The sequence below is a fragment of the Triturus cristatus genome, chromosome 11 (assembly GCF_964204655.1).
Source record: "Triturus cristatus chromosome 11, aTriCri1.1, whole genome shotgun sequence".
In the NCBI taxonomy this organism is placed as follows: domain Eukaryota; kingdom Metazoa; phylum Chordata; class Amphibia; order Caudata; family Salamandridae; genus Triturus; species Triturus cristatus.
This window is the reverse complement of record NC_140594.1, coordinates 680,698,400-681,275,115: the sequence shown is the minus strand read 5'-3', so window position 1 is coordinate 681,275,115 and position 576,716 is coordinate 680,698,400.

Here is a 576,716-nt window from a genome sequence, read left to right as displayed (position 1 = left end):
TTTAATACAGACAGAGGCCGAGGTCAAGATTTCAACCATATTCAGCGAGGTCTCTCTTCATATTTCATCTACTCAAATGCAGGCTGTAATTGTCGGCCATCTTTCACTAGGCCAGAATGGACAATCTTAATTAAAAGAAACACAAAACAACGTTACTACATCGTAATGATTATACAGTGTTAATTCCCACTAATACCCTTATGTGTATGTATTTATCTAGCCATCTGCGACATAAAGAAGCATTAAAGCGTATTATTCTAAAGCGCAAACAATTAACAAATAGCACTTTTAGCAACACTTATTTAATTAATTTGCTCACCAACTTAGTTCACGTATTAATAAAGCAACACAAATGCATTCCCACGTGTAATTCTTTCATTAGTAAGGTTGATTAGTCAGAAACTTGACAAAATGAATATCTAGTAATTAATTATTAGTAATTTTAATTATGACATATGAAAAATAAATTGATGTTCGGGTTTTAACAGAAAACCCTGCTCCAGCAATCCCCCCTTTGGTGATATATTATCACCACAAAAAAACCAACCCAAAAAAAAAAATGTAGTCCCCATTTCTTAGGAGAAATTCAAATGTCTTTTTGCACAACATTACACACCAGACTCTCTCTCATCATCTCTTTTCGATTCCAGATACACTCTCTCCCTAAATTCTTCTAATTCTATTTCTTGTGGGTCTCTCTTTGACCTCTTGCGTTTCTTTTCAGAATTTTCTCTTATTATTTTCTTTTTCCCTCCCCTGTTTTTACAACACAAACACCCTAATCTAAGTATCAATAAAGCAACAATCACACATGTCAAAGGAAACAATATCTTACCAAGTATAGTACTACCTATCTTAGCAATAAAGTTCTTAACAGCAATCATCTTATTAACCATTTTAGTCCAGATACTTTCAGCTTTCAGTGGTACTAATTCTTCATGCAAATCAGTAATATTTTTCATATAGATCTTTAGATCTTTGCTTTCGTCAGGAATGTAAGTGCAACAATGTTGAACCTTCAGCATTCCACAGACTCCACCCTCTTTGGCCAATAGAATATCAAGGGCAAGTCGATTTTGCATAGACATGGCGCGTAAGGCAATCATCTCTGTATTTACCAATAGAAACCCTCCAGCGGTGCTTGTCGATAAGCGATCCACCACTGTTGACAGCTTTCGAATTCCATATGCATTTAATGAAATTCCCACTGCTGGAATCAAAGCTCCAAAAATATCTCCTACAATTTCTGACCAAGTTTCTCTCTTAAAGCGTGTTAGTAAATTAATTTGTTCTACATCCTCTATCTTATCTATATGAAAAATCTTTGGAAAGACCAGGCCAACATAACATGTGCCATACCAATGGTCAGGCAACCTGTAATAAGCCTTATTCCCACAAATATAGTACACTCCCGGGAAAACTGGATCTTCTCCACCTTTAAAACCCCATCCTGTTGCAATAACGTATGTATCATGACACTCACTAGTCATAACTAAATAATTATCATATTGGGATTTCCTTCTGGTAACGCATAGCTTACCCTTTTGTGGTGCATCTAAAGCCAAAGTTGGACTGGCCCCATTCTTCAACTCCTTTCCCATCTCAATAGCCCATATTGTCTCACTCATTTTATATTCTCCTGCCTTTTCATGCATGCTCATTCTCCTTTTCTCTACCATGTCTAGGAAAGCCTTTTCTTCTTCTTTCAAACTGCAAGTTAAATTGTTTCTAAAAATGTAATCTAATGTTAATTCTTCTGTCTCAATAAAAATCTCACCAAAAATGTTAACTTCTTTTGCAGGATTCAGTTTCTTATTCATAGGCAATTGCCCAAAAATGTTATCTTTATTAGACATCTCATAATCTATTTTCCCTAGTAAATAAAAAACACTACTTAGCACACTACATGAAATCCCATACGTAGCTGGAAGATGATGATAAGTAATTCCCTCTGAAACGGATGCAGGCAATTGCATACAGACGTAGCAATCCCTTACTTCCATTGTCTTTACGTATTCGTACAACAACTTTGAAAAAACATTACTAGAAAAATCATTAATTGATCTATCTTTATGTATGTAAATGTTACTAATTCTAGTTGGCACTATTTTCTGTGAACTCTTCCCTATATTAGTCATATTCTCAGTATGTATTCCAAAAGTGTCTATTGTAACTCTAAATGTAACTAATAAAGCAAGTACACTCCATAGTAGCATTAATAGTCCTGTACAGCAGCAGCACATTCTACACCATCTTTTCAAGAAGGTACATCTACTTTGATTATTTTCTGTGTTAGCCATCTTATTACTTTGGCAGTGTCTTTTGACTTAGCCTCTACTACTCCACTACTGATTCACTAGAACACTAGATTATTTCAATCTGCTAATTTTTAGATTTCCTCTTTTTCACTCTTCTCCAAGTGACTCCCTTAGTTCACTCAATTTGGATTTTCATCACTTTTTACTTCTTCTTCAGCAACATCAAACTGTATCAGATCTTCAATATCCTGAGCATCTGACTCTTCTCCAATGTCAGTCAAGATAACTTTCAGGACTCCAACAGTTTTCTCCTCAACCACTTCCCGTAAGGTCCCCTCTGGATTTCCTTGACTTTCTGCCTCTTCTTCTTCAGACAGTGCCACATACGTCCATTCCGGTGACCTATACTTCTGGTTAGGCTTTCTGATTCTCTTGATCTCCTCCGGTTCTTTTGATTCCTTTTGTTTTTCACCCTTTGCTTGATTCTGACTCAACACCTCGTTCACCTGTTCAGCTTTCGATGAACTCGCTCGTGTCAGTCTGTACCTCAGCCTCTTTATCTTGTTAGGCCAAAGATCTCCTTTTACACTCCTTTTCAGTCTCACTTCTTTGTTATTTCTTTCTCCGATCCAAGTTCTCTTTCTCAGAACTCGCCCCTCTGATTTTCCATTCTCAGTCTCATCTGATTCTGTCTCATTTGCCTCTTGTTCATCAACAATTCTCTTTTGCTCCACAGACTTCTTCTCCACCAATTGAGATTTCCCTACTACTGTCCCTCCTCGGGTCTCCGACACGCAATCTTCTTGCTGTTTACTTGTCCCTTCACCTAGCTTATCAGGAATGTTCCCTACACCTCCTCGGGGGTCTTCCGCAATCTGTCCCTCTCTATCTTCTTCTGACCCTACTTCTTCAGGAGTAATCTCAGGTGGATCCTCAATCTCTTCATCTGATTCAGGTGTAGTCTCTGTGGAATTGCTCTTTTCTTTCCTCTTTCCTCCTTTATTTTCTCCACTGCTTGTTGGAACCTCAGGCACTCTTACAGAATCCAAACTCTCCTCTGAAGTTCTCAATGTTTCTCTTGAAACTTTTCTTGGTAAGAAAAAAGAATCACCTGACTCTCTTTCCAACTCTCCTTCCCCCCTTTCAGGATTCTTTTTTCTTCTCACTGTTTCAGCGTCTGCATCATCGCTGGAATCTGACTCTTCAAAATACTCTTTCCCAGTCCCATCTTTTGGATTTGGAACTCTCAGAGTATGACTTGCATGAACCCAGTTCTTCACACCAGCACACTTCACAGCAGTTGTCGTAGTCAGAATGACTTGTCTTGGCCTTCCCCACCTCGGAACCAAACAATTTCTTCTTCTGTGCATTTTTATCCTCACCCAGTCCCCTGGACTCAGATCATGGGCTTGCTTCTTTTCAAGTGTGGTGGCGTCTCCTCCAACCTGGTGAAACACAGAATGAACTGCGTCAGCCAGGCCTTTACAGTAATCCAAAATCATGTCATCAGTTATTGTCATCAATTTGTTGACAGGCACGAATGCATGTCTCATTGCTCGTCCCATCAATATTTCATGTGGACTCAACCCTGTAGTTCTATCTGGAGTAGACCTAATAGTCATTAGCACTAGAGGCAAGACATCAGGCCATTTCATTCCAGTGGCTAAACACATCTTACCAATTCTATTTTTGATTGTGCCATTCATCTGTTCAACAACGCCAGAAGCCTCCGGCCTGTATGCACAATGTAGCTTCTGCTGTATGCTCAATGCTTCACAAATCAAACCCATGAGCTCATTGTAGAAGTGTCCCCCTCTGTCTGACTCAATTGTCACTGGGAAACCGTACCTAGGAATCAACTCTCTTAACAGTAACTTTGCCACTGTTATTCCATCATTTCTCCTAGTCGGATAGGCTTCAACCCACCGTGAGAACAAACAGACTACCACTAGAACATACCTCAACCTATTGACCTGAGGCATTTCAATGAAATCTATTTGCATTCTGGTAAAAGGACCTCCTTCTCTGCCTATTGTTCCTAGGCTCACCACTGTCTTCTTTCCAGTATTGAACTGCTGACAAATCAAACATCTCTGACAGATGCTCTCTGCAATCAGCCTGAACTTTGCATTGTACCAAGTTTGTTTAAAGGACCTAATCATAGCGTCCCTCCCCAGGTGTCCCTGACCATGATACATTCTTGCCATAGTTGACAACATTGAGTTAGGTATAACTGGTCTTCCATCTCTATAGATCCAAACATGATCTTTCTCTCTTGGAGCACAACCTGCCTTGATCCAATCCCTCATTTCCTCATCTCCTGCTTCATCCTGCATCTGTTTCACCTCATCCCATGTTTCCAGGACATTAGTAAACATCACAGAACAAAAAGACATTTCCCTTTCTCTTCCCTTGTTAATCGAATGATCATTCTTTGCACAATACTGTGCTATGTCATTTGCAAAACGATTACCAAGAGTAACAAAATCATCTCCTTGTCCATGAGCAGCACATTTTACAACTGCCAGTTCTTTAGGCAGCTGTATCGCCTCAAGCAACTTCCCAATCACTTCAGCATTCTTTATAGGAGTCCCACTCGACGTCAAGAAACCTCTCTGTAGCCAAAGTTGGCCAAAATCATGAACCACTCCAAATCCATACTGACTATCAGTCATCACAGTCACTCTTAAATTCTTCCCTATCTTGCAAGCTTTCGTCAATGCCACCAATTCAGCTACTTGAGCAGACCTTACTCCTTTCAAAGACGAAGCTTCCATAACCTCTGAAACCTTGCACACCGCATATGCTGCACTCAGCACACCATCATCAGTTCTCAGACATGATCCATCCACAAACAACACATGATCACTCTCAGGTAGTGGCAGATCTCTTATGTCTGGTCTCGGTTTTGTACAGTAATCAAGCACATCCAAGCAATCATGATCAACATCATCTCTCACACTCACATTTTCAGCATCTGGTAAGAGTGTCGCTGGATTCACATTCACAAATCTCTCAAGAGTCACATTTGATGCTCCCAGAATGATTTTCTCATATTTAGTCAGCCGACTATGTGACATATATTGAGTCCTGCTTCTTGTCAAAAGAATTGCCACATCATGAGGTACGAACACCCTTACAGGATATCCCATTATTATACCCTCACTCTGTTCCAAGCTTCTGCATGTAGCAGCTACTGCTTTCAGGCAACCTGGCAAACCCACAGCTACTGGGTCAAGTGTTGATGAGAAGTACGCAATCGGCCTTCTCAGTCGTCCATGTTTCTGGATTAACACTGAAAGTGCACATCCATTTCTCTCACTACAATACAATTCAAACTCCTTCTCATAATCTGGCATTCCCAAAGCAGGAGCTTCACACATTCTGCTCTTTAATTCTTCAAATGATGCCATTTGTTCTGCATTCAGTTCCAATGGGTCTTTCACTTCACTTTTGGTCAATTTAATCAGTGGCTTTGCTATCAGGGAGAAATTACTTATCCACTGACGACAATAACCCACCATTCCCAGAAACATCCTCACTTCTCTCTGGGTCATTGGGGCTCTCATTCCTCTGATAATTTTGATCCTGTCATTGGTCCCTTTTCTCAGACCTTTTTCAATATTGTGTCCAAGATAATGTACTTCTTTCTTGCAAAACTGCAATTTGGCTGGAGATAGCTTTAACCCTCCATCTGCCAGATGATTCAGTAAAGCTATGGTATCTACTTCACAAGCTTCACGTGTCTTCGATGCCACAAGTAGGTCATCGATATATTGTGCTAGTACCGAACTCTCAGGCATGATCAAACTTTCCAAAGACTTCTTTAACAACTGATTGAATATTGATGGACTCTCTGTATACCCCTGTGGGATACGGCACCATGCCAAAATACGCTGTCCAAACCTAAATGCAAAAATCGGCTGGCTGTCATGATGCAATGGAATTGAAAAGAAAGCATGACACAAATCAATCACCGTGTACCATTCAGCATCATGAGGAATCTGATACAAAATCACTGATGGATTTGGCACAATGGGACAGCATGCTACCACAATTTTGTTAATCTTTCTCAAATCTTGTACAATCCTGAACTTCCCATTAGGTTTCTTCAGCCCCATTATCGATGAATTACATGGGCTACTCAGTAACTCTCTCAAAACACCCTGTTGAATCATCTTGTCAATTATAGGGGTTATTCCCTCAATTATCTCTGGTGTCAATCTGTACTGTGGGATATTAGGGTAAGTGATTCCCTCTTTCACAGAAATCTTCACTGGATCCACATTATTCATTAATCCCACATCTTCTCCAGTAAAATCCCAAACCGCTGCTTTTACTGTATTCCTCAACTCTTGAGGCAAGTCATCTGGATTAAATACAGCATATGTCCCAACAATCTCACTTTCCCTATTATCTAGAGTCATCCTGTACAAGACATCCTCATCTGGTGTCTCAAAAGCTATTCCATCCGGAGTACAAAAAATTGTGCAATTAATTTTACACAATAAGTCCCTACCTTACAAGTTCACTGGACTAGTATCGCAGACCAAAAATCTGTGCATGTCTGAAAATTTCCCTATTCTTACCCTTACTGGTTCGGTAAAACGAGTCTTAATCTGTGTATTAGCTACACCAACCACTTGGATTGCTTCGTCCGAGAGAGGAAGATTTCTTATATCTGCTCACCTGACAGTTGATCTCGTCGCTCCTGTGTCTACCAAAAAAGTAACACTCTCCCCATTTATTTTCCCATCTACAAATGGTCCTGCCTGGTCTATTTCTAGAGTTGCACCAAGTATGCACTCTTCCTCCTCTCTTCGGCACCGTCAATAGTCCCCTTCAGACTCACTCCCCTCATTCTTCAGCCAGTACTGCTGTACTGGGTTGGTACGCCTCGGTTTGTTTACCTGCTCATCATTGTAGAATCCTGAGTCCTGGTTATATTTCTGGGACCCTCTATTCTGCGGCAAGGGCGGTTTTGGCTCTTGACTCTGCTGTCTGACAACCTTCTGCTGTTGCTGCTGATGATTACACCCCTCGTTCTGCACCTGTTGATTCAATGATTTATTCTCATTACTCACTAATGGTGTATTGGTACACTCGGATCTCCAATGCCCCAATTGCCCACAGTTGTGACACGGGAACTTCTTTTTGGCCTCCTCTAAATTCCCTTTTCCTTTTCCTGTACCATATCTGGGCCTATTTCCTGGATTATTTGCTTGTTCCACCATCTGTGCTTCTTGTCTTTCTGCAACTTTCACCTGTGCCCACATTGCTTTCTCTTTCAGCTTTCTTTGTTTTGCCTCAATTTCATCACTGAAGTATTTCGCATGTCTCAAGATTTCATCAATCTTTTTACTCTGCCAATCATCTGTATGCTCACGAATCCTTTCACTGATTTCAGGTCTCAAGCCATATACAAATCTGTATACAAAATGACTCAAATCCTTATCACCCAGGTGTTCATCTCCACTGAACTGTTTAAAAGCCAGTATCAGCCTTTCATAAAAAGCATGAACTGATTCTTTTGCTTCCTGATGTGTCCGATCTATCTTAACCCAGTCTGTTTCTTTAGGGGGTACCTTATTCTTCAGGAGCACAATAACCTGCTCGTACTTCTTCATAACCTCCGGGTCTGGAGCTCCTGTTTTCTGATCTCTCGGGTACTCCTTAGCAGGCCAATCTACAACTATTTTGCACTCTGCCCACAAGTCTGCTGGAACAATTATATCAAACAGACTATTCAGGTCAATCCACAGCACTTTTGACAATTTCTCAAACCTGTCTACCTGCCTATACCACTCGACGGGCTTTTCTCTCAGTCGAGGGAAATCATTCGTAAATGACAAAATATCCTGTCTAGTCCATGGGACATGTACATATCCTCCTCCAGGAATCTCTCTTATAGGATAGGCATCCACTGTTTTTTCCTTTTCTCTCATGGGAAATGCTGAGTAAGTCCTGTCCACTGAATCTTCCCTTTTCTTGTACCACCTATCCTTCCACTTTTCCACATCACCCCATTTTCGCAATAAAGAAATCATTTCTTTAATTTGCCCTGTTCTTCCAACATCATTTAGATTCTCAATGTCCTTGTCAGAGAAATCAACCCTGTAAGGCTTCTGCAAAGCTTTCACCTTATCCATATCAACTCCCATTTCACTCGCTATTCCTCTTAACCTGTCATGTGTACTCTTAGCCCTCCATGTAATACTCTTGCACATGAATAACAACTCTCCATCATGATGATTTTTCAACATCTCTGTAGGAATTGTTCCTGCTATGAGTTCCTCCAATTCTATGCGTAACCTGGCTACATCCACTGCCTGTGAATCTTTATCCTTCTTTTGGAGAACTTTCAACCAATCATTCAAATCCTCAGCCGTTATTTCTGTAGATCTTTTCACTGTACTCACTTGTTCTGCCATCCTCTGTGGTTCTAAAATCGATCTTCCTAAACAACCAGTATTCAATCCTGAATTAGGCTGTACATCTGACCCTCCACCACATGTGTCATGTCTCAACTGTCTCAAATGATTTTCTTCCGTCCTCATTCCTGACTCTCCCGAAGAACCAACCAAACCATTTCCTACATAGGGAACCGTCAAACCATTTTCACCCATTCTTTGCTTACCAAAAATAGGCATAACTGGACCTATAGTTACAGGCACTGTAACAGCCTCTAGATTCTTCGTTAATTCTCTGATCTTTTCTGTCAACTCTGATGTTGTTCTTGCTAACTCTCTTGTTTTCTCATCCCCGATTGTACTCTCTCTCTCTCGCTCTCTCTCTCTCTCTCTTTCCGTGAAAGAGCTACCACTTTTCAAATCAGGTGTCGCAACTGTTTTAATGATCTGCAAAGTATCTCTTATTGGAGTAGCAACTGGTGTTCTCACTTCTGGTTCTGGTCTATATGGAGGTGGTCTTTTGTAAATCATGTCATCCATGACTTCATCCTCATAATCATTAGCCCCATACCTCCTCAATTCTGCATCAGGTACCTTTTCCGCACCTTTCCTCCCTTCTGCTTCCTCAACAGTTCTCATAGGATATAATCCCTCTGACATACTGGCATCTCGCCATCTCCTCATTCGATCATGATGAGTTTCACGATCATATTTCCTCCCAAAAATATACCTATAATTACCTCCACTCCTCTGCTTTTCTCGCTCATGCACCTAATCTTCCCATTCCACCAATGCCTCAAACTGTGTCGGCCTTGGTCTAGGCTCTAGACACATCATCTTTTCCCGTAAATTTCTCAACACGGCCAGATTAAATGAACCATGTTCCGGGAATGCTAAAACACCATCTTCTTTAGTGTACTTAGCCCAATTGTCTAACCAAATACAGGTATGATACCCATATTTCGCAACCATGAAGGATGCAGGGGTTCTTGTCGGAGGTAGCAGTTCGCCTTCTCTAGTTAATATGTCCTTATCCTTGTCGAACCATTTTTTAATTTTACCGAACAAGGATTTCTTTTTCTTTTCCTCCGTTTGGTAATACATTTTAGCGTTTACTACAACCCTCTAGTCCTTTCCGCAACTGTGCGATGTTTTGTCCAATAACAGCGCGACTTACACCAACGCACCAATCCTGGAGCGTGTACGTCACCCTGTACTCCTTCCAATCCCTGCGCGGCTCACACCAACGCACCAATCACAGCGCGAGCACTGTTCTAATCCACTGCCCAATCACAGCGCGGTCTGTCTTCTACTCTGTCTCCTGTCACTCGTCTACCCCTCCTTTACAAAGCCTTCTTGGTAGACTCTGTTTCAGATTCTACAAAATCTATTAGTTACAACATAAAACATCTCCATTGTCTGCTTCGCTAACCACAGAATAGTAAAGAAAGGTCTTTTTCACAAGAATCCCGCTTCTCTCTAAAACAGCGCTTACCTCTGCTCCACCACGGAATTATTACTCTCGTTGACACAGTAGCACATCCCTCTACTCTGCCCTTCTAACATGCATCCAATAACTGTTTCCTCCAGGAATGCTCCAAAGAGTCTCACAATTAACTAAATGCTCATACATTCACGCACTTTCATACTAGAAAATGTAGCACATTTACACAGAATCCTGCCTTTCCCGAGAACAGCGAACAGTCTGTTCTACTACAGAATTATAACACACGTTAACCAAGCAGCGCTTACCTCTGCCCAGTCCTTCAAACAAGCTCAGAGAATACCTATTACTCCTCCAGCGATAAGCTTTAACGGCAAACCTTACGGATCCCTGGGACTTAAGACCAGAGTTTCACAGATAACCTTCGCTACCATACACACTCCTCTTATACAGAAAATATGTCTCTAATAGTAACACACGGCGATGTCACTGATTCCGAACCCAGACAATGCGACGTGCAACTTCAATTGTCACACGCTTTTCCCTGTATATGTACAGGGCCAACAATCCCGTCTTTCCCGAGAGCAGTACTCACTTCCCTCTGCCCTACTATGGAACCGTCACCAGCTCCCTACGTTCTAGAAGCCATACACACTACATAGAACTCAATACGACGACTTCAACATATAATGTTAGTACATGTATCAACATCAATCAATAAATCAATAAATCCAAAAGCCTATGTACAAGCAATCTATCAGATCAAGACAATAATCAAAACCATCATACTGCTACCAGGAAACTGCTGCAGATTGGAGCTTATAAATTCTCCCTACTTCCACGGACAGAGTAATTCCACAGTCATACACACATACACTCATCATACGCTAGGGCCCATCACACTAATATTCATTCTATTACTCTATCCTTACTGAATATACGAGAGAACTCCTAAATCAATCTGCATCTAAACTGAGGTCAATGCAACCTAATTGATATGTCTCGAGTCATGATTTAAACAATAAGAACACATCTGTGATCCCAATAAATTGACAAAGAAATAACCACCCGACACTGTGATTCAAACAAAAGGTTATTTTATCTAAATTAGTTTCAATGAAAGTCAATCAATAGCAAAATCATTATTCTCATAGTTACCTATTCTAGCTAAATGTCGTAATTAGGTCAGGACAGGTCTCTCAGTAAAGTCTCCTGAGTCGCCGTCCTCTCAATCAGCGTCGATCCTCTCGAGCATAGGTTCGGGAAGAAGTGGCCTTAGACCCTCTCTAGTCTAACAATATTTATAACAAAACTTACACATTAAAAGTTACAAACAAGCTCTAAACGTCCGTTGAGCCGTTGAGCAGAGCGAGCAGGAAAGGATGTTGGCACGCAACATTTAGAAAAACCTCCGCTCTCGAAAATCTCAAAAATAAAAACACGGAAGAAGGAAACACAAACTAAAAAATGTAACATCCATGAATGCTCTTCCTCGGAATCATAGTGAAGCCACCGCAAGTTTATCAAAGTTCATTGTGGCTTTTATTCTCTCCCAAGGATAACTGGCGACAACTGGCGTCAAGCCCGGAGCTGCTGTCCTCACGGAAACTTTTAATACAGACAGAGGCCGAGGTCAAGATTTCAACCATATTCAGCGAGGCCTCTCTTCATATTTCATCTACTCAAATGCAGGCTGTAATTGTCGGCCATCTTTCACTAGGCCAGAATGGACAATCTTAATTAAAAGAAACACAAAACAACGTTACTACATCGTAATGATTATACAGTGTTAATTCCCACTATTACCCTTATGTGTATGTATTTATCTAGCCATCTGCGACATAAAGAAGCATTAAAGCGTATTATTCTAAAGCCCAAACACTTAACAAGTAGCACTTTTAGCAACACTTAATTAATTAATTTGCTCACCAACTTAGTTCACGTATTAATAAAGCAACACAAATGCATTCCCACGTGTAATTCTTTCATTAGTAAGGTTGATTAGTCAGAAACTTGACAAAATTAATATCTAGTAATTAATTATTAGTAATGTTAATTATGACATATGAAAAAAAAATTGATGTTCGGGTTTTAACAGAAAACCCTGCTCCAGCACATGCCCCTGCTCCATCCTTTTTGCCCACCATGTTCCATGGACCTGCCACTCCTATCTACTCTGAGTGTTCTGTTGAGCTGCCACTCCCCTACCACCTGCCTTAGATTGTCAGATGACTGTAACCTGTCCCTGCCACCTCCACCCTGCCTGTCCACATGCAATGCCCCTATCCTCTTCCTCCTGTCCACATGGTCCATTGTACTGCCACACCCTTCTGCCCTCCCTGGTCTGTTGTGCTGCAACTGCTCCTCCTGCCTGCCCCGTGCGGTCTGTTGTGAGGCCCCTTCCCCTGAACTTTCTTGTCTATGCACAGGTCCTGACCCTCCCTTCTATCCTCCATCGTCCTTTGTGCATGCCCCTGCACACTCCTTCTTGCCCATCATAGCCATTGTGCTGCCACTAACCCTCCCACTTGCCATGCATGGTCTTCTGTGCTGCCATGGCCCCTCCCACCTTCCCTGTGTGGTCAGTTAGCTGCCCCTGACCCCCTCCCACCTTCCCTCCATGGTCTGCGTGTATGCCATCATAGTCTCACTGTTGCTCTTCATGGTGTGTCTTGCTTCTAGTGCCCATCCTGCCTGACCTCCATGGCTATCTTGCTGCTCCTGCCCTGCCCCCTTGCCCCCAGCCCTCTGTTAACATGTGCAGACCCCTACTCCCTCCCTCCTGGCTTGTCTGTTCCATTGTAATGCCCCTGATCCATCCCTCCTGCCCTTTATGGTCTGTTATGCTGCAGCTTTCTCTCCTGTCTGTCCATTATGGTCAGCTAGCTACCATTGCCTCTTGCCCCTCTGTTCTCTGTTGTCCATGTGCATGGTCCTGTCCCCTCCCTCTTGCTTTCTATGGATTGTTGTGCTGCACTCCCGTCCCGCATGCCCTGTGTGGTGTATTGTGCTGCTGCAAACCCTGATGCCTGCCCTGCAGGGTCAGTTTGGTGGACCTCTCCATGTCCCTCCTGTCCTCTGTTATCCAAGTCCATGTCCCTACCCCATTTCCTTCCATGATCCAATGTACCATACGTGCGAACATTTTGAACTTGGTAAGAGGGAGATTTTGAAAAAAAACTGGAGTATTGATTTTCCCCTTTGAGTTACATTGAAAAAGAGGAGATTGTAGACAGGAGACAGATCAAATAAAACCCATTTGAGCTTAAAAACATTGGACGTTTCCTGGCTGAATCGGGTCTGTTGGCATGTATGGTTGTACTACCATTGCCTCTTCCTTCTGCCCACAATGGTCTATTACATTGCCACAGCCTCTCTTGCAAGTCCTGTATTGTTGGTTTGTTGCCCCTGCCCCCCTTTCCACTGCCCTCCATAGTCTGTTGTACTGCCACGGCCCTTCCTGCCTGCTCAGTGTGGTTAAATTGTTGCCTTTGCACCCTCCTACCTGCCTTCAATTTTCAGAGTCCGTGCCCCTGGCCTCTGCCTCTCAACAGTATCCTAATGAACAACTAGATTGCTAACATTCTATATTTATTACAAAAGTGTGGAACGCCTGACGTCATCTTGATGTAATCAAAACTGTAATACCTAGAGCATTTCCTTTAGAAATTACATATATGAGAGGGTCTTATTGGCATCAAAATTATGGTTAGTGCTCTAAAAGACTAAAATAGGGACATATTTTCTGAGTTTTCAAATAGCGACAAAACACTTTTAAATTATTTGTTATCTTTATGTTTTTTTATCCAGTTGACCACTTGATTAAATGTTGCACTTAGGGGAGAGGATGTGGTGTTACTTCCAGAACTGCAGACTTTGCAACTGGGGACCAGGTTGGAGTTTCTGCTTCAGCTCGACATTCTGTGATTCTGGTCAAATCACTTAGTCTCCCCATGTCTATAACCAAAATGAATTTGTTCTTGTGTGATGTAACCAATGCTCATGTAAAGCACTCCAATACCTAACAAGTCTGCACTATATAACACTGCAAAAACACAAAATAATAAGTGTTTTGCACACTTCTGTCATTGGGCTATATTTGGGCTACATCTGGGTGATTTTGGGCTACATTTGGGCTCTTTTGTCTCCGGTGGCCATTTTGGGAGATTTATTTTTTTTGAAGTTTCCTAATTTCCTCATGTACTGCAGTCTCCTCAGTAGGAAATGCTTTCAGTTTTTTACTTTGATTCCATCATGAAGGTATTCAGATATGTCACACATTTGCCATAAATTCTGAATGTTAGCACTCTAGTTGCTCATTAGATCACTGTAGTAAAACTACTGTTCACCATGGAAGTCTGCTCCTCGTATTAAAAGTGCATGTTTCAGTCTGCATGTCAGAATTATTTAATGAAATAGAAGAGGATTTGAGAAGTCACTCAAAATGTGCCCTCATTTTCTTTCTTCAGCATTAATCATAATTTCTATGGCAAAATGAACCCCCTCATTGTGTTCCTTTTTAAATTAAATGTTTTAAGTGTTACCAGTTTATTCCAATCAAGATGGCTTCAGGTGTGCCTTACTTTTGTCATAATGAAGACAGTAAGCGCTCTAGTTGTTTTTAAGAACACTCTGGGACATTCTGTCATTGGGCTATACTTGGGCTACATCTGGGTGATATTTGGGCTACATTTGGGCTCTTTTGTCTCTGGTGGCCATCTTGGGAGACTTATTTGTTATGATGTTTCCTAATTTCCTCATTTACTACAGTCTCCTCAGTAGGAAATGCTTTCAGTTTTTTACTTTGATTCCATCAAGAAGGCATTCTGATGTGTCACACATTTGCCATAAATTCAGAATGTTAGCACTCTTTTTGCTCATTAGATCACTGTAGTAAAGCTACTGCTCACCAGGGAAAACTGCTGCTGGTATTGAAAGTGCATGTTTCAGTCTGCATGTCAGAATTGTTTAATGAAATAGAAGAGGATTTGAGAAGTCACTCAAATGTGCCCTAATTTTTCATTCTGCAGCACTAATCATACTTTTTATGGAAAAATGAACCCCCTCATTTTGTTCCTTTTTAAATTAAATGTTTTAAGAGTTACCACTTTAATCCAAGCAAGATGGCTTCAGGTGTGCCATACGTTTATCATAAGTAGGACTGTTAGCGCTCTAGTTGTTCTTTGGAACACTCTGGGAAGCTGCAGTAGAACACAAAGGAATCAACTGACAGTCTCTGCCCTTGTTGGATGTACATGTTTTACTGAGAATGTCAGACTTCATTCTCACATGACTGAGAAAGATAATGTGAATTTAGAGAAAATATGCTCTCAGTTTAGCTTATAGATCACCTTCCAAACCTCTGTGTGAAATGCATGTGAAAATATTTTTCTCTCAATCATGATATCCCAGCAGAAGGCTTTTTCACATGGTGAAATCACCTTAGAACATACCACAATTCCTAAAATGAGTATGGTACCATCAACAAATGATTTATAATGTAACTAAAGTCTTAAAACCTTCTATTAACTGCAATGCTTTTTAATGAGGTGCTATCATGTATATTGGTCCCAAGATGGCTGCCAACACTTCTTGGATGAAGTGCTGACAGCCAATCAGATCTCAGGATGAGATGTGTGGTTAGGTTCCGCCCACATATATATATGATTTTACTTTTGATTTTCTCAGGAACTACTGAACAGATTGACACCAGACCTGCAAAAGGCACTTCCCTGACCTGAGGACTACCTCTCTGCCAAATTTCAAGTAATTCTGTTCAGCCGTTCGGGCTGTACCTTGGACTAAAGGTCCCTATGGAAAAATTCATGGGGAAAACGTGTTTTGGGACCCCCCTTTTTTCTCGGTTCCCACTTGATGAATCACCCCGAGACTTTCAGGGTAGGAGTGGAGCGGAGCGCTCCACCTATTTTGAAAATTTTGCGAGGATTCGTCATCCGGCGCCAAAGTTATTCCAAATAGAATGTTGCGGATTTCCTATGGAAACACGGTCCTAACTATAACTATGTACTGGCGACCGCCAGTAGATAATATATATATATATATATATATATATATATATATATATATATATATAAAACAAAAGGCAACTTCTTTTCAAGAAACCAAAAGGACACAACGGGGATTCAGAGGAAGATCGTTTACTGCAAGAAAAAACGGCATAATGCATTTCGACACTTCGTCTTCTTCTTCAGATGCCTTTAAAATCGGAATTGGGCTTCACCCTTCTTTATACCTCATATATATCACAGGAACCGATAAGAAATTTGAAGAAGGCAATGACGCTACCTCTGCTCCAAAGACCACACGGACACGGACCTCCAGTTAAGTGCTATTTATTTTGCTGGCAGTGTCGTCTTGACGTTTCGGCTCCCAAGAGCCTTGCTCACATGACAACGTGAAATTTCAAAATGACCCAATAAATAGTGAAGGTAGACAGTTCAGAGTTCAGGCTGAGGTCATGTGACTATGAAGATCCTAGAACTAAACAACATACTGCAATATAACCTGAGCACTGACTGTGCAAAATAAGCAAATAATAATTTCAGTGTATAACTTAGCAATTTTCATGGCAATGATGTTTTTGGTAGTGCAAAATCATTCAATAAATATACCGAACATTAAATATATATAAATAAATATATAAATAAATATATCAGTTTAAAATCGACAATTGCATTTTTATCAATAAAATATTGTAAAAAAAAACTTTCAATGTCTAAATTACCATGGTATTAATGGAATGGACATGCTCAGGGGACTTGATAACAGACCACCATGATTCAAGATAATATAATATTCTCCCTATATTGTAAATCTGATGAGTTATGCCCAATCTGCCATAGCAAATTCACATTTGTGAGTACTCATACTGGCGGCTTGAATGCCCTTGGCTACTATATGCCAGATAGTGAGGGATAAACTAGAGATCTCTTAAAACCATTTTAAAAGCATGACTATATAAAAACTGAAATAATTGCAAAAACAATAATGCACACCTTGATGATTAAACTCACTCATTGCTAACAGTCATCAATAAACATCTCTTTGTTCTGTCTCACCGAACCCTTATGAAGGGAGGTTACTGTCACTACAGATATGTGCCTGATAAAAAGGGGAAAATTATTCCCTTTAAATCTAATTGTAGATTAAGGAATAGTGCAAGAGGTGAGTGAGGAATAAAAAAGTGTAAATGATAAAATTATCGTGTCTAAAAACATATACATTATTACTAGTGAAAACTATAAAAGATATTATTGTAAAATACCTTAAAAAATCCAATGTATAAAGTGACGTATAATAATTATCTGGGTTTCATCACTGGAAACTGGATGTTGAGTTCGATTATTGATACCCTACTCATATTGTGAACTCAAAAGTATTTATTTGACTACAGAAGAATCTCGTCACATGGGTTAAAGCTCAGCTATGGTAAACAAGTGTAGAGGTCCTCCGTAACATTGAGACCTTTCGGGGTTTTCGTATCGAGTTGTAAAATGTAACGTGTCTCAAGTTTTCGGAGTTTGGCTTCTCTATTGCCTCCCCGTCTGCTAGCATTGACAGCGTCAATAACAAAGAATTTGAGGAGGCGATTGTCACTGTGGTGTATGTCTCTAAAATGTCTGGCGACGGGGTAGGTATTATCCTGATTGGATATGGCCCTTAAATGTTGTAATATCCGTTTGTGGACGGCCAGTTTAGTGCTGCCGACATAGCTTAGAGAACAGGGACATTCAAGTATGTAAACAGCATACTCTGTTTTGCATGTCAGCAATTTAGTAATCTGATGATCTATATTGCTGAACCCATCCTGGTATGTCTTTGTATTAACCCCATGTGTGCAGGATTTGCAAATTTTACATTTGTAGAAGCCAGTATTAGTTTGAAGCCAAGTAGATTTTTCAATTACTTCTGGGTTAGTGTTCACTAAATGGTCCCTCATTGACATTGCTTTGCTAAACGTTAAAGAAATTCGTACAGGTAATGAAGGTCCTATTACGGGATCATTTAAAACAATAGGCCAATTGCGGTTAATGATTCTAAAAATGTCCTTATGCTGTTTGCTGTAGCCTGTGATGATTCTAAATTTGTTCTCCACATCTTGGGAAATATCAGAAACGATTGGACCTTGAGTTACCTGTTCACTAGAGGCCGTATTCGCGTATGTGCTTAGTAGTTCCTGCCTAGTATGCTTCATAGATTTAGATATGGCATTATCAACGCTATGTCGAGAGTAGCCCCTTTGAATAAATCTCAACTTACTGGCTAGCTGTGCACTTTCTAGATCCACTGAGTTACTACAAACTCTTCTGATTCGGAGCATTTCTCCGTATGGGATACTGGCTATTAAGTGTGCTGGATGAGCACTACCCGAATGTAAAACAGTATTCCCAGCTGTTTTCTTACGGAACAACCTAGTTTCAATCAGATTATTCTTAATGTAGACTTCAGTATCTAAGAATGTAATCGATGTTTGGCTCATACTGGCAGTAAAGGCTAGATGAAGGTCATTAACATTAATATTAGAAATGAATTCATTCGCTTATTCTTCACTACCCTTCCAAATGATGAACAAATCGTCAATGAAACGATACCAAGTAACCACATATTTGTCTACCATTTCCTTATGTTTGACCCTGAGGACCAGTTCCTCCCAAGCGCCCATATGTAGACAGGCAAAGCTTGGAGAGAAACTGGCCCCCATAGCCACCCCCTGAAGCTGGCGGTACAATAAGTTGTTATACATAAAGACATTGTTAGTCAAGCAAAATTCAAGCATATGTAACAACATGTTGTTATGATCATTGCTCAGGATTTCTCTCTGGTTTAAATAGTATGCCACTGCCCTTAAGCCGTCCTCATGTCTAATACTCGTGTAGAGAGAGGTTACATCAAGGGCTAACAACCAGAACCCTTCCATCCATTTGATTTGTTGGAGTTTGTAGAGGAAATCACCTGTATCCTGTATGTAGGACAAGAGCCTTTTGACATGTGGCTGCAAGAAGTAATCAATATATTCAGACGTTTTTTCCAGCAGACCCCCCCCTAGCGGATATGATAGGCCTGCCTGGGGGCTTGTCCTCATCTTTGTGTATTTTAGGGATAAAGTATATCACAGGAATTACAGGATAGTCAACTTTAAGAAATTTGAATTCAGCCTCAGTAATCAATTTCTTACTTTTCCATTTGCTCAAACTCTGGAAAAATTCTTGTTGTTATAATTTGAGTTCACTGGCATTACTTTTTCCGTAACATTGACGATCATTTAATTGGGAATAGGCCTCTTTGTCATAGTCTATTCTGGTCATAAGAACCACTTTCCCTCCTTTATCACTCTGTCTGATGACAATGTTATTATTGGAGCTCAATTTCTTCATAAGTGCTTCATAGTCAGCTGTTCGTTTGTTGTATTTTCTCTTTTGTGTTACTGTTTGTTGGAGGGAGGACCACCGGGGAGTCGGGGGGACCACTTCGGGGCACCTTCCTACCGCAAAGTTATAGCCGAGCGCCGCTGAGAAGCCTCCTAGGAGAGGTCCTTCTCCTGTGATCGTACTAGGCCCAGTAACACCACCACACAGGACTTCGTATCAGTTGCTTATCTCGGTACTTTATCAAGGGTAGCACATTCAATATATTTACAGTGGGATCGAGTGATCCAGAAAGAGTCTCAATGTCTTTATAGGGACAGGGTAGCGGGACAGTCTTAGTACCAGCCTGGTATGGAGAGGCTCTGCGCCAGACCTTGCGTGCTGGTCTCAAAGCAGCTCGAACGTGGAGAGCTGAGACGGTGTCTGCAGGGCTCGGGTGGTAGTTCCGCTTGGGTCGAGCCGCGACACAGTCAGCAGGGCTCCGGTGGTAGGTTTGCTTTGGTCGAGCCGCGACGAGGTCAGCTGGGCTCTGATGGTAAGTTCAACAAGGTCGGGCCGCGACAGCGTCAGCAGGGCCCCAAAGGTTCGTGAAGGTCTTTAAGCACGGTGGAGCCGCGACGTAGTCAGCAGGGCTCAGAGCGTGGTTCCAGGATGAGTCTTTCTCCGTAGGGTCAGCCGCGATCCGATCAGCAGGGCTCTTGACTCCGGGATACAACTACTGTCTTGTTGCCGGGTCGCCCCAGATATAGGTCTGGAGCCCTTTGATGTCCGGACCCTTGCGCCTGGGGGGGCGGAGAGGCCGGGTTGGGAGCGGCCAGACGCCCAGCAGGAGAGGCGCCAGGCCCCAGAGAGCTGTGGGGCGATCGCACCTAGGTGTGGAAGGACGGTTGGGGGTCCCATCGATACTGCCCTCCGCCGGGAGTGGGAAGGGTTCACGTGGTATCCCCCTGGCCAGGGGTTGGCGCCTCGATGTCGGGCCTCGCTGGGTGGGTGCGTAGAGTCACGTACAATCCAAAATGGAGGAGCCCCGAGGTGCAGGGGACCTCGTGCGGCTTAGCGAGGGGGAACAGGACCACGCCACGAGGCCGGCTCCAACACGCGTCCCCCCCAGCTGAAGGCAGGGAGAGTCACCCATTTCCTTGGGGGTTCTCCTCGCCGAGGCGGAAGAATCTGGACAGGCCGTCGGCATTGGCGTGGTCGTTGCCGGGCCGGTGCTCCACGGTGAAGTCCATCCCTTGCAGCGAGATGGACCATCGCAACAACTTGGGGTTCTCGCCCCACATTTGCATTAACCACCGCAGGGGCCGGTGGTCAGTTTGGACTCTGAAGTGGGTGCCGAAAAGGTAGGGCCGGAGCTTCTTGAGAGCCCATACCACAGCGAAGGCCTCCCGCTCGATGGTGCTCCACCTCTGTTCTCGTGGCAGCAGTCGGCGGCTGATGAAGGCCACGGGTCGGTCGAGACCCTCGGTGTCCGTCTGGGAGAGGACCGCCCCAACCCCGTACTCCGAGGCATCGATCTGAACCACAAATTCCTTGCTGTAGTCAGGGGCCTGTAGCACAGGGGCAGCGCACATGGCCGCCTTGAGAGCTTCAAAAGCGGTCTGACAGTGGGGCGTCCAGTGCACCGCCTTGGGCTGCTTCTTGGAAGTGAGCTCCGTGAGGGGCCCCACAATACTGCCATAATCCTTGATAAATCGCCGGTAGTAGCCTGTGAGGCCTAAGAAGGCCCGGACAGCTGTTTGGGTTGCGGGGGGCTCCCATGCCTGGATGGCATCGACCTTTAACTGGAGGGGCGCCGCCTGGCCACTCCCCACCTGATGGCTCAGATAGGTCACAGATCCTTGACCGATCTGGCACTTGCTGGCCTTAATCGTGAGCCCGGCCCTCTGGAGAGCGGCCAGGACTTCTCCGAGGTGTCCTAGGTGCGCGGCCCAGTGGTTGCTGAAGACTGCAATGTCGTCGAGGTAGGCCGCGCAGAAAGCTTCTAGCCCGGCCAGGACCTTGTTCACCAGCCTCTGGAAGGTCGCTGGGGCGTTCTTCATACCGAAGGGCATCACCGGAAAGTGGTAGTGCCCATCGGGGGTGGAAAAAGCGGATCGTTCCTGGGCGCCGGGGGTGAGCTTGATCTGCCAGTACCCAGCGGTGAGATCAAAGGTGCTTAGGTAGCGGGCGGCCCCTAAGCGATCGATCAGCTCGTCTGCCCGTGGCAGGGGGTGGGCATCGGTCTTGGTGACTGCGTTCAGGCCCCTGTAGTCTACACAAAATCTGAGTTCCGGGGGGTGCCGGGGGCGGCGGCCTTCGGCACCAAGACCACAGGGCTGGCCCACGGGCTGTCGGATGGCTCGATGACTCCGAGGGCGAGCATCTTAGAGACCTCGGTCTGTATGCAGGCTCGGAACTTCTGGGTCTGGTTCTGCAGGGCCAGGAGGTACCGGTAGACGTCGGGGGGGGCATCTTGGACGTTCGCCTCCCAGCCCTCCTTGACCAGGCTGAGGGGCCCTCGGACGGGGTGCCCATACAACAGTTCGAAGGGGCTGAAGCCCAGGGATTTCTGTGGTACCTCTCTATAGGCGAACAGGAGCCAGGGCAGCAGGACGTCCCATCTCCTCCTCAGGGGCTCTTCCAGGCCCTTGATCATCCCCTTCAAGGTTCTGTTGAAACGCTCGACCAGTCCGTTCCCCTGGGGGGTGGTAAGGGGTGGTGAATTTGTAGGTGACCCCACATTGTTGCCAGAGGGATCTCATGTACTTCGAAATAAAGTTCGTACCCCTGTCGCTCACCACTTCTCGGGGGAACCCCACCCTGGAGAAGATGCCCATCAGGGCCCGGCCCACCACTGGAGCTGTCACAGTGCAGAGAGGGATGGCCTCGGGGTATCGGGTGGCGTGGTCGACTAGTACCAGGATGAAGCGGTGTCCCAGGGCGGTTCGGGGGTCGAGGGGCTCCACGATGTCGATCCCTACTCGTTCGAACGGGGTGTGGACGGCTGGAAACGGTTGGAGGGGGGCCTTGACTCGACCCCCAGTCTTCCCGCTAGCCTGGCAGGTCTGGCAGGACCGGCAGTGGTGGTCCACGTCTCTCCGCATTCGGGGCCAATAAAAATGGGTCACTAGGTGGCTGTAGGTTTTGTCTCGCCCGAGGTGTCCGGCGAGGGGCACGTCATGCGCCAGGTTCAGGAGGAACTCTCAGAATCGGAAGGGAACCACCAACACCCGGCCGGCTCCCAGTTTGGCGACTTTCTGCTCGCTATACAATAAGTCATTGTCCCAATAGATCCAGTGGGTTCCCGTGGGGTCCCCCGAGGCCTGGGCGGCCGCTTGCTGTCGGGCCCCCTCGAGGGACAGGCAGGTATTCTGCTCTTGCTGGAATTGTTCGCGGGTGGGGCCCCCGTCGTGGTGCCACTGGGCCAGCTCGGGGATCTCGCTGAGGGAGGGGGCCTCGTCGGGGGAAAGTTCGGATGCCCCGGCCTCATCGTCAGGCTCCTCCGTGCCGGAGGAGGGTGGCAGTTCTTGACCCGTAGGCTCGCCGGGGGCCGCTGCAGCGGCGGGTTGGGCGGTCATGGACCGGGTGGTGGCGCAGGCCCACTCGGGCAGCCCTAGCATCCCCAGATGCTCTCGGCGCTCCACCTGGGCCCAGGGGGAGCTCTCTAGGTTGTTCCCCAGGAGGCAGTCCACTGGGGCGTCGTCGCGGACAGTTACTTTTAGGGTGCCGGACACTCCTCCCCACTCGAAGGGGATCCTGGCCATCCGGCACATGCTTTCGGTGTTGTCCGCGGTCCGGACAGGGCATAGGACATGCGGCAGGATCTGTTCGGGGGTCACCAGGTGGCAGCGGACAGCGGTCACACTGGCCCCAGTGTCCCGGAGGGCTTCGGCCCGTTGTCCATTGATGGTGACCCACTGCTGGTACTTCTGGGTGTTGCTTGGGATGGCAGCTCGGGGCACCATTTCTCGGGAGCCCAGGCATATGAGTGACATGGCAGCCGGTTCCCACTCGGGGGACCCGTCGTCGCGGTTTTCCTCCTCTTCTTCTCCTTCCCCCAGGGCCGCGGCGGCTATTTGTCGGGGAGGGGGCCCAGCGGTCCCGTTTCGTCGGTTCACGGGGCAGGCCGGGTCGCTCGCATAGTGGCCTGTCTGTTGGCAGCCGAAGCAGGTCACTGTTGGTCGGGGTACAGGCCTGGCGATGGGGGTCCCCCTACGGACCAGGGTCGGGAACGTGTGGTTGGCGGCTTGGCCTCGTGGCGGGCTTCGGGGCGGCCCGGCCGGGAATTCTCGACTGCGGTGGGACCCCCCTCCTCCGCCCCGCTGGCGAGGAGGTCCCGTGGTACTTCGTTGGTAGTCCCCCATGGGGTTCTGGGGGACCCGGGTGTTGACCCATCGGTCGGCTTCAGCGGCGAGCTTCCGGGGCTCGGTCAGCTTACTGTCCAGGAGGTGTTGCCTTAGTTCGACAAAGCAGTTGTTGGCGAGGTGCTCCCAGACAATGAGGTCGAACAGTTTGTTGTACGAGGTGACCTTGCTCCCTTTTATCCACCCTTCAAAGGCCCTGCTGAAGAAGTCCACGTATTCGACCCATGTGGTACCGGGGAGCTTCTTGCAGTCCCGGAAGCGCTGCCGGTACATCTCGGCTGATAGTCCGTAGCGGGTGAGTAGGGCTTCTTTCATGTGGTCGTATGATGTCATCACTGCGTCGGGGAGTTGCAGCAGGGTATCCCGGCCCTCGCTGAGGAATCTCCCCCATAGGCCGGCACCCCAATCCTTCCGGGGTACCCGATGGGAGGTCATGGCTACCTCGTAGGCTCGGAACCACTGCTGGATGTCGTCGTTTTTGTAGTATTCCTTGACGACATCCTTGGGGATATGAACCTTCGGCTCGGTCAGTGGCAGAGCGTCCCGGGCTCCGGGGGTGCTGGTCTCCCCCGTTTTGGATTTCAGTTCGAGTTCCTTGAGGCCCCTCTCGTGCTCGAGGGTTAGCCGTTTCTCTTCTAGTTCTCGATGCCGTTTCTTTTCTTCGATTTCCTCCTGCAGCCGTAGTTGCTCTAAGGCTAATTTTTTTTCCGCCAGCAGGAGTTCACCGTCCAGCCGGAGTCGTGCGAGTTCCAATTCGTGTGTCCGGACGCTCTCCCGTTCTCGCATTTCTTCGTGGGATAGGCCAGCTTCCGGGATGCTTCGCCCCCCATCCGTCAGGGTTATGGTCGGTGGCAGGTTTCCGTCCCGGGCCGAGGTCCCTTCGGCTCGGGGTGGAGTGGCCTCGTATTCTGCCCAGGCTTTCAGGGCTTTCTGCATTTCTTCCTTGGTGCCCAATCCTGTGGTTGGGATCCCTTTGTCCTTGCAGAATTGTTTCAGTTCTTTGTGGGTGTATTCTTCCAGCCTTTCTGGCTGGAAGGTTGCGGCCACGGACGTTTCTTGGCTGCTCATGGTTCTCTCTCTTTTTCCGTCTGGTTAGGCAGCGGGTGCGTTACTTGCCTGTACGATTGCGTCTGGCTCGGATCCCACCGCTGCCACCAAATGTTGGAGGGAGGACCACCGGGGAGTCGGGGGACCACTCCGGGGCACCTTCCTACCGCAAAGTTATAGCCGAGAGGAACAGGACCACGCCACGAGGCCGGCTCCAACACTGTTTTTTTATAAAGTTTTTTAATGTGTAGGGTCGTATTTTCATGAAAAATGTCGATAGCATCACGTGGCATAATTGGGTTAAAGACAGATGGAGGTTTAAAGGGCGTCCTGATACTTGATGATATATCGCCTCCTCCTTGCTCATAGCCCATTCCCTCGGTTTCCCAAAGTTCAATAAGCTCAGCCGTTAGTGACGTTTCAGATGAATCTTTGTTCCGAAGGGCCTGGGTGTGGTCTGCGGATTTATCAGAGTCACTCCTCAAGGTAAAGTATTTACGCAGTTTTAATTTTCTCACTGCCTTGTATATATCATTTCTGGTATTGGCATAATTCATATTGCATGGCGAGACATAAGAAAGGCCTAACTTCAGGATTTCTTCATCCTCTTTGGTCAGAACACATGACGTGAGATTGATTATAGTTTTATCATGTTCGTTGGATGATGTTAATCCTTGTTTGACCAATGACCTCTGCCCCTCTTTCTGGTCATGCCTCTTCCTCGTCCTCTGCCTCTGCCTCCTCTGGTAGTTTCTAAGTTTTCTCCGTAGGGTCTTTGAATCCTGGGTCTTAGAGTTTGCAGTCTTTCCTGGTTTAAAAAACTCATCTCTTTGCCAGGGGAGGGTTTATCCTTTTGTGCCAAATGTGGGTTATCTCGCATCTCTGATTCAGATTCAGTGCCTGCCCCTGAGCTTAAGTCCATTAGCGATGAATCCACATTAGTATTGGTAGTTCTGGCATTTCCAAATTTTACCTACTGCTCTGGGAAGGAAACACACAAAACTTAGGAGAGTTACTTCATTGACGCAATGCATATACACCTGATCTCAAGTTTAGTATGGCCTATGATACCACTAAAATCAACTTTCTTGATCTCTGGATAATAAACAAATAAGGACACTTTGAGGTTAGGCTTTGCACCAAGCTGAATAACCGCAATACACTCACACACCTTGAAAAAAAACTTACCATACGGACAGTTTCTCTGGATACAGAGAAACTGCTCACGGAGGGATGACTATTTTGACACTGCCACTGTCTTGATCAATTACCTTGTAAACTGAGGATACCAGAGGAAAAAGGTCAAAGCTGCATCCAAAGGTCCTGGTTCATGCCTAGGGAGACACTGCTTACCCCCAAACCACGACAAGAGTCCAATCCCCTGACATGCATCCTGATGTATAATCCTAAGGCTAATAAAGTTGAAAATATACTTCAGAGAAATTGGAGACTCTTGAGCTTGAGATGTTAGGACTGTTGCCTGTCAGTGGCCATTACAATTTAAGGATTGCATCGTTTGCTCTTTTACAAACAATAGTAAATTCATTGTAATCAAGCAAAACACACCAGCAAGTAAAATTATCGAATTGTAAAACAAAAATAATTGTCTATGGTGTCCAATGTTTATGTGAACTGACATATTTAGGGCAAACCACTGAGTCAGTAAAGCCCAGAGTACTACCACATAGATCAAGAATAACATGTGTAGTCCCTGGTGCATCCCCTGTTGAACATTATAAAGATCTTAACCACACAGAAAATGACATCCGGTGGTCAGTTTTTTTTGTAGTACAGAGAAATCTTAGGGGAATCCCCCTTGAAACCATGGTAAATAGAACAGAAGCTAAACTAATAGAGAGATATGGGACAGCAAGGCGAGGTCTCAATGATCTAAATGAAATGTGGGCGTTGATTAAAATATTTCTGCTGAGACTGCAAGACAGCTTGTCTTGACCTTTCATTATGTTCAACCTGCATGGTATTTAGCATGTGCAGCAATGCAAATGTAAATATATCAAATACCACACCAATTGGCACCAGTAGAGGTTAACTGCTTGTCATTCTGTTATAACTACTGTGTAGCAAAATGGTTAGCATGATTTTCCAACATGAACCCCCTAAATTGTTTTCTCAGGCTTTTTCAGCCACCTGTAATCCTTAGAGTCCATCCTTGCATAGGGTATTTTTTTAAGGTTGTTTTATAGATGTAACAATATGTTTTATTCTGTTAATGATGGACGTTGAAAAGCTTTGCAAAGAGTTTTTCTGACATATGTTGCGTTTAAAGCCTGCTGCGTATTCGGTGTCTTTGCATGTTTGCACACTCTAAAATGGTTGACAGTTTTTCAACTGATTCGGTAATGGCTTGGGACTCCCATTCATAAAAGAGGTGAGATCTGGCCCCTCCCCTGACCCCGTGCATGGCAGCCACCACAGTGAATGCCGACCGGCCGGAGTCATCCTTCCTTTCACTTCAAATTATGTTTGGATTCCCCTAAAGGCAAGTGTTGTTGTGCTCTAACACGCACACATTCTTTTAAGTGACCTTGACACCCTGGGGCATATTCTCAAGGACGTGTGATAACCATTGCAAAAGTAACTTAACGCAACATACAACATCGCAGTCCATCCCGGGAATTTTACGCTGTGTTAACCAGGTATTCACAACACGGTGGTACCATGCGATAGTCACCAGATAACGCGTCAACTGACCTCGATAAAATCAACGCCACGCAGCAAAAATGCAAAACACGAATGCAAACAATCCTGTGATGAGGCCAATCGTGGAACAAAAAGCACTGCAAACCAGTGACCGGCCAGCAAATCCCACGCGTCTGGCGTGAAAATGCAACATAAAAGCAGAGTAATCAAACCGTGAGATGACAACCTGCAAGCACAACCCCACAGCTGTGATGCAGAACAAATGACCATTGTCCAAATCAGATAGGCATTTCCCCACAAACAGCCACAATGCACATAGACATGCATTCAGCATGTAACCTGCGCCAATCCGTACACAAACATGGTGCACACGGTGAAACCGCATCTCACCCTCACATTGCAGAGGGACAAACAACACCCCCTGCACACTGACGTGCCATGTACATGACCAGACAAGAATGAAAGTGCGGACCACTGCAGGGGCCGTGACTCCCCCTTACGCACATGTTGCCCATGTCGTGGGCCTTGAGACGCAGGGTGCATCCCTGCATAATGGCAGCACATATCAGAGCACAAACGAATCCCTGTTGTCACCTGTAGGCCACAAATGACAGCCAAAATGGAATGATATGGGACACACGTGAAACTCCGAAGAGTGGGATATCCTAACAACTTTGACACACAGAACTGGCAGTCAGAATACGTGACAACATAAACAACCTCACTGCACAGAGGTGGCACACCAACCATCCATCAACACATCCCTCAATTGACAGCACAACATGTTGCACCCACACTTGTCTGAGTGAAGTGCCTGTACAGATGAGTGACAAGCACGCAGGTAATGTATATCAGAATGCTTTTATTAGCACATGCAGTGCCTGTGGCAGTCAACGTACTGTGCCGCCCAGACATTTACGCTCTACAGGTCAATGCCTCGCTGTTGTACCCAGGTTCCGCCTGGCGAGAATGGGAGGCAGCTCCCTTTCTGTCAGAGCGGCCATGACTTGGAATGCTTTGCCCTTTGAACTGCGGAACACCGGCGGTCTCAGGCTGTTTAAAAAACATTTAAAAACTTTGTTAATTGAGTAATCTTCCAGCCGGGTCTGCCCCTGTCTGTCTCCACCATCTGGCTTTCGCGCCAGGACACTTCCGAGTAGCCGTGCACGTTTTAAATGGAGGTTAACAGAACATAACATAACATAACATTACTGCGGAGGATCCACACAATGTGACGTCAACCAGAGAAGAAACTGTCAATGATGTAGTCCCTACAGGCTATTCCTGCTGCGGCTGCAGTGGGGTGTGGTCTACCTGCCTCATCTTCATCATCATTGTCCGGTGCATCTAGCACTCGTATCCATGGGGCTTTGCTACGTGCACATATGTTGTGCAACACACAACATGCAATGATCATCTTGCACACAAGGTCTGGGCTGTACAGGAGCCTTCCACCTGTGACATCCAGGCACCTGAAACGTGAATTCAACATACCAAATGTGCGTTCCACGATGCCCCTGGTGCATTTGTGGGTCTAATTGTTCTGCCTCTGGGCCTGTGTGTTCGGGGCTCGGAGGGGTGTCATCATCCAAGCGCAGAGTGCATATCCTCGGTCACCTGTGACAGTGCAGAGAGACATGAATCATGACTACATTCTGCATGATGTGTTGGCAGGCCCACTGGTTCATTGGTGTGTGATATGTGTGACGTTGTGATTGCCGTATGACATGTACTGCGTGTTGCAAATGAGCTGCATCACTGTGTACTACGTAGCCTCACTGCTGGACCTCCCCCGAGTACATCCACTAGTGTGCATAGTGCAATCACATCGCATGCACCCCTATGGCACACCATTGACATGCCTGTCTGCGCATGTCTACACGCCAGAGTATGACACAGTCATGATGCTGTGCAGAATGTGGCCGGCCATGTGTGTGTAGGCCCATTGCAAGGACAGTGCTGACACAGATGTAGAGCACCTGCCTGGCTGAACTCGACATGCCGTTGAGGGTAACTCTTTGGCTCATGCTGTGCTAATAGCGACACACACAACAGTTGGCATGTGTGATCCCTGAGCTTGAGCGGGCATGCCCTCCCCCATGTACCACTTCGGCCGACCACACACACCAGGGACAGGCCACATAGCAACATTGTCGATTGCGTGAGAGGTAGCGCAGACACTATAACAGAGACACATGCATCAGCCACATCCTTGGCAAGGCTGACACTGAAGCACAACGAGATCCACGTGTGTAGGAGCCACACCCCTACACAGTACTATCATATGTCAGGCCAGCCCACTCTGCTCACGCTTACAGGGGGCACATAACAAGCTACATTTCCGGGATCTTCCCCACGGGCTGGGGTGACATGGTTGCATCCACTGTCCACTACACTCCATACACCAGAGGTGTATGTCGACATGGATATGTGTGTGGTCTGCATACTGTAGTCAGGCCAGCACATCCACGCCACACTTGGCATTGTATACATGCTTCTTAATGGGCCACTTGCCTCCTTCGCACATGCCTTGTTCCCACCTCTCCCCACAATCTGCCATTGTGTGGCTGATGTGCCATGCCGTTGGTGGCTCATGGACATGGCTAGCCCAGGTTCCCACAATAAGTTTTGCTGTTGTGTATGGTAGGTTGGCATGTTGTTTGACATGTTGCATGTGAGTTTGTAACGTGGGCATTCCCAGAGTTGTGAGTTGCACTATAGTGGAGTTGAGGTGTGTGGTGTGTTCATTTGGTATTTACCAACAAGCAGGGCATTCCCGTAGGTGCCATCCTGGAAGCGCTGGTTGATGACGGACTGTCGGAAGATGTAGGAATCATGCACACTGCCTGGGTAGTTGTCGACATTGGTGAAGAGTTCCCGGTGGTCCAGTATTGCCTGCACATTGATGGAATGCTTGTGCTTGCTGTTGCGGTAGTTGTGTGCAGTGTCGGAAGGGGGCAAAAGTAGGACATGTGTGCAGTCAATTGCCCCCAAAACGTGCGGGAATACAGTTATGGCATAGAAGCCTTGCTTGGTCTCAAGCTGTTCCTGCGCACTGTGGGGGAAGTATATGTACTGGGGTACCAAGCTGATGATGGCATCCAGGACAGATTTGAGGAACTTTGATAGGGCTGGCTGTGAGACCCCTCCGACTCTGGCGGTTGTTGGTTGGAATGTCCCAGAAGCCAACAGGTACAGCACAGCCAGCAGCTTTGTCTGAGGTGGGATATTGGTTATCCGCTGTGTTGGTACCATCAGCCTGTGGGCAATGATGTTCAGGATGCGGAGGATGGTTGTCCTTTTGAGCCTGTAGTGGGCAATGACATACTCTGGTGTCATGTCTGTGAGGCTGGTGCGTTTTCGGAAGGTCCGCGGTCTGTGTCTGCGCTGCCTCTCTGGTGGTCCGGGGGAGAGTGCAGGGAGGGGTCCGGGGTTGGTGGCAGTGGGTGTTGTGAGCCTGTTGGTTCTCCGAGCTGCATGGTCAGTAGCACCATGGCATCTGTTGCTCTTCAGTTGTGGCTGTGGGCTGGGCTCCCTTTTGTGGTGCAGGCTGTCATCCGACTTTACACCAGGTCTTAATTTCCTGCTGCTATCACGCCTTATCGCATGTTTTGTGGTCGTATCACCGATGTGGCTGATTGTTGAGAATGTTGTGGAGTGGTGTTGTCGCGTATTTTTGAACGGGTACGCCTACTCTGCATCTCATTAGCGATAGTTGCGGAGGTCATCTGTGGTGATGTTTTCTGCGGCTGCTATTGCAGGTAAACTGGTGCTATGGGCTGTTGGCACTAGCTTGTGAATGGGGTGATAAATATATCGCGACTTTGGCTGCGCTAAAGTGCCATTAACTCGGAGACAACTCCTTCAGAATATGGCCCCCTGTGCGCTACGAGTTGCGCTACTCCCTAGATATGCAGGATAGCAGTTGTATTTACTTGATCAGCTCCCTCTGGTGGTCTAACAACACCCAATGTTTTTTGTTTCCAATTGACACACACAGATTCTTTTGAGTGACCTTAACTCCATATATACTATGAGTTGCGCTGCTGCCTAGATATTCAGGCCACCGATTGTATTTTCATAATCGTCTCCCTTGGTGGTCTAATAATACACCTTTTTTGTTTCAGATTCAGACATCCACCAGAGAGCAGGTTGTGAGCACACGCTTTGCAAGCTCACATTTTGCTTAGTAAGTGTGGCTTTATGAGTGTCACAATTTGAGCACTTCCCCTTGTCTATAGGTGGCTTACTTTGAAGTTCAGTTGGTCCGCAAAGCATGGTCCTGAGCTTGCAGGAAAGCTAGCCTCTTGAGCGTGTCTGTAAGTGGCACTTTTCTCCTACCTTGTGGTGCAAAATCTCTTATTCTCTGACTAGCCAGAGCATGGCTTCTGAATGTAATGCCATATAGGTAGGCAAGGTTATGGTCCAGAACAATTTGCTTTTATAATCCCATATGGATTGACACAGCATACTTTTTTCAATAAATTATCAGGTTTTTAAGCATGAGTGTTTACTTGAAGCTTTTTCCCATCATCAGATCAAGAAGAGCTTTTCTAAGCATGTCACTATTCCCAAGGGATCTCTTTTTTATGACAGTATGGTACCATACACTAATATAGTGCACTGGGCGGTTTATGAGCATGATGTTTTAATGCATGGGTCACATTTTGAGTTCTGCAGTACAAATAACACAGCCATAGCTGAAGTCCCACAATGCAATATGTTGCCCTTGAACAGGATGGGCTAAGCATGATTCAAAAATTAGAACACTTCTCATCATCATTGACTCTGCTTGGATTGCTTACCACTTTTAGTGCTTGGCCAAATTCACACCAACCTTACCACTTTTAGTACTTGGCCAAATTGACTCTGCATGTCACAATTCAATACATGGTTTACAATTTGTGGGTGCATTTAAGTTTTAGTTTGTGCCCTAAGTGTGATATCAGTTATAAATACTACTTCAGTAGGTACTGCTATCCGTCCATTGTCCTGAGGAGGTCCACATGTGAAGGGGTCGAAACGCATCCACACTTCTTGTTGGAGGAACCTTTGAAATTGAAACATATTAAAACAGCACTCAGACATGCATTAAAGTAATAGGGGACAAGTCTGTCCTCACTGCACGTTTTCCCCTGTAAGACAACTTCCTACTGTGTACTGTGTGCTCAATTCTGGTGACAGTCACGTAAATTAAAAAGTAACTGGAGGTTTAAAGTGAAGTTTAAAAGTTTTTATATTCATATTTGTTCATCTATAAGCTCTCAAGAAGAAGATTGAGCTCCTTTTGTTTTTTATTGTTGTCATTTATGTAATGTTATGCATAGATATGATTATGTGTCAATTTACATGTTGATCCCAGGTATGAGTACCGAGAGTACGAGTTATTGAGCTTGTTCTTAATTTAATGAATAAACCAATCAATCAAGCAACCGTTATTTGTGATAAATAGATACATCTACTGGTGACTAATTTGAGTTTTCACGATGTTAAAATTTATGTGAGATAATTTGTTCCCACAATATACCAGTTTTTCTGTTTTGTATACTCTGCTTCTCACTTGGTTGTTCCTCATCAGAAGAGTTTTGTGATTTTGCTGCACCTTCTCCTCCCCTTCCTGATGCCTTTTTATTTTTATAAAAATAGCCACAAAATGCACAGCACAGTTCTGCACTATAAGTATAGCACAGCTCAAAAAATTATCTAAACAGTAATTGAAACCTTCAAGAAGGGAGAAATATGTGGTCATTTTGTTTCTAGATTTAAAAGAACTGTCTTATTCAATGAAATTTCTCTCTTACAAAGTTACATGCTCCTTATGAGTACCGACGTCACTGCGAATACCGGCATTGTTGCGAAGACAGTAAACTCAATTAGAAAGTTCTTTCAATTAAAATTATTACAAAAAATATGAGTTTAAACACTTTACTAGTAAACAACTATTGTTAAATATTACTTACAAAATCTGTATATGTGTTTAACACACAGTCTTCACGACTTTTCTGCGAAACTGTAAGATACGTATCGCTCATTTCGCGATGATTAAAATATTTAGAAAGAAATACATACTTATTAACCCACAGAAGCAAATGGAAAGGAGAGACACATACAGATATGTGTTAATAGGTGGTCCATTACACTGCTAAAGTATACAATATGCACTAAACACTTACACAATGGAAAACAATTTACCAATTTGCCAGTAGAAAGTACTGCAGTTGGGTACATATCTTTTAGGTAAAACTGTAGACTCTTCTTGAAAAAACTGAAATTCCATTATGACACTGATGCTCTTTTAAAAAAACGAAACCTCAACACAGAGCACTTAGAAATAGAAAGATAAAACGTGCCCCAGGTGAAGCTCTAATGGAGTAAAATAGAAATTATGTTAACTTTTTCAACTTTATGAATGCAAAGCATATATTTTTCCTGTAATATTCTATGTAGAAAAATGAACTAAAATGCTTAATAGAAGTAAATGCTACATTAATCTTTTATAGCACAATATGAACTTGGAAGACTGTAATAAATGGTTTCTTAATTCACATAGCGTTGTAACAGCAGAGTGCATTGTTCAGCCTTTTAAATACCATAACTAAGAAAATATTAGTAATCCCTTGCACTGTTGAAACAGATGCATTCACAGCCTCATACGGCCACTCAGACAGACACCCACAGACCCATTGTACCACTCACACAGCCACACAGAGAAATACACAGGCACTAACACAACCACTCACATAGCCAAACTGTCTCTCACACACCCACTGACAGACCCATAGTACCAGTAACACTACCACTCACAGACTCACAAAGATACTCACACACCCACCAATTCACCTATACAGCCACTCAAAAATCAACTCACACGTCCATAGCACCACTCACAGACTCAGTCACAGACCCATATAGGCACTCATGTGCCCACTCACAGACCCACTCAGACACTCTCACAGATTCATTCAGACATGCATGCACCCAGTACCAGACCCACCTAGATATGTACATCCACACACAGAACCCCTCAGACACTCATGAACCCACAAACAGTTCCACTTATACTTTCTCACACCCTCTCATAGACCTACTCAAAGATTAATGTAATGTTATGTTATGTTATGTTATATTAATTTATTATGCGCACAGCTACTCCAGCCAAGGAGCGTCCCGGCGCAGAGACAAGGAGAAACATAACACAACAGGAAAAAAAGACCTAAAATGAACAACTAAAACAAGAATGTTTTAATAGCTCTCCGGAAAGACAGCAGATCATCTAACTGACGGACTTCAACTGGGAGGGTGTTCCAAATTAGTGCAGCTTTCACGCTGAAGGAACGACCCCCCATCCGGCTGAGTCTAAATCTGGGGACCACAGCAAGGGCCTGGCCCTGAGATCGGAGACTGCGGGTGGGGACATAGAAAGAGATACAGTTGGACAAGATTTCAGGGCCTATACCTCTTAAGATTTTAAAGGCCAAACAAAGGACCTTAAAAAGAATACGCTTCCTTACAGGGAGCCAATGCAGGGAGCGGAGGACATTCGCCACCGGGCAAAATCTGGGTAGGCCAACAATGGCTCTAGCCGCAGCGTTTTGAACCCGCTGTAGGCGAGTTAACTCAGCCTGGTTGGCCCCAGCCAGGAGAGAGCTAGCGTAGTCCAGACGAGAGATGATAGTTGCCTGGACTACAAGCTGTCTGGTTGGGGCATCAAAACATTTAAGAACTGGTCTAAGTCCTCTTAACAGACCATAACAACCGGCTGCAGTTTTTTTGGTATGCCCTACAAAGGTAAGGCCAGCGTCCAACCAGACCCCCAGATTTTTCACCTCCGACACCGAGGTCGGAGTGGGGCCCAGCTCAGAAGGCCACCACTGATCGCCCCATAGCTCTACTCCCTTCCCGACAACCATTACCTCCGTTTTTGTGGCATTAAGCTGGAGACAGTTTCCTGTCAACCAGCTAGCCACCGCCTTCAGTCCAGACTGAAACCTGGGGGCATCTTGTGGTACATCCCCGCTGAGAGTAACCGCCAGCTGAGTGTCATCGGCATATGAGACCAAAGTTAGGCCCCACTGCCTCGCGACATCAGCCAGCGGTCTCACGTAAAGGTTGAACAACGTGGGGCTCAGTGAGGACCCTTGCGGAACCCCCATGGCCAGAGGCTGGAAACTGGACGTGAAGGGAGGGATGGCCACACAGAAGGAGCGGTTGTCCAGGAAGGAGCGGAGCCATTGCAGCGCCAAACCACTGATACCAATCTCCTCGAGCCGATGCAGGAGGATGCTGTGAGATACCGTATCGAAGGCGGCACTGAGATCTAAGAATATCAGCGCCGCCGTCTGACCAGCATCCAACCTTGCACGCAGATGTTCCACCATCACAAGAAGAGCGGTCTCCGTGCTGTGACCAGCACGGAAGCCATTCTGTGTGGGGTCGAGGGCGTTGGTCCGGGCTAGATGTTCTGACAGGGCGAGATTAACATGGGCCTCTGTCAACTTTGCCAACCAGGGTAGCAGCGAGATGGGACGAAAACTTTCAGGCTTAGATGGGTCCAAGGAGGGTTTTTTAATAATCGGGGACACCACCGCCTGCTTCCATTTAGTTGGAACTACCCCCGACTCCAAGGAGAGGTTGACAAGGGAACGCACAACAGGGCGTCCCATAAAGGTCTGGTCTCGAAAGAGAGCAGGCCTCACTGGATCGGATGGAGATCCAGATTTAACTTGCAAAGCAAGTTTATCAAACCCATCCGAGGTGAGAGGGGGAAATGAGAGCAGGGTGATCTGACGAGGTGTCTCATTGGAACTTCCCGACGAGACCCCAATGCTAGGGAATATCCGATAAATAGCTTGGACTTTTCCCAAGAAATAGGAAGCAAGGGATTCGCAGTGGGAGACAGAACTCTCGGCTGTAGAGGTAGTCCGCTTAGCCATAAGATCTTTAACCGCCTTGAAGATGGCCTTTGACGGGTTGGTGCTGTTCCGGAATTCTTCGGCATAGAAGGCCGCTCGAGCACGACATATGGCCCGATGATAGAGCTTGACGGACGCGGCATATGCAGCTTTTAAATCGGCCCCATATGTCTTCCGCCAAGCCCTCTCCGCCCGTCTATTGGCTCCCTTCAAGGCGCGTAAGGCCCCATCATACCAGGGACTCGACTCACGAGGATTGATCTTAGTCGATACAATAGGTATCAGAGCGTCCAGAGCCCTAGTAAGCCAGGAGCAGAAGAGGTCATACCCCTCGTCTACATTGTTAGATGGGCCCAGGGGCTCCACTAACAGAAGACGATGAAAATCTTCCAGCCTGAGTTTATTCCAAGGTCTCCTAGGTACCCGTCTAGCTGAAGAAGTGGGAGTGGTCGCTGACACGGGACACTGGATAGACACCAGGAAATGGTCAGACCATTCTACTGGAGTAATCGCAGTGATTTTAGCCTCAGTCAGGTTGGTGAAGAAAGGGTCAAGAATATGTCCCCCGATGTGAGTAGGCTGGAAAACCAGCTGGGAAAGTTGAAGAGCCTCTAAGTCCAAAGAGATGGAACGAGCTGTCAAACTGGACAGTGTATCGAAATGCAGATTTAAATCACCCAGTATGGAAAAATTGGCGCAGTCAGTGATCAAGGTGCCGACAATATCCGAAAAAGTATTTCTGAACAGCACGTCACTGCCCGGCGGACGATATACCACCATCCCAGAGAGTGTGAACTCTGGGCTGACAGAGACTTTAAAAGAGGCACTTTCACAGCCAGCGATCTTAAGGCTGTTCCACACACAGGGAAAACGAGACCTAACTATCAGCGCTATTCCACCCCCTCTAGATGCTCTATTCAAGGTGTACATAGAATAGTCAGAGGGGCATGCCAGATTAAGAATGGCAGTGTCAGCTTCCTGAAGCCATGTTTCAGTTATGGCGAGGATATCCGGGGCTTCATCCTCAATAAGGTCGTACAAGTTCTGCTGATGTTTCAAGACCGACCTCACATTTAGGTTCATAATCCGCAGAGAGGGAGGAGAGCCCCTACTATGGTGGACGTCAGGAGGATATTTCCGGGGGAGAGGCATTGTAGGGTCAAGTATCAGGCCATTGCAGGGACAACGATACGGACCACAGAGAGGGTGGACAAGCGGAAATGTACAGCAGAAGCTCACCTGGCCGATGGAAACCAGGCTCTCCCTGGAGTATGTCCGCATGGCGACGAAACAGAAGTAATGACTATCGCAGACCAGAGCCCGCCACGTCCCGCACGGCCTTAGCTCGGACGGGCGCAGACGGGCAGGACTCTGGCACGACTCCGGCCACTCGAAGACACGCCCGCTGCGCGATCCCGCTGCGCTAGGGGAGGAGCATTAAATATGCGTTCCCCCGCTGGCGCATGCGCAATGAAGCGCTGTCGGTCTAATCCCTCACCTCACCCCAAACCAAGATGTCCACCACCCCAGGACCAACCCGCCAAGCGGCGGTGAGGGGCACAATTATAGTGCAAGTAAGGGGAGCAGGAGAGCGAGGGTCTGAAAGACCTAAAAGAAAAACAATCAGGTGAGTTAAATGACTCACAGGCCCACACATAGACTCACACAGCCACTCACAGATCCACTCAGAGACTCATGCATCCACTTGCCGACCCACTCTCACACTCATGCAGTCACTCAGAGACTCACTTTCACACAAATGGAGGAACTAGCAAACACACTCATATTCTCTCACACTCACTCACAGATGTACTCAGGCACTCTCACACACACTCACAAACCCACTCAGGCACTCATGGATCTACTCACAGATCCACTCAGATACTCTCACACCGACTCAAATAACCCTACAGCCACTCACAGACCCACTCAGAGATTCACACACTCAGTCACAGGCGCTCTCAAACACTAAGTTATCCACTCAGAGACCTACACATGGAAGCAGTCGCAAACCCACTCAGACACTCTCACACCCACTCAAAGACCCACAGAGACACTGTGCCCTGTCACATTCCATTGCTCTGACTCCCCAGTCTGAGGCAGATCCATTCATCTGCATAGCACAGTTTAGACCATACAGCTTTTGTAAATGCCGCTTCATCAGCTTGTGAAGAGTTTTTCCAAGCATATCACTATCCCCAGGGGTTCTCTTTTTTATGACAGTATAGTACCATACACTAATATAGTGCACTAGGCTGTTTACGAGCATGAGGTTTTAATGCTGGGTCACACTTCCAGCTCTGCGGTATAACACAGCCATAGCCAAGGTCCACCTATGCAATATTTTGTCCTTGAGCAAGTTGGGCTATGCATGTTTCAACAATTAGAACACTTCTCATCATTGTTTTACTCTGCTTAGATCACTTACCACTTTTAGTGCTTGGCTAAATTGGCTCCAAACTCACAATTTTTAGAACTTGGCCAAATGGACTCTGTATGTCACAGTTCAATACCTGGTTTTAACTTTTTGGGTGCACTTACGTTTTATTCTGTGCCTTAAATGTGATTTTAGTTATAAATACTATTTCAATAAGTTCTTCCATCCTTCCATTGTCCTGAGGAGGCCCGCATGTGACAGGGCCAAAACGCATCAACACTTCTTGTTGGAGGAGACCTTGTAATTGAAAGACATTGAAACAGCACTGGGACATGCATTAAAGGAATAGGGGACAAGTCTGTCCTCACGATTATCCCTATAAGACTGCCTCCTACCATGGAGTGTGTGCTCATTTCTGGAGACAGATACACAAATTAAAAAATAACTGGAAGACTGAAGTGAAGTTTCAAAGTTTTTATGTTTATATTAGTTTGTCTAAAAGCTCTCAAGCAAAGGATTAAGTACCTTTCATTGAGGTTTTTATCATTTATGAAAGGTGTCCATTTGTATGTTGATCTCATTTATGAGTACTGAGAATATAAGTTATTGAGCTTGTTCTTAATTTAATGAATAAACCATTATTGGTGATAAATAGATACATCTAATGGTAAATAATTTGAGTATTCAATGTATTAAAATGTATTTGAGATAATTTGTTTCCACAGTATACCAATCTTTCTGTTTTGTTTATTTTTACCCATGTATAGTGGGATCATTTGGAAAACCTCTATAGTATGATACTAAGAAGCAGAGTATAGCATTGGATTTTTTCACCATTCCATCCAGTGAATCCAAAAAAGGTGGCTAAGCTGGTGCAGCACACCTTGTGTGCTAAGACCCTATCAAGGGGGACTGCAAACAAATATTCATGTGGTACAGCAAGCATGTTGTACCACTTGAAACATATAATAAGAAGCAATTGAAAAATTGCACAGAGGGAGAGCGAAGGAGAGGGACCAGCAACCTCCAGAGCTGGACCACCTGCTCCTGGAGATAGAGTTCCAGTTAAATCAGAGAGGAGAGAAGGCACCCACAAATATCACCAGAATTAAGGCACATCACTATCTACTGCCTCGACTGTAACACCACCCTCACAGTCGGAGAGCAGTCTGTGGATGCAATCTTGCAAACAGCAAGAAATCATAGTTGTTAATTGTTTTTTTTATTTACACCTGATAATCCACTTTTGTTCTGTTTGTGGATACAATTGTTTTCCTTCATTGTCATTTCATTTTAGAAAAACGAAAAAAAATGCAAAATGTTAGAATTCTTTTTTAAAATAGATCCAGAAAAAAAGAACAAATGTTTTTTTCAGAACCGTCTTTTGTCCTTTCGCCACAAATCAAACAGAATTTCCTTCCAATTTCATGGTGTTGGTGCCTGCTTACGGAATCGGAAGGAAAAGAAGCAGGATTATAATGAATATATATATATATATATATATATATATTATCTACTGGCGGTCGCCAGTAGATAGTTATAGTTAGGACCGTGTTTCCATAGGAAATCCGCAACATTCTATTTGGAATAACTTTGGCGCCGGTTGACAAATCCTCGTGAAATTTTCAAAATAGGTGGGGCGCTCCGCTCCGCTCCTACCCTGAAAGTCTCGGGCGGATTCGTCAAGCGGGGGCTGAGAAAAAAGGGGGGTCCCAAAACATGTTTTTCCCATGCAATTTTCCATAGGGACCTTTAGTCCAAGGTATAGCCCGAACGGCTGAACAGAATTACTTGAAATTTGGCAGAGAGGTAGTCCTCAGGTCAGGGAAGTCCCTTTTGCAGGTCTGGTGTCAATCTGTTCAGTAGTTCCTGAGAAAATCAAAAGTAAAATCATATATATATGTGGGCGGAGCCTAACCACACATCTCATCCTTTTTTTTTTTTTTTTTTTATTCCTCATTTACTGCCATGGTTCCAGACTACTGAAAGCCTGCTGCTTGGGTAACAGGAGCTACGGGCGCACCGTTGTGCTGGCACAGCAATTGCTGGGAGGGCAAACGGTGGGAGATCAAATATAGAAGCCCTACAGCCACCACGGCCGCCCTAACAGCTCAACCCTTGCTAGCCAGCTGACAGAAGTTAACCATCTTTGTGGTTATTCATGCTGGAAAGGATATGTGCGTCTGGGCAAGAGAAAAGAGGGAGACCATCAATGAGACAGCAAGGTGGCACTATGGCAGAATAATCATCGGAGCTGGGAGAAAAAAAAAAAAAAAAAAAAAAAAAAACCCAGCAGTTTCAAGCAGTCCCATCCAGCATACTCCAGTATTTTCTCCTGTCACGATTACCGGCCCTAGCTATATCTAGTTTAGAGAGCTGAAGCAAAGAACTACGCCACTCAAAAAGAGATGGTGGCGTAGGTTCTTTCCAACGTTTACAAATTTCTCTTCGAGCCGCTAACATTGCGTACAATAGTAGGTTACCAGCCATAGATCGTAAATTGTCTACTATTCCAAAAATTACAAGTTTCAGATCTATTAATATTGGGCGACCCAGGCTGGCCGAGAGTTTAATACTAATTGCATCCCAAAAAGGAGTTAAATGGGAACACTCAAAGAACATATGTGTATCGGCCGCCTCCATAAGTCCACATCTCGGGCAAGCCACCGGGCCTCCGGCAGAAAATTTCGAAAGTCTTTGTGGAGAATAATAAGCTCTATGTAAAGTGGACAGGTGATTCCTGCGAAGCCAAGCTGGTTTGACTAATTCCCACAACAGTTTACAGGACCTCAGCCAGAGATCTACAACATTGGAGGCTGGCAGTGAAGAGCTCCAGAGCTGTTTTGGGAGATCAAAATCGCCGTCCAATTCGTCCAATATTAAAGAATACCATAGTGAAACCTCTTTTTTTGCAGGAGTCTGATCAACCAAAAGAGTTTCCAAGTGGTTTCCTCCCCCTAGAACAAACTTATCAAGCCGTGTGGATCGTGATGTTACTGCTTGGGACCAACTTGCTATTTGTAAATACTTAAATCTTGAGAGATTGGGCCCAACTTTACGAACTAAATCCTCCCAGGGGATCAAGATCCCTTCCACAAAAAGATCTCCCCAAACAGCTATCCCTGATTCCCTGAGTGGTACTGCAAGTGCATCACTTAGCCAGTTTGGGGACTCTGGAAGATCCCAGAGGGGAGCTCTGCTAGAATAATACCCTAGTTTAGTGGAAAATTTAATTTTTGCCCAAGTTCTTGCCAGGCCCTGTAAAATCTTTAACTTCACTTTTTTGAAAAATTTAGGGTCTCCAAACTTAAACAAAAAACCTGACTGCCCAGCTCCTTCGCTCTTCAACAAAGTAGAAAACAAGTTGCCAATCCCATCACCTGCAGGAGTTTTTAAGAGCATACGTGAATGGGAAAGCTTAAAAGCCCAGGCATAAATTTGTAGATCGGGCCCTGCCAAGCCCCCCTTCTCCCTTCGACGCCTTATCTTTTTCCAAGCTATCCTTGGATTTTTATTGCACCAGATGAAAGAACTGATCTCACCCTGAAGTTTAGACAACAAAGCAGGTTCAAAATAAAGAGGGATTGTGTTAAACAAAAAAGAGATTTTGGGAAGGATAGACATTTTGACTAAGTTAACTCTGCCAATCAAAGTAAGAGGAAGATGCACCCAAGCTCTCATCAATTTCCGACATTCCTTTGCGATCCTGGCAAAATTATTGGACGCGATCAAAGTAATATCTTTAATAATATTTAACCCCAAATATCGAAGGCATTTATTTGAGCCGTTACTAAAACTGCTCCCGACATCATTCCATACCAACGTTTCAGTTTTGGCAGCATTTACCTCGTAACCGGAAACATTTCCAAATTCGGCTGCCAAACTGATAACTGCCGGGAAAGCAGTATCGATGTCTGCTGTCATAACCATGAGGTCATCCGCGTACAACGCGACTTTCTTCTCCCATTCCCTATATCTAAAAGGTTTGATACGGGGTTCCTCACAAATTTTTTGAGCCAAAGGTTCGATATAGAGGTCAAATAAAAAAGGGGAAAGAGGACAGCCCTGGCGGGTCCCTCTAGAGATGGAAAATGATTCAGAGAGACCGCCATTAACAAGTACCCGAGCTGTTGGACAATTATATAACAACCGTACAGCCCTTTGAAAGTTTCCCCCCACGCCAAACTTAGCCAAGACCCCCGACAGGTACAACCAATTGACCCTATCGAAGGCCTTGGTGGCGTCGAGCGTGAGAATGGCCAACGGGGCTGCATTCAAGGTGGCCATATCTATGGCCCCAATTAGATCATATGTTAACTCGAAGAGCTGGCGGCATCTAATAAATCCCTTTTGGTTAGGATGAACTAACGCGGGTATGACTTGACCCAGTCTACTAGCCAATAAGGAGGCAAAGATTTTGTAGTCTGCATTTAAAATGGATATGGGGCGATAAGAACCACAGTCATCGGGAGGCTTACCGGGTTTTAATATAAGAGTAATAGAAGCTTCATTCCAAGTTGCTGGTGGTATGGCCCCTCGTACTATGATATGGTTAAATAATATTGTAAGAAAGGGAGAAATTTCTTCTACTAGGATCTTATATATTTCTGCTGGTAGGCCATCCGGACCAGCAGCTTTCCCCCCCTTACTAGCACGAATTGCTGCTTCTACCTCTTCCTTGGTTACCTCCTTTTCCAACATATCGCGTTGCAGATCCGAGAGTCTTGGGAGAGAGATACCCCTTAGCCAACTCTCTATATCTGCTAAGTCAATATTCTTGTCCTCCAGATAGATGTTCTGAACATTTTTTTTAAAGGCGGTTCTAATCTCTATATCAGAGGAAGCAGTCCCCTGGGTGGTTGTTACCTCGCTAATAATGTTACGCGCTCTATCAGACTTTGCCTTCCAGGCCAACAGTTTACCAGCCCCCTCTCCATATTCAAAATGCGACAGCTTACTCGCTTCCCATTTTTGCAAAATACGTGTATTTAATACGTCGGATAAACCCGCTTTAAGGGAAGCCAACTTCTCTTGGAGCGGAGAATAAATATCTGTAAGATCTTTGTTAGTAACATTAATTTCTGCTTGCACTTCCAGAAGCGCTGCTTCAATAGATGTTATCTCCTGGACATAGAGCCTCCTACGATGTACAGCCTTATTTTTAATCACTCCACGAAGACTACACTTAAATGCATCCCAAACGACCCGAGGGTCTGAAGATCCAATATTTATACGCATGAATTCAATGGTTTCTGATCTAATAGAGAATACGTCTTGGGAACAGGAAAGTAAAGATCTGTCAAATGACCAAGAGTAGGTGAGAGGTTTAGTTACACCGACCAGTTCCAAAAGAACAGCAGAGTGATCTGAGAGATGCGAAGGAAGGTAAGAGATGTCTTTAACTGAATCAACCAAGATATGGCTTATCAGAAAATAGTCAATTCTAGAACGATGGTGATACTTATGATTGTAAAAAGAAAAACCTGGTTTCGTACCAGCTCTTGCCCGCCAGATGTCCACGTACCCGTATTGTTTCATAGAACTCTGCAGAAGAGCTCTGGCTTTAGATGGAGCTAACTGCCTACTACGAGGGATCTTATCTAAAGATGGATCGAGTACAATATTAAAGTCTCCTGAAAGGATTATGGGATCCGGAAAATGTAACAAACTTGAGAAAAGAGACTCTAGAGGAGCAGGATCATCCTGGTTGGGACCATAAAAACCTGCAAGTGTTATGTTTACCCCTCCAATAACCACCTGAGTAATTGCCCATCTGCCTCCCGGATCAACCTTAAAGGTTATGATCCTAGTATTGACTGGTTTTTTAAAGAGAACTGTAACACCCCTCGTGTTCGAAGTCTGGGAGGTGGATACCGATATATCAATCCACCTGTTCCTTTTCACTAAATCCAACATCTCCTCTTCAATTAGATGTGTCTCCTGGAGTATAATGATCTGCGCATCAACATCACGAAGGTACTGAAGAATTCTGTTTGCCCTTGATTTGGTACGCAGACCATTAACATTCCAGGAGAGAATCCTGAGATCACTCATAGCTCAAGTTCCACCCTTTAAATGAGTTAAAATGTAAGAAATATAAGAATTCATACCAGAAAAAAACAAAGGAAAGTATAAATTTACAAAACTGAATCTGGGACCAGACTGAAAACGAGGAAATTTTTCTGTTAATGCTAACCCACACCCCTAACCTTACCCCTACAACCCAGTGACCTACGCGCACCCCCCCTACCCCCTGGGGAACCCTTGCCAAGTCCAACCGGAACCCGGTGTATGATGCCCCTAGCCCAACCCCACCCCCCGGAGTGTATGTACAATTGATATAGTTCCACTATATGTGAATATTTATATAGGTTTTTTTTTTTTTTTTTTGCTTTCTTGCTCCCACATTATAATTTACAAGATGCTTCAGATTTCCCACCTTACTTGCGATTCCATGTATATACGTAAGAACAATCTATGGATATATAGAGAAGTGGGAGAATATAAAATTTCCTAAGAGTACACCTGAGGTAAAGAACAATAGCTGTAAAAAGGGTTGAAATAGGTTACTCAAGGAGGCACCCCGGCTGCGCCCTTATCGCTTTGAAGGGTAGCTAACAAGTCATCAGCCACCTGGACTGATCGGATATTGTACATTTTGTTACAGAACATAACCTTCAAAATTGCAGGAAAACTTAACTGGACCGTGGCACCAATCTTCCGAAAAGCATCCATCCTTTTACCGAGTTCCCATTGCTTCTCAAGCGTCACTCTAGACAGATCAGAACGTACTTGAAAAGAAAAACCTTTATAGTCGAGGGACTTTAACATTAGGGCTGCGTTAAGAATCTGCTCCTTTATAGTGTAAGTATGAAAGTTCACAAGGATCCTCCTCGGTTTTGATCTTTGAGGGTTCCGTTTAAAGGGTTCTCTGTGTACCCGTTGAATATCCCGAACTATATCTGCTTCAGATAACGCCAACTTTAAAGATTGAACTAGCAAAGGAACAATGAAACCTTTAAGATCAGAGCCCTCAACTCCCTCGGGTACATTCAAAACTCGGATGTTGTTTCGCCTTGCGTGATTTTCCAAAGTCTCCATCCTCTCAGAAATAGAAATGTCTTTGTTCTTAAGTTTCAATATCTCATCCCTCGCTTCATCTATATGCACGGATAATCCACCAACCGCTTCCTCTAACGCATTAGTCCTTGCAGTGAGCCCATCAACTTTAGTACCCAACGCCTCGCAAAAGCTTTTGATCTCTCTTTGAATCACTGCTGATTCTTCAAAACCTCGCTTAATGTCGGCTGAGAGAGATCGAAACATTTGCTCTAGAGAGGGAACTGATGGGGGAGACATAAGAGGGGTAGCTATATCAACTGGGTTCGGTTGATGCAGTCCTACCCTCAATGTCTGTGAATCATGCTCAAAGTTGCTGCTCAATATCACATCCTGCACTCCTTGAAGCGAGCTTTGCTCCTGTACCAATGAATCTATTGCAACCTGGCCCGAGTGGTGATCACCATCCCCTGCCCCCTGTGGTGCCTGAACCATAGTATCTAATCCTCCGAGCTCTGGCTTTGTAACATGAACAGGGCCAAGGACAGGAACGATGATACCTGGCACGTTGACCGGCAGTGGTGGAGACTCTCCCAAAACAACTGGCTCAATAAACGGGGTTGCCACCACCAGGGCAGGGGGAGGAGTACTCATACGCTCCGGGGTAGACTCGGTAATGGGATGCGAGGGCTCAGAGGAGGAAGTGTGAGGAGAGACCTCCATTACAGCCAGAGGTGAGGCAGATTGCCGTAAGTTTATGGAGACGTTTGGCAGAGAGGTTATCTGATTATTGTTGGACGGCAGACCGAGCTCGGGGAATGAAACAGAGGCGGAAACAGAAACAGGCGCTGACAAAGAATAGTCTAGCTTATGCCCGTGAGCGGTCTCAACACTGGGCAAAGGTGCACTGCCAAGATATGCAGGGGGGCTTTTGTGAATATTAAGGAGTTGGGGGACAACCTTAAAATAAGAACGTAAAGAGGGTGTAATCTTAGAGTGGGAGTCTAGAACAAACTTAGCAGATTTTACCACTTTATTTGCCTTAGGAACTCGTTTAGCCTTCACCTCATTAGCTAAAAAGGATGAGGATTTTTTTGCAGGTTGTGTCTCTTGTGGGGGAGCCGCTGCGGGCTGATGTATTTTCTGCAACTTTTGTGCCCTTGCCCCCCTAATAGACGCCTTATTATCGTGGGAGGAGTGAATTTTTAGAGCCTTAATACCTTTTTTTCCCTCCCTCCCTGCCTCATGCGCTTTAGAGACACAGTCCCCGGCTCCAACAGTGTCAGTAAACCCCAGGGGCCCAGACTGACTCTCCCGCTCTACACCTGACTCGTCTCCCCAGGGGGAGTCTTTCAAACGCCCCAGCAACCCTTTCCCTTTCCCTTTCACCTCAGGTCGCTGTTTCCCCGACGCTGTTGTCGACCTCGTAGTAACTCGCTCTTGTTGCTCCGCGTTGGTCTCACCAGCAGCCGCCACCACTGTTGCTGCTTGAGTCTCTGCTGGAGTCCCTACGCGAGCCGCCACCTCCACGTTAAAGCAGGTCGACCCGGTGAAGGGAGCAGCGGAGAGAGCAGCTGTGATCCAGTAGCTTCGTCTGCTCCGCCACAGATCAACCGCCGCAATGCTCCAGCGCAACACACCTGGTGAGAGGCTCTGACTCAGCTGACTCGAGGGCGCCGGCCCCGGTTCCCTCACGCGTTCAATCCAAACGCACATGGAGGAGAGAAAGAAAAGGCATCCGGACGAAAACAAGAAGAAGACGCGTAGTAATGTAAGTAATATGAGTTTTCCTAGAAGCTCACGGAGTTAACAGAGTAGCCCCCTGCGATATCAGTAGTTGAACCGCTACTGCTGCATTTCCACTCCGGAGGTCAGGGGCGGAGCACCGCGACAGCTAACCAACTGCCGCCATGTTCCCCCAATCTGCACACATCTCATCCTGAGATCTGATTGGCTGTCAGCACTTCATCCAAGAAGTGTTGGCAGCCATCTTGGGACCAATATACATGATAGCACCTCATTAAAAAGCATTGCAGTTAATAGAAGGTTTTAAGACTTTAGTTACATTATAAATCATTTGTTGATGGTACCATACTCATTTTAGGAATTGTGGTATGTTCTAAGGTGATTTCACCATGTGAAAACACCTTCTGCTGGGATATCATGATTGAGAGAAAAATATTTTCTCATGCTTTTCCCACAGAGGTTTGGAAGGTGATCTATAAGCTAAACTGAGAGCTTATTTTCTGTAAATTCACATTATCTTTCTCAGTCATGTGAGAATGAAGTCTGACATTCTCAGTAAAACATGTACATCCAACAAGGGCAGAGACTGTCAGTTGATTCCTTTGTGTTCTACTGCAGCTTCCCAGAGTGTTCCAAAGAACAACTAGAGCGCTAACAGTCCTACTTATGATAAACGTATGGCACACCTGAAGCCATCTTGCTTGGATTAAAGTGGTAACTCTTAAAACATTTAATTTAAAAAGGTACAAAATGAGGGGGTTCATTTTTCCATAAAAAGTATGATTAGTGCTGCAGAAAGAAAAATTAGGGCACATTTTGAGTGACTTCTCAAATCCTCTTCTATTTCATTAAAACATTCTGACATGCAGACTGAAACATGCACTTTCAATACCAGCAGCAGTTTTCCCTGGTGAGCAGTAGCTTTACTACAGTGATTTAATGAGCAAAAAGAGTGCTAACATTCTGAATTTATGGCAAATGTGTGACACATCTGAATGCCTTCTTGGTGGAATCAAAGTAAAAAACTGAAAGTATTTCCTACTGAGGAGACTGCAGTAAATGAGGAAATTAGGAAACTTCATAACAAATAAGTCTCCCAAGATGGCCACCAGAGACATAAGAGCCCAAATATCACCCAGATATAGCCCAAATATAGCCCAATGACAGAATGTCCCAGAGTGTTCTTAAAAACAACTAGAGCGCTTACTGTCTTCATTATGACAAAAGTATGGCACACCTGAAGCCATCTTGATTGGAATAAACTGGTAACACTTAAAACATTTAATTTAAAAAGGAACACAATGAGGGGGTTCATTTTGCCATAGAAATTATGATTAATGCTGAAGAAAGAAAATGAGGGCACATTTTGAGTGACTTCTCAAATCCTCTTCTATTTCATTAAAAAATTCTGACATGCAGACTGAAACATGCACTTTTAATACCAGGAGCAGACTTCCATGGTGAACAGTAGTTTTACTACAGTGATCTAATGAGCAACTAGAGTGCTAACTTTCAGAATTTATGGCAAATGTGTGACATATCTGAATACCTTCATGATGGAATCAAAGTAAAAAACTGAAAGCATTTCCTACTGAGGAGACTGCAGTACATGAGGAAATTAGGAAACTTCATAACAAATAAATCTCCCGAAATGGCCACCGGATGTAGCCCAAAATCACCCAGATGTAGCCCAAATATAGCCCAATGACAGAAGTGTGCAAAACACTTATTATTTTGTGTTTTTGCAGTGTTATATAGTGCAGACTTGTCAGGTATTGGAGTGCTTTACATGAGCATTGGTTACATCCCACAAGAACAAATTCATTTTGGTTGTAGACATGGGGAGACTAAGTGATTTGACCAGAATCACAGAATGTCGAGCTGAAGCAGAAACTCCAACCTGGTTCCCCAGTTGCAAAGTCTGCAGTTCTGGAAGTAACACCACATCCTCTCCCCTAAGTGCAACATTTAATCAAGTGGTCAACTGGATAAAAAAACATAAAGATAACAAATAATTTAAAAGTGCTTTGTCGCTATTTGAAAACTCAGAAAATATGTCCTCATCTTAGTTTTTTAGAGCACTAACCATAATTTTGATGCCAATAAGACCCTCTCATATATGTAATTTCTAAAGGAAATGCTCTAGGTATTACAGTTTTGATTACATCAAGATGACGTCAGGCGTTCCACACTTTTGTAATAAATATAGAATGTTAGCAATCTAGTTGTTCATTAGGATATTGTTGAGAGGCAGAGGCCAGGGGCACGGACTCTGAAAATTGAAGGCAGGTAGGAGGGTGCAAAGGCAACAATTTAACCACACTGAGCAGGCAGGAAGGGCCGTGGCAGCACAACAGACTATGGAGGGCAGTGGAAAGGGGGGCAGGGGCAACAAACCAACAATACAGGACTTGCAAGAGAGGCTGTGGCAATGTAATAGACCATTGTGGGCAGAAGTAAGAGGCAATGGTAGTACAACCATACATGCCAACAGACCCGATTCAGCCAGGAAAACGTCCAATGTTTTTAAGCTCAAATGGGCTTTATTTGATCTGTCTCCTGTCTACAATCTCCTCTTTTTCAATGTAACTCAAAGGGGAAAATCAATACCCCAGTTTTTTTTCAAAATCTCCCTCTTACCAAGTTAAAAATGTTTGCAAGTATGGTACATTGGATCATGGAAGGAAATGGGGTAGGGACATGGACTTGGATAACAGAGGACAGGAGGGACATGGAGAGGTGCACCAAACTGACCCTGCAGGGCAGGCATCAGGGTTTGCAGCAGCACAATACACCACACAGGGCATGCGGGACGGGAGTGCAGCACAACAATCCATAGAAAGCAAGAGGGAGGGGACAGGACCATGCACATGGACAACAGAGAACAGAGGGGCAAGAGGCAATGGTAGCTAGCTGACCATAATGGACAGACAGGAGAGAAAGCTGCAGCATAACAGACCATAAAGGGCAGGAGGGACGGATCAGGGGCATTACAATGGAACAGACAAGCCAGGAGGGAGGGAGTAGGGGTCTGCACATGTAAACAGAGGGCTGGGGGCAAGGGGCCAGGGCAGGAGCAGCAAGATAGCCATGGAGGTCAGGCAGGATGGGCACTAGAAGCAAGACACACCGTGAAGAGCAACAGTGAGACTGTGATGGCATACACACAGACCATGGAGGGAAGGTGGGAGGGGGTCAGGGGCAGCTAACTGACCACACAGGGAAGGTGGGAGGGGCCATGGCAGCACAGAAGACCATGCATGGCAAGTGGGAGGGTTAGTGGCAGCACAATGGCTATGATGGGCAAGAAGGAGGGTGCAGGGGCATGCACAAAGGACGATGGAGGATAGAAGGGAGGGTCAGGACCTGTGCACAGACAAGAAAGTTCAGGGGAAGGGGCCTCACAACAGACCGCACGGGGCAGGCAGGAGGAGCAGTTGCAGCACAACAGACCAGGGAGGGCAGAAGAGTGTGGCAGTACAATGGACCATGTAGGACAGGAGAAAGAGGATAGGGGCATGGCATGTGGACAGGCAGGGTGGAGGTGGCAGGGACAGGTTACAGTCATCTGACAATGCTAGGCAGGTGGGAGGGGAGTGGCAGCTCAACAGAACACTCAGAGTAGATAGGAGTGGCAGGTCCATGGAACATGGTGGGCAAAAAAGGATGGAGCAGGGGTGTGCACAAAGACATCGGAGGGCAGGGGGAAGGAGAATAGGGGCAGCAAGCTAAGCACAGAGTTTAAGCGGGAGGTCAATGATGGGGCATAGAATTGGGCAATGGAGGGCAGGAGGAGTGGACTGGTACATCATACTAAATTGAGGGCAGTGGCAGCACATCAGACCATGCATGGCAGGAGGGAGGAGGCTAGTCCATGGATTCACAAAACAGAGGATAGGGAGCAGGGGGATGGGGCAGCAAGCTAACTGTTCAGAGAAGGCGGGTATTAGGAACTTTATTATTTTTAAAACGTGTGTCTGTGCGAACTACTTAAAATATGAACAAGTATGCAGCATAATCTCACTTTTATTCAGGAAGAAGAGGACGTTTGTGACTGTGACTCCGGGCTCACTTGGCAGAAACACCCCCTGACCCTCCACCCCCTATTGCAAAATGTAATGCCCATGAAAAGGGTAGGTGAACACAGTGTTATATAGAACATAGTCCTGAGAGCACGATTGAAAATGAAAACTAGATATAGTGTATGGTATAAACTATGCACCAAAAAGTGTGATATAAGATGAACCGGGCGTGAAATATAATATGCAATACATTGTGCGCAATGACAGATTCATTGGAGAGCGCGAGATAGCACAGGCACTAGCGCGTGCTATGCGATATGCGCCTTGGAGTGTAATATGCACAGGGCAGTGTTGTGTAACCTAACTAGTCTCTAAAATTGTAATATAAAATATGTGCTGGGGAGTGTAACGTTGCATATGCACTGTGACAAAGATATGGATCCCAGATTGTAATATGTATGGCATAGAACTGTGCGTTATAACATAGGCATCGAGGAAGGCACGTTAGATGGGGCAATATAACCCGTGCGAAGACAAGTGTGGCATGACATATTCACGGGGTGGTGTTACAGTGCACATGGGCTAGAGAGTGTCATAGCATATGCACTAGCTGGTGGAATACAACACAGAGGTGTGTGGCACTCGGCAGGGAATGGTGGGTGTAACACAGCATTGGGCTCTGCCAGGAGCGCGCTGTGACTCTCAAGTGATGTTCGTCCCCTTTCCAGAGAGTAAAATAAAAAGTATTACACATCCGGCAGTGGATGTGTGTTTTATTAACCGTGAGGGGGGTTTCTTGCATAGTTTTGGTCGAATTTTTGTCGAATCCCCTTTGAATGGCTTGGTGTGCATGTGTATTAAATGTGCCCCTCAATAGCTACCCATGTTTGTATAAATAAACGACAAGGGTGTCTACCGGAATTAGGCACGGTAGGGCATCAGACATGTCAGAGCTTCACTAGTGGTGTAAATACATTCCACGTGGATTAATTGTATGCATAGTCGCCTTTTATTGAATATCACGCAAATCGTCATGGTGATAGGTACGTACGGTTTGTCCAGCATGTCCTAGGTGTGTCTATAAATATATATTTTTTAAAAATATTAAAAAACAGTGGCCGGCCCTGGGGATTGGGGTCAAAAAAATATAATTAGGAGACAGGCCCTGGGGGATGGGGTCATCAGGGCCAATAAATTAGAATAAGAAGGGGAACCACACAGCCCCCCCTTCTTAAAAAATTAAAATAAATAAAAGACTGGCATCGTGCCAGAGGCCACGCCCCCTCCTTGCAGCACTCTGCAAACGCGCCCCCTGGCAAATTGTAAGTTGGGGAATTAATTCCTCTTCAATACTGAGGGTCCCTGAGGGCCAACTAGCCCAACAGGCATCTCCAGTATGCGCCAGGGAGCTGCGCTGCAGACAGGTGTTCTGAGGCCAAGCCCCTTTATACACCACTCTGCAACGCAGCTCTGTGGCACTTACTGGAGGTACCTAGTGGTCTAGTTTGACCCTAGGGACCCTTAGGATTCAAGGGGACTTAATCTCTCAACTTAGAACAGCCACAGGGCGCGTTTACACAGTGGTGAAGGGAGGGGACGGGGCCTGAGGTGACGTGTGCAAACACGCACTATGGCACGTTTTAAATTGGGGATATAATTTCCCTTCAGTACTGAGGGCCCCTGGGGGCTAACTAGCCCACCAAGGGCTTCCAGTAAGCGCCACTGAGCTGCATTGCAGAGAGGTGGTCCAGGCCGTGCCACTTTTTTCACCTCTCTGCAATGCAGCTCTGTGGCACTTACTGGAGGTATCTAGTGGGCTAGTTGGACCCTAGGGATTCAAATGAACTTAATCTCCCAACTAAAAACGGACACAGGGCGTGTTTACACAGTGGTGAAGGGAGGGGACAGGGCCTGAGTTACCGTGTGCAAAAACGCCCTGTGGCCTGTTTTAAGAGGTAGTTTTAATCCCCCTGCCCTATTATATACTAGGGGCTTACAGAGGAGGTCATGCTAATGACAGGCGGACCCCAATGCATAATGTTCCCTAGTGTATGTAGGTGTTTTCACTGTATTCTAGGTGTCTTTTAACATAGCACTGGCTCTAGGACTGGTTAGTCAGACTCAGTTACCACCAGTATCCGTCTGAAAAAGTTGAGGGTACAGGATGATTTTGCAACAAGGATTCTTTCTGCTCTTCTTTTTGTTCTTTCTGCATGTTATCCTTCTTCCTGCACTTTTCTTCGTCTTTGAGGACTTCTGTTGCTTCTTTCTGCACTTCTGTTTTTTTCTTTCTGTGCATTTTTTCTTCTTTCTTCACATGTCCTATCTCTGTAGGCATAGTTAGTAATTAGCATTTAAAAAACCTTTGAAATTCACAGAAAAAAACATAGGTTTCAGGCACGTTATAGTTAGGAATTAGCATTTAAAAAACCTCAGAAATTCACTGAAAAAACCATAGGTTTCAGGGGTGTTATAGTTAGCTGGACTTTTCACTTGTACAAAACCATTGAAATTCCCCCGTTATAGTTAGTTCAGCTAACTATAACTCGCGCGCCCGCAATGTACTGCTGATGACGTCACATATTACATCACTCATGACATGGTCAGTGACATCACTGATGACATCTCAAATGACATCACTGATGATATCACTGATGACATCATCCTTGTGATAGAGTGGCAGACCTCCTCTCACCCTAATATAACCTTTGATACACACATTCAAAAATAAAGACTAAAATTTTCAAAACAATGGACATACCAATACCAGTTACAACAACCTATTCAGTAATTCTAAGATCCACATACACATCCACTCATTCACCAACAGTCCTATACAGTCACTCATACATGTACTCACTCATCATATGTACTCATACACCTATACATCCTGTTACACAATGCCACTCATCCATAGAGTTACTCACACACATAGTCACTCATGCTAATAAAGAATCAAACATACATTTACTTGCATATACAGTTATACACACACCACCACACTTACTTCTAGGGAAACTTACACATACTTAGTCTTTTAAACAATCACTTATATAAACACATACATATTCATACAGGAACTCTTTCAACCTCTCACTCTCACATATACTCACTTATATACACCAATAGTCACATATACTAGTTTAAAACATATGTAGTTACTCATAAAGATACTATTGAGACAGTCATTCACTCACTAACACACCCATACACACACTCATCCAACCATACAGTCCTGCACACATGCTGTCTTCAACACATACAACAGTGAGTCACTCATTCATGCACCTATGCACTACGTAATACCCCCCACCGAACCATGCAGACACTCAGACTGATACTCAAAAAACCAACTAATAACCTATATAGACACCCATGTAGCTACTCACCAACCCATGCAGCCACTTATACACAAAGTGAGAGACTGATACAGATATTTACATATTTAAACATTAGTCACTAAGCCATGTATTCACTATGATACACTTAATCAGTCAGTTACACAATCAATTTTTCAAAAACAAATCATCCACTTAGACACTTATATACCCATTTATTCTTCCATCGACCTTGAGATATACATATATAAAACATATTTAATTTTCAGAAAAACACACATTCACTGGATGATGTCATCAGTGATGTCAATTGAGATGTCATCAGTGATGTCATGAGTGATGTCACTGACCATTTCATGAGTGATGTAATATGTGACGTCATCAGCAGTGCATTGCGGGCGCGCGAGTTATAGTTAGCTGAACTAACTATAACAGGGGAATTTCAATGGTTTTGTACAAGTGAAAAGTCCAGCTAACTATAACACCCCTGAAACCTATGGTTTTTTCAGTGAATATATATATATATATATATATATATATATATATATATATATATATATATATATATACAGGAGTGCTTGTATTCGTTTGTGACTGAGTATGCTAGTGACTGCATGGATGAGTGAGTGCCTGTGTGAGTAGCTGTATGGATCAGTTAGTGCCTGTGTGAGTGGTTGTGTCTCTGAATGAGTGGCTGTGTGAGGGGCCATTTAGGAGATTGAGTGGTTCTGTGAGTGGCTGTATTAGTGTGTGACTAGCGGTGTGAGTGGTCACATGGAGGAGTGAATGGCTGTGGGAGTGGCTGTATGGGTGAGTGAAGGATTTTTTTAGGAACTATATGGGAAAGTGAATGGTTGTGTGAGTGGCTGTATGGGTGAGTGCCTGTATAAGTTGAAGTATGGATGAGTAAGTGCCTGTATAAGTAGCTGTATGGGTGAGTGACTGGAAGTGTGAGTGGCAGTATTGGGAGAGTGAGTGGTTCTGGGAGTGGTTGTGTGGGTAAGTGAATGGTTGTGTGAGTTGTAGTATTGGTGACTGAATGGTTGTGTAGGTGGCTGTATGTGTGAGTGCCTATATGGGTGAGTGAGTTAGTGGGTGCACAGCTATATAGGAGACTTAGTGGTTGTGTGAGTGGTTGTATGGGTGACTGAATGGTTATGTGAGTGGCTCTATAGATAAGCGAGTGCCTGTGTGAGTAGCTGAGTAGGTAACTGAGTGGGCATACCAGTGACTACTGGGTGAGTGAGTGTGTGTGTTAGTGGCTCTATGGCTGATTAAGAGTATGTAAGTAACTGTATAGGTAAGTGAGTGGATGTGTGAGTGGCTGTATGAGTGAGTGTGTGATTGCTTCTATAAGTGAGTGAGAGAGTGCATGAGTAGCTATATGGGTGAGTTAGTGTATGTGTGAGTGCCTGTTTGTTTTATTGAATAGGTGTGTGAGTGACCATATGGAGAAGTAAGTGGTTGTGTGAGTAGCTTTATGTGTAAGTGAATGATTGTATGAATGGCTGTATGGCTGAGTGAGTGCCTGTGTGAGATGCTATATGAGTAACCCAGTGTTAGTGTGAGTGTTTGGATGAGAGAATGAGAGGGTGTAGGAGGGGCTCTATGGGGGAGCAAAAGGTTTTGTCAATGGCTGTATGGATGAGTGACTATAAATGTAGGTGGTTGTATGGGTTACTGAATAGCTGTTTGAGTGGGGGTTTGGTTAACTGATTGGTTATGTGAGTGCTTAGTTTGGAGAATGAGTATAAATCTGAGTAGCTGTATGGGGGAGTGAGTGGCTGTGTGTATGACTGTTTAGGTGAGTGAGTGGCTGTGTGCATTAATGTAGTAGTTGTATGATGATTGAATGAGTGTTTGACCGACTGTATGAGTGAATAAGTGGGTGTGTGAGTAGTTGTATGGGTGAATGAGTGGCTATGTGAGTGTCTGTAAGGATAAGTGAGTAACTGTGAGAGTAAATTTGTATTATGAAATAGGCAATACTAAGTAATAGAAAATTAACAAAAGAGCACTTTACATTTAAAAACACTTTCCATGTTTATGTATCAGTAAAATGTCTGAGGTAAGAAAAATGTTTTGAGACATCTAATGATGTTAAACAGCACCTGGTATGGAAAAAGGAAAATATCATAAAGATATGTTAGTATTTGATCTACATTATTACAAAATCACACCAACATACATTACTTATACTGTAACTATGTATTACAACATAGTGAAAATATAGTTTTCCCTTTTTCTGCTGTTCTCAGCTTTCATACTTCTTCACCATGACCAGTGATCTGTATAAGACATCATCATCAAACAGCGGGGGGGAAACAATCAATGGATTGTAAAAAGAAAACATACATGCACAGTACAACACTATAGTTAAGTAAAGCTATGCATTGCACTCACTACAATTCTTAAATTAACTGCTTCTTCTACAGTTGCTACACCAATTAAAACAAAACTAAGTTAAAAATATTTATAACATTATTATCTCTGTAACAATATTTCAAATAAATACAAAGTACTGTTCTATTTTAGAGATCCGTGTGAAAATATCACCCTTGGTAGGCCAAATGATAATTAAGTAATGGTGATCCATATAGATAACAACCCATAGTGTAGTTTTAATTTCACAGATAGTACATAGAAGTTTGTTTGATTAAACAAAAGGGGTAATTTTTAAGTTACAAAGGCAGTTTTTACTTTCAACTTAAAGCAGCTGTAATTGGATTAAGTCCATTCAGTTTCTTACTTCAATTACACAGTGAAGTATTTAGATATGTTATTAACTCCTTTGTGGAAGAGAAAACAACTGTTGAATTTTGAAGAAGACTATAAAGACATTACCCCCAAAAAGGCCGAATAATGTCTTAATGTCTGATGAACCACATAGAATAAACAGTGTACACCACTTTTTATTCACAATTCCTCCTTAGTACTTTAGTTGAAGAAAGAAAAGATAAGAGTTTGGTCATTTGAAAGGAAGTCATAAACATAGTATTCTCCTAAATGAGGAGCATATACACTTCTTAGCCAACTGTACTCTCTTACACAGCTTGCATCGGCACTAACTTTCTTTTTTCATCAAAATCATTCAAAAACAAACCAGAAAATGTTTTAACTCACCACAATACTACATGACATTCCTTATTTAAATACAGTGCTTCCAATATTAACAAAAGTTGTATCTACATTTAATCCTTGTGATTTATGGACAGTTACAGCATACGTTAGAGACAGTGGAAACTTCTGGTGGCACACACATATGTTTTTCACTAGCAAAAAAATGACAACACAAAGGTCAATCTGCTTCACGCATCAATCTGATAAAAGTTTATAGTCAAGTATAACCATAACTGGTCTGAAAGCGCGTTCCCACAGCTACACTGTGCTTGAAATCAACTTGGAGCACTAACCTCGTTTTTATCCTTGTAGGCAGAACAACACTGCCAACTTTTGGGAGGGGCCTGGTTTCTGTGGCTAGGACTGGTGCACCGAGCACCATCTTTGAGTAGGGCAGGATGCCCTTTATTTTAATTATATTGTTTGTGTTTCTCACCTTTTAGTTAACTTGTTTTTAGTTGCCAGTAGAGACCATCTGGCAGGGGAGGCTGCAGACTGATCTCAGGGGTTGCTAGAACCCAATTGGTTTTTCCTTTTATGCCACCTGTTTTCAATTTACTTCATGCTGTAGAGACCGCCTATCCCCACTCTGGACACACATAAACATTCTAAAAGCGCATCTGAACAGTGGGCGTGCCGCGGGTGCGCCGTAGGCAAGCCCGTCTGTACCCATCGTAGCCCGGCTTGTGCCTACCACCAGCCGCCCTGCCCTTTCTATGCCAGACACAGGATGCTGTATCAGCTACTCCTGTGAGGTGCTTTAAGAGCTTAACACAGCTGGTAAGTGCTCAGCCCCTCATATTCCAGACCATCTCAGCCTTTCAGTAAGCAGCCACCTTTTTTGCCCGACTTGTAATTTCACTATGGGATGTCTGACCCAGGTACCGGGTTTTATACAGGTATTGCTTCTGTTATCTCTCAAACAGTACTTGCTGCGGATGATACCAACCTGCAGTATGTGTTGCTAAATGGCAGGTCGTTGGTGAAACACAATATGGATTTCCTGTTTTTTATGGTGCACCACAACCCTGCCTTAGCCTTCATTACAGAGACTTGGACTGACCCTGCGGCAAAGCCAGGTTTTTTGGATGCCGGACCCACGCACTATGCTTTCTATCATATGGATAGATCAGTGTAAAGGGGAGGTGGCTTAGCACTAATCTACCACTCTAATTTAGGCATTTACTGTAACCCTATACCATCTCCTTTGTGTGAAGCCTTGTCATTTTGCATCAAGGTGTCAAGGGCCCAAACGTTTAGGGGTACTTTGGTCTATCATCCCCCTGGCCCTTGCACACTTATTTTACAAGAATTTAGCATCTTACTTGAGGTCAATATCCTTCTGAACAATTATACAATCTAGGGTGACTTTACTTTCCATCTGGAAACCCAAGTTGACTCAGGCACCTCAGTCTTTCTCCAGACTTTGTCATCTGTAGGACCTTCTCAACTCATCACCCCCCCTACCCACTTGACAGGTCATACATTGGATGGCATTTTTACAAACAACGCTTCCTTAGTCATTATAAATACCCTTTCATTATTGTGGTCTGGCCACAGTGCCATCATGTTTCAGATTACCACTAATGCACCTTCTCAATACTTTAGAGCTACCTCCCATACTATCCTGACCCATCAGTGGCACAAAATTAATTCTGAAAACTTTTCCAAAGTGCTAGGAGATACTTAACCTATCTTCACAGACGAACCCAACACCACAGTTACACAATATATGAACTGGCTTGACACAGCAGCCTGTATTCTGGCTCCAACTAAATCTACTACAGTCATTCAAAACAAGGTCTCCTCCCATAGGTTCTCAGAAGACCTAAGGGTACTCAAACAGAATTGCAGGAGACAAGAGAAAAAGTGACGGCGAGAATATAATGACACCAAAAAGGCTAAGTATAAGATCTACCTGAATACCTATTAAGCCAGTATTCTTGCAGCCTATTTTACCCGTAAGATTGAAGCAGCGAAAAACTCAATGAAGGAACTCTTTCAAACTATTACCAAGCTCACAACGGATTCCACAAGGACGCCTTCTATTTCCAGACAAACTTTTAGCAATGATGTGGCTGATTTATTTTTACAGAAAGTTGAAAAAATATAGAGCTCTTTCTCCCCCACACATATTTCTTCTGTTTGCAACCTCATTACTCCCAATGGTACCCAGGCGGATCCCACTTTTGAGACTTTTATCCTCACCTCCACTAATATGGTTGCCTGGCAGACTAGGGCCACTAGATCTGGCTCCCTGCATGACCTATGTCCAACAAGAATTGCCGCTTTGGTCGTAGAAATCATTGCTCCAATCCTGATGAATATTTTCCAGCAAGTATTTAGGGTTGTCTCTTTTATAACTAGCTGGAAGAAAGTCTCAGTTTTGCCTTGGCTAAAGAAACCATTGGACCCTAGTGACCCAAATAACTACTGTCCTATGCCAGAAAAAATCATTGAGAAAATAATGACTCTCCAACTAGTAGATTACATCTTATCCAACAATTTATTGGATGCCACCCAATTTGGCTCCCGCCCAGGTCACTGTACGGCATCAGCCTTAATTAAGGTGGCAGAGGAAATTAGGATGTTTCTTGACCAAGAAGGGAATGCTGCACTGATCCTACTGGATATGTTGACGGCTTTTGATACTGTCAATCATGACAGATTACTATCACGCCTGACCACCATCAGCATCCCAGGTACAGCATGGAACCTACTTAGCTCCTTTCTGCATGCAAGCAAACAATCAGTCTGTCTGGACAATTTTGTCTCTCAGACTTTCTCCCTTCCTTTTGGGGTCCCTCAGGGATCCTCGCTTAGTGCTATGATCTTCAAGATTATGTAACCCCTCTGGCCGAGCTCACTAACAGCCATATGTAGGTAGCCTCACATTTACCGATTCATAAATACCGAATTTTACCGATTCGGTATTTATGAATCGGTAAATGTGATGTAGGTAATGATTCGGTAAAGATTACCGACTCGGAAAAATTCGGTAATTATGAATCGATATTTACTGATTCGGTAATGAGGCATACCTTCCCATTGATTCCTATGGGCCTGGAGGCCCATAGGAATCAATGGGAAGGTATGCCTCATTACCGATTCGGTAAATACCGATTCGGTAATGGGGGGAGCATATACAAGGGTGGCAGGGTGTCACATTGACACCCTGTTGCACCCCTGAATCTTGCATGTGTGCACATGTGGCGCACATACATGCCCTAAGGGCATGTATGTCTGCCACATGGCACTCTTAAATCTGCAAAATATTGCTTTTTGCAAGGTATTCGTTATTTATCACCAACCTGTATTTGGTGGTAAATAACGAATTCTTAAGACTAATTTTCACTCTGTAGAGTGCTCCCTACATTGCATTTCTGGATTCGGTATTTACCGAATCGGTATTTTGCCGATTTCTTAATTTCCGATTCGGTAAATACCGAATCCAGAAATCAGCCCCCTACATCGCAAATGCCTAAATACCGGTCGGTAACGGAATAATTACCGAATTTCGGCTGTTACCGACCGGTGTTTGGCTTCCTACATGAGGCCCGAAATCTTTTGGCTTTTCTCTTATATATTATGCTGACAATTCTCAAGTCGTCATCTCCCTAGCTAAAGGATTATGTGACAGTGAAACCTGGTTTTGTAACTGTATGCGAGCGGTCACAAATGGATGGCTGAAAACTGAGCTCAGTCATTCTTTTGGAAGCCTTCTTGTTGGCCCCAAGAGTTGGGCCTTTGTTCGCATGCCGGACAATAAAATTAAAAATTTGGTGGTCTTGATAAATGATAAACTTTCATACAGTAGCCAATGCAGTTGCGTGTAAGGCCTTCTATACACTCAAGATCATCAAGAAGTTGCTCTTGTTGATTTCATTGCAGCTCCAAAAAGTAAAAACAGTTGTTACTTCGTGCTGTACTGTAATGGTCTATATCTTAATGCACATAACCATGTTCTCAGCAAATTACAAATCTTGCAACATGCCGCTGCATGCCTGCTTCTCAGTTACTAAGCTATGAGGAAACCTCATTGGCTTCCAAGCAGACAGAGAATCATCTTTAAAGCTCTTGTTTGGCTTACAAAGCCTTACATCAGGAGGGACCTTTGTTCTGGCGAAAAAGTTTCAAATGGTACATTCCCAATAGGCCAATCAGATCAGCAAATTGGTGATCTTGCCCAAGTTCAAACGCATGGCCTCGGGAGGTCACAGCTTTGTGTTGGGCACTTCCACTGCCTGGAATAAACTTCCTCTTGATATTAAGGCCTCACCAAATTTCCTTGTCTTTAGAAAATCTTTGAGGACCTGGTTTTAACTCTGTTTAATATGTCCCTTGGTCTCAACAGCATATGGTAGCTAGGGCCAAGATGCCTTTTGGTATTTGTATGCTCAACAAATTCAATTAACATAATATAAGTATTCAACCTCCTCTTTGTTTGAGAAATTAATAAAATGAATAACTTTTCCCATTGCACCATTTACTAACCCTTCCTCTACTTTGCAATTATATAGCAAAATTACTCAACAGATCTTGCTGATATGTAATACATTTCTAATCCTGCAGTTTTCAAGACAGAGTTTTCCAAAGCACCCAATTTTGCTTGTAGGTTATCTGTGAGTAGTATTTTAACTACCATATGTTCTATTTTATCAACAGCTGCAATTTCCAAAATATAATCTTTCTCCAGTTGTAGAAATTATTGATTAAAGTTGGAGCGCACTTGAAGTGTAGGCATTAAACAAACTATAGACTTCTGTTCTTCAAATTCATGTGACATTACAACCTCCAGTAGCTACTGCGGAGGGTGGAGCATGTTTTATGTTGGGGGATAGGTTTGCCCATGATGGGAATCAATATCTTGAGTGTCTTAGTTGGAACGTTAATGGCTTGATAGTTAACCTATTCAGTGCTCATGACGAGCTCAGCTCGTCATGAGTCACAGTGGAGCTGTGCTCATGACGAGCTCAGCTCGTCATAACTGCCGCGGCCCGCCCACGTGCGATTGATTCCCCACCTGTGCGGGAGAATTAATGAGTGGGTGGGGTCGTGACGAGCTCAGCTCGTCATGAGCTCAGCTCCACTGTGAGTCATGATGAGCTGAGCTCGTCACGAGCACAGCGGTGCCGCGGCCCCCACCCCGCACCGCGGGGGAATTACCCCCGCAGGGAAGGGGTTAAAAGAAGACAACACCTGATTCTTCAATACTTAAGAAATAGTTCAGCTAGCTTGCTCTTGATCCAGGAGACCCATCTTTTGCAAGCAGAGTGCAAGGCACTATTTGGTAAACAAAAATGGGTGGATAAAATTATTGCTTCGGATCAGCAATACTGTTCTAAAGGGGTTGCGATAATATTAAAAATGAACTCGGGAGACGAGTTTACTAAGTCTCAGGTAGACAATAGAGGACGTTGGGCTATCATTGAAATCAAATTTAAAGGGGTTAAATATACTCTAGTAAGTTACTACCGGCCTAACGAAGATGATATTTTCTAGGCCTGGGCTAAAATTCCGTTCCGCTCGCGGAAATTGCGATAATTTGACATTTTCGCGTTCCGCAGAGAGCATGAAAATGTCAAAATGTCCGCAATCCGCACTTTACCGGAAATGTTTTGCTTGCTCGCGCTGTAAAATAACACATTCTCGCGTGCGCGTGATCGCCTTACCTAAATCCCCGCTTTCGCCGACAAGTTTTCCCGATCCGGTCGCGTTCTCCACCAGATGTTGGATTGTTGGTAGCCATTTGCGCTGTCTCGCGACAGTTCGCGCCCACAGTAACGTCATTCGTCGTGTGATCACCTCTTTCTTCTCGCGATCATGCACTGCGAGACAAGTGAAAACAAGATGGCCGCGCCCGCGAGCAACCGCATGGGTAAGTTGGTGAGCCGCGACCATGCAGAAAATACCGCGAACGGGTGGGAAAAAAACTTCTGCATCTTCGCGATATTTCCGCGTGTTTGCGGAGATTTTTAACATTTTCGCGATAATTTGCGAAAGTGAATTTCGCAAATTCAGCCCACCCCTAATATTTTCCCTTTGAATAATCTTCGCTTGGCCCTTGCAGACTGTGATGCCCCTTTGATCCTGGCTGGTGATTTCAACGTACTCTTAGACAATAAGCTTGATAGGTCTTCTCCCCGAACTCAGATAGCATCCCCTCATGTTAAAGCTCATCTATTGAATATTTTGAACATTTTTAATTTATGTGATGTGTGGAGGAAAAAACATGATGAGGTTAGGGAGTACTCCTTTTATAGTAAAAAGAACTCCCACTATTACAGGATAGACTATGTATTTATGGATTACGCAGAATCCCATAAAGTGATCTTAATTAAATATCTGCCCATTCATTTATCAGATCATGGAGCTAAACTCAATTTTCCTCCGGACTATTCTTTAAGGAGATGGACTTTAAAAAGGAGGTTTCTCCTGCTATCTTCTACTCCGGGCCTTTTGAAGTTTGAAACTGACACCTTTTTCCATAATAATTTAGGGTCTGCCTCCCTATATATCGTCTGGGATGCCTTCAAGGCTTGGCTGAGGGGGATATTAAAAGGGGCGGTAACTGGGTGGGCCATGTCAGAGAGGAAAGAATTGGTTAATTTAGAACAACAGATAGCGGGGCTGAAGCTGACTTGAAAGCGAGACCTCATGATGATCCAGAGAAAGAACATTGGGTAAAGAGAGTGGAGGAGTGTCAGCTAAAATGCAAACTTAAGAAAGAAGACATTTTACACCAAAAGTGGGAGATAAGTAAAATGCGGGAGCTTGACCAAGGGGAGAACTGTGGTAAGCTCGTCGCCATCAAGTCAAGGATCGATAGAGCTAATATGTATATTAGCAAGATTAAAGTGGGCACACAATTTAATGAGGAGAAAGATAAAATAGAACAGGCCTTTACAGGGCTCTTTCAAGATCTTTATCATGAAGATCTCCAGTTGGCTGGAACAAAAACAGCTTCCGAGGTTAACCGAGGCCAGTCAACAATTTCTTTCTTGAGAAATATCAGGGACTGAGATATTGGAAGTGTTAGACTTGGCAAAAAAGGGGAAAGCTGCAGGCCCAGAAGCAATCCCGATTGAGGTGTACTCTATGCTGAAGGATAAAATCATCCCGGTCCGGTTAAAACTGTTTAACGAAATACTAAAGTGTATATCTCCTCTGCCGGATTCATGGTCTGAAGCAGTTATTACCCTGATCTTGAAGCCCGGTAAGGATCCCTTTCAGTGTCAATCATACCGTCCAATCTCCTTATTAAATGTTGATTATTAGGTCTTTGCAGGTATATTGAATAAACGGCTTTGTAAAATCGCAGCCCAAATAATCCATGAAGACCAAAAGGGTTTCCTTCCGGGTAGACAAATGTCAGACTTGGTATATACTTTAGTTGGTACAGTGGATATGGCATCATCTAGGGGTCTTCCTCAGTCAACTATCACGGTTGACGCGGCTAAAGCCTTCGATCGTGTGAACTGGCATTTTTTAGATAGGACCTTGAATGTTATGGGTTTTATTCCCGGCTTTAGAGATGTTATTAAAAAAATGTATAGTTCTCCTCGTGCCCGGATTTTAGTTAATGTAAATCTTTCTCCCATTGTTAACATAGAACGTGGTACTAGGCAAGGTTACCATTTGTCCCCTATCTTATTCGATATTTACATGGAGCCTTTGGCTCAGAGCTTAAGATCAAATAAAAAAATTGTTCCTTTCGTATTCGGTGATTATTTTAGGAAAATAGCTTTATATGTGGACGTTTTTGTTGTGTTTTCATTCAATGTGGACATCACATTACATGAACTTATACTTGAAACTCAAACTTTTGGGAAATTCTCGGGTTACGAACTAAATAAAGATAAGACTGAGGTTACGGCTTGGAATATTGTTAATCAGGTTGAACCATTTGCGACAGAACTTAGATACCTCGGAATTAAAATAACTCAAGATCCCAGGAAAATTTCAAAGGTTAATTTAGACAGAGTTTCAAAGGAAGTTGAGCTCCTTTTGAAAAGATGGCAGAATATTCCTTTATCTCACTACGGACTGGTCAACCTGATTAAAATGTGTGTCCTCCCGAAATACACTTATCTTATTAATAACATACCATTAGAATTCCCAAGAGCTGAGATTCTTAAAATTCAGGGCAGGATTTCTTCTTTTATTTCGGCAGAAAAAGCGATTAGGTTGTCCTGGAAAAAACTTAGGTGCAAACTAACACAGGGTGGTATGGGTTTACCAAACTTTCAGCTCCACTGTTGGGCCTATCAGCTGAAAAATGCCAGGGTGCTATTGCATACCCCGGATAACTCATTAACTGGTAATATGTTCAAAGCCATGCTGGAGGGGGGTAGGGGAGCACGGTTTTATGTGTAAATTTGGCTCTCCGAAATTATTTAAAAAGGTTTGTCTGAAGACGCTGGGTATGGCAGCCAAGCTTTGGTCAGACTGTCGAAACTGCTTGGGGCACTCCTATTATAGTGAATGGGCACCGGTGTGGGATTCGCCTGGAACCCCAGAGTGCCTTATGGACACCCTAGCTCAGCCACTGATAGTGGCAGGAGTTCTACATTGGGGGGACTTGGTAGTGGACAGTATATGTCATCCTTGGGAATTCTGGAATCATATTACAAATGGAACCTTGTCCAGATTTAAACACTATAAGCTCTCCTCATGGTGTAAATCTCAAAGTTGGTCGTGTTGTGAAGATAATTTCATGGAAAGTGACCTGCAAAATCAGGCCCCAAGGAAGAAAGAACTTTCTTTATGGTACAATTATCTTCTGGCTGCAGTAGAACAAGGGATGGAAAAGCCTTATCAGGTCTGGGAGAACTACTTGCCCAGTGAGGAACGGAAATAGTTATGGCAAGTATATAATGACCTGCTTTATTCTGTGATTAAATCTGTTGCACTCAGAAGAGACCATTTTTTCACACTCCATAGGATATACTGGACCCCTCCTAAAGTTTATAAATTGAAGGGTGGAGGAGAAGCCAAATGCTGGAGTTGTGAATTCCAGAATGCTGATGATGTCCACATATTTGCGTCTTGCCCCAAGATACACAAAGTTTGGTCGGATGTTGGTAAGACTATCTCCAGGGTCATGGGTGCGGAGGTGGAGGTAAGCCCAACTCTTATCTTATTTGGTTTTGTGCCTAGGCCAGGTGGGATACGAGATCACTTTGGACCCCAATACAAATTGGTATTCTATCTGATTTTGTTGGCCAGGAGAGAGATTTGTATGTTGTGGCATCAGGAAATCTATCCTAGTTGGAATGTGTGGTGGAATTCTGTCAAGTATTATCGAGCTGTAGATCAGAGGGTAAATGTTTTCAGGGAAAGGCCTGACATTGGGTTGTTTTGGAACTGGTTGGATGACCCTTCTTGAGAAGTTCTTGGCTCACCTTATGTTAGATCTGGGTATAGGAAAACTTCCAATGATTAAAACCTCTCTGTCAGCTCAAGTTGAGTATAAACGGGTATCCCCTGTTTGGAACACATCAGCTGAGCCTAAGCACCACCAAAAATGTATCTACGCCAGTGGTGGGACAGGTCGAGAGGCGGCAGTAGCTACGGAGGTCATATGAGGGAAAAAAAAAGACTTCTGTTCTTCAATTAAATTGTGCATTACTTCAGCTGCTGTATTATTAGATGGAAATAGTTTCTTGATATGACGACATTCCAAAGTATGTTTACTCTGTTATTTTAGTACTCCTATTCTGATGTAATTCAGTATATCTGCATAATTTGCATCCGATGCTTGACACATATTTTTTTACTAGTTCCTTCTACTCAAAGTGTAACCAAATAGTTGCATTGCAAATACTGCCCAAGGAATTTCTTGTTTCATTATGCACAAGTGTTTTGAAAACAGGTTGTTCTTTTACAGGGATAAGTTGCAGTAGGTCACCAAATACAATAAAATGCTTTACTCCAAAGAGCGGATGTAGTTTGTTCTTAAAATATGCTGCATTCTTAAGTGTATGAAAGCAAGCATTAGGTTGGATACAATGCCGACCTCATCAATGATTAAATGCTTCAGTTTCTTCAATACTCTTGATACCTCATGGCAAGCTTCACCAGATAGTTTATGGTATTCCAGTTCATTGTCATGCTCAACAGGTAGCATTAAAAGGTGATGTAAAGTAATACCTTTAATGTGTAGCTAATCCTGTTTGTGATTGTTACTACACATGACAAATTTGATTCTGTAGTCTTCTGTAGATATCCAGTGAGAACTTTAATTAGGAAGCACGTACACTGGTGTACATACACGAGTGGGGGTACGGTGCGTACGTACACTGGTGTACATACACGGGTGGGGGTACAGTCCGCACGTACACTGGTGTACATACACGGGTGGGGGTACGGTCCGCATGTACACTGGTGTACATACACGGGTGGGGTTACGGTGCGTACGTACACTGGTGTACATACACGGGTGGGGGTACGGTGCGTACTCACGGGGGCTGGGGGGGTTCGGCGCGTGCTCACGGGGGCTGGGGGGGTTCGGCACGTACTCACGGGGGCTGGGGGGGTTCGGCGCGTACTCACGGGGGCTGGGGGGGTTCGGCCGTATGCGGGCACATGTCTCCATGGTTGCTATGGGAGTTCGGTCCGTACGGTGCATTTTCCATACGGTTGTAACATCGGACGCACGGGACGGATCGTACTTGCGCGCTCGGACTTCACTTTTCACATTTGTACGTAAAATCGTCCGGGGATTTGTCGGACACTTTTTCCGACCCGAGGACGTGTGGGGAAATTTTCCCAATGCGATTCGTATGGACTTTTTCCCATACGAATCGTACTTGGCAGTTTGTACGCTACTTGTACGATTCGTACGGTAAAAAGACCAGATACGAGTCGTACGGGGAACATTTTTCCAGGATCGGAATCGGCACCTAAGTGTTAAAATTCCACAGTGTCCTCTGTTGCTTGCTGCATTGCAGTCTCCACCTCATTCAAATCTATGGCTGCTTCATTTTGAATAATTGGTTCTCCAAGACGATCCTGATTCACTGGTGCAGATCCTTGACTGCTTTGTGAACTCTCCTTGGCTATCTCAGCAAGGATAGTTTCTTCCTGTTTGATCTCATCTTTCAACATTTACAGGTAGGTTGGAAAGACTGAGCACCCGATGGTGTCTTTTGCAGCATTGAAAGAGTCTTTATTACAGTCATAGTGTCCCAGCAATTCTGATTCTGTGCAAAATGGCTTAAACAACTGCATAAGTACCAAGTAGAAAAACTCTCTTCTCTCTGGGGTTTGGCAACTAAGATTAATTAGATTTCCTTTGTTGTGTCGGACCAAACAGCTGTCACATCCAAGAACTGCACAACTTTCTTCTTCTATGTTTTCAGTTGCATTACTTCAACATGTGCAATGCTGAAGTACTTCATAGAGACACATATTTTGAAGATGAGGACTAATTCTTGGTTTGTATGTATCCAGCATGTTAATTGTCAGATTATCTCTACTTCCAGGATCGAATTTTGCAAGATGCTGTATTTCTGGGAAAGACTAAAAAAAAAATCATTTTTTGTGATCACAGGTAGACAGGAAAAAAAAAGGTAATACAATTAATCCAAACAATTTCATCAAAAAGCAATAATATAAACACCCATCCCCAGAGTCACCTAATTCTCAGTCATGTACCCAGATGTAGCTCACAAAATAAACCTAACACAGTACATACAGCTATTTCTCCCTTAAACGAATTGTCTCTACTTCTCACCCTAAAATTTTATGAAACTTCAGAATGGCCCCTTCTCTTTGGGAATACAGTTTTTCCTTGTATTCTACTTGTATCATCTTACATTCCCATCGGCCAAAGGCTGGATCCTAGAGCGATCTCAATTTTTGTAGGATCAAAGATTTTGCCACTGGGGATGCAGCAAACACTAGCTGTTTTTGGCGAATTGATAAGTTGAGTATGACTTTAATGCCAAACAGGATGGCCAACAAGTAAGGGACTAACGATATCTGTAATTTTCTACTAAGTCACTGAAAGTCTTATTTCCAAAATTCTGTAAGGCCTGGGCAAGTGTAACAGACATGTACCCTATCTCCTGTATGGTACCTACACATGAAGCATGACCCAGAAATAGATGGAAACGTTCCTTGTAGTCGGGATGGGGTGAAGTATAGTTGCCACTTACAAAAAAAGCCATGCGTTTAAAGTTTGCCCCTCTGATGGCTTTATGTGCCCACTCAATGTAAGTCTTCCATGTATGCACTTCTATTTTACACCCTGTGGAGGTCTGGATCTTTTTCCGGGCTAGCATGACTACCTTTAGATAGAGTTGTTGCTTGATTATTCAGTATCATTTCCTTATCTCCCTTGTCTCACTCACATAAAAAGTCTGGATAATCAAAGTGGCAAGAGTATAACTTAATGGTTGTATTTTTCGCATAAAATTACAGAGCTGAAAAAATGAAAAGAACGACGAGGAGGAGAGCTGTGGATTACAAAATGTTAGTTGATCCCATGTCTTCATGACCCCTCCACCAAATGATCTCTAAACCTGTGGATCCCGACCTGTACCGAGTTTCAAATATTGCTGTAATCTAAGTGAAGGATTTTAAGATGAAAGGAAGTTGTTGCAAAGTCATCCTGTGCCCTAGGCACCCCCATATTTTGCTGACTGGTACTGGTGGTTACAGACTCTAACTGTCCCTGGGCTCTGCTTTACCAGGCCCAGGCCCAGTGTTATGGTGAAAACACAGTGAAAACAGGCAAACATACATTAGACTACACTATGGGTTAGAGTTCTCCTATGATTGGCATGATCTACCCTAGTCCCTAGTACATAATAGGGCAGGGGAATTAAAACTACTTATAAGTCCCTAGAATGTAACAGGGAATGGCAGGCAATTTAGAGGCCAGCAGACCTTTCTGCACTTGCATATGTGCACTGCTGAGAGACGTGGCTCATTTTAAAAGCAGCCCTGTGTTGAAGGACTGCTTTTAGATTGTAAATTGTGCCCAAACTCGACTTAGTTGATGGCACTTAAATATCGATTAGCTACAATATTTAGGTATATTAGGTACCCCAGGGGTCTCCCCTAGGTGTCCCAGGGGTCGGGGTCAGGTGCTTATAAGGAGGGTCCTTATAAAATATGTTTTATACGCCCTGGGGATAGAGAAAGGGCACATTTCACTTTCCTCATTGCAGTAAAGTGCTTCCCATAATCGAGTTTTGTGCTAGGAGCACTGTGGAGTGAGGATCTGCATTATATTTGCATTTTCAGAACCCCCTAAAGTCTCCCCGAGGTGTGCCAGGGGTGGGGGTGGGCACATTTAGATATAAGCAGGATCATTATAAAAGATGTTTTATAGGCCCTGGTTTTGGAGAAATTGGACATTTCATTTTCCCCACTGTAGATCCCCAGCCATATAGGTTAACATTGCAATGGTTTATGAGCTCATAACTAACACTGGGGATTACCGAAAAATATTCAATATACAGAAAATAAGTTATAAGACTTTGTTGTCTGTAAGCCAACATTCCATTGTTGATTGGTCAGAGTTAACAGGATTAGCCAGGCTGCTTTGATGCAGTGATAAGTGGCACCCGGGGAGGAAAGCTATTTAGTAGGAAAGGGCTCTGCTACCCAGGAATGATAGAGCAGGGGTGTGGGGTCGTAAACCATGAGCTTCAAAGAAACAAGGAGGCAGGCCAAAAAGCCAGGTTAATCTATCACCTTCCCCTCTGATCCCAGCAAGATCACATGCTTGAGGGAGAGATTTGCAGATGTCAGGGGGAGGAGAGCAATCGATATGAGCCATACTGGAGGTTGGTTTAACTAGTTCTTGCTCCTCTGCTGAGATTTCAGCCACATTGAATTTTGGATGACAAGGGCACTCTGGGAAACCATTATGTCACACTTTTGAGGAAGTGGTCCTGCTCTGGGGTGTTGACCTGCACCTCCTTAGACATTAGAGTGTCCTCCTGCTTGACCCCAGAGAACATTGAATACATATCTGAGCGGGGCAGAGGCTCTCAGCTCTGCTGCTTGAAACTAAGAGAAGAAAAAGGATTGCCAAGATGGAAACTTGATTTGCACCATCCTGTCCTGCATTCTGACTGACTGCGCCTTCTAAATTATTAGGAACTTCAGCCCTTTTGATGTAACTTGCCTCAAGAGGAATGAAGAGTGGACGCCTTGCTGGAAACTTGATTTGCACCATCAGGCCCTGCATTCTGACTGAACACCCCTGCTGCTTTATCTGGAACTACAGCCCTTTTGACCTTGCTTCAAGAGGAATAAAGAGTGGGCTCCCTGCAAGCTACAGGTGAACATAGCTCACGTGTCTCAACTCCACCACGGGTTCCCTGCCTGAAGTGCATCCTGTGGACCGTTAAGGGTTTTGGCCAGGTGCATTGTTGGAATTGTGGTCTCACACTTTCCAGGACCATCTTGGATCTTCCAGACCCTTAGATTGTGCTTTGGACCCTTTGGACCCTCAAGAGGAACTTAAGGAAGAAGTTCCAGAAGTTTGGAGCAACTTTGGAAAAGTGTCCATAAGGTGACTAAGTGCTAGAAAGTGTGTATTATTTAAAAATTCATATCTCTGGTTCCCTATTTTGGATCTTTGTTCTTTCAATGTCATTTTAAACATACAAATATCTCATACTTTTATAAATTGGTGTTGGAGTTTTATTATGTGTTATGACTTAACTACTTATTGAATTTGTGTTTTTAAATGCTGTACATACCTGTCTCCTAAGTTAAGCCTGCCTTATCGCAGCCAGGCTACCCAGGGTTGAGAATAGGAATAATTTATTGAGACCTCCACTGAGCCCTGGACTGTGTTTGTGGCCTTATTGCCAGTGGTAGATGCATCATTACTCCTACTAATAACCCACTTTCCAACAGAAGTAAACTGAGTTTCTTCCTTCATTTGAGAAAATCTATAAAGATTTATTTGAGGAAGCTTGTATCTACTGCATTTTGGAAGTTTGGGAATTTTAATGAAAGGGATAAGCTGAATATTGCTTTCTAGGAGCATTTGCCTGAGATAAAAAATACCTTCGAGGTCCTGGGGAGCAACCGCCTGAATGCATGAAGTCATAAAAGCAGCTTGATAACCCCGTCTTCTATACACAGCTGCAAAGTTTCTAATTTGTATGGGGTTTCTTTTTTCTGACCACATAAATGTGTGCAGTATCCGGTCAATATCGTTAAAAAATCTTTAGGGAACTTTAGTTACTACATTTGAAAATATGAAAAGAAAAAGAGGAAGAATTATCATTTTTATTAATGCCATTCTGCCAATGATACATAGTAGCAGAGACTGCGACTGTCGTACAGGATTCTCGGCCTTAGAAAGCATTGACGCATAGTTAAACTGCAAAAACCGGTAGTAAATGAAAATGGCCAAATATCTAAATGAACCCGCCCTGCAAATTGGAGTCAGCATATCAGTGGGAAGAACTTTGTGTGAACATTTAAGCAAAAGTATTTCAGACTTTGTATGGTTGATTCTGTACCCCACTAGATCTGAGAGTCTTTTGATCTATCTAAAAGTTCTGGCAATATTTTGTTCTTCTGCTGCCAAGTAGAAAAGTAAATCATCTGGGGGAGAGAACATGGCCTAACAGTTAGAACATGCGACTTCAAAGCTGAGGAACCAGGTTTGAGTCTCGGTAGGGATGCTCAACATCCTGTGACACTGGGCAAATCACTTAATCTCTCTGTTCCTAGTAAAAAAAGGTGCCCTAATTTGGGAGTCTTGGCATAGCAGCGAGGTTAGGGGTTCTATAAACAGCAATGGAGACATGGGGCACCTCTGATGACTGCCACGTCTAATTTCAAGTGATCCTGCCATATTTGAGTTAACTATAACTTTTGCTTCTGCTTTGCTATATAGGTTCTGCAGGAGATTCACCAATTTGGAGGGAAAATGTAACCTAAGTGAAGTAGCAAACAAAATGTCCCACTTGACTAACTCAAAGCTTTTTTTAGCGTCAATCATAATAATTGCGGCTTTTACTTCATTGTTCCTGAAATAATTGATAGCAAGAATTCACAAATTGGTGTTATTTGCAATGGTTCTCCCAGGCAGGAAATCACATTGATCTCTTTTCACCACATCCCGAACTAGGGGAGTTTTTCTAGAGGCCATAATTTTAGTAATCAATTTTTATCATTATTAGGCAAACAAATTGGATGATCTGAGCCCAGCTTATCGGATGGCTTAAAAGCTTACTATAACTACTTCTAAGGAGGATTTGGGGATCTGGCAACCCTCTAGCATTTCATTAAATAGTTGCACCAACAGTCTCGCCATAAATGTTTTGTAAAGCTCTACTGGCAATCCAATGCACCCACAAGATTTCCCATTATGGGAGCTTCAGATGGCTGCCTGAGCTACAATAATCATAATGTTAGCCACTCCCTGAGCATGTTGGTCACTGCTAAGCATGGGTAGATCCATTGTTCTATGATAATCATTAATAGATTCTAAAGAAGCAGGATATGGAAATGTATACAGCTTTGTATAGTGCTTAAGGAATACCCCATCTATTTCTGCCATTTGGTCTACCATTTGACCCATGTCTTCATCGCAAAGTGGCTTAATAGTGCCATTATTGTGTCGTTTTTTGACTGGCCAAGAAAAGAATCTCCCAACATGCTTGCTCTCTTTGTAAAATTGCTGGAAGCATATATTCTGATTAAATATTGTCTGGGAGTAGTAATGCCTCTTTAAAGTTTTTCTAGCCACTCTCAATCTGGATTTCATCACTTGAGATTATTGAATTCTGTGCCTCTGAGTTGCTTGTTTGAGATTGCGCTGTGGATCTATTGTGTTCTTCTTCCTTTGCTTAGATATGTTTGCTTTGAAAGAGATTGCCTTCCCCCTGATAAAGGTCTTGCATGGCTCAAAAACAGAAAATGTTGATGTTGATCCAATATTCCTCTCGAGGAATTCCATGAGATTAGCTTGCATAATCATGATCTATAAATCCTCAGTGAGGAGAGTCTTGTCTAATGCCCATCGAGGACACTCAATCTAATTCATCTTAACCTTTGTTTCCTTCACTGGGATGGAGTGGCCTGAAAATGGGTTTGCAAGGTTTAAAAGACTACCCTATATCCCATTGATAAGAGATTTATTCAAAATCTGTCTTTGAAGCGGAAATAAATCTCTGGGAAAAACAAGCTTACTCCTGTAACTGCTGGTATTGAGCTCTCCATGGGTCAATTAATGCAAGATCTTGACTCCTTCTGGCCAAATGCCAGGAAGCTCTGGGTTTATTTTTGGCTTTGGTCTTATGGGAAGAATCCAATGTTGTATTCCGCAGAATATTAATGTCGTCCCCTCCCCCATGACTATGAGGCCAGGCAGCAAACAGTGCATTCTCAAGCTCTTAAAGGGATGTTATATCATCTACAATTGGGTTGTAGAAACAAACTCTCCGAAGGATCTTCAATTTTCATACTTACTACTAATTGGTGATGAGTCTGGAGGGGGACTGGTATCTTCATGCTGAGCTTCTTTTAGTGCAACAGCTGTATGTAGGAGAGGCATGGCCTACTAATAGATAATATGTGCGGTGGGGGACAGGCCTCTTGATTCAGAGCTTTTTTCAGAGCAACATCTGTATGTAAAAGAAGCTTGGCCAAACAATATGTGATGTGTCTGGTGGGGGATGGCCCGATCATATAAGGTTTGGTTCTGGGGGACAGCTGTGTGTGGGAGAGGCTTAGTCTACTAATAGCTGAAGCGTATGGTGGTGAGACTGACCTCTTCATGTTGAGCTTCGTTCAGGGTGAAATATGTATGTAAAAGAGGCTTGGCTTACTAATATGTAATGTGTGTGCAAGGGGACACTTCTCTTCATGCTAAGATTTGTTCAGTGTAAAAGTTATATGTAGAAGAGGCTGAGCCCACTAATAGATGATGTGTCTGGTGGAGAACTGGCCTCTTCTGGATCAGCTTTATTCAGAGCAAAAGCTGCATGTAGAACAGTCTCAGCATACTAATAGGTGATGTATGTGATAGGGAACTGGTCTCTTCATGCTCATCTTTGCTCAGAGCAAAAGCTGCATGTAGAAGAGGCTTGGCCTACTAATAGGTGGTGTGTGTGATGGGGGATTTCTCTCTCTGTGAAAAACCACACCACAGACATCACTTATTAGCTGATCAAGACACTTCAGAATATCAGAAATCAGAAAGATGTATAAAACACACGGCTAATCGTGGAGTGTCCCAGTGCTAAGCAAACTAGAAACCAACCCAAGCAAGAGCTAGCCTACTGATAGGCAGTTTGAAATAGCCAAGTTTTAAAGTTATGTTTAAAGGCAAGTTGATCCGTCATGGCTTGAAGGTCCAAAGGAAGGGTATTCCAAAGCTTGCCCACAAACAGGACAAAGGAGGAGCCACTGGCATTTTTCTTCTTCTACCATGGCACCACAGCCAGCATGGCGCCCAAAGAGAGGAGGGGTCTGGCAGGGTGATATGGAGTGAGCCTATTGGACAAGTATACTGGGCCAACCTGATAAATGGCCCTGTGGGCCTCAGTGAGACATTTGATCTTGATCCTCTCTTTAATGGGCAGCCAATGCAGCTCTTTAAGGTGATGAAGGATATGAGCCCCTCTGGGGACATTTAGTAGTAGCTGGGCAGCAGCATTTTGTACCAACTGAAGTTTCCTAGCTGGTAGGTCGGTAGGCCCACATAGAGAGAATCAGCATATCGAGATGGGTCGTGATGAGAGCTTCTGGGCCAGTACCCGGAGTACCGGAGGGGCTAACAAAACAAGGTTGTCAAATGTATTCCTCAAATTACCACAGACGAAGATAGGGATATAGGGGGATGAATAGGATCAGGCCAGCAGTCAACATCGCGGAGGGTGGTGAGGAACTGAGTAGCAAAATCTCATTTGTTGGTGTTACACTGTAGATTGCATTGACACTTTCACTTAAAAACAGCCGTTAGGCAGGACTTAAAACTTGCTGTAGGCGTCAGTCTCATTTTTGTCCAATGTAAGCAGGATTGGAGTATTGTCAGCATAAGACTTGATCTGTATGCTGAAGGAGTCAACCAATGATGATAAAGGGTCATATAAACATTAAAAAGCATCAGAACCAAAGCAGAGCCCTGGGGAACCACAAGTTTTAGAGCTTTAGCGTTCGAGGCTAATGGTGGTATCACGACCAACTGGCTTCTGTTCATCAAGAATGAGTTGATCCAAGCTAGGGATGATCCTCCAATGCCTATATTTTCCAGACGCTGAAGGAGAATGGCATGACAGACAGTGTCAGAGTGCGGATATGTCTAACAATATAAACACAATCTGTTTCCCTTTGTCCTCCACCATCTTGATGTAATCAGTGACCTCGACCAAGGTACATTCCATACTAAAACATGGACAGAAGCCTGACTGGACAGATTCAGGAGCTGGTCCTGTTCCAAGAAATTAGACACCTGGCCATCAATGCTTTTCTCTAGTATTTTAGAAAAGGCAGACAGATGGGAGATAGGCCTGAAGCTGCTCAAAATTGATCATACTGCCGAGGGTCTTTTCAATAAAAGTACCAATCGAGCTTGTTTTCAACAGCTAGGAACAGATACAGATTGAATAGAACTATTCAGGAGAAAGTTTAAAACAGGACTGATCGTATTCAAACAGGCAGTCAGAATTCGGGGAGGGCTGGGGTTGTCAGGAGAACCAGACTTACATGATTTCAAGGTCTGTCCAGATTCCTCCAATCAAACACACAGAGTGAGCAGGAAGAAGTTTTAGCTGGACAGGGTATCAAATCATCTATTCAACTCATCTCTAGAGGGCCCTCAGGTCCCATAGAATTAAGAACTTCGACATTATCAGCGATTTTACCATCAAAGAAAACAGATTGTTGCTCATGCAGATTAGGAGAGCCCTTTAAAGGCTGTAAAAGAGCATCATGGTGGAATAATATCCTAACTATCTTGAAGATGTCAGCAATTTGGTTGGCAAAAAAGGCTAGACCAGTTCTTAATGACACAGCTGGCTCACGCATTCTGCCTGAGGAAAACGGGCAAATATTCCAGGCAAAATGGATTATAGCATGATCAGACCACTCAATAGTTCTGATTTCGATAATGTTTACAAGGCAATCAGAGAATATAAGGTCCAAAATGTGGCCATCAGAGTGCTTGGTTGATTAACAAATTGACTCAGATTCAGGGCAGCCATGTTAGTAAGTAAATGTTTGGCTTGAAGGTCAGAAGAGTTATCAAAATGTAGGTTCAAGTCACCAAAGACAGTGAAATTTGAATATTGAAGGAGATATTTGAATAAACTCTCCTTCAAAGAGGAGAGGAATTCTCCTGCATAGCCTGGGGACCGGTAAATCAAAGTGCCAGCCAAAGATTTATTGGGCGTTAAGGACACACAAAAACCCAAGTATTCTGCCCCATGTAGGTCCATACATAAAAAAACCCTCCTCTGAGAGGCCAGTCCCTAACCACATTCATCATGTTTTAGTTGGACAAAATTGTTCTAAATACAGCTTTTGCCATAGAGTGAGCTCTTGTCGGAGAGTGCAGTCCCCTACCATTGACATCGCACATGACTTAAGCAAACCTTTTCTGCCTAGAGCTTTCCTCATAACATAGTTTCTAATGGAAAGAGGAGTCCTGGCCATCACAGACAATGTTCATTACTTGTACTAGCTTCTTTTACAAACAGTTTTCACTCTTGATTGAGCTCTTCACAGAGAGGCTAATCCGCCACCATAGAAACCACCAGCTACTTGGCAAAACCTTTTCTACATACAACTTTCTCCCTAAACAGAGCTCTTCACAGAGGGGCTAGATCCTGATCACTCACTTCACCTAGCACTTTGCCAAGCTTCCTGTGCATACAGGTTTTACCCTGACAGAGCTGTACAAGAAGACACCAGTCCCCCACCAAGGGCAACCCCTGCTTAGTTTCCCATGACTCTTGTATTATCAGCGTCTGCCCTAGACTGGACTCTTCACAGAGAGTCCAGTCCCTCACCACAAACAACACAAATTGGTTCGCAAAGACTCTTCTACATTTAGCTTTCAGTCAGAAAAGACTTATTTACAGAGAGGTCTATCACTCAGCTGACAGATCACCTATTAGTTGTCCAAGCTTTGTTTACATATAGTTTTCACCATGAACAGAATTCATGAGGGACAGGGCAGTCCCCCATCACACACATACCTTATTAGAAGGCAGAGTGTATTCTACATACAGCTTTCCTCCGGTACATAGGTCTTTATAGAGACGCCACTTCCCCTCTAAATACATCATCTAAAAGTGGCCATGTTTTTTTTACATAAAGACATAATCAAGCCCTGGCCTGATCGCTTCAAAGAGAGTATACCATGTTATCATCAGTACCTATTATGATTCAATTACATACGACCTTCACTATACAAAAACTCCTTATCTTCAACATAAAGAAATTCAATTTACATCAGTTTGAATGATTTGATATGAATGATTTGATAAGCTGCAGCCCTCTTTAGTCATTATTATTACCTACTATAACTTCTCGTGTATCCTGCTTGCTCCTGCATACCAGCATCATTGTTAGAGTGTGGATTGTGGGTCACAGTTGTGTCTTTTGGAAGACAGATAATGCTAAAATTTGTGACTTTGACATGGATCTTGGATTTCTCTAAATGGACATTACTTGGATTGGCCATAGAGATACGTAATGGCATCATATGTTGCCAATAATTAGGGCATTTAGGATTGCAAGCACACAGACCGCATGATTGTGCACTGGTGGCAACGATCTGGGTACAGTCACAGGGGTTGGATTTGAATTCCAAATGAAGGAGACATTAGCACAATTGATGGTTCTCTTCCCTCACACTGCCTTTGTGTATTTCAATATAGGTCAAAGGCTGAAGTGGAAATGGTCAACTAAATTTTGGCCAATGATTGAGACATCTCAAAGACATGACAGCATAGCAATTTTGTCATTTTTCAGTGACAATAGAGTGGAATCCATATACCAAAATAATATCCACTTCAACATGCCAGGAGAATGCCGAAAGGATGGAGTCCATTTCACAGCAGAAGTTAACAGGGTCTTCATTAACTACATCACGGAATGCATCCAGTGCTACATAAAAATGTGTATAGCACACTATTAACACAAACGGCTCTTTTCAGAGCACCTAATCAGCAAATTACAGTTTTTTGTCCAAAAATCTTTTTCATCAATCATTTAATTGTTATGCAGATCCATCGCAATGTCACGCTGGTAAAATATTCATATGTGTGTGTTTGTGTCTCTCAGTGTGAGTGTGTGTTTGGGTCTAGTTTTGTGTGTGTGTGTTTCTTTTGTCGGTGTGGGAATGAGTGTATGACGGTGTGTGGGAGTAGTTGTGTGTTTATGTATGCCTGCGAGGGAATGCGTGTGGAGGTGTGGTGTGTGTTGATGTGTGTCACTCACTGCATGGGGTGTGTGTCTGAGTATACTTGTTTGTGTATCTGCTTTTCAAAAATCGTGTTTTGGATACACAGGTCCATTGTGAATCCTCAGAGGGCCAAGCTGAGTGCCACAATGGATCCATGAATCCGCTGAACAGTACAGGTATTTTTAAAAAAAAATCATTTTTACTTCAGGTGAGGTCCCAGCATATCCTACCCCCAAATCCCATCTGGGAGTCAGGGAACCTCTACCATGCCCCCTTATACTCAGTGCTTACTTTGAAAAGGACTAAGTGCCGGGCCTAAAGGTTGCTCCCATGACCATGGCCAGCACTATCGCAGATTGAGGTCCCAAATACCAAGGCTGCATAGGTTTGATTCCACCTGATGACTCTTTAATTCACCACCTTACACTCTCTTACTTTTTATCTCAGTCTTACACATTCTTTTTTTCACCCTTGCTTTTTTTCGTTGTCACGATTTCCTGTGTTTTTCTTTCTTTTCCATTTCCTATTTTGTGTTTGCTCTCACTAGCTCTGGATCAAAGTTTGTTGAATATAAATAAGTGCTGGTTTCCAAAAATGAGTGCTGACTACTACCGCCCACAACCACCATCTCTAACAAAGGACTGCTTGTAATATTTCTTATTTTTTTTTGCAGGATGCAAGGACTGAGTATACAAGTACTAAGATAGAGGCCACAACTTACTGTTCAGGTAGCAGTCTGTCAATCACAATGTGAGGTTGAGTTTATGGATCCGCAGGTCCACCACAAAAGATTTGTGGTGGATCTGTGGTGTGAAATATGCATACATTTAGAACCTTCCTTGTGCCAAAAATACCAAAGAGATTTATACCAAATCACAAAAGGCACGCTTTCTGGACCAAGTTCTTCCTTTCTTCCAAGTTTAGTGTAATTCCGTCCAGCCATTTTTATGGCATGTCTGTTCAATTTTCTCATGTAAATTTGTATGGGGAAACTCGTTTTGGTACCTCTCTTTTTCACAAACCCGGATTGACAAATCACCCTGAAACTTTCCAGGAAAGAGCTAAGGTGATTGAGACTTTTTTGGAAAGTTTCATGAAGATTTGTTTAAGATCGCAAAAGTTATAAAAAAACCAAAAAATCCACTTCCTATGAAAGTGTTGTCCTTCCTATTACTACCCAGTGGCAAACATCACTGAGTAGTTATAGTTATATATAATTTTGCCAAAACCAAAAGGTCTTGACCAATGCCAGACCTAAAGAACATTGGCAAAGCCTTTAAGTCTGTTTTTTTTTGTTGCCAAAAATGATTTTTCATTGATTTGAAATTGTATAGGTTATAGCTCATAAATAGGACAGTAAAATAATGATGTGGATGGGCAGGTTTTATGCCTGGTAATAAAACACAGTATTCAGCAATGACAGCGATATGCTTGTCAATGGGTTACAAAACTGATGGGAGCATCAATGCAAAATGTGCATTTATTTCCTCAATAAGAAATTAAAAGACTGGGCTGGTTTACCTCAAAATGGAGCAGGCTGTGGGTTAGGTCATGAGGTAGACTGTAGACAACTACACTGGTGCCATTAACACTTGGCAAACTGAAACCATGTGGCACATAGGACGACAGCATGATGGGAACTGTCCCTGGACCATAGTCTGCCTTCACTCTTCCATAATCTACAATCCCTGAATGACCAACAATATTCTGCTTCCTAATATCACCATCTCTTTTGAAGAACAAGACAAGTATACTCATCTGTAATGGTAGCTTCTTCCTCATGACTGTTTCCTAATATTAATGACCATCTCTCCACAATTTAAATTGTGAGATCAGAGAACATTACATGTGAATAATTATCTGCTCTAAAATTGTAAATGAAATATTAACATGGAGCATTCTAGTCATCCTAACAGGCTGAAATGCTTATTTTAAAACATTCAGATTCTGGCAGTGGTAGCATGTTGCTCGACAGAAAAAGGCTTTTAATAATTAAAGAGTGTTTTTACAGACGACTTTTAAAAAATGGGTCATTGATTGAGGGGGTAGAAGATCTCCTCAGGCAACAACGACAATCCTTGTTAGGGTGATCCACAAAAGTTACTAAATTAACCTGTGCTTAACGTGCTGGTACATTGGCACAAAGTAGTCAGACTTATCTTAGAGGGAATTTGTAAAGTATTTATGTAGCACACAAACAGTAATAAAGTGAAGACATAACATAAGAAAAATCCCAAACCAATTTATAAATATAGAGTATATTTCAATAAATGAAATGATACAAGAACGACAAAAATCCAATAAGTAGAACTGGAGACACGTAAATTCAATGTTTTAGGTAAAAGAAATAGTTCTTAGAAGCACAAAGTGCCAACTGCGGTTATCTGGTCAGACTGGACAGGGCCAAATGCTCAAGCTCAGGCCAGTCGCTTTGTAGCTCAAGCTGGATACAGGGGCAGGTTAATCCTATTGAGAATTGTACTTACTGTCCGCGAGGCATTGTGGCACATTGTTATTGAGGACGGGCTGTGAGATATGCAATTGAGGTTCTGTAATTCTCGAGTCTGACTCCATTTTGTTCTGTGCCACCATTTTGTGTTGCCCTCACGTAGGCCTGTGAAGGTAGCCTGGCGAATAAAGTGGCCAGGCCTTCTTAGTTCATGTATACATTAACTAGGTTTCTTTTTGACTCTGAAATGAACTGTAAGAAACTGACCTCTGCACCTGAAACTGACCCCGCAAAGCCAATTTCCCTGATCGATCTTTGTCTGAGATTGCCAATCAATGTTCAGGACATCGTTAACTTTTAGTTTCCTTGCACATGCCTTATCTGGTTCAGCATCTGTTACCGTTTCTTTTTTTATGTCTCTTCATTACATGGGTTATGCTTTCAATTATAGGTTTGTCCGGCTTGTGGAGATTGAATTTGGGTCATTCCTAATAATTAACTTTTGGGTTGGGATACTGTAAATTGAGTTTTTGTTATGTGACACTTTGTTTGAAAATGTACCTTATTGGCTAGAATTTTGTGCAGTGGGTGTAAATTTATAATGTGAATATTGGGTATAAAATGAGACGTCTCGCCTTAGTAAAATGAGCAGTCTCCTGAGAATTTACACCGTGATGTATTTCTAGGATCACTGTTACTAGCTGCAGCTAATAAACTTGGTCTCTGATGCCATCCAGAAGTATTCCGTGTCTCTGTATACCAAGACAGGTGAACTCGAAGATCTTAGGCGTGCCCCTGACGCCGCTGGGTTAAACCCCGGTTCTTCACAATACACGTTAATGTATCAAGTTCCATCGTGCTGCGTCACTTCACATCAGGCAGCCAGTCAGGAGCTGTGATACAAGGTCTTGCATCTAGTTGTGTCATGCTACACTGGTTCTGATAAGGCCGCTGGAGCTCTGATGGAAGGTCCTGCACCGAGTTGTGTCTCTGTGCATCGGTTCTGGTGACACCCACAGTTAGGCATAATGATCCAGCCAAGGGTCCAGGACTTGTGGAGGGGCAGCTCTTGTGGATCAGGTCTCACTTCAGGCAGAGACCAGCAGGAGGGCTCATGCAGGTTCATTTGCGGGTTTAAATGATCACTTACATAAAAGGGGGCCTCTGAATATGATAGCTGACAGAGGGAGCATGGGAAAAAGACTACTAACAATACAGAGAAAACCACTCTGCCCAAAGGTTACTTAATCTGGTGCTAACAAGTCACCGATGAAATTAGCAAGGTCCTAGAAACCAATGGCCCTCCCAAATAGGATATGTTCAATTGAGTAGGAAAAAATATATATTTATTTTCATTATTTAATTCGCACAATACAAAGGAAATGCAAAGATGAATATCACAAAGGTAAATAAATATACATCATGAGTCACACTCATTCTATCAAGCCAACCAGACATACACATACTCAGACATAATCAAACAACCCGACATGTAACAGTTCATTGAATCACAGTAAAAGTTTTCAGGTGATATCAGGAGTCTTCCGGAAGAGTACTGACAGATATGAAATTTCAACTTAACAAAAACTAACAATTAGGCAAGAGGGAAAGGCAATCCTCAGTTGATCATGCAGTACAGAGTACAATTTCTTCTCCGAGGGAAAGATAGATGCAGGGGAGACACATAAGCTCCAGCGCCGACGCGTGTTTCGGTGTCAGACCCGGATCTGGGTCACACCTTCATCAGGGCGAAGAAAGGCAGTGTTGGACTCATGAAAAGTAGTGCCTGGACGTAAACACCACGACTGTGTTGCTAGATGGTAGCAACTAGGATGGCATAGAAATTACGGATTCCCCACAATGACCCGGTAAAATTGATGAAGGAGCAAGATAAAATAGTATATATATACAGCCATATGTAGAACCGGGGATCTACAAATGGGCGTCCGCAGGGGGGGCAAGGAGGGGCGCTTGACCCCCTCCATGAGCTCCCCTCCTTGCCCCCCCCTCCTTGCCCCCCCTGCGGACGCCCATGGAAATGGGTAGATCGGCAGGCCGAGGTTAAAAAATTAATGTCGACACGTGTGACTCTGGGGTCAGGTGGCCAATCTAGAGGTGCACAAGAGAATAATCGCACTTGCTCCTTTCTGTGTGTTTGGAGAGTGAACTGTATGTTCTAGTGGAGCTTAAAGCGCTGCTTTTCTTAGGCATGCACTGCCCTCTGCCATGGCAATGCCTCATTGTTGCCTGTGCCTCGCAGTTTGCTACTAAATTAACGTGTGCGCGTTAAATGCCCAAATGGAAACAAAGCAGCGTTTTACTGCCCTAAAAGAGAGAGTTTGTTGCAAGGGAGTAACCAGAAAATTAAAATACCCCCTACTGTGAGCCAAAGCTCTAATGGCACCAAGCAAGCGAAGCAAGTCATTACGGCCCTCAAGCAAGTCATTAAGGCCCTCCCCAGAGGAACTTGCTTATCTCTTCCATCCAATCCAAGCACCAGTCCATATCACCACGCGGCGTCTTCAATCCCTTGTTCACCCCCTCTTTTAAACCTCATGCCAACTCTAAGAATGGGTGAAAACACAACAAAGCCACATTAACAAGTAAATGGTCTTTTAGACCTGTGAAGTACCCGGGTTTATAGCGGCCTCGTCATGGGTGGGAGTAGGAACGATGTGCACAGCAGGGGGTTAGGGTTAGGCAGTTCAGGAGACGCTTTTCTTTTGTATAGGAATTTCTGTTGGCGTCATAGCCCAGGGTTTGCTGTCTGTGCACTTGTATAGATGCTAATTCCATACAAGTGCACAGACAGCAAACCCTGGGCTATGACGCCAGCAGGAATTACTTTACAAAGGAAAAGCAGCACCTGAACTGCCATTCATTTCCCCCTGCTGTCTGTGCACTTGTATGGAATACACATCCACGGCACTGCTCACCAGATGAATGGTGAACAGTGCCATGGATCTGTCTCTTTTTGCATCCAAGGGCACCGACGAAGAAGCAGAGGAGGCCCAGGCAAGGAGAAACCAAGAGACATTTGACCCACATCTATCTACACAGTGAGACCTTCGGGAAGGGCTGTATGCCAGGACGACAGTTCTGCTGATCAGCCCGACTCCACTGAATAGTATCAGAAGAGCAGGCAGCAGTTTTTAAGTAAGGTTCAGTAACTTTAGTGCATTCTACAGCATCACCAGCATTACCTACTGGCTGCATATCTAGTTTACTCTAAGTGAACGGTGTTCTAGACTTACATGCATGGAAACGTCAAGTAGGTCAGTCACCTCCGAATATGCAAATGTAGGACAGATTTACAAGCCCCTTGGGCCACTTTTGCTTCTCTTTTCCCATGTTAAAAGTGACGCAAAAGTGGCGCAATGGGCTTGTAAATCTGCCCCGTAGGTTCAGCTTTTGGGGTGCCAGTGGGGTAATTTTTGGGTTCAGGGTGAGTATGGGTTTTGGGGTGCCAGGGGTAATTTTATGATTCAGGGTGGATATGGGTTTTGGGGTGCCAGGGGGTAATTTTAGGGTTCAGGGTGGATATGGGTTTTGGGGGGCCAGGGGGTTACTTTAGGGTTCAGAGAATGTATGGGTTTTAAGGGGCCAGGGGGGTAATTTTAGGGTTCAGGGCGGGTATGGGTTTTGGGTTGCCAGGGGGTAATTTTAGGTTTCAGGCGGGTATGAGTTTTGGGGGGGCAGGGGTAATTTTCGGCTTCAGGGTGGGTATGGGTTTTGCCGTGCTAGGGGGTAATTTTAGGGTTCAGGGTGGGTATGGGTTTTGGGGGGCCAGGGGGGTTATTTTAGGGTACAGGGAATGTATGGGTTTTAAGGGGCCAGGGGGGTAATTTTAGGGTTCAGGGTGGGTATGGGTTTTGGGTTGCCAGGGAGTAATTTTAGGGTTCAGGGTGGGTATGGGTTTTGGGGTGCCAGGGGGTAATTTTAGGGTTCAGGGCGGGTATAGGTTGTGGGGAGGCAGGGGTAATTTTAGGGTTCAGGATGGATATGGGTTTTGGGGTGCTAGGGGGTAATTTTAGGTTTCAGGGTGGGAATGAGTTTTGGAGGGGGGGCAGGGGTAATTTTAGGGTTCAGGGTGGGTATGGGATTTGGGGTGCTAGGGGGTAATATTAGGGTTGAAGCAACACAATAGGCATCCTGCTTCCTGTCCCCCATGGCTGCTCCTGCGCCCCAGTGTTTCTTGTGCCCCACCCGGCAAACATCATGTCGGAGTATGGTGATGATGTTAACATTTTGCCAATCCCGGAAAAATTTCTGCGAACGCCCATGCATCTACACCATGGAAAATCGTAGAATCGAGATGAGATACAGGCGAAATTTGTGAAAAGTCGTCATGATGACACACAGAGTCACTTGGTTAGAACGAGGCCACGTCAGATGGAAAGGAACCTCTGAACTATCTCTAGCACCGCTTTAGGAAACCATGGCCCGGTTAGCAGAGCGGACCTCCAGCCGGAAGGAACAGAAGGGGTTTCTCCTTGTGCAAGCCGCTGCGTTATCAAGTTTGAGCGTGGCTGCCATGTAAGATGAGGCAAAACCCCTCATAAACAAATAGCACAGTACCATGAAACCACGGTGTGATGCGGCAAGCAAGTTAAGTATTCGAAAATACCTCTTGAGCTGAGAAGAATACAGCAAGCAAGCTTTTTCGAACAAGAAACACACCTTTTGCCCAAGCAAACACTGTACTTAGATGAACCAGTAATGGGTTGGAGCAAAGGCCAGTCCCTCAATAGCGCTCTTCAAAAATATGTTTTATGTCGATCACATAAGGTGCGATTGCTCTGCTGTCAAACCAGACTTACACATATACTGTCTAATCTAGCCTTTTATATTTAGATATATATTGTTAGGACAAAAGTGCAATATCAAACCTCGCACTAATAGAAACATATTCTCTCGTTCTTTTGTCGTTTGTTCCTTTGAGTGTACAGAATGTACAGTATGCCAGTGTTAATGAAAGTAATATTACAGGTTATGAATGTGATAATAGTGCTTTGTCGTACTGGAGGCTTTTCAGAGGTCTTTAGATGATGTAGTGCACACACCACTGTATAACCCCTCCCTTCTGTGCATATTAAATGAACGCCGTCCATGTCCATTCAATAAAAGGTAACCCGGCATTCCATTGATTTCCCTAACAACTCCATTTGTGATATCAGTAGGGTGAGTGCTTCCTGTCCTTTTCAGACAAGCATTTTAGTCTTAAATTCCTATGGAGCCCAAGGTCGTTTTTTAGAGACAGGTTTTTAAATGAGAAAAAGAGAAAGACAGGATAGTTGAATCTCTGCTGGCGATGGCAGCAGACGTGTACAACTATCATTTCAAAAGGTCCCCAAGCTCTGTAACATATAGATACAAGATGGTATTGTGTAGGTCTCTCTCTCTCTCTCTCTCTCTCTCTCTCTCTCTCTCTCTCTCTCTCTCTCTCTCTCTCTCTGTCATTCGGTGACAGGATGGCTCAGTGGTTTTAATGGCTGTCTAACAAACACGGGGGCACACAATACGGCATGCCCTAACAAGCTTTGCATCATTCCGAGATGAGTAAATTAAGTACCATTAAATTGTGTATTATCTGTTAAAGTCATTAAAAAGCACAAAACAGTATTAAATGCTAAAAAAGAAGTTCTTATCTCTGAGTTTTTACTCTTTGCTTTCATCCTCTATTTCTACTTATACTGTAAAGTGCATGAATTGAAAATGTTGGTTGAATGACAGAAACATACATGGCTGAACCACACGTGCCTCTACAATGTTGTCCCAATCACAAATGCATCTTAACCACGCATTCCTTTACGACGCATGCCTTTACCATGCATGCCTTTACAACAAATTTCATTGTAAAGGCATGTTTCCTAAAGGGATATGCGAGGTAAATTACCACTACCGGACCCCACTCTCGCCATAAGCCCTAAAAGCCTATCCCTCATCACCCCTGCCCTGAGCCCTAAAACTGACCCCGCTCAGCCTTTAAAACTACTTTTTCCGCTCCCCCTGCTCTGAGGTCTAAAACACTGCCCCTTACCAAAAATCACACCAACCCCAGCCCTCCCTCCGAGCCTTAAAACATACCTCAATGCTGTCCTTAATATTCCCCTACCCCTTCCCCCGCCCTGAGGCCTAAAACCCTGCCCCCTTTAAGAAATGTACCCCAACCCCACTTCCCTGAGCCCTAACACCACCAACACCCCTTAAATCTCCCCCAACCCCACTCAAGACCTTAAAACTGTTATGTTGTGTTTATCCTGCCTGTATTGCCCCCAGATATGCATCTGTGGGAGAGCCCATGTAAAGGAGGGGCCGGATGCAGGTTGCAGAATAAAAGGGGAACCTGACCAGATGCGTGCATTCGGAACCACCCCAACGTACTACTGGTGTTGGTGTCCATTTGCCTACGGCGTCTGTGTGCACCCTTCATGAATGCTGATACAAGCACGCAACAAGTAGCGACGAGGAAGTGTTTGTTGCGACCCCCGCACGTACTTGCGGCACCTTGTCCTGCACCCGACACCCTCAGTCCGCTCCCGGGGTGCCCCCGGGCTTTGGGTTGTGCCATTCTTTGCCCCGTGCTGCCCTGGCTGGTGCCGTTGTCTACACCTGGTGATGGGTAGCCAGCATCGGAGGATCGTTAATGTTCATCTGCCCGGCCAGGCTGTGGCGGTGAGTTTCCCCTGAAATTAGCTCCTGCGCAGGGGCGCGTGCTTGCGCGTGAAGCCTATCGCTGAAGTCACGCCCCCATTCCAGTGCGCAGAGCAGTTTCCTGCCGAATGCTCTTGGCTGGTGCGTTAGTGGCGTCGAGGGAAGGCTTTTTGCAGGCACGGTCCAGCACCTGCTTACCGCCTACTGGGATGGTGCTACTGCAGCTGGTGAGCGTGTGTTCCCTGTCCACGCTTAGAGGAGGTTTTATTTTTGTCTTTCTTCTTGCCACCACCACAGACACCCACAAGGAAACTTCAGAGGGGCAGTTTTCTCAGCAACCTTCACTAACTGGAGGGATATAGAACCTATACAGCCTGCAGGGAAGATTCAGAGGGGCAATGTTTCTGCTGTAATTGCCCCCCCAGCCACCATGTTCTACATGCTGCCGAGCAATTTTCATGGACCCCTGAACCTACAAGGCACTAACACCATGACCACCATACAGCCCATTGAGCCGTTCCTGATGGAAGGACCGCCGTCCGCGCAATCGGCCAAGTGAAAAGATTGGGTAGATCGGCTGGAGACTTATTTTGAGGTGGTGGGCCTTAAAGCTGAGCGACAGCACCCCAAGTTACTGCATCTTGGTGTTGCAGCCATCCACATACTGAGGAAGTCGGTGACAGAGGCCGGTCCTCCTCATACCTACAACACACTGAAGGCAGCCTTGACGGTGCATTTTGAGCCGCTTGCTAACCCCGATTATGAACGTTTCCTACTGAGGCAAGCGAGACAGCATTCAGAAGCGTCCATCGACACTTTTTACACCAGACTCAGAGAACTGGCAAGCACATGCTTGGGGTTGCACGTCTGTAAAATTGAGAGAACAGATAGTTCAGGTCCCTGGGATGCCCATGGCGGACATATTGACGATGGGGAGGTCCAAGGAGTTATCAAAGGTGCGAGCGGCGCACATGGAGACGGCACTACAACGCCGAGTGAAAACGGAACCCGTCAACGCTGTGACATCTGGCAGCCCTGCCAAGAAGGTGGAGAGAAACAAGCTACCATCTACTGCCAGAACCTGCTATGGTTGCGGAGGACCGTTTCCCCACCAGGGGCCATGCCCAGCCCAAGGAAAGAAGTGCTCAGTGTGCAACAAACTCCATCATTATTCAAAGGTAGGCCATTCTACGTTACGGAGGAGTCCGTGGACCAGGCAAGTGATTGTCATGGACATTTCCCAAATAGCGGAAGGCGAGGAGGACATGGATGACAACGATGTGAAGGGAGCAGTACACGTCATCCACGCGATGCAACCTGATGTTTGTCCAAAGCGGCCGATCCCGAAGTGCAGCGTTCTGGTGACGGGACACCCAATCCAGGCGCTTTTAGATACAGGGGCATCTATCAACATCATGGCGAGCTCCCTGCTAAAGACTCTCCCTGTCACACCGTCTTTGAGGCCGACGTCGACCCAAATGTTCGCTTATGGCTCGGTCACCCCCTTCCTTTAGCTGGAGTCTTCACCACAAACATCTCTCATGACCCTCGTTCCATTTGAACCAAGGTTTATGTAACCCAGGAAGGATTGGGGATGCTGTTAAGCTGCCGAACGGCTGAACATCTACAGCTGGTGGTGTTTGCTTTTGCAATTCACCAAGAAAGTGTGGACCCTGTTCGAAGGGATCGGATGCCTAAAAGATCATATTGTCCGGCTACATGTGGACACCACCATTCAACCCGTGGCCCTTAAGCACAGATGAGTCGTATTTCACCTACGGCCAAAAGTCGAACAAGAGCTGAAGAAGCTGGAAGAAGCAGACATCATTGAGCGAATCGAAGGACCAACTCCCTGGGTGTCACCCATTGTCATGGCCATAAAGCCTAAACAACCCGGTGAGGTGAGGATCTGCGTTGACATGAGGTTACCCAATCATGCAATAAAGAGAGAGTGTCATCTGACCTCCACCGTTGATGACATTGTGGCCGAGGTGAGCGGGTCTTGTTGGTTCTCCAAAATGGACCTACGAGCTGGGTACCACCAACTTCTGCTGGATCCAGAGTCGAGGGCCATAACCACTTTTTTAACACACGTGGGACTTCGAAGATATAAGGGACTCAGCTTTGGGGTCTCCAGTGCTGACAAAATCTTTCAAGATACTATTCGAGGTGTTCTGGCTGGCTTGAAAGGAGTTTTCAATGTCAGCGATGATATTCTTGCCCATGCCCCCACCCTGGAAGAGCATTTGGACCGGTTAAGGGATGTTTTCCAGTGCCAGCGAGACAGTGGCCTCACCCTTCATCTGGAAATAGCCTTTTTCAAGTATATTGCTTCTCCCCACATGGGGTGTCCCCAGACCCAGTGAAAGTTCATGATATACAGCCCCCACGTCCGTAACCGGAGTGAGGAGTTTCCTCTGTATGGTGACCTACTGTGGGCGATTTATCAGAAACCTGACCGAGCTCACTGCTCCACTGAAGGAACGCACGAAGTCCACCACCAACTGGGAGTGGGGCCCCTGCCAAGGGAAAGCCTTTCACGACATGAAGAACGCTTTGTCGGCTGACACTACATTAGTGTACTTTGACCAAGCCAAACAGTCCGAACTGTCAGTTGATGCCAGCCCCATCGGACTCAGCGCAGTACTATCACAAAAGTAGGAAGATGGCGAGTGGGCTCCAGTAGCCTATGCGAGCAGTGCCCTAACAGACACTGAGCAAAGGTATTCGCATATAGAAAAGGAAGCAATTGCTATACACTGGGGATGCCGGCATTTTCACATATCTGTATGGACAACCATTCATGGTACACACGGATCATAAACCATTGATACCATTATTCATGGGAGCCTCCTCAAAACCTCCACCAAGGATCGAAAAATGGATGCTACAGGAGTACCACTTTCAGGTGGTGTGTCGCCCAGGTGCACAGAACACCGCTGATTTTTCGTCATGACATGCAAGACCAGAACAGAGAAAGAGGAATCAGCAGTGGAGGAAGTGGATGAGTATGTGAGATTGGTAGTGGAACGATCCCGGCCTATCTCCCTTGAGGAGATCGTGAACGCTACAAGAGAAGACGAGTGTCTTCAAATGGCCATCGCTGCAGTGGCATCGGGGAGATGGCATCTGCTACTCAACAAGCTATCCAGCAGAATGGAGGAAGCTCGCACCACGTTGAGCGTGCTACATACAGTCACAGGAGACCTAGCCGTATCTGCTGAAAACTGCCTGATGAGTGGATCCCGTTTGGTGTACCCCAGGATGCTGCAGCAACGAGTGGTTGATTTGGCACACATAGCGCACCAAGGAATTGTGAAGACGAAGTCTCATCTGTGCTGTAAAGTATGGTTTCCCTGCCTTGATGACCTCATGGAGCAAACGGTTCATGACTGTGTTTTCTGTCAAGCTACTGGCCCAGCTGAACCCCCAGTGCCAGTTGTCACTGAAGATATACCAACACATCCGTGGCACCGGGCAAGCGCGGATTTCGGAACTCTACCGGACGGGAGACACATGCTGGTGGTAATCGGCGACTTCTCGAAATATCCAGAGGTGGAGATCTTAGAGTCCACCATGGAGAAGAAGACCATACCATTGTTGGAAAAAATCATGGCCACTGATGGATAATGGACCCCTTTTTCTAGTCATGGCAGAATATCTGTAGTCAAGAGGAGTGCGGCATCGGAAAATCACACCAAAATGGCCTCAAGTCAATGGAAAGCTGAGCGCTTCATGTGCACTCTTAACAAAGTGCTTTGCATTGCCGTGGCTCGTGGTCAAAACTTGGAGGGTGCCCTGTACACTTTCCTACGAGAGTACTGGCTCACTCCTCACTCTACTACTTAGGTCAGCCCTAGATCGCTCTGCATACGAAGAGCAGTTGGAGATATGTTTCCTCAGGTGGCTCAACCAACTGACCTGCAGGTGCAAGTATCGGAAAGACTGGACCAGTGACGGACCCAGAATGATCGGATGTCCAGAGCTCGCCGAGCCAAAGAAAGACAACTAGCAGTGGGAGACCTTGTGTTGGTAAGGAACCATAACCCAAGAGGGAAGTTCACACTTCCATTTGAGCTAGATGTCTGGACCGTAAAGAGGACGATGGTAACTGCTGGAAGAGCTAGAGAGACCATCACAAGAAATATCTTGTGGTTCAAGAGGTGTCGACTTCCTGTGATCTTGGACATGAGAGCACCATATGAGAGAGAAGACTTTGACACTATATTAGGTGATGGTGCTGTGCCATCAGTGCCCGGTGAGGGGGCTCTGTGCTCTCCTGCCAGGGAAGGCCTGGTAATGGCTGGGGTTACCAGGTGAGCAGTCAAAATATCTATTTTTTATATCGGCCTACAGTAATATCGAGTTTTTAATATCGTATATCGGTGACCAGAATATCGACCTTAAGGTAAGTAATATCGTTTTTTTTATATCGAAGTTATTAATATCAAAGTAAGTAATATCGTTAGCAAAAATATTGTTGTTAATAATATTTATTTTTGCGTTATGTATTTTAGTATGTATTTTATATGTATGTTTAACATTTTTTGTAATGTATTTTTATTATTTTTAAATATATGTATTAAATGTTTAGAAAATAGTAATATTTTTTAAGTAAATTTTGCGTTTCGATATCCGGGTGGGTTGTGGGTTTATAGGGGAATAGGGTGGAAAGTAATTGAATTATAATTAATTAATTAATATGTTTTATTTATTGTTATTGATTATTAATATATTGTTAATTATTAATTGGTAATTAATGTTTATTAATTGATTCATTTATCATTATAATAATTATAATTAATTTATAATTTTTTATTTATTTTACCGTTAATTAATTTATTGTTAATAAATTATTAATTGATAATTACTTTTTATTCATTGATTAATTGATAATTACATGAATTATGTTAATTTTTATGTGTAGCGGGTTGTGGGTTTATAGGGGACTATGGTGGGAAGTAATTTAATTATTATTAATTAATTATTTTTTTTATTTATTGTTATTGATAATTAATATATTGTTAATTAATTATTAACTGGTAATTAATTTTTATTAATTGATTATTTACAATTATATTCATTATAATTAATGTATTATTACTTTTTAATTTGTTCTTATTGTTAATTAATTAATTATTAATTTATTATTAGTTTGTAATTAATTTTTATTAATTGATTAAGTGACAATTAAAATAATAGTGTTCTTTTTTTATGTGTAGCGTGTTGTGTGTTTATGGGGGAATAGGGTGGGAAGTAATATAATGTTATTTAAGTAAATATTGATTTAATTTTATTGGTATTTATTATTCAATTTTTAGTTAATTAATTTTTAATATTTTATTTATTTTACAAAAATTATTTCATTAATAAGTATGTCAATTTAACCCCTATGCTATCCTACATTTTCAACACTGTTACATTCGCTGAAGTTGGAATAGTAATTTTAACCCCTAAGCTATCCATCACTTTCCCTACTATCGCACTCATTGGAGTGGGAATAGTAATTTTTACCCCTACGCTATCCAACACTTTCCCTACTGTTGCACTCCCTGGAGTGGGAATAGTCATTTTAACCCCTACGCTATCCAACACTTTCCCTACTGTTGCATTCACTGGGGTAGGAATAGTTATTTTTACCCCTACGCTATCCAACATTTTCCCAACTGTTGCACTGTTTGGAGTTGGAGTAGTAATTTTATTACCTCCGCTATCTAATATTTTTTTTTATTATTTTAGTTAATGTAGTATATACATAATATTAAAAAGATAAAATATAATTGTAATTTTTTTAACATGTTAGATATATTTATTTAATTTGTATTTATATTAGTTTTATGTGTATAGATGTATTTATAATGTATATGATATTTCAATTTTTTTGTATAAGTTATTAACATATGTATTAAAAATTATTAGTAAGTATATATATGATATGATATGTTTAATTTATTTTTACATTATGTAGATATTACTTAAAATTTTCAAACATTTTAAAACATTTGTAACTATGTTTATTTTAATTATATGTATTATTTACTTTATTTTACATTATTTCTTTAACCCTAAATAAAAAACGATATTTTTAACAACGATATTTTTGACATCGATATTTTTTCCCTGATATTTTTGTTCTTACAATAATGTAAATAGGATGTCGATATTCTTGACTTCCATATTCTTGCGTCGATATTTCTGTAGGTCGATATTCTGACCTTCGATATTCTGTAAGTGATTCGGGTTCCCAGCGCTGTGTAAAATCCCTTGATGGAGTCGGAAACCCTGTGTGGTCCTGGAGACTGTCACCAGAACCGGGGGTGCTGTGGAGCAGGTGGTCCGGACCCTCAAGGCAATCGAGGGAGTGAGAGGTATCACCTCAGACCGAGGTCAACAGTTTCTTCTCGTCTGAGACATTATGGGGTCGATTCCGATCCTGGAGAAACCGGGTACGAACCGTCGGTCAGAGCGTTTTCTCCGTCCGACTCGTACTCGGTAAAAACACCATACAAACATGCAAGTACGATTCGTACAGAAACACCATTTCCGTACGATTCGTACAAAACACCGACCGACACAAAAACACTTACAAATGGGATCCGGGACGGCGCGTACGCGACATGCGGACGGAGTTAGGCAACTTTTTACGTACCAGCAAGTACGATTCGTACCGACAGCACTCCGGACGGCTATATTTTTACGGCACACAAAAAGTGCCGGTAAAGCTAAGTACGCCGCAAAGCGTGAGGAAAAGGGGGCCCAGTACGCGCCGGACACCCCCCAGACACCCCCGTATGTCCGCGCCATACCCCCAGCCCCCCGTATGTCTGCGACGTCCCCCCAGCCCCCCCGTATGTACGGTGAGGACCCCCACCCTGTATGTACGGTGCGGACCCCCACGCCCGTATGTACGGTGCAGACCCCCACCCCACCCCCGTATGTACGGTGCGGACCCCCACCCCACCCCCGTATGTACAGTGCAGACCCCCAGCACGTAGCACTGGGGGTCCGCACCGTACATACGGGGGTGGGGTGGGGGTCCGCACCGTACATACGGGGTGGGGTGGGGGTCCGCACCGTACATACGGGGTGGGGTGGGGGTCCGCACCGTACATACAGGGTTGGGGTGGGGGTCCGCACCGTACATATGGGGTGGGGTGGGGGTCCGCACCGTACATACGGTGGTGGGGTGGGGGTCCACACTGTACATATGGGGGTGGGGTGAGGGTCCACACCGTATATACGGGGTTGGGTGGGGGTCCGCACCGTACAGACGGGGGTGGGGGTCCACACCGTACATACGGGGGTGGGGGTCCGCACCGTACATACGGGGTGGGGTGGGGGTCCGCACCGTACATACGGGGTGGGGTGGGGGTCCGCACCGTACATACAGGGGTGGGGGTCCGCACCATACATACGGGGGTGGGGGTCCGCACCGTACATACGGGGGGTGGGGTGGGGGGACGTCGCGGACATGGGGGGGGTGTTCGGTGCGTATGCGGGCACATGTTTGGACGTCTCCATGGTTGCTGTGGAGGTTCGCTCCGTACGGTGTTTATACCATACGGTTGTGGATTCGGACAGACGGGATGGATCGTACTTGTGCGTTCGGACGTCGGTTTACCGAGTCTTACGTAAAAACGTCCTGGGATGTGTCGGACACTTTTTCCGACCCGAGGACGTGTCGGGGTATATTCCCAATACGATTGGTATGGTGTTTTTTACATACGAATCGTACTTGCCAGTTTGTACGGGACTTGTACGATTCGTACGTAAAAAAATCCGGATACGATTCGTACGGGGAATATTTCTCCAGGATCGGAATCGACCCCTATGTATTGATTTGATGACAGTTTTACTGTGATGATATCTCTCTCCATCTCTCTCTCACACACTCTTTCTCTCTCTGTCTCTCTCTCTCTCTCCCCTCCTGTGGTCTATATATCGGTATTTTCCAAAGTGATCCAACTGGAATTTGTTGACGTTGTTTTACTTACAATGCTGTGTTTTTTTTTTATTATGAACAAAGGAGGAATGTTATATTGTGTTTATCCTGCCAATATTGCCCCCGGATATGCATCTGTGGAAGAGCCCATGTAAAGGAGGGGCCGGATGCAGGTTACAAAATAAAAGGGGAACCCAAAGCGGATGCGTGCATTCGTAACCACTTCAACGTACTGCTGGTGATGGTGTCCATTTGCTTACGGCATCTGTCTGCACCCTTCATGCATGCTGATACAAGCACGCAACAAAAACTATCTTGACCCCTCCCCCTGCCCTCAGCCCTAAAACCCTGCCCCCATTTAAAAACACTGCCCTAACCCCCCTGCCCTAACCCTAAAACCAACCCCCACCCCTAAAAACTACCCCCAGCCTCAGCCCTTAAAACTACCTCAACCCTCCCCCTGCCCTTAGCCCTAAAACCCTGCTTCTATTCATAAAACTAACCCGACCCCCCCATCTTGAGCCGTAAAACTGACCCCACCCCTAAAAACTACCACTCCAACCCGGCTCCAGCCCCACTTACCTGTACGAGCTTGGAGCTTCCTGTTCAGACACTACCTCTTCCTCTCCCCGCCATCCAGACACTAGACCTCTATCTGCCTTAACCAAGCATATGCATGTTTAAGGCAGATGCATGGTTCAGGCAAGCGTTGTTACTCTTACGAGGAAACAGCATGTGTCTCAGCCCCATTGTAAAGGCCATTTCCTGAAAAGATTAGTATGATGAGGAATTTAACCAGTTAGGATCATACGCAAATGTATGGATTACTTTTAATGGATTGCGATGTGCAGAGTTGAACTAAGTGGAAGGTGTCGGACAACGCTGGGAAACATATAATAGGAAATATGTACCATTATTAATGAAAGTGCCTACATGTAGCAGATAATATTAAGTGCTAGTCATTTGCCAGAGCATACTTTTATGGAGCATATAAAATACTTTCCTATGTTATTTGAACTCTGTTTCCTAAATGCTATATGTGTTTTGCATCTCTCATTTTGATGGCACTTCCACAGGTGGAAGCAACAACAGGTATGGCCAATGATAAGGTAGTGTGAAAGATGAGTGATGGAGGCTGAATGATGATAGATAATGGCAGACAATGGTTGTGTATAGTGTTTGGTTTAATAATGAATCAGCTACTGCCTGGAGTGTTGGGTGTCACACAGACTTTGTTAATCATGAGTATGATCTTTAATTTTGGTTATGCAACAAATGTTGATTCATTCTATGCCCCTTGAGGATGCATAACTGAATATGTGTCCCGCATATGCAGTTGTGCTTATTATGCAGTGGTTCATGCAGCTATATCTGAAATGATGGATAAAGTAACCACATGACTATAGTTAACAGCAATTTTGTGAATATTTGTACCACGTGTTTGTAATTTTGTGAAAGAGGGCGTCGTTCTTGCAAAGGAAGGGCGAGACCTCTCCCTCAGGCGTTCAAATGATGTTATGACTATAAGCTAAAATATAAAATCTCCTGAAATTCCTCAGTTGTGTTTATCTATGCAACTATAATAATCTCAGTGGCCTGCTCATCACCTGCCTCAAGATATCAGACTTGACATTGTCAATAACATAACAGATGACACCAAATATGGCTGTGGCACTGGAGTTATAGTGAATCTGTTGCATAGTTATATATTTTCAGAACTTTCCACCTAGTAAACCATCTGCTACTTAGTTTACATATTTCAAACATGAATGTATCAGAGGATACTTAAACTGTGCAAATGGAACCCAAAACAGCTCCTAGGGCTTTACATTTCAATTGTGTGTCTTTTGCTTTCTCACCCTAAGTGCGCCAGGTTTGCCGAGACGTGGGTCCTGGGCTCACTGTGCCACTGGAATCAAGCTATCCTGGCTAAAGAGGGGTGAAACCCCGAAACCAGTCCTAGGATGCTTGTTTCCAGTCCAGGGAGGATCTGGCTTGGCAGTTTGGGCTGGACTGTTCCCATGAGGCACAGGGTCAAGACTGATTTGCATATGGCCAGGTCTAAACTGGGGTGGCATAGTGAGCAAAAGAATGATGGATTTAACCCAGATCTCTTGACTGAGGGTGAATGTTTTGATTTGTTCTGCATTTCGTCCATCAATTGTGTGTCTTTTGCTTTCTCGCCCTAAGTGCGCCAGGTATGCCCAGACGTGGGATCTGGGCTCACTGTGCCACTGGAATCAAGCTATCCTTGCTGATGAGGGGTGAAACCCCGAAACTGGTCCTAGGATGCTTTTTTCCGCTCCAGGGAGGACTTGGCTTGGCAGGACCTGGCTTGGCAGTTTGGGCTGGACTGTGCCCATGAGGCACAGGGTCAAGATTGATTTGCATATGGCCAGGTCTAAACTGGGGTGGCATAGTGATCAAAAGAATGATGGATTTAACCCAGATCTCTTGACTGGGGGAGAATGTTTTGATTTGTTCTGCATTCCGTCCATCAATTGTGTGTCTTTTGCTTTACAAAAGTTCTCCTGTAAATTTTCATAAGAAGGCATTCAATTTTATTACATTTCCCCAGATTACTTTAATATCCCCATTTGATGAACTTGGAGAAAGGCTTTGACTGCATCAAGAAGCACAATCCTTGCACATTTAACTGTTAATAAAACAGTGTTAACTGGGAGGTTCGTTTTTTTGTTGATTGTTGATCCTTCTTTTTCATAGGTAGCATTGCTATTTTTCCTTTCCTCGTTGACAACTGCTGTGATATACACCTCACAAGTTTTGAATCCTGGCAAGGCCAATTCAGATTCCATTCTTGCAAAACCAGTAAATTGAGTACTTGCTATATTCGTTGAGAGAAACACTTTTTATTTGCTGGGTTTGGAAATGGCAGCAGTAGCTTGTGTATTAAAAACATTACTAGCATCATGAAAATGTTTGATGTATTAATGCAAATTCATATTTCCGTCAGCTTCCTCTATAAATAGTTACTTCAGGGTGACACTAGATGTAAAAGACTCCTAAGCCCTTTGCATCTCTTTTTTAAGGTGTGATGTTTTAATGAATGTTTAATGTGAAATTGTGTTTGGAGGCTGGTCTTTGCAGGAAAAGATGTGCTTTCCTAAGCCCTGTACTGCAGAGAGAAAATAAATCTGAAACCGCGCTTTTGAAGATCATATCGAGGATGTCCATAACAAAGGAGGGCCGTCGTTTATTGCAAGAAGCGTGAATATGTGGGCTTGTCTGATGAGCGCAGCACTGCTTCTATTTATCATAAACTATTTTACTCTTGGGAGATATTATGGACGGTGTTAATATGCGCGTGTCTTGATACAAGACTAAACCATTAATAGTTGATGCCACGCATATAGAATCGGATCTCCTGAATGTAAAGCATTTTTATTCTTTTGAAAATGTCTGTTTCTGCTGCAGTGCTGCGATCCCTTTGGTGACAATAACTGTGGCTGTTAAAGCATTAAAATAGCTAGATAATAAGGCCACAGAACGTTCTCTGTAATTTAGCTTATTTCACACAACAGCCCTAAGAATTTGCTTTCCTTGCCACATAATTTTGTAAGCATTGCCACATAATGTGTAGTCTTCCATTGTCACCTAATTGTAGAAGCCGTCGATTTGACATCACTCATTTAATGCTTATGTTCCCGTGGTTATATTCCCATGAAAAATGTAATTTCCAATGTAAAAAAAAATGTCCTCACAGGGTTTTTGTGAAAACATAAGGCCTCGCACTAGTGAACGTTACGAAATGTTACTAGCGGTTGAAAGGATGCTGCTAGACAAACATTTAATAGATATAATTGCAGATATTAAATCGCAATGGTGGACTAACATGTTCTTTAAATTCTATTTTGTTTTCAAAAATGCCTTCCTCGTCTTCAAACCTTCCTGAGTATACGCAGGTAGCACGGTCAAATGGGGAAGATATGGCTTTGTATTTTTTAAAGTGGCCAAGATTGCTCGGCAGACTCAATCTTATATTTAGAGCGTTCCATCATACTTGGAAACCTGCAATCACATCTCATCAGAAACGCAAGCGAGAATACCAGTAGGTGACGTGGGTTGTTATGGCAGAGGCTCGCGGCCTTTCCTTTGTACGCCGTTAATTTGAGGAATTATTTTGACTATAGAATTCCTTTATTTCACTTGTATGTAAACACTGTCTGTAAGTTCTATTATCTCACAGTAGTACTGCAGCCTTTAATCTCTGCTCAACAATTATTTGCCTGCTCTTACAAGTAAATAAAGCTGCTAAACACCAGCCCCGCTCTTATGCAACACATTTTTATTGACGCACAGCAAGGAGGGCACTGTCACACCATGCTGACAGGCGAGGAAGAGGGCGGGAAACCTAATCATAGAGCCAGGCCCGAGCAGACAGTGGACAGGTGACTCGAGGCTTTCTCAGTCCTATCAACTATCAACATGGAAAAGTTCCCAGAGCAAGGCCCGGCACTATGCAATTACAATAGGACCATCCAAAGAGGAGGGCAAGCTCAATGGGGGGCAGTTTGATTAACTTACGATAGAGAGTTCAGGCAAAAAATAGAATACACACAGAATGCCATGGGACAGCAATAACATAGAGCTTTGGATGCAGCTCACGGGGCCAGAAATGCCCCTACACCCAGGGTTCTGGGCTACAAGGCCCATTCACCCAAACAAGAAATCAACATAAGCACATACTATAGGAGAACTTTACAGCAGGGTGGAAGCCCTTTTGAGTGAGCAGAGGGGGGGCGGGGAGAGGGGTCGATACCGGGCGAGCAAACAAGGAGGCAGGGCAATTCCGTGTGCCACCTCTACAACAATGGGGCTTGCACATGGGGGGCAATATATAAGTTTAGCCACACATGCACCAAGTGCTTCAGCACCCACCCTGTGTCAGAAGGTTGGAAATAGGGCCCAAGGCAAGACTAACTCAGGGATGCAGGGCTCCGCACTGGTACAAAGCAGACATAAGGTGACGACACACTAGCTCCCGTGCCTATCAAATTTGACACATGAGCAGTCTTATGTGCAGACTATCATTCGCATGATGCATGACGCGAGTTCACAGGTTTCAGAGACAGCTGTGTAATCCCTTACACAGGCCCCCTGCTAGAGAGAACAGCCATGAATTTGAAGTCTGTCCTGGATCTGCCATTAGCTTTGGACAGTAAATTAGCAAAAAATTGACAATGAGGATAGTAGCTGGCTGTTTTGAATTCCCTCCACTACAGAACTTGATAATTTCCCCATTAGGTGTTGTCCCCAAAAATGAGCAGGAAAAAGTCTGCCTCATCGATCATTTGTCCGACCCCAAGTGCACATCGGTAAAATATTGTCTTGTAGAAGACTCATGCTCAGTAACATATGCATCCTACTATGATGCAGTGGCATTGGTTCACTAAGCAGGACCACAACGCACAGCTGGCAAAAGCTGGCATAGAATCTTCCTTCAGGCTATTACCAGTCAACCCCACCAGTTACCACCTGCTCTGCATGCAGTGGAGTGACCGTGTTTACTTTGACAAATGCATGCCAATGGGCTGTTCAGTGTCATGCTTGTACTTTGAAGCATTCAGTTCCTTACTAGAGTGGGCTCTAAAAAAGAAAGTCCACCCGGGGAGCGCCATGCACTACCTGGATGACTTCTTGCTTATATGGAAGGCGGGCCCAAATGATTATCAGGAGGCCCTCTTAGCTTTTCAGGAAATTTAAAGCTACTTGGGAGTTCCACTGGCCCCTGAGAAAACCCAGGGCCCCACCCCTGCCCTCACATTCTTGGGCATTGAACTGAACATCTCTAAGGGGAAGTGTCTCTTGTTGTGAAACAAGATAGAGGCCCTTTGTACAGAGATGCAGAACATTCTAACTAGGGAAAAGGTGACACTGAGCACCATTCAAAGCCTAAGAGGCTGGCTTAACTTTGCCGCTAGAGAAATCCCTGCAGGAAGGCCATTCGCATGCAGATTGGCAAGGCCTTTGGTTAAGGTAGTCTTGAAGTATCACTTGATTCGGCTGAATCTGGGGATGAAAAAAGACCAGGCCATGTGGGACACCTTTCTGAGAGAGTTCAATGGAGTGCTGAACTGGTGAGCCCCCCCGGGCTACCAACCAATAGCTAAGGCTCTTCATGAATGAATGAATGAATATACATGTTATAAAGCGCGAACTTAGCCCAGGGGCATCAAGGCACTGCGGAACAGGATCTTAGTGGGAGATGTCTGACAAAGTCAGCGCTTAGAGATTAAGGTTGGAAAAAGAGTTAGGACAGGTAAAAACCAGGTCTTCAAGGACTTTTGAAAAACTGAATGTGTTTCCACAGTAGAAATAGGGGAGGGGAGGGAATTCCACAGATTGGCCCCTATCAAAGAGAAAGCCCTCCCCCCCATCTGGCTTTCCTAGCCCTGGGAACTATAACCTGGTTCTTACTTGCAGATCTCAGGCCCCTATCAGGACAGTATCTTGAAGGCGAGATGATTTTGGAACCATACTAGAAACTCAATAATTCACAGCAAAGTGGACTAATGCTGGGCACAAGCGGGGCATCATGAAGAACGTGGCAGTCCTTAAGCTCTTCCCCATAGCATTGACCCTCCAACTGTGGCTCAGTGAACTGTGGGGCATATTAGCAAGACCGGCGATAAAATTATCGCTGTTTTAGCGGCGGGAAACTGCCGCTAAAACTGAGAAAATGGGCTTGCTAATATGCGTTACTGAACTCCAATAGAAGCCCCGGTTAGATGTCCTGCACATTTAACCTGGGCTTCTATTGGAATTCTATAACGCATATTAGCAAGCCCATTATCATCGTTTTAGCGACAGTTTCCTGCCGCTAAAACGGCGATACTTTTATCGCCGGTCTTGCTAATATGTCCCTAAATTACAGAGATATGGTGTTTTGGTCTGAAATAGTGGTTCTGCATGCAGTTAATTCCTCCTTGTGTTTGCTTTTTTCGCCCTAAATTGGCAGGGCATGCCCAGACTTGGGTCCCTTGTTCACTTTGCCACTGGATTCAAGCTAGCCTGGCTAATGAGGTGTTACCCCAAAACCGGTCCCAGGATGCTTGTTTCCAGTTCAGGGAAGACCTGGCTTGGCAGATCGGACTGGACGGTTCCCATGAGGAACAGGGTCAAGACTGATTTGCATATGCCTGGGTTTGAACTGGGGTGGTGAATTGAACTAAAGAACGATGATGGATTCAACCCAGATCTATGACTGGGGGTGAGTGTCTGAAAAGTTTCAGTGCTCTGTCCATCATCTCCTTGTGTTTGCTTTGCACTTATTGCACAGACAGTGAAATGACCTATCCTGCTGGGTCTTATTAGAGAGCTGATCAAGCCCTGCCTGTACAGCAATGTGAACTTTCACCCATGCCACGTGCAAGGCGTAAAGAACACCACAGCTGATGCATTTTACCATTTTGAGTGCGAGTGGTTCCGATTGGCTTTCCCAGAGGCAGACCAGAAGATGACATCCTTCCAAGAGGAGTGCTGGAGTGGGTATGGGGCAAGTGGACCCGACCAGCAGCTTCCCGCTACTCAGGTCTGCCAATGCAGCTGAGGTGTTAAGCAGAAATGCCAGTAGGGAAAGCATGATTTTGGGGGCAGGGGTTAGCTCGGGGGGTACTTGCCCTCTATGTCTCATGGGGTTCCACAGGGTCATCCCTTAGCCCCACGCTATTTAATATCTATGTTGGCCCGCTGGCAGCCCTGATAAGATCGTTTGGGCTCCAATTAACATCCTATGAGGACAACACACAAATTGTGTTGTCCCTACAGCGAAGCAAAGAAGTGGAAGCTGGCCTAAGATGCTGTGACTGCATGAAAGCCATTGCCAGCTGGATGTCCTCAAACTGCCTGAAATTCAATTTAGGCAAAACGGAGGTCATCATTTTCGGCAATAATCCTAATCTCTGGACACCTGACTGGTGGCCTGAAGAAATGGGAACGCCCCCAAACCCTACTAGGAAAGCCAAGAACCTGGGGGTGATTTTAGATAACAAACGTACTTTTGGCGATCAGATCAGTGGGGTTGTTTCTATGAGCTTTTATCTCCGCAGAGTACTGCGGAAAATAAAAAAAATTCTACCTGAGGATAGCTTTAAGACGGCAGTCACAGCGCTCATTTTGTCTCGGCTGGATTATTTCCACAGTCTGTATTTGAATATTCACAAGAAACATCTGAACAGACTCCAGCTGGTGCAAAATGTGGCAGCCAGGTTGCTAACAGGCACACCAAGGTTTGTCTCAGTCAGAAAGGGACTTTGGCACCTCCACTGGCTTTCAGTAAAACAACGTGCACAATTTAAAGCGCTTTGCATGGTTTTTAAGTCCTTGATGGTAGTGGCCCTGACTATCTGAGAAAACGCCTTTGATGGTTTGTCCCTGGAAGAGCATTGTGTTCCTCGGAAGCAAAGCAAGTGGCCATTCCCTGAGTGAAAAAAGCTAACTGGGGTGGCAGTAGTTTTATCACTTGTGCTGCTAAAGCTTGGAACAATTTACCAGCTCATCTCAGGAATGCTACAGAGCTCCTTTCCTTCAGGAAGGGACTGAAAACATGGATGTTTTCAGAATAAGTCTTCTCCTTTCCGGGAAACCAGTTAGGCAGTGCTCAGCACCAAGACACCCTTGGGTAGAAGTGCACTTTAAAAGCTTATTAACATAACATAACATGATTTTGGGGGTGGGGGGAGCTCGGGGTGTACTTGCCCTCTATGCCTCAATCACTAGGTTTTCTTCTGTGCTGTCGATCTGACATCCCTCTCTTGCAGTGTCAATAAAGTCATTCTCATCCGCGTAGTCCTTGGCCGATAGAGGGATGTTGTTATCCTTGTTCCAAAAGAAGGCTTAAATTGGGGAGCAACTACACTGTGCATGAGGAGTTTCATAATCCACACATGAATGCAATTCTACATTTTTCTTGGCTATTCTCAGGTATTCGATGAAGGGGCATAGAGTACTTCCGACATACTTGATCAGCAGATTTGAATGAACAAAACAAGGTTGATTTCCACCTGGAGGGCGTATGGTTAAGCCACAGATCACTCATGTTTGAATGATCATACCATGACAGAGAACTATAGGTGTGTGCAGTTCATATTCTTGCTTATGCGGAATTGCGTACAATTCCGCACAAAAATACACAAAATATAAAACTGGCACGTAGGGCTATATTGTAGCTCAGAATGCGTCCCCACGTCCATTTTAGACAGTACTATACTTTTTGCATAAAATAAGGCACAAAAGAAGCTCAAAAACACAAGTGCTGGGAACAATAGCTGCTTGCGTTCTGATCGTTCCCATCATTCCATATTCCCACACTTGGGGGCATATCATCAAGGACCGGTGATATTTATCGCTAAGCGCACTTAGCGCTAGGATAATTATCGCCGGCTAACTTGGATTTTTATTGCTGAAATAGCGTGCTATTAGCAACGCTTATCTCAAAAGCGCTAACTGCCAAACGTGAGATTATCTCTGGAAACCCAGCGATAATCTCACAAAGTTTGGCGTTAGCTTGATGATAGGGCAAGGCAAACTTAGCCATGATATCCACCTTTCATAGGATATCATGGCTAAGTCAGTCCTGAAGCAGGCGTAAGGAAAGTAGCGATAACCCCTGTTCTTGCCGCTATGCTTCATAGCGTGAGGCTTGATGATAGGAGAAATGTCGCTTAGCGACATTTCTCCAGTCATGTCAGGGCAGGAACGCCCATTTTGCATCTCATTAGAGATGCAAAGCTGGGCGTTCAGAATTCAGGCGCTAATGCAAGGTTTCACGCAATAGCGTGACCTTGCTGATTAGGCGATAAAATTATCGCCGCTTTTCGCCCGAAAACGGATGCAAAAGCGGCGATAATTTTTGATCGCCTCGTTGCTGATATGCCCCTAAAACTTTACCCCAAATGCAGTGTGGGTGTGACAATTGGTGTAATTTCAGGAATGTTAAGGAAATTCGCAAAAAGATGCAGGGGTCACAGAAATTTCGTCCAGGGCCTAACTTAGCTCCCCTGCATTCATTCTACTTGGTTCAATAAATATATTGGAGGAAATAAAAAAAATGTGTTTTATGCTACATTAGAATGGAAATCTTAAACGTACATTTTCTGAACATGCAAAAAAACACCTGTTCAGGGGTGAAAGCCACAAACTGCACAGTCTGCGGCTTTGTGTGGGCAGGCTTCAAAGAGCATGGCTAGAAATCAGAATAAATCCACCGGTCCACACGCACAGTTGAGGGTTTCTTCTGAGGTGTTATTGGTTATGTATCTCTCTTATCCTCCTACTGCTTATTTCTCCTCCATTATATTATAACCACTGAAAAAAATAAAGTGCACAAATAACTATCATTTTGTTTTTTATCTTTGATGTTTCAAAGACGCAGCATGGGTGAAAAGCTTTTCTGCGCGCCAGGCGCACAGCCTAAACAACAAAAAGCTCAAACGATCAAACGACCCAGTGAGCTGTCGAATGGGGGATGAACTGATTTAAATAATCTAAAAAGGCAGCGGCAAGAAAAATGATAAAAAAAAGACAGACAGCGTACCGACGTCCACGCCTTGTGGAATCTACTGCTTGCAGTGGGGGTTGAGCTCGCTTGAGAAGGACGATTGCTTTCTCGGGTGATAGACAACAGCAGGTATGGGTAAGAGGAGCACCACCATGGCGACAGATAGAGTTGAACAAACCAGCAGGGGCGGAGGCAAGACTTTCTTGCTTCTATTCTGAAAAAGAAAAGTACATCACAGGAGAAGGGCGGTTAAATGGCCCTAAAAATGGCGCTTCCAGAGACACTGTTTTGAATTTATGAAGCTATATTTTTGATTCACATAAATTAATTAAATATTATTAATGTTATCTAATTTAATTTTATAAGAAGAATAAGTAAGAGTTATGAAACCCCTCTCGTCCATCCAGAGACTTTTTAAGGCATGGGCAAAGTGTGCCCTGGCCCAGGGCCCCAGCCTTTCAGGGGGGGCCCTGATGGACCCGACTCTGTTCTACACACAGTCCTGTCCTGATAACCTTAAATGATTCTTAGACATGGAAAGTTTTAAATACCGTTTTCTGTTAATGCATTTTTAATATGGGTAATCTGTGGGAGTTTATTACAGACATTTTGCAGGGAAATGTTGTGTTTGAATGGTTCACCACTATGCAGCACCCATAAAAAGTTTATTTTAGATTGAAACTGGAACTCCTCATCTATGAGAAATGAAAGGGGTGTCAGAGATTAATTGCAATAACCTTAGTGAGCTGGTGCTGTATTACACTATTGAAAACACACATTACAATTCCTGAATATAAGATGGGAACAGATTTAAAATTGGACCAGTGACCTGGCCAAAGATGGCATGAAAAGTAATTGGATCATATATTCAAAGCTGTTCCAAACAGGGGCCCCAAAAATACGTTTGGCCAAGGTCCCCCCAAACCCTTAAGATGTCCCTGCGTCCATTAACTGTAGAATTACCATATTACTTTCTGGGTATCTGCATATGTGGGTTATGAAACAAACAAAATAATAGAAGCAATTTTTTAATCAATTTCAGCCTCTTTCAGGTATTCTAGTCACATTCCAGTCCATTGCTTTTCTTCCAGTATGCCATTCGAGACAGAGACTAGCCATAGCTAAGCTACGTGTCATGTTCACGGCGCCTGCCGTTTTCCCCGCTTCCCCGCTAACACACACAGAAACGGCCGAGAGACTCACTTCCGGCTGGAAGATGAGTCACGGTCTAGTCTTTGGACAGGCATGGCGGTTCACGGAAGCACTTCCGGGGGAAACGCTTAAACACCGCGTTTCCCGCCGGCTCCGTGCTTCGGATTTCGCTAGATGTGCTGAACGACACAAGACGCTGTTCCTGCTGCACGGAAGACTTCAGAAGCGGGCTGTGCCTTCCGGACTGGAGCCCCGCTGTTGGTCTTCGTAATCCCTCAGGGAAACAGTTAAGGTACATTCGTCCTAATACCTGTGGAGTCACCGTAACGCGGCTGCATTATGGGTGATAAGGAGTAAGATCCGCGCAGGAGCGCTTAGAGTTTATTGATTTTGACCGCGCAGGAGCGCTTTATGATGATTTTGTTAGATCCGCGCAGGAGCGCTTAGAGTTTATTGATTTTGACTGCGCAGGAGCGCTTTATGGTTCATTTTGCATTTTGTCCGCGCTGAAGCGCTTTATGATGATTTTGTTAAATCCGCGCAGGAGCGCTTAGGGTTATTTTGTTCTTGTTCGTTTTCCTTGGGTTTCCAACATTTGCTTTCCAGGGATGCCAGTATTTTGTTAGGTCCAGACTCGTGAAACTTACGCGCAGGAGCGCTATTCTTTGAGTTCTTTGAGAGCCTAACGCTGCCACCTCGTCTCAGCTGCACCTTCCTTGAAGCTGTATTCAGGGTTCAATAGTTTGCAGCCACTGGTGAGTTTCCAGGTTGGGAACAGGGCTTTTCTGTGTGTGTTTGGCGTATCTTGCATTACGCTGGAGTTTGGGTCCTTCACTGATCTGGGTCTATTTGTTTTCCAGTTGGCTCCGAGACACCCTTCACCTCAACCCCCTGCTTTCGTTCTGGCTCCCTTCCCTGCGTCCATCTCATCCCTGCTGGGTTCTACTGTCCACACGGGTCAGGTGGGAACAGGGACGGGCGCTCCTGTCGTCTCTGCGGACTTGCTCCACAGGCAGAGGTAAGCATTGTGGGGCACCTGACAGAATCCGAAGCCCACGTTTATCAGTCCACCTAGACGACATGGGCGACCCGGAGGTTACCTTACAAGATATCGCAGTCATGCTGGCTGCCATGCAGGCAGAGAACCACAGTCTGCGCCATGACATAACCGCCCTACAGGGCCAGATGTCAGCTGGGGTCACCAGTCCTTGGGGAACCAACCCGAGTCCCAGGGTCAGTCAGGAGGGTCTTTTGAGACAACCTATTTTTACCTTTGGGGGGTCCTCCGCTGCCACCACTCCGAATACAGCCATCCAAGTCATCGCCCCTCATTCAGTCCAGTTGGCACCACCTGAACGCTTCTATGGGGACAGTACCAAGTATGGTATTTTCATTCACCAATGCCACCTGCATTTCATGGCCAGAAACACGGCTTTTCCCGACGACGCAGCCAAGGTGGCTTACATCCTGTCATACATGGGCGGAGACGCCGCCCAGTGGTCTATTGCGTTGGTAGAAAACGACGATCCCATGCTACACCACTTGCCCACCTTTCAGGAGTCCATGCGGCGTATGTTCGCTCGTCACACCTTTGTGCAAGCGGCGGACAACGAGCTGCTCAACCTCAAGCAAGGCAGCCAGGACCTCCTTCATTATATCACCACGTTCAGCAGGCTTGTTATCGAATCCCATTGGCCCGAAGACAAAAAGGTATCTGTGTTCTATCGAGGATTGCGCGATGATCTGAAGGATCTCATTGCGCAATTACCCAACCCACCGGATGAGATAGGTCCTTTCATAGATCTAGTGGTGAAAATGAATTTCCGATTACAGGAACGAAGGACCGAGAAAGGGAAATGCAGTGATAACCGTTTCTTATCCTTTGGGGACAAAAGTATAGAAAAAGTCAGAGAGGACCCTGCTTCCGCTGCCCAAGGCGAGACAACCGAACCAATGCAGATCGGGGGCATAAGAGGGCCCTTAACAAGTCAAGAAAGGGAAAGGCGAAGGAGGCAGAATCAATGCCTGTACTGCGGGAAAAGCGGCCACTTCGTCAGAGAATGTCCGGTGAAGCCAACGAAACCCCGGGGCAGAAGACCTTTCGCATTGCCCATCACCAAGACGGACAAGGCGGGAAACGAAAACACCCAGTAGACAAGGGGATCCGTCCTCTGGGTTCTTCGACTTGCACCTTGGCGATCCCTGCGGTATTTGACGGCAGTCACCACGTAGGAATGGAAGTGTCCTTACGGAACCAGGCGGGCAGGACCTGGCAGGTGACGGCTATGTTAGACTCCGGTGCTACAGGCAGTTTTATCGATACTGCTTTTTCCTGTGCCCTGGCCATTGCTACAGTGCCAAAAGACCAACCTGAAACCGTCAAGGCTGTTGATGGTACGGATCTCACCTCCGGTCCTATCCGGCATCAAACAGAGAGCCTGACAATGTCCTTTGCTAATCACCACGCCGAATCCATTAGCTTTGACGTTATCGATGCCCCTCAATTCAAGGTGATTTTGGGATTACCATGGTTGGTGAAACACAATCCCCACATCGACTGGGTGTCGAGAATAGTACACCTGAATTCGGAATACTGTAGTGAAACCTGTTATGCGAAGGACGATCTCCTGGGGAGTCGCGCCATACAAGCACGATCGCTTCCTCTCCGAGGAATGGGGATAGTCTCCCAGGTAACTACACCAGCCATACCAGAGGAATACCAGGACCTAGCCGAGGTGTTCGACAAGAAGGGGGCTAACACCTTGCCACCGCATCGGTCGTTCGACTGCCGTATAGACCTCGTTCCAGGCTCCACCTTGCCTTGTAGCAGAATTTATTCGCTCACGGAAAAGGAGAACATCCACCTTCGCTCCTATTTGGATGAGTATCTGGACAACGGCTTTATACGTCATTCCAGGTCTCCGGTTTCCTATCCTCTTTTCTTCGTATCTAAGAAGGAAGGTGATCTGAGGACCTGCATAGACTTTCGAGCTATGAACGCCATCACCGTAAAAAACCGTTACCCCCTGCCGTTAATCACCAACCTTCTGGATCAGGTAAAGAACGCCTCCGTGTACACCAAGCTCGACCTCCGTGGGGCTTACCATCTAGTCAGAGTCCGAAAGGGTGACGAATGGAAGACCGCCTTTCGGACGAAATTCGGTCTGTTCGAATACCAGGTCATGCCTTTCGGACTCTGTAACGCCCCCGCGGCGTTTCAGTTCTTTATAGACGAGCTGTTACGGGACTACCTAGACGTCTTCTGTATCGTCTACATAGACGACATCTTGATATATTCGCAATCCATCACCGAACACGTGCAGCATGTGCGTTCCATCCTACGACAGCTGAGTAAACATCGCTTGTACGTGAAACTGGAAAAGAGCGTTTTTCACGTTACCTCGGTGGAGTTTCTGGGTCACATCATCACTCCAGCAGGCATACAAATGGACAGCAAGAAGGTGGACGCCATTCTGTCCTGGCCTCCTCCGGAGTCCGTAAAAGGGGTCCAACGGTTCCTGGGGTTTGCCAACTACTACCGTAGATTCATCACCGGATTCTCCGAGATGGTAGCTCCTATCACCCGCTTGTTGCGCAAAGGAGTACGGTTTGAGTGGAATCAGACAGCAGACGACGCTTTTCAGGAACTGAAGAGGCGTTTTACCATAGCCCCGGTCCTGGTGCACCCGGACACAGAGCAGCCCTTCATTGTAGAGGCAGACGCGTCAGAACACGCCATTGGAGGGGTGTTATCTCAAAGGAGTACTAGCACAGGACAGCTGCATCCGGTGGCCTTCTACTCCAAGAAACTGCAACCAGCGGAACGCAACTACACCGTGTCTGACAGAGAACTCCTCGCTATCAAGACCGCATTCGAGGAATGGCGCCACTTCCTGAAAGACGCTAAGCACACGGTTACCATCTACACGGACCACAGGAATCTCCAATTCCTGAGGTCAGCCCGTGCCCTTACCGCCCGACAGCTTAGATGGACTCTATTCTTTAATGAATACAATTTCGTGATCACGTTTCGGCCTGGGAAGGACAACGCCAAGGCCGATGCCCTATCACGGCTAGGAGAATCCGACGAGGAGGCAGAAAACACCGAGCCTGTCCCCATCATCGCTGAGACACGCTTCCAGGGCGTTGTAGCATCCTCAGACTTCATGCTTCAGGTACAAAAGGACACGAAGCAGTCCGACCTGGAGGGTCTGGCGGACGGACAAGGAGGGGTAACGTGCGTAGATGGGTTGCTGTTCCATGGACAACAATTGTACCTACCTGGGTTGACCAGTCAGCAAAAGGCAGTCTGCCTGTGCCATGATCATGTTCTATCCGGCCATCCGGGGTACCACAAAACGCTTGAGCTCGTACAAAGACATTTTTGGTGGCCATCGCTGGTGACGGATACCAAGAACCATGTGGCTAGCTGCACCATCTGTCTCTTAGGTAAGAACAAATCAGAGCCTCCTAGGGGTCTTCTACGTCCCATCCCGGTGCCACCGTATCCGTGGCACACCATTTCCATGGACTTCGTGATGGAACTCCCTCTCACCAAGACGGGGCACACCACGATTCTCACCATAGTGGATCACCTCTCCAAGATGGCTCATTTCGTGCCTTTGGTGAAACTACCCACGGCTGCGGAACTGGCTTTGATCTTTGTACACGAGGTGGTTCGCCTCCATGGAATTCCATCGGTGGTGATCACGGACCGGGGATCGCAATTCATCTCCCGCTTCTGGAAGGAAGTATGCAGGATCCTCGAAATGGAGGTGCGCCTGTCCTCGGCGTACCACCCTCAGACCGACGGTCAGGCCGAAAGAACCAACCACACCATGGAGCAGTTCCTCCGTTGTTTACTGCTTATGGTTGAAAAGGAATGGTCCGAGGTGTTATGGATGGCGGAATACGCCTATAACAACAGTAAACATTCGGCCATCGGAATATCTCCTTTCTTTTGTCTTCATGGCCGTCATCCTCGCACCTCCGCATGGGAAGGTCCCCGGGACAGCAGGTTACCCACAGTCCGGTCATATCACGAGTCCTTGCGCCGCATCTGGCAACAAGCCCGTTTTGAGGTGGCCAAAGCTAAGGACACCTACAAAGCACAGGCCGATGCACACAGACAGAAGGAGCCCAAGTACGGTGTGGGTGATCGGGTGTGGCTGTCCATTCGGCACCTCAATGTGCACGGTCCCAAGAAACTGTTGCCCCGTTTTGTGGGCCCGTTTAAGGTCGAGCGGGTGGTTAACCCCGTGGCTGTGAAACTCTCACTCCCTCCACACATGAAGATTCACCCGGTCTTCCATGTCTCGCTTCTGCAACCGGTCCGTTCTGGTGACTCTCTTCCCTCTCCTCCTTCTCCGGTGGTGGTGGAGGACCATGTCGAGTATGAGGTCAAGGCCATCTTGGGTTCTCATCGTACTAAAGGTAAACTCTTCTACCTGGTTGACTGGAAGGGGTACGGGCCGGACGAGCGTTCTTGGGAGCCGTTGTCCCATGTTCGCCATGCTCCCATTCTGGTTCGTGCCTTTCATCTGAGCCATCCGCTCAGTCCTCGTCCTGCATCCCCCATTTGAGGTTCTGGCGGGGTTGAGGGGGGACCTGTTTTGGGGGGGGGGTACTGTCATGTTCACGGCGCCTGCCGTTTTCCCCGCTTCCCCGCTAACACACACAGAAACGGCCGAGAGACTCACTTCTGGCTGGAAGATGAGTCACGGTCTAGTCTTTGGACAGGCATGGCGGTTCACGGAAGCACTTCCGGGGGAAACGCTTAAACACCGCGTTTCCCGCCGGCTCCGTGCTTCGGATTTCGCTAGATGTGCTGAACGACACAAGACGCTGTTCCTGCTGCACGGAAGACTTCAGAAGCGGGCTGTGCCTTCCGGACTGGAGCCCCGCTGTTGGTCTTCGTAATCCCTCAGGGAAACAGTTAAGGTACATTCGTCCTAATACCTGTGGAGTCACCGGTTGTATGACATAATTTCGAAAGACAAAAATTCGACCTACAAAAATATCGCAACAAAAATATCGTGGTCAAGAATATCGACATCATATCTACAACATGGTAAGTACAAAAATATCGATAATTTAATATCGATGTCAAAAATATCGTAATTCAAAAATATCGGTTTTTTTTAAGTTAAAAAATATATGTAAAATAAACCAAATAATACTTATAAATCAAAGAAACGGTTGTATGACATAATTTCGAAAGACAAAAATTCGACCTACAAAAATATCGCAACAAAAATATCGTGGTCAAGAATATCGACATCATATCTACAACATGGTAAGTACAAAAATATCGATAATTTAATATCGATGTCAAAAATATCGTAATTCAAAAATATCGGTTTTTTTTAAGTTAAAAAATATATGTAAAATAAACCAAATAATACTTATAAATCAAAGAAACATAATTAAATATATTTTATAATATGTAAAATATATAATAAATATATATAATTAAATGAAACTTTAATTAAACATATATATATAATATATAATATATACACTTACTTAATAATTACTTTTAATAATAATTTCTGTAACATATAAATTATTAAATATTTATTTAAATTACCAATACATCTATACACATAAAACAATAACATTAATAAATATTAAATAATTACATATAGCAAATAATAATCAATATTTTTAATTTGAATAATTTTTATTATTAATTATATATTACAATAGCTAAAATATTGCAAAACATATTAAATATCAGACACAATAAAACTACTAGTCCAACTTCAACAAAAACAACTGTAAGGAAAATGTTGGATAGCGTAGGGGTAAAAATAACTATTCCAACTCCCAAGAGTGCAACAGTAGGGAAAACATTGGATAGCGTAGGGGTAAAAATTACTATTCCAACTCCCAAGAGTGCAACAGTAGGGAAAACATTGGATAGCGTAGGGGTAAAAATTACTATTCCAACTCCAAAGAGTGCAACAGTAGGGAAAGCGTTGGATAGCGTAGGGGTAAAAATTACTATTCCAACTCTAGAGAGTGCAATAGTAGGGAAAGTGTTGGTTAGTGTAATGGTAAAAATTACTATTCCCACTCCAGAGAGTGCAATAGTAGGGAAAGTGTTAGATAGCGTAAGGGTAAAAATTACTATTCCCACTCCAGACAGTGCAACAGTAGAGAAAACGTTGGATAGCGTAGGGGTAAAAATAACTATTCCAACTCCAAAGAGTGCAACAGTAGGGAAGACGTTGGATAGCGTAGGGGTAAAAATTACTATTCCAACTCCAGAGAGTGCAATAGTAGGGAAAGTGTTGGATAGCGTAAGGGTAAAATTTACTATTCCCACTCCAGAGAATGCAATAGTAGGGAAAGTGTTGGATAGCGTAAGGGTAAAAATTACTATTCCAACTCCAGAGAGTGCAATAGTAGGGAAAGTGTTGGATAGCGTAAGGGTAAAATTTACTATTCCCACTCCAGAGAGTGCAACAGTAGAGAAAACGTTGGATAGCGTAGGGGTAAAAATAACTATTCCAACTCCAAAGAGTGCAACAGTAGGGAAAACGTTGGATAGCGTAGGGGTAAAAATTACTATTCCAACTCCAGAGAGTGCAATAGTAGGGAAAGTGTTGGATAGCGTAAGGGTAAAATTTACTATTCCTACTCCAGAGAATGCAATAGTAGGGAAAGTGTTGGATAGCGTAAGGGTAAAAATTACTATTCCAACTCCAGAGAGTGCAATAGTAGGGAAAGTGTTGGATAGCGTAAGGGTAAAATTCACTATTCCCACTCCAGACAGTGCAACAGTAGAGAAAAGGTTGGATAGCGTAGGGGTAAAAATTACTATTCCAACTCCAAAGAGTGCAACAGTAGGGAAAGCGCTGGATAGCGTAGGGGTAAAAATTACTATTCCAACTCCAGAGAGTGCAACAGTAGGGAAAGCGCTGGATAGCGTAGGGGTAAAAATTACTATTCCCACTCCAGATAGTAAAACAGTTGGGAAAGCACTAGATAGCATAGTGATTCTATGAACATTATATCCAATTCAATAATTTCTTATAAAAAAATTGCATGTTAACAATGTTTTAAAAAAAAAATTATTATTAAATACCAATTATGTAAAATAAATATTTAAATAAATAAATTTAAATTACATCCCACACTATTCCCCCTTTAACACACAACACACTACACATACAAAATACACAATAGATTTAAATATCAATTTATCTCTTATTTACAATTAATAATACATTCTTTATAATTAATATAGTTATTAATTCACTAATTAATACATATTAACTACGAAATTACAAATATTCACCTATTAATTATTAATTAACAATACATTAATTAGCAATAACAACAAATAAAATACATTAATCAATTATTTATATTTACTATATTTAACTAACTAATAACAATTAATTAATAATAATTACAAATAAATAAAATATATCATTATTTATTTTATTTTAATTACATCCAACCCTATTCCCCTATAAACCCACAACCCACTACACATAAAAATTCACATAATTAATTTAATTATGAATTAATCACTTAATAAAATTAAATCACCAATTAATTACTAATTAACAATTAATTAATTAACTATAACAATAAAGAAATATTATTAATAAACTAATTATAATTTATATAATTAACCAAATAATAAAATAATTTTACAATTAATAATTAATTAAAAATTAATTAATCTAGTAATCAAATTAATTACCAATTATTAATTGATTACCAATTAATTAATCATAAATACCAATTAAACAATACATATTAATTCATTAATTATAATGACATTACTTCCCACCCTATTCCCCTATAAACCCACAACCCACAACCCATAAAAATTCACATAATTAATTTAATTATCAATTAATCACTTAATAAAATTAAATCACCAATTAATTACTAATTAACAATTAATTAACAATAACAATAAATAAATATTAATAATAAACTGATTATAATGTATATAATTAACCAATTAATAAAATATTTTACAATTAATAATTAATTAACAATTAATTAATTCATTAATTACCAATTATTAATTAATTACCAATTAATTAATCATAAATACCAATTAAACAATACATATTAATTCATTAATTATAATTAAATTACTTCCCACCCTATTCCCCTATAAACCCACAACCCGCTCTGATACTAAAACGCTAAATTAAATGTAAAATAATTATAAATCTCTAAACATTTATTTTTAAATGTATTAAAATACATTACAATAATCTTTAACATACAAATAAAATACATATTAAATGAGATTACACTAAATAAATATCGATATTATTGACATCGAATTTTTTACTTACGATATTACTTACATCGATATTAATTACTTCGATATTATTAACTTCGATATTACTTACCTTGGGATCGATATTCTGTCCATCGATATTCTTGACTTCGATATTCTGTACCTACGATATTAAAAACACGATATTATTGTAGGTCGAAATTTAAAACTCGATATTTTGGCTAAACACCGGAGTCACCGTAACGCGGCTGCGTTATGGGTGATAAGGAGTAAGATCCGCGCAGGAGCGCTTAGAGTTTATTGATTTTGACCGCGCAGGAGCGCTTTATGATGATTTTGTTAGATCCGCGCAGGAGCGCTTAGAGTTTATTGATTTTGACTGCGCAGGAGCGCTTTATGGTTCATTTTGCATTTTGTCCGCGCTGAAGCGCTTTATGATGATTTTGTTAAATCCGCGCAGGAGCGCTTAGGGTTATTTTGTTCTTGTTCGTTTTCCTTGGGTTTCCAACATTTGCTTTCCAGGGATGCCAGTATTTTGTTAGGTCCAGACTCGTGAAACTTACGCGCAGGAGCGCTATTCTTTGAGTTCTTTGAGAGCCTAACGCTGCCACCTCGTCTCAGCTGCACCTTCCTTGAAGCTGTATTCAGGGTTCAATAGTTTGCAGCCACTGGTGAGTTTCCAGGTTGGGAACAGGGCTTTTCTGTGTGTGTTTGGCGTATCTTGCATTACGCTGGAGTTTGGGTCCTTCACTGATCTGGGTCTATTTGTTTTCCAGTTGGCTCCGAGACACCCTTCACCTCAACCCCCTGCTTTCGTTCTGGCTCCCTTCCCTGCGTCCATCTCATCCCTGCTGGGTTCTACTGTCCACACGGGTCAGGTGGGTACAGGGGCGGGCGCTCCTGTCGTCTCTGCGGACTTGCTCCACAGGCAGAGGTAAGCATTGTGGGGCACCTGACACTACGTCCCCTCCAGACAGGAACAAAAGCCACCCCAGACCATTTTCGGCCTACTTAGGCCTCATCAGCGAGGTATAGATTGATTCAATAGCACGGTGAGGCATGCTGGTTCATCTGGTGTAGCAGGTATAAGCCAAGATATTTATTTAGCCTATAACCAGAATACAACAGGTGAAATCCATGCTTGAGAGAAAATTACACTCAAAATGGCTAAGGACTGTTAGCAGTTTTTTTTTTCAATGCAGTTACAATGTACTGTAGTAAACTGGAATTTGGCCATAATACTGTAATAATAAATGTGGCGACTAGGTGTTTATTAGCACATTTTTGCGGATTCATTTATTTTATTTGACCACATTCATTCAAATTCAAATTCAAATATCTTTATTCGGGTATTTGAAAATATCCATAAAAGAAACACGTCATAACTTAAAATTGTCTTTCTTTTGTTAAAAACCACAATCAAATATACATAATAACCCTAAAAATCATCAATATTAGAACCCCACAATGCGTGGTAGTTAAATAAAACAGGACAATCAAGTGCTATAATTCATTGTCAACAACCTTCTCATAGCAATTATTATAGGCTGGGTCTGGAGAGAGACTTTTATATTCATAAGAGCCAAGGAGCAATCCTGACAGTTAGTCCTCTCCTCTAGTATTTCTTAGTCTAACTGCCAATCGCAGAAAGTGCACAGTGCTAAATAATACAAAAGGGTCAGCAGAGAGTTTAAGGAATAGGAGGGCCACTTTAGCCTGACTGATTTTCGAGCGTTTTAAAATGTTTTTTAGGAACCGCTTCCTTGGGTAAGCATAAAATTGACATAAAAGAACAAAATGAAGGGTGTCTTGCGGAGATCGTTGATCGCAGCCGCAGCACCCTTTTTTACTAACATCGCTCTCAAAGCCAGCTGGAACTGATCAAATGTGGTGCAAGAGATTTAATCTAAATCTTGTCATCAGGAATCTGTCCTGTCTATTATATGTATTGGACAGGTAGAATTCCATTCCAAAACAAGTTTTTCAAAGCTGGTGTTCTCTTACAGTACGTTTCCGCCCTTCCCTTACCTCTCTATCGCTAGCTGAGTATCGTACAAAATCTGCCTTTATGACACCCTTGTCTCCATTGACTATTGTGGAGGGATCATTAAAAAGATTACCATGGCCAGACTAGTTAGTGTATCCTTTACATATTTGAGCCAGGGTATTTGCAGCCCCTTATCCCCCTTCATAGTCCTCCAAGATTTGTCTGCTAAGGTTTGCCTCAGGGTTTGTCCAGATTTTAATCCAACAAATGATGGGTTTGAGGCATGCCCTTTCGCTAATATAAGAAGTACCCAACTCTTCGTGGACTATGAATGAGGGAATACTTTGAGGAACTTGCAAAAGTCTCCTTAGGAACTTGTCTTCCTCCAACTGAATTTTTCCCCCGTTTGTGAAGCCCCACACCTCACTTCCGTAAAGGGTTTTGGCACAGCAGACAGAATTACCACATTCATTCATTTATTCTCACTGGCATAACAGAAAGCACAGTTAGAAACTACGTTATGGTTCTGGCTCAGTTGTGAAAAACTGCAAAAATGTGCCAGTTATGACTCTCAGTGCAAACCACAACTTGGACCACTTTCTTCCCTTGCGTATGCCATGACTAATTACATCACTGACGACATCACAAGAAACATAATTGATGACATCACTTTTGGCATCACTGCCCAAAACAACGAATCCTGATATTACATTAAAACAATTAACAACAAGAATATATAGAATGACTGGGAATGACTGAGAAAGAGAGAAAGAAGAAAACAGAGCATGGCAAAGACAAGAGAGAGACATGGAGAAAGTGAGTGTAGAAGAAAGAGAGAAAGAACGAATTGATAAGGGGTCATGGGAGAGAGAGAGAGGGAGAGAGAGAGAGAGAGAAACAGAGAGAAAGATTGAGGGATGGAAGGAGAGAAACAAAGAGAGAATGAATTAGGAAAAGAGAAAAACAGATAAGGAGAGAGACTTAAGGAGAGTGTTGCACTTGGCCCTTTCCTCAGGGTCATCTCCATACATTTTGCCTTACCCCTCTTTCTTTCTGAACCCATTTTTGTAGGGTTTCAGGACCTTGCCCACTTTACCACTGCCAACCAGTGCTAAAGTGCTTATACTTGCTTCTTAAAACATAGTAGAATTGTCCTACACCCAATTGGCATATTTGATTGACTTGTAAGTCCCTAGAAAAGTGGTGCTACCTGTTCCCGGGCCCATAAATTAAATGCTACTAGTGAGCTTGAATCACTAATTGTGCCACCCACTTAAGAAGCACCTTTAACATGTCTCATGCCTTCCATTGCAGACTGTATGTGCAGATTTAAACTGACATGTCCAAATGGCGAAGTAAACCTTTTGCCAGGCTCAAACCTTCCTTTTTAATACATATGGGTCACCACTAGGTGAGGCCCTGGACATCCCAGAGGGCAGGGTGTAGTGTATTTAAATAGTAGGACATGTAATGTCAAGTTTTACATACCCTGGTATTGGGAATTTCTTTAAATTCTTGTTTTGCTACTGCAAAACCTACCTCTCTCCTGTAGTACAACATTAGAGTTACCTTATTACATTTAATATGCTGTAATTTCAAATTGGGAGCAGGTGACTTGTTAATGTTTGGTGTGTTTGGAATTGTAATGAAAATTCCCTTTACATTGTAAAGTCAGATTTTAAATTACAATTTTGAAAACGTCACTTTAAGAAAGTTGACATTTTCTTGCCGTAGCCATTTTGTGCCAGCAGCCTGTCTCTGGGTCACATGACAGGGTGTAGTTGACAGTTGGGCTTTGTGGATTCCTCCTAGACAGCCACACAAAATAGGAGGCTTAGTTGTAACTGGATGGGCAATCACTGGCAGGATGGGAGGGAGGAGTTGCACGCAGCCATACATACACTTGAATAGGCTATGTCCTGCCTTCACACAAATAACTGCATACCCCCTGTATTTAGTCTTGAGCCAGGGCCAAGAAGGGTGGGCTTCTGTGCACTTCAAAGGCATCCTTCTAGAAGCTTCTTCACACTTCAAACGCATGACTGCGTATAAATACTTGACCTAAGAAACCACCACCTCAGTACACTCCTGGACCCGTGGATGCTGTGCAAGAAAGAATGAATGCTGAGCTGCTGAAAGACTGTCACTCTGCTGGTCTACTGCCCCGCTTAACTACTGCCTTGCTGGGCTACTGCCTTGCTGGACTGCTTCCTAGCAGTGCTGACCTTCTGCCTGCTGCCTGCAACCTGGGGGAAAATGACTGGACATGCATCTTTTGACCCCATAACCTCAAGGTGACTGCAAAGGCTAGTTGGATGGCCTTCTCACTTGAGCCTCATGGACAGAAGGCTCCAACAACCTTGCTCCTGCACCTGGACTCTGTCATCTGGAAGTCTAACCTGCCAATTAGTACCAACCCAGTCCTGGACCCTTGGAAGTGGGTATAAGGTGCTTTAAGCAAACACAAGGAGATGATGGACAGAGCGCTGAAACTTTTCAGACACTCACCCCCAGTCACAGATCTGGGCTGAATCAAATATCGTTCTTTAGCTCACTTCACCAGCCCAGTTCAGACCCAGCAATATGCAAATGAGTCTTGACCCAGTGCCTCATGGGAGCAGTCCAGCCTGAACTGCCAAGCCAGGTCTTACCTGGAACGGAAACAAGCATCCTAGGACTGGTTTTGGGATAACACTCCTCATCAGCCAGGCTAGCTTGAATCCAGTGGCAAAGTGAGCAAGGGACCATGTCTGGGCATACCCTGCCAACATAGGGCAAACAAAGCAAACACAAGGAGATGATGGACGGAGTGCTGAAACTTTTCAGACACTCACCCCCTGTCACAGATCTGGATTAAATCCATCATCTTTTTTTAGCTCACTTCGCCACCACAGTTCAGATGCAGCTATAGGCAAATCAGTCTTGACCCTGTGCCTCATGGGAACAGTCCACCCCAAACTGCCAAACCCGGTCTTTCATGGACCAGAAACAAGCATCCTGGGACCATTTTTGGGGTAGAAAGTGCTCTGCCATCCTCTGTGGATCCAGCTGAACTGACGCATCTCCTCTGCAGAGCGGTGCAACACTGGGCAGAGCGGACTCCTTGCTGCTGTTGAATGGATCGGAACAACTGCAAAGACCCGCATCGTATCACAACCTCTCACCACCTTGGAACCGCAGCTGAACAGAGCCTCCTCAGGGCTGACCCTCACATCCCTCATTAATGGAAATTTCAATTATGACACTGGACTCTGCACCACAGCCTCACAGCTCCTTGGAAACTATGCATCCCCCGCTCCGGCATTACGCATCCTCGATTCAGGCCTTCTCATCGCAAACCCTTGTCAACGAGGAACTTCGACGACTATGCAGGCAAGACAATCCACCCAGCCTCACCACATCTCAGAATCGAAGCATCTCTTCAGCTGCATGACGCCTTCGATGCGGATTCTTGAAATGTTCCGCATACAAGGATTTAAGGTACGTTGTTCAGCTGGCCTAACTGGGTCCCTGTAGCCGGCCAATGCTCCACCACAGTCGCATGAACTTGTAACTTTGTCCCAGTCACTGCAACCTGTTATCCACAATTGGTGCTTTATGCCTTTTGGCGCTTTTGTCTCTGAAATCTTTCAACTTTAAGATATTCTGTTCTACTAATTGCATTTTTGTAATTTTGGTCTTATTTTATTTATTTTAAATTGCTCTATTGTCTAATTCTGCTACAGGCACCTTTGATGGTCTGTTTTCATGGTGTTACTGTTTGAAGTGCTTCACAAATGCTTTACACCTTACATCTGAGTTAATCCTGAATGCTCTTTGCCAAGCTATCCAAGGGTTGAGCACAGGTTCATTTTGGGTTTGCTTGTGACTTTGCCCTGAGAAGAACTGTGGTTGCTGCTTGAGAAGTGTTTCACCCCCCTCAACCAGTTACCTAATCTCTTACAGAGAGCAAGAGAACGATAGAGACACACATAGAGAGCAAAATAAAGAGAGAGGAGACAAGACGGTGTGGAAATTAGACATGCAACAGTGCTTTTACATGCAGGTTTTATAGGCACTATCACATAGGTTCTGTGCCAATCTGTACAACCAACACATACACCTTAGTCAACCGGGGCACAGCACTAATCTGTAAGAAACACACATTCCACAAGCCTTTCTTACAACCCACCAGTACCACCCAAAAGGCCAACACATCCCATCCCAAAGTTCTAAGATGCATAGCCTAGCCAGACAAGTAGATGACCAAACCCACCCTTGACCAACAACATCATCTACTAAATCCCTTTACATTTCACCAAACTTCTCACTGACTCATCCTCACCAAAACAAAAACCCAGTCCCTAAACTGAGTGCAAAACTATTTTTGTACCTTATAAAATACAATCTTTTCGCTTAATGGATACACAAACAGCAATGATGTCAAAAGTGATGGCAGCAATGATGTCATGTGTCGATGTCATGCACAAGTGGATTGTTAGCATTGCAAACCATTCAGTGGTTCTTTATGTTTGAGCGAGGCTTTAAGTTTTTAACTGTGATTTTGTTTTTTATTGAATATCTGTTAGGGTGTTATGACAGACTTCATTCATCTACTATGTATCCATCCCACTTTACCATCACTGTGTACCTCGACCAGGCCCTGTGAAAAACTCAGTAAGGGGGAAAACACCTGTAACACAAGAGGGGGTGTGGGGGTTGGTGGCATCACCTGGTTGGTGGCCTTGACCTGTGCCCAAAACACCATGGATAACCATTCTCCTCTTGCCAGGGCACTTGCAGCCAGGTCCTACACCCAACCCCCCTCAGATGCCCAACCCATTCTGCACATGGGCTATGGCTTTTGGTCTTACACAACAGAGGTTGGGTGATTGATGACAGGCCTGTGCCTGTGCCCTGACCCTACACCCTACCTGCATTGGGTGTAGGCCATTAGAGCCTTGCCTTTGTACAGGCCTTTCTGCAAACCACCTATTGGCAAGTATGTATAGAATAGCCTGTCATGTCAATGATTCACACACTATGCTGAAACTTTCAAATGTCTTTGATCTTCTTGCCATTATAATTTCTTTACTTGGTATTCAAGAGTGGATTAAAGCCTTTTTCAGCTATACGGCAAAAAAGAAGCTTATGTGGATCTACCAAGTATCTAACATTCCACTCTGGTTCAAGCCAAATGTGCGAAATAGGGTTTGCAACATGCATCTCATACCCCTCCCCTGCTCAATATAGCCTCCCTGGTAATAACAGGCCACCTGTCCCTTAGATCGATGCAGTGGCTTGCTCTGTATCTGAGTAACTCAGATGGGGTTAAAGTCATCTTTACATTGGTGCAGTCTGGACTATCAGGAATGTTGAAATGTGCAAGTTTCCAGCCTCTCCAGAATCCAAGCACGGGAGCAATTGTCAGAGCATCTAGCTATGAAGTCATTTTCAGTTTTAGTTTCTAATTTCTGGCACCAATCGAATTCAATTCAAGGCTTTATTGTGTGATATGTATACAGTGTCAGAATCTTTTTCAGAGGGCCATGATGCATGTCAGGGTTACTGGGCCCAACCTCGGTGGTTGAGGCTTTTTACTCCTGATGCCCTGAGGCCCAACCTACCATGGATCCTGAGCAACTGGGCTAAGTTCCCATTGTGCACTTGACTATCAGTGGTGGCTGTGGACGAGCAGTCATCAGCTCCCTCGGGTGGGAGGGTGAATACAGGTTAGCAAATACAACTCAAAACTCAAAGAGCACACAACAGTATCAATAAGTTAATATCCAATCAAATACTTATTTTTAATATTAAAAGAAGCATTTCTTTTCCAACTCTTATAAAGAATAACACATTTCCCCTTGAGGTCGGGGCTCTACCATTTCGCTGGCAAATCCCTGTCACACCCGTCCTTCATAAAGTGGTAGGGGTTATTCCACATTCACTGTTGGCCACTTCCAGGGAATGCTCACTGGTAGGCCTTAACTCAAGAGTCCACTCCGACTCTAAGCAAAATTTTCAAAAGTGTCTTGGCGACGCAGAATCCTTGGTAGCGCGTCACCCAGGGACCTATAAGCCCGTAAAGAGTCTCACCCACTCCAGCAGCATTGAAGCTTACAGAATCTCAGTGGGTGCCCTGTCCATGGCCAATCACAATGGTCCTGTCCTGTTCAGAGAGCCGGCTGCACTCAGGAGGTATGGCAGCGGCATGCATGTGAGCTCTCCTCTGAGTTTACATGGTTGAATCCAGCAGCGTTTGGAGGTGCTCTGGTGCTCCTCCTGCACTGTAAGATCTGCACTCCCCAATGGAGGGAGGATTTGATTCTGATGCTCCAAGTCGGGTTCCCAATGCACCCATCACACCCTCCTCAGTGTGACCATGCCACCCTCCTCAGTTCACTGGGGCAATTCAGATACAATCATCAATGCTTTCTTGTGACAGCACAGGCTTCATGCGCCCCACATGGCACTCTGATAATGGCTATCTTCCTGTCACCCCTCTCCTGGCATAGAGGGTTCAATGACTTGAATCTGTACATGGGGAATAACCAAATCAATGCAGCAGTCATGTCCTCACACCCCGCACCAGGAGCCCACTCTGCAGTGCTACCAACTGGAACTCACTCCCTCCAACTCTCTCCTCTTCCTCACAGGGCACACTGCTCTTGGCAAGCAGGCAGGGGCTGGTGCTTCAGACTGCGGAGCAGTTGGTCATTGATTTTCTCAGTGATATCCCTTCACCTAGTAGGGAGATTGGCAGGCCTTGGTGCCCAGTCCTAGTCATAGGCGGAAGTCTTGTAGAGTTTCCTATCCTCACTCAGCCCATCTGACAGTTTGGTGGATCACAAATGTTTGGGCTCTCAACCGCTCCTTCTTATTTGCCATTTCCTGACAGTGATTTAGTAGCTAGATCTTTGTAAGTTTTATGTTGGGGTTCTGCTTCTCCTCTTCCTCTTTCTTTTGATAGGCTATCTGTAACAACAGGAGAGGCTCCAAAGCAGATAATCCCACAACACAGGTCATGGAAGTGACAAGAGGTCACTACTGGATGTTAGCCACAGTCATATGTGCATCAGAAGGTTAATCTTGGGCTCCCAGCCACACACGGTATGATTCAGTTATCAGCCCCATCTCATTCCTGAGATGTGTCCAGACCCTTTACTTGTGATCTTTCACTGAATCAAAGAGCAATCCTTTGAAGTGTTCATGTGTTTTAGGCCTGTCATCCTTAGAGTGCTCTTTCTCTAAATTTTTTGCCTTACTCCTCCTTTTTTTGCTGAATTGTTCTCGGCCATAGGACTCTGAGCACTTTGATACTGATAACCAGGTCTAAACAGCTTGTGCTCTGTACTTAAACCCAGTAGCTTTGGCTTAAACCCATTTGACACATTAAATTTACTTGTAGGTCCTTAGTAAAGTAGTACTACATTTACCCAAGGCATGTTAATTAAATGTTGGTAGTGGGCCTGTACCACTTATTATGCTACCCACTTATGTCCCCTCTTTAGACATGACTCAGGTATGCCATTGCAACCTGTGTGCGTAGTTTTGAAACTGCCAGTTTGAACTGGAAAAATAAACATTTTGTCAGGCCTTTTTTCTACATATAAGCCACCCCTACGGTAGGCCCTAAGTAGTCCATAGGACAGGGTGTAGTGTATTTCAAAAGGGTGACATGTACTTTTAACTTTTATATGTCCTGGTAGAGAAAAACTGTTAAACTCATATTTCACTGCTGCAAGGCCCGCCTTTCCCATAGGATTACATTGGGTTACTGCATTTAATAAGGGATAACTTCCAATTAGGAGCAGGTAGGTCTGTTGAGTTTAGTCTCTAAAGAATTGTTCTTTAAACCTTCCTTAATGGTAAAGTTGGATTTTAGATCACAAGAATGAAAATGCCAATTTTAGAAAGTTGCAAAAAGAACAATTGATGGACATAATGCAGAACAATGTCCTACATTCACCTCAGTACAGAGATCTGGGCCTAAATCCATTTTGTTTTTGCTCACCATGCAATTCCAGTTTGGACCCAGCCATTAGCAAATCAGTCTCAACCCTGCGCCCAATGGGAACAGTCCAACCTGAACTGCCAGGCCCGGTCCTCCCTGGACTGGAAACAAGCATCCTAGGACCGGTTTCGGGCTTTCAGGCCTCATCAGCCAGGATAGCTTGACTCCAGTTGCATGGCGAGCATGGGACCCACGTCTGGGCATACCCGTCCCACTCGGGGTGACACATGCAAAAAGAACAATTGCTGGACAGAATGCAGAACAATGTCATACATTCACCTCAGTACAAAGATCTGGGCCTAAATCCATTGTGTTTTTGCTCACCATGCCATTCCAGTTCGGACCCAGCCATATGCAAATCAGTCACAACCCTGCGCCCAATGGGAACAGTCCAGCCCGAACAGCCAGGCCAGGTCCTCCCTGGACTAGAAACAAGCATCCTAGGATCTGTTCACTACCCAACTGGATTCAAGCTAGCCTGGGTGATGCCCTGAAACCGGTCCCAGGATGCTTGTTTCCGGTCAGGGTGGACCTGGCTTGGCAGTTCAGGCTGGACTGTTCCAATAAGGAACAGGGTCAAGACTGATTTGCATATGGCTGGGTCCAAACTGGGGTGGTGTGGTGAGCAAAAGAATGATGTATTAAACCCAGATCCTTAGGACTGGGGGTGAATGTTTGCATTGTCCAGCATTCCGTCCATCAATTGTTTATTTTGCATACGTCACCCTAAGTGGGAAGGGTATGCCCAGACGTGGGAAAGTTGGCATTTTCTTGTCCCAACAATTTGGTGCCTGCAGCCTGCATCTTGGGTCACATAACTGGGTGTAGCTGGCAGTTGGTCTTTGTTTAGTTCTCCCAGATAGTGAGACAAAGGAATGATAGGTGTTGGCAGGATGAGCCATCTCTGACTTGATAGTGGGGCGGAGCTGTTACCTACCACACTTGCACGTCACAAAGACTCTACTTCAGCACACTCACAAAGGTTTTCACACTAGTCTTTTGTGCCCCCAGAAAAGCTGGAACCATTGAAGGAAGGCAGGATATTCCACACAATTTAGGGGCCAATTCCGATCCTGGAGAAACCGGGTACGAACCGTCGGACGGAGCATTTTCTCCGTTCGACTCGTACCCGGTTAAAAAACATTACAAAAATGCAAGTACGAATCGTACGAAACACCGACCGACGAAAATATACATACAAATGTGATCCGGGAAAGCGCCGACGTGACGTCGGGATGCATTCAGGCTGCGTTTCACGAACCAGGAAGTACGATCCGTACTGACGTCACCCCGCACGGATTATATTTTCCGGCTGCCAAAAAACTGCCGGGAAATCAGGACGATGCGCACAAGGAGCACCTGTACGCGACGGACAGCCATAGACCCGAACCTACGTGTCATCCCAGCCCTCATAGCAGTCCACCTGCTCTACAGGAACCGACGCAGATGCCGGAGAAGGTCAGAACAACACCAAGGGGCAAAGGGGGGGCAGGGGCAGGACCGATAACCCCCACCCAAGTCACAAATCATACATGCCCTGGACATACCTGACCTTCAGGGCCTGGTCACTTCGAGGGGGTGGGGGCGTGTCCAGCAACGCATGCGTCTGCCACAACGGAAGTGGATGTTGACGCGAACCGGCAACACAACAATTCTGGTACGTACCGTACCCACGCCTTAAGAGCGTGGGTACGGGTCGTACCACGCCCACCCCTACGTCACCCCAACAATGGCGGTACGGCCCGTACCCACGTTCTAAAGGCCTGGGTACGGGCCGTACCGCCATTGTTGGAGTGATGTAGGGGTATGCGTGGTACGACCCGTACCCACGCACTGAAGGCCTGGGTACGGTGCGTACCCCTACAGCACCCCATTGGGGGTACGCACCGTACCCAGGCCTTAAGAGCGTGGGTACAGGCCGTACCGCCATTGCTGGAGTGACGTAGGGGTACTCGTGGTAAGACCCGTACCCATGCTCAGAAGGCCTGGGTACGATGCCGACCCCTACGGCACCCCAACAATGGGGGTACGCACCATACCCACGTTCCAAAGGCATGGGTACGGGCCATACCCAGACCTGCAGAGCGTGGGTACGGGTATGTACGGAGCGTACCCCCACCCGTGTATGTATGGAGCGTACCCACACCCCACCAGTGTATGTTCGGAGCGTACCCCCACCCGTGTATGTCCCGAGCACACATGGCCAGACATCGGAGGGGTGGGTGCAGCGTCATCCCAGCATTGCCCAGACATAGGAGGGGTGGGTGCAGAGGCCTCCCAGCAGTAGCAGTGCCCAGACATATGAGGGGTGGGTGCATATCACTCCCAGCAGTGCCCAGACATATGAGGGGTGGGTGCAGAGGCCTCCCAGCAGTGCCCAGACATAGGAGGGGTGGGTGCCTATCACTCCCAGCAGTGCCCAGACAAAGGAGGGCTGGGTGCAGAGTCCTCCCAGCAGTGCCCAGACACAGGAGGGGTGGGTGCAGAGTCCCCCCAGCAGGGCCCAGACACAGGAGGGGTGGGTGCAGAGTCCCCCCAGCAGTGCCCATACACAGGAGGGGTGGGTGCAGAGTCCCCCCAGCAGTGCCCAGACATAGGAGGGGTGGGTGCCTATCACTCCCAGCAGTGCCCAGACATAGGAGGGGTGGGTGCAGAGTCCCCCCAGCAGTGCCCAGACACAGGAGGGGTGGGTGCAGAGTCCCCCCAGCAGTGCCCATACACAGGAGGGGTGGGTGCAGAGTCCCCCCAGCAGTGCCCAGACAGAGGAGGGGTGGGTGCCTATCACTCCCAGCAGTGGACAGAGACATGGGGGTGGGTGCCCAGGACTCCCAGCAGTGCCCAGACATATGAGGGGTGGGTGCAGAGGCCTCCTAGCATTGCCCAGACATATGAGGGGTGGGTGCAAATCACTCCCAGCAGTGCCCAGACATATGAGGGGTGGGTGCATATCACTCCCAGCAGTGCCCAAACATATGAGGGGTGGGTGCAGAGGCCTCCCAGCAGTAGCAGTGCCCAGACATATGAGGGGTGGGTGCATATCACTCCCAGCAGTGCCCAGACATATGAGGGGTGGGTGCAGAGGCCTCCCAGCAGTGCCCAGACATAGGAGGGGTGGGTGCCTATCACTCCCAGCAGTGCCCAGACAAAGGAGGGCTGGGTGCAGAGTCCTCCCAGCAGTGCCCAGACACAGGAGGGGTGGGTGCAGAGTCCCCCCAGCAGTGCCCAGACACAGGAGGGGTGGGTGCAGAGTCCCCACAGCAGTGCCCATACACAGGAGGGGTGGGTGCAGAGTCCCCCCAGCAGTGCCCAGACATAGGAGGGGTGGGTGCCTATCACTCCCAGCAGTGCCCAGACATAGGAGGGGTGGGTGCAGTGTCCTCCCAGCAGTGCCCAGACACAGGAGGGGTGGGTGCAGAGTCCCCCCAGCAGTGCCCAGACACAGGAGGGGTGGGTGCAGAGTCCCCCCAGCAGTGACCAGACATAGGAGGAGTGGGTGCCTATCACTCCCAGCAGTGCCCAGACATAGGAGGGGTGGGTGCCTATCACTCCCAGCAGTGCCCAGACATAGGAGGGGTGGGTGCCTATCACTCTCAGTAGTGCCCAGACACAGGAGAGGTGGGTGCCTATCACTCCCAGCAGTGCCCAGACATAGGAGTGGTGGGTGCCTATCACTCCCAACAGTGCCCAGACATAGGAGGGGTGGGTGCCTATCACTCCCAGCAGTGCCCAGACATAGGAGGGGTGGGTGCAGAGTCCTCCCAGCAGTGCCCAGACACAGGAGGGGTGGGTGCAGAGTCCCCCCGCAGTGCCCAGACACAGGAGGGGCGGGTGCAGAGTCCCCCCAGCAGTGCCCAGACATAGGAGGGGTGGGTGCCTATCACTCCCAGCAGTGCCCAGACATAGGAGGGGTGGGTGCCTATCACTCCCAGCAGTGCCCAGACATAGGAGGGGTGGGTGCCTATCACTCCCAGCAGTGTCCAGACACAGGAGGGATGGTTGCTTATCACTCCCAGCAGTGCCCAGACAAAGGAGGGGTGGGTGCAGAGTCCTCCCAGCAGTGCCCAGACATAGGAGGGGTGGGTGCAGAGTCCTCCCAGCAGTACCCAGACATAGGAGGCGTGGGTGCCTATCACTCCCAGCAGTGCCCAGACATAGGAGGGGTGGGTGCAGAGTCCTCCAAGCAGTGCCCAGACACAGGAGGGGTGGGTGCAGAGTCCCCCCAGCAATGCCCAGACACAGGAGGGGTGGGTGCAGAGTCCCCCCGCAGTGCCCAGACACAGGAGGGGTGGGTACAGAGTCCCCCCAGCAGTGCCCAGACATAGGAGGGGTGGGTGCCTATCACTCCCAGCAGTGCCCAGACATAGGAGGGGTGGGTGCCTATCACTCCCAGCAGTGCCCAGACATAGGAGGGGTGGGTGCCTATCACTCCCAGCAGTGTCCAGACACAGGAGGGATGGTTGCTTATCACTCCCAGCAGTGCCCAGACACAGGAGGGGTGGGTGCAGAGTCCTCCCAGCAGTGCCCAGACATAGGAGGGGTGGGTGCAGAGTCCTCCCAGCAGTGCCCAGACATAGGAGGCGTGGGTGCCTATCACTCCCAGCAGTGCCCAGACATAGGAGGGGTGGGTGCCTATCACTCCCAGCAGTGCCCAGACATAGGAGGGGTGGGTGCAGAGTCCTCCAAGCAGTGCCCAGACACAGGAGGGGTGGGTGCAGAGTCCCCCCAGCAGTGCCCAGACACAGGAGGGGTGGGTGCAGAGTCCCCCCAGCAGTGCCCAGACACAGGAGGGGTGGGTGCAGAGTCCCCCCAGCAGTGCCCATGGAAATAAAAGGGTGCAGTACCCACAGATACAATGCCCACAATTGTCAGTCAGGTGCTCAAAGACCCTGCAGAACACGTAACACATGTGTGCGAGGCTGGGAGTACACACATGCATAGTGTGTAAAAGGGAACATGTCCACGTGAAGTCATGTCAATATACTCCATACACAAGTACAGTGACCACCAAGGATGCCACTAATGATGCAGGTGGAGGCATTGCCCAGCATGCATGGGCAAAGTTGAACAGATCCGTCACACACCAAGGAAATGTAGACACAGCTCAGCACAACATTTAGGAAACACCCTGCAGGGAAGATGTCAGGGTCCACAGAGGAAGGAACACACCTTGGGACAATGTCACCATGCAGTAAGAGCTTACATGAACAAAGATATTTCGCAAATACCTTGGGATGGCACACAGATACCAGGGTCCACCCCATGAGCAGCACACTACTACATTTCCTAGACACCTAACACATTGTCACCACCCCAAATCAAGGAGCGGCACCACCGACAGCAATACCAGAAAAGCAGTAGTGTTCAAAGGAAAAAAAACATTGCTTTATTCAGCATGCAAAAAAATTGGTTAATAAAAGTTCAATATGTACAAGGCCCATAGGGCAGTCCATAGTCCAATTCCTGGTGGGGGACACATAGGGACGCGTGTCCCCTAGCTTGCCTGCACAGTTCATACCTCCTTTGCTTCCACAGGGGGGGGACATCATGTGGGGGGGAGGACCAGGCACCGCAGGGACAGGAGGGGCAAGGGAAGGTGTTGTGGGTGCAGGGACAGAGGACTCCACCACAGGGGGTGGGGCAGCGCCAAAGGTGGTGGTGAGAATGGCGCTGCACACGGTCGCAAGGTCCCCCAGCATCTCCCCTGCACCCGAAGGAACCACAGGCCCCAAGGAGGGGGGGGGGGTCGGAGGGATAGGTCGCAGCGCTACTGGGGGAGGGTGTGGACAGGGGGGGGACTCAACTACCCTGACCGGGGACTCCTTTGACCGCTTGCGGGCTGGTGACACACTGGGGCTCAGGGACAGAGCGGCCATGAAGGAATCTTTGTTTGAATCTTGGCCAGGATAGCTGAGGGGAGTGGATTTGGAGGCAGTGGGTTGTGAGGAATGTGGACTCCCACTGTGGCTGCGTGTCTTCCGTTTGCCCCCCGACCCAGTGGGTGTGCCTACTTCACCCTGTGTGTGCGTGACAGGAGGTGTGCGCTTGGCCTTCCCTGGTGGTGTGGTGCTTGTGTCTGGTGGAGTGCGTGCATGGGTACGTCTGGGTGTGCTTGGGACAGGCATGGGAGTGGGAAGTGTGGATGGTGCAGGGGTAGGGGGGGGATGCAGCGCTGCAGGAGACCCACTGCTGCAGTCAGTGTTGAGTCTATGGACCTCAGCAACTGGCGTTGGTCAGACTGCGCAGCTGAGATGCCCTCCATGTATGCCTCCATCTGGGTGAGCACTCGGTGTGGCCATGGAGGACATTAAGCATCGCAGTCTGACCAACCTGCAACTGGCGCAGTATGTCCACAGACTCGGCATTCACGGCAGCAGTGGAGACAGGGGCAGGGGGTGCGGTGCCTGGCAAGAAGGAGACATGTGGTGACCTAGCACAGCGGGAAGGGACCCGAGCAAGTGGGAGGCCGGTGATGGGAATGGAGGGGGCGGGTAGAGATGGAGTGCTGCTTTCAGCTGTGGGAGCAGCCTCCGCCCACTCTGGGAGCTCAGCCTCGGACCCGTCAGCGTCATAGTCGGTGGTGGGACTGGACAGGTCCTCCGCCTCACTCCCATCGGCCTCCGTGCCACTCGATGCGCCAGACAAGACAGCACTGCTGGCACTGGTGCTCGCTCCCTCCTCACGGTCCGTGCCAGTGTCTCCCTCGGAGTCCCCCGACGATGCTGTGGGCAAGGTGAAGAGACAGGAAATAATCAGACACCTGTATACATATGTCACATGAGTCAAATCTAGATAGGTCACAGTGCATAGCCTGAAAAGCAACATGAGTAACATCTACAATACAAGGTACATATGTAGGTCCTGCAACACACAGTTTGTTGACCCACCATGCCACTGTTAAAATATGGAGAGCATGACACAATAGCAAATAACTTGATATCAAATTGTACAGAGGAGCCAGGCTCTGGGGACAATCTAGCACAGCATCAGCGACACACAGTGTAGCCAAGAAAGGGATGAGCAGGAACCATGTCTAGCAACTCTTGGAACATGCTGCAAAGGTAATACTGAAAACCATGGCCAACATGACTGGGGTAGCACCTTGAGTGTTTGGCCACACAAACATCACACACTGGCCAGACCGAGCAAGGAGACTTCAGGTTTGGACATGTAGGCCTTGCCCGCACAAACCACCCCCTACCTGAGAGACAATGTGATTGAGACAGAGGAAGTACTTACACCTCTTACTCTGGGATGAAAACACATGGCCTGCACTAAATCCTGATTGTACACAAACTACCCCTGGTGCGCCTGTCCACATATATCATTAACAATCAACCATCATCAGATTGTCGTACCAAGACACACAGGCACTGCCCACTGTGAGTATGCACAAGCAAAATTGGGTCATACTGTACAGTGGACACATGTAGCACAGTTTACGTAAATACAGATGAGGCCAGGGTACAATGCCACAGAGCCCAACCTATGCTGAAGACACAGAGAATGTCCACATTGTTGGATGACACACATGATACCTAGGAAAAGGTGCCCCAGGGCACGGTAGTGGCCACACTCCTCCATGGTCCTGGATGGATATGACTGCAACTGAAGCAACCGTCCCTGCTCTATGCATTACTCCCACTCATGCACATCATGTCAGAGGGCACAACATTGGACATGCATGCTGTAAGGCAGTACACTTTTAAGACACACTCCTATGTCGGGACTCACCATCAGTGCCAACTGACATGGACCCCACAATGACTGAACTGGCAAGGGCACAGGCAAGGTCCCAAAACCTGTTGCACACCACCCCCACACATGATGCTGCAAGCATTGGGCACTTGGATTAACTGCCAGCCTAGATAACCTTGTGCAAGAGTGACTACACACAGACCAGGGAACACATGGCAAGGAGGGGAAGGGAGGAAGAACAGCACCGGTTTACTTTGGGGAACAGGTTATGCACTGCACATTTAAACCCTGGCAGTGTATCCATGCAACTGCACACTTCCAAAAGCTGGTGACACACAATAAACACACATGTACCTACCCCCTTCCTGCTGCTGCTTCTCCGCCAGGCGCCTATCCAAGTCGGGGAAGACCACCGCCAGCACACGCTTATGGATGTGGGTCAGACGCCGGCGCCCACGGTTCTTGTGGCTCTCAGGTGAGTCCCCCAGCAGGACCCGTGCGATCCTCCTCGTCCAGCACCGGATATCCTGCCAGCGTTTCCTCACCAGGGCTAGGCGCCGCTTCCGACCCTCCGTCTTCCTCATGGCACTGACGGCTTGCTTCCATATCTCCCCCTTGGCATGGACGCCTACCTGTGAGGATGCAAAAGTGAGAATACTTTAATACACCTGAGCAATGACACAGAGACACACATATTAATAATTTGTCTTGTTTGAACAGGCCATGGTATGCAGGCAACTCATCAATGATCCTGGATCACACTGTGCATCACAAGCTACACCAGGATTATGTACAGCACTTCAAAGCAGTCACATTCCCCAGCCCACTGACGCAACCTCAGCAGAGTACACAGACACACACAGGCACAGGACAATCACCTGCCATTGCCAACTGCGGGTACAAGCCTCACTCTGCCCATGTGCCACTAGACTGGGGGGTGTCACAGGTGTGGGGCTGGCTGAGCAAGGCAGTCACACAGCACTGCTCCCTGCTCACATCAGATGGGCAGGGTATATCCATCCCTCATGCAGCTGTTGCGCAACACTCCCCATATGCACTCACCCACATGACAGGGGACTTACACACACACACACCCATGTCCAGGGGACGAACACATCATTTGGACACTCACAGCACAGGTACACTAAACAAACACACATCTATGGGTACTGTCACCTGTCACACTGGGGGGACCACAGAATCACATCAGGACTGTAGAAACAACATTCCAAGGAGGAGTAGCCAGGCAGAATGTTGCATGCACCATGCATTGATTGTCACAGTAAGCACTATGCAAGTGAGGAGTGCACACAGGAACTACAGCATGCTCTGCATTGGAGACATGAGGCCTTCCCCACCCTGGGACCCACTCTAAACAACATTGCATGTCTGTCACACATGGACACAAAGACAGAAGTCACAGTCACAAAAAAGGGGCACAGTCTAAGCTAGTGGAGTCAGCACTCACCTGCTCCCCTGGTTGACCATACAGCATGGTGTACTGTGGGAGGATCACATCCACCAACGCCATATTCTCCTCCATGGTGAATGGCTGGGCCCTCTCCACAGACCGGGACATGGTGCCAGAGGAATAACGAGCAGCAGCAGTGTTGTGGAATGAAAGGATGTGCAGGCAAGTGCTCTCTCATGGGACCTGGCTGCCTTATATCTGCCTTGCTGGCCTATTTCATTTACAGGGGTACAGAGTTATTGGTCAGTCACATTAGCATCCTACGTTTCCTCCAATCCCTTTAAACCTACCCCAGTGAGTGGCTTTGCATGGTTTAAAAATTGAGCATGATGTCAAGTCAACAACCACTTTGCAACAAAGTATATTGTTTCAAACTTTAAACTCGGTCTCCATGACAACCAGCATGCATTTAGGCCCTTGTACTTGTCCCTCATGTGTCCCCTATGTTATCTCAATATTTACACACAGGTACGGTGTGTTCCACGGCCCTAGGGCACCCCAAATGCAGTGAAACGGACCGTACAGGCGTGTGTACGGTCCCTATCACTATGGGAGAGCTGGCATATGCGTACGCCATAGTAATACGGACCGTACACACGCGTGTACGAGTCGTAATACTATGGCGTACGCATACGCCAGCACTCCCATAGTGATAGGGAGCCTACACACGCGTGTACGGTCTGTATTACTATGGCGTACGCATACGCCAGCACTCCCATAGTGATAGGGAGCCTACACACGCGTGTATGGTCCGTATTACTATGGAGTACGCATACGCCAGCACTCCCATAGTGATAGGGAGCCTACACACGCGTGTACGGTCCGTATTACTATGGCGTACGCATAGGCCAGCACTCCCATTGTGATAGGGACCCAACACACGCCCTCAGAGCATATGTACGGTGCGTTTCACACCTGACAGTGGTGACAGGCGGCACACAGACAGGAAAAGAGCTGTCATACTTGGCCAAGGCTGGACATCAAGGCATTGTCTGTGCAGTACTACATGTGTCGGGCACAGGTGTGTCAGGCTGTGATGTGGCACATTACTACTGAGGTGTGAAGCAAATAAATGTATGATGAGCTGTGTACACATGTCATGTGTGATGGTGCACTATGTGCCACACATCCTCTTCACTCCTTTGACATGTGTGCATGTAGTACAGACTTGTTGAGCCATGCGTCACTGGCATGGCACAGTCACCAACACCCGCAACTGTCTCCTGATGCCAGGTACACGGAATATTACACCTGACATGTGAATGCCCGCGTTGCACGCTGTAACTATGTCATGTGTGTGTCATGTGTTGCCATAGGTTTGCTGTAGGTGTTTGGTCAAATGCATCTGCAGTTGCTGCAACCAACATGTGTATGTGTGTAGATGGGCATGGCACACTGTTACGCACACCAGCCCACATGTGTAATCCGACGTAAGGTGTGTATGTATGCATCGACACGGAGTTTCAAAACAAGGGCATATCTGCATACTCTCAATGTATGTGTGATCAGTCTTGACATGTACTCCTTCATGGCAAGGTGTGTGGTCTGTCCTTTTTCTATGGCATGTGACCTGTGCATCTAGTGTTCCGCAGCCTGTCTGTACGATAAACATCCTTCTTCTGCACATATATGGATGTCTGTAACTCCTGTGATGCGTCTGCCTGTTCACTTACACTGGCCCATAGCTAGTTTCATGGCATGGCATATTGAGGTTGAGAATCGACGTTTGTAGCTGGCTCTTGGTAGGAGTGTCACCTGCCTGGCATGCGTGTCCAGGGCATATTGCACAGACCTGACTCTGTATGTAGCATATGTGTATTGCCTGTTGAACATGTGCTCAGTACATTGACATTGGTGGTGTACTGTACTCACTCTTCGTTGTCTCTTCAAATTTACTGCAGGGCTCCGCCTCTCCCTCGACCAATTCCGGACTTGGCTGACCTGAGGGAACATGACTGTATACGCCGCTACCGCTTCCCCCAACAGTTGATTGAGGACTTGACGACACGGCTGGCACCACACCTCCAACCGCTACACAGGTGTCCTACTGCACTGACACCCAAGATGAAGGTGATGGCAGCCCTACATTTCTTTGCCACGGGTACCTTTCAATATACCATTGCTCATGTTGGTGGCATGTCCCAAACCATGTTCAGCCGTGTTCTGCATGATTTTTTAGAGGCCATGTTGGATCACCTGGATGAGTTCATTAAATTCCCAACTCCTGAGCAGTTGACAGCTGTCAAGCGTGAGTTCTATGCCCTGGGAGGGATGCCCCATGTCATTGGGTCCATAGATGGAACACATGTGGCTTTGGTACCACCACAGGCACAGGAGGTAGCGTATCGGAACCGCAAGCATTACCACTCCATTAATGCCCTTGTGGTGTGTCTTGCCAACATGGTGATTTCACATGTCTGTGCTCGTTTTCCAGGATCAGCACACGATGCCTACATCATGAGGCGTAGCAGGGTGCCTGAAATGATGCTGCAGCTGCGCAACGAACGTGCATGTATTGTTGGTGGGTATACTCTGGCAGTCCTGTATTTAGCATCATCTTCCTGTCTTACTGCTTCTCCTGACCCACTTTTGTCCATGATGATTCCATGTAGGGGACGTTGGCTTTCCCAACATGCCATGGCTGATCACGCCTCTCCGCAACCCCAGCACGGCTGCCGAGCACCGCTACAACAACGCCCATGGGTGGACCAGGCGAGTGATAGAGAGGACGTTTGGCCTCCTGAAGAGCCAATTCCGTTGCCTCCACAAGACCGGCGGCGCACTCCCATATGCACCGGTGAAGGTCTGCAAGAGCTTCCTCGTGTTCTGCATGCTGCACAACATGGCAGTGGAGAAAGCTGTGCCACTCATCCTGGATCCGGATGAGCAGGACCATCCACCCGTGGAGGATGAAGGGCTTGGTGACGAGGCAAGTGATGTGGAGGAGGAGGAGGCGGTAGAGGACATCCGGAGTCGGCTCATACGCGACTTCTTTGCTTAGTGGTGAGTTCCAGTGTCTGAGTGTGCATGCATTGGGCCATGTGTGGCATGTGTTGCAATGTGTGTGTCCATCTGCATGTCTGCCAAGTGAGTCAGAGGTGTGTTTGGATGTGTCACTCGAGTGATGGTGCAATAGAAGAATGTTTTTCCAGAGTCATCATTGTCACCTAGCATGTTGACAACCTTATACGTGTCGAGTACATGCACATGCATGCGGATGTGCTTCTTTTGGCTGACTTCTTGTGTGTCTCTCATCCACAGGTACTTGCGCATGCTGTCTGCTGGTGGCATTGTTGTGCTCCTGCTATTCCTCATGAACACAGCAACATGTGCTAAATCAGCGTTACATGCACGGACAAGTTTGAAAATCTCCTTAGGGTAAGGGATGCAGCACGGCTTTTTGGGTGTGGTATTTGTTTTGAATGTGTGTGCACTACTCCTGTTCATGTTTGGTTACTTTGCATACATGTAGAATCACCATGGGGCACATGACATGGAGCTGAATTCACCTGAATTGATGGTCAGACTTGGTGACAGTCATCTGTAATGGGATTGTGGATTGTGATGAAACCATCAATGTGTGTAACACTGCCCTCGGAAACATACGGGTTGCACCGGGTTGACATGGTGTGTGAATTCCCCATTAGAGGCTCAATGGTGTATAGCAGCCTCTCCGTGAGCAGCAGGGGGTGTTTAGCTGTAACCCGTCACTTGTGTGCCAGTTCTATGGATTTCCAGCATCTGTGGTGCAAAGGGGGTGCCAGTGTCGGTCCCACATGTTCATCCACATGACCTGTGCATGTGTTGACAGAGTTGCATTAGCATTCCGACACACATGACTAATAAAGGTGTCCCTCTGCCTCCAAGGTGCCTCATCTCTGTCAATGGTGGTCTGTTGCCACTGTGCATGCGGCATGTCTGGCATAGTTATCAGAGATAGTGCATATGAGTCTATGTGTAGAGTAGCAAGATGCAAGCTGTTTGTCAGGGATTAGAATCTGTATTCTGCATGATGTCCATGGCTGTGTAGGTATTGTGGTATGTCAGTCTCCACGACGACCACTGTGCTGCATGTGCATCCATTGTGTGTGTGTGTGCCATGTTGAACCAGACATTCCTTCCTTGACATACACCTTTTGCATAGTTCCTTCCTGAGATCCTTGTCTTTGTGTGCAACTTGTGGCATTGTTTTCTTGACATGGCGCATGCTGCTGCAGGGACTGCAGCAAGGGCACACAGTGTCCACGCAAACGAGCTGGTGTTCATCATGGATTGCTTGCTGACATGTGCTATGCTGATCAGCAGCATCTGTGCCTCATGCTGCAGCACACTCTGCATTATGCACAAGATCCACCAGGTCAACTACAACATCCGTGTCTAATCCTACCCTGCACTCTACGGGCATGTGCGTTACAACTCCCATGATACTTGTCCACATCCAGGGTGCATCTGCACAGCTCTGCTTCTACATCCGGCGACCAAGCCACATCAACGTCCAACAGAGATGGTGGGAATGGATCACTGCCAGCTGCAGGATGACCTTCTTAATCCACGCACACACTCAGGATGCAGCCCACAACCCCAACACAACCTTGTGGCACTGTGATCCAAGACCCCATTGTGCCATCTCCATGCATCCAACCTTGGCCGGCCCACCATTCTCCACATCCACCTGACTCAAGCATGCAGGACATGGTTCTGCCACCTGTCTACACATACCTGGGAGTAGCACCCCAGGACACTCCACATGATCCCTGACCTCTGCGCATGACTGTTGCTCTTCTAAATAGGTCTGTAGACACAGTTGTGCGGGCACCCCCTCAGCTGGTTGGGCCCATCACGGGTGAGTATGGTGCTCCATGTCTGTATTGGATGATACATTGTGACCCATGTGTGTCCTGTGCCAGACTCAGACCCCAGGGTATGGATGGTTGGAGTTACTTCTAAAATCAGGCATGGTTTGACTTTACAACACACACATGTAGTGGAATAATGCAAAATGACGGCATCATCTCTTGATTGTGATGATTTTTATTTGTGGTGGGGTACGTGTTTGGGGGGATGACAAGAGGTGCTTGGCGGGAGTGTAGCATCCAAAGTTCACTGGGGGAGTTGGTATCCTTGCCATTGGAAGTCATCAGTCTATGCCACAGTCTTTGTCAACATTGGTCAGACAGTGACCAGCAAGTCCATGTGCCAGAGAATGTCATGTGATGATGTGCTGCTGTTGGGCCAGAGGGCCAGGTGCCAGCCCAGGTGACCTGGGAGATGGTGATGTTCCGCTGACTCTCACGGTCTTTTGCGTGGACGACCCACCTTCCTGCGGGGACCCTCAGAAGCAGGCCGTGACGATGCTTGTGATGCTCCGTCGGATGAATCCTCCTCCTCCTGATCTCTCCCTGTGGCTGGTCATGTTCTTCGCCTGGTGGCACAGGGAGGGTTGCCCATGTTTTCGGCAATCCGACGGAATACACGGGTCATGTCCGTTTGCACCGCCACGAGCTCAGCCTGTCTTGCCTCCATCCGTCCTTGGTGTCGCTGTTGACAGGCATATTGCTCGGCCTGCAGGGTCTTCATCTCCTCGAGGGTCCCCTTGATGTCTGTGAGGGTGGACGCAACCTGACCCATGCCCCTGGTGTCACGCCAGTATGTGTCCAGGATGGTGGTGACGTGTGACATTACCGGTTCCTGAGCCAACTGGTCAGGTTCGCGCCTCCGCCGTCCTCCACTCCCACCACCCCTGCCCACTTGCACCTGGCCTGCCGTTGTGGGCACATCGGGTCTCCGGGACCCCTGAGGGATGGCATTTGCGGTGTCGCCTGCCTCCGCTGGGTGCCCGGAGAACCTTGTCCCTCCTGGTCAGCCTGGCTGTGTTGTCGTGTGAGGGCAGGGCTCCTGGGTGTCTCCTGGGATGTGGCAGGAATGGGGGTGGTGGTTGGCACAGTTGTACCTGACGCAGGTGCTGCAGGTGGTTGGACACCAGAGGGGCCAGGTTGGTCTGGGTCATCCACGGAGTGGTGAGAGTCGTCGCTGCCGGTGGGGTCCTCTTCACGCAGAGCCTTGTCTTGTGAGTCTTCCCCCCCAGTGTTGGGGGGAGATCGACGACGTTGACCTGTGTGAGAGAGAGACAATGTTAATTGTGTTACATGCGACATCCATGTTTCATTCATTTTTGAGTTGGCACAGTTCCTCTGGGTAGTTGGATATGTCCACAGCTTTCGACACTTTACCTATGTGTGACTCAATCTTAGTTGATGCATCTTTTGGGAACGCAGTCAGCAGTGTAGTGAGCGGGCGTAGCAAGTCATGCAGAGCCGCCTTACGTGTTGCACTGTACGTGGCCAGATGGTGTTTTTTCCATGCTATTTGAGAATGCAGGTAGGTAACTTAAGCATTTGTGACAGGGTTCTAACAAACACAGTGGGTGGGTATACTGGGTGTAAGGTTAGGTTTGTGCCTGCAGTACGGATGTACTCATGCACAGATTGTCACATGGCCCAGTGTTTATCAAAGAAAAAAGGGGGGTTAAGGCATTGCCAAACCTTGTCTACATGCACACAGTCCACCTGCTGACGAGCGGACATGGCCACACCACCCAAGGGTGATTTGGTCTCCCTGTCTCCCTTTCTCCCTCCCTCTGTCACCCTCCTCCCTCTGTCCGTCTCACTCTGTCTCCCTTTCTCCCTCCCTCTGTCAGCCTCCTCCCTCTGTCCGTCTCACTCTGTCTCCCTCCCTCTGTCAGCCTCCTCCCTCTGTCCATCTCCCTCTGTCTCCCTTTCTCCCTCCCTCTGTCACCCTCCTCCCTCTGTCCGTCTCCCTCTGTCTCCCTTTCTCCCTTCCTCTGTCACCCTCCTCCCTCTGTCCATCTCCCTCTGGCTGACGAGCGGACATGGCCACACCACCCAAGGGTGATTTGGTCTCCCTCTGTCTCCCTTTCTCCCTCCCTCTGTAAGCCTCCTCCCTCTGTCCGTCTCCCTCTGTCTCCCTTTCTCCCTCCCTCTGTCAGCCTCCTCCCTCTGTCCGTCTCCCTCTGTCTCCTTTTCTCCCTCCCTCTGTCACCCTCTTCCCTCCCTCTGTCTGTCTCCCTGTGTCCCCCTCTGTCTCCCTCCCTCTCTCTCCCCCTCTCCCTCCCTCTGTGTGTCACCCTCTGTCACCTCATCCCAGCTTCCTGGGCACACACAGTTTGCAGGTCTTTCAAAGGCCATTGGCTTGTTCATGTGGGTTTGTTTCTAATCTCCGGGCACCCATTGGGCAGAGTGTCTGAGTCTGCGCCGCTGCTGTGGCGGTGTGTGCTGACACTCTTTCAGAGTGATGCGTCTTCATTAGCTGCTGTTATGTGCAAATTGTGCCTTCATACCCATGTCATCCTGCAACGCGGCCACCATTTGCAGGCAACACAGTACTGTGTGGGGACACACTGTTTGTATGGCTGTGCCCTAGGCCATATGGGCTGAGGGCATTGTTGTGTGCTTCTGAGTTGCTCAATGTTAGTTTTGAGGCCCGCCCTCCCGGCATCGGGGACATCCTGTCTTGTGTTGGTGTTTTGTGTGGCCTGTGACTTGGCATGGCCTTGCTCGGTGCATGGGGCATGGAGGCGCTAGTGGCATGTGTGTGTTTTTGGAGTGTGGTTGGGTCTGGTGCTGGCTTTGGGGGGGTTGCGTGCATGATTGGGATTTTGGTTGTGTATGGCGTTCCCCCCATGTGAGGTGAGTTGTTTGTGTACTCACCAGGGTCTCGGACTCCTTCTAGTCCGTGTACTCCCACCGGCGGCAGGGTGGCCATCACCTTCTCCTCCCAGGGATGGTATTGTACCCGTCTGCGGGGCGGCCCTCCTCCAGTGATGTTCCCCTGGTTGTGATGGTCTGTCATTTTGCGGCGGACCGTCCTCCGCAGATCGTACCACCTGGCTTTGGCACTCATGCCTGGTCCTTCTGTTGGCCCCAACAGCATTCACAGAATTGACAATCCTCTGCCACATGGCTGATTTTTGGGATATGCTGGTCTGTCTGACCAATGTTCCAAAGAGCTGTGGCTCGACTCTGATGATTTAGTCGACAAGGATCTCCAGCTCATCCTTTGTGAACTTTGGATTCTTGTTAGTGGGCATGGTGTGGGGTGTGGGTGTGGATGGTTGTGGGGGTGTGGGTGTGGATGGTTGTGGGTGTGTGAGTGTGGTTGTGAAGGTGTGTGTGTGTGAATGTGATGAGGGGGTGTTTGTGATGGTGGTTGTGTGAAGGAGTGCAAGTGTAAGGTGTATTGATGGATGTAGTATGGTGCAGTGCGTTATCTCTGTGGTCTGGCAGTAGTGGATCTGTTGCAAAGGATCATGGTTTGTGTGTGTTGGGCCTTTTTATTGGTCCATTTGTGGGTGGGGCTGTGTTTGAACTTTGGGTGGGTGTGTTATAAGGAGTGGTTGTGTTTTGGGCCTCTGTTTAGCTGTTTGGCAGTTGCAGGTCAGTGTATAGGATGTATTTGGGCTTGTTGGACATGTTTTGTGGTGTTGTGCGAATCGAATTGACTCTCCTTGTGTTGTTTTGCTTTGTCCTGGTTCAGTACGAGTGTTTTTGGCGTCTGTACGGTGCGTACAGGGGCCATGTTGTTGTACAGTGCTGACCTTTGGTATGGCTTAGTACGACTCGTACATGCGCGATGTTGGGTGAGGGTGCTGGTGTAGGGGCCTGGGGTAGGGTGCGTACAGACACGGGCAGGGTGTTGGTCCGCACCGTCCATAGGTGGTGGGGTTTCGCACCATACATACAGGGGGGGCTGGGTGTACGCTCCATACATACACGGGTGGGGGTGTGCTCCATACATACACGGGTGGGGGTACGCTCCGTACATACACGGGTGGGGGTATGCTCCATACATACACGGTGGGGGTACGCTCCGTACATACACGGGTGGGGGTACGCTCCATACATACACGGTGGGGGTACGCTCCGTACATACACGGGTGGGGGTACGCTCCATACATACACGGGTGGGGGTACGCTCCGTACATACACAGGTGTGGGTACGCTCCATACATACATGAGTGGGGGTACGCTCCGTACATACACTGGTGGGGTGTGGGTACGCTCCATTCATACACGGGTGGGGGTACGCTCCGTACATACACGGGTGGAGGTACGCTTCGTACATACACGGGTGGGGGTAAGCTCCGTACATACACTGGTGGGGTGTTGGTACGCTCCATACATACACGGGTGGGGGTACACTCCGTACATACACTGGTGGGGGTTCGGCACGTACATCCGCGGCCGGGGGGGCGTTTGGCGCGTACATACGGGGGCTGGGGGGGTGTTCGGCACGTACATACGAGGGCTGGGGGGCTGTTCTGCGCGTACATACGGGGTCTGGGGTGGGGTGTTCTGCACGTATGCGGGCACATGTCTCCATGGTTGCTATAGGAGTTCGGTCCGTATGGTGTTTTTTCCATACGGTTGTAAAATCGGAAGGACGGGACGGATTGTACTTGCGCGGTCGGACTTCATTTTTCCGATTCGTAGGTAAAACTGTCTGGGGACGTGTCGGACACTTTTTCCGACCCGAGGACGTGTCGGGAAATTTTCCCAATGCGATTCTTATGGAATTTTTCACATACGAATCTTACTTGCCAGTTTGTACAGGACTTGTACGATTCATACGGTAAAAAAAACGGATACGATTCGTACGGGGGAAATTTTTAACGGATCGGAATCGGCACCTTTGTAGGGGGAGGACTCTAGAAGCTTCTCCTACTTCAAAGTGGCCACAAGGTAGAAATCGTAGACCCTCAGACCCAACTCTTCAGTACACATTTGAAACCATGGAAGACTCAGAAAAAGGACTGCTGGGCTGCTGCCTGAGTGAGAAGAACTGGACCTGCATCTTGAGTCTAGTACCATCAGAGTGTCTCCAAGAGCTAGCTGACTGGTCTCCTGTTCAGAGCAGCTTTACTAATAGAAAAGGCTCCAACCACCCTGAACCCTGCTCCTGGACTCTGCTGGCTGTGAGTTTCACTCAACAAGTGGTGACTCCCCAGTCCTGCAGCCTTGGAAGTGGGCATGAAGGTGCTATACCAACCCAACTGTGGTCCTATATGACCCGATGCAGCATGACACATCACCTTTAGCTCTACATTGGAACTGCCACTGCCCTGAGCATCCCTGACGCCTGACTCGCAGCCCCTTGGTACATCCACTGCATGACACATCTTCAAAGCATACTCGATGAAGTACCTTGTATCGCAGACCTGCAACTCCTGAGAAATGCTACTGTGCAACTATATCCTAGATCGATGCAGGACCTTACATCGCAGCCCTGGAGCTCCTCAGAACTGCTGCTGCACAACACATCATCAACACAGGACCTTGCAATGCTCCGCAACCAGGATTTAGGGTAAATTACTCGGTGGTCCTAACTTTGTCATTGTATCTAGGCTTCACTCCACCACGGTCAGCCTGAACTTTTGACTCTGTCTCAGTCTGGTGTGACCAGATAACCACAGTTTGCACATTCTGCTTTCAAGCACTATTCCTACTTAAATCTTTAAAATTGCATATCCCTGATTCTACTGATTGTATTTTTGTTGTTTTGGTGTCACATAATTTATTACATTTTACTCTATTTTTCTAAATTGTTGTGGGATTCTTTGTGTGTTGTGTTTGTGTGCTGCATAACTTCTTTACACATTGCATCTAAGTTAAGCCTGACTGCTTTTGTGCCAAGCTACCAGATGGTTAAGCACAGGCTAATTTGGGGTTTGCTTCTGTTTCACCCTGCCAAGAATTATGGGTACTGCCTGAGTAAGCATTTCAGCCCCCTCAACAAGTAATCCTATTTCCCACAGGCACAGTCTCTCTCTCCATTTTTACGGTGTGTACCACCCATCTCACAAGAATTCAGCAATACACAAATCTGTCTGGGGGATTCCTCTACCTCCTCAAGTCTTAATCAAGCCTGGACTCCACAAAATGGAACCCAGTTCCCTCCATGTAATGTTCCATTACAGGCACACTTGCACTCAGTGTATGCACACAGCACACACACTAACCAATACTGTTACCTCCATGCATTGTGCCACCCCAGTCTCACACATTCAATATACCTCCACTGCTCGGTATTGAAACCTTTATGTATTGTTCTATTGTGTGCTACTTTCAGGCACACAAACTGCTAGCACACACATTCACCATGCGAGCTGCACAACACCACACCCTTCATGTACTGTACCTTTTGCAGATACACATACTGTAGGAGAGTAGGATCTGCTTCACATGTTTACCTCCACTTTTTGCTGGTGTTTCACTGTTTTTCGACTTTTGTCCGGCTGGGACCCTGCTATTCAGGGCCCCAGCCTAGCTACTTCCTCTCTAAATTGATTGCATGTACTTTAGGTACACTCCAGATTGGATTCTGGGGTACCCTTGTGAGTACCTGCTATATGGTATACTATGTACCCAGGGCATAGGTACCCCAGAGGCCTGCCAGGGGGTGAGGCATGTATTGTGCCACCCTGGAAAGCCATGCAAAATGACACCACAGGTCTGCTACTGCAGCCTGGGTAAGGTGGTGCATGCACCCCTTACTGAGGTATAGGTTCACTATACCTCACCTATCACTGCACATAGTAACCTATCAGTCACCCCTAAGGCAGGCCTTATCAATCCTGAAGGCAGGGTGCTTGGTTATATGTGAGAGGGTGCCCAGGCATAGGCTGAGCCTCTCTGCAGCCTTCAGAATCTCTTCTCCGGGGTTGTCAGTGGTGCAGTCTGACCATATACTCTTAAGTGCATTATATCTTAAACGGTTAATGCTAACTTTGGACTGATTGCACGGAAACATGTCATGTTTGGTGTCAAGCATCTTGGAATCATACCCCCACACCAGTAGCTGGTGTGGGAGTATGATCCCATCCTTCTAGAGGGAGAGACATGACAGTACTGGTATACCCGGTAGAAATCTAATAGATCCCAGGCATCACAAAATGGATGCTGCAGTCACAGACACGGGTCTGGCCTCCTGCTACTGACCGAAACTCTGTCAGGGGAGGCCTGGACAATAGGTTTCCTGTCACAGGGAGGTGTAACCACCTCCCAGACAGGCTTATGTGTATTGGGGCTGGGTGGGAGCACTCTCTGAGTGCTTTGAAGTCCTGCACTGGGGGCACATTTGGTGTCCCTGTGCGTAGTCCAGCTCAAACCGGTTCAGGGGCTTCCAGCCCCAGTTCTGGTGCAAAACTGGACAAAGGAAATGGGCGTAGCCACCCCTCTTTCCAAACCCTCCCATAGGTGGGTCCCTAGAGCTAGTCCAACCCCGTCCTTAAGTATAAGTAAGGAACCGCTGTAACCAGAACTTTAGATATCCCTGGACGAAACTCTGAAGCTGAATCCTGGAACTTCGACACTCTACTAAAGATTAGAGGACTGAAGAAATCTCCCTTGGGGTCAAGGAGTGACTCCCCTGCTTGGCAGGCACCAATGAAGCATTTTGCCAGTCTGCATTTCTGAAGCTCCCGCTAGACTCCGAAGTATTTGCAGCACAGGAAGAAAATTTCCAGACATCTCAGAGGCCAACCCGAGTTCCCAGCAAAGCTGAGACCTGCAGCCCTCGTGAGTTGCGTGGAACCGGAACTCCTGGTCACCGTGCACTTTGGCAAGTGCATTAACTTCTCGACATCTCTTGAAGTTGTGCTTGGGCTCAGCTGTAGCTCCCACCTCGAGCACAGAATCCACCGAAGATTGTTGCCCTAGTCACATTGAGTGACCCGTGGGCCGCCATTTTGTGTTTTGTCTTGAGGTCCCTTCGCGATCCCTGGTCCATCAACTGGCGGGTACCTGAGCGGGTAACTTTGAATTTTCTTGGGCTTCTCTGGTTGCTCCAGATGCGTCTCAACTCCCTACCAAGTGGTGAGTCCCTCAGACCTTGCTGGTCTGCACTGAAGCATCTTTCTCTTTTTTTGCGTGGGTTGCTGTTGCCAAGGCTTGTTGTGTCCAATTCGGGCACCGATGCTGCAGCACTCGACATCCTTTGTAGGACAGTTTGAATCCCGCTCCTGGTCATCCTCGACACCTCCTGGTCCTCGTGGCTGAAGAGTCAAGCTTCACCTTCTTCACCTGAAATCACCCGACATCGGTGGGCAGCTGCCTATCGCCTTCCTGGTCACTGGTTAGTGACCCAGACTCTGTCCCCTCTGCTTTCAGGTTCTTCTTGACTCCGATCCAGGCTTGGATCTTTTCGGACACTTGGCATCTTCCCGGCAGCAGCATTTCTTTGCCAGCTCCCATTGAAATCGACAACGCGACCCGACACCATTTGTCACCTATGGACCCGGCTTCCCTGGGTGAGGTAACACGAGTACTCCGGTGCTCCCGTGGGTGTTGCCCATAGAACTTCCTAAGTCCAAAAGGGTTTGGTCCTGACTCATTGCTAAGTGTCCCTAATCTTTAAAAATCTAACCGCGACTTTCCCCATAGAAGCTAACGGGAGCTCGCGGCTGTGTTTACACACTGCACACGGCCTCCGTGGGTCTCGTGTGTCACTACCTTGGGTGGTTCCTTGGGGTCCCAGCAATTCTACAGGCTCTAGGCCTTGTGTCTAGTTAAGTCATGGTTCTTATACCACTATTTTAGTATATGGTTTGGCTTGCCCCTAGGGCCTGACGTGTATTTGTGCTTATTACTGTGATATTTGAAGTGTAAATTATGTGTTTTGACCTCCAGCCTCATAAAGAGTCTAGGAGGGTGTATTTAGAAATAAATACATATATTTTATATATATATATACCTGGTGTGATTGTCTTTCATTTAGGCACTCAGGAGATTATAGACTGGTAAAACAAGCTGCTTTACATTCCTTCAAGACTTAGCCTGAAGGCTGCTCTCCATAGCTACCACTAGGATAGCTTTCAATAAAGGCTGTCTTTAGCCTATAACCAATAAGGGGTTTTTTGGACTGGTACAGGGTGCCCACTATTACTAGTGGACAGCATATACCAGGCCAACTTCTCACACATACACTCAGTGCATACATTCGCCATGCATGCACAGCACTACATCTCTCATGTTATGTACTCCTCGCAGATATACATACATCCAGTAGTTATACTCAGCACACACATACTGCAGAGCACTGCTCTGTACCTGTACTGTACCCCTCCCAGACACAAGGACACCCAGTGCAGAGTCACCACTCCTGTACTGCACAACACTTCACGTTTAATTGATATAGGCCAAAGGTGAGCTAAGCACACAGCTGCAGAAGTTTAAAAAGGGGAGTGAGCTGGTAGGCCTCACTCCAGTGACACCGGTTAAAAAGGACCTGTTCACTTCTAATGTTCGCTACACGGTATGCTGCTTAATTCCTGGTGAAGGCAGTAGCCTTCCACCACTATAAGGGTAGCGCTTTGGGCACCCCTCCCGGTCCAATAAGACTCAATCCATGAGACGGCCTATTTGATGGCACCCACGCATGATCTGTATTTGCCTATAACAACAAAAATCTGCATTAGAGATACTGACATCAGTACAATCGGGCACTCAAGGCAGAGGTACATGCCCATTACCATGCAGAGGACTCGTCCATCCCAACATAAAGTATATCAGCAATCGCAATAGCTGCATCTCACTGGTGGCTCAAATAGATCTTTTTAGGTAGAGGTGTTTGACTTTATGGTCACAGGTCTGAATCATGGTGGGCTCCACTCAGTCTTTCATCTTTGAAAGGTCAGTAAAGTGAGTACTACTGGTGTAAGTACTGGCAAACCTCAATAATTCAGTGCCAGGATGGGAACATGTGCTTTATGGATACACATGACGTTTAAGATAAGACCAGATATGCTGGTACATTAATATTGAACCTCTAAAATGTACGAATTTCCCCAATTTAACAGATCGGGCAAGAGCTCATTACTCTTCAGCCCAGTCAATTCCATCTTGAAATTTTACACTAATGAAAATCAACATCATAATCTTACCTTTTGTAAAACATGAAAAATATCCTACTCACTCATAGGCACATATCACCTAAGTGCCAGCTAAAAACTATACACTGCCAGGAGAGCACCTAAAGTGACAGAGAGATTAGCATAATTACTATATCATATCCTTTTTTTGCGAAAAGGCCTGTTCTTTTAGCTGTATTTTCGTTCTTGAATCAGGTGAGCATCCACAATGCTCTGTTGACAAGTAGGACTTATGGGCAAAGAATCTCTGGCAGCTGCATTTAATTGCTTAATCAATGTTAACACATAGCAGCCTATGTAATTACTGGAACTACATCAGCGGCCCATGTACTATAACCAGCTAAGCTAATGGCAATTCAGGGCCCTTTTCAACACTATACAATTGTCAACCTTTATCATGGACGTGTAATGAATAAAAAGTGCACTGCTACCAGTAATACATGTTAATAACCTTAGTCAGTAATGAGCCCTCAACAATGGTATATATCTTAAATCCCAGACAGCTGCTGCTTCATTAGGGATACACACAATGTATACAAGGTTCTAAAATCTCCTTCTATGTGGGTTAGGTTTTTTCATATGAGAAAGCAGTATTTGTCCTAGACTGATATATCTGTGTATATATGGGTAGTTATAGTTAGGATTGTATTTCTATAGGAAATGCCTTTTTTTGCAGCTAATAACTTTGGCGCCGTTTGCCAAATCTTCACAAACCTTTCCAAATAAATGCTACTTTCTGCCTAGTTTGTGTATGAAAAGTTTCGGGGTGATCTGTCTACTGGCAAGTGGGGGGTCGAGAAAAGGGGGGTTCTTAAAAAGTGTTTTCCTCATTCATTTTTACATAGGAATTTTAGACATAGCTACAGCCCGAATGGCGGAATGAATTTACACCACATTTGAAAGGAAAGCAGATATTGGTTCAGAAAGAGTGCGTTTTGTAATTTGGTGTAAACCTGTTAAGTACTTTTTGAACAATTAATGCTCAAAACTTTCCATATTTCACGCGACGGAGGATCTGTGGGGCCAACAGATCTCTAGCTGAGATCTGATTGACTGCGACTACATCAATCAGGATGAGGTTTTAGCCAGCTTACGACTTGGGACTCAGGCCCGAGTTAAAAGAAACTAGGTAAAAAAGAGACAAGGGTGCAGGGTAGAGACCCTGACACCTCAGGTCTTGTGGTGGGGTCCCAGGGTGATCCTGGCTGTGGTAACATATGTTTAGTTTTTTTTGGCATACATTTTCTGGGGACCCATGAATCCACAACAAAATGTTTTTAAAAAACACTCTTCTCTTTACAAAAAATGGTTGGGTTCCTTTTAGAGAGGGGGGGGCTCATGGTCCCCCAACCCTGCCTTAATAGGCCCCAGGGATCTCATACATAGGACTGAATGTCACTAATAAGGGGAGGGGCCCTGTGGCCCCTTTTGTGAGCCAGTTAATACCCAAAGGACGACAGCTCCCTGGACCGGCTCACAGACTGTGCATTGAGGAACTCACACCCGGTGCATAGTAGTCTCCCTTCATGCATTAGCACAAGCAGGGACATATGTCAGCTCTCACCCAGGGGGAACATTTATAAAGCTCCCACTGAGTGGAGCCCACATGCCTTTACTGCCTGCAGGAGTTCCTGCAGGGAAGGTGTACCTGCTCTCACTCAGTGGGTGATTTAAAAATGCTCCCACCAGGTGTAAGCATACTTTTGTTTTTCTGCCCGAGCAAAGCTGGCTCCTGCTGTATGCAGGGGAGCTGGCTGGGTGAAAGGGAGCCCCGGCACTGCTGCTTCAGCCCCCAACTTGCGGTTTGGTGGATGTTCCAGGTGGGCACAGGCGCACCCACCTAAAAGAAACATAGGCCCCGGAGAATGGGGTCCACGGTGCCACAATAGGCTTGGGAGCTTGGGACATGGGCACCCTCCCCTTTAAGTTAACTGTAGCCCCCAGAGGATGGTGTCCCCAGTGACTATTAAGGCATGGGGAGAGAGGCTGCGAGGCCCTCCTCCCATGTTCTACATTGTTGGGCCCCGTGGCATGTGGTCTTCTGTGCCTATTATGCTGCCTATTAAGGCTCAGGGAGAGGGACTGAATGCCCCCTTCCGTTAACATATATGTTTTGGCCCTGGGGATGGGGTCCAGGTGCCACTATTGCTCAGAGAGAGGGGCCGTGTACCCCCTCCCCTTAACATATAATGTTTTGGTCCCAGATGATGGGATCACCTGGTCACTTTGGCTCAGGTGTCTCCCATTCCCTTAAAAAAAATCCTCGTTGGATAGGGTCTCGGGTCGGAAGTGGCTTGGGGAAGGAGACTTTGTTAATGCGTTAGATGCAGGGCCTAGCCTTAAGCCAGGCTCTGAGGCCTACTTTGAGCTGGGCACTGGCAAAGGCCATGCGCTTTGTGGCATTGCTGCTTGTGCATTTTGGATGCACAGCCTGGCCCTAGGTCAGGCCCTATTGCTAATTCCACGAGGCGCACAGCCAAAGAACTTGTGTTACATGCGGTTGGCTGCCTACGCCCAACTCCCATCGCACACTGAGAAGGCCATAAGGGGTGGAGGGGTGGCATTACATTTGGCAATAAAATATTACTTTACATTAAAAAAAAAACACTAGAAATTCACTGACAAATAAGGTTAAAGTAGCATTATAGCCAGAGGAGAATTTCAGTGACAATATGTTTTAAATTTAAAAAACACACTGAAACCTACCAGTTAGAGTTATCTCAAGTTGCTATAATGCGTGCTCTAAAATAACTATAACTCGCGCTGTCACCATGCACTACTAACTACCCCATGTATTACATCACTCATGAGATCTTCCATGACATCTTTGATAATATCACTGCAACACTTGCAGCTCGGTAATTGATAAGAAAACTTTTGCATGGAGGGGACGAGGGTTCTAGTTACCTAAAAGTGTTAACCACTCCCATCATAAGCAGAGACTTCCTTGCTGCTGCTTACTGCATAATAGCGCCTGCCTTGGCTTTAGCAATGCTTTGGATTTTCAATTTTTTTTTGTATTAATTATTTATATATATTCCTTACAAACAGCTGGACAAAGACCGAACAGACTATATGGAACAATACCTGTGTTTATCTCATATTAAAAGGTGCCTCCTTATCATTCTGCAAACAACTTTTGCATCAAGGGCACCAAATATAAGCTAAACTCTGTATAAAAGGGGCAGCGACAGAGTGGAGACCTCGTTGATTTTTCACACTCTGGGGGAAGCGCGCTGGTGGCTTGTGCTGTCAGCACAAATTATAAAGCACATAAGAACAGGTTCCGGGGTCCTGCTATATTTCGGTAGCCATTTGCTGCAAGACAGCAGTTGTAGGTGCCTCTAGCGAAGTGTTCTCGCAACTCAAAAATAGCGTGACCTTAATCTTCCAGTCATAACGAAAAGGGGAGGACAGTTTTAATTGAATGTGACACAACGATGGCGTTATTATTTATAATATGTGAATCGTGGTGTAGAATCCGTTCTTACATCTAAAGGCTGTGACATACTAGAGTATATTTTCAATTTACACCACCAATATTTTGAAGGTAATGTTAAAGCCAGCGCTTATTCGTGACCCCCAGTTTGCCTCTCTTTAACTGCCCTGCAGCTTTATGACAGGGTGCAATGATGGCCTAGACCTGTGATACTCAAACTACTGCCCGGGGCCATTTGCGCACATCTTGACTTTTACATCCGGCCCCCTCGTGACAGCAGCACAAGCTGCTGTTTATTTGCTGAGCACTAATATTCAGATTTTTTTCTAACTAAACAGGCAAGCTTTTATTAACTTGCTGATAGATGCCTACCAGTTTATACCTGCAAATAAATGCTTGCCCGTTTAATTCACATTTTTTAGCACTCCTTACCCAATCCCTGACCCATCCAGACCCCTCCTATCACCCTGCTGGCATCAATGGGGCCCTCGGACACACTACAGACCGTTCTTTGTGGCCCCTGAGCAAATGTTTGTGAGTGCCCATGGCCTAGACTTTACAGCCAAATAATGCAACAATTACATCCCTTTTAAGCCCCCTGAAGAAAGCGGATCGAGCGAGGCGAGCACATAAATATTCGATGTTTAAAACAACAGAGCAATGACAGAGGCTTCCCGGTCTCTCAATGGGCTTTGACAGATGCTATTAAAGTATCTCCCGGCCAAATAAATATGTACGAGGTTTCTGTACTGAACCCTGGCACCCCGTTGAAGAGGCTCTGACACCCCGCCTCCCCCCCGGTAGTCCGTCGTCTCTCCCAGGCGCAGGGGCTGACAGCCGTGACGAGCGCTGACCCAGAACGCTCCGCGCGCTCATCTTGATACAGCCGGGGTCGTCTTTGATGCGCAGAGGTTGGAGGTGTTAAGAGAGAGAAAGCTAATGCATTATGTTCTTAATCTAAAATTGCAGGCGCGATGACATTGAAGAAATATCAAGAAGATCTCTATAGATAGGTACACTAGGGAGCGCATTAAGCTCTTTGCGTGTGAGGAGAGGAGAGGGCGCTGAACATAGAGCGCATTAGCTGTACTGCACTCTTGAAGAAAGGCCCGATTGCACAGAAGTTGGTGATCCTCAACCCCGTTCAATACCCCTAAACCCCTGGAAACATCACAACTCCTCTTACAAGTGATTAATTTCCGTACTTTTCTGATGTGCAAGGCCTAATTCACAAAGCACCTCTCAGTTGTAGACATAGGTCTGTGGAGGAAAATGCCCAACACGCAGGTGAACGGGGTTCCCTCCTGTGTGATTGTACTCCACAGCTGTATGCAATTATGCAATAGTGACTCCCACATAGGGAGTAGACCGAGACATGTTTGCCTCACGAGTCTGCGAACACCCACAAACTTATATGCAGGTGTTTCAAACTTCTCTCCATCCCTTCCCCACTGTAGTATCCGGCTGGATACATTCTAGTGTTCCACCAGGATGTAACATACACTCTACACCCACCCACCCACTCACCAGTCAGGTGACACTGTCAATAAAAGGGGCCGGACGCACGTGCCCTGGGCCAGTTATTGCACCAAACTAAGTAATGCCGGTGTCCGTCATTTCTCAGCATGTGGGCCTGAGGCCCAACACTACACTGGCAACAAGGCGGGTAGTTAACCCCACGTGCCTGCAGCTAGGCACTTCCTCGTCACTCGTGGGGTAAGAAAATGAAAGGTGCCTGAGAGGTGGCACCCCCCACGGCGATGTCCACGGCCACCAGCGACTGCAGTGGTGATCTGCCACAACACCGCTCTCAGCAGTCCACGGAGCGACGATTGGAGTCCAACCGTGCCTCAGTCTCCATTGATGCATGAAGTGGGGAAGGGTGTCCATGAAATCCCGGTGAGTGCGAGAGCCCCCGCTACACCAGCAACGTGCCCACTGCCGCGCTCAGGCAGTCACATTTACAGTTGAGGAGCCCAGTGACCCTCAAGTGAAGTTCCCGCCCTACATCCTTTTCACTTTCGCAGCCTGACGCGTCAGCCAGCTGGCGAAGCATCGCAGCCAAACAACGTGCTGTCCGCCCACACTCCCCGGCCTATCTCCGGCAGCACCCACGCGGGTGTGAAGAGTGGGCCCATGCAAACGACACCCCAGAAGAGCACAGGAGTTAGCGTCCCGCCACCGGAGGGTGCCTGCGGATGCCGGCGATCCGAAGTAGGTATAGCACCGGAGGAAGGACTGAGCCCACCCCGCGAGGGACCTTCGCACCACACGGCCCCTGCCTCTGAGCGCCTGAGGGCGAAGCAAAGCCGACGCGGCAGCAACGCTGGGAGTGGGTCAACGCCCGTGTACCTGCGACTGGAAAACTGATTTGCACGCCACCGACTGCCCCCGACAGCAAGGGAAGTACAGCGCCGTCTTCCTCTCATCAACCTTCAAGGCCTGCAGGTGCAGGAGAAACCGGCACGGCCGGCGGACAGAAGACCCGGATGTGGCGTCACCTAGTGGTCGCAGGTGCACCTCAGCACCGCACCCTGAGAGGGAAAGGCAGCACCGAGGACAGCTGTGAAGCAGACACTGCACCCCCCTATATACTTTCACACCTAACCGCCACCACCCGATACTGAGGTAATCATGGCCGGTAGAGACAGAGACACGGCCAGCACTATGAGGCAGAAAGCATGACCTCCAGTGTTACAGCAGTTGGACCACGTACCAGGGAATATTCTGTGAGTCAGCCCTGAGCATGTGGAGCATCTGGTGCAGATTGGAGTCGTCCTAGCCTTGCGGGCGCCCCCCACCTGCATCTCCACTCCAGAAAGATTCCCAGCTCCGGCCACGACGGCTGCCACGACCAAGACAAACAATTGCACCGCAGTGCCACCTAGTGGCCATATCTAGTTAGTGCGCCTGAAAAAAAGGGAATACTTTCCAACGCAAAAAGCCAACAGCCTCAGGAGAGCTGTTCCAACCGGTGTAGCACGGTGACTACAGTGCCACCCCCTTCCTACTAGCAACATTCGGCATGACAGACAAGCACAGCAAGGGGTAAATGAAACTGCTCTTCAGAAGTCAGCATCCGAGGAAAAGCCCACACAGCATGAGAGCCTCAGCTGCACTGGGCAAAGTAAGGGGATACACAGACTGCAATATCCCTGTTGGAACTCCCCTATTGTACGACAAAGGGAAGAGACTGACTTGCCTCCACAGAGGTAGCCCCAGGCTGCCTAGCCCTTCGAAGTCCAGCCAGAGTAATGAAGCCACACCCAGAAGAGACTTTGCTGCATGCTGCAACCACCCTCATCAGATCACAAGAGGGAGAGGCAGTGGAAGAATGTTGACAGCCAATGCCTGCAGCCACGACAAGCTAAAGAGACAGAATACTGATCTCAACACCACGGCGCAGAAGGGGCCCAAGGCGCTGCCAAATGTTTAAAAGGTAGAGACCCCGAACCCCCACAGAGCAAAGAGCTAAAGAAGTCCAAACCCACCACAGCTACAGAAGCGGCAAATAGTCTGTTGGAAGCCAACAATGCAGCCCGAGGAAGACTGGTGCAGAGCGCGCACCATATGTGGCTGCCCAACACCACCTCCAGATAGGACATCGCATCACTCGCTCCTCCAGATACACAGACACAATCGCAAGCTACACAACACAGGCACACCAAGTGCCAGAAGAGAGTGCCCAAGGAGAAGATGGAGCGCACGAAGTCGGAGGCGCATAGAGAGCGCCAATAAACCTGCCTACGCCCGCCGACACCCAGGAGATAGAGACATCTACACCGAGAGAAGCACTGCTGAACACAGTACAAAGAGCGACCACATCTCTACTGCACCGATGTTGAAGAGGAGAACACAGCACTAAGCAAGTGCACAGCAGCACAGGGACAGCTGCTACCGTTCCAGGAGTGACAGACCGAAGAGAATTCACAGCCAGTGCACCCAGTGAAGCAAACGAAGGGCGCAGTCGGATTCGCGCCAAAAGAGAAGCCGACCTGCGAGACGGTCGCAAGGGTAAAGCCAACCTGCTAGGCAGTCGCAATGAAGAAGCACTGCTGGAGGGAGATCCCATACATCTCCACTGCCTCAGCAAAGCACTGCAGTGGGCCAAAGGAAACACAGAGTGTCCTCCCTCACACCGCCTCAGGACGGAGTCAGCAGTGGCCCACGACAGGCAAGAGAGGAGTCGCACACTCCATGTGGCAGGCCGCCACAGTGACAAAGGAGCCCGTCACGCAAACTGACCTGTCCGGACAAGTGCACCGGAAGAAAGGAAGAAGCGGCCACCACGACGGCGCAGCCCCGAGGTGCAAACATGACGCCCTCGAGCGAAGAGAAGAGGGACCCCGTGAAATCCCTGAGGAGGGGATGGTGCCACTGGAAGTCCCCCAGAGGTACATGCAAGTCCTACTGACAGGACAGGCCTACAACAAGTCTGCAAAAGAAAAGGAAAGACCGTCACAAGAGTGACACGACCAGTGAGATGTCCATATGGAGCAAACATGAGACAGGTGGCAGGACGCCACATCCAAGGGAAAGCCTGGTCAGAAGCAGGAGAAGAACGTGGCACGACGCCACTCCGCAAAGGAGGAAAGAACAGTGGCATGACGCCACCGGGCAGACAACCACCACAGGCGCGCAAGATGGAACGGAGAAGAGCGACAGTTCAAAGGACTCGCACCAACACTGAGGAAGGTGTTCATCAGCACAAGCTAGCCACCGGGGTGCAGAGACATCACTGGAGACAGCTCCGCGGGGGGACCTACCGTAAGCCGCTAGCAAGTGCGGTCTGCGTCCTGACCCCACACTTTGCAGTTCGGCCATCCTCTCACCTGTCACCGGCTGCTTGGTATCGATAGCACCACACCTCGCAGTGCACCTGCCTGAAGACAACGTAGCAGTGCCACAAAGTCCCTCAAGTCCTCCTCCCTCCCTAAGGTCACCCCGACAGAAGATCGCTGCCTGTTTGCCCACTGAAGAAAACCAACATTCTGTTATCACAATCCATGTGCATCATCACCAAGGAGCATCGCATCACCTGAGTGAGTCCACACATGCCCCAAGCAACCGGAGTGCGATGAGGCAAATCACCCAGGAACCTTCTGTGCACCCCCGTCAACCTACAGCCTGCCGAAGTCGAGCACACCCGGCCATTGGAGATCCGCCATTGGGGACTACACAAGACTTGCCCGTGGCCTTGTTGGGAGTTCCACAGTGACCCCTAAGCGCGGCATAGGCAAAGGCCCGCACAGCCCATGTGGTCACGTGGCAGTCCCGGGGACAAGGGTCTCGACGGAGTTCCTGTGTGAAGGGAGTCCGAGTAGGAGAGATGTGTCGGCCGTTACTCCACGTCAGGCGCGGGAAGCATGGAGGTCACGGTTGAAGACTGGTCAACAACAAGATCGTCAGAGGAAGGCGCAGAACCCGAGTCCGGATGGCGAGGACTCCCTGACGAAGACACCACCACCAGAGGCTACATGAGTGACTTGGCTGTGAGTGCATTGGCAGTTCCCCAGCGACGCCTTCACGCGGCTAACAAGAAGCCCCGCACGGTCCACACGGTCCCATGGCAGCCAGCAAGAAGGCCCTGCTAGAGGCTCCAGTGAGAGAGGAGTCCGGGCGAGAGAGGCAAGTCAGGCATCGCTCGGCAGTCAAGGGCAAGGAAGATCATCAAGCACGCCACCTCCAAAGGAAGGCCTCACTCACAGAGATCATCTTCAACAGCTGCAGGTTTCGTCGTCCACCGGGGCCTGAGCGCCTAAGAGATCTTCCAGAGTGGATTCCACCACAGCTCCAGATGCACCGAAACTGAACTTTTATACATAGACTTCAACACTGCGAGACCAGGTTGGTCTAAAGAACATCGCCAAGGCGGATGAAGGCATCCTGACCATGCGGTCCGAAGCTGCAGCACTGCCTGGCTGATGGCCTGAAGAGACTCATTTGGTGCCATGTGTTGTTTATTTATTTTTATTACAGGTTGGACTCTTGTTTGTTTTTTCATTAAAGTTTGGGAGAGATGTAGTATCCGGGTGGATACATTCTAGTGTTCCACCAGGATGTAACATACACTTTGCACCCACCCACCCACCCAAGGCGTCACCAGTCAGGTGACACTGTCAATAAAAGGGGCCGGGAGGACGTGCCCTGGGCCAGTTATTGCACCAAACTATGTAATGCCAGTGTCCGTCATTTCTCAGCATGTGGGCCTGAGGCCCAACACTACACACACCAGGGACATGGTCTGAGATTTTGCCCCAGCAAAAGGCTAAAGTCAATCCGTTTCCGAGCTGGGAAGGCAAACAGGTCACCCCAAATGAAATGGGGGTGTAAGACAGGCGTGCAATGCCCATTGGGCTCAAAGGGCTTCAGCCCCCCCCATCGTGTGTGGCAGCCCAGGCTGAGACAGCTTCCCGGGCAAACACACACCCACACCTGAGTACTTCACAGGTCTTTAAAAGACCATTTACGCGTTAACAAGGCTTTGTTGTTTTTCACCCCTTCTTAGAGCCCCTGCATCTCCACTCTGCATATTGCTAAAAGAGTCAGCCCCTCCCCCGAAATTTGTCTCTAGTTGAGCCTTTGGTGTAAGAGAAGCATAGTATTGGATCTGCTTGTGAGTTGTATAAGTTGTAACTCTGGAGCCACTTCAAAAGTACAATTTTTAATGCCTATTTGCTCTGATTTTTATCTTGGCCACTCACTTTTACATATATTTTCTTTCTGTTGCTTATTTTACAAAGAAAGGTCCCCATAGCTGATGTCTGATAGTACGTGTACACTCTTAAGAATCTAGAAAATGGCAAGACATCCGTTGACTAAAAGTATCCATTGCGGGCAGTGCTTTAGATGGGCCAGTACTGTCCGTTACGGAGTACCAACACTTTTTTATTTTGAGAGGGAGAGTACCAGCACTTCTCAAGAGGAATGCTATACTTTTAATTGAAGAGTACCGGCACTTCTCAGAAACAAGCAGGTACTCTGTTACAGAATACCTGCACTTCTTTTTTTCCATTTCAAGCACTGATTGCGGGGCTGGCAAAACATAACCTATTACAATGTGTTTAGTGGTGAAAAGGCTGCTTTATTAGAGGTAGTCTCAAGCTCACAGGTTTTGTATCCTTGGCTCGTTCACCATACACATTAATCATGCCCCTAACAGCAAACAAATACATTTAGTTTTCTTTACTCTCCACCCCATCAGGAAAACAAATGCACCTACTCCTTGTAATGTCGCCAGAAGCTAGCTGAACTGCAGAGAAAGTAAGTAGTCAATGCTGCTCGGCGACAGAACTTCCAGGGCGGGGACAGGAAGTCAGAGAGAAGAAAGAATGGCTGTGATGGGGACACATGCATCAGAGACCTGCTGCAATGTAAGTTGGTCATTCAGATTGACGCAAGCATCCATGGCTCTTCTAAAAGGATTTATGCAAGCACCAATGGCTCTACAAACTGATGCACCCTCACCGAACTCCTGGCCACCCGCAGAGACACTACAACCCTTAATGACTAATGCCCCAAGCAGCCTTCCCCAATTATTGACCAGCTCTGCCTTTCAGTATTCCAGAGTCTAGCTTTCATGAACACAAGGACTACCACCACTCCTTTATCCTAATGGCCTAACTATCCCCTGGTAAATCTGCCTTCACTTAGATAAATAATGCACAAACAAATGATGGGCGGAATGCTAAACAAATTAAACATTCACCCCCAGTCAAGAGATCTGGGTTAAATCCATTGTTCTTTTGCTCACCATGCCACCCTAGTTTGGACCGAGCCATCTGCAAATCAGCCTTGACCCTGCTCCTTATGGGAACAGTGCAGCCTGAACTACAATGGCAGTTCCTACCTGGACCGGAAACAAGCATCCTGGTACCAGTTTCAAGGTATCACCTCTCATCAACCCGGTTAGCTTGAATCCAGAAGCACAGCGAGCAAAGGTCCTACATCTGGTCATACCCATTCCACTTAGGGCCAAAAATGCTGCGCATAAAACTGATGGACGGAATGCTGAACAAATCAAACATTCACCCCCAGTCAGGATACTCCAAATCTGGTCCCAGGATGCTTGTTTCTGATCCAGGGAGGACGTGGCCTGGCAGTTCAGGCTGGGCTGTTCTCATGGGGAGCAGAGTCAAGACTGATTTGCATATGGCCGAGTCCAAACTGAGGTGACCATGGTGAGCAAAAAAACGATGGAGTAAAACCAGATCTGTGACTGGAGGTGAATGTTTGATTTGTTCAGCATTCCGTCCATGATTTGTTCTTTTGCTTTTGTCACCCTAAGTGGGAAGGGTATGCCCAGATGTGGGTCCTGTGCTCACTGGGCCACTGGATTAAAGCTAGCTTGGCTGATGAGGGGTGATACACCAAGACTGGTCTCAGGATGCTTGTTTCTGGTCCAAGGAGGAGCTAGCCTGGCAGTTCGGGCTGGACTGTTCCCATGGCGAGCAGGGTCAAGACTGATTTCCATATGGCTGTGTCCAAACTGGGGTGGCATGGTGATCAAAAAAATGATGAATTAGATCCAGATCTGTAACTGGGGTGAATATTTTATTTGTTCAACATTCCGTCCATCATTTGTTATTTTTGCCTTTTTCACTTGGATAAAGCCACTGATCTTCAAGCCTCACACTATTTTACCCCTTAATAGACTTAACCGAATCGCCTATTTCCTTTCAGCTTTTCTTCTCTTGGTGCTTTTCTTTTTTTTAATGTACTTTATGATTTCAATTTTATAAAGAACGAACATGGTCCGTGGACATCAGAATGCGATCATGAAAGAACAAGAAACATATGGAAACTAATAATCAATACAGATAACAAGCAACATAAATGTAAGAGAGACAAGCAACAAGGCAAACAGACTGATCCTGCAGTTCATCTCTCATGAGGAAGATTAAAGAGCTTGTTTCTCGATAGTGCCGGAAGAGGGAGGTGCAGAGAAGTGATCATAACTTTATCCAAAATTATTCTTATTTAGGTGGATTTTTAAACATGCAAGACTAGAGATAGTGAGTAGTTTTGGCAGGAAAAAGCACCAGATCCTTTTTGTACTGCCAAGAATTTCTGTCTCATTAAGTGTTCAAATGTCTGAGTTTTCAGCATATCTGGATCCCTCTTAAGCACCAGAGATTTTCAGTTTTCCAAAAAAAGGATAAGGGTGTAGCATTGTGGAGGACTTTGTGGGTGATGCATGCATCTTAAATTGGGTTCTTCCTTCAATGGGAAGCCGTTGTTGGGCTCAAAGAATAGGATTAAATGTGAGAAAATCTTTTGTGATCTGTCACAATGTGGGCAGCTGCTTAAAGCACTGCTCTTGGGGGTGCTAGATGTACCTTGGGGAGTTTTGCTATCCTGCACACTGCAAAAATACATTACATAATAAACATTACCTCAATCTTGGCCTTCCTATCGTCTCGGCCAACAGCCATTCACCTGTCTGTAGTAATTCTTTTTGGGTAGTCGATATAATTCTTTATACATGAGGAAATACATTCCTTTCATACAAGCTCCCAAAGATTTGTCACATTGCTGCATGCCGGTCGTGCAGCTGGCCCAAAGCATTGCACTGCTTTGCCTCTCTCTCAGCAACCACAAGCACAAAGGGGTGGGTGACCATAGCTTCGAACGCCCTCCAGCAATCCCTAGAGAGAGAAAATGAGGGCAGAGAAGAGAAAAGCGAGGCTAAGGAGGTGTGGTAAGGTTTCGTCTGCACAGCGCTTGTGGTTTGCTTGTGAAATCTATTGCATTTGATATAAAACTCAAAAGGGGCTTACACCCCACCCCTACTTTTCATTGGTCAGTGAGCTTGCCACTTATTTTTCTTCCGTTTCTCTTAGCTGCAGCATGCAATTTCCTGTTGTTCCTCGTTTGTTTCTCTTATTAGTGTCCCATGGCCCAAGTACTGTTTTCATCCGCTTTTGTTGAACTCTTTTTTTTTTAGGTTTTGAGCCCACAGCACTTGGTTTGTTTGTCCTCCACCCTTTACCTGATCTGTCAGTGGTTGAACGCATTTCACGCATGCTTCTTTTTTTTCATCTTTACACTCCACATGAATGTATGTTTTCTTTTTGTGATCCCTATCACTCCCTGTTGTTTCCCACTTTTCCTTGAATTCGTATATGCACATGTATTTCCCATTGTTCATACTTTTTCAAGTAATTACAGGATTTTGAGCCTCCCGCCGAGACTCAAACTTGTTTCCCCAGCTTCAAGATCAGCCCCTCTAGTCCTCATGCTACATCGTCTCTCCTATCCATGGACATTGACCTCACCATATAAGATGACTGACACTCCTTTTGAGCGCACAATTAAAAAGCATTTCAATTATGTGCTACTAAGTAGCGCCGGCCATCTTGTATGTTGCTCAGTGACTGCGTTTCTATAGAAGCACTCTTTCTACAACCACGGCCACTCGCCATCCTCCCTAAACTTGTTTAAATAGAGGTGGCTCAAGGCAAAGCTTCAGACCCCCCCCTTGCTTCCTCCCTCCTGCATCGTAAGACTCATCTCTCCTGAACTTCCACCGGCGATTGCAGCCTGGATTGCTGTTTAGACAGCTCCATGCCATATTGAGCATGTTAGAATGTTGCTGCATTGAATAATGGCTCCTCAATGAGTGTTTTTAGAAAGAACCTACAAAACAGGCGATGACAGGCCCAATGTACTTGTTTGCAGTAAGGTCCGTGACATCTTGGCTAATGAGGTGCATCTATTTATTTAGGCGCTTTTATACATCGTGGACCTTACCTGATGATGTCAAAGATAAATATCAGGAAATGGTAAGTCATGCATCCTTTTAGTTCATATGACCCCCCCCCCCCGATTTAACATCTTCTAGAAGAACATGAAAATGCTACAACTGTTATAGAACAGCCATCAGATGCCAGCTCCCTGGTGCCATTATTATACATCTGTTACATGCATCCCTAAAAGTTTGATAATGGTTGACTTTGTACAATTTGAATGGTATTTGTCCTTCCACCCAAGAGCCAAACACAACACATCTTGTTTATAATTCAGTTTGAACATTTTCCTATGCTAAAGGACATTCGGCACAACCTGCCTGATCAATATTGTATTTCTTTCCTTGTAATACGGTTTTCTCAACAACACGCAACTATTTCCTGTTCACAATGTTATGGGATCTGCTTGGCTGCCTATCGCAAAACTCGCACACCAAGCTAGTTCTGTTATTACAATTACATCATTGGTTGAGCCTTTCTTATGGTTAGTGACAAACTCCAGTTTAGCTGGACTTCATCCTATCAAGGAAATTCTACCAATGCTATAAAATACTACACTATGCATTATCACCTGAAATGGCAGATCATTAGGTGAGGTTTGTGTTGTATTCTCATACATAAACAGTGATGTACCAGCACCTAGCAACAGGGTTCCTCGGTAGAATCTAGATTGTAGAGACCTCAGAGGAAGCTTGGCTGAGGAGCTGAGAGGATACATCTGGGGGTCCGTATGAAGATTCTTCAATAAAGACCTGTTAGACCTGGCACCATTGGCGTGAGTCTCCCTTCCTTTTTTCGCTGTGTCTCCTCTGCTTTTGCTGGTTATAGATGCTCTGGGCGCTGTGCCGCTGCCATTCAGTGACACAGCGCGAATGCTCCCTTTGTAAAGATGACATATGAATTGGTACATCCATGATTGGCTTATTCAGTTTACCTGTTAGTCCCTAGTAGCGTGGCCGGTGTGTGCCCAGGGCTGGTAAACCGAATGCTGCTGGTGGGACTGCAGCACTGGTTTGTGCCACCCACAGAAGCAGCTTGTAAAGTGTGTCTCAGACCTGCCACTGCAGTGTCTGCGTGCAGTCCAGAACTGCCATCTTGGCTGTGAAGTGCACCCGCTTCCCAGCCCCTAAAACCTTCCCTTGGCATCATGTAAGCCCCCCTTATGATAGGGCGCATTGTATGTGTAAGGTAGGACATGCCCTGTTGTATGTAGCATGTCCTAGTAGTGAATTACACCCAATTTCGTTTTTCATTACTGTAAGGCTACCTGTTCTCCATAGGCCAGAATGGGAGGTCTGGGCTATTACATCCTATAGTCCTAACTGACCCACAGAACATGGTAGAAAAACGAATCTAGTATGCCTGAGCTCAGAATATTAAAATACATCTTTTAGTGAAGGTTATTTTTATATTCTGTGTTTGAAACTACCACTTTTAGAGTATAGGTACTTTCTTGCCTAAGCCTTCCAGTTGCTCTGCTATTATGTGTATTGGCTGTCTGGTTTTGGAGGGACAGGGCAGGCTGAGTCAGACCTGGGTTGAATAGAGCGACCTGCCTAGGTGTGAGGGGAGGGGTAGCTCCTGCACTTGAATAGGGCTGTGCCTGGCAAGGTGAAAGCTGGCTCCACCTCCCACTGTGCGTCTGAGGCAGACCCCCTCTTTCTGAAAGGAAAGATGCAGCCTGATCAACAAAGTGCTCCAGGGCTGGGCAAAACTGGTTCTGGCTGGGTTCAGAGGCTTGGGACCCCTAAGAACAAAGACTTTGGGGGTATAAATATTTGTGCACAAACCCCTACAATTTGTATTGCTCCTGGATAACAAGAAGAACCTCTGTCCGTGTGGCTACAGGAATCTGCAAGAGAAGGACTGTCCTTGTGCCTTGTGTGCTGTTTCTGGGACTGGCCTGCAGCTGTTACTACTGGACTTCAAGAAGAGGAAAGAAACTTTGATTGGACTTTTATTTCTTTTGCTACAGCAACTACCCAAGGGCTAGGAGAGAGCTAGCCTCCTGCTGGAGTCTCAGGCACATCAGACTCCACCATCAGCCTCCTGTTTCCTCCCAGCGGGGATTACTATCTGCAGGTGAGGCTCCTGTGTGTTCCAGGACCTCTATTTCTACTGTTGAGAAGAGAGCGCTGAAAATCGTCGCTAACCTCCGTTAGCGAGCCGCTGCAGCTGGTGAGCGTGAGGAAAATCGCCGCCCCGCTGTCGCCGAGCGCTCGCTAACCCCGAAGATCGTCGCAGCACCTGTCTGCGGGCCTGAAAACGCCCGCTATCCGAAGATCGTCGCAGCACCTGTCTGCGGGCCTGAAAACGCCCGCTATCTGAAATCATCGCAACAGGATCATCGCAGCGCGGACGCCGAGCGTTCGCCATTTTCCCCGCATCGAATCCGGTTCGTCGCTCCCTCACGGAGCGCCATCTTTGTCAACCCAGCAAGATCGCACACGCAACAGGCTCGGTGCATCATCCTCCCTTCGCGGCAAGGATTTCATCGCATCACCGGCTTAGCGTGAGGAAGTTTGTCGCTTTGTCCTGCCCGCAACCCAGCGCATCATCCTCCCTCGCGGTAAGGATTCAACGCATCGCTGGTTAGCGTGAGGAAATTTCTCGCTACAACTCCTTAGCGACATTTTTGTTGCTTTGCTCCAGGAACCAGATACTTTGTGAGTAAAAGGGTCGCAGAGACCACTGCCTTGAACTAAACATCATTTTGTGCATCCTGAACTATTTTTTCCTTGCAGCATTTCTAAAGTAATTATATTTTTATAGTATTGTGGATTTTTACTGTTATTGGTCTTGTGATTAAGTCTATATAAAAATACCTATTTTTCATAACTACTTGAGTGGTGTCCATTTGTAGTGTTCCTCATTATATTACTGTGTATGGTCATAAATGCTTCACACACTGCCTCTGAGATAAGCCTAGCTGCTCGTGCTACGTTACCACAGGGTTGAGCAGGGGTTGTCAAAGGGTGTAGGCTGCTTACTCTGACTTAGGAAGAAGGGTCCCTACTTGGACAGTGGCCAGCCATTGCCAACTAGAGACCCCCATTTCTAACAAGACCTTCTTACATCAAAAGTTGTCCTGTATTCACAAAAATGGCGACGAGGATGGGATGCCTTATCTAAGGTGAATGTACCAATTGTGAATTAATCTTGACATCATTATTTGAAAGGACAATCCCCAAAAATAACCGTATCAAGACGCTAATGATGATAAAATTGTGGACCCCCAGCTGAACAAACATCTTGACGGAAGGTTAGTCGTGTTTTAGGAAACATTTTCCTGAAGGAAATAATTTTTTAAAATATTTTAAACAGATGACTACACCTTCATTATAAAGTTGTTTGTGTTTAAAAATACTATTACCTGAGTGCGACTGTTTGCCAGGCAACCGCGGCAGTATTCGAATTGAGCCGCACGTCTGACGGTGATGCTCACGTGGAAAGGAAAGCAAGAACTTTATCCAGTTTTGCGTCGATAACGATTTGAAGTTCCCTGAGTTGTGTCTGCGATTGTGAATGCTCCCTCCAGGGAAGTCTGCGGTTTCCGTGATTGGGGTGCCTACATGCGCTGTGGTTCTGTGGTTGCTTCCCAGGGGAGGAGTGGCAAAAGCGGAAGGCGCGTAACAAGAATAGTGTGCGCACTTCCGTAATTACGTTGTGGATTTGTTCCGGAGCCAGATATTGTTTCCTAGGAGAAGAGCAGCAATATCGGAAAACACACAACAAAGTAGAGTGCCACACACAAGAGACGAACGATCTAAAAGGAGTCGTCACCTAGCAACGTGTCATTACTCATCACCTGACACTTTGAAAACAAAACAAAAAACATATGCTCGCTTTTAATGAGGATTGAAACCTGCAAACACTATTCAAAAGGGAAAATTAATATTTACTTTGCAGTAAATGAAATTACCAAGCTATTTTTTTTTAAACCTGCAAAACTTATTTAAAAGGGCAAACTAACATTTAAATCGCAGTGAATGAAATTGCGAAGGTATTCTTAGTAAGAAGGAATCATCTTCACCCTCACGGTCAACAACAGTGGTTTACCTTTATATAAAAAAAAAGGGATTCCAGTGACATTGACGTGTCATCCAACAGGGAGCAGTATCCTTAGTCCATTAAAAGCAAAAGGAAATTAAAAGTGACACACTAGGAACATGGCAACACAGTCGTCAATTCCTATTCCACCTACATTTTTACAAGAACCTGGTCCTCCATGTATGGAATGGAGTGATTGGAAGGAGGCTTTCACTACATATGTAGAAGCAATTGGGGGGGGGATGTGTTTTTACCAAAAAGAAAATTAGCCATTTTGAAGGTTTGCTTAGGGTAGAAGGAAGAAATGTTCTAAGTACCTTACCTAATTTTCAACCCAATATTAGGAATGTTGATAATTCTTCAGACGAGGAAGAAGAAGATGTGTATGAAATGGCATTGACAGCCCTGGCAGACAATTTTGGTAAAAAATTGAGTATAGTAGTTGAAAGACATACATTTTTTTCTTGCTCCCAAAAACAAGGAGAAAAAATAGAGCAATATGTTGCTGTCTTAAGACAAATATCAATTACTTGCAAATTTAAGGATTTAAGGGATGAAATCATTAGAGACCAACTTATAAACAAAACCAATAACAAAAGAATACAAGAGAAATTGCTTGATTTAAAAGACCCATCCTTGGACAAATCCATTGAAATTGCTAGACGCATAGAAAACACTTCACAATATGTGAAAGAGTTAGCTGAAAATAATTCAAAGAGTGAAACCGACTCTAATAAAATATGTGCATTGAATTATAATAAAAAAAATAGCTAAAAGTAATAGCGAAGATAAGACAAACTTGGGAAAGAAACAAGAAGTGAATAGTAGGAAGTGTTGTTATAGGTGCGGCAGCTATAGACACAATGCTGATGCCATACATTGTCCTGCAGTCAAGAGTCGGTGTTATAAATGTAGAAGAATAGGTCATTTTTCAAGAGCTTGTAAAACTAACAACGTTCCTAATTTCGAAAAAACGATAAACACGATAGACAATGCTTATATGACAGATAAAAAAGATGGTGAGAATATTGAGGATGAGAGCGATATAGAAGTCATGGTAATTGTTAGTTCAGTTCATAATGATCAATCAACATTGTATTCCCCTCCTAAATGATAGATAAGAGTAAATGGGAAAGTCTGGGATCTATCAAATTAATTCCCACTGATGTTGAACCCTTAGGATATTGTGGAAAAAAACTACCTGTTATAGGATATTTTAATACCAAGATTAATTTTAAGGATCGAGAAACTTTAGCAAAAATATATATGGTAGAATCAGGCAGATGCCTTTTGGGGTGGATGGAACAAAAGGGATTGGGTATAATTCTTAACCCAAATCATACTTCACAAGTAGTTTTAACTGATGTTGACAAAGTGAACAAATGGGTTAATGATTTTCCCAAATTATTTAGTGATGACCTAGGATGTCTCAAAGGATTTGAGCATCGAATTATTGTCAAAAAAGACGCAATTCCAAAAGTACACAAAGCACGTAATGTACCTATGGCCCTGAGAGAGAAGTTAAAAGAGGAATGACAAAGATTGTGTAAGGAAAACATTATTGAACCCACAGAAGCATCAGAATGGTTAAGTCCAATAGTGATCGCACACAAGCCCAACGGAAAAATCTGCATGTGTGTGGACTTAAGAGATTTAAATGAGTGCATTTGGGTGGACAGGTATCCGTTGCCCCGTATAAATGAGATGTTATCGTGTATTGATGGTGGAGAGTATTTCACAACCTTGGATTTGTCAAGTGCTTATCACCAAGTACGTTTACAATCTGAGTCCAAACATTTAACATCTTTTATCACTCCTGAGGGTGCATTCCAATTTGTTAGATTGCCGTTTGGATTAGCCTCGGTATCGGCGGTGTTCCAGAGGATAATGCAAAAGATACTGAAAGATGTTAAAAATGCTATGGTGTTTCATGATGATGTACTTGTATTGGGTAAGAATGAAGACCATCATGACAATGTTTTGAAGGAAGTACTTAAATCTGCCGGTCTTACCATCAGTTTGCAAGTAGAGCGACTCCACGCATAGCCAAATGGATTTATAGATTACAAGAATATCTGTTTGATGTGAAATATGTGCCAGGTGTAAGAAATATTAATGCGGACTGCTTATTAAGATTACCAGTGGATAATAAGTTGGATGGTAAAAGTGATGCTGAAGATCTGCTAATTGCTAACATTGATGATCTTCATCATTCTATAAGTGAGCAAGAATGGAAGGATGCCATTAATTCTGATGACTCTTTGGTTAATGTAATCAAAAGATTACCATCTATGAACAATGGCAAGCTGGATATGGACATTGCTATGTATAAAGATGTTTGGGAAGAACTGTCTGTAGTTAATGATATAGTGAGGCGAGGGGACAAATTAGTGGTGCCTACTGTTCTAAGATCAAAATTGCTGCATTTGTTACATGAAGGTCATGGCGGCATGTCTGCAGTCAAAAGAAAGGCAAGAATGGATTTTTGGTGGCCTAATATCGACAGAAACATAGAAAGATTTGTGAGGGAATGTATATCTTGTACGTGTAGTGACAAATCTCATGTGATGAGAGATTCACCTATAACACCTATGAGTTTTCCTAAAAAAAGCATGGGAAAGGCAGGCAATTGACATATGGGGACCGTTTGATGGTCTAGGCTCGGTAGAAAAATGTGCTATAGTCATGATGGATTATTATTCAAAATGGCCTGAAGTAGCCCTTGTGACTGAAGTTAAGACCAGCAATAGAATTTCTTTCTGTGAAGAAGTGTTTAGGAGGGAAGGATGTCCAGCAGAACTTTTATCTGATAATGGTCCACAGTTCTCTTTACATGAATTTGATGAAATTCTCAATAAATGGGGTGTTAAACATTTAAGAACACCGGTGTACCACCCTAGGGGAAATGGTTTGGTTGAGCGCTTCAACCCTGTCTTAGGAGAAAGCATACAATTGGCAGTATCTATGAACATGTGGGGAAACTCCTTTTTGTTTGCTTAAAGGTAGGACTCCTTGTTTGGCCACAGTACCTGCTTGGATGGGTAGGAGTGGTAGGAAAACGATAAAAGAAGATGAAATTAGGAAAAAGGTAGTCAAATATCAAGAAGGCTATCAGCTAAGATACAATGAAAAAATCGCAAATTGTAAGAGGATTTTTTCAGAAGGCGACTATGTGAGGGTTTGCCCTAACAACTTTGTAAGGAAAGGGAACTCTAAATTATCTGATCCCAAGAAAATATTGGAAGTCAATGGGAATTTGGTTAAAACTTCAAATGGGAAATGGTGGAACATTTCTAGAGTTACCAAATGTAATGATGCTGAAACGAAATATTGGTTGGAAAATAATGCAAAAGGATTTGAAAATTCTAGTTGTGTCAATTCCAATGATATGACTAAAAGAGTTCCAAGTGAACGTCTGAAAATGAGACCTAAGAAATTGAATGACTGTATGTTCTTGATTTTATTCGTGTCTATGTATGTATGAGATGTGTTGTATTCTCATACATAAACAGCGATGTACCAGCACCTAGCAACAGGGTTCCTCGGTGGAATCTAGATTGTAGAGACCTCAGAGGAAGCTTGGCTGAGGAGCTGAGAGGATACATCTGGGGGTCCGTATGGAGATTCTTCAATAAAGACCTTCTTACATCAAAAGGTGTCCTGTATTCACAAAAGTTTGGAATTCTCCAACAGGCATTGGCAACGCCAATTGTTTGCACTTATAACTGAAAAGTTCCTCCTTATTGAATTCTGCACAGATGAGATTAGACAGTCAGCTACTAATCAAGCATGCACTCTGTCTCACACACACTCACATACAAACACACACATACGTGCACACACATGTGCACACACACACACAAACCCGCACACACATGCACTATCGACAATCAATACCATTTTGCTTTGTAAACCTCTTCTTTTAACACCGAAAGCCAGGACCTGTAACAAAACCAATGAATTTTCCTATACAACTACTGCAATGGGTGAACTGTTGCAACAAACAAAATGCTTTCAACAGTCCAACAAACACATATCATGCTTGAGAGCATCACGAAGCAAAAGAGTACAATGGGCTTCAGAGTCTTTAAAGTGAAATTATGAACAAAACACTGTCGTATGGGAGAGCAAACATTCTAACGTCTAAATAGTTAACAAACGGTGTAATGTTGTTGTTGGTCAGCTTTGTCCCCGTCATAGCATTTTCTATTTACTTTAATCCGTGTTGCACAGCAGCTCAACTGCAACATGTAAAAAACATTGACAAGGCTAACAGATTTTGCATATGCGAAACCTACTGGCTTTGCCGATGCTTGTTTCACACAGTGGTTGGTCTTGTGGCTAAGACTGTTTATATGTGTGAGTTTGGCAAATAAAGGAACTGAGGCAGCAGGATAACTGATTTGCCCATAGCTACATAATTAGCTCGAGGCAAGACATAAGGAATAAAATACAATATTCAGAAAGGTAGACTATAGAACACAGCTGTCCTTCACAGCTGCTGCTTGCTTGTTTACATGTCATTGTTTAAGCCTCCCAAGCAACGCCACCTAAACACAATTTTAGCTCTGTCAAAATGGCCAAATCTACGGAACAGAATGTCTCCATCCTCCTGATGATTCTGAATCTATAGGGCTTACTGCTGTTGAACAAGAGGGTGATGCAGAAACTGGAAGACAACATCCTTTCTTCATTTCAGTTTTAGAGCACAAAACACTTGCGACTGTGCAACCTCACAGGCACCTATAAATGTTACCCCTGCTCCTTTGCTGCCATCTGGTGGTAGTTTCATCAGGTCCTCTTACTTCACTCACTTGTAGTGTGAACTTAGAAGCACCTCTCTCGGTTCTCTGACTCTTAAATGAGAGGGCCCTTGGGCACATGGCACACATTATTCATGCTCAATGGCAAAACCAGAAAGCATTTTTGACTGAACCAATTAGGATAAAGCTTGTTCCAAGCACCTTTTACCACCGTTTTCTGAAATCAGGATTTCGGATGTGGTAATGTGTAAGAAGAGCGTTGTACAAATTTGCTGTGTGGCATTTTGCTGTTGATGTCTAGCATTTTGTTGTGATCTCTGTTGGTTTTCGTGGTGTGTTCAGTTTTTTGGTGTATTATTGCAATGTGATTGTATTTTACGTTCTGTTTTGTTGTGATATGCCTTGCTATGTTTTAATTGTAGTGCTACGTTGCTTTGTATTATTGTGTTATATTTAGCTGTTAATTTTAGATATGCCCACAAACGCTGCTACATTTCCAGTCAGAGCGGTTCCAGTGACGTGAGTAAAACAGAGCAGCTTCAGTTCTTCAACCACTTCTTCAGTCCAAAGCTGTGGCCGCCTCCAGTGCTCATTTTCTGTAATACCGCGCCGGTCTTTTGCAAATCAAAGATGTGAGAATAAAAACAGCAACGCCGAAATGACAAGAGAAGAACCAGGACAAGAAAACAGCATTAAAATAGCAAGCAATGCACATAGGTGCAAAAGAAACGAAAATCGTTCATATGTAAATTAAAATAAAAGCAAAATAAAGCAAAACGTCTTCCCTTTATTTCAAACAGCTGCACAATTCCCCTCTGCCTGTCTGAGGTACAAGGCTGTGACATGTCAGAGTTCTGCTTCCCTTGGGAAAATGGAGGTCACAGGTTTGCAGCCACTTCCGATTGCATGCATATTGCATGTCGACCGTCGAAAACGAGAACCAAGGAGCCTAAAACCGCCACGTGCCTCAAAGGCCATTGCTGGCTAATGAGTCCAAGAGCAAGAATGGATTGCATTCAGCTAATGACTATCATAAAATTTTATTGCATATATAATGTGTTCTTTTCTACTTCTTTTTTTTGACAAACCCAAGACCTCTTCGGTTTTATTGCTAAGTATTGAAACGCTTTGCACTCATCGTCAACACTTTAAGTGGAAATATATCAAGGGGTTTTAGCACGCCAGTAAAGCTGTGCACAGTGGATAGTGAATCACTGCCTGTTTAAACCTCTGCATTTATCCAAAGTGCAGGAAGATGAATGGCATCAGAAATATCACATTTGCCTCTCCTTGGGCGGCCTTTTGAATCTGGTGGAAGTTATGAGATTATTTGGAATCATAAAGCCGGCGTAGAATCCATGGACCCAGTATCTTTTATTAGGGATTCTGCTTGCGGAAAGCAGACTGAATCTCCTGTTGAAATTCCGTGGGAAAATGAGGAATTACCAGTGGAATCGGATATGGAAGTATCAATTTCCTCATAATTTAAATTTTTTCCGTTGAACCTCAGAGTCTAAATTGTAGTCACCGGTACATGTAACTCTAGCTGGAAAGGGATGGCAGAGAAAGCTGGTAAAAATCCCGGTGACTTGTAATGACGTCAAGACTGAATATTTTATTTAGATCCCTAAGCTTTCCGGAACGAAATGATTGGTCAAAAATGTTATGTAACTGCCCTTGTGATGATATCTCGACACAGTCAACTATTCATATATTGTTTGTTTGTAAATTTTATATCATGCCAAGAAGGAAATGGATTATCCCGGTACTGAGAAAATTAGGCCTGAGACAATGCCGACCTGTATTTTTAGCGTTACAAACCTTAGATGATGAATTTAAAATTGCTTCTGTGACAGCTTTTTTAAAGAATATTTTTAAATATCATAAAACCATTTTGGTGTAAATGCGAGAGTCATACTTGTATATCAGATTAAGATCATGTACTAGCTGGATTGTGTATTCTACTTTTATAGTTAACTTTTATGTTTACCGAATAAAGTTTTTTCTGATTCTGATTCTGATGACGTCCAGTGTCTGACACTTTATGTTACATTTTGTCGCCGTCTTAAATATTTTGGCTTATTGTGATATATGCAGCCTCACTGGGGTGCCTAGACGCCTTTATCAGATTCCAGAGTGCTAGCCACCCATTTAGGAATATATCCTTCTAGATCCAATACTTTGCAACTCTCGATCCTACTTCTATTGTACACATTGCACTTTCCTGACAACTTCATCTAGATGACATCTAATCTGCCTTCCTTCTGGTTATATTTCCACCTGAACTAACTCAATGCTCCCCAATAGTTGTAGGCAATGAGCTGTAAGTACAGTGGTGGCATCTTACAGTTTCTGCTGGTCAATTTATTTCGGACATTAACGAGAAATGTCACTCTCTCTCCACAGTACGTAGTCATACTGTTGAGACACTTTATTAGAAAGACAACCTTCAGATTCCTCGTTGTTGTCCTCCAATACCATTTTCTTTATTGTCTATTGCCCCTCTTTTTGTTTTCTGTCCCACTTATCCAACAGTTCCTTACATTAGTAGTAAATCATCAAAGCCTTGATGTAGACGTTCTAAGAAGTTCGTTCTCGCCTGCTCATGGTCACTAATCACACTGACTGCCCGATACAAGCAATGTCACAGAAGACAAGTACATGGAAACCACAGGGGAGTGCGGATGGATTGAGGCAGGATCTGGAACCAGCACAACAGAGGAACTGACCCATATAGAATCTGTTCCACTCAGGAAGTTGAAGCAGCTGCAATATTTGGGGATACCTTCCCTGCTCCATCAGGCAGGTAATAGCAAATCTACACAGTGGCAAAGAGAGGTCCACCACCTCCCCACTGCCCCATTATATTTGTTATGAATTTTAGAGCTGTAATGCATAGGCTTTTCGAAAACCTTGCACATCACATCAAGTGCCAGAGTGGTCTACGGTGTGTAAATCCGAGGCCTCGGAATCTGCACCACTACAGTTAAAACACTAAAAGGGAAATTCTGGGGAAGAGCTCTCACGATTCCATATTCCTCCCTGTCAAGGTTGCTGGGGAGCACAAAGTACACATTTGCCGCTAGGAAGATGATGATGCTCTGTGCACTGTAGGAAAGTGCATTGAAAAGACTTAACTGATATCTGTTAGTGTGAAATACTTGGGTTTGAACCATATCATCAGGACAGGAAATCTACAAAGCATGAAGATGGACTACTGGATTTGTCTCACTTACACTTTTAAGTCTGCTTATAAAAAAACTTGTGTTTGCCACAGCTCCTGCCATCAACACAAAAAACGTAGATAGAGAATGGATGAGGAACATCCCCTTAAGGCAATGCTAGAACAAAGTGGCTGATTTATATGCTGGTGGTATGAATACTCCGGAGTAATGGCTTTCAGCAGTTCACTTCTATGTCTGTCCCCCTAATTTAGTTTCACTGCCCGTCAATGCCAGGAAATCCCTGTTGATAAGGGGCCGCAAAAACTGTCTTATGCCATGGAAGATAACTCCCATGGTGAGGGTGGCATTTTTTTCATTTTCAAAAAGAAAATCTTACTATGGTATTTTTTTTGTTGAAAATACAAAAAACTTTATAACTTTATCACACTGCTCCATCATGTTTGACAGAGCCATACACCAAAGTTACAATGCATTCAGGAACCCCTTGATGGAGGCTACTGTGAATGCTAGAAATGCCCGTCGACCCGGCAGATATTTCTAAATTTGGTTGTCGGGACCTCCGCCAGGACAACAACATAATTGGCTCCATTGCCCTGACAAAGGGTGGCCAAAATAATATTCGGGCCCAAAGAGTCTTTCACTTTTTTGATGAGGCCAGAGAAGTATTTCAAATGTACCATCAGTTACTGGCTGATAAAGGTATTAGTCTGCTTGACTAAACAGCACTGTGCACAGTGCATGGATGGTGATGCAAGCGTCAATGCACTGACCGTCAGGCTGTGGAATAGTGTCTTGTTTGTCCTCCTAAGAGTTTTTTCAGTACTCCAGTTTATGCTGCATCAATTGTGATTTTGCACCTAGATGTGATTTTGCTCCTAAATTTGTTTTAATCTTAAATGCGATTTGTGCTCCTAAAAGTTTTCCTATTTTCCTGCTAATGTTGCACTGAAGATGATTTTGCACCTTAAAGTGACTTTGCACCTTGATTCCTTTTTACTCATACCTCTGATACCAATATGTTGAATGCTTTGCAAAGAGATTGGTTTTGCATCTAAAAGTGATTTTGCACCTTGAAGTACTTTGGCACGTGGCTCTAAAAACTTTCCAAGATCATTCTCATATTGTACCCAGAGTGATTTTCTACCTAAACATTCTGCCAACCAAACGTAAATATCATCCACATGTGATGTCATACTGATGCCCATCCTCTACACCTAAAATTGATATCTTGCTACTGCATTTCCTCCATGCAGGTTTGCACCTACACATGATACTAAACCACTTCAGATTGAAACAGGCTTCATTTTGTACCCAAATGTGTTGTTAACTTACATGTGATTTTACACTCCTGCAATTGCCACACAAAGGGTGATTTTGTACCTAAATGTGACTTTACAGTTAAAAGAGACTTTACACTTTTAATGCTATATTTATCCCTACAAATATTTTCACACCCCTGTTGAAGTTGCATAACAGGTGATTTTGCATCTATGGCCCTCAATATGATGTCGGTCAATCTGCAACCGATCCGATTGACATATAGTGCTGCGCTCTGACCGCCGCATTAAAATGCGCACCGGTAAGAGGCAGCATGTGGAAGGACGGACTGGCGATTCTGATGGGCTCAAGGAGCCTGTCCAACTGTCGGTCAGAAAGTAAACCCCTACAATGGGGCGGTTCCTGATCAGGCACTGTCATAGGGATTACGATTTCCCTATCAGGCAGCCTTTGAATGGTGGTCCGATTGCCATTCAAAAGCAACATAAAGCAGACTTTGGGGGCTCCTAGCAGGGCCCCCATCCCTCTGCGGCCTCTACAAAGAGGCTCAGGAGACACCTGTGGTGCCCCCCAAACATCCATACCCCACGTGCCAGGCATCACATGGTGCCTGGCACTAACCGTGGGCGTAGTGCTCCTACGCCCACGGTTAGTGCCAGGAGCACTACGCGGAGTGGAGTGCGTGTAGTGCTGCCTACTTCATGTTCCGCGAAGTAGGCATAGTAGGCAGGCTACGCACATGCCACGGCGGAGCGAGTTGCCTGCCACCCGCCTCCCTCCAGCCCTCTTTTAAATCGCCTTACAATCTTTAAAAGCGTTTTAAAAGTAATTAAAATGACTTACCTGAGCTGCGGTGTCCTGGGGCTCCCTCTTCCTGCTTTATTGCCGACTTCTTCCTCACAAATGCGCATGCATGGGTGTCCGTGCATGCGCATTTGTGAGGAAGAAGTTGGCGATAAAGCAGGAAGAGGGAGCCCCGGGACGCCGCAGCTCAGGTAAGTCATTTTAATTACTTTAAAAACCCTTTTAAAGATTGTAAGGGCATTTAAAAGAGGGCGCGGAGGGAGGCGGGCGGCGCGTAGTGGGGCTACACGAAGTGTGCAGAGTGTGCGTAGATTTCCCCCCACTCCGTGATGCTCCGCGTAGCCCCACTACGCCCACTACGCCCAGGGTTACCTGGCACACGGTGCATGGATGTTTGTAAACATCTATTTTTCGAATGCAGGTTGTGCAGCAGCCCTTTACCAGTCGCTGCATAAGCCGCAATAGAGAAATGGATGCTTACGACAAAATGCATAGGATAGAACCATCGACTACTAGTTGGTAGGTTTCCATGCCAGCAGGATGCTCGTCCAAACAGCATTGTAATTAGGGCCTAAATGTTTATTGGCTCCCAAATGAGATTTGTACTCCTAACGGGGGTGTTTCAACATTTGTGTGATAATGATGTCAAAGGGGTATTTTGCTTCTAATAGGTTTTGCTAACTAAATGTGAATTTGCTGATAAATGTGATATCACATTGTTGCTTACTTTACAGCAATGGCAACTTTGCACCTAATTGTCATTTTGCACCTAAATATGTCTCTACGCTACTGCTGATGTTGAAGCAAGGGTGTTTGTGCACCAAATTACATTTTTTATCTATGGTTGATCTTGTTCCTAAATCTACCACACTTCTGCTTACACTGCAGAAAAGATGATTTTACATCTAAACGGGATATTTGTACTTAAATGTGATTTTGCACCTATCAGATTTGTTCTATGAGATGTTTTCCATAGCATACTGAAGTTGCGCCAAGAGTGATTTGGCATCCAAATGTGCTATCAATAGATTGTGATGTTATACAGCTGTGCACATTTTACAATTATTTTGACATCTTACTATTGCTCTTTCTCTCTGGATTGAGCAATAATGTGGGGATGCATATTGTGGCTGTGCTATACTGGATCTGTTTCTGACAACACATAGCCTACACATTTTTATGTAAGCTTATTATTTTTACCAAACCTTATACTAAAAGAGCTCAATATTGGGTCATACTCCAGGACTGGCACATTATGTTTTCTTCCTATTTACAAAGACCACACAAATATGTAATGGCGATAAAAAACGTACTATCTCAGGTTACCATAATCAGCAATGAGTTAAACATCACCTAATATAATAATGGGATGGTCATGATCCTTGGATATCAACCTGTATATCTTCACCACATTGTTTGATACAGTAAAGGCTTGAAAAGCTTCCATCATGGGTTGGGACGGTAACACTGATACCATGGCCACAATATTTTCTGGCTACACCACAACTAGCTCACTATTTCCAGCTCCCTTCATTGCCATAATTCCAACAAAAACTTAGCAGGGAATGAAACCAGAGAGCATAATGCAGCCATAAATGAAAGGTGTCTAGATCCCATCTGGAACCCTATTTTGAAGCAGACTTGAAAGAAACCATGGAACACACACAGGGCACCTTGTAGCCACCATGGCCCCTTAATACAGCATCCTTTTATCAGCCATCACCCCACAACAGTCTAATCAAAGTATACCATACTAACAACCATGCGGACCATCCACTCAGGGAACCCAACAGACCCATACCACCACCACATCTTCAACCTGGGAATGCCCACACCACATCTGTCCTCAACCTGGAAACATCACCAATCAGAACCACCCTGACCCACATCATCAACACCGTCATCATATTCACCACTTTCCAGCATGACTGGAACCTTGCAGAAATCAATGCCCTCCTCAAGAAGCCCGCGGCTGAGCTGAATCAACGGAGCAACTTCCGATCCATCTCCCTGCTCCTCCATCCAGCCAAAGTGACTGAGTAGGCCATCCACTAGCAACTTACAACCCACCTCGAACTTCACCATCTTCGGGGCAACACTCAATCCAGATTCAGATAGAACCACAGCACCAAAACAGCACTCATTGCTGCTACCAATGACATTCAAATCATCCCGAACTGAGGAAAAGCAGCGGCCCTCATCCTGCTCGACCTCTCCACGGCCTTTGACGCTGTCTCCTGTAACACCCTCATCAGAAGATTCCATGATATTGACATACAAGGATCTGCTCGCAAATGTATCTGATCCTTCCTCACGAGAAAAACCCAAAGGGTGAGGCTGCCACCCTTCACATCAGAGACTAAGAAACTGATATGTGGAGTCCAACAGGATCGTCCCTCAGCCTATTCTTTTCAACATATGCATGACACCGCTTGCCAACATCATCCGATCACAAGACATCACTGTCATCTCCTACGTCCATGACACCCAACTCTCTCTCTGACGGACAAGACAACCATCACCAGAACCAACCTTCACCAACTGCATGACCCCAGTTACAGACTGAATACAGACAAACTGCCTGAAGCTCAACTCTGATAAGATGGAATCACTGGTCTTCAGCAATGAGAAAGATCTTCAGATGGTTGCCTCGCAACACCAGATGGACCATCACACAAGCACTCATCATCAGCAGGCTGAACTACGGCAGCTCTCTCTATGCTGGAATCTCCAAACAACTCCTACACAAACTCCAGACCATCCACGACACCATCGCAAGACTCATATTTGCTCTCCCATCCCATCCCACATCCACATCACACCACACCTCAGTGGCCCCCCATTTACAAGTCCAGCCATTTCAAATTTCTTACACAAGCATTCAAAGCCCTACACAACACAGGACCAGAATACCTGAATAGGCGCATACACTTTCACGAACCCACCAGACCCCTATGCTCTGCCTCACTCACACACAGCCCACACATATGCTAATGCAAAACTGGAGGTTGCTCATTCTCATACATCACACCCAAGACACAGAGCAACCTCCCTCAAAGCAACAGAGATTCCTCCTCACTTCTTGAGTTCCACAAGAAGCTGAAGAACTAGGGACCACACGTCTACACACCTGTCATTTTAAGTTAAGTTAAGGTCGCCATCTCTCTGTATAATCTGTTTAATCTTCATAAGTGCACTCCCTCCCTTCCTTTTCCGGCACTATTGTACAGAATTGGGAGTTTCTTTATCCTTATTTTTAACCACTAAAGACAGATTCTGTAGACTATTATGTCCTTTGATTTCGCAAGTGTCATTTGTTTCTTTTTCATTCTATTTTAGTTTTTTTCTAAAATAACTAAGACAACGATTGAAGCTGCCGTTTATCTGGTGTTTTCTTTCAAAATTCTTCTGACAAGTATGTGCAAATTTATCTAATTTATTTTATTCGATTTAGGTGATTGGTACTTTGGCTTTTTCTCTACACACACATTTCCTTTTTCTGGGTGTTGTTCAATCACGGGTTAATACGAGTCCTTCATTCTCTTAATAGCTCCCGCCCTCTCAATACTGAAAACAAAATTATGATTATATGTATTGATCGTGGCTTTTTATACCCACAGACCAACGGCTGTCAATATTGAATTTTGTACCTTTGCCTCATGATGTTGGACATCAAGTTAGGCCTTGAAGTCTTTGTTCTTTGAAAGACCACTCAAATATGCCCTTAAGAAGGAGCCTGTAAAAGCTATATAGGAGCTCCGAAACGCGCGTCTGAGTAAATAAATGAACTAATGTATTTGACTGTGGGTCTTGTCTTATCATATGGACAGATTGCCTTATGTTTAAATTTGAATAGTGTATGGAGTTCTGTTTTTTGCATGCACACCTGTCAAGCACATGATTACCCTCTTGCATGATAAGTGCACCATACAAACCTACATAACATAACATTAAAAAACATAACATAATATAAAAGACATGCACAAGTTGACGCTCTGAAATGTTGCCTTGCATGCACTGCACATTCCATACCCTCATTAAGGGAGCAACCTTCTACCGGATTTACATAAAGTGAACACATCTATACCTCTCTCTAATTAGGTAGGCCAGATCATATCTGTGAGAAACTGGGTTACTGGTTGAGGGGAATGGGTGGTGAAACCCTACTCAAGCAGGAATGACAATCCTTGTCAGGGAGAGGCACAAGCAAACCCCAAGTTAATCTGTGCTCAATCTTTTGGTAGCTTATCAAGGTGCAGTCAGGCATAGCTTAGACGTAATGTAGAAAGTATTTATGCAGCACTTTGTTGTAAATAAATCGTCATCAGCTTGTCATTATTTGTAGATGTAGTTTATTTCAAGCAAGGAGGAAATACAAGAGCGGACTCTCCAAGAAAGAAGCAACTCTCAACTGCCGTGGAAGAGAACTTAGAATTACAAGGCAACATAGAATACAGGAGAAGGAACATTCTTCCAGCACCTGCAATACTAAGAATGTACTACACATCTTCTTCCTTTCTAATAAAAAACAAACACAAAATCAACATATAAAATCTTTCAAATATGCTGGGGTTTTCCGAAATCTTGGAGTGCGATTAGGAACCAGAGAAATCGGCAATGAAAAATAATTGGTAACAGGATGAACATCAGATGTGCAAGAATCACCACTCCCACCCACATGTTGAGATGTAGAAACTAAAGGGTTAGACTCTGGAGGTGACTGAGCCAAGAGGTAACCACTGTTGTTTGTGGAGGGAAGAGATTTATCATAGCCAGAACAGGGTACACCCTTATCATATCCAGAACAGGGTACACCCCTTTTATATAAAGCTACATGCCTGAAATTCCAACATTCACCATTATTCAGAATAACACAATGATCAAGATCTTTCTTGACCGTAAATGGTCCCTTGAACTTAGATAAACCTTTAACAATTCTGCCCCTCTTAACCTTGACCAAATCACCAACAATAGAAGGACGAAGATGAGGAGGAGACAATGTTGAAGGAATATTTTGTAAGGACACAACACGCTTCATCCATGAAGGAATTAGCTTAGAACCCGGAACACGCCCTCTCATGAGTTGAAAAGGTGAAAGCTGCCCATCAACCAAGGGAGTGGTGCGATAAGCCCACAACATTTCGTTAACCATTTTCCTTACCACAGAACCATTAGATGAGGCCATCTGTATAATACCTTTCACAACCCTGTTGGCCCTTTCACAGATCCCATTACCTTGTGGGTAGTACAATGAAGTACGGTGATGAGAAACTCCACAATCTTTAAGAAAGGACTGCATTTCAATGGAGGTGAGCTGAGTGCCATTGTCAGTAATGATAATAGAAGGGATGTCCTCATCCTTAAACAAATTCCCCAGGAACTTAATAGTGCTCTCCGTAGTGACGCTGTTGGTAAATTCTACAACAAGCCACTCAGAGTAGATGTCAACTACAACAATGGCAAATCTATCCCTCTCATGTAGTTCGCCCATGGGGCCAATGAAATCTAGGCAAAAACTATGCCATGGCGAACCAGGATTTTGCAAGTGACCATGAGAGGAATTGGGGCGTACTTTAAGTCTTTTCTCACCATCTCTACAAGCAGAACAATTCTCTACCCACTCCACCACATGTGAATCCATACCTGGCCACCAGAAGTGATCCTTCAGACGACGTTGAGTGTGAGTCTGACCTCAATGGCCTTCATACGCTAAAGCTATAAGTTTAGTTCTCAAACAAAGAGGAGGTATACACTTTTTCCCCTTTTACAATAAGATTGTCATTAATGAGAGAAAGATCTTCCAAAACTTTAAGATAAGGATGCACAGAGATAGAAACTGCACTTTCTCTTCTAGAGCCCAAAGTGATAAGCTTAAGAACCTTCTTGCAACGTAGCATCAGAAACCATTTCTCGTTCCCAATCACTTGCCTGAAAAGCTCCTTCAGCAACAAACACAGCATCTTCAACAGAGGCCACTGCAAGGTCCTCATTGGATAAAGAAATAGACGGATCCACAACTGTACGCCAATCCAAAGACAACCTTGAGAGACAATCAGCTTGAGTATTTTTCCAACCCTGAATGTACTGAACAGTGTACTGAAATTCCTGAAGCTTCGAAGCAAGTCTAGCTAGTCTTGCCGACCCTTTACCAGTACCACCAGGAGAGAGAATTTTAATGAGAGGTTTATGGTCTGTTCTCAACACAAACTTCATACCCCACAGATACGTTCTAAAGTACTCCACAGCCCAGGAAGCAGCAAGTGCCTCCCTTTCAATAACCGAATAATTCTTTTCAGCTTCAGTTAAAGTTCTGGAAGCAAAAGCAATTATATGCTCAGACTGACCAGAGATCTGTGAAAGCATAGCTCCTAAGCCGGTGGCACAGCATCCACCGTTAAGACAGATTTTTTTTTTATGTCAAAAGGAGTAAGTACTTTTGCGTCACAGATCTCCTTTTTAATAGCATCAAAAGATTTTTGCAATTGAGCAGACCATACAAAATGCCCTTCTTTAAAAGTGACCTCATACTGGAGGTTTTATCATAAAAATTTCTTACAAATTTCGAGTAATACTCAATGAGCCCCATAAAAGAACGCAATTGGTCTTTGTCTTTGGGCTGGGGGGCAGAGTGACTGGCATGACACAGATCTTTCTTTGGTCGTACACCACTCGCACTAATGGTGTACCCCAAGTAATCAATCTGTTCAGACAAGAATTGACACTTATCTTTATGTAGTGTCAGACCAGCAGATGAAAGTCTGTCTAAGACTATTTTGAGAGTGATATTGTGCTGCTCAACAGATTGGCCATAAACCAAAATATCATCTTGAAAGTAGACGGTATTGCCTACACCATCAAAGATATCAGACACCATTCTTTGAAAAACACTTGCTGCCGAATTGAGTCCAAAAGGCAAGCGCGTAAATTGAAATGTACCAAATGGTGTAATGAATGCCGTTAAGTGCTTAGAGTCTTTGTGTAGATTAATCTGATGATAAGCACTTCTAAGATCTAACTTTGAGAACACCTTAGCACCGTGTAGTGTAGTGACTAACTCTGAGATGTTTGGAAGAGGGAAGGTGTCTGCAATTACACAACCATTTAAAGATCTCAAATCCACACAGAAGCGGAGCTTGCCATCAGATTTCTTGGTGACGACTATGGGAGAAATCCATGGCGAAGCTTCCACCGGTTCAATGACACCCGAAATAAGCATCTCATTAATAATTTTTTTTACTTCCTGTCTGACTACTATTGGAATACGCCTAGCCTTGTGTTGTACTGGGATAGAGTTTTTCTTCAGAACAATGCGATGAGAATACCCTTTGAGTTGGCCTAGCCTCTCTCTAAACACACTGTCAGCATTACCTAAAATTTTATCTAGCCCATTATCATCAATAATCATGACTTGTGGAGTAGCTCGAGGATTAATAATTATTCCTAGATCATACTGGTGAACCCACCCAAGAATTGCTGGACCTGACTTTGATACATACACTTTACCTTGTATGCTCCTGTGTGAGAAGGCAATGCCTGCTGTAAAATATCCTAAAATATCAATGGTCTCACCTTGATAGCCACCCGGGGAGATATATTTGGGTAAAAGATTTTGTGTACCCCACTTGCTCTGAAAGAGCTCGTGCGGAATGATGGTGTACCTTGAACCAGTATCCACCATTAAATGTAACTCTTTACCATCTATGACGAAAAGCGCCTTTGGCCTAACCTTACGTTTAGCATCTGATTTAGTAGCAGAATCACACTCAATAACCAAAATCTTGTCACCCTCTTCATCAAACAAAGCAGAATTTTCCACAGTGGCTACAGTAGAACGAGGTTTGCTGCGACAAACTCTTGCATAGTGACCCATGCGACCACATTTTAAACACTCTTGTTTAGCTGCAAAGCACACTTTAGAGTCAGAAGAATGAACAGTACTGCCACACCTGTTACACATACGAGACAAAGGCAACTTTTGCGTGCGAATTGGCCTAAAAGAAGGATTCTTCTTGATAATTTTCTTGTTCTTCACTGAAGCCACATCATTTTGTTCACCACAAATGTGACTTTGGTCCAGAGACTCTTGACCAGAAATTTCATTAACGTCGCTTGGAGATGTTTTCTTTTCTAATTCTTTCATGCAACCTTCCGATTCCTTATCAATCTTCGCTAAATCTATAGCAGTTTGTAAATTAGGATTTTTCGCTGCCCAAAGACGTTCCTGAATTTTCTTATTATTACACTGAACTATAAGTTGGTCTCTTATAAGTACATCAGTCATGTTACCAAACTTGCACTTTACTGACATTTCTCTCAATCTTGCTACAAAGTCATCAATTGACTCACCCATTTTTTGACTCTTAGTGTAGAATCTGTATCTGTTCATAACCAAATTCTCTTCTGTAGCATATCTAACTTCTAACCGGCAAATAGCCTCTTTGTACTCATCTGGAAGGGGCTGACCATTGGCTTGTAAAGTCTGAGGTAAGTAACGAAAAATACGTTGGCCCTCTTTGCCCAAGGAGCCTAACAATAATGCCTTCTTTCTCTTTGGTGAGTATTTCTGTGCGTCTAATGCAAGTCATTCTCAAACATAGGGAACCAATCGTCCCAAGAAATACTTGGTTGACCAGGAAGGGGTAAAAAGCTTGGAGGGAGGACAACAGAAGGATTTTCATTTGACATATTCACAGTAAAGAACGCACACTAATGAGATGTAGGTAATAAAGTGTACTGACCAGAATAACAATAAAATTACTTCCCAAACCACCCAAAATGACCATAAAATAAAACACGAATATTTTGTTAAATAAACCGTAGTATTATTGGTTTGTCCTTGTTTTATGCAGTGATAAAAGGATCAAACAGTACCTTCAAAAGCAAACACACAAGGGCGTGTGCATCGCCGTAAACACTCTGAAATTCTATGCAGTGACACAGTCATAGGCGTGTGTATCGCCGGACGAACAAACGTGGGATTTGGAAGGATACACTAAGGCATGTGTATCGCCGTCACAAATTGAGCAGGGAGAGTGTTGTCTCAGGAGTTGTAGGATTAGCAACTGCAAAAGTACAATGGCCGCCGGATGATGTGTGAGGCTTAACTACGATAAACATTCACTGATATCAAAAGAATCGTAGTCACGGCAACTGCAAACTAAGATGGCCGCCGGAAGACGTGTGAAATGTAACTGCGTAACAGCGTAACTGCTTGGGACATCTGACGGCAGAGACAGGAAGCTAGATCACAGTACTCACAGCGTGAAATGACGAATAGACGGAAATGCTCCACTAACCCCATGGAGGATTCGTTGATGTCATCAGAAGGACAGCAGAAGTCGAAGGCAGCGGAGCTCCTCAGGAAGCAACTGTCGCAGCAACGCAACAGGAAGCAGGTGAGTACAAGACGATGAATTGCATGAGTTGCTTCTTCCGTAATGAAATTGGGATAAGACTGTACCTCACACACCTCTTGATCACACACCAGTTGGGCAATCAGTACATTTGAGTCGAGACAGGAATACTGGCAAAGGCGAACTACTGTTAGCAGTGAACTTCCAGGCCAAATAATCAAAGGGCTCACCTTGGACTGATGAGATTGAAAGCGCTGGCCTCAAACTGTGAACGCCGATGCAGGTGTGAAGAGGATCAACATAAGTGAAGAAAGGTTCCGCTCTTGTAGTAGGATTCCAATATGACTTGAAGCTTGAGCGTAGGGTGATGAGGAAGAAAAATCGTCGCCAAAATTGTTGTAAATTAATCGTCATCAGCTTGTCATTATTTGTAGATGTAGTTTATTTCAAGCAAGGAGGGAATACAAGAGCGGACTCTCCACGACAGAAGCAATTCGCAACTGCCGTGGACGAGAACTTAGAATTACAAGGCAACATAGAATACAGGAGAAGGAACATTCTTCCAGCACTTGCAATACTAAGAATGTACTACACTTCAACAGTGAAAACACAACACAAGAAAAATCCCACACCAAGTTAGAAAAATAGAGCTCAATTTAATAAATAAATCAAGACCAAAATGAAAAACAATTCAATCATGTAGAACTGGAGATATGCAATTTTATAGAGTTAAGTGAAAATGGCGCCAAAAATCCAAAAGCTTTACTAGTGGCTATCTAGTCATGCGAGACAGGGAGAAAGTCACAAATACAAGACGACCGCGATAGAGCGTTGGTCGATTCAGGGAACAAGTTTATCCTGCTGAAAGGTTACCTTCTCAGTCCCGCACAAAGAGTCCCCTTCACTTTGCAGTGTGCTGGGAGGAGCAGAGAACTGTCACAGAAGGGTGTTAAGGTAGCGTGAAGGGCAGGCTTGGCATCTAGGAGAGCCATCACTGCAGTGCTAATATTTTGTTGTTGCAACCCGGAAAACATGGATGCTCCACCTTGATAGACCGCATTAAGAATGCCAAATAATACCAAACAATATATTTTCTTGGGAAAAAAAAGTGATGCGAGTCCAGTGATTGGTGCAAAAACAACAGTTGATGGACAGAATGCAGAACAATGTCACACATTCACCCCAGTACAGAGATCTGGGCCTAAATGCATCGCTTTTTTTGCTCACCATGCCATTCCAGTTTGGACCCAGCCATATGCAAATCAGTCTTGACGCTGTGCCTCATGGGAACAGTCCAGCCCGAACTGCCAAGCCCGGTCCTCCCTGGACTGGAAACAAGCATCCTAGGACCAGTTTCGGGGTTTCACCCCTCTTCAGCCAGGATAGCTTGATTCCAGTCCCGTGCTCTCCATGCCACTGGAATCAAGCTATCCTGGCTGAAGAGGGGTTAAACCCCAAAACCAGTCCTAGGATGCTTGTTTCCAGTCCAGGGAGGACCTGGACCTGTGCAGTGTCCTAAAGCAAAACAAGAGGGTTAAAGAGAAAAAGTTAGGGAGAAACCACACCAAGGATGCCACGTCTAACACATTCATTATTTCTTTTGAAATCATGCCATTAGCACACCTTCTCCATGATAAACTGAAGACAGAATTGCAAAATTCTATTGACAACATGCACTGACAAATTTAACAGGTCTGGCTTTAATGCGCTGACCCATGCAAAGACAGCTTGTGGAAATGTGTAAAATGGACTGACTCTGTGCAAACAGTCTCTCTGTCTATGCCTCCTATTTCTACAGCTACTTTTTATTCTTTGTTTTATAGCACTGGTACCATGTAGCAGCACTAGCTTAGGAAAGAAAACTAGAACACTGACATAAAAATTGGATTTAGCTTACAAAGATTTTAGATCCAATGAGAAGCTGACAAGAAGAGAGCATGTTTCCACTAGGTGCTCTGGTAATGGGCATGAAGATTGTTGCATTGCTGGAAATGGTATATATTTATTCTGGCAATTCACAAATTGCAGGATGAAGGGGTTGGTGTCAAAAGTGAGAGGTATTATGATGGGCAACATAATGAGCAGTTCTTTCATCTAAGGGAGCACTTTAAAAATCAAACTGCAGGAGAACGGAGAACTTGGATAATCAAGGAGATAACAGGGCAACGCTTCTCAGCAGATGCACGAAAGGAGGTGATCACACCAAAAACGCTAGAAATAGTTAATACTCCTAACCATGATCCTAGCACCTCTGACACACTCTTAATAAAGCAAAAGATCACAAAAGTGAGAAGGGAAGAGGCCCCAGGCCCTAACAGCATACCACCGGCACTGTTCAAACAGAGGGCAGCTGAATGGGCAAGCGCCCTGTATCCCTTATTCTCGGAAGTCAGATCACGCGGCAGGATTTCAGATTCATGGAAAGGTTCTACAATTGCTCTGATCCACAAAAATGGAGACAAGGCCTTACCAGACAATTACCACCTGGTGGCACTGATTGACAATGAAGTTAAATATTTTGCGGGCAACGTGCTAGCGGAACTCACAGTATGGGTAGATGAAAATGAGATCACACCGCTACACCAGATGGGATTTCGCAAAAAGTCAGGCACAACAAAAAATATCCTGGCAATCTCTATACTCATAGATGCAGCAAAGATCTTGAAACTCCCATCACATCCCTGCTTTATCGAATTCAGCGCTGCTTTTGACAATGTCGACAGAGCAAGGCTGTTGGGGAAGCTGGCTCGATGGGGCATTCCATAGGCTCTTTTAAATATGCTGATACTTTTTCACACAGACATCTGGGAGCAGGTGAAATTGAGAGAGGGGTCTCACCTCTCCAGACGAGTACTAACAAACAAAGGACTGAAGCAGGACTGTGTGGTCACTCCCATTTTGTTCAACCTATTCATGGCAGACTCACCGCAAGAACTCAATACATGCAATTCCCATGTGCCCAGACTGGGAGGCAAAGCACTAACTAGCCTCCTGTATGCTGATGATGTAGTCCTGTTTAGTCACACCCAGGTCGGCCTGCAACACTTCCTTAACAAATTGCAGAATTATGCTACAGAGAACAACCTCAAAGTCAACTATGGGAAAACAAGATCAATAACCATTAACAACAAGAGGAGACAGCAGAAGCTTTGGTACTTGGGGGACACTCAAACAGAACTAGCAGCGGACTTCAAGTACCTAGGCGTAAGCATAGACAAAGAAGGATCCTTTATTTGACAGAAAGAAGAAATTAGAAGGAAAGGGCTGGCGTTAGCAATAACCTTAAAAAAACCTCACTTCAAAACTGACTAGGCCCACTGTAAGCCCTCTTCTGAAGGTAGCACAAGCCAAAATTCTTCCAACAATAACTTACGGCAGCGAATTAATGCATGGCAGGGACAACAAACTATTGTACAGGATCTTAGTCAAAGCATATAGACTCATGCTTAGCCTCCCAAATCATACCTCACGAGCCCAGATAAGGCTGGAGTTATGCCTATTACAACAATCGCTGACCAGGCACGGCATCTACATCATTTGCTGGAATAAGATTAGGACCACCATCCCAAATACTTTAAACCAACTACTATTGCAAGGACTCCAGCAGAGAGGTACATCTCCCGCAAGAAGCTATCTGAACTCTGGAACACACAGATTCACCATTAAACTTTTAAGAAACTAGTTTGGAAATCACTAAAACAACTTTCACTGGTGGAGGATAAAGCCTCTTTATCAGCTAGAGCTCACACCTGGAGGACCTTGAACAATCACAAATTGCCCAAAAATATTTCAACCAGGGCTACCCCAAATCAGTAAAAACAAAATTGAGGCACCGCCTGGGCCTACTTCCGTGCACCCTGAACATCCCACCTTGGTTGAAGGTGCCGACACAAACTTCTTACCGTCTGTGCAACAACAGAACAGAAGACATTTTGCATCTAGTTTGTATCTGCAAGGAGCTGCAAGGAGCTGCTGAAGGGAAGGAGATAACTCCTAAAGGCTCCATTTAATCAGAGGGAAATTCACTCACGGAGGCAAACAGTGCTGGCCTGCTTTGATTTGGTGGACCCATAGCTGAACTACAGACTGGTAAGATTCCTTATGCTAGCTGAATAAAAAATGCCACTAGTCTCAGACCGATGAGGAAGCCTGGTCGCTAGCTGAAGACACACTAGGCCAACTACTAAGGGGACTTTGGAAATTGTACATACTCAAGCCTCGAACCAAGGCCTCAAAGCAGCACACACTCATACATGTGAACTCCGCACCCTCATCTAACAATCAAGAAGATGTCTCAACCGATATTTCAAACAAGTAAACTTCAACTTCACGTACCTTTATGACTTTTATTTGATTGCTCAAAAGGCGCTGGGTTCTATTAATCACGTTTTACATCTATTTTAACTTAATCTATTTACTGGGCAGTTTGCACTTTAGTGGGGGGCAGCCCAAAACATTATACCCAGTCTCGACTAACTTCACCCAGGCTGAGTGAATCATGCTGGGAGGGAAACCTGAGATTTGCACTTGAAAAACACTCCAAGCTATTTCTGCACAGCGAGCACCTTGTAACCAACCTGGCACTAGGCCGAATGCAAAGAGTCTGTTTTTAAACTATAGTGCTACTCTTTTTAATCATATCTAAGCAACTACAAAAGCTTTATTCTGATAAACTTTTTAGCTGCTTTACGTCTGCGAGGTGTCACTATCACATATGCATGCATAGTTCTGTATTTTGATATGTTTATTAATGGTTTTATTGGCTATTTTATTGCTTTGCAATGGTTTTCAGTAACTATGCAAATAAATGAAACTTGAAACTTGAAACTATCATGATCAGCAATCAATGACAGACAGACAATGATGTTCAAGCTCAGATGCCCTAAAAAAACTGACAAAGAAAGATATTAAAGATAGTAAAGATATTTTGTCTTTCTGAATTTCTCACATGCGGGCTGCATTTTATGATACTTTAGGGGTTTAACCCCTTCGCTGCTAGGCCTTTCCCCCCCCCTTTGCTAAGCCTTTTGGCTGTTTGGGGTAGTTCGCGCTTAGGCCCCTGTAACTTTTTGACCACATAAGGCATCCGCGTCAAATTTGTGTCCTTTTTACAAGCATCATGAGGATTCTAAAGGTACCCACTGTTTGTGGATTCCCCTGGAGGGGACCCAGAAATTAGCCAAAATACAGCTAAATTTAGTTTTGGGGGGAAAAATGGGAAAAAAGGGCTCCAGATGAACGCGTCTGTTTTTTCCCCTGCAAATGGTATCAAAAAAGGGGTTGTCATGCTGAAATCACCATCTTCCCAGCTTTCAGGGACAAGCAGACTTTTGTCAGAAAATCAACATTTTTTATACAGTTTTGGCATTTTTCTGGGACATAACCTATTTTTGCTATTTTTTGTGCTTTCAACCTCCTTCCAGTTAATGGTAGAAATGGGTATGAAAGCAATAATGGATCCTGGAAATCTATACATTTTAGAAAAGTGACAACATTCTGAATTCAGCAAGGGGTCGTTTGTGTAGACCCTTCAAGGTTTCTTTACAGAAACTAACAGTTAAATATAGGAAAAATTGAAAATTAGTTTGAAAAAACAGCAGTTTCTGTCAACGTATTCACCTGTAACTTCTCCTAATTATGACAGCTGTTTGAAAGATTAAACCGTTACATCCGCGGGACCTTTCTGGTTGTGGGGATATATAGGACTTGTAGATTCACCAAGAACCCGACGAACACAGAGCCAATAACTGAGCAGCGACTTGCAATGATTTTTTTATTTTATACCGGGTATATAGCAATTATTCGGGGAAAATGCATGCATGGAAAAATCGGTATGAAAGACACCTATGTATTTCTGAAATGGGAATAAAATATAGAGTTTTGAAACAGTAGATATTTGCACATTTCCCAAATTGGGAATACCCATAATAGCATGAGAATTATAGGACATTTTTCAAAATGACTTCTTTTTTACACATTGTCTTTCATTTGGAAGGCAGAAGTGCATCGAAAATCAATAGGTAATAACAGTTGCTCTACAATACTGTGTTACCCTAAGTCTCCCGATAAAAATGGTACATCACTTGTGTGGGTAGGCCTAGTGACCGTGACAGGAAACGGCCCAAAACGCAAGGTGGACACACCGCATTTTTACAGTGAAAAATGACCCTTTTTTTGCAAAGTGCCTAGCTGTAGTTTTTGAACCCTAGCTCTGCCGGTACCTAGGGAAACCTAGCAAACCTATACATTTTTTAAAACTAGACACCCAGGGCAATCCAGGATGGGGTGACTTGACTGGCTCTCACGAGGTTCTGTTGCCCAAATCCCTTGCAAACCTAAAAAATTGTAAAAAAAACACATTTTCCTCACATTTCTGTGGTGCAAAGTTCTGGAATCTGTGTGGATCCACAAAATTCCACCCACCCGACGTTCCCCAAAGTATTCCAAGAAAAATGGTACCTCACTTTTGTGGCTAGGCCTAGTGCCTAAGACAGGAAATGGCCCAAAACGCAAGGTGGACACACCGCATTTTCACAGTGAAAAATGACCCCTTTATTGCAAAGTGCCTTGCTGTAGTTTTTGAACACTAGCTCCGACGGCACCTAGGGAAACCTAGCAAACCTATACATTTTTTAAAACTAGACACTCAGGGGAATCCAGGATGGGGTGGCTTGACTGGATCTCACCAGGATCTGTAACCCAGAATCCCTTGCAAATCTAAAAAAAAGGAAAGAAAAAACACATTTTCCTCACATTTCTGTGGTGGAAAGTTCTGGAATATGCGCGGACCCTTGAGATTCCACCCATCCCGCGTTCCCCAAAGTCTTCCAAGAAAAATGGTACCTCACTTGTGTGGTAGGCCTAGTGCCTGCAACAGGAAATGGCACAAAACGCAACATGGACACAACACATTTTCACAGTGAAAACTGACCCTTTTTTTGCAAAGTGCCTAACTGTAGATTTTGAACTCTAACTCTGCCAGCACCTAGTAAAACCTAGCAAACCTCTACATTTTTTAAAGCAAGACACCCAAGGGAATCCAGGATAGGGAGACTTGACTGGCTCTCCCCAGGTTCTGTTACCCAGAATCCCTTGCAAACCTAAAAAATTGTCCAAAAAAACACATTTTCCTCATATTTCTGTGGTGGAAATTTCTGGAATCCGCGTGGATGCACAAAATTCCACCCACCCCGCATTCCCCAAAGTCCTCCGAGAAAAATATTACCTCACCCACGTCTGTGGGTCAAGTAACTGCGACAGACAAGGGTCCAAAACCTATTGAGGTGACATCAATATTACCTATCACAAACCAACCTGGTTTTGCAAGGGAGGGTCCCATGAGTTTTTGGCTTGGGGCTCAGCGGCCATCAAGGGAAACCTACCAAACCCACAAATTTCTGGAAACTAGACACCTGGGGGAGTCCAGAAAGGTAAGGCTTGCGTGGGTCCCCCAACATTCTCCTACCCAGAATCCCCTTCAAACCTCAAATTTTGCTGGCCAGTCCACTCACTGCCAGCCAAGCACCAGTCCATGCACACCGCCAGCCAAGCGCCAATCTACGCACACCGCCAGCCAAGCACTAGTCCACTCACTGCCGGCCAAGCAACAGTCCACGCACTCTGCCAGCCAAGCGCCAATCCACGCCCACCACCAGTCAAGCACCAGTCCACTCACCGACAGCCACGCACCAGTCCTCCCACACCACTAGCCAATCGCCAATCCACGCACACCGCCAACCAAGCGCCAGTCCTTGCACACTGCCAGCCAAGCGCCAGTCCACGCACACCGCCAGCCAAGCGCCACTCCAAGCACACCACCAGCCAAGCGCCAGTCCACTCACTGCCAGCCAAGTGCCAGTCCATGCACACTGCCAGCCAAGCGCCAATCCTCGCACACCGCCAGCAAAGCACCAAACCAAGCACACCGCCAGCCAAGCGCCAGTCCACTCACTGCCAGTCAAGCACCAGTCCACGCACACCACCAGCCAAGCGCCAGTCCACGCACACCATCATAATTTTTTTAAACAAGAAAGAAAACACAAGCCAATTGCAGCTAGATACAAAACTATAACTACAAAAACAACAGCAGTAACTAAAGCCATTATTCTGTTGCCAAACGTGATAACTGAACAACTATATAAAACCATACAGACCAGGCAGTACACTATTAGACCCACGGTTGCTCTCAAAATCTCTTTTGAGTGTGATACAATCTGAAACATGTGGCCACACACAGCCCAGGATTAGAACCGCACACCCCTTCGCAAGCAGACTCTACATCTCTTACAGAGATTGTTTTTTTTGGGCGTGGGAGGAATTAAATCAGGAAAGTGGCGATCTTTCAATCTAGCCACATCCTCCACCACTCCAACTCTAGGAACACTTGCCTGTTCCAAAACAACAAGGCTGCCTATCACAGACTCCTGAAACTGAACAAAAGTCTACTTTGACGTAGGAAAGCACTCCTTGTACACAACAAAAGCGTTGAAAGTTGCTAAATTGAAGAGATAGATGGCCAACTTCTTATACCAAATATAAGCCTTACGAATAGCTGTGTAAGGTTACAACCTCTGATCTACTCTATCAACACCACCCATGTGCTTATTGTACTCTAAAATGCACACAGGTTTGCGCACTTCAGCAATCTGACCCCAAACAGCCACAGGTGAAGTACTCTCATCATGGATGGTAGTCAGCATGTACATATCCCTCCTGTCCACAAATTTCACAGCTAGTAGTTCATCACTACACAAGGAACTGCACTGTCCCCTCTGAAGTTTTTTGCAAACAAGCTCTTTTGGATAACCTTAACTGTTAGAGCAGATTGTGCCACAAGCAAAAGTGCCCACTTTGAACAATTCCTTAAACAGTTGCACAGCAGTGTAGTAGTTATCAAGGTACAAATGGTGGCTTCTGTTAAACAGTCCTCTAGCAAGATCCCACACAATTTTCTCAGAAACACCAAAAGTGGACGACAACCAGAGGGGTCAATAGTGGAATCCCTACCAGTGTACACCCGGAAATTAAAGATATATCCTGTCCTAATCTCAGACAACATATACATCTTAATTCCATAACGTGCCCTCTTGCTAGGAATGTACTGCCTAAAACAAACGGCCCTTGAACAGGACCAAAGACTTATCAACAAATATTTCTTTGCCTGGGGTATAGATCTCTGAAAATCGATCTACAAAGTGATCAAGAACAGGCCAAATCTTAAAAAGACGGTCACAGTCAGGATGATCTTGTGGAAACGCCAAAGTATTATCAACAAAATGCAGCATCCGAAGCAAAAGTAAATACTGATCACGACTCATAATTGCAGGAAATATGTCCGTTGCCATCAAGGGACTGGTAGACCAATATGAAGCCATGGACGCCTTCCTTATCAAGCCCATCAAAAAAGTCCAACCCAAAAACGTCTTCATCTGATCCAGATTTGTGGGAGTCCACCGGGTAGCTCTGGAGCGAGGCCTAAGTCTAGCACTGTTGTCCCTCAATAACTGTTCAGCAGACAAATTAGTCTGCTCAACAATCTCAGCCAAAAATACATCATCCATAAACAACTGAAAAAACTTTTATAGGCAAAAAAAATTTGCAATCTGTTTTGCACCCTGCATACCCACTAAAGGCAGGCAACACCGGCTGCACCATGTTTGGATCAACCCAGAGTCCAGCACTTCCAGTAGGAAGCCTTGCAGCCTCAGGCTGCAATACCGATGGGTCTTGTTGCACCATCGGCACATCAGTGTCCTCCTCTAAAACAGGAACTTCATCCGCACTTTGAGTAGTTTCATCTGCACTGAGAATAGCTTCATCATCCGATGATTACATTTGAAGAGAAAACTCACTACCAGAATCTACCCCTCCCTCCTCTGCCTCAAATGTGGAGTCAGTCTCATAATCATGGTCAGAGGAAGATTCAAAAAACAAACCAACAATCTGCTGAGCAGTAATCCTGCGGCTAGCCATAATCCTTACTAATAAAGGTATCTTGTCAAACAAGTCATCAACAACAAACACTTTGTAAAATAAGTAATAAACAAAATGCGTCTTTATCACAAAGACCTATATACTCCAAAACTATACCACTCACTTGCCAGAAGCAGCTAGACTCACCACCACCTGCTCTACACAGACACAATAAGGACCAACAGTATCCCACTAAAAAGAAAAAGAAAAGAAAATTATACATAAGACAACGCAAAACACATCGCAAAGAATTTCATGCTCAAAACACGAACTAAATATGCTGCTATTTTGACACCACTTACAAAAACTTAATTCATGCATGACCTTAAAACTCAATTGGAGTAAGCACAATGAAAATGTTTTTCTTACCAAAAAATGCAACTACACAAAACTGCAGATCAACCACTGCCGAAACTGCAAACAAGAATCAAAAGCTTTGCACTAGAATAAAAAGGAGAAATAAAACATTACAATCACACATGCAAATAATGCACTAGTCCACACACTATCCACCAGCCAAACAAAGGGGTAGATGGGTGTAAAAGCATAAGGCCGATCTGCCCTTGCGGGGAGCAGAAACAGCCAAAACATTCACCCTCATAATGGGGGAGTGACCCTTGCCCAAGGGGTCACTCCCCAACACCAACATTTGAAAAGCCCTGGTGTCTAGTGGCTTCTGCCCCCATAGGGGACAGATGGGCCTGAAAATATATGGCCGATATGCCCCCAAAGTGGGCAGAAATGACCACAATATTCACCCCCTAAAGGGGAGCGACCCTTGGCCAAGGGGCCGCTCCCAACAACACTAAAACAATCTTTGGTGGACTAGTGGGCATACAATAAAATTAATTGTTTATTTGGGTCGATCTGCCCTTCCAGGGGGATAGAAACGGCCAAAATAAATGATCCCCAAAGGGGAGCGACCCTTGCCTAAGGGGCCGCTCCCCAAAAACATAATTTAAAAAAAAATCCCTGGTGGCCCGGGGCGGCACACATACTTTTTTTTTTAATTATTCCAAACAGCCACACATGCTTTTAAAAAAAAAAAAAAATACTACAATCGAACCAAATAAACATTTATCCCCCAAGGGGAGCGACCCTTGCCGCTTCCCAAAACACACAAAGGCCATTTAGAAAAAAGAAATCCCTGGTGGCCCAGTGGCACACACATGCTTTAAAAAAAAAAAATCATACTCCAAAGAACTAAATAAATTATTTATCCCCCAAGGGGAGCGACCCTTCCCCAAGGGGCCGCTCCCCCACGCAAAATAGGCAATTAAAAAAAAACAGGCATTCGTGCAGCAGGAATGCTTTTATAAAAGATATCGGAGGAAAGGAAAACCCTTTCCTTTCCTCCAATGCCTTTCATAACAAACCCCCCCACCCTCCACGAGCTGAAACTCACCTGCTCTCCTCCGGGTGCACTGGAATCAAATGGCTTCCAGTGTATCCGGAATCCTCTAATTACGTCAGCGCGCCCACATTAGATCACGTGGAGGGGGGGTCAGGGGTGAGGCAGGGGAAGGGCTTCCTCTGCCTTCCCTGGTGGGGGCACCTGAAAGGGCGGCCCAAGGGGGGAGCGCCAGCGCTTTCCCTGTTGGTGGGTGCTAGGATGGCCGGGAGCCGTCCCACACACATGCCCACCATGACGTGGAACAGCTGCCGGCTGTCCCACGCACGGAAGGGGTTCAGTTACCTGCTGTAGAAATGTATGTGAATCCAGAAATTCTCACATATATTATCTGTTAGAGAGTTCAGGTTATTAATGCACTTGCTGTGCAATCTCTAGCCTCAGGTTTGAATGAATAAATACTGATTATTGCCTTATTTTACAACTAAACAAGCAGTCACAAGTGCTGTTACCTTCCAGGCACTACAGTCATGATTTGAATGGTGCGGCAGGTGCAGTGGCACAGGCACCAAAAGATCTAGGAAACCACTGAACACTGACTATTGCTAAATTTTACTGCTAAAAAGGAATTCACAAGTGCAGTTACCTTGTAGGCAATGGGGTCATAATTTGAATGATGCAGCACATGCAGTGGAACAGGGGCCAAAAGGTCTAGGAAACCCTCTGAACACTGATAATGGCTATATTTTGCTACTAAACAAGCAGTCAGGAGTGTTTTTTTAGGTTCGTTTGTAACCATTGTCCCCAAAGTAATACATAGTCTAAAGCATCACTGAAATAAAAGCTGTAACCTATTGGAGTTTTCTGTCTCCCTGCAACTTATGTTACATTTAGTGCATTTATATTGCACATTTTCACCATTTTTTATGTTCCTAAAAAGCTTCTGAATCTAAGCACTATAACACCTTTGGCAAGGGCAATCTCCATTTTATAAAATTATTACTTCAGCTGTTGTAAACACTATATAAATACTTATATCTTGCCATTTGGCATTCCATACCAAGCATTGGCAAAGCTATAACGAAGACAATGCTAGCTGTGCCTTACAACTTTTTTACATTACTTTCAACCATTTGCCACATAGCCAAAAAAGATTAGGAAAGCCAATAAATCTAACATAAGCAAGACCGAATGGATCTGCCAAAGCTTTTTGAACTTCTTCATTTTCAGTATGATGTCGACCTGTCCTTGGGTGTGCCTAGAGCTACCAGAGGTGATGAGCTTGTCAGCCAGAAAGGTGGGGTGACTTTGTAGATGGTGCAGCTAGTTTTGGCTCAGACTGGCTGGCAAGGTAGCTGGTGGGGTTCCACCAAGGATTGAGGGTGATGCAGTCATATTTCTTCAGGCCATTGATGTGGCATGCTACAGCATGTAGGGTATCCATAATGTGAACCAGTGCGGAGTCTGGGTTGCTGAGTAGGAGGGTATTGCAGTTATCCAGATGGGAGAGTATGAGGGAATGAACAGCAGTTTTGAAGCCATTTTCTGGAAGAAATGGCTTCTGTACTAAATCCACCTTTTCTGTGTGGTCACTTTCAATTTATTGCCTTTTGCTGGAGCCTATGTTATTTCTGGTTTATGAACGCTGCACACTGGAGCACAGCAGTCTAGTGCCTGGTGTATGTGCTCTGCCCCCAAAAACATGGAAAAAGTAGTTATTTGCATGATTGGCACATTTAACTTTTCTATAAGGCAATAGTATATGGTATGGCAATAAACCAATGGCATGAAAAGTTAACTGTCACCTGTGTACTGCAGCACTTATTGTGCCTCCCACGAGTCTGACAAAATACAAAATGGCTGCCGGCCTTATATAGAAGCCTGACTGCTGCATTGCAAGTCCTGCAGCGTGACCTGTTACAACAACCCTTTATGACAGGTAAATGCATTCCTTTCAAATAATAGTAAGCCACTCCTAGGTAAACATTGTAGCCCACAAGGAAGGTTACATGATATGTAAATGTGGGACATGTAGAAAATTAATATTACCATGTCTCTACAGTGACAAGCCCTAAATTATATCTTCACTGTGGCAGGTCTAGTTGTTCTATGTAGAGAACCAGAGTACAGATTAAAATACTAATAATGTATCTTGGAAATGGGACCAGCAAGAAACATAATTAAATTACTATTTTAAAAGTTATTAAAAATACAATGAAGTGGTCAAGTCAGATTTTTAATATACGTTACGGAAAAGTAACTTTAGAAGTGTACCCTCTAACTGCCTGAATTATCAGAAGGCTAATTAGCATAAGCCAGTGCCAGCTCTCAGCCTGTGTACTGTCAGGAATAGTTGTGAATGAGGTGTGAAATTCCTCCCAGGAGCAAACAATAGGCGGACCTCAATGGACAGACGTGACTCATTGAAGTGCATCGAATATGCAGGATGGGGGCTATTTGCAAATATTTTGACACTACAGTGTCAAATTCTGCTTGACAGGTCTGTTAAGCCATGTCACTCTTTGGCACACTTTAAAGGGAGAACAGAATGCCAAAACAATTCTTGTGAACCCCATTCTGGTTGCTGAAGGACCCTGCATTTGTCCTACCACACTTCTGCCTCTCGGTTAATTGTGCGAACAGTACCTGCTTCAAACTGGATTGTAGTGCGAGATGTAGAAGAACACTGGTGATTTTGCTATGACACTCCTACACATAAACCCAGCCCTCAGAGCCCAAGTTTAGTGTGGTCGTAAACTTTTGCCATCTTGAAAATATCCTGACATATGGCATTCTGGGCCTGTTTGTAAGGCAAATATTAACCGCTAGAAAATTGTGTACGGTTAACTCTAGGAGCTTTTTGCCTATTGGTTATGGTGGATCCAGAACTCACCACAACCCACCAACTGATGCTAGGCAAAAATGTGTCACCCCCAGGCATCTATTTCAGAACACTTTCTGGAAATGTAGAAGAACAGAAGAGAACTTGGCCTGCTGTCTGTGACCTGAGTAACCCTGAAGGACCAGACCTGCTCCCCCTTGTTCTCAGAACAATGAAGTGAACTCCAAGGGTCAGTTGGCTGCCCTGTATGGCTACATTGGCACAACAAGCTGCATGAGGCCTTCTATTTCTATGCCTTTTCCATGAAGTGCTGGATAAGACCTTGCTGTTGGCCTCTCCTGGAGTGAATATAGGCCACTAAGTGCTGCTTCTGAGGTCCTGTGAGTCTTAGAAATGACCCAGAGGAAATGCTCCGGAAACTCTGACAATTTGGAACTTAAAAGACACTGTCATTGTTAAAATCTTTGACTGGGACGAAACTGGTTGGTGTAACCGACCTGAGCTCCAGTGCAGTCAACCTGAAACTGTGAACAGACCATCACTGGTGCTCAGCACTTTTGAAGCTAGTTCTACTTAAAACCTAAAAATGTTATATCACTGTTTCATTTTTTTTTTGTCATTTTGTGTACTACATTTTACTCTATTTTTCTAATCTGGTTTGAGATGTGCATTGCTTGGATTTTTTTTTACTTTGTTATGGTTTTGATACTGCATAAATACTTTGCACATTGCCCTAAATTACACCTGCCTGATTTGTGCCATAGCTACCAGGCAGTTGAGCTCAGGTTAATTTGGTGACCTGGAGGATTCACCTTAATAAGGGCTGTGACTCATCCCTGAAGTGGGCAGTTGCCCACCCCTTACAGTTTTGCTTTCTTAAATCAAGAGAGATTATACCAGGCTGTCTTGGTTTTCTTTATGATGTGTTCCTTGAGTATGAGTTCGGTGTGTGTTCACAGGAAATCTGAGTGACGGTGCTCTGCGTAAAGTATGGAATTAGTATCCGTCCAGGCTTATGTTGTTGACACTCATTTGAACTAGCTGTTCCTATTTGTTCTTGGAAAAAGGTCAGAATTCTGTCTTGGTGGGTCAATCTACAAATTGAGTTAGTGGTGGGCATCTAGGTCTCGATGAGGTGTGTGTAGTGTTTGAGTTGTTGAATGGCTGGCTTGGATAATATTTTCAAGTACATTTGTGGGATTTCTGCGTATTGGTGAATTTTGTATGCTCTAATCAGTGGGTAGTGTCCCAAAGGGCCAGTGTAGAGGCTGAAGAAGAAACTGAACTAGATGGAACCCAGAGGATACCCACAACTGATCAAGATCTTCGGGGACCAGGAGGTGCTAATTTGCTCAAACTGGTGTCAGTTGGATAGGAAGGAGAAGGAGAACCAGTGAAGGATATTATGTATTGCATAATTTGCATAAAATTGGCATTTGCGGCAGAATCTGAAAACAGAACTGTAGTCATGCAGAAATTGATTGGTATTGATGTGATCCTGAAGTTGTACATAGGTTGTTTGTTTAATGTTCTTGCCAAAAAATGGTAGGTGAGTGATGTGCCAGTAGCTGGTGAGGTCACCAGGATCTTGCATTTGTTTTTCTTATAGTGAGAGCTTCATAGAGAAGAACAGTGAGTTATGTGCCCACCGCAAATAACTGAACCCAACCAGCAAGGGAGCACAATATTTTATTCATCTAGTTTTGTGAATTCTGCTACTTAATATTAACACTTATAATTAAGTGTGAAAACCCCATTCAGTTTGCAAACTGGCGCAATTGTTTAGCAAGTTAAATGCTAGCCAATGAGACATGTCATGATTTTTTGGTCATGAATTTAAATCACAAATGAACAGTCTATCCTTCTGAAATATGTAACCCGGGTATAACTAAATGGAGTCTACTAAGTCCTGCTGTTCACATAGACTAGAAATGACACACGATCAATATAAAACTTTATGTAAAAGAGTTATAATGTGCTATATAAATGGTTAATGTTACACCTGCCCCTTTTTGCAGGGTCGCCCACAGATTTTTGGCTTCTGTTGCTGAAACTGTTTTTGCTGGCATTAGGACTCTGTGAGCCTTTTACCCTGCTAACCAGTGGGGGAAGAGAGCTTGTGTTCTCTACCTAAAACATGGTACAATTTGCATCTACCTGATTGATTCCTTGAATTAACCTAAAAGTCCCTAATATATGGTTCTACATGTACCCAGAAACTTTAAATTGAGTGCTACTAGTGGACAACAGCGCACGCGCCTCACACTAAAGTAGCAGTGTAAAACATGTCTCAGGCCTGTCGCTGCAGCCTTTAGTGTAGTTTTAAACTGCCATTTAAACCTGGCACAATAAACATTTTGCCAGGCCTCAACCTTCTGTTTCATTACTTATATGTCACCCCTAAAGTAAGGGCTACATCCAAAGTATACCCTATTCATAATATAGGGGTCTCTTTCCCCCTCACAAACCTACAGAGAAACTTGTGATTGGTGTGGTGTGGTGTGTGGGAACTGAACAATTTACCTTTGTCAGGTGAAGGGTCAAGCGCCACTGTCATCTAAATTGCATTGAGTCCCCCATACATGGGCTCCTTCTTCTCTCCTGTGTATAAGGGTTGAATGTACCTAGTTGCTAAAATGCTTGGGTCTCCATGTGATACTATGTTAGTTTCCATTCTAAGGAAATTAGTCTTTTCGCACAAGAAGACGTTTACCCTGTGTTTTGTGTTGTGGACATGCTAGTCCCGCAAATAGCTTTTCTCTGCAAAGGCCTTTAGTCTTCCTATTTCTTACCGAATTCTACTAGAGTGCAAAGTGGGGAACAAACTACATCATCAACTCTGCACCCAAATCCACTCTGTGATACCTTACTCTTGTTTAGGATGTCTGGCCTGCCTGCTCTTCCCATCCTTTGTGGATTGTAATCCCAGTACTGACTAGTCCATTTTTGGATTACAAACTTGCAACATATTATGTAATTCGTCCTAGCATCCCAAATATGCCTCTTTCGACAAGGATAAGAACTAGGGATCTTGGACTAGTTCTTTGTTTGTTTGGTATCCCGGAGAAGCTCTGAAGCAGCAGCTGGATGAGATATCTTAATATTTTTGGAAGTTGTTTCTGCACAAAGTCTAGGACCAAATGTGTGCCAATGGTATAATGCTTCTGTTGTGCCCAGTCAGGAATATTGGCACTGTGCTGTGCTGAAGATGAGCTGCCAGACCTTGTTGGACTAGAGAAAGCTCAAGCTATTATGATCTGTATAAAATGAATATATGATGTTACAATGCAAACAATTACAACGCATGCTTTTACAACGCGGTTTTACATTGCAGCTACAATTACATTGCATGATTTTACAATGCATTTAAAAAAAAATACCATTACAACGCATTCCATTACAACGCATTCCATTACAACGTATACCATTACAACGCATAATACTTTTAGGGCAACAGTAGGGTAAGTGTTGGATAGTGTAGGGTTGAAAAATACTATTTCCACTCCAGTGAGTGCAACAGTAGGGTAAGTGTTGGATAGTGTAGGGGTAAAAATTACTATTCCCACTCCAGTGAGTGCAACAGTAAGGAAAATGTTGGAAAGTGTAGGGGTAAAAATTACTATTCTCATCTACCCCAAAACAGCTACCCACCCTAACAGTAAAAAATCTCTATTACTTACCTTATAATGCGTTGTAATGGCATGTGCTGTAATGGTATGCATTGTAATGGCATGCTTTGAAGTGACGTGATGTAATGGCATGCGTTGTAATGGCATGCGATATAAAGGCAGTTGCGTTGTAACAGCTTGTGACTTGACTTTGACTCCTAAGGACTTTGACTCCTAAGAATTTAACTGGTACTTCTTGAAATGTGTCCAACACCCCCAGTCACAATTCCATTTAGGTGGTGGACTTTGGTTTAAAAACATTTTTTTTGCATATTCTCAGCAGCCATATACTTTTGATGGAAGTTAGAAATGCTATAAACTGATACGTGATCATACTTCATACACACCGAAGTTGTTCTTTCCAACTTTTTGAGTTCATACTTTGACCATGTGTAAATAAATACTTTATTTTTAGCAAATGATGCTCTAAATGAAACATTGAGTTTTTTATTGTGATTACTGTGTCAAATTATATCTGGGTTACACAACAACTACCATTTTCTGGAGTGAGACTTGACAGCTTGGACTAGCAATCTTTGGAGAGTCAACATTACAAAGGAAGAAACCTGGTCCAAAGATGCTAAGAAAATGTCTCACACTATTTTTCTATAACACATGGAATTCTACAATCCCTGTATAAATGACAATTTCTAATTTCTTTATAATTGGCGACCTGTGATGCACCCAGTCTTAGATTATAAAGAAAAGACATCAGAACCTGACTTTTATAAGTTATTACAGTTGAGTTCTGATGTCACAATGCCTACTGCCAGAACCAGCAGCAGAGTTGAAAGGCAGGTCAGGCCACGGAGCATAATTGAAGCAGCTGTTTAAAGCAATGAAAAATTAAACAAATCTTTTCTTTGTTCTGCTCCATTTTTTAGCTTGCAATAACAAGCAGAGAGAACATGTTTATTTTATGCACTCCTTAGATAGTTAGAGAAAAACTAGACTATTTCTGCATGTTTCTACACATTACGAGTTAGTGCAGCTGTTTTTTAAAACAAAATCCTGACTCTATTGAATTGATTAAAATATCTGTTTGCAGCACATAACTAACAGGAATTTTGATGTGTTTAATTTTGCACTAGAGGTTTTATTTATATTTTTCATGTTGCAAACATGCTCGTCCTTTCATGTGAAAGAGCAACACAAAGGTTTTAAGTGGTTTGTGGGAAAGGTACTAGTGTAACCATGTATTATATGAGATAAAGTACCCTCTGATGTACATGATAAGGATATTGCAAGTCACCTCAGAGTTCTCTAACATTTAGCCTTGTTTTTCTATATGGTTTGGAATTCCTCTGTTACTTCCAATATCCTTGTAATGTACGGCAGGGGTTAATTTATCAATTATATAACTGTGGCCACTATACGCAATTTTCCAATCCGAATGCTTGAGAACCGGGTCACTGGACACTTTATAAACGTAGCTTTCACATTAGACTTTGACCAGGAGAAAGAAAAGAGAAAGGGGAAATAAAGAGAAACACAAGAAAACAATGAAAAAAGATGTAGGAATGAAGAAGAAACTGCAAGAGAGATTGACAAAGAGAACTGAAGTTTAATGTGGGGGAGAAAGAGCCATGAAGTGGAAGCAAGACTAGGCAGTTTGGTTGTACTGTTTGACAACAACCGCATTCTACTGCACTAGCCAAGGTCTCTAAGAAAAACTTAAAGCAACTGCACTTTTATAAATTAAATACTGCTTTGTATGCAGGCGTGCAGTGAATTATTTCACAAAGATAATAATTAATCAATTAATGTGATTGGGGAAGCAATCATTCGCCGTCACCCTGATAATTAAAGCTTCTATATGAAGCAAAAAAATGAAAGACCCACAAAGCGTGAGTAGGAAATAAACTTCTCTCTCCCACTGCTGCAGCCTCCATCTCCCCCCCCCACCCACCCCAACCCAGAGGAAATATTACATTTCCACTCGGAACGCAGCAAAGTGAGCAGGTGTTCGAGCGAGAGGGCAAGTAAACCATCCTTCCGCCCACGTGGCACCTGCATAAATAAAAAATATGAGATAGGCGAGGAAAGACAAAACTACTCCCAGGCTTAAATTCACACCAACAAGGAACACATTCTGTGCAATTACGTCCAATTACTTTCCAGCGAGATGATGCGTTTCCGCTCCAGCGGTCCTCACATTCCTTTTAACAGGATAGGAAGGGACAGCTGAGTGAACGCGAGCAAGCACACAACGTGCACCATCTCCAGTGGGCCTTTCAGAATGCAGACGCCATCTGCGGAGAGTGGCTGTGCTGCTGGTGTGACAAGTGCCTCTCACGCCTGATGAAGGAAGGACTGTCAATATTTTCCAGAGGAGAATTCGTCTGCTTTCCTCACAGCATAACATTAATTTAACTGTCACCATGCCAGGGAGACGGTCAAGCACCTTGAGTCCTATGTCTCCTATAAAGAGCATTACACAGGAGCGGGTATTTGAACGCACAAAGCTTTTTAAGACAAACGCTAACACTCTTAATTCCACATACACGTTGAAGGAAAATAATAAAATAAAGCGTGTTCAATAAAAGTAGGAAACTATTAGCTTGCTGCCTGAGAAACGATATCATTGACCAATGACAGGAATAGAAAACAGGATGACATTATCGCTCTGAGATGTTAGTGGCACCTCTGCACACTCTCCTCCATGTCTAGAACGTACAATGTTTAGGTCTGGCATTATCCAAGACCTTATGATTTTAGTCAAATATTACATATGATCTACCTACTTATATGGGCGTTTATCCAGCCCTCTTCATCCTTGGTGTTGTTCACATTTTTCTTCCACTATGGCATACAGCATGCGACAAAGGGACAGCTTCCTCCAGCCATTGGCTAACTTCACTGTGATTGACAGAATTGTGCCCTTTCACAAGCAGCACATCTGTAGACAAAATAGATTCCTTCAGTGACAAGGACTGCTATAACGTCTGCTTGTCGAGACCAAAGATATATTTGTGCTCTTTTTCATTATTTTTAATTTTGAAGAGGGTCCAGCAACTCACAACAATGTTTTATAAAAACCATGGCAAAACAAAAGAAGCATTGACAAAGCCAAAAGACAGGCTTTCGATAGCCAACTGTTTTGCTTTGCCAATGCTTGTATATTTATGTTGATGGCACACAGCTGATTTTCGAACTACAAATCAGAAAGTTGCCAGTAGACAAACTTATACAGGACTGGATGGGAAGATTTAGTTGAAATTGAATATACAAAAAAATGGGAATGTTTAGTGGTGGATGGAAGTGCAGACCTCTAAAGTAGCAACTGGAGGCCCAAGAAGATAAGCATATATCCTGTGCTGCAGTGATGGTGAAGAACCTGAATGTAAGGACTAAAGTAAATCTCAAAAGAAACATTAAATAAAAACTATCATTTTAGGATGTTCCTACCAAATAAAGCATCCTAGATCATCATGTCCTATTTAACAGATCAAAGAATGTGCATATTATTATCAACCTTTGTAGGTTCTTCGATGGACCACGGCAATGCTCTGCTTTTAGAGCTTCGCGAAGGGCAGAGGAAAACCTTTATTCTAACCAGAACCACGTGACCTGAAATTTAGTACTAGTTCCAAGATTGCTCTAAGTAGCCACTATTTTAGGGAGATTTCACTTGCTGCCAATTAAGAAAAGAATTTCCATTCTACCTCTTCGCCTGATACATAGAATCTGTAAGGAATCTCACTTAAAACCTTGCAAAAAAGTTTGATCTGGTATGTACCACTGAGAAACCTGAAGCCAGAAAGTAAATATTGTCTAGCAGTCCCTCATTTTATGACGGCCAAATTGGCCTTTGTGGTTCTAGCCTACAAGTAATTACATTCTCTGCCTCTAGAATATAGATGTCTCACTATCCTAACCTTTTTTTGGAAAACAACTTAAACTTATTTATCCAATCCCTTTTAGTACCTTCTTTTGAATGTCATGTGGGTCCGAAGTCAAAGTCAAAAGATTGCTTTATTCGGTTAAAAATGTTAAAACCATCAAAGCACAGGACAATATTTCATAGTGCAAATAGTTACAGTTTACAAAAGTCAAATAAGACCACTAACGCAATACAAATTAAAACACAATTTACAACATTTCATGAATAATAAATAATACAATACAATTGGCACATAATCACTATAAAAAGTATATCATCCAAATGATTCTACAATTTTTACAAATCCCATAAAACCATTACTACTTCGTCAGACCACATTCTCCAGCTATTAAAAACAATACTAATAAAATATGGGGAGTGTTAGACCTGGCATCATTGGCATGAGTCTCTCCTCCATCTTTTTCTGTTTGCCTCCTCTGTTTACGATGTTTTTGCTGGATTATTGCTTTGGGCACTGTGCCACTGCTGATCAGTGCCACAGTGCAAGTGCTCCCTATGTTAAATTGTTACATTGATTGGTGGTACCATGATTGGCTTGATTGACTTACTGTTCAGACCCTAGTCAGTGCACTGCGTGTGCCAAGGGCATGTAAGTTAACTGCTGCTGGTGGGCTTGCAGCACTGGTTGTGCCACCCACAGAAGCAGCGTGTAAAATGTGTCTCAGGCCTGCCACCGCAGCGCCTGCGTGCAGTCCCTGACTGCCATGTCGACTTGGCAAGGAAACCTACTTGCCAGTCTCTAAACCTTCACTTTGCCACAATTCAGACACCTCTATGGTAGGCCCTAGGGCAGGGTGCATTGTTGGTAAAAGGTAGGTCATGCCCTGATGTGTGTGGCATGACCTAATAGTGAATTACAGCCATTTTCGTTTTTCACTATTGAAGGGCTACCTGCCTCCAATAGGCCAGACTGGGCAGACTGATTATTAACTCCATTATAATCTATCTGACTCAACCTCAGCATAATCTCCTACGCCGACGACACCCAGCTGATCCTCTCCCTGACCAACGACCCCGCCGCCGCCAAAGCCAACCTACAAGAAGGGATGAAAGAGGTAGCCGAGTGGATGACGACCAGCCGCCTGAAGCTGAACTCAGACAAGACGGAGGTCCTCATCCTGGGCTCCTCACCCTCCGCCTGGGACGACTCCTGGTGGCCTCCCGCCCTGGGCACCGCACCCAAACCGACAGACCATGCACGCAACCTGGGCTTCATCCTGGACTCCTCCCTCTCCATGACCAGGCAAGTCAACGCCGTCTCCTCGTCATGCTTCAACATCCTACGCATGCTACGGAAGATCTTCTGGTGGATCCCCACAGAGACCAGGAAGACCGTCACCCAGGTCCTCGTCACCAGCCGACTGGACTACGGCAACGCCCTCTACGCCGGCACCACCGCCAAGCTCCAGAAGAGACTCCAGCGGATCCAAAACGCCTCAGCCAGACTCATCCTCGACATCCCACGAACCAGCCACATCTCCGGACATCTGAGAGACCTCCACTGGCTCCCCGTCAGCAAGAGAGTCACCTTCCGCCTCCTCACCCACGCACACAAAGCCCTACACGACCAAGGCCCGAGCTACCTCAACAGCCGAGTCAACTTCTACGCTCCCAAACACCACCTCCGATCTGCCAGCCACGCCCTCGCCGCCGTCCCCCGCATCCGAAGAGCGACTACAGGAGGAAGGTCCTTCTCCTACCTGGCCGCCAAGACCTGGAACTCCCTCCCGACCGACTTGCGCCTGACCCAAGACCACCTCTCCTTCAGGAAGAAGCTGAAGACCTGGCTGTTCGAGCAGTAGCGGCACCCCCCCCCCCAGCGCCTTGAGACCCTACGGGTATGTAGCGCGCTCTAGAAATGTCTTTGATTGATTGATTGATTGACTCAAGGAGCATGGTAGCAAGTCGAGTTTAGTATCCCTGAACTCAGAATTTAATAACACACCCTTTAGGATGGATGGTTTTTAAATTCTATGTTTGAAAATAGCACTTTTAGAAAGTGGCTATTTTCTTGTCCAACTATCTACCGGTCTCTGCTGGTTTGGTGTGTGTGTCAGGGGCTGGGTGGCTCCAGAGGTCTGAATGAGTCAGTGTGGGGTGAATGGGGCGTTTACACATAGAGTGAGGGAAGAGTAGCCTGCCCTGCCTGACACAATACTGGCTCCGCCTCCTGCTGGGCGACTGATAGCCCTGCTCCTGCCAGTGACAATACTGGCTCCGCCTCCTGCTGGGCGGCTGAGGACTCTGCCCTGCTCAGTGAATAGGGCAGGTGCCTCTGCCTGGCAACACCCACAACAAACCTGAGATGGTGGGAATTTCCCTGCTTGGACAAAGGGAACAAAGGAGAGAAGGGGTATAAGAGAAGGACCCCTGAACCAAGAACTCAGATCACTTCTGACAAGGAAACCTGTACCAAGGACAAGAAGCCTGCTGATCTAAGGACTTGCCTCCCCTTTCTGCCAGAGTGCTGTTTTGCTGTGGAGGAACCTGAAAGCTGCTTCTTTATTTTTGCCAAGGAACAAGGAGAGAGGAACTTGGTGTGTACTCTCTGAACACTTGCTTGGAAATCTCCAAGGGCTGGAAGAGTGCCAGTCTCCTGCTGAAGTCACAGGGCCAAAGGACTTCACCATTTGCTGAATTGATGGAAAGTGTTGTTTCCAGTACACAAGGGAAAATCTGCAGTCTCGACGCCGCCGACGCCGCCGAATCCAGCTCGACATCGTGAGTAACGGCTCCAGTGTCCCGAGCCTTCGACGCCGGCCGCCGGGCCCGATCGACGCCAGCAGCAACGCCAGTGAGCAGTGGGTATCGGCCCCGGCTCCAAGTGACCCCGTCTCGACGCCGGTATCGACGCCAGTGAGGAGTGAGTATCGGCTCCACCTCCAAGCGACCCCGTCCCGACACCGCTGCTGACCGCATCGACTCGACGCCCTTCTCGACGCCGTGAGCGCTGCTCCGGCCCGACATCCCTCGACGCCGCTGCGGATTGACCCGACTCCGAGGCACGATCGACGCCGACCTCGACGCCGACATCTCGACGCCGGGGATCATCGTTTTCTTCGTTTCTCAAGGTACTGTACCTGTGGGGTCTGTTGCAACTCCAGGCTCGACGTAGCGCTTCTCGCGGTCGACGCCGAACCTTGGGAATCTTGTAGACTCGACGTCGTGTGACTCCTGTGGGGGTTACATTGTTGCCAGAGAACTGTGCTCAGAAGAATACTTTGCTAAAGAACTATTTGCCAAGAAGAAACCTTACTTGAACTATTATTTTTCCTTCCAAAGAGTATTTATTAAGACTGTGGTATATTTTTGTCGTTATTTGGTCTTGTGCTAAGCCTGATATAAAAATACTATTTTTATAATAACTTCGGTGTCGTGTCCATCTGTAGTGTATTCACTTTATTACTGTATGTGGTCATAAATGCTTAACACACTGCCTCTGAGATAAGCCTGTCTGCTCTGCCAAGCTACCAAGGGGGTAGCAGGGGTTATCTGAGTGTGTAATCCCCTTTCCCTGACTAGAGTTGGTTGGTCCCTATTTGTCAGAAGTGTATACCTCTGCCAACTAGAGACCGCCGGTTCTAACATTGGTGGTCAGCGGTGAGGATTTGAACTTTGCATTTATGACTCATGTGCAGTGATTAGTGTACGCTACATAGTGAAAGCAGACCATAACGCAGCCACAATCTGTTTTTGGTAGGATATTCTATTTTTGTTCTCCGCTTTCTTGGAGCTTATTTTCTTAAACACTGCCAGTTTTGACCATGGAGAATGCCAGAGCTGCTACACCTGTGGAGATTGTTGTGGGGGAATTTGATAAGGAGAAGATAGATTCCTCCAAGCTAAAGGATCTAAGAGGATTTTGCAAGCAGTTTAAAGTTCCTACCACAGGTCTCAAATTGAGAGGCGACTTCCTCAAAGCGCTGAAGGCCTGGTTAGAGGCCAGAGATCCCTCTGACCCGGTGGTGGTACCGGAAGAGGAAGAAGAAGAGGAAGAGGAAGAGCCCACAGGTGGGCCAGTGTCATCTCCAGGCAGCAGTGTTTCCTCTAAGAGCCTTTCTCCTGAAGAGTTGGAAGACAGGGAGAAGGAGAGGGAATTCAAGTTAGAGATGGCAAAACTTAAATTAGGAGGGCAGTTGGAATTAGAGAATGCAAGAAGCAAGAGAGAAGCTGAAATGGAGAGCAAAAGATTAGATTTTGAGAGAGAGAAATTAGCGTTTGAACGTGAGAAGATGGTGAGGGAGATGGAGCTTAAAACTAAGAGTTTAGAGTTGAATCCCTCTGGTGGCAGCACTCCATCTGTGCCTGCAGAAAGTAGGTTTTATTTTCCTAAAGATGTGATCAAAGATTACAGTAAGAATGAAGATATTAGCCAATGGTTTAAAGCATATGAGTTAGCGTTATTGGCCCACCGGGTCCCTGAGAAAGATTGGGGAACGGGGTTGTGGAGCCGCTTTACAAATGAAGGGAGAGATACCTTGTTGAGCCTTCCTGCTGAGGAAAGGATGTCTTATACTCATATGAAAGATGCTTTAATGCTGAAATATGGCTTAACTCCAGAAAAGTACAGACAAACCTTTAGAGAATGTAAGAAGTTGCCTGGTACTACGTGGGTTGAATATGTGTCTTTTTTCTGCAGAACCATGGATGGTTGGATAAAGGGTAGCAAGGTTGATAGTTATGATGCTCTTTATGATTTGTTTGCTTGGGAGCACTTGTCTAATAACTGTTTTCCAGAGCTACGCCAGCACCTTGTTGATAGCAAGATATCTAACCCTAGAAAACTTGCTGAGGAGGCGGACCGCTGGGTCAGTACCAGGGTCCACAAGGGTCCAGTGGGAGACTCAGCCAAAGGTGGGCAGGGTCCCCAGCAGAAGAGTGGGGGGGACAGGGGTAAACAGAGGGAGTTTCAGAAAGGGCCCCAAAGTAGTCCCCAAGGGAACCAAGGGAAGGGTTCCCAGCCTCCCCCTGGAAAGAAGCCAGAGGCCCCGACAGGTAAACCTGTTCACAGGGGCCCCATGACCTGCTATGCCTGTAAGCAGGTGGGACACCGTTATTATGATCCCCAGTGTCCCATGAAGGATTCGAATGCACCGCCGCGTGCACCCCCTCGTCAGGTAGCGAGTGTAGCCCTGGGAGGGAATGAGATGGGTGCCCCCGGTGGGTGGGGTCCCGCAGAAATGTCCCTGGTCTCTTTAGGAGACGTGGAAATGGTCCCTCCAACCCCTCTGCCTAATAACACTAAAAAATATAGGCAGTGGGTGACCATTAATGGCCATAGGGTGGAAGCTCTCAGAGACACCGGAGCAAGTGTGACAGCTGTCAAGTGTCACTTGGTGTCCAGAGAGCAGGTGGTCCCTCATGCATTCTACCCCGTTGTAGCTGCTGACAACTCAGAGTCAGTGTGAGGTAGCTCAAGTTCCCTTTGAGTGGGGAGGGGGTCTCAGGTACTCTTCAGGTTGCTGTGAGGCCCGCCATGCCTGTTGATTGTCTCCTGGGCAATGATTTGGAAGACTCCCCTTGGGCTAAGGTGGAGAGAAAATCGCATCTGGAAATGTTGGGTCTGCCTGAGTGGGTGTGTGCGACCCGGTCCATGTCAGTTAGTAAGGGTGTTGATGGGGCCCTGGAGCCTGAAAGTATGGCCCAGGTCCCAACCGTGAAGAGAAGAGGCAGGGGGCGCGGGAAACCGTCCCCCATCGTTCCCGCGGTCCAGGAGGGAGCAGACCCTGAGGGGGATGCCCTGGAACCGACAGGAGAACAAGTGGCCGAACTGGGAGACCTGCCCGAGCTGACCCATTGGCAGCAGGATGGTGGTCCCTCCAGGGAGGAATTTTGTGCTGAACAGAAAGTGTGCCCTTCTCTTGTGGGTATGAGGCAGCAGGCCTCAGCCCAAACGACAGGTGATCAGTCAGGATCACATTGGGTCTACTGGGAGAACGACCTCCTGTATAGCGAGCCTAAGGCTGCTGAACCTGGGTCAGCCCGTGTGCTGGTGGTACCCCAGCGCTTCAGAGCCTTCCTACTGGGGTTGGCTCATGACGTTCCGTTAGCTGGACATCTGGGGCAGGACAAGACCTATGACAGGCTTGTCACCCATTTTTATTGGCCCCAGATGAGAAGGGATTCAGATATCCATTGTAGGACCTGTCAAACTTGCCAGGCAAGTGGGAAAAGTGGGCGGAAGCAGAAGGCTCCCCTCCAACCTTTTCCCGTCGTCAGTACCCCCTTTGAGCGAGTGGGAATTGACATTGTGGGGCCACTGGACCCCAAGACAGCCATGGGCAACAGGTTTATCCTGGTCTTGGTGGACCATGCCTCCCGGTACCCGGAAGCCATCCCTCTCCGCACAGTGACGGCCCCCGTGGTGGGACGGGCACTGATGGGTGTTTTCTCCCGCATGGGGGTTCCCCAGGGGGGTGGTGTCAGACCGGGGCACCAACTTCATTTCGAATTATATAAAGTCTCTGTGGAAGGAGTGTGGGGTAACCTACAAGTTTACCACTCCTTACCACCCTCAGGGTAATGGGCTGGTTGAGAGATTCAACCGGACCCTAAAAGGCATGATCATGGGTCTTGAAGAACCAATGAGGCGTAAATGGGACGTCCTCTTGCCATGCCTGCTGTTTGCTTACCGTGAGGTGCCACAGAAGTCTCTAGGATTCAGCCCATTTGAGCTTTTGTATGGTCACCCGGTAAGAGGACCTTTGAGTCTGGTTAAAGAAGGCTGGGAGCAATCTCCCAGGAAACCTCCCCAGGATGTATATAGTTACATGCTGGCCTTTAGGAACCAGACTCGGCGCTTCAGAGATCTTGCTCAGGCAAATCTGGAGGCCAGCCAGGAAGAGATGAAGCGGTGGTACGATCAGAATGCCACTCTGGTTGAGCTTCAACCTGGTCAGAAAGTTTGGGTCATGGCCCCTGTGGAACCTTGTGCGCTCAAGGACAGGTGGACTGGACCATTTGAGGTTGTGGAGAAAAAGAGCGATGTCACCTACTTGGTGGACTTGAAGTCTCCCAGGAACCCCTTAAGGGTCCTGCATGTCAACCGGTTAAAGCCCCACTTAGAAAGGTCCGAAGTGGGCATGCTCCTTGCCACAGATGCTGGGATGGAGGAGGAGAGTGAGCCTCTTCCTGACCTCCTGTGTGCAAAAGAAAAAGATGGGTCAGTGGATGGTGTTGTCCTCTCTGACACACTGACCCCTGAGCAGCAGCAAGATTGTCGCCATCTGTTGGTACAATTCCCTGATCTGTTCTCCTTAATCCCTGGTGTCACTCAGTGGTGTGTCCATGATGTGGACACTGGGGACAGCACTCCTGTGAGGCACAAGGCCTACAGGGTGACTGACAAGGTCAGAGCATACATCAAGGAGGAGGTCTCCAAGATGTTTGCCTTAGGGGTGGTTGAGTCCTCTAGCAGTCCTTGGGCCAGCCCAGTGGTCTTGGTCCCAAAGGCTGCAGCGCCTGGTGCTTCACCAGAACTTCGGTTCTGTGTGGATTACCGAGGACTCAATTCAGTCACCAAGACTGACGCGCACCCCATCCCCAGAGCTGATGAGCTCATCGATCGGTTGGGGGCTGCCCGGTACCTTAGTACGTTTGATCTAACGTCTGGGTACTGGCAGATCGCCTTGACTGATGGGGCAAAAGAGAGGTCTGCATTCTCCACACCAGATGGGCACTACCAGTTCCGTGTGATGCCCTTTGGGATGAAGAATGCCCCTGCCACATTCCAGAGGTTGGTTAACCAGGTATTGGCCGGGCTGGAAGATTTCAGCGCCGCCTACCTGGACGATATAGCAGTGTTCAGCGCCAGCTGGGAGGAACACTTGCGCCACCTCCAGGAAGTGTTGTTGGCCCTGCGCAGAGCAGGCCTCACAATCAAGGCTAGTAAGTGCCAGATTGGGCAGGGTTCAGTGGTGTACTTGGGGCACCAAGTAGGGAGCGGCAAGGTGGCCCCCCTGCAACCCAAGATAGATACCATCCTGGCTTGGGAACCGCCCAAAACCCAGACTCAGGTGAGAGCCTTCTTGGGTCTCACGGGTTACTACAGGAGGTTTGTCAAGGGGTATGGCAACATTGTGCACCCCTTGACCTCGCTGACTTCCAGGAAGCAGCCGAGACTTGTGATCTGGACTGACGCCTGTCAGAACGCCTTTGACACCCTGAAAACTGCAATGTGTACAGCACCGGTCCTCCAGGCACCCGACTTTTCAAAAGAATTCATTGTCCAGACAGACGCTTCAGAGCATGGTGTGGGGGCTGTTCTAGCACAGATGAATGAGGAGGGCCGAGACTTACCTGTAGCCTTCATCAGCCGGAGGTTACTTCCCAGGGAACAAAGGTGGAGTGCGATAGAGCGTGAGGCATTTGCTGTGGTCTGGGCGCTGAAGAAGCTAAGACCCTACCTGTTTGGGACTCACTTCCGGGTTCAGACAGACCACAGGCCCCTCAGATGGTTAATGCAGATGAGGGGTGAGAACCCAAAGCTGTTGAGGTGGTCCATTTCCCTACAGGGGATGGACTTTACGGTGGAACACAGCCCTGGTACAGATCACGCCAATGCTGATGGTCTGTCCAGATTTTTCCGCCTTAGTGATGAGGACTCCCTGGGTGAAGGGTAGTTCTCCCCACATTTCAGCTGGAGGGGACACGTGTTAGACCTGGCATCATTGGCATGAGTCTCTCCTCCATCTTTTTCTGTTTGCCTCCTCTGTTTACGATGTTTTTGCTGGATTATTGCTTTGGGCACTGTGCCACTGCTGATCAGTGCCACAGTGCAAGTGCTCCCTATGTTAAATTGTTACATTGATTGGTGGTACCATGATTGGCTTGGTTGACTTACTGTTCAGACCCTAGTCTAGTGCACTGCGTGTGCCAAGGGCGTGTAAGTTAACTGCTGCTGGTGGGCTTGCAGCACTGGTTGTGCCACCCACAGAAGCAGCGTGTAAAATGTGTCTCAGGCCTGCCACCGCAGCGCCTGCGTGCAGTCCCTGACTGCCATGTCGACTTGGCAAGGAAACCTACTTGCCAGTCTCTAAACCTTCACTTTGCCACAATTCAGACACCTCTATGGTAGGCCCTAGGGCAGGGTGCATTGTTGGTAAAAGGTAGGTCATGCCCTGATGTGTGTGGCATGACCTAATAGTGAATTACAACCATTTTCGTTTTTCACTATTGAAGGGCTACCTGCCTCCAATAGGCCAGACTGGGCAGACTGATTATTAACTCCATTATAAACTATCTGACTCAAGGAGCATGGTAGCAAGTCTAGTTTAGTATCCCTGAACTCAGAATTTAATAACACACCCTTTAGGATGGATGGTTTTTAAATTCTATGTTTGAAAATAGCACTTTTAGAAAGTGGCTATTTTCTTGTCCAACTATCTACCGGTCTCTGCTGGTTTGGTGTGTGTGTCAGGGGCTGGGTGGCTCCAGAGGTCTGAATGAGTCAGTGTGGGGTGAATGGGGCGTTTACACATAGAGTGAGGGAAGAGTAGCCTGCCCTGCCTGACACAATACTGGCTCCGCCTCCTGCTGGGCGACTGATAGCCCTGCTCCTGCCAGTGACAATACTGGCTCCGCCTCCTGCTGGGCGGCTGAGGACTCTGCCCTGCTCAGTGAATAGGCCAGGTGCCTCTGCCTGGCAACACCCACAACAAACCTGAGATGGTGGGAATTTCCCTGCTTGGACAAAGGGAACAAAGGAGAGAAGGGGTATAAGAGAAGGACCCCTGAACCAAGAACTCAGATCACTTCTGACAAGGAAACCTGTACCAAGGACAAGAAGCCTGCTGATCTAAGGACTTGCCTCCCCTTTCTGCCAGAGTGCTGTTTTGCTGTGGAGGAACCTGAAAGCTGCTTCTTTATTTTTGCCAAGGAACAAGGAGAGAGGAACTTGGTGTGTACTCTCTGAACACTTGCTCGGAAATCTCCAAGGGCTGGAAGAGTGCCAGTCTCCTGCTGAAGTCACAGGGCCAAAGGACTTCACCATTTGCTGAATTGCTGGAAAGTGTTGTTTCCAGTACACAAGGGAAAATCTGCAGTCTCGACGCCGCCGACGCCGCCGAATCCAGCTCGACATCGTGAGTAACGGCTCCAGTGTCCCGAGCCTTCGACGTCGGCCGCCGGGCCCGATCGACGCCAGCAGCAACGCCAGTGAGCAGTGGGTATCGGCCCCGGCTCCATGTGACCTCGTCTCGACGCCGGTATCGACGCCAGTGAGGAGTGAGTATCGGCTCCACCTCCAAGCGACCCCGTCCCGACGCCGCTGCTGACCGCATCGACTCGACGCCCTTCTCGACGCCGTGAGCGCTACTCCGGCCCGACATCCCTCGACGCCGCTGCGGATTGACCCGACTCCGAGGCACGATCGACGCCGACCTCAACGCCGACATCTCGACGCCGGGGATCATCGTTTTCTTCGTTTCTCAAGGTACTGTACTTGTGGGGTCTGTTGCAACTCCAGGCTCGACGTAGCGCTCCTCGCGGTCGACGCCGAACCTTGGGAATCTTGTAGACTCGACGTCGTGTGACTCCTGTGGGGGTTACATTGTTGCCAGAGAACTGTGCTCAGAAGAATACTTTGCTAAAGAACTATTTGCCAAGAGGAAACCTTACTTGAACTATTATTTTTCTTTCCAAAGAGTATTTATTAAGACTGTGGTATATTTTTGTCGTTATTTGGTCTTGTGCTAAGCCTGATATAAAAATACTATTTTTATAATAACTTCGGTGTCGTGTCCATCTGTAGTGTATTCACTTTATTACTGTATGTGGTCATAAATGCTTAACACACTGCCTCTGAGATAAGCCTGTCTGCTCTGCCAAGCTACCAAGGGGGTAGCAGGGATTATCTGAGTGTGTAATCCCCTTTCCCTGACTAGAGTTGGTTGGTCCCTATTTGTCAGAAGTGTATACCTCTGCCAACTAGAGACCGCCGGTTCTAACAGGCAGGTTACTAAAAAGACTGCGCCCTATTTCTACACCTAATGGCCCCAGTAATGTAGCGGTCTACCCCGAAGCATACCAGTGGTGACCCAATCATTTGCAGATAAACCAGTGCGGGACTCACTTGCTCGAAATTACAGTTCTTGAAAATAGGAAAAATAAATTTCTTACGCTGCAAAGAGTAAAATTTACAAAAAAATACCAAATGCAACGTGTTTTGTTCTGATGTGTTATCGCAAGGACAGGGCCCCAGTGTTCCCTCTTTGAAAAAACCCTTAGGGTAAGCCAATAGCCAGGGAAGCATGCCATGCTTGAACCTTATTAACAAAAACAGATGAAATGGTTTGTTTATATAGGTCAGGTATGGCTGGATCTCTCTAACTATACTTAGCGTGACAAACCTCCTGACTGCCGGCTTTCCCAGTTCACCTCCTTCCCTCAGTAACATCGCTCTACTCAAGAACTAAGTCTTAAAGGCCTTTATTTCCACTTCACTCAACGCACTTGGTTTATCAAACAATTCGAGGCAGCCAAGTGACTCCAAATTAAATGTAATATATCGAAACCATGGGATAGACATGGCTTTGTCGAGAGACAAACAATCTTGAATGATAAGTTGATTTAAATTCGGAGGTTGCTGTGCCCAAATTCTCAACCAACCTAATAATGGAGCCACAGAAATTTGATCAATAAGATAGCCTGCCCCCAGGTCTTCGTGTATATTAAAAATAGGAGCAGATGGGGGGAGTGACAACATTTTCCGAAAAAAAGCATTTTCTACTGTTTGGATTTCAGTCGTAGCCTTGTAACCCCATACCTCGCTACCATATAGGGCCATGGGAACACACTTGGCTCTATATATCTTCATAAGCGCGGGTAGGGGTTTACACCCCAAACGTTAAAATCATGAAATCCGTTTAAAAGGGCTTGTAGGCCTCTTGCGGTTCTTGCCAGCAGAACCGTGTCGTCGGCATACAATAATGCGGGGATCAATTTTGATCCGGCTCTGGGGATATCCTTACTGGTCGAAATTAGAGCCACACCCAGATTATTAATGTAAAGCGAGAAAAGCAGGGGGGCAAGAATGCTCCCCTGTCTTACCCCTTGCTTTACCTGCCATGCTTCTGACAAACTCCCGTCTTCATTGTAGCGGACGACTGCGGTAGTGTCCTCGTGAATAACCGCCAGGAATGATATCAACACAGGATCAAGCCCCAATGCCACTAGGGAGGCCCATAATTTTTGACGATTTACAAGATCGAAAGCAGTGGACAAATCCATAAATGCTAGATGTAAGTCCCCCTGCTTAGCGACCGTGTACTTCCCAATGATGAGATGTAAATTGAGGCATTGACCCACTGTGCCCTTTCCTTGTCTAAACCCGTATTGTAAGTCGGAAATTATGAGATTCTCTTCCAACCAATTTGTTAATCGAACGAGAACTACTTTACCCATTATCTTCATAGCAGAATCCAAGAGAGAGATGGGCCGGTAACATGCCGGATCTTCTCTTGACCCTTTTTTAAATAATGGGACTATAACTGCTTTGCCCCATGACATAGGAGCACCCGCCTTTGATACTGCGTTAAAAACAGAAGTTAAAATCTTAGCCCAGTACCTTGGATCTGCCATATAAAGGTCCACGGGGACGCCGTCCGGACCTGGTGCTTTGCCTTTTGTCATTGACACAATGGCCTCCAGGACTTCATCGTCCTTAAAATGAATTTTTGAGGCCTGTTTAATATCCCCGTAATTTACTGGATTAAGTTGATGAATCTCAGAAAAAAGACCACTGAAGTGGTCCACCCATCTATCTGGTGGGATAAGACAGTCTTTATTTGTATTCTCCAACTCATCGAAAAGTGGACTATTAATCACCTTCCAGAATTGAGTGCTATTTTTCAAAACACTTGCCTCTGACAATTCATCCCATGCCATATTTCTTAACTGAGTTTTCCTTGCCTTTATTACTTTTTTATAGGACCTTCTTGCCTCTATAATCCTGCTTGAGTCTTTTCCACTTTCTTTCAGTGCCAACAGGAGGGCGGTATGAGCACTGGAGCATGCATGATCAAACCAATTTTTTAGTTTCTTAGGCCTTGGTCTCCCGTGGCAGGTTAGGTTACCCACTACCTGTTTTGTTATTCTCTCGAAAGCACCAAGGATTTCCACTGGTTGCGACACTGTCGACAAGCATCCTCGTTATTACTATTATACAAATTCTCGATGAAATCAGCCGGTGTGATAACATCCCATCTCAATCGTCTTCCCTGATTTTTAGAAACTAAATTTAAATTAGAAATCATAGGCAGTGGATTATCCCTCATCAGAGCCTTGACTTTAATTTCCATAGTGAGAGGATTGTGATCACTTAAGGCATTTTGAGTGACACAAAAGGCACATATTAAGTCCTTCAAAAGACAAGACACAAAAATATAATTGATCGTACTATAATGGCCTTATCCGGTGAACGTAGGGACAGGAGACAAAGATCATCATCTGCTGCATAATCTGCAGATTTTAACAAAAAAACAAAAAAATTTAGTTTCTGCTCAAACGGTTCAAAAGGTACTAAAAACGCAGCAACACGTGTTGCTGTGCAGTTGAATGCCCTTTGCAAAGATTGACTGCTCACCTTTTTGTTGCTTATTCCTATATTGGGGTGTGAAACTGGTACTAATGAGGTTCAACCAATGCCCAGACAGTGTTCACAAGTGTAAAGATGACAAAATAATAAAGTAAGACTACCACAAAATGCGGCACATTATGCCACATAATTTGCCTTTCCTTAGTTGCATAATTTACGCAACCCTGCTGCATAATTTGGCCCTCTCCTGCTGCATAATTCTAGTGGCCCTGCACATGCAATATTAATATTAAAAAACAATTCATCATATAATGAACATGTGAAACACTTTAAATTAAAACTATTTTCGATAAATAAAGAACACTGCACGCGGGCAGCACGGGAATGGTACAGTCAATATTTTGCAAGCAGCAAATGGGAGGCGTGATACATAATAATAAAAGTTATGAATTTATACTTTATCTGCATGTGATGACCATTCAGGCTCTTGATAAGTACTTGTCTGCAAGTTCTTATATGCAGCTGCTTGCATCCTACTCAGGTACCTTTCATCCCATTTATTATTGTAATTTTACTACTGATCTTCTATAACCAAAGATGAGTTTTGGTTTTTGTTAGTTATAAAATGTATTTGTTCTTGTCTGTTTTTAGTCACACATGATTTAAATGCTGCAAGCTCAAGCTTCTAAATACAAATAGTACAAAAGAGGGTATTAACCTCTTGAGTGCCCATGACGAGATGGTCTCGTCATGGGCCGAGGTTGCGCTGTGCCCATGACGAGACTATCTCGTCATGAACCCCGCCCGCTAATGAAAGGGCCGGCACAGGGCGGGGAAAGGGCGGGGCACTCAAGGGGTTAAGGACAGTCATGATCACCATAGCTCGTGTGATATCCACACTATATGCAAGTAGCTCATGTTGGTTATTTATAAGCAGTGTCACATCTTACTCATTTAAAGTTATATTTGAGCTACAAAGCCCACAATACATTTTGAATTCTTAGATTTTATTGTTGAGAAATATCCAATCCAATTGAATACTCATTATTTCGGCAATATACCATAAAATAGACACATTGAAAATACAAGAGCCGCAGAAAGTTAAAATCAACATCAAAAAGTTAAAAGAAATAAAACAGACCACCAAGTCATAAAACTACAGATAAAATTCATGCATGGGCCCCACAGGTACATAAAATCATAGGTCCAAGGTTCAAATGTTATATGGGATAAATAAAGAATCCACAAGATGTACAATACCATATAATATAAGTACCAATTTAATAGAAACAGCATTATTCCTGTATCTTGTCATCCATGCATGAAACAGAAACCTAGACAACACAAATATCAAATGTGGGGTCGTGTAAGCTTTGAGGATCCTAATGGCTTCCTCATTCTTTGAGGTGCCTAATTCCCTACAAATAGGTATCAACCATTTTTTGGGTGGTCCTTTATAGGCAGGACAAAAGAATAGCAGGTGGGGTGGATCGTCCTTTATATGGCCACACATTTGACACTCCAGATCTGTACTATTCAATATTCCTAGCCATTTGACTTGAAACCGTTGAGGGGGAGATTTCCATGACTAAATTGCACATAAAGTTTTATAGCTAAAGTCAGCTCCATGTCATCGCAAATAAATTCCATATAATAATGATCTTTAAACACTAAAAATGAGGTAGATAAAGTGCCATGTGTATGCTTTAAAAGTTGTTGCGTTTGTAGTTTTTGAAATATTTTTTTAACTCATTTGCAGTAGTTAATGGCCAGCAACCCACTGGATCATGCCAGAGATTGGACAAGCCAATCTCCTTAAGAGAGTCTTTGAGAAATTTGATCCAGGGGAGTTTGGTTGCAATGATATAGCTACAAATTTCTTCCAACCCATTTAGATATAGCGAGAGATCAGGGGTAACTTGGATGCAGCTCCATTAAATAAGCGGGCGGAGTTCTGTCTTGTCAGTAATCAGCCTCAGTCCCAAATCAAGCCTCAATGGTAATATGGGAGTGCTGACTGGTAGGCACAAAAGCTGCCTTCTAAATCAATTTTCTACCATTTTCAAGGGTTTTTTATTTTTATGACCTCAAATCTCTGCCTCATAAAGGGCTCCCGCAAGGGCCTGGTGCGTGGAAAGTTGATTAATAGGTGGTACAAACTTACAGAGGGACCCCTGTATAACTTCAGCAACCCCCCGGTTTTCTGCTCACATTTTAGTCTTCTTTTAGCAACTTGTGATGACCAGTATAAATTCTCGTCTAGTATAATCCCCAGATAGTCAAATCAGTGTACCTGCTCTAGTTTAGCACCATCCAAGGTGGGATTAGACAGTGGAGATGGACAGGAATTAAAATACATAAATTTGGTTTTTCTGATATTTAATTCAAGCCTCCCTCACACAATCTGCTAAAACCATCAAGCAATTTTTGAAGCCCCATGGGAGTCTTGGAGTGTGAAAGTGTTTCATCAGCAAACATGAGGGCCTGAACTCTCATGCCTACTAGACATGGGGCGTCATTATCACTTCTATTTAAGAAGCCCACTAGATCATTAAAAAAAAAAGTAAAAAGGGTGGGTGCAAGAACACAATCCTGTCTAACTCCACGCAAAACAGGAATGGGCTTGGTAACTTCACCAAGCTTACCATATCTAATTTGTGTGTAATTTTTCTGGTGAAATTTCTCTATTATGTTGCGCAGATAATCTTGGATGCCCAGTTCAGCAAGGCATTTCCACAGCCGAGTTCCCGGTCAAATGCAGATCTAAGGTCAATTAAGACTGCATAGAGCCTCCCTTTCTCAAAGCTTACAACCTTCCAATAAATCAACTGTAGCCTGAAAACCTGGTCAACCGGGGAGGTATTGGCTCAGAATCCCACTTAGAGGGGACAAAGTGTGTTATTCTCCTGAAGGCAATGCTGAAACCTGCCTAATATCACCCTACCAAAATGTTTTGGCGTGGGGACCAAAATGCATTAAAAAACACAGTAAAATAGGGTGTGCAAATATCTATTTCCGATAAAAACAAGTCACCTGGGATCTTATCTATACGTGGCTTTACGTGGTGCTATCTTTCTAATGGCCTCTTCTGACCCTGCACACTATCAGGGGAAGGTCATCTTTATCCTCCCTGACGTTGACTGCAGAAGGGTGACTAAATGTTCTAGAACTGGGACCACAGCAAGTTCCTGTTGGTCTAAATATGTGAAGTGGACTACCCATGCCTCTGCCGCAACATCATTATCAATTTGAGATCTTCCTTCTCTATTCCGGTGGCAATTATATTCTAAAATAGGGTTTGATTATTATCCCTTGCAGCTGATAAGAGGAGTTCCCGGTTTTGACTGTCCAATTCCCTCTTTTCCCTTGCAAGGGCGGTTTTATAGACTACTCTCATTTCCTGGATGTCTTCCCTCCTACTTTTGGAGTAATCAGAGTGCTCTTCGCCATGCTTCATTCTTTGTTGGAGCAGGAAGGTACACTACTTATTGGCTTTTGACTTTGCAGAAAGAGTCCACCATTAAACTAATAAAGAGGGAATGATGTACAGCTTCAACCTTTGATAAGGCTGTTTCCTCAAAAGACCCAGCTTCAGAATAGAGAAATATAAAAACAGAAACGTGAAACAGATTGGGGCTGATTCTTGAAAAGTGCAGGTTTTGATCATAACCAACTGCTCTAGGTTTATGGGCCAATGAGCTTTCTCAATGCAAATGTCATAAGAATAGAAATGCTCCTTTTTGGTGCTTTATTACAAAACCAAAGTCGATTCCATGTTAGAATATAATGTTCTTTGTTGGTCCTAACAATGCATAGCCCAGGAAGTAGTCCAACTCATGAGTTTTTGACTAATTTGATAGGAGCATTCAGCTGTAGAATTGTGGCCCACAGGTTGCAAAAAAGTGGGTGTGACATAGACTTGTCATCCTTCTGTCAGGGATGGTGGTTTTCATCTTAGCTTTTACAGAAGCATAATGGCCAGCTCTTACTGCAGTAACATCATGACATTTTGTATCTCTTTTCTAGGTCTTTTCCGACAGGGTTACCCAACCACATCACACAATAGTGTGAACATGACACAGAATCTTGTGTCGCTTGGAACAATTGATGAAATTGATGGATTACAGAAGACTGAATGCAGAATCTCTTTAAAGATGTGATCATTTGTGACCAATCACTTGCTATCCTTGGGGGTTCACCCGGATTTTTACCTAAGAATAAAGTTACATGTGAGCTTGATCACCAGAAATGGTTTGGTTCTGTTTCGGCAGATAAACTGCAAAGTCACTTCATTTACAAAAGCTGGTACAAAGGTATACTTGACTCCAGTGTAAAACTGAATTATGGCAATGGCCTCCTTCTAAATACTAAAGTGTCACCAAAGTGTTTGAAACCCATCCAGAAGACTGATTGTAGGTATCAAAAAAAGGGATTTCCATATTCGCATCTTCAAATACATAGGTACCGGATCAAGAGAGGATTTGGCTACAAAAGTACTATTCTTTACCCTACAAAAAACTGCCCAGTCATGCTCCCGCCTAACTCTGTACCAAGATTGTCCTTCACGGCTCAAAACATTTACTCTTCCTCACTCATTCAGCTCAACCTTCTGTCTGTTATCAATTTAAGATTCATAATTAGAGGAGACGACTGATGCTTAGAGATTGCTCTGAAACTACTAAACCGAAATCCATCTTTTCTGCCAGCCTCGCATAAAAAAGTACAATACTTTCCTTTACAGTCATGATTGCACCTACTGCATTCTTTCTGTTACATTTCATTCTGGGAGGCGTTCCATGGGTGGAGCATGAGCTTTCCGATGCATCCACCCATTGATTTCACACAGTCCAAGATTTACAAAGGTTTATAAACCTGGGATTACGTTAAATCATTTTTTTCTCCTCGTTATTTCCTCTTTCTATGTGTGCTGCATTCTGCAGCGCACATAGAAAGAGGAAAATGCCTCAAGAGTTTGTTTTTGTGCAGGAAAGTGGTCATTCCTGCACAAAACAATTCTCCTTGTAGCACAGGCACCCTTGTACCATGGGGCAAGGGTTCCTGCCTTGGCGCTAGGCTGCCTGAAGATTGCTAAAGCTATGAGAGAGCAGAAGTTGCCATATCTTAGTAGATATGGTGTATTTCAGCTATCTACCTTTCACGCAATGCAGCACAGCAAGCTGCCTTGCTACACTGCATTGCGTAAAAGGTTAGTAAATCTGGTCCCAGGTTTCTACCTTGCATGTAAAAAAAATTATAACCAAGCAAACAATTACATAAATATAATGTCCTGGAAATTTAAAATGTCTGTTTTAATAGGAATACCAGATATGCAGCAAAGTATAAATCATGCAGTCATCAGAAATAACAAAATAGATGACTATTAGAACGACATTAGCTAAGGAATGTGCATGAAATCAAGGGATCATATTGCCTATTCTCATTAATTAAAAAGGAGTGATGCAGCACTATTATAACACATAGCCCATATTTCACAGGTATATTATGAAAAGGCATAAGCCTTGTGTATTACACATTTCATCCAGGGGAGGCTTAGTCGCACACTGATTTTCTTCCTTTTTTAATTTATTTTATTGGCTTTTCGTCAGGTATTGTGTAAGCACAGTTACATCATAAATTGGTTGGATTTGACCTATGCAATACATGTTAATGCCATGTTGTAAAAGTTGTACACAAACTCAATCTAAGTTAAATATTTATGTATGTGCGTTGAAGGTAACATTTCAGAAATCCATTCCGATGATTGCTATGGCTGAGACTATGGAAAGTCGCCTGTTAAATTCTATGGGGCAGATTTACGTTTCCTGGCACATCCCTGCAAATCAGCAGGGATGCGTCAAGAAACGTCCGACATGCAATGCCAATCATTGCGCCACCACGGATGCGCCGCATTTACAATGCGGCGTGCCATGGCGCAAGGATAGACAGATGCGTTTCGCATTTGCCGGCATAAGGTTGGTTCAGTGCTGGAGTTGTGTCGCAGGCGCGACGCAACTCCAGCACTGTGCCAACCCGGCCTATCTTCCACATGGTGCGTCACACCTTACGCCTGCTTCAAGCAGGCGCAAGGTTTTGACACAGCGGGGTCGGAAAAGTAACTGAGTGAAATCTTGTAGATTTCACTCAGGCACTTTTACGAGGAGTTCCTGCGCCGTAACGCCCACCCTGCGCCGGTATGCCCACATGAAACCTGACGCAGGTTTCATGTGGCACAGGGCTTTACAACGTGACGCATCTCCCTAGATGCATCACATTGCAAATCCCCCGCAGCATGGCGCTAGCTTTACGCCACCGCTGCGTCACAGAAGTGACGCAACAGCTGCGCAAAAGTGGCGCTGGTAAATCTGCCCCTATGAGTTCATCACATTTGCCTGGAGAAACGAAAACCAAAACAATTCTGTGGTGGCTTATATCGGGTGAGGCGATCTGCAGGTGTTTTGGGCCTGGACGTCTCTGCAGGGTAACCTCCAAATTGTTAGCCTACATCTGCCATGTTTTAATGAATTCACTTTTGTTGCCTCTGTGATCTCTCATTTAAGCATGATAACATTGGCTTACACGTAATTGGAATGCATAAAACGTAATGGGAAACAGCTTGCAATAAGTCTAATCACTGGTAATAGCTTGGGGTAGCACTCCAGTCCATCCATCGTTGTTTTGCTCACCAGGCAACCTCAGTTTGGAACCAGGCATATGCAAATCAGTCTTGGCCCTGCTCCTCATGGAAACAGTCCAGTCAAAACTGACAAGCCAGGTCCTTCCTGTACTGGCTGGAACACAAGCAACCCATGATCACTTTCGCTATAGTTATGGGCTCATCAGCTGGGCACAGTTGGGTTCCATTGACTCAGTAGATTATTCCAATAAAACCAATTTAGAAACATGGTATACACTTTAATAGATAAAATGAGACCAAAATGACAATATTCCAAGGGATCACTGGTGCTGTATGACCAGATGTGGGTCCCAGGCTCATTGTGCCACTGTATTCAAGCTAGCCTTGCTGATGAGGGGTTATGCCCCGAAACTGGTCCTAGGATGCTCATCTGTGTGTCTTTTGCTAATGACTGAAGTAGGCTCGGCTATTTCTACAAGGGCTGTACCAGAAAACCAATATTAAGATCCGCTGAAGCTAGTTTTCCACCCCCTATATGAATCAAGGGGTATCCAGGACCGTCTGAATCGGAGTTCAATTCTAAAACTCACTTCAGCAATTTCTGAATTAACCTCTACTAAATCAACAGATCTTGTTTCCGTCTAATTTAAACAGATTCATCTAAATTTAGTCCGTGAGTCCACTATTACCACTTGGACTTCCAATCAAATAGTCAATAAAATCTATGTCTTCAGCACATACTTTATGGAGTCGGGTATTTAGATACAGTCCCCCAAAATATCCTTCCATTCTAGAAGTTCTAGCCCCAAGAGAAGGAAAAAAAAGGGTGACTGCAAAAGGCCATTTCATTACTCCGAGGTGCAACTGGCCCATTGAATAAGCCAGTCCGCAACAGGGGCTTGTTGATTACCAATACATTAAAAGGTGTGCATATATGTATACTGTTAGCTAAATGTAAAATGTCATTAGACGATTGCACATGGCTGCCAGCAACACTCGCAACCGCGTCACCAGGAGTTGAGGATTGAATTAAGCTTACTGCATGTGATAATCACATACAATTGAGAATATTTTCCTGGAATGTGCATGGGCTACCACATTTGCTGGCTGAGCCTGATACTCCCTCATTTTTAAAAGGTTTTGAAATCTTAATTTTGCACGGAACATGGAGAGAGTAAGTTACTCCATTACTTGGCTTTAATGAGTTTAATCTTCCTGCCACACATTCTAAAAAACAAGGGCATGCAATAGGTTACCTCTCGTTCTATTTTTTAACAGTTGAAATACCTGATTTGCAGTTGGCATGGGTTAAATGCGTTTTAATAAAATATAACGGTATAACATAATTATATTGAATGTTTATCTAAGTACAAGGAAAAACAAACCTTCTCAATTGCTTAGTCGGTGGGATGTTATAAGAACGTTATCACTCAGGTTTTCTAATGCCGCTTTGATTATCTCTTGCCATGTGATATTCCTTTTTACACTGCTCATAACATGACTTCCTCCACTTTCCTTAATGACAATAAGTGATGTGTGAGCCAAGTAGCGGGTTTACCCTTCTGATTCAGTTTGAGGGTATTGACTGGGATAAACTTATCTAAAAAACGTTTGATCCATTCGACAAATTTGTCATTAGCAGAGGTAGGATGGTTTCACAGTTCAGGCTTGGAGGAATTGAAAATCATCTCAAGCTCCTCGATATTAAGTTTGGACAACCTGCGATTCCTCCGTGTAACCGGTAAGGAGAGAGAAATAAGCATAGGAACACGCAGAGACATTTGGATCAGGATATGATCCGACCATAACACTGGCAAGGGTTCATCAACCTTCACATTCAGGTCATTACTGAATACTGGGACAATAAGATGCCCTTTCTTCTGGGTTGATCTGATTTTTCTTTGTATCAGCTGCAGGGAACCAAGGTACTGTAATCAGCCCGTAGACAGGGAGCTATTAGCATCATCGTTATGGACATTAAAGTCACCCAATGGGGTGAATTTAAGTTTGCTTGTAGCTAAACTGGCAATAAGCTCAGGGAGAGCCTGAGAAAAATAAGGACATGAACCAGGAGGTCTATACAATAACACACTTGAAAAAGTGAAATTCGAGGGCAAAGAAATAGAGAAAGGGAAAAGAGAGAGGCTCTCACACTCAGCAGTAAGCAACAGATCATAAAAACATTTAAGGGACTCTTTAAGTATGACTGCTAATCCCCCACCTGCTTTGTCAATGCTGTCCCTTCTGCATATGTAATGCCCCGGGAGTAGGGTTTGAATTATGTCGGGCATTGAGCTTTCATGCAACCGCGTTTCAGTGAAAAAGCACACATCTGTCCCCTCTTCCTCAATGAGTGGGAATAAATCAAGTTTATGATGGGACATTGACCTGCAGTTAATCATAAACATGTGCCACCCATCCGCACTTTTAACTCAGCAGAGAAACCAACAGGAAGATAGGGGAAAAGAGAACATCTCTTGCACTGAAGTTCCAATTTATTTAACTCAATAGAGTTCAGGCAGGCGTCTTTAAGAGTTACCTGCAAGGCTTGCAATTAATTGGAGGAGTAAGAGATCTTAGTTGGGCAGGGTTTCTGGCCCCTGGCCCCGGCTGGGCATGGGCGAACACATCCAGTCATCCCTTTGGCATGACAGAAGCAAGGCTGCACCCTGATCCAATGGTAATTTCATGGTAATTTCTCAATGCAAGACTTCATTTACCTCTAATTTACCGCTGTAAAGGTACTGGACCCTTGCCACTGTATATTACCTTCAGGAGACTTTACATAAACATGAAAAATCAAAAATGCAATTAATATTTAAGCCAATAAAGAGAGTTGTGAGTATTTTTCAAGGGTTTTATTTTCTAGTTAAAAGTTAAAGTTCTCTGACACTTTATTCATTGCTCAAATATCAATCAGGTTACATAATTGGAAATAAGGAAACATAATTAATACAAACATATTATAGGTTGCATACAGGAGGAAAAAAAACTAATTCTATGTCAGTCAGAACTCTTTAAAGAGTTTCAGGAAAAATATAATTAAAGAGTGAGTTTGCAAGGCTAATCAATAATTAATAATTGGCAAAATTCTCCTATAAAGAGAAATAAAGGCATAAGATAAATACATCTTTTCAAAGCTAGTTAGTTCGTCAAAGCATAAACTTAGAGTTTTAGCATTTAAATGTAAACCTTTTCTATCAGCTGCACTCTCTGCCCTGGTCTGTTTATCTGCGTCTCTGTGCTTCACAGAGAGAGACTGCCCGCCCTTCACAAGACCACGAGTTTCTCTACACTGCAAAAACACATGTTAATTCAGCACAAGCATTTCAGACTGAAAGCATTTTGACCAGGCCTCATTTTATGTCTTTCGCTTTGCAGGCACCTAAGGTGCCCCTTTTAAAAAGCCTTTGACTAGGCCTCATTTCATATTTCATGTGCCATGTGTTTTACTTGCATCAAAATCTGGATGCCATTTTTAAATGCAGTCTGTCTGAAACACAAAACAAAGAAATGCTTAATCTTGAGAAATCTAGGTCTATCAGCCCCGGCCCTAATTTTATGGGAAGCCGTGAAGAAAAACAACTAGAGTGCTGACCCAGCATGGCATCTCTAGGGTGAAAAAGTGCAATTGTGCAAACAGTACAAATTCAAATACACATAAAAGCCCCATTAAGCAAAACTTGTGTAAAGTAAAAAATGTTAGAACTTGTACATAAAAATTTCTCCTTAATGAGCCAGTGTCAGTGTGACATTCAAGTGAAGAGGTTGCCCAATGTAGTGATGAATAAGTAGAGATCCCATGCCAAGACAGCGGGGTTATCTTGACGTGACTCTGACATGTCAGATTTTAGTTAGGTGCCCTGGGAATGGAGAGTATGTGGCTGGATCAAGGTTCCTTAATTCCAGCCTCTATTGGTATTTTGGAATCACACAGTAAGTTCGGTTTATGGTCTCAGAATATTCATAATGGGAACTTATCTACTAACTTCTTGAATTCAATCTTTTCCCCTCTTTTTGAGACCTGAAAGCATAAGGGTGGTCTTCCCCCTCCACTCTTTCTGATATTATTTTTGTTGGTATTTGCACTCCATGCACTTTACCACTGCTAACCACTGCTAAAGTACTTGTGCTCTCTCCCCTAAACATACTAACATTGGTTCATCCTCAAGTGCCATATTTATTTCACTTCTAAGTCCCTAGTAAAGTGGTACCCCCTGTATCCATGGTCTGTATATTAAATGCTACTAGTGGGCCTGCAGCACTGATTGTGCCACCCAATAAAGTAGCCCTTTAACCATGTCTCAGGCCTCCCATTGCAGAGCATGTGTGTGCAGTTGCACTGCCATGTCAACCTGACAAAATAACCCTTTTATCAGGCACAAACATTAATTTTTTACAGTCAGTCAGAAATAAGTTTATTTCGCCGATACAATATGGGCATAAAACGTATTCTACAAACACATGTACATCAATAGATAAAAACTATCAATTAAAATGTAAATGAACATATATTAAGACATAATTTGTGAGGAGATAAAAAAATTGGTTTAAAAATAATCATAAGCTAAAGATATTAATTCATACGTATACACACAAATGTTACACAGCCCAGCGTCTTGAATTACATTTTAAATGTCAGTAACAATTTGATCTCCTATTGCTCAAGGCCGATAAAAAGAACGAAGGCCAAAGAAAAACATGTAAAGGGATCAAACAGTAACTGAAGATGATATAAGGTTAAACAACGTTGTTTAAAATTCAATTTCCAGATAAAGGGGACAATAAATCTTTTTCTTTCATCACTATAAAATTTACAAAAGAATACAAAGTGAACGTCATTCTGGGCAGATCGCTTGCCACAAGGGCGAAATGGGAGTGCAGTAATTGCATAGGTTTTGGGCGGGTGGCCCATAATAAGGGGGATATAATTTCAATGAAATCTCATTAAAATATATCTATTTTGGAGATTCATAACAAATGATAAATAAGAGGAGTTCATATTAACTATACTTGGGGCAGCGTGATATAGTCTAACTGTGAATAGTTTAAAATAAGTGTCGTGCCTCCTCACCTGTAGATAGACCAATAAGCGAGTCTTCAGCTCCCTCTTAGACATTGACAGGCACATCTTTGGATCCTCATAAAGGTAATGTAGGCCGACCGCTTGGAGTTTAGATTTGACATATCTTAACCATCCTATTTTACTTGCACCATTTAATTTCAGGGCGTCATTTATAATATCTGTAGTCAGTGAAAGGGTTTCTTTGCGCCAAACTGAATGCCATATCCTAATTGGTGCAATACGAATCTTATCGTTCGTTCATTCGATAACTTTATTTCAGCCACCAAGGACCATAAAAGTTCATAAAAAACATGTAATACAAAATTTAAATTAATGAATAAAAATAGCATTCAAAATACGTTACTTATACAACTTTACATATACATACAATACTATACGTCGATTAAAACGAGGATTAAACTTGAAATTCATTATCGAGCGTTAAATTAATTTAAAGCAAGAAACTCGTGTAAAGCACAGGGTTCAGTAATCAATTTCCTCCGTATGTGCCACATTGCATTCAGAAAGCGGGAGACAGCAACAATTATGGGAGGGGGGGGGAGGGTATCCTTTTTTAACACCCTTAGTGTATGTGCACACTGGCGAAACCCTAAATTTCTACAGATTGGAATTAGCCAGTGCTTGCGTGGACCCTGATATGCTGGGCAAATAAAGAAAACATGAATTTCGTTTTCCAAATGAGAACCACAGGCAGGGCACTCCTTGCTCGTAGTTTTATCTCACTTGCTAGAAAACACTCTAAGCGGGAGAGTACCTAGCCTAAGTTGCATATACAATTTTCGTGCTAGTGCAGGGAATATTAGGTCTAGGAATTCCTCTCTTTTTTACTCTAGTTTAATCTGGAGGACCTCAGTAGTCAATCTACCCCCATCAGAACTCGCATGCAGGGATGCTAAATTATAATTCTTATAACAGCGACTCAGGTCAGCTTTCGATATCTCCGGACAGGCAACTTTCGGAGATACCCAAAGCTCAGATAGGCCTAGCCTGCAGCTAATTAACTTAATGTGGGCCAGCCACCTGTTATTCCTGTTTCTCAGTGCATCCCAAATTTCCCTAAATTCGTTTCTATAGCAAGCGAGCTCAGGTACGGACCACAATCTTTTCCAATATAATAGCGGGCGTAAAGGCATAACCTCCTCAATAGGTAGTAGCCCTAGGTCCATACGCAATGGTACCAATGGGGTACTTATAGGAAGACCCAATATATTACTCACAAATGTATGTTCCACCTTGGCTAGGTTTTGCGATTTTTGGTGCCCCCAAAGTTCGGCCCCATATAGGGCTGCCGATCTGGCCTGGATATTATAAATTTAAATTACTGGAGCCGCAGGCTTAAATTCGGACTCTCCATGTAGCTTTTGGATCCCCCCCACCACCTTTGTTAGCTTGAGTGCAGCCTTGGCCAACTGTGAATCCCATTCCAAGTGTTCTCCCAAGGTGATACCCAGATATTCAAAGGTCTTCACTCTCTCCAGCGGGGTTCCACCTAGGACGGGATTCGGGCGTGTCTGCGTCAGTGGGTTGAAGATCATGAACTTGGTGTTATCTAGATTTATCTCTAGTCCCCTAGAAACACAAAAATCGGCAAAACCATCAAGAATGCGTTGGATGCCTGTTGATGTCTTGGACAACAACAAAGTGTCGTCCGCGAACATCAAAGCGGGCACCCGACCAGTGGCTAGCCTCGGGGCATCTATATTCATTGCTCCCAGAAGGTGATCAACCAGTCCATTTATATAAAGGCTAAAAAGGGTGGGAGCCAGGACACAGCCCTGGAGCACCCCTTGATTGACCGGGAAGCGGCCTGATAATTCCCCATTCTTCCCACACCTTACCTGGGCGTAAGTGCCACTATGGAGTCTCATTAAAACATTAAGAAGATAGCGTGGTAAACCCAATTCTTGCAGTACCCTCCACAGTTTGTTTCTAGGCACCAAGTCAAATGCTGACCGCAGGTCAACAAAGATCATGAAGAGGCTGCCTCCCTCTACCTTTACAGTTTTCCAATATAGGACCTGCAGTCTAAATAACTGATCCACCGTGGATATGCCCTGTCTAAAACCGGCCTGGAACGGAGATAAAATCTCACCATCCTCCATCCAACTCTGTATTCTACTTTGAATGATTCTGCCAATCAATTTTTGCGTCACGTCTATGAGGCTAATTGGCCTATAATTAGATGGTTTAAGGGGGCAACCTTTTTTAAAGATAGGAACTATTTCAGCTCCCCGCCATGTTTCCTGGGGATCCATACCATTCAGTATGGCATTAAAAAGAACACGCAAATAAGGAGCCCATATTTTCGGTTCAGAACGGTATAGATCTCCCGGTATCTTTTCTAGTCCAGGGGACTTTTTTGGAGCTAATTTCAAAATGGCATCCTCTACCTCCACCAGTGTAATCTCCCAGGCCCCCTCCAGTCGATACTCATGGTGGAGGCATGGGAGAGTGGTTTCAAATTCATCATTACTCGGTGGGGAATACAGGGCCTCAAAATGCAATTCCCAGAACGATGCAGCTATATTTGGTTCATTGGCCAATCTACCTACCCTGCTCCCACAACTAACAATTGTCCAAAAGGATTTAAAATCTTTGGACTTTAGTGCAACTCTAAGATCTTCCCGGTTATCCACCTCCCACTCTTTCTTTCCCTTCTGAATAGCCTGCTCATATAGGCACCGACAGTACTTAATCTTAGTTTTATCCTTTGACTTGACCGCAAGGACCAAGTCCTTTTTGGCTTCCCTGCAATAAGCATTGAACCAGCGATGGGCTCCAGAGAGATTTTGAATGAGCCCTTGATGTATTTTCAAGGGCTCATCGCCAATCCCTGTGTGCTTAGCTTTATCCTGCACCTCACCCATATCACTCAGGGAAGGCAGAAACCTTCGATACACATCGGCAAGTTTATTCGGGGTACGTAATATTTGTGACCACTTGACTCTCCGCCTGTTATTAGTTAATAGAAGCGGAGGTCCAATTAAGTTTTTATCTGGGATTAGATTTGACATACCCAGGCTCTCTGGTTTTAACATCATAACCAGAGGATTATGATCACTATCTTTCCTATCATATATTATGAAATCCTGAACCATTCCCCAAGATCTAAATTCGACCAAGATATAATCCAGGATGGAATTGTGGCCTTCCCTATTAAAGGTCATACGCCCCGGTCTATCTGACTTTGTCCTCCCGTTACAGGCTCTAAAAGATGACAAAAGAGTAAAAGAGTTAATTTGCAACACCAGGGGAGTCCAAGCTCTAACTACCGGAATCTGCGTTTCCGGAATATGCCAGTGCCGGTCCTCACCATCTAGACCATCTTGGGTTGTATCAGTAAGTGGCTCATACTGGCAGTTAAAATCACCACCCACAATTAGAATAATTGATGGGTTCAAGGTTAGAATAAACTGCCTAAGTTGGTCAATCGTTCCAGATTCCCTCCCACACACAGTTGGTCGTGAATAGATGTTTATAAAAGCAGTTTGTCTATTTTCTGAAAAAGTAAGCAAGATACACTGTACATCTAACGATCCAGTGGGGATCTGGACTGCCTAGGCCCCCAGATGTGTACCAACCCAGATGCTAAGTCCCCCTGATGGTCTGCCCTTACCCTTCGTGGTTGCTGGTACACTAAATGTAGAATACCCTCTCCAATATATATCAGCCAAAGCCCAAGTTTCCTGGAATAGGCAAACATCGCTTCCCTCCACAAAAGCTCCCCAATCTGGGCACAACAATTTGTTTTTAATCCCAGCCACATTCCACGACAGGATATTTATTGTTTCCTTTGTCCCACCCGCCCCAATTTGAGGTTGCTCTGGGTCAAAATTATCCCCTACAGCAGTGGGTTCTTCAGCAATATTTAAAACAGCAGTTTGACCCATCCCTTCTCCCTCATGGGCAGTCAACCTACCCACATCCACTGGGGATACTGTGCCTCTAGCAACCGCCTTAGTTGTTAAATGAGGAAGTCCAATATCTGCACCCATCCCCTGATTGCCATCCCCACTCACCCTAGCAGTATCCCCTGAATCATTCCTGGCTATCCAGCCTTCCAAGGCCAGCCCCTCTTCAATACGTGGGGCAATTTGGAGAGGCAGCCCTCCTCCCTTAGCCCCACTAGTTGTTTGTTTTAACCTAACATACTTATTAATGGACAAGGGAGTCAGTCAATCTACCAGATCTAGACCACTAAATCTATTACTGAGTGGCACCATAAATTGTAAGCCGTTGTATCCAGCCCTATTCTCTTCTTGTTGGTTACAGTTGGACGATTGATAAAAAGGGCAATAAAATGATTTAAATTGTAGGCCCTGATGGTTGCGCCAATGGGTCTCATCGGCCATGCACATATATGTCTTACAGCTCTCTGGTCCCTAAAATTTACAACGACACAATCACCTACTTCATTTTTAGGTTGGTTCCCTACCCAGTTGACTCTCCTCACGCACAGTATCTGGCTATAGACTTCCCCCGGAAGGGGTCTATTAGAATTTAGCCAGTGAATTATTTTACATTTAAGTTGTTCGTGTGTTTCGGACTTCCCCTGATCCAATTCTGGCACCCCTGTCAGTATTAGCACATACGGCGCACAATCTGGCGGGAAGTCCAAATGGGACCGAATGGGTTTGGCCACCATCTTACCCGGGATTTGCTGCCCAGATATTGCTTTCTTTGACTGCTTAAAACTCCCAGGGGCCTCTCCTCACAGTCCCTCTCCCGTGTCCCCACGATTAGCGGCTCTAGTGCAGATGAATTGTCCGAATTTACCCCTACTTTCCTTACAACACTTGGGGCCATTACTTGAGCTTTCTGAGTAGAGATAGGTCCAGCAGATCCCCCACCATCCCCGAATCCCTCCTTCAGTGGAACGTTTGGCCTATCAAAATTTACTATATTATTCCTAGTAATATCCACATTTGACAACATTGTTCCTACAATTTTGTCCAGCTTATTTTCAATGCATGTTAGTCCTTCTAGTAGTGGCTGCATGGACAAAGTGATGAGACCCTCGATCCTCTGCCAATTAAAATCCTCCGTTTGGGAAGTTCTCATGTCAGCATCGCCCACCTTTGATATACCTGCCACCACATTATTATGCTGAGCTACTTCATTGGCAGAAGAATCCAGTATAGCCCCATTATTACTTTTATCAGATTTGTACACCTTTCCCTTCTTCCCCTTTCGATGAATACCTCCACATTTCCTCTTCAGGATTGCTCCAGACGACTTTTCTGGGGCTATCAGTTTAGTCTTTGAAATATCCTTAGCCCGAGTCACAGGTCCTATAGACAAATCTGATCCAATGTCTTTATTAACAGGAATCAAATTAGCCTGTGACCCCACCGAATTAGCATCAATATTCAGCACATCCAAGTCACCACAACTTATTGTTTGTGGCGGATTAGTGCGGGCCAGTCGGACCAGTCGAGTCTCTTTTGTGGGAGATAAAACACTCAGGAGGCCCCCCAAGGGGGAGCGCTTATTAAATACTGGATCCCACGAGAGACGCCTTTCAGTTATGGCAATCTCCTGTTCAAGTACATTAGACGCTCTCGTAATAAATTGGTCCAATGTACCTGTCACATATCCAGCACCAAGAACCTTCCTCCCCTTTTTTTCGTTTGCAAGCATCTTTGTCGATAGATTATGGCAGAATATATCTCTCTTTCTCCTGCCTTCCGTTGCAACGAAGCCTCCTAGGTATAGTATAGTTGTTAAAAGGGGGGCCTCCTCCGATCTCTAACGGGCTCTAACGGGCCCGCCCTAGTCCGGGCTTCACCAACACGCGTCCCGCGTAGGCAATTAAGTAGAAGTAGGTGGGAGCGGGGGAAGAAGCACACAGCTGCACAGAATTACGGGGCTGATGGTCCTCGCAGTCCCGTTGTAATCACAGGGTCCAAGTCCACTGCTTGACCCTCAGCACCTCAATGTCTCTACACTTGTAGCGTTCCAGCAAATTCACCAAACACCCAACTCCAACATTGGTGCAGTGCAGTTAGGGGAGAGAGGAACGGCACCCCCCTCACCTTGTACATACAGCTCCCAGCTCCCAGCTCCTCCCGGCTCCTCTCCTCTCCTGCTCCTCAGCACCTGGGACCAGGGACCAGCCTCAATCCCCGCGCCGCGGCACAGGCTGCTCCAAGTCCCCAGCTGCAGCCGGCAGATTCCACTCAAAGCACAAGATGCCCTCGAGTCGCTGCGAGTTTGCGGGAGCCAAGGCAAACAGAAAGCCTCCGCCTCCCGCGGCAAAATTAGGCTGGGCACCGCAAGTCCCTTGAGGGGTTTGGTGGTGGTAGCAGCAGTTTAAAGGCACCGGAGAGCAGCGCGGTGTTCTCCACCTCCTTGCGCTCATCGCTTGCAATCTCACCTGCAAATCACTTATCTATACTATAAATAGAATCTTATCAATAATATAAGGAACTCACAACTTCACGTGACAGTTATAATTAGAGCACGACAGGGGAAGAGAAACCAGGTTTTTCAAAAAAGCTCCTCTATGTGCTGCAGTTTAGAGGCATCAGAGATGCCCCAAACAGCTGCGCCATTAGAGGCTGCAGATAGTGTTTTTGCCTCGTCGTAAACCTCTTTTATCACTTCAATTGGCTTGGGTCCGAGTTTTTTCACAAATTTAAAGCTAAAGTTAAAGTTGGAGACCCTATTTCTCCAATTATTGTCTCCATCAAACACAATCCCTAGGTAATTAAAATAATCTACAACATCTAGCTTAACCCCTTCAATGTACATTTGAGGCTGTTTCTGCTGCTTTGGACCTGCCACATTAACAAACGATTTTGTGTAGTCAATTTTGAGATCCAAATTGTTCATACATTTTGCATTCTCCTCTACGAGTTGACGCAGCGCATTGCCTGTGCACGCAAGGATCACTGTGTCGTCAGCATAGAGGAGAATCGGGACAGGAAGAGAATTAATAGAGGGAACATATGTGGTAGACCCTTGCAATGCAGATTCTACGGCATTAGTATATAAGGCAAACAGGAAGGGCGCAAGCATACACCCCTGCCTCACGCCCCTAGTAATTCTAAAGTGTCTCATGCATTCTCCTCCCTTGCCAAATCAAACACAGGCCGTGGCTTCGGCAAACAGATCACGGATTACATTAATTATCTGAATCTCAATTCCCATTGCCTTCATGATCTGCCACTGCTTAGACTGTGCCCAAAATCAAAGGCTGCCAACAGATCCACGAAGGCAAGGTATAAGTGACCATTCTTGCCCTGTATTTGGCTAATATTACATTTAAATTGAAAACTCTGATCCACCGTTCCCTTTCCTTTTCTAATGCCATATTGGCATGGGATTATTATATGCTTTTCCTAAACCCATTCCTCAAGCCTGTTTAGAAGTAACAGGCCCATTAATGTGGCTGTTGAGTCCAATAGGGATATGAGCCTATAATCTTTTGGAACAGCTTTTTCCCCCTTTTTATAAAAAGGTTGTCTTCCAGGAAGAGGGCACACCTGTTCGAACAATTTTATTGAAGACATTTGGAAGAAGTGGCACCCAAAGATCTTGACTACCTAGAAAAAAGTAAATCGGGACTCCATCAGGTCCAGGTGCCTTCACTTTTTTGCACTGGTTAAGAATGTGTCTTGTTTCCTCCAGAATAAGGAGTACCCTATCTCCTAAACTAGGTAATAACAGATGGGGGGGTGTTTGGACAGTTAGCTCCTGTGTGTTACCAAACAGGCCTTCAAAATGTGTAACCTATGCCTCCTGGTCCACATGGGTATCTGTTGTCATCATTTTTTCATCTCTCAGAGAAGGGGCATTGATTAATGACCAAAAATCCTTTGAGTTATTTAATACAGCAGCCCTTTGCAATCTTTTCCAAAGCTCCTCCTTTATAAACTTTTGCGTTGTTAGCCTTGCTTTTTTATATAACTGCCGTGAAAACTTCACCAAATTTTGGTCTCTAGGTTTTGCCTTCAAGGCCATGTGTAGCTTTTTGAGTGTTTTCGCACATTCATCATCAAACCAAGCGGGACCCTTACGACGCTCATTAGATATAGAGCGTAGTAGGTTATTTTTAATTTCTAGTTAAATTAGTTCAAAAGCTGGTGTTATTCTATTATCAATCATTGTATCTAAACATATCATTATCTCTGGTGCCTGCTTGGAGACTATGTTCCCGACAAACTTCACAGTGTCCACTTTTTCCCACTTCAAAACAACCCCATTTTCTCTTGCAATCACAGGTTTGATAGGTAGGTTAGTACTAGGGTCCTTTTTGTAAAGATGGAATAAGAGACGTGATTGCAGTGTGATCACTGAAAGCATAAAAATGTATCTTAATTTGGGTAAAAAACTTGCTTATTGGATCTGAGACTAAAACATAATCATGGGTTGAGAAGTGGGAGCGAGTAGAAAATGTGAAGTTTAACTGACCAACTACAGTATCAACAGTATTCAACATTATAAGGTTGTTTACTACTAATAGCCTGTTAAGAGTATCATCATAATCGTTATGGCTAAAATGGGGAAGGGGATCCCCTTCTTCATCTACTAGCCCACATGCTGGTGAATTTAGCTTATTACAAGGGTGGGTATTAAATTCGCCCATCCAGGTTATATCACAAGATTTATGAAATATTTTCTTAAAATTAGCAATGTATTTTTCCAAGGGGTCCAAGATCACTGCTTAGTTATCACCAAAATTATTATTGTAAAAATGTATAAGCATCCACGTTCTTTCTTTGTGAAACTCAATACGTATAATATGATAATATGGTGACGTATTTAAGAATGTCTTTACCTTTAGGGGAAGTGTATTAGAGAGTAATGTTAATAAACCTCCCCTTGAGTGACCAGTAGTTGAAGGTATAGCGGGTGTATGAGAGGAGCGATGCCCGTTTAAGTGGACCTGGTTGATTTCCAAGGTCTCCTGAAGGCACAAGATGTCATAGCCCATTAGCAAGGATAGCCAATCACAGTTAGCCTTTATTTGGTTATACCCCGCACTGTTCTAAAAGATAACTGTGGTGAACTCCAAAGTGTTCTCCGTGCAAATCGGGCTCTGAGACAAGGTAGAGCTATCAAGCTGTATACTTGGGTTTAACTGAGGATTTAAAAGGGATAAAGGAGCCGCAGGTGTTCCATTAGAGCATACTATACAATAATCTTTTGGCGATGTCAAACCTTGGCCTGCAAGTCAATCGCATTCTACCATATCCTCCAATAAAGTACATCTGTTGATAAGGGGTAGTAGTGGGATAGTTTGAGGAAGGTATAGACTAGAAGGATGGCAAGGTAGATGAAAAGTGTTTGTTTTATGGTGTGCAGGTTGAAATGGTCTACAAGGTTTATAAATAAAACAATGGAAGGGCACAAATCTCAGAATGGAAAGAGGGAGTGCTTGGTAGTGTTCTCAATAGGTCACCTACAAGATGCTGGTTATTGAAAAACTCCTATAGTTTTTGGACCCCTTCCTACCCAGTTTACTCTCCTGGTCATAATTGGATGTTGATACAGATTAAATCTGTCCCCTGTATATTTAAAGAGCCAGTGCAGCGCTTTGTGAATTAGCTGCTATGTAGTTTCTTGATGGTCCAATTTTAGTTCAGGGGAATTTGCTAGTACTATAACAAAGGGACAGGCTGCTGGTGTAAGATCTAGACTTACTCCTGATTTGACTGTAGGGATCACTTGATTAATAGAGTGCCCTCTTTGATGAGCACCTGGGCCACCCCTGCCTAAACGATCGTTATTTACAAAAGATTGAACGGTAATAAGATCCCTCCCTGGCAAATCAGAATGGGGGGGACGCAAAAAGGACACATATTTGGATGGTGAAAGATCTGCGAGGGACAACTCTGTCTTGTCTCAATTGGAAGAGCATCGATTTTCTTAGTAGGATAATTACTGTCAATGGGTATATTTGATACACCTAGTGTTGGTACAGGCTCCAAAGCTAAAACAGTAGGAGTGGCAGAGTGAGTCGCGCTAGGAAATGAAGGATTGGAAGGATCAAATCTAGTCGTTTCTGCCTATCCCACCTTCCCCCCTCCCACACCAATATTGGGGAGACTATTACATAGCAAAGACACAGATTCCCCAACTTTTGTCAGTCTTGTCAGAAGGGGTTGTGGGTTTGTTGCCCACTCATGTCAGGAAAGTGGAAAACCGGTGAGTCTTATTGGTATACAAACTCACCTTTAGGGAACAGGTTAATTCCTTGACGGCTTCCACCTTTTTTACTCTGAGGATGATTACAAATATATTATGTTTTATTCCTTCAGAGTCCCGAAAAATTGTCATGACCTCCTTTGTCCTATCACGGCTGGATTACTGCAACAGATTGTACCTTAACATGCAGCAACAACATCTTAGTAAGCTGCAAGTGCTTAAAAATGCTGCTGCTAGACTCCTGTCCGGTACCCCAAAATTCAGCTCAGTTAAAACAGTAATCCAGAAGCTTAATTGGCTCCCTGTCAGGAACAGGATCAAGTTTAAAGCTTTCTGCACAGCATTCAAGGCATTACACATCATTGGACTCACCCACCTTAGACAAACATTCACGTGATACGTACCTAATAGAACCCTCCATTACTCAGGTGCGAGAACCCTGGCTGTCCCAAGATTTAAAAAAAATAACTGGGAAGGAAGAAGCTTCCTCTTCGATACGGTTAACTTGGAACAAGATGTCTCTCTTCATCCTTTCTTCCCCCAGACCTTCTCACTTTCAGGAAAGAGTTGAAAACATGGCTGTTTAACAATAGGGCCCCTCTCGTTTGTTCCCTGTTATTCATTGGAGGTAGCACCAGGACACCTCTGGATAACAGTGTGCTTTATAAAATCACACAACATTAACATTGATTATCACATTATGATGTGATCATGTTTGACCTTTGTAACCACATTAGCCTGGTCTCTAACAGAGATGTATTTCAGGAGGCAGGTCCATAGACCATCTAGGAGCACCACCAACACCAGCCAAAATAACCAAGCTCTGGTCACTTGTGTGATCAAAAACATAGTTAAACCATTAAATCATTCTCTTCCATGGTGGACCTTTCAGGAAACCATGGCAACCACAGTTTATCCTTCTACCTAGCAGGTTATAACCGAACAAAAGAGCATTGCATGAAATGCTGTAACGACACGTCCCACGGAATCATCCACATTCGATAAAATTTTCCTCCTTACAAAGCTCGACACACTTCAGATCCATTGTAAATGTGAAATTGTTTGCGGTTCGAGAACTCATCACTAAAACAAATTGTAAAGCATATTAAAGCTTCCCTCCTACTTCAGCACATGAATCTTTTTAGACCAACATTGGCCTTGAGAGCTGCTGTCCCTGCTTTTATACAATAGCAACTGTGCTCTTCACAAAATGATGTACTGTTGAGAGCCGAGATTAGAATACACAGCAGCATGTTCTGCCCTTTAACAATGCTGGGACATTTACAAGGGCCTGTTGAGCTCTTGTGCGTTCCATGAACAGTCTCATTCATTTGAAGCCAAGAGCTCCATGGAGGTAAAAGCCATCTCGATTGTCGTGATCTATTTATTGTACACAAACGAGGTGCAGCTCAAAGGAGCACTGACAATACTTTTTTGAGAGAACGGATTGCAGTTTTTTTTTTGCACAAAAAAATCGGATGTCATAGACTGTAGTAGTACCAAACCAGCTTTGCTCTTAGGTTTGTACACCAACATTTGGATCGCCCCACCAGTGAAAAATGTCAACTTTATAGTAGCCAGTTATAAATTGGCATAAAATTGTATCATCATGGATCAGTCTATGTAATCCTGCCCATGTTTGCTGATATTATGAAGAGTCTGTAGGTACATTGTTTTATTACTGCAATGTCTACGTTGGTTATTGTACAGGAATTTGTGTATTTTTCCATACGTGGAATATCTGGGTTCACTCCACTATGATATATGTTGATAAGTACCAATTTCAATAAAGTAAATAAGTGTAGTGTGAGATGAAGGAGGACAGGCATCTTAAAAGTAACCTATTACACCTCACGTATACACTATGTGTCACATTTATGGCCAAGTCACACAGTGCAGCGCAGCAAGTCATCTTGCTGTGCTACACTGGGTGACAGGGAAAGGGCAGAAATGCATCATATTTAAGGCAATATGGCACATTCTTGCCTTTTCCCCTGTGCTGGCACCTTTTTGGATGACAAGCGCCAATGCAGGCACCCTTGCAACATGGTGCCAGGGTGCCTGCGTTGTAAGGAGGATTGTTTGTGTGCAGTAATGAGGAGCTTCCTGCACAAAAACAACCCCCAGAGGCTTTTTCCCCTTTCTATGTGTGCTGCAGAATGTAGGGGACAAAAACGAGGAGAAATAAATATATTTTTCCTCGTTATGCCTCACTTGGGGAGGTGTATGTTTTTGGCGCATGCCTAGGTTTACAAATTCTTGTAAATCTGGCAATTCGTGAAAATCCATGGGAGTTCTATGGGAACACCTGCGCAATGCCCATGAAATGCCTACCCTGGGCAAAGCAACGCAATGCAGCAATTTGCGCTTCGTTACTCCAGATTTTTTAAGTCACTCAGAGCCACACAAAGTGGCTTTGCGTGGCTTCAAAAATCCATCTTAAGGTTTGCATCACTCTTGCACCATGTTGCCTGGTGCAAGAGCGACAAAAATGGCCTCATAAATAGTCCCCTAATATTATACACCTGCTGTGATAGCACCAGTAGAGTGCTATGGTTAGGTCTGAGTTTCCACATGAATAACTTTAACACCATTTGAAGAACCTGCTCAAAACTTTCCAAGAGAAATTTCATCTAATTTGGCTCGCTTTCAGAGAGTTTTATGCCAATCTGACAAGGGTCATCAATGAAAAAAATGGGGTCTCAAATGTGTGATTTCCCATTTTAATTTCCATAGGAAGTTTTGCTCTCAGTTAAAGAAAAACAGATAAACGGAATTACACCAAACTTGGCAAAAAGTTACAACTTTTCTCAAGGATTTTGCTTTTGTTAGTTTGATGTAGATCTGTTCAGTAGTTTTTGAGAAACAATATTTAAAAAGATGCTCAGTTTGGACATGAAGGGATTACATTTAGGAACTAGATAGTGATATCAGGACCGTTGAGGATCCATGGTCATCCTTGACCTCCAAAAGTCCACAAATAAACAAAATGAATTTGTTAAGGGAGCAAATTCTCCCATGAGGAATTTGTAATTTGCAGATTTAAAATGTTCTGAATGGTTGTCACATTCAAGAAAATATTGTGGGCACCATTAAAGATGTTACATTGTATATGTTTATTTCTACTGAGGATTTTGCATATTCTCTGAGGTTCCCAGCTTGAGGAAGAACCAAGCTGCCTATCGCCAAGCGACCACCCACCCAGCACACCCACACTAAGGAGGTTACTCCCAGGTTAATGTCCAACTGGTACACTCTCACCAGGACACCCTTCCTAGATAGAAGGGAACTCAGGTCATCCCAAATTACTACCCACTTGATACACCCACACCAGGGCAAGCTTCTGGTGCCTGAGGGGCCTGGCTGCTCAAGGGCAAAGGGTGTTGCTACCTAGCAACTTCCACCCTGTACACCCACACCAGGTCAAGCATTCACAACTAGATGGGCCCAGCTGTGCACAGAAAAAGGAGGTTACCCCCACTTGGTACAGTCATACTAGGGCAAGCACGGCGTTCAGATACCAACCTGAAGGGAACAGCTGTGAAACCGCCAAAGTCGTAATTGTCAAGCTCACCTGCACTCCACAACACCAGAGTCAAAGCAAGCTTTATGACTGAAGGACCTGGCTGCGAAACTACCAAAGGCAAAACTGTCAAGCTTCACTGACTCCCTCACCTTTGATCAAGAAATCTAGAGCAAGCCTCACTGACACAAGGGCTGGGCTTCAAGCCCGTAAAAAGTACCACCATCAAGGCCTCCCACACTCTGGTACACCAATGCCAAAGCAAACTTCATGGACTGAAGAGCCCGGCAGCAAGACTGCCAAATTTAGAGCCATCAAGCCTGCCAACCTCAGTACACCGACATGAAGGCTGCAAGACTGCCAAAGTGGAACTGTTAAGCCTCCCACCCCAGTACACTGATGCCAGGGCAGACTTCATGGACTAAAGAGCTCAGCTGTGAAACCTCCAAAGGCAAACCATCAAACTCCTCCCACCCTGGAACACAGATGCCAGGGCAGACTTCTGAGACTGACCTTCTGTGAAACAGTTGAGGGCATTGCTGTCAAGCTCATATCCCACCCTGGAACACCAGCTTGAGGGCAAGCTTCATGGCCTAAAGAGCCTGGCTGTGGAACCGCCAAAGATGAAACCATTAAGCTCCTGCCACTCCAGTGCCATGCAAGCATCATGAACTGAAGGACTAGGAAATAAAACTGCAAAAGGCAAATCAGTCAAGCTCCTCCCCCACCCTGGAGACCTACACCAGGGAAAGCTTCACAGACTTAGTGCCCCTGTTACAAAACAACCAAAGGAGGAAGCTCACATTAGAAAGAGCAAAAAGCGAGGGGAAGTAAAGGTATTTCTCCTTGTTGTGCCACTTTAACGCCTCCCCTGGGAAGGCCTTAGAATCTGATGCATTCCCAGGTTGACAAAATCTGGGAATGCATCAGCGTCCATGGGTGTTGTGTGGGAACACCCACAGCAACACCCACTGGCTTTCAAGCAGAGTGATGCATGAAAGGGGGCCATATTTACAAGGCCATGAAAAGCCACGCAGGGTGGCTTTGCATGGCCTTGTAAATATGAGCCAGCACACTGCACCACCGGAGCGTCAAACAAAGTGACATTCGATGGGGCTTATAAATATGCCCCACAGTGTGCAAATGGTCTGTTCACCAATGAGGTGGCTGTTAGGACCTCCTTTCTCATGCTGCATACGCCGTACCAAGATCGAAGATGCAGACACATGTCTGTGATTGGCCCAGCTTGACATTTTCTGAGCACCTTGTCCCAACCCTACTGCTGAACAACTAAGGTCTATAAGAGTAGGGCAGTCTCCTCAGCAATTTTGTGGGGCTATCCAGACCCGTCAATACCATATTCAGGACCTGCCATCAAGTCTTAAGCCTGTCTGGAGCAGCCTGTCTTTTTAAAGGATTGCACTCGACTTGGCTCACCAGATGGCAGCCATTTTCATCTTGTCCATCTCATCTTATGCATACCATGTATCAAGCCCACCTCAGCAATGACTCTCCAGAAGTATAAAAGATGAGAGCAGTGTGGGCAATACTGACACATGACTTGACAACACACCTACGACAGGTACAGGACTAACCTATTCTGTGTTTGCATTTTTAACTTAAACCAAGCTCTTGCTTGTCAAGGCCTACATTTCAACATACGAACTAGCTTCCTAACTTCCTGCCAGGATCTCTCTAACATACCTGATAATATTCATACTGAAGCTTGTCACTTACTTAATGCATGCAAATATAATCACATCAGTTAATTGAGTTCACTGAATCTTCCTAATAATCTTCTTGCTTCATCTTGTCACTAGTAAATATTACGTAATGGTTGTTATCCAATTTAAATATGGCCAACCTCCAAGCCTATGTATTTTCAGATGATGACTTTGCATCCATGGTTGGGAGCTTAGGTAGTTTTGGTCAACAGCTTACATCTAACCCAGATAGAAATGAAGATCAAGATAAAAAACTAAGAGAATCGAATTACATGGCCAATATATGTTGGAATACCTACGTGCTGGGGTTATACCCCAAGGGCTCAGAATACAAAACTTCCCAGGTTTGTTTGTGCAAATAAAACAATTTCTTGAAAAATGGTCTATGATCACCAATCGTTGCTCGAGACACCTCATGATGCTGATTGTAGAAACGACCAAGGAAATGTTAAAACAATTAATGGTCTAAATCCTAGACCTAGAAAATCAAATCAAAAGTACATCAGCTGTCTATGAGGCAAAGGGAAAATTGGAGGAAATAGACACTGAAATGCATTCATATACTGAATATCTTAATAAAAGAAAAACAGACAAACTTAAAAAAGACATCAGACTATCAAGTAGGGAAAACACATACCCATAACTGTCAGAACATTATTATACTCAAACTGATGGGGGTCAGCAGGAACAACCAACATATAGGCAATACAGTCAGAAAGTCACGAAATTCTCTGATACGTCGGACTCTGACAATGAAAGTGCCCCGAATCAATTTGACTCTAGGAATAGCCGCTATATATCTAGAACTTACCAAACTAACAAGCTTTTTTTATGCAGGCGCAACCAGAGAAGGTGCAATTTGTGGCACCAGTACCAGCCCCGTTACTGGGGAAATCAAATGTATGACGTTACAGTGCAAACATTTACAACGCATGCCTTTACAGCGCAGTTTTTACATCGCAACATCCATCACAATGCATGTTTTTACAACACATGCCATTACAACACATACCATTACAACGCATACCATTACATCGCATAATTTTGGGGGGGGTAACAGTAGGGTAAGTGTAGGATAGTGTAGGGGTAAAAATTACTATTCCCACTCCAGAGAGTGCAACAGTAGGATAAGTGTTGGATAGTGTAGGGGTTAAAATTACTATTCCCATTCCAGTGAGTGCAACAGTAGGGTAAGTGTTGGACAGTGTAGGGGTAAAAACTATGCTTTGTAATGGTTTGCATTGTAATGGCATGCGTTGTAGTGACATGTGTTGTAATGGCTGCGCTGTAATGGCATGCGATGTAAAGGATGTTGCAATGTAATGACTGCATTGTAAAGGTAGTGTGTTGTAATGACTGCGTTGTAAATGTTGTTTCCCGGTGAAATCAGCAGACCAACCAGAATCAGTACCTGGTAACTCAAAATGCCCAATACTGGAGAGAATAACGGAAATACCCGTATTTAATTTGAGTGCTTCGTATATGACTCAGGCCACGTATCCCTTACTATCTAAAGGTTTGACGTTTGTACCACAATCTGGTATAAATAAGTTCGAACTTTTTGGAACCTGATGGCATTTTTCAGGAACATCCGTCTAAAGTCGTTTCTTGCCCATCAAGCCCCAATATCCATGCAGCTTAATAGATCAGGACTGTCATTGAAATCCACATTCACTCCAACTGCAGAACAAATATCTACTGAAGTAATAATATTTGAACAGGTAGTGTTTCAAAAATTATTTGCAGCCACGAAATGTGTGCAAAGAACACTGTACAACATAAAAAAGATGAATACCAAGCATGACTTGAATTAAAACAAACCCCAGAGATCACTATAAAGAGCTGTGGAAAGGGAGGCGGAATTGTGGTCATAGACACTCCTGTCTATGTATCTAAAATGGAGGTAATGTTAAACAACATCAATGTCTATATCAAAATCAATAGCAGTCCGACTGACAAGATAAAAATGAAAATCCAAAGTCTAACCAATAGAGCACTCAGAGACGGACACATATGTGAGAATGAGTGTGCTTACATGAATGTCCAGCACCCTAGAATGGCTAGCCTGTAAGGAGTCCCTAAAATCCATAAAAGTGAAACAAATCCTCCGTGCAGACTCATAGTCACAACAATAGGTTCGATAACAGAACCACTATCGAACTATCTAGATGCCATTCTTCGCCCTCACATAAACCAGACACCAGAATATGTCCAGGATACAAGACATATTATTAATTTGGTTGAAGGCATTTCATTCAACCCTGAACAACAATATCTTGTAACACTGGACATTGAAAGTCTATATAGTAACATCCCTATTCAAGGAGCACTACAAGCTGTGCAGTGGTTCATTCAAACTATGAATATTGACTGTGACGAGACATTTATCATTAATTGTCTAAAAATAGTCCTAGAGGAAAATGTTTTTGAATTTAATGACCAAATATACAAACAGGTAAAGGGCGTAAGTATGGGCGCATCTTGCGCCCCCACAGTAGCTAATATCCAGATGGTTAAATTTGAAAACATGTTCATCTTCAATGAAGTAGCCCCATTCTTTGAGACAGTCTTGAAGTGGTTGCACTTCATAGATGACATTTTCTTCATATGGGCGGACACTGAAAACATCCTGAAGGAATTCCTATCATGGCTAAATTTATGTGATATCAATCCATTTCACATTTACTTTTAGTAACACCCAGATTTAATTTTTGGACATTATCATCAAGCGCGCAACTGGACAGTCGGCTGTTGACCTTTACACCAAACCTACAGCACGCAATACTTTATTGCATTATGATAGCTTTCATCCTTCATCACAAAATAAAGTATACTATTTGGCCAATTTTTGAGGGTCCGCCGCAACTGTACCTGTCTGAATGACTTTGATGTAAAAGCTGTCGTCGTGAAAGATACATTTCTGGCACAAGGCTATCCTCACAAATAAGTGAGAAATTCATACAAAAGGGCAAGATACTTTGATAGGCAGCATCTGTTAACTAATAAAACCAAAAAGAACACTTCTGAATTAGTTATTGTGAAACGACATTCCATGTTAAACAAACAAATTCGTTGAATAAATTGCTCAAACTGGCACATACTAAACACGAACAAGGGACATCAAGATAAAATACCCAAACCCCTGTTTGCATACCGTAAAAACAAAAATCTTAAAGACCTGATAGTGTGGTCATGCATGCCCCATTACAAAAACAAATACAGAGAAGTATTGTTGGACAACAGCCAGTTGTAGGTAACTACAAATGTGGCACGTGCTGGGTTTGTCCACTGGCAATAGAGACAAGATCTCTGCAATTCAATGGACAGACCATTATCACGAAGAGAATGACGAATTGCAAGGAAAAAGACCTAATATATTTTTTAATTTGTCCCTGTGGAATGTGCTCTGTGGGTGAAATGGCACATACCCTCAATATCCATATGACTGAACACAGACCAGCAATTTGTACCAAAAAAATGACAGCACCTATTGTACAACATTACATCGAAATGAACCACACAGTAGATGATATAATATGGTTCATTGTAGAAAACATTCAACACAAGCAAGGTCAAGACTCTGAAACGGTCAGGAAACACCAGGAATTGTATTGGATTTTCACTTTAAACACCTTCAAAAAGGGTTTAAATCAGGACATACCTTGGGAACAGGTGATTAAATTTAATCAATAATAAGTTCCCATTTCAGGCAATGCTATAACATATGACTCTACAATTCCATTTTTTGATATCTTACATGGTTGATACATTTTTAAATTGAAAATACCCGATGTGTAGTTACATCTGTAGTCGGGCTCATATATATTATTGACTAATGTTTACTAAAAACATAAGTCAAAATAAAAATAAAGATTCCCATGCATAGGAGATGATGCACCCATGGAGCACTGTATCCTGATGTGACACCATTCAGTCCGCCCTTTCATTTAATTTTATAGCCAACTTGTTTGTACCCATTGATTGATATATTCGTACTATTGGGAAACTGTAACTATGTACGTATTCGGACAAGCTAGAATATGTATCTCCCAAATATAGAAATAACCATAGAAAAACGAAGAAGTATTCATAATTTTCGGTACACTTTATGTACAGAGCTGGTACAATCCCGCTTTTTGCGTTATAAAGCCCTCCGAACCTATGACTCGCATGCAAACTCTGGAGGAAAGTTTATATAAGATGGCGGGCATTTTCATAACCCTCACTCAATCTCGATTTGGTCCGTTTTTTATCTTCATGACGTGATGACGCTTATCACGTACATCTACGCCATCTACGTACTCTTCGGCCACCAGAGTGAAAGATTTAAAAAGCGGCACTCCAATGTCGGGCAGCTTTACAGATCGGTTACCTTGAAATACGGACAAAGACGAAGCGCGGTACAACTAAGAATGCCTCTATTCTTTACTTAATCTTTAACTTTAATCAATTGCATGTCGTTAGTGAGCAATTGTATCTTACCTTAGGCCACTGGCTATACTTTGTCTTATCAGATAACTAGGAGTCGACTTTGAAGATTGTAAGAACTATCCTATATACCATCTTAACATATGCTAAAGTGCCTTAATCGACTGTAAGTATGACAGCCATATCCCTGAATTAACCAATCTCTAATTAATACATATGTGAATGAGGGTGCATTAGAATGCATCCATTTAACAACAACAAAACGTTTATTTGTCCAAAATATTCCTTGTAGGAATGAATAAAGAGAAACATAACATATCAAGGACCCCGAAAAATAAAACATTTTGAAGTGTAATGAGAAAAATATACAAAAGACAAAAAGGACCCTGCTTCACATGAGATCAGGATCCTTTGTATACACAGGTACCAAAAACCACTGACTGTTTAAGAAAAAGCGATATCCTATAGAATAAAATAGTCATGCATTTTCAATTTAGAAATAGTCACCTGCTCTAGATGCTGGCATATATACATAAATACATATTCATCTAACAAAACATATTTTTATACGTTTTATGTATACCCTACAGGCACTAATAAAGAGAAAAACAACAAAATATGGACTTTGAACATCCAGCACTATATAGTGCTTTTGAGAAACGTGTGTAGAAGTTTACACATCTTCTTGTTCTACACTGAATTTGGACTCCTTGCCCATGTCACAGGTACTAAAAAACTAAAAAACGGACACATATGTGAGAATGAGTGTGCTTACATGAATGTCCAGCACCCTAGAATGGCTAGCCTGTAAGGAGTCCCTAAAATCCATAAAAGTGAAACAAATCCTCCGTGCAGACTCATAGTCACAACAATAGGTTCGATAACAGAACCACTATCGAACTATCTAGATGCCATTCTTCGCCCTCACATAAACCAGACACCAGAATATGTCCAGGATACAAGACATATTATTAATTTGGTTGAAGGCATTTCATTCAATCCTGAACAACAATATCTTGTAACACTGGACATTGAAAGTCTATATAGTAACATCCCTATTCAAGGAGCACTACAAGCTGTGCAGTGGTTCATTCAAACTATGAATATTGACTGTGACGAGACATTTATCATTAATTGTCTAAAAATAGTCCTAGAGGAAAATGTTTTTGAATTTAATGACCAAATATACAAACAGGTAAAGGGCGTAAGTATGGGCGCATCTTGCGCCCCCACAGTAGCTAATATCCAGATGGTTAAATTTGAAAACATGTTCATCTTCAATGAAGTAGCCCCATTCTTTGAGACAGTCTTGAAGTGGTTGCACTTCATAGATGACATTTTCTTCATATGGGCGGACACTGAAAACATCCTGAAGGAATTCCTATCATGGCTAAATTTATGTGATATCAATCCATTTCACATTTACTTTTAGTAACACCCAGATTTAATTTTTGGACATTATCATCAAGCGCGCAACTGGACAGTCGGCTGTTGACCTTTACACCAAACCTACAGCACGCAATACTTTATTGCATTATGATAGCTTTCATCCTTCATCACAAAATAAAGTATACTATTTGGCCAATTTTTGAGGGTCCGCCGCAACTGTACCTGTCTGAATGACTTTGATGTAAAAGCTGTCGTCGTGAAAGATACATTTCTGGCACAAGGCTATCCTCACAAATAAGTGAGAAATTCATACAAAAGGGCAAGATACTTTGATAGGCAGCATCTGTTAACTAATAAAACCAAAAAGAACACTTCTGAATTAGTTATTGTGAAACGACATTCCATGTTAAACAAACAAATTCGTTGAATAAATTGCTCAAACTGGCACATACTAAACACGAACAAGGGACATCAAGATAAAATACCCAAACCCCTGTTTGCATACCGTAAAAACAAAAATCTTAAAGACCTGATAGTGTGGTCATGCATGCCCCATTACAAAAACAAATACAGAGAAGTATTGTTGGACAACAGCCAGTTGTAGGTAACTACAAATGTGGCACGTGCTGGGTTTGTCCACTGGCAATAGAGACAAGATCTCTGCAATTCAATGGACAGACCATTATCACGAAGAGAATGACGAATTGCAAGGAAAAAGACCTAATATATTTTTTAATTTGTCCCTGTGGAATGTGCTCTGTGGGTGAAATGGCACATACCCTCAATATCCATATGACTGAACACAGACCAGCAATTTGTACCAAAAAAATGACAGCACCTATTGTACAACATTACATCGAAATGAACCACACAGTAGATGATATAATATGGTTCATTGTAGAAAACATTCAACACAAGCAAGGTCAAGACTCTGAAACGGTCAGGAAACACCAGGAATTGTATTGGATTTTCACTTTAAACACCTTCAAAAAGGGTTTAAATCAGGACATACCTTGGGAACAGGTGATTAAATTTAATCAATAATAAGTTCCCATTTCAGGCAATGCTATAACATATGACTCTACAATTCCATTTTTTGATATCTTACATGGTTGATACATTTTTAAATTGAAAATACCCGATGTGTAGTTACATCTGTAGTCGGGCTCATATATATTATTGACTAATGTTTACTAAAAACATAAGTCAAAATAAAAATAAAGATTCCCATGCATAGGAGATGATGCACCCATGGAGCACTGTATCCTGATGTGACACCATTCAGTCCGCCCTTTCATTTAATTTTATAGCCAACTTGTTTGTACCCATTGATTGATATATTCGTACTATTGGGAAACTGTAACTATGTACGTATTCGGACAAGCTAGAATATGTATCTCCCAAATATAGAAATAACCATAGAAAAACGAAGAAGTATTCATAATTTTCGGTACACTTTATGTACAGAGCTGGTACAATCCCGCTTTTTGCGTTATAAAGCCCTCCGAACCTATGACTCGCATGCAAACTCTGGAGGAAAGTTTATATAAGATGGCGGGCATTTTCATAACCCTCACTCAATCTCGATTTGGTCCGTTTTTTATCTTCATGACGTGATGACGCTTATCACGTACATCTACGCCATCTACGTACTCTTCGGCCACCAGAGTGAATGATTTAAAAAGCGGCACTCCAATGTCGGGCAGCTTTACAGATCGGTTACCTTGAAATACGGACAAAGACGAAGCGCGGTACAACTAAGAATGCCTCTATTCTTTACTTAATCTTTAACTTTAATCAATTGCATGTCGTTAGTGAGCAATTGTATCTTACCTTAGGCCACTGGCTATACTTTGTCTTATCAGATAACTAGGAGTCGACTTTGAAGATTGTAAGAACTATCCTATATACCATCTTAACATATGCTAAAGTGCCTTAATCGACTGTAAGTATGACAGCCATATCCCTGAATTAACCAATCTCTAATTAATACATATGTGAATGAGGGTGCATTAGAATGCATCCATTTAACAACAACAAAACGTTTATTTGTCCAAAATATTCCTTGTAGGAATGAATAAAGAGAAACATAACATATCAAGGACCCCGAAAAATAAAACATTTTGAAGTGTAATGAGAAAAATATACAAAAGACAAAAAGGACCCTGCTTCACATGAGATCAGGATCCTTTGTATACACAGGTACCAAAAACCACTGACTGTTTAAGAAAAAGCGATATCCTATAGAATAAAATAGTCATGCATTTTCAATTTAGAAATAGTCACCTGCTCTAGATGCTGGCATATATACATAAATACATATTCATCTAACAAAACATATTTTTATACGTTTTATGTATACCCTACAGGCACTAATAAAGAGAAAAACAACAAAATATGGACTTTGAACATCCAGCACTATATAGTGCTTTTGAGAAACGTGTGTAGAAGTTTACACATCTTCTTGTTCTACACTGAATTTGGACTCCTTGCCCATGTCACAGGTACTAAAAAACTAAAAAATTGATAAAGACTAAAAAACCTAAAAGAGCTAAATAGCCATGTAGGCTCTATCCACGATTAGTTATTTGCTTTTACATCTTGTTTTAGGCTTAACAGAATCATACACACAAAACGAACCAAACGAACCGCAGTGAAAAAGAAACTTATTGTTTATTTCTGAATAAGCTTCTTGCTGATACAGAAATAGGTGTCTACTAGAAGCCCTCTTCATATGAGAAACACACAGGATTTGCATGTAGTACCACTCACTAGATGATATCACAAACTATGCATGCTCAGTTCACCCATCTAGTTCACATGTAGTTTTTAATTCACGCTTTCCAAGCCAAATATTGTAATACACATTCACACCTTTCTGGGTATAAACTGCTATTATTCTAAAAAGCATGAGAGCACATAGGCTTTATTTCACATATTCTATACATAGAATATGTTTTTAACTCTCAAATTCACCAAATCTCTCCACTTGATGTTTGTTCCACTAATTGGTACTGAACAACATTATCCAAAACGATTTATTCTTAAACGTTTGAAAAACATTAAATATCATTTCAGGAATCTTATTAACATATGTGCATATAGATTTTGAGACCATGCCTATTATGCCTATTGTGTATTCTATGCAGCGAAAGTTGAGAAGATCCCCTGATGAAGGCACATCAGCCGAAAAGCGCGTAGCTCTACCGCCAGCCTTCCCATTGTTTATGACTTATCTGGATCTCCCTTCTGCTTCCATCTACTGCCAGCCTTCCCATTGTTGATGAATTATCTGGATCTCCCTTCTGTATATAAATGTGCATCGAAACAAACTGTTTAAATACTTGTGTAAAATAATTGCACAGTTTTCTCATGAATGCATGATTGTGTTGTATTGTTCTTTATGTATTGACAAATTTAATTATTTATCATAAATTGAAAATAATGTTTTGATATACAGATATATTAAATGGAATAAAATCAAAATAAAAAGTTTTGGGATAACAAATAATCAAACATAGTCATGGTCATTAATTTATAACAAAGCACAATGTTTTTATGTATAATCATTGTTATGTTGTCCTGAAATTTAGACTTTTTTTGATAATTGTACATTTGCCTCTAACTTTCTCTTTTCCCTTGAATGTCAATTTCCCTACGGCTAGGAAGTTCATTTTTGCATGTAGGGGTCCCCATCATCCCAAACTGTAAACAATGACTTTCCCAGCTGTTATTTGGCAATGTTGGCATGTATGTCTTCGGTACTACAGCAGGCCCCAACTGTTTAAACTGTAGGGCATATTTATGAATGCTGATGCAAAGCTGCATTGTGTCAGCATTGCATCAGAAAAAGTTCACTGTATTGCGTCACTTCCTTGCGAGATGGATGAACCATATTTATGGTACAGAGCACCATGTTGCAAAATGCCAAATCAGTTAGAAGAATCGCGCAAAGTGTCGTTACACAACTGCTACCTTTGTGAGGCAAAGTTGATTTGCGTGTCGTAAAACACCTTTACATGTTGCAAATCAGCTTTGCATCACTCAGGAGTGCCTTGCATGGTGGGAAGCTTAACAAAAAGACACATTTGAATCTGCAGCACTTCAGAACACCAATAACAGGAAAAAATGGAAGGCAACAGCACCAACTCCAGCAAAGATGAATGAAATGAATGAATGAAATAAAATTTATATTGCGCAACTAAAACCCGAAGGCATCAAGGCACCTACAAAACAAATCAAAACCAGATCAAAACCAGAAGGCAGAACACAACTACAAGTATGACCTCGCAAAAAGACGGGTTTTCAAAGCATTTCTAAATAGCTGTAGAGTGGGAAGGGACCTAAGTTCTAGTGGAAGAGCATTCCATCACTTAGGTGCCAGAATGGAAAAGGCTTTGCCCCCCATTTAGTTCTCCGGATACGGGGGACTAATAAGAGAAGTCTATTAGAGGAGCGCAAGTTCCTGGAGGGGCTATAAAAAGATAGAATAGATCCAATTACAGTAGAGCTACCATTAGCTAAGGCCCTATAGGTCATGCACATGGTCTTAAAAAGTATCCGGTCCTCTATAGGAAGCCAGTGTAACAGTTTTCTGGCAGAGGTAGCCGAAGCACGCCTGGGCAGATCCAGGACAAACCTAGCTGCTGCGTTCTGGACCATTTGCAGGCGCTGCAGCAGACTTCTATTTAGTCCCGCATATAGCGCATTGCAGTAGTCCAGCCGGGAGCCAATGAGAGCAACAGCAACTTGTTTCCTTGCCTGCTGCGAGAGATAATGCCTGATTTTCCTCAGTATGTGTAAAATGCCACAACAGGTAGAGACAGTTCTATTGACTTGTTGACACATGCTGAGGGTGGGGTCGATCAAAACTCCTAGGTTCTTGGCCGAAGAGGCGGGAACAGGACACGCTCCCAATGAGTCCGGCCACCAATCGGTTGACCATACCTCTTCCTTTCCTCCAAACACCATCACCTCCGTCTTCTCCCCATTCAGTTTCAATGAATTATGAATCATCCATTGGCCGACTGCCTCCATACAAGATCTAAAATTGGAGGCAGTCGAACTAACTGACTGGGAGAGAGAGACGAGGATCTGTGTGTCGTCTGCATAGGAAACTACCTCCATCCAAAAAGATCTGATGACCAGACAGCAACCCAGGGAAAGAGAAGAGCCAATTTCAATGAGGGGGAGAAACAAATATGAATATCTGAGGTGAGAAAGAATGAACACCTTCTCTTTGTCATCCCCAAATTGTCATTAGGGAAGAACGAAAATATTTGGCAATCCATTGTGGATAAAATCAACAGTGTAGGCCACCAAAAAGAACAGTGCTGGAGTGCAAGAAGAAGTGGCATGACTAAAAGCGCAGGACTGAGGAGAAACTGGCCAGGAACCTTAGGGCAGCCATGAGGACCAGAGGAGGACCTAATGTCCAGGAGGAGTTGGACCCATTGGAAGAGAAAGTAACATCACCCAACCTAACAGAGTTGGTAGCAGGAGTTGCTGGACAGGATAGTGCTGCAGTCAAGGACAAGGAAGAACTATAGGGTCAGTGAAAACAAGGGACCATATGGTTTCAAACTGTCCTGCAGCGCAGCAAGACACTTTGCTTCACTGTGCCGCGCTGTGTAGAAGTGAAAGGGCAGGAATGTCTCACATAATAACTCCTCCATCAAATAAATGTGATTTTATTGCCCGGTCACATTTATTTCTGTCCAGCACTGCCAGGTTTATCTGGTCTATGTGTGATATGTTGCCCCAGTCCAGGATGTCCTCTGAATCCTGGGACTTTTAGTGTCATCTACAACATGATTGACTAGGATTACAAGTCCCACAATACATAGCAAAAAACTTGGACTGGAGCAGCACATCATGCATGGGTCTTGGAAATGTTGCAGATATGACAGTGCCAGTGTAGGCCCCCTTGCACCATGAAGAAAGTGTGCTTGTCTTGGGGCTAGGCAGGCAAAAGTAAATGTAATGTAATGTGATTTGCCAGAGGAGTACCTTCTCACTGAGAGGGTAACCAGGTGCTCAGTATGTGCAGGCTCTCCAAGTAGGGTCAGGTGAAAAGCCAAATGTGCAGTCAGTAGCACTAAACCATGTTGCACGCAGCTGTCCTGATGTGCTGGGTGATTTTTTACAGGTGTTGGCAGCCATGTAAGAGACCATCCTACCTCCTGTCTTGCTCAGATGGATATTGGGGGTGGAGATTAATGCAAGCGGTGCACAGCAGAGGTCCATGATTGTTTGTTGGAAGCATAGATGGTGTGTGATCTAGGTGGGCCCCTGGCAGGGTAGTGCCTTGTAGCTGTGGCTGAGCATATTGAACTGGCAGTGTGTCTGAATGGGTAGCCATTGTATGTTAAGGAGGTGAGGCGTGATGTGTGTGCTGCAAGGCAGGCTGAGTAATAGTCTGGCACTGCTGTGTTAGATAGTTTGTCACTTGTGTAGAAGCGTGCAGAAATGTCGTGGAAAGGGCATTGGTGTAATACAATCTACATGTCATGAGGGCCAGGGTGATGGTCTCACAGGTATCAGGGGTGGTCCATGAGAAGAATTGTCTGACTATGCAAAATATGTGAAAGCAGGTGGAGGTGAAACAGGGAATTCTGAAGTCTCAGGGTGGGGTAGGTGTCCAGGATGGTTGGAGGGTGAGATGTTTGGGCCTAGTCGTGTGGGCAACCAGGGTAGGTACATGTTGTTGAATATCTTCACTACTATCTTGTGAGGTTCAGTATGAGCCATTATTCTCACATACAGGTAGGCATGCTGGTCAATGGCATAATGCAACAAATGGTGGTGGTGTCGGTTACTTCTGAGAGTCAATGTATGATCTGGGTGACATCAGTGTATTAGATAAAGTAGAGACCCTGGGTCTGAATGGTGATTGCCAGAGGAGTCATGTACAAGTGAGTAAGGTTTAGTGAAGACATTTTTGGGACTCTGCAGTTTAGCATCTTGGGTTCTTAGGTAATTGAGTGAGCTTGAATGTTGCATATTTCCAAGTTTGACTTCAGAGATAGTTCTCAGTGTACACTCTTGTGGACTCTTGAGATGACCTTGTGTGTGCCAGGAATCTATTGGATTTCAAACAGATAAGCAAAGTGTGGTATATACATGCCCTTACCTATTCCTGCAGTGTAGCAAGGTTGTTTGCTGTGTAGAGATGTGTGGATGTGTACCGCTATAACACCTTGGCCACAAAATTGCACAAACTGTATGAAAAGACAGTACAACAAGGCAGATTGGCATGTTGTACTCTAAGAAAGGCAGAGTGCAGGATTATCTGTAATACATAACATGATACCATTACCTGGTCAATGTTGGGGTGTTAAGTGATGGGTCGAGGTAATGCAACAACCCTGGTGACATGGTGCAATGGTCTCAGCAGTGGGGTCACAAAGCTAATGTAATATCATTGTAGGCACAAACCAGAAAAGCAACATAATATATCAAATGGGGCCCTTACCTGTATTCACTCTCTCAGGGAGGGCAATCGAGCAAGTGGCTTAGCTGCATTGCGTTCTGTGTCATCATTACCCAAATAGGCCCCTTGTTTATACAGAGGTTGTGTGAACAATGTAAAAGCATTGCCATGTGAAAGGCCACAATAGTGTAACATGGCCTCATTTACTTGTAGTAGCATATGTTCCTAATATCCCCGTGTACCTGAAAGTGGAAAAATAATCAGTCTGAAATGTCACCAAAATCATCTATGAATACTTCTGTCATGAATTATCATTGACATATTTCAATCTCCTTCCAGAGGGACAAACAACACCTCCTGTAGAGTAGAGTTAGAGTGTCTTTGATTACCAACCTGTTGCTGATACCATCCTGCCCCCCATGGATGATGGCTTTTTCCAAAAGCTCCTGAAGGTTTTGAATCTTTTCCCCCGGTCTTAGTAAGGGAAGGCGATGTTGCAGGGTCTCCAGAGGAACCGTCACCCACAGGACATGCCCCATTTAGCTGTATAATCCCAACCAGGACTTGGGAGTACCCCAAAGTTGAATTTCAAAGGGCAGTGGTAGGAGTCCAGCTGCAAATGGGGGGCATCTGTGACATCATAGAATCCCTGGAGCACTAGTTGGACTCCTACATGACAACAATGGGAACCCTCAATTCAATTGTTGTTGCTTTGTTCGCAGGCCACCAGACCCTTGCTAGGGGTTTCCAGGTTGCCTTACTGGCACAGATAAATACTGATGGCAACAGGGGGAGCCATCTTCTGCCTCTGATGTGTGTGTGCATCAGATGGCTCCCATGCAAACACCACCAACTGCAGGGGGGACACAACACCCATCGAAGGAGGAAGATGTGGAGTTCCCCAGTTTCCATTGGTGAACTGCAGATAAAATGTATCTGTGCCTCCATGCCAGTTTTCTAGTATTCCTGTGTTTAACATCCTGCCACCTCCTGTGTCACCCACTACTTTACTTTTTGTTTATGCAGCTGTTGATCGTATCCATTAGTGGACTTTCTAACAAGCCTACCTTCCCTAATGGAAATTTGTACCTCCTCACTGAAATATTCCTCAGCTCCACATGTTGCATTGCATGTCTCCCAAATGGACTCTGTCTGATCATCATTAGCTTCCAATAACTGTTGTTGTTGCAAACAAATCTATAATTAGACTCACAAGAAACATTGTGAGCGACCTACAATCTTGAATAAAAATTAAGCCTGGGCAGTAAATTCCGTTTAGCTTATAGAGTTTGCATAATTCGGGCACTCCGCGCTCAGTGGAGGACTGCGGAATTCCACCATTCGGTCATGAAGCAGGGTTTTTTTTTCTGTTCAAGCGCTCAAGTTTTCTTTTGGCACTCAAACGCGAGCACCAAGAATCCTGGGCCACTTACGAGTGCGCGCAAGACTTCTCACACCACTAGCGAGGCTCCGGTGAGACTTCACGCACACTCGCACAGCTTCCGGCCGCGACGGCACTAACCTAGCATTCCAAGAGCCGATGGTGATCACAAATGGAGCGGTCAAAGAGCTTTTCTGCTTGAGATGGTAATTTATGGAGGTACATGCCCACTGTGGTGAGGGACACACTCCTTATACTGGAGTTGGGGGACCAGACATGCTACACTGCAATGAAGGCGATCTTAGTCAGTAAGTTTGGATTGACCCCTGAGGAGTATAGGCAACAGTTCACGGATAGCTACAAGATCTCATCACAGATATGGATGGATTTCTTGGTTTATGCTAGCAAGGCACTGAACGGCTGGTTGAAGGGCAGCAAGGTAGATGATTATTCAGGGCTGTGCAACTTGATTTTAAAGGAGCACAAGCTTGATATTTCTTTTCCAAAGATGCACTAACACCTTGTTGATAGTAAGCTTTCTAGATCCAGGAAGCTTTCTGAGGATGCGAACATCTGGGGCAGCACCAGAGTGTCCGGGAAGGTATTTGAGAGGGACTCCCAAATGGGTGGGCAGGGTTCCAATCAGAAGAAAGAGGGGAAGATATAAAGAAGGAGTTCTCTCAAGGCCCCTAAAAACAAATCACAGGGGTAAGGGTCCCATTCTCAATCTGGCCACCAGAAGAAAAACTACCCTGTCAAAAGTCAGCAGCCCAAAACTCCCAAGTGCTAAGAGTGTTTTGAGTATGGACACTACAAGGGGGATCCCAAGTGTCCAAAAAGAGCACACATCCCTATTGGAGGAAAGGTTCCAGGGTCCAGGAATGGTGAGTTTAGTGCTGGGGAGCAGTTTGTCCGAGTTAATGGGAGGCAGTTTACTAGGGTTACCCTAGTGTCCCTGGGTGACAGTGAGATGATTCATAAGATCCATGTGCCCTCTAATACTACAAAGTATAGGTAATGGGTCATCATTAATGGGCAAAGTGTTGAGGCTCTGAGGGACACAGGTGCCAGCATGACTATCGCTTGGAGTCAGCTGTTACCCCCAGAGCAGTTGATACCGAATGCATTCCACTAGGTGGTGAAAGAAGGGTGGTCCAGTGGTCCTTGTTCTATTTGTGTGGAGGTCTTCTGAAAGTTGCAGTGAGCCCTGCCATGCCTGCCTGTGATCTGTTTGTTGGGTAAAGACCTTGAGTACATTGCCTGGAAGGAAGTGGAGCTCAAGGCTCATGTGGGGACCTTAGGGTTGCATGAATGGATTTGTGCAACCACAAGGTCCGTGGCTGCCCAGGATGGGAGTCAAAAAGGGCTGGAGCCTGGAAAAATGGCCCATGGCCCGCCTAGCTGCTAAGATGAGGAAATGCAGAGGGCATGGGAAACCAGCCCCTGAATGTCTTCACGGTGAGGTGATTAGGGAACCTACAGTAGCCGCCCTGGAGCCCACTGAGGAGGGCAGTGTTCCCCATGGTAACTGACCAGAGCTTGCTGGATGGCATGTGGAAGGAGGACACGCCAAGGAGGAGTTTTGCAGGGCAGAGAGGGAGTGCCCAACCCTTGATGGCAAGAGGCAATAGGCTGAAACCCAAGCAGCAGGTGATGCATCTGGAATTCATCACATTTACTGGGAGGATAACCTCCTCCCAGTCTTAGGCTCCTGTGCATTGGACATCAAGGGCCCTGGTGGTCCCACAATGAAACAGTGTCTTCCTACTGGATCTGGCTCACAAAAATCCCCTGACAGGAGACCGAGCCAAGACAAGACCTTTGCAAGGCTTGCTCCCCACTTCTGTTGGCCTACGATCAAGACTTCCTCAGATGCATAGTGTAGGACTTGGGTGACCTGACAGGAAGACAGGGAAGTGGCTAAAAGCCACTCTTAATCCCATGCTGGTCCTTGGCATACCTGTTGAGAGAGTGGGCCTCAACATTGTGGGCCTATTGATCCCCAGACTGCTTCAGGCAACAGGTTTATCCTGGTTCTGGCGGCTCATGCATCTAGGTACCCAGAGACCATCCCTCTGAGGACCATAACTGCATCTGCAGTGACAAAGACCCTGATGGGGATTTTTATTCGAGTGGGTTTCCCCAAGGAAGTAGTGTGTGACAGGGGCACCAACTTTATGTCTGCTTACATGCAGTCAGTGAGGAAAATGTGTGGGGTAACCTACAAGTTCTCCACCCCTTACCATCCACAAACCAATGGGTCTGTTGAGAAGTTTAACAAGACCCTGAAGGGCATGATTAAAGGACTGCCTGAGGCCTTGAGGTGTATTAGGTATATTCTCTTGCCATGCCTTCTCTTTGCCACAGGGAGGTACCACAGGAGGGAGTGGGCTTTAGCATATAGCTCCCAGGATGTAGTGAGCTATATACTAGCCTTCTAAAGCCACATGACTAAGTTGTGGAAGCAACCTTCAGACAACTTAGAAACCAGTCAGGAAGTGATGAAGGAGTGTTACAACCAGAATTCTACCACTGTGAAATTGCAACCTGGGCAGAATGTAAGGGCAAAGAAACGTGGAGCCCAGGGCACCTCAGGCCACATACTCTGGGCCCTATGAGATGGTTGAAAGGAAGGTTGAGGCCACCTACCTGATGATCTTCAAAACCCATAGCACCTACACACAATGCTCTATGGAAACTGCCTCAAACCCTACTTTGAGAGGTCTGAGTTCACCATGTTGTTGGTGATAGTAGGAGAAGAGGAAGAGGAGAGTGAACCTTTCCCTGACCTCTTAGCCCCCAAGAAGAAAAATGGCTCTCTGGAGGGAGTATTCCTTCCCCCAAGTCTGACTCCTGAACAGCAGAGGGACTACCATCACATTTTGGGGCAGTACACCTCTCTGTTTACCTCATCCCTGGGACTACCACCTGTGTATCCATGATGTGGATACAGGAGAAAACCTTCCTATCAAGAACAAATCTTACAGGTTGTCTGACACGGTAAGGGACAGCATTAGGGAAGAGGTTTCCAAAATGCCTGCGTTGGGGGTGATAGAACACTCCAGTAGCCCCTGTTCCAGTTCTGCGGTTCTGGTACCAAAAGCTGCCCCACCGCACACCTGAACTCAGGTTCTTTGTGGACTATAGAGGACTCAACTCAGTCACAAAGACAGATGCTCATCCCATCCCCCAGGCTGATCAGCGTATTGACAGGTTAGAGGTTGCCTAGTACTTAAGTACCTTTGATCTTACATCAGGGTACTGGCAGATTTCCCTTACAGAAGGAGCAAAGACGAGGTCAGCCTTCTCCATACCAGAGGGCCACTATCAGTTTAGAGTGATGCCCTTTGGACTCAAAAATGCCACAGCCACTTTCCAGATGTTGGTGAACCAGGCCATTGATGGTATGGAGGCTTTCAGTGCTGGCTAGCTGGTTGACATAGCTGTCTTCAGTAGCAACTGGAAGGACTACCTTTTTAACTTCTCGGAAGTGGTTCAGGTTCTTTAACAGGCAGGCCTGACTATCAAGGCCAGTAAGTGCCAGATAGGGCAGGTCTGTGGTATACTTGGGACACCTGGTCAGCAGGGGTAGGGTGCGGTCCCTCCAGGCCAAGATAGAAGCTATCAAGGCCTGGGAGCCCCCAATACCCAAGCTGAGGTCAGAGCATTCTTGGGCCTCACTGGGTACTATAGGAGGTTTGTCAAGGGATATGGCACCATTGTTGCGCCCTTGACAGAGCTGACTTCTAAGAAGCAGCCCAGAAATGAGATTTGGACAGAGGCATTCCAAAAAGCATTTGACCCCCTAAGCAGGCCATGTGCATAGCCACTGTGCTTAAGGCCCCTGACTTCTCGAAGGAGCTTATCATTCAGACAGATACCTCAGAGCATGGCATGGGGCAGTACCATCCCAGCTTAATGAACCAGGCCTAGACCAACCTGTAGCCTTCATCTCCAGGAAGTTACTCCTGAAGAACCAGAACCTTATGGGCCTGGCGGCGCAGGGTACGCCCAAGTCTCCGGAGTTCACCTGCTTAGCTGCACAGAGACACGGGACACTCTGTCGGCGTTAGTAGATCAGATTTATTTAGCTGCAGCTAGTACAGTTATCCTAGAAGTACACAAAGTAGGTTCTCAGGAGACTGCCACTTCACTCTGTGTCGCACAGGGTTTTATACTGTATAGAGTTCGTAGACATTGTCCAAAAGCACTACCAAAACATACAAGAAAGAGCCAATAAGGAAAGTTGGAAAACAAGGCAGAACCAATAGGAAAGGTTTGAAAACAGAAGTGTCGGATGACTCGAAGAGACCTCTTCTCCAACTATGTTTGTCACCCCACCCTCAATCTAATTTATTAACAGACTCATAACTAACTTGCAGGTGGCGAGATACGTTTGTGTGTGTTGGAGGACAGTCGTGAAACGAGAGAATGCTAGCAGGAGACAGTGATGGCCAGTCGATAAGATAAGGTCAGGGAAGAATAGTGTGAGCCAACAGATAGTTGAGACGGGGATTAGAAAAACCAGACAGGGATTAATGTACTCGGCTAGTTCTAACACCAGCTTTGTAAATAGAGGCAGAAAACGTATTTCGACACCGTTTTGTAGAAAAAGCAGAATAGACTTTGTTCGCCGTGCTGCCTGAGTGATGGCAACACAAAATGGCGGGTCGATTCGATCGTGATCGAAAATCGAAGTTCCACAGACCCTCCTTTTGCCAGAACTCAGGCAAGATAGACTCATGTTAATCTGAGTCAATGTCGATAGCCATGAGGTCATCAAGTTGTTGCTGTAACATCATTCTTATGTTTTCTGTTACTTGCGGTTTGGGTTTTGGGATGCACATAGTAGCACAAAGGTCACAGATAGCGGGACCACAGTGCATACAAAGGCAACAGGAGAAAATAATGGTCAGAATTATACCAAGAAACGTTAGTGCTTTCCAGCCCCATTTAGGCAGTAGTCCCCAAAACCATTCCGTTAAAGACCAATCTCCTTCGTCCTGATGAATAGACTCAGAGATTATGTGCAACTTGGAGATAGCCTGGTATACTGTCGGAGCGTCATTAGGTATGAAAATACAGCAACTTGACCCGATCAATTTGCACACTCCACCACGATCGGCAAGAACAAAGTCTAAGGCAATTCGATTTTGTAATGTCATTAGACGGTCCGCCTGTAGTTCTGCTGTGATGTTACTTAAGGCTCCTACAGTGATGTCTATTGTAGTCTCTACGACACGGACCAGTTGCCTTATATTTCTGCTGTTGGCCATAGGACCCCAAAAAGGAAGAAGAAAAGCTATATAACAAGTACCAGAGAAACCCGTTGGTAACCATGTATAAGCCCTATTATAGCAAATGAAATAGGTGCCTTGAGACGGCACTAGAGGAGGAGAGTTCTGAGAGGAATAAACGTACGTATAGGAGCAGTTATTCTTTTGTATGGTGTCAGGAGAGCGATCGTTTATCCGTAAACAGAAGTTGCCCTGATGTGGTATAGTCCAAATCGGTAAGGATTTTCCTTTCTTAACTTTGTCATTAAGACTAGACATATATTGAGTAACATTCCAGTTAGTGTATGCCTTTATTTCATCAATGGAGATTTTACTATTTTCCATGATTTTAGCCATAGCTACCATACACTTAATCAAAGAACTATGACTTAAATCCGGATCACTAACATGTGAACTAACGGATCGTCTGAATTTGCTTTGATAAGCATTGGAGAAAATGACAAAGTAAGCCCAAGCAGAACCCTCATAAGAAAAAGGGAGAACTAGATATGGCATTCCTTTCTCTGTGGTATGTGGCATAAGACCACACACCCAACAGTCAGTTGTATTAACCACTAATTGGTGCTGATGTAATAGCTGGATAAAGGAATTATTATAATACTCGGTTCTTCTAACGAGTTCATGTGAGGGAAGAGTATGAAAGAGATGTGGAGAGATAGTAGGAGAAGGCAAAGAGGAAGAAGGGGAGGCAACTTTTGGCTGCAAAGCATAAATAATCCAACCAACAAATGCCAAAACAATACACAATGATATAATGATACATAAAATTATGCTGAAACGACTGTACATTATTTTTCAGGATGCTTTTTTCATTTAATCTTTTCCCTCTCTGTTACCTAGTGTAGTTTCCATCTTTCTAATGGATGCTCACGGCAATCTTCTTCAATCGCTAAGTCACGATGGTCTACCGTCCTATGACACTGAAGATCCTGCAGGCCTATTGCCACTACTCAGGTCGTGACTCAGACTCCTACCGTAACCCTGCAACCGGGACAGAATACTACACAAGAGAGAAAAGTCTTAAATGTTCTTTGATCTAGGTCTTAAATTATATCGTTCCTTCCCAGGAATGGTTTGGTCTTGAAACAATGTTCGTGGTTCAGTCGTATTCAAGCGACGATGTGATGGAATTGCTTCCTGTAAAATGTCGTCGTCCTATTTCTCAGACAAAGTCTCATTCAGGTGTGCATCGCTGAAGGGTACGAATCGTGGAACTCTTTCACTTTCACAGTCACCAATACCTCTGCGTACCCACTGATCATAGGGCAATGGCAAAGGCACTTTCTTACAATGCACACCGTGAATCCAATTTTTCTTTCCTTCGACTTTAACTGCTGTTCTCGTAGTCAACAAGACCATCCGGGGCTCTCGCCATCTGGGCTCCAAATTTCTTGATTTCTGGAAATTCTTGACGCAGACCCAGTCACCTGGTCGGATGGAATGACCTGGGTCTGTGGAGGCCTCCGGCAGAGCACTCTGAACCTGTTGATGGAGAACACGCAATTTAGTCGTAAGATCATGCAGATAGTCAATCAACATTGGATATGGCAAGTCTGAGTATTTCTTAGGGCGAGGGATTCCCCATACGTTGGCCGGACGACCAAAGATCACTTCGTGGTCTAAGTCCCAAACGAGAGTGTACTGTAGTTCTGGTGGAGAGCAGAGCTAACGGCAAAGCATCGGGCCAATTGAGTCCTGTACTCGCTTGAACCTTTGCTAATTTTAACTTCAAGGTTCCGTTGTAACATTCTACTAAACCCACTGATTGTGGATGATTTGCCGTATGGAACTTTTGCTTAATACCAAGACCTACACAAACTTTTTGCATGACTTGGCCAACAAATTTGCTCCCATTATCTCTCCAGACAATGCGCGGCAAACCAAAACTGGGGAAGAATTCTTTTAGAAGGATTTTAGCTGTGGGTAGGGCTGTGTTATCTTTTAGAGGGTATGCTTCTATCCATCTTGAGAAGGCGCATACTACCACCAGAACATATTTGAGGTTGTTGCATCGCTCCATATGAATATAATCGATTTGCAACACCTCAAATGGATATGTCAGAGGAGCAAAGTGAACCGCTGGAGTTGGGGTTCCCTTTCCCGGGTTGTACATTAAACAAACAATGCAGTGCTTCACTACATTGTCTGCACATTTTGGGATACTTTCATTCTGCCATACTGGAGCCAGAAGTTTACAAATACCTTTTGCACTTATGTGGGCTGGACCATGTGCCATAGTAACTACTGGGAGAACATAGGCATCTGGTAACAGCCAACGTTGATGTTCAGATAATTCCACCCAACAACCCATCTCATCTAACATTCCTGTACTTTCTTTCCACTTGCTTATCTCCCTTTCTGAATCGCTTTTACACTTTCCACTGTATTCTCATACATTCCTCTTTCTCTGACCCAATTCGCAGGACCTGCCACATACATTCGACTCGTTGAATCTCTTGCTGTTTTCTTTGCTATTTCGTCTGCAAACGCATTTCCTCGACCAACGTCATCCGTAATCTTTTTGTGTGCACTACACTTCACGATCGCTATTTGGGTGGGTAAGGCAAGTGATTCGAGAAGATCAGTCACTAACTGACCATGTTGTATTTTGGTGCCATGTGAAGTGAGAAAACCCCTTTCCCTCCAGAGACGCCCAAAGTTGAACGCTACACCAAAAGCGTATTGGCTGTCAGTGTATACATTCACTCTTTTCTCTTTTGACAATACACAAGCTCTTGTTAATGCTATCAATTCTGCTGCTTGCGCTGAATTATGTCTAATGCGTGCAGCTTCCACCACTGTGTGCAAAGTAGTCACAGCATAGGCAGAAACTGTATCTCCATTAGGCATCTTAAAACAAGAACCATCTACCCATAGAGTTCCATCCGGATTCTCTAGCGGTGTGTCTCTCAAGTCAATTCTTCCTTTTGTCTCTTCCTCAGTACGGAAGAAACAATCATGCTGATCCTCAATACTTTCCTCATCTGGGAGGGGCAACAAAGTAGCTGGATTCAGGGTATTACATCGTTTGATGTGTATGTGACTAGACAAAAGCGTCAGCTCGTATCCAGTTAGACGAGCACTCGTAAGATGCTGTGTTTTCGTTCTGTTTAGTAGAGTATCCACTGCATGTGGCACCATGACTATGAGAGTGTTATCCAACACCACTCCAGCAGACTTCCGAATAGAAATTGCTGCTGCTGCTGTCGCTTTGAGACAACTAGGAAATGCTTTAGCTACAGGATCTAACGTAGCTGGAAAATAGGCACATGGCCGCTGTTTGTCTCCAAATTGCTGTGGTAAAACTGACAATGCACAACCTTCTCTCTCATGAACATAGAGCGTAAAAAGCTTAGTGTAATCTGGAGTGCCTAGTACAGGAGCAGAACACAGAGCGGTACGTAAGTCAGTGAAACTCTTTTGGCACTCATCAGTCCAAGGAAGGGGCTGAGGCGTATCTTTTAAAGTGAGTGCCAACAAAGGTTTGGCAAGTAGAGAGAAGTTAGGGATCCACTGTCTACAATAAGAAGTGATACCCAGAAAGGCACGTACTTCCCTTTGTGTGGATGGCACAGACATTCGCATGATCGCCTGAATTCGTTCTGGTGTCAATCGTCGTCCCTCCTTTGATAGGAGATGACCCAAGTAGGTAACCTCTCGACAAACATATTGTAGTTTGGAAGGTGAAACCTTGTGATTCAGTCTAAACAAATGGCGTAACAATGCAACAGTGACATTTCTACAAATCTCTTCTGAATCAGCGGCTACTAACAAGTCATCCATATACTGGATAAGAGCAGCACCAGACGGCAAATGAAAAGTATTGAGATGACATTTTAAAGCTTTACTGTAAATGGAGGGACTTTCACAATAGCCCTGGGGTGCGCGCTTAAACCGGAAGCTTCGGCCTCCAAGAGAGAAGCCAAAAATGTCCCTACTCTCTTCTGCAATGGGAATACTAAAGAAGGCATTCTTTAGACCGATAACAGAAAACCAAGTCGCTGTGGAAGGTATCATCGTCAACAAAGCAGTGATATCTGGAACAACAGGAAATTGTGGGATCACAATTTTGTTTACCTCCCGCAAATCAATAACAAAACAGTACACAGGAGGCTGAGAAGGATCAGTGCATTTGAGAACAGGAAGAATAGGACTATTGCATGAGTTACCTCTTGTTTCTTAAACCACACCCTTCTGAATCAAGTCATGAATGATTCCCAAAAGTGCTTTCTCACCTTCAGCAGAAATTCTATATTGTGGGAGGCGCGGTAATTCAACATTAGGCTTGAGGGTGACAACATAAGGTGCAATCTCAAGACAACCCACACCGTTCGGACCCGTGGCCCAAAGTGCTGCTGGAAGAGAAAGTAATTCAGGTGGAAACTGATCTTTGGACAAATACATCGGGGAGGCCAATTTCTGTCCTAAAGGGAGATGTACGCCAGAAGGAGAACAATATATCATAGCATGCATTCTTTTCAATAGGTCTAAATCCAACAGATTCTCACCGCAACCATTCGTCAACAGAAGTGGAGCTTCCAAATCGTAAGGACCAACTGAAATAGGCAAAGGGCAAGAAACTGGGTTGCGAACAGGGGCGCCAGAAAATCCTACGGAAACATTCGTTAAGCCAGACAAAGGTGCCCCACGGAGTTTAGAATGAATGATAGAACTTCTCATTGCCCCAGTATCTAGAAGAAATGGCTCTGAAACACCCATTGTAGTGACGTTAACATAAGTTCCATTTTGATCTACTGGGATTGGCACAACTCCCTTACTTTGTCCATGGCTGTCCTAGTTGGCATGAAGACTCTCATTCTCGCCTTCGACATAATGGTCTTCATTGTAATACTGAGTAGACCTCACATTTTGCTGATCAAAGTAGTTCATGGAATTGGGAGAAGGAAGGGCACGCTGTTCTTGAGTCAACACACCTTGACCTCTACCTCTGTTTGCTGACTGGAGGCCAGCACGACCTCGTGGAGCATATAACGCTCCATTGCGCTGCACTAAAACCGGACAACTATTCTTAAAATGACCTTCTTCTTTACAATAGGCACATTGATTAGGTCCTAACAAAGGTAGCGGATTGTATGGCTCAGTTTTTTGATACAACCTCTGGAACTGCGGAGGCTGTTGAAATTGAGGCTGAGCATAACGTGGTGGATAGGCTTGTTGCAGGAGAACCTTTGTTTTTAATTCTTTTGTATTTTTCTCTTGCTTTTCTTTTTCTTCTTTGTCCCTATTCTCATAATACTGCGCAGTAGCCAGTATCTGGGCAGAAGAAGAAACAGCCCATGAACTTTCTGAATCTTTTAATTTGTGTGACAGCTCGGGAAGCAAATTGAATACAAATTTGTCCACAAACAATCGCTGTCCACCCTCTGTAGCCATGTCTTGACCACTGTGGTCGATAAATGTCTCTTCGAAACGAGTAAAGAAGTCAGAGACACTCTCATCTTTCTTTTGTTTGCATGCTGCTAATTTATCCCAATTAACTCTTAATGCAGGCATCATAGTTTTCATTAACGTAATGATTCTACCAGGGAGTTCCGAGATCAGAGCGTCAGGCTTTGCGCCACCCACTTGGTCTCTATCTGTATTAGTTATAACATTCCAAGTAGCACCTAGTTCCTGCGCGTGATCCTCTCTACGAATCTTAGCCCATATTGTCTGTGGGACTACATTTCCCATTAACATGTCGATATCTGCTAGGTTCATAATGCAGGCGTCAACTGTCTGTGATAATTCTTTATAATAACCTGCAGGGTTTTTACGAGGATCTGGTAGAGTCTGCTTAAGGGCCAAAACTTCAGATCTCTTCCAGGGGACATGTACCCATATACGCTGAAAATTAGCAGGGATAAGAGGATTAGCACCTGCTGCTGGAACTTCTTCCTTCCATACTGGAGGAACCTCTCTCATAGGATAATTTTTCAACGTCAGTTTAACCGACGGATCAGAATCAAGGAAAATCTGAGAAAACAATAAGGATCTATAAGAAATAAGTGTCCTTACAGCTTCCTCAACTTTAGAACCCACAATAAGTCCTTTATCAAAATCAGTCTGAACATTTAACAGATTTTGTGGGATCGGACTCGAACTCACATCTTCCCATTCTTTAATGAGAGTGTCGCGCATTACATTAAAAACATATCTTTGCGTAGGCGCATTCCATTGCGAAAAGGTAGGCATAATATCAAGCACACTATATTGTGGACCCTTCTTGATCCATTTTCATGCAAGAGAGTCTAACCTCTCTCATTTACTCAAAATCTGGGAACTGACTACGGGATTGTCTTCGAGCAAAAGCCGGAGACACATTTAAAGCTTCAAAGAAAGGAGATAGAATACCAGTGACAGTGTCTGTGAGACGCTTACGCACAGACGGAGAATTAGACATCAGAATTGGAGACAGAGTATTAGGAGAACTGACAGGAGAAGAACTGATAATTGCAGGAGGAGCAGAAAGCAAAGGAGATCTAAGATCAGGAGATGAGGGCAAAGAAGTTGAGGCTAGCGGTAAAACCGGCAAGGGCGGTAATACTGGAGGAGGCAAATGCGGAAGAGCCGGAACAAGCGGAGGTATCGCTGGCGGCTGAACAGGCTGTAACGGCTGAGGCACATTAGCACTTTCCGCATAGGGCGGAGGCAACCTTAATAAGTGGGATATTAGGGGATCTTCTTCTATATCTTTCTTATTATTAGAAGGAGAAACAGGCAACACCGGATAGCATTTATCCATCGCCATACGATGTTGTCTTTCTGAAATTTCAGTCGCTTTGTCAATTTCATCGTCTTTAAACTGTTGGGCAGCCTGTATAATTGTCCTACCCTGTGCTTTCCTATCTCGTTTTGCTTTTTTAATTTCTTTCTGTTTGGCTTCCTTACGCCAAAGGCGGAAAGAGTCAAACATTGCCGGCCGGGCTTTTCTTTTGAATAAAACTGCTACCAAATTGTCTAGCACATCAGGATCAAAACTACCATTCTCTGGCCATTTTAGCACACCATCTTTCTTCGTGTATCGGGTCCATGTCTCGTTAAAGGCAAAGGGGCCGATACCATGTTTTGAATAGAGCTCATATGTGGGAGTTCCAACAGAAGGAATCGGACAAGAGACCTCAAGTCGGGAATCCCTATTACAACCAAGACAACAAATTCTTCCAAACTTAGTCAGACCAGGCATCTCACAATTTTTCCTGTCTGTTCACAAACTTCAAGGGAGTAAAACTCAGTTTACGCAGCACAAATACACTTACCCTCGGCTTTGTTTATTGCAATAGACAAATCTAAGAACCAAAGAACAACAAAGAACCAAAGTTGTGGGCGCGACCCACGAAGATACTTAACTAAGGACGTCTTCTCCCACCAACAGAGGCCCGTCTATCGTCTCGCCTTACCATACATCATCAAAGGAAGGGCCAAAGCAGGGCGGCAGTCAGGGCAGCGGTCGTCAGTAGCCGTCAGGAAGGAGTAACCGCGCTGCAAAAGACCTTCGGACCACTTTTGACATACAGGGGTCGCTTAATGTGGCTCCGGAATTTTCTTGCGGGGTTCCTCACGACCTTCAGGCAGAACCGGTACCACTGAAGCCGCCCCACGTTGGGCGCCAGTTGAAGAACCAGAACCTTATGGGCCTGGCGGCGCAGGGTACGCCCAAGTCTCCGGAGTTCACTTGCTTAGCTGCACAGAGACACGGGACACTCTGTCGGCGTTAGTAGATCAGATTTATTTAGCTGCAGCTAGTACAGTTATCCTAGAAGTACACAAAGTAGGTTCTCAGGAGACTGCCACTTCACTCTGTGGCGCACAGGGTTTTATACTGTATAGAGTTCGTAGACATTGTCCAAAAGCACTCCCAAAACATACAAGAAAGAGCCAATAAGGAAAGCTGGAAAACAAGGCAGAACCAATAGGAAAGGTTTGAAAACAGAAGTGTCGGATGACTCGAAGAGACCTCTTCTCCAACTATGTTTGTCACCCCACCCTCAATCTAATTTATTAACAGACTCATAACTAACTTGCAGGTGGCGAGATACGTTTGTGTGCGTTGGAGGACAGTCGTGAAATGAGAGAATGCTAGCAGGAGACAGTGAAGGCCAGTCGATAAGATAAGGTCAGGGAAGAATAGTGTGAGCCAACAGATAGTTGAGACGGGGTTTAGAAAAACCAGACAGGGATTAGTGTACTCGGCTAGTTCTAACACCAGCTTTGTAAATAGAGGCAGAAAACGTATTTCGACACCGGTTTGTAGAAAAAGCAGAATAGACTTTGTTCGCCGTGCTGCCTGAGTGATGGCAACACAAAATGGCGGCGAGCCACAAAATGGCGGGTCGATTCGATCGTGATCGAAAATCGAAGTTCCTCACTCCCCAGGGAACAAAGATGGAATGCTATAGAAAGATACGTTTCTGCTTTGGTCTGGGCACTGAAGAAGTTGAAACCATACCTGTTTGGTACTCACTTCCTGATTCAGATTGACCACAGGTGAATCCCGCAAAGGAGGGGTGAGAATCCAAAATTGTTGAGGTGGTCAATTTCGCTACAGGGTATAGACTTCGGGGTGGGACACAGGGTTGAACACAGACCATGGGTAGACCTCCCCAGTGCTGATGGTCTATCCAGGATTTTCAGCCTTAGTGATGAGAACTCCCCAGAGGTTGGATAGATCTCTCCACTTTCAGCTGTGGCGGCATGTGCTAGACCTGTTAGTCTTAGGGTGGTCTTCCCCCAAACATTTGCCTGCTTACCTCTTCTTTTTGCTGAATCTTGTTCTTAGTCTTAGGACTTTGAGCAGTTAACCACTGCTGACCAGTGCTAAATTGCATGTGCTACTCCCCTGACCATGCTAACATTGGTGCATACCGAACTGGCATATTTAATTTCCTTATTTATATGTCCCTTGTAAAAAGGTTGACCATATACCCAGGGCCTGTAAATTAAGTGCTACTAGTGGGCTTGCAGCACTGATTGTACCACCCAATCAAGTAGCCCTTTAAACATGCCTCAAGAATGCCACTACAGAGCCTGTGTGTGCAGTTTCACTGCTACTTCGACTTGGCATTTAAAACTATTTCCCAAGCCTTAAACTCCCTTTTTATTTCAGATCAGTCTTTCCTAAGGTAGGCCCTTGGTAGCCCATAGGGAAGGATCCATGATAGTGAAAGGTAGGACATGTACTTTTGAGTTTTGCATGTCCTGGTAGTAAAAAGCACCTAAATTCATTTTTCACTACTGTGAGGCCCTCTCCTCTCACAGGTTAACATTGGGAATTCTTGAATACACTTCTAAGCTGTAATTCCTGATTAGAAAGGAGTAGCTCTGTCATGTTTCTTTTCCTTTGGAATGGTAATGATAAATCGTCTTTATTGGCCAAGTTGGATTTAACATTACTATTTTCGAAATGCCACTTTTAGTTTTTAATGGACAGTTCTTTGCTCTTCTAGCTGTGTGCCTGCACCCTGTCTCCAATACACTTCTGGGGTGGGTGACAGCTACACTTTGTGCATTCCCTCTACACAGCCACAAACACAGGGAGATTAGGTGTGTCTGAGTACTCATCTGCATTCTGATGGCTCTTCCTGGGCAGGAAGGGTGGGAAGGGCTGGCATACTTGAATAGTCAGCACCCAGTACCCACACAAACGGCTGCCTACCCCCTACTATAGCAACCAACAAAGATGATGGACGGAATGCTGAACATTGTCAAACATTCATACTCTCTACAGAGATCTGGGTCTAAATCTATTGTTTTTTCGCTCACCATGCCATTACAGTTTGAAACCAGGTATATGCATATCAGTCTTGACTCTGCTCCCTGTGGGAACAGTCCAGCCTAAACATCCAGGCCAGGTCCTCCCTGGACCAGAAACAAGCACCCTCGGACTGGTTCCGGAGGAAACCAATAGCTTGGGAGTTACGTTACTTGTGACATACCTGAAAGGGACACACAGACACACATATACAACATTTTTTTATTTAGTCTGGGTGTTGGTGCCTCCGGTTTTATAGAAAAGTCGCCAATGATGAGAAAGTGAGCAAATTGGCGAAAAACAGACAATTAGCTCTTGGTTGATTGCTTACGTGAGGCACTTCATGTATATTTATATATTTATTTATGTTTTTTTAATTCACACAATCTCAAGATGAATTGATGTGAATATTTACAGGCACTAGACCTGGCTAAAAGGTTTTAAAGCAGGACACGCAGAACACACAGACATAGGGGTTGTCTCTAGATGGATACTACGACAGAACCCTGCCTGAATAAGAGTCCATTGTTATTAAGGAATGCTCCACATTTGAGAAATAGAGTGTGTTTGTTCTATCAAGGGAATTCTTGTATTTGGCTCTGCTCTTCTTGTGAAGAGAGCCTGGTTGCCAACTGAAAAGTGCTAGCACTAGATCCTCATAATTTATTTCTTCCTCCACGTGGACTGTTGCTATTTAAAACCTCTATTCTTTGCCTAGTTGAAACCCACTCTACCATTAAAACAGGGAAGGAGGTGTGATGTTTGACTCCCTCTTTCCACGTACTCCTATATCACTTATTCTTCACACCTTCCCCATCAGATTCTCCCTCATCCCCTGCACCTCCCTCATTTTGCTTACACAAATAAATACAAATTAAACGCTATGGTGCAGGCAATGCTATTTTTTAAGTGCTAAGAAGGTGAAGTCCTGTAACAGCACTTTTTTTTTTTTTTTTACCAAGGGGTTTGTATTTGGCAGATTACAAATACGAATCTCAGTGCAGCTGATCCCTCAACACTCAGAATATTTTCAGTGACGGTTAATAAAACTTAGTTTTTGGGTAGCGCAACATGAATCACCTTTGCCACTCACACTAAAGTATGAAGACTAGAGTTTTGGGGCATGAGGAGTCAAAGCAGTTTGTCAAAAATCACACATTATGTTCAACAAGGGAGGGCCTGCCGTACTTCTCATGCCATTTGCAGAAGACCACATTTTATCCATAGTTGTTTTGAAAGTGCTACGAAGATGAATTACTGTGGTATGTTGGTGAAACCCTGAGGCCAAATAAAGGGGGACCCCGTCTGCTCACTCCTGACCACAGAAGCTTTCACTCTATGCTATACCACGCATGCACTCTCAGGTTTGTAGTTTAGATTGATCACACCTTCCTTTCTATTCATCACTTACAAGAAATAACATTTCAACTCTTATCATTCTGAATCTGTTAATATACTTAGTATAGTAGTGCTAGCCTTTGTATACACGTGCCTTAACTTTCACATTCATACCTGACATCTCTTTAATGTTCACATTCCTTTGTACTACTGTGCTCATTACTTTTGTAAATATTCAAAAGAATATTGCATAAATACTAAAATATTTATGTTGCTGCTTACAAAAACGCATGCCTTTGTAAAAGTAGGGACCAAGCACTGATTGATTCAACTTAATGCTCCCTTCATGAGTGAAGTACTATTTTGTTCTTTCAAACCTTTAGTGACATGAAACAAAAGGCATGTGACTGGCAAAAATGCGTCCAGCAAGAAAAAAATGTTTTGCAAAGATTTATTTTCTTTAGATAACTTTCATTTATTTTGCCGAGTCTTCTTTTCTCACTTTGCATTCATGTTTTCTTTTGTTCTTGCTTGTGGGCGCTGTCACACTAATATTAAATCTTGCACACTGCAGCTGTGTATCTCTAGACACATGTTTCAGGATAATTGTCCTTCTTCAGTAGAGAGCAACACTTTTTTGGGGGGCACTGGAGATGCTGCCCAAAGTCTTCTCAGGTCTAAGTACCACTTGCCGGGCGCAGGTGCATCAACCGGAGCTCGTCAACTCGTTAGCTCAAGGGAGCCTTTTCAAATAGGAGGGGGGTAGGAGCACTCCATTAAGCAGTAGTCGGTAGGGTCGGCTTAAAACCTCAGGTTCCTCTCTTTCCTTCAATCCTAGCGTCTTCCAGTCTTCTTCTCATGAGTCACGCCCCTCTTGCCTTCATCTTTCCTACCCACCCAGAGTGACCTAACTCCTCTCTCCAACCTCACACTTCACTGCCCTGTAGGCCCTGTCTCTCCACATTACCGTTGCTGTTGTCTGAGGTGGGTGAATTGGCCACCTGAGCTAATTTACACATTCTCTGCCAACAGACCTTCAAATAGCTCTTCTGTACCTCTATTATTCTCTCTCTCTCAGTTCATCTGTCTCATCCTGACTTGTGGTGGGCAGCAGGGACAAACTCCCCCATGCGGAGGAATCAGAGTTTTTTTCCTAACTCTGCCTCCCAGCAGTGCATGGAGTTGGCAAAACTCTGAAAACTCCACTGGCAGAGCAAAGTTCACCGCCCACCCTTACATTAAACACCTAACATATGTACTAAAGGGCTAGAAACTTAGGACCTGAGTCACAAAGGGCCTCCACACTCATGGCAGAGGCCCCACAGTTGTAGGGCATTGGTGGACTGGCCTGCTGATGCAGAGCTTTGTTTAGGTAGGGAGACAGCTGTGTGTAGAAGTGCCTTCTCTTGCCACTACATTGTATGTGTGTAAGGGGTCTGCACTCTTCATGCTCAGATCTGGTCACACAGATATGTAAGAAGTGTATATTAAAAGGCTCTTGTCATTGAACACATAATATGTCTAGTTAGGGAGTACACACTCGGTTCTGAGTTTTCTGTAGGTGACACCTATATGGAGAAGTAGTTGTGCTTAGTATTGGGTGATTTGTGTATTGAGGGACGGATCTTTTAATCTAAAGCTTTGTTTAGGCAGTCAGCTGTGTGTGCAAGTCCCTTCACCTATCAGTACATATTTTATGTGGTAGGGGCCTTGACTCTTCGTGCTAAAGTTTGGATAAAGGGAAACTTGTATATTAAAGAGGCTTGGGTCTTTAAACGTTTAACGTTTGTAGTAAAGGGCTATACACTTAGTTCTGGGATTTTCTTAGGTGGACAGTGTATACAGACATGGTTAGGCCTGGAATTAGGTGATGCGTGTAGTGGGTTACAGGCCTGTTGATGCAGAGCTTTGTATAGGTAAGGAGAGAGGTGTGTGGAGAAGTGGCTTCTGTTGCTACTACATGGTATCTGTGTTAGGAGACTGGAGTCTTCTTGCTCAGGTCTTGTCAGAGAGAAATGTGTAGGTTAAAGAGGCTCTTGCCACTGAGCATGCAACTTTTCTAGTTAGAGAGTACGCACTTGGTTCTGGGTTTTCTGTAGGACACCTATATGTAGAAGTAGCTAGGCCTGGTATTAGCTGATGTGTGGATACAGGGACTGGCCTTTTGATGCAAAGCGTTGTTGAAAGTGAGAGGTTTGTGTAGAAGTGGCTTCACCTACCAATACGTGGCAAGTATGAGGTGCAATTAAACGATGAAATCCTCAGTTCTGTTCCAAGTTGACAGATATTTATTTAAAGGAACTGTGAATATATGTAATGAGAAAAAATCTATGATTATCCAAACAAACTTTAACTATTTGTTTCATCATCTACATAGTTTATCATAAAAACTGTAGTCCCCCCACAAGACATTCCACCCACCCTCTTCCCACACAGAAGTTACCCAGAACATAGCTCATCAGACAGCAATGTGTACAACAGCAGAATTGTTTTTTCCAAAGTTCTATTACATAAAGTTGTCCCCCAGAACACTCCTATTTAAAAATGTCAAAATACAACCCCAATTGACATACCTGGTAAATGATTGACCCACTCCTACATTTCATTACAATAATTTCTTTACAGGGATTAACACATATATCATAAATACATCCTTCAAAGGTAAAAGTTGTACTCACTCCTTTCTCCAGATTTTCACATATTATTCCTTCAAATAATAGCTTTCAATTATCCAGTATTGCATCTTTCATAGATTCACATGCTTGAATCATCCCCTCGATCGAGGTTGGAATCGCACAGTAATTTTCATAATAGCAGTAAGTAAAATTATCATAGGCTATTAAGCACTGAGCAGTCACTGCAGTAGTCCATCCATATACTTTTGTAAAAGTACCAAAGTTAAAATACAACCAATCAGAGGACAGCACCCTCTAGAACACTCCCAAGAGAGGCAAGACCCTCAGATTTTCTACCGCACGTCGTTGTGACAGGGAGTCTCACTGAGCTCTGCTCAGTTTTCTTCACATCATGAATATTTTGTCTTTCAACATGTCTGATTCTTCAAAGAAAGGACTCTTCATGCCTTGTGGGTCACGCGGTAAGAAAAGACAGAATGCTGAAGATTCCAACAAGGATTGTATATACTGTTTATACCCTCTTCATAATGTCAAAGACTGTAGAATTGCAGAACTTTCTCTACTAAGACTTTAGAAGTTAGAGAAGGCAGGCTCTTTATTTGATGGGAGAGACTTAAAACTAAATCTTCTGTGCTCTCTGATGAGTAAGTACCAAATTAAGTGCCAATGCTGCACAAGGCTTTTGCCTACTCTTTTTTTAACTGTGTATTGAATTAAACAATCACATGGTTGACTACTTTTTCGGTCAGATTTAATCAAAGAGGTAACTCAATTACATCATATTTTTCATTTTTCAACAACTGATAATTTCTTAATTAAAAAACTGCACCGTGATTTGAACAATACCCTTGTTACACAATTTAAATACAACAATTTTGTAAGATTTCGACACCCTCAAAAATGCAATATTTAGCAAAAAAGACATTCAACTCTTCAACATTCATACCCACTCACACCCATTCATATTCCTCAATATATACAAAACTAAGTGAAAACTGTGTCGAATGACACGTGAAGGCCATCCAGAAAGGTTTTTGTACTTTCGTTGCCTATACTCTTTCTTTTCTTGAAAAAAGGGTTTTTTAAGATGATGTAATTGAGTTACCTCTTTGATTAAATCTGACCGAAAAAGTAGTCAACCATGTGATTGTTTAATTCAATACACAGTTAAAAAAAGAGTAGGCAAAAGCCTTGTGCAGCATTGGCACTTAATTTGGTACTTACTAATCGACTTGGCCTTGCTGCCATCAAGTCAAACCCAGAACTGTTCTTCCACTCTGATGAGTAAGGCAGTATCAGTTCCCAGAAATCCTTTGAACATTCAAATAAGAGGGATCGATCTCTGGAATCCCATGAGGGTCATAAAAAAGCGTTTAAAAAGACCCATCATGATTCTGCGCATACTATCTCAAAAAAAGGTAAGCGTCCATTCCCTTCTGAGAATAAATCTCCCTCAAAAACTGCTATTAAGCAGTGGTCGAAGTGGGTGGGAATGGCAAGGCACGGCATGCCCCTACTTCTTTAATTCTAAAGATTCCGTTCCCCTACTTTTTAGGTCTCGGCTAGCGTAGGCTGCGCACGTGCACAGTCTCACTGGCAAGATTTAATGTTTTGAGGTCTTTTCGGTAAAGGACTTTAAGCCCCGCCCCTATTTTCCATTGGCTGGTGTCACCGTTTATGGTAAACGGTGGCCAGCCATAGGAACAGAGCTGTTCATGACGTATTTGCTCGGCTTTTTGACCCGTCTCATTTGAACGGGCTTGTCTGCCTTCCTTGCGTCGCAAAAGAAACCTTTTAGCAGGCGAGGCCGTCCAAGTGGGACGGCAGTAAAAGCCGAGCAAACACGTCATGGGGAGTGCTTGTTGAATAATTCCTTTGCACTTTCCCTTGTTTGTTCATTGTATTTAGAAGCCCCGCATAGCACAGTGCCCCCCGGATTAGGCTATGTGGCCTGGACTGCGTGCATTGACAACTCTCCACGGTTCCTCCTCCCGGATTGGCTCTACCGGAGTCATTTCCTGCCACATAACAATGTGTATTTTCGGCAGGGTGCCAGAGCTGATACGTTTTTCGCGCATTATGCATCTTCATGCTCCTCTCGTCGCTTGTTCCACATTCTGGGCTATGTGGCCTGGACTGCGTGCATTGACAACTCTCCACGGTTCCTCCTCCCGGATTGGCTCTACCGGAGTCATTCCCTGCCACACAACAACGTATACTTTCGGCAGAGCGCCAGAGCTGATATTTTTTTCGCGCATTATTCATCTTCGTGCTCCTCTCGCCGCTTGTTCCGCATTCTGGCTGTTGTTTGCTGAGACAATAATGTTGGTAATGAAATTCTGGTGCCGCAGATTGTTTCCATTGCAACGCATCCTTCCTTCAATATTCTGCGCTCTGGATTCCCCCCTAATCATTTCTTTTGTCCTCCTTGTTATCTCACTTCATAAACTCGCTGTTTTGCATTGCAAATCTTTGCTCGCGACGCAGGGAAGCTTCTATCTGCTGCATCTGCTTAGATGCTCCCTTTAGCGCGCCTAGAAGCCCAGAGGTCGGCTGATCTACCTGCGTTGAAGTCGATTTGTTTTACAGGTTAAAGGAAGTAGTGAGAGACGGGATACACCTGGGGATGGACCGCAAAACATGACAAGAATGCTTGCACTTGACAGGTCAATTACAGTGTTAGTAGAACATGGGCATGGAGAGAAAATTCCCTGGAGATGAAGGGCATGAATAAATGAGTAGATAGTGATAAAGAAACAGCTAGGCTGGTGCCCGACTGCGCACGGAGCTGCCCTGCTGATGTCCCTCTCCCCCCTCTTGCATGAGCCGCTGAGAATGACGCAGATCGGTGACTGATTTTGTGTCTCTAACATTCAAATAACATGCATATGTTAGAGTCTATAGAATGAACTGCGCCTAAACAGTGCCACAGCCCTCTAAATCACGTGGCTTGAATAGAGATTTATTTTTCTATAAGACATTGGCTATATATGTATTTGATTACATTGTTAGATATCATCATATGCTGCAGAAGGTACTGCTTCAAGCCCCTTTAACGCTCCACTAGGCTTCTTTTCTAGGTATACATAGGTACCGTTTATGGTTTGCAGTTTATTTGCATAGTATCATATGCCTTACTATAATTTGTTCTATCCTATAAAACAGCACTGTTAATTTTCAGAATGGCCCACGTTAGCTGTCGTGCCAGTCTCCTCTTTCCAAAAAATAAAAAATAAAATTACTTTGAGAGGATTTCAGTTCAATGACCTGTTGAATTGTCATTCACATTTTGCTTCTGCTCACTGCAGCATGCAACGTGGGACAATGACTCAGCTCACCTCAGGTATTGGCTGTCTCGTACTATTATTGGCAGTACTTTTCCTGATTACATGTTGCCAGCAGCCGAAAATGTGGCTGGTGTGTCTGTGCTGCTGAACACTTCCTTTATTTGTCAAATGTGTTAGTGTTGTGCATATGTTTGCAAAACATAAATAAATTAATACCACTGCCCACGGCCAACATGAAGAGCTTTTCTTGGCCCCCACTTCTCCCTGGTTGGGTAGAAAGGAAACAATTGGAGAGAGGCTGTGCTAGGGTGGTTGACCTCAAATCTGTAGAACCGGGATCGAGTCTCGGCAATGATGCTTAACATACTATGATTCTGGGCAAATCACTTAGGGGCATATTATCAAGACAGGCGATAAAATTATCGCCGCTTTAGCGGCAGAAAACTGCAGCTAAAACGGCGATAATGGGCTTGATAATATGCTCTATGGAATTCTAATTGAAGCTCAGGTTAGATGTCCTTCACATCTAACATGGGCTTCAATTGGAATTCCATAGAGCATATTATCAAGCCCATTATCGCCAAAGCGGTGATAATGTTATCGCCTGTCTTGATAATATGCCTCCCTGTGCATAACAAAAATGAATGTGTTCTTGTGTAAGACAACTGGTACTCATGTAAAGCGCTCTGATACCTGCTACCTTTGGATCAAGTTCACAGAATATAAAACTCCCCCCACCCAAAAAAAAACTGGAATACAAAGGGCCCCTCACACTACTCTGCTACGTTGCCACTGTTTGTTGACTGCTTGCAGCTGTTTACGGCTCTCTGCTTCCAGTCTGTCCCCGCTGACTCACCCTCTGAGGCTCTGCTTGTGCTGCTGCAAACTCACACAGACATAACTGCCACCTCTGTCTTCACCTTAGCTCCCACCGGCCGTAGCTCACGAGAGGCATTCCATGCAGCATGAGAATGAATTTATGAAAGGAAACGGGTCCACAGCTTCTCTCCAGCTGTCTGTCACTGAAAGCGCATTACACGTTGCACAAAAAATGTCAGCTTCGTTAATACTCATAAGGCCCGAAAGGCGAGACCGATTGCATTGCAAATGCTTGTTTATTTTGAACATGCGTCCCTGGACGTAAGAAATATCCAAGGCCTGCAGAGAAGGCTCGGTATTTGTGGCTGTTCAGGGATGGGCGGGGAGCAGGGAAGGAAAAGGTCTCTGTCTCTTGCTTCCTGTCCAGACAAGACAAGGTAGGTGTCCGCCTCTGCTCTGCCTCTGGCAGCTGCCCCCCCCCGTTCTTATCCTTATTCCCTCTCTGTCTGTCTAACTCCTCCTCACTTACCGTGACTCCAGAAATGGTTCTCACCCTCTTTCTTCCTGTCGTTCATTTGTTCCCCTGTGAAATGGATGCAAAAAAGAAAACAACTTTAACTGGAAATGCCGTTTTGACATATTTATATTGCAAAGTGCAGACTCTGAAATAAAAGGGTTTGTAATATGAAAAATCAATAACTAAATAAAGCAAGATGGAGTGTTCTTAAAGTGGCCAGATTGGTTTTATTGAAACCCCAAAAACATAAGCGTCACTTTACTGAGTTTGCTATACCTGGTTGATGGGTGGATTGGAAAACAAAATGTGTACGCGGCTTTGTGTTCACGAGTGTGGTCTTTTTAAACAATACTGCTTACGTTTTGTAAGCATATAAGCAGTGGACATTGAAATGGGTCCTTTCTGGGCCCTGTAGTTTTCAGGCAAAAATACTCCTTGATTTCTGCATAATTGTAAACGCGCTAAGTTCACCATGTTGTTTCTGCTTATAGTTCACATGCTTTATTTAATCTTTCACTCCCTATGAGTGTTTGCTTTTTCCAGGATGATGTTACTTTTTCCTTTAGGCAGCATATTGCTCTTGCCTAGTGCGTAATTTGAATTGAGTAGCATCCAGTTGTTTATAGCAGGTCAAATTGGATTGTAGTTGAATGCAGTGTGAATTTCTTTCAGTGGGGCAGTGACGGAGCAGATGTAGCACTCGGGGCAGAGCTGCCAAATTTAGAACTAGGGAACCAGTTTCAGCCTTCATGAACAATCCCCCAGACCACTCTCCTGAGGGAGCACATTCCCATGCTAGACCTTAGAAGGCCCCGCAAAACCGGAAAAGCCCTGGTGTCTTAGCACCAGCAGGTGGACCCTAGCAGTGGCAAGTGTGGGTTCACCGTGAAGGCTTGCCCACCACAATCCATACTGAAGTTCACCTCCAGTCTTGCGGGCAGGCCCACGAAGTAGCAGACCCTAGAGCAACAGTGACTCTGTCACTGAGGTCACAGGACCCCTGAGAAGAGCTGGCTCTAGGGCGGTGCGACCGGTGTGACTGCAACGGGTGCTGACTTTGAGGGGGGGCGTTGTAAATTATGGTTTTAAAAGCACTTGCTGCCTCCTTCCTGGCCTACAGCAATTTTCGGCAATAATAAAAATGTAATGATAACTCCAGTGAATAAACTTCTTCCTAGAGCGAGATCGGAGTTTTGTCTAGTGGAAGTTTTGACTCATGGAAAGATAGCGCAGAGGGTTAATGTGCCTGCTGCAAAGAAAATGTACCATGCCCATCACAAAGTGCACATATTTAAAATAGGTCAGTGGGTTACTGCTTTTGTCAATAAGATCCTTTTGCTACATGCAGTTTATAAGTTAAAATCCTAACAAGGAACAGTGAGCTATTAACTTTCATCTAAGAGCTGCATACAAACTGCAAGGTATAAACTAGAGCTTTATGTTTTTTTCCCTAAGCCTTTGATTATCCTAATGTTGCAAAAAGTGTTCATTTGGATAGAAATCAATAATGATTATTAAACAGAACCCCCAATCATGGTATTAAGTTGTCAATTCTGAGTTTGTGTTTCTCCAGATCAATCACTATTAAACTATACTGCCTACTAATATGGTTCTCATGTGACTCCTACACCTTGTAGTCCTTTGTCTTATGTAACATTTCATATACAGTGATTTACACACGTAAAATTGATTGTCTCTGTGTATATTGCTGACAACAGAAACTCCATGACTCAGAAACAAATGGCTTGTGCTTCCACTTTTAAGCATATTTGGGACATTCTGTGATTAGAAACATATCCCACTTTGTGAATTTATTTTAATGTTTATAACTCATATTAATCGTTAAATAATCATGTGTATCCATTGGTTGTATTACATAACATAATAAGCTGTAACTGGTCAGTGAAATGCCAAACAAATACTAAAAATTGGGATGTTTTGCCAATCCTGGCCACACCTCTAACTCCACCCACTGATCCAATCCTCAGGTTATTCCCACCCTCTGATTCTTTGCCCACAGTTCCCCTACTTTTTTCCCCCCACTTTGACCACTGCTATTAAGCATATAAAAATCCTCTCAGAAGAGGTTTTGAAGCTATCGCCGTTGTCGAAAAAGACCTCCCCAATGTTTAAAATGTCATTGGAATTCATTCCCCTTCAGTCGTCAGCAAAGCTTCCATCATCGACGGATGTTTCATTGACTAATAATAGGCAGAAGGAGGCTTTATCGTTGTTGACCTCATCTAATCCACTGTTTGTGCCCATCTCTTGGTCGACGCCTCCACAGTTCTCGACGCCTCCACCGTTGTCGAAACCTCCATCATCGCCAGCGCCTCCATCGCTGATGGAGCCTCCACCATCGACTGCACCTCCGCTGTCGACAACGACAGCTTCGTCAACGACAACAACTCCTTCTACTGCACCAATGATGATAACACCATCTCCGACCACTATCTTCTCTACAATGATGGGACCTTTATCACCGTCGGTGAAGGCTTCATTGATGTTTCAATTAAATTATAGAGACCGCCTACCTTGCAAAAAATGCCTGTTTTATCATAGACGTTCTCGCCGACGGTACCGTCGATGAGAAGTGTTTTTCAGGATCCCTCTCACATTTCTCCTTTGCCTCCCAGTCATTTTTTAGAGGAATCTTATGATGAGGAAATGTTCAGTCCAGCACACAGTCGTTCGCAGCTCCATGTCAAGTTTCAGGAAGAGGAGGACGAAGATGAATATTATGGGCCGTGTTGGACCCGGCCTCGTGGCGTGGTCCTGACTTCCCTGGGGTTGGGCCCGTTCCCCGCCCTGGCCTCCACGGGCCACCCGTTCGAGCCGCACGAGGTCGCATACACCTCGGGGCTCCACCATTTTGTTGCCTGCCACGTGACCCTGCACACCAGTCCACCTGACTCCGCTCAACCCGGCCTCGGCCCCAGCGAGGCCCAGACATTGAGGCACCAAGAACTGGCCAGGGGGTATCACGTGAACACCTCATCGCCCTGGCGGAGGGCGGTATCGATGGGACCCCCAACCGTCCCCACACACCGAGGTGCGATCGGCCTCCATCTCTCCTGGGCCCGGCGCCTCTCCTGCTGGGCGTCTGGCCGCTCCCACCCGGGCCTCTCCGCCCCTCCGGGCGCAAGGGTCCGGACTTCAAAGGGCTCCAGGCCTATATCTGGGGCGACCCCGCGACAGACCGGCAGTTGTATCCCGGAGTCGAGAGCCCTGCTGATTGAATCGCGCCCGACCCTACGGAGAAGAACTCTTGCTTGAAACCACCACGAGCCCTGCAGACTGCGTCGCGGCTCCTTCTTGCTGAAACCTTGAAGCCCCCCGGAACATCGGGGCCCTGCTGACGCTGTCGCGGCCCAACCTCGCTGAAACCTCCCTCGGAGCCCTACTGACGACGTCGCGGCTCGAGCTGAGCAGAAACCATCTTGAGAGCCCAGCTGACCTGGTCGCGGCTCTCCACGAACTGAACGCCAGAGCCCTGCTGACGCCGTCGCGGCTCGACCCCTCCGAGGTCCGGAGGCCCTCCAGCTTGAGGATAAGAACTGGGCCCCAGGTACCCTCGTACCAAGCTCCTGCCAAAGACTGTCCCGCTACCCCTTCCCTTCTAAAGAGACACTGAGACTTTTGTGGATCCCTTGATCCCCTTTTCGTGTAAATATTGATCCCGTAACCTTTAAGTGCTGATAAAGAATTGCTCGTCTTGAGACAACCTCCTTGAGTCCTGTGTGGTGGTGTTACTGTGCTAGTACATAATAGGAGAAGGATCTCCCAGGAGGCTTCTCTGCAGCGCTCGGCTACTTCGTACAGTGTGGGGGCCCCTCCGGGTGGTCTCTCCGACTCCCCGAGGTCCGCCTTCCAACAGGCCGCAATACCGCCAATGTATGGAAAAAACACAATTTATGATGCCACACCAAGAACCAATGAAACAGCTACCTGTTGCATTTGTGCAAAATTTGACAGCTAAGTTGCATGACTACCATACCCATTTCCCTGTAGCAGTGAGATCAGAGCAAGTGACTTCTCCCCCTCCTGCTGCAGATTCTCTATCATTGGTTATGCCTCCTCCGGAATCACAGGTTTCTATACCTGTACTACAAGACCCAATTCTTCCAGATGACGAGTGGATGAAATTCAAAGTGCTCCACCCTGTTATTTAAAAGAGGGATGATTATTTAATTCCTACACCTTCTCCTTCGGCCCCTCAGGCAATTGACTCTCCGCCTGAGGATATTGGTGGTTTCCAAGGCTTGATGGGAAGAACAGCAAATTGTTTTCAACTGCCTGTGCCTTTCAAACAATCTGACTGTTTTTGTATGATTTTAAAAATCAGTCCAGGAAAACAGTACGAGCACTTCCCATTATTGACCACATTTGGGAGGAGGGAATTAAAATTATGAAAACACCGTATTCAGTTTCAGCAATCCTTACCAGGATTGACAAAAAATATAAGATTGGATTCAGTAATTGCTCAGGCTGCACACCGCAGGTCACAAACCCTTCAGTGCCTATCACTGCTCCTCCTGATAAAGATGGATGACGCCTGGACAATATTGGGAAAGATTTATCCCCATTGCAGGTCCGGCGGTACACACTGCTAATTCCCTAGACAATTTAGGATGATATGACCACCAGATGTGGTCAGATGTGGCACCATATCTTGAATATTTACCAGATGACAGAAAGCAAGAGGTATGAAAGATTCTTCTTGAGGGTGAAAGATCAGCCTCTGAGATTATTGATGTATCCATGGACATGGCTTATCTTGCTTTTTAGATAATTGGCTAGGGTGTCAGTCCTCCATCGTCAGGGTTGGCTAAAAGCTACCACTTTCCGCCCTAAGTTGCAGAGCAAGATTTAGGACATACCGTCCGATGGCGATGTTCTTTTTGGAAAGAATATTGATGAGGCCTTACAGAATTTAAAGCAGATACTGATACGCTAAATCTTTAGGGATGCTCCAATACAGAAAAATACCCTTTTGTGGAGCATGTGGGAGAGGATCTTACTCCTTTTGGGGAAATTACCAAAAATACCAACCACAATCATATCAATCATACCACTATGGGTACCAACAGCAGCAGTTATTTCAGGCGCCAACATCATATGCATATTCCAGGCAACAGTAATGCAAAAAGAGGACCCTCTCTAAGAGAAAATAGAGGTCAGAGAGAAAAGGGGAAACAGCAATAAATATGATAAACAATTAAGCTCCTAACGACCTATATTTCTTTTATCTTAAGGACTAAATCTAATATTGGTTGAACATTTATATAAACAAAAACATCATCAATACAAGTTAATAATTGGATTTAAACATTGTTATTTATTTTTCTTAGTTTGATATTCAAAACAATTCCAAATCCATTAATTATCTCTTTTTTTAAAAGCAAGGTACATGTTTATTTTTAATAAGTTTTTATTTTTATACATTATTGTACACAAACCAATGCATTAAAAGCTTATACAATTTAAATGCAACACTGTGCTCTGGACCCCTGAAGTTAATCAAGTATACAAACAATTCAAAAATTATCAATCTCACTCAATCAAACCAAACAAACTCACACATAACCCCAACAAACATACACATCTGGGTTAGGGGGAGATATAGAACTTCAAGGTCTCCATGACTATGTTGGATGAAAATGTTGAACAAGATCTGTTCACACAAGGTCAATGCGCGTTTCGGTGGGGTATAACGGATGAAAAACTACCTTCCTCAGGACCTTCCCAAATAGTATGGATTCACACAACAACCAAAGGGTACCTAGAGAGTATAAACAATATGTTTTTATTAACCCATACAATATATATAAATATAAAATTGATTGGATAGGGTTTTAGACAAAAAAGAGAAAATTGGTTAAATTCCCAGTCTTACTACAAAGATCAAGTAGAAAATAACCAAAACTTATAATGAAACACCAAGTGAAGCTCCTACATGAAGAGACTCTTTGTGTGAGGTTCACAAATCTTCCCATACTTACTGTGGGAAGTATCATGTAGAAATAGAAAAAACAGTCAGAGACTTAGAAAAGATCGACCACGCCACCATGATATAGTAGCCAAAAGTAAAAGAAAATAATGCGCAGAAAACAAAAACCACACGTCATGCTGTGAGACCACGGTGAACTCATTATGTAGAAGGAACAATTATGTGTCTAAATAATGACTTACTACCTATATACCAGCTTCCAGTGTGTTGCTCATGATCATAGCTAGAATACTTACAGGTAATACTAATATACAAATTGCTCTCCAATGGATATGGCATGTAAGGCGACTGTGATGTTTTCCAACACTGCCCTGTTGCACCTGAGCTAACTGGTATTGTGAATAAAGTAAACAAAATTGGAGGTATTTTAATGATTTAGCAAGTGTAAAAGAGGGACTCAATGAAGAAATCATTTGGAATGTCACTGAACATCTATATTTTACCTCCTCTTGGGACATCGTAGACTGCTATTTTGCAGTATAGGCGCTCCTTTCCATCTGTCTCTCTTCTTGGCACAGTATTAAAAATGTTCTTGATAGTGTCAGGTTTTCTGGATCCGCAATGCAACCTTTGCCTGGACATTTATTATGAGACCATCGGCCTACATGTCCGATTGTCTCTATACCCATTATGCCTTCCTCATTTACCTCTCTTGGGAGTGTTCGAGAGAGTGCTGTTGTTTGATTGGTTGTATTTTAACTTTGGTTCTTTATACAAAATGACATGGATGGGCTACTGCAGTGACTGTTCAGTGCATGATAACCTATGACACAAGCACTCTACATTTTATTAAGTGGGGTGCAGGGCATCGCAAAAAACGTGAAGGATTGTCCTCACACACCACCAGGTGTCATGCTTTATCATTGGCAGGCCTCACTCTCTAGAAACTTTGTTTGGTAGAGAGCGGGCCTACACCTGGAGACAGGGAGGCACTTCTAAAAACTAAGTGGGGGCCTGTGATAAAGTGAAAGGTTCAAAACCAATGTAAACACTAAATTACATTTATTTGTTAGGTGCTTACTTGATATTAAAGTTTAAGAGTGGGGATATGGGGAACTAGTAGCCCATTACCACCAGTGTTGTCAACATGTTTCTGCCGTTTTGGCCCAGAGGGTCCGTGGCATTCATCAGGAAGTAATAACTAGGGCTCCTATCTAACCTCTTCCGGTAAAGATATTACCACCCTGTAGGGTAACCTATGTCAACCTCTACCTAAAGTAGGGGTTTCTTGAAACCTGTAAAGTAAAGGTTAACAAAATATCAAAAAGGGCTTAACTCAAGCATGTATAAAAAAAATCATGAAAGGCACAAGCTATATGATGCATATTAACAAAATTACTCATGTGGATGTGTAACATGTGTTACTGCAAACGTGGCACACATACATAATTCAATTACATAAGTTCTGTGAAACCAGCTCACAATCTTTCACTCCCTTGAGTGGCTGACAGGAGACTTTATATGGCAGAATATGCATCGCAGGGTAGCCCTCGCTAAGCTTTATCTCCTGACTAATCTGGGTGATTTAGGAGTGCTGAATTTTAGGCACAAATTCCTGGCCTCCTAACTACAATAGGTAGCTTGATGGCTGGCAGGAGTGCAGAGTTGCGGAAAAACTCAGCAAACCGCTGTGTGGCAGAGTTTTTCTTGTGTGGTTTGCCAACATTAGGTTGGCATGCGTGAGCGAGAAAAATTAAGTTAGTGCGCGATTTTGCAACTCAGGCAGCCACGGCAGGTTGCTACCAATCGCACTGAGAATGCTGCCATTCGAGTAGCAAATCTACTTGAGCAGCAGAAAGGAGCAGCGCCGTCTGGCCTGGTAATTGGGGCTGTTCTTGCTGATAATACTACACAGGACAAGCACCCAACGCTAAAAATCAGTGTGATATGTCGAAATTACACCACTCGCGGAACTCCGCTGAATATCGCAGAGCTTTTGCATATCTCCGCGGCATTCCACTGAGTATAACTCCGTGAGTTCTGCCCGCCCCTATGTTAAACTCAATGTGGTACTGTTATAGATGCAAAGCGCTGTGATATGGTAACTTGCTCAGAAGGTTCATGCTTTGCAATCTGTTTTACAAGATATAAAGCGTATATGAAAATGTACAATAAAAACCTTAAAAAACTATAAAGTAGTTGTTTCTCAAAACAAATTTTATGAACTCAGGCAACATCTGAGAATTATACATATAACTGGCAGATTTTGTAGACAGAAAGGATTTGACAGCCTCTAGAGCTCTGCTGTGCTCAATTGAAGGATACAGAATGGATACGTCCATCATGGCCAGAATGTAGTCCGACACCCACAGAATATCATACAATTGAGGACATCCTTTGTATCCTGAATATAGGATGTTAGCGTCCTAACCAGGTCGGGCCAGAAAACAGTCAACAAATTCACCCCCTCAGCGCACTTCATCTCTACAGTGTGGGGGGCATCACGGTTTTAAGGAGCAAAGGAGCAAAGGTGAGCACAGCTTTGCTTGGCTACAGCAGGGAAGTGCGCCCATTATTAGCTGTAGAGTGCACCCGATCAGGGCCTGTGACCCGCCCTGCGAGCTCCGCTTGCCTCTCTCCTTCTGCCTTCAATCTGCTTTCTGCTTGCTATCCGGCAGGGGACAAATCCACACTTTGCGGGTAGTGAATAGGAGTGAACATCATAACCACGCCCTCCTTCAAAGGCCATAATCTGTAACACCCCAACATCATACCAGCACCCAGCACTAACAAACAGAAGTGAGGCGAAGCAGCCCCACCAAGCAGAGGTGCCCAAAGCCTGGGGTCCAACAACAGGGGATCTGTTTGATCTGGTTGAAAGTTTGGGCCAGTGTCTCAGCGAGCTTCAGCAACGAGCTGCAGGCTCCAGTGCTGGTGTTCAACTTGGCAGCATCTTGGCAGCAGTCCAGCAACCCTCCGGCCCAGCTAGTATCACCAGCATCACCAGCATCGCCAGGATTTATCAGGAAATCAGCTTGGCAGCAGCTTGGCAGCATTCCAGCATTCCAGCAATCCTCCGGCCCTGCCAGTTTCACCAGCATCACCAGTATCGCCAGGATCTATCAGGTAATCAGGAATTGCCAGATCAACCACATCAGGAGGGGGTAGCCCCGTCTTGTTCGCTCTGCACGTGCTGTGCTGCATTACCCAGGCACCACCCAGGCAGCTAAAGCACTGGTTTTAAAAATCTCTGCAAAGGAAAACACAACACGAGGTGTGAAAAATAATAAGAGGAGAAAGTAGAGGAGCACCAAAGCTGCACCGGAGGTCTAGGTGCTTTCTCCATCATTAGGCCTGTTAGGAAAAGGGGCCAGCTTGTGGTCCTTGTGCGTAAATCCAAACAATCTAAACAAATGGGGAAAACAACATCAAGCTTCACAAAACTGGTCTCACCCTCCAAGGGAACAGAGGCCCCCTGTGGCCTGGCACCACAGCGATCAGGAAGTCATGCAACACATCTCTACCAACCAAAAATCTCTTCAAAATGTCACAGTTTAAAGGACCCTGCATTATCTATATTCTTCTCTAGCTGCACAATTCAGGGCCTCTGCGATCCTCTTCTCCCTTTACAACTACTCACTACATCAGTTAAGGTTCAAGTCATGGAGGAAACTCCAGCAGTACACTCAGCAGTCCATCCTGAGGTCTCCCCACATGTACCAGACAAAATTTTAGAAGGTAATAAAAGCAGTTCCACTGAACTACAAGCGGGGGAAGTTGCACTGTTAGTAGGGGAGTATTCCACCTGCCACTTCTTTCCCACTTGCACTCCCATCTGCACCGCCAATACTACAACAACCGCTACTACTGACCACAATTGGCAGAATGAAGTGCAACTATCTCAAGTTACAAGGACAAACTATGGTAAGGGCATAAATTCAGGGCATGATGAGTTAAGCAGATCTAATCTGAACTACTCTCCCGAACATCAGGATAAGATCCGGCCCCAAAAAGACCCTCAAGAACTTGCTAACAACTTGACAATAGAGCTTGAGGCCATCACGCCTGTAACCGCACACCTGAGTCCAGAAGTGGAAATAAGGGAGAAGGCTGTAACCTCCAAAGAGTTTGTTGAATCCGTCGAAATCTCACTGGATCTCAGGGGAGGCGGGCAGGATCCAGTCACCTCCCACGTCCTTTCCTATCTGGGTTCACGGGAGTGGGCGGACCTAGTTGCCTCCTATGCCCTGGATTCTCCGAAAAAACAGTCCCTGCAAACCGGTGTAACAGGCACGATCAAAAACCCGATCCCAAGCCAAAGCCCCTCCATCCCTATTTCTACTTCAGGCTCATCATGTCAAATAGGGAGGCTGACACAGAACACATGGGGCATTTTACTAAACACAATGCAATGAACTGTCGATGTGTTACACTATCAGTCAGACAAAATGGACCTGCAGTTGACTTTACTGGACACTTTGGCTCTTTTTGTGGGAGGATAGATGAGAAACTGGGCAATCTAAACCTTCTAATTAGCAGAGCCTCGCAGGAAGTGAAACAGAACTGTAGCTGTGGTCCAAACATCGTCAAACTATCATCACTTCCCTCAATTGTATCCACCCTCATAGAGGACCTGTCTAAGGGCCCCAACCAAGAGAAACCAAAGGCAAACCCGCACAAAGTAGGACGTTACGAATAAGCGAAAATAGTCCCTGCTGCTCAAAATTTGGCAGGCAGAAATTCTACGAGTAGTCAAGAAGGTAGTTTGGCCCCTGGGATCATCTTATCACCCAAGGAGCAAACCTCAACCCAGAATGCAAAGCAACACCATCAACTCAGGAGAAAAGGTCATAACAAAACATCTTCCTTGAGCCTCACAAAAGTTTACCCTCTTTTCACAACAAAAAGACCACAGCATTTACCGCCAGCGCATGTTACTTCAGCATACTCCATTGTAACCAACGGAAGAACAAACCAGCCAACAGAAACCCACCTAAAAGAAAACAAGGAAAATAAGGACCTAGCACAAGCACGAATATCATCTCCTGGGGTAGCCCAGTCATCACATAGCAGCCAAATGGACACCCAGGGCAGCAGAAAAAATAAAGTCGAACAGAAAAAGGATGATAGTATAACTAGCCGACCACCACAAATAACTGAGGATAGGGAGTTATTTTCCTTACATTGTACAAATCAGGCGTTGGCTGCAACCTCAAACGTACTCATGCCGCCCCCCACAGGACGCCAACTTCAAAACATCAATTATGCCAATTGATGCTCCAACGCATAGGATCATTCAGGCCTTGGCTGAGGCTTCAGGAGCAGTAAAACATAAAAATGACAAAAAAGGGAAAGTCATCAACAAAGTGCATGGACTCTGCGACGAGCCAGCTACATTAACTGTGCACCCGGGCCCTTCTGTAATGCGAAATCCAAATAAAAACCCAGATCCCGGTTCAGAAGCATTCACATGCCCCAGGTGCACTGATCCACCAACTCCAGATGATCTCAGTGGGCAAACTCAGCAGCCCACCAACAGCATCGGAGACAACCACATGGGGTTAAACTCTGCAACAGCCTCTCCAGCCTATCAAGCAAGGAACTCCGCTACTATACTTTTCACACCAGAATATGATTCTAAAGGTCCCTTTGACATACTGAATAAAGGGAATATCCTCCAACTCCTAGGTGCAATACCAACACCAAAAGGGATTAGCTCAACAGACCTTCTCTCAATAGAATTTATAAAGTCGGACAAAGCACAAGGCAGGGAATCCACTAAAGCGACCTGGAGGACTATTTACATCGCAAATAAAGTTCTGGAAGAACAGGAAACCTTCAAAGCTTGGGGGATACAATCTTCTGTGTATCACAACATATTATATCCTCTCCCCTTGCTTGTTAGGCAACGAGAAGGAATGTCCTGCCACAAAGCCAAAACAGCCTCAGTGCTCAGGGGAGCCTTAGAATGATCGCCTCACAGTAAACAGGCATCAAATCCACAAATGAGCACTTCATTTTATAACCCCGTTGACTCCGATCATCTTTGGATTACTAGAATCGTCAACACATCTAATCATCAACAATGACAGAGCGACCTAACGAGGAACCGAGGAAATCCCGATGAATCACCTCTGAGGTTATGTTCATGGAACATTAATGGGCTGAGTAACAAGGCTGGGGATGCCGAGCTCCTTGTTTACCTAAATTCTTCTGATATCCTTTTGCTGCAGGAAACATGGCTGGAGGAGCCTTTGCAACAACAGGGATATATTTGCTTTCATACATCCACACAAAGGAAATGCAAATATGGCCGTCTATCTGGTGGCCTAGCCACAAACATTAAAATAATTAGAATTCATAAAGCGCAGGAACTACCCTCTCCCTACCTAGCCGCAAATTCCACAAAGACTCAACTCAACCTCAGAGGAAAAAAGGAGGAGGTGCTGCTGTTTAACATATATTTAAACCCGAAACGGAGAAAACAGGAATCAAAAAGTCTAATCGAAAATCTGCTTCAACAAATGAGTTTACATAGCACACCAAACATCATTCTGTCTGGCGACTTCAATCAATACCTTCTAGTCACCATTCCAAATGAAGATACCCAGGTCCAGTCTTTTCATTGGAACATTCCAACTCAAAGTCATAGCGATCATAGAAGAACATCTAAGTGTGATTTAGAGCTGCCAGAAGATCTTGAGCATATTGGTCTATGGGTGCTAAATGGAAGATTTGTCGACGACTCCCCGCAGGCCGCCTCATTTCATATGGGTTGTGTGACCCTCACAATCGACTACACCCTAGTGTCTCTTGCCATTTTTCCAAAACTTAGGAGGCCACTGCCTAGGAGATTAAGGAGACAGTGATCATCGGCCTCAGGAAGTCCTAATTCAAGCACTCCCAGTCAAATCAATCCCAAATCCAGCCGGTATGTACGCATGCCAGACCATAAACTTAAGAAGAATCAAGTCATCCATGGCAAGCTCTAAAGAGGTGCTCTTGGCAGCAAAAGACCAGCTAATCGGGCTTGACTACCCAACTGGAAATCCTACCTGTATACGGGAAACTTTCATGGCCTTGTTTGTAATCACCCACTCACCCGTAGCCCGATACCTTCCGTTTAACTACCCCATTGCTGAAGGGAAGGCCACAAGTGCAGAGAGGTCCACCATGAAATGCATTAAAAAATCTGTTAATAAACAACTGAGATTATTGAGGCTTCGGCCGGGGGACAAGGTCCTACTCCAACAGCTCCTCAACAGGAAGGCCAAACTTAGGAAATTTAAATGGGACACGAAAAGACAAAACGATAGCGAATTCTGGGCCAAACTTTATTATGATTCTAAAGGTAATAATCAGTATCAACAAAGTGTGCCTCTGAGACCACAAATACAACTTAATTTGTGCCATAGTAGTCCGTTTTATTAACTCTGGGCTTCAGTCTTTTTTTTAATTCTCTTTTCTATTTTTAAGAAATGAGGGTTTCTTTCACCCAACACATTTAGAACATACACCTCTATTTTTTACATATATACATAGACTTTTTTAACACCAATCACAATACATTTGACAAAGACAATATTTACATCACATACATGTATCTTTGTTACTGACAACGTGTACTTTTTTCACACAGAAAAACCATAAACCATACTTCCGACTTTCATTTTGCATAGGGAGAGGACTTCCTATCAAACCTATAGTTGAACCTATATAGTCCTGCTGTCTTGTCTCCACTGTTGGGACTTGTTTTTATTTTGTCCTCAAGCTAATCTGCTACTTAGGTCCCAAAGAGGTCTGAATTTATTTTCAAACTCCGAGCGCAAGCTTTCGTAAGTCCAGCTCGAGACACCTAATCCTAGGTGTACTTTTTCACTCAATTGTTCCGAGCCTCTTAATATTACAAGCCAACGCGTTTCGACCTTCAGTTGGTGGGACCTAAGTGATGGATTTCTAGGAAGATCTTCATCAGGGCAGGGCAGTGTTCATGTAGGACAGTTGTTACCCGTAGGAGAGAGAAAGTGATGGTACTCTAAGTTTATTGTCTATGTTTACTGATGTACTTTGACTAGTGAATATGATTAAGTTTCATTTGCATATTGTGCGATTGTTGCAAAAAACGATCTTAATTGGGAATGTGAGGAACCAGTGTATTGAAGGATTTCTTTGGTGCTCAGTGAACTATCAAAACCTGATTCCGAGTGACATTTAAAATTAATTGCGTTCTTACGCCGCGCCCTTCAGCCAGCATCTGTTTGGAAGCCGAATGAGATTTATCTTGCTCGTTAGTTGAAAACTGGAGGGTTTCACTTCCGCTTCTTTCACATTAAGCATTGGTACGCACAGCGCGCGTGTATTGAGATATGCCTGGCTGTGCCTGACCTCCCAGTTCTGTGTATATTTATAGCACTATTGTGCCCAACCCAATCTCGCTGTCTTATTGATTCATGACATTCATTATCTCATCCAATAAATAGAGACCGGATGAGTACGTTAGACGGAGATTCATTGTGCCACATCGGAAGCTTTTGAAGGTATGTGGACAGTAACAACAGGCAAGATGTCAAGTCCCCGAATGCACCGTTTTAAATGTCACTCGGAATCAGGTTTTGATAGTTCACTGAGCACCAAAGAAATCTTAGGAACCTCACACTAAGATGCCTAATTTAGCAGAGCACGAGCCACCCAGGCTATATGATTGATGACAAAATCAACGTCCATAACCGGACTGGTAACGCTGGGAGCACCACTACTTACTTCTCCCTTTCTTCCATACACTGGTTCCTCACATTCCCAATTAAGATCGTTTTCTGCAACAATAGCACAATATGCAAATCAAACTTTCAAGGATACACATAAAACCCCTAATATAAGAAACATTGTTTTCTCTTATTGCCTCCCTTTCAGGTTGTCCAAAGATTTGCTTTACTGCATGAAATAAGGAGTTCATTCCGGTACAGCGTGTGAATCTGAGCCAGTATGTAAGGATCCCAGCATATTCACTAGTCAAAGTACATCAGTAAATATAGACAATAAACTTAGAGTACCATCACTTTCTCCCTCCTACAGGTAACAACAGTCCTTATGAAGACCTTCCTAGAAATCCATCACTCAGGTCCCACCAACTGAAGGTCGAAACGCGTTGGCTTGAGAAAAAGTCACCTAGGATTAGGTGTCTTGAGCTGGACATACGAGTTTGAAAAGAAATTCTGACCTCTTTAGGACCTAAGTAGCAGATTAGCTTGAGGACAGAATAAAAACAAGTCCCAAGAGTGGACACAAGACAGCAGGACTATACAGGACTATATAGGTTCAACTATAGGTTTGATAGGAAGTCCTCTCCCTATGCAAAATGAAAGTCGAAAGTATGGTTTAAGGTTTTTCTATGTGAAAAAAGTACACGTTGTTAGTAACAAAGATACATGTATGTGATGTAAATATTGTCTTTGTCAAATGTATTGTGATTGGTGTTAAAAAAGTCTATCTATATATGTAAAAAATAGAGGTGTATGTTCTAAATGTGTTGGGTGAAAGAAACCCTAATTTCTTAAAAACTAGAAAAGAGAATTAAAAAAAGACTGAAGCCCAGAGTTAATAAAGAGGACTACTGTGGCACAAGTTAAGTTGTATTTGTGGTCTCAGAGGCACACTTTGTTGATACTGATATATTGATTCCAGCCTCTGAGCTCCCTGAACTGAATCATCCCCCCTGTTTGTAACTATCTAAAGGAAATAATAGTACCCAATTCTGGTTGACGATAAACAAAATTTTAAAACTAGTACATGGTGGTTTTATTTCGCATATCACAGAAAACACATGGACATCTTATTTAGAATCTCACTTTGACCAACAGTTATCTGGACTACCCACTCTCAAGGATAACTAGTCAGCCCCTTTAACTCAAACTGTGATGACTAATGTGGTCGAGGCAAATGAAATTGAAGCCACCAAGATCAGGGAACAAAGAAGGAGCACCAGGGCCAAACGGGATTCCACCAGCTCTCTTTAAACAAGACCCAGATTACTGGTCAAAAATTCTTACTCCTCTCTTCAACTCTGTCAGACAGTTTGGGTGCCTGCCCGCATCATGGAAGGGCTCCATCATTTCACCAATTTATAAAGCTGGAGACAAACCCAACCAAAAAACTACCGCCTGATAGCACTGTTAGATGTCGAGGCAAAATATTTTGCAGGAATTCCACTAACAGAGCTGCAAGAATGGGCATCAGAGCATAACATAATTTCCCCTTGTCAGACAGGGTTCTCCAGAGAGACCGGGACAACAACAAACCTATTAGCGATGTCACTATTTATTGACAAGGTGAAATTAACCATACAAACTTTGCATTTCTGCTTTGTGGATTTCAAGGCGGTGTTCGACAACGTCAGCCGAGCTAACCTGTGGAGGAAATTGGCTCTCTGGGGAATTCCTCAATCTCTTCTGAACCTTCTGATACAATTACACTCCAATACATGGGTACAGGTTAAGCTAGAACAAAACCTGTGGACCCTGTTTCAGCTCCGATACCGGCAGCACAGCCATTGAATTCAATGAGTCCAATCAATTAAATCTTGTTTTCCTTATTCTTTATGTACTCTGTTAATTTAATCCCTTGATTTTCTCCAAGTTATCTTCAATTCATTTTACTCATTGACGTTCGATAGGAGATAAATCACCAACACACAGGAGGCAAGATGATTTCCAGATGTCACGTGTTTTATTAAAATACCCAATGCATTTCGGGATGAATCCCTTCGTCAGGGGTATCTAAAATACACAAATTAATGCATGTTTAAGCTAGGCAATGGCTTCCACCTTTCAAGGCGCATATTAACAACTAAAGGTCTTAAACAGGGTTGTGTGCTCGCACCAACTCTTTTTGACTTTTATACAGCAGATATGAATCAGCCCTAAGTGTCTGCACCGCGCATGCCCCTCGACTTGGGGGAGAAGCCATCTCCAGTATGTCATACGCAGACGACATTTTGTTAGCAAGCCATACTCAAGTTGGACTGCAATGGCTACTTAACACACTGCTTGAATATGTAGCCGCCAATTGCCTGGAAGTTAACATTGACAAAACTAAAACCCTGACAATAAATTGGAAAAACCGGTCTCACGCATGGTCCCTGGGCAAAACTCAAATTACGAATACCACAGAGCACAAATACTTAGGTGTTAAAATTGACAAGATTAGCCAATTTATGAAACAGCTTGAGGCCATAAAAAGGAAAGGGATGATGATTGCGACAACGCTAAGGCAACTTAAAACAAAACTGACAGGACCAACCTTCTCGCCATTGCTACTTGTTGCGCAAACAAAAATTCCGCCATCAGTCACCTATGACAGTGGAGTATTGAGAGTCTGGGATGCCTTACTGCTGGACACCACCATGTCAAAGGCATACAGTGTTATGCTGAATCTCCCGTCATATACCTCTCCAGCACAGATTTGACTCGAGTTTGGACTAACAAAGCAACTCCTCGCAAGGCGAGGCTCGTACATCAAGTGCTGGCATAAAATCAAGAATTCGCCCAGGATCACACTAAACCACCGCCTCTGGCAGGAACTGTGTAATACATCCATCTCATCGTCCAAAGCATACTTGGAGGAATCATTGGCCACAACAGGATTAGCCGTCTTATGGGAAATTCCAACAATGCACTTGCACTTTAAGGTTATTGTAAATAAGGTTATTAAGAGACTCTCCTTCATAGAAGACAAAGCCACCTTGTCACATAGAAGCCACGCATGGATGACTCTGAGCAGCTACAAACTATTTGGGCCACAGGTATACTTCAAATTGAGATATTCCAGGAAGTCAAAAGAATCCTTTTTAAAATATAGGTTAGGAATCCTTCCAGCCATACCACATTCCACCATGGCTGAGAGAGAATTGCGGCTATGCGGAGTTGGAAATTAAGACATCGAACATTTAATCTGCTCCTGCACTAAGCTAAAAGAGGAAATGGCAGTTCTCCTAAAAAGCCACTTTAATGAACGAGGCATACGTACCCGGAGGCAAGCAGTGCTTGCCTGCTTTAACCCAAGTGAACCGCAGCTAAATGGGAAGCTAGTCAAGTTCTTGAAATTAGTAGCATCCAAGCAAGGCCCGGTGGCACCCAGTGCGTGTACAAAAATAACAAAAAACGTAAACCTTGTCGAACTGTAATCTGTGCACAGACCTCGGAGGATCAGAGAAAAACAGACATGCTGGGAACTCTGCTCCACTCGAACAGTTTTGCATTTTTATAATTTTATAATATATAAGAATTTTAAAATAGTCTTGAGTGAAACGGCTAAATTAACCTAAACTGTTTTATTAGAGTGTATTTTTGTAATGGTTTTAATCAAGCAAAAACAATAAATGAATTACTTACTTACTTACTCACTTCAATTTCTGCAGAGCTGACATCCCCTCTTTGTTCAAATTCGAAACATAATTAGTCTTAATCGAGCATTTAAGATCATGTAACATCGCATTTTGGAATAAATCAATAACATTCTCTGCTTGTATAAGTGGTGCAAATTTCTATTTATCCTTGAGATCACTACTCTCCGCCATGCTTAAATCAATGTCCAATGCTCTGGTTAATTCTTATATGTCAGAATCCTGGTCCTCTTACAAGCTCGTCAGCAAAGAGCTGTCCCTCAGCTCTGGAATTGTGGTACTGCTTACATCCTTCCTGACTACTATATGTTTCTTTTGTGGTGATTTGCTAGCAAAATTATTGATAAAGTCTGAGTTTTCCGGTGAATCACAATAAATCGGATTTGATCAAAACATCATTAAGGGATTGTGTGGGAGCAAAACGTAATCCCCTTATGAGTACTCTAGTTTCTAATTCAGATCGAGCTCTTGACAAAATGTAAGTAACTAAATTATCTTCTTCATTGCATCCTTTCTGATTTGTGCCCTTGTTCTCACTCGCTCCTTGTCTTTTGAGTCTCCTGTTCTGTCCTGACTTTCCCCCTCTTGTTCCTCTCTTTCTCTTCTCCCAAAGGGAGTCCTCGTTGTGTCATGTATTGGCGCTTGCATTTGTAACGTTTTTATTCTTTTGAGTTTTAGTCAAACAATCTATGACCTGTACATGGTGCTCGTTCCCCCCATTCCTACATTCTGTAGGTCAGATTCTCTCAAGCTCGGACAAGGGCCCGATGGGCTTGCTGAACTAATATTGCCCCCTGTATCTACTTTTTAATACCTGTCCTTTCTCAAACTGCTGTCAAATATTTGGGCATCTGTGAAAATCCTCCCAAATCTATAGTCTCCCTCATATTTTACAAACTTCACTCTCTTCCTTTCCTGAATACCTGATTGATATCTTTCCATGACTCTATCTGAAATATCCTAATTCTTAGTTGCATTCTCTGGGCAATTCAAACCCGCGATTGTTTGTTTAACACCCCCAATTTCTTTTTCAATAAGTAAGTTTTTCGATTCTGCAAATTCAATTAACATTATAATAAGATCTTTAGCCCTCGATGGCAGCTTGGCTTCCCATCTTTCTGCTTTGTCCTCATCTAAGTCCTCCACCGTAGGGAAGATATTGATAGGTAAACCTCTGGGATCTCTATGCACCTCCAAATATTTCCTCAATATGGTGGCATCCTACCATTGTGCTGATTCTTTCTTGTGCAGGTTTTCTTTCTGAATAAACAGTTCTTTGAAACTCTTTGACTGTTGGGGATGCTGTACTTTGAAACCACTTACCTTCCCTGCAAAGATTCCATCAGCCAAAGACTCCCTTTTATCGATGTATTTGTTCATACTTCAATTAGTAATGTAGCACAACTAATATGTCTACCCACTGGTGTGTCACCTGCCACCTTAATAACAGTATTGTAACATAGAAAAACAGTAGTAAGGTTTCACGCTCAGCACGCTCTCATTCTCTGGATACCGACCAGAGCCATGTACCATATGTAAACTTTGAAAGTTCAGTGACCATCTGAAATCCATAAGTGTCTCATGGTAATGTACTCGAATTACTAATCACACATTCGCTGTTGGATTCAACACACATTTTCTTCTTTAAAAGAATTCAAGCGTTTACAGCTAGCATGTGTTTCACAGCCTCTGCCACTTTACCAGGGCTGTAACAGAAAAAACACCAACATAACTAACCTCAAAGCCTTATAAAACTGGTCTTCAATACAGATATTTCAAGCAATAATAATCCATCCCTCTAGGCCCCCTGGCCCAGACTCCCAACTGGGTGACTGACAATCAAATAAAAATATACATATCCCTACATGTGTATGACATAATAAAATAGTTACACTTAAGTCCCATCCTTCTCCTATTTGTGACATTTATAAATTAATGAACAACATTACAGCAATAAATCAGTGGTTCCTTTTCCCTCACCTCCTCGTATGTCCCACATAGGTCTCCCTAATGAGGTGCTATAGCTTCCAGGCCTATTGTCACTTCTTCAATACTTGGTAAGTATGGTACCTGCAACGAGCACCTCAACCCTTGTTTCACCGGTCACCATTAAGTCTTTTTATTCTTATTAGCCATTGGATTTGCACCCGTTCATAACTGATAAAATCTGACCCTTCCCGCTTGGCAAGCTCCTGCGAATGCCACCTACTTTTAAACCGATTTTCCTCCTATTCTCCTTTGCCTCTCTGGTCTTTGTCATCTTTGTAAGAGTGAAGCCTTGTAATTAGTCTCTCCAACTTATTCCCCCGCTCTCCACTCCATTATCATCACCCGAATTGGATGTATGGACTTACATGTCACTGTACATGTCACTGTATGTATCTGCGTGTCATTCACAATAGAAATGCTTCACCACTCGGTTTTACCGAATGCCCTTCCTTCACTCAGTTCTTCTTTCACCTCATATTTATTCTAAAAAAAATCCAAACCAAACACAGGGCCTCATTTATGAGGTTTTGACATAGGGCAGCGCCACAAGGAATCTTGCTGTGCTGCCCTACGACAAAAGAAAAGGGCAGGAATGGGCCATATCTATGTGATACGATGCATTCCTGTCCTTTTCCCCAGCGCACAATGGGCTGCTGTGTGTCAACGCAGGCACCCTTGCTGGGCTGATTGATTTTGAGCAGGACGGGACACCTTCCTGCACAAAATCAATCAATTCAGGCGATTTCCTTTTTTTCTGTGTGCTACAGAAAGCACAAGGAGAAACTAAAACATTTCTTCTCGTTGCGCCCACCTAAGGGTCTGATGCATTTCCAGGTTTACGATTTCTCGTATATCTGGGACTGTGTAAGGTTCCATGGGTGTTGCGTGGGAACACCCACAGCAACACACATGTAACGCCCCTTTCACACAGTTTTCTGCGTGAAAGAGGCACATATTTACAAGGCCATGCAGAGCCACATAAAGTGGCTTTACGTGGCCATATAAATGTGCCGTTGCACATTGCACCACCGGAACGTCAAAAAAGTGACATTCCGCTGGCTCAAAAGTGCCTATAGGGCTTTACAAATGAGGCCCTCACTATCTAGTCCGCGCTATATGCATCTTCAGATCTCATCGGTTGATTATCTCATACCTCACTCACAACATTCCTCCACACTATTTCGTTATCACATCATACTTGCCTGAGGCTTCTTCCTCTTTAAACCTTTAAACAGGATAGAGAACATAAAAGAATGCCAAGAATGTCTTAATTCACTATCAATCAATCAATCAATCAAAACCACTTTATTCGATTATTTAAAATCATAAAAGTATACAATACATGATAAAACAGTTTAAAAGCATTCTAACAATTCCATTAATAAAAATAATCTATCACGATGAATCAATTTATAAAAGCTAATTAATTTCCTCCAATATGGCTACCTGTCTATTCCTCCTTGACCTAATAGATGCAATGAGGAAGCTTGCATCACCAAACATAGTTACAGGTGATTCCATTAGTTGTAAAAACAATAATGCAGGTTTAATTTGTACAAAAGCTTTCTCTTTCACTATAGGGAAGATAAACCTTTTCCTAGCTTCAAGGTACAAGGGGCAAAAAAACATAAAATGCATAGTACCTTGGTGAGAAAAATCATCACATTTACAGGGGGCCACATCTTCCGTCCTAGACCAACCCTGTGAGTCACTTAATACTAGGTGAATCTGGTTAAAACAAAATTTTGTCAGTAGCCATCTATGGTAAGAATTCGTAACTGTTGACAAGTATGGGTGCATGGCCAAGGATAGAGTAAGCAAGAAGTGAGCCCTTACTGTAGGTTTACTTAGCTCCTGGAATTCTCGCTCAACTTCGCAGTGCTTATTATAATTTGTTTTAACCCACTTTAAATTAGCTTTACATAGGCCTTCAGGGTTAGTGAAAATCTCAGGGCGCCCAATTTTCTTAGATGACATTTTAATATAGGACAGCCACTGAATTTCCTTCATGTTATCTAGTTTAATACAATCCTTCAGGATACTATGACTCAACGTGAGATCCGGATTTATCCAGATTCTGATCCATAACAGGATTGGAGCTATTTTTATTATGTCAGAGATATAGCCTATCCCTAGTTCAAGGTGGGCCTAGTGGGTCGCAGTAGACTGAGTTAGGCCGAGAAGAACACGTAAAAATTTATTTTCTTCTCTTTGTATGGGATCAAGTTTAGTATACCCCCATATTGCCGCCCCATACCTGGCTATTGAAACAGTTTTAGCTTGATATATGGCTAAAATAGCCTCACAGGGCTTCCCTCCCAGCTTTCTCGCAAAACCCAATATTGCAGCCGAGGAGTTGCGTACAGCATTCACCTTAGTAGAGAGTTGTGGTACCCAGGTTCCTTTATCATCAAAAACAACTCCCAAGTAGGTGAACACTTTCACTCTAGTAATTACTTCTCCACTGCAATAGAAGGTTTTGAGATGATTTTTTCCCTTACCTAATGACATAATATGTGATTTACCAATGTTAACCACAAGGTCTAAAGATTTCATAAAATCCCCAAAGGAGTCCAATAATCTTTGAAGCCCGAGCGGGGTCCGGGCCTATAAAACTGTATCATCCGCATAGAGGAGTACAGGAACGGGTGTACCATCCATCCGCGGAATGTCAAGGGTAGCAGTTAACAGTTTATCTTCCAGGGAGTTTATGTACAGTGTAAATAACATAGGAGCAAGGATGCAACCTTGGCGCACCCCTCTTCCAGACTTAAAGCTAGCAGTACATTTCCCCTCCTGTGTCATCCTTATTGAGGCTTTCAGATCTTTATGTAAATCGGCCAAAAAATACACAAGGGGCCTATCAAGACCCAATTCCAGGAGCATAGACCATAGCTTTGACCTGTTAACCAGGTCAAAAGCCGTGGACAGATCCATAAAAGCTAGAAAAATCGAGCCCCCTACAGCTTTTGTATATTTCGAAACAATTAAGTGTAGATTTAGGCATTGGTCCTCTGTACCCCTCCCCGATCTAAATCCATACTGGGCATTGGATATTATACCTTTCTCTGTTGCCCAGTTTGATATTCTAACTAAAATAACCTTCCCTAGGATTTTGATTGAAGAATCCAACAGGGATATGGGCCTATAGCATCTGGGATCTCCCCTTTGGCCCTTTTTAAACACAGGGATTATAATCGATCGGGACCAAGACTTCGGAAAAGCTATTACGGCCGCGGTGTTAAAAACATTCATCAGAATTTTTGCCCAATACTTAGGGTTAGCCTTATACATGTCAGAAGGCACCCCGTCTGGACCTGGCGCCTTGCGCCCGACCGTTCCCTCAATGGCTTTCTCCACCTCCTCTATAGTAAAATTAATAGGAGGGGTAGGAGGGTTGGAAATTGGTACCTCAAAAGTTTCCAACTCAAGGTTACTCCCATACATTTTTTCAAAATGGCCTAACCAGTCCTCCTCTGAGATGTTCAGTTCTAGAGCAGAATTTTGGGTGCCAGATAGCAGGGGAGAATTGATGATTTCCCAGAACTTAGAGCTATCTTTCAGTGTGGCTTTATCCATTAGGGCTGCCCAAGCATCTTGTTTAATTTCCCTTTTCCGTACCTGTATTGCTTGTGTATACTCTTTCCTTAGCTGAGTAACTAACCCTTTGTTTCTAGGATTATCATTAAGAGCCTTTTTAAGTAAATTATGGGCTGAAGTACAATTATGGTTAAACCATCCACAAGCAGGATTACTTTTAACGACTCTACCTTTGGTGGTAATGATTCATTGGCCACCTGAGAACAAATAGCTTCGAATGACGTTATTACCTCCGTGCCATAGGAGGGCGTATCTGCACATGTATTTATGTGCTGGCCAACCTTTAAGATAATCAAGTTAAGGAAGTCTTCAGGGGTAACCTTGCTCCAGTTCAATCTCCTCCCCTGATCTTTAACTTTTACATTGACTAAAGCAAGTGGCAGAGCTGGTTTGTCCATAAGGCAGAAGTCATTAGCTAATACTATTGCCACCGGATTATGATCACTAAAACAGGAGCGTATGGCATTATAAAAAATCACATATCTTAAAAGTCCTGAGGATAAAAATATGTAATCTATTATGGATTCACAGTCCCTAGCAACATACGTGGGCACCCGATTGCTCTTATCTGAAAACCCTGCTTCATACAGTTCATTATTAGACAAAAGGGTCTCTAGAGCTTCCCCCTTAGAGTTATGTTCAAAATGTTGGGGGGTTGTGAAGTCTGGGCCATCAGTATCTCTATACTGGCAATTTAGATTACATAAATGCACATTAAAATCACCCATCAGGATATAATAACAAAAAAGTGGATTGCTTTTCCGTATAGGATTCTAAAAACTTTGACAACCAGTAAATATGCTCATTTGGGGACTCCCCTTGCTGTGAGTTATAACAGTTAACAAAGATTAGCTTAGTGTTATTTGTCAGACATACTTCCAGAATAAGACAATTGTGGAAAGTACATGCAACCTTTTTAACTCTTCCTGCAATATTTACTGAAATCAAGAACATGAGACCACCTCTGTCTCTCCCCGATAACGAACTCAGAGAAGGAACAAAATAGGATGTATAACCATCAATCCAAAAATCACAGTCCTTGTCCCATGTCTCTTGGAAGGCTACAATATCATATTGTTTTATAAAACTTAACCAGCCGTTATCATTTCTTTTTGTCCGCAAGCCCGCAATATTCCAGCTTAGCAGTTTTTCCTTTTTCCCCTGAGCTATTAGCGACGCTAACGGAATTGGGTTGAAGATTTCCGTGGCTCCTTGTCGTTTGAACAAGTTCCAGAAGACCCTGCTCAACCGGACTAACACTTCCCTGTCCCTCCGGATCCTCATGTCAGTCACAGGCCTCCAGACCCGAGAGTGCCTCAAATCTGTTATAGGTAGTGATGTTGGATCCAAACCCACAGTAATGATCAACATTATAGGCTTGGGGGGCTACAGGGGTCTGGGATTCCCTGAAGGTGAATGGTCTAAGTCTCACGCGATTCGGAGTTTTAATTAAATGCATATAAAAATAACCCAGAGGGTGCGCACAAACACTATTAGCATCATAGGCCAACGATGCTGCACGTAACAGAACTGTAGCAACGTGTTGGGGGTATTTGAAATTTACTATAATGCAATCTCCACTACAGTTTTTTTGAGACAGGCCAACCCACTTTGTCCTTCTGGTGGATAAAATTTGATCTGAGAAGTTTATCGGGAAGCCACATCTTCTATTGAGCCAAGACACGGTTTTATTTTTTAGTGACTCATGTGATTCCTCATGGGACTGTGCACGATGACTATCTAAAGGCGGCACATTTGTTAAAACAACCACGAATGGCGCACAATCAGGGGGGAGATTAGTAAAACCATTATTTATTCCCTGTCTAGAACTTAATGGTCCCCCTTGACCCAGGGAAGATTGTTTAGGTAGACCATTTAATGGTATAGTGTCAGGGGGGACAATTTCCGGCATAACGGGATACTGGGTGGGTCGCTGTAGAGTATCACAGGTTATACCCTGAGAAACAGCAGCAGAACCCATGACTACAGCCTTATCTCTTTCACATGTGGATAAGTGATTCTCTAACAAGTCTCCAAGCCTCTTAACTTAAAAGTTAACCGTATTTAATTGAAGCACTAAAGATTGAGTGTGCTCGGCTAACTTGGCCTCAAATGTGGCTTCTAGAGTACATACCAGTAGTGCAAATTGATCTGGTGATAAGGTAATACAGGCTGAGCTAATTCCTTCCTGCGGGACAGTTCCAGTGACAAAGCTATTTAGAACTTGGTGTAAAGCTGCCACTCTTTTTTTAATGTGCTTTCCCCCCCTTCTGCTTTCTTGTTTCCTACAGGCTCTCACTGGTCTAGGGCTAGGAGGAGCTTCCTCTAAATTAGCCGTGGACGTATCCAGATGAACCTCTAGAGGCTCTGAGTGGACCTGAGCTTCAACCATTATATCCGGCCGATTGCTCATGCCAGGTGTATCATCTCTTGGGCTTCCAACCACAGAATTGGTGGTAATGTCTGAAGGAGCAGGGGGGGTCCCTTTACCAAGTGAGACTCTCCGGTCATTATTAACTTTATTGACCACTTTGACCAAATAATTGTCAATTGAACCCGCCCCAGCTATAAATTTGTCGTGTTTGCCATTAGGCATGATCAATACTAGATTATTATATCTGACAGCAGATAAAGGACCGAAAGAGGACAGCAGCGAGATAGAAATGTCCCAGCATCAAAGAATTACCAATATATCAGAATATGATAACTCAAACAAGATAACAAACAAGGTCCACGATATTAACGAGTCTCACGTGCACACTGGATAGAGAGTATGTACTCCTCGGGATCAATGAACCAGGATCTGTGGCCCAGCCCGGCCTCCTTCGGCCCCGGACGGCACGCCCTTTGTCCGGGCTTCGTCCACGCGCGTTCCGCGTAGCGTGGAGGCGGGGCTCCTATTCAGGACGTCGCGGAAGAGGGGCGGGTCCGGTGATGCTGGCAATGGCCCCTTGACACCTGGGCCTTGTAGTCCGCTTCTGGTGCTCTCTGCCCCCACTGAGCCTGTGATGCGTCTCCCGCAAAGCGGGAGGCGCGAGGTCCTCAAATAGCCGGTAAATGAAGGGCGGGTCCTGTGATGCTGGCAATGGCCCCTTGACACCTGTGCCTTGTAGTCCGCTTCTGGTGCTCTCTGCCCCCACTGAGCCTGCGATGCGTCTCCCCACATGCACAAGAGGAAGGGCTCTCAGAGGGTACATTGATCTTGGAATCATCAGTTATTCCTAATCGACTTCTATGTGGATCCCGTTTCTAAAATACCGGGTGCATATTTCGTTGGATATCAGTTTCTCTAAGCCCTCTCCGATCCCTCAAGTGAACTGAGACTCATGTGCTCCCGCTCCGGGGCCTTACAATGGTGATGTCAGACCCATTTCTCTCAGTTGCGACAACAAATCCCTGTCTCGCTGTATTGTTGTTGTACGAACTGCGCATGCGTTCCCTCCTAACCCACCTCTATTGACTAATACTTCCCACCAGGAGAGAGGCAGAAAGATCTTACTTAACAAAGGAGATTCATTAATATGAAATAAGAAACTCTCTCACTAGAAAGTGGCAACGCGGATGGCTTCCAAGCATCCTTTTACAAAAGCATACAACAAACTCTACTTCCCAGCCTAGCAGAGCTCTTCGCTCACTTCAGTCTCTTTGAGGAAATCAAAGAAACTGCCTCTGAAGCCACAATAGCAGTGATACACAAAGAAGGGAAAGACCCCACAGACTCCAAAACTATAGGCCGGTATTACTTTTAAATGTAGATTGCAAAATGTATGCAAATGCTTAGGCAATGAGATTCGAATAAACATCCTCAACGTAATTCACAATACTAGAACAGGTTTATCAAAGGGAGATATGCATCATATAATAATAGATGATTCAGACATTTTTTAGAAAAAGCAAGGTTTCTCTCCACCCCTTAAAACGCCATGGCACCGGAAGCAGAGATGGACCTTTCTGCACTCAGATATAAGGAAATGTGATTTGGGTTCAAGCTTTGAACCTATGGCAATGGCATTATACACACAGCCTTCTGCACATATTAGAATCAATTAGAGTCATTCTAAAATAGTTTAGACTATCCCAAGGAACAAGACATGGATGCCCCTTGTCTCCCTTGTGATTTCTTTGTGCTAAGGGACTCCTACTAAACCACATACGTGCAAACTACAGGATAAAAAAAGATTCCCTTTTAATTCCTGTTCACATAAACTGCTTAATATGCAGACAGTGTCCTAATATTTATGGAAAGGGCAGATCTGGTCATGCCTGGGAATTCTAAAGACAATTAACTACTACTCTGAAGTCTCAGGTTTCTCAATTAACCATGACAAGATAGAAATCTTCCCCCTAAATAATCTTTGCCATCCTATGATTATTTACAATTCAGTCCTTCGTTAGGAAGGTTATCAACTAAAATATCTGGGAATAAAATTTAAAAAAGTTTAGAAGATACCAAAGAACACATAGAAAACAAACTTATAATTAAAATTTTAACTCTAATTGGCTACGTGTTAGACCTGTAAGCCTTAAAGTGGCCTCTCCCAAAACGTCTTACCTCCTGTTTTTGAATAATTTATTTTTGTCTGCCTTATGACTGCACACTTTACCACTGCTAACCAGTTGCAAAATGCTTTTGCTGTCTCCTTTCCACATTGTAAGTCCTTAGCAAAGGTGTAATACATATACCCAGGGATGGTAAATTAAATGCTACTAGTGGGCCTGAAGCATTCATTGAGCCACCCACTTCAGTAGCCTTTTCAACATGTCCCAGGCCTGCTTTTGCAGCCTATATGTGCAGTTTTAAACAAACTGCCATTTGGCAATGCCACATAAACCTCTTGCTAGGCCCAAACTTTAGATTTTAATACATTTTAGTCACCCCTAGGGTGGGCCCTACACAACCCAGAGGACAGGGTGTGGTATATTTAAAAAGTTGGACATGTATTTTACTTTTCCTGGTAGTGAAAAACTACTAAATTCATTTTTTCTCTACTGTGGGGTGCACTTTTCCCATAGGATAACATAGGGCTCCCTTATTTCATTTAATAAGAGATACATTTAATTGGGAGCAGATAGGGATGTTGTGTTACGTGTATAACAAATTGTAATGTAAAACCCTCTTTAATGGTAACGTTGGATTTTAAGATCATAATTCTGAAAATTGCACTTTTAGAAAGTTGGCATATTTTGTCCTAAACAATAGATGCCTGCAGCGTTTATCCTGGATCACTATTTGTAGCTTGCAGTTAGCCTTTGTGTATTGCTCCCAGACAGTGAGACAAAGATGGGATGGGTGTTGGCAGGATGGGCCATCTTTGACTTGGTAAGGAGGCAGAGCTGTCACCTAGCACACTTACACATCACAAAACCTCTTCCAGAGCACACTCACAAAGGGTTTGGCTCTAATCTTTTGTGATCCCAGACAAGTTTGGGCCAGGGCAGGGAGACCAGGAATTCCAAGCACCTCTGGGGATGGACACTTCTAGAAAGTTCTCTTACTTCAAAATGGGTACCAGGTATAAATGGGACACATCCATTACAACACAGTCATTACATCGCACTGGTTTTACAACGCAACTGTTACAATGCAAATGCCTTTACATCTCATGCCATTACAATGCATGTCATTACAATACATGTCACTACAATGCATGCCTATACTACACATACCATTACAACGCATTCCATTACAACGAATTATAAGGTAAGTAATAGAGATTTTTTAGTTTTAGTGTGGGTATGGGTTTTGGGGTAGATGGGTATAGTAATTTCTACCCCTACGCTATCCAACACTTACCCTACTGTTGCACTCACTGGAGTGGCAATAGTAATTTTTACTCCTACAATATCCAACACTTACCCTACTGTTGCCCTAAAAGTATTATGCACTGTAATGGTATGCGTTGTAAAGGTATGCATTGTAATGGAATGTGTTGTAATGGTAATTTTAAAAAATGCGCTGTAAAATCATGCGATGTTATGGTAGTTGCGATGTAAAAACCACGTTGTAAAAGCATGCGTTGTAATTGTTTGCATTGTAACGTCATATATTCGTATAAATATTGGAACCTCAGACCTAACTTTCCAGTACACTCCTGGAACAGTGGATACTACAGAAGGTCTGCTCCGTTGCCAGAATGACTGCTACCCTGTCACTGTGCTGCCCTGCTGCCTGCTGCACTGCTTTCTGAGAAGGACGACTGGACCTGTACCATTCATCCTAGGCAGAGGGGACTCCAAGGGTCAGCTGAATGACCTCCCGTTCTGAGCTACAGGGACATCACAAGCTCCAGAGTCTCCCTGCATCTGTCTAGCTGACCTGCTGCCTAGACCTAAAACTAGACCTGCCTAAGCCCTGCTGGTCTCTGCTAGAGTAAGTTTCTAATCCCCAAATGGTGCCCTTCATTGGAGCTCCACCTCAAAGAAAAGGAGAAATCCTGATGTTTTGGGCTCTTACGACTATCGCTCAATTAATCAATCAATCAGGAATTCTTTAAGCTCGCTACTCACCCATGAGGGTCTCACGGTGCTGGGGGGAGCAGCTCCAGTCTGTCAAAGAGCCAGGTGTTGAGGGTCTTCCTGAAGATGTGCAGGGTGGGAGCGTATCTGATGTAGATCTGGAGCTCATTCCAGGTCTTGGCTGCGATGTAGGAGAAGGTTCTGCCACCCGTTCTTGCTCTGCATATGCATAGGGGTTCGGCGAGGGCAAGGTTGGCTGATAGGAGGCTCCTCTTGGGTACATGGAAGGAGATTCTGTTGTTGAGATATTGGGGTCTGGTGTTTTGGAGGCATTTGTAGGCTTGCGCGAATATCTTGAAAGTTACTTTCTTCTCAATGGGGAGCCAGTGGAGGTTGTGCAGGTGATGGGTGATGTGTTCATTTCGAGGGATGCTGAGGACGAGTCTGGCTACAGTGTTCTGTATGGTCTGGAGTTTGAAGAGCAGAGACTTGTTGATACCGGCGTAGACGGAATTTCAGTAGTCCAGTCTGCTGGTTATGAGTGCGTGGGTGACGGTCTTTCCTCACTCACGCGAGCGTGGGTGCTCATGCGATGATCTTGCACCTAAGCTGACGGTCAACACAAATCTGAAACCGACTCTTCACACTGCATTGACAGCCAGCGATGAAGACCAGCAAAGGGATATCTGCACTTCACGTTACAACATTGACATCACGTGTTGACTACCAGCGTGAACCTCTAGCAATAACGGTAAGCAATGTGAGACATGATCTTTGCTCTACAGAGACAACCAACCACGATGCCCGGCCTGCTCTTCACGTCAACACTCTCCCTGCTCCTCGCGGGCCCCTCCAACCCAAACAGAACTCCTCCCACTGGACCTTTACAAGGTAACTCTTTCAGGGTACTAACATGGTCCCTGAATCCCACCTGCACTCCATCGCAGTGAGCCTGAACTTGTGTCTTTCACCCGGTCTTGCACGACCTGAATACCACAGGTGGCGCTTTGTTGTTTTAGGCGCTTTACTTATCGGAAATCTTTAATGTTGCATATCTCTGGTTATTGATTGAATTTTTGTCAGTTTGGTCTAAAATATTTCATGAAATAGTACTTCACTTTTCAAAATTTGTGTGGCCTTTTTCTTGTGTTGCTTTTCAATTTATAGGGCTTTATTACGATAGCAGTGGGACCGCCACCGACAGGAATTCGATGGCAGTCCCCTCGCCGATAGACCGTCAGTCTGACCACCGCATTTTGCTGAATGCGGTCAGACCATCAGCTGGCAAGGGAAAGACTACCGCCTCTGACAGGATCTAGGCTCCCGTCAGAGCAGTGGTCGGAATTGTATCCCTTGCATGCAGGCGGTGCCTGCCCAGGCACCACTGTAGTGATTACGATGTCTCTTTGCGACAGCCTTTTGATGGCAGTCCGATTGCCACAACAAGGCTGTCGAAAATGGAATTTGGGGGCCCCAAGTTTGGACTCTGTCCCCCGTGGTGGGCACATGTAAAGCCTCCCCGCACATTCAGGCATGGATGTGCACAAAGTGCTCTTCCACACTGCAGCTTTTCCTGGGCCTCAGCACAGGCCTCAATGTAAAAGAGCACTTTTCTGACCGCCAGCACGGTGGACTCATCCTAATTGGGTGGTCGGACGGCCACCTGCTTGTTGGTAGTCTCCTGACCGGATCACTGACATAATTTCGACTACACAAATATCGTAGTCCCTAATTATCGGGACATAAATATCATTGTCAAAATTATAAAACATCCTATCTCTATAAAGGTAAGTACTAAAATATCGTTGATAAAAATATCGTTGTTTAAAATATCGGGTTTTTTAATGTATAAAAATGTATGTAAAATAAATGTAATAATACATATAATTTAAAAAACATATTTAGAATTATTAGAGAATGTTAAATATTATAAGTAATAAATATAATGTAAAAATAAATTAAACATACATATATAAAATATAATATATATATTTAAATAATAATATTAACAAATAATTATTTCATAAACAATAAAGGTGCCGATTCTGATCCTGGAAAAACCGGGTACGAACCGTCAGACGGAGCGTTTTCTCTGTCCGACTCGTACCCGGGAAAAACACCTCACAAACCCGCAAGTACGATTCATACAGAAACACCATTTCCGTACGAATCGTAAAAAAACACCGACCGGCAAAAAAACACATACAAATCGGATCCGGGACACCGCGTACGCGACATTCGCACGGAGTCAGGCAGCATTTTACGGATCAGCAAGTACGATTCGTACCCACAGCACTTCGGACGGCAACATTTTTACTTGACCCAAAAAGTGCCGGAAAAGCTAAGTACGCCGCGATGCACGATGAAAAGGGTGCCCGGTACCACCGTACCCCCATCCCTACATGTCCGCACCGTACCCCCAGCCCCCCTCCATGTACGTGCCGTACCCCCACCCCCCGTAGGGTAGGTACGGAGCGTACCCCCACCGCCATAGGTACGGGGCGTACCACCACCCCCCGTATGTATGGGGCGTACCCCCCCATATGTACGGGGCATACCACCACCCCCCTGTATGTACGGGGTGTACCACCACATACGGGGGGTGGTGGTACGCCCCGTACATACGGGGGGTACGCCCCTTACATACGGGGGGGGGTGGTGGTACGCCCCATACATATGGGGGGTACGCCCCGTACATACGGGGGAGGGTGGTACGCCCCGTACCTACTCTACGGTGGGTGGGGGTACGGTGCGTTCATGGGGGGGCTGGGGGTACGGTGCGTACTTAGGGGGGTGGGAGCTGGGGGTTGTTCGGCGCGTATGCAGGCACATGTTTGGACGTCTCCATGCTTGCCATGGGAGTTCGCTCCGTACGGTGTTTTTTACATACGGTTGTGCATTCAGACGGACGGGACGGATCGTACTTGCGTGCTCGGACTTCAGTTTCCCGATTCGTACGTAAAACTGTCCGGGGACATGTCGGACACTTTTTCCGACCTGAGGACGTGTCGGGGAATTTTCCCAATGCGATTCGTATGGATTTTTTAACATACGTATCGTACTTGCCAGTTTGTACGGGACTTGTACGATTCGTACGTAAAAAAATCCGGATACGATTCGTACGGGGAATATTTTTAACGGATCGGAATCGGCACCAGAATGTTAAAAACATATTACAAATTATAAATACATATATATACATACACCTGTAACATAAAAATACATATATATATATACATTAAAATATATATATTTTTTTTAACTACATTTTACACTACATTGACTGCAATAGTAGGGAAAATGTTGGATAGCGGAGGGGATAAAATTACTATTCCCACTCCAGGGAGTGCAACGGTAGGGTTAGTGTTGGATAGCGAAGGGGAATAATTTACTATTGCCACTCCAACGAGTGCAACAGTAGGGAAAATGTTGGATAGCGGAGGGGAATAATTTACTATTCCCACTCAGTTTCAGTTTTTAATCTTTATTCGTCCATCAAAAGATAGTCATAAAAGTACAGTCATATTAAATTAGAAAGTATTTTAAACCGTGCAATCAAATTTAGTAAAATCATTTCATTTCTTGTGTTATAACCATAACATTCTCATATTAATACATCACCAACGAAGCAGGACATTATATTTATTCGTAAAAAATCTAATGCTAGTATATTAAAATCCTATAAGATCATGTCAGTTCCTTTCTGCTATATTCTCAAGGCTTTTCTCATATTGATTGCTTTCAAGATAAACTATTCCCACTCCAGCAAGAACAGCAGTAAGGAAAGTGTTGGATAGCAGAGGGGAATAATTTACTATACCCACTCCAGGGAGTGCAACAGTAGGGAAAGTGTTGGAAAAATGGGGTAAAAATTACTATTCCCACTCCAGGGATAGCAACAGTAGGGAAAGTGTTGGATAGCGTGGGGGTAAAAACATACTATACCCACTCCAGCAAGAGCAACAGTAGGGAAAGTGTTGGATAGCGGAGGGGAATAATTTACTATTTCCACTCCAATTAATGCAACAGTAGGGAAAGTGTTGGATAGCGGAAGGGAATAATTTACTATTCCCACTCCAATGAGTGCAACAGTAGGGAAAGTGTTGGATAGCGTAGGGGATAAATTACTATTCCCACTCCAGGGACTACAACAGTAGGGAAAGTGTTAGATAGCGAAGATGTAAAAATTACTATTCCCACTCCAGGGAGTGCAACAGTAGGGAAAGTGTTGGATAGCGTGGGGTAAAAATGACTATTCCCACTCCAGGGATGGCAACAGTAGGGAAAGTGTTGGATAGCCTAGGGGAATAATTTACTATTGCCACTCCAGCAAGTGCAACAGTAGAGAAAATGTTGGATAGTGGTGGGGATAAAAACTACTATTCCCACTCCAGCAAGTGCAACAGTAAAAGTTTTGGATAGCGCAGGGGAATAATTTACTTTTTCCACTCCAGGGAGAGCAACCGTAGGCAAAGTGTTGGATAGCGTAGGGCTAAAAAATACTATTCCCACACCAGGCTGTGCAACAGTAGGGAAAGTGTTGGATAGCGTAGGGGTAAAATTTACTATTCCCACTCCAGCGAGTGCAACAGTAGGGAAAGTGATGGATAGCGAGGGGATAAAATTACTATTCCCACTACAGCAAGTGCAACAGTAGGGAAAGTGTTGTATAGCGGAGGAGAATAATTTACTATTCCAACTCCAGCAAGTGCAACAGTAGGAAAAGTGTTGGATAACGGAGGGGAATAATTTACTATTTCCACTCCAGCAAATTAATCAACATTAATTAACAAATAATTAATGAATTAAAAATAGTTTACATCCCGCCATTTTCCCCTATAAATGACACAACCAATGTTGTGAAACATGACGCAATTAACATAATTAATTAACAATTGATTATTTAATTAATAACAATTAACAAGCAAATTAAAAACAATTATTAATACAATAATTCACATTAAATAAATATTATATAAACAATATATATATATTTTTTTAATTAAATAACTTTCCACCCTACTCCCCTATAAACCCACAACCCACTCCTAAAAACATGACATAATTAACATAATTAACAATTAATTAATAATCATGAATAACCAAATATTAACTAATTAATAATCATTTAATTGCCACACTTAACACTATAAAATATTAAATACATACATATTAATTAATAAAAAATATAAATTAATCAATTATAATTAAATTACTTCCCACCCTTCTCTCCTATTAACCCACAAACCGCTCCTAAAAATATGACACAATTAACATAATTACCAATTAAGTATTATTAATTAACAACCAATTAATAAATCATTAATAATTAATTAATTACAACGATAAGCGATATAAAATATTAAATACATAAATATTAATTAATAAAATATATGAATTAATTATTCATAGTTAAATTAATTCCCACCCTATTCCCCTATAAACCCACAACCGCTACTGAACTAAAACGCAAAATTTAATTGAAAAAAAATGTATAACTTCTAAAAATAATTTAAAAATGTATTATAACTAACCCATTTCGCGCTGCGCAAATGTTCACGCTGTGAAAGCGTTTTATTGAGTGGGCGGAGTTTGGACAGCCTCTGGCCGTCCTCTGCACACGCCCACCGTGATGTCAGACAGCCGGGGGCCGTCTGAAGCACACAAGGGGTAAATTACTTCCCATCCTATTTCCCTATAAACTCACAACCTGCTACGGAACTAGAACGCAAAATTTACTTTACAATTTTTTTTATAACTTCTAAAAATTAAACACATATATTAAAAAACAAATGCTATACTTAGACAAAAAATAGAACACATACATTTAAAATGCATACTAAAATACATACCTAACTAAAACAACAATATTTTTGACAATTATATTTTTTAAAACGATATTAATGACTTCGATATTTTTAAAAACGATATTACTTACCTTATACTTGATATTCTGGACCACGATATTTTGAAAGTCAATATTTTTGTATCACGGTATTTTGCACTCGATATTAGTGCAAGTCGACATAAACAACTCGATATTATGTCTGTTTACCCTCCCGACCGATGTGATAGCAGGCTGACTGCCTGTTATCGTAATGATGCCCACAATGTTTATTGTTTTTCATAGGATAGATATTACATTTTGGAACATCAACTTTCCTGTATATATTTGATTCAGAAAGAATACAATAGTTAAAGCAGTTCTCCAACATTCCCCCTACCCCCTTGCTGCTCCCGTCTTTCCATAATATTATGCTGCCTCTCACCCATTGATAATAAAGTGTAATAAAAAATTCTGAACCTAATGGTCTCTGCTTGAGACTGTGAGCAGTGTGCTCTGCCCCTATAATAGGAGAGCCGAGGTCCTATGCAAATCATTTGCACCCGTCCATTCTTTAGACTCCGCTATGCATAGCGCCAGCCGGTCCTCCAGGTGGACATCATTCTCTACTGGCCCATAAGCCATCTCATTCTAGATTAAGGCACTAGTTCCATGCTCCTTGTCTCCTCCACTCACACCTTTGCCTGGGTTGTCACATAAGTCAGACAGCATTGCCGCCCATGCAGTCAGATCATGCACCACATTTCCATTTCGTCTTACATGTTTCATCCGTACTTCTTCTGCTACCGCTGATTCTGACATATCTCGAAGCCAGTCTGAGAATCTTGTGGAAGTAGCCCAAACCATTTTATGGCGAGGCAGCGTTTTACAAGCAGGAGACTCAGTAACAAAAATTCCAGACTCACTTTCTTGTTTTTCGGAGTTGGTATCAGGCCCAACGGGACAATAAGGCATGGGGTTTTCAAGTCCCAGCCCGTGGCCCTATGAAGATTTGATAGTATATCGGTCCAGTATTGTGCTAGAGACGGGCAATGCCATACCATATGGATAAAATCTGCTACAGGGTACCTGCACCAGGTACATCTGTCTGACCAGGTATTATAAATAGTATGTAAAAGTTTAGGGGAGAGGTATGCCTGGTGTGTGTAGTTGTATTGAATTAATTTAAACTGTGCATTTGAACTGACCATTTGTACTCCTGCATGGACTTTTTTCCATATCCGAGTGGACAGGGAATCTCCCAAGGCCGCCTCCCACTTGGTGTGGGCTTTTGGTATTATTTTCGGTAATTTCATTTTTTTGTGCCCGGTAGAGCTGTGAAATCAATCTGAGCCCTCCCGCCAGTAACAGGAGCAATAGTAATGTTTGTGAGGGTTCTCTCTCCTCTGGGAAGCAAGGCCATATTCCTGGGCTGTTGTGCAAATCTTTGCATGTTGTAAGTATTGTCCTGTATCAAGCGCAAAGGAGTCCCTCGCATCACCCCGGGATATTAATGGGTCCCCAAGGTATAAATCTCTGAGCACGTCACAACCTCTGTCTTTCCTCTTCTGTACTGGTATTAGTGGGATTTTTCATATGTCGTGCTTTTATTTTATTACTGTTTGAAGTGCTGTATAAATATTGTACATGTTGCCTCAAAGTTAAGCCGGACTCCTTTACTGTCAAGCTATTAGAGGTTTAAGCACAGGTTAATTTGGCCTTCGCTTATTTTTCACCCTGACAAGAGTTGTGGTTATTGTTTGAGGAGGGCTCCTCCCCCTCAACCAGTAACCCAATTTCCTATACTTCTATTCAACAAATTTATTACACAGTGGAATAGAGTAGAAAGTGTTCACATGATCATCGCTCCACGAATCAATTTCATCACTAGTATATTTCCCCTATTTCTTTCATCGAATTTCTACAAATATACAAATAGAATATTACACAAATTCATTTGGAGTAATGAACGGGCCAGAATTTCACTCAAAAAACCTAAATCTAATAAATCCATAGAGGATCTGAACCTTCTCAACCAATGTTGGTGGCTCTGTCCACCAAAGGCCTCTCCACTGCTATGGGTGGAAATGGAGCGTATCATATGAAATCTCTCTCCTTTAATACTACGTTAGCTATGTTACCCCTGATTGTGCCCCACTGTCACATTGTACTTAAATACATTGTTCAGGCTGTCATGAAACTTGATAGAAGATTCCCAAGCAAACAACGAGGATCGTATACTCAGCTTCATATAACTCGGTGAAAATGAAAAAGTTGAAGGGAAAAAGATGTGCTGGAAAGACTGGGCAGAGAAGAAATAAGAGCAATCAAGAATATATCTCATACTGACAATTATCCATTAATCTTTGTCATGGAACAAGATAAGTATAAGCATACTCATATAGACTTCTATACATTTTTGAAGCTCGGAACCACCCTTGGAAAATAGATTACCCCACACAATCCAGGTTGCATAGGAAAAAACACGTAACTAGACCATATAGCTATTAAATATATAAAATAATAGAACACACAAACAACAAAACAGTCATAAACATCGCCAAGAAATGAGAAAGCTCCTGTTTAACTTCAAATATAAGTCCTCTTAATGAAAAGAATGGGAATAAAATGTGATCTCAATGTTCACATGCAATATAGCAGGTTTGTTATACCAATGTAAATTCTGGGCACTACATATATGCCACTGGTCCCCCTGAAGACTTTTCAGACAAGGCCTCACATACTATCTGGCATTCTGGAGTTGCTCCGAAGAATCAGCAAATCCAGACCAAGTTTAATGTTTTCATTGAAGACCTCCCTTCAATTTTAAGGTTCCTTTCTTTCTCTTTTAGATCTGCTACAAACAATTGCCATTTAAACAATCCTTTGTGAATGCAATTACTCCAACAACATATCAAACCACACCTGTGCACCTGGGTATGTTTCATAAGGAGTTCATTAAACAATGTATCTAATAATAGTTCTATAACCAGATTCACCAAGCCACTTTGGAAAAAACTCGACCTCCACTTACAAAAGTCAAAATCCCCTTAACATAATACATGTGATGACTCAGCGACTTTATGTACAGAACAGGTCAGTCCATACTTATCAGTTCAGTTCAAACATAAAGTTTATTTAGACCATTAAGTCTTTAAACTACAGATCATACAATAGTATTTAAAAGAGTACACACATAAAACATTCTTATTCCCAACAGTAAAAACATCATATAAACCTTAAAACTTCATACCTAAAATTTTAAAAACAGTAACATTTTATATAGCGATACACTTTTCTGTGCTTAAGTCTCTAATGAATTAGGAAACTTATATACACCCTGCATATATTTCCCAATGGCTATCACAGTATCTAAATTTTCCATATCCGCAAGAAGATCCCATGCTTGCAAGCGCACCTTCACATTATACTTTAAAAAGAGCGGGCGAAGAAATAATTTACGTAAATGTAAAAATTTTCGACAATCCAATAAAATGTGTAAAATGTTACATTTCATCTCCATCTTACACAAACATTTACCATCAGGTTGCATTAGGCCTGATTTTATTGCACTATTTGTAACAGCCGGATTTATTCCAATTCTTATCTTTAAGACTTCCCTTCTTAACCATTGATTTGGTAATATATCTAAATAGGGATAGCTTATATCTTTCTCCCAACTTTTGCTCATACATTTTACAGAATCTTTCTTACTCAAATACTCCCGGTCTATTTCCCATGACAGTTCTTTTCCCTGCAGTTTGAGTACACTCTTTGTTACATTAATTTGTAATGTCTTCGGCTCTATTCTCACCTTCAGGTGGTCACAGATAGTTTGAAGTTTGCTTCTTGTGGTTTTAGCCCATTTTAACTCACTAACTTGGATCTCTTTCAAACACCATTGAGATACCTTTGTGACCTCCTCATGACCCAAACGATTCCAAAATCTGAGTAAACCTTGTTGCACCTGAATATTCCAAGCTATCAGCCCTGCTTCCAGTCTAATAGCTTGAATCATTGCTGCACTTGGCAGGGACAATAAAGATTTTAGGCATTTCCCTTCCTCTTTGTCCCAGGAGCTTTTACCATTGATACAGAAGATTTCTGAACCATATTGGAGTTGTGGGGGAATCATTGCTTTATAGGCCTTCAATAGAGGTTTATAGGACATATCACCATAACTTTGATTGAATCTTTTCAACCTACATACCGCCAGTTGTGCTTTTACTTTCTGTGCCTCAAGGTGCATACCCGACTTCATATAATTTGTAAACCATATTCCAAGATATTTATATTCATTTACAATATCTAGTTTGGTTTGACCCAGATACCAATTACATTTCGTATTCCTCTTCCCGAAGCACAGAATCTTTGTTTTGTCCATGTTTACTGTTAGTCGTTTTGCCGTACAATATGGGCTGAAATTATTCAGCTTTCTTTGTAGACCCACCTCAGTTTGGTCCAATATTACTAGATCGTCGGCATACAGTAAACAGGACAGGTGCCTTTCGTTTACTTTCGGGCTTGCACCTCTAGCAGAACCCAGAGTAGCGGGCAGATCTTCTAGGAATATGGCAAACAGAAGCGGAGCCAAAACACAACCTTGCCTAAGTCCATTATTTATTGCTATTTCTGGTGTTAGGCCGCCAGATGTATCTTTAATTACTTGTGCCCAATTATGGCTGTGTAGCTCCTGAATCACCATCAAGAGATCTGGTGGAACCTCATAAGTATTCATGGTCTCCCACAAACACTGCCTCTCCACCAAATCAAATGCTGCGGGAAAGTCCACGAAACAGCAATACAGCTTGCCCTGCTGCTCCATGGACTTCCGCGCCACAGCCCACAAGGCAAAGCAGTGGTCAATAGTCGAATGTCCTTCCTTAAAACCTCCCTGTTCTATTGGGACTATCGACCGCCGCTCTACCCATTCCTTTAATCTACCAAGAATTATTTTTGAAAATACCTTTTCTCCAATGTCCAATAAGTTAATTAACCTGTAGTTCATTGGATTCTTCCTATCGCCCTTTTTGTGTAGTGGTCTAATTATTGACCCTCTCCAGGTTTTTGGAATACAGCCTGAATCTAAAATGGCCATAAACCAATGGGATAGGAATCCTGCCCACCAATCTACTTGAGTTTTAATTATTATGGCTGGGAGATTATCAGGTCCAGTTGCACGAGATAAATTCAGCTTCTTGATTGTTTCTTTTACTTTTTCTATATTAATGGCTGGTTTTAACTCATCTACGGATACTGTCCAGATGGATTTTTCCTTATTTATTTCCAAGTTCTTATTTGCTTTATATAAATTTCCTAAGCAATTTACCCATGCTGCCTCTTCCACTACACAGCTCATATTTCCCGGAGTCCTTCCTGCGGCGTCCTGTATCAGCCTCCAGAACCCTTTTATATTTTTAGTTTCAATTGTTTCTAGGAGGTTTTCCCAACATTTTTCCCGAAAAATCCTTTTCTGCTTCTTTACTAAGGATTTATATTCTTTCTTCAAGTTGAGCAGAATCTCTAAGTTCCCAACTTCATAACATTTTCTCTGGCACAGCTCTATTTTCCGAATGGCCCTTTTTTTGTTCCTACATGCAAGATTAAACCACCTTGGTTGCCTTCCTTGGCTATGTTGTATTTTTACCGTACCCTGTTTCTTATAGTTTAAATCCACTCTGAGGCAATGAACAGCCTGTACTATTTTATCCTCGTACCATTCTACCTGCTGCCCTACAGCGCTGTCCTTCGTTAAGTTTTGTTGAAAATGTTCTAATTTCTTCACATATTCTTCCGTCAATTTTGTAGTAAGGCGCTTGGGATATTCCACATTTTGGGGGATCACTCTCTCACATGGGCTTATCACTCTCCTTAAATATTCGCACTATAAAGCATTATGGTCGCTATCCTTATGCTTAAATATCCAGAACTTTTTTACCAATTCAAAGCTCCTACAGACCCAAGTTGTCTCTCTATACGGCTTCTTCCCCTTTTATTCTCTAGCAGCGTTTTATTTCCATAAGTTTGTTCACTAGTCTGCAGTTCCTTGCCCTTCTCTTTATTTAGTACCTTCTTTCTTCTATGTATATGAGAAGGTCTTTTATGAGAGTATCTAAGGGTCTGGTATTTGGGCCAAAAGAGATTCCCCCGCCTTTTTACCAGCATTGGCCATCTGGAGATATATACATCCGGCTGAGTTCTACCCTCTGTTCTGCTTGGGTTTTCGGATCAGATAGAACCCGCTCATCAGAGCCTCACTAACCCAGCCAGAACGTTACCCCCTCCCTAGGGCCTATTTACAATAGTGCAACCACATATATCTACCACCTAAGGACAGGGAATTCCTACTATACATACCAAGACCTCTTATAATCGGCGGCCTCGCGATCCCATACGGATCCAGACCTCTCTGCCCATACGACAGTATCACAAGTGGCGGCCTCGCGATCCCATACGAATCCAGACCTCTCTACCCAGACGGCAGTCTCAGCACAATCGGTGGCCTCGCGATCCCATACGAATCCAGACCTCTCTGCCCATACGACAGTATCACAAGTGGCGGCCTCGCGATCCCATACGAATCCAGACCTCTCTACCCAGACGGCAGTCTCAGCACAATCGGCGGCCTCGCGATCCCATACGAATCCAGACCTCTCTGCCCATACGACAGTATCACAAGTGGCGGCCTCGCGATCCCATACGAATCCAGACCTCTCTACCCAGACGGCAGTCTCAGCACAATCGGCGGCCTCGCGATCCCATACGAATCCAGACCTCTCTGCCCATACGACAGTATCACAAGTGGCGGCCACGCGATCCCATACTAATCCAGACCTCTCTACCCAGACGGCAGTCTCAGCACAATCGGCGGCCTCGCGATCCCATACGAATCCAGACCTCTCCGCCCATACGACAGTATCACAAGTGGCGGCCTCGCAATCCCATACGAATCCAGACCTCTCTACCCAGACGGCAGTCTCAGCACAATCGGCGGCCTCGCGATCCCATACGAATCCAGACCTCTCTACCCAGACGGCAGTCTCAGCACAATCGGCGGCCTCGCGATCCCATACGAATCCAGACCTCTCTGCCCATACGACAGTATCACAAGTGGCGGCCTCGCGATCCCATACGAATCCAGACCTCTCTACCCAGACGGCAGTCTCAGCACAATCGGCGGCCTCGCGATCCCATACGAATCCAGACCTCTCTGCCCATACGACAGTATCACAAGTGGCGGCCTCGCGATCCCATACGAATCCAGACCTCTCTACCCAGACGGCAGTCTCATACGACAGTTCATCCTATGATCACCATAACATACAAAAAGGGAATCAGTCTCACTATTCATCAGATCACACAAGGACTGCCAGTTCGAGCATAGCCTGTTCTCCGGTTCGAGGGGCTCCTCTTTCCCTTATTCAGTTACCACTTACCTGATCAGGGTTAACATCTGTTCATGTAGCCGCAGCTGACTAGAAGAATAGGCTACCCTCTCATACAAGAACACGCAGCACATGTTGGTTCACTACAAACTGGGTACTTTATTACTCATTACATACGCAATCACATAACATTACAATATAACACATAACCTGCAAAGAAAAGTGAAAGATTAAGTTGTACACTCTAATAAGAAAGGGTCGACATCACCTTAGTAGTGTGTAGCCTGCACTCAGTGGTCATCTAGGTTCCCTTCTCGTCTGTGCCTCGGCTCGCCTGGAAGTCACACCTCCGCAGTCACGGATACATGTCTGCACCACTATGCGCTGTTCTCTTCACCCTTCTCCGAGTCACTGGGACCTCTTCCTTATCGGCTACTCCCTCCTCTCTGGCTATTCTGCTAGGAGAGTATCTGTCTCTCGGTTCTTCTCCGCCTTCAAGATGGCGTCTGTCTTCCCTGGAATAAGTAGTAGCTTTACTGCTAACGGCCAGATGCCGCCTACGGACTGAACATGTAACTGCCTCAGACTTTCACTAATATAGAGGTGCGTTTCCTCATGGAAAATTCCGGCCCGTAACCTGCCACCCACCAAATTCTTGTACCTCCCCGTACCAAGGACACGTTCCCAGCCGGCCGGCCTGATGTAGTGTCTTCGGCATGAAGAAAAATACAATCCTTCGATAAGGGCCGGCCTGAACCGGTTCTCTCCAAGCGAATAACACCTCATAACTAAAACATTACATTTGACCTAGAAGCATCCCAAGCTGCCGGAGCAGAAAGAAAGATGGAGTCTCTCCCGTTTGAGGCCTACCAGGCCTGAATTCAGCACGGCTCCATGAAATACCCTCACTACAGGACAGGTTATCCCTAATACTAACGAATCTATCCCCTAGGCTATGTGTGCACGCCCTGATCTATGGGGAAGAGCACAGGATCATGTCGAAGTGCCTAGTAAATAGGCTCCATTCACTACTCTAACCCTTAGACTTGAATGGTAAGAGACTGAAGTCACATTCAATCATTTTTCCTCACAAGAAGGCCGGGAAAATCGAGCAGAACATTTCACCCTTGACTTCAGTCTATTATACATTCATTAAACAGAACTAATATCTGTGGAAGAATAATATGAAACAAGACTAACTGATCTATGTCTAGTACCAGGTGTGCAGAATTGAAGTAGTGAAGGAATACACTGAATAAAGCAACAGATAGAAATCAAAATGCCGATAGTAACCAGAATACCTCCTAATATCTGACGTAACATATGCAAATCAGGTAACCAATTAAAGAGCCAGTCAAACCAGCCCTGGTCAATGTGTTTTCTAACTTCTTCTGTCAAGTCATGTAGTTTATCAATGTGAGCTTGAATGGATTTTGTATGATCAGACAAGTTAAAACAACAAAGACCCTCAAAATCAGAACAATCGTGTCCATGTTTAAGCAAAAGATAATCAATGGCCGCTCGATTTTGCAAGATAGCTCTATGTTCACCCTGGGCGTCTAATAGCATGTCAGACAGGACTGTAGAAGTATGATTAATGGATTTTACCATCCAGCAGGCCATTTTCCCAATAGATTTGGCATTATAAACTGCCAAAGCAGGAACACCAACAATTGAAATAGCCAGGCTAAGGTATTCAGACTTGGAATATAAATGCAAAGATGAGTCACAATCCTCCTGTAACCTCACTGTATCTCGAATCACACGAGAGTTGGCATTCGGATGTGATGAAAACATTAACAAGCTCAGTCTAGTAATGGCACAAGGGCCTCCAGAAATATTTGCGGGGATATATGGCCAGGAAGTATTACCACATGAGAAAAGCCATCCGGCAGGTAGTAACATCGTGCGATAATGACTGGGGGTAACTACCAAACTCTTGCAAGTCATGTTATTCTGAACAGAAGTACATGTTTTCGGTGTCCTTTGAAGGCACAAAGTTCGTTCATGAGCGGTGAATGAAGTGGCACCTTTCAATCTTAAACGCATACATTCCGAAATCGCACTAGGATCACAAGTAAGGAAAAAACACAAATCACCCTGTGTGATATTATAGGTAACTATTTGGGACTGGATGGGGGGTATCGGGTCTGACAGTACAGTACACAAGGGGCAATACTCATGGGTAGCAAAATCACCCAGAAGAACATTGGGGCGAGCATTCGATATATTAAAAATATGAGTCAAAGTCTCCAATGAAGCAGGGACAGCAACTAAACAAGTCGCTAGAATGTCAGTCACCGATCTCATCGGTGTCAAGCAGAAATGAGGGGCTTTAGTCACTCGTTTGGCTAACGTAGTCCAAAAGTTCGACGACGAATCCCACGCAGCGAAGGAACGCGACACTCGGGTTCTCAACTCAGCCCGGGTTGATGGGATCCCTCCTCTCTCGTCGTACCAGCCCAAAAGGAGTCCAACGCCGACACATCCTGCAGCAACAGTCCAAAGAATGATCTGAAAGAGAATCAAATACAGGCATTATTCATTCTCGTAAGTAACATTTGTCAGCCGGGACTGCTTCCCAGCTATCTTTCCCTGGTCTCATAACTAAAATGGTGTTGTCTTGACCGGTTGCAATGACTTCTGCTTGTTCAGGGGGATTCTTAGGCGACTGCACCCAAACTCTGGCCCCAGGATTATCTGTGGAGCCAAAACCTTTCTGGCCTCGTACAGTTAGCAACGTTGGGGCAGTGCCTTTTGTGATCTCACCACTGAAAACAGGCATTATTAGCAATTGAGCCACTCGGTCAGTTTGATGTATCAGTAAGTCAACCACACTGCTATTCAGCAGGAGCACCTTAATCTCTCCCTGATAATCACTGTCAATGATTCCTCCAAGCACCTGAACGCCTTTTACAGCCAGCCCCGATCTAGGGGCGATTAATCCGAAATTCCCAGTTGGTATATGAACACCAACACCAGTTTCAATGATGACTCGATTCTTACTTTTTATAACGGTGTCATCCATGGCATGCAAGTCTAAACCTGCCGACCCTGGGGTCGCTCTACATGGAGCCAAAGCTCCGGGAGTAATTTCCCAGTACATCACAGTCTCTCCGATTTCATTGGGCTTAGCATCAACATTCGGAGGAAACAAATGCATAAGTGGGGATACAGCATTTAGAAAAGGACGGTTATTCAAAATCAATAGCGCTTGAGGCAAAAAGTCTCGCCAATTCTTATACTTGTCATCTGTTAATTTACGTAACTGATCTTTCAGCAGGCCATTCAACCTCTCCACAAGACCCGAGGCCTGTGGATAATATGGTATATGAAACACCCATTCAATATTGTTTTCCACACAGAATTCCTGTACCAATCTTCCACGAAAATGGGATGCATTATCAGATTGAATTTGGAATGACACACCATAATACATCATAATCAATTCCAATGTTTTAATAGTATTCAATTGGGTAGCTTGCTTACAGGGAAGGGCCACCAACAGGCCACTGTATGTATCAACAATAGTGCAAACATATTGACAATTCCTACTCATAGGAAGTGGACCGATGTAATCAATCTGCCAAATTTGAGCGGGTAAATTCCCGCGATGTAAATGACCTTTAACAATTTGGGGCACTTTGCGCTGCCTGATATGCTGACAAATGGGACAATGTAGAATAACATTTTTGATTAAATCTAGGGGAATATAAATTCCTCGATCAGCAGCCCACCTGCTAGTGGCTTTCTCTCCAAAGTGTCCTGCTTTCTGGTGGGCCCATTTCGCCAATCCCGCAATATCAGAATCTTGCCTGTCCACCACTGCCTCAGCAATTTTAGATTTCTCATCTGCAATGTTATGAAAGAATTTGTCAAGAGAGTCTATCGGGGTATGAGCATCCACATGGAAGATTGTAACAGTACTCTGTGGGAGCATTTCCCAAATCTCCTGCCATAATTCTTTTCCCCACAGTTCTTTTGAATGGATTTTCCAACTATGGGAATGCCAAGTCGGTAACCAAACTGCCAGTCCATTGGCAGTAGACCAAGAATCGGTGAAAATATGACATGTGCCAGGTAACTCTTGTTTCAGAAATTGATAAACAGCATAGAGTTCAGCAAATTGACTGCTCTTACCCTCACCAGTTGTACTCAGCAATTTTTGTGTGATCGGATTATAGGACACCGCCTTCCAATGCCGTTTCGTCCCTATGAACCTTGCTGAACCATCCGTAAACCAGACATGGTTTCTGTCCTCCGCCGACAAATCATCAAAAGGTCTACCCCACTTAACAGGAGACTCCTGTACTAAAGGTACGGAACATTCACTCTCAGTCTCAGTCGATGGCGCCCGTGCCACCTGCTCATGCAAAGATGCAACTCCTTTTTGTCCCACACGTGCCCTGTCTTGTATATACCATTTCCATTTAATCACACTCGCCTCTTGAGCGTGTCCAATTCGGTGAGTTTTCGGCGAACTCATAACCCACTGCATGATAGGAATTTCAGGTCGCAAAACTATATCATGTCCCAAAGTCAATTGCTCGGTATCCACCAGAGCCCAATAACATGCAAGTAACTGTTTCTCAAAAGGTGTATAACGCTCACCAGCATCAGGTAACTTTTTGGTCCAGAAACCTAACGGTACTCTACTCTTGCCTTGTTTCTGCCACAAACTCCAATTCGCATAAAGGCCTTGTACAGACACATTCAAATCCACATCACCATCACATACAGGCCATAAATCCAGAGCATGCTGAAGTGCTTCTTTTGCCAGACTGAACGCATCTTGCTGTGGTTTATCCCATTCAAATGCATTCTTTTTACGAGTGACATGGTACAAAGGGGCCAATATTTGACTCAAATGAGGAATATGCTGGCGCCAAAAACCAAACAAACCAATGAAGCTTTGGGCTTCTTTCCTATTCCTCGGAACTGCAAAATCAAGAATTTTCTGTTTAACCTGAGGGATCACTTCTCGGTGCCCCTCATGCCAATTAATACCCAAAAATTTCACAGCCTGGGACGGACCTTGTAATTTATCCGGGTTGATTTCCCAACCTTTCTCACGCAGGCACTCAATGACTCTGTCCAATTGGGTCTGAACTTCCTCTTGTGTTTCGCCTTGGATCAAAATATCATCAATATAGTGACATATCTGAATTTGCGGATGAACCGGTACCTCAGTCAAATGCTCTGCCACCAGCCGGTGACTTATCGTAGGACTATGCACATAGCCCTGGGGAAGACTTCTAAACGTCATCTGACGCCCGTTCCACGTAAAACTGAATTGTTCCTGACACTCAGGGGCAATCGGAATCGAAAAGAAAGCATTAGCAATATCAATGGACGCATACCATGTACCTGGATGTTTTTGGATTCTTTCAATTAGGGTAATAACATCCGGTACTGCAACAGTCAAAGAGGGTGTGTGTCTATTTAATTCTCGATAATCAACAGTCATGCGCCAAGAATTATCACTCTTACGTACAGGCCAAACAGGATTATTCCAAGCAGAAGTAACTGGGGTTATAACTCCTGCATCCACCAACTCCTGAATAGTGGTACTAATCTCTTCATGACCACCTGGAATACGATACTGCTTCTGACGAACCACTTTTGTCGCCTGGGGAACTTTTATGGGGGGCATTCTTAAACGACCAACCCGTACAGGCCTGGACGATATATAATGTTTAGTTCCAAATTGGTAACATCCATCATCTAAGTGCAAAGTCATTCCTTTCAAAATATCAATTCCAATTATGAATTCTAAGAGTGGTACCACTAATACAGAGTATTATTTTCTAGGAATTCTACCTATTCTCATTTCAAGTAAAGTTTCAACTGCGGGAGTTTCCTTTCCACCTAATCCGGTAATTGTAAAAGGCTGACCTTTAAACTTCTTTGATTTTCCATGAATAAGAGTGGCCTCCGCTCCTGTATCTACCAATGCTCGGGCCCTTTGGACATTACGATGTCTCCAATAAATATCAATATCTACATAGGGTCTATTATCTCTGTGAGCCCATCTGTGTACTGGAGCTTGACCTATTTCCTAGTCATTTTTACTGTGTTCTGTGTACCAGATATATCAGGATAAAGACTCTCACGTTTCCCAGGTATCGATACCTCCTGTTCATATCCATCTCTATTACGAAATGGATTCCTGTCCTCTGCATTGTACTGCGGGTTTCGATCGGCCAATCTGTGTCGATCCTCTCTCCTTCTCAACTCAGGGGATTGATCCCTATCATCTCTACGTCTGCTGTTAACATAATCATCGCTCCCCCTTTCTCTTTCCCCCTCTCTCTCTCTGTCTCTCTCACGACGGGGGGACAAATCACGTACATAACGTCGATCATCACGACGATCAGAGCGCCCACGGCGGTCGTCATCACCGCTACCGTCAGAAAAACCACGATCACACTCAGTCGTCCGAACACGCCGGGCACCCTCCTTTCGATCCAAGCCACATTTGCGAAACATTTCCCACAAACGAGAAGTAGTCTCACCGTCAATGTCCTCCTTCCGCACACCATCGGCCATAAGACCAAAAAACATATCACGTCTAGTAAGTTTATTGTCACCAGGAGTACGAGTGTCAGGCCGGGACTGCCGTTCAGGTTTAAACCACTCACCCAACTCACCGAGTTGGCGTACCGATTCCAGCACCATAGATAATATGTTACCAGTCTGATTAATCAATAAAGTCATCATGACCTGCTTATAAGCAACAGGGGAAGAACAAATAATACGATTCCGCACAGAAGATGTCAACAAACCATCAAGCAACCTGTCAGCAGTATTCAGAAAAATTGCCGTTTTCATCACCTCCTCTTTGCGACGTTGTGCAGCATCGCGCAAAGTATACCACGGTTTGTCATTCACAGGCCAGTCAGACTCAGTAGGATATTTTTGATTACAACCCTCAGTCGCCAATTGAAGCAAAGTAATTTGACCACCACCATTAAAGTTACGAAAATGATCCTGTACAGTAGAATCCGAACTCAAGGAACAAAACTTCAAACAATCGCCAGCATCCAACATAATGCCAGCAGCGCCCAGTTCATAAAGGCGCACCATCCATGTGAGTAAGGTCTCACCAGCTCGCTGCCGAAATCGCTGCAAAATATCACTAATTTCTTGTTGAGTAAAATCCTCCAAAGAGTCTAAAGCAATACCATTCGGAGCACCGGGAGCCTGCTGCAACTTCCGCCGAAAAACTGGATGCACCGAGACCGCGGGACGAGCATCACAAGGAGCTCGATCAGTACACATAGAGGAACAATCAGTGTAAGAAGCATCGACCCCACTCGAAGGACGAGCGCAATCACGGGGTGCACCATCAGAGGCGCAAGAAGCAGACTTACAAACACGGCCGGAGCGAGAGGACTCGCGCTTGGCAGACTCCTCACCCGAGGAAGGAGAATCACTCGAGTTCCAGATATTACCATCCCATTCATCAGGATTCCAATCCAGTCCAGCGTTCGCCACGACCAGACGCACCTTTCGCGTCGAAACCCGACCACGCCGATTCTTGTATTTATAACGAGCAATTCGCACAGCCGCCCTCTCGCCAATAGTTTGGTACGTCTCAAGTTTGTCAGCAAGCAACTTATTTTGACACCGCAACAAAGTATGAGCATTCTGAATCTCAACAAAGTTCGCTTCCACATCCGTATGCAATTTCTGTAACTTCAACAACCTCTCATGCAAAATCCTGTACGCAGACAGAACAATCCAACCTCTGCGCCCCAAAACGGGAAGCACATCACCCTTAGATACCGGCGCCTTCTGTAAACAAGTAATCACATTAGCCGGCTCCGCCAGCTCCAAAAAAGAATTCCAATTCTCACTCAAACCAGTAGAATCAGCCCACTCACGGGCTAAGGCTTCATAAGGCGTTGAATCCCAGCCGGGAATATCAACGGGCAACTTAAAAGTAGATTTCGACTTTCTAGAAAACATCTCGGAAAAGAAAGAAAAGAAAAAAAAAAAGAAAGAAAGAAGAGAAAGAGAAAAAGAAAAAAAAACTACACACACAATTATATATAAATAATATACAAACGAAACCACGCACGCGCCGAAAGCAAACACGATACAACCAAAACGCACACAGGTTTCGTAAACGGTTCGTGACGCCAAATGTTCTGCTTGGGTTTTCGGATCAGATAGAACCCGCTCATCAGAGCCTCACTAACCCAGCCAGAACGTTACCCCCTCCCTAGGGCCTATTTACAATAGTGCAACCACATATATCTACCACCTAAGGACAGGGAATTCCTACTATACATACCAAGACCTCTTATAATCGGCGGCCTCGCGATCCCATACGGATCCAGACCTCTCTGCCCATACGACAGTATCACAAGTGGCGGCCTCGCGATCCCATACGAATCCAGACCTCTCTACCCAGACGGCAGTCTCAGCACAATCGGCGGCCTCGCGATCCCATACGAATCCAGACCTCTCTGCCCATACGACAGTATCACAAGTGGCGGCCTCGCGATCCCATACGAATCCAGACCTCTCTACCCAGACGGCAGTCTCAGCACAATCGGCGGCCTCGCGATCCCATACGAATCCAGACCTCTCTGCCCATACGACAGTATCACAAGTGGCGGCCTCACGATCCCATACGAATCCAGACCTCTCTACCCAGACGGCAGTCTCAGCACAATCGGCGGCCTCGCGATCCCATACGAATCCAGACCTCTCTGCCCATACGACAGTATCACAAGTGGCGGCCTCGCGATCCCATACGAATCCAGACCTCTCTACCCAGACGGCAGTCTCAGCACAATCGGCGGCCTCGCGATCCCATACGAATCCAGACCTCTCTGCCCATACGACAGTATCACAAGTGGCGGCCTCGCGATCCCATACGAATCCAGACCTCTCTACCCAGACGGCAGTCTCAGCACAATCGGCGGCCTCGCGATCCCATACGAATCCAGACCTCTCTACCCAGACGGCAGTCTCAGCACAATCGGCGGCCTCGCGATCCCATACGAATCCATACCTCTCTGCCCATACGACAGTATCACAAGTGGCGGCCTCGCGATCCCATACGAATCCAGACCTCTCTACCCAGACGGCAGTCTCATACGACAGTTCATCCTATGATCACCATAACATACAAAAAGGGAATCAGTCTCACTATTCATCAGATCACACAAGGACTGCCAGTTCGAGCATAGCCTGTTCTCCGGTTCGAGGGGCTCCTCTTTCCCTTATTCAGTTACCACTTACCTGATCAGGGTTAACATCTGTTCATGTAGCCGCAGCTGACTAGAAGAATAGGCTACCCTCTCATACAAGAACACGCAGCACATGTTGGTTCACTACAAACTAGGTACTTTATTACTCATTACATACGCAATCACATAACATTACAATATAACACATAACCTGCAAAGAAAAGTGAAAGATTAAGTTGTACACTCTAATAAGAAAGGGTCGACATCACCTTAGTAGTGTGTAGCCTGCACTCAGTGGTCATCTAGGTTCCCTTCTCGTCTGTGCCTCGGCTCGCCTGGAAGTCACACCTCCGCAGTCACGGATACATGTCTGCACCACTATGCGCTGTTCTCTTCACCCTTCTCCGAGTCACTGGGACCACTTCCTTATCGGCTACTCCCTCCTCTCTGGCTATTCTGCTAGGAGAGTATCTGTCTCTCGGTTCTTCTCCGCCTTCAAGATGGCGTCTGTCTTCCCTGGAATAAGTAGTAGCTTTACTGCTAACGGCCAGATGCCGCCTACGGACTGAACATGTAACTGCCTCAGACTTTCACTAATATAGAGGTGCGTTTCCTCATGGAAAATTCCGGCCCGTAACCTGCCGCCCACCAAATTCTTGTACCTCCCCGTACCAAGGACACGTTCCCAGCCGGCTGGCCTGATGTAGTGTCTTCGGCATGAAGAAAAATACAATCCTTCGATAAGGGCCGGCCTGAACCGGTTCTCTCCAAGCGAATAACACCTCATAACTAAAACATTACATTTGACCTAGAAGCATCCCAAGCTGCCGGAGCAGAAAGAAAGATGGAGTCTCTCCCGTTTGAGGCCTACCAGGCCTGAATTCAGCACGGCTCCATGAAATACCCTCACTACAGGACAGGTTATCCCTAATACTAACGAATCTATCCCCTAGGCTATGTGTGCAAGCCCTGATCTATGGGGAAGAGCACAGGATCATGTCGAAGTGCCTAGTAAATAGGCTCCATTCACTACTCTAACCCTTAGACTTGAATGGTAAGAGACTGAAGTCACATTCAATCATTTTTCCTCACAAGAAGGCCGGGAAAATCGAGCAGAACACCCTCTGCAACAGCCCCTGTGTTTCCTTCTGTACTGCCTTCTATTAAGGGGTTGGGTACTGGTCTAACCATTGTTGGCATCTGCCCCTTATCCCCTGTAACTCCTCTATCATTCTTTTAAACTGTATTTCATGATTATTTAACAGAGTATTATTTAATACAGAGACTTCTAACAGCCCTTGTAACATTTTTTGCAGCATTAAAATAATGTCCAACATAGAAGCAGAGGATGATGTCGTAATATCGAGGCCCAGCGTGTCATTCCGTAGCATTTCGTTTACAGAGTCTATAAGCTTGGAGCTTTGGTTCCCCACATGGTCTGCACTTCTTTCAAACACAGAGTTTGACAAATCAATACAGGCCCCTACATCTTTGGATTTGTTCTCTAATGATGTCTCGTTCTCAGCCCCCAACGATGAAAAAATCTGTGGCGAAGATGACAATCTTGGCTCCAGGGGACGGACAATTTGACTTAGATCGCTCTGTATGAGGAAGGAATCAGCATTCTCCATTATCACCTCTTCCCTTGTTGCCTCTTTATTTCTTGCTGGGCTTTGACCTTTTCCCGGTGTATGTGTCCTCTTAAAATGCTTCCCCACAAAGTCCTTTATAGATTTGGACACTAGACCACTTTCCTTCCCACATCCTTTTGTTTTATCAACTATGGCGGGTTTCTTTGTAATTTTCCTCCCCTCTCTTTTATCATTACCTACTGGGTTTTTCACAGGCGCCCCTTCTAGCCCTTCAATTGTTGATACCTCAAGTTCATCAATTTGTTCTACTAGATTTTTACATGTTTTTCTTGACTTTGCCATTCCAATTTGAACCTCTTTATATACCCTGTGTTGTTTAAAGGATCCGTCTATTTCATAGGATTTGTCAACAAAATCCTATTAAACTCTCAAGCAGTTGGCTCTACCTCCTTACACCGCACAGGTCTCCGTTCTTCAGCCCCAAGTGACAAAAGTCAATATAGACCCTTAAAACACCCTTCCTCTTACTCCGCCTGAGCTTTCTATGCTCAAACTAGGTCTAAATTTTAAATAAATCCATTGTAATACTTTCTAATATTTAAAAACACTTAAACACTTACCTCCCCTGTGTGCTGACTGGCTGACAGTGGAACTTCTTTCTTGCACTGGCTGTCCGTTGGCTAAATTTTTCTATATATTGCTTTATGCTAGCAGAGGTCTTATTCTAAGTCTGCTCAGACCTCACTTGCCCTCCTTGTGCAGGCGTTTTTCCCGGGAGTAAATCACTTTGCCAGTTTCCCCCGGAGAGGCCGTCACTGCCACCACTTTCTGCTTACCGCTTTCTGCGTACTGCTTGCCAGAGCCCCCAGCACCCTCCTCTGCATCCGCCGAGTCCCCAAACGGAGGCTTCAGGACACGCACTGGGGCACACACTGGGGGAACTACACTCAGGTTGCTCCTTCGAGTTGCTCCTTCACAGTACCGGCGTTACCAGCCGATACTTTCGCTACTGCCCCTCGGGAGAGTCTCACCATCTTTTCCCGCTTTTCCTGCCCTTAAAGTGCCTTTATGATGACTGCCTTGCAAAGGCGGTAAACGGGATGGGATGAGCGGTAACTTTTACGACTTTACCACGGAACGCCAATCGCCCGTACACGCGTCCGTCTTCTTCCTTCTTCCTTCTTCCTTCATCGTCGTTTTGCTGTTAGCGTTGCGTAACGTTGCGTAGCCACGTCAGCCACAGCCACACAGAGGAGTCCACAGACTAGATTCCACAGGGACCTGCACATAGAGCGACCCAAAAGCATACTTATCAACCTTCATATACCCCTGCCACTTCCCTATCGTTTCCTTTTTTCTCTCTTCCATTCTTCGCTCAGTCCTAGATTTGATATTTTCTCCCTCCCATATATCTTTTTCTTCTCTTCACATGTCACTCCTAAGGATTAAACTCCTACTATCATCTGCAATACAATGTTAAAAGCATCAGAGAATTATTCGGAACTGGTGAATAAAGAGTAATTCTCATGCCAATATCATTACACTGTTTGGATGTATCATTCTATGTGGCCGATTACAATGTCACAGCGGAACCGCTGGATGGACTCACATCGAGCCAGGTTTTTCAAAGGGCACCATTGAGTTACCTTGACCTATCCACCCGTTCAAAAGGTTCATGAGGCATTGTCCTTCTATATACATAAACATACAAGTATACCATTAGGTATCATATATTAATGCTTTATTAATTGCATTTTCACTTATTTTCTATAGTCATTAAAATAAGTGCACGTTAGCCATACAGGAGGGATCTTGTTCTTGTCCTGCCGAAGATGCCTTGCTGCATCGAAACATGTTGACATACTAGGAGTAACCGCACATTATGCAGGAAATCTCCGCACCACTTTTTTAACAGTACCAGCCTCCCTTGACCTATTAAAGTTTTTTACGTCTAAAGAGGCCAGGTCCTTTTAAATACACTTACCTATATTCACTTCAGACCCTCCCTTTGCATCACACATAGCACTATATCATCAGTGCTCCCACGTAGTCGCAGGTCGTAGCACGCCCCGTCCCGCAGCGGGGCGGGAAGACCCCTATGATGAAGCATGACATCAAGGGCAATTCTGGTGTGTGAGGGGTATTTAAACAAACACAGTGTGTGTCCAACCACAGTGGGATACACACACTCCACCACCTTAGTTATCTGAACCCAGGTCCTTATTTCCCCCCCTTCTTCCCCTAGAGGTGGATCCTTATGTTTTGTAACCGATTACAATGTCAGTCAGAAAGGCTCAACCAGCATTCGATTTGTCCGAATCCGTATTGGAACCAGTGTTTCTGACCGACTCGGAAATATATCCAACCGACCGATTACGATACAAGGTAGTCGGTCGGTCATTCTGAATCAGGTCCGACATTCAGAGAGTCCGAGTCAGTCGAAGCCGAATTGTAGAGCTCTAGAGGCCAAGTTTCAGACCGAACAATTGCGATGTCGGATTTTGATAGCCTTTCCGACACGGTTTGTCCAACCAAAAAGGCTTCCGGAGACTAACTTTGGGGGCCCGTAGCAGGTCCCCCTTCACCGGAGGCCTCCAAATCGGCCCCATGGGGGTACCCATAGGACCCCTCTTTACAACCATGCACAGTGTGGCAGGCACCATGGGGTGCCTGCCACAGAGTGCAAGGTTTTCCAGAACAACCCCTTTTTTCAATGGGAGCCTGTATTGTCGGTCAGAACACAGGCTCCATTGAAGTCAATGGGAGTCCAACCGAACGGTGTTCGGAACCATCATAAGAGGTCGGACTCCCAGAACCAGAGTCATTCAGAAACCATTCTGACATCGAGTTAGTCTGAATGCTTTCTGACCCACATTGTAATTGGCACCTTTATGTCACATGCTAAGAATCCCTTATAATTCACTGTATTGCATCGCTTGTTCTTTCATTGGTTTTTACTCCTAAAATAAATAAACATTTATGAAATAAATAATATCATAAAGCCAAGAGTTATTTTTCACCTACTAGTGATTTTCCACCTAAATGTATTTTTGCACCTGTTTGTTTTTGCATCTGAATGTGTTTCCACAATCATCAGATTGCCCCAATGATGATTTTTCATGTAAATGTTATTTTGTTCCTAAATATATGTGCTCCTAAAAGTCTTTGACTGCTACTGTTGATGTTGCACTAAGGCTGGTTGTATGCCTAACTATGGGCCCGATTCACAAAGGTAAACTTACACCTTTCTGTAAGTTTGCTACTTTTTAGTATTCACATAGGTAAGCTCAGACCAAAAGCCTATCTTTATTACTTTTCTGTATTCACAAAGGTAAACTTATACCAAAAGTATAACTCTACTACTTTATGGTATGCACAAAGGTAAACTTAGACCAAAAGTCTAACTTTACTACTTTTCAGTATTCACAAAAGTAAACTTTGACCAAAAGTCTAACTTTACTAGTTGTAACTTACCTTTGTGAATAGCAAAAAGTACTAAAGTTAGACTTTTGGGCTAAATATACCTTTGTGAATACCGAAAAGTAGTAAAGTTAGACTTTGGGTCTAAGTATATCTTTGTGAATACCAAAAAGAAGTAAACTTACACAAAAGTGTAAGTTTACCTTTGTGAATTGGGCCCTATGAGTTTTTAGACAAATTTGATTTATGTCTATATGTTATACCTTAATGCTTCTTACTTTGCACCACCTGATTGTCCACCTAAATGTGACTTGCAACCCTAAAGGCTTTCTAGACTCATGCTAATATTGCACCGAACGTGATTGTGTACTTGAATTTGCTGTCAACCAGATGTGGGGTTCAGATGATGCACACCATTTAGGAACAATGTGACATCTAGCCAGATTACAGATTCCACAAAATCTCTTATCACTACAATCATAAAAGCTCTAAATACAAATCAAATTATAATATTTCAAAGCATCTCAGAATAAATACTTCCTCAATTTCAGTGACCCATCTCTTACACACCCCATCAAAACTGCCCTTCTGATCAGTAGGTCTGCAGTCTTTAATGCAACTTCTCTGTCTGATTCATCTAAATGTGTGAACATGATGTTATTGCATTGCAGCAAATCTGATTCTGCTTAAATATTACTACTAGGATACAACATCCTCCAACTTGATATAGATCAAAAAAGGAAGTGAAAACTCTCTATTTAAAAGGAGGCTCTTAATTGGATAGTAATTACCATAAAAAACTAACTATTATTCCAATGTTGCATGTAGAGACTAAAAAATATTACGCCTTTGAGGCAGAACATCTCATACCACCCACCTGGCAACAAAATAAGTTTTATTACTGCATTATAGCACTGATGAACTTGCCTCCTCTTGTGATCAGATTTTCCAATGAGATTTCAACCTCCACTGGGAAACAGACAAATAACACACACATCTCTTTTCAAAAACATTTCATAAGACAAGAACTTACCACAACATTGCACAGTCCCTACTCACAATGTCAGTGCTACCCTAGACCCTATGTTCATAGCGAAGCACCACATTCAAATGTCTAACACTTATAAATTGGAATTTTAAGACGACTTCTTCATTCTTTTTCAAAATCCCGATCCTAATTCACCCTCCCTATGCCATACCAGAGGACAAAATGATTAATTTAGAGACCTCACATACATTGACAACAAGCACACGTAAAGCCAACAGGTCTGGCTATAATGCAAAATCACAAGCATGCACGAATGAGCACATTCTAAATGTGCCAAGTCTTTGTGCAATCTGTCTCTTTCTGTACCTCCTATGCCTGTGTCCAGATTTTATGCCTCAAGCTTATTGGTCACCTGACTGCTGTCCTTGTGGAATCTGCATTTGCCCCTTTACCTGGTTCTGAACCCATAAGGAATGTTGCCACAGGGACCTGTATCATAGTTCTTTCAGATGGGGTCACTATTGCCATTGTTATTGCAGATGTTCACCAATCAGAGTCCGAGTCTGTAACAGTGATCAGGAAGTGCCCATTTGATTGTTGTCCACTGGCATCTAAACAAAAAAAAGGTTGGAAGCCTGATACAGTTGCAGTGCAGACAGGGCCCAAAGCCAAAGGCTAATTTTGCTCATTTTATGCCCCACAAAGAAGGCAGTTCCTTTGCCCAGTATTATGAGCATTAGAGACCAGATCCCACATAACAGCCTTTGCTTATTAACATCACTTGGGAAATTAACCTTTTATTAAGAAGTACTGAAAAATTGTTTAAGTGTATTAAGGATTCGATCTAAATACTAAACCATGTACTTTATTATTGCTGCTCTTTCATTTTTATCAATTTTAAATGTTTTTTAAAGGCTTTTGATTCTATTGTGTATCCTCATCTATTTTCTCTCTCATGTGACTTTTATAGCACGATAGAGTTGAATAAAGTATTTTGATGATGATCATGATCCACCCCTCAGATATACTCTACTGTTATTACATGTATGGGGGTTAGAGGTAAACTGGCAAAATACACAAATTGCAAAAGATGTTGAGATGATGCACTTTTATGTTTGTATTGTTGGTTAACTGTTGTTGGCTGCTCAGGCCATATGTACTTTAAACATCATTATAGACAATTCTCAAGTAAATAATAAGATAATTGCTCAGCTTCCCAATCTATTTTTATATGACACTAAAAAACCTCAAATGTCTTTGCAGTTTGATGCTAAGTTTATATTTCTCCAACATCTATCATAAGAAGGTGCTACGTTACGTTTCCATTTCACTATTAATCCCTTGCCTGCTCATGACAGAACCACTCCGTCATGAGCCACGGGCGCCGTGTGCTCATGACGGAGTGGTTCCGTCATGCTGCGGCCGTTGGCGGCCGCTCCGCCCACGCGGCACTGATTCCCCGCCTGTGCGGGCGAACAATGCAAGTGGGCGGAGTCGTGACGGAACCACTCTGTCATGAGCACAGCGCGCCCATGGCTCATGACGGAGTGGTTCCGTCACGAGCATGGCGGCGCCGCAAACACCCCAAACCCCCCCAGCGCCGCGGCAAAATTTGTGCCGCGGCGAAGGGGTTAAACCCCTTGATACATCATGTATTTTGCATCAAATAAGAAATGTTGTTTACACCAACCACTGATAAGGGCTTGGTTATTATGACCAGTCACTACAATAACATTCAGCAAGATAGATAACTTTGTAATCTGGTTAGCAGCACTATGACAAAAAATAGTTTGGCAAATACTGTACCCGGGATTACCCATATGCCCATTCGGCTCTTCACACAGTCTTAGCAGAACACAATGCCATGCTGCCAACTCTAGCTGAGCACAGCTGAAGGCAGTGGGTGGCCACCTGCGAAGGTTGGACTACAGGGTCTGACAAGAAGCCTGGCCATGAGCAACAGGGGTTGGCCCCCTATGGCGAGTTGGGCCGAAGGCTTTGCACAGCTGAGTTAGCAGCATGTGGAGAGTGGAGCGCTTGGCGTGGCCAGAAGACAGGCAGTAGAGTCCACTGTATTGTGTACGGCTGGGACCATGTGCATTTGAAGTTGTCCACAAAGGGAGATTGTAGTTCAGGGAATGACCACAGGCCTGGCCCTGAAGCCACCCCCTCACTGGCCAAAACCAAAGGCATTTTGCTGTGGCAGTTGGTTGGCCATGGTATCTGGAGTCCTGTTGTGTGCAGTGGAGGCTGGCTGCACTCAGTGCTTGGGAGCCTGCTGTGCGCAGGGGAATGTTAGCCGCCCATAGAGCATTGGGCACAGGGCCATAGCCAGCACCCTCTGCACACGGCTGAAGACAACACTGGCTGGGTACCCATTATGGATTGGGTGCCTGCCATGACTGGAGATCAGGCTCTGAACTCAACACCTGCTGCAGATGGCCTAAAGCCATGCTCTGCATCGACTGGCTGCCAGTGGGGTGTCAGGGAGTGGCATGGTCACAGACCAGGACATACACCCAACCCCGACTGAACATGGCCAGAGGCCATGGAGGGTGGGGTACTGCCAAGCACATCGGCGTTGGTGGCTAATGGCTGATTAGGTGCAGGACCTGGCCAACCCCTGATGTACATGGCTAAAAGGCAGCATTGGTTTGCAGCACATTACCAGTTGGGGTCATGCACACCAGGGTTTGGCACCCCACAAAGTGAGGGCCTAGCAGCAAAAGCCAAATCCAGCCAGAGTGTTAATTATCTTAAAGTTCTTCACCCACTCAAGCTGAGAAAAAAGTTAATGCTCGAAAGGTCACGCGCATGTTATATGACCATATGGTGCAAAAAGGACACCCTAGCCTATAATCATTTGGGACAACTGGCATGATCAAGTATCTATCCCAAACTAGTATTCTATTGCAGAGATGAAGCGCAGTCCAGGAGCAGGAAAATGAAAAACATATTCCAGCAGAAGTTCTTCAGGCAAATGAGGAGTATGATACATGGCTGACCATATTTGCCACATATTGCTCTGGAGAGGAAAATTGAAAACATTTAGTCCAACAAGTACTTTTTTGCTTGTTTACAGCAATAAAAAATGTACACATATGTTCCCTTCAAAACAATTGAAACAATAAAGAACAACAGTTTTTTGTTTTTTTTAAAGTAAGCCATACTAGGTCAAACCAAAAAAATACATAAAACATTAAATGAAAAAAAAACGTACAAAATATATTAATATGTTCCGTCACAACTAGTAAAAAAAAAGGCAAGAAATACACTAAAACTTTTTCAAAAAACCACACACTGTTGAATGCCATTTGCTGCAGGGCTTGACTGCCCGACGAGATTTGGGGTCAGGGCTTAGCTCAAGGCTAGCTGTTAGGTTAACTCTGCTGTGCACAGACTGTGTATACCAATGTTTGGCTGCCCACAGACAGTGGGGCGCAGGGCATGGCCATAGCAGAGGTTGGGTTCACGCTAAGAATTAAGCCCGGGGAGCTGTTTATATGCCATATGATAAAAAAAACTCAAATATTCACTGAAAAAAACAGAGGTTAAACTGATGTTATGGCTAGCTTGGTTGGAAAGAAACCCAGCCCACGTTTAAAAAACCTCAGAAATTCACCATAAAAATCAATGTTTGTGTACAAGTATGGTTACTTGCTAAAAATTAAAAGAACACTGAAAATCACAAGTTATGGCTAGGACCACGATTATTAACTTGCACCACAGCCATGCAACCAATAACTCGCTTGCCGAATGCAATGGTTAAAATCACATTTAAATTAAGCAACTGCAAAATAAAATACTGTACAGTTTAACGTGTATTACAACAGGGTTGCAGAATGCAATAGAATTTCAGTGAGTCACTTTAATCTTTTCATTTCCTGGTAACCTCCATTTACTCTGTTGGTGGTAAAGTTCCTGCTCTTTCTGTCCCCAGCCGTCTATGGCATTAAGCAGGCTTAGAGTCAGGGGTATGTCTCCCAAATGCTCTCACCATTTTTAATAAGCATCCTAGTTTGCTAGTTTAAGTCTTGAACCAACTGTCTCAACAGAAGTGTTGGATCAGCCCACGTCTTTGTGTCTCAGCTAGGGGTGGGCGGAATTAGCGAAATTCACTTTCGCAAATTATCGCGAAAATGTTAAAAATCTCCGCAAACACGTGGAAATATCGCGAAGATGCAGAAGTTTTTTTCCCGCCCGTTCACGGTATATTCTGCGTGGTCGCAGCTCGCCAACTTACCCATGCGGTTGCTCGCGGGTGCGGCCATCTTGTTTTCACTTGTCTCACGGTGCATGATCGCGAGAAGAAAGACGTGATCGCGCGATGAATGACGTTACTGCGGGAGCGAACTGTCGCGAGACAGCGCAAATGGCTACCAACAATCCAACATCTCGTGGAGAACGGGACCGGATCGGGAAAACTTGTCGGCGAACGCGGGGATTCAGGTAAGACGATTGCGCGCACGCGAGAATGTATTATTTTACAGCACGAGCAAGCAAAAAATTTCCGGTAAAATGCGGATTGCGGCAATTTTGACATTTTCGCGCTCTCCGCGCAACGCGAAAATGTCAAATTATCGGAATTTGCGCAAGCGGAACGGAATTTTAGCCCAGGCCTAGTCTCAGCCATGGCAGCAGGCTGAGCCCTGCAGTTTACAAGCATGTCATTTTCAACAGTCCCAGGCAGGTGGTGGATGAGGTTGAGCCATCTTCCTTCACAGTGCAACTTCTTTCTCCAGCAGCTTCTCCAGACAGCATTGGCAGAATATTTTGCGGAGGCAGATCTTCACCTTGGTGTTCAGCACCGCAGTAGCAGCCTTCTCAGACTACTGGTGGCCAGTGCTAAGTTAAACATTGTTGAAAACTCCAGTTTGAATCTTCTGATGGTGCTGATTTCAGGCAACGGCTGTCCTTTGGAAGATCAGACTCCCTCCTCAGTTCTGATGCAGCCCCTCTCTGCATCGGCAGTAGCAGCACTTGAAGATTGTATACAGTGGCCAGCTGCCTGGTGACCCATTTCAGGAACACTTTGTACAGTTCATTCCACACACTGCACATGCCAGAAACTGAGGTCCTGATTCACAAAGGGCCTCTGCAGTCATGGGGAGGCTCTCCACAGTCGGAATTCTCATGGCGGAGATTCCGTATTCACAAATGCGGATCCTCCCCTACAACTGAGGGGCCTCCGCCATGAGTGTAGAGGCCCTTTATGAATCAGATTCTCAGAGCCCAGATTTGTCTTCCATAGAATAGGGCTCTGCTAAGGCACTCACTTTGGGTCATTAGCTTCCTCTGGTTTCCCCTCACTGGGAACACAAGGGCCCCTCCTCCTGCACAGTCTCTCCTACTGCAGGGACAGGCACACTTCTTCCCTCTCCTAGGAAGCAGGTAGCCCTGTAAGCATTGCATGCAGACACTCAGCTCCTATGGCAGAAACCTCTGACTTCAGATGATGTCCCATCACTGCTTGGAGAAACCAGTACTGGATAGACATCAGTTCTTTAATTACTCTGCTGAGCACACCCTTCCTTGAACATGAAAAACTTGGAACTCGAACAAGGTGGGTGTTTTTCATCCCACTTTCTTACACATTCTCCAGACAAGGGATGTGAATTCACTGTCTCAAATGTCAGGAGGAGTTTGGGATTTCAAGTTTCCTTCTCGGCTGCTCTCCAAATACAGTTTCTGTGTAAAACAATGCCTTTCTTAGGAAGTCGCACTATGGATGCATTCAAGCAGGAGCACCAACAACATGGGCACAATAGAGCGTGAGTGCTCTCTACCTGTCCATTATCTACCTTCCTGAAGCAGTAATTAGGCGCAGACTTTAGGGCAAGCTTATCCAAGAAACTGCCTCTCATTGAACTACAGAAACTCTTCACCTATTGGCAGCACTCATAGAGAACTAATCAGCAGCCCCTTGCTAACAAAAGGGGGTTATTTTCAGTTTGGGAAACACGCTACTCCATTGCAAAGTGACTGAGTACCCGGTCTGCCACACTCACTATCCGCCCACCTCATCTAGAGGTGAACGGAGGGTCAGCTTTCTGTTGTGATGAAGCCCCCAGTGGCTTTGTCGAAAAAAAGCTACCTATAATGGCCTGACAGAGTAGGGGCCAACGAAAAAAAGCCCTCACACTGTCTTCTTTATATGGACAGTCAGATGGATTTTGTTTCTGTTCATCACTACCAGGAATAACCTGGGGGAGGGGGTGGCATTAGTTTTTTGTTCTCCGGCACGTTCAACGGCACTAGACTTTGCAAGAGCTGGGAGACGCGGACCAAATGGGTGAGGCTGCGGGCAGGACCTTTGAGAAAGTGAGTATATGGCAGGAGTAAGCATGGAATTGAATTGGACTTCAAACACGGTACATTAGCAAAAAAACGATAACGCACCAACTTCTAAGGCTGCGAGTGTCTTTTCAATTGTGTCTCCTCTTTAACTTTGGACTCGGTATTTAGAGTTTGACTACAAGACTACCCCCCTCAGTGCTGCAGTTTTTTGAGACGATCTAATACCACCACATCGGGGTAAAGGTGATTATAACCATATTAATTAATTTGCGACATATAGAATCATGGGTAGTACGAAAGTAACATGTGGTATGGATGGTGAGATGCGTGGCTGATTTTACACGAGTGTGCTCATAATCACACTTTATACATAGGTTGAATGGCAGGATGCAATTGACGTCGCCACTACATATGAATGAATACTTCAAGTAAGTGTGTCCCTTGAAGCACGGTTAAGAGTACGATAACCTCAGTATCCAGTCGCACCATCACACCCATCCCGAATGGCTAGTATGGGTGTGTGCTGACGCGGAAGCCGGGAGAAGCCTATTTTAACCTCCTGCACTGCATAATAATCTGCACTGTTGTATTACTTTGAAGAAATATAAATCGTTTTTTAATACTTTGCCATATTCTGCTAGGTTGTTTCCTTACCTCCCTCCCACTCACCGTACTCAGCCGATTGAGGCGCTGGGCGGTGAAGGTGCCGGTTTACTCCAGAGGCAGCCGGGGGAGCGAGCGGCCATCTTGCGGGTAAAAGGAGGGTGGCGGGCTAGTTGCGGGAACATTTCTGTATGAATGAACGCGTCAGTGCGCACGCGCAGAGGACGCGCGCAGCGGGCCTGCCTAAGGCAATGTGTTGTAATCTACTTATGGTTGGATTGTGGAATCCCTGTTGTCTGGGTGATAGAATGTGAATGTTCTGGTGAGACAGGCATTCGGGCTGAGAGACGCTGGGAAGAGGAGTTGGTTAATGTTGGTGGTTGCGATAATAAAGCCTACTTCTGGATCTCAACTTGTGTACAGGCTTTTAATACTGGCGACGAGTTGTGCTTGATTGGGGACAAGCGGCAACCACCAATTCCCCTGCGAACCCGCATGATTGGATGGATTGCATTTTAACGATGAAACTATGGCTTTGAGATTGTGAAAATCTCACAGAATTGGACTTGGATTTGGTGATTCTCGGTCACCTGGATCTTGGATTTTGAGATTTCTGGACACTTGTGGAAAAAATAGACTCTTTCGTTGTGTTGAAGACAAAAGTAAGGTAAAGGAGTAACCGTCACGCTTACTTTCAAACTGGATCCTGCATGCTCTGCTCTGCTCGCGGAGAACCGAATCCTGTGTTTCTTGGAAGCTGAGTGACTGCTTGTGACATCACACGCAGCGCGTCACACGCATCACGTTATCCTACGCGGCGGCCATTTTGCCTTGGGATATGAGAATGATCTTATGTGGCGGCCATTTTGAATTGGGATATTAAGAAGATCACTCGTGTTTCAGTTTTAAGCCTTGCTGTTGATCTCTCGGTGACAACGACGCGTGACTCTGGGCTTTGAAGATTATAACTACTCGTTCATGGTGAGGAATTCTTGTTTTGATTTGTTTTATTCTTTTCTCTCACGTTTTTTTTAAAAAAAAAGAAGGAAGAGAACAAAGTCACTTTCTTGACATTGCATTTTAGTTTGTTTTGAGACATTGTCAATTTTTAGCGTCATGGCATCGGCTTCTAGTATGTCACAACCTCCTGCTTTTCTGTCAGAAAAAGGAGAACCTATTCTTCCTTGGAAGAGGTGGAGGAATTTGTTTGATTCATATTTGGTGGCTATTGGGGGCGAGAAATTTTCTGCTACAAGGAAACAAGCTATATTACTACACAATTTAGGAGTTGAAGGCAGGAACACCTACGATAGCATGGACCCCATCATCATTGGAGGTGGTGATGGTGAACCTACAGATGTATATGAGATGTCTATGACTATGCTTGAGCGTTATTTTGGTCCACGGATTAACGTTGTTTTAGAACGTCACAGGTTTTTCACCAGGGTCCAAGGTCAAACTGAACGTGTGGGAACTTATATTGCTTCACTGAAAACGTTAGCACGCACGTGCGAATTTGGGGAGTTGTCTGACTCTCTAGTGAGGGACCAATTAGTCAGATGCACAAACAGTTCAAGGGTACAAGGTAAACTGTTGTCCAAGAATCCATCGTTAACAGAGGCTATTGCGATTGTTGAGGGTGTTGAAAATACCTCCTCATGGGTGAAGGAAATAAGGAAGAATCGCAATGATAATGACCAAGGGAATAGTGAAGGTGTAAAGAAAAACCAAGAAAGTGTCCATTCCATGTTGGAGCGTGATGTTGAGGATGAGTCATTTGAAAGCATTGCCAAAGTGTCTTCAGGGTCAAGAGTTAAAGCGGTTGCAAAGAACACTCAATCTCGTGTGGCTTTTAAAGATACTTAACAATCTAGTGAACGAGATCCTCGACAACAGCGTTCCTTTGACCGTGAAAAAAGTAACAGTGACAAACAGAAGATGAGATGCTACAGATGTGGAAGTTTCTCCCATTCGTCAAACTTTCCAAATTGTTATGCAAGGGAATGTGTGTGTATGAATTGTGGAGTAAAGGGGCATTATGCTAGAGTTTGCAAGTCGGCCAAAAAGGATCGCAACATGGGAAATTCCTCTGACAATATTCATACAGTTGTCATTTCAAGCATTTCGGAAGAAGAGAATAAGGTGGATTCGGACAAGATTACTATGCCATTTTGTAACATTATGGTGAATAGTGATGAATTTACCGTTTTGGCTGACTCGGGGTCTCCTTTCACGTTGATTGGAAATAAGATATGGGATGAGGTAGTTGGGTTGGAGAATGTTAAGCTTCAATCTCCAGACATTTCACCTTTCAGTTATGGAGGTACAAGGGTGGATATTCTGGGATACATAACTGCAAAAATTGTGTTCAAACAGAAAGAGACCATAGGGAAGGTTTATGTGGCTGTGAGAGGTGATAATTTGTTGGGTTGGAGACATCAGCGTGATTTAGGCATAATTCTTAATCCTAGTGCTACCAACCCAGAAGACCAGGTTATGTTGATGGAGGAGATAGGTATGGACTCAGCTGGTAAGATATTAGCTGTAGATGGAGTGAGTGTGGAAAGGTATATTGAAGATTATCCGGAGGTATTTACTGATTCTCTGGGTTGTCTGAAAGGGTTTGAGCATCGAATAATCCTGAAGGATTCAGCCAAGCCATGTGTGCATAAGGTACGGAGAGTGCCAAATTTAATGGTTGAACCGTTAAAGCAGGAACTTGAGAGGTTACTCAAACTAGGAGTGATTGAAGAGATAGAGGCTTCGGAGTGGTTGTCTCCGGTGGTTTTAGCACCCAAGGATGGAGGATTGGCGGTGAGGATGTGTGTTGACTTGCGTGGGTTGAATGAGTGGATTTGGGTGGATCGCCAACCTCTTCCAAATATTTCAGAATGTTTAAGTTTATTGAAGGGGGCTAAAATATTTAGTGTTCTGGATTTATCGTCCGCTTATCATCAAGTGAGACTTCACAAGGACTCCAGACATCTGACGTCCTTTGTCACTCCCTTGGGGGCGTATCGATTTTTGAGGATGCCGTTTGGTTTGGCTTCGGCTGCAGCTTGTTTTCAAAGGATCATGAAGACGGTACTTGGGGATCTTCCCAATGTCTTGTTTTTTCAAGATGATATATTGGTTTATGGGAAGGGTGAGGGTGAGCATGAGACAGTTTTAAGATCTGTTTTGGGTAAATTGAGGGAGAGAGGTCTCACTCTTAGAAAGGACAAGTCTGGAGTCTGTAACCTATCTAGGACATGTCATTTCGGGGAAGGGCATACAGCCCAAGGTGCAGCTTGCAGAGAATATAATTGGTGCTCCAGCACCTCAGGACAAGGAACAGGTTAGGTCTTTTCTAGGAATGGCCGAATTTTATTCCAAATTTGTAAAAGGGTTTGCTGGAGTGGTAGAGCCGATCAGAGTGCTCTTAAAAAAAGGATCACGGTTTGTTTGGACGCCAGATTGTGAGAAGGCTTTTAATTTGGTTAAGTCTGAGATTGGGAGGATGCCAACGCTGGGTCATTTTGACACCAGATTAAAGACTGTTCTCACAACTGATGCCAGTCTCAAGGGCCTGGGGGCTGTACTTTCTCAGGTTGTTGATGGTTAAGAAAAGGTAGTAGCTTTTGCTTCTAGGGCTCTTAGGGATGCGGAGATTAATTATTCTTGCATTGAAAGGGAGGCGTTAAGTGTGTATTGGGCGATACAGCATTTTAAATTTTACTTGTGGGGAATTCCTTTTATGGTAAAATCAGAACATCGTCCCCTTGTACAAATGTATTCTGATCGTCACAGTGAGTGCATGACTCCTAGGCTTAAAAGATGGAGTGAGGGGCTGCAAGAGTTTAATTTCCGTGTGCACTACATTTCTGGGTTGGATAATAAGTCTGCTGACTGTTTGTCCAGGTTGCCAGTGTGTTCTGGGGAGGAGAGTGATGAGATTGAGTGTGTGAATTGGGTGATGGAAAACCCGTTGTTGGAAGAGGAGTGGTTGTCTTGTGCGGTTAAGGATACTACTTTTGTTGTTTTGAAGGATTTAATATCTAAAGGATGGATGAGTTGTAAGGATCTTGATCCGAATGTGAAGTCGTTTTGGTGTGTGAAGGATGAATTAACCTTTTGTGGGGATAAGCTTATGAGAGGAGAAAGATTAGTTCCACCTGATGTTCTTAAGGAGAAAGTTGTCAATTTGGCTCATGAGGGACATCTTGGTAGGAGTCTTACGAAAGCGCGTGTCAGGGAAAGGTACTGGTGGCCCGGGATGGATCGGTTGGTGGAGACGGTTGTGAAAGATTGTCATTTGTGTGCCATCAATGACAAGTCTCATGTGACTAGTCATGCTCCTCTTTCACCTGTGGAGGTTCCGGATGTGGTATGGACCAAATTGGGGTTGGACATTATGGGTCCTTTTGAGCTTATGCCTGCCCAGGAAAGATTTGTTGTTCTCTTGGTGGACTACACCTCGAAGTGGGTGGTTACCAAGTGTATGGGTGTGGTCAATTCCAAGTCCATTATTGAATTTTTAAAGGACGTCTTTACGTCTGAAGGTGTTCCAAAATATCTAGTCACAGATAATGGGGTGCAGTTTATCTCCCAAGAAATGCAACATTTTCTAGAGAATGTTGGTATAATTCATTTAAAAACTGCGCTATACTCGCCACAAGCTAACGGTCTCACTGAGAGAATGAATAGGGTGGTGAAAAGTTGTGCTCAAAGGGCACTTGATACTGGGGTTTCTTTCAGTTGTATGCTGAGGGAAACATGGTGGGCACACCGCACTGTTCCTAATGCTATTTCTCAAAAATCACCTTTTGAGGCTTTGAGGGGAAGGGTGGCGATGACTAAGCTGAATCCAGGGTGGCTTCCTGTATGGAAAGGGAATGAGGTCAGTGAGGATGTGAGGAAGAGGAGATTGGCTGATTATCAGTCAAAATACAAACAGCGCTATGATGACAAGATGTCTGTGAAAGAAAGGAAGTGGAACCTTGGTGATCGTGTTTGGGTCAAGAGATCCAGGTTTGGTCATAAGGGTCTGTCTAACTTTCTGGGTCCTTTTGTTATCACAGCAATAAGGAAAAATGTTGTGACTTTGAATAATGGCTGTACCTGGAGCATGTCAAGACTGGTTAAAGTTGTTGATGTTAAGTTGCGTTCAGACAACAGCCGGCCCTGTGTTCCTGTAAATGGTAATGGGAATTGTAATGGTTCCGCCAGGCTCAGGCATGTACCAGCCAAGTTTAAAGATTATGTTATGTATTAAGCATATGTTATTCTTAATATTTTGCACTGTATTTTGCACCTAGTAACTGTTATCTTTATTTATTATCATTTTGTTTTTAATGTATTGAAAAGGGGATGTGTTGTAATCTACTTATGGTTGGATTGTGGAATCCCTGTTGTCTGGGTGATAGAATGTGAATGTTCTGGTGGGACAGGCATTCGGACTGAGAGACGCTGGGAAGAGGAGTTGGTTAATGTTGGTGGTTGCGATAATAAAGCCTACTTCTGGATCTCAACTTGTGTACAGGCTTTTAATACAAGCCCATCTGCACCCGGCCGCACCCGGCCAAGGCCAGAGGCCACACACTCTGCCCGGATTGAGGTAAATTGTCCCCTTGCCTCTCATATCTCTTCTTCGGGTAATCTCCTATGGAGGCTTAGTAGAAGGGAGTCAGATAATCATCAGAACCACCTGTGCTGCCAGCAGAAATTCCCTAGTATACTGGAGGGCCCAGTGGCCTATAGTTACTGTCAATTTCAAGGTGTCCAGATATTAGTGGACCCTGAGATCAGGAATAACCTAACGGAGCAAAAGGCGAGTGGGTTAAAGTGCATGCTTTGCAATGTGAGATCACTTGCAAAGCACCCCTTCGAAATCTGGGACATGATTTCATCGCACACCCAAGATATATGTTTTTTTACGGAAACATGGTTAAACCCCGCTAACTATCCACTGATTGAAATGGCCATTCCAGAGATGTATACCTTTTTGCATTTGGATGGAGAGGGAAAGACAGGTGGTGGGATAGCAATAGCATACAAAAAGCATCTTACAATAAATTGGTTATCCACATTAAGAAATGACAGTATGGAAATAGGAATTTTTAAGATTACAACCTCACCTATGGATAGCTGGAATGCAGCCTTATTATATCGCCCTCCGGGCTCCAAGACTGGTTTCGCAGACAAACTGACCAAATTAATTGCTATGCATGTGCTTGCTGCAAATAAGTTCCTCCTATTTGAGGATTTTAACTTCCATGGGGAAGACGTTATGAGCTTGGAGGTGAACAAACTCATGTCCACTCTCGATATGCTTGGCCTGACCCATAGAGTGACTGGTTTTACTCATGGGGCTGGGCACATGTTAGATCTTATCTTTTCTAACTTTGATAATCTAGCCTGTAGCCCCCAGAGCCGCTCACATGGTCGGACCATGCGATGGTCAGTTTTGCCATTGGGCTGTTCTTCCCTAAGTTTACTTCCCCCAGCCTGGTTAAGAAACAAACAATGCTTAGGCCCTGGTGCAATCTTACAGCTGAACTCTTTGAGGAGGCTTTTCAACAAGAGAAAGGGAAACTGGAGATGGGAAATGAGTTATCGTTGGAGGACCTCAACAAGGTGATTTCTACTGCCTTGGATGTAGTCATCCCTAAATAGAACATGGCTCAGCGGCTAAACCGCCCATCATCCCCCTGGTACACTAGCGAGCTTAGGACAGAAAAGTCCAAATGCAAAAATTGGAGAGAGTTTGGCGAGTCAGTTAAGCAATGCAAGATAGAATGCAGTACAAACAATCCCTGACCTCCTACCATCTCAATTTAAAACTGGCAAGACGGCAATTTATTTTTAACCAAATTGAAGGTGCTACTAATGCTCCTAAAGCACTTTTTAGCATAGTAAAATAATTTGTATCTCCTCAGGCTTGCAGGTAATCCCCCGTGGAAACACAGGATTTCTTCAATCAGCTAGCCAGTCATTTTCAAGATAAGATCACTAGAATTTACACAAACTTCCCATCTAAAACTGCACTAGTTCCTGATTCCTCCAGATATAGGGATCTGGAAAAAAGGACAGGAAGTACTCTGGATTGTTTTGCCCCAATTATTCTGGAGGCAGTTTCCAAAGCACTTGCCTCAGCTAAATCTGGCTCACAAACTGATCTCTGTCCACCTAAGACGATTTAGCCACCAGTTGTGCGCCAGTTATTCTCCAACTATATAACTCATCTATTCAATCTGGGAATATTCCAAGAACATGGAAGGAAGCATATGTGCGTCCTATCCTGAAGAAACTAACGGCAGACCCACGAGAACTTGGAAATTACCGTCCGATCTCTCTTTAACCTTTATTGGGAAAAGCGTTGGAAGGCATGATTAATAAACAACTAAGCCAATATCTAGAACTAAATGAAATTTTGGATCCATCACAAACGGGATTCCGACAGGGCTACAGCACCGAGACTGCCATTTTAGCAGTCAAGGATTCGCTTAGGCTACAAATAGATGAAGGGGGCTCGGCAATACTGATACTACTAGACCTCTCCGCAGCATTTGATACCATCTCTCACGAAGTGCTAGCGGAGAGATTGGACTCCTGTGGTATCCAGGGAAGAGCCTTAAAATGGCTACGTAACTTCATGGCTGGGAGGACACAGACAATCATGCTCGGTCCACACTTGTCAGACTCAATCAGCCTAGACAAAGGCGTACCTCAGGGCTCTTGCCTAAGCCTGACCCTATTCAATATTTATATGGCCCCATTAGCTGGGATAGCGGAACAACTGGGCTTTGAGATCATCTCTTATGCTGATGACACTCAGCTGATCTTCTCGGTTGGCACTGACTTAATAGCAGAGAAAGCTCGGTTTGCCAAAGGATTGCTTGAAATCTCAAACTGGATGACGCGGAACTGCCTCCAGCCCGGCAAAACCGAGTTAATACTAATAGGTAAAGCAACAGTCAGCTGGTCAGATGACTGGTGGCCGGTCCAATTGGGAGCCGCTCCTGTCCCGACCCAATGTGTTAAAAATCTAGGCCTAAAATTAGATCAGTCTCTATCTATGAGAGACCATATAGCCGCAACAACCAGCTCATGCTACTATAGCTTGCGTCTGCTGCGTAAAATCTTCCCCTTTATGCCTACAACCCATCGCAAAACCCTGGTCCAGGCTATGGTCATCAGTCGCCTGGACTATGGTAATGCCTTGCTGGCCGGAGTTGGAGAGACCTTGCTGAGCAAACTCCAAGTGATCCAAAATACTGCAGCTAGGATGGTAATGAATCGCCCAGCGGGCTCCGCATCGGCGCCCCTATTGCGAGAACTCCACTGGTTATCAGTGAGAAAGAGATCTTTTTTTAAGATCTGTTGTCTCACGTACACAGCACTTAATGGTAGAGGCCCCAAATATCTCTAAAAGAGACTTACTAAGCATGTACCTAACAGAAACCTTAGGTCCGGCGCGCGGGGTCTCCTACAAGTGCCGCGTATAAGGCTATGTCGTTCTGGAGGAAAATCCTTTTCATACTTAGCACCAAGATATTGGAATGAGCTACCAGACTCCCTCCGCAAAATTACAATTTATTGCACATTTAGGAAACAGCTAAAGCCTTTTGATTTTAAAAAGCCTTTGTCCTTCTCAGTCTCAGGAATATCTCTAGCTAAGCGCCGAGATGCCCCCGGGTGAGTCGAGCGCTATAGAAGCTTATATAACATAACATAACATAACATAGAGCGCAGTATGGATGGGGAAAGGAGGTGCATAACAAATTCCCTTTTATGTTTCTCTTAAAGATGGATTGGAAACATTACGGAACAGGATGAGCGATAAGTGATCTGTTTTCCTTTTTTGTATGAGCACAGCTTTCTGCCGTCTACATTTTAAAACATAGGACATTCATATATAAACAAAACCAGGGAGGACACCATTTTTGCCCTGAAGAAAGTCCAGGACCCAAATGGGCCATTTTTCGTGGACAGAAACATGTTGGCACTAGGGTCATCGGACCATCCTCTCCTTGCGACTCCAAATTTTTTCTAATTTTAATATCCCCTACAGTTCTGCAAATAAAGGGATACCTGGAACCGCAGGAGGAGTTTTAATCTTTAAACCCCCTGGCCATACTCTTCTAAGTGCTCCCTGAAACATGGTTGAGCCCACCCTGACCTTCAGGAATCAGGGTGAACCCGATGATGAAGCATGCTAACACAAAATACCTCTGTTCTGACCTATATTGCTTTCAATGTGACCTAGACAGGTTCTGACAAGCCATCAAACCCACCATTAGTATACAACACACCGAAATTTAGCAAAGTACGTTTTATTCTTTATTTTATTTGCATCTCTGGCATATTTTCTTTAAATATGAAAACGTTTTTCTGGCGCGCATTGCTGATTCTACTAATGCAGCTAATAATAGAGCCAAGCAACTAATCTGCACGCCGGTAGTAATGGGTAGGTGCAAAGGAGTGCTATCTGGTACCCCCATAACAGCTTGGAATTGTAGGAAGCATACGTATCATTACAGGAGACATTTACACATTTATATTAACAAAATAGTCGCACCATCTAGACAGAATGGTTTTGGAACCATATTTATTCGCCTGTTATGAACATGGACTAATGGATAGCTATGTGTTAAACTTACATCGTATAACTCTAGATGGGTGTTTGGATCAAAATATTCTGTCTCCCAATATAGTGCGCAAAACCCCTAGTGTTATACCGAAACATGACACACAATCTTTCTCTTCCTTTTTTAGTTGGGAAGCGTTTTTTTCAAAAACATATAATAATTAATAAGTGAAATACCAGGCACGAGAATCTATGAAATAATGGGCCAGTTTTAGCTATGCCGACCAATCCGGATTAAAGAATAGTCAAGTCCCATGCTTTAAACAGGGTAAGCTATACTGTCCTATTTATGTCAAGACAGATGACTCTTTTTTGATAGTCTTGTAAGTTAGCTCTCTCATTCTTTAAATCTTTACTCATAGGACTTGTTGTAAGCATTCAGATGTTTGATGGCACATTTGTCAATAGACGGCTCTTTTAAGAAATAATAACCTGGTTGTTCGAACAGTCGCAGGTACATTAGAGTCTAAAATTGCCTGGTTTTAATGGATATTAGAAACTTTCTTTATCTATTTTCAGGCTGTGGAAATTCCCTTCTATCTCCATTCTTTCTCATTCACTGGCTTCAAACTAGCGCGTGCCATGTTTGCATGATATTTCACTCAATGGTGTAGGTTTCCTTTAGTGACCTCTATCTTCCTCTGCAGCCATGGTCATCTCCTTATGTGCATTGCAAAGATCGTGTGCTTATGTCAATGATTCCCAATCATGTTAGACGGTGTAGTACACTGTTTATCAGTCCCACGGGTTGGTCATGAAGCATAAGATAACCTAATGATAGATTATTCCTTGCCGCAACCCATCATATATATAATATTTGTCTTTTTATTACCCCACAGATAACCCCTGGCCTCTCTCTTTTTTGTGTTTTGAGATTCCTTTATCATATCTTGGTCCTGAGGAAGGGGGCTTCGCCACTGAAACACGTGTAGACCATTATTACCCCTCAGAAGTGGTCCCTGAGAGACAACCCCATCAGAAGCAGTGTCTGTCTGTACTAACAAATATTGTTCTCTCCAGAACAATTTTGGACCACTCACAGGGCTGAATCTCATGTGGTTTTTGTTTATAAGTATGACTGTAGGCTGAATGAGTGAGATTGCATGGTGAGTATGAACAGTTGAAGGTGGCTGTGAGGTTATGCACACTTGTATTTAAAGTAATCAGTGTTGTGCTAGTCATCAATTTTGACTCTACTGTTTGAATCGACAACGACAGATATGTATTTATGTATTTATTTATTTATTTTATTTATTTATAAAGTTTTATATAGCGCGAACAAGATCCCAAGGAATATAAGAGCGCTTTACAATCAAACTAGAACTGGAAACAACCACAGGCTAAAAACACAAATGAACCATAAAGTACACGAAAATTCACATGGAAGTTATGTTAAACAAAGTACAGTGTAACGACAGCAGAACACAGTATGTCAAATAAAAAATAAAAAAAGTATAGTAATAAATGTTGACGCAATGGAAGTAGGAACAATGTCAACGGGCCAAGGTGATTAGCCCAATTACTGAAGGAGTTTATTCATCAGGAATCTTTTGACTTCCAGTTTGAACACCGTTGTTCTGGTGATTCTTCGTATTTCTAAAGGAAGAGAGTTCCATATCTTTGGAGCCGCGCCAGAGAAGGCTCTGTGGGAGGTTCTCTTTCTGTTAAAGATAGGTGGTTTCAAGTGTAAGGTAGTAGCGCTTCTAGAGACTCTTACACCACAAGATAGTTCAAGTTTTTGCGCCAGATACCTGGGCGTCTTGAAGTGGATTGCTTTGTGCGTCATCGTGGCAATTTTTAGCTGGATTGGTGCTTCATAGGGGAGCCAATTTAGAGTTTTTAGGACTGGCGATATGCGCTCATTGCGTTTGGAGCCTGTAACCAATCTAGCAGCAGCATTCAGTGAAGCTGGGGCCAGGGTGTATTTGGGCAGGCCACAGAGGGTGGCACTGCCGTAATCAATCCTCGGTAGGACCAGCACTTGAACCACCTGCTTGAAATCCTTAAGTGGAAGGAAAGGTTTGATGTTTCTGAGTGTCCTAATCAAGTGGTTTGCTCCTTTACATGTATTGCTGATATGATTTTCCATATTCAGGTTCTTATCCATGGTGACTCCTAGAGATTTGGCTGAGTTTACGATGAGCGGAGTGCAGTTGAAAGCAGTGAGGTGGCTCATCCAGAGGTCAAGATTGGGGGTGTAATTCTGAGGGGAGACAAGCAAGAATTCTGTTTTTGAGGTGTTGAGCAGGAGATGGTTCTCAGTTAACCAGTTTTGAGTATATGTTAGGATGGTGTTGAGTGATATGAGGTTTTCCGGGGATGAGATTTTCAAGTAGAGTTGCGTGTCATCGGCATACATGTGGAAATGAATATCCATGGAGTTAAGTGCGTTAGCTAATGGTTCCAAGAAAAGCATGAGGAGGATAGGAGATAAAGCAGATCCTTGGGGGACCCCCATGAGAACAGGCGAAGGCTTGGAGAGAGAGTGATTTGCCTTGACTCTTTGCGATCTGTGATGGAGGATGGACGAGAACCACTGTAGCACCTGATCACCAAAACCCATCCTGTTTTGCAGAATGTCTAAGAGGTTGTCATGATTGACCGTATCAAAGGCAGAGGAAATGTCAAGGAGGATCAGGAGGCAGGATTCATTTTGATCGAGAATCTTTAGAATGTCATCCATTACAGGAATGAGGGCCGATTCAGTGCTGCGCCCCGTCCGAAAGCCGGATTGATGTTGGTCCAAGAGCTGGTAGTTCTCAATGTGAGCACAGAGTTGGGACTGGACGCATTTTTCAAGGAGTTTCGCAAGGGTGGGTATGTTGGAGATAGGTCGGAAATTATTGAGGTCTGTCCTATCAGCGTTAGGTTTTTTTAGTATAGGGGATACTTGAGCTGCTTTTAAGCAATCAGGGATTGTGCCTTGAGACAGTATGTATTTTTTTAATCAAATGTACACAAAAAGATAAAAACTATGTAATTTCTAAACATTTTTTTTTAATATTTAAAGAAAATACGCCAGAGATGCAAATAAAATAAAGAATAAAACGTACTCTGCTAAATTTAGGTGTGTTGTATACTAATGGTGGGTTTGATGGCATGTCAGAACCTGTCTCGGTCACATTGAAAGCAATATAGGTCAGAACAGAGGTATTTTGTTTTAGCGAGTTTCTGTTTCCCCCCTCCTCTTGAACCTAAAAGCAACGTAGGGGAGGCCTTTTTTCCTTATACCCGATGATGAAGCATGACACTACTGGGGTGTGTGAGGGTTATTTACTTCCTTTCCCACACTTGAGCGGTTGACACCCTGGGAGATTCTTTTCCCAACTGTCCTTTATTTAAATGGGGTACTTCTGTTGGCATTGTACTTAACTTGGGAGGACGTATCCCCACTAGGAGCCCCTCTCGCCCTTTCGGCCCAGCGAAGTTCCTTTCTCCTAGTGGCCATAGTCTATGAGCATCAAAAGGTTAACCCAGGGCCCTAGGCCTACTCTATAATTTTTCTATTATTAGGCCCATCTCCTTCCAAAGATGTGTCCAGACCCCTTTCCAGTACCCTCTCTCTGAATCAGCAAACTCCCTTTGTTGTATTCCAAAGAGCGTGACTCTTCCTCCCACCAGCGTGTGTCCCACCCAGCTCTCAGGAATGCAGCACACAAAAACTCTTTCTGGGAGAATCCTCTACCTCCTCATGTTCTCCAGTCAGCCACGGGTCTCCTAAAATGAAACCCAGATTCTTCCATATATTGTAGCACTCACAGGCACCCATACACCCAGCACATGCATGCAACCTCATGTGTGCTGCACAGAGCTACATACTAACTTGATGTAGGCCAAGGGGGAGTTAAGCACAGAGCAAGAGTACTTTACATAAGTGTGCTGTAGGCCTCACTTTAGTGACAGGCAGAAAGTCTTGTTAACTCCTACTGACCACTACACAGTGTGCTTCCACCACCACGCTCGTGCTACGTAACTTCTGGTAAAGACAGTTGCCTTTCACCATCATGAAGGTAGCGCCAGGATGCCCTTCCAAGTCCAACAAGAACACAATATGTGAGAAACACCAATGTCATGGCACGTACGCAAAATCTGTGTTCGCCCTTGACAACAAAAATCAGCACCAGGGATCCAGATATCATGGAGCTGGGGCACAATGGGCAGGAATATGCGTCCATTACCATATGAGGGACTTTGCCATCCCAACAAAAACCCATCACAAGATGGCCTGCCAAGCATGTGTATGCATGCGCTTTCATGCATTGACCACGGGTTAAGGGTTTAGTGTGCAATTGTGTTTCTTTTTCCGATTGAAAATATCACAGTTTTATTGGCACCCTTCTTTAAGATAATTGGCCATGCTGCTGTAATGGTGAATGAACAAGATGGCCTGCTCTACAATTTTCAGCCAACAATTGTTGGCCTGTCCTTAGGTCACTAGGCAATAAGCAAAGTGCAAATAGTTATATAATTCTGAACGAACATTCAGACTCACATTGTACTGAATTGCATGCATTCTACATCAGGCTTCGACATTGCACATTTAATCTTAACATGTAATGAATGCTCCATTTAGGATTGTGAAATAGTTATATAATTGTGTTATACTCTTTAGCATTCTGAATAAGTATCTAAGATCCCCTGTGCTCTCTAGTTAATCTATTCAAACTTTTTCATTAGTTCTGAATTGCTAATGACACAGAGTTGATGTGTATTCCATTGAGGATGCCACATCGCTCAATTGACATGGATTACAGCACAATGCACAGTTTAATTTGTGCAGCGCGCCGGGGGAATCCAGAGAGTGTCACGTATTCTGCACAAGCATGAATTTGGAGTACTGCATAGAAAATGACAGCGAATGACCGATGCCCACCCTTCTATCCACCTGTCCTAGAATTAGGAAAGGCTGGAGCATTGCGGAGTCATGATGTTAGCATTTCTCATGCTGCCCCTTAGAACAAGCTCTCCTCCCTCCTGTCCCCAAACATCGCGACAGTCTCTTGTGCGTCACGATACAAGTTCTCCACTTCCTACTTGATGGACCCTACTTAATGTACCTCACTGCAATTCATTACTTCTGCCTAGAGACAAGTATATTGAGAGTGGCCAACAGCCATCATCAATGTTGCATGGAGATACATGGAACACAGAATGGTACATTAGAGTGGAATGGCGGCGAGATTCTGGCATCGAGAAGCCGAACAGAGTGGATTTGTTCATGGAAATGATTGTTCAATGAAAATGAATTTTAAATATTACATGGGGTGAAGATCTGCATGGAGAGAATGTTACATAGCCTTGAATGTTACGTATGTCGGGAAGATGACTAATGCTCAATGGAGTACAATGTTGAATTTAGATGAATGGTACATAGCGTGTAATATACTGGAATATTACATAACATTGAATGTTTCGAGAAAGTGATGGGATGTAGAGAGTAGGGGGCAGAATTAGTTTAGTTTTAAATACCATTACCCCAGAATGAGGTTATTAGCTGGGTTTGGGAAATACCTCCTTTTGTAAGTTTTGCACTTGGAAATGAGACATTACACCCAAAACAAGCATTATCAACACCAAATTCCACAACTATAGCCTCTTTCAGTGCCTTTTTGGATGTAAATTTCGACATCGTCGACCTGCCGAAGTCTGTCAGAGGAAAACACTGGAGGTGTGATAATTATTGTTTAGCTCAGAATTTCGATCCCTAAGCAAACTCCTGTTCGCGCATGGTTTGGAATTTAACATCCAGCTTGGAATCTGAGACATGTAGAGGAATATTACATGAGCAGAAAAAAAATGTACCATTACATGCAGGGGGGTGTTAGGTAGACCACCATTGCATTTGGAGGTCCTTGGTATGGGGAATAGAACGTTGCACGGAGCAGGTGATTTAAAAATTGGAATACAATATGGAGTTGGAGTTTACATGGGACAAATTGGAGCATGCGGGTAATTGTATCGTGGTGTGGAATGCTGCACAGGAGTAAAGTTACTTAGACTCACCTCTTTTATTGCGCAGATATTAAAAGTAGAGGGGTGTTGTATTTATTGGAATGCTGCATGAAGTAGAAACGAGTGGGATGTTAAAGCGAGAGGAATGTTTATTGAAGAGAACAGTTACATGAGTTCAAATGAATGGAAGATCGTGCGCAGAGGAATGCTGAGCAGGGTGTACTGAGGCCTTGGGAAGAATGCTACATATAAGTGGACTGTTGCACAGGGAGTTAAGTTACATGGCGTGAAATGCTGAATGGAGAGAAATGTTACATGCAGTAAAATACCACATGCTATGGAATAGAGAACACTACTTGGGTGCCGATTCCGATCCGGGTCGGAAAGCACTCTGACCGAGTCGGATCGGGAGTGTTTTCCGACTGAGCCGGACCCCTACACTCCGACCGAGCGAGTACGATGCGCACGTATGCTGTCGGACTCGGTTCGGTCGGACTCCCATAGTAGGCAATGGGAGCCAGTTGTACGACGCTTACATGCGCTCCCACTGACTGAATGCTGCACTGAGACGAACGTTGCATGGAGAATAATGTTACTAGCAGTGGAATGCTGGATGAAATGGAATGAAGGGGCATATCCTCAAGGAGGCGCTATGAAATTATCACCGCTTTTGTGTCCGTTTTCGGGTGAAAAGCGGCGATAATTTCATCGCCTTATCAGCAAAGACACTCTATCGCGTGTTTTATTGATTTAGCGCCCCTTACAACAACGCCCAGCTTTGCATCCCTAATGAGATGCAAAGTGGGCGTTCCGTGCCAAAATAACTGGAGAAATGTCGCTAACCGACATTTCTCCAATTATCAAGCTGCACGCAAACAAGCAGAGCGATAAGAAAAGTAGCGCTAACCACAGTTATCGCTACTTTCCTTACGCCTGCTTGTAATCTGATTTAGCCATGTAATCCAATGGGAGGTGGATTACATGGCTAAAACCACCCTGCCCTATCAGCAAGGTATCGCTGGTCGCAGTGCGATGGTCACTGGATTTCCAGCGATAATCACACTGTTTTCCAGCTAACGCATGGATTCCTATAGCTTGGGAGATAAGCGTTGCTGATAGTACGCTATCTCCACGATAGAATCCAGCGTTAGCCTGTGATAATTATCCTCGCGCTACAAGCGCTGAGCGATAATTATCGCAGGCCCTTGCTGATATGCCCCGAAATTCTCCATGGAGTGAAATGTTTACAAAGAGAAATGTTGCACATAAAGGTGCGGTAAGTGAAGTGGAAAGGGATGTAATGCTACGTGGATTGGAATATTGCCTGAAGCAGAATGCTGTATCAAAAGAAATGTTACCTAAAATGAAAAGTTGCATTCAGAAAATGTTTATGTAGAGCTCAGTGTTGAACAAATAGTTATATGGAGTGGAACGTAACACAGGTTGAGTATAGAGGTTGTCATATGGAAAAGGAAGTTCCCAAGAGAGGGCTGGCGCAGTAACAGGAATGTTACGTGGAGAATCATTTCACATAGAGAAGAGATTTCCATGAAGTAAAGCTTCTTATGGAATGAAATGTGACATCCAGAAGAATATATGATGAAGAGAATGCGGCACGCGAGTGAACTCTTGCAAAGAGAACATTGTGCCAAGAAGTGAAATATTATACAAAAAGGAATGTCACAGGGACAGTGGTGCTGTGTGGAGTAGAATGTTGCATGGAATGGAATATTACATGAAGAGGAATGTCATTGTTTATTGCAAGGAGTGGAATATTGCGCAAAATCAAAATGTTGCATTGAGTGCAATTTTTAACGGAGAGAAATATTTGTTGGGATTCAGTACCAATCATGGAGTAGCGCTAGGCAGCCCATGACCACTTACCTACAGAGATCCACTCCGGAGAGAATAATTCATTGCGAGATGCTGTAGTGACTGCTGTGGACATCAGGTGCTTACCAGTAGCATGTTCCGTGCACAGTAGGCGTGCTGGAGAAGGCACGGTTGTGTATTCACCCTGGAAAGACAAAGGGGTTACATTTGTATCCAGTTGTCTTTGGGATATCGTCCGAACACTATGCTTTACCACATTTTTCACGTCCTTTGACTTCCTGTGGTGACTGCACCTTGGGGTCACGTTAGGCAGAGATGGCAATTTCACAGTGGAAAACCACTCTATGTCCTGCAACATTGTGAATTTGTTGAATTCATTTTTCTTTCTATTTTATTATATTGTAGTTTTCACCCAACCTCTCTGTGTTGTACACCTTTCCTGCTTATGTCGTTCCCTCTGTTCCACTCTTTAATTAGATTGCAATTGTTGCTTGCTCTGTGTTTCTAACCAGTAGATGCAGAGGGGCAGAGCTACAAGAAAGTGCCGCAGCACGGCACTGCAAGCCCTTTGGCTGTGCCACGCTGCGGCACTTTCAGAGCACAGGAATGCAACATATTTCCAATGATATGTCGCTTTCCTGTGTTCTCCCCTGCGCTGGTGCACAAACAGCTGCCATACGCCGGCGCAGGCACCCTTGCACCATGGTGAAAGGATGCTTGCGCCGTGGTGAGATTGTTTTTGTGCAGGAAGAGGTACCTTCCTCCACAAAAACAATCACTACAGGCACTTTCCTCTTTCAAAGCGTGCTGTAGAATGCAGCAAGCATTGAAATAGGAAAAAACGAGGAGAAATGAAAACATTTCTCCTCGTTGCGCCTGGCTACGCCACCCCTAGGGTGGTCTAGCAAACAGACGCATTTCCAGGTTTACGATTTTTTGTAAATCTGGAAATGTGTCTGGTTCCATGGGTGTTGCATGGGAACACCTACAGCATCACCCATGGAACGCCCCTTTCACGCAAAGTGCTTCGTGTAAAGGGGCCATATTTACCAGGACAGGAGAAGCCACGCAGGGTGGCTTTTTCTATCCTTGTAAATATGGGGCAGAGAAATGCGCTGCCATTGCGTCATAAAAAGTGTCAGACTTGCAGCACAAGGGCCTTGTAAATCTGCCCCAGAGTGTGTTACACATTTCTTGTTTAACCTGTCCTAGTGCTCGGAGTTATTTTTGTAATTTCATCTGAACTAGGGCTCATATTTACTAAGATTTTGTGTCTGGGTTGCATCACTTTTGTTGCGTAGCCACCAAAGCATAATCCATTTTATGGATTTACTAAGCCACTTATAGTCAATTTGTGTGACTTTGCGTGTTTTTTAGGAAATACAGAGTAACGTAACAGAGCACATATCACTGCCTAGTGTTACTTTGCTTTAGGTTGTTGTTACATTGGCGGAGTATAAGCATTCCCATGCAACTGCACATGTATTTGGACATAAAACCAGATGAACAAAGACTTGTAAACCTGGGTTTGCGACAAAATCGTATGCCTACCCGACAGAGGCATAACGAGGGCAAATCTTTTCTTTTCACCTTGTTACTTCTTCTTTCTCTGTGCTCTGCATTCTGCAGCACACATAGAAGGAGGAATATGCCTCTAAGATTTGGTTTTATGCAGGAAGGAATCCATTTCTGCACAGAAAAATGTTCTGTCCATGACACAAGTGCCAACGCATAGAGGAAGCTGACAGCACCATATGTTGACAAATATTGCACTTTTCAGCTCTCTCCTGTCCACGTAACACAGCACAGCAATTTGCCTTGCTGCTCTGCCTTGTGTGAACAATCAGTAAATATGTCCCCAAGGTTACACCTCTTGTTTCCTGTTTTTTCCCCATCTTTTCTATGGTGCCCTTGATATCACCCTGGGATCTTATTCTTTGCTGGCCATATAAATCTTGCAGAGACTGGGTTGACCAGCGGATCTGTCTTCTATACACTCCTTGTTGGCCTCCTAACAATATTATTTAAAGTGAATGACTGGATGAAAAAGAGTCTTGTATGGAGACGAATGCTTCAATGAGATGGTTATTACATGGAGCAGAATTCTGCATGCTGAGAAATGTTGAATGGCTTAGGATGACTCAGAAAATTAATTTTCATTTGTTAAAATATTGCATGAGAAAGGAATGAAAATGGAGAGCAATGTTGTAAGAGTAGAATGTAATATGGCGGGGATTTCTACTAGGAATGGATCGCTGCATGGAGAAAAATATTGCATGGAGGCACTTGTTGCATGGGGAGGAATGATACATGGAGTGTAATAGAGTATGAGGTTGGATCTTACAAAAACAGGAATGCTGCAGTGTGTAGATCACCTTTTGAGTGGGACTGGGTGAAATATTGCTGGGAACGAAATGTTGAGAGTGGAATGGTGCCTCAAGAGGAATGTTACATAAAGTCAAATACTACATGGAAAACAATGATACATGGATTGTGTTGCTGCACGAGATAAATGTTACTTGACGTAGCACATTGCACGGGGTGCAATAGAGAAATTATTGCATGGATTGGAATTTTACACAAAGTGTAATGCTGGGCTCTGAGGAATGTTACTCTGAGTGGAATATAACTTGAGAGAAATATTACATAATGTGAAACATTGCAAGGACTGCCATTTTGCACAGCAAGTTTTATTTCTTCTCCTTAACAGTTCACTATGTTGATTAAGACAGAAGTGGACAATCTGTCTGTATTACCTCATGCAAGGAATGATCTTCAGAATTAGTTTTTAGGTTGATAAGACATTAGTATTTGTAGGACTGGGTAAGTCACTCAGAAAGTATAAAAAAACAAAATAACAAGACCATCAATTGAATCTGAAGGACTGATAAATATTCTAGACTTATTCCCAATTATTTTAGCTAGTTTGTTCCATTAGAGTGGGAGAGGGCAATGGCAGCGCGTCTTTGGGAAGACTTCTTGAAGGAGTCACAATGGCCCAAATTCTCAAAAGAATCGAGGAATGCAGCAGCCAAAATTGCTGTTCTGCGTTGCATGACAAGGAAAGAGCAGGAGAGCACAATATCTACAGAAATAGGGCTATCGCCTCCCCTCTCCCTAGGGCTGATGCAGCTTTTAACTGTCGTGCGCCACACGGTAAACATTGTTTACCACAAATCCTTTTTCCCCACAGACTATTACAACACAATTTTTACAACAACCGTGTTGTAACAACGCATACCATTACCCCACAAGTCATAACAACGACTTGCCGAGGGGTCAGAAGGTGTTGGATTTTTAAATCCAACACCTTCCCTGCTTTTGCACAGACGGGAGTTGGAATAGTAAATTATACCATTCCAACATCCAGCGCCCTCCCTAGAGCAGGTCGTTGTTATGACTTTCTGGGTAATGGTATGTGTTGTTACAACGCTGTCGTTGTAACAACCACATTGTAATAGCCTGCGGGGAAAAGGCATGCGTTGTAAAGAGGCAGAGTGTCATAGTGCTAGAGTGTGTGCTTGAGTCTACCATAGGTTTTGTGCGGAAAGGGTACCCTTCCTTTACAAAATACTATGGCTAGACAAGTTTAAAGCCCTTTTCTACTTTGTATGTGTGCTGTATAGTGCAGCACACATGCAAAGTTGAAAAAGCAATGAGAAATGAAAACATTTATCCTTTTAACTCCTGCTTTCACCGGCGTCAAGCTTTGTCCCAAAACCCTCTCTGCTAATGTTGGTAAATAGGGTTTTGAGTAAAAAAAGCATGGGTGTTTGCATGGGAACACCCATGTACCACCCATGTCATGCCCCCTTGGCGCTAAGTAATGCAAAGCAGCATTTCACTCTGGTTTGCGTTACTTTTCCATACAAACCAAAGAAAAGACACATTTACATTGGTTGGTTAATTCCCAAAAAAGGTTTAGCATTGTGTTTGCGTTAAAAAATTAATGCTAGCCCGATGCTAAACCTTTGTGAGTCTGGCCCCTGCTGTGTCTGGGAAGCCATCAAACCAATTTTCCAAAATTTCAGTGTAGGGTTACCTTCACATAGCAATGATACTTAAGGAGTCATTTGGCAGAGCATGAAGAATGCTGTAAACCAGATGCCCTTCCAACCCATGAAACGTGTGGTTCCCTTGCCTCATTTAGAGTTGCTGGAACCACTGAGTTTCTGAGGGCAGAGCCTCAGCTGGCGCCACCTATGGTAAGCTATGAATTGTTTTCCATCCACCAGAGGATCACCTCATCTGAGTGGTGGTAACTCTGCATTATTGAGGGCTTGAGGATCATCATCGATTTTCCTGCCAGTGTCTATCAAGTAAGGCAAGGCAGACAAAGGCAGATAAAATGTAGAATAGCCCCAATGCTAAGGGAGAAACCTCCATTAGCAAAATGGCCATTTGTGTTTTGCTTATCAAGTTTTGTTTTCTCAAAACAAATACATGGGTCAAGCTGCCTTTAATCAAGGTGCTCACAGTGAGCTATGAGGCGAGCGAGTCCAGCAGTGACTAATGTCACAAGGAGGATCTCTAGGGTGGATGGTCAACTGCAAGGGTTGCAGAATTCATGGGCTATGCCCCCAAGTGCCCCGCCGGACTATCTGCTATGGTCTAAACCGGGTACCAGTTGTGCTTTACCAATGCAAATAACATAACATAACATAACTATGCCCTTAGTTTTATTTTTGCAGTATCTAAATCAACAGTTTGCCTTGTCCCCTTTAGAATTACAAAGTGTTTGGAACTGGATGATGGTAAAGCACTATTACTTACAAATGTAATCATGCCTATAAATACTATAGGTTTCACTTTTTTTTTTTTGCGTAGATAGTAAAATAGACATGTTAAACATGGTACATGAAAAAAAAGAACATACTTTCATAATACCCAAATTCATATTTCAGTTGACAATGAAGAGATCCACATATAGTATAGCCAGCATTCTAAAAAACCTGACACAGGGAAGAAACATGTTACAAACTTGCCTTGATTCAACAATTAAGAATTAAAAAGTATGCACGATGCGAAATAAAAATCTAATGTTTCTTTATTTACCCAAAAAGATAGCCTGTCTTACACATTTCCATCTAAGCATGAGATCCAAGCATAGCCCTCCCAAGTTATCTTGAATCTACAAAGTGCCCTTATACTTTTTGCATATGCCTCTTCAAATTAGTAGGTCCGGGCTAACTCGGAGAGCCATTGTCCATTGTAGGCACCTTCTGAGATCTCCAGTTTTTCAACACCAGAGATCTGGCTACTGCTACAGCAGCAAAAACTACATATTGCCTATAGTTTGGCAGCTGACTAGTTGCGTGTGAAAAGCCATAAAGGGCCAGCGGTGATGAAGGTAAAATAGCCATAGACATACAATCACTAATGAACCTGAACACCTCTTCCCAGAAATGTTGTAGTTTGGGACATATAAAGAATATGTGAACCCAATCGCCTGCCCCCGCCAGGTTACATCTAAAGCATTCCTTCGGAAGTGCTGGAAACCATTTGTATAGTCTGAGGGGGGTATGATACACCAACCACCACAAAAGAAAGGACATCCTCTTAAAATTTACCGCCCTCAATTTCTTATTCCCAAATTTGCACTCTCAATGTCATTTCTTTATTTAAAACCGTCTGTTGGTTTCCTGAGCTGTTTTTTAAAGCATTGCCTCAACGAGATTCTGGTTCGAACACTGTCATAATAAACAATATCAATTACCTATTATCCCATGTCTTGGGAGGGTCGGCCGGGACCTCAGCTAAAAGATTGGCTTGCAGACTTAATATACTGTAAAGAAACTCTTGCACTCTATGCAGAGGAGCTGCCGACTACATCTAGGCCTAAAGATATCTGGGAGCCAGTTAGACAATATTTGCTGACTGACACCACTACTGAGGTAACTGCTCCTTAAACTGTATGATTTCTGTCTTTTTCTGATCACTGTACTTGTAAAGCCCAGATACAAGTTTGTTTTCTGTCTGTAAGGGAATTTACGTTTCTGTTCTGGAAAGCACGCTCCTTGGTCATACTCTGTTCTCTCTTGATTTTTTTATTTTGATTGCTTCAGGTGCCATGTGTGGCAACATCTGTGATGTCTTGTTGCACTGTCTCCGTTTGAAACACAATAAAGAGATTAAAAAAAAAAAGGGGGGGAGTAAATGCATGGCACAATGGAATGTTGTAAGCTTTATGGAACCGTTGAATGCAGTTAGCAATTGTATTCCCAACCTTATACCTTGTTCTTTTGGGTAGCTTAGCAGTACGCAGAAATGCTGGTAACTTAATTGCACTTTCTGTTAGCATCAGATTTTTTAAAAAGTTGTTGAATTTCGAGGCAAGATCCACCAGCTGTGTTAGTAAATGAATCAATGCAGCTTGATAGTAGGTAGAAAGGTGAGGTAATGCAAGTCCTCCCTGCTCCGCGTCTAGTTGAAGAATAGATAGCTTGGTCCGGGGCTTTTCTTTTTCCCATATAAACTGCCGTAAAGTTTTGTCTACTTCATTTCACCTTGAAAAACCATGTCCCAGAAAACATATTTTGGCAAAGTGTGTGTTGGACTTGGCCCTTTTTACAGGGTTATCCAAAAACAGTTTGCTTCTTTCTCCCATTTTTTCCTCACCTGTATTTGTTGGTCAATAGGCCCAAGGTACCCTCCTGGGCAGGGTGCAGTGTAGGTGAAAGGTAGGACATATACTGGAGTGTGTAGCATGTCCTGATAGTGAAATACTGCCAAATTTGTTTTTCACTATTGAAAGGCTATCTTGCCCTATAGGACAGAATGAGGTCTTATAAATATAACTTTCTATGGGAACAAGATAGAGAAATAATGTTTAGTATGTCTGAACTCAGAATGTTAAAATGCATCTTTTAGTGAAGGTAATTTTTGCATTCTGTGATTGAAATTACCATTTTTAGAAAGTAGGTATTTTCTTGCTTAGCCATCCAGCGTGCTTCTGCCAGGATGTGTATTGACTGTCTGGCTTTAGTGTGACAGGGGCTGGAGAGGTGCAGTGGCTCCAGAGAGTCTGATGAGCCAGGGCTGGGCTGAAAAGACCTGAACTGTATTTAGAGTAGGGGGAGGAGATTTCCTTCCACCTGAATAGGCCTGGTATGCTTTCCACAATGCTGTCTCCACCCCCTGCTAGGAAGCTGCACCAGAGAGGACAGAACTTGTTTTGAATGAGCACAGGGCTACTCTGCACAAAGTGAACAAAGACATGTGGGGTATACGTATTAGACCTAAAACCCCTGAACTTTAGACTACTTCTGGAATCAAGAGGAACCTTTGCCAACAAGAAGAGCTGGAGAAACTGAGAAGTACTGCCCCTGCTGTGTGTCTGGAGCTGGTCTGCAGTTGCTGTTTCTGCCAAGAAAAGGAGAATGACTTTGCTGTGTGCTGTGCCTCCTGCTAGAGGAAAGTCTCCAAGGGCTTAAGTAGAGCTTGCCTCCTGATTTGAAATCTCAGGAACACAAAGACTTCCCTCTTAGCTCCCCAGAACTTCCTTGCTGGGAGTTCTGACCTGACAGGAGGCGCCTGCGACTGTCTTGGGCCTGTGGAGGTTGTTTCTGCTGTAGGGAGCTGGAAAAGCAACGCAACTACACGAAAATTGACACATCGCTCTTCTTGCGACAGTTCCTGACGGAACTCTGTGGTGCGAGAAGAATCTCCACACATCGCCGCACCCCTGCTGAAACCAACACAGTGCCTATCACCGCTGCAAGAATTGACACATCGAGGGATCATGGCTGAAGAAATCGACGCAGCGCGACGCCGCCACATCATTTGCCGATGCATTCTGGATTTCCACGCATCATCGCTGTCCAGGCACGTTTTCCACGACCCATCACCCGCGGATTGGAGTCATCTCAGAATTGAATCATTGCTTCCCCCTACACACCGGACCTAACGATCCGCTCCCCTCCTCTGTGCCCAGCAGAACTGTCGTATTGCATCCACAAAGGTCTCAGGAAACAGCGCATCTCTTTATTTTTCAATGCTTCTCATTGCTGTGGCTGTTTGGCTTGGTGCATTTTGTTGCAACGACAGGTAATTTGCAAGAAATCAGGCATCCATAGTTTTCTTTTGGCTTAGTTGCTAAAACCTTTTGAAAGTAATTTTTCCTAATACTTGTATGTTGGATTTTTGTCATGTTGGTCTTGTTAAGTTTAGATAAAGATACTTTATTTTTCTAAACTGGTGTGGTGTCCATTTGTGGTGTTATCACTGTATTACTGTGTGTTTTGAGTACAAATACTTTGCACATTGCCTTTGGGATAGGCCTGTCTGCTCATGCCAAGCTAACCAGGGTGTGAGAAGGGGTTATCTAAAGTGTGTATCCCCTTACCCTGACTAGAAGCATGGGTCCCTATTTGGACAAAGGTACCTACCTCTGCCAACTAGAGACCCCCATTTCTAACAGTGTGTTTATCCTAGGTTTTGAAGAGAGCATTGGCTAAGCATACACAATAGTTTATACATTACATATGTTCACTTCAAATGGTTCCTTTCTCTTGTGAGCCTGTTCTACCTTTAATATTTCAAACTTATGACTTTTGGGCCTTTGCACCATCAGACTATGTCTTGACTAAAGGCCGGTGCTCTTACCTGGACCTATCTGCATACTTCTTCTTAGAAATCTGTTTTTGTTTCAAGTGAAGTTGAGCCTGAATCAAGGAGTGTTGGATCTCTCTCCATCTTTCATGTGCCACCTGACAAGAGGGCTCAGAGGACAGACGATTAGGATGAGTTCTAGATTGAGAACTGGTGAGTGCATAAAAGGGCGGATAACCAACTGCCTCATGTTTCACATTACTGTGCTCAAATACGATTACAGCAATATGATCCAATCATGAGCCCCCAAAATGAAGGGTAAAACAATGCAGATAGTGTACCACAATGAAGAATTTTCATGAGATAGTCCACTAGAACCCACACTGTAGTGTATCCTTGAGCCGGCAGTATTTACTATCCAGTCATTAGACAGGTGCTCCAATACGTTTTGAGGAATAGGCATGGGATTTAAAATGCCATAAAGTTTGTGACAATTAGTCTTACTTTACACACAGATTGTGCACTGTGACACATAATTATGGACATCTACCTGCATGGATTCTCACCACAATTTATGCTTCATGGCACCTAGGGGATTGGTCTCATCAGGGTGACCTGTCAAGTGACTATTACAGTTCCAAATCAGGATTTGTTATTGTAATTTCTTATTAAGAACATAGATCTGAGTTCTTTTGTAATAAATCCTATCTTTCTGGCTGTTAGACTATTTTTGGGAAAACCAGGAAGGTAACTCAGTTTGTGATAATTGCTTTGCTAGAAGCAGTTGGAAGTCCTCCTTCACAATTGGAGCAGCAAAATGCTCTGGGGTAACTATTGTTAAACCTGGCATCTTTTGGGTGTTTTTCCCCTGCTTTCTAACCTCCCAGTTTTGATTCAGTTATTGCTGTTTTAGTGTCTCTGCACACTGTCTCACTGCTGTTCAGTGTTCCAATGCAAGTGCTCCTGTTGTAAATTATATTATGGATTGGTGTTTCCATGATTGGCATATTTGATGTATTAGTAAGTCCATAGTAAAGTGCACTGAGAGTGCCAGGGCCTGTAAATCAAACGCTTCTGGTGGGCCTGCAGTATGGATTATGCCACCCACACAAGCAGCCTGTAAAAGGTTCTCAGACCTGCCATTTCAGTATCTGTGTGTACTTTGTAACTGCCATGTCGACCTGGCAAGTGCACTAATTTGCCAGGCCCTAACCTTCCATTTTCTTACATGTAAGTCACCCTAGGGTATGCCCAAGGTACCCCTCTGGCCAGGGTGCTGTGTATGTTATATACTTCCTTCTTTTCAAAAGGGTTTGACTACAGACTCTTCGCTCCTGAATGAAACCATGACGCTATAGTGTAGCGCCTTTTAAAGTATTTAATTTGGATATACAATTCTTTACATGTTCAATGTGTTGTCTTATTGTGTTTCAAGGAGTGATCACTTGATGTACTTTATGGAGCACCCACATGATAGAGGTGTTGCATATTAATGGTTTTCGATCGTAATTGGGCTTATCAGCTAGGCTGATGAGCCAGTGTTTTTAAATAACTTTCTTTTGATATTTCAGACACGAGATGATTCAATAGGAACCGTATGTATATTTAAGTGCATGCGACCTAGTGTATCCTTATGTGGTTATAGAGGAGTAGTACTAACAGGACTAGGTTCCCTTTTAGTCCTGAGGAAGAGCCAATAGGGGAACTGCTTGAAACATGTTGACTGCTTATCACTGAAACAACGGACTCATTAAAGTCCGTGTCTTCAGTCATAACCCCTGATTTTAACCTTACCAACTAGGGGCAGGAATAAAATATTGGTCAAACTAGTCAGGAATTTTAAACTCCAATTTTTGCCCTCCCCCCTACTTTCATTATTATTTAACACACCAATAAATGCTCCTATGTAATCACCAAGTCACAGCACACCTCAATCCTTAGAGGATTGAGATGAACCCCAATGATGAAGCATGCCACCAAGGGGCAACCCTGATGGGTGAGGGGTCTCTAGGAAAAAAATGTTTTCCTAGTAAGCGATTACAGTGGAACCGCACTGTATCCTACACACCGACTCCCTAAGCAGGTTTTCTTCGATTCTTTTGATTATTGTGTGAGATGTATTTTTAAGGTAGCTAAACCTAGCCTTACCTCTACCTCCCTTCTTTGTTTGTAGTATATGTCAAAGGTAGGACATGTACTGGTGTGTGTGACATGTCCTGGTAGTGAATTACAGTGAATTTCATTTGTCACTATGGAAAGGCTATCTGTACCATAGGATAGAATAGGAGTTTACTTATAACATCTTATAAGCATAACTTCCCATTAGGACCAGATAGGGAAATGGAGTTTAGTATGCCTGGACCCAGAATGTACAAACGCATCTTTCAGTAAAGATGATTTGTATGTTCTGTGTTTAAAAATAGCACTTTTAGAAAGAAGGTATTTTCTTACTTAGCGATTCTGTGTGTCTCAACTGGGTTTGTGGATTCACTGTCTGGCTTTGGAGTGACAGGGGCTGGGGATGTGCATTCTCTTCAGACAGCCACTGGGGGGTTGAGGTGGGTCATGCCTCTCCTGGATGAGTCAGGGCTGGGCTGAATAGACCTGAGCTACATTTAGAGTAGTGGGAGGAGATATTCTTGCACCTGAATGGGCCTGGTCTAACTTGGACAACACTGTCTACACCTCCTGCTGGGAAGCTGAGCCAGGACTAAGCACAGACACTCTCTGCCTCCGATAACATAGAGAAATGCAGTATAAATATTAGGGCCCAGACCCCAGGACTTTAGAACTCTTTTGGGACCAAGAAGACTGCCAAAATGAAGAGCTGGAGAAGCTGTGAGCAGGAACTACCACTTTTCTGTGTGCTCTGCTGTGTTGGCCTGCAGTGGCTGCTTCTGTCACGGGCAGTGAAAGGCCTGGACTGAACTTTTTACAACTTCTTTGTGTGAATTTCTCCCAGGGCTTGAGGTAGAGCTTGTCCCCTGTTCAAGAAGTCTCAGGAACAGTAAAGACTTCAAGTTCATCTACCACCAGCACTGGGAACTGTGTGTTTTGGGCTGTAACAGAAAAGAAAGCAACCTGATGCCGTCAACGACGCCACTGACGAGTCCGTGTCCTGAATCCACCGCAGAGGGCACTGCTGCCCTTTGCACCACAACCCTGGTCTCACCGATGATGCCACCCAACACCGCGATGGAGCCGCTGTATGCACCATTAACTGTGGCCACCGCACTCCACAACGCCTCGCTTCACAACACCGTCCTGGTATCACCAACAATGACGCTCCACACCGGCATTGATGTCGCTGTTCGCACTGTGGTTCGAGGGCACCACTCATAAGTTACATAATGCTCCATCCTCATCCTACACTGCAGCCTTGACCTATCGATGCCAATGCCATTGACTCCACTTCGTCAACCAATGACTGCGCTCCCGCATCGACGACGCTGCTGCTTGCACCGTGAGCTGTCAGCACCGCGAGGAGCACTCCAGCCCCGGTCTCTCCAACGCCATTGGACAACCGTCACCAAGCCGTTGCCTGCACTGTGACTTGAGGGCACTGCATGCCGCACCGCTGCACTTTAAATCCAATCCCTGATGCCTGCCGATGCTAGCGCTCCCGACTTTAGTCACGAGGAGCTTGTTCTGCAACGTGTGTGACTTCAAGGGCCTGATGACTCCTGCACCAACCCCTGGAACAGACGCTTGCGGACACCAGCTCTTTGGAGCTCAAAGAGAGGTCTCTGAAGCCCTGCATTTCTAAAGGTACTGTTTTGCGGGTCTTCTAGACACTGTAGCTGGCCTGCGAAGCCGAAGTCATACAGAACTCTTTGGATTTGTTGTTCACGACGTTGTGATGGAGCAATCAACTTTAAGTACTGTATTTCAAGTCACTTTTTGAATATTTAGATTTCTGAGAAGTGTATGGTGGATTTTTATCGTTTTTGGTCTTGTTTACACAGATAAAATACTGGTTATTTTTCTAAAACTGGTGTGGTGTCCTTTTGTAGTGTTTTCATTGTATTACTGTTGGTTATGTGCAAATGCTTTACACACCGCCTCTGAGATAAGCCTGACTGCTCGTGCCAAGCTACAAAGGGGGTGAGGAGGGGTTATTTAGGAGTGTATCGCCCTGATCCTGACTAAAAGAAAGGGTCCCTACTTGGGGAAAGGTGAAAACCATTGCCAACTAGAGACCCATATTTCCAACAACTATGAACTTTGGATCTGGTGTAACTTCAGACACCGTGTTGAGAGCAATTGAGACAAATAATCAGCTTTGTCATTGCAAGTTCCTGTGTGATTGTGAGTTGGAACACTGCAAAAAAACGTGATCACTGAAGCTGTTTAGTTCTTAGAGTATTGGTGTATTTCAAGTACTGTAAATTACCATGGACAGTGTAAATTGTTGTAAGGTTAGGGGTTTCCATAAAGTATTGTCACCATTCCTTGAATGCATCACGGATGGCAATAAGCTCTTTCTCTACTATGGCATAGTTCTTTTCGTATGATGTCAATTTTCTAGAATGGAAAGCGACAAGGTGCAACTCAGAAGAAGTGACAATGTCCCTCTGAGATAAAATGGTGCCTACAATTGTATCTGAAGCATTTGCTTCCACTACAAATGGAAGGTTTGTTATAATTTAAAGAAAGCTTGATTATCTGATTCCTCTGTCCAATATAAAGACATATCCTTCTGCAGCATTTTTGTGAATCGAGCCACAATTTTAGAAAAGTGTTGTATAAACCTCGTATAGAAGTATGCAAATCATTGTATGTCCTTCCGTCACTATATAACTGGGCAGTCTATCACTACATTAACCTTTTTCATGTACATGACTCTCCCTTGGGGGACAGGATGGAACCAAAAATTCTGCGAAAAGCATATTTACTCAACTTTGCGAATAGTCTGTTTTTTCATAGTTTTTGAAACAACAATTTAATATGTGTGATATGTTCCTTTTTAGTGTCTGAATAGATCAAAAAGTTGCTAATGTAAATGATAACAAAAACATCCAGATAGTCCCTGAACACCTTGTTGACTAAACATTAGAATGCCACAAGGGAGTTATATAGCCCAAAGATCATCACAAGATATTCATTCAATCCAAACAGGGTTTTAAACACCATCTTCCCCTCATTCCCATCCTTGACCTGTATCAGGTTATATGCCACTCGAAGGTCTAATTTACTGCAGATAGAGGCAGTTTTCACCTGGTCAAGTAAGACAGAAATGAGTGGAAGAAGGTAGGTGTAATTGATTGTAATGTTATTCAAAGCCCCGTAATCTATGCATGGTTGCAGTGCCCAATGGTTTTCGGCACAAAATAACAGAGGGATGCAGCTGAGGATTGAAAAAGTCCTAAGTACAATCACCAGATTGTCCTCAAGATATTTCATTACGTTCTCATTTTCCGCTGCCATTGAGGCATGCACCCAACTTGATAGAATTTGGGCACCTTACACTAAATCTCTATGATAGTCAAAGAGCCATTGGGGGGGGGGCACCTCAGCCTTTTTCTTCTCAATCACATCTTGGAAGGAAACATTATTAGAAGGCATTTCTACTAAAATGTCCTCTGTAGATGCAACAACATGCTTGGCTGTTATTTCTAAATTCTATGATAAGTGTGAATGGCCTCTTTCATATTCATTTTCTTTTTTAAAGCAGCAGTTCTTACAGCATTGAGTCCGGAAAGTTAGAGTCCAGGAACTCCACTGGCTCTCAGGATCATGGAGAGTATGCCTTGCAATTCCCACTAGAATTTTAAATTGCAAAGCATCTATAAACTCAAAGGCTATAATCTCTTGGTGAGGATAATCAGTACATTGAATGCTTAGATCTATGGTCCTGTATTTAATAAAGCCTGAACATAACTCTGTACCACCAACGGCTCTCACCATTTCCGGTTGTGTTTATTTTCATCAAAGGAAAATCAATGGAACATTTCTTGGCATCAATGAAGTTGCCCGTAGCACCAGAATCGACAATTATTTTGAATCTTACTTTATTTTCAAATTTCTCCTGCTCATCCCCCCTCCCAATTGGTGTCTGGCTGCAAAATCATCTATCCTCTTTTTCCAGGGAGAACAGAAATTAGCACATGATGTGGATAATATTGTGACAACTAGCATTGTGCATGAAGTTTCAATGGTGTACCCAAGGTATCATATTCAGGGACTTCCGTTGGAAGTTCCGGAGGACTCATGTGACTTTTATGAGCCGTTTTTCAGAAATGTTTAATTTGTGTGGTACAATCTTCGGAGTGCAGTTGTTGAGAAAGCAGTGAAAGATATATCATACCTTAAGAAATGGGTTAGTGCTTATTTAATTTTGAAAGCCCTAAATATGACGTTGGTGTTTCTGATTTGCCAAATGCGACCCTCACCCTGATCATGCTATACTGAATTTGCAGAATCAATTAATAGAATTGTTTGTTTTGCTTTAAAACCTCCTGTGCTCCAGAAGTTGGGGGGCTGATTTTGACAGTGATACCGTTGCTGCTGATGCCGCCACAGCTTTTTGGCCATTCTGTGCCATTTGCCTTTTGCATTTTCGGGCTTGCCCTTTTGGCCTATGCACTCTCTTCCAGCTCCTTTGGAATGCTTTGCTGTTTTTTAGATGCCTAATTATACTGTCAGTACTCTTTATGAGTTTGCCACTTATAATTTTCATTTAAAATATGGCAAGCTGATATTATGATATTGGATTATTTCCTGTACTGTACTCTGATCATTTAAGATGATTTTTGCCTATTTTCCTTTACTTCACCTTTCAACTTTTTTGTAGTAAAATCTTTTTGCCTTTATTTGATCTAGAACTCAGGGGCATATCAGCAAGGAATGGCGATGAATAACTCAAAGCGCGCTTAGCGCTTTGTTATTCATCGCCGTCTATCTCTGGAATTTATCGCCCTGGTAGCGTGTTATCAACAACGCGTTGCTCCAGGGCGATAAAAATTCCAGAGATAGCGGGGGAAATCGCCGTTTTGCAGGGAACATCACTGGTTTTCCAGCGATGTTCCCTGCAAAAGGGTGATAACCTTGCTGATACAACCCTGTGGTCGTAGCAGCATAATCCACCCCCTATGTTAGGGATGTGTAAGTCAGGATTTTAGCAGACGTTAGTTTTTGGAGAAAACAGCGGTTTTCTCAAAAAACTAACGTCTGCTAAAATGCTGGGGCAGCCTTGTAAATATCGCGATGTGCACATCAGCGATATTTGCAAGGCTGTACTGCCCAGTGACGCCCACTTTGCATCTCATTAGAGATGCAAAGGGAGGCGTCGGGAAAAAGGGTGCTAACATGCAATTATGCATGTCAGCAACCTCTTGTAAATAGGGCAATAGTTTTATCTCCGTGGAGATAATACCCTTGTTAATATGCCCGTCAGTCCTTTATGTGCTCGGTATTTTGTGCTGTTTAACTCTGCAAAATGTTTGTTTCCCTGATGAGGAGTGCAGTCTCAAACCGTTTGATCAAACAAGCGTTTTGGCACTGAAATCTATTGGTAATTTTTGTGGTGATCAATTATTGAGGTTCAGATGAATATTGGGGTTTGTCTCCCACAAAGTTGGTAGCAGAGAATGAGAAACATTAGAACACCTAATTTTAGGAGAAGACAGTTTTGAATTTTTGTCAATTGATTGATGCTGGATCCTCCACTGGGATGACAAGCTGTATTGCTATGCCATTCTGAATGAGTATGGATGTAAGTATAAATAGTGAATTTAGATGTATGAGATGTGTTTTCTGTGTTGATGGATTTCTGTTTCTGTAGTAAGTTGATTGGTTATGCATTCATTATAGTGGGTTCAATTGGTGGGCTGATTACTGTTCTTATTTATTATTCATATTTGTAAACCCATTTTATATTTTTCTGAGAAGTTTAAGTTGTTGTACAGCATCCAAATATGACATGTGTACAAAATTGGGGACCTGACAATAGAATGATTAGGATAAGAGTAGATCTTCACAGACAACCATTATTGCACCCTCAAGCCTCTGACTCAAGAGGCAAAAAAGTTGCTGTAACCTCTGGCAACCTCTGCAAAAGAAAATCAAGTATATGCCAATTCGAATGTGGCATACAGAGCATGTAACAGATGAACATATACGCATACATTGCCCAGCATCATTAGCAAGGGCAGTGACAAAGGTCAGAACATGAGAAACATTCTTTATAACATAAACTCTGTATAGGCATCAAAAGTGCAAACAAATCAAGGCCAATGGCCACTCCAAATTTCAAGTTCGCACATGTGTGCATGAAAACTTGCGCAACAAATAGGAAGCACAGTCCACTGCCATGGGATTCACCACAGGATAGAGGCTTTGAATGGGCAGTCCAAGCACCGCTCAGGGAGAAATGGTGTGGGGAAGGGGACTTGGCTTCAACTTTGGGTTGAAGTTGAACTGGGAGGGTGCTGATTGTCTGGGCCAGTTAGAGGACTGGACCTGGGAGGGAGAGAAATGGCTGAGGTAGAGGGATCTGTGGATGTGGGAGCCTGAGGGCTGATTGGACCGGGTGGAGTGATGGCACAGGGGGGTGGAGACATGCTGTGTGGAGGCTCAGTGGCGGATGGTGAATGTGGAGGGCTGGGTCTCAATTGTTTGGGGATTCGATATCCCACAAGTGTCTTGTCTGTAGTGAGAAGTGAGGTTGGCACAACAGCCTCCCTTTTCCCCCAAAGGTGTAGCAGGTGGTTGTGGTTTTCCCCGTGGGGATTTGCTGGACCTGGTGGTACACTGGGGGAGGGGTTGCCTTTCCCCCTGCATATTCTGTTGTGGAGGTACACTCCCCACTTTGCTCTCTTGTCCATGCTTCACAGTGGCGTGGGTGGGAGTCGAGGTTTTGGGTGAAACTGCCTTCTGAATGTGTTTGGGTTTAGTTGTGGCAGGCACCAGGTTCACTGCAGAGAGGGCAAGTGTTGGTGTGTCTTTGGGATGAGGTGTGGGGATGGGAGTGTCCTTGTATGGTGATGAATCGGAGGAATGTAATGTGGATGCATGCTTTTTTGCCTTATGTCCCTGAGTGTCCTGTGATGGGCTTTTTGTTTTGCGGTCATGTGTGCTCTTTGTGTGCTGTGGTGATGGTGTATGGTGTCTGGTATGCTTAGAGTGCTGCTGTTCTGTGCTGCGTGTGGATGGCTGGGTGCCTGAGGGCTTTGGTGTGTCTGTGTACTCTGGTCAGGTGGGGACACTGGCAGGGTGGTTGCCGAAGGGACAGGAGCTGGACTGGGAGCTTGGGACTGCTGAAAGGCTGCCGTCACTAGGAAGGACAAAGACTGGACAGTTTGGTGTAGGCCATCCACGTCCGAATGAATGCCCACCATGAACATAACAACCTGTGACAACTTGTTGTCATGATCCTGGAGGGCATTCAGGAGAACAGTCCGACTCACACACAGCTGCTGCAAAATTTCTATGGCCTCCACACTGAGAGCAGCAGGGGAGACAGGGCCAGGGGCAGCGGTGTCTGGGGGGAAGGAGACTCTACCCTTCTTAGGGCTGCGGGCACAGATAGCACTTGGGGGGCCTCCGGCAGGGTGGACACAGGACGAGGTGTGGCAGAAGAAGATGCAGATCTTGAACTTCCTGTGCCCGCCAACATCGAGGAGTCACCACTGGATTGGAAAGATGTGGAGGTTGGTTTTTCTGACCGGGAATCCTCCAGGGCACTTCTGTCCCACTCCGAGGTGCTGGTCCCCTCAGTGTCACTGAACTCCTGTGTAGCAGTCATGCCAGTAGCTTCCCCAATTGTGTCGGGCCCCTGTCCTTCCCTGCCCTCGGTAGATGCTGCAAGAGAAAGAGACATAGGTTCAGTATAGTGCCATACTCACATCATATGAAATACAAACTCAAATCCTTTGACTGAAACTCCCACGTTTAACTATTCTGTGTACTTTCAGCATATGCAATCATCAGCTGATGCATGGAAACATGCTTAGTTGATAGTCATGCTCCTTGTTGCATTGACACAGCCAAATAGCTGGGCATGTGCCTACATGTAAACATCACATACAATTGTATGTAGGCACACCTACGTGCCTGTTGGTAACATAGCTACACATCCAAACATGTTGTCTTAGTCACATTTGAAGTATATTTTACGGAACGCCACAGATACAAGGTCAAATATATCCATTTGCAAGTGATTTCACCTCCTGAAATCCACTATGTTGGGCATTGAAGAACAACTACAGTTGTACATTGGTGTCAGCTGTGTAGATGTAACAATGTATTTGATTTGCACAGCACGCATCTCTAAATGCACATTAATATGATGCTTACTGCTGTTCACTGCCAGTTGATGTCTCTGACACTCACTCTGCAGCATATGTCACAAGGACACATTTTTTTGTTTGTTAATGAAGTGCAAATAAGCCCCATGTAACAGTGTAGTCACATAGACAATGCACAATAGCATGAGAACCAACATCTTGTGGCAGGCCTTCATTGATCCAAGGCATGATTGTGTCTTCCGTAGATGAAATTGTCAGTGGCCTCCATTAGGACAGCTGATGTGTGACAATACCTAGGGTCTGGCATATGACATCCCTACGTTGTGCTAACTGATGACATTGATGACACATAAATGTGCCAAAAATTCACTCACATATTAAAAGCATTAGCCACAACTTCACCATGCACTGATGCACATGGACACCCCTCCACAATGCACACATACTGTTGGAATTGAAATGTGTCACTGCCATATTACTCATGCTTCACAAGGTATTATGTTAGCATTTATGTAGCTATGTCATAAATTATTCCTATTGTATATGTATGCAATCAATAAATGTAGACGTTGTGTGAATTAAGGTTAGCATCTGTGCCGCCATATTCCCATTAGTAGACGCCATCTTGCATTATAATCAAAACTGTTACTTGATTATTTACGAGAAATGGTCCCTGGTATGTTTTGTTTCTCCATGCCCAGTTTTGGCTTCTTTTACTCAAAAGTGTTTTCATTAACGCATGCCTTTCCTGTTAGATAGAGGCCTTCTCCCACCTGTCTGGTGGGGAGGATAAGCACTATGACCTTGGGCAGTAGATAGCTTGTGCCAGGCTGAGGAATCGAAACCTATGCCCTGTACCCTTATTGTATTATGACATTTACCAGTACTTTTCCATAGTAGGTAGGTCTTTGTGGGTTCCGCAACATATATAATGTAACTTTATGCTTGTTAGAGTCAGTTCCTCGACTGCCATCCCATAGAGCTGGTCAGACTGGACCCTGCTGCAGAGTAACTCTGTGAATAAACCAGTTTGATAGTATTCTCTACTGCGTCATCAACTCTTCATGTTTTGGAATGCTAGTGGAGGTCGAGAGTGACCCGGTGACCCCAAGTGGGTCACTTCCTTCAGTTGGCAACCGAACAGGGACTCCACCAGGTGAGCCATCCCGCTCGTTGTTGGGTTGTGGGGGTCGGGTTGCGTCTGGTCAGATGGGCGGATCGGGGATCCCCACATGACAGAGCCTGGTTCTCGTGGCTGCCCCGCCTGTCTGATCGTGCGGCTCCTCGTCTAGTGGTCATCTCAACTGGGATTCTGAAAAGGTGAAACCCTTGAATCTGACTGTTTGGTCCGAAGAGTAGGCAGTGAAGAAAAATCTTGTTTGACCTGTGTGCACCAGGTGAGTTGTCTTGATTCTTGGAAAATATGGCGTAATCTTGGTTAACTTGGTGGGTCTGCGGACCCTTGTGATACAGAGCATTTTTGAACATTCTGCCAGGCCACTTGTTGAATTTGGATTATTCTTGAAAAGGCCTGGGGCTAGAGCCTATCTTGTCTTGGTACAGTCTGCGAAGTGTCTTGTATTGGTGCAGTCTGACGACTGCCTTGTTTTGGTGCAGCCGGGGTAGACTGCTCCTAAAGGTTCCTTGTCTGTGTTTTTTATTTGTGTGTGAGTGTGTGCTGGTTGGGTGAATAGTGAATGTGTCTGATGTTAGGATGCCTTGTTGGAGCAAAATGTGGTGTCTGGGGTGCCGCTGTTGTTCTGTTGAACAGCGGTTGGAGGAGAGGCAGCCATTGCCTAGGGAAGACACTCCGAATTTTTACATGTATGTGAAGCACGGTATTGGCCCGATTATGTTTCGTACATTATGGCACAAGTATACAGGGGACAATATTGAGCTTCAGTGGCCACTGGAAGGTACCTTTGATGAACAGAAAATTAATTATTTGCAGGACAAATTGTTTGCTAGAAGAAGCAGGCAGTTGATGTTTGACATTTTACAGGTCTGGCAGAAGGAAGCTAAGCAGAGGCGTATATGGGCAGAGAAGGAGTCTAGGAAAAAGGGAATGGAGACAGTAGTTCAGAAAACTATAGCTTATGATAGAGAGCACATGGAAAAAGGTATTGAGTGTGCTGATAGGAAGTTTCGATTACAATGTAATAAGTCCTATGTTGTTCGAGAGGGTGATGATCCCTTTGTGGAGGAATTGTTGGAAACTCGCCCCCCACCTCCCTATGCCCGCAGAGGATATACCCTGTTGTTCCGTCATCTCAGTCTCCCGCTCCTCCTTTGCTTCCCTCTGGTCTTTCCATGGACTTGACTGCTTCGGCTCCAGCCCCACCTGTCTCCCCTCTGGTTTTGCAAGCTGCGAGTGTAGTGACTGCAGGCACCCCGCAGTGTCTGTTGTCACTGCTCATGCTTCTTCTCCTTCTCTCACACCTACAACTTAGGCATTGCTAACATTGTTACCTGTGTCTTCATCTCTTGTGTCTTCTCCAGACCTGGTGCGCAGTGTTGGGACACCTGTGCGCGGGCCGGATGAGGTGAATTGGGTAGCAGCATGGGAGCAAATGGAACGGGTATTGATTCAATCTGATGTGGGTGTTGAGGAGAAAAAGATGGTAGCATATCAGGCTGTGCAATGGGCCTGAGTCCGATTTATAGTGTGGAGGATGTATGGAGTGTGATAAGGGATTTTGAACCATTTGTGCAACAGCATGCCCTTAAGTTTATGTCAGCTACATTGATTAGTTTGTGGGATCAATGTTTCGGTGGTGCAGCCCCACAAAAAATTTATGACATTTGAGATCGTGTATATGTTACTGATATGACCCCTAGTGATGTTTGCAGTAATGTTGGGACAATGATTAGTTATCGAGATATATTGCATCAGCAAACATCGACCAGTGCGTCCCAATCCCCGTTGAGGGTGGTGCATCCTATTTTCCATCCTGAGATCCCAGAGCAGCGTAATCAGCAGGGCGCTGTTGTTCAACAGCGGGTAGAAGCTCATTTTCAGGAACAGTGGGTCTATACTCCATGATAGAGAAGTGAAGTACTAGCGCTTAAGAGTCATCTACCAGATCCTAGGAAGAACCCTACGGCATATTATAAAGATTTGACAGAGGCCGCCTCCTCATCAGTTATGACATTGGCAGGCAGATATTGAGATGTTTTTTGGACTGGTGGTGCCAGTGGATATATGGAGGCAGGTGCATACGCTGGATCACAGGGTGGAATTGGGTGGCTCTTTGGATGAGATTAAGGCATGGGACAAGGAGAGAAAGCCCAATGAGAAGCCAAGGGCAGAGATTTTGGCTTTGCCAAGTCGTATCATTACTTATATGCATTCTCTTATACCACCCAGAAGAGTAGATTGGGATAAGTTGACAGCATGTCGTCAGAAGAAAGAGGAGAGTGTGTCTGAATTCTTTACACAGTTTGAAGGGGTTTCTTGAATTTCAGTGGGCAAGATTTGTCAGTAGAAGGTGGTGTCCGCTTACTTGTTCACAGGTTTGTTACGAATTTGCTTCCAGAGATCGCGGCTCGGTTACAGGCTTCTGAGAACACTTGGACTACCTCCTCCCCTTTGATGATATTGAGTATGAGCATCAAGAGAAAGAGGAAAAGGACAGGGTAGGAAAGAAGAGTAAGGATGTGAAAACAAAAGTACTGATGCAGCAGGTTGCAAGGGGGTCTGGAAGGGGACGAAGCACTGGTCCGACTCAGAGGTTGCGTGGTGCTGGTAGAGGCAGTGTGCCTTTGGGGCCTAATCAGTGCGCGCATTGTAAAAAGGAGGGACACTGGCGGAGTGAGTGTCCGGAGTTGTTGCAGAAAGTTGCAGTACCCAGGCGTCGGGGTTCAAGTGGACGGGGCCGTGATGAGATTGGTTGGGATGAGGTTCAGGATGGTGCATACTCCTGGGATCGTTCTGATCAGAACTATTTTGATGACTACTGGGGAAGACAGTATTAAGATGATGATTATGATATGGATGAGGCCACAGGGATGTCCTACAGTTAGGACAGCCGGGGACAGGGAGGTGGACCAGTTCAAATTCCTGTAGATCAGCGTGATCCTTATGTCACAGCAGATTTCCATGGCTCGGCACACACATTTTTGGTGGATACAGGTGCAATGAATAGCTCTGTTTCTCGTTCACTGTCTCTGTAGGTTTTTCAGGCATACCGGTTGTGTGCCCCATTTCCCAACCTCTTGCTTTGACTATTGGTCCTTTTACTGTGGACTCGCCAATTTTGTTCACGACGATTTGTGGGGAGAATTTACTGGGATTAGATTTGTTGAAGAAGGTGCATGCTACAATTTATTTTTCCCCACATGGTGTTTACATGACTCTTGGACCTGTTGTGGTTGGTGCAAAACAGTGTTTGACAAAGGATGTACTGCTTCCCGTTGAGTTTAAGGATGTTTCGTCCTCCTTTGAGCAACAGGGGATGTGGATGTAGGGTTGTTGCAGATACCACCTGTTTCTATTTCAGTGAAGGATAATGCTGTGCGTCCTCGTATTCCCTAGAACAAAATATCGCAAGCAGAGAAGCGAGTTCTATTGCAGATTATACAGGACTTGATCAAGTCGGGGTGGTTGAGAAGACAATAGCAAATGTGTGCAATAGCCCTATTCTCCCTATTCTTAAAAAGGTACCTTTGGATTCCCCTGATGCACATCCTGATGTCTATCGCTTTGTGATGGATTTGCGTGAGGTCAATAAGATCATCGTCCCTCAGTGTCCGGTGGTCCCAACATCACTTCTCTTTTAACAATGATTCCTTCCACAGCCCAATTTTTTTCTGTGATTGACTTGAAAAATGCTTTCTTTAGTATTCCCATCCATCCAGACAGTCGGTACCTATTTGGCTTCCCCTGGGCTGGCAGGAGCTTTCAATTCTATCGAGCTCCTCAGGGGTATACTGAAAGTCCCAGTATCTATAGTCAGGCCTTGAAAAGTCAGCTGGATTCACTCTCTCTTCCCACAGGTAATGTATTATTACAATATATGGATGACCTTCTGGTAGCCTCCGATACTGCAGAAGGTTGTAGGGAGGCCACGGTCAAATTAATATTGCCTTTGGCGTATCATGGACAAAAAGTGTCCACTTCCAAGTTTCAATATTGTCGACAGGAGGTCACCTATTTAGGTCACCTACTGTCGAAGGAGGGTTTCAGGCTATCACCTGAACAAATTGATGCTTTTGTTAAGGTGCCTGTCCCTGTGACTCAGAGGGATGTGCGTGCTTTCATAGGCATCACCTCGTATTGTCGTCACTGGATACCCGGCTACTCTTTATTTAGAAAACCTCTGCTGCGCTTAATAACTAAATATGTGCATGATCCCTTGACTTAGACACATGAATGTCAGCATGCTTTTGAACAATTAAAAGTTGCGCTTTGCTCTGCACCTGTGCTTGGTACGCCTGACTACCAAAAGCCTTTCATGTTGTACGTGCACAAAACGGCTTTGTGTGCGCTTTCTGTGTTAACACAAGTCTTTGGAGGTGAGCAGAGGCAGTGGGCTTATTTCTCTGCTATTCTTGACCCTGTCACCAGAACTCTCCCGAGTGTTTGATCAGACTGGAATCTTCTGCAGTGTAACTCTGTGAATAAACCAGTTTGATTGTATTCTTTACTGCGTCATTGACTCTTTATGTTTTGGAAGGCTAGTGGAGGTCGAGAGTGACCCGGGTGACCCAATTTTGTCACTTCCTGCAATACTGACGACTGACACTCTAAGTAACATTTGCTCCTTATTATCTATCAAATTACTGTACATCTCAGTCACATCACAATTTGCCATACCCACTGATCATATCCTACCATGTTAAGCCCTAGTGCCAAAACAATCTTACAATAGCCAGGTTCAGCTTCATTGCATGTAAATCTCAGAGTCTAACCATCCCAATCATGTTGCCATGTGCACAAATGGCAAATTCAAATCAGCCAATGCATCACTGCAATCATCACCATCTACCCCATCAGCACCTGTGTGTACTTGCTGTCACTGTGGCAGGAAATTACATCTTGTGATGGCATTCTGCTGATATTAGGCTAATATGTTTTGCAATGATGCTGTCATCTCTATCATTGTGAAAAAAAGAACCCATGGGACAGGTGTGACCACCACCAACTCACTGCTCCCTGAGTCCACATCTGTGCATGTCTCTAGCCACTTACACATCATCACATGAGCACACTATTGTGGTAGCCACACAGCACACACAAGCCTGACAAGTGTACTGGGCTACATACTTCATACAATGAATTTTCCTGTTTAGGAAGGTCTCAGTTCGGACAACATTCCCAAAATGTGAAGTGTAAACATGGCAAGATGATTTGCTATGACAACGTTCATGGATTTACCACATGAGAAACAAAATGTTGTACAAAGATAGAACCCCCGCACTCAACACTGAGGCTACTTAGAAGCCATTGCATCATACTAGAGACATCACAGGGGTCTGCACTTGCTCTGGTCTGGGATTCATGTAGTCACTCATACGCAAAGTCACACTTTGCACAATACTCACCCCCAACTTGCTGCTGTTGGGCTCTCAAGCATCCATCCAGCTCTGGCTGTGTCACTGCCAGGATGCGGGCCATTAGTGGTGTCATGCTCCTGTGCGCCAACCTGCCACTTCAAGGGACCAGCCCCAGCGTCATTTCAGCGACGTTTTTGCTGAGGCGGCAGATGTCATCCCACCTCTTGTGGCAGTGTGTATGGCATCGGTTTGAGACCCCTAGGGACCTAATCTTGTGAGAAATGGCCCTCCATATGGCCTTACACTGATGGACCTTGAGCTGCAGGAATGGGAGACAAGAAGAGGAAGTTTTTGTAACACTGTGTTGTGTACCACTGTGTGACAGTACAGAAGCATGAAAACACATAGCACACAAATACATCAATGGAGAGCAGAGCCCATACACCATGTCGCATAGTACACTTGGATCAACCCATATCATTGCAATGGATACATCTATGATTATGGACACACTACATGCTCATCTCATACACATGCAGAGTGCCAGTACAGAAACCAATGTGAAAATGTGCCTCATCTGTGATGCATTATGTGAGTGAGCATGACATACGATACACTGGAAATGATGTGTAGTGGTCAGACTCACTGTGTCTTACACTACACACCCCTTAATGTCCTTGACCATTGCATAGCTACATGTGTCATGGTGGTCACATTTAGGTCCCTGATCTTACATTCTCACACTCTTGTCACAAGGTGTAGGCCTGTCTTGTGTACTACTTAGGCCCCTCAAAAATAGGACCCCGAGCAGTGGAACCACCTCCAAATAGGTTGATACGAGGGGCAGGACCCTTGATGGCTGTCTGACTACAGGGCTACCCCAAAAAAAGCTGGTTCTCCACTTGGAGTCGATACCCCTCCCAGAATGGGATGGAGTGATATTTGAGACTAATTGGTCTGCAGAAATTAATAAGGAGCGTTATTTGCCCTTATAACTAGTAGTATAGGGAAATTCCCTTCACTACCCATACCAGGGGGCACACGTTCCCGCCCTGAAGAAAGTCCAGCCCCTTCATGGGGCTTAATAGGACTGAAACATGTTGGTTATAGGGTCTTAGGACCATAATATCCCCATTGACCCTTTACTTATATTTTATTATTACCCCCAGCAGGTCCAAGAATAAAAAGGGAAACTGGGATCTGCTGCCGGGCTTTTAATCTTTATCCCCCTGGCCAAAAACATCTTCCTAAGAGCTCCCTGAGAAACGGTCGAGCCCACCTCGACTTTTAGGCGTCGAGGTGTCCCAATGATGAAGCATGACACCACTAGGGTGTGTGAGGGAATATAAAACAAAAGGAGTTGCCTCCTTCCCCACTCAGTAGTGGTGATCCTCATTGACTTCACGTAGGGACCTCCATACTATTAGAGCTGTAAGATTGTTCAAATATATCCAGCAACCCTGTTGCGAATTAACAGTGGGGAGTACTCGTGGTAAAACAGTGTCTAGACACGGGAGGGTGTACTCCCCTCATTTGGTCCTTTCGGCCCCCCTTGTAGGTTTGGAAACCTTTCCTGCTTACATTTGTGTATAAGGTCACATTTAGGTCCCTGATCTTACATTCTCACACTCTTGTCACAAGGTGTAGGCCTGTCTTGTGTACTACTTAGGCCTATAATATATCCTTCAAAAATAGAATGGTAGACAACACATATGTTTTTCTAAGTCCTTTTAGTGATGGGTCATTGTAACATTGTGCAGTTAATGGGCAGGCCAGAAGGCTTTTCGTTGAGGAAAAACGTAGCCCATCACAGAAATCACATGCATGTACAATGAGAATGGCGAAACAGTGCATACACATGGGAGAATCTACACATCATGGAATTGTTAGAATCCAGATTCCCTGGTTGGCACAGGTAGGTACTTGTACCAAGCAGGGGACCTTTCCTCCAGTCAGGGTAAGGGGTACACTCTATCAATAACCCCTGCTCACCCTCTAGGTTGCTTGGCGCGAGCAGACAAGGCGTTATCTCAGGTGCAATGGTTAAGCATTTGTGACTACATACAACAATTCAATGACACCCCCCACAAATGAACTCCACACTGGGTTATCAAAAATATACTTCTTTATGTAAGCAGACTTATCACAAGACCCAATAACGTGTAAAACGGGCCCACAATACGTTTTAGATAAAGCGTTCTTGGTTAAAGCTTAGCTCAGGAGGTCTGAGCGCTTCGTGCGTGTCGGCCTGTTCGTGTGGTGATAAGAGGCTGCGAGCGGGGTTCACAAGCGTCGGCAGACACTCCGGTTGACATGTGCACCTTGTGGTGTGAAGGGGGCACAGTACCTTGGTTTTTGTAGAAGTTCGTCAGGTACGGCGCAGTAAATCCTCAGCGCGCATGTACGGCGCGATGTCCTTTCAATCGCGGTGCGAGCTCTGGCTCGAAGGGGGCCTCAGTCGTGGTGCTCAGGGGGACACGGCAGACGTACGGTGCGCTGGCTCCTAGTTGCGGCATTCGAGCTGGACCTTTGAGGACGGCGCCTTTGTTCTCGGCGTGATGCATAGCCGGTAACACGCTCCGGTGGGGAGCCACGAACCAACCACTCTATGAGCCACAGCCTGCCCTCAGCAAGGGTAAGGGGGCCCGCAAAGTGGCACGATGCAGAGAGGCAAATCAGGTGTCACAAAGTCCTTCTTTTGCGTTGTGAGCTACGGCTCGGGGGCCTTAGTCACGGTGCTTGGGCCGGGCAGGGGGGCACAGGCTTGCGAAAGTACGCGCTGGGTTGGGAGGCGCACACTTCTCTCGCCGTCAGCTTCACGGGGAGAACGGCGGTTCTCAAAGGAGGTGAAGTCCACTGGTCCTGGGACTTCGTTCAGGGGGCAAGCTCAGCACAAGCCCTTGGAGACCTTAAACAGCACAAGTTGAAGCAAAGTTTATCAGCAATCTTTCTCCTCTCCTTCAGCAGCAAGGCAACCACTGCAGGCCAATCCCCCAGGTCAGGGACAGTACTCCTCCTACAGCTTTCCCGGTTCCTTCTGCTCAGGCAGAGGTTCGTCTTGTAGCAGGATCTGAATTCTTAGGAGCAGGGCTCCTTCATTTATACCACATTTCTTTTGTTCTCCCAGGCCAGGGGGGCCCTTGCCTAGCTCAGTCCAGTTCTGGAGCACTTTGTTTACGCGATGCAGGCTTCTTCATTCAGGGTGCAGGGCAGAGTCATCAGACGCTCCACATGGGGCGGAGCCGGCATTGTGGTGGCAGAGCACAGTCCTATTCAGAGTCCAGGTGCACTCCTCCCACCCATCTACCTGTCAATCGTCCTATTCACCACCAGGCTACCTAGCCCTGCCCATCTGGGTTTCCCCAGCCCTGTCACTCACGCAAGCCAGACAGCAGATAGACATCACGCAGAGGCGGGCTGAAATGGTTAGGCAAGCAAAGGCCAGCTTTCTAAAACCGGCATTTGCAAACGTGGAATATTAAAATAAACCTTACTAAAAGGTGTACCTTATTATTCTGAGTTCAGGCATACTAAACTCGATCTTCTACCATGTTCCCTGGGCCTGTTAGGATCATAGGATGTAACAATCTTAACAGCCCATTCTGGCCTATGAGAACAGGGTAGCCTTACAATAGTGAAAAACGAAAATGGCTGTAATTCACTATTAGGACATGCCACACACATCAGGGCTTGTCCTACCTTATGCTTACAATGCACCCTGCCCTGGGGCCTACCATAGGGGTGACTAATATGAAGTTACGGGAAGGTTGTAGGGACTGGCAAGTGTGTGCACTTGCCCCGTCAGCATGTCAGTACCAGACTGCATGCAGGTTCTGCAATGGCAGACCTTAGATACATTTTACCAGGCCGCTCCTGTGGGTGGCACAACCAGTGCTGTGAGCCCACCAGCGGTATTTGCATTTACACGCCCTGGCACTCCTGGTGCACTTTACTGGTGTCTGATAGTAAACCAAATAAGCCAATCATGGAATCCAACCAACATATACATTTTACATAGTGAGCACTTGCACTGTGGCACTGGTTGGCAGTGACACAGTGCTCTGAGCGGCCAACACCATAAAAACACATGAGGCACAGCGACAAAAAGTGGAAGGGAGACTCAAGGTGCCAGGTCTAACAGAAATCAATAGAAGGATGACATGTCCACCGTTCATTTAGCAGATGTGACAGAGGTGATTTACCACCAAAAGTGATAGATCCAGGCATTGTACTCCAGCGCAGAATGGACACATCTCCATAGGGTGAATTTGAAAGCAGAACACTCATTATTCAGTACCCTCTGGCCAATCTACATTTGAAATGTCACAAATGAGCCTATGATCATTTAATGAACTATTACATTACATGGCAAAGGAAATATGGGTTCAGAGTTCGAGTGTCTCAAATCAGGAGTTTAACTGTATAACTGCTAAACCACAGTATGTCCTTTCCATCCTTAAATGCAGTCAGGGATCTGTGGAAATAAGGCTATACACCCCATTGACGTGAAGTCAGCATGCTAGGCAGTATCTCACACATTTACATTACCCAGTCTCAGAAAAACATGTATGTTTTTTGGCTTCAAATGAGCTACACCAGTGTCTATGTTGCCTTCCTACCCAAATACTCAAGTGCAATAAGTTCTTGGTCATGTTTGGGCCATGCTGTTGGCATAATATTTATGCATGAACATTGGCTCGCACTCACAGGCACATACTACTGCACAGTAACATCATGTGAACATTCTGAGCACTCTCAAACTTTTACTCATTCACTTACCAGTACCTCTGGAGCACCATATAGCCGCATATACTGGGCAAGGACCTCATTCACCAGGACCTTCAGCTCCTCTGTGGTGAAGGGACGGGCCCTGATGTTCTCTGTTCGAGCCATTACTGGGTCCATAGTAGAGGTACAGCACCAGTTGGTGGTGATAAATGGCAGGCAGCAGTGTCTGAATGCAAGTGACATATGTGGCTCTCTCACAGACACTTATAGGCCCCTAGGGTTGTTTCACTGGTACTCTGATGATGCAATTGGTCAGCTTTGTTTGCATCTTTCAATTGTATCCAATGCCTGTGACCGCAGTGTCAGAGCACGCCTACCGCGAGTTTAAAAAGTGTATTGCACTACCACGATGGCGGTTCCCATCGGCTGCAATGACATTGGCATAGGGGGTCTCACACCACGGGGCCAGGTGGTGTCTACCGCAATCCAGGATCTTTCAATTCTGGCCAATGTTTGTGACAGCAGTGGTGGAGCACGCCTACCACTAGTTTCAAAAACTGTATTGCACTACCGCTATGACAGTTCACATTGGCTGCAATAACATTGGCATAGGCTGTGTCACCCGTGGGGGCCAGTTGGTCTCTACCGTAATCCGGCATCTTTCAATCGTGGCCAATGACCGTGACTGCAGTGGGGGAGCACGCCTACCGCACCTATGGACACACTGTGCTAATGCATTTTTATTTGGAAAATTGCATCACTGATCACTATACATTTACACTATGGGGTCGATTCCGATCTGGGTCGGACAGCTCTCCGAGAGCTCTTCGTAGCCTTACCTTGCGACCGACTCGTACCCTGAGCCGGACCGTCCGGGCGAGGAAGTACGATGCACATAACTGACAAAAATCCGACCGACACATAGGCTGTGATTCAAGCTTCATTCTCCGTCCGAGCCGTACCTCCGAACGCCGAACCGAGTCATCCGGAAGCAATATCCACAGCAGTTTCCGGCCGGACAAGTACAATGCGCAAACCATATGCGCCGGACGGGTCGCCACGTACAGCACGTCACAGCATCCGGAAAAGAAGCATATCAGGTCCGATTTGCACCAGAACACAATCCACGGCTACGAGACGGACCAGCTAGCAATGGGTACGAGACGGAGCAACAAGCAGCGTGTATGAACACATCATCAATCCCATCACGCAGGTCATACCAGTACTGTACATCTATGACCGGATCAGGACCAGACGCGGATGGCGCAGACGGTAAGTCAGACACCCACCACACAAACAAATGACACGTACCCGCAAAATGTCACACACACCCAGCCAGGGGATCCATATCCTGGCCACTAGCAACAGGCCACCATAGGGGTTGCATAGCCAGCACCACTACCATCCCCACCCATAGGGCTTATGTTGCCCATCACCACTGCCACCCCCACTCATAGGGCTTATGTTGCCCATCACCACTGCCACCCCCACCCATAGGGCTTATGTTGCCCATCACCACTGCCACCCCCACCCATAGGGCTTATGTTGCCCATCACTACTGCCACCCCCACTCATAGGGCTTATGTTGCCCAGCACTCCTGCCACCTCACCCATAGGGCCCATGTTGCCCGTCTCTACTGCCACCCCCACTCATAGGGCTTATGTTGCCCATCACTACCGCCACCCCCACTCATAGGGCTTATGTTGCCCATCACTCCTGCCACCTCCACCCATAGGGCTTATTTTGGCCATCACCACTGCCACCCCCACCCATAGGGGACCTGTTGCCCAGCACTCCTGCCACCCCCACCCATATGGACTATGTTGCCCATCACTCCTGCCACCCCCACCGAAAGGGGACCTGTTGCCCAGCACTCCTGCCACCCCCACCCATAGGGACTATGTTGCCCATCACTCCTGCCACCCCCACCCAGAGGGGACCTGTTGCCCAGACTCCTGTCACCCCCACCCATAGGGGACCTGTTGCCCATCACTACTGCCACCTCCACTCATAGGGCTTATGTTGCCCATCACTCCTGCCACCCCCACCCATAGGGCTTATGTTGCCCATCACTCCTGGCACCCCCCTAATAGAGGACCTGTTGCCCAGCACTACTGCCACCCCCACTCATAAGGCTTATGTTGCCCATCACTACTGCCACCCCCACCCATAGGGGACCTGTTGCCCAGCACTCCTGCCACCCCCACCCATAGGGACTATGTTGCCCATCACTCCTGCCACCCCCACCCATAGGGAACCTGTTGCCCAGCACTACTGCCACCCCCACCCATAGGGGACCTGTTGCCCATCACTCCTACCACCCCCACCCATAGGGGATCTGCTGCCCAGCACTACTGCCACCCACACCCATAGGTCTTACGTTGCCCATCACTACTGCAACCCCCACTCATAGGGCTTATGTTGCCTAGCACTCCTGCCACCCCCACCCATTGGGGACCTGTTGCCCATCACTACTGCCACCCCCACTGATAGGCGACCTGTTGCCCAGCACTACTGCCACCCCCACCCATAGGATGGGTGATGCGCCACACATCCATCATACACAAACATTAGGTATGTCAGCAAAATACATCCGCCCTAACATCATGACAACAGTGTGTAGTCTGTGACAAATGACCACAACAGTGATTATGACTTCCAACATACAATGTAACTACCATCACAAATGTGACCAAAAACTGACTTTGGCCTACACAAGGCAAGCATCACTATAGCACTGTGTCAAAGTGCAATAACACCCCCTCACTGTGTAGAACAAAGGTTAAGTGTGGGGTTCCAAACTGCAGCAAATGTTGAGCATTGTGGTAATGGGGTCTAAAAGCCCCCTCATCACAGTGACCAAAAGGTAAGTGTCATCATGGTCAAAGCTGCAAATGCCAAACAGCCTGTATGATTCCTGCTCCCAACACATGAAACACTTTTGTGGCAATTTAGTGGTTGTGTCCCATACCCACAGAGATGTGGTGAGGCTAACAGTGCTGTGAAACCCTAACATGCTCTCGGCCATGTGCAGACAAGCACCACCCATGGGGGCTGACATTGCATACAGTGTACAATGACACAAAAGCAGAAGTGATCCTCAGAAAGCATACACACATCTCGGAAATAGACACACAAATCCAAACATCCTGTGTAGACTGTAGGTGTCAGGTCACAAACTCCCATTCCATGGCAGCAATGGGACCTAACAACCAGGATGAATGTGCAGAATGATGTGATATGACTCACAGGGACAGCAGGGAAAATAACAAAAACAACACCCAGACAATGGCCCACAACAGCAATACCAATGCACTGGTGCAGATGCACAAACACAAACAGGCAACCTCACACTGCACATCTGACACAACATGTGTGTGTGTCTCAGTATCCCCAGGCAACTACACAACACATGAGGGGGGCTGAACCATAGTGAGACAGATGTGGACACAGTGCCATACAAAAGTAACCCATCATTGGGCCCCCCCTTAGTGGGCAATCAGGCATTGTGAGATGAGAGGGAGCACAACAGACACATGTGACACAAGCTGGAATGAACAGCAACTAACACAGCAAGAGACTGACACACAACAGCACTACCCCCATGGACCACACATTGGGGTGACACAAGCATGCATGACACGTCCACTGTGATGACAAAGGTAGATGTCATACAAACTGTGAAACCCAGACATGTGTCCTCTGCCACAAACGTACATCACACCTACACAAGCACAAATCTCTCAGCATGGCCCGTCATCCATGGACAAACGGGAGCTAGGGGCCCATCCATATAAACATTTACATCAGTCCACCCTCAACACCACACACCCTGAACTGCACCAAAGTGCATCTGTGAAGCCCACATGGACAGGTGACATTGCACATGCACCCATGACAAAAACAGGAATGTTGGGAGGAACTAAGGTGCACAGACTCATCACACAAGGAAAGTCTCCAACCCTGGTGAATGACAGACATACTGCACAGTATGTGGTACATGGCCATGACGTCAAAGCTCCCGTAACCTTCAGAATCCCTGCCACAGTCCCAGGACAATGCAGAAGCCCAGGAGAACCACAAGGCACACATGCTGACACCTGCCAACATTGCAGCCCTAAACCTGACGAGTGGGAGCAGTCACACACACATACACATGTCTCAATCACTGAAAGGTACCAGCTAAGGACAACTACATGATATTGCGAACAAAGAAGTGCCGTGGGGACCCCTGACTGTGTCCCATCTGCGTCTGACCACATCATCATCACTCAGAACTGACAAATCCCAATGATGAAACAGCAATTAACAGTAGCGTGTCATGCACCCACACATCTGGTAGCCCATGGCAAAGATGTGGGATGAACACAGTATAACTCAGCAAGCATCAACAACAGGAACATATCAAGGGAACACTGCCTGTGTATGAAAAGGGATGTTGACACACACACACATGCTCACACAACACACACCATGGGCCCAGGCAATGTCACAGAACAACACACTTACTTGAGGGGTCTCAACTCCTGTGGAAGCTCAGCTGTGCCAAACATAGTCCCAGCAGGTCTCAGTCATGTCAGCAGAACACTTGGTCAGTCAGCCATCAGTTACCACACAATGAAGGCTCTGGTCACAACAGCCTGGGTACGGGAGTGTCCCTTAAGTCATCTGCACATACTCAATACATATGTCCAGCAATTTGCACAGAGGACCCAGTTGCTCCTACACCAATGATGCCCACACCTACATGTCCAGTGGAGATGCGCCCACAGTCAGGGAAATAGACAAATTGGCCAATGGGAAGCACATCATATGTGCATGTGTGCAAGCCACAGATGTGACCATGCATATGAAATGTTCACAGAGATGTTCACAAATTGTTAATCATGACACACCCAGTTAGCTGCAAAGTTTGACATGGATACCGACCCGAATAGGATACATATCTCATGGACCACATGGAGTACCTCACATCAACACCTCAGTATTCAACATTGGAAATCCAGCATTACAACTGCAAGGTCATGCTAAACATCATCAACATAATGTACAGCTAAATCAAATTCACAAGGAGAAAGAAAAAAAGCTTTATTCAGCAATTTTTAAATGCAAAGTCCTTTCCAAACAAAGGCCAATGGCCAGTCCATATCCAAATGTCAACAATGTGATTTGAGTGACAGCTGTCACACGTTGCTTGCCTGCACTGGTAAGGACAGGGGACATCCCCTCAGAGGGGCATACATGGGGGCAGGCCAGACACCACAGGGATAGGATCAGGGCTCAGCAGAAAGAGGCAGTGAAGGGGTGGTAGATGCAGGAGAGTCACTGGCAACTGAAGTGGAGCTGACTGAAGTAGTGGGTGCAGTCACAACTGTGGGGCACAACTCAGATGGGGTGGGTGCCAGCACAACTGCAGTGGTCAGGTCAGATGGAGTGGACTGGGTCCCCACTGCAGTGCCCAAATGAGACGGGGTGGTCGTGGACTCCACTGCAGTGCCTAACTCAATGGGAGCGGAATGGGGTTCAGGTGAGGTTGGCAGGACAGAGGGGGGGACGGTCCCCACATGAGTGGCACAAACTGTCTGACCGGTGGTGGTGGGGGTGGAAGAGCAAGTGGTGGGGGGAGGGCCTAAGCGTTTTGGGGATGGTGTATCTGTGGGTGGGGAAACCTGGGGTAGGGTGTGGCATGGGAACCTGTGGAGTGGTGGCCTGGGGGATGGAGGACGAAGACTTTGTCATGGAGCTGCAGGGCGGGGATGGGGTCTTGCTCTTCCAGCTCCGGGGGGACTTAGGGGTGGGTGCCTCAGTCTGACTGCACCTGGGGGAGGGTGTCCGGGTGTGAGGGGCACTCCCCTCTGTGTGTGGGGACTTCCTCTTCCCCTTGTAAGCTGGATCTGCTGGGTCGGTGGGGAAGAGGCCAAGGTCACAGAGGAAGAGTTTCTGGGGAGATGGGGTTGCAGGTGAGGCAAGGGAAGGGGGCTGGGAGGGAGAGTTATCGGAGGACTGCGGAGTGGTTGTGGATGACTGTCTGTGTGTCTGCAAACCATCCCCTGTGAGTGTGTTATCAGTCCCCTGAGGTTGCTTATGTGCACGTCTAGCCCTTGGTTTGAGTGTCTGTGTGCTGCCTGTGTCTGTGGGTTTGTGTGAATGTGCTGGTGTGTGTGTGCTTGGGACAGGCAGGGTGCTAGGAATCGTGGGTGGTGCAGGGGTAGGACGGGTGCGGGACTGTTGGAGGAGGGACACTGCTGCCGTCAGGGAGGAGGCTACGGACTGATTGGTCCTCTGTAGGGCTGACATGCCCGATGAAATGCCCTCCATGAACGACACCAGTTGTGTCAACAGACTGGTGTGTGCATGGAGGACACTCAGCATTGATGTCTGCCCTACATGGATCTGTCGGAGCAAGTCCACAGACTCCTCACTCAGGGCAGCAGGGGACACAGGGGCAGGGGGTGCAGTGCTTGGCACAACGGATACATGCTCCCGAACAAGGGAGCCTCCACGGACATCTGGGATGGGAGCTGATGGGAGGGTGGTGATGGTGGTGGTGGGGGCGGTGGCGGGGACAGCCTCACTAGCTGGGGTTTGGTGGCTGCTGACACCCGCCTCCACAAGGGAGTCATCCTCCGAGCTGCTGTGGCCCTCAGCTGGGGTGGATGGTGCTGAGGACTCCTTGGTGTGGCTCCACTCGCCCTCCGTGCCACTAGGTCCCTCCAACTCCTCGCCTTCTGTCCCAGTTAGGCTCCTGGTCCGTGGAGTCATCCCCTCCTGTGGCCATGGATGTATCTGGATAGAATTAGGAAACAAAGACCAACATCAGTCACCTGCACTGACTGCACACACCACAGTGAGTACAGCACATCACAGGCCAAGCCCTGGCATCATCAGCTGAACACTGCTCAAAGTGCTCACACTGTTTAGAATAAGCCAATTGTCAGTCTCACCATCAACCATGGCACTCATATCCCTCTTGGACTTGCACCTATATGTCTGTTGCATGTTGGATGCTAATACCCCAATTTGCCGACATGCACCACCTACACATTTGTTGGACATGCAAGTGAACATGTAGGAGTATGTCATTATACACACATCACATCTCTTGCTACTGACTCGGTACAGGTGTCAGGATGAAGGGATGGCCAGAGTCTCATTTCACATGCTTGTGATGCATGCCAGCAACACACACTATGATGTTCTCATGTCCTGATAGTCAATGCCACAATGGGGTGCATGGAGCACATTTGACCACAATGCAGGATCACTCATAGCAAGTTAAATGCCATGGCACTGGCATGCCTGGAAAGTCAGTCAACACTGTCTCCTGTCACAGGGGCAGGGCATCCAGACAACAACAGTATGCACTGTGTCACAATCATAGCTCATGCGTAAAGTAAACTCTGCAGCTGACAAGTGCACTTGTCCATCCCCTGCAAACAACATATCCCGGACCCAGAAGACCCCACATCATACAAAACAGACATATGAGTCTCTGCGAACACAACTCCCTGTACATGAGCACATCACAGTCTGCTGTGCATGAAACACAGCTGCCTGAAGTTCACAGTTGCATACACCATTGTGCACTGTCAAGTGATCACACACCTATATGTCACACAGGTCTTGTCTCTCATAGTCACATCTCAGATGTCCTGCTGACCCTCAAACTCATGAACACCCCAGTTGTCCGGAAAATGAGGCCACACCACAATGACACAGAGGCAGACACCTGAAGGAAGATGTCACTAAGCACAACCTGTAAGTTGATGCACAGGAGTGGGATTACAGAGTGTTTCTAAATGCCCTTGAGTAGGCATGACTGCCCAGGTCTACGTGAAAGAGTGTTTATCCCTGGACAGCAGTCAGGTGGCTAAGCAAGTGTGACACACTTGATATACATACTCCTGAGGCACACAAATTGGAGTCCCCTGCTGCATGGGTGTGTTTGAAATACCCCAGGCACATGTGGCGAGTCAGACCAGCAATTGTAACACATATAAAGGGCACATACAGATCACATGTCAGATCTCAGGCATTGTGTAAACAATTGACCCACCCATGAAACTCACAACAGAGTCACGGTAACAGATGCTGTCCGGAACCTGAAGCATAGCTGACTGCAGGGACACAGTGCCCTAGTGACTTAAGCCACAGACTGTAGGGTCCACACCTGTAAATCAGATGTGGAGGATGCATCACACAATTGAGTGACATGAGTACTGGACTACAAGACCTACGTAATGTGGAAATGTTACCAGTCCAAAAGACTGCAAATAGCATGTCAGACATAGTACACTGATTAGGCATGGACTTACCCTCTCCTTGCTGCTGTCTGGCCTTCAGCTGCACATCCAGGTCTGGGAAGACCAATACCAGGATCCTGAGCATGTGGGAGGTCAGGGTCGGTGTCCGCCCCTCCTGCGAGGAGGTGACAGCTTCAGCTGGACCCTTGAGATCCTCCGGGTCCAGCCCGAAGGTCCTGCCACCTCTTCTGGCAGTTGCGGATCTGGCGCTTGTAGACCCCCACCGATCGAACTGCCCGGGAGATGGTCAGCCATATATCCTGCTTCTGGTGGGCATCAACCTGTGAGGATGAAAATGTTAAAAGTCCATTAACACACATGGCCCATATGTGTGCTGCACACAGTTGGATATACATGTCGTCATCACAAATGAAATGAGTTACACAGGTAGTGCACCCATGGAAATGGACAAATGCCCTGCATGTCTGATATGTTAACAATGCCTGGGAAGTTTAAGCTTGCACAAATGCACTTTAGCTGCAGAACACCTGTTCATTACATGTACCTACACACTTTGGGGGATGAAAGTACTCAGTGAGGAGTACGCTTGCCACTGGTGTACACACTGCTAGTACTGCTAGTCAGACAACATGCACAATTAGGAAGGCAGTGGACTGCACACTCACCTGCTCCCCTGGTTTCCCATACAGCTTGCTGTACTGTGGAAGGAGCCCGTCCAGCAGGGTCTGGTTCTCCTCCTCAATGAAGGCTGGCACCCTCTCCAGAGTACGTGCCACAGCAGTAGCCAGAGGATGCAGAGACAGCAGCAGTGGTAGCAGAGATGTGGTCCAGTAGCATGTAGTGCAGGCAAATGAGCTCCCTGGGGGCCACCCAGCCTTATATCTGTGCTGCAGAGGCAGAATCTGTGCCATGTGTCCCAAGTGATAGGTCCAAACCGGTTGCATTCTATGAATCTGGCCAATCCATGGAAATGTACGACTCGTACACGTCTTCCACATCGTTCAAATCTTCACTTTCATTAAAACCTAGTAATTGCAACATTGTTGTAGGCATCCAACTGAATTTCCAACGCACGACTCGTACAAGTTTTGAATCCGCATCCGTCTCCATGACAGTCCAGAGCCAATGGGTGCGCACGGCTCGGTCAACTGACTGTACAACGTGTAGTTTGAAAATACACATGCACGCGTCTCTTACGATTCAATGGACAAGGCGTACACAGGTCTCGGTCCATACCTGCCCGACGCACATGCATGATAGTCACCAGCGTCGGTTTGCATTGCAGTCAATGGCTAAGCGTACGCAAGGCTCGGTCCTGAACTATGCAATGCGTACGCAAAGTCACCCACGTCAGTTCGCATTGCAGTCAATGGCTAATCATACGCACGGCTCAGTCCTGAACTGTGCAATGCGTACGCATAGTCACCCGCATCGGTTCACATTGCAGTCAATGGCTAAGCGTACGTACGGCTCGGTCCTGAACTGTGCAATGCATACGCATAGTCAACCGCGTCGGTTCACATTGCAGTCAATGGCTAAGCGTACGCACGGCTCGGTCCTGAACTGTGCAATGCGTACGCATAGTCACCCGCGTCGGTTCGCATTGCAGTCAATGGCTAAGCGTATGCACGGCTCGGTCCTGAACTGTGCAATAAGTACGCATAGTCACCCGCGTCGGTTCGCACTGCAGTCAATCGCTAAGCGTACGCACGGCCGGTCCTGAACTGTACAATGCGTACGCATAGTCACCCGCGTTGGTTCGCATTGCAGTCAATGGCTAAGCGTACGCACGGCTCGGTCCTAAACTGTGCAATGCGTACGCATAGTCACCTGCGTCGGTTGACATTGGTGTTACTTTTTGATGGCTTCCACACACAATTACTTGCCAGGGACTCAGGTGTACACCTACCACTCTACAGCATGTGCCACACTATGTCCCATGGCATGTTAGGCTGCATTACCTGTGTGTTTTGGTGGCCAAAAATTTGGTTGGTTGTGTGGCACTTTTGTGCAGCCACTCCCAGGCTGTGCACGTGTTCATGGGGACAGAATCCTTTGTGTGTTGTGCACATTACCACTGTGATGTGCAACTGTACAGTTATGGTCAAGAGTCATGGACACAGTTGCAAGTTGGATATGTCTGGACATGTCACATACACCCTGAGTCCTGGGTGTGATGGTATGTATGTCACAGTGAGACTTATAGCCCCAATTCTGATGTTCACCCACAGTCTGTGTGCATGTTGTGTCTCAGATGTGGAAGATCAAATGTGCCCAGTGGGGGACAGTCTCAGCATCCATGTGGTTTGTGCATCAACATTGATGGTGTGTGTGTGTCTACGAGATGTCCATGTAGGGCCTGCAGAGACAACAGTGGCCACTACCTGTGGGACTCATGGTTGTTTTGTGGTGTGTACATGATGCGCCATGTCATGCCAGTCTCCATGTGGCAATACAGGGACCCTGGGTATCTGCATGTCAAAGAGCTGTGATGCCTGGGAGATATCAGGCCTCACTTGTCACTGTGGTGTGTGTTTGTAACGTGACTGCAGTACATAGGTACTGTGACACAGCCCAATGATTGGCTATTGCACTACATGGAACTTATGGAGACATGTGGACTTGAGATGTGAGGTGGTGTGCATGTAGGTGACTTATGTGTCCATACTTAACAGCACACACCTCAGTACATTGTGTATTGTCATGATGTATCATGTGATATTTTTCTTGGTCATAGCCACATGGGTGGATGAATCGACAATCTTCCTTTGTTCATCTCTGTACTGCAGGGCACCAGCTGTCCATAGACCATTACCAGACCTTGAAACCATGCAGGAACGCAACTGCATCCGACGGTACTGCTTCACCAGGCCACTGATTGAGGAGTTGGCGGAGCAGTTGGCGCCACATCTGCTACCTGGCCGGACATACCCTACAGCACAGACCCCAGAGGTGAAGGTGATGGCAGCCCTTCACTTCTTTGCTACTGGTACCTTCCAGTACACTGTGGTGGTATGTCGCAAACTATGTTCAGTTGTGTGCTACGCGATGTCTTGTAGGGGATGTTGCATTTCCTTGACCTGTACATCAAGTTTCCTAGCCCAGGTCAACTCATTGAAATAAAGGATGCTTTTTATACACTGGGGAGGATGCCGAACGTCATCGGATCTATTGATAAAACACATGTGGCCCTGGTACCACCACGGCACATGACCAGGCATACCGGAACAGGAAACATTCCACTCCATCAATGCTCTGGTGGTATGTCTTGCAGACATGTGTTTCACACATGTGTGTGCACGTTTCCCCGGATCTGCGCACAATGCCTACATCATGAGGAGTAGTCGCATTGCAACGCTGATGTCACAGATGCCAGAGCAGCGTGCCTGGCTTGTTGGTGTGTACTGACTGTTTACCATTGTGTGTGTTTGCTATGTTGTATTCCACCCTCTTTCAAAACTCAGCTAATTGTTCAATTGTTTGTATGTAGGTGACTCCGGATACCCCAACATGCCGTGGTTGCTGACACCCCTCAGGAACCCTGTGACACCAGCCGAGATGCGCTACAATGAGGCACATGGTCGGAGTAGGAGGGTGATTGAGCGGACATTTGGTCTCCTTAAAAGCCGCTTCCGCTGCCTGGACAAGACCAGAGGGGCCCTCCCATATGACCCTGCAAAGGTGTGCAAAATTATCCTTGTATGCTGCATGCTACACAACATGGCAGTGCGGAAGAAGTTGCCTCTCATCCAGGATGACGATGACCTACCTCCGCCACCTGTGGAGGATCCAGGCCTGGGCCACGATGACAGTGATGATGATGATGAGGGTGACATCTGCACACAGCTCATCAACAACTTCTTCACCTGCATGTGAGTTTACAGGGTTGTTATGTCAATGTATTGCGTTAGCCTGAAATGTGTTGAGGCTGCTCTGTTGCTGTTTGAGTGTGTCTGTGTGCCACTTGACTGTATGCGTACAGTGATGTGTCCTTTCAGGTGGTCTGTACTCCACAATAGTGTCGAACTGCTAACTTGTTTCTGTGTAGGTTTCTTTTTACATGTTTTGTGCATGTGTATTGCATTTCTATCCTGTTCTGCTGTGCTTTTGACTGTGTCTTGTGTCTGTCCTTCCCAGGGTACTTTGCCTGTTGTTTGGTCAACAATGACCCCCAACACCCAGAATCCAACACCAGTGTGGAAGTTGTCAATTCCCATCAAGTGATGTGCCACACACCCCTGGACAACAATTCCCGACACTTTGTGACCATGTGTCTACTGTAACGTACAATTACCTTGCAACTATTGTGGAATAAACATGTAGCTGATGTGTAATGAACCTGTGCTATGCTTTGTTAGATGTGTTATCTGACTTCCCACATCTGACTGACATTTGCTTACCTTACCTGTGGGATTGTTACCACTGACTGAGGATAGGTGTGGTGTCTGTGCATTCCAATGTATTTCAGGTCAACATCATTGTGTGGGATGAGTTACATGGCCATGGTGAGTATGTGTTGTGGTGCCATAGTGGTGTGTCTCCCTCACATGTGTCACATCACCATGACTCACATAACGGTGATCACATTGTTTTAGTATTTGGCATGCACTGTGTTGTTTAGCAGATCAAAATCTCCATGACACATGACAAGTTGGAATCACAACAGAGGCAAGTATAGTGTACTGGTGAGTTTATTTTCAAACATGTGTGAGGATAGTGCACAGGATGGTGGGTGCTGTACATTGGGTTTTGAATCCAAAGTTCACAGTAGAGGTGGAAGTGTTGGTAGCTGAAATGTCTAGAGTAAAGTCCTCAGTCATCTGCTACATTGGACCAACATGAACCCTCCATGTCATGTAGGCGAGTTGTGTTAGATACGACAAGGTGAATGGTGTGCGCACAAAGAACATTGTTCATAACAGGTTTAGAGGGCCTGGGGGATGTGCATGGACATCTGCTTCTCACTTGTGCTTCTTCTGGACAACCCCTCTTCTTCTTGGGGGGGATACTCAGGTGCAGGTGTCTGCAGTGCAGAGGACTCTCTGCCAGAGTCATCCTCCCTCCCTGTGGCACTGGCAGATCGTGCGGCAACAGATGTTGAGGCCACACAGGGAGGTGTGGACATGTTGGTGCTTATCTGGCGGAGGCATTGGATTATGTCCTGATGCACCACAGTAAGGGCATCCCACTTTGCCTCCATGCGGGCATGATGGGCAGCCTGCTCATGTTGCATGCCCTTGAGGATCCCCACTACCTGGCCGAATCCTCCGGTGCTATCCTGGTACGCATCTATGATGCGTGCCAGTTGGGGGTCATCATGTAGTCCAGACCCCTCTGCAAGGCACGCCCTCTGCCTACCACCCCTCCCAGCACCCCTATCCACACGGGCAGGACCTGCGGCGGCACACACAGGTGACACTGGGCCCCCTTGGGTGTTGTTGCTGGTGGTGTTGTCCGTAGCTTCCTGGGGGTCCTGTGTCCCCGTGCTGTCGGTGTTCTCTGGCCTTGGTCTGTCCGTGTTGGCAGGGGTGCCCTGTCTGTTGCCAGATGCTGGAGGTGTGGGTACAGGGGGTGCAGATGTTGGTACTGCTGGTGCTGCATGATGACTCACACCGGAGGTGCCAGGTTGTTCGTCGTCATCCGAAGAGGACAGAGACGGATCCACACCAGAGAGCTGAGGGTCCACCAGAGACTGGGACAGGGACTCCTCTTCATTTGGTGATGTGTCCCCAGCACCACCTGTGTTTGGAAGAGACACACAATGTAAATCATGTTTCTACAGGCATCAATGGTTCACATACATGACATTTTCTACTGTACGTCAGGATGCATGCCTGTACACTGCTTTGTCCAAGGTTGTCACGGACTGAGATTGATATTGTTGTGGCACATTGCCCAGCCAAAATGAAACATTTCAATGTGCATGTCGTAGTGTGTGCATGCCCAGCTAATGTATAGATTTGGCTGTACATGACCATTACTACTCAAGGGTCATCACATTGCTGACACAGGTGTGTCATCCCTGTACACATTTGAGCTTTAACAAGGACATACGTGCAATTCCACTGAGGAGATGTTGTAAGATTTGAGCATGTCTGGTAGCAGATTTTGCTAGTCTTTGTGTGTCACATTGGTGTATTGTTCTGACATGATCACAGTCCGGTATGCCTGTGATCTCTTGGGAGAAAGTGTTTTTTACAGTGTTCTAGTTCCCATCTCATTTCATACAAGTGATGATGTCACCATCGTTAATGAGTCTGGTGCTGAGTTTTGTACATGCATATGGGATTTGACTTGTCAATGTTCTCCATGGTGACATGGATTGGGCAAGGTAGCACTCTGGCTTTTCACTGTTCATGACAGTGAGAGCCGGTGTTGTGTGTGTTGCGGTTTGGCTGCTGTGAGTAGCAAGTCTCCTCCAATGCAGTCCAGGTTAGACCTTGTGTCTACAGTGTCTATGTCAGTGAGTGGTGTGTTGTATGAAGGATGCATATGTTTCAGTACGATGTAGGAGTGGAATGCAGCTCACAACAGCACCGAGTGTGAATGAGACCATGCTGTGGTGTCGGCTATATTGGTGTGTCCATTCCATTCACTGTCAGATGTCCCCTGTCAATGATGTATATGTGAGTTCCTGTGTGTTTTGTGCAATGTATTATATATGGCTCTCCACACTTTTCATCTGCAAGACACACCTCCACAGCCAGGCCAGGGGGCACCCCTGGACACTGCATCCCCAGACAGTGAGTTTGAACATATGGTTGCAATGGCTGCGTGTGCGTCCGTATTTGGATTGGCCAGTGCATATGTGTGATTTTCAGCCACATCATTTATCAGGCCCATGTGTCAGACATCTTGACCGGGCATCATCTTTGTGAGTGACTGGTACCACGTGTGCAATGTATTTTAGCATAGAAGGTGTGTGTATGGCCAGCATCGGTGTTATTTGTTTTCAAGTCAGGACCTCCTTCTCCCCCAGACCAGTTATCCCATCATGAAGCGTGCCACCATTGCAGTGGGTGCAGGTTAACTTTCAGGATGTCCGTCAGTGCTGTCCTGGTGTTTGTTGGTGCCCAGTTCCCCGCATGGCCTTGTGCTCCCCACAACAGAGCCCAGTGTAAGACATCTTGTCAGTCCATTCCCACTCCCTGTGAGGTGAGCATGGTTCAGTGTGAGCTTGCTGGGCCATGTGGGTGGGTGGGGAATGTCTGTGACTGCAACTTCCATCATGCTTTTGGCTACACCCCCCTTCCCAGCATGCCCATACTTCCTTTCTTTTGACTCTGCTTCCCTGTGAGGGGGTGTGACAGCAATGGCAAGATGGCTGACTGTGCAGTCCTGGTGTTTGTTGGTGCCCAGCTACCCACATGGCCTTGTGCTCCCCACAGCAGAGCCCAGTGTCAGACATCTTGTCAGTCCATCCCCGCTCCTTGTGAGGCGAGCATGGTTCAGTGTGATCTTGCTGGGCCATGTGAGTGGGTGGGGAATGTCTGTGACTGCAACTCCCATCAAGCTTTTGGCTACACCCCCCTTCCCAGCATGCCCATACTTCCTTCCTTTTGACTCTGCTTCCCTGTGAGGGGGTGTGACAGCAATGGCAAGATGGCTGACTGTGCAGTCCTGGTGTTTGTTGGTGCCCAGTTCCCCGCATGGCCTTGTGCTCCCCACAACAGAGCCCAGTGTCAGACATCCTGTCAGTCCATTCCCACTCCCTGTGACGTGAGCATGGCTCAGTGTGAGCTTTCTGGGCCATGTGGGTAGGTGGGGAATGTCTGTGACTGCAACTCTCATCATGCTTTTGGCTACACCCCCTTCCCAGCATGCCCATACTTCCTTCCTTTTGACTCTGCTTCCCTGTGAGGGGGTGTGACCGCAATGGCAAGATGGCTGACTGTGCAGTCCTGGTGTTTGTTGGTGCCCAGTTCCCCACATGGCCTTGTGCTTCCCACAACAGTGCCCAGTGTCAGACATCTTGTCAGTCCATTCCCACTCCCTGTGAGGCAAGCATGGTTCAGTGTAAGCTTGCTGGGCCATGTGGGTGGGTGGGGAATGTCTGTGACTGCAACTCCCATCAAGCTTTTGGCTACACCCCCGTCCCAGCATGCCCATACTTCCTTCCTTTTGACTCTGCTTCCCTGTGAGGGGGTGTGACAGCAATGGCAAGATGGCTGACTGTGCAGTCCTGGTGTTTGTTGGTGCCCAGTTCCCCGCATGGCCTTGTGCTCCCCACAGCAGAGCCCAGTGTCAGACATCTTGTCAGTCCATCCCCACTCCTTGTGAGGCGAGCATGGTTCAGTGCGAGCTTGCTGGGCCATGTGGGTGGGTGGGGAATGTCTGTGACTGCAACTCCCATCAAGCTTTTGGCTACACCCCCGTCCCAGCATGCCCATACTTCCTTCCTTTTGACTCTGCTTCCCTGTGAGGGGGTGTGACAGCAATGGCAAGATGGCTGACTGTGCAGTCCTGGTGTTTGTTGGTGCCCAGTTCCCCGCATGGCCTTGTGCTCCCCACAGCAGAGCCCAGTGTCAGACATCTTGTCAGTCCATCCCCACTCCTTGTGAGGCGAGCATGGTTCAGTGCGAGCTTGCTGGGCCATGTGGGTGGGTGGGGAATGTCTGTGACTGCAACTCCCATCAAGCTTTTGGCTACACCCCCCTTCCCAGCATGCCCATACTTCCTTCCTTTTGACTCTGCTTCCCTGTGAGGGGGTGTGACAGCAATGGCAAGATGGCTGACTGTGCAGTCCTGGTGTTTGTTGGTGCCCAGTTCCCCGCATGGCCTTGTGCTCCCCACAACAGAGCCCAGTGTCAGACATCCTGTCAGTCCATTCCCACTCCCTGTGAGGTGAGCATGGCTCAGTGTGAGCTTTCTGGGCCATGTGGGTGGGTGGGGAATGTCTGTGACTGCAACTCCCATCATGATTTTGGCTACACCCCCTTCCCAGCAAGCCCATACTTCCTTCCTTTTGACTCTGCTTCCCTGTGAGGGGGTGTGACCACAATGGCAAGATGGCTGACTGTGCAGTCCTGGTGTTTGTTGGTGCCCAGTTCCCCACATGGCCTTGTGCTTCCCACAACAGTGCCCAGTGTCAGACATCTTGTCAGTCCATTCCCACTCCCTGTGAGGCGAGCATGGTTCAGTGTGAGCTTGCTTGGCCATGCGGGTGGGTGGGAAATGTCTGTGACTGCAACTCCCATCAAGCTTTTGGCTACACCCCCCTTCCCAGCATGCCCATATTTCCTTCCTTTAGGCTCTGCTTCCCTGTGAGGGAGTCTGACAGCAATGGCAAGATGGCTGACTGTGAAGTCCTGGTGTTTGTTTGGCTACAAGTCCAAAGAGAGCCCCTGTACTTCACACAGAAGCACCCAGTGCGGTGTATCTTTGGTTGATATTTCACTACAGTGTGAGTCAATGCATTCTACCCTGTGATTTGTGTGGAGTTTGTGTTGAGGGGTGTGTGTGTCTCCACATGCTGGTAAGTATGGTCAGAGCTGTCAGTCCTCCTTCCCACCCGGCCAGACATCCCACCGTGTAACGTGCTTCCATTGGAGGGCGTGCAAGTTGTCTTTCAGGATGTCAGGCAGTGGTGTCCTGCTTCTGATTTGCGCACAAGCCCTACCAGGGCCTTGTGCTCCCCACAGCAGGACCCAGTTTCAGCCATCTTGTCAGTCATTTTCCACTCCCTGTGATGTGGGCATGGTTCAGAGAGGTCTTGATGGGCCAATTTTGAGGGGGAGCATTATCTGTGACTACAAACCCCATCATGCTTTTGGATACACTCACTTCACCTGCATACCCACTATTCATTGCTGTCAGTCAGCTTCACTGTGAGGTAGTGTGTTTGTGGTGGCAAACTGTCTGACAGTTTATTTGGCTTTGTGCCACTGCCTTGCTCTATTTGTTGGTAGGTTTGTACATGTCATGACAGAGTTACAAGTCACTATGAGATGGCAGGTATTGTGTTTGTCTGACTAGCATGCACATCTTGGGATGATTATCCATTGGTTACTGTGGCTTTGCTAACGGTGCATGGTTTCACTGTCCCCTTGCCACACAATATTGAGTATGTTGGTTGTGTACTCACCAGGCTCTGGTATGTCTGCTAGACCTTGGACGCTCTCTGGTGGTAGGATGTCTCGCACCTTCTCCTCCCAGGACCTGAAGTATACTGGTTTGGCAGGAGGGCCACCGCCAGTGAGCTGACTCAAGGCGGGATCTTTCTCGATGAGTTTCTTGACCCTCCTGCGCACGTCATTCCACCTGTTCTGGATATCATCCTTTGTGCGCAGCGTTGGTGCTTGTGCATTCACCTTGTCCACAATCCTCGCCCACATCTTTGTTTTCTGTGACAAGAGGGTCCTTTGGACCAATGTACCAAACAAATGTGGCTCTACTCTGATGATCTCGTCTACCAGCACTTCTAACTCACTATCTGTGAACTTTGGATTCTTCTTTGGGGGCATGGTGATGGGTGGTGGTGGTGAGTGATGTGTGTGTGAGGGTGCAAGTGAGGGTGGGTGAGTGTTGGTTTTGCTAGCTGTATGTGGGGGTGCTTTTGGTGAGGTGCTAATAGTGTGAAATGTTGTGTGATGGGTGAGTTGTGAGTGTGTCTGTGGTTGCTGTGTGATGGTGTTTTCTGCTGGCTGCTGTCTTCTATTTGCAAAGGATCATGGTAGTGATTGATGTCCTTTATATAGATGCAGTTGTGGGTGTGTCTTTGTTTCAATTTTTTTTTTTTATATTTATTGACTTTGTCATTGCTTGTTTGGTCCTATTTTTGTATTTTTTCCTTTGGGTTTTCTAGTGATGAAGGAGACGTTCTTCTGACCGAGACGGACGCTGATGTTGGCTTGTGCGGGCTTCATCGGGTCGTTCACACTGACTTTCTTCTGTGTTTCATACTCGTCGGTCGCGGCGATCTCTATTGCTTCAGGTCCCTGTTTTCTGTGCATGTCGGTCATACGGCTTGGGCTCTGTGTGAGTCGGTCTGGGTTTACACGCATTGCATCGTACTGCGCGGATCGGATATCGCGGGTACGTGTCGGTTGGGTTCATTCCTGGTACGTGTCGGTAGGTGCAAATCGCGTCCGTTTTCCGGGCGAATCAAGGTTTTCCCTACTGCTCGGTCATAAGGCTTGTATTCCGTACGTGTGGGTTTTAATTCACACACGTTGCATCGTACTGCACGGGTCGTACGGCGCCGGTCCGTGTCGGTCGGTCTCCATTCCGGGTCCGTGTTGGTCGGTACGTTTTGCGGCCGCAATCGGAATCGGCCCCTAATTTGTTGCACCTGGTTGTAAAGTGAAATGAGAGTGTGACATTTAACTCAATGATGCCCTCACATGTCATGTCAGTACACATGAGTACATCCATTGGTATGTACTTACTCACATGTCAAATTTGATATTTGTGTGCATGTATAAAGATTTGAGGTGTACTGGAGTCTCATTTCTATGAACATGCCAATAGGTGAAATGGCAACTCATCCCACAGTCATGATGGACTGACCACATAATCTGCCTATATCACTGTATACAGTGCTGTATTTATCTGGATAGTTATCCAACTTACACTCACTGTGCTCATTGTGTAATAATGTTTTGCTTATTGAGACTAAAGCAAGAAGGTTGTGCAGGGACAGTAGATACTTACAACTCAGCATTGTTGCTGTTTGCCACATGTTCTGTGTCAGCTACACCCAGGGCTGGTGAGACAAGATGTAGGAGTGTACCATATACCATTCACATTGTCTGATTCTGATTTGAAAGTAGTTAGTATGTACTTCATGACCACATGAATGACTGCATGAGATCAATGTTGGGGCTGTGTTAGTCATTATGTAAGATGTTTGCCACATCTCATCTGTGAATCAAATGTACATGTGTCCTCTTTCAGAATACGTAGGAGATGACCACATGTGCATCGGCCTTTCCTAGTGCTGGGGAGCATGGAGGATGAGGACATCCTAAGGAAATTCCATCTGAATTGCCTTACCCTTCAAGAGATATGTGTTCAGTTGGAGCCCCATTTGAGGCACTCACAGAACATATCCCACAGCTTTGACACCAACAGTAAAGGTGATGGCCGCACTGCATTTCTTTGCAACTGGTTAATTTCAGTACACGGTGGCCATCACTGGTGGGATGTCTCAACCTATTTTCAGTATGGTGGTGCGTGATGTCCTGTCTGCACTGTTGACCTGCAAGGACCGCCGTATCCACTTTCCAAGGAGACATGAATTGGCAGATGTGAAGGGTGTATTTTATGACCTTGGACACATACCTAATGTTGTTGGAGCCATTGACTGCACACATGTTGGCCTAGTTCCACCACAGGCATGTGAGCACATCTACCATAAAAGGAATCATGTGCAAGTGGTATGCCAAGCGGATATGATTATCTCCCATGTATGTGCCAAATATCCAGGTTCTGCACACAACTCCTACATACTGCATAACAGCATCCTCCCACAATTGATAGAAAATCTGCATCCGGAGTGTGCGTGGCTTGTTGGTGAGTACGCTGAGTCAAGTAGTGTGCTGTATGCGTGACATGCTGTTCTCCTCAACTCCTTGGATTACAAACTTGAGGGCTCATTATAATGGCGGGAGGACATCAGTCTGTCCACCATCATAACGGTGATGGGACCACCCACCAGACGTGCGGCGATCCCACTAGTGCAATTAGGATGCACCCGCCATACTGGCGGGCGCATCCTGACCTTTTACCATTGCGGATAGTGCTGCTGGCTGCAGCACTGTCCACAATGGGAAAAGAGCATGCACAGCATTTCCCTGCACCACGTGGGAGGCACCACGCGGTGCCTGGCACTTGGTGCAGGGAACTCCCAGTGCACCCCCAACACAGAGGGGGCCCACAATGGGCCCCCAAAGCCAATCCCCGCCAGCCCACCATGGCAGGCCTCCACAACACCCACATCCTAATATAGCGGACGGTGCCTGCTAGGCACTGCCACCATATTAGTGGTCCAGCTCCGCCCGGCAGGCAATCGTAACGATTGCCACCCGCGGATAAGTGGCAGACGGACTTTGCATCCGCCGCGATACCCACTGCCATCCTAATATGCTAATATCCTAATATCCTAATATCCTAATATTCTCATTACGATCGTTACACCATCATAATGAGCCCCTTGGTCTGTGTATCTCGCACCTAGGTGACTCTGCGTATCCCAACGCCTTGGTTACTGAGCCCACTGAGGAATCTAAGGACCCCAGGGGAAGTCTGCTTCAATGATGCACATGGGAGGACACGTTGTGTAGTGGAGTGTGCTTTTGTGCTTCTGAAGGCTAGATTTCTGTGTCTGGACAAGAGCGTGGGTGCACTACTCTACTCTCCCCAGAAGTTGTGTCAGATCATAGTTGCATGCTGCATGCTCCACAACCTGGCCTTGCGCAAAGAGAACCCCCTGATCCTGGACAATGATGAGCAGCACATGCCCCCCACTGCAAATCCATACATGCCCAGTGACAATGATAGTGGAGAAGAGGAAGGTGTTGACCTGTGTCAACAGCTTATTGACAACTACTTCCCTTGAGTGTAAGTAACATTGAACAACAATGACATTGTCTGTTGGCTTTGCTGTTAGTGGCAAAGCATAGATGGGGTGTTTGGATGCTGGCTGTGGCTGGCTCACTGCTAATGGCTGATGTGTGTGGCACAGTGTATTGTTTTCCACTTACTGCATGTCTATGTTGATGGTGTTGGTCATTGTTATGTGTGATGAGTCTTGTACGGTGTTGACTGTTGGTGTGTTGTTGCTGTAATGGCATCACCTGACAACTAAATGTCATCCTCTTGTGTCTTTCTAGGTTCCTGTGCCCCATCAATGCCTTGTCACAATCAGAGCTTTTGGTACATTGGAATCAGTGTTGACATTGTACATACTGTGATAAAAATGGAACTGACACAAAGGCATAGATGTGTAGATAGTGTTTATTTTCAATTGGATTGGGTTAAAATTAAAGTGGATGTAAGGAAATGTGTGCATAGTGAGTGTATGAGTTGTCAGTGATGGTAAAGGAGACAATAGAGTAGTCCCCACATTAATGGAATTACACAGTCCAACAAACTCCTGGCATCAACATGGCAATGTGGGATATGATAGTCAACAAAGTCAATGTTCAGGGCAACACATGAGCCATCCTGGCTGGCTCAGCGACTTGGCTTTGGTCGGCCCCTGCTGCAGGATGAGAGGTGTCTGAAGAGTCATTGTCTTGCAACTCACCCATCTCTGTGGCTACAGCTGAGGTGGTGTGTGTTTCAGCAGGCTGGCCACTGGAGGGGGATTGAGCCGTCATTTGAGCAGCATGTATGTCCCTCAGAACACCCACAAGCTGGCCCATGAGATCCATAAGTTGCCCCATTTGTGTGTCCATGGACCTCTGCAGCAGGTGGAGCTCGCGCAGTTCTTCTACAACCTGGCCCATCTGTCCCTGGTTCTGTTAATATGCGTCAAGGACTCTTGCAATGGTGGCCAGGACTTCTGTCTCAGTGTCCTCATGTGATTGTCCCCCGGTTGCCCTCCCACCTGCCCTGCGGACACAGACCTGTGGCATTGGCTGTCGACGCACCCGCACACTCTCTCCGGCATCCTCGGCTTGTGTGGTGGTGTTGGAAACCACTGAGCCAGGGACAGTGTTGCAGGCAGCAGTGGTGAGGGTGGAGGTGGCTGCAGCACAGGTCGTTGTAGCAGGGGTCAACGATGTGGTTGTCACTGGTGTGTTGATTGTGGTGGTCGTGGTGGGGACAATGAGGCCCTGAGACGGAGTGCGCCCAGGCAGTCCTGAGGGGCCAGGTTTTTGCTCCTCATCCGAGAAACGTAGATAATTAGCATCAGAGAGTTCACGTTCCGGGGGGGTGGGGGGGGGACTGGCTCTTCTGGTTGGTGGTGCTCTCAGCAGCTGTTGCTTGGGGATCCCCTGTTGAACAGAGGTTAGATTGTCAGTTAAGTGCACTCCACAATCTTGGTGTCAGACTTTTGGATGTTACATTTGATACGCCACACATTTTACATTGCAATCACAAGGTATTGCTGAAAGATTATCAGCATCATGACATGATGTTGAGGTACATACATTACTTGTCATAAGTGTGACATGTAAATTACAACCATGTGACACGTACAGATAGTGTGTTTACAAGGATGTCATAATCTACCAATTTGGTGCACATCAAGTTTGGTTTATGCGTGGATTTTGTTTACTTTTCAGAGAATCTATTTCGGCTATGCAAAAACTTGACAATGTAATTATTTAAATGTTCTTTCATATCATGTGGTTTCGTTTGTTTGACAGATTGACCGTGCATGTGTTGGGTTCATATGAGCCTTCATGCTCTGAAACCATGGTACTAACACATTGCATTATGTGCTGTGCATGATTGGGCCCTGAATTTATTTCACATGTGACTTGGTGAGTCAAAGTGTAATTTCTGTGACAGTTACATGCGCTTAGCTGTCTGCACACTGGATGTAACATTTGGATCTATACAGAGTTGGCTGACATGTGAGGGATGTGGTGGTCATATGGCTCCATGCATTTTGAGAAGGATGACAGGATGCATGCACTGACTACCTACCTTTAGGTAGCACGGTAGAGGGAAATGGATGCCACATGGTTCTGGGGAGTGTTCCATCTTGCTCAGAGGTGATGCAAGTGAGCATGAGAAGGCTGCCTACCTATAAGGAGGAGTAGAGCAATTAAATGGCTGCCACATGGCTCTTGGGTGGGGGGGTGTTGCCTCCTGCTCAGCTGTGGGACAAGGGTGCCTGATTGGAGTTGTAGTGCTGGCTGCCTGTACACATGCCCCCATGGAAATATTGCTAGCTACCTTTGAGGTGAAAAAGTGGAAGGAAATGGTAGATATGTGAGACATGTGTTGGGAAGAGTGTGTTGTACGTAAGTGCATTTAGGTCTTGGATGTGTAGCTTTATAGTTGTGCAAGACAGCACATGGCAGTGTGATGGGATACATGTGTTGGTACTTACCAGCCTCCACTTCCCCCACTATTCCTGTGAGACTCTCTGGATGCAGTAGTTCAAGCAGCTTCTCTTCCCAGTCAGTGAATGTTAGTGGTGGAATGGGAGGGCCACCGCCAGTCATCTGAGTCGCCTCATGGTTCCTGTTCGCACCGTATTTCACCCTGGTCTTGAGGTCATGGCACCTGTTCTTGATGTCACGCAGTGTGCGCAGGGTGGTCCCTACTGCATTGATGTTGTTGACTATCCTTTCCCACATTTGATTTTTTCTGACTAGTGGTGTCTGTTGGACCATGCTTGAAACAAATGTGGTTCTACTCTGATTATCTCGTCTACCGTCACTGACAAATCATTGTCTGTGAATTTTGGCATTTTCTTCTGCGCCATGGTGTGTGATGTGCAAATGGGTGACAAGTGCAGGTGGAAGGTGGTGGTGGAAATGTGTGAGGTGTGTGTTGGTGTTGTTGGTGTGGGTAGTTGTGATGGTGTGATGTGGGATGATTTGCCTCTCCTTTCTGCTGTGTTGTTTGGCCCTTCACTTCTGCAGTTGTGCAAAGGATGCTGGCCAGGGAAGGGATTGGGTTTATACTCAGCTATGTGGGTGTGTCCAAATGGGGTATTCATGTCAGGTGTGTTCTATATGTTGACCTGGGATTAGCATTTTTTTAAATGCCACGGGGGTGTGTCATTGGGGTGTATCAAATGTTTTTGAAGGCAGCGTAAAAACAATCAGCCACACTTGGAGGCCTTGTTCTGTGGTTGCATTCGACCACCATTCTTCTTTCCGCGCGACCCCAGCAGTCCAACCGCGATGATCGTTCAGCCAGCTCTGCCATTCATCTTTTCCGCGACCACAATGTGTTGGAAAAGACTGATTGTTCTGCTTGCTCAGTCATCTTATCATAATTTCACTTGTGGTCATTCCGCTTGTGGATCAGCGTCTTTGGTGCTTTCCGCAGCATTTCCGTCCACCGCGGTCAGATTTTCTGGTTTTCCCGGACGTTGTGGGCGGATTTTTGTGGAATCCGACCCCCGCCGTCAGATTGCACCGTAATGTGACCGCCGGTTTAGCCGCGGAACATCCGGGAGGTTTTTTCCGCAACCACGGAGGTTGGAAGGCTTTTCCGTCCGCCATCATAATGACCCCTTAGTTTTATGGTGCATGTTAGAACTGGGGGTCTCTAGTTGGCAGAGGTAGGTACCTTTGACCAAATAGGGACCCTTGCTTCTAAGTCAGGGAAAGGGGATTACACTACTGGATAACCCCTGCTCACCCCCTTGGTAGCTTGGCACGAGCAGACAGGCTTATCTCAGAGGCAGTGTGTTAAGCATTTGGGAACACATACAGTAATACAGTGAAAACACTACAGATGGACACCACACAGGTTTTATAAAAAATAAGTGTTCTTTATATAGACTTAACACAAGAACACAAACGACAAAAATCCACAATACTGTACTCAAATTTGACTTAAGGATGGTAGAATTGACTTAGTTCAAGTTGATTATAAATGCAACACAGTTCTCACAAAAGTACCTGGATACGTAATGCAAAATAAACAAAAGGCTCGCAGCATTGGTGATGCGTCGGATCCTTGCTTCGGAGGAGACGATGCGTCGCGCCTCAATGCTTGCGCAGAGTAGGGTATGCGTCTTGATCCTTACCGGAGAGGAGGTGATGCATAGATTCTCGTACTGCGGCCCGGTTGCGATGCGGAAAGATGGTGCCTCGATGTAATGTGACAATCCGGTGCGATGCGATAAGATGGCACCCTTGATGCGACAATGTGAAGACGATGCGTACACGCCCTGGCAGCCTTGCGGTGACTCTGTACGTTGAAGCCGCGACAGGCCCTGTGACATGCTTCTTTGGTGATGTGACCCTCAAGGTGGCATCACGCTTCTCTGGGGATGCGACAGCAGACAGCTGCAATGAAGACACGCTTCTAGGGAGATGCGGTGGCGGCACGCTTCTCCGGCGATGCGACGACTACAGCTTCGGCGGTGAAATGCTTCTTCTTGTTGTGTCGCACTTCCAGCTCCCAGCGACACGCAGGCTTCTGCAGATAGAATTCCCAGCAAGGAAATTCATAGGGGAGCTGGTGGTGAAGTCTTTTGTCCCTGAGACTTCAGCAGGAGGCAAGCACAAGTTCCAACCCTTGCAGAAATATTCTCCAAGATTATGAAAGTTCTGTAAAAGTTCCTTCTCCTTTCATTGGCAATGAAGACACCACTGCAGGCCAACCCAGCAACCAGCACACTGGCAGAGGGGCAGTCCAAACTCCTGCAGCTTCCTTGGTTCTTCTCCTTAGCAAAAGGTTTGTCTTGTTCCCAGAAGTGATCTAAAGTTTTGGGGTCTGGGTCCCCATATTTATACTTCTTTTCTCTTTGTTCTCTGAAGGCAGAGATGCCTTTGCCCAATCCAAACCAGTTTTTGTCAGTCCTGGAGTACTTTGTTGACAAGCCTCCTTCTTTCCTTTCACATTGTAGGGCAGAGACATCAGACGCACCACAGGAAGTGGAGCCAGCATTGTGGAGGGAAGGCACAGCCCTATTCAGGTCCCAGGTGCAACTTCTACCACCCATCTACATGCAGATCTTTCTATTCAGCCCTGTGCTGACTCACCCTCTCTCCTGGAATCCCCCAGCCCCTGTCACTCACAAAACCAGACACACAATACACAACCTAGCAGAGGCAGGCTTGGACAGTTAAGCAAGAAAATACCTACTTTCTAAAAGTGGCATTTTCCAACACAGAATGTTAAAACCAACTCCACTAAAAGATGTATTTTATCATTCTGAGTTCAGGCATACTAAAATCGAATTTCTACCATGTTTCCTGAGTCAGTTAGGATTATAAGATGTAATAATCAAACTGTCCAATCTGGCCCATGGGGAACAGTTAGCCTTGCAATAGTGAAAAACGAAAATGGCTGTAATTCACTATTAGGACATGCCACCCACACCAGGGCATGTCCTACCTTATACTTACAATGCACCCTGCCCTTGGGCCTACCTTAGGGGTGTCTGATATGAAGATAAGGGAAGGTTTAGGGACTGGCAAGTGGGTGCACTTGCCAAGTCGACATGGCAGTGCCAGACTGCACATAGGCTCTGCAATAGCAGGCCTGAGACACACTTTACAAGCTGCTTCTGTGGTGGCACAACCAGTGCTGCAAGCCCACCAGCAGCATTTGAATTACAAACCCTTTGCACACATGGTGCACTGTACTAGGGTCTGACAAGTAAATCAAATAACCCAATCATGGAGTCACTAATCAATACATCAATTTAACATAGGGAGCACTTGCACTGTGGCACTGAATAGCAGTGGCACAGTGCCCAAAGCATCTAAACCAGCAAAACATATAAAAAACCGAGGAGGCAATCAGGAAAAATGGAAGGGAGACTCATGCCAATGGTACCAGGTTTAACAGTGCAGGTATTCGTACATGGTTTTAGTTTGTTTGCTTAGTTTAGGGCCTATTTTTGTTAGTGATTGATCAAGTATGAGTTCTTGGTAACTCTGTTCTTTTTTAATTGCTTCAATTAGTTTATGTAGTGTTGGTTGTCCCCTTCCTATTGTGGTTGGAAGACATTATGCCATCCTTCCACCGCGTTGTTTGTTTTGGCTTTTTGAGCCACAGCACTGGCGTATACGTTCCACCAGGGGATCTGATATGTAGGTTGTCTATGGTGCCCTGGCCTATGTAACCTTCCCACCCAGGTGTCTTCAAAGTAGTCTAGGAAGGAACTTAATTTAGATTCATTAGCTTGATAGAAAGGATTTTCTATAAGTAAGTTGCAGTCATTGGCTACTTCAGTAGACGGGACATAGGTCAGGGCTATTAATTTTTTTATTTGCTAAGCAAAGTTGTTATTTGTTGAATAATCTATGCTTAAAGTAGATTTCAGTAGGTGCCTCCATATGCTCTGATTAAAATGGTAATAGCAACCTTGTATTGTAGTGTGTTGATATAGTTTGAGGATGGATTGAATCATTGCCTGTTCAAAGTCTATTATGATTCTTTGGGAATCGTAGTTTTCTGTGAATTGTTTTATTGTAGGTAGTATTTCTACATAGGTGGTGTTTTGTTTATTAGGCAGTAATGTGTAAATAAAAGGGGATATTTGTCTCTTCACATTCTCCGTGGATGATATGCAGCTGATAGAATGGTTTGGGGCAAACTTTGAAGGTACCATCCATCATCCACGTTGCGCTTTTTAAAAGTTTTTGTAAATTTGTATTTGTTGCAAACATTATAATTCTTTTGTCATGACTTTCGTTGTCATAAATAAGGAATTTTTCCTCTTTGTGGGTGATGGTGTACTCAGGAAGTATTTCAATTTCTCTAAACGTTTGGGGGATAAGTGGAGTTTGAGATGTAACTCTTTTAGTATTTGCTATAAGTCTTTTTAAATTGGTGATAGAAGGTAGTTGTCCTGTGAAATGTTCTGGCACTCTAGTTAAAACATTTTTCAGTATTTGAGTGCTTGTTTGTTGGGAGCTTGTGCTTGCTTCCCTAATTGTCTCTAGGATATCTCTTATTTCAACTTTTGTTACATTTGGGGGATGGGTGTGTTCTCTAACATTCACACAACATTAGTATCTATTGTAGTGCCTCTCCCATAACAGGCATTGGAATATTATTTGCTACATTTTCAGCGTGTTTTATTTTCAATAACTTTTTCTTGGGTATAAGTGTAACCCATATAGCTTGGTGCACTTTATATGCACTTACTAGTGAATCAATTATGCCAATCACAGATAACCAATTACAATTTAGACAGAGAGCATATGCACTTTCACACTGGTTAGCAGTGGTAAAGTGCCCAGAGTCCTAAAGCTAACAAAACAGGTCAAGAAAACACTGGAGGAAGGCGAAATGTTTGGGGCAACTATTCAAAAAAGGCCAGATCCAACATTGGTGTAGATGGTTGTGGTTTAAAGATCTGAACGTGTCCATCCCTCACACATTGAACTGGGTATTCCACCCAAAAGGTTACCCAGCCCTACAGTGGTGACTTACATATTGCTGTCTGCTTAATTCCTAGATATGAATTGACGGGTTTGGGTACTGGCGCTTCCACTCACCTTTTAAATAAGACAGACTTCTTTATGGATTAGCCAAGCACTTACCAGCCAGAGACTTGACCTGGTAATGACAGTTCAGAACATGGGACCTAAAGGATGTGTTCTAACTTGTAAAAAGCAGTGACGGCCACCACAAGACTCAAGGGGGGGCAGGGGATGGGGTGGACAGGGGCAGGGTATTTGGGAAATATTAATAATAAAATAAAACCTTACCTGTCCTGCCGCCAACGCTACCAGCCACCTTGGTGCTCCATTGCGTGCCTGCTCCTGATGCTGTCCGCAAACAAATGATGGATGAATGCTGATTAAATCAAGCATTCACCCGGAGAGATCTGGGTTTAATCCATTGTTCTTTTGCTCACCATGCCACCCCAGTTTAAACCCAGCCATATGCAGATCAGTCTTAACCCTGTCCCTCATGGGAACAGTCCAGCCCGAACTGCCAAGCCAGGTCCTCCCTGGACAGGAAACAAGCATCCTGGGACCAGTTTCAGGGTATTACCCCTCACCTTCCAGGCTAGCTTGAATCCCTGGACGACCAGCATAGGCTCCCCACCCAATGCTGAAGCTGCTCTCACTAGCATGAGAGCAGCAACAGGATTGGTCTGAGCGCCCTGGTTTTCAGCTTAGGCATTGCCTGGGAGTCTGTGTTGTTTTTCTAACCCAGCAGTGCAACACATCTGGGTTGGAGAAACCTAAGTGTGCATGTCTGTTTGATGAAACCAAAATGCACAATTTTTAGTGCACCTACCACTCCTCCTTCCTGCCATGGCCTGGCCCGGCCCCGTCCAAGACTCCCTAGCTCAGTCAGTCAGTGGAAAACAATGAAAATATTGTTTTACTATCATTTTATTTTTCGCTGACTGACTCAGATGGGTGACGGTCCTCTGCTGATACGGAGGAGCTGCCCCTGGTAGAAAGCCCTGTTTTACCCACAGTCCTTATAATTGATGGATCTTCTCTGCTCCTTTCTACGCGTACTGGGCTCGGCAGGATGAACGTCGTTTTTAATGTTATGACTTCAGCCTCTCAACTGTACTTTGTTCACTCTTTTGAATGGGCAAAATATTTCGCTCTAATATAGAGTTGAATAGGCCCTTTGTTCGAGTCCACTTACTAAAGATGTTGTGGGGCATATTAAGCGGCAGCGCTAATTATCGCTGGCCGCTCTTAGCGAGAAAAATGTTATCGCTGGTTATCTCAGGAAATTATCGCCATGCTAGCGTTGTATTAACAACGCATAGCGCAATGGCGATAATTTCCCAGCAATAGCGATGTTTTCCATGGAACATCGCTGGTTTTCCAGCGATGTTCCATGGAAAACGGCGATAACCTTGCTGATACGACCCTGTGGTCGTATCAGCATAATCCACCCCCCATGGTAAGTATAGCTAAGTCTGCATTTTAGCAGACGTTAGTTGTTTCTCCAAAAACTAATGTCTGCTAAAATGCGTGGGCAGCCTTGTAAATATCACGATGTGTACATCAGCGATATTTACACGGTTGTACTGCCCAGTGACGCCCTCTTTGCATCTCATTAGAGATGCAAAGGGAGGCGTCGGGTAAAAGGGTGCTAACAAGCGCTAATGCATGTTATCACCCTCTTGTAAATAGGGCGATATTTTTATCTCCGCTTTTTTGGCTTTAAAAGCCAAAAGAGCGGAGATATGGCCCTTGTAAATATGCCCCTGTGTTTGTGAAATTTTGGAGGTACATATAGACCGAAACAGAGAGGCAGATTATAGCGTTCAAACACTCACATGCACTTGCTTTTCGGGCTGCCAGCATCTCCGAAATTTGCAAAATATCGTTGAGAAGAGCTGGAGACCAACAGTGTTTCTTCCCCCTCAATAAGCAGACAGAATGTATCTTGAACAGTGTATTTGATCTTAGACAGACAGTTTGTTGATTTTCATAGGCTGTCTTTATACCAATCAGCTTTGGTCTCTGTGTTGTGTGTGTTTAGGCCTCTCCAGCTAGGCTGGGCTTGTACATGTGTCCCATCATGATGTCATGGTTCTTGGGGTGAAGGTTTGGCAATTAGATCCAGCTGTGTCTAGAGAAGCTGGTGTGGAGTTTTATCTCTGCCTCATTAAACCTTCTTCTGTCAAAAGACCTGTGTCTCTGTCCTGCTTGCACACTACAACACTCTGCCTAGATCATTACGATTGGTTGTTGGCAGGTAGTCAGAATGGATATGACACAAGCTGCCCATCAAGTTGGTGGTGGGCTAAAGATCTAGCAACGAAGCTCACTGTTCTCGTGTTTTTGTTTCCTGTCCACAGAAGGTGAAACGAGGGTAAACTCAAAGATCCCCATAAACGTGACCGGAAATTGACATGTGACTGCAAGGCTTAGTTGGCTTTCAGGAAGCGCATTCGACTGGGAAGGATATTCACTTGGACAGTACTGACACTGTAGCAGTGAAAGATTCTTAACTGCTGCCACTTCACGGCAGTAACTATATAGATTGTGAAAAGGGAGCTGTTGATAATGGCCGCGGGCCGACACACGATAAGAGGCATATCGGGTTGCTCCGCCAGCAGCCCCAATGTCTTAAATACCCCCATGGCGGCATTCTGCAGCTTTCTCAGGAATCCAGGTGCGTCATCCGCGCGATCCCCTCACGTCCACAGCTCTATTCAGCATTCTGCTGGGTGTCAGCGGGAGACTGTTCTCCCTATTCAGTATTCTGCAGCAGTGTACCTCTTATTCCTACCCTTTTTGTTGTATCCTATTCTGGAGACGTCCCGAGGACCGTCAGCTCCAGGTTGATGAAGCCCCGATCCCTACACACGCCCCCGAATCCCCCCCACCAATCCATTATTCAGCATAAGCCCTCACCACCTGTCCTCAGCATTTTGTCAGCACTAAGGAACGTGACCAGTCCCTGCTAGCTTCCTTAGTCTCGCGCGGCCCAAGCACCTGCATGTTGATGAGACCTCTCTGCACACACAAATGGATGCACTGTGATCTATCCGAGGCTCTCCTACTGAGCTTAGAAAGACCTTTGAAGGAATGTAAAGTAACCAACCCCTGGCAGACCCCGTGCAGGATCATCCAGTCACCATAAATTCCACGTTTTAGAATCAAGATTCCCTATACCAGCTTCAAAGAGCAAGGTGCTGAAGCAGGGAATATCATCAAACGCAGTTCTCTACTGCCATCTTGTGGTTTTTATAGGCACTGAAAAGCTTTGTGCAAAGCCGCGAGGAAATGCAGTAAATGTGCAAAATGCATTTTGATGATTTGGCCTCAATTCAGGTGATTAAGCCACTGGTCAGCGGCTAATGAGATCCTCAGTGGATAAGGCACCATTTTACGTCTTAGGCATACGCCTGGAGGCTACCGAGTGATGTCTCAAGAGAGGGAAGGTAGGTCGTACAGGTGCACATTTGCTATTTTAACATTTCATTAAAATTCCTGCCTTTTGATCCCATTTTCTTTCAGGAATATTATAGGCCGACTACCAAAATCTCGGACTGAGTAAAACCGCGTAGTCTAACACAGATAACTCAGTGGTGTGTAATGGGGCTTGGTGTGAGCTTTGGAGCTCTCCCTACACGAACGTTGGGATGCATGTGTGCCAAATACTGCACTTCGAAGCATTAATGAAAATTGTTTGGGGTTTAGAGGGAGATATAAACACATTGGGGCCCAGAAATGTGCAAACACAGGCAGGAGCTGCGTGGGACTGGGACAGCAAACAGTCCCGGGCTCCAAAATAAAAGCTGGCCTCGTTAGTGAATTAGAAATAAAAAAATGTGGCATCTGTTGGTAAATGGGGGCAGATTTGAAGCACGGTTAGTTATAGAAGGCATGGAACGGAAGACTGCATGAAATTGAGCTTGCTACAGGCAATCTGTGGTTTAAAATTAGGGAAATACAAACAGGCTAAGCAGACCATGAAACAGGCCTACAAACAGCCCAAAAAAGCGGCCCACACATTGACCTGTCAGAAAGGCTGTTGGGCACTGCCCGATTGCCCTACAGGCCAGCCTGACTGTGGACAGGAACATCGAAAATAAGCATACACCCTCATACATATTCAGGCAGCAGAGCAGGGACTACATCTGGCTCCTGGTACAGCCGACCGCGAAGGACATTAAAACAGGCATAACCCCCCCAGTCGTGCCAGTGACCCCATCCGCTCACGGCCTTCCTCAGGCACCAACCTACCCCCGTGGGTAATCAGAGACAGAGTCTTAGCTGGTGCATAACGGGTGCAGTTTATTTGGAAACTATGAAACATAAACAACACATTTTATTCACTATCAGTATGCTCCATGATTTCACGCAATATCACATCTATTCAAAACATCACATTTTGATATCTATGGGGCATATTTACAAGGAGGCGATAATAAATTATCGCTGCTTTAGCGGGCGTTTTCGGCTGAAAAGCAGCGATAATTTTATCACCTAATTAGCAAGGTCACGCGAACGCGTGAAACCTTGCTTTAGCGTGTGGATTCCTAACGCCCAGCTTTGCATCTCTAATGAGATGCAAAATGGGCGTTCCTGACCTGACATGATAGGAGAAATGTCGCTAAGCGACATTTCTCCTATCATCAAGCCCCACGCTATGAAGCATAGCGGCACGAAAAATAGTGATAACTCCTGTTATCGTTTCTTTCCTTACGCCTGCTTCAGGACTGACTTAGCCATGATATCCTATGGAAGGTGGATATCATGGCTAAGTTTGTGAGTCCCTATCAACAAGCTAACGTGAGATTATCGCTGGGTTTCCAGCGATAATCTCACGTTAGGCAGTTAGCGTGAGGATTTTTATCGCTTTTGAGATAAGCGTTGCTAATAGCACGCTATCTCAGCGATAAAAATCCACGCTAGCCGGCGATAATTATCCTAGCGCTAAGTGCGCTTAGCGATAATTATCGCCGGTTGTTGTTGATATGCCCCTTGGTTTCTTGCTTCTTCCAGCACTTCTAGCACAACCAGCCCCTCTTTGTGCAATGCGCCTCCGCCTGTGGCCTCCAGGCTTCCCTTGCTACCGATATCTGAGCGGGTGGCTGTCAGGCCCAAACCAGGCTGCAAGTGCAACCTCAAAGTAATGGCCCAGAATAAAGAGGACAGGAGGGAGATACATGAATATGTTGTTATTTTTATGTTGATTTGTATAGAGCACTAATCACCCAAGAGGGTATCCAGGAGTTTAGGCAGGTGTGTAGATGTGTGGTCCCCAAGGTGCTTATACAAAGAGCCAGGTAACCAGCTTATTGTGGAACTCAAAAAAGTGAGGAGGAGGCTCTGATGTGTTGAGGGAGGTTGTTTCATGTTTTGGGTGCAATGTAGGGGAATGTGGGACCTCCAGTGTTTTTTTGTGAATGTGGGGAGCATGTGTGGGTGAGAGTGAGGCAGAGCGTAGGTGTCTGGTGGGTTAGTGAAAGTATATGTAGCTGTTCAGGTATTCTGATCCTGTGTTGTATAGAGCTTTGTATGTGTTGGTGTGTGAGAGGGTTGAATTGGCTGTTTGTGAATGGGGAGCCAGTGAAGCTTCCTGAGGTGCGGTATGATGTGAGTGAAGCATGGGAGGTCGAGTACGAGTCTTGCAGCAGTGTTCTATATGTTCTGAAGTCTGTGTAGGAGTTGTTTAGAGATTCTGGTGGAGAGGGTGTTGCCATTCTCCTGCCCACTGGTGATGAGTGTTTGCATGATGGTTTGTCTGGTGTTCCGAGGCAACCATTTGAATATCTTTTATAGCATGTGTAGGATGTGGAAGCAGCCGGTGCACACTGCATTGACTTGAGCTGCCATGTTTAGCTTGTCATCTAGGATCATCTCTAGATTTCTTGTGGGGTCTGTGGATGTGGGCATTAGTGCTAGCTCTGATGGCTACCAGGTGGAGTCCTGTGGAGAGGGCTTGTTGCCAAAGACAAGTACTTCTGTCTTGTCAGAGTTGAGCTTCAAGCAACTGATTCCAGTGTGCTACCATGGTTGATTGACTGATTGACTTGACTGGTCATGCAGTTGGTGAAGTTGGTTCTGGTGGTTGTTGTCTTGTTTGTTAGGGAGAGGATGAGCTTGGTGTCATTGCGTAGGAGATGACGGTAATGTCTTGTGAACAGAAGTTGTTGGTGACAGGTGTCATATATATTTTGAAAAGGGCGGGACTGAGAGTCGTTCCCTGTGGGACTCTGATATCAGTTTAATGGGAAGGGTGACAGTTTGAACCTTTCGGTTCTTCTCGTACTGAAGGAACAGAGCCATTTGAAAGCAGATCCTTTTATGTCAATCTTCTGATGACAGTGTTGTGGGAGACAGTGTCAAAGGTCATGGAGTGGTCGAGCAGGATGAGGGCCACTGGTTTTCCTCAGAACAGGATGATTCAAATATCATCGGGGGCCGCCGCAATGAGTGCTGTAGCTGTTTGGTCCTGTGGTTCTTTCTGAATCCTGATTCAGTGTTGTCTCGAAGATGGTAAATATCAAGGATCACGGAGCCCTTTTATTGTTTTACTACCAAAAAGTGAATTGGAAGCCCATATTCCTTCCTACCGTTAGGGTCCAGGTCACCGTTGCTTAGCGAGGAACAGGGCCCTAGCAACAGAAGGTGAGATGTGGGTCTTTTTCCCTTTTTTATACTAGGGAAAGAGAGGCTGATTAGGACCTCAGGCCTAGGAGAAAGAGCCCAATCGAGTAGGCAGGGTGTGACAAGGCTGTAGGCATCACTGGTGCTGCAGGTGCATTGGCACCAGTCCCAAGCGGTGTGAGGGGCCAACTAAACCCCAGTTATGGTGGTGTTATTATCCTCTCTTGCTTGCATTAGGGCCCTTGCTCTGCCAATGCTACTTTGGGTCTGAGAGTAATGGCCCAAGAAAGGTGAAACTAGAAACAGAGGAGACACCATAGCTTACGCTCAGAGAGATGATGAGGAGTGGGTGGGGCAAGATGGGGGCCCGTGTTTTTAAAACCGGGCAGACAGAGCCCACTCCGCATCGGGTATCATTAGTGAAGCAGGTGCAGTGGTACCGGAATATAGGGTGTGAGGGGCCCACTGTCTTATAGTTATGACTGATTATTCACAAAACGGGCATGGGGGGCTCATTTTCCTTGCTAGTTTTAGGGCCAAAGATACCGTTGCTACAAAGGGTAGTTGGTGTGAGAGCAAAACATGGGACCTCATTTTTTTCTGTAAGGGTTTGGATTGTTTAAACACTTATCTGAAGGGCTGCTTTACGTTTATAGAACAGCGCCAACACAAGCAGAACTGGTCTACTTGAGAGGGTACTATCACATGTGAGCAAGGACTGTCATATTTTTAATCGCTTTGTTGCAGGAGTATTGCTGTGCCTTTATATCTTCTAATCTCATTAAGCATGAATTGCTCAAGTTAACATTAATAATTACAATAAGGTTGTGTAATGCTATAAACTGTGCAGGAGTAACTCCACATATTCTAAATATATCACTGTTAGGTTTATGCCCCTAAGAAATCATATGATGGATGCATGTATGTCTAGGTATTTGTAAAGCATTAACCTAGCTAGAGGGGAAAGAAGCAATTAACAGTGGTGGAAGCCCTGAGTTATGATTCAACATCATGAATCCCTTCAATATGGTAAGAGCCTTTTACGATAAAGCATTACAGATGTTCTGTCACTCAAAGATATTAGTTATGGACATGAACCACATACCATTAGGTCCTAAATTCAGTAGAAATCTGGCCTACAGTCGAGATGTAGGTGGACATTTCTTCTTTAATGACAATGGATTGATCTTATCATTGTAAGCATTTAATTGACTAAGTATCATATAGCAAACTAAAGCATTACTGTGTTTTGAGATCATGAGCTGCCTTTTCAAGGACTGTAAATAAAGTGCATACTGTAAAATGGTGAATACATTTTGAGACATCTTTAAAGAGTATGAATCATACACTCACAGAAAAGCAGTTGTATTCTTGCTATGATGCATCCCGGCAATTGGCAATACCATGCTGTAATCCTAACCGGTATTTTCTCTTTGTTAGGCAGTATGTATCGCACCCTAAGCCTTGACGTGTAATTAGAACATTGGAATGTTGAGTGCTCCATTAAAGACAGTGGAGTTGCTCAGGGATTATAATGGCTAGTGTAAGCTTCTGCTCCAACATGCCAATGTTTGACTTTCTGTTTCTCCCTTATAATATTGAACACTTTATCCTAAGTGGGTAGGAATGTTCCTATAGCCTTATAAACCTTCTGCCTTGGGATATACTGGTTATTACAGTTCCTCTCCTTTGTTATAGGCCCTCACCTGTGGCTCAGGCCTATATTTCGGATTTAGGGCTGTTAACAACAGGTATGGCCCTCGGTAGCTGGTTAAAAGGCTATATTAGAACATTGGAAAGCTGGGAGCTCCCGTGAATACATGGAGTGGCTCAGGACCAATAATGATTAGTGTAAGCCTTCTGCTCAAACATCCCGATGTATCTAATTCTTTTTCTCCCATTTACTCTCACTCTTTCTATTCCATCACCTCTGGCTTGGGCTTATATCTCAGGTTCCAGAATAACCCTTCTCAGTGGGCTAAAATGCTCTACAATTCAATCATCCTGATCAGACATGCATCCATTTCCATTCCTTCTAATGTTGCATGTAATATCAATACAGTATACATGTATGTTTGGGAGTGTGTGTGTTTATGCCGGTAATTAGAAAGCAGAAATGTAACTGGAGATCGGTGGCACACTACATAGTAGTGCTGCGGTTTGGAAATGAAAATAAAGCCCTGAGCGGAGACTCACCAGAAGAAGTTAACACACTAACGACAATCACAATTGGCAGAAGGTGACATTCTGGCTATTTTGAATGTTCTAGATAACATTTATTATTTATTTTTTTAAACAAGAATGTTTGCAATTTCAGCTGCTGGTAGTATTACATCACAGCATGTTTCTATAAACATTGTGTTTAAATTGTAATGATTATTGTGATGGGATATAAAGTTACCCGAGTAACATGCATTATTCACTATTTTGGGGACATTCAGTCACAATCAGTAAACCTCTAATAACTCAAACAAAGTTGATTGCTAGTTACTTACTTTAGAGATTTCACAAAAATGACCCAATTAGTAACCAAGTTACTGCATTAAAATGGGATATGTAAGGAAAAATGCCTGTTTTTGAAGGATCACCCCCAAAACTTTGGGGTGATGCTGCTGGTTTGTCGACTCCGAGAGTGCACCAAGGCCTGCCAACCAGATCTCAGTGCCAGTGTTCTGACCCTACAAAGTATATGTTTGATTGGCTTGCACCCAATCTGTAAGAATTTATTTACTTATAAGTCCCTAGTATATGGCACCAGTGTTCTCCATGGCCTCTAAACTAAAGTGTCCCACCAAGGCTGCCACCCTGGATGTGATAACATCTCCCAGCCTGCCACTGCAAACTGCAAAGCAGTTATAAACTGCTAACTCGACTTTTCCATTTTCCATTTAGTTTAATAGAAAGCAAAACCCCTTCTTTTTTATTCAATATAAGTTTTCGCTTTTATCAGCTCTTGGGTTAAAATCGACGAGAAAAGTCAAATATATTACTAAATACTTGTGTATCAAAGGAACTTGCAGAAACAGGGCTGTATATATACGCAACTGATAATGACGCACCCTAGACACTGAAATGTTCGGCAGTAATAACCATAGACATAAACAGGCAGGTTTCCTAAAAATGAGAGACTAATCTGGCCACAAAGAGACAGTTCAAAGGACAAATATGGAGCGGCTAGCTCCAGAGAGGCTAACGTTTAAATGAAAGTGGTCAATTTTTCAACGGTTTTCATTGCTTAAACAATTTCTTAGCATTTTGTGGCACCTTAACAGATGGCACCGTAGCTCATGAGGTCTAACCATTGTTGTGCTGTATTCTACTCAATGAAATATTACTGTGTTGCACAGTTGGCTTATTGTGTTGCATAATATGATGCAATCCGCAGGCACTGGGATCCCTCCTTCGAACACCATCGTTCTAAGTAGGTTTATCTCATTGCCCTTGCCAAGGGTTGAGCCTGGGATCACAGCCAAATATTTCTCCTGCTGATTATGAGTATTTTAATTAAGGATGGAGACTTGCTTACCAAACACAGCCTCTTCCCCTGGTAGTGGTGCTGAATCTGCAAAATGGCCACGCTTGGGATGACATCATTTACTTAGAGAGCTGTCAAATAAGACATTTGTTGACTAGGGGCTAGGATGTTGCCAGAAAGGGGTCAAGGTTGATTGCTCTGGAAACTGGAGTTTTCAATTTATATACTGAACAGACAACGTTTAATAAGTTATCTGTAATGCTAATTATAATACACTAAACCGTGCTGTGACCCCGCTGCATCCTGCATTCAGCGTCACTGTTGTAGACCTGACTTGGCGTGATTAGCAGCTGGCTGCATCGGTGTTAGAGGAAAGTACATAACAGGCACCTTGGGGACACCTTGCGAGCGTGACATCACCTTTCGCCAGAACGGACTGCGCCAAGATCCTACAGATCTATTCTGAAGAGTCGCTGTTTCAACGTGCTTCTGCGATCATTTTATGTGATGCACCACTGAAGTTTGCCCTGGCGACCTAGCAGTTTTGCACTGTCAGTTTCAGTGAATGATTGCTCCAAAATTACATTTTCTTTGGCTGATCCCTGCAAGACCTGCTTTTTCTTCCATTGCAAATTGCAAACGTGTCACCGAAAATACCAATGCACAATTAAACAGTGACCAGTACGTAACTGCTCGTGCAAGGATGATTACAGAAACTAGGGGGCATATTTACAAGCCCCTTGCGCCACTTTTGCGTCACTTTTCCCATGTTAAAAGTGACGCCAAAGTGGCGCAAGGGGCTTGTAAATATGCCCCTAGTATGTTATCGGGTATGGGTGAGAAGAACATGCCACTGCAATAGAAAAAGACAACACAACCGGCAGCTTTCAATTTCACATTGTTTTGTTTATTACACCATAGCGCATGTTGACCACATGAATGCTGGGCAGCTGAGGCCAATCTGGGCTGCAGGCCTGTTGTAAATTGAAACCACGATGTGATTAAGCATTTACTAAAGACATGAATTCTCCTCCCTTAGACATGTCTCTTTCTTTATGTTGACTGAAGTCTGGACTCCATTTTGTATTGTCATGTCTCCACGTGCTCAACACGAGAAGAGTCCTATCTTCGTGTTAGTTGCTCTTGTAATCTGCCTAGTAACAGTCTATAAATAGTTCCTTTGTCCGCCTGGCGCATGCCCAGGCTTGACCGCATCTGTTATCAGTTAGTCCTTGCTTGACCATGTTTCCGCGGGCTCAAGGAGTATGTCAGCTCCGCCCACATATTGATCTTGTATCGAAAATGTCCATAAAAGGTAACATTCCTTGCCTCATGTTGTATCCTCCCACTTATGAGCCCCTCTGTTGTGTATAAAAGGGGACCGTGTACGCAAGTTCTTTGTGCTACTCTATGCAATACTGAAGGGTATTGTATGGATTGTAGGACCACCCTTAAGGGTTAATAAACCTTGTCTTTGTACTTTGCAGTTTCCGTGCCAACTTCCTTATAGATTCCATTGCAGGAGAGCGAACCCTTGTGTCCTGCGGGCCTAGCTGAGGCCTGTATTCATCAATTGGCGCCCGTCACGTGGGGCTCATCGGCGACTCGGATGCTCGAAGGATTGGTCGCGACGAAGGTGAGGAATTTGGCCCGGGATGTGATCACTGCCAGAGGCACTTTAGTCCTGGCATCCCGAGGTTTTTCTTCCTTCCCTTCCGACCTGACCATCTGGGTGGCGCCGGTCCTCGACTGAGACCTCTTCTGTCGGTCCTGCCGTGACAGCCGTTTGGGCGAATTTTGGGAGCTTGGCAGTTGGAATCTGGACTCTTGATTGGTAAGAACCGTTGTACGGTACTTGCTCCGAGTTTTTGAAGCCTGGTTTGGCTATTTGAGTTTGATTTGTGATGACCGGTCATATCTTTTATTGATTATTGTAAGAATATATGCGTTGCAACACATATAGGCAGGTAATGTGGAGATATTTCTCCGGAACTGTGTAACTTTGAACGGCACAACGTTTAAGTGCCATTTTTTTTAATACTGCATATTCTGCATTATTTTTGAGCATGCCTGCTTTCAGCGCACTCCGTAAGTGGTGCTGCTGCTTTGGAAACCGGTTAAACCTCGTGGAATCTGCTCCAGCTCCCCCAGAGGGGACTCCTAATAGGGATATGTATGTGAAGCATGGTCTTTCTTCCATAATGTACAGCACAGTATGGAGGAAATATACCAGAAAGGATCCTGAGTTACGGTGGCCGTTGTATGGGTCGTTTGATATGCGTAAGATTGAGTATGTGGAACAGTGTATGTGTAAACGGCGTGCTCGTCAGGACATGTTTGAATGTGTGCGATTATGGGTGAAGGAAGTGCGTGAGCGAGAGAAACGTGAGAAAGCGCTGTTTGATAAAGAGCAACGAAAGAATGATCATGTGAGAGCGCAGGAAGCAAAGCGTCGGGAGGAAAGAGAACAGACGGAGAGGCAAGAGAAAGAGCGTAGGTTGCAAGTCTCGGGTCAATATGCTGTTCGTCAGTCACTCTATCCTGTCCTTAATAATCATGACGATGATTTTTATTTATTAGATCGTTCTCCGCCTCCTTATGTCGGCGCGTCTGCCCGAGGCCACAAGATTCTGGATCGGGTTCGGGTAAGGTAGACACGCGGTCCATGTTATCGGCTGAGCGAATGGGTGAGCTTCGGCAAGTTTCCTATCGTGCACTTAAAGGCAAGTTATCCCTTGCTGAGTTGTTGGATTCTTGGGAGTCGTGGCAGGATAGAGAAAGGTTGTATTTTTTGGGCCACTTTTCTGAGGAAGTGATTGCTGCTTTCCGGAAATATTCCAGTGTCTTTGAACCTGACGATGTGGTATTAGATGCTAAAGCATTGCGTAATGGTGTTTTCTCTCCCTCTAAGGCGCCTGATGCGGTTCGGCGACTGTTTGCGTTGCGGGATGCGGCGAGGGACCTTAAAGAGAAAGCACGCCAACAAGTTGAGGAGGAGAAGCGGTCGGATTCGCGTACCGGAGATGGCCATTCATCCACCTCTCAGTCAGATAAGAGCGACCTAGTGCATGCTAAACCAATGCGAGAGGCGGCGCCTTTGTATGTTCCTCCTAAAGGAGCGGGGACTAGCTCGGATATTACCTCCGCCGATGCTAAGGGATATTTTGTGTATAATTGGGTTTATACTCCCTGGCACAGGGCTGACGTCATGGCGTTAAAGAATGCGTTGCCTGATCCCCGCAAGAATCCAGCGGCCTTTTACGAAGAAGTCGAGGGGGCCTTGAATTCTTGTACTATGACCTTAGCGGATATAGATTTGTTCTTTGGGCTTATTTTACCACCAGATATGTGGCGATCTGTGCGGAAGGTGGATGATGTTGCCGCTTTTAAGGCTCGGTGGTCTGAGCTTGAGGATGAGGATAGGGAGAGGAAGCCCGCGCAGAAACCACCTCAGATTATCTTAGATCTCCCTGCTGCTATTCTGGCTAAATTGAAGACAATCATTCCCCCTAAAAAGATTGACTGGAATATGCTAGCCTCGTGCAAGCAGAAAGTCGATGAATCAGTTGCAGATTTCTTTACGCGCTTTGAGGAGACGTTTCATGATTTTAGTGGTCAGTCACTTACGGATGATACGGGTCGACACCTCTTTGCTGATAAATGTGTGGCGAATTTATTACCGGCGATCGCAGCCCGCCTAAAAGCGAGTGAAAGTTCTTGGTCCACTGCGACCCCGACAGCCCTCCTGACTATAGCTCAGTACTATGAGCGCCAGGAGCAAGAAGCGAAGGGGCAGGAGGAGAAGAAATCGAAGGATTTAAAAACGAAGGTGATGTTAGCACAAGTATATGGTCCGCACCGACGGGGTGTAAATAGAGGTAGGGGAGGATTTTATGGTCCTCCCTCGGGCCGATCTGATTTGAACAGGAATCAATGTGCGTATTGTAAGCAATCGGGACACTGGGCCAGAGATTGCCCGGCGTTGCATGCTTCGCGTCAGGGACACAATCAGGGTGGCCCGAGAGGTAGAGGGGGTTTCTCGAATTTTAGAGGGAATTCTAACGATCACGCTCGTTTTGACCCTGCCGGGCAGCAACGAGATAGGCCTAATGTTTTCGATCGACAAAACCAGTATCAAGTGTCGGGGATTGACCGTTCTGGGTACCATGATTCTCAGCATGCATAGGAATGCGTTGGATGGGGGTTAGAATCAGTTGAGGTGCCGGTTGATCAGAAGGGTCCTTACGTATCAGCTGAGGTTTTGGGTTCTACTGATCAGTTCCTAGTGGATACAGGAGCGACTCGTAGTGCGCTGTCTAAACAATTGGTTCCGAGGGCTCCCCCATCTGGCTTAATGGTTACATCGGTAGGGTTTGATGGTACACCCTCCCGAAGCCCTCTTTCACGGCCCCTCACATTTCAGGTTGATTCTTTTTCTGCACCCTGTCCGTTTCTGCTTGCCCCGAACACGCCGGACAATATTATGGGCCTTGATATGTTGAAGCACTTCAGAGCTACGATCCGCTGCTCCCCTGCTGGAGTGCGGGTGATATTAAATGACAATTACCCCCTGTCTGAACGGATGTGTGTGGTTGCAGAAGATGCTGTGTTAGCTACCCTCCCTTGTGCTCTGTGGGCCACCTCGGATACTGATGTGGGACAGATGGTGATTCCGCCTGTTCACATTAGTGTCCAGGAGGGGGCGGTGTTACCACGCCTTCCACAGTATCGTATTTCGCAGGAGGGGGAAGAGGCTCTTATACAGATAGTGCAGGATTTGATTAAGGTGGGAGTAGTGGAAGAAGTTCCCTATAACGTCTGTAATAGCCCGATTTTACCCATTTTGAAAAAGGATACGGATGCCAAAGTCTATCGGTTTATCATTGACTTGAGAGAAGTGAACAAGATCGTGATACCTCAGTACCCAGTGGTTTCTGATATCACGACGTTGCTTACTTTAGTCCCGCCTACGGCGACCACGTTTTCAGTTATTGATTTGAAAAATGCCTTCTTTTCAATTCCTATTCATCCTGATAGTCGATACCTTTTTGGTTTCACTTTAAATAATAGGTCTTACCGATTTTGTAGAATCCCTCAGGGCTACACGGAAAGCCCTAGCATTTACAGTCAAGCTTTGAAAAGACAATTGGACTCCTTTGTTCTGCCCGAGGGTGTCGCCCTCATTCAATATGTCGATGACATTTTGCTGGCGGCTGACACTTCGGAGTTGTGTGAAACGAGTACGTTGTCTTTACTTTCCTTTTTGGCATCCCACAATCACAAAGTATCTCGGAAAAAGTTACAGTTCTGTAGACCAAAGGTGACTTATCTGGGTCACCTTTTGTCTAAGGAGGGGCGTGCACTCACACCAGATCGTGTCCAAGTGATTCTGGACACGCCGACGCCGTCCACGCAGAAGGACGTGCGTGCATTTTTGGGTCTTGTTTCGTTTTGTAGGCAATGGATACTAGGGTTTTCACACATAGCTAAGCCATTATTAGCCCTTTTGACAAAAGACACACCTATTCCGCTTCCTTGGACGAATGAGTGTGACACTGCCTTCCAGAAATTGCGACAGGCCCTCTGTTCAGCACCAGTGTTAGGGACTCCTGATTATACCAAACCTTTTTCGCTGTATGTGCATGAGAAAGATGGATGTGCATTATCAGTTTTAGTGCAGATGCACGGCGACAAGCAGCGCCCTTGTGCATATTTTTCGGCTGTACTTGATCCTGTTGCCCGAGCATTGCCTGGTTGTTTTCGCTCGGTTGCGGCGACAGCTGTGTCAATACGCCAAAGCGAGGGAATTGTGTTATCTCATAAGCTGTTGGTATTAGTCCCCCATGCTGTTGATGCCCTGCTTAATCAGACAAAGACGCAGCATTTGACCAGTGCCCGTTTAACGGGATATGAGCTGACGCTTTTGGCTCCTCATATTACGTTAAAGAGGTGCGTGACGTTAAATCCGGCCACATTGTTGCCATACCCCGAGACTCAGTCTGAAGCACGGAAAGCACATGATTGTATTCTTGTGACTGAGGAACAAACAAAGGGTCGTATTGATCTCCAGGATACGCCCTTTCCAGATGTAGATGGAGAACTGTGGGTGGACGGGTCATGCCTGAAGCTACCAGATGGTACGACTTCAGCAGCATATGCAATTACCACATTGCAAACAATAGTGGAGGCAGCACGCATACCACAGAAATCAGCTCAAGCAGCGGAACTGATAGCATTAACACAAGCATGTGAGCTCAGTACAGGATTGTGTGTGAATGTTTATACAGATAGCCGGTATGCCTTCGGAGTAGCGCACGATTTCGGCCTGCTCTGGAAGGAGAGAGGGTTTTTAACATCACATGGAGTACAAATAATGCATGGGGAGTTAGTTCATAATCTTTTAACTGCATTGACATATCCGAAGAAAATTGCCATCATTAAATGTAGCGCCCATAGGAAAGTAGTCGATAAAGTTGGAGAAGGGAATGCGTTAGCAGACCGGGTGGCCCGGGAGACTGCGATGCAGCCTGGTGCTACTGCCATGTATGTAGTGAAGTCGCAAGTAGAAAGATGGCATGATGCGAAGGAAGAAGTGCGAGAAATACAGAGGACCGTTTCTGATAAAGAGCGGGAGCAATGGTCCAGTGAGGGAGAATTGGATGATGAGGGTTGCTGGAGAAATAAGCAGATGGATAGATGGAAACTACCCACGGCTTTTGTACAACCTATGGTTCAGATGGCACATGGGCTAGCACATGTTGGAGCTTCCGCAATTGTAAAATTGCTTACCCAAGTCTGGGAGCATCCAGAGATTGCTAGCACGGCAAAGAGGGTGGTGCAGACCTGTATGATCTGCCTGAGGTACAACCCAGGAAAGGGTACTCGAACTCCAGCAGGAGGATTTGTAACACCTACTGCACCCTTTGAGGTTCTGCAGATGGATTACATCCAGCTTGAGCGCTGTAACAATTTGAAGTATGTTCTAGTAGTGGTTTGTGCCTTTAGCAAATGGGTTGAGGCATACCCTACGAAAGACAATACTGCAATGACTACCGCCAAGATGCTGTTGAAGGAGTTCTTCCCTCGATATGGCGTTTGTAGACTTCTGTGGAGTGATAACGGACCCCACTTTATAGCGGATGTTATAAAGTATGTTTTGAAGGGTCTGGGCATCACCCAGAAGTTCCACGCAGTATTTCACCCTCAATCTGCAGGACTAGTCGAGAAGTATAATGGTACACTGAAGCTCAAGATCGCTAAAATCCAAGCTTCGACGTCTTTGACTTGGCCAGATGCTTTACCGCTGGCGTTATTGTCAATTAGGTCGGTACCGCACTCTCGAACCGGTCTTACACCATACGAGATTGTCTTTGGACGTCCAATGAATATTTGGGGTCCACCAAAACCTAAGACTGTGTATGATGTACCTTGTGTAATGATGAATGATTATCTGGCACAGTTAACGGATAACTTGGTTTCTATTCATCAACAGGTCCGGGAGGCGCTCCCTGATCGGTCCACCGGTGAAGGACATAGTCTCCGGCCTGGCGACTATGTCATGATAAAAATCTTTGACAGGACGAACAGCCTGGAGCCGAGATGGGTTGGTCCTGAGCAAGTCCTACTTGCAACGAGGACAGCTGTGCGAGTTTCCAACAGAAAGAATTGGATCCATTCCCTGCACTGCCGCAAAGTACCGCCCGGATTGGTGGAGCCTGCTGTACTGACCGATCAACGAGAGATTCTGACCACAGAGAAAGGCCGTGCTGTGGAATCGAACGACGCTGAGGAGCTCTTTCCGGACCACGCGACTCCTGGAGGAAAGCGATATCATCTGAGGCCAAGAAAGTGAATCCTTCAGTATCGGGACATGTTGTCAGAACGGCCCTTGGGTTAGTGAAACGGAGAGCCAATGAGGCAAGGGGGGGGGGATCAGCCCTGCATTAGTGTAGTGACACCCGTCTTGGCCCGTTGGTGAAGAAATCGACCGCTGCCTAAGGGGAAGAGTTCTGACAAACCTTTTAGTTTCAGGAAGATATTGATTCTTTATCTTGACATGGAGAAAAAGAAGATCCTTTGTGCAACAGGTTTTATGCTCACAGTAGCTATTGTTGGGATAACCACATGGTTTGTGGAGGATGTGACTCCTGCTCGAGAGTTACTTGTGTTGACCACTCCAGTGCCTGAGGAGCACTACTTCTATACCCTTCCGTATCAAGAATTGAAGCATCGTCAGTCTTATTTGAATAACACTTTCATCCAGATGTTGCATCATACCCATGTTGCCACGAATGCTACGAACTGTTGGATATGTGGTATGATGCCAGCTCATCAGAAGAAAGGAGGAACGCCATTCATACCTCTTCCTTTCTCTCATAATGGCTCTTGTAGAGCATGGTACACTTTGCTTTTTGCCACCCGGAAACCCACAGTGGGACGATTACTCTTCAGACTCAATAAAGAATGTCATCAGGATAAAGATGGATATCCGCAAGCGAATGGGACAATTTGGGAATGGGAAGAGTATCGACCAGACAATGAATCGATTCCTTATATTTTCACGAACACCAGAGACACTGTGGGAAAAGACAAATTTGTGATTCAAGTGGCACAAGCTCAAGTGGACCTGTGTGTCCAGAGTGTGGGTTATATTCCTGTTGGTGTTAGTGATTGCATTACCATATTAAACATCGACGGGTTGAATAACAGTACTTTCTTAGCATCCCATAATACATACTTCGTATGTGGAAATAAAGGTTATTACCGTTTGCCAGCCGGTTGGTCTGGAGTATGTTATGTAGCATTTCTATTGCCTCCTGTATTTTTGGCACCTGCATCCTATCATAAGGATTTGAAGTTGTTAAATAATGTGACTGTAAATAGATATAAGCGTACTCTATCAATTGATGATGTGGATCAGACAGACACCAGTCTGCAGCAGTATATTGATTTTAATTTAGGATTGTTTTTCTTCGTTGGAGCTGCCCTAAATAGTAGGAAAGTTCGAAGATTGACAAGAGTGGTAGAGGCTGTGACAAACCAAACTGCTGCTGCTCTTGGGAATCTTACGGAAGAATTGCAGATTACCAGAATTGTTGCATTGCAGAATCGTATGGTGTTAGATGTTATGTTAGCTGATCGAGGTGGAGCTTGTAAAATTATCGGAAGTAGTTGCTGTGTGTTTATCCCTGATCACACACCGTCAGTCTATAATGCAATCAACAGGTTGCATAAAATTGCAGCTGAAATCCATACAGAAAACGGCACTTGGTCCTTTTCTGGATGGTTTTGGGCATTGATCACTGCTTGGGGTTGGAAGGTTTTAACTGGTCTCTGTATAATTATAGCAGTTCTGTTTTCTTGCTGCATCTGTGTCCAATGTGGTCCTTTGCTCTGTTCCTTATGTGTATCATTCTGTATTCCCGATGAGAAAGCTATTGCCAATGTCACTTATCAGAAACGTTTAGCTAAGGAAGTAGAAGGAATGATGACAATTGACATATACGATGATTATCCTAACAAACCGGATGTCTTCAGTAAATGCTGAAAGGGTCGTCTGTTGTAAATTGAAACCACGATGTGATTAAGCATTTACTAAAGACATGAATTCTCCTCCCTTAGACATGTCTCTTTCTTTATGTTGACTGAAGTCTGGACTCCATTTTGTATTGTCATGTCTCCACGTGCTCAACACGAGAAGAGTCCTATCTTCGTGTTAGTTGCTCTTGTAATCTGCCTAGTAACAGTCTATAAATAGTTCCTTTGTCCGCCTGGCGCATGCCCAGGCTTGACCGCATCTGTTATCAGTTAGTCCTTGCTTGACCATGTTTCCGCGGGCTCAAGGAGTATGTCAGCTCCGCCCACATATTGATCTTGTATCGAAAATGTCCATAAAAGGTAACATTCCTTGCCTCATGTTGTATCCTCCCACTTATGAGCCCCTCTGTTGTGTATAAAAGGGGACCGTGTACGCAAGTTCTTTGTGCTACTCTATGCAATACTGAAGGGTATTGTATGGATTGTAGGACCACCCTTAAGGGTTAATAAACCTTGTCTTTGTACTTTGCAGTTTCCGTGCCAACTTCCTTATAGATTCCATTGCAGGAGAGCGAACCCTTGTGTCCTGCGGGCCTAGCTGAGGCCTGTATTCATCAGGCCTGTGTATCTGGCAAGGTGGCATAAGAATGTGAGAGAGCATATGAGTATGAGGGTGTGCAGAAGAGAGGGGGATGAGAGCAGGAGAGTATGGTGTCATGTAATTGCATGAAAGGGAAAAGCATATGTATTTGATAGCGTGCATGTGGCCCACCCTACACCATTAATTGTGATTGGCTGGTAGGTACGCTTGTCAGTATCTTGATTGACAACTATACCTTTGTTCATGTGAGTTGCTTTTAGATACAGGCGAGAGCCACGGAATGCTCCTGATCGTTGCTCTGCAGATTAAAATATTTTATTCTTGGCCCCTTCGTTTGTTTGGACCAGTGCAAGGATATTTGGCGTCAGAGGGGGAGATCCTGCTTGGTATTCTCAACATACTCCTACCCACCACTAGTAACACCTCTCTTTATGTCCCTCCACTTCCCCTGCCACTCCTACCACACTTTACAACAGGTTTTTAGTAGTGTTTGGAGAAACAGGTCTGTTAATGCCATATCAGCCTCTCAACCCCCTCCTCCAGCATAAGACATTTAAATGAATAGTACTGAGAATCACTGAGGTCCTTGTGATTGGGCTCTTCGAGGCCTGCATCAGAATAAAGGAGCCTATGGTAAAGCATATTTAAAATACAGACTCTAAGTTGAAACAAATGTGCAGATAGTTCATTTCAAACAGTGCCATGTGGGTTCTCGTGCCCTGACAAAACCAGCAACTCTCCCACGTTGAGACGCCATTCCCTATCCTCTTCAGGCCGATGTAAGATAGTTTCTATTGGTGAAGCTTTTTGATGACTTTGTGTACATCTTTGTGGATCTGACACTCTTTACTTAAAAGTTTTTTTTGCAAAGCAAGAAAATGCCTTTTCATTTTTAAAAATACTATGGGCATGAGCTTGGCGGTGCGGTGCTGGGTCTGTCCTACCGTGCACCGCTAAACCTGTGGTCAGGCCACTCTCCAGATTACAAGTGTTCCTCGTGCCTGGCAGGCTTTTTTTATGTTCCCATGGCAGTTCCATCGAAAATGGGCACCACAATGGAAACGGCAAAAACAGTTCCTGCACTGCATGGACTGTTAATTCCATGCCTCGCAGGTCTGGCTTGCATGCACACTGAGGGGTACATGTTGTGCCCCCTGCATGCACCCCATGGCCCTGAGGTACAAGGGGGACCCTCCGCCATGGTTTTCATGGAGGAGGAACCGCTATGAAAACCGCGATGGAGAGTAAACTCGTAATATGCTTGGCCGGACCGCGAGGGTCCCACCAAGCAGATTGCAGCCTCAAGACTGCCACAACACCGCTATGGAACAGCGGCTCCTTGACGGCAGTGGCAGGGCAATGGTGGTCCGATTGCCCTAATTGTAATAGGGCAGTCAGAAGACCAACACCGCTGCATCCCCATGAGTCTGGCGGCCCATGGACCGCCAGACTGATAATCGAGCCCTATGTGATGATATGCGATGGTTTGTAGATAACCCCACAGTAAAATATACTCTTTTTTACAATTAAACGTCTAAAGATCCAGAACTGCCCTTTCAAAACATAAATGTGCGTCACAAACTGTGGGATTCATTTCCTGCCATATTATCAGCAGTACCAACACATGAAGTAGAAAAGAACTGAGTTTGGAATGATAGGAATCCAAATGATTTGTCCCTCACTTTCAGAACTTAAATTTGTACTCAACTGAAGATAACAAGACAGATTCTCAAATTCACTGATAAACTACAGAATGAATTCACAAAACCTTCAGCAATTTGTAAGTTCCAAAGGAATATTATTGTTGCTTGTCTATAGTATCTCCACCCACCCTGGGGATGGAGATTCATGGATGTATCAGACCAGAGCAATGCATCACATATTGAACATTAACCCTGACAGTGTTGCACAAAGAGATTAATGAGGCATGGCCTCACAAATGCACCACAAGAAACCAGAAAAAGATCCTGCACCCTGGAGGAGGCTTAAAGGAGAGGTTTAGATAGCCTGGTCTCCCAGATGCTGGAGGGGCAGAACGTGTTGATGTCTTAAATCCATTAAATTATCTTTGTATTCCTTGGTAACTTGTTGTAGGCATAGGGCACTCTATTAATTTTGTATGAGTTCACTTTTTTCTTTTATTACACTCTGTGGTTGCAGGCACTTCAGGTTCTTGTAAAAGACCAGAACCCTAAAAGCCTCTCAGAGCTGCCACTTTTGGGAACCAGTAATATGAAGATCCTCTGGTGCTTAGTGAGATGAGGTAGATGAGGCCATTTTGACATGGCATATTATCTGCCCAATACTCTGCATGCCTTTTTGGAAAGCCAGCTAACAGGTAACAGCTAACAACATTGTTCTTGGGGATTTTCATATCTTGGTCAAAGACCCTTCGAGGAATAGTTCTTATTCCTATCTGAAACAGATGTGACTATGGTTCAAGGGTAGTGGTATGTCCCACCCATGAAGTAGGACGTCCTACTGACTTGATCTTTGATTTCCCTGACACAATCACTGTAAACAAAATCAGTTTTCTTACCTGGACTGATCACTCATTGATTTTGTTTTATCTGGTTACTCTTAAGTGGTCGGCCATGTTTAGATGAAAACGTTCTGCCAATTTAATAAGCTAAATGTTGACTATGCAGCTGAGATCTTTGGCCACCTCTGGCATTATATAGTCATGATGTGCATAATAGCAACTTTAACAACATCATTCTGCAAACTTTCATCAGCTCCTCCCTAATATGATGAATACTATTAGATGCCTTCAAACTAGCAGGTCCTGGCTTACCTAAGCTATAAAGTTTGAAAGTCCTGCACACAAAATTGAAGAGAGGTGGTGATTTTATTTTGACATCATCCGTAGGACTTATCGTGGCCAACTCAGGCACTAAAAGAATTGCCTCAGCTTCACTTGATCTACATTTTTGATAATTCCATCTTTCAAACTGCAAGCTTTTCTAGATGTCTCTTTAAATAATGTTCTGATATCACTCCTCTGGATGGCACTGGCACTACCATCTCACTCTCTCAGGCCCTTTGTGATTTTTTGGGCATTTTTTATCATCACAAAATTCCATCAATTAATAAGCGTCAACCAACTGACTGGACCTCACATTCTCAACTATTGTGATAATTCTGATGATGCCCCTTTCTTGAATGTTTCCTCATCTATTCCTTGTGTCCCTGAGGATGAGAAGTATTTTCTGCTTGCATCTGTAAATCCAACCCACCAAATGTCCTGTGGCCATATTCAAATTGTTAGTACCATTGGTTACTGCAGCCCTAACTTGTATTTTCAGTGCCTTGTTCTCCTTAGGTATTGCTCCTAAGGAGTTGAAAGATGAGAATATGCATACCCTTCTACAGAAGCCTTATCTAGATGCCTGCATAAAGGCCAGTTATACACCTTCATTATTGCTTCTGGAGCAGGCTGAAATTGGGATAAGAAAGAAATATTTTGCTCGCTGGATCTCCAGGTACTTTGAGGAGCACAAACTTCTGGACTCTAGTCAGGTGGGCTTTTGGTTGGGCATGGGTACTGAGACTGCCTTCCTGCAGTGTTAGATGACTTGAGAATGCATATGGATATGAGGGTATCCACCTGCCTTATATTGATTGACCTTTCCACCTCATTTATTTGGGTTGTTCATTATATTTTGTACAGAATATATATTGTGACAGCGGAGTTGCCTGTGCAGACAAAGCTTGGCCTATGCCACTTTTAGGTGGCAGACGGCAATTTCTTGTCAGTCTGAAGTGTAACCATTAACTAGTGCAATTCATCAGTGTTAGAAATTGGGAGTCTAGCTCTTAGAGTATGCACCTTGTGAAAGCAAGTTCCACCATTCTAGTCAGGGTAAGCTAGATACACACTAAAAGATGACCTATACTCACCCTTTGGTAGCTTGGCACAGAGCAGTCAGGCTTATCATCAGAGGCAATGTGCAAAGTGTTTGCGCAACAAACCAACACAAAACACAATGAATACACCACTAAAGAGACTCTACACAAGATTATATAAAATATCTAATATATTATACATAAAACAAGATCAAAACGACATAAATTATAAATACCGTGCATACAATACAAATCCTGAGACAGTACTCGTTGTCCTGACAATGCAAGAATCAAAACGACGTACATTCTGTCCTCAGTGAATACTTAGGGCATGAAATGCCGCAGATTATTAAAGAAAAACTCATGAATCCTCATCTGTCAGTATAAATGCATGGATCACAACATATCACTGTAAGAACATAGGGTGCAGTGCATCTGCACTCCTATTGTGTGTTATTCTGTAAATTCCTGCAAGCCCTGTGGACATAAAGGCATTTAGACACAAAGCTCAGGACACCAGAACAGCTGCATGCCTACTAGACAATATTTGGTCTTTTCTGTAAAAAAAAAACACCCGCAGAGCTTTCCTGAATGTGGCAAGTGTTTTTGAACTAATCAGATCCTCAATCGGAATTTTGCGCCGTCACGTAGTAGAAAATAAATGCCCCTTAAGGTACATCTCTTAAAACGGAGGAGTCGAGGCACAAACCATAGGGTCTTGTGGGAAGACTGCTCTGGTTCCCCTGCATTCTGAACCCTCAACTGCAGCTGCATATGAGCACGCGATGCAACTGCCAAAAATGTGATGTAGCCCCTCTTGTCCTGCAGTGCCTGATTCCAGGCTTTTTTTGGGAGGGCAGGTCCAACAATTCTGGTGGTCCGAGCTTCCCCCTGCTGCTCCGGCAACATGCCGTCATGGAAATGTGGCTCATGCAGCCTGAATGCCGTGGGGAAGAGTCGGCCAGCTCTTCTGTGCTGACCTTTCCTTGACACCCCTCTGGGTTTCCTTCTCCTCTGGTATGAGAGAGGCTGGTTGCTCCGAGGCACACAGCGCACTTAACCTGCACTGGCAAATAATTAGTGCCGACCTCTCAAACACGGCAAGCTGGGTCTTCTAGATAACGCGAGGTATGCAATCTTCAGCTTTTCTCAGTGATACTGCACCACTGCGCACTAGGACATCCAACCTCAGATTGCAGGGAGTGCGGCTCACTGTACAGTGACCCTTCTAGATAAACAGCAGCCGTTGCTGAGCTGTGCAAAGCTTCGCTTATGGCACTGTGAACCTATTGCAAAACAACAGCAAATACTGGATGGCAGGAAGTGCACAACCTGAGCAGAACAAAGTATTTTATGGCCTGAGAATACTTAAAGCATGGCACAGAGGCAGTTAGCAGGCAGCAGGCCAGCACATAAGGCAGTTTAGCAAAATTAGTTTCTCCTGGCAACACAGCAGTCCTCTGGCAATGTGCAGATTGTCGGGCCAGCAGCATCTGGTAACAAGTCCCACGCAGTGTCAGGTTAGACCAGAGTCAGGGAAGGCAGACAGCAGGGCAACTAAGAGAAAAGCAGTCCAGTTGGTACTTTAAGCAGTTCAGCAGTTCCTAAACAGAGGTTCAGCTCCAGATCCAAAAGTGCATCCCCAAGATGGGGTCAGAGCCTGTGTACTTATACTCCAAAATATACAAGAGTGTGCAACAATCCCTTTCAACCCATCCCTGGCTCCAGAGGTCAGTACGGGGTAAATCAGACAATTGTGTGAGGGCAGGACACAACCTATGCAAATGTAAAGTGTGAATAGCAGCTCTGTCTCCAAGCCCAGGAAGACCATCTGCATGCAGATGAATGCAGGTGTAACCCCTGTCACACCCAGCCCTTCCTGTGTTGTGGCTGTCTGGAAAGTATGCACCAAATGCACCACATGTAGCTGTCTCCCAGGTCTAGGCATGCATTGCAGTCAGGCTGCAAAGCACACATCATGAACACAAAGAAATGCCCACTTTCTTAAAGTAAACACAAGGAGCTGATGGAGGGAGCACTGAAACTTTTCAGACACTCATCCCCAGTCACATATCTGAGATGAATCCATAATCGTTCTTTAGCTCACTTTTCCAACCCAGTTCAGATCCAGCTAAATGCAAATCAGTCTTGATCCTGTGCCTCATGGGAACAGTCCAGCCCGAACTGCCAAGCCAGGTCTTCCCTGGACCGGAAACAAGCACCCTGGGACCAGTTTTGGAGTGACACCCCTCATCAGCCAGACTAGCTTGAATCCAGTGTCTAAGTTAGCAAGGGACCCACGTTGGGGCATACCCTGCCAAATTACGGCAAACAAAGCAAACACAAGGAGATGATGGACAGAGCGCTGAAACTTTTCAGACACTCGCCCCCAGTTACAGATCTGGGTTGAATCCATCATCATTCTTTAACTCACTTTGCTACCCCAGTTCAAACCCAGACATATGCAAATCAGTCTTAACCCTGTGCCTCATGGGAACAGTCAAGCCCAAATTGCCCAGCCAAGTCTTCCCCGGACCGGAAACAAGCATCCTGGGGACGGTTTCGGGGTGACACCCCCTCATCAGCTAGGCTAGCTTGAATGCAGTGGCAAAGTGAGTAAGGGACCCACGTCTGGGCATACCCTGAGTGGAACGGGTATGCCCGGACGTAGGTCCCGTGCTCTCCATGCTACTAGAGTCAAGCAAGCCGGGCTGATGAGGGGTGAAACCCCCAAACCGGTCTTAGGATACTTGTTTCCAGTCCAAGGAGGACCTGGCCTGGCAGTTCGGGCTGAGCTGTTCAAGACTGATTTGCATATGGCTGGGTTCAAAACGGAATAGCATGGGGAGCAAAAAAACAACAGATTTAGGCGCAGATCTCTAAAACTGGGGTGAATGTATCTCATTGTTCTGCATTCTGACCATCAATTGTTCCTTTTGCACTTTCTTAAAGTGGCATTCCTAAAAATAGTAATTTAAAATCCAACTACACTAGTAAGCTGGATGTATCTCCACTATTCTAGTTCGATCAAATATGGCAATGCCACTCCTTTCAGTTCAGGAATTACCACTTAATTGTATGTAAGGGAATTCACAATGATAGACTATGAGAGGAGTAGGCCTCAGAGCAGTGAGAAACAAATCAGGCTGTTTATCACTACCAGGACATGCCACGCATAAAGGCACATGTCCTTCCTTTTATGTACACAGCATCCTGACCATAGGGCTACCTAGGCCCTGCCTTAGGGGTGAGCTATGTGTAATAAAAGGGGAGTTTGAAATTAGTAAGTAGTTTTAAATGTCAAGTTAAAGTGGCAGTAAACTGCTCATGCAGGTTCTGCAGTGGAAGGATGAGACAGGTTTGAAAGGCTACTTCTGTGGTAGCACAAGCAGCGCTGCAGCCCCACTAGTATCATTTAATTTACAGGCCCTGGGTATATGGGATACATCTTTACAAGGGACTTATAAGTAAATTAAATATGCCAAACAGGTGTCAACCAATCATACCTTGTTCAGAGAAGAGAGCACACGCACCTTAGCACTGATTAGCAGTGGTAAAGTGCCCGGAGGAAGGCAAAAGGTTTGAGGATAACCCTGCAAAAAGGGCCAGGGGCAACACCCTACCTTTGTTAAAGTCTGCAACACAGGAATCGCTGTATAAAATCATGATGTTGTGGCATATCACACCTGTCCAATTAAAACTAATGTATGGAACTAAAGATGGCCATATGCAAATCAGTCTGACCCTGTGCCTCATGGGAACAGTCCAGCCCGAACTGCCAAGCCATGCCTTCCCTGGACCGGAAACAAGCTTCCTAGGACCGGTTTCTGGCATTTCCGCCGTCTTCAGCCAGGCTTGCTTGAATCCAGTGGCAAAGTGAGCAAGGGACTCACGTCTGAGCATACCCTGCCAACTTATGGCGAACGGGTGGTGATGGACGGAGCATCAGAACCAATCAAACACTCACATGAGGCACAGGGTCAGACTGTTTTGCATATGGCCATGTCTGAACTGGGGTGGCAGAGTAGGCTAAAGAACGGTGATGGATCAAACCCAGATCTGTTGACTGGGTGCGAGTGTTTGATTGGTTCTGATGCTCCGTCCATCACCACCCCCTTTTGTACAACAATGAGTTGAGGCATATCAGAGAAGTGTTTAACTTTACGTTCTATAAATGCGGACCCTACACAAATCACAAGGGCGCAGTGTCCAGTAGTAAGGCACTGAGGGGGATAAGTACAAGGAAGTGGCAGAGCGTGTTGTTAGCCTCCTTGGCTTAACGACACGCTCCTCCACTTCTGAAATGGTGCAGCCTTGCGTTTCCCCCTGCGATGGCGCTAAGTTTAGCATCTTAGTGCCAACACAGGCACCCTTGCACCATAGTGCAATTATGTCTGCATGCAGGGGAGGATTGTTTATGTTTAGGAAGGTGTCCCTTCCTGCACATGAACAATCCCAACTTGCCATTCTGTCACTTTCATGTGCGCTGCTTCATGCGGCACACATAAAAGGGACAAAATGGCAATTTTTTTAAAGGTTTATTTATGTACAGGAAGGTAAACCTTCCTGTACATAAATAAACCATGGCATTTTGCTTTTTCATTGTGTGCTGCACAAGGCAGCACATATGGAAAAAGCAAAAACGAGGTGAAATAATGCATTTCTCCTCGTTTCGCCAACTTAAGACCAGGGTTTTCCTGGACTTAATGTTGGCGCTGCCTCTTATGCACGCCACCCTTGTATTTAGGGGGCAGCGTCAAATACAATGGGTGTTGCGGTCGAACACCCACCACAACACCCACTGCACGCTCCTTTCACGCTAACCATAGGGTGAAAGGGGGCCTTATGTACAACGCAGTGTTAAGCCACGTTAAGTGGCTTAGCGCTGCCTTGTACATAATGCGCAACCCCTATCGCCTCCACAGCGTCTGTAAAAGTGATGTTTTGGTGGCAATAGGGGCTTGTACATATGCCCCTGAATGTTAGCATTCATTTGAGACACAACAGAGATGTGCCAAGCTTTACTATGTATGCATGCTTTATAGAAGTCCCCATGCAGACAATATATCATCAGGTGGTATGTTCGAGAACTAAGACATTTATTTGAGGCGTAGAGAGGGGCTCAGCTTCACTATGTATACATGCTGTATAGAAGCCACTATGCAGACCGTAAATAACCGGGTCGCATGCTTTAGAAGTACGGCATTTACCACCAATATGCAATATATGCTGTAGGGCATAGACTAGTATCTATGCACATGATGAAAATTCACCGTTCAGCTGTATGGGCGGTATGCATATAACCAGAAGTCTGACTCCATGTGAACAACGATTGTAAATATTTTATAATGTCCCCAACATGCACTATACGGCCACACTGACATCATAAACCACAAACCCAAAACGGTTTGCTGGAAGCGGATTCCAGCACAGGCGCTTTATCAATCTAGAACGGCTCCCTGTGCCTTTGAGATATCAGGGCCCCTCCCCCAAAGGCTTATTTTCATTTCATCGCCGTCATAGCAATCATCCGATTATTGATTTAGTTTTAACGTGTGTCAGTCAGAGTCGCGCGCCGCTGGAAACTGCATTTACCAGTGGCCCCACATGCACTTCTGCTTTAGCTGAATAAGGAAGCGCGGTGCAGCCGACAGACCAGGGACCGGCCGAACCGGGAGCAGAACAGCACCCTGGACAGCACCCCTTTAAAGGGATGTCATTTCCACCCGGTCCGCTTTAATTAACTATCCACCCGATGGGAAACCACTGGTGAACCAGGTACATGCCATTCTCCCACACAGCAACAGAGAAAGCGCATGCGCATGAAATCAGAAAGAGACCAAGGCAAATACTCAGCATTCCCCGAGTGGGAGACAGATTGCATGCAAGGTATCCGCATCCTCGTGTAAGACACCTGAGGCACTTCTTTATATTACAATAGGTGCATTCTTTTAAAAAAAGGTGCTTTTTTTATTTTTAAATATGGTGCTCCAAAACTGTACTGACGTATGCAATTATATACCAACAGAACCACACTTCAAACCACACAACTGCTAAGCAGGATTGCCCTTTTTGTAGGAGGACTAGAGCCTCCTTCACAATACAAGTAACACTGCAACCCACTTTCTTCCCTGCACCAAGTGTTCTAGAGTTAACGTATGGTTCAGAAGTATACCAAATCACCAAGCTGTCGCCTTGTCTCATCTAAAACAGTGATTGTCCCATAGGCGGAGCCTCGTGCCCCCAGCAGCTGCATCCACCAAACTAGGACTACATGCGGGGTAAACCCCAGTCGATCATACAGACATGGCCCACACTGCGATAAACAAAATGATGATGCTTAAACACACAGTCCTTCATTAAATCACTAGGCCTTCTGAGAAGGTCGAAACACGTTGATGCATTCACAAGTGGTCAGTGTGCAGACATACCTACATATGGAAAAAAGATAGCCACAGGACGCTCAGGAAGAGCATTCACACTTCCGAGACCCAGGTATGCACTGGAGAACCAAAGAACCCAGACCGCATTGGGCCCATGGTACCGGTACGACCACAGATTCGGGGGGAAATAATATCTCCCCAGTGATGTCAACTGATAATTTTCACTTTTTATGTTGCACAACCCACAACCCCTCACAAAATCCATTTCTAATAACAGTGTTATGTGCTATATATGTTGGACACTTATTCTTGTGGATATAAACAGTATTGTACAAAAACAGTCAATCCCTGTATTGTTAAGTAATGTCAAATTGGCTGAATGTTTAAGTCTTTTGTTGTCGCTAAAAGTGCCATTTCTGTGATTTTTCTTTATAATGTCTGATGAATACATTGTGTGAACTGACTAGAAAAGATCCACAGCAACAAATGTTAGTGTTGTTGTAGTACCATTATTATTTATTTATATTGTTGTTTGTTTGTCTCACGTTTGCCAGTATGTCTTGATATGCATGTGTGTCACACAGGGAGAATATCATAAGTAAATAACCAGCCTATGTTGGCCGATGGGGTACGGAATAATTACCCAACCGACAAATTGATCATATAAATCCATGGTACAGGGGGTACACTTTGAATATAGACTTTATCTATCCCGCCACCTACCACCTCAATAGGATCACTCCGTGTCACGATAGACATTACCCATGACAGCGATACAGCCGCAGCACCAGAATTGGATCACTGGCCTGGGGCCGCGCTTGTGTTTGTACCCAGTGGAGGGGCAACAGCGGGGACACAGAGATGAGAGCGCTGATGGCAGTGGTCTCTCCCCCACCCGGGGGCTTGCCTAGCCGTTGAAGTGAGGAGCCTCTCCCCTTCGTCCGCATCTTTCAAGCCCATATTACTGTACAACACCCCCCGCCCATGACATTGTGGTGGGTGGGCTGGCAGTGTGAGAGCACAGCTGGACAGCAAGGGGGCAACGGATGCAAGAGAGAGGACCTTGGCAATTGGGATTCACTCAGGCCTGGAAGATCTGAGGGGAGATGGAGGGGAAATACTGCAGGGGCACTGGCAGGTGCCTCTATGATTCCTTGTAATTGTGCTATAATGGGCAGATCCAAGGCCAGGATCCTGATCTCACAGCCGGAGCTGGTGGAAGATGGCCCCACCCCCAGTGCTGGAAGCTGAAGCAGTGCACCCTGTGAAACACCCCCTAGAGACGCAACTAGATGAGATCCTTGTTGCCATTACAGATACTAAGTTGACCCTCCAACATGACATCAGCGGTGTCCATAGGCCTGGGGCTCCTACATGGAGGCCACCATAAGCTGGCTGACAATGTGAAGAAAGTAGAAGCAGTGGTAGATGTATTGCAGCCAGGGCAGAGGGGCTGAGGGCCCTTTCTTGTTGGGGAATGGCCAGGTCTCCTTGTTCTTGGACTTCACAGCTGCTGCACCGGCCAATTGGACCTGTTTCCGGGAAAAGAAAAGGGTGCTGCCAGAGGAGTACTCGAATACTCGCTGCTATTCCTGGCAAAGCTTACAATTATCCTGAATGGAACTACCCACTTTTGTGTCGACCCTGTGACAACGTGGGAATGGCTGGAGGCACAGAGAGAGGGAGGCAACCTACCTGTTGCCCTGACCATGGGACCTTGGACCGGGCCCAAGCACCGATTCAGGAGATGTTCTTGAGGTGCCTCCCACACAAGGCCAGACTGGCCGTGGCGGGAACCGGGCGCCGTTTTTGTTATAGGGCCGTTTTTGCAGCATATCGGTCCTGTAACAAAATCGGCTGAAAACCGGCCCTGACAAAGAGCTTAGCGGCACCACCCCCCCGGGCCAGGGGCGGTTGTGGTTCCCAGTCCAGCCCTTCTCCCACATAGGAACTCTTAAGGAACTGTCCAGATCCCGATCGGAGAGGGACCGAACAGCTTCTCTCCTATTGGTGGCCAAGATAGCTGCACCTCAACACTCTGATTCAGAGGGCAGTACCCCCTAGAGGTGATGTTCTCTGGTGTTGGAATCAGATGGCTCGTGGTGGAAAGGGATGGACCATGGGAGTGCAACTTTATAGTTTTACATATGACTAGCCTCTGCCATGGCTTACTTTTATGACTTAGAACATTTAGGTATGGGATTTGCCACCATGTGACACAACATACATAGGTATCTCAGGCACAGAGGGGTGCATGTTACTATGCTACAAGAAACACATCTTACAGGGGAGAAGTGGAGTGCTTCCATAATCTGCATATGCCCGGGGGCCCTCCTATGGATACAGGGGGAGTCCCCTTTGAGGAAGAGCACACTACAGTGGACATGAAGGGTCACTATGTGATGGTCAAAGGCAGGTTCTTCAGCAGGTACATTACACTGGGAAGCATCTATGTACTAATCAGGACCAAACTGCATTCCTGCAGACCCTCTCAGACCTGCTGAGTCACCTTAGTTAAGAGGGCCTGATTCTGGGAGGGGGATTTAATTGTGTGGAGAACAGTACCCTGGAATGCTTTCCTCCTCCCTTACTCGGTCGCTAGCCCATATAACAGTAGTGGGCTTGACGGATTCGCTATAGAATTGGTGCCTTGACAACATGTGGAGGGCACAACATGGAGCAGGGGGGACTACTCTTATTACTCACACATTCACAAATTGCACACCCGTCTTGACTGTTGTATTTGCTCGACTAGACCAGTGTGTGCATGGCCCTGTCTGTAAAACTGTTTTATTTTATTCTTCCATGTCCGTTCTTCAATACCAATGTGGGAGCCTTTTACGGTTGTCTCTCATATATCCTGTTGTCCTGATGAAGACCCGCAAGTGGAGGTCTTAATTTACCCTCTACGCACAAGTTGGGTCGAAACTTCGACACCTCTCATCTTAGGGCTTTTATTATGTTGTATTAGTCCTCCCCGAAATTGGATGATGCATTCTGAAAATACCAGCATAATTTTGAAAAATGGAAGAATAAAAAAAAACTATTTTGCAGCCAGGCACATGCACACAGGTTTACTGTTCCCAGCATTGCTGCAGCCAGTGTCCACTGTGTAAAACTATGATACTATGTTCTTTAGTTGTTTCTCTTTGATTTTCCCCTTCTCTCACTCACCTCGCACATGAGCACTTATCCTTTGCACTCCTTCTTAGAGTGACTGCCTATTGATATACTATCATATGTTTTATTGACTTTGTTATTTTCATAGTAAGAGAATATAAATAAGATTTTGTCTCTATAATACAGTAGTTGTGTCTATTCTATGGTGTGCCGTGAAGAGTCTTTGTTTCTCTCTTATATAACAATTATGTGTAAACCTTTTCAGTGACTTAATCAATTAACTTCAAGAGTCAAAGCCTCTTTGGTCCTTTCAAGGAGGGACGTCATGACCAAGTTTTGTCTTTACTACAATGTACCCAGATCCTTTGACTTATTTTGGGTTACCCCATTAGTTTGTAATGGTCCAGCAAATTTCAGGCAACAATAAAAATGTCAAGATAACTCCAGTGATTAATGTTCGACCTAGAGAGAGATCGGAGGTTTTTCCAGTGGAAGTTTTGACTCATGGTAACGTAGCACAGAGGGTTAATATGCCTTCTGCAAACAACGTGTACCATTCGAGATAAAAGTGCATATAATGTAAATAGGTCCGTGGGTTGCTGCTTTTGTCTGAGAGATCCATTGTTGCTTGCAGTTTATAAATTATAATCCTAACATAGAAACAGTGAGCTCTTGACTGAGCTGAATGCAAACTGCAAGGTATCGTTTACAGCATTGTGATTTTTCCCCAGTCGTTCGTTATCCTAATGTTGCAAAAAGTGTTCATTTGGATAGAAATCAATTCTGATTATTAACGAGAACCCCCAACTATGGTGTTACGTTTTAAATTCTTAGTTTGTGTTTCTGCAGACCAAGCACTCTTAAACTATACTGCACACCAGTATGGATGACATGTAACTCCTATACCTTGTAGTTCTCTGTTTTAAGTTAACATTTCCTTTACATTGGATTACACACCATGGATTGATTGTCATTGTGTAGTGTGTGTGATGTCAAGTTCTCTGACAGCCTACACTGGTATGAGTAGCGGCGGTGCTATAAAATGAATTAAATGCATCTGATAGAGAGGGGTTATGGAGACGTGAGAGGCACTGCTAAAGGGTGGTAGTGAGGGAATCCGTGGCAGAGATGGTCATTGGGGGCGCCAACAAACATTGTCCACTGGGTGCCTTCAGCGCCAAAGCCAGCCCTGAGTGGATATATCCCATGTCTTCTTCCTATTGTGCTACTATTACTCCTTATGGATAATGAGCACAAATGTAGGAGCATAAAGTATCCTTCTAACTCAATTGCATACTCTATTTAGTAATAACATGATACGCAATCCCTAACATGATAAGCTTATCTCTAGCAGCACTGATCTTGACCCTGTGGCTCTGATAGCTTTTTGGCACCCCACAAGCCTTCACTTGGCCACCTGTCTTCACTATGACAGTCTACTTGGCATGGGGAAGAGGTGTGGTGCAGCGGCCAGGGCGGCTGACTCTGGAACATGGGGGCTCATGGTTCGATCCCCAGGGCTGGCAACAGGTTAGCCCAGCACCTTGTGACTCTGGGCAATAGTTCGCTTAATCTTCCTGACGGCCCCCACCACCGGTAAACCTCTCAGGAGGTAGCTGTGTGCTTTACAAATGCTGGTATTTCTTATTATTTCATGTGCCAAGAGGTAAAGAAAACCGCATAGAGAAAACAACAGGATTAGTATCCTGATTGTCTTCTTCACCGGCGTACAAATGCAGTAGAGAGCTGTCCCGCCACTTTTCGAGGTAATTGTGTAGTTTACAACACATGCACTAACTTGGTAACTACATGAGTTACTGCACGAGTTTGGGCATCCCAGCTTAGAAACAAAGAGGGCTATCCACCAACCTATCTTTCTAAGCAGTGCTGTCTGCAGTGATTCACTAACTTCCAAAGTTACTGAGTTGGTGCACGCGCTATAATCAGACAGTGCAGTTTCAATAGAAAGGGGTCACCTCTCTCTCCTGCACCCGTCAAAAGGGAAAGAAGGAGATCAATATATTACCACTGATGACTTAATTTCTGTAGTTGTGCTGTAGAGGAACCGTGGTACACGTGCATGGTAAGACAAAGGGATCACAGAGTGAGTGGAGTCTGGGTGATCAAGGACTGTTGTAGCTTTGCTTGCTGTAGGAAGAAAATAGGCTCATGTGGCTCCTACTCTTCCACGAGCTTCACTCTGCCCTTGAGACCCAAAGGGAGTGCAGCACTTGTGCAGTCAGAGGATGATGCTGTTTCTCCACTGTCTGATGTGTAGACAGTCTAACCAAAGCTACTGGGAGTTTTGACATTGTCACCCTCAAAGTGGCCCAGCTCTACCTTCCCATATGAAAGCTTTGTCTAGTTAGTCGGTGGACTTTCTTCATCTCAATTATGAATTTATCAATGGAGAAAGGGACCATTGTGGATGGTTGTAAGTGGTTGGAAGAATAAACGCGATATGGTAATTATGCTGTTTCCATGCACTCTATTTTAGTAGGGTGTACCATAGTGTTCTGCTCATTCAATGTAAACTATATGTTAGCCTCTTTGAAAGAACTAAGGAAGTGTAACAAAATGTGAGCCCCCGCAATATAAGTGGAGAAGCCTCCCTTACACCATAACCGACTTCAGGGGTGAAAAACAGTTAGCTGAGAGGCCCCTCCAGTACCAGGAGTCTGGGCCCACCACTGCACCATGGTGACTGCATGTCCCTGGGTTGTACCCTAGTAAAGACTGCGTCCACGCCTGACTTGTCTATGACAGCCCCAGTGGTAGCTTGCTAGTTAAGGGATGGGAACCCATATAGGCGAACCATTGTGCCATTAGAACAGCTGACATGATGGAGCCAAGTGGCTTATTAGACTAGCCAGCATTGGATAACATGCCATAGTGGCCAGGCTGTCTGCACTGCTCCTTGCAAGCAGCAGGTTGAGTCCCCTTCAGATAGATCCTACCATTCACCGACCATCCGGGCTTGCTGGTGAATGGTGGGGAGGTAGAATGACAAGACATGCATCCACCTGATGTACAGGAAGAACAATGGTCATCAAGGATTTCACTGACCACCCATTGTTTGCATGCCAGTGGTATCAAAGTATAACTTCAAATACAGCATCATAATATGGTGGTGAAATGGTTGGTGTCACCAGGTAACACCAAGGAAGCACATCTGGTAATGGACAGTAAAGGAACAGGCTCCTTGGAAGGAGGTATTGCTCTTGAACTAGAACATGGATTAACGCTTCCAGTGGCCGCAATGGAATACTAGTCCCACATCGAACATATTCTGCGGCATTTATTCAGGGTGAAGGGTAGGAGCATAATCCACCAGTCACTGGTGGCAGAGAGTGCTTGACGTTCCTGCTTGTCTGCAGAAATTCAACACCAGAGAAGTTGGACAGTTTCATACTGGTGATCTATAACTCCTCACAGCATGAAGGTAAACAGCAAATCTGCTTTCTGTGTTCATAATTACTTGTAATTATTTATACTAAGTCCTAATAAAACTCACGTTATTTCCTATGGAAAATACCACAAAACTATGTGAAATTACATGTTAATAGGTGCAATGGCAGTCCGGCATCTCCCATCCAAAATGGACACATAAGGAAACATTTTGCACTAAAAATGTGCATGACTTCACATGGGAGGATAACTCCATTTGCTCGGGTATAGTTTGCTCTCATCTCGTTGTTCTGCTTCTGTAATAGGACGTACCCATACAAAATGTCATTTGAATGTCACGCCTTAATGGGGTAAACTTAGATTTAACAATTATAACATTTAATGCTGGATATTACTTGCGATTATACCACCGCAAAGGAAATTTCACCCGCGCTTATTTTCTACACAAAGGCCTATTCACAAACTGCATCTTGTAGTAGGTGAAGTAGCACTTTAGTAGTAGTACTAATGTACATCAAAATGTCCTTCACTAACCTTGGGGCGAAGATCTCTGCCATCACCTCTCCGATCTTTCCTATTTTGATCACCAAACACGTAAGTAAACATTTTTGTATTAAATGTGGGAGGCCCAAGAAGTTGTTGATAAATTGGAAATACTTAGGGGGTGATTACGATGGTGGAAGGCCCGCCGCCGCCTGCCGTGCGGTGGTTGGCCCTCCACCATCGGACAGCAATTTTCCCCCGCCAAATTAGGATGGCGGGGGAAATCGACCGCGACTGTGGTGGCGCAAAGGCCGCCTGCCACGGATCCACCATAGGCAATCATTCCGATTGCCTGGTGGAGTGATCAGCATCTGTAAAATAGTGGCGGTGCCTAGCAGGCACCGTCCGCCAAATTATAATGCTGGTCATAGCCAGCATTCCGTGGTGGGTAAACCGCCATTGAAAGGCTGGCCGTGATTGTTTTTGGTGGCCCGTTGCGGGCCCCCCTTTTTTGGGGGGATGTGGTGGTGCACTGGGGGGGGTACCCCCTACATTTCCCTGCACTAAGTGACAGGCACCACATGGAGCCTTCCACGTAGTGCAGGGAAACGCACTACATGTATTTTTCACATTGTGGTGGGTGCCGCAGCCAGCAGCACTCGCCGCAATGGTAAAAAAGAAAGATGCGACTGCCACGGTGGCGGTCGCATTGTGATTCTACCTGTGGGACCGCCATCATACAGGCGGATGGCCCCAAGCACCACCACAATGGTGGGCGGATTCAAGTCCGCCCACCATCGATGACACCCTTACTACAGAACTGGAAGGGTTTGGAGAGGAGCAAGGAAGGGAGGGACTGTATTAGGGAGAGGTAAGGATGGATTTAGAAAGGGGCATCCTATTACAAACACCCACCCACAAAAGAGTAAGCACATTGCTTTTCACAGTATACACTTCTAAAGTTACTATAGTCCAAAAGCCCATGCAACAGTCGTGAATATACTCAAGAATAGATTTGGAGTAAGTTAAGCACTACACGCGGCTACTCACAGGAACTATAACATCGTACTATGGAAAATAATGGTGGCATGGACTTAAAATAAAACGGTTTAGTAGTTTAGTTGATAATTTTAAATACATTGAATTATTTGATTTTGTTGTTAAATATATATGCTTGTTGTCACTGTTAAAAAGTTATATCATATTAAAAATGAAATAATTTGCTTTTTAATAAAATGTAAATTTACTTATTTTTAAAAAAAATCAACCTCTACACTTTTATTTGCAAACTTAAAATGAATTTAAATTTATTAAACAAATAACCTAATTAAATTAAGCAAATGTTAATTAAATATTAATATGCCAGTGTAGTAGTGATTTCTTTACATTTCATTAAAAAAATTACATTTATAAAACAAATTGTTATTTTTTATTTATGTCACTATTTAATAACGATTTAATTTGATAGATTAATATGTTGTAACATTTAATTTTATTAGTTGTAGGTTAATAATTATTTTAAATGAATTTACAGTTGTATTTCATATTCTTACATGTTTTATATTTTTGATTATGTAATAAACTTTAATAATTTTCCCTATGCCTTTGGTATAGGAAAATCTCCACCCCGGTGGCAGAGATCTCCGCATATGTGTGAAAAGATTCTAATAGTAACTTTGCACTTTAAATGCACTCTTAGGCATCTCTAGCTCCCAGTTTCACTGCATGGAGACATAAGTTTACACTTAGGTGTAAGTTTACACTTTGAAATGGTGAATAGCACATAAATGCAGTTCTAAACCTAAGTCCAAGAGTAAATTTGCAAATGAGTAAATGTACACCTTAAATTTAACTTTGTGAATAAGGCCCATAACTTTGTTCTAACCCTACATGTTTAAAACAACACTTCTACAGAGTCTTGTACCAATTGAGTGCCATATCATCCCACACCAATACAATTTTTCAGAGTTGTTGTGTGGTTGTTCTTAGGATTGTATGAACAGCAAATTAACAATTCACTTCCTGTGCTGTTCATTTTTTATATATATATATATAGAGAGAGTGCAAACTCGACCCGGAGGTATTAAGAGTGGAGCATGAATACTCCTGTGCATTCACCCATGGATTCAACGCAATCCCAGATTAACAAAGGTTTATAAACCTGGGATTGAGGACAAAAATCTTTTCTTCCTCTTGTTATTTCCTCTTTCTATGTGTGTGCATTCTTCATCACTCATAGAAAGAGGAAAATGACTCTTTGGATTGTTTTTAGAAAAAGGAAAATGACTCTTTGGATTGTTTTTGTGCAGGAAGCTTTCCCTACCTGAACAAACCCAATTCTCTGATTGCTGCAAGCACCTTTGTAGCATAATGCAAGGGTGCATGCATTGACGCTAACAGCAGACAGTGTGCCAGCGCTAGTAGGGAGAAGAAGTGGTCATATCTTAGTAGCTATGGCATATTTCTACTCTCTCCATTTTACGCCGAGCGGCAACTTCTGCCCTGCGTTACATGAAATATTAGTAAACATGCTTCTAAGTCATTTGCCCAGTACGCCTTGTTGACTATGGTGGGACTATGTGCTCCAAGATTCCCTGAGCCACCAGGAAACAAAAGAGGAGATGGGCCTTCAGGCAAGGAGCGCTGTGGAGCACCTGGAAATCTCCGGACGTCTAGGACATCTTGTTGCCATTGGTGGAGACTACTAGTCTCAAGAATTCCTGAGTTACCGGGAAGGGGAAGAAAAAGATCTCTTTCAGGTAAGAAGCTCTGTAAAGCACCTGGACATCTCCCAAAGCAATGGATGCCTTGTTGCCAATGCTGGGACTAGGAGTCTCAGGAATCCCTGAACCACCAGGAATGGGAGGAGAGGAGGGCCTTAATGCAAGAAGCATTATAAAGCTGGACATCTCTTTCTGTGTGAGTCACGTATTAACAATTGGTGGGGACTATTAGTCCCAGGAATCCCTAAGCCACCAGGAAAGGGAAGAGGAGGACGGCCTTCAGACAATGTGCGCTGAACAGAGCCATGACATTTCGCACTGCACGATACATGAGCAGGCTGCACTTGGGCAAGTCACGAGCCAATGGCGGACTCATCTTCACCCGTCAGCGACAAGAAGACACAGGGCACTTACAAGCAGTGATCAGTTTTCCCCTTTGATGAGCCTTCAAAGTGACTCACAGGATGTAAGTTTAATCACACAACTCCATGAGTCGAATAATGAAGCCAATATAAATTCTAGGCTAGACTACCTAATCAAGGTGCGTGAACTGAAATCCATGACAATGCAGCAAAACCGCAGATTACAGAAATTCTTCGACAAAGGTATATCCATTGCCCAAAGTCCGCTTGCTTCTTAAGAGGGCTTGACAAGGAATGTAGCTTCATCTACACCATACAGCAAGCACTTAAACAAACACCCGTCTGCGGCCCAACCATGGCCAACGTGGAGTGTCACTTCCACTCCCACTATAAGCTCAGGTTCGAGCTCCAACGTCGGGAGTCATACAGGAGTCCTGACCGAGCAGGCAGGCCAAAGGATCACTATCATGTATCTGGGACATCCCCTAGGAGCTGTAGTGGTTAAATGGTCGGAACCGGTTTGGGGGGACCGCATTGTCGGCACAGGAGCCATTTCCACCCTTTTGTCAAAGGCTATTTACACATAACTCCAAGTATTGGATAAGGGAGCACAGTTTTGTATGTGTCACTTATAAATACGGCGAAGTGTTGGATTAGACATAATTGCCAATGTCATTATTTTATTCTTTCCGATATACTGTACGCTCAGCTCACCACACGGAACTCAGAACCGTTTGATTGAATCAAATTAGTTCTTAAAGACATTAAGTAAGAGGAAGGATTGGTTGCCTTATATGCATGTACTAACCCAACCTCAGCAGCTAACATTCAGTTAAAACATAATGTAAAACCAAGTCATACTGCAACCATTCACCAGGCCCTTCCAGAGAGTAGGGGGACAAAATAAGAATTATTAAAAAAATAACATACCTGATCGCCGTCGCTTCCACTGTCCGCTCCGTCGCTCTCTTCCTGCTTCTGGTACAGGCTCCCAGACTGCACTGCGGCCAATCATGATGCTGAATGAAAACAACGTCAGTACTGGCCTGAGTGCTGGGACTTTGCCCTCCCAGGCAGAATGGTAGCCTGTGTCTGCTTTCCTCAGCCCCAGAAACGCAGGTGGGGCTGGGGAAAGCTTAACAGCGCTTGAGGGTCTGGCAAGCCTGAAACGGCCGGCCAAACCCTCTTGTGCAGAGAAGGGACAAGGCAGTGTACTACAGCATCGGCTTGGTAATGAGGGCACTCAGGCAGTGCCCGAGGGGGCGGTATCCAAATTCCAGCTGTGGGCTGCTTTTTTGAGCAGCTTGGGGGCCGATTTGTGCATTTTCTGCGTTGTTGGAGGCCACCAGCAGCCCAGTGGGTGCCTTAGTGGCCCTTCTAGAGGCAGATGGGCGTCCATTACCTCCCTTTTGCCAAAGGGCAGAGTTGTCACTCCCTTTCTCTCCATGGGCCGGCCTATTAATATATGCATATTGAGTGGGGCAGGGCGCCTGAGCAAAAGTGGCCTCACCTGTTTTCAGGTGTGTTTCACCAGTGCAAACTAATCTGTGCATTTTTTTTACCCCCCCCCCCCCCTTGTTTTAAATTAAATTTTGCAGAAGCAGTGTTTTGCGAAAAGGCAATATGCAAATGTGGGCCACTTTTTTTAAACGTGTCCAGGCCGATTTTTAATCCCAATCCAACCCTAGTGAAGCTACCACTCCCCCACCACAGTGTCATCTCCCTGGATCCGCCCCCAAGACTCGTCAGAGTCCTGGGGGCGGGTCCAGTGGGATTAAAATAAAACAATAATAAAACGGGTTTAAACCCCCTTTCAATATTCTTTTATGTGCGTGTGGTGGCAGGGAGGATGGTGCTCCTCTGCCCTAATGGAGGGGTCGCCTTTGCATATTTACAAACAGTTTCATATCCAAATGGACTTTTAGCTGAAATACCCCTGCAAATTGTTTAACTCATAATAATATAGTTGAAAATATAGATCATATTCTATTCTTCTGCCTGGCTTACAAACGAGCAAGAAGAAAGTGGATGTAATATGCTTATTGTTTTTAGTTTGAGTGAGTATTTGACTGCTGTGTCTTCGAAGGAAATGGCAATAACTTTTATTTTAACATTCTGGTGAAATGAATTTATAGCTCATTTGTTTTTTAATCAACTGTTAGTAGTATATTTTTATATTGGTATTGAATGTTTATTTGTGTTTATCCCCGAAAAAACATATTATTGAATGACTCGTTTTCCTAGAAATCACAGGATGGTGAGCCAACGCCGAGGCTTGAACCTGGTTCCCCCGTTCCAACGTCGGCAGGTCTGTCCATAGCACGAGTAATACCTGTGTGCTCCCTCGATGGCGCCATTTTTCATTGGGGATGTGTGGCCTTGCTAGCTTGGCCACCGGGTTGGAGAATGCGATCTTCTCCCTCACTCTCATGCGCGCACACACAATGAGCAAAGCCGAGTCGAAAATTGCATGCGAAGCAGCCATTATTTCTAATGTAAAAAATACGTAATATATTCATCATCTTCTCTGCTCACAGGAACAGCAAAATTGGACTTTTTGTGATTCTCTTTTAACGTCTTCATATGGCAGAAGTGATAGGAGATGTTCCCAGGCGCTTCCTTTTGTTGTTCTTTGATGCCTGGTGTGCCGAGGAGAGGAGGGAAGGAAAAAAATAAAAAAGGACAAAAAGATGAGGAAAAATACCCAAATTATATTTTTACCATATTTCTTCCCGCTGCTCTCCAGGTGGCCGCCTGTGAAGGCGTGAGATGGCATTCAGCAAGATTAGTTGGAATTACTGAGAAGACGCGAACTGGAACGGCGCGGATTATGCTTTCTGATCTCTTCCTGTTTATGCTGGAGGCTGAGAGAATAGAGAGAGGCAGCGGCGAGGGGGGGGGGGGGGGGGGCGGAGCGAGAAAGCCAGCGCACTGCGACTATTTCTCGTCAATGTAAAGCGGCCTTGAAGAAGCAACATGTTGGGACCAAGATAGGCAACATGGCTGTCTACTGGCTGAAAAGCCTTTTGTGTGTTAGCGCATGGGCAGATGAGAGGATTGGAATAAGTGTCTAAGCCTGAGGTGGCTGGAGGTGAAAGGTCAGGTTAGACTGAGGATCTGGAATGGGTATCAGCATTCGGCGTTCTTCTCTGTTGGGAGTCCAAGTCGGACATATTAGCAGGCGGGCCTTGTCAGGAATGAAGCCCTTTGGGGCTGATGAGTTGGATGCTTGAATGGGGTAGTAGGTGAAGGGAGAGAAAATCGGCTGACAATGAAGTATGTCTTGAAGAACTATGTGGTGGCCATTTTAAAACGACAACAATTTCTGAAGACCAGAAATCAAAACATTGAATAGATATGTGGATGTGAGGCAAATTAAGCAATTTCAATTAAAGTGCTGCATGGTTAGAATGAGGAGAAATTTAAACCCTATGTGTTCCTTCTTCTTGGAGAGTTGAAGGTGGGCATGTACAAGCTCAGGGCTGAGGAACAGCAACGACAATGTGTTGCCTTCCAGTACAGCAATGAGGTAGATGCACTAATCATACACTGACCACAGCGTTAATGGTCGTTACATTGGCCGAAATAAAGGTTTCAGAATGTGATGTTAAGGCATTAACAGCTATTAATTGTACGTTCCACCATTACTGGCCCCAGCAGAAGGAGAGGACGCATAATAGGGGAAAATCAGTTAAAAACCTGTAAATGCTCAACAGATTATGGGCAGTAAAGTCATTAGAACCCATTCACTAAATTCACCCGGCTCTATCTGACAAAACGGATGACTGTCCATGTCTAGCTCATGTACCCACTCCTCAATGAGATTGAATTTAGAATTCTTTCACATGGTCAGTGACTGGCTACCGCCCTCCCCCTATGACCTCACCACCCCCGGACACAGCACATAGACGTGGTATCTTTGGAAGGCGGGAGGTCGCGAGACCCCCCGGCCGTATTTATTAAGTTCAAAAACAATAAATTTTATAATTTGCATGATAGACAGTTATACAAAAATCAGCAGGACATTAGATACATTATTGTCAACAGGTGTGAGTGACTATCCTTAACAAAGACTCTAATACAGATTGTTTCCTAACCGAGTCTAACATCCTCCTCTGCATTTTTGTATACTAACATTTCTGGGCCATATGGCAAGGTCGCTAACCGGTGTCAGGTCCTACTAGCTGCGCCTCCCCTACAGGTGTGCGCATGCGCAGCCGGGCCCGGTAATTACCCGGTCCACGCCGTGAACTTCATTTACCCACTAAAGGAGGGCCCTTACTCTGCGCCATCCGGTGACGTCATGAGTATGCGCGCGCGGGGTGGTTACCAGCCTAAGAAAAGCGTGACTCCCCAACCCGCGCCCCTTTGAAGCACCAGTTACCTTGCCCCTGAAGTTCTAGGAGGGGCCAATGCCCCCCCCCCTGGGCGGGCACCTCCGTAGGATGATGCCCGCCGCCTCAGACCTTCAAATAGTTGCTCACCGGTCATGACCTTACCGCCACAGGCCAGCATTGTTAACCGACGATCTGGCCTCCCCCTTTACCTAGACCTAAACCAGGAGCGCGCTTACTTTGCAAATCCCTCCAACCAGGCCCAGACATTATTAGACCACAAGACGTTCGCTGCCTCAGTCAAGTGCACCCCGTCCCTCAGTAGAAATGCTCGCCCCAGATACACCCATGTGGAATCGTCTGCAACTGGGGGGTCCGAAATAATTTGTCCAACTGTGTGTTGACCCTCCGTACCGAGTGATTCAACGCCCTGACCGAGACTCCCCCCTCGCCACTGCCACCGAGGGATAAGTTGAGACCAAACTACTGTGGAACCCGGGCAAGCCCTGGCCACCCACCCCGCAGTGGAAATGATCTCCTCAATAAGCACGCGCCTCCCCAATTTTGCCAAATCATTCTCCCCCAGGTGAAGTATCACCACTGACGGGGGGGGCCGCTGCTGAGCTAAGAGTCCCTGGAAAAAATTCCGAAACTGGCTGAGGCATAAACCCCCCCTCCCGAAAAATGATATATCAAACCCCTTTTGCACTGCACTCGTCCTACGGTCTCCTGAAAGAAAAACATGTTCCGCACGCCTAACATAAGAGTGGCCCACAATCCAAGTCACCAATTTCTTGTGTCCTCCGTGCTGTGCCGATGTCGGTCGTTGGCGCCCGGTGACGAGTTCCTCCCCTGCGGGACAGGTTTGAGAAACTGCAAAAAACCAGAAACATACCGGGCGTGAGCACCATCCTGTCACAACATGTCAATTCGTACATAACTCTTGTAACGTTCAGACGACCATCTCCCCAGTTTCTTCACATTCTCCACTGAGAGACCCCTCGCCACTGCCTCAGTTGCTGCCCCAATCCTAAATGAGTGGGTGCCGAATTCCCTTGGATCGAAACCTGCCAGACTGACCGTTAGCTCCAAGACTCGCCTAAACTGGTACCTGGTCAATGGTGTACCATCGGCGTGACACAGCAGTGTGTCCCCCGCCGTGCCCTCCCGCTGCCTGCAGAAAGCCTCCACGTGAGAAACAGGGCAGCAAGGGTTGGCCCGCGCCCGGTGGAGCACTATGGTGTGACCCCGAGAGTCCTGATCAGTTTTCGATCTCTGAATTGTTATTCTCATAACGTCCTCCCTGATCTCCACACCGGCCCACCGTATTCCGCCCACTCTATCAGCTTTTGACCCAGCAACTAACTCCCCAACCCTCAAAGCCCCATAGAAGGCCAGGGAAAATGCCGCCTTGAACAAAATAACCTCCCACTGGGAGCTACAAACACTGTGCAGCGCCCCCAATAAGGCCGTCAGCCGTGCCAGTCCAATGGGCCTTCTCCTATCGCCCCGGTAACCCTGTAAACGGCGCCAACCCCTCAAGGCCTTGCGCACCAGAAAGGTGTTAGTGGGATCTCGCATACCCTTACCCTGCGCAAAGAAGGAGACCGCCGCCCTATGTCTGTTCGCAGTCGCCACTGAGCGCCCTTCCCTGTGCATCGATTCTAGGTAAGCTCAAAAGCCCGCATGAGCACACAAAATTCCTTCAACGCCCAAGCACACTCCTGAGATCCCGCCGCACCTAAGAAAAGGAAATCGTCCAGATAATACATAACCTGCCGGTGGCCCGTCACCTCTCTCATGACCCATTCCAAAAATGAGCTAAACGCCTCAAAGTAAGCACATGAGATAGAACAGCCCATGGGCATACATTTATCCATATAGAACTTGCCATCGAAAGTGAAACCTAAGAGATGGTGGTCCAGAGGATGGACTGGGAGGAGGCGGAAGGCAGATTCTATGTCTGATTTTGCCATCAATGCCCCTGGCCCCAGCGCCCGCAATAAGTCAACTGCCTGGTCAAATGAGGCATACTTTACACTACAAATCCCCTCATCAATCGCATCATTCAGTGACGCACCTCTCGGTGCCGACAGGTTGTGGATCAATCTGAACTCCCCTTTCTCTTTTTTGGGTACTACCCCTAGTGGAGAACACACAAAACCGGGGACAGGCACCTTCTGGAAAGGGCCAGCTATCCTACCCAGGGACAGTTCCTTGCTAATCTTAGCAGCCACCACTGCGGGGTTATGTTGCACCGACAGTTGATTCCTGCAATGTGCGCTACCTGTGTAGCCCCCTGCCGGGATCCTAAAACCTTGAGAAAAACCTTCCTGCAGTAGAGTGGCCGCTGTGTGATTCGGGTACCTATTCAACCAAGGGATCATTGCCAAAACATCTATAGGGGTTGGGATATCCAGAATATCTGAACTACACTGGCTTCCCCCTCCCCCTCTGACTGTGGTTGCCCTGCTTGGACCTGCAAGATGACTCGGGGTGGGAGGGATGACCGCAGACTGAACATGCATGTCTGAATTTACAGGTGCCAGGGGCCCTCGTGCAGGTGCGCTTCTTAAAATCCCAACACAACCCTTTTCTCTCAAACCCCCCCCCTACCCCTACCCGGGATCTCGCTCCCCTGGGCCGCCCGAAAGGGGTGTTGAGGTCTGGTGGAGTACCCCCTGACCGCACTGGTAGACTGCAGTGGGGCAGAGCTCCCTGAGAACTGCCTATGTCATGACACAGAGTCAACCTTGTCCCATGTCAATGATGTGTCAAATTCCTTAGCTTTCCTGAAATTGACGTCATACTCCTTCCAGGCATCCCCCGGGTACTGCTCGCTCCACCCGACAATCCTACTCTGGTAGCAAGCCAATGGCGCCTGCACATTAGGAGGCCGTTCGGCCATGATGGTCGTGAATACTGCGAAAGCCCTAACCCAATTGAGCAAAGTTTCCTCTACCCTAAATCTAGCACACTGTGCCCTCCATTCACTTGGATACATCCACTCCTTTAGTGTCTTTGCCTGTTCCATCTCCCTGTGATCCAGTAGCAATGAAAAAATGTAAATATATTTTCCCGCCCAAATCAATTCTTTCGTTGCCTGGGACACATGTTGTGCCAAATTCTCACTCCTAGAGGGCAATGACCCATCACCCAAGAGAGGCAGGGCCACCTCCTTACCATTTTCCTGCGCCCGGGCCGGTTGACCACCATCTGCCTTCGGTTGGGCGGGGCTGGGACCTGTAAGTGAAGAAGAGGGGGGAACCGCAGCTCTATCCGCTGCCGCTGCTGATTTAATCTTTTCTACCAACTGCGCTGCTTCTGCAGCATGATCTGATGACGCTGGTAACACGCCCCCCTTTTGTAGCCAAGGCAATAAAGCCGCTATTTGAGATACCAATTCAGGCGGGACCGAGTCCGGGTTATCTGCTGGGACTACGGGCGCCCCAGGGGGCATGGCCGGTGGCACTGGTATGGCAGGCAACGGAGTGACCGGCGGCGGCAGGCCCGGCACAGGGATCGGTAGCACGGGCGTGGAAGCAGGCCCCACAGGAGGTAGCGCCGGCGGCATGGCAGGAGCCGGTGTAACGGGCGCCGGGACTACCGGCACAGGTATAAGGGCTACCGGAACCGCGGGTGCGGGTGGAATCGAAACCGGTACTACTGGGGCTGGGGCACTGCACCTGCGCTTCTTGGCCTTAGACGTCTTGGGCGGGCTAACAAAATCCCCTCTTGGCAAGGGTGCCTTCCGCTGCCGCGCGGGCCTGCCTGAAGAGACTGGGGGATCAGTAAACCTTTCATTCATGCGGGCCTCCAATTCATCCACCTTACTCAATCTCCTATTAATGCTGTTCATCTCCTGCATCATGGCCTGCATCATAGCCTCCATCCTGGACCCCCCTTCACCACCCATCAACCCCGGCATGACTTGGGTGCACCGCCCTACACTAATACCCCAATACAGGCGTAAGTACGCTTATTACCTTCACCAGATGGAGGATATACAGGGGGCTGTAAGCACCATGCAACCGTAACCGCAACGCCCCGGCTTATCTGGTTTGTCAGGGGTGAGTAAACTCTAACGTAGACCCACCCAGCGGCTACCAGAAGCAATGCAATGCGAGCCCCCCGCTCTCCTCTTACCGTTCAAGATCCGGCGCACTCTCAGCCGGAATTTCAACCGCAACCGCACTGGTGTCCACCACTCCGCGCACTACGTGAATTACAGGAATGCAGTGCTACCGTGCCTAAAATAGAAAATGCATGAATACATGGGAAAATTGCATACAAGCAGCTGGCGAACGCGGACTGCACCAGGTTAGACAATGGATGTAACGTGAACCTTCTTACAACTCGCCCTCCACTGTCCTTGGCAATCGCTTAAAAAACCTTTAATTATAGCCCACACTCAATCCTAGGGTACCGGGGCGCCTCACACCACCCTCTATATGTGTGCGATCAATGCAGGATTTCACCAAGGAAATTCCAATGTTATTAAGCTTTGTTCGGTACGGGGAGATTAAGTGACGTGCTCAGAATCACAAGATGTTCGATTCTCCTTGCCCAGTTAACTACAACTATAACTACGAGCATTCAGAAACAATTGCTATAAATCTTGCCCTTCAGAGATGACCTTGCCTCCACTGCTGGGGATTGAACCCTTGCCTCGTAGTGACCTGCAACACCAAAGGCTAACACAGTGCCTCTAAGCTACGGCTCCTGCTCCCGGTGCGCAGGGACAAAGCCGCTCGCTCTCACACCCCCACGCGGCGAGGACTGAAAATTGCCGACAGCCTACGCGACCGACCGCCTCAAACAAGGCCGCACACACCCTGCACCAGCCCCCGACACCTCACCTCGATGCAATGGGGCTACACCGCGAAAAAACCAGCCGCCCGACGCAGTCGACAAAAAGGCGGCAAGCTCGCAGTCCCGGTCCCGCAATCTCCTGTTTGCTCCTACGCAGTCTCGATCCCGAGACGAAGATCCCCACGCCGTCGATCCTCGAAGCAGGAGCCTGGATGCGGACCTGGAAAACAAAAAGAAACAGAAAAATTAACGCCCCGAACGCCGGGGCACGTCCGTTGTGGGGGAGCGTCCAGGCAACAAGGGGGTCACCTGGGCGCTCCCCGCCTCTTTATCCCCCAGTGGCCCGCCCCCCTCCCCTCCGACCCGGACGTCGATTAACGACATCCGGGTCACGTTGGCAGCCAATCGGTGGCAGGGCGCGCCCCAGTGGACACGCCCCACCACCGAGAAGTCCGGGGGAGGTCGGCGCACTGCCATGCAGGCAGGGGGGCCAAGAGCCCCCCCTTTCCAAAATAAGAGCTGTGCAAATTGGACAGCTTGATGGCTTGCAACTCCACACAGTATTTTTAAGAAAAATCGCCCAGATTCACTAAGGTTGAGTCTGGCAACAAAAAGTCTGCATAGGATACCTTGCATTGCAATGGGATCTTTGCCTTTGCTATCTAGACTAGGAATGGAATCCATTTACCTTATATTGGCCGGCATCACATTCACTCTTTATTCCTCAGACCCAGAAGTACCAACATAGGATTTCTAGGATCTTGGAAAGGAAACCACCAGCCAAGCAGCTGACTGTGTTTTCCCACTGTCACCGGCAGGGCTCTGCTGAAGCAAACCTGCGCAGACTCATTTATAGACAATGTTGGGCAGGGCATTGAGCTACAGCGGTTGGGTGGATTTTAAGTTTACTGCCTCGAGCTAATTCTTAAAACGTCATACATTGATGTATGAAATGGCCACAATTCTTCAACAATTGTTCCGAAAAACCAGAGAAAATAAAAAATTCACACAGCCCTACTTAGAGACCAGGCATTCAACAGCACTTAGTGCCAGAATTCTGAGCGTTTTAATTGGCTGAACCGATCTCACCATTTTACGGAGAATAATAACTGAAGTGTAGAGAAGGAGATTTAATAGAAAGATGTCATATATGCTACAAGTTAGAATCAGGGTGCATCTCTAAAACTACGTGTGCACTTCAGTACTGGATATGATAAAGGCTGTTACATTTCTTAAATGCGTTAAATTGGTAGAAATACACGTGTGAGCCCCAGAAACATAAATGAAAGAATATACTTAATGATTCGAGATGGGCTTGAAGGAGCTGCAATTTGCCACAACCAGACTGGCAGGCTGGCAGCAGTTACTGTACTCACCACAGAAATACTGTGGTCAGCTTTACTTTCATAGTCGTAATCCTTACTTCATTCACACTTGGGGTTTATTGGTGTTTCATCATGAAATAAGGCAAGGTTGTTGAAGAATACTGTGGTGGAGTACTCTGCCCACCAAACTGACAGTCCGCCTGCTATATTTAGAGTCCTGGGACGATCATGTTTCTTCGGCAGCGCGTCCACTGGCCCTGAGGATAGAAACGTTAGATCAACAATCCGAAAGACATAGGGTCATATTTACAAGCCTCGATCACCCTCACAGCGTCACTGAAAGTGATGTTGTGATGGTGATAGGGGCCTCACCTTATTCACACGGCAGTGCTAAGCCACTTAACGTGGCTTAACACTGCCTTGTAAATAAGGCACCCTTTCACGCTGTATTTAACGTGAAAGGGGATGGCAATGGGTGTTGCGGTGGGCGTTTCACCGACAGGGCCGGACTGGCCGTAGCGGGCACCGGGCAATCCCCCGGTGCGCCGCATGGGTGGGGGCCGATTTTGGGCCCTTGGGGGCCGTTTTTGTTACAGGGCCGTTTTTGCAAATCAGCCCTGTAACAAAATCGGCCAAAAACCGGCCCTGGCAAAGAGCTCGGCGGCACCCCCCCTCCCCCTCCCCACGAGGGGGGCGGCCGAGAACTTTGCCAGGGCCGGTTTTCGGTCCCAGTCCGGCCCTGTTCACCGAAACACTCATTGATTTTGATGCGCCCCGTATTTACAAGGACAGTGTAACTAGGAGGCAGCGCTAAAATTAAGAACAGGGAAACCCTGGTCTGTAGCAGGCAAAACGAGGAGAAATGCTTTATTTCTCCTCGTTTTTGCTGTTTCCATGTGGGCTGCCTTGTGCAGCACACACAGAAACAGCAAATTGCCTGTGATTGTTTATCTGCATATTGACCCCAAATGGGTCAATATGGCTTTCATCAGGACCTTGTAGGTAAACACATGCATACAAAGACATACGTAAGTGAGCTTAGATTCAAACTCACAGTTTTTACAAATCGCTTTTTTGTTAGACAATATTAATAAGAGAGACATTGCGGTTAGGGAAACATATTTTATGGAGAACAGGAGTACGCAAGCACGGCACATATTAGGTCATACACTATGCTCCATACATGCTGGAACCTCCAGCAACAATGAGAATTTATCAACCACATTCCGATCAATGAGCGAGACCCAAACCTGAAATTTACCCATACGGTGGACAATCTGTTAATCTCTTTCCTGAATGTGAGTATCTTTGCTGATAAGGTATGCTAAGCACCAGAACCTACCAAAAACCAACAGACAGGAACACTCTGCTCAAATTCGATAGCTTCCACTCCAGTACACTAAAGGAGAACCTTCCATACGGCCAATTCTTGAGGCTAAGAAGGAATTGTAAAAAACATTCAGGCTTCAAGATACAGGTAGCTGCCTTGAAGAAAAAACCCAGAGATCGTGATTATCCAGAAAAAATCATAAAGACCACATGCAAACATATAAGCAACCAAAACATGGAAGCCTTGCTGGAAACAATCACCCCCATAGAGACTGCTGTCCCCCTAACAAGTGTTACCATTTACAACACGGTCGCGGACTAGATCAAAGAAAGTTATCAACAAACATTAGAGGATCCTCTGCACAGGGAACCTCAATTGGGAGAAACACTTTTTTCCTTCAAAAGAGCAAGGAACCTTAAAGACAACCTTGTGCCCACATGCCCACAGAAGAGAAATACACAAAGCAGGACCAATGTCTTTAGTAGCTGGGGCCTATCGGAAGTGACAGGCCACTATGCCTGTGGGAATTGCAGTGTGTGCCATCTCACAACAGACAACTAAATCTCTGAATCTGGAACAGGGCAAAGTATAGACACTAAAAAAACATACTACTTGCAAATACTCCAATACGATGTACATCATAACTTGCCCCTGTGATCTTCGTTACTCAGGGTTGACCACGAGAAAGGGTAAGAGATGGATCTGCGAGCACCGCAGTAACATTCAATGCAAGAAAAACACCACAAGGATGACAAATCACTTTCTGGGAACTGGACACACCACCTACGAATTTATATGGGTGATTGAACAAATTGACCATATCTCAAATACAGAGGGTGTACTACTGGAAAAAGAGCAAAGATGGATTTATTGCATGTCCACTAATATGACAGGATGAAATGGCAATATTCCCTGGCACACTGTATTACAACGACATTAACTTCAGGGACCTCCTTCATCTGATTTGCTACTCACTGAATACTGTCAAGATCGGGGATAGAAACTACCGCCTGAGGGCTCTTACACTACATGAGGGTACATGCACCACATGAGATGCAACCCTATTGCCCAATTACCAATAGTACAGCCAAAGTCATGAGTGATACTCCTCCTCCATTCTATGTTCTGACAGTTTGACTCTACACAAGGCACGATAATGGCTAAACTAATATACGTAGTTAGAGCACCCCCACCAAGACAGCCATGCTCATATACAAAAAATAAGGAGCTGTGAAATATCTTTTTTTTTTATATATATCTTTATGCCCTATTTTAATCAAGTTTGGCAATAATCATAGAAAGCCTAAATAATTTCTCTGCTTTTCTCTACAAATAAACTCCAAACATACTTACTGAAAAATCAGTAGGAAGTATATTCCTCACTCTCTATTTAAACATTTAAACAAATTAAGACACCATGCCACTCATGATCTTAAAAGTGGCAGCACTGTGTCTATCATATCTATAGACACGGATAGCCATTCCAAGATAGCGGCCATAGACAACTAGAACCATAACGATCAATGCCCTGTATAGCACTGGGCGGGACTTCTCCACTGAAGGCAGTCCTGGATGGCAGGACTTCCTCCAGGCTTCCGACACGGTGCCCTGATGATGTGTGCCTTCCACACACGCGGGTGTTTCATGAAGCCACAGGAGATTTCCATGAGAATGTGACTCATGTCCCAATCATGTCACACCTAACCCACGTGGAGCCTCCAATAAAACACACCAAAAGTGACAACAATGTCTTGGTGATCCTTTCGAGAGGGCCATTAAACTCAGCATAGCTGCGATATGTGCTACTAAAAGCGAGACCTCCGCTAGATGCACAATCACAACAGAGGCATCTATAAATTTATAGGTAATTATCCTATCACAGATACAACCTGCACGTCCCTGGATACAGTGCAGGTCAGGGATACATGGTATTTAAAAGCCTCGACTCCCAGGTCCAGATTACCATATGGGCCTTACGAGGAGGATCATTAGGTGTATCAGAGGGTGAGACACCTTGACAAAGTAAGTGAGGGGGGAAGAGGGCTCCCATGGTAATCATTGTCTGATTACAGGACTGAATCTGATAAATAACCAACACTGTATGTATATATAGATATTTTTAGATTGTGACTATAGGGTCTACCCCTTCTAGGTGATCCATGTTGTGGAGCACTGCTACACAACAAGTAGGTTTTGTTTCAGATTCTTCACCATTTTTGTACCATATATAATTATGTCACAAAGCCATCAAGTACACTGTCGGAAGGTGCCTATGCGTTACGCACTGCATGATTGGACTTCGGTGGATAAATACTAAGGTGCCGATCACGATCCGGTAAAAACCGGGTACGAACCGTCAGACGGAGCATATTCTCCGTCCGACGCGTACCCGGTCGTCAAAATATACAAACATGGAATTACGATTCGCACGGAAACCCCATTTCCATACGAATCGTACAAAACCCCGACCGACGAAAATAAAAGTACAAATGCGATCCGGGAAAGCGCTGGCGTGACGTCGGGACGCACGCAGCCTGCCATTCACGAACCAGGAATCACGATTCGCACCGACGTCATCCCGCACGGTGAATATTTTCCGGCTGCCAAAAACTGCCGGGAAATCAGGACGACGCGAACAAGGAGTACCTGTACGCGACGGACAGACATGGACCCGAACCTACGTGTCATCCCGGCCCTCATAGCAGTCGACCTCCTCTACAGGTTCGGACGCAGACGCCGCAGAAGGTCAGAACAACAAAGGGAGGGGGAAAGGGGGGGTGGGGGGGCAGGACCAGGGGCAGGCCACAAAACCCCCACCAAAGTCACACAGCACACATGCCCTGGACATACCTGACCCTCAGGCCCTGGTCACTACGAGGGGGTGGGGTCGTGTCCAGCAAAGCCAGCGTCCGCCACAACGGAAGTGCTTGACGACGCGAACCGGCAACACAACAATACAGGTACGTCCCGTACCCATGCCTTAAGAGCGTGGGTACGAGTCGTACCCCGCCCACACCTACGTCATCCCAACAATGGCGGGACGGCTGTACCCACGTGGCAAAGGCCTGGGTACGGCCCGCACAAGCATTCCACAGCGTGGGTACGGATATGTACGGACCGTACCCCCACCCCCGTATGCATGGAGCGTACCCCCAACCCCAACAGTGTAAGTACAACCCGTACCCCCACCCACGTAGGTATGGAGCGTACCCCCCATGCCAACAGTGTACGTACGGACCGTAACCCCACCCGCGTATGCATGGAGCATACCCCCCACCCCAACAGTGTAAGTACGACCCGTACCCTCACCCGCGTACGTATGGAGTGTACCCCCCACCCCAACAGTGTAAGTACGACCTGTACCCTCACCCGCGTACGTATGGAGCATACCCCCACCCCAACAGTGTAAGTACGACCCGTACCCTCACCCGCGTACGTATGGAGCGTACCCCCCACCCCAACAGTGTAAGTACGACCCCTACCCTCACCCGCGTATGCATGGAGCGTACCCCCCATGCCAACAGTGTACGTACGGACCGTAACCCCACCCGCGTATACATGGAGCGTACCCCCCACCCCAACAGTGTAAGTACGACCCGTACCCTCACCCGCGTACGTATGGAGCGTACCCCCCACCCCAACAGTGTAAGTACGATCCGTACCCTCACCCACGTATGCGTGGAGCGAACCCACACACGTGTATGTTCTAAGCGTACATATCCTGAAATAAGAGGGGTGTGTGCAGAGTCCTCCCAGCAGTGCCCAGAGACAGGTGGGGTGGGTGCCTAACACTCCCAGCAGTGCCCAAAGACAGGAGGGGTGTGTGCAGAGTCCTCCCAGCAGTGCCCAGACACAGGAGGGGTGTCTGCAGAGTCCCCCCAGCAGTGCCCAGACACAGGAGGGGTGGGTGCCTAACACTCCCAGCAGTGCCCAGAGACAGGAGGGGTGTGTGCAGAGTCCTCCCAGCAGTGCCCAGACACAGGAGGGGTGGGTGCAGAGTCCCCCCAGCAGTGCCCAGACACAGGAGGGGTGGGTGCCTAACACTCCCAGCAGTGCCCAGAGACAGGAGGGGTGTGTTCAGAGTCCTCCCAGCAGTGCCCAGACACAGGAGAGGTGGGTGCAGAGTCCTCCCAGCAGTGCCCAGACACAGGAGGGGTGTGTGCAGAGTCCTCCCAGCAGTGCCCAGACACAGGAGGGGTGGGTGCAGAGTCCTCCCAGCAGTGCCCAGACACAGGAGGGGTGTGTGCAGAGTCCTCCCGGCAGTGCCCAGACACAGGAGGGGTGTGTGCAGAGTCCTCCCAGCAGTGCCCAGACACAGGAGGGGTGGGTGCAGAGTCCTCCCAGCAGTGCCCAGAGACAGGAGGGGTGTGTGCAGAGTCCTCCCAGCAGTGCCCAGACACAGGAGGGGTGTGTGCAGAGTCCTCCCAGCAGTGCCCAGACACAGGAGGGGTGGGTGCAGAGTCCTCCCAGCAGTGCCCAGACACAGGAGGGGTGTGTGCAGAGTCCTCCCAGCAGTGCCCAGACACTGGAGGGGTGGGTGCCTAACACTCCCAGCAGTGCCCAGAGACAGGAGGGGGGTGTGCAGAGTCCTCCCAGCAGTGCCCAGACACAGGAGGGGTGTGTGCAGAGTCCTCCCAGCAGTGCCCAGACACAGGAGGGGTGGGTGCAGAGTCCTCCCAGCAGTGCCCAGACATAGGAGGGGTGGGTGCAGAGTCCTCCCAGCAGTGCCCAGTCACAAGAGGGGTGTGTGCAGAGTCCTCCCAGCAGTGCCCAGACACAGGAGGGGTGTGTGAAGAGTCCTCCCAGCAGTGCCCAGACACAGGAGTGGTGGGTGCAGAGTCCTCCCAGCAGTGCCCAGACACAGGAGGGGTGGGTGCCTAACACTCCCAGCAGTGCCCAGAGACAGGAGGGGTGTGTGCAGAGTCCTCCCAGCAGTGCCCAGACACAGGAGGGGTGGGTGCAGAGTCCCCCCAGCAGTGCCCAGACACAGGAGGGGTGGGTGCCTAACACTCCCAGCAGTGCCCAGAGACAGGAGGGGTGTGTGCAGAGTCCTCTCAGCAGTGCCCATACACAGGAGGGGTGTGTGCAGAGTCCTCCCAGCAGTGCCCAGACACAGGAGGGGTGTGTGCAGAGTCCCCCCAGCAGTGCCCAGACACAGGAGGGGCGGGTGCCTAACACTCCCAGCAGTGCCCAGAGACAGGAGGGGTGTGTGCAGAGTCCTCCCAGCAGTGCCCAGACACAGGAGGGGTGGGTGCCTAACACTCCCAGCAGTGCCCAGAGACAGGAGGGGTGTGTGCAGAGTCCTCCGAGCAGTGCCCAGACACAGGAGGGGTGGGTGCAGAGTCCTCCCAGCAGTGCCCAGACATAGGAGGGGTGTGTGCAGAGTCCTCCCAGCAGTGCCCAGTCACAAGAGGGGTGTGTGCAGAGTCCTCCCAGCAGTGCCCAGACACAGGAGGGGTGGGTGCAGAGTCCCCCCAGCAGTGCCCAGACACAGGAGGGGTGGGTGCCTAACACTCCCAGCAGTGCCCAGAGACAGGAGGGGTGTGTGCAGAGTCCTCCCAGCAGTGCCCAGACACAGGAGGGGTGTGTGCAAAGTCCTCCCAGCAGTGCCCAGACACAGGAGGGGTGTGTGCAGAGTCCTCCCAGCAGTGCCCAGACACAGGAGGGGTGGGGGCCTAACACTCCCAGCAGTGCCCAGACACAGGAGGGGTGGGTGCCTATCACTGCCAGCAGTGCCCAGACACAGGAGGGGGGTGTGCAGAGTCCTCCCAGCAGTGCCCAGAGACAGGAGGGGTGGGTGCCTAACACTCCCAGCAGTGCCCAGAGACAGGAGGGGTGTGTGCAGAGTCCTCCCAGCAGTGCCCAGAGACAGGAGGGGTGGGTGCCTAACACTCACAGCAGTGCCCCTGCACAAAAAAGGGTGGAGTACCCAAAGATCCAATGCCCACAAATGTCAGTCAGGTGCACAAAGATCCTGCAGTACATGTACCACATGTGTGCGAGGCTGGAAGTATAGTTATGCATAGCGCCTAAAAGAATACATGTACACATGAAGTCATGGCAACAGTCTACATACACAAGTACAGTGACCACCAAGGACGCCACGAATGATGCAGGTGGAGACATCGCTCAGCATGCATGGGCCAAGTCTAACGAGTCCGTCACACACCCAGCCAATGTAGACACAGCTCAGCCCCACATATTGGAAAGACCCTGCAGGGAAGAAGTCAGGTTACACAGAGGAAGGAACACACCGTGGGACGATGTCACCATGCAGTAACTGCTTACATGAACAAAGTTATGTAGCCAACAGCTTGTGATGGCACACAAATACCAGGATCCACCCGATGACCAGCACAAGATGACAATTCCCACACACCCAACACATAATCACCACCCAAAATAATGGGGCAGGTCGACCAACAGCAATACCAGACAGACAGTAGTGTACTAAGGAAAAATAAATTGCTTTAATCAGCATCCAAAACATATGTTATTCCCTTCAAAGTTCAAAAAGTACTATGCCCATAGGGCTAAACAAAGTTCCAATCCAGGTGGGGGACACAGTGGGACGCGTGTCCCCTAGCTTGCCTGCACAGTCAGACTCCATCGTCTTCCAGAGCGGGGAGGGCATCATGTGGGGGGGAAGGACCAGGCACCGCAGGGATATGAGGGCGAAGGGTAGGCATCGTGGGTGCAGGGATGGAGGACTCCACCACAGGGGGTGGGTCAGGGCCAAAGGCGGAGGCCAGGATGGCGCTGCACACCTTTGCAAGGTCCTCCAGCGTCTCCCCTGCACCCGAAGGAACCACAGGCCCCAAGGAGGGGGGGGGGGCGGAGGGATGGGTCGCAGCGCCACAGGGGGAGGGTGTGGACAGGGGGGGGACTCAACCACCCTGACCGGAGACTCCCTTGACCGCTTGCGGGGTGGTGTCACAGTGGGGCTCAGGGACAGAGCGGCCATGAAGGAGTCCTTCCTGGATATGTGGCCGGGAGAGCTGAGGGGAGGGGATTTGGAGGGAGTGGATTGCGTGGAATGCGGACTCCCACTCTGGCTGCATGACTTACATTTGCCCCCGACCCAGTGGGTGTGCCTACTTCACCCTGTGTGTGCGTGCCAGGAGGTGTGCGTATGACCTTCCCTGATGGTGTGGTGCCTGTGTCTGTTGTGGTGGGTGCATGCTGACGTCTGGGTGTACGTGGGACAGGCATGGGAGTGGGAAGTGTGGATGGGGCAGGGGTAGTGGGTGGGACGTAGCGCTGCAGGAGACCCACTGCTGCAGTCAGTGTCGAGTCTATGGACCTCAGCAACTGGCGTTGGTCAGCCTGCGATGAAAAAATACCCTCCAAGTATGCCTCCATGTTGTGCAGCACTTGGCTGTGGCCATGGAGGACATTAAGGATCGCAGCCTGACCAATCTGCAACTGCCGCTGGATGTCCACAGACATGGGCGGCAGCAGTGGAGACAGGGGCAGGGGGTGCGGTGCCTGGCAGGAAGGAGACATGTGGTGACCGGGCACGCTGGGAAGGGACACGAGCAAGTGCGAGGCGGCTGATGGCAATGGAGGGGGCGGGGTGCGATGTTGTGCCGCTGTCAGCTGGTGGTGCAGCCTCCGCCCACTCGGAGAGATCATCCTCGGACCCGTCAGCTTCATATTCAGTCGTGCCAGTGGACAGGTCCTCGGCCTCACTCTCCTCCGCCTCCGTACCACTCAATGTGCCAGCCACGATGTCAACGCTGGCACTGGTGCTCGGTCCCTCCGCTCCGTCTGTGCTCATGTCTCCCTCCGTGTCCCCCGACGATGCTGTGGGCAAGGTGAAGAGACAGCAATTAATCACACACCTGTATACATATGTCACATGAGTCCAATCTACATAGGTTACAGTGCATAGCCTGAAAAGAAAGATCAGTAACATCTACAAAACAAGGTACAGATGTAGGGCATGCAACACACAGTTGGTAGACCCACCATGCCAATGAAAATCCATGGAGAGCATGACACAATTGCAAATGACATGAAATGGAGTTTGACATAGGAGCCAGGCCCTGGGGACAATCCAGCACTGCATCTGCACCACACAGCGTTGCCGAAAATAGGGATGAGCAGGGACCATATCCATGAACTTGGGGCACATGCTGCATAGGTAATACTGAAAACGTGGCCAACATGACTGTCTCACTGCACCTTGAGTGTATGTCCAGACAAACATCACACACTGGTCAGACCTAGCAAGGATATTTCAGGTTTTGACATGTAGGCTTTGCCTGCACCAACCACCCCCTACATGAGACAATTTTTTGAGACACAGGAAGCACTTACATCTCTTAGTCTGGGTGAAATACACAGGGGCTGCATAAATGCAAGATTGGACGCCAAATTCCCAAGGTGCGCCTGTCCAAAGAATCATGTACAAATGGCCATCATCAGATGATTGTAACAAGACACACAGGCACTGGCCACTGTGACTATGAACAAGGGAAATCAGGTCAGGCTGTACAGTGGACACTTGTACTACATTTCACGTCAATATACATGGTGCCAGGGGACAATGGCACAGAGCACAACCTATGCTGTAGACACTGAGAGTGTCCACGTTTTGTGATGACACACATGACACCTAGGAAAATATGCCCCAGGGGACAGTAGTGGCCACACAACTCCATGGTCCTGAATGGGAATGACTGCAACACACGCCACCATCCCTGCACTATGCATATCGCACACTCATGCACATCATGTCACAGGCCACAACATAGGACATGCGCGCTGTAAGGCATGACACTTGAGAGACTAACTCCCATGTCTGGACTCGGCATCAGTGCCAACTGACATGGAACCCACATGTACTGAACTGGACAGGGCACAGGCAAGGTCCCAAAACCTGTTACACACCACCCCCACACATGATGCTACAGAACACCCAGAGTGAGACGGGGCGTACATGCGTGTGTACGCTCCGTACCACTATGGGTGTTCTCGCGTATGCGTACTCATGGTGGTACGGAGCGTACACACGCCTGTACGCTCACTATCACTATGAGTACGCATACGCGAGAACACCCATAGTGATAGTGAGCGTACGCACGCGTGTACGGTCCATACCACTATGGGTGTTCTCGCGTATGCGTACTCATAGTGATAGTGAGCGTACAGGCGTGTGTACGGTCCGTACCACTATGGGTGTTCTCGCGTATGCGTACTCATAGTGATAGTGAGCGTACAGGCGTGTGTACGGTCCGTACCACCATGAGTACGCATACGCGAGAACACCCATAGTGGTACGGAGCGTACACACGCCTGTACGCTCACTATCACTATGAGTACACATACGCGAGAACACCCATAGTGGTACGGACCATACACGCGTGCGTATGCTCACTATCACTATGGGTACACATACGCGAGAACACCCATAGTGGTATGGACCGTACACGCGTGCGTACGCTCACTATCACTATAGTGATACGGGAACGTACACAGGCCCTCTTTGCGAAAGTACGGTGCTTTTCACACATCACAGTGGTGACAGGCAGCACACAGGAAGGAATAGGGCTGACATACTTGTCCATGGACGGACATCAAGGCATTGTCTGGGCAGTACTACATGTGTGTGGCACAGGTGTGGAAGGCTGTGATGTGGCACATTACTCCTGAGTCGAGAAGGCACCAGATGTATGATGAGATGTGTACACATGTAATGTGTGACGGTGCAATGTGTGCCAGGCATGCCCTTGACTCCTTTGACATGTGTGCATGTCGTACTGCACACTTGGGATGAGCGTCACTGGCATGGCACAGACAACAACACACGCAAGTGTTGCCTGAGGCCCGGTACAGGGGTTACCACACCTGACATGTCACTACCCACGGTGCACGATGTGACTATGTCATGTATGTGTGGGGGGTTCCCATTAGGTTGATGTTGGAGCTCCCTCAAAAGCAGCAGCTGTTGCAGCAACCAACATGAGTCTGTGTGTAGATTGACATGGCACACTGTTCCGCACACCATGCCACATGTGGTATCGGATGTGAGGTGTGTATGTATGCATGGGACACGGAGTAGCGTAACAAGGACATGTCTGCATCCTCTCTATGAATGTGTGGTGAGTCATCACATGTACACCTTCATGGCAAGGTGTGTGGGCTGTCCTAGTGTAATGTCATGTGACCTGTGGCTCTAGTGTTCCGCTACCAGTCTCTGCAATCGACATCCTACTTCTGCTGATGTGTGGATGTATGTCACTCCTGTCTTGCGTCTGGCTGTTCACTTACACTGGGACATAGCTAATTCCATGCCATGGCATGTGGAGGTTCACAATCTCCGTGTGTATCTGGGTCTTGGTAGGAGTGTCACCTGGCAGCCATACGTGTCCAGGGCATGTGGCACATACCTGACTCCGTATGTAGCATATGTGTATTGACAGATTAACATGTGCTCAGTACAAATAAATTGTTGTTGTGGTGCACTCACTCTTCCTTGTCACTTCCAAATTACTGCAGAGCGCCGCCTCTTCCCCGACCAATTCCGGACTTGGCTGCCATGCGGGAGAATGACTGTATCCGGTGCTACCGCTTCCCCCAACCGTTGATTCTGGAGTTGACGGCGAGACTGGCACCACACCTGCAACCGCTGCACAGGTATCCTACGGCACTGACACCCAAGCTGAAGGTAATGGCAGCCCTACATTTTCTTGCCACGGGTACCTTTCAAAATACCATAGCTCATGTTGGTGGCATGTCCCAGAGCATGTTCTGCTGTGTGCCTCATGATTTCTTAGAGGCCATGTTGATTCACCTGGATGACTTCATCCATTTCACAACCCCTGAAATGTTGACTGGGGTCAAGCGTGGATTCTATGCCCTGGGAGGGATGCCCCATGTCATTGGGTCCATAGATGGGACACATGTGGCTTTGGTACCACCACAGGCACAGGAGGTAGCGTACAGGAATCGCAAGCACTACCACTCCATCAATGCCCTTGTGGTGTGTCTGTCCAACATGGTGATTTCACATGTCTGTGCTCGTTTTCCAGGATCAGCACACGATGCCTACATCATGAGGCGTAGCAGGATGCCTGAAATGATGACGCAGCTGCGCAACGAACGAGCATGTGTTGTTGGTGGGTACAGTCTGTCTGTCCTGTATTTTGCGTAGACTTCCAGCACGACCGCTTCTCCTGTCCTACTTATGTCCATGTGCTTTCCATGTAGGGGACGCTGGCTATCCCAACATGCCATGGCTGATCACACCTCTCCGCAACCCCATCACGCCGGCCCAGCTCCACTACAACACCGCCCATGGCCGGACAAGGCGAGTGATAGAGAGGACGTTTGGCCTCCTGAAGAGCCGATTCCGATGCCTCCACAAGACCGGCGGCGCACTCCCATATGCCCCGGCGAAGGTTTGCAAAATCTTCATGGTCTACTGCATGCTGCACAACATGGCAGTTGAGAAAGCTTTGCCACTCATCCTGGATCAAGATGATCAGGACCATCCACCCGTGGAGGACGAAGGCCTTGGCAATGGGGCTAGTGATGTGGAGGACGTGGTTCCGCAAGAGGACATCCGGACTCGGCTCATACGCGACTTCTTTGCTTAGTGGTGAGTACCAGTGTCTGTGTGTGCACGCATTGGTCCCCGTGCGGCATGTGTTGCGATGTGTGTGTCCATCTGCATGTATGCCACGTGAGTCAGAGGTGTGTGTGGATGTGTCACTGGAGTGATGGTGGCAGTGATGTGTATTTCCCCAGTCATAATTGTGACCTGGCATGTTGTCATCCTTACATGTGTCGAGTACATGCACATGCAAGTGGCTGTGCTTTTTGTGGCTGACTTTTTGTGTGTCTCTCATCCCCAGGTACTTGCGCATGCCGTCTGCTGGTTGCATTGTTGTGGCACTGCTATTCCTCATGGACACGTCATCGTGTGCTGACTCAGCGTTACACGCACGGACAAGTTTGGAAGTCTCCTTAGGGTAAGGGATGCATCAGGGGTGTATTGGGTGTGGGAGTTGTTCACGATGTATGCACAGTGCCCCTGTCAATGTTTGGTTCCTCTGCAGACATGTCACATCACCATGGTACACATTACATGCAGCTGGGTACACCTGAATAGATGGTCAGACTTGTTGACAGTCATCAGTGATGGGATTGTGGAATGTGATGATGGCATCAATGTGTGTTACACTGCCCTCGGACACATACGGTTTGCCTTGGCTTGACATGCTGTGGGACTTCCACATCAGAGGATCAATGGTGTATGGCAGTCTCTCCGTGAGCAGCAGGGGGTGTTTAGCTGTTAGCCGACACTTGTGTGCCAGTTCCATGGCTATCACGCATTTGGGCTGCAGAAGCGGGGTTCCAGTGTTGGACCCACATGTTACTCCACATGACCCGTTCATGTGTACTCCGAGTTGCCTCTGCAATCCCGAATACATGACTAATAAAGGTGTCCCTATGCCTCCAAGGTGCCTCTTCTCAGTCAATGCTGGTGTGTTGCCACGGTGCATCCGGCATGTCTGGCATGGTTTTCCGTGATAGTGGCTATGTGTCTATGTGTAGAGTAGCAAGATGCAAGCTGTTTGTGTGGGATTAGACTCTGTATTGTGCATGTAGTCAATGACTGTGTGGGTATTGTGACATGTGCCATCCCCATGCATCCAACGTTGGCCAGGCCACCATTCACTGCATCCACCTGACTCAAGCTTGCAGGACATGGTTCTGCCACCTGTCCACACATACCTGGGTGCCCCCCAGGACACTCCACATGATCCCTGACCTCTGCGCATGGCTGTCGCTGTACTCATTATGTCTGTCGGCACGGTTGTGCGGCCACCCCCTCAGCTGGTTGGGCCCATCACGGGTGTGTATGGTGCTCCATGTCTGTCTTGCCTAATACAATGTGACCCATGTGTGTCCTGTTCCAGACTCAGGCCCCAGGGTGTGGATGGTTGCAGTCAAATGAGAACTCAGGCATAGTTAGACTTTACAAGACACATGTAAGGTAATAATGCAATCAGTAGGCATCTTCTCACATGAGGGGCTTTCCGGGTGTGTGGAATACAAAGTTCACTAGGGGAGTTGGTGTCCTTGCCATTTGAAATCCTCAGAGTCCATGCCACAGTCTTTGTCAACATTGGTCAGACAGTGACCAGCAAGTCCATGTGGCAGAGAATGTCTTTTGATGCTGTGCTGCTGTTGCTTCAGTGGGCCAGGTGCCAGGCCAGGTGTCCTGGGAGATGGTGCTGTTGCGCCGACCCTCACGGTCTTTTCCGTGGACGACCCGCCCTCCTGCGGGGACCCTCAGAAGCAGGCCGTGACGATGTTTGGGATGCTCAGTCGGATGTCTCCTCCTCCTCCTCATCCCTCCCTGTGGGTGGTGATGTTCTACGCCTGCTGGCACAGGTAGGGTTGCCCATGTTGTCGGCCATCCGACGGAGTGTACTGTGAATTCCCGTGAACACCGTCACGAGCTCAGCCTGTCTGTCCTCCATCCTCCGTTGGTGTTGCAGTAGACAGGCATGTTGCTCCGCATGTTGCTGGGCCTGCTGGGTCTTGATCCCCTCGAGGATGGACACAACCTGGGCCATGCCCATGGTGTCCTGCCGGTATGTGTCCAGGATGTTTCGGACATGGGAATATACCGGTTCCCCAGCCAACTGGTCAGACTGGCGCCTCCGCCGTCCTCCACTCCCACCACCCCTGCCCACTTGCACCTGGCCTGCCCTTGTGGGCACATCGGGTCTCCGGGACCCCTGAGGGGTGGCATTTGCGTTGTCGCCTGCCTCCTCCTGGGTGCCCGGGACACCGTGACCCTCCTGGCCAGCCTGGCTGCATTGTGGTAGTGGGGCAGGGATCCTGGGTGTCTCCTGGGATGTGGCAGGAGTGGGGGTGGTGGTTGGCCCAGTTGTACCTGACGCAGGTGCTGCAGGTCGTTGGACACCAGAGGGGCCAGGTTGGTCGGGGTCGGGTTCGTCCATAGAGTGGTGAGAGTCGTCGCTGCCGGTGGCTCCGTCATCCCGCCGAGCCGGGTCCTGTGAGTCTTCCCCCCCAGTGTTGGGGGGTGATCCACGACGTTGACCTGTGTGTGAGAGAGACAATGTTAATTTTGTTCCATGCAACATCCATGTTTCATTGTTTTCAAAGTTGGCACTTTTCCTCGGGGAATTTGGATATGTCTTGCATTCCACTGACAGTGCACTTGTGCATGGGTATGTCCCTTGGCCACAGCTTTTGAGACTTTACCTATGTGTGGCACAGTCTTACTTGCTGCGTCAATTGTGACAGCAGTCAGCAGTTAAGTGGGCAGGTGTGGCGAGCCATGCATTGGCGCCTTCCGTGTAGCACTGTACGTGTGCACATGGAGTGGTTCCACACACTTATATGATGCAGGTAGCTGTCGTTGTGCTTGTGCACAGGTTGTGACATGGTCCTGTGTTTTGGCATGGAGAAGAGGGGGGGTTCTGGCACTGGCCACCCTTGTCTACATGCACGCAGTCCACCTGCTGAGGAGCAGACATCCCCACACCCCACAAGGCTGATTTGCTCTCCCTGTGTGTCCCTTTCTCGCTCCCTCTCTGTCCCCCTCTCCCTCCCTCCGTGTGTCAGCCTCCTCCCTCTGTCCGTCTCCCTGTGTCTCCCTCCCTCTCTGTCCCCCTCTCCCTCCCTCCGTGTGTCAGCCTCCTCCCTCTGTCCGTCTCCCTGTGTCTCCCTCCCTCTCTGTCCCCCTCTCCCTCCCTCCGTGTGTCAGCCTCCTCCCTCTGTCCGTCTCTCTGTGTCTCCCTCCCTCTCTGTCCCCCTCTCCCTCCCTCCGTGTGTCAGCCTCCTCCCTCTGTCCGTCTCCCTGTGTCTTCCTCCCTCTCTGTCCCCCTCTCCCTCTCTCTGTGTGTCAGCCTCCTCCCTCTGTCCGTCTCCCTGTGTCTCCTTCCCTCTCTGTCCCCCTCTCCCTCCCTCTGTGTGTCAGCCTCCTCCCTCTGTCCGTCTCCCTGTGTCTCCCTCCCTCTCTGTCCCCCTCTCCCTCCCTCTGTGTGTCAGCCTCCTCCCTCTGTCCGTCTCCCTGTGTCTCCCTCCCTCTCTGTCCCCCTCTCCCTCCCTCTGTGTGTCACCCTCTGTCACCCAAGCCCAGCTTCCTGGGCACAGACTGTTAGCAGATCTTTGAATGGCCCTTGGATTGTTGATGTGAGTTTGTTTCTGATCTCCAGGCACCCATTGGGTGTAGTGTGTGTGTCTGCACTGCTGCTGTGGTGGTGTGTGCTGCCACTCTTTCACAGTGTTGGCTGTTCATTAGCTGCTGTCATGTGCAAGAACGTGCCGTCAACCCCATGTGTTGATGCAAGGCGTCCGCCATTTGCTGGCGAGTCTTTCCTGTGTGGGCACACACTGTTTGTCTGGCTGTGACCTAGGCCATATGGGCAGAGGGCATTGTTGTCTGCTTCTGAGTTGCACTATGTGATTTTTGGGGCCCACACTCCCGCCATCCGGGTTACCGTGTCTTGTGTTGGTGTTTTCTGTGGCCTGTGACTTGACATTGTCCAGCTGGGTGCATGGGGCATGGTGGCGCTAGTGGCATGTGCGTGTTCATGGAGTGTGGTTGAGTCATGCGATAGCTTGGGGTGGTTGCGTGCCTGTTTGTGAGTTTGGTTGTGGATGACGTTCCCCCCATGTGAGGTGAGTTGTTTGTGTACTCACCCGGGTCTCGGAGTCCGTCTAATCCGTCCACTGCCACCACCGGCAGTATGGCCATCACCCTCTCCTCCCAGGGATGGTATTGTACGCGTCTGCGGGGCGGCCCTCCTCCAGTGACGTTGGCCTGGTTGTGTTCGTCCGTCATTTTGGCTCGGACCCTCCTCCGCAGATCGTACCACCTGGCTTGGCATTCATGCCTGGTCCTTCTGGTGTCCGCAACAGCATTCACAGCATCGACGATGGTCTGCCACATGGATGTTTTTTCTGAAATGCTGGTCTGTCTGACCAATGTTCCAAAGAGGTGTGGCTCAACTCTGAGGATTTCATCGACAAGGACCTCCAACTCTCGGCTAGTGAACTTTGGATTCTTGTTAGTGGGCATGGTGAGGGGTGTGGGTGTGGATGGTGGGGGGGGTGTGTGTGGATGGTTGTGGGTGTGTGGGTGTGGTTGTGCAGGTGTGTGTGTGAATGTGATGTGGGGGTGTTTGTGAAGGTGTGTGTGTGAAAGTGTGCAAGTGTAAGGTGTGGTAAAGCTTCTAGTATGGTGCTGTAGGTTGTCTGTGGGGTCTGGCAGCAGTGAGTCTGTTGCAAAGGCTCATGGTTTGTGTGTGTGGGCCCTTTTTATTGGTCCATTGGTGGGTGTGGCTGTGTTTGAACTTTGGGTGGGTGTGTTATAAGGAGTGGTTGTGTTTTGGGCCTCTGTTTTGGATTTTGGCAGTTGCAGGTCAGTGATTGTGTTGTTTTTGAGCTTGTTGGACCTGTTTAGTGGCTTTGTGCCATTCGAATGGTGTATTCTTGTGTTGTTTTGCTTTGTCCTGGTTGTGTACGTGCGTTTTTAGCGTGTGTACGGTGTGTACTTCGGGCATTTTGTTGTACAGTGCTGTCCTTGTGTCTGGCTTGGTATGACTCGTACATGCGCGATGTTGTGTGGAGGTGCTGGTGTTGGGGCCTGGGGTACGCTCCATTCGTCCGCGGGTGAGGGTACGGGTCGTACATACACGGTTGGGGGTACGACACGTACACGGGTGTACATACACGGGGGTACGACATGTACAGGGGTGTACATACACGGGGGGTACGACACGTACAGGGGTGTACATGCACGGGTGGGGGTATGACTGGTACACGTGTGTACATACACGGGGGGTACGACACGTACACGGGTGTACATGCACGGGTGGGGGTACGACTCGAACGTACACGGGTGTACATGCACGGGGGGTACAACTCGTACACGGGTGTACATACACGGGGGTACGACTCGAACGTACACAGGTGTACATGCATGGGTGGGGGTACGACTCGTACACGGGTGTACATACACGGGGGGTATGACACGTACACGTGTGTACATGCACGGGTGGGGGCACGACTCAAACATACATGGGTGTACATACACGGGGCGGTACGACACGTACACGGGTGTACATACACGGGGGTACGACACGTACAGGGGTGTACATACACGGGCAGGTACGACTCGAACGTACACGGGTGTACCTACACGGGGGGTACGACTCGAACGTACACGGGTGTACATGCACGGGGGGTACGACTCGTACACGGGTGTACATACACGGGGGGTACGACTCGAACGTACACGGGTGTACATGCACGGGTGGGGGTACGACTCGTACACGGGGGTACATACACGGGGGGGGTACGACACGTACACGGGTGTACATGCACGGGTGGGGGTACGACTCAAATGTACACGGGTGTACATGCACGGGGGTACGACTCGTACACGGGTGTACATACACGGGTGGGGGTACGACTCGAACTTACACGGGTGCACATGCACGGGGGGGTAGGACACGTACACGGGTGTACATACACGGGGGTACGACTCGAATGTACACGGGTGTACATGCACGGGTGGGGGTACGACTCGTACATGGGTGTACATACACGGGGGGTACGACACGTACACGGGTGTACATGCACGGGTGGGGGTACGACTCGAACGTACACGGGTGTACATGCACGGGGGTACGACTCGTACATGGGTGTACATACACGGGTGGGGGTACGACTCGAACGTACACGGGTGTACATACACGGGGGTAGGACATGTACACGGGTGTACATACACGGGGGGGTACGACTCGAACGTACACGGGTGTACATACACGGGGGTAGGACACGTACACGGGTGTACATACACGGGTGGGGGTACGACTCGAACGTACGGGGGCTGGGGGGGTGTTGGGCGCGTATGCGGGCACATGTCTCCATGGTTGCTATGGGAATTCGGTGCGGACGGTGTTTTTTCCATACGGTTGTAACATCGGACGCACGGGATGGATCGTGATTCCGCGGTCGGACTTCACTTTTCACATTTGTACGGTAAATCGTCCGGGGACGTGTCGGACACATTTTCCGACCCGAGGACGTGTGGGGAATTATTCCCAATGCGATTCGTATGGTCTTTTTCCCATGCGAATCGTAATTGCCAGTTTGTACGGCACTTGTACGATTCGTACGGTAAAAAGACCCGATACGAGTCGTACGGGCCATTTTTTTACCGGATCGTGATCGGCACCTAATTGTTGTTGGAAGTTTCAGCATGTATGAAACATAGTGCGTGACCTAATATGCACCCCACTTGGGTACTGCCTGTGGCAATAACATATGTGTACCTAACCACAAGGTATCTCTTATTAATATAGTCTGACAGATAATTTACCCAAAAGACGATTTACAAAAACTGTGAGTTTGAATCTAGGCTCACTTGCCTTAGTGTGCAATCGATTAACTATACGGTCTTAATGAAAGCCATATTGACTCATTTGGGCACTTAGCATAAATTACAAAACATGTTGACCATTTTAAGGGGTACATGAGACCATTTATATCTTAACATTACCAAAACACTGATTTAAAACTTTCCCAAGACCAGCAAGATTAAAATACCTTTTTTGGTAGGTGAACTTGAGCCAATTTTAAGTCACTTGCACCTTTTCACTTCACTCAAAAAAACCAAACAGCTCCGGTGTAATCAGGTGTCGAAGCACACTTTGGAGGCATTCAGCTTCCAGGGTGGGAACCCATGATGAAGTATGTTACTAGCTAGGTTGGTAAGTGTGGGTTCTTTTACAAAACCCTGAAGGTTTTTCCCTGCATTTCTGTAAGTGAGAGACTCCAAAGGGTCATATGTTAAGTAAACTCTGTACTCGCTCTTGTTTTTAGATAGATATAGTCAAGGGAAGATGAGTGAGTATTCTTTCTTGTTGTTTGATAGATAAATGTAGGGCTCCATACCTGCATTTGGCTTAAACAATGGCATAAGATCACTGAGAAAGGAGGTGCAGTGGTGTTTCCACAGTGTGGAATATTTACTGTGAAAATCATAGAAACTTTAAGAAGGATATTATATGAGATGAAGCCTGGAGAAAGAGAAGGAGAGGAAAAGGAAAAAAATAAAGGGAAAGGGGACTAGTCAAAGGACCAGATGAGAGAAGTGAAAAGAGTGATACTGATTCTACCAATATTTTTCTAAATGTATTGTATTGTCAGAACACCCACCTACCTCCATATAGACCCAATTAATCGGAGAGGGAAGCGCTAATGCGACTCGAAATTCTTGAGTGGCTACCGCACCAGTGAATGTGAGTCCTAATGCGATGGGAGCAACCCCTGTGAATATGAATCAAAATCCTATGGAAAGGAATTCAGGTATTTGTGCTCCTGTTACCGCCACAGCTCCTAATTCCCCAGATGATCTTACTGTTCCAAGTACTATTGGTCATGTAGTTCCTATATACAACCCTTGCCTGCAGTCAATGTAAATCAGGATTTGGCTGCCCCTGCTGAGCTGAAGTACCCAGAGAATGCTCAACCAGTTTGAACATGGGAGGATTTGTTCCTTAAATTTACATGAATGTGAGTTTCCCTTGTGGTGTGAGTGCAGACCCCAAGATGAACCTGACAGGATTTGGACCTTTAAGGTAATTCCCAGGATTTCCAGACTTAGGTATGCTTACCTGGGGGCCACCCCTAAATGCGCATAGTAGTACGCCCAAAGAGAGGGCAGTACCTAAACCCCCTGGACTACAGCCAGATGAATGGTTGTTAATGCCTCCTTGAATGAGAGTGGAAGCTCAGAAGTGAGCCAAGGAATGATACAGTCATTAGTGAGGGTAAATGTAGTGGATATAGCTAAATTGAATCTTGAATTTGATGAAATAATAATTGGAAGTATTGAATTGGCCCAACTAGATAGTTATTAAGAAAGTGAACTTTATTTTATGATTAAGGATTTAACCAGGTGAGTGAGGCAGAGCTATGATTAATAATCTGAGACAGCTCAAAAATATGAGGTAAATCTGGATCGGATTAAAGTCTTACAGAAGAGCCACCAATCCTGTTTTAGTGGTGTGGACCTAGAGTGTATTAGAATACCAGGAATAAAAATATAAATTCAGGAAGTTATTAATAATTCACTTGACAACCAAACCCAGGCAGGAGTTTAGGGCCCCAGGGTTGTGTTCCTGGGCAGATGTCAGAGAGAAGAGGATTTGTGTATCATCCACATAGGAGAATAACGTGAGACCACAGCTTTCCACAAAGTCAGACAATGGAAGACATAGATGTTAAACAGCACCAGGCTTAAGGCTGGTCCTTGGAGAACTTCTGAGGTAATAGCATGCCATGTGGAAGAGGTAGTAGCTGAGAAAACCTGGAAGGTACAATCCTTCAAGAAGTATGACAAGTTTCTCCCTCTTTCTTTACTTTTTTAATGCCAGCCTCCCGGTTGGTTTGTGTTAGACCTGGCTTGTCCAGCGGGTTTATCCCCAGACTTTTTGCTTTTTGGTCTCCTGTTTTGGACCCTATGTTTGTTGGTTCTATGACTCTGGGCACTTTACCACTGCTGATCAGTGCTAAAGTGAATCTGGTCTCCCTGGATATTGTGTTTATGGATTGGTGATTCTATGATTGGCTTTTTTTACTTACTACTTAGTCCCTAGTACAGTGCACTGTGTGTACCCAGGGCCAGTAGGTCAAATGCTGCTAGTGGGCCTGCAGTACTGATTGTGCCACCCACAGGAGCAGCCTGTAAATGTAACTCAGACCTGCACTGTAGTGTCTGTGCGCAGTTTGATACTGCCATTTCGACCTTGCAAGTGCACCCACTTGCCAGGGCCTAACCTTCCCTTTTTTAACATGTGAGTCACCCTTAAGGTAGGCCCAAGATCCCCTTTGGGCAGGGTGCAGTGTTTGTGAAAGGTGGGCCTGCATGTTCTGATATACTGCCAATTTAGTTTTTCACTATGGAAAGGCTATCAGAATGAGAGTTTATTTATAACACCTTATAAATATAACTTCACATTGGGACAAGATGGAAAGTTGGAGTTTAGTATGCCTGAACTCAGAATATAAAAATGCATCTTTTAGTAAAGATTATTTTTATATTGTGTGCTTGAAAATACCACTTTTAGAAACTGCATATTTTCTTGCTTAGCCATCCTGCGAACCTCTGCTGGTTTGTGTAGTAACTGTCTGGCTTTGGAGTGACAGGGGCTGGGAATGTGCATTCCCTCAGACAGCCACCGGGGGGAGGGATTGATACATGTCCTGCCTATCCTGAATGAGTCAGGGCTGGGCTGAATAGACCTAGGCTGCATTTAGAGTAGGGGGAGAACATTTATTTCACACCTGAATGGGCCTAGTCTTCCTGAGACAATGCTGTCTCCACCTCCTACCTGTCAGCTGCACCAGAGAGGACAGGACTGGTTTTGGCTGGGCGAAGAGCTTCTCTGCCACCTGAGAACAAAGGAATTTGTGCTATAAAAAGTATGGCCCAGACCACTGAACCTTAGATTACTGACGAACTAAGGAACCTACCAGGACGAAGAACCGGGAAAGCTGAAGGATGACTACTAACTCTGTGCTGTGTGCTGTTTGGGTTGGCCTACAGTGGTTGCTTCTGCTTTGGGCAGGGAAAGGACTGGACTGTGCTTTCATCATCCTGCTGTTAGAGTTTTCTCCAAGGGCTTGAAGTAGTGTAGTGTAGTTCCTATATCCCTGATAGGCTCTGTGCATTGGAATAACATACACTATAGATTTGACATAGGACTAAGGTCAGTATGTCTCTATCGAGTATATTAAACTTAATTACTTGTGTGTGCCAGCTAACTCAGAGGTCACTAGAAACTTCTCGAACATACAAGAAGGGATTAGTCTCTGACAACAGCATAAACATGACAACTTTGTTTCCTTTTAGAATCGGAACAGTCTCAGAATCGTGGAAACAATAGATAACAGTTTCACTCAGTCAATCGTGCATGCTTCGTTTCGACAGAGTTGCACAGAAATAGAGAGACGGGCATTTCAATAAAAAGGTTTATTGAACAGTCTTATTTCTCATGCAAGCGATATGAATTGCTACAATCGTAAGACAGACTGCAAAGTACAATATGTACGAGGTTAGTAGTAAGATAAAATAAATACTGCAATGGCATGGTTTGCAGCTATGACATATATTAATCAAAATACATACATAAATAACGTAAGCTAAAATGTGATACTCATCTGATGCTTCTAAATTGTTCTTCCCCAGTGTACCTAACCTAAGTGCAGTATGAGGTTTGAAGTATGTGCCATTTCTAAAGTATAGCTAGCTATATTTTAGTTTAGCCAAGAGTTGCCAAAAGTTTCTCTAAGTTCTAGTCAGCTCCATACCTTAGAATGAGAGAGTTTGGAATCTCTTTTCTGGACTTGATAGTCTAACCCCCCGCAAGGGAAGTTTGGGAGCACTGGAGCTGGATTCTCTGTGAGGAGGATGGCAGCGTCAGGTCAGTGCATCAGGCTGGAACTCGATCTCCTTCCGAACTTGTCGTGGCGAACCGCGTAGTCTGGGTTGGATTGAATCCTCCGGGAACCGCAATTTTCCAGGGCAAGTGCTGGTACATTTATGCCTTGAAGGTGTCTAGAAATGCCAGTATTGACGTAAAAGTCGGGCAGAGGAACGTCATGAATGAACCCCTAAGAAATAGATGTTTATGCATACTTAATGAGTTCTTGGAGAAATCAATATTCAAGCTAAGGGACATTCCTAAAGGCTTAAGGGTCTGGTTTTCCAAGAATTTGTTGTGACGTGGATGGACGGATGTAGGTGGCCATGCCTGTATTTGGTTTGTACGGACAATGTCTAAATAAGGGCCAGATGTCTATGTCCAAATAAGGGCAATGTGAATTGTACTTATATAAGGGCATAAATCGGGAAACCTGTATACGGAATCTAAATCTGCACACAACACCCACTCCAGTTTCGTATGAATGACGTTACTAAATCCTAAACGTTCTAAACATATCTTAAAACAGAGTATCGCATGGGTTTGCTAAAATAAGCTAAAAACATATCTAAAACATATGTCCTAAAAAAAATTACAAAACCATTGCTATGCATAAAGTGTTGTACATATTAAAGGCAATGTTCCATTCTAACCATAGGATCACATTGGGATGCTAAATGAATGAACCAAAATATATACATGTGATGAAATGGCTCGTAAATACAGAAGAAAAAAGGGGCCAAAACCATTTCATATCATGTCATACTGTCCCTGGAAGTGTTATCAAAGAATTCTGTTCTCTATGAGTAGTTCTACTATAAGTAGATTAATGTGCAAAAAATGAAAAATACAATTTTAGGACGGGAAGAGAAAAAAAATATAAACATAGAAAAAGTTCCAAAGTCAGTATCACGTTTGAAAAAGAATGAAGGCCAAATTCAGAGTCTCTCCTGAACACTATGTGCCTGAATAAAAAGTCAGTGTGTGGGGATGGAGAAAACATAAAATTTTCTAATCCTGTAGACAACAAGTCATCTACCGTTGTGGGTGAGAGTTGGAATACCTCGTGTAGAAGATCAATAGCACATAGATGCGAACTATCGCCTTCAGCATGGGAAGCATCAGCAATGTCCAAATTGGATGTTACCTGCGCGCCTAGTGTTTCCTCTCGTACCTCAGCCAAAGCCTGTTGCGTCTGTGAGATCTCAATGAATGCCGCCATCAGGATTGATAGCCGCTGGGGATAACACATAGCATGGGCCATTATCGGGTCCAGCAGAGTATCGATATCCATAGGCATGACTGATGAGAGTGTCAGACAAATGTCCAGCACGCATTCTTCACCGCATAGCAGGCAGCGTAGAACAGGTAAGCTTGCCTCCTGTTGGAAGTCTCAGGGATAGAAAACACTTCAGAGATTACTTCTGGGATTCAAGAGGAAACTTTTACCAAGGAGAAGAGCTGGAGAAACGAAGGAATACTGCCCCTGTGCTGTTTGCAGTCTGGGGTTGGCCTGCAGTGGTTGCTTTCTACCAAGGAAAGGGTAATGACTTTGCTGTTTGCTGTGTCCCCTGCTTGAGGAAGATATCCAAGGGCTTGAAAAAGAGCTTGCCTCCTGTTCTGAAGTCTCAGGGACACAAAGACTTCCCCCCCATCCCACTTGAACTCCTTTGCTGGGAGTTCTGACCTGCTGAGAGGTGCCTGCCAGTGTTCTGAACCTCTGGAGGTTGTTTTAGGACTGGAAACTGCAAGAACTGTGAAAATCAATGGAACGCCTGTTTCTGACGCATCGCCGCCAAAGAATCGGTGCAGTTCGGGTTCCTCAATTCTCCCCTATTACCACGGACAGAGTGATTTCGCAGTCACACACACACATCACACACTGGTGGGGCCCATAACACCAACATTCATTCTAATCAATCTATCCGCACCTACTCAGAAGGGGAAAAAACGTCGATTCCGAACTACACTGCTTCCCTTGATGGGAACTCTATCACCACTAACAAAACCCTCGCTTCACTTCCCATCAAGGAAATATAGGTATATAGGTCAATTAATCATTTAGTTGGGATTAGCTTAATGACTCCTTAATTCTCTGAAATTAACCAATAATACATTTCAATGAAAGAACAACCCGACACATGAATTTAATTAATATTTCTTTATCTGAATCAAATGCAGGTTAAAACCTAGTTAGTAAATTTCATCTTTTGTCATATTTACCTATTCTGGCTTTTTGTCGTTTTCTAAGTCAGAATCTGGTCCTCAGTCAAATCGTCAAATTTCTGTTCTATCATGTAGAGTCACCGTCCTCTCCGTCAGCATAACATCAGGATACTGGCAATGACGTTCAAGAAGTCGCGCTCATACCTCTCTAGTCTACTATTATTTATACTAAAATTTACATTCCAAATGTTGCCATAGTCATTTTTGGAGGTTCTCATTGGACAATCGAAATACATTCTAAGGCATTAGTAAACATTTGATGTCGTTCCCACATATTAAAAGTTCCAAACGAATGTATGGGAATATTAGCAATCCATATTGCAGGTTGCAACAATTTCTGTTGAAGGCTTGGCCTTTCGCCCGGAGCAGCCTTGATGGGCACAGCGATGACAGTTCACCGGCAGGTCACAGCTGCTGAAGTTTGCTCAGGCGCATTTCTCCTTTCCCTTCATTGATATTACTTCGTAAATGTCTGATTCAGTCGGCGGCCATTTTATAGCAGGCCCAAATGGTCAACTTAAGCAAAGAAACACAAAAACTTCATTAATACATTGAACTAGTTAAACAGTGTTATTTCCCTTGCTAATACCCATATGTGTGTGCATTTATCTAGCCATATGCAACATTAAAAGCCATTAGTACTCATTTATTTAAGCATAATTCACGCTAACATCACATAAGCAACGTTTATCCTATTAATATGCATACAAACTTAGTTTACATGTAAATTTTAGCCATGCAACGCAATCCCACGTGTATTTTCTCGGTAAGTAAGGTTGATTAGTTTTCCATACAACACACTGTTAATTACTATACTTAATTATTAATCGTTTTAATACAAACATACATAAATGGATTGGGTATATAAAAGGAAACATTTTACCCGCTCCATCAATCCCCCCTTTGGTGATTTTATCACCATAAAACAAAACCCACAAAAATCAATTTATTTTCCCCTTTTACGGAAAATTCGAAATGTTTTCTTGCTCAATTATAATTCTGTTTCTCCTTCATCTTCTCTTTTTGTCTTGTCATACATACTCTCTTCCATTCTTCCAATTCTATTTCTTCAAAATCTCTTTCTTGTTTCTTTTCCTTCTTTTTGATAATTTCTCGTCTAATTTTCTTTTTATTTCTTTTATGTCTGCAACACATACATCCTAATCTAAGTATTAATAATATGAATATTACACACGTTAATGGAAATAATATTTTCCCTAGTATACTACTACCTAATTTTCCTAAGAAAGTTTTAATAGCAGCCATCTTATTACTAATTTTAGTCCAGATACTTTCAACCTCCAATGGTACTATTTCATCATGCAGTTCTGTAATATTTTCGATATAAATCTTCAGATCTTTGCTTTCATCAGGAATGTAAGTACAACAATGTTGAACTTTCAGCATTCCACAGACTCCACCCTCTTTTGCCAATAAGATATCAAGGGCAAGTCGGTTTTGCATTATCATAGCACGCATAGCAACCATTTTGGTGTTTACCAAAAGAAATCCTCCAGCGGTGCTTGTTGACAAGCGATCCACTATTGTTGACAATTTCCGAATATTATTTGCATTCAAAGATATTCCCACTGCTGGTATCAAGGCTCCAAAAATGTCACCTACAATTTCTAACCAAGTTCTCTTCTAATACGCATTAATAGGTTATTTGGTCCATTATTTTCTACTCTATCCATGTGAAAGATCTTTGGAAAGACTAGGCCTACATAACATGTGCCATACCAATGGTCGGGCAACCTGTAATAAGCCTTGTTCCCACAAATGTAGTACAATCCAGGAAAGACTGGATCTTCTCCACCTCTAAATCCCCATCCGGATGCAATAAAATATGTATCATGACACTCACTTGTCCCTATATAATAATATTCATATTGGGATCTTTCCCTCATAATACATAATTTGCCTTTCTGTGGTGTATCTATGGCTATCGTTGGTCTAGCTTCACCTTTCAGCTCCTTTTTCCCGTCTATGTCCCAAACATTTTCCACTACTTCATGTCCATCTGCCTTTTTATGCATTCTCAATCTCCTTTCTTCAACCATGTCTAAAAATGTTTTCTCTTCTTTCTTCAAACTGCAAGTTAAATTGTTTCTAAAAATATATTCTAAGGTTAGTTCTTTAGTCTCTTAAAAATCTCACCTAATACATTAGCAGTTTTAGAAGGATTCAATTCATTATTCATGGGAAATTGTCCAAGAATGTTATCTATATTAGACAGATTATATTCTAATTTCCCTACTTGATAAAATATACTTGTTAAAACACTACACGTTATTCCATAAGTTGCTGGGAGGTGATGATAAGTCACTCCTTCTGAAACAGAGGCAGGCAACTGCATACATACGTAGCAATCCCTTACATCCATTGATTTTCATATTCATTAAATAATTTTGAAAACACATTACTAGAAAAATCAGTTATAGACCTATCCTTGTGTATGTGTTCAGTGCTTGTTCTAAATTGAACTACCTTTTGTGAACTCTTCACTACGTTAGTCATATTCTCTGTATGCCCTTCTAGTGTATCTAAGGTTACTTTGAAAGAGATCAATAGAGTGAGTACGCTCCAAAGAAGCATTAATAATCCTTTACAACAACAACACATTTTACACCATCTTCTCATAAAGGTACATCTACTCTTTTTATCATCTATGTTAGCCATCTTGTTAAATTGACCGTATCTTTTGACTCAGCCTCTTCTACTCCACTCCTTATACTTTTACCTGAAAGAGCTACGCACTTATCAGGTTATCCCAGTCCTTCAATTTCTTATTCAATCCTTTTTTTTTTTTCTACAAAGACCTTCTTGAATTTACTCAGTTTGGCATCTCGTCGTCTTTCACTTCCTTCTCATCATCCACATACAGAAATTCCTGAACTTCCGCTTCTTCTCCAATATCGGATAGGATAACTCTCAGGATTTCCGCTGTTTCTTCTTCTTCCACCACTTTCAGTAAAGTCTCCTCTGGATTTCCTTGACTATCTACCTCTTCTCCTTGTTCAGGCAGTGCCACATACGTCCATTCAGGTGACCTATACTTCTGGTTTGGTTTTCTTGCTCGTTTGTTTTCTTCAGACACTTCTGTCTCTCCCTCCTTTTCTTTGTGCTGACTTGTCACTTCGTTCACTTGTTCAGCTTTTGAGAGTTTAACTCGTGTCAATCGATATCTCAGTCTCTTTATCTTGTTTGGCCAAAGGTCTCCTTTAGCATTTCTTCTTAGTTTGCCTTCTTTACTGTATTTACTATTTCTTTCCTCGATCCAAGTTCTCTTTCTCAGAACTCGACCCTCTGGTTCACTGTCTTCAGATTCTGTCTCGTTTGGCTTTTCTTTTTCACCAGTTTCTTTTCCCACCTCTTGTGTTTGCCCTACTTCTGTCCCTCCTCGGGTCTCCGACACGAAATCTTTCTGCTTGCTGCTTGTCCCTTCACCTAACTCAGTGTTGGATGTCCCTACACCTCCTCGGGGGTCTTCCGCAGAAATCTGTCCCTCTCTCTCCATTTCTGTCCCTTCTTCCCCTTCAAGAATTTTCTCAGGTGGAACTTCTCTTACTCTTTCCTCTGGTGTGAATGTCACTTCTGTTGAAATGTTCTTTTCTTTTTTCTTCTTCTTTTTGTGTTCGCCACTGGCGTTTTGCTCGTCTCCAGAATCTGAACTTGTATCTGAAATCTGAAATCTTTTCCTCAGGATTTCTTCTCTTGGAGTTGGAGCTAGTCTTGGCCCCTTCTCTCCCCTTTCGGGATTTTCTTTTGTCTTTGAATTCTCGTTGTCTGAATCATTACTTGATTCTGAATCATCAAAATATTCTTTTCCAATGCTGTCTGCTGAATTTGGAACTCTCAACATGTGACTTGCATGTATCAAATTCTTCAGTACAGCACACTTTACAGCAGTTGTTGTGGTCAGGATAACTTGCCTTGGCCTTCCCCACCTTGGAACCAAGCAATTCCTTCTTCTGTGAACTTTTATTCTCACCCAGTCACCTGGGCTCAGGCCATGGGCTGGTTTTCTTTCAAGGGTGGTGGCATCCGCTCCAACCTGGTGAAACACAGAATGTACTGGGTCAGCCAGGCCTTTACTGTAATCCAAAACCATGTAATCAGTTATTGTCATCAATTTGTTGACTGGAACAAATACGTGTCTCATGGCCCGTCCCATGATAATTTCGTGGGGACTCAAACCTGTAGTTCTGTCTGGAGTAGATCTGATTGTCATCAAGACTAGAGGCAAGACATCAGGCCATTTCATTCCTGTGGCTAAACACATTTTCCCAATTCTGTTTTTGATCGTACCATTCATTTGGTCAACCACACCAGAAGCCTCTGGTCGATAGGCACAATGTAGTTTTTGTTGTACACCCAATGCTTCACAAATCAATCTCATGATTTCATTGTAAAAGTGTCCTCCTCTGTCTGATTCAATGGTCACTGCGAACCCGAACCTTGGGATGAATTCCCTTAACAATAGCTTGGCCACTGTTATTCCATCATTTCTCCGTGTTGGGTATGCCTCCACCCACCTGGAGAACAGACAAACTATCACCAGAACATACCTTAACCTGTTATAAGGGGGTATTTCAATGAAATCTATCTGCATTCTGGTGAAAGGTCCTCCCTCTCGGCCTATTGTGCCTAGTCTCACCACTGTTTTCCTTCCAGGATTGTACTGCTGACATATCAGGCATCTTTGACAGAGACTCTCTGCAATCAACCTGAATTTTGCATTGTACCAGGCCTGCTTAAAGGCCCTTATCATGGCATCTCTCCCTTGATGTCCTTGGCCATGATACATCCTTGCCATGGTTGACATCATGCTATCAGGCATTACTGGTCTTCCATCCTGATAGACCCACACATGATCTTTCTCCCTTGGTGCACAAAATGCTTTTACCCACTGTTTCATTTCGTCATCTCCTGCTTCATCCTGCAACTGCCTCACTTCTTCCCATGTTCCCACAACGTTAGTAAACATCATGGAGCAAGAAAACATTTCCTTTTCCTTTGCCCTATTGATTGAATACTGGTTTTGGGCACAGTACTGAGCCATGTCATTGGCATATCGGTTCCCAGTAGTGATGTAATCACTACCTTGATTATGAGCAGCACATTTTACAACCGACAGTTCTTTGGGCAACTGTATTGCTTCAAGCAATTTTCCAACCACTTCTGCATTCTTTATAGGAGTTCCACTTGAGGTCAGGAAACCTCTCTGCAGCCAAAGTGGGCCAAAGTCATGGACAACTCCAAAGCCATACTGGCTGTCAGTTATCACAGTCACTCTCACATTCTTCCCAATTTTGCATGCTCTTGTTAATGCCACTAATTCTGCTACTTGAGCGGATTTAACTCCTTTCAAGTGTGATGCTTCTATGACTGCTGCAACTGTGCATATAGCATATGCTGCACTCAACAATCCTTCATCCGTTCTCAAACAAGATCCATCCACAAACAACACATACTCACTTTCTGGTAATGGTAAATATTTTATGTCTGGTCTTGGTTTTGTGCAAAAATCAAGCACATCCAAGCAATCATGATCAACATCATCTCTTACCTCCACTCTCTCTGCATCTGGCAATAGTGTGGCTGGATTCACATTCACACATCTTTCCAGACTTACATTGGTTGCACCTAGAATGACCTTTTCATACTTAGTCAGCCGACTATGTGACATGAACTGTGTTCGGCTCCTTCTTAAAAGGATCGCCACATCATGAGGTACAAACACTCTTACTGGATATCCCATCACAATTCCTTCACTTTGCTCTAGGCTTCGGCATGTAGCAGCTACTGCTTTCAGACATCCTGGCAAACCTACAGCCACTGGATCTAGCATTGACGAGAAATATGCAACTGGTCTCCTCAATCTTCCATGTTTCTGTATTAACACTGAGAGGGCACATCCGTTTCTCTCACTGCAGTACAACTCAAACTCTTTCTCATAGTCTGGCATACCCAGAGCTGGGGCTTCACAAAGGCTGTCTTTTAATTGTCTAAATGCTGCCAATTCTTTTTTGTTCAATTCAAGGGGATCTTTAACCTCACTTTTTGTCAACCTTACCAATGGTTTAGCAATCAGGGAAAAGTTACTTATCCACTGAAGACAGTAGCCAACCATCCCTAGGAACATTCTCACTTCTCTTTGTGTCATTGGGGCTCTCATTCCTCTGATAATTCTGATTCTGTCTATTGTTACTTTTCTCAGCCCTTTTTCAATGTTATGTCCTAGGTATTGTACTTCCTTTTTACAGAATTGCAATTTTGTCGGAGATACTTTTAGTCCTCCATCTGCCAAATGATTCAGCAAAGCTATCGTGGCTGTCTCACAAGCTTCACGTGTTTTTGACTCCACCAGTAGGTCATTGATATACTGAACCAAAACCGAATTTTCAGGCATTGTTAGACTTTCCAGAGATCTCTTCAGCAACTGATTGAAAATTGAGGGGCTCTCTGTGTACCCCTGTGGGATTTGGCACCAGGCCAAAATACGCTCTCCAAACCGAAATGCAAAAATCGGCTGGCTGTCATGATGCAACGGAATGGAAAAGAAAGCATGACACCAATCAATTACTGTGTACTATTCTGCATCATGGGGAATCTGATACAAAATCACTGATGGATTTGGAACAATGGGACAACATAACACAACAATTTTGTTAATCTTTCTCAAATCCTGCACAATCCTGAACTTCCCATTAGGCTTCTTCAGTCCCATTATAGGTGAGTTACATGGACTACTCATTATTTCCCTCAAAACTCCTTGTTGAATCATTTTCTCAATTAAAGGTGTCACTCCTTCAATTATTTCAGGTGTCAGTCTGTATTGTGGAATGTTTGGATAAACTACTCCTTCTTTTAGGGTAATTTTTACTGGATCTATATTTCTCATAAGGCCTACATCTTATCCAGTAAAATCCCAGACTCCTGCTTTCACAGTCTGTTTCAATTCTTTGGGTAATGCATCAGGGTTGAATACTGCATAAGTTCCTGTGATTCCATTCTCTTGATTAGCTATTGTCATTTTATACAGTACATCCTCGTCTGGTGTCTCAAATGCTATTCCATCTGGGGTACAGAATGTAGTGCAATTTATCTTGCACAGAAGATCCCTTCCTAGCAAATTCACAGGACTGGTGTCGCACACCACAAATCGGTGCATGTCTGTGAATTTCCCTATTTTAACCTTCACGGGTTCTGTAAGGTAAGTCCTAATCTGGGTGTTTGACACACCAACTACTTGGATTGTTTCATCCAAAAGAGGAAGATTCTTTACATCTGCTGACCTGACAGTTGATCGCGTAGCTCCAGTGTCTACTAGAAAAGTAATGTTTTCATCATTAACTTTCCCATCTACAAATGGCCCTGTCTGATCTATTTCTAGAGTTGCGCCAAGCACGCACTCTTCTTCCTCTCTTCGGCACCGTCAATAATTCTCCTCTGAATCACTCTCGTCATTTCACAGCCAAAATTGTGAAACAGCGCTTGCGCATTGCAGTTTGTTTACCTGTTCTTCATTGTAGAATCCCACTTCTTTGCTATATTTCTGGGTATTTCTGCTTTGCGGTAATGACGGTTTTGGCACCTGAGTCTGTGGTTTAACAGCCTTCTGCTGTTGATGCGGTGAGCCACTCACCTCACACTGCACCTGTGGATTCAATGATGGATTTTCATTATTAGTACTTGGTGGATATTTACACTCGGATTTCCAATGCCCTAACCTTCCGCAATTGTGGCATGGAAACTTCTTTTTAGCTTCTTCTATATTACCTTTCCCCTTTCCTGGGCCAAATCTCGGTTTGATTCCTGGGTTATTGGCTTGTTCGACTAACTGAGCTTCCTGTCTTTCTGCAACTTTCGCTTGAGCCCACATTGCCTTTTCTTTTAGTTTTCGCTGCTTTGCCTCAATCTCATCACTAAAGTATTTGGCATGTCTCAGGATTTCATCAATTTTCTTGCTTTGCCAATCAATTGTGTGCTGCTTAATCATTTCACTGATCTCGGGACGTAAACCATACACAAATCTGTACACAAAATGACTCAGGTCCTTCTCACCAAGATTCTCATCTCCACTAAACTGCTTATAGGCTAGTATTAGTCTTTAATAGTAAGCATGAACTGATTCTTTCACTTCCTGATGCGTTCGATCTATTTTTACCCAGTCTGTTTCTTTGGGAGGCACTTTGTTTTTCAAAAATACCATAACTTGTTCATATTTCTTCATTACCTCGGGGTCTGGTGCTCCTGTTTTGGGATCTCTCGGGTATTCTTTAGCTGGCCAATCTATGACTATTTTGCATTCTGCCCATAAGTCTGCTGGCACTATTATATCAAATAGGCTATTTAGATCAATCCACAGTACCTTTGACAACTTAACAAATCTGTCTACCTGTCTGTACCACTCGATGGGCTTTTCTCGCAATCGATGGAAGTCATTTGTAAATGACAAAATGTCCTGTCTTGTCCATGGGACATGCACATATCCTCCTCCTGGAATCTCTCTCATGGGAAACTCTGTCACTACCTTCTCTTTTTCTCTCACAGGAAATGCTGGGAAAGTTCTGTCTGAGGTATCATTTCGCTTTCTATACCACCTACATTTCCATTTGTCCACATTTCCCCATTTCCTTAACAATGTGATTATGTCCTTAATCTGCCCTATTCGTCCTGCAGTGTTCAGATTTTCAATATCTTTTTCTGTGAAATCCACTCGGTAAGGCTTTTGTAAAGCTTTCACCTAGTCCAAGTCAATTCCCATTTCACTTGATATTTCTTCTAATCTGTCATGTAAATTCTTTGCTCTCCAAGTGACACTTTTGCATAAGAACAACAGCTCCTCATCCTGATAATATTTCAGCTTTTCTGTGGGGATTGTCCCTACTATTAATTCTTCTAACACAATGCGTAATTTCGCCACATCAATGGTTTGGGATTCTTTCTCTTTTCCCTGCAAGCCCTTCAGCCATTCACTCAATTCATCTGTAGTTATACCTACTGATTTCTCTACATTCCCTGGCTCTGTCATTCTCTGTGGTTCTAATATTGGTCCTCCTACTGTTCTGTTTCTCTCTACAAAATCAGGACTATAGAACGGGTTATTTGACACATTTAGTTCACCTTCACTCATTGTGTGTCTCCATGGATTCTCCCTTGCTTTCATTAGGGGTTGTTCCACTTGTCTATTGCATACATACGGAGCTGTAAGACCATGCTCGCTTTCTTTCTGCTTTTCAAAAATGGGCATAACCGGACCTATGGTTACAGGGACTGTAACTGCTTCTAGATTTTTGTTCAATTCTCTTATTTTCTCTGTTAGTTCTAACGTGGTTTTTGCCAATTCTCTGGAATTTCACTCTCAGCCTTATTTTCCATCTCTCTTTCCCTAAGAGAATTCCTTCTCTTCACCTCTGGAGTCATAACTTCTGTTTTGATGATTCGCAGGGTTTCCTTCACTGGAGTACCTGAGGTTAGTGTCACTGATTCTTGTCTGTACGGAGGTGGGCTTTTGTAAAACATATCATCTAAGACATCATCCTCTGATTCATTTGCTCCATACCTTCTAGGTTCTACATTATGTCTTTTCTCTATACATTTCCTTCCTTCCTTTTCCCCTGCAGTTCTTACGGGAAACAGTCCTTCAGTCATACTTGCGTCTCGCCACCTTCTCATTCAATCACAATGAGTTTCACGATCATTTGGCCGTCCAAACATATATCTACATCTACTGCCATTTCTCTGTTTTTCTCGCTCATGCATCTCATCTTCCCACTCAGTCAAAGCCTCAAACTGTGTCGGTCTAGGCCGTGGATCTAAGCTCATCATTCTTTCCCGCAAATTCCTTAAAATTGCCAAATTAAACGAACCATTTTCTGGGAACGCTAAAACTCCGTCTTCCTTTGTGTACTTTGCCCAATTGTCTAACCAAATGCAAGTATGGTATCCATATTTCGCAACCATGAAGGATGCAGGTGTTTTCGTCGGAGGAAGTAACTGTCCTTCCCTAGTCACAATCTCTTTGTCTTTCACAAACCATCCTTTTATTTTACTAAACAAGTATTTTTTCTTTTTCTCGGCGGAATGATAATACATCTTCCTTTCTCTCGTAAACTCTTAGTCTTGTCTTCAACTGTATGGTTTTTAGTACAATAGCAACACGACTCTCGCTAACGCACCAATCCTGGCGCGACTAAGTCACTGTCACAATCCACAAATCCCAGCGCGACTTTCACTAACGCACCAATCCTGGAGCGTCTACGTCACCCTGTACTTCTCCAATCCTAGCGCGGTTTTACACTAACGTACCAATCCAGAGCGTTTTACACTTTCTGACTAACTGTTCAATCCCAGCGCGGTCTTTCTGACATCAGCAGTCGCTGCGGCAGCTCCTGCTCCTGACTCCTGTCTCCAGTCTACCCCTCCTTTACAAGACTATTCAGTAGACGTTGTTTCACTTTTTACAACACCGTTAGTTACAACATATAAACATCTCCATTGTCTGCTTCGCTAACCACAGAATAGCAATAGACCTTTCTCACGAGAATCCTGTTTTCTTCGAGAGCAGCGCTTACCTCTGCCCTACTAAGAATCGTTACTTCCATTGATAAAGTAGCACATCCCTCTACTTCACCCTTCTATCAAGCATCAATTAACTGTTTCTCCAGAATTAAGACACATAGGGGCCTATGCATCAACAATGCCATTTGCGATTCCTTATTAGCGAAAAATAAGAAATCGCTAATAAGGAATAGCAAAAGGCTATGCATGTAGGAATCGCTATTCAAATAGCGATTCCTTAATATTCCTTATTACCGAATCGGTAATACCGAATCGGTAATAAGGAATACCTACCCATTCATTCCTATGGGCTTGGAGGCCCATAGGAATGAATGTAAAGCCAGTCTGTATTAGCGATTCGGTATTACCGAATCGCTAATAGCGGGAGCACTTTCAAGGGTGCCAGGGTGTCAAAAGGACACCCTGTTGCACCCCTGAAAATGATATGTGCACATATGTTGCACACACACATGCTCTAAGGGCATATGTGTGCGCAACATGAAACTTTGAAAAATGCACAAAAGTGCATTTTTCAAAGTTTTTGCAAATTACCATGCAGTTCATCTTCATGGTAATTTGCTCCCCCTATTAGCGAAATCGCTAATTTTTTAACTTTGATGCATTGCATTTAAGGAATCTCACTTTGGGATTCCTTAAATGCAATCGCTATTTAAGGAATCGGTATTTAAGGAATCCCTATTTAAAGAATCGCTATTTAAGGATTCCTTAAATAGCGATTTCTGCTTTTGGGTTGATGCATTGGGATTGGGTATTTTTTACTTAATACCGGGAGCTATTACCGAATCGGTATTTTACCGACTGGATTTTGGGTTGATGCATGAGGCTGATAGTTGGAAACGCAATGCTCCTGAGAAATAAGACCAGAGTTTCACAATTAACCCGAATGCTATTTCATTCACGCACTTTCACACAAGAAAATGTAGTACATTCACACAGAATCCTGTCTTTTTTGAGAACAGCGAACAGTCTGTCCTACTACAGAATTATAACACACGTTAACAAAGCACGCTTACCTCTACTTTGTCCTTCTAACAAGCTCAGAGAACACCTGCTACCTTTTCAGTGATAAGCGTTATCGGTATGCCAATTGGTTTCCTGGTACTTAAAGACCAAAATTTCACAGGTACCCTTCGCTATCATTCACACTTCTCTCACACAGAGAATATCACTAATGGTAACACACGGCGATGTCACCAAATCGAACCCAGACAATGCGTCGTGCAACTTCAGTTGTCACACGTTTCTCCCTTGTACCTACGGGCAACCACAATCCCGTCTTTCCCGAGAGCAGTGCTTACCTCTGCTCTACTACGGAACTGTTACTGATTCCCAACTTCCTACATCCCAGAAGTTGTGCAGACAACATATAATTAAATACAACTTCAACATATAGTGTTAGTACATATATCACTACCAATCAATAATCGATAAGCTATATACATGCCAAAATCATTAAACCAAAACAAATTAAACCATCTCTAGCTAGCAGAAAAACTGGTGCAGTTCGGGTTCCTCAATTCTCCCCTATTACCACGGACAGAGTGATTTCGCAGTCATACACACACACACACACATCACACACTGGTGGGGCCCATAACACCAACATTCATTCTAATCAATCTATCCGCACCTACTCAGAAGGGGAAAAACGTAGATTCCGAACTACACTGCTTCCCTTGATGGGAACTCTATCACCACTAACAAAACCCTCGCTTCCCTTCCCATCAAGGAAATATAGGTATATAGGTCAATAAATCATTTAGTTGGGATTAGCTTAATGACTCCTTAATTCTCTGAAATTAACCAATAATATATTTCAATGAAAGAACAACCCAACACATGAATTTAATTAATATTTCTTTATCTAAATCAAATGCAGGTTAAAACCTAGTTAGTAAATTTCATCTTTTGTCATATTTACCTATTCTGGCTATTTGTCGTTTTCTAAGTCAGAATCTGGTCCTCAGTCAAATCGTCAAAGTTCTGTTCTATCATGCAGAGTCACCGTCCTCTCCGTCAGCATAACATCAGGATACTGGCAATGACGTTCAAGAAGTCGCGCTCATACCTCTCTAGTCTACTATTATTTATTCTAAAATTTACATTCCAAATGTTGCCATAGTCATTTTCGGAGGTTCTCATTGGACAATCGAAATACATTCGAAGGCATTAGGAAACATTCTATGTCGTTCCCACATATCAAAAGTTCCAAACGAATGTATGGAAATATTAGCAATCCATATTGCAGGTTGCAACAATTTCTGTTGAAGGGTTAGCCTTTCGCCTGGAGCAGCTTTGATGGGGACAGTTCACTGGCAGGTCACAGCTGCTGAAGTTTGCGCAGGCGCATTTCTCCTTTCCCTTCATTGATATTACTTCGTAAATGTCTCATTCAGTCGGCGGCCATTTTATGGCAGGCCAAATGGTCAGCTTAAGCAAAGAAACACAAAAACGTCATTAATACATTGAAATAAATAAACAGTGTTATTTCCCTTGCTAATACCCATATGTGTGTGCATTTATCTAGCCTTATGCAACGTTAAAAGCCATTAGTACTCATTTATTTAAGCATAATTCACAATAACATCACATAAGCAACGTTTATCCTATTAATATGCATACAAACTTAGTTTACATGTAAATTTTAGCCATGCAACGCAATCCCACGTGTATTCTCTCGGTAAGTAAGGTTGATTCGTTTTCCATACAACACACTGTTAATTATTATACTTAATTATTAATCGTTTTAATACAAACATACATAAATGGATTGGGTATATAAAAGGAAACATTTTACCCGCTCCATCACTGCGACTGTAGTGTCTGCTGTGCGATGAATCCTCTGCACCGATCTCCGACATCGTGGATCACAGCACTGACCCTGTTGGGGACGAATCGACGCATCGAGGGGACAAGGATGAAATCATCGCAGCGCATCCCGGGTCTTCACGCATCACATCATACCGGAACATCACGCATCACATTGAAGCATCAAGTTTGTTGCATCGTTAGGGACGCAGTAACAAATGGACCCATCACCTCCCCATGCATTAAGAAAACCATGCATCACCTCTCTAGTAAGGAACCGACGCATCACCTTCCCTGTGCAGCAGTAAGGAACTAACGCATCACTTCCCCTTGAGCAAAAAAACGATGCATCACCTTCCCTTAGTGTAAGGAACCGATGCATCACCTTCCATGCAACCCTGTTTGCTTGCATTTTGCGACGCATCCAAGATATTTTGTGTAAAGGTGTTGCATCCAACATTTTCTTGGAACATAGCTGTTTCTACCTTTTAAGAAACATATTTTTAGTACTGTATTGTGGATTTTTGTCATTTTTGGTTTAGATAAAGAATACTTATTTTTCTAAACTGGTGTGGTGTCCATTTTGTTGTTTTCACTGTATTACTGTATGTGTGCACAAATGCTTTACACACTGCCTCTGTGATAAGGCTGTCTGCTTGTGCCAAGCTACCAAGGGAGGGAGCAGGGCTTATTTTAGAAGTGTATCCTCCTTACCCTGACTAGGCAGAAGGGTCCCTACTTGGATAACGGTATAATCCGTTGCCAACTAGAGACCCCCCTTTTCTAACAGTTTGTCAGGCTACCAACTGAAAGACTTGCTGAATGGGCAAAAACATCCTGTTTTTAAGAGGGCTGTGGCAGAAGCAAGCACTGGCATTTCACTGTGCTGTTGTGCATACCCTTTTCTACCTTTTCTTTTCCAGTTATCAGTCTTGTTAATTCTTACATGTTTTTGTTTTCTTATAATGTGTTTTGATTTGTTATGTTATCTTAATTTTAATTTGTAAGGCGCAACAGCTACCCAAAAAGGGTTTCCTGGCGCCAACTAAAAAAGGACAAGAAGGAAGGGATGATTATTGGTAAAACAGCTAAGTTTTTAAACTTTTACGGAAATTATCATAAACAGTTTCATTGCGAAGATACACATGGAGAGAGTTCCACAAAGTAGGCCCTAAATTGGCAAAGGATCGACCGCCCATGCGTGACAGTTTAATTCTAGGAACAGAGAACTTAGCCTAAGTGGCAGAGCGGAGCGCACGTGAAGGCAAGTAAGGGTGAGCCAGAGCCTGCGGGTATTGAGGGGCTACTCCAGATCTGACTTTGAACATATAGTTTGGGCTTTGAACTTAATTTAACTCTCCACCCTGAGCCAATGAAGGTCACGCAGAGAGCTTGAGAGGCAATTCTGGGAACCTGACAAATCAGTCTGGCGGTGGAGTTCTGGACCACCTGTAGCTTGCGTGTCACATCCTTATTTACCCCCGGAGGATGTTACATAGTCCAGTCTAGACGTAACAAGAGCCTGGACCACGGTTCTCTGGGTAGGGCTGGGCAACATCCAGATAATCTTTTGAGCGATTTCAGTATGGTAAACAAGTTGCAGCCACCTTCACTGCTTGGTTTTTCATAGATGATAAATCATCTATGATGAAGCCTAGATTGCGAATCTGGCGAGAAGGCTGAGGAAAAGCACCCATTTCTGTAGGCCAACATTGGGGGCCCCAAATATCTTTTTTCTTTCCCAGGAACAAGACCTCAGATTTCTCCCCATTGAGTTTAAGAAAAGTAGCCTGCAACCAAGATGCAATATTATGCAACCCTAGCTATAGAGCAGATGTCACAGAGGCTCTCTCAGCAGAGAGGGAGAAGATAATCTGAGTGTCATCCACATAGGAGAACATGGACAACCCTGCCTCTTCTGCAATTTTGGCTAAAATCCTTGTGAGAAATTGGCCTGGTATATGCTGACCACTAATTAAAGTGGGCTTCTTGTACCAGTCCAAACAACCCTTATTGATGATTAGGTTAAAGACAACCTTTATTGAAAGCTATCCTAGTGGTAGCTATGGAGAGCAGCCTTCAGGCTAAGTCTCGAAGTAATGTAAAGCAGCTTGTTTTACCAGATCAGAACCTCCTGAATGACCAAATGAAAGGAGAACCACGCAAGAGATATATAAAATATATGTATTTATTACTAAACACTCTCTACTAACCTCTTTATAAGATTAGAGCACAAAGCATACAATATTAAATCACTAGAACGACAGTAAATAGCACAATACACAGCGGGCTCCAGGGGAGACCGAACCATATACTAAGAAAGTGGTATAACAACCATGACTTAACTAGACACAGTGCCTAGAGCACGTAGAATCGCTGGGACCCCAAGGAACCACCCAAAGTAGTGACACAGGGTACACACGGAGGACGGGTGCAGTGTGTGAACACAGGTGCGAGCTCCGTACAACTCTATGGGAATGTCGCTGTTGGAATTCTAGGGCCCGATTCACAGAACTAACTTAAGACAAAATCCTAAACTTACTACCATTTTGGTATTCACAGAAGGCACTTACTCATTTTGGTATTCACAGAAGGCACTTACTCATTTCGGTATTCACAGAAGTTAGGAGTCCTAACTTTAGGACTCCTAAATGCCTTCTGTGAATACCGAAAGTCTTAAAATTAGGATTTTTCTCAAATTAGTAGTAGTATAGTTAGGACTCCTAACTTTAGGACTCCTAAATGCCTTCTGTGAATACCGAAAGTCTTAAAATTAGGATTTTTCTCAATTTAGTAGTCCTAAATTTAGGACTCCTAACTTTAGGACTCCTAAATGCCTTCTGTGAATACCGAAAGTCTTAAAATTAGGATTTTTCTCAGTTTAGTAGTAGTATAGTTAGGACTCCTAAATTTGAGAAAAATCCTAATTTTAAGACTTATGGTATTCACAGAAGGCATTTAGGAGTCCTAAAGTTAGGACTCCTAACTTCTGTGAATACCGAAATGAGTAAGTGCCTTCTGTGAATACCAAAATGAGTAAGTGCCTTCTGTGAATACCAAAAGGGTAGTAAGTTTAGGATTTTGTCTTAAGTTAGTTCTGTGAATCGGGCCCCTAGAGATTAAGGACACTTTGGATAGGACTTTAAGCAAACCCATTGGAACATAGAAGGTTCTAAGGCCAGCACCCTTGAGAGTACCAAGGTACCCGTGTTACCTATCCCAGAGGAGCCGGGTGCATAGGGGTCAAGTGGTGTCAGAAACGTTTGTCGTTTTCAATGGCGTGATGCGAAAAAGTGCTGCTGCCAGGAAGATGAAAAATGTCCAGTGGGATCCAAGCCTGGATCTGAGGTGAGAAGAACCTGAAAGCAGAGGGGACAGAGTCTGTGTCACTTCAGGGTGACCAGGGGCACGATAGACGAATGCCCACCGATGTCGGGTGCTTCAGGTGAGATGATGCGATGCTTGACTCTGCAGCCAGGGGGCCCAGGAGATGCCAACGACAACCAAAGTCCAGAGGTGAGCTGTCCCACGAAGGATGTCGAGTGCTGGGGGGTCAGTGTCCAAATTGAACACCAACAAGCCTTTGCAACTGCAACCCACGTGGGCAGAGGAAATAAGCTTCAGTGAGGACCAGCAAGGTCCTAGGTACTCTCCAAGCAATGGAGAGTCAGGGCACATCTGTATCAACCAGGAAAGCCCACGGAAAGTCAAAGTTACCTTTACAGGGACCCACAGGCCAACAGACCAGGTATCGCAAAGGGATCTCAAGCTGATTCACAAAATACCAGCCCACTGAACACTCGTGGAATATAGGTGGAAATACTACTCGGGGTTAGGACTACAAGTAGCCCAAAGCACAACCTCAGGGATTGCCGAAAAGCATATGCGGCTGCAAAAGTACACAGTGCACAGGGGTTCGGGTTGCACGGTCCCCATGAGGGATACGGGTCTCAGGATTACTGAGAGAACTGATCGACCTCAGGGACACTCGGGTACCCACCCCTCCTGTTTTGCAGAAATCTTTGGGGTACTCAGGAGCTTGGGAGATGCAAACCGGTGAGATGCGTTAAAGGTGCCTGCCTTGCAGGGGAGTAACTCTTTTACTCCAAGAGAGATTCTTCAGTCATCCAGCGTAGTGTAGATCGTCAAAGTACTTGGTTTCTGTAGCAGAGTTTAGTCAAGGTAAAATCTAAAGTCCTGTAGTCAGGGGTTCCTACTTTATACCCAAGGAAGGGGTGGGACAAACTCTGGGGACCCCCCTATGGGAGGGTCAGGACAGAGGGATGGCTACACCCATGTCCTTTGACAAGTTTCATGCCAGAGCAGGAGAAAATGGCTCCTGCAACCGGTTTGAAGTGGACTATGCACAGGGACACCAAATGTGCCCCCAGTGCAGACTTCAAACACTCTCAGAGTGTACTCAACCAGCCCCAATACACTAAATTCTGCCTGGGATGTGGTCACACCTCCCTGTGACAGGAAACCTAATGTCAAGCCTTCCCCTGCTCGAGCTTGGCTCAGCAGCAGGAGGGCAGACTTGTGTCTGTGGCTGGCAGCATCCATTTTGTGATGCCCAGGTCGAGAAAGCTGGTACCAGGTGTACCGGTGTTTAACATAAGTCCCTCTAGAAGGGTGGAATCATACCTCCCCCGCCAGTTACTGGTGGGGAGGTATGATTCCAAGGTGTTTGACACCAAACACGACATATTTCTAAGCAGCCGTTTTGAAGTTAGCATTTACAGCGAGGTTATAATGCACTTAAATAGATATGGTTGGCTGCATCACAAACAACCTTGGAAAATAGGTTCCAAACGCTGCAGAGGGGCTCTGCTCATGCAGGTGCACCCTCTCACATAAAACCCAGCACCCTGCCTTCAAGATTGATAAGGCCTGCCATAGGGGTGGCTGATAGGTTTATATGTGCAGTGATTTAGAATAGATATAGTGAACCTATATCTAAGTAAGGGGTGCATGCACCATCTTACACAGGCTGCAGTAGCAGACCTGTGGTGTCAGTTTGAATGGTCTCTCAGGGGTGGCATAATACATGCTGCAGCCCCTGGGAGGCCTCTGAGGTACCTATACCCTGGGTACATAGTATACTATATACTAGGGACTGATAAGGGTACCCTATAATAATACAATCTGGAGTGCACCTAAAGTACATGCAATCAATTTAGAGGAGAAAGCAGTTAGACTGGGGTCCTGGATAGCAGGATCCCAGTCAGACTAATTCAAAAACAGTGTTACATCAGCAAAAAGTGGGGGTAACTATAAGAAGCAGATATTACTCTCCTACATAACCCCCCCAAACGTAAGGACATTAAACTAACCTTGACCAGTTGAGTCTACATGTTCTAAGTGGAAATATCTGGAGAGCCCATCTGCATTGGCATGGTTACTCCCAGGTGTTCCACTGTATAGTCCATCCCCTGTAGGGAAATGAACCACCTCAAAAGTTTGGGGTTTTCACCCTTCATCTGTTTTAGCCATAAGAGGGGCTTATGGTCTGTCTGAACAATTAAGTGAGTGCAAAACAAGTATGGCCTCAGCTTCTTCAAGGCCCAAACCACAGCAAAGGCTTCCCTCTCAATAGCTTGTGGAAATATGGATTTTTCTGGTCAGTTATGTCCCCTATCTTGGACCCCAACGGTTCTATGTGCATGTTACAAGTACATGTATGTTCCCTCAAGTTCCAGTTATGAAGACGCAAATACATGTGCGTCCACCGTCAACATGTCCTCTTTCAGATCCGCCATGAATGGGCTGGAAATTCGATTCTTAAGTACGAAAGGCCACCGACTTTATATGGCTTAGTTATGCCATTTTACAGTTCAGGCGAGTAGGCCCTGATTCTGCCATCAAGCTTTCCCTGCCTTCTGCCTCTGAGAGCTCCAGTCTGAGCCTGCATCTGTGACCATGAACTTTGTCTCATTCCCTGCGCGGCTCACGGTGCCTGACATCAGCTTGCTGCCTGCCAAGAACTGTATTTCACCTTCGAAATTATCTGCTCCGCTCCCTGCCCAATGCATTCCTGTCTAGTAGTTTAAGTAAACATTCTTCCAGCTACCGAGCAAAGGCCCGGCTTCTCTGTCTTTATGCAAATAATTCATAGCCCCGTTACCATGGAAGATTCCTGCCCTCGCATCTAGTGTAGACACTTAGACGCTTGTACACGCACTAACGGTCAGTATAGTCAGTATAGAATAAGATTCTACTCTAAGAGACCTCTCTTTTGGATAACATAGTTCTTTAAACATAGGATGTTAGATATGATTTGGGATTAGGTTGACTTGACCCTCCAGACATCTGTCGCCACATGTAGAGCTAAATGTCAAGTCCCCTTCACCCCCTAGCTGCACGTCAATCACACGTCATGCTGCTGTGCGCGCATTTCTGCTAAGTATTTCTGCTGACATTGCGAAATTCTTTTCATGGAACCACCCTATTATGACATCACATCTGATGACGTTCTTTAGCCACACCCAGTTACACCTACTTTTGCTACGTATGTGTGTCTTATCTACACTATCAATTGTTACGCCTCTTGCATTTGCTTCACTGTAATGCCTATTGTATAAAAGTGATTAATTATCAATAATGTATGTACTTCACTTCCTGAACCTTCGTGGTGATGGAACTTGGAGGCCACGATTCGAATCGTCCATTGGAATAAAGCCCATTCCGAACCTCTAATACCACGGATTCTGCCTCTTATTTATTGAGCTATTTTTATTATGTTTCTGTATCAAATTAAGTCCCGGTAATTAAATTATTTACCACATGAATGGCGCCCGAACAGGGACACTTTCTCATCTCACGCGCCGGCGGTGCGTTGCAGGCCCGGTCTCCTGCCACAGCTGGACGGACAACAACGCGTACCAGCAGGATTTCCTGTATCTCCCTCCGGTCAAGCGGGGGCGACTGAGGCTGCGATCAACACCCAGACGAGGCGGTGAGAAGTGCGAAGTATCCCGACCAGAGCCTAGCTGAGAGAGCAAGATCCGAGGTATACAGAGGCCCACCAGGTTTCCGAAGCTCAGAAGTGTCCGAAGTTGTCGAGTCCAGTCCAGTCCGGTCCAGTTCAGTTCAGTTCCGTTCCGAGGCCTTCCGTTCCGAGCTACCCGGTGAGTACCATTACTGGGGAGGCGTTCTGGCGTGCACATAAGTTGTGCCGGTCCAGACGGGTTTGGGTACACAAATCCGGTCTGCACTGTTTTAGCAGTGTATCTGTACTGTTTAGCAGTATATCTAGTATATCAAGTATATAAATTCAGAATAATTCAGTTAAAATGCCAAGGATTATGTCTTGTGATAAAGTTTTCTTAGATCGTCATCATCATTGTAAACGTTAAATGTTAAATGTGTTAATACGTCCTGCATATTGTGGTATGAATGACTGTTCATTATTGTGCTTTTGTATTAAGTGTGTTTAAGAATAAGTATCAGATCAGTTGTCAGTATGCCGCTCTTTTCGAAATTAAGACAGATCACAACTAGAAAAGGGGTACTCGAAGAAGCTGTTCCTATTCCTCCTAGGGACACTCCAGGGCACTTTATGTATCACAAACATGGCTTAGACGCCATATTATTTCTTGATTTATGGGTGGACTACACCAAGGAACTACCAGAAAGTCACAGGTGGCCCGCAGCTGGGACCTGGGATGCAGATTGCATCGTGAAAGTAGAGGAAGAATTATGGAAAAGGAAAGCCAGACAGTCACAGAAAGACGCCATTGAATTATGGCGTAAAGAATCGTATAGACGTACAGAAAAAGCACGTAGACAGGAAGAGAAGAGTAAGGAAAATTCAAATAAAGTCCGAGAGAATCTATTAATTCAAGAAGGTACACGAGTGAAATCAGAACAAGTAGACAGACAAAGAAATGCCCTTATGAATGGTATGTATCCCCTTCTGGCCGAGGGATTACCTAAGGCTACTCCGGAGATACCAAAAGTCTTGCCACCCCCATTGTTCCCAATAAAAATGCATCCTAAGGGGCATCCTAGAACAGCAGAAGATGTTTTTCTTTCCTCATATTTAGATGAGGCAGCTCCCGAGTATGCTAACCCCGCCCCACATAGACCGTCTGCCGGGGAGGTTCAACGCCAAGATCCAGTGTCTGTATCCCTACAGCATCAAATCCTGACACAAGTTCCGGCAAGCACATCTGTTTCCACGTCTGTTCCTACAGCTGCTTCTACAGATGTGCCCACACCTATAGTTGCTGTATCGCGTTCAACGAATCCTTTCACGCCCGATACCCCAGACGGGGCTACCGGAGGTGCTACCAACATTTTTTCTACGCCACCCAGAATAAATAAACTTACTTTTCAAGAAACAGCACATCCACGTACCCCCAAACTCATAAATGCCCGCACGCTTAAGGAACTTCTAGTAGATTGTAGATATGACCCTGTGCCCGGCAAAGAGGACGAAATGATCATGGCATCATTACGTATCAGACGAGCCGCGGTGTATTTGGGGAAGTTACCAGGAATGACTGTGCATCTAGATAATATATATCATTTTGTCCAAACAGGGCGAGATTCTGAATGTATTAACCGAGCTATGGAATACCAGAAAGTGGAGATACAGGGGGAACTGTTACGTTTCCTCATAAATTGTGTGATCAGAAACCAAGACCGACCGGGGGTAGACCGGGAAGCAATGCAAATTCTTACCAGATGGAGCCAGAATATATCAGAAGGGAGACATGATAAGCAAAAATGTATAATAGCCATGTGTCGAAAGATCCATAAAGAAATAGAACGCCTACATGAAGAGAGATTAACGGTAGATCAGTTCGAACAAAGCGAGGAGGAAGGATCAGGACTGCCCACAGGACAGTCAGAAACCATAGCCTATGTAGGTAGAGGAAGATCTTGTGATAGTACTAGATGTTTTACTGACCCGATACGTCCGATATGTCTAGAAAATAACAGGAATTTCCAAACACCTATAATAAATATAAGGTCCCCCGAGCATTCGTTCCAAGCCGCTGACAAATTACTCCGAGAACGAAGGGGTTATCATTTTCTCGATTCTATGGATGAACAAGAATTAGCTAGGTCAGCCGTTCAGTGGGTTGACAGTCCCGGAAAATATGGTGATGATACAGTAGCACACACATTTTTGAACCTCACCCCAGATGAACAGCGTTTAGCTGGGATTTATATGATTCAACAACTTCTTATACTTTATCAAAGTCAACATTCAGACCCTGGTCCGTTACCTGATATATTGACTGAATTACTCACGAATAGATGGAGGGGTTCAGGTACTAAGTTAATTAGAGAAATACTAGAATCAAGAAAGCAGTACATCTTTTTTGTATGCCCAGAACATGTCTCATTGCCCATCAAGGAAAGAACGACGTATTACATGGACAGACAGAACCCCTTACGAGAAGTACACCCAATAAAGGGCGAGGACAATGAGTTTAAACGTGTATATGTATATACGCCCATATCGAAAATAGAATTGTTAGAAATGAAGAAAGTGGTACCCAGTCATGACAAAGACCCAGCGGGTTTTCACCGAGAAATTAAAGACATGTTACTCATGGGAGAGTATACCTATCCCGACATTATGACAATATTAAAGGTATTAATGCCTGCTGGCATTTATGAAAAACTCAAGGAAAAAGAGTGGGAGGTAGGAGACCAAAAGATAGACTGGACAGCATTAGAAAATGAAGAAAGGGCCCGAGGTCCAGGTTCGGGGCTTGGGGATAAAACTAAAGCACTACCAGGTTTACTAGTACAGGTACTGCCACGTTTATTAACGACGAAAAAGGAAGACTGGGGTGCAATCTCAGCCTGTAAACAAAAGCAAGATGAAGACACTAGTGATTTCTATGCCCGATTCGAAAAATGTTTTGGTATAAATAGTGGTATAAAAGCAAGTAGCGAGTCATACCCACATCTGTTTGTGACAAAATTAGTTGAAAATTCCTTGCCCCAGGTGAAGAATAGAGTATTAAAATTCGAGAGCACCTGGCAAGGTAATACCCCATCACAAATGTTACAAATGTTACAGTACCATTACAATAGAATTAGAGAGGAACAAGAACATGAACAGAGACGCATGAAAGACACGAAAATGAAAATGCTAGTCTCCCAGACTGTTCCAGCTGAAGGACATAAAAAGGGTACGACACATTCCGGTGATTCAGCAGGACCTGTAAAAGGGACATGCAACTATTGTAAACAACCAGGTCATTATATACACGATTGCCCAGTCCTGAAGCGTAATATCGCCACAGGTATTACAAAAGAAAGACCACGGCCACTTAGACAGGATCAGAATGAACAAGGAGCCCCGCAGCATGCACAGTCCATGCCAGCTCCACAACAGTCTATACAGTTTGTGCCAGCTGCACCAGCGCTGCCGGTTGCTGCCACACAAACCACGACACGACAGCTGTACCAGACCGCACAGTATGACTATCCTGATTATCAACGATATGCATGAACCAGCCTAGAGAGGGAAGTTGACTTACCCCTTATCGAGGTCCCAGTAGACCAAGAAGGACCTTATGTACATAGTGAATTATTAGGCCAAGATAGAAAATTTTTACTTGATACAGGGGCAAGTCGAACAACCATAAAACGTAGTGAAGTTCCAGGGGCACCCCTCTCAGGCTCACAGAATATTTCCCTTGGTTTTTCCGGAAAACCTATTGTTAATGAAGTATCACAGCCTCTTCCACTTACGATAGGACCTTTGACCCGAACTACAGATTTATTGCTTACTAAATCATGTCCAGAAAACTTGTTAGGTATAAAAACTTTGAAAGCTCTAGGAGCTATAATATGTTGTTCTCCGGAAGGAATAAGATTGTTTTTACGAGATTTCAAAGGGCACTATGTGTCCCGAGACATGGATTCCCGACTACAGACTTTACCCACACATTTATGGGCACAAGGCCCTACAGATGTTGGTTGCATGAACATTACACCCTATCGAGTCACACTAAAGGCAGGAGTGGTACTACCACGAATGCGACAATACAAGTTACCCCCAGATGCTGTAATGGCTTTACTGCAAATAATAGACGAGCTTATTGGCCAAGGAGTGGTTGTGGAGACCGACTCCAATGTATGTAATTCACCAATAATTCCGATTCTTAAACGAACTGATCCAAAGGCTCCACCAGTATATCGATTGGTTATTGATCTGCGCGAATTAAATAAATGTATTGTACCACAATACCCCGTAGTTCCAGACATCTCTTCATTACTGACAGCTATTGATTCCGAAGCAACATTCTTTACTGTAATTGACCTCAAGAATGCCTTTTTCAGCGTCCCAATAGATCCAGAAAGTCAATACTTGTTCGGATTTAGTTTAAATGGACGAAGCTTTAAATTCACACGCGCACCCCAAGGATTTACAGAAAGCCCCAGCATCTATAGCCAAGCACTGAAACGAGAACTTGACAGTATACACATGCCAGTCAACACTGCCCTGCTTCAATATGTCGATGATCTGCTGATCACCGCCCGAAGCGAACCTGAATGTGAAAAAGCATCACTGACGGTTTTACAATTTCTAGCCGAAAAGGGGCACAAGGTGTCCCCTTCTAAGCTGCAATTCTGTGTCCAGCGAGTTGTTTACCTTGGTCACTCGCTGTCCAAGGAGGGAAGGCAGCTTACACCAGATCGCATCCAGCTAATTGCAAATATGCCAATACCCAAGACACAAAAGGAGGTGCGGGCTTTTATAGGCCTCACGTCATATTGTAGGCAGTGGATCCCTCAGTATGCATTTTTAGCAAAACCACTCATTCAATTGACAACACAGGAAGTAGCCACATCGACTGTTCTCCCTTGGACTCAGGAACATACACACGCTTTTGAAAGTTTAAAGAAAGCTTTATGTCAAGCACCTGTCCTAGCAACACCATGTTACAGCAAACATTTTACACTCTTTGTTACAGAACGCGAAGGTACTGCCTTGTCAGTACTCACACAGGAACAAGCAGGATCACACAAACCGTGTGCTTATTTTTCTAGTACATTAGATCCCGTAGCTCAGGCTCTGCCTGCGTGCCTGAAATCAGTGGCAGCGACAGCTTTAGCAATCAGACAAAGCGATGCCATAGTGTTAGGACATCCATTGACAGTACAAGTACCACATGCAGTAGAGGTTCTCTTGAACCGCACACAAACACAACATTTGACCATAGCAAGACTTACAGGGTACGAACTAACACTGTTTCAGCCACACATAGAAATCAGACGCTGTAATACATTAAATCCTGCTACACTTTTACCTGTAATCGGAACAGACCCACTAGCTCATGATTGTATTGAAGTTATTACAATAACGACGAAACCCAGACAAGATTTGACAGATGTTCCATTGTTAGATCCAGACCTGACGTTGTATGTAGACGGTTCATGTATGAGAACAAGTACAGGAGATTTAGTGGCCGCATATGCAGTCACAACAGATACTGAAGTCATTGAAACAAACTGTATAAATACCTTGTCAGCTCAAGCAGCAGAACTTATTGCTCTGACACAAGCCTGTATTCAAGCCACAAATAAGAAAGTCAACATATACACTGATTCACGTTATGCATTCGGAGTTGTACATGACTTCGGCGTGCTGTGGCGAGAGAGAGGTTATTTAACGTCTCACGGTGCCCACATTCAGCACGGATCCCTCATTCATGCTCTGTTAGATGCAATACATTTACCCACTACAATATCGATTATGAAATGCAAAGCTCATACGAAAGTTACTGATATCATTTCTCAAGGCAATGATTTAGCTGACAGAACAGCTAAACAGACTGCGCAAACTCGCACATCCGACATGACAAAGACAATAGTCCAGACGCCAACACATTGTATGACGATTAAAGATCCCGCTATTGATATAATTGACATACAGACACATGCTACACCAGACGAAATAAAGAAATGGACGGAATCAGGAGGGATCCAAACGGACCAGGGATGGATGACGAAGGAGAAATCTGTATGGTTTCTTCCTGACTCTATGGTCCAAGCTATCATAAATACAATACACAGTCCAGCGCATCTAGGAGAGAAAGCTATGCTAGACAGCATCCAACACATTTGGTTCAACAAACATTTACGAGCAGCAGCTAAACAAAAAGTCCGTACCTGTATGATATGTTGTCAGTTTAACCCAGGTAAAAGCATCCCCGTAGAGCAGGGTGGATTTCAGCCTCCTGATCACCCTTTTGAAGCCCTTCAGATGGATTATATCCAGATGGAACGATGTCGAGGATTCAAATATGTTCTCGTAGTTGTCTGCGCTCTTTCCCGTTGGACCGAAGCGTACCCAGTATCAGATTACACTGCCCCGACCACTGCCAAGCAGCTAGTTCGAGAATTCTTCCCACGGTACGGTTTACCACGTGTTGTCTATTCAGATAACGGCCAGCCGTTCTCATCCGAACTGATGAAACATGTTTCACTTCTGCTAGGATATCAGTGGAAGTTTCATTGTGTCCGACACCCCGAGGCAGCAGGTCTCGTGGAACGACATAATCAAACTTTGAAAATCAGATTGTCCAAAATATGCAGAGAGAAAGGTGTTGACTGGGTAGTAGCTTTACCAGTTGCACTCTTTTACATGAGAATGGTAGCACACTCTCGAACAGGGCTATCCCCTTATGAAGTGATCTTTGGTAGACCACCAAATATGTGGGGGACGCCTATACCACGTAAAATAACCGATGTTGACTGTAATATGCTGACAGATTACTTGGCTTCCTTGATGTCTGCACTACAATCTTGTCGTTCACAGGTAGCTGCAGCCTTTCCTGACAACACTGAGGTGAAACCCCATGACGTAATTCCGGGGGATCTCGTTTTAGTGAGGAACTTTGATCGAAAGACTCAGCTGGATCCTAGGTGGAAGTCGCCGCAATTGGTCCTGCTCACCACAAGGACAGCCGTGAAGATCGAGGGCAGAAAAGGCTGGATACATTCAAGTCATATCAAGAAATTTCATGGACTACCATCGGATGTAAAGGCCACACCTCGTGTGTCTTCACCCATTGACTCAAAGCTTCCTCTGGTTGAACTTAGTAGTCCGGAACAATATAAACTAAAACTCAGATCTAACCAGTCGGGAAATTTGATTGTTTAAGTCCTCTCCAAGGTGAAGCGGTTGAATTTGTCTCTGACATGTATCCCTTAGATCTGAATAGAGAAAACACCCGAAAAATGTTGAAACGACATGCATACTGTAAATCACTGCGTAGTCATTGCACAGTGACGTTATTAATTTTGTTTTTCTTAAGTCTTTTAATAATTACTGCAAGTATATTGTTGCACATATATTATCCTATTTCTAGACATGTTTATAATGTTACTGCTGAACATTCCTTTAGTGAATTACCTCCGCATGAGTTGTCTTATAGATTTGCGCTACGCAATAATACGTTTATTAGTATGTTACATCATTCCCATCAGGTTAGCAATGCTACAAATTGTTGGATATGTGGCCGACTCCCTCCCTATCAGAATTATAAAGGAATTCTATCTCTCTTTCCATACCCGTTCACACACAACGGCTCCTGTGGAGCATGGTTTAGTTTAATTAATTCCCTAGATTCAAATTCTGCAGTTTATCAAGACAACTGGGTATGGGGAAATTTGAACTTAGTTTTACTTAAAGTCTGCTACCCTAACAAGGAGGGACTTCCCAAGAGAACAGGAACTGATCTAGAAAATGAAGTATATGGATTAGGTAATTTTACGCTTAATCTTATGATCCTAAATGTCGAATCCGAAGCTACTCCAATTTTATCCGCCATGTCAGTATTTCCAGTAAAAGGTGAATTATGTGTAAAAAATAATGGTTCCATACATATGGGCCATAGTAGATGCACCACTGTAATAGAATTCAGTGATCAAGGCAAGTCGACATTTAGAGCTTCCCGCCATTCCTATTTTATATGTGGTCAGACGGCATATGTACGTTTGCCTCTAGATTGGGATGGTACCTGCTACATTGGATTCCTTTTGCCACCTGTTTTCCTAGCTCCTCCTGATTATCACAGAAATACTCATTTAGTACACAATAGAGAAAGGAGAGATCTCCCAATAGTCGATTACACTGAAACAGCATGGGAAAAATACACAGATTTCAATAAAGGTCTCTTTCCCTATATAGGTACAGTTACCAATAGTAAGCTAATACGTAGATTAACCAGGACTCTTGAAGCTGTAGTGAATGAAACTATTTCCGCCCTAGGCAATTTGACAGAGGAGCAGTCTGCGATGAGGATTGTTGTTCTTCAAAATCGTCTTGTCCTTGACGTTATCCTGGCCGATAGGGGCGGAGCTTGTAGGGTCATCGGATCAAGCTGCTGCGTATTCATACCAGAAAATTCGCCATCTGTATATAAAGCTATAACTCGCCTTCATAAGATTGTGAGCCAGATACACCAGAATCCAGGCACTTGGACTTGGTCCGGGTGGTTTTGGAGCGTGTTATCAGCCTGGGGATGGAGAGTTCTATCATTCCTAGGTATTGGCCTTCTTATACTATTCAGTTGCTGCTTATGCCTGCAATGTGGACCAGCGATTTGTGGTCTGTGTGCCACTTCGTGTATTCCACATCAAGATTTTCATTCAAGATCCCAGAAGAAAAAAGAAGAACAAATGATGCTATATGAACAGATCAATGGATTGATGAAGATTGATATCTCTTGACGGGCAAGTAGGGGACAAGGAGGGAATGTGGAAATATGGATTTTTCTGGTCAGTTATGTCCCCTATCTTGGACCCCAACGGTTCTATGTGCATGTTACAAGTACATGTATGTTCCCTCCAGTTCCAGTTATGAAGACGCAAATACAAGTGCGTCCACCGTCAACATGTCCTCTTTCAGATCCGCCATGAATGGGCTGGAAATTCGATTCTTAAGTACGAAAGGCCACCGACTTTATATGGCTTAGTTATGCCATTTTACAGTTCAGGCGAGTAGGCCCTGATTCTGCCATCAAGCTTTCCCTGCCTTCTGCCTCTGAGAGCTCCAGTCTGAGCCTGCATCTGTGACCATGAACTTTGTCTCATTCCCTGCGCGGCTCACGGTGCCTGACATCAGCTTGCTGCCTGCCAAGAACTGTATTTCACCTTCGAAATTATCTGCTCCGCTCCCTGCCCAATGCATTCCTGTCTAGTAGTTTAAGTAAACATTCTTCCAGCTACCGAGCAAAGGCCCGGCTTCTCTGTCTTTATGCAAATAATTCATAGCCCCGTTACCATGGAAGATTCCTGCCCTCGCATCTAGTGTAGACACTTAGACGCTTGTACACGCACTAACGGTCAGTATAGTCAGTATAGAATAAGATTCTACTCTAAGAGACCTCTCTTTTGGATAACATAGTTCTTTAAACATAGGATGTTAGATATGATTTGGGATTAGGTTGACTTGACCCTCCAGACATCTGTCGCCACATGTAGAGCTAAATGTCAAGTCCCCTTCACCCCCTAGCTGCACGTCAATCACACGTCATGCTGCTGTGCGCGCATTTCTGCGAAGTATTTCTGCTGACATTGCGAAATTCTTTTCATGGAACCACCCTATTATGACATCACATCTGATGACGTTCTTTAGCCACACCCAGTTACACCTACTTTTGCTACGTATGTGTGTCTTATCTACACTATCAATTGTTACGCCTCTTGCATTTGCTTCACTGTAATGCCTATTGTATAAAAGTGATTAATTATCAATAATGTATGTACTTCACTTCCTGAACCTTCGTGGTGATGGAACTTGGAGGCCACGATTCGAATCGTCCATTGGAATAAAGCCCATTCCGAACCTCTAATACCACGGATTCTGCCTCTTATTTATTGAGCTATTTTTATTATGTTTCTGTATCAAATTAAGTCCCGGTAATTAAATTATTTACCACAAGCTGACCAACGTTTCTCTCTGGGGGTCAGCCTTCTGCTAAGAAAAGCTACTGGCTGATCCTGACCCTCTTCATTCAGTTGTGATAACACAGCCCCTACCCCCAACTCAGATGCATCAGTTTGAACAATGAATTGTTTGGAATAGTCAGGACTTTGCAGAATGGGAGCAGTGCACATGGCCTGCTTCAGGTCATCAAATGACTTTTGACAGCTAACTGTCCACTGAACTTTCTTAGGCATTTTCTTGGACGTTAAGTCATTCAAAGGGGTCACTATGGATCCATATCCTTTGACAAACCTCCTATATTACCCAGCGAGGCCCAAGAAAGCTCTGCCTCATTCTGGGTGGTTGGAGCAACCCAGTCCATGATGGTCTGGATTTTGCTCTGCAATAGTTGAACCTGACCTCCACCCACAAGGTGGTCTAGGTATACAATCTGACTCTGCCCTATCTGGCACTTTGTGGCCTTGATAGTGAGGCCTGATTTCTGCAGGGCCTCCAAAACTTTTCTCAGGTGGACCAGGTGATCCTCCCAGGGGGAGCTAAAGACGGCAATATCATCTAGATAAGCTGCACTATAGGCTTCCAGGCCTGTAAGGACTTTGTTTACCAACCTTTGAAAAGTGGCAGATGCATTCTTCAAACCAAAGGGCATCACCACAAATTGGTAATGCCCACTAGGGGTTGAGAATGCTGTTTTTTGGCTTTGCATCCTCAGCTAATCTGATTTGCCAGTAACCAGCCGTCAGGTCAAATGTACTCAGCAACTTGGCTGAGGCCAAAGTATCTATAAGTTCATCTGCCCTGGGTATTGGATGGGCATCAGTCCTAGTGACTGCATTGAGACCCCTGTAGTCAAAACAGAACCTCATCTCTCTCTTGCCATTCTGGGCATGAGGTTTTGGTAACAAGACTACTGGACTTGCCCAGGGGCTATCTGAGGGTTCAATTACTCCCAAATCCAACATTTTCTAGACTTCAGTCCTGATGCAGTCCCTGACATGGTCAGGTTGCCTGTAAATTTTATTTTTTAACAGGCAGACTGTCACTTGTGTCCACTTCATGAGTGCACCAGGTAGTCGGACTTGGGGTCCTGGAAAGCGGAATCCCAGTCAGACTAAGTCGAAACCAGTGATACATCAGCAAAAAGTGGGGGTAACTATAAGCAGCAGATCCTACTCTCCTACAGGCCTTACATACACATTAAATAATAAAGGGCTTAAGGTGGAGCCCTGAGGTACCTCATAGGGGGAAACATGATTATTGGAACAGGCAGTTGGAGAGAAAACCTGGAACGTCTGCTCAGTGAGAAAAGAAATGAGCCAGTTAAGTGCTGTCCCAGTAACACACAAAGATCGTAAAGCTTCCACTAACACGGTGTGAGACACTGTGTCAAACGCTACGCTTAAATCAAATAGTATGAGGGCCACCGTATCTCCTAAATCTAAATGACGTTGCAGCCTTTCCGTAACTCCAAAGAGTGTCGTTTCGGTTGAGAAACCGGATCTAAAACCCGACTGTGATGGGTGTAGAAACTTTTGTGATTCGATGAACTGGGCTAGTTGAAAGTTTATGTGCCTTTCTAGAATCTTTGAGAAGGCTGGAAGCAATGAAATAGGCCGGTAGTTAGAATGCTGGTCCGGATCAGCACTGGCCTTCTTCAGAAGAGGAAGCACCATTGCGTGCTTCCACTCTGGGGGAACTGTTGCTTCCTGTAATGAGGCATTCAGAAGTTCCATTAATATCAGGAGTGAAGGCGTCTCAAGCTGCTGAAGCAGCGAGATTGAAAGAGGATCTCAGGGTGAACCAGATTTAAATCTACCTAAAATCCATTTGAAAGAGTTCATATCTAGTGGGGACCAGGATTCTAGTTTGACCATAGATACGGATACCTCTTTATCTCGGTAAAAGGTGGCTCTGGCTGTAGGAGAAGATGAAGGTGTTTGCTGAAGGAGGTTATCAGGTTTCATGTCCTTCATTTCAGATTATATTTTCTCCACTTTATGTAGAAAAAATTTAGCAAGGTCTTCACATTGCCAACCATTTCAGGTCCGGAGGCATAGATTGGGTTTCAGAACCCAAGAGCTCTTTGACCATTTCAAATAGTGTCTTAGAGCAATTCAGTGCACTAGAAATGGTCAAAGTGACATATTTGGCGCAAGCTGACATACAGAGGGTGTGGTAATCTTTTTTGCCTTTTTATTTGCAAGTTTGGTATCAGACGCATAGTTCCTCCTCCAGCATCTTTCCAAAACTTTGCATTTTGTTTTCTCCATTTTTAAATTCTCAGTGAACCAGGGTGCAGGAGGACGATGGTTGTTCACCTTCTTAGTAGAGGGAGGGAGACAAGTATCAGTGGCCTTTAAGAGCCGCTTTTGGACGACACCCGAAAGAGTAACCAATATTTGTTTGGTAATAGGAACATTGGAAGATAAAAGCCTATTAAGGACATCAATATCTAGTTTTCCCCAGTTCCTAGTGGGTTTACTAATATTAGGTGCAACTATAGGTAAGTTTGCTAAGATCTCAAGGCGGAAACTGACCGCAAAATGATCAGACATAGAGGGAGAGCTGGTGAGCATTGAATGTTGGTCAGACTGGAGAAAATGGGGTCCAGTAGATGGGCAGCTACGTGAGTGGGACCCGAGTTGCAAAGTGTGATGTTCAATGCAGCCAGATCAGAAGTAAAAATAGTGCTGTTCACACATGCAGGATCATCCAAGTGCAAATTAAGGTCACCCAAAATCAAGAAATTAGCGCCATTTATGAGAAAAGGTGTTATTAAGTCAGGGAAAAATGAAACCCATGGACAAGACGGCCTGGGAGGGCGATACACTAATATGCCTGAGAAGGTAAACTTAGGAGTCAGGGCAATCTTAAATAACGCTGCCTCACAGTTCGTGAATGACAAGTCTTCAGATTTACACAGGTAAGATTTCTTATGGATTATGGCAATGCCCCCACAGGTCATAAAACCCCTATCTTTCCTACCTATAGCATAATTGAATGGTAAGGCAGTCACAACATCAGGGCCAGAGCTTGTGTGCAGTCATGTTTCAGTAAGAAACATGGCGTCCAGTTGTTCACTAACCAAAAGGTCATAGATGTCTGCTTTATGCTTAGGTAATGAGCGACAGTTGATACTAAGGAAGGAGAATTCCTTTTTGACTGAGGTGGCACAGCTAGAGGAGGAATCTGCTTGTGAAGTAGTGAGCGTGCTGGACTCTTTACACAGCATAGGTTGAAAGGAAAAACTGCAGCATAAACAATTTGTGCCCCTGTCCTCAGGGAGGAGTAAAGTACAGTCAGAAGATTGTGTGCTACGGTGTTCCAAGAGCTGCATTGCAGAATAGCATAGTATATGGCCCTCATTTGGACCAAGGGTCGTGGCCCCGGTTCCCGTTCGGGAGTGGATGGACTGAAACGGTCTTGCCTCTGGCGCGCCTTTGGCTTTCTACAGCAATGGACATTTCTGGGGTGGAAGTGTGGGGAGGTAGGTCATGGGTGGTATTGTTTACATTTAAGATTGTTTTTACATGAGCCACAGGGAAGTTTATTGTTTCTACTACACTAATTCTGGCAAGGATGCTGAACTATAATCTCTTAAGTGACAGACCAGGCACATGTCAAGTGCTATCATAGAATGGCAATAGGATGAACAATAAGATAAAATGGGGTGCAGTCATGCTGTATGGTAAACGAGCATACCTGGGCCACTCTGGCTACAACCGGGTTTACCACTATGGCTTTATTTGGAGATCTAGGGGAGTTGCAAACCACCTCAAGAAACTCCTTTCCCTTTGAGCGCGAAACATACAGATGACCTAGGACACTACATCATTACAAACTTGATGGATTGTCAAATTCTGACACTAGTTAGCAACTATGCCCCACCAACTCTAGAGGAAACAACACTATTCAGTCTGACTCATATACTAGCTGATTCATCTCTAGGCATAACAATTGTGTTTGGGAATTTCAATGACATGTTAGACTTGCTGTATGACCACACCTTGACTGTCTCCTCCCCCATACATATTGATTCTCTCAGTGTGCCAGTACCTATGGCCTGGTCGACCCTTAGCATAGACAACACCCACTTGCTATGAACTACACTTACCATTCTCCTCACCATGGTCCGTCCTTTCAGATAGACTATCTCCTGGTCTTGGCGGTCACTCTGCAGACAGTGAGGGATGCCCACATTCTACTGAGTTGAATGTCCCATCACTCCCCTATCGAATTGAGTTTGCTTGCTACTCAGGTAGGGCTCCGTGGCATGTGCCACTTCAATGCATGGTGGTTGGCGACCAAATTCTTGTGGACTGACTTTGCACTAACATTAATGACTACTCTGACCTTAAGACTGATTCCATGACCTCCTACATCGCATTGGGAGGCATTTAAAATGGTCATAAGGGGAGAGGCCATGTCCTATACTTATAGGCAAGTTATGAAATAGACTTCAGGAAATATTGGACCTTGGGGGGCAACATTACAACTCTCGAGAAATAGTCGGTTACTACTCCTGACGCAACAATGTACCAAGCTCTTGCTCCTTTTTAGGGTAAAATAGAATGGAGAAATGCTTGACTCTGCTCGTATGTAATGACGTGCATCCTTTGTCAGGGTTTCCAAAAGGGGTGATACATTGGTCAAGCTTTTATACTGGCTTGCCACTGAAGAACATATGGAAAGACTAGTCTGCAGCATTCATGAATTAGATGACAGGCTGGTGACTGCCTAGGTAGACATTGCATAGGTGCTTGCTTTCTACTATAAATTGCTGTACTCCAATAGACAACCCCTGCCACAGAAAGGACCCTTTCTATTATTCATGACTTGCCCATGCCTGTGCCCAAGCTTTCCCCTGCAGATTGATCCATGTTGGATGCTCCTCTTACAGTTGAAGAAATAATGACCACCATAACATCTATGCCCTCTGGGAGGATTCCTTGCTTTAAGGACCTACCTTTGGAGTTCTTAAAAAAATTCATCTTTGTTGACCACCACCTCCACAAGGTATTAGAGTAAGCTTTTGTGACCTGCTCTTTCCAAATAATTTATGAAGAGCCACGTTTGTGGTCATATTTAAACCCAATAAGCCAGCCCATAATTGTCCTATATCACTCATTAACATCAAAACCGAAACATTTACCAAAATACTTGCTATTCACCTCTCAGGGTTGTGGTCTCTGGTGAATCTTGACTGTTAGAAATTTGGTTTCTGATCGGCAGAGGTATGCACCATATCCAAGCAGGAACCACAATCCTATTCAGGTTAAGTCAGATACACATCCTAAATTATTAACCTGTACTCACCTCTGGCAGCTTGGCACAGAGCAGTCAGGCTTAATTTAAGAGGGAATTTGTAAAGTGTTTGTGCAACATTTAAAAAAGTGAAAACATCACAGAAAAAGATACCACACCTTGTTAGAAAAATAGAGCTTAATTTTTTTGGGGGAGGGTAAACTCCCTTGATGGAGTTCGAAGAGTTTTGCCCACTCCACATGGAGCACAGAGTTCAGCAAAAACCTCCACCATCTGCTGCGTGTCGTAATCGGATATTTTATTGCTAAAACTGTTATAGCCCGTTTGCACTAACCCTTGTTAGGAGATGGTGCTGTTGTACTGCCAGTGAAACACATTAAATATGTGCTGTGTCCTCTCCCAGATCTGTCTGAAATGTGGGTGAATTGTCTGTTATTACAAGTTAGTGGGTGCTGCTTGGGTTACCACATCCACCCAAACCTTCTAACATAGCCCACAAAACATTTTGCTATATAGAATGCCTCATACACATTCTAGGTGAAGTCAACTGCTGTCCTGGTAAGAAAACAGCACAGAAGACTGACTTTAAGGCATAGTAACATGGAGTTCCTCGGTTTGGGTGAAGCCTGATACCCGAGTTAGAATTTTCACGTTTGGCAACAATCACAAATTAATTTTGAAATATATATTACGTTTTCTGTTTGGAAATCTGTCAAGTATTTATACCATGGCACAAACCAGAGCCGACTACTTTCAAATGATTTCTACAATGTGTAGTATGGATTTTGGACATCTATTTCCACTTTACACCTATGAAGAAAATTCCAGTCAAATATAATTGGATCCTGGAACTGGTATTTGGTCTTTAGTGGTGTCTGCTGACTGCGTTGATATTGATTTAAAGCAGTAATTTAACCCTTGTTGTTTCCGCAGGGCATGTATAGTCCATTGCTCAAAAACATAGACTACAATTGTATCCACTAAAAGGCATGTCCAATTTACCTACTGGAATTTCCAAAAAGATATACATCGAAACAGGACATCCTACTCTTAGGTTCTGGTGACCCCATCACACTTCCATTTGAATGGCTTCTCTCTTTTCGTCGCAGGCTCTCATAAACACAACATGCATTTCATCTTTGCTGTGGAGAATACTTTTTTCAAAAGGATGTCCATTTGTTGTGTTCTCGTTCACTTGACTTTCAAAGCTACTGCACCATTAGAAGGTATGCAGAACACCACTGTACAAGTTCATCACCTTACAGTGCCTACAGAATTGCTTTTCAGGGTGATTTCTCTGCTTCCATAAGGATCAAACAGATGTCAGGAATCCACAGTGGGCGCTACTGACTTTCAGAGGTTATGAATCCAGGAGGAGCAGGATGAAAAGTGCCAGGCAAGTATGTGCAAGGCTTCTGCAAGAGGGGTTCTTCATGGCTGGGGGCACTGTGCTTGTTTTAAGCAGGTCCAAGAGTGCTAGTTCGGTACCACGATTTGTTTTGTGTGCCAGGGTGGGAACCATGTGTATTAAGGAAGGCTCAGCTAATTTGCCAGTGACTCAGGCATGCCTATGTTAAGGGGAGGGTCTCCCTGTCCAGATGTCATGAAGAATCACTCCTTCAATATCTGTCACAGCCTCTCCAGTTCTCTGTGCCGCTCCAGTGAAATCTTGAGCCCTGAGTCTGCCACGCCGCTTCTGGGACAGGGACCTGCGATGGGAGGTGCTACAGGCCCCACCCACCTGCTCCTCCTTGCTGTAGTCTGTACGATGTGACAGGACTGGTGGGACACGCGGAGGAACAAGGGCAGCATGGGGTGTACCAGCCCGAAGAAACGGCTGCAGACGAGCTGCTGCCTGGGCTCTGAGGCTGAACTGATTAGGCAGAAACCCTGCTGAGACCCAGCGACCATCAGACCCTGGTTAAGTGAATGAGGGTCACACCACCTACATTCACACTGCACTCGCTAGCAAAAGGCAGCAGTGCATTCTCAGGCATACTCACAGTACAGAGTGCACTTGTACAGAAACATACAGAACTACTTCCCCCCTCATTATGGATGGAAAGAACTCACCAGAATCTCAGAGTTTTGAAGTGACTCCACAGAATTCCGCAGAGTAAAACACTGCAAGTTCAACCCAAAAAACAAAAACAAAACAATAAAATTCAATAAGAAGAACTAGGTGAAAATAGCGCTTAAAAGGTGATGCACCAACTGTGATCATCTGGTAGCACCAGACAGGGACAAAGTCACAAGTTCAGGCCAACTGCGATGGAGCATCAGTCTGCTACAGGGACTCACCTGTTCCTGTTGAACACAGTACCTTAAATCCTGGTGCACAGTCTGTGCGGCATTGCTTTGTAAGGCTTTGTGTTGTCCGGCATCAGTTCTGGGAAGAACCACAGAAGGCAGTGCACCTCAGGCCCACTTCCAAGCATCCGTGATTAGGGTAGCACCACTTAGCAGGGTAGATTTACAGATGGCAGAGTCTAGGTGCTGTAGTAGGTGAGTTGGAAATATGTTGTGTCCCTGAGTCTTCAGAAAGCAGGTGGCAAGCAGACATGCCCTTTGAATCACATTGGTTCAGAGTTGGAGAGATGCAGGTCCAGTTCTTCTCACTCCCAGACAAGAGGGTAGCAGGCAACAGGTGAGCACAGCAAATCAGGAGTCCAGCAAAGTAGCTGTCTAGCAGAGTGGCAGTTCTTGTAACACCACAACAGTCGTTCTTCCTGGCAGAGTATCCACAGGTCCAGAAGTGTACTGAAGTGGTGGTGTCTAAGGTCCAGTGTTTATACTTTGGTGCCCTGGTTCTGGAAGTTGGAGATGCTTCTAAACAGTGGCTTTGAAGGGCACAGATGCCTTGCCTTCCCTGTTCTGGCTCCAAGCTAGCTGGAGTGACAATGCAGGGTTGTTAGGCCCTATTGTGTGTGGGCAGGGCACAGCCTAGTCAGGTATAAGTGAGGCAGTGCCTAGCTCCACCCCCATCAAGCCAGTTAATGGCCATTAAAGCCCATCAACTCACACCTAAGTTTCCATTGTGTGTCGCTTTATGCAGGGAATGCACAAAGCCCAGCTGTTACCCACCCCAGACGTGTTTTTAGAGACAGCCAGAAAGCACCCAGAGGCTAAAGTAAGAAAATGACAACTTTCCATAAGTAGTATTTTCAGAATTCACCATAAGTTGTAATTTTATTTTGTGAGTCCAGGGACACCAAACTTTAAAAGTTTATCTTTTCCCAATTGGGAATTACACTTAAAAGATGTATTAAGGTAATCCCAACGTTAACCTAATGGGAGTGATGGCCATGCAGTAGAGAGAAACAGGCTTAAGTGTTTTTCACTACCTGGGCATGCAAACGTAAAAGTACAATTCAAATTGTTTTAATACACTGCACACGGCCTAGGGTCTACCTTAGGGGTGACTTATGTGCAATAAAGAGGAATTTCTGGGCCTGGCAAGAGGATTAACTTGCCAAGTCTACATGGCAGTTTAAAACTGCACACACAGGCTCTGCAATGGCAAACCTGAGACATGTTTAAAGGGCTAATAAAGTAGGTGGCATAATCAGTGCTGCAGGACCACTAGCAACATTTAATTTACAGGGTCTGGGCACATGTGGCGCACACTACTAGGGACATAGAGTAAATTAAATATGCTAATTGTGGGCAAGCCAATGTTACCATGTACTTGAGCACTGGTTGGCAGTGGTGAAGTGCTCAGAGTAGTAAAGCCAACAAAAATGAATCCAGCAAAAAGGGGAGGATGAAGGCAAAATGTTTGGGGGTGACCCTGCAGGAAGGGCCAGGTCCAACAATGACCATAATGGGTTCATCTCTAGCCCTTAGCACCCACCAATATCTTCAACACCTCCATTTAGTTCTTGCACAGGTGCAAAAGAACTCAGGAAAGAGCACACTAGTAATGCTAGACATAGAAAAGGCATTTGTCTCAGTAAATTAATTCTTCCTGCATTCGGTGCTGGAGAAAATTAATTTTGGGAAATGCTTTCTCAGGTTCGTCGAAGTCCTCTGCACTGAACCTTGGGCGCAAGTCAGGGTGAATGAAGTCATGTCAGAGCCATTTGAAATGGGGCTTAGCACATGCAGGGGTACCCTCTCTTTGCACTATTATTTGCACTCGTCATTGAGCCGCTGGTGGCATGGATTCGGGTGGATGAAGAGACAGAGGGAACCCGGTGGGTGAAAGGAGGGGAAGATTGAATCTCCCAATATGCCGACAACATTTTAACATATGTTCATTGTCCTGAGAGTTCCATTTCGTCCCCAGGGTCTCTGGTAAGGCTTCAGGCCTTCATGCAATTTGACGAAAATCCGTCAGTGCGCCCATCAATTCAGGCCATTTCTAGCTCACAGCCTCGATAGTCAATACCTCTTCAGGCTGCAGGCTCGCTTTCTTTAACACTTGGGTATGACAATTTCTGCAAACCATCAATGGAGTTGGGAGTTAAACATAGTTCTGCTCCTGGGCAAGTTAAAGAGGTAACTAACCTTGTGGGCTTCCCATCCCCTTTCGGTTATGGGCTGAATCATGGTATTCAAAATTATCTCACTCCCATGCTTCCTCTACATCATAAAGAATTACCAAATCCAATTCCAACAGACTTTCTTGAGAGACTTCCAATCCCAAATCAATAATTTCATTTGGGGAGGGGCAGTCTCTCAATTTTCCTTTGAGAAATGTGAATAAGTCCCCTATGATGGTGATCTGGGAACGGCACACCTCTAGTGTTACTGGGCCTCCCAGCTTGTTTGCATTAATGACTGGATATTTGGGACATGAGGTGACAAGCCGAAAATGCTGGAACTAGACCTTCTAGACAATTTTGACCTGTTTCACTTCTTATATGGTAAAACGATCCCAAAATGCTCTTGACAGTGACTAGGATTACTTTTCTGTGCTGACAAGATGCACTTCGGCATGTTCAATAGTGCTTGAAACCCACCACAATGACCCCACTATGGAGAGGAATCTTGCTAGTAAAGCTGTAAAGGTTCCAGAAATGGGAAAACAGTCAGCATTTCCTTTCTGAGTGATGTATGGCAGACAAACAGTATTCGATCCTTTAGCAAAATCCCATTTTCAAGCATCTTTAACTGAGAAATACCTTTGAGATCTAAGAGGACACATTGACGGCACTCCCGGACTTTAGGTCCCTAGAGGCTAAATTCAGTACTGAGATCCTAGGACAAAGGGTATGTCATGACTATTCCGTTCCCTGGTTCCTAACTCACCTGACCCTAATCTGAGATTAAGGGAAATATGGGAACTATAGGGAAGTTGGATCAAAATGATGACTGGATCGAGACAAAGATGACACCCTGGATGCTAGCTATTTCAGCTCACTTACGTCTTATCCAGTTCAAATACATGGGGCCCGACTCACAAAGGTATACTTGGACCAAAAGTCTAAGGTTACGACTTTCGGTATTCACAAAGGTAGACTTAGACCGAAAGTCTAAGTTTATGAATTTTGGTATTCACCAAGGTAAGTTACAAGTAGTGTTTTGATGTCCGCAGTCGGGCGGAGTGTGGAAATTCTACTCCACACCTGGAGTGTATTTTCCACACTTGGAGAGTACACTTCGGTTGCAGAGTGGAATCTCCGCATCTCCGCCCCGACTGCAGACATAAAGATGGTACTTGTAACTTACCTTTGTGAATACCAAAAGTCGTAAACTTAGACTTTTGGTCAAAGTTTACCTTTGTGAATACCAAAAGTCGTCATAAGTTTACACTTTTGGTCTAAGCTTACCTCTGTGAATCAGGCCCATTGATATTGCTATAATCCTTCACATCCATGAAAAATGAGAAGGGCCAGGTCCCCAAGCTTTCTTGGCACATACTTTCATATGATATGGCAATGCCTCTAAATAGAAGGCTATTGGCGCAGGGTGGGTGTTGTCCAGGGGGAGGTGGTGGAGAGGCCACTGAATCTAGATCCTAAGATTGTGGTCCTAGGAGTACTGGATCATTTGGGGGTCCTTGGCATACCAGCTCCCTAATTGCACTTGGCTTCCTGATTGCCAAAAGAGACCTAGCTCACCACTGGTGGAAGGTGGCATCTCCCTCACTTGAGGAATAGAATAGAGGAATGCATTTGTGAGCCACGATTGTGTGGTGCCAAATAAATATGTAAAAATATGGACTCTGTGGTGGAACTATTTCATGGGAAATCATTAGGGCAGATAATTCTTTTTTAAATACACATGACTGACCTGGTTGTTATAAGCACACCTATATTCCTATTGCAACTCTACTTTGTCCTATCCGGATTGTCTGTAGTGTTGCCTTATGTACCGGTGATGGACTCTTCACTTTAAATTCATAGGGGCAGATTTACAAGCCCCTTTACAAACTACACTTTTACACCGCTGTTGCGTCACTATTGTGACGCAGCGGAGGCGTAAACCATGTGCCACGTTGCGACTTATTTACAACATGATGCATCCAGGCAGATGCGTTACGTTGTAAAGCACTGCCCCACATGAAACCTGCGTCAGGTTTCATGTGGGTGTTCAGTCCCAGTGTGGGTGTTCCATTGGAGGAAAGCCTCAGAAAAGTGACGCAGATAAATCTACAAGATTTCACGTAGTCACTTTTACGACACCGCTGTGTCAAAACCTTGCGCCTGCTTGAAGCAGGCGTGACGCAGCATGTTGGACATAGGCTGGGTTGGACCAGTGCTGGAGTTGCGTCGCGCCTGCGACACGACTCTCGCACTGCGCCAACCTTACGCCAGCAGATACGTCATGCATCTGCCTATCCGTGCACCACGGCGCGCCGCATTGTAAATGTGGTGCATCCATGGGGGCGCACGGGTAGTTTTGCGTGGCGCATCTTTCTTGGCACATCCCTGCTGATTTGCAGGGATGCACCAGAAGTTGTAAATCTGCACCATATTATGTTATAGTTGCAAAAAATATTTAAAAGATTCATTAATAAAAAGGGAACATAGCAGGAAATAGTCACCATTTTAAATTGAGGCCGACATTATCATTGCTTAATTTAACATGAATATCACAGAGTAAATACATGTGCGGGGTTAATGTAAATGTGCATGCAAAGCATTTAATTAGGAAAGCATTCCCTGTAGAGGTCTCGGTTCTGGTTTAAGACAGCCTCGATACCATCACAGGGCTGTCCTTCTTGGTTATTGACAATCTTAAGAGTTTATTTTTAGGTTTAAGATAATGTCTTAAACCAGGGAAACGCAGTACTAAATAATTATATGTTTCCTGTTTTAGGACAGTTTAAGACTGTCTTAATGAAGGAGCACACACTAGTGAATGAGATTCTGCATTGTCCTGATCTCTCCTGTAACCACTGCCTGCTGAAGAGCATTTTAAGTAATTCTTTAGGTCAGGAGAGTCCAGTATTTTCCTGTTTTCGTTTTGAATAGTGGCCCTTCAGGTCTGGAGTTAGGGCCCCCTTCCATGAATTGATAAATCATGTGATTTGCCGCACTGCACTTTTTAGTGATTGTGTATAACATGAGGACATCATTACAAATGTCATGGACATAGGTGTTAAATGTGGCTACGTCTATCGATAAACGCACTATTGCACTGATGGGAGTATCCTCCCCAGTCTAAATGGTCTACTGACTTTAAATACTACTGTAGTTTGCAACCCTAATTCTTTTAACAGAATCATATGCAAAATTGTCACCTTCAATGTATATCATTGGGGTCAGAAATGTTTAAAAAAATACACTCTGAGGATGACAAAGAAGAGGTACGGAAGTGTAACAGTTGCAGTATGAACTTTACTTTGTTACAATTCTGTGCCAAGATAGAAAAACACAAGCTGCTGTTTTCAAATTGAAAAGTCGGTGAATGCCAATATGAGAAAGAATTGTTCTTCTGACTAAAAACCTCAGGCCACCAAGGAGACTTGGCTTTCCTTCATTGTGATTTTTTAATTTAGATTATGTTCCTGCCCTTGGTATTCAGAATGTCAATGTGCATGAATGTCAAATTAGAAATCCAAGCCACAAACATTAAATAGAAAAACGGAGTTTCCTATTCAAGTGTAATAAATCAAGTCAGAAAAAATAATGTCAGAAGTCAATGAATGTTAAGTTGCTGTCCATATCAGGCGTTTCAGTATGTGCTTGAAATTCCGAAAAACAACTGAACCTATAATTCCACAATAGACAGAAGAGCTATGGGGCATTGTTATAAAATATTGGCTCAACACAGTGTTGTGACCCTCATTGCGAGTGGCCTGCTGTTAGGTGCAATATATATATAAATGACAAAATTCTGCCCTTTCACAAGGAGCACATCTGCACATAAAGTAGTTCCCTTCAGTGCCAAGCTCATGTATGTGGGTTGTTCTTTTTTTACATTTGTGTCAGGCTCTGTTAGTTACTTGATTAAGGCACCACAGAACATAAACTCGCGATCAGATTTAACAAGCATTTGCAATGCAAATTGATCTTGCATTTGTGAGAGTTAGAGGTACTAGTTTAGCCAATGTTTTATAGCTATTGTGAAAAGCATTTGCGAAAACAGAAAACAAGGGGCAATCACAGTGGCAGCAGACTTCTTCTGTGGCATTGCAACGCTTTAAGGTGCAGCCTGGTAAGAAAGATAAAATCCCCCCCAAAAAACACACTGACACACACCCGGTTTCTGCGGCACTCTATCGCTGCAGCCATCTATTTGTGCACCTTGAAAAGCGCCTCAGTGTAGATGTCAATAACAACAGTCGAACTGTGATGTTATTTCCCAAAGGTTCTCACCTCACTAATGTTTTAAACGCGAAACACAGAGGAGGATGGGAGAACAAAACGAGATTGTAAAAGCAGCCTCGTCAGCCGCGAGGACACAGTAGGGCACACTGCTTGTAAGAGCCATGTCCCCTTTACAGTTTGTGCAAAAAAACCAGTAGTTGCAAGGCAGTTGCTACCACGTTGAGCGGAAGGATGTAATGTGGGTAAAAGAAATCCCTATGCCATCGAGGAATGAGGGCACCTATCCACACAGACAGTCTTGCTTGCACTGTGCTACCAAGTGAGCCGCAGTATTGGTTAGAGTTGTGCAGCACGCCGAAGGTCGCCGATGCATTTTACAACATTAATCCAGTGTAGCATCTCTCAAATGGAGGAAAGGAAAAACAATCGGAAAGTGAAGCTATAGAATACTCGCTGCATTCGTGACGCGAAACACTATGGTTTGGGAGCAGAGTTTCGTCCCAGGAGAACAGGACAATTGCTTCGCAGACCCCCATTCATACTCTGCTAAGTAGCAGTTTTCACCACTGTGTTTAAACAAGAGGACACCGAGCTAAACAGAAGTATGGGGGGCGCTTTCAGCAACATGCAGCTTCCATTGGATTAAGCAGAATGTGTAAAAGCCTTTATTGCAAAATACACATATTTGCTCCTTGTCCAATTTCCACTACATACACCACTTATGAGAAAGCAGAAATACACAGTGGGCTCGCTTATATCACCGACAGGGACTGCAGAACTGCTCACTAGGCAACAGACAGCCATGTGCGTGTCACAGGGCCTGAGGCCAACCCTTTTGCGATGCCTCTGTAGTAGGTTCTCCAAGCATCTGTCAGGGAGAAACAATGAGGTAAAGAGGTGACAAACTGAAGCTGGGAACAGGCCAGCTCGATGTTTTGAAATGCATAGGAAGTGTGAGGGCTTGTGGGAGGGGGATTATAAGGGGAAGTTTATTTTCCAGTCACAGCTACGACCTTGGTGGAAAAAATGTGAGCTCCCTTCAGAGATTATACCGTGATTTTCAAGTCCCATTATCAGCATTGAAAAACAAGTTGTTCTGAAGATGCAGGTGCTCCGTTTAAGGGAGTTAGAGTAATTCTTAACTGAAACCACTGGCTGCCGCCACTTTTGGAAAGAAGGGACCGGAATGCAGCAAAAGTCTTTCTTTAGTAAGAAAATAAAAGAATGTTTTGGTGAGACCTACTTTCCACTGGAATATGGAGCAGAACAATGCCAAAGTTTCTCAGCACCCCCAGCAATAGCGTGTGTCATGACGAGCAAAGTGGTGTGGATGCAATGCGTTGCCGCTAATTAACTGCTCTGTCCCAATGGCAGCAGCGCAAGCTAGTGCTCTAGTAAGTGAAACAACAGACCCCAACACTTTCTCGGGGGTGGGGGGAGTAGGATGTCATCAGCCCACTCGTCCCTATGAGCAGCTTGGCCCCTATTGAACTCTGTACCTGTAGCTAAACGTTGCCCGCAGTGCAGCTCGAAAGCTCAGCTAGGGGGCGTCATTTAATCTTCAGCATAGAATATTGGGTTGCATGAAGCGCGGCTCACATCCACCACATAACCAGTCACAGGCACTGGTCTAAGTTGAGCACGCCTCATAGTACAAGATTCGGGGACGGCTCAAAAATCACTGGGTTGCAGATAGCCCATCTGGTAGTCCAGACACACTCTCTAAAGTTGTTTACATGTTGCCGTACTGCTGAATAATGGGTGCACATTCAAAGAGGCATGCAACTCGACCTCACGGATGTCACTAGGGAAACATGAGTTTGAATGTAAAAAATAAAGCTCTTGAACAGAAAATAAAGTAGCATTGTGTACCAGCGAGTGGCAGGAGAGGGATGAAAGAAAAAGTAGTGCACATAAACAAAACATATGGCCCATGGTAAAAGGATCCATGTAGCAGGGGTAGTAGCCAGGGTCGGAACAAAACATCCACAAGATGGGACAAATGTACACTATTCACCAACGAAAACTATAGAATTGGTAAAGGAAGACGCAGCAACCAATGAAAAGTGGTGGGCGTTGTGTGGGCATGTTCAATCTCCACAGAGGGAATACAATGTGCCTTACAGAACAGCAGATGCACACTGCCTCTAGGCTCGACCTAAAAAACGTTCATAACTGAAGTTGCGTTAGTGGCATCTCGGCACTAGGAGCTCCCTGGCTGCACTGATGAAATAACCTCTAATTTCCTCATTGCCGGGTCTTAGTTAGGTCAGTATCTGCCTCGGCACCTTTGCTGGTGAAGGACCCTATTGGTCTCACAAAGCTGCCTCGACAGCAGCTTCAGTCATTTGCTCGAGAGCACTGAGCAAAGGGATAGCAGTAAAAGAACTCAGAGCATTGCCACTAGGCAGGAAGGCCTTCGCAGTTGGGTTAGCCTCCTCCCTGCTTTTAGGAAGCAGGCACCAACAATGACTTCCTGAAACATTGTGACATCAGATTGGGCGTGATCATGTTTCATTTTATAGTTCTGTCTCATACATCGACTACCAGCCTGCAGAGGGCTTGCTCCGCCCTTTACTTCAGACTTGATTTTTACTTTCAAAATTATTCATTCACACCGCCCTTCACTTCCAACGTTTTTTTTTTCTCAAATGAGAAAAGTGAAATGGAGCATCAGCTCACACCTTCCTTCACTTCCGAATCATTAAGAGCTGCATACCATCCATGTACGATGTTTATGCCCCAGAAGATTTCAGATTTGGGCTACTTCATGCTGTAAATCTCTCTGGTGCCAACTCTGCACCACATTATATCCATGTTGTTCTACTCCGGCAACAAAACAAGCCAAATACCACTCTCTCCAAAGTACCAGCCTTAAATTACTTAAGTAGATATGCCTTCAAATTTGTGCTCGAGCACTAGCAAAAACCTCTTCCAGAATGCACAGACATAAGTGAACATAATATACAAATAGACACAGCATCACATCTGCAGGTAAATGGTTTTTAAATCCGCAGGTCATTGGATATGTGCAACAGCTGTCAATGTATGAGTTCCTCTTGCTAAGTGTTTTCAGTTCATTTACATGCATGTTGTTAGTACACTCAACTTCTTAATCTAGGTAAAGACCAGCAATGAACAGGTTTCTCTTGCTTTATATGCAGTGAATTACCTTTTTTTGCTTTATTTTCCAGTACAGTCAACACCAACCAATGAGAGTCGTTAAGGGAGGAGGTGGCCTGCAACTCCACCTTCTTCAGAGCAGTAAGAGCGTCTGTGAGGCTAAACAAAGTCAGCCTGACAGACACTCCTAATGGTTGGTTCTAACAGCAAGCCACTGTACATGCACTAAGGGGCTGATTTGGATGGTGGTCGGAAATGCATTCCGACTGCCGTGGTAGCGTAAAAATAACCACCCGCATGTACCTCGGCAACATTGGCTGTCAGATTAGGATGCACCGCCAGAAAAATCTGACCGTGGGGGACAGATTGCACAAAACTCCACCGGGACTGTCCAGAAAAGCTGTAAATTTGTCCGCGGCGGTCAGATTTGCTGCAGAATGAACAAAAAACGCAGTTCGACCAGCGGAATGACCGCAAGTGAAATTACGATACGATGGCGGTGCCAGCGAAGCGATCAGTTGTTTCCGACCACCGCGATTGCAGCAAATGATGAATGGGAGAGCCGGCGGAAGGACTGTTGCATTCCGACCGCAGCTGTCACATGGGAAGCGTAATGACGGTTGAAAGCAACCATACAACAAGGCTACCAAGTGTGGCTGTATATCTGGCTCAGCCTCAAAAAACACCTAAAACACCCCAATGACACATCACCATGGCAAGTAAAAAATACAAACCCCAGGTCAACCCACACAACACACCTGACATGAATACTCCATTTTGACCCACCCACATAGCTGAGTATAACATCAGCCCCTTCCCTGCCCAGAATCATTTGCACAACTCCAGAACTGTAGGGCCCAACCCAAAAGCACAAAGGAGAGGAAAATGAGCACACATCACACCATCACAACCACACACACCACACACATCACCACCACCTCCACCACACCTGCACCCTTCACCCATTTGCACATCACACACCGTGTCACAGAAGAAGATGTCCAAATTCACTGACAATGAGTTGTCAGTGATGGTAGTTTAGATAATCAGACTAGAACCACATTTGTTTGGAAGCATGGTCCAACAGACACCAGTAGCCACAAAAAAATCAAATGTGGGCAAGGATAGTCAGCAAAGTCAATGCAGTAGGGACCACCCCGCACACCCTGAAGGACATCAAGAGGAGGTGGCATGAACTTAAGAGCAGGGTGAAAGAACATGCCAACAAGAACCATGAGCTGGTTCAGGGGACTGGTGGTGGCCCTCCCATTCCACCACTAACATTCACCAAATGGGAGGAGAAGGTGCTTGCCATACTGCATCCAGAGAATTGCACACGAATACCCGGGGGAGTGGAGGCTGGTACGTACCAACAAATGTCTCTCATTACACTGCTATGTACTGTCTTGCACAACTACAAAGCTACACTTCCTAAACACAAATGCACTTACGTATAACACTCTCTTCCCAACACATGTCTCACAGATCTAACATTTCCTTTCTCTGAATCACCCCAAAGGTAGCTAGCAATATTTCCATGGGGGCATGTGTACAGGCAGCCAGCAATACAACTCCCACCAGGACCCCTTGTCTCACAGCTCAGCAGGATGGTTCACTTCCCCACCCACAACCATGTGGCAGCCATTTCATTGCTCACCTTCACCGAACAGGTAGGTTGCCTTCTCATGCTCTCTTGTCTTACCCCTGAGCAGGATGGAGCACTCCCCACACCCACAACCATGTGGCAGCCATTCCATTGCACTCATCAAACCTACAGGTAGGTTGCCATCTTAACAGGGAGGGGTGTTTGTGGGTGGGAAGCCATCACTACAACTCCCACCATGCCCCCTTGTCCCACAGCTCAGCAGGATGGAGCACTCCCAACACCCACAACCATGTGGCAGCCATTTTATTGCTTACCGTCACCTAAGTGGAAGGTAGTCAATGCATGCACCCTGCCATTCTTCTCAAAATGCATGGAGCCATGTGACCACACCAGCACTCACATGTCATCCAACTTGGCATTGATCCAATAGCCACATCCAGTGTGCAGACAGCTAAGCGCACGTACCTGTCACAGATATTAAACTTTGACACATCAAGTCACACGTGGAAGAAATTCAGGGCCCAATCATGCACAGCACAGAATGCAATGTGTAAGTGCCATGGTGTCAGAGCATGAAGGCCCATATGAATACACAACATGCATGGTCAATCTGACAAACAACGTAAAGTACATGGTGTGAAAAAGGTATGTGTAACATTACAATGACTAGTTCTTGCTTAGCTGAAATTGATTCCATGCAGATCAAACAAAAAAAGACGTATCACAAAAATTTGATGTGCCGCATGTCTTTAGATGCTGACATGTCCTTGTAATCACACAATCTATACGTTGCACATGGTTTCTATATACATGTCACACCATATACAAGTAATGTATGTACCTCTACATCATGTCATGATGCTCAGTATCTTGCAGCCATACCAAGTGATTGCAATGTAAAGTGTTTGGTGTATGACATGTAACATCCAAACATCTAAAACCAAGCTTGTGGAGTGCACTTCAATCACCATATGACCTTTGTTCAACAGGAAATCCACAAGCAACTGCAGCAGAAGACAACACCAACCTGCAGAGCCTGTCTCCCCCCCGTAACATGAACTCTCAGATGAAGACTCCCTACGTTTCTCGGATGAGGAGCAACAACCTGGCCCATCTTGACTGCCAGGGCGCACCAAGTCTCAGGCTCTCATTGTCCCCACCACCACCACAGCAACAACAACAGCGCTGACCCCTGCTACAAAAACCTGTGTGGCCTCAACCACGACCATCACCACTGCTGCCTGCAACACTCTCCCTGCATCAGTGGTTACCAACATAACAACACAATCAGAGGATGTCAGGGAGAGTTTGCTGGTGCGTTGAGTGCCAACGCCAATGGTAAAATACAGGAGGACACTGGGACCGAAGCCCTGGCCACTATTGCAAGAGTCCTTGGGGCATATGAACAGAACCAGAGACAGATGGGCCAGGTTTTGGAAGAAGTGTGTGAGCTCTGCCTGCTGCTGAGGTCCATGGACACACTTGTGGCCAACTCGTGGACCTCATGGGCAGCTTGTGGGTGTTCTGAGGGACAAACATGCGGCCCAAATGTCAGCTCAGCCCCCTCCAGTGACCCACATGCTGATACACCCACCATCTCAGCTGCGGCCACAGAGAGGGGTGATCTGTAACAAAATGACTCCCCAGACACCGCTGAGCCTGCAGCAGAGGCCCCCCATGCCAAACGCATGAGGGGCCATCCGAGAAACACCAGGGAAGGATCACATTTCAATGCACCATCCAAACGCTAGTTGCTGAGCCAGCCATGATGGCACCTGTGTTCCCCTTGACATTGACTTTGTTAACTATCCTTACCCACATTGCCGTGTTGATGGCAGGAGTCTGTTGGACTGTGTGACTACATCAATGTGGTGACTACTCTATTTGTCTCATTTACCATCACTGACAACTCATAAATTCACTTACCGCAATTCCATACATAATCACTTCTCTGTCACAAATACTTATTGTAAATAAACACTCTTTATACACCTACGTGTTTTTGCAGCTCCATGTTTATCACAGTTTGTACAATGTCAACTCAGATTCCAATGTACCACAAGCTCTGATTGTGATGAGGCATTGAGAAGGTGAAGGAACCTAGAAAGACACAAGAGAATTAGATTTACTTGTCAGGTGATGCCATTACAGCAAGAACATACCACTAGTCATCAATGTACAAAAACCAGCACACATAACAATGAACAACAACATCAACATAGACATGAGGTACCTGGATAAAAATACCCTGTGCCACACTCATCAGCAATTAGCATAGAGCCAACAACAGCCAGCAGTCAAAAAAATCATCTATGCCTTGCCACTTCCATCAAAGACAACAGACAATGTCACTGTTGTACAATGTCACTTATACTCAAGGGAAGTAGTTGTCGATGAGCTGTGGACGCAGGTCAACACCTTCTTCTTTTCCACTATCATTGTAACTGGGCATCTATGGGTTTGCGGGGGGCATCTGCTGCTCATTATCGTCCAGGAGCAGGGGATCTCTTTGCGCAAGGCCAGGTTTTGGAGCATGCAACTATGATCTGACACACCTTTTAGAGAGGGTAGAGTAATGCACCTCCGCTCTTGCCCAGACACCGGAATCTAGACTTCAGAAGCCAAAAAGTATGCTCCACCACACAACGTGTCCTCCTATGTGTATCATTGTAGCGGAATTCACCCGGGGTCCTTGAATTTCTCAGTGGGCTCAGCAAACAAGGCCGGTTGAGATACACAGAGTCACCTAGGTGTGAGATACAGGGAGAAATTTACTAATATAAACAGTGGCTGAGAACAGCATGTCACACATACCGCACACTACTTGACTCTGCGTACTCACCAACAAGCCACGTATGCTCCGGATACAGATTTCCATCAATTGTGGGATGATGCTGTTACGCAGTATGTAGGAGTCATGTAAAGAACCGGGGAATTCGGCACACACATGGGAGATAATCATATCCGCTTGGCATACCACTTGCACATTAATGGAATGGAAATGTTTCCTGTTCCGGTAGATGTGCTCACATGCCTGTGATGGAATTAGGTCAACATGTGTACAGTCAATGGCGCCAACGACATTAGGTATGTGTCCAAGATCATAAAAATCACCCTTCACACCTGCCAATTCATGTCTCCTTGGGAAGTGGATGTAGCGGTCCTTGTATGTCATCATTGCGGACAGGATATCACGTTGCACCATGCTGAACATAGCTTGAGCCACCCCACCGGCGATGGCCACCGTGTACTGAAACAAACCAGTTACAAAGAAATGCAGGGCCGCCATCATCTTAACTGTTGGCGTCAAAGCAGTCGGATAGGTTCTGTGAGGCCTCAGATGGGGCTCCAAATGACCACATAGGTCTTGAAGGGTAAGGCGATCCAGTCGGAATTTCCTTATGATGTCCTCATCCTCTATGTTCGCCAGCACTGGGAATGGACGATGCACATTTGGTCATCTCCTACATAATAACAACGGGGACACATGTCAATTTGATTCCCCTATGAGATGTGTAAAACATCTTACATCTTGACAGATGCAGGGCCAACAATGACTGGACTATAACAACAGCTTAATGCACAAGTCACATGCAGAGAAACCTTGATCTCATGTAGTCGTACATGTAGTCAGTATGTACATACTGACTACCTCCAAAACAGATTCTGACTATGTGAATGGTAAATAGGACACTCCTACATCTTGTGTCACCAGCCCTGGGAGTAGTTGACACAGCACATGTTGGAAACAACAACACTGCTGACTTCTACTTAGCTGCAGTACCTGCCACACCTTCTTGCTTAAGTTACACAGAACACAACATTTCTACACAATGAGCACAGTGTGTGTAAGCTGAGCAGCTATCAGAATCAATAAAGCAATGTGCACAGTGAAATAGGCACATTTTGTGGTCAGTCCATCATTACTGTGTGTTGATTAGCCATCTCACACATTGACATGTACACAGATATGAGACTCCATAACATGCCAAATCTGTGTACATGCACACAAATATCATAGATGACATGTGAGTAAGTACATGCCAATGCATGTAATCATGTGCACTGACATGGCATGTGTAGGCATCAGTGATTTGAATGTCACACTAGCATTGAATTTTGCTAACAGGTGCTGTGATACATTGTGAAGGTAGTGTTCAATGATGAAAATTGGCGTTCTCTGCCACCGCGATCAGGGTCATTGGCCGCAATTGAAAGATGCAGGATTGCGGTAGTGACTGTCTGGCTCCAGCGGTGTGCCACCGCCAATGTCCCTGCCATTGCAGCCAATGGGAACTGCGATCGCGGTAGTAAAATATAATTTTGAAACCCCAGGTAGGCGTGCTCCGCTACCACAGGCCCGGTCATTGGTTACAATTGAAAGATGGCAAAACCAAAGGAAATGATGGACGGAGTGTTGAACATTGCAAGCACTCACCCCCAGTCAACTGATCTGGGTTTAATCCATCACCTTTCTTTAGCCCACTCTGCCACCCCAGTTCAGACATGGCCATATGCAAATCAGTCTGACCCTGTGCCTCATGGGAACAGTCCAGCCCGAACTGCCAAGCCATGTCTTCCCTGGACCGGAAACAAGCTTCCTAGGACCGGTTTCTGGCATTTCAGCCTGAGGTTCTGTAGCGATCCGAACCCGTGAATTCGGTATCATAGTACTGACACGATTTTGGTACCAATGAACCGCAAATGATCCATTGTATACGTGACAGTGTTTTCGCTGCGCAACTAGCACGAATTCATTGGAAAATAGGGCATTCTCTCGTAAACGCCATGGCACCCATTTTAGTTACGGCATCCATCTTGTTTCTTGCCCTCACATAGTCAATGAACGGACGATGACCCCGGCAGAGTCACCTTGTTAAGGACACGTAAGCTCGAGCCCCGAGAAAGGCTGATGCTACATGACTAGGCAGAATCAAGCTGCCTCCCTTGCCTGAGGCCAGTCCTGCTATACTGGTTCTCGTGTCCGTTGTCCTGACTGAAGGCCGAAGACGATTGCCCTGCCCGTTTATGATCCAGAAACACCTCTTATCCTACATTTCAATCCTTTGCACCTGGCTCTGCTCCTTTCTTTCTGGGCTTTTACAATGGGGAGGTTACGATTTTTATGATGGGGAGGATCAAGTAGAGAATGAAGAACTGACAAGAGAGCCTGATCGAATACCGAAAACCTACAACTAATCATTGTTTGATGTTTATTTATTATCTGTTTGGGATACCGGGTTGGGCATGAGAAATATTCGTGTAATGTTGCCCCAAGACATTTTTCTTGTATTTAAGAAACAACCCACTTAATGCAATTCGAACAGTCTCCTAGATTCTGCCTCTGTGTGGTTCCTATGATTTCTGTATCCCTGCAGTAAATAAACCTTGGTCTTTGACGCCGCCATCGAGAAGCCCGTGTCTCTGTTTGTTTGTGCACCGGGACAGGGGGAACTCAGGGGTCTTCGGGTGTTGTTTCCCTGACACCTCTGGACTCTTAAAAGTCCAGAACCTCAAATTGGCGCCCAACGTGGGGCGACGTCATCCGGTACCGGTCCAAAGCCTAAAAAGTTCGAGAAGTTTCGTGTGAAGATTCCGGAGGGAGGTACCCCGCTTCATCGATCCCTGCATGTCGTAAAAGTGGCCCGACGATCTCTTCCACGAGGGTTCCCGTTCCCAGATGGCTACAGAGGACCGCTGCCTTGACTGTCGCCCTGTCTTGGACCCGAGGTGCAGACCTTAGTACGGCGAGACGCAGACGGGTTCTCCTTGGTGACGTCTTCCACATTTCAGTTAAGTATTAATTGGGTTGTGCTCAGTTTGGTTATTCGGATACGTTTGTTTTGGATTTGTAGATTATCATTGGTTGCTCTTGTTAAGATAATCTTGGTATTTGGTATTGGTTCATTTTGGTAGGCCTAAGTTCTCTGCGCATTTTGGTTGGAATTTGTCTTTGTAGTCATGACTAAGGGTAACAATTGTTTTTTGTCCTGGTTACATTGCAACGGGGATTCACGGTTGGAGGACTCGTGTTTGGTTCCTCCGATTGGGACTCCTACATATGAGCTCTATTGTAAACATGGTGTGGGTCCTATTACGTATAATGAAGTATGGGTCCGTTATACCAAGAAAGATGGTGTCCTTAGTTGGCCACCGCATGGTAGTTTCGAAACGGAAATTCTAGATAATTTAGAAATGAAGTTGTTTAAGAGAAAAGCCCGGCCGGCAATGTTTGATTCTTTTCGCGTATGGCGCAAAGAAGCCAAACAAAGAGAAATTAGGAAAACAAAGAAAGAACAGAAAGAGAAAGGGTTGACTTTAATGGAGTCTGCTAGGCAGCTGCATGTCAACGAGACCGAGAAAGCAATGGAGATGGCGAGTAGAAAACATAATTTGGCAATTGATAAATGTTACCCTGTATTGCCATCTTGTCCTGCTAAGCCGATAGAGGACCCTGAAAAGGATCCCCTGTTGTCTTACCTGTTGAGTTCACCTCCACCGTATGCACAGGGTATTACAGTACCACAGTTACTACCTGTTGTACAGCCAGCTGTTGGTCAGCCTGGGATAGGTGCTCCACTTCCTTTGAATCCAGCTCCTGTATTTCCCGTGGTCAATGATCCTACGGCACCCCCTCTTCCTGGGTCGCCTATTCCGCCTTTGCCTATCGTTTCACAAACTGCTTTACCTACTACTCCTACCCTTACTACTTCATCTGCTTCAGCTGCCCTGTCCCCAAGCCCTGTCATTCTGACTCCGCTTTCCGTTCGTCGGAAAATAACCGACTCTGTAACTAATATATTAACCCCTCTTTACAGGTCCTTAATTGGGATCCCCGTTTCTGACTCTATACAGAGACGTAGCCAGCTTCCTGGTCCCGAGGAACGAGACACGTTAGATTCGACAGCTCTTAGGTGGATGTCGAAAGCTGCGAAGTATGATGCACGAAGAGTATTAGACACATTTATGCAGTGGAATGAACCAACTCAACGTTATGTTTTTGACGTGATGTGTTCTCTTGTGCGTGAGGAATGGGAAGATGATGACTTAGATTCCGTCCCTTCTGATTTAATAAATATTCAGCAGAAATTTGCCGCAGGAATGGTGATAGGTTCAGAAGTAGGGAGAGCGATAGAATTAATTTTAGCTTATAGGGATGAGTCCCCTTTTCGGGCGACAAGAGACCCTGATGGTACACCGATAACTAGGAAAAGACGAGGTCAGTATCCGATGAGAGAAGTTCCGCCCATATGTCGCGAAGCAGTTGCCGCTGATGCGAACTTGGGTATTGCAGCTGCTCCAGCACAATTCCAGAGAGTGTGGATACACATTCCTTGGAAACGGGCTGAAGTATTAGCAGTAAAACAAGCATTACCAGACCCTCGTAAGAATCCTGCTGGTTATTACAAAGAATTAACACAGACAGTCCAAGCGTGTATCATGAATTTGGCAGACATTGAAATGCTATTTGGTAATGTAGTGCCACAACCTATATGGGCCAAGATTCGGCAAGAGAACCACCCAGTCGCCTTAGGAGGTGATTGGCCAGCTATCGTAGCGGCAGACGCACAGCAGGTTGGTGGAGCTAAACCTGAACCTCTGATTGCTGACTTACCTGGCAGAATAATTAACCTGATGAAAACGCTGATGCCAGCGTTACGAGTAAATTGGGATAAACTATCAGCATGCAAGCAAAAGAAGGACGAAAGCGTCTCTGACTTCTTCACTAGATTTGAAGAGACCTTTGTAGATCACAGTGGGCAAGATATGAGTACCGAGGGAGGTCAGAGATTGTTTGTTGATAAGTTCGTGTTTAATTTACTACCTGAGCTTAGTAACAAGTTAAAGGATTCTGAAAGTGCATGGGCAGTGTCGACGACAGCACAGATACTTGCAACTGCTCAGTATTACGAGAATAGAGAGAAAGAAGAGAAGGAAAAGTCAGAAAAGAAAACGAAAGATTTAAAAACCAAAGTTCTTTTGCAACAGGCATATCCACCTCGTTCGAATCAGTCAGACTCACAGCAGCGACCCCAGTTTCAACCGCAGCCACAATTCCAGCAAGGGACGGCCCAGAGATTTAATTATAGTTTTCCCCGACAACAGTTAGCATGGAATCAGTGTGCCTATTGTAAAAAGGAGGGTCATTTTAAGAATGAGTGTCCAGTACTACACCCACAAACTAGTGGTATCCCAGCTCAGAGAGGTAATGTTGGATCTATGCAAGCTCCTAGAGGTAGAGGGCGTGGTACGATGACACCACAGGCTGATCGCCAATTGAATTATTTCGAGCAGCGAAATGTACAACCTACGCAGCCAGGTAGATCTCCACAGTATCATGTTGAAGATTACTACGATCATAATGAAGAGATTCATAGAAGCGAGCAATAGGACAGCCGCAGGCAGAGAGAGGGAGTAGTATCAGTTCCAGTTGATCAGAGTGGACCTTATGTCACAGTAGTTACCTCAGGCGTGGTCGAACCGTTTCTGTTGGATACTGGTGCGGCAAAAAGTTCAATCATGCGTGCGAAACTCCCTGGCGCACCTTTGTCTGGCTTAACGAACACTTCAGTAGGTTTCTCAGGCGCCCCTGTTCACAATCCTGTGTCCAGTCCTTTATCTATCACTGTTGGGCCATGCGAGCTAGAAGCACCCCTCATTTTAACAACCGGTTGTAATGAGAATCTGCTTGGTTTAGACCTGTTGAAACGCCTGCATGCGACGTTGTACTGTTCTCCTTCGGGAGTACAGCTCACATTAGGTAAAGGAGTCATCTCCCCGATGTACATGTCGATGGACAAGCTCCCACCGGAGCTGCGTTCTCTCCCTGATACTCTTTGGGCAACTGGTCCCAACGATGTAGGCCTCTTGGAAATTCCCCCTTACGTGGTAAGTCTAAAAGCGAATGTTAAATTTCCACGAATCCCACAGTATCGGATTTCAAACGAAGGTGAACAAGCACTCTTACTAATTGTAAAAGACTTGATACAGAAAGATGTGATAGAGGAAACTAGAGGAAACGTCTGCAATAGTCCTGTTCTGCCAATTCTGAAATGCACTGATCCTTCTAAACCACCAATTTACAGATTTGTGATTGACCTCAGAGAAGTTAACAAAATAGTGATTCCACAGTTTCCTGTAGTCCCAGATATCACTGCATTATTGACGTTGATTCCTGCATCGGCATCATGGTTTACGGTGATCGACTTGAAAAATGCATTTTTCAGCATCCCCATAGCAGAAGAAAGTAGAGATATTTTTGGTTTCTCATTAGGAGGACGCAGTTTCAGATTCAAACGCGCTCCACAAGGTTATTGTGAAAGCCCTTCAATTTATAGCCAAGCATTAAAAAGTCAATTAGACGCTCTTGTACTTCCTCATGGTGTTGCTCTGATCCAATACGTAGACGATCTTTTGCTAGCCGCTGACGACAAGGAAACTTGCAAAGCAGCTACTATTTCTTTATTACGTCATTTGTCCGACTTACATCACAAGGTGTCACCTTCTAAACTGCAATATTGTTGCCAAGAAGTGACCTACTTAGGTCATCTTTTGTCAAAGGAGGGAAGAAGGTTGACCCCAGAGAGAATCAAAGCAATTTCACAGATGACTGTACCAAGCACACAAAGAGAAGTGCGTGCGTTTTTGGGTATTACGTCATACTGTAGGCAATGGATCCCAAATTTTTCTCTCATGGCAAAACCGTTGGTAGCCCTGACTGGAAAAGGTGTTCCGAGCCCTTTGCCATGGTCTGATGAATGTCAACAGAGCTTCTCTGACTTACGTGATGCGCTGTGTTCAGCTCCTGTGTTGGGTACTCCTGACTACAGTAAACCGTTTACACTATATGTCCATGAAAGAGAAGGTTGTGCATTGAGTGTATTAACACAACAATTCGGCGACAAACAACGGCCTTGTGCATATTTTTCATCCACATTAGATCCGGTAGCCAGAGCATTGCCAAGTTGTTTAAGAGCCACGGCAGCAGCCGCAGTGTCTATTCGACAGGCTGCTGGATTAGTCATGAACAACATGCTAGTAGTCATGGTTCCACATGCTGTGGATACACTCATGAATAGAACGAAAACTCAGCACCTCACCAGTGCTAGATTATCAGGCTATGAGCTGACGCTTTTGGCAAGTCACATTCAGATCAAGCGATGCAACATATTGAATCCAGCAACACTGTTGCCGACTACTCAGGAGTCGAGTGATTCAGAGCCCCATGATTGTTGTTTCAGAACTGAGGAAGAGACAAAAGGTAGAATTGATTTGAAAGATACTCCGTTATCAGACCCAGACGGCACGTTATATGTCGATGGGTCCTGTTTTAAACTACAGAATGGTGATGTGACGGCCGCGTATGCAGTTACGACTTTGAGTACGATTGTTGAGGCTGCAAGAGTGAGTCAGAATTCTGCCCAAGCAGCAGAATTAATTGCATTGACAAGAGCGTGTGTTTTAGCTGAGGGAAAGAGAGTGAATGTGTTTACTGACAGCCAGTATGCCTTCGGCGTTGCACATAGTTTTGGACGTCTCTGGAAAGAAAGAGGTTTTCTCACGTCCCATGGAACTAAGATCCAACATGTACAGTTAGTCAGCGATCAATTAGAATCCCTGACCCTACCGAATGAGGTTACGATTGTGAAGTGCAGTGCACATCGAAAGATTACGGATGATGTTGGCCGAGGGAATGCGTTTGCTGACGAGGTCGCTAAAGAAACGGCCAAGAACATGACGAGCCGAATGTACGCTGCAACGTCTGCAAGATGGATTGCTGAATCAGGAATGTGTGAGAATACGATTGACAGTGTGAAAGCAATCCAGAATGAGGCAACTGAAAATGAGAAGAATGAATGGAAGGAGAAAACGGGTAAAATGGATCCAAGTGGATGTTGGATTGATCTGTCTGAGCAGCAACGTTGGATGTTACCTGACACGTATGTACTTGCGGTAGTCACGATGACGCATGGAGCAGCGCACATCAGTTCGAAAGGGATCTGTAAAATGTTAGCTCCAGTATGGAAGAACGATGGAATTACTAAGTGTGCGGAAAGAGTGGTGAAAAATTGCATGGTATGCCTGATGCATAATCCTGGCAAGGGAACCCCAACCCCAACTGGTCATTTTGCTCCCCCTTCTTGTCCCTTTGAAGTGATTCAGTTGGATTATATCCACATGGACAGGTGTAACAATCTTAAGTATGTCCTAGTGGTAGTATGTGCCTTTTCAAGATGGATTGAGGCATACCCACTAAAGGATAACACTGCCATGTCCACTGCCAAAATCCTCCTCAAAGAATAGTTCCCTAGGTATGGTATGCCACGGATTGTTTGGTCAGACAACGGAAGTGAGTTTGTAGGGAAAGTTATGAAGAGTGTGTGTGCAGGTCTAGGAATTGTACAAAAATGCCACAGTGCGAACCATCCACAGTCAGCAGGTTTGGTGGAAGGGTACAATGGCACCCTGAAGCTGAAGCTTGCGAAAATTCAAGCTTCCACTGGTCTCTCTTGGCCAGACGCACTGCCTCTAGCTTTACTGTCCACCAGAGCGACTGTATATTCTCGAGTAGGGCTTAGCCCATATGAGATTGTGTTCGGCCGCCCTGCTAATGTTTGGGGAGTCCCTAGGCCAAAGGAATTCAGACAGATAGCATACCCAATGTTGATTGATTACCTTCATGATCTGACTGCTAAACTAAGCCTTATTCATCAACAGGTATTCGAATCCTTGCCTAAACTGCCGGAGAGTCCAGGCCATACGTTGAAACCCGGTGACCAGGTTGTAGTGCGGAACTTTGAACGCACTCGAAACCTTCAGCCAAGATTCGTGGGCCCGTTCCAGGTCCTCCTCGTAACCAGAACTGCAGTACGCCTAGCTGGCAGGAAAAATTGGGTGCACGCCAGCCACACGAAGCGTGTCCCTCTCCCACTCCCCTATGACAATTGGGTTAGACAGGGAATTGGTGTATCCGAGACAGAACCTGTTCCTAGGCACATCCCTTTCAGCGATGCAGAGTACCTAACGGACCATCCACGAACTAAAACGCAGAACTTTGGCACCTCAGCAGAAACCACTCCTTTGAATCCTGAACCGAGCATTGTACAAAGTGAACACTTGTCGCCTGTGGAATCGAACATTTCTGCACCTGTGGACCAGCTATTTCAAGACCAAACAAGACCTGGAAAATACAGATATAATCTACGTTCTCATGTGATGAACTGATGACGTTGCATTATTACATTTTTTTGTTTGAAAACTGTAAAACTGTTTTGATCGTATTTGCATCCCGTACAGTCAGGAAGTTTGCTTTTATTTTTTGCTATCCTCTTGCCTTGCCGTCTGGGTTACCGTTGTCAGGGTTCAAGCCGTGCGCCTACCTAAAAACTACCGTTCCCAGCAGCCTTTGCTGCGGGACCCGGATATAGGAAGGCAAGGCGGTGGTGAAGACGTTCGCGATTTTGGGAGCTTAACGGGAGCGGCTGCTCTCGTTTGTTTCGGAGCCTCTACGAGGCGACTTCGTCCAAAGATCGGGGCCGACTGAAGACAACAGACCAGGTATCGTTTTTCAGCCCGTCGGTCGACATTAGCGCTTGATGCAAGCAGCGTCAGGAAGCCAGTTAACTGTCAGGGGACCTGCCATAGAGGTCTGGCAGTGGACGGCAGCTCGTGAGAGCAGATTATTTGTCCGTGGCCCTCAGGAGGCATTTGAGTGGCGGATACAAGTGGAGGAGTGTTAGGGGAAGGCGTTCCTCTGCATTGCCATCACGAATTACAGAATACCTTGGGGATTACAGGTGCCAAAGCGGACGGCGGTAGTTGATCACTACGCCCTACCGTGTTTGGAGGAATCCAAGTTTGGAGGGAGATTATTGTCATACAACCGGAGTATATGCTGAAATATACCCCGAGACCGTTCTTTTTTCGTTTGCTCATCAGGGATTGGTGAACCCGCAACAAGGGGTCTATGGTCCAAGCACATTATCCTGATTACATCCATTTTTGGGGTCCTGGTTTTCAGTTGGCAAGGGTATGTTAAGTAGAGCTCTACAGTATACTAGGGAGAAGGAGAGCGATATCCACGCTGCCAACTAACGGGGTTCTTTGTGTTCTACAGGGAGAGGGAGGATCAGGAGTGATTCATTGAAGTGCAGACCTTACGATGAGTACCTTCAGGTGAACAGTCATTTACTTTAGCGAGACCTTATTGAGAGTAGAATGTGATCAAGGTACTAACCTGTGTGTCTTGTTTTTTCAGCATCCTTTCCCTGCTGACCCTTCCCTTTCCCTTCCTAAGGTTTTTTCCCCGGATAGGGGTTTTTTCCCTCGCCGTATCCTTCGAACACCCTGTGTCTTTATATACTCCAGGGTGTTCGGAAGGTCCGGAGGTGGAGCTTATTGATGCGTCTGGATTCCGCAGAACAAAAACCTGACAGAATCGCGAACCCAAGAATTGCGTTCTGCCCGGTCCAGTCGCAGCAATAATGACGTCCATGGAGGATGTGTTACATGCGTTAGTCCTGGTACAGCAGGAGTTGGCATCATCTAGAGCCGAAACTACTGCTTTACGAGACAAAGTGGAACAGTTGTCTAGGAACCCTTTTAGCGCCTCTTCTTCTGCCTCTTCCATTCAGGTGACAGTACCCCCACCCATTCCTTTGGCTACCCCCGAAAGGTTTTCAGGTGACCCTCGTAAAACACAAGTGTTTTTAACTCAAGTCTTGTTACACTTCTCCTGTAAACCAGCCTCGTTCCCTAATAACCATTCCCGAGTGGCCTTTGCCATCTCCTACTTGGCAGGGGACGCCGCCAATTGGGCGGTGCCGTTGGTTAAGCGCAACGATCCCATTTTGTCGGATTGGTCAGCTTTTAAAATGGAATTTGAGAGAATGTTTGATCGTAGAGCCACTACCTTTAGTGCTGACAAGGAACTTTTGGAGCTAAGACAGGGGAGGAATGAGTTGATTACCTATTTAACTGCATTTAACCGCTTGGTGGCTGAGGCTGACTGGCCGGAGGAAAAGAGGATGTCTCTTTTTTACCAAGGACTAAAAGAAGAGTTGAAAGATGTAGTGGCCCAAGTGGACCCTCAGCCTACCACCTGTGTGGATATGATAAATTTGGTGTTAAGGCTAGATAGTCGTCTGTCAGAGAGAGGGGGTAGCCGGAGACGATGGGACAGAGGGTCAGGCAGTTACGAGCGGTCCCCCCGTAAGCCACTGGGAGGGCCGGAAGACAGTTCAGAACCTATGGAAATAGGAGCAGTTAGAGCCCAGTTGTCCAAAGAGGAAAGAGAAGCTAGGAGATCGCAGGGTCTCTGCATGTACTGCGGGAAGAAGGGGCATTACGTTAGAGAATGCCCCTCGAAACCCAAACCATCTAGCGCCAGTCGATTTAAGCGCGTTGCGGTCTCTTCCTTAGTGGCAGATAAGGGTCAGACTGAGAATCCAAGAGCTGGGGAAAAGGGAGATCTCGAATGGAAACTCACTTCAGTATCCACCTTTGGGGTAGGGGAAACCGAGTCGCATCTGGTTATAGGCATGGCGCTTAAATGCGGACACAAAATCCATCAGGTTTCAGTAATGGTAGACTCAGGCGCAACAGGCAACTTTATAGATGAAGGCTTGGTGTCCCGTCTGGCCTTACCCCGTGTTCCAAGAGAAAATCCTGAGGAAGTCTTAGCGGTGGATGGGCAGCCATTGAAATCCGGCCAGATAACTGAGAGAACGAGTGAGGTGGGGCTCTCTGTTGTGGCTCATGGGAAGACGCATTCTGAGGTTTTGACCTTAAACATTATTGCAGCCCCCCAATACGAGGTTATCCTAGGCATGCCCTGGTTGCGAAGGCACAACCCTGTTGTTGATTGGAGAGCCAAGGCACTTCGTTTTGTGCCCGAGTTTTGTCAGGAACACTTGTCACCCAGTCCTCCAGTACATGTTGTAGTGCTAGCTACCCCCTACATGGCGGCGACGGCAGTAGAAACCGACGTACAACTCCCCATTGAATACCACAGTTATAGTGATGTGTTCAGTGAAGTTAGGGCAGAAAGGTTACCCCCACATCGGGAGTACGATTGCCGAATCGATTTGGTGGAAGGGGCTACAATTCCCACTTGCAGAGTGTATGCCTTGTCGGTACCCGAAACTGCTCATCTAAAGGAGTACTTAGACCACTACCTTCGCTTGGGATTTATTAGGCCTTCTAGATCCCCGGCAGCCTCTCCCATCTTCTTTATTGCAAAGGCCAATGGGGATCTACGGGCGTGTGTGGATTATCGCGTCTTGAATAATAACACCATACGCAACCGTTACCTTCTCCCCCTCATCTCGGTGTTGCTGGACCAGGTGAGGGAAGCAAAGATCTATACCCGTTTGGATTTGCGGGGGGCTTATCACCTGGTCAGGGTACGCGAGGGGGATGAGTGGAAGACGGCTTTCAAGACGCGATACGGCCTATATGAATATTTGGTGATGCCGTTGGGCTTTGTAATGCCCCGGCGGCTTTCCAATTTTTTATTAACGATGTGCTAAAGGACTATGTGGACCGTTTCGTTGTTATGTACATAGATGACATACTGATATATTCACAGGACGAAACCTGTCATTTAGAGCATGTGAGCAGGGTGTTGGAGAGATTGAGAGAACATCGCTTGTTTGTCAAACTAAGCAAGTGCGAGTTTGGTGTGCATGAGGTGGAGTTCCTGGGGGTGAACCTCAGTCCTAAGGGGTTGCAGATGTCGGATCGGAAGGTCCGGGCTGTGCGGGATTGGCCAGCCCCAAGAAACGTGCGTGAGGTGCAGAGTTTCTTGGGGTTTGCCAACTATTACCGCCGGTTCATTGTGCAGTTTTCTCACACTGCGGTCCCTATAACCAGGTTGTTGAGGAAAGGGGTACCGTTCGTGTGGTCCAGAGAAGCTGATGAGGCTTTTATTGCCTTAAAAAGGGCGTTTACTACAGCGCCGGTATTGGCACATCCGATATTGGAACATCCCTTCGTGGTAGAAGCAGACGCTTCAGAGGAAGCGATAGGGGCTGTGTTGTCCCAGCGTGATGCACACACTGGCTATCTCCATCCTGTAGCATTCCTATCCAAGAAGTTGACTCCTGCGGAGGTCAACTATACGATAGCCGAGAAAGAACTGTTGGCGATCAAGCGGGCTTTTCAAGAATGGCGACACTATCTGTGGGGGGCTTGCCAGGCAGTAACGGTTTACACCGACCACAGAAACCTTCAGTATATGACCTCGGCTAGACATCTAACGCAACGACAAATGCGTTGGATGCTTTTCTTTGCTGAATACAATTTTGTGGTAACCTATAGACCTGGCATCGACAACCGGAAAGCAGACGCATTGTCCCGACAGGTGGTGCCCTGGGTGCAACCAGACATCGCTCCTCAGGCCATCATTCCGGCCACGAAGGTGGTGTGTGTGATCCGTGCGGAGAAGTTCCTGGAAACGGTTAGGAATTCTAGGTCTTTGGTGGCATGGGATCGATGGGCAGCGAGTAAACCAGGAAGGGTAGTGAGACAAGGACTGCCTTTTCAGGGGGAGTGTTTGTACCTGCCCACAGTGGATATGCAGAAGAAGGCTTTCATTTGGTGTCATGTAACTCCCATGGCAGGTCACCCGGGAGTGACTAAGACAGTACACTTACTTCGAAGACACTTTTGGTGGGACTCATTGGCGAAAGACGCCAAACTGTGGGTGATGGAGTGTGAGGAGTGCGCCAGGGCTAAGGGGGAAAATACCAGACTGAAAGGATTACTAATGCCCATGCCCACACCTGCGCAACCATGGCAGAACATAAGCCTAGATTTCATCACAGGGTTGCCCGTGGATAAGGGGTGTTCAGCTATCCTGGTGGTGGTAGACAACCTAACTAAGATGGGTCATTTCCTCCCATGTAAGAATCTTCCCACGGCCAGCCAGACAGCACAACTACTCGCTTCTCAGGTCATCCGATTACACGGCATTCCCCAGGTGATAGTGTCGGATAGGGGTCCGCAGTTTATTGCCCGTTTTTGGAAAACCTGGTGTAGGGCCCTGGGAATTGAAGCAGCACTTTCAACGAGTTTTCACCCGCAGACAGACGGGCAGACTGAAAGGCTGAACCAGACCCTGAAAAAATACCTGCGGTGCTATTCTAAAGAAGCTCACGAATCATAGGTGGACCTGTTATGGTTGGCCGAGCTGGCCTATAACAATGCTTGGCATAACTCCACTGGCATGTCACCTTTTAGAGCCAACTACGGGTACGACGCCAACACTTTGCCCGTCAACATCCCTTCAGAAAT